The sequence below is a fragment of the Pinus tabuliformis genome, chromosome 3_1 (assembly GCF_031772625.1).
Source record: "Pinus tabuliformis cultivar Carrire ecotype Pingquan chromosome 3_1, CPIR1, whole genome shotgun sequence".
Taxonomy (NCBI): Eukaryota; Viridiplantae; Streptophyta; class Pinopsida; order Pinales; family Pinaceae; genus Pinus; species Pinus tabuliformis.
In genome coordinates, this window is record NC_142301.1 from 32042162 (window position 1) to 32618877 (window position 576716).

Genomic DNA, 576716 nt, shown 5'->3' on the forward strand with positions numbered 1-576716 from the left:
CATTTATCGGCCATTTGGTTATTTGTGGACATTAATAAAATTATATCTCTTTTGAGTAATTGTTTTGCTTGTGGGTTGCGCAATGTGGAATATTTCTTCATTATAGTGTATTTATCGCTATATGGCTCAACATTGTTTTCCGTTGTCCATCCTGAAGACTAATTTCTGTTGTCTCAATTTTATTTTGGATTCCTAGCAAACAAGTGGCTTCTTTTTAATTGTTTTTGTCTGATGTTTTCTTTGCAAATGGAATTGATGCTGTTGAGCAGGCATGGGCAAGACTTTGCAAGTGTTTGGGACTAGATTTCCTTCCTTACATGAATGTCGTGATGCCTCCACTTCTTCAATCTGCCCAGTTGAAACCAGATGTGACAATCACTTCTGCAGACTCAGATAATGACATTGATGATTCAGATGATGAAAGGTGAGAGTGTCATGTTTTGTGGCTATCCTTATTTACTTCCTTTATTAGAAAGACATAACTGCTGCTCGTTAGCCCTTCTCCTGCATATTAGAGCTGCTATTGAAGGTCATGCTAGTTATGGAACATTATAACTGTTTGGCTAGCCACATGCTCTTATGAATCTATCATAAGATGAAAAAATTAAATAAGTCTGTCTCCTTTGTTATTACCAGCAATCTTGTGTCACCTTTTGTTAATTCTATGTTAATGCAGTTCAAATGTTTGCACGATCCTAATTACTATGATGCTCTATAGATGTTCACTGGATATATGGAACTACTATTTGTTCGATTATCTTCATCTTTATTTTTTAACTCGGACCATTGTACTGTTCTTCTGTAACAAGTACATTGATTATGTTCCTATGCATTGATGTGGTTCAATGTAGGGCTGTGTACTTAAATGCATATGTATGATATCTTCATCAAACTTTGATTCTGTGGTTAGCTCAGTCTAACATATTCCTTTTTCAGTTCAAGTTGGCTGCTTGTGTTTTTATGGGTAACATTATAGCAATGCACTTCAATCCAAATATCTAGTGCTTTCACTTTAATCCAAAGAGGAGATCTTTCATGGCCTGCAAATGTTCTCATATGAACCTTAAGAGAAGTAGAGGATGTGGAAATACAGTAATACTCTTTTTTCTTGTGTAGTTAACTCAGTCCAACATGTTCCTTTCTCAGTACAAATTGGATGCTTGAGTAGCTAGGTTTTATTATGGCCAAATTTATAATATTGCACTTCAATCCAAATATTTAATGCTTTTACCTTGGTGCAAAGCAGAAAATTTTCATATCCTGCAATGTTCTCATATGAACCTTCAATATAAGAAGAGGATATATAAAAGTACATTAATATGTTCCCTTTTCTTGATTAATTAGTGTGGAGACAATTACACTCGGGGATAAAAAGATTGGTATCAAGACAAGCGTTTTGGAGGAGAAGGCTACAGCTTGCAACATGCTATGCTGCTATGCTGATGAGTTAAAGGAGGGCTTCTATCCATGGATTGATCAGGTCAGTTATGGTGCTACTCTTTGAATTTATGCTTTTTGGTAGTTGTGTCTAGTGATAGGTCAAGAACTTTGTTAGTAGAAGCATGTGCTTATAATAGCCATAATACAAGATGATGAATACAGGTTGCACCTACACTAGTTCCTCTTCTGAAATTTTACTTCCATGAAGAAGTTCGGAAGGCTGCTGTTTCAGGTACCAATTGATATTTCTGTTTCTTTAGTTAAGATGATGGTGTAGTTTATTTTTTCTTCTTTCCTTTTAATTTTTGGTTCTTTACATTAGACTTATCTTGTTTATGTTTAGCAATGCCGGAGCTTTTGCAATCTGCCAAATTGGCTGTTGAGAAGGGAATGGCTCATGGGCGGGATCAAAACTATGTCAAGCAGTTGTCTGATTATATCATACCTGCATTGGTTGAAGCCTTGCATAAGGTCATTCGTGCATTCCCAGCTATTTAAGTTGTTGCTTTAGTTATTGCATTTAGCATTTATGTTTTTCCACTTTCCTGATTGGCTTTTGTTCCATCCTATGATATTTCCAGGAACCTGAAACTGAAATATGTTCAAGCATGTTGGATGCATTGAATGAATGCATACAGGTGAGGTTTGTGTAATTGTAAAGAATGCTACAACCATTTTTAAAATATATTTAGCATTTAACAAAAAATAAATCTATGTTTACACTGAATCCCTACTCCTAGTTATATGAAAACTTTGGATTAGTTTCTTCATATGTATGCAGAACCATTGCATGCCATTTTTCCCATTGTAACTTTGGATTGTGTGAGAGGCTATTGTTGTATGGACCAAAAATTTCAGTTTATGGTAGATTCATTACTTAGCTAAATGCCTGAGTTAATTATTAGTTTTTTTGTGCTTTCATCTCTTAAAAATGAATATAAATAAAACTGTGTCAGTATGCAGTAGGCTTCATAGTATTTTAAGTGCCCAGTTTCCTTGCATATTTTTGATGCTATGAGCTAGTATTTTTAAGAATGTGGTGGTTCTTTTATGCAGATATCAGGTGTCTTGCTTGATCAAAGCCAAGTTAAGTCAATAGTGGATGAACTTAAACAAGTTATCACAGCAAGTGCAACTAGAAAGAGGGAGCGGACGGAAAGGACTACAGCAGAAGATTTTGATGCAGAGGAAGGGGAAATACTTCAAGAGGAAAATGAACAGGAAGAAGAAGTTTTTGATCAAGTCAGGCATTTTCAGTACATAATATGCATTTGACTCCAGTTTCAGACATTGGAATATGCAATAGTAGTGATTAAACTCCCATAAATGAGAATGTTTGTCATAGGAACTAAAGTAAAGATAAAATCTATATGTTTGGGCATCTCACTTCATGCTAAGTATATGTATACTTCTGCTGTCATAGGTTGGTGAATGCATAGGAACTCTCATTAAGACATTTAAGTCCTCTTTCTTACCATTCTTTGATGAGCTGTCATCTTACATAACACCTATGTTGGTAAGTTGCCTTACACTAACTACTGTACCTTTTGAATATGCATGTAACTGTTTATAACTCGTCTCATTTTAAAGCTGTCCACGATCTTTTCTGACTGCTGGTAGTGCGTGCACTAAGAAAATGTTTATAGTGGCAATATACTATTGAACTTTTGCAATTTGAATTTATGAAAATGTACGGTAAATAAATCTTCATTTGATGCTAGAGGCTTTTACATCAATTCCTCTCTTACATTTTTTTTGCATTTTAAATGCATTTTTATTATTTATGTATAACTGAAATTGGATAGATTTGAAGTGCTCGTTTTGTTTGATTGGCCTTGTCAATTCTATTTCAGGGAAAAGATAAAACGGCAGAAGAGAGACGAATTGCAATATGCATTTTTGATGATGTAGCTGAACAATGTCAAGCAGCTGCTGTAAAGTAAGAAGATATTCAGAAGCTGTCATAGAAACAGGAAATCAGATTATGTATATGGATCTTTGATCTTTTTACCAGTCATTAACAATTTTAGTTGTTTGTTATAGATATTATGACACATTTCTACCTTTCTTACTGGAGGCCTGCAATGATTCTAATGCAGATGTGCGGCAGGTATAATATTGGATCAGTTATTTGTTTTCCATTGTGATCTTTTTTGGTTTAATATTTCTTTTCAGTATGCTAATTTACCAAAAATTTGTTTCAATGTCAGGCTGCAGTTTATGGTATTGGTGTATGTGCCGAATTTGGTGGATCTAAATTCAAAACTCTTGTTGGTGGGTAATTGTAGATAATAGTTTTTCTTGAGTTATAGATGTCTTTTATCAATTTCTCAACTAAAAGCAATTGATTCCTCCACTTTGAAAATGCAAATGTGTCATACATGTGGATCATTGGCACTATGTGCTGTTTGCAGAGGCACTTTCGAGGCTGAATTTTGTCATAAGTCAACCAAATGCACGGGAATCTGATAATGTTATGGCAACTGATAATGCAATTTCTGCATTAGGAAAAATCTGCCAATTTCATCGCGATAGCATAGACGCACCACATGTAAGTTTTGTTAGCTATTGTTGGGCCTGGATCCTTGTTTTGTTTTTTATACTTTTGTGTTAGTGTGTTTTTTTAATCTGTTTCTGCTAGAAATTACAAAAGAGATAAAGCTACCTGCTTAGATAATAAAGATTCACATGATGTACTTTTGAGTTCCATTCATCTATTGTTGATATTATAATAACTTCATTCTCTCTCTCTATATATATCTTTGAAATTTTGTTAGTTACGTTGGCCAATGAATTGAGATGCATCACTTGTTTTTCTATTCTTCTTTGGATGAAATGTTGCATTTGTAACAAAATGTTTAAGAGATCATGCTGCACTTCGATGGGTGATATGCTAGTAGTTTTTTTTCTTGATTTTGACCCTGGTATTTAAATTTCCTTTTATTCTTCAGATGCTATCTATATTCAAGATGAGTCTCAGTTATGGGTGATTTTATTCTAGTTGTAATTTTCGTGATTCAACTGGTATTTTTCTTTTCATTCTTGAAATGCTATGTTATTTAAAATGATTCTCAGTTAATGGCAATTTTATGCAAATGCAGGTGGTTCCAGCCTGGCTAAGTTGCTTGCCTATAAAAGGTGATTTAATTGAAGCTAAAATTGTCCATGAACTGTTGTGTTCAATGGTCGAGAGGTAGGTAAAATCATTCAGATTACTACTCAGTAGGTTGAACTTCTTAATTTTCCAAAGTTCACTAGTTCTCATATGATTAATTATAACTTGCTTAACATCCCAAACTTTCGCAGATTGCAATGTTAAGATGCCTTTTTTCTTTCAGGTCTGATGCAGAGCTTCTGGGTCCTAACAATCTATATCTACCTAAAATTGTTTCTGTATTTGCAGAGGTCAGTACTTATTGTTTACATATTGTTTTCTGGTTACCAGTAATTTTAGCATAGGGGTTGATTTGTTGAAACTACGTTTTCTTTGTGATAGCAGACGTATGCATTGATTTTATCTTTATTCTGTTCTTTTATAACTATGTTTAGCAAAGAACACGTCTATATTTTAGCAATAAAATAAAAACAATTAAAAAATTTCCTCACCCGCAAGATAATTGTGAAGATCATCTAAACCCATCAAAGATGTTGAAACAAATCAAGAGAGAGAGTACTCCTGAATCCAATCATTGGAAATGAGGGAGAGATCAAAATCTTACAATAAAAAATTATATTTTCTCATCTAACTCACTCCATGAGACAATTTAAAAAATAAAAAACTTATGTAGTTACTTAGGCACATTTTCAAAAATAGCCAATAATAACCTCCTTAATGTGGTCAGTTGACTTCTTTGATAGCTGCTCCATGTTCCAAGATCCATTGCAACAATGTGAAGAGGTCCATGATTTCCACTAGATTCCACTATGTTGATGAAGAGCGTTGTAAAGATCTTCTAAACACATCAAATATGTTGAAACAAATCAAGGGAGGGAGTGATCCTGAATCCAATCATTGTAAATGAGGGAGATAGCAAACTCTTACAATAAAAAAATATATTTTCTCATCTATCACTCCATGAGACAATTTCAACAATTATAAAATAATGTAGTTAGTTAGGCACATTTTCAAAATTAACTAATAATAACAACCTCCTTAATGTGGTCAGTTGACTTCTTTGATAGGTGCTCCATGTTCCAAGATCCATTGCAACAATGTGAATAGGTCCATGATTTCCACTATATTCCACTATGTTGATGAAGATAGAGAGATGGCTCCATCATACATCTTAATGATATAAGATATAAAACTACTCCATCATGTATGCCATCATATGACTCATAAAAGCGGTTGTATATCCTTCATAAATCATTGGAAATATCCATCGTCTAAAGTACATAAATTGGCCAACTCAGTACAATCAATACGCTTCATGTATGAGTTGTTTGCTTTAACACATGTAAGCTTGGCTTCAAAAGGCAGGTGCATAGACACAAGTTCACATCATGCTCAAACAACTCAATCTCCTGTCTAATTCATGTTGTATGGGAGGTACCAATGATCAAATTTGAAGGGCATGCAATCAGCCAACGTTTGAAGGATGAAAAGCTAAAAAAATAATAGTACTTAGGTTGACAAATACAAATTAAGTAAACTCTCAAATAAAAAAATGCAAAAATAAAAATATTGTCCTAAATTTTTATGATATTAGGAAAAACCCATATTTACATAGAACTTTTGTAAATTTGCAATTAAAGTTAATTTTTTTTTCAAAATCTTTATAATCTAAAAAAATTAAATAATGGTTACATAAACAATGCACCCACAGAGTGGGGATTGGACCATGTAAGTGGGCAAGTAGAGTGTATAAGCCCAGTGTTGTATTTGTCCTGATGGAGCTAAAAGGGGCTATGGGCAGTAGGGGAAGTGGAAGGGGGCTCAAATATTAGGGATCAGTAAAAGAAGGTATAACTCTATGAAATATTTAATTTTGTAAAACTTGCCAAATAGATGGATAGACATGGGGAATACCTCCTAATATTTAAATTAACAAATGTGGGAGAAGGGAAGGCAAAATCTTTCAAACTAAAATATTGATATATTTAAAGAAATTGTCAACATCATTATTCATGATGAATAGATCTTGTAATTTTGTAAAAATATACATATCCATTAAACACCCTTATCCTCTCTCTAAATACAACCCAAAAAAGCAAAAATCTCATACATCTAGATAAGTTTTCATATCATGATGTTGACAACTAATCTTTGGGATTTGGAAAATTCATGTAAATAGAAAAATAAAGGAAATTGGAAGATGAATCCCAATCGTCTCCCCCTCCTTGTATATATCCATGTTTTCAATTAATGCAAAACACAATTCATTCGTGGAGTTACTCACATGGCCTGACATGGTATCAGAGCCAACCCCATTTTTAGTTTCCTTCTGTCTTGTAACTCTTATTTTTTTGCCATTATCCTTTGTCCATCTGCATTCAATTTTTTTGTTCATTTTCTGCACTGGTCCATGGAGTAATTATGTTGTTCATTGTTTAATTCTTGGCTATGCGTTGAATATTCTTGCTCCTCTGCGTTAATTATGGTCGCGACCTGAGGCATTTGGTGCATGCATTTGAATGGTGAATGCTGTGTGTTGGTTGAAATCTTCTGCTAACGAGGCCCGCCTTCAGTTGATACACCGTGCATGCCATGACAAGGTTGTAGACAACAATTCATTGTTTAGTTTTGGTTTCAAAGGCCATGGTTGTATTGTAAGTAAACTTGTGTTTACACGTCCTTGTAAGTAAACTTGTGTTTACACGTCCTTGCATTTACCTGCGATTATTATTGTTGAAGTTGCTACATAGTGTTGGTTATTGCGTACTGTGAGTGGTTGTATGACAATGACAATGACCCCTCCATGACTTGTCTTGTTTATGAGCTGGTGCCGTGGTGTTGAGTGGTGGTTTGAAGGTTGTGTTGGTTTTATACATATATTGGTATGCGTTTTGCATTGACTGGTGTATTGAAGTTTTTTTGGTAGTTGATGAATTTTGAAAAGTCTGTATTCCATTGATTATGAGACGAATATTTTTAAAGGGGCTTATATATATATCTATATATCTATATCTATATACACTAAGTCACCTAACACAGGGATTTAGGATTCGACGGATACGAGGATTCGAGTGTCAGATATAGACACGTTGACCCCATTGGAAACGTTATATATATATATTAAAAATTAGATGTTTCTTACACAAATTCTCATTCATGATACAAATTCATTGATTTCAAACATAGATCTTCATCAAGATGTAAGTTTTACAAAGTAACATTATGCATACAAATACAATTGTGACATAAATGATAAATCATAATGCATATTCAATTCATCAATGATCTAATAGGAGAAAGACAAGATAATAAGATAAAGATATTGTAGTTTTCTCATTAAGTCATCAAAATCAAAAGGTGTTACATAGGTAGTGCAATGCCAATGACAAATAGAAATAGCAAATACAAAGCAACTACAAGTATACAAGCCTCAAGGCAGTGGGTAGCTCATGACTCATGCGTCATCAGTCCTCATAGTCATCATCAAAATCAACATCATTGTCCTTATCATCATGGTCACCACTACTGTCCTCTACTACATCCTCCTCCCCTGTATCCAAAGTCATCTCCGCATCTATTGCTGTGGAGGATGACTGCTTTACAATATCACCATCATCAATTTTGACAGGCTCTAACACTATTGTTCAAACCCATATCATCAGGAAAGACATCCCACATCTTTGTCTTTCCCTTCAACCACACATCCCTCTGCCTCTAAATAAGACGAAGGTTGGTGTGCACATACACCATTGTCTTTGCTCTGGACTACTCAAGCCTGCTCTTCTTGACATTATACAAATTCCCATATGTGCTCCAATTCCTCTCGCAACAAGAGGATGAAGTCACCTGAGAGAGGAGCCTCATGGCTAACTAATGTAGAAGAGGGCTTGTTGCCCCATGATTTCCCACCAAGAATAGGGCTTCTTAGCCCCCTGTCTCTAATCAGATTATATCTTGCAAATCGACCAGTGCCAGTGGAAAACTTTACAAAGGCATCCTCCACCTCATTAGGGGATACTCTATCTTGAAAAACCTGCCTGAATGCATATTTCCTCCCCTGTGAGATTTCACCATCCATGTGAGGAGGAAATCTTTGGGAAGGTCCACCATTCAGCCACTCATGGCTGTAGTATTTTGGGTTCAATGAGTGAGCCAAACAATGTGAAGGTGTGCAATTCTTGTCCCATATGCTGCCAAGAATATCCTGTATAGTGGTGAAAAAGGCCTTTCACGATGTCCCATACTCGAGTCACTCACTCTGTAAAATAATGCTCCTCACAGACTCAATCATGGAATCCCATCCCTCATAAACCTCTCCTAGGATGGGTTGGTCTGTATCCGCAAATCGAAGCAAAGAAATTATAGGGTCCATGATTTGAATAAGTAGATCTACCCTCTCCCACCAAGCATCATCTAACGCAGTGTCCTTCACTCTTTTAGAGGCTACTTGATCTGTCTTTCTCCAAAAAGACTAAAACTTTGAAATAACCATGGCACTAAGAGCGGTCGTAACCTCCCTCAACCTCTTCAACATGATGAATGAAGAGGTAAACTGTATGTTGTATTCCTTGTAGACAGCAAGGGCATTTGTATGATTTTGTACAAAGTTACAGATATGTCGTGCATCGTGAATAATGTTAACAATCCAAAGCACATCAGAAGCAATAGATTTCAGTGCTAAGCTCAATGAATGGACAATGAAGGTGGCCAAATCACTTGTGGATATTTAGCTTCCACAATCATGCCAATAGTTTTGCAAACCGGTGCATTATCTGTAATGATTTGCACACAAGAATCAACACCTACATCTTCAATAAATTTAATAAACAACTCACCCATATATTGAGCATTGTTGTATTGTCGAAGTGCATCCACTGCTTTCAAGAAAACTGAACCATTCAAGGAAGACACCATGAAGTTGATGAGTGGGTGCCATGCTGGATCTGTCCATCTTATCAGAAACAATGCTAACCCTAGATGTTGGGCATGCTGCTTTAATAGGCTCAAGTATTTTTTCCACCTCTTTTTTGCCTTTGTCAACAATGTGGTTCTAAGCTTCTCTGACCCAAGAGACACATACCCTGATGGAGCTCCTTGAGTTAGAGTTCGACACATCTCAATAAATAGAGGTGAGTGTGCAACATTAAAGGATATGAAGTTTCGATAGAAAAAGGTAATGGGGAAATCAAGCTCTTCTTGTTTCTCCTTGTGAAAAATCTTGTCCATTGGACCAAGTGGAATTGCCTTTCCTTTTGCAACTTGTCCCCCACTAGAAATTTGAAATGGGAATTTGTTGTTGCTTTTCCTCAAGAATGGAAGGGGGTCATCATTCTTGGTTTTTTTTTGATTTTGCAGCCATATTTGCCATACCAACATTGGACTCCCTTAGCATTTCTTTCCCTTTTGGTAAAGACACATTTGTACAAGCTCCAATTCCACAACTTGGTAAAGCCAACAAATGACTTTTCACACAGAAATATGTGCTCTTGAAAGTATTGTGGCAATAGCTGCATTTCCAATTCACATTGCCTCCTCCCTTCACCTTGCTTCGTGGCCCTTGCTTTCTTGTGACATATTTCCACAAGGGATATTTGTCAATGTTACATTGAGGAGGAAGTCTTCCCTCAATGTTACTTGCATAGAGGGAATACTTGTAGTAGACTCTGATGAAATTGGGAGAGGAGGGGCATCTCCAATGAGGACATTCTTTCCCTCTCTTTGCCCCTTTCCTGTTGCCCTTGATTGAGCCATGAATGTTGTAAAAAAATAAACCAAAAATGCACAAATTTGTAAATGAAATGCATATGCAAATTGCTGTAATAAAAATGCAAAAAATAGAGAGAAAATGCACTTACCTATTGCTTGAATCTCCTTGAAAACGATCCCACACTGTTTGCTCCTTGCTCCCAAACACCCATAACAAACTCACAACAAAGTAAACAAGTGAATGTGAAAAAACAAGGGAGAAAAGTCGCTTTATAACACCACGTGGGTCATTGTTTTTCAAATTCGTGTCCAAAAATTGGGACACATTGTGTCTCGATAGGGACATGATCTAGATTCAACCGTGACCTGATCAAACATGACGTGTCCCGATTTTCGGACATGAATAAACCCGAATTGTGTTCGATTCGCCGGATTCGCGACACGTCGAGTCTAGGGGATGAATCCGGTTTCTTAGTGTGTGTGTGTGTGTGTATATGCATGATATAGAAGCGACTGGTGTCAAAATGGATGTTCCTCTCACTGCTTTTGTCAAGGCATTGTATCCCACTTATTCCCATTATCTTGAGTCATTACAAGCTAGTGGCAAACTTTCAGAGATTTCTTTTGGCTCTCTCGTGGACAAGTTTGGTGAAAGAAGGCTTTTGGGAAGAATAAGACAACCGCTCAGTCTCTTGAAGTTGTATGCCTTGCGTAAAAAGAGAAGAATCAGGACAAGATTCTTCTAGAGGAAGAGGTGGCTGAAGAGGATGAGGAAGGAAGAATTTTAGAGGTAGGGGGGCAGACAGTTTTAAGGAGAAAGACCTTATCTTCATTGCATATAGTGTAATAGAAATGGACATGATGCTTCTACATGTAAGCTCTCACGAGGCATGATTAGACAGGAAAGGGAAGAAGAGAAAGGGAAAACATCGGATAAAGGGAAAGGTAAAGCACATGAATCTGCTCATTATGTTGTGGCACTTTGTAACATTGGAGTAATTGAAGACTTATTTAACGCTACACTTGTTTCATGGAAAGATACTTGGTTGCTTGATTCAGTTGCAACTTGCCACATGAATTTTAGAAGAGATTTCTTTGAAGAATTCACTAATAATGTTGATGAAGCAATCTACTTTGTAGATAAGTTAAAACTCAAGCCCTCAAGGCTTGGCACCATCAAGTTCAATCTCCCTGGTCTTCCAGACTTTCTTCTACATGATGTACTCTATCGCCCGAAGTTGAGAATAAACTTGCTGTCTTTCATCCACAGCTGCCAACAAGGACACCCCATTCACATATTTGATGGCAAGGTTAAGGTCAAAATAGCATCAGACAATTCACTTGTCATGACTGGGGTAGATGAAGAAAGACTTCTAAAACGCAAGAAACCTTTGTTTGTGCACATAACTTTTCACTATGACGAAGGTACACTTCCATCAAGTCTTTTATGGCATGCTGGATTTGGACATTTGAAATATGACAACCTTTGTTTGTTGAAGAAAAATGGTGTAACTAGTTTGCCAACAATTCCTAGACAACCTTCGTTTGTTGAAGAAAAATGGTTTTAGTTGGTTTGCTAATAATTCCTAGCAAACTTAAGCAATGTGATGCTTGTATCTTAGGAAAGCACAACAAACAATCATTTCATGATTCTCATTCCAGAGCACATAGAAAGCTTGAACTCATTCATTTTGATTTGTGTGGCCCAATGCTTGTTCCTTTTGCAAATGGTAATAAATACATGATGACATTTATTGATGACTACACTAGAATGTGTTGGGTACATCTATTGAAGAACAAATTTGAGGCTTTTAAAACTTTTAAAAATTTTCATGCATGGATAGAAAATGATACACAATCTCATATTGGCTCTAGTCGTATTGATAATGGAAAAGAATATACTTCAAATGAATTTGAAAACTATCTTCGCCAGAATGGGATCGAACATCCAACAACCGTGCATTATAATCTCCAATAGAACAATGTAGTCGAAAGAATGAACATGACAATCTTAAATATGGTATATGTCCAATGATGTTTTTCAAGAATGTTAAGTTGATATTTTGGGCTGATGCAGTTCTATGTGCTTTGTATAAAGAATAGGTGTCCATCTCATGCTATAAGATACAAGACTCCTGTTGAAATTTGGTACCGGAGGATAGGTGGTTCCCTTAGGCTTTGATCTTTGGCCTAGGGAAAAGTGTCCAAAAGAATTTAATTTTTCTCCTAAAGTGACTTTATAATTTTATAAAGTTAAATCTAATTTAAAAGTGACTAAGTCTAATTTTAAAGTGACTTTTATAAAGTCAATGAAAAATTAGAAAGGAAAAGTGACTCTGGAAATAAATGACTAAGTGGGTCTTTATTAAAGTGGGGTGAATTAAAAAATAAAAAGTGAGATTTAAATGAGCATTTAATCTCAGCCATTGATCTAAATCTATTTCAGCCATTGGATTTAGAGATTACCCAAAAGTCACTTGGGTCACCCAAAAGTCATTTGGAGTTATATTAAGGGAGGAAAATGAGGAAAAGATAACATTCGATTCAATTCTTTCATGAGTAGATTGGGAGAAGGAGAGCAAGAGAGATTTCTGAGCAGGGAGGAAAATGAGACAATAGCTTGGCACACATTCCAAGGCAGCAGTTGAACAGATTTGTACAGCTGATTCAACACACAGTGAAAGGAAGATTTTGGCACGATTTTCGAGGAGAGGTTTGCACAAAAATCGAGGAGCAATTTGCTGGTTTTTTTGCACGCAAAACGAGGGCCATACAACAACATTTAATGCTGAAAGTGGGCACGAAAATCAAGGAGACCATACAACATTTATTGCTGTCCTGTTTGCTGTAATTTCCAGTTTGCTATGAAGCATGGGAAAAGAGATAAGTTGTAAATTTGCTTGCTGATTTTTTGCTGAAAATTTCTCACTGTAAAAGGCAATTTTCAGAAATAAAGAAGAGCTCTCAAACTGGGTTTCCCCAAGAGTTGTAGGGGGTTTTTCCACGGTCACATTGACAAAAAATCTCAGTGTTTAAATGTGTTTTAATGGCTGTTTATTACTGCTGATTTTTATTTCTGCAATTTCCAGCATTCTGTAAAATTTCCAGAATTTGTGTTTTTAGCAAATTTATTTTTTTCAGCTTGTTAAATGTATGGTTATGGAAAAGGGCATTTAACTATATGGGAGAAATAAGGAGAAACTGAAAACCGGGGTGGCAAAACAAAAAATTTCTATAACTCCTTATGAAATGTGGTATGACCACATTCCTTCAATGAGGCATCTTAGGATTTTTGGTTCCAACTGTTTTGATACCTAAGGAACAAAGAAACAAACTTGGTGCAAGGAGTTGAAAATGTATCTTCTTGGGGTGCTTAGATACCTCCAAAGCATAATGTCTCTATGATGAAGTAAATAAGAAGTTTATAATGTTAGGATGTTCTGACACATAGGAAATAGTTAAGTATAACTTGGTCTAGTGTAGAGTTGGGTAAAATGTGTTTCTTTACTATGTACTTTTGTAACTTATAATCCGACGGTTCATTTTCTCCTCGGTATTTTCGACACTTGATCCGTGGCTTAACACCCGATTGGTCCATGATCTCTATTTAAAGAGCATGGAGAGTCATTTGTAGGGTAACCGTTCATGAGAGAAGCTTATGTAAATTTTCATTTTTTATTAATAAATTGCCTGAAGTGGCCGTGTTGGCTCAGGTTGTGTACTGTTTCCTTCTTTGAGGGTTTAACGATGTCAACAATACTGGTGTATTGATCTGTGATCTTTTTGTAAGCAGTGTCTTTTGGTGTTCTGTCTGAGGAACTTACCCTGTAAATTCCTACATGGTATCAGAGCTATTTGAGGGTCGTATTCGTTGGTGATCCAAATCTGAAGCCGGTAGAACTGCATCCGACTGTCGTTTCCTAGATCTATTGTTACTGACTACTTTCGGGTCGAGAGGACTGCTCTATTGTGTTAGGAGCATCTGTTCCAATGAGGAACCCTTTTCGTTTGACGTGAAAAGGTTTCCGGTAGCCCTAGCTACGTCATTTTTAAGATCTGGAGGTATACAACTTTTATTTGTAGTTTTTAGTTATTTTCTCTCTGTTTATTTCGGTTTATTTAACTCTTTGTTTTTTTATTACTGGATCTATACCTTTTATTTCTACGTATGCTCTTTGTCCCGCGACTCTGTGCGATCTGGGAAAATCAGAAATAGAAAGGAAGGATTTTTCTCATGCGTATGCTCTTTTCCGCCGCACCTTAGTGTGATCTCGGAAAATCAGAAACATTGAGGAAAATATTTAGTTTCCGGGTAAAGCTAACTTCAAGCATAAGGTTTGTTTTTTTTGTATGTCTGTGTTGGGTTTTGGGTTTTGTGTTTTGTAAGCAAAAAAAGAGCTTTCTCAAGTAAGCACGCATCCTAAAGCTTCAGTGACTAAAAAAAACCCCTTCCTCTTTTCCAAAAATTACTAACCTTTTAATCTAGCTCACTTGGTCCAAAGCTACTTTATGAGAATAGAGGTCTTGAGTTCAAGTTTTTCTTTTTGTTGAGCTAATTAGATTAAGTTTGGAAAGGGGGCGGATTTTTTTTTAAATATAACCTAAGTTGCAGGAAACATGGGCAAACGGAAACGGGGAAACCCGTACAGTACGGCCCAAAAATGCGTTTCTGGCCGTACTGGCTCGTTTCTCAAGGAGGAAACATGGCCAGTACGGCTGGAAATGCATTTCTGGGCTATATGTCGGAGTTTCCTCTTGTAACTTGTCTTTTTCTTGTATTTTTTTATTTTTTATTTTTTTCGCTTCTAATTTTTTATTGGGCGACTCAAATATCCTCGACATGCTTCTAGATGTATCAAGGAGTTTTTTGAGTGGGGCAGTAGAATGTTCAAGCCTATGGCCCTAGTGTTGATATGCAGTTAATGGTAATGTTAAATTCTTAAAGTAAAAGTGATATTCTCCTTTATTTTTCATTTTCATCTTTTTATTTAAATTTCTAACATTACCATGAAATGACTCAGGATGTTTGAGAGTGGTTTTGCCCTCATTGGATTTCATATGGAGAGTAGAATTTTAGATCTCACTCAAAATCCAGCAGACTTATCTGTTTTTTAGGATTTCAGGATTGGGGGATTGCGATGTTTCCATTGGATTTTATCATGTACGGTATGGAACTTGTATTTAATCAAGAGAACCAAGCCCTCTATGCAGGGGAGACTCCCAATAATCAAGAGCATGTAGGATACTAGGGTATGAAACTTGTATTTAATCAGGAATACTAAGGTCGCTCAACTATGTAGGAGGAGACTTCCAATCAAGCATGAGACAAGAAATTAGAAATTTCTCGTGGTTGATTTTGGATATTTCTATTTTCATTATGTGATCATTCATGAGTAAATTTGATGTAAATTTAGAGACTTATAGTCTATGCATTGACGATTGACAATTTTATCATAATGTAATAAATTAGAATGTATCATATATGCTTTATGATTGCACATATTCTTAAATGTTCTAATATATATATATTCACGTTTTCCTGTTTCCAAAATTTGGAGGGATCACGTTTCGCATCCGTGCCCGTTTTGGAAGCTCATACCCGTTTCCCCGTTTCGTGCAACTTAGAATATAACAATTTCATTCATTTCCGCACATTCGTGCACTTCATCGGCATCTTCAACAACTTTTCTTCAAAAAGCCATAACTTCTTCATTCAGAAGCCGTTTTCAGAGCCATTTTTTTTTGAATCAACCTAATTTTTCGAGATCTCTCCATTGGAACACTTAATTTCAGCATATATAGCTTCAGTTTTTGTTAAAATGGAGAGTCCATGCCAAGTTATTCTTGACAACACCAATTACTTCCAATGGTGGTCTTACATTGTGGGTTTACTTGGAAGTAAAGGACTTTACAATATAGCCTGAGGCCAAGAAACCAAACCGAAAGATGAAGATAAGGCAGCCAAATGGGAAAATAGGCAAGATCAAGCACGTGGATTGATAGGGATGTCTATTTTTCTAGACCTTAGATTCCATATTATAGAATTTGATACTCCTAATGAAGCAATGAAACAGATCACTAAAGTTTTTGGAATTAAATATGAACTTAGAGCCCATCAACTCGAAAATGAGTTGCTTACATTAAACTCCAATACTTTTTCTTCCATTGAAGATTTTTTGTCCAAGTTTAAGACCCTTAGACTTCTCTTGGAAGGTGTTAAAGTTAAGAAAGAAGATGGTAACCTTATCTATTCCATTCTTACTAAGTTGGGACCAGCTACTTTCTGTTTGTTTCCGCCTTTCATTCTACAAGAGAAGCCTTCATTTCTCAAGCACAAGACTACAAGTCCCCTTCCTTTGATGATTTTTGTGATTCTTTAATAAGATAACAAAAAAAGCTCTTACATTTTGGTCTTCTTAATCTTGGAAACTCTTTTAAGAAAGCCTTAGCCGCCCAACAGCAACCAAATTCAAAGAATCCTAAGAAGCCATTTCCTAAAAAGAATGGTCCTAAACCAAACAAGGGTCCTAAGCCATTTTAGTCCCAAAATGAAAAATCATTTCAGCAAAATGATAAGGCAAATGGTCAATTCAATGATGTATTATGTGTTCCAAAATTATCTTGCAACCTTCTATCTGTATATCAGATAACTCATTCAGGTGAAGGTAAAATCGTTGAATTTTCACCTAATTAAGGACCTAAGAGATCCTAGACAGATTTTAGCTACTGGCATTGCTGATGATTCTACAAGGTTGTATAAGTTTAACAACTTTGGTTTCTCAAATCTTCCCTTAGTATTTGTTGCTCATAATGATGAAGTGAGCAAACCTTGGCATGAACAATTTGGTCACTTAAACTATCGCTCCCTTTAGAATCTATGTAAAGAAAATATGGTGACAGGTCTTCCAATGGTATCTTGCAGAGATGGTGTTTGTTTCGAATGTGTACGTGGAAAACATCATCGGGATAGTTTTGAAAAACGTGCCTCTTGGCACGCCTCAACCCCTTTATAGCTTGTGCGTAGTGATTTATGTGGTCCACTTCCAGTTGCTTCATTCTCTGGCTACAAGTATTTCTTAACTTTCATTGATGATTTCTCCAGACGCACTTGGGTATACTTCTTAAAACTCAAGAGGAAGTATTTAACATGTTCTTGGCCTTTAAGGCCTTTGTTGAAAAACAATCTGGACATCAAATTCTTAAGCTAAGATCTGATAATGGCGGAGAATATGTTAACAACAAATTCATCAACTTTTGCACTGAGAATGGAATTCAAATGCAACATATTGTTCCATATACTCCACAACAAAATGGTGTAGCTAAAAGGAAGAATCACACCATTAAAGGAAATGTCTAATTGTATGCTTCAGTTTAAAGGATTTAGTCTTAATGTTTGGGCAGAAGCAATTAACTTTGCAAATTACATAATAAATCACACTCCTACTAAGGTTTTAAATAATATCACTCCAGAAGAAGCATGGAGCTCAATTAAACCAGATGTAAGTCACTTTTGTGTTTCTGGAAGTGAAGCATGGGCCTATATTCCAGATGAGAAACATAAAGCTTTAGAAACTAAGAGTGAAAAATGTATTTTTGTTGGATATTCTGAAAATGTCAAAGGATACAGAGTTATTCCACTTAAGTCCAAAAATGTTATCATTAGAAGAGATGTAAAGTATTATGAAAATATATCGGCCTTCGAGCCTAGTTCGACGGATATGCTACCTCTCTCTATCCCTTCTACTTCTGAAAATATTTCTTCTTCAGATGATGACAACGAGGATGACAATCCTCCCCCACCTTCTCAGGATCCTCCTTTAGCTCGTCAGCTTCCAAAATGGTTCTGTGCTACTCGGGATGCAGCAGGTGCTCTTGCTGGTGATCCTACATATCATCGACGTACACGTTCTTAGTTCGATAGACCCTCTTCTTTACTAGCTCATGCTTCAACTAATTATGATCCTGACACCTTTGCAGAAGCTTCAGGCCATCCAAATTGGGACGCAACTATGAATGAAGAATATCGTTCATTATTGGCAAATGATACATGGGATCTTGTTCCCCTTCCAAAGGGACGAAAACTTGTTAGATGCAAATGGGTTTACAGAACCAAGTATGGACTAGATGGAAAAGTCGATAAACATAAAGCTCGTCTTGTTGCTAAGGGTTTTTTACAAGTTGAAGGCGTTGACTACATTGAAACCTTCTCCCCTGTTGCCAAAATGAATTCTATCCGCCTTGTTCTTTCCCTTGTTGCCTTTTTCAAATGGAAAGTCCATTAGATGGATGTTAAATCTGCCTTCTTGCATGGGGACTTGCATGAATAAATCTTTATGGAACAACCTACTGGCTTTATACAAACAGACTCTAGCCTTGTATGTTGGCTTAAGAAATCCTTTTATGGTCTCAAGCAAGCCCCTCGGGCTTGGTATGCCAAAATGGATAGCTTTATTTTAGAAATTGGATTTTCTAGATGTCATTCTGACAATACTGTCTACACCAAGAAAGTCGGCAAGTCTCTTATCATTCTTGTTTTTTATGTTGATGATCTTATCCTTACTGGTAGTGATCCCAACCTTGTAAACCATGTGAAGTCCAACCTTAAAAAGAAGTTTGAAATGACAGACTTAGGACACTTGCATTATTTTCTTGGTCTTCAAGTCTTGCAATCCAAGGAAGGTATTTCCCTTTCCCAATCCAAGTATGCATGTGATCTTCTACACCTTCACATGGAAGACTGTAAGCCAAAATTTCAGTCTGGAGCCAAACTTTCAGTCACTTGTACTTCCCTGAAGTTGCTGCTACCTTATACTGTCAACTTCTAGGAAAACTTTTGTATCTGACACATACTCGTCCTGACCTTTCCTTTGCTATTGGCCTTATTGCTCGGTTTATGCAAAACCCACATGAAAGTCATTGAAAAGCAACAAAAAGAATACTTCGTTATGTTCGAGGTACAGTTTAGTTTGAGATTCATTACAGTGCAGAAGCACCTCTATTGGTTGGTTTTACTGATTCTGATTGGGCCGGTGACTCTGATGATCGAGAGTCTGCTGCAGGTTATGTGTTCACTATTTGTTCAGGACCTATTACATGGGCTTGCAAGAAACAAAGTGCCATTTCTCCTTCTTCAGCAGAAGTAGAGTATCGTGGTGCTGTAAAAGCTAGTAAGGAAGCCTTGTGGCTTCGTCAGATTCTGTCAGAGTTTGGCTTTCAGCAGCAGCATTCGACTACAGTTTGGTGTGATAATCAAAGTGCCATTCTACTATGCAAAGATCCAGTCCAACATGAGTGCAACAAACATATTGAATTGCACATGCACTTTATCGGAAAGCTCATTCACGACCACGTTCTTGAAGTGCAATATTGTTCAATAGATGATCAAGTTGCAGACATATTTACAAGGCTCTCATAGAGGCGAAGTTTACTAAACTTCGATTTATGGTTGGAGTTCAGGAAGTTGTCACTAAGGGGGGATAGACTCTAATGCCTCTTTCCTTCTCCTATTGTGTCATATTTGTACATCCTTCAATCCTATTCCAAGTTGTTCTTAAGGGGGGATGTTAGGATATTCCGACATAGGAAATAGCTAAGTATAACTTGGTTTAGTGTAGAGTTAGGTAAAGTGTGTTTCTTTACTATGTACTTTTGTAACTTACAATCCGACGGTCACGATATGCAGTGATCCGACGGTTCATTCTCTCCTTGGTATTATCGACACTTGATCCATGACTTAACACTTGATTGGTCCATGATCTCTATTTAAAGAGCATGGAGGGTCATTTGTAGGGTAACCGTTCATGAGAGAAGCTCATGTAAATTTTCATTCTTTTATTAATAAATTGCCTGAAGTGGCCGCATTGGCTCAGGCCGTGCACTGTTTCCCTCTTTGAGGGTTTTAACCACGTCAACAATACTGGTGTATTGATCTGTGATCTTTTTGTAAGCGGTGTCCTTTGGTGTTCTGTTTGAGGAACTTATCCTGTAAATTCCTACATATAATATTTAGAGAAGTGATCTTTCTTGAATCTTTTAACGCTGATAATGTTGTCAAGTGGAAGCTTGATCACTTGGAAAAATTCGAGCATGCAAAGTCTTTTCAAGAGTTTGATAACGAGATTCCACATCTTGAAGGGGGGTTCCTATATTGGATCAATTTGTGCAATCTCCTTCTGAAGCACTCTTCCCCTCATGAAGCTCCAACCACTGATTAAGAAGACACTTTAAGTGATGTGATTGAGAGAATTGGGAGGCTAAATCTTGATTCAGTCCCATCTCAGTCAATTGAGCAGCCTGACCATCTCAAAAATGTTATCCAGAATCGCTGACAAAGACACTTGAAAGTGTGCGCCTTGTTTAGGTTGGAAAGATTGGGTCAAGAAGCTCTGTTAGAGAGAATGGAGGTGATGTAGACGATTTTGATTCACCTGTTGATATGGATGTTACTTCTGATTGTGAACTAAATTTGTCTACAAATTTCAAACCAACTTCCTTCAAAGAAGACACTTCTCATGATGAATGGAAAGAAGTGATGCAAAAGAATATGATGCTTTGATAAAGAAGGACACTTGGAAGTTGATTGATCCTCCTTTGGGAACCAAACCAATAGGCTGCAAGTGAGTTTTTAAGAACAAGTTTAAAACAGATGGTTCACTTGACAAGCATTAAGCCAAGCTTGTGGAAAATGGTATTGCGCAAAAGGAAGGAGTCGATTATGAAGAGACACTTGCCCCCATAGCAAAAAGGGGGTACCATCTGGACACTTTTTGCCTTGGCAGCTCAAAACGGTTGGAAAGTCCATGAAATGGATGTAAAAACTGCTTTCTTGAATGGAGATTTGAAAGAGAATGTTTTTATGCCCCAACCAAAAGGATTTGTTATGAAGGGTCAAGAACACGAAGTATGCAAGCTTGTCAAATCCTCCTTGTATGGCCTCAACAAGCACCACGAGCTTGGTACGAGAAATTTATTGAGCATCTTTTGAAACTCAATTTCAAACATTATGATCTTGTGTTATGAATATAATTCATATACAAATAATAAATGTAAATATAAATATAATAATAATGAGTAATAATTAATTAACTAAGTAATTAACTAAGTAATAATAAGTAATGAAAAGGTAGGACATAAGCGTTGGTGAAGAGGTACCTACCTAGGGTATATAAGTAGGCCCTCACCCTCATTGTAATCATCTCATATCAATTCTATATACATCATTCAATATACCATTACTTGTCCTACGATGGATACATACATATTTCAGATCCTCTAAATTCGACCGTTGGCCATTAAAAGTCTTTGTTAACGTAGCTGTTGTCACGATCAAGTGTTTCACTATATGGTGGGAGATTCTCCATTTATCGCCAAGCCTTTGACTATTTCCTCCATAACCAATTGATCTAACATGCTGAGACACATTGCATTCTTGGATATACCATGAAGTGGCAATGAAGCCTTAGCTAGGCCACAACATTGGGCTACTATTACAGTGCAAAATAATAGTTCGCGGTCCTTTGAGCAATCCCATGACTAAGATCCTCTAGAGGTGATTTTAATATTAGGTCACGACCATTATCCTATGCGCCAAAGCCCTACCATGAGTTGCACCATTAAGGGAATATAAACCCCAACTAGAAGCCAAGCCAGTTCTAGTACAAATCAACAACTCTCACACCATAATCTGGCTGCAACCCACGGAACACTCTAGCAGGTCGTCCCCTCTTGAAGCATACGCTAGAATAGATAGATTTCAAGTAAGCACAAAACGGAGAAGCACTAGGCACTATCGCACAAGTTGGGAATCAGATCCAGTTGCCACAAGAAAGGGTTAGATCTAAGTTGATCTCGAGTGTATTTGCCAGATATACCTCACTTCATCTCTATGACCCCAACACATCACCTCCCACATTTAGTCATCCACAATCATCCACAATTTTGTCTTCATGTGGATGAAATCCTAATAGGGTTTGGGACAAGGACTACAAGGAAGGGAGGAGAGTCCTTCTCTACCTCGCTCTATTTTAATTCCTCTCATTCTTTAGAGTAATATTAAAAGTATATCATCCTTCATAGTACCGTAAGGATAAAAAAATTCCTAAAATCACAAAACATGAATTACACATTTTGAAAATAGTACTAAAGCAAAAGGTATGTGCATAGTTGTCAAGCACATGGCCACTATGAGTTGCATCAAGCCCAAAATCATAATGGTTATGAAGTGATATTGACTCTTCACGTTCTCTGATATTGGTCAGTGAACAATATAAAGCATTCCCATCCATGTTTATCATCATCAATTATTTCAATTTGTAAGGTGTCGGGATCAATGGTTCATTGGATGTTGAGTTCAGAGAGTGATATGGTGTATTGATCTGTGGATTTAGACCCCCCGCCACTTGAGGGTATGGTTGCCAGAACCCTGGGGTTCACCAGCCCAAAATCAAACCTGTTTATTCCCAACCATTTTTTATTCCGCTATAGTCATAACCCTCTATAAAAGTGGTTATTAGTTTATTATGAGGCAATTTTAAGCGTACTGGAGTTTCCATGATTGCTTGCTTCAGTTTCTCGTAATAGTATAGTATGCTACATTTGAAGAAATTCCAGTTGGATGTACACATTCCCAGCAATTTTTTTTTCCATCTTTAGTGGGACTTTTTGGACTTTGTGGTGTTGGAATCCGGCGGAAAAATTTGAGGTGAAATCTTGATTTGTGTTATCTAAACTGGTTTTTTGACTGCATATATGGATTCAGCACCGTGAAACAGAAAAACCCCTAGGGCACTTCAAATGTGTAGGGGTTACCCATCAAGCTTGTGATTTCAATAAATTCCGGCTGGATTTTAGAGAAATTAGACCAGAAAAACCCACCGGAAAAACTTCCAAAAAGTTGCACAAAAGACAACTCGTTATTTATGTACCTCTTTTGGTTGCATGCTTCTGGTAAACATAAGTGCACAAGCATCTGGACTTGTGAAAGCAGGCCTTAAGCTAAGCTGATGCAACTGGGGGTATCAATTCCAGCAAATTTTCCCAGGGCTTACACCTGGCCTGAACTGCGTTGCAAGTATTGGTCTACAATAAACATGAGCACAGGCAGGAGTGTGTCCTAGGTTAAACTTGGACTTCGTTGGGTGCCGTAACATTCTCCTGCTTTTGGTATACCACAAGTGCTGCTTTGTGTCTACTTTTGCTTGTTATCTCCATAGTTGTTGCAAATAATGATCAAGCTTGTGATTTCAATAAATTCCGGCCGGATTTTAGAGAAATTAGACCAGAAAAACCCACCGGAAAAACTTCCAAAAAGTTGCACAAAAGACAACTCGTTATTTATGTACCTCTTTTGGTTGCATGCTTCTGGTAAACATAAGTGCACAAGCATCTGGACTTGTGAAAGCAGGCCTTAAGCTAAGCTGATGCAACTGGGGGTATCAATTCCAGCAAATTTTCCCAGGGCTTACACCTGGCCTGAACTGCGTTGCAAGTATTGGTCTACAATAAACATGAGCACAGGCAGGAGTGTGTCCTAGGTTAAACTTGGACTTCGTTGGGTGCCGTAACATTCTCCTGCTTTTGGTATACCACAAGTGCTGCTTTGTGTCTACTTTTGCTTGTTATCTCCATAGTTGTTGCAAATAATGATCCTGACATAAATCAACTTCATCATCTTTGTTCATATTTAATTATGTGACTTTGTGATGGAACCTCAATAATCACACCCTTTTGGATTTACAAATAAGTCTTACAACATGCGTTCTTTATTAGTAAACGTGCCTTTTGTAAAAGTCTTGTCCAGAAATTGGGCCTCACTATAATTTCAGAGTTGACTCTCAAGTTTCTATGAAGAATGGCTGTAATATATGCTTAACTATCTAGATTTTGTAATCTTCTTTGTTTACAGTGATTTTTTTCCCAGGGCTTACACCTGGTCCGAACTGCGTTGCAAGTTTTGGTGTACAACAAACATGAGCACAGGCAGGAGTGTGTCCTAGGTTAAACCTGGACCTCGTTGGGTGCCTTAACATCCTCTTGCTTTTGTAATCTTCTTTTGAACTGGATGTTTACAGTGCTTTTTTTTGAATCATATTAAATCTGATTCCGAATCTGAATGCCTATGGTGACTATGCTCTCAGAATGGGTGAGATGTGTCTCTTGGGGATTTGAACTTTAGTTGGGGGAATATCACCATCCCTACTTAACCATTGATCAAATCAAGGCCCTGCTGATGGCATAATGTTGATTTCAAGAACCAATATTCAAGTATAAATTTGTAAATTTCTTGCTACAGGCACTCATATTTATTAACCGGTTCCTCATACTCCTTTGAAAACTGGCAGATCATAGATTGGAGATGTTTTTCAGCTGACTGTCATCTGAACAGTGAAATCCACGGACCATTGCTAGTAAAAAATTCAAATGTTATAATCTCAGTGCTCCTTGAATATCTCTTGCAAGAAATTTTCTGAGAAAAGTGCTCTCCTTCGAGAAAATTTTGCCCTCTTAATAATGCATCAAGAAATCACTCAATGTTTATTGTTCATGGTGTTTGCTACTTTTGTTCTCACTTTTTGCTGTTTTTGTTTTCATCGTGTTTTAATTTTTGATGTCTTGCTAGTTTATATGTTGTTTAAGGTTGGTACAATTAGGGTGTTGTTAGTGGGAGCAGGTTAGGTTTAGATTATAATTATCCTTAATTTTTAAATGGAAATGTAAATGATATATAAAAAAGGTGTAATACTAGAACTGATGAGTGTTAATTTTCTTGAAACTCTGCAACTATTTGGATGAATTTACTGAAAAAATCAAGGCAACTGAAAACTGAAATCAAGTTTAACTTTTACCAAGATACATAGTTTCTCGACATTCAACATGCAGTGGAAAATACTTGAGATAAAAACACATGCACACACATAAATTTGACACCAGTGTTTTACCCAAGAAACCCAAATGGGAAAACCTACTTTCTTTGTTGTGGGCTTTTATTGATTGTTCTTTGAGCAAATAGATCTTTTACAAATTCAGTATGCTGCTACTGCAGCCAGCAAATAGCCTCTGAGAAATTAATCTCAGCTCCACAATTGCTCTCGGCCTGCTCCTGGATCACTGCTCTCGGCCTTGAGAAGATGCTCTCGGCCCTGCCTCTTGATCTCGGCCTGCACACACAATTGTTTCCTGCTGAAACTAGGCTCGGCTTCTACTCTTCGAATTCTAATCTTCGCTCCTCAACCAATGCGCTCTGCCAACAATAAAGAATCATCAATCTGTGCCTTCATCCTTCTCTTGCCTTAATAGATCTTCGATTCATGCAAGGAGGCCAAGTTCGAATTTGTGTTCACACAAGTGCAACGAGTTCCTTTTGCCAGTTAACTGGAGCAAGTCTCAGTTACACTTGTAATAGCTTTTAATTACCTGCCTCGAGTTGCTCCTTGATTTCCTCTAGTCGTGAACTGAGGACTTAAGTTGTCCTCTCTTCACTTGTCTCTGACTCTCTGAAGTCTTAACTTGTCCTCTAACTGAACTTGTCACTGCAGTTTTAACTTGTCCTAACTGGACTTGTCTCTGCCACCTCATCCTCTAGTCTAACTGAAGAAGACTCCAATGAACTGAAGCTCCAACACTACGCATGTAGTCTATTGATGACCATTCCAGTGAACTGAAAATCTACTCCTCATACCTAAGTCTATCTCAAGATTTCGCATGCATGCTAGAGAAAGACTAGTCAAAGTCTTTATTGGTGGCTAAAGCCCAAGCCAGAAGACCTTCCTTTGCTACATTTTCAGCATAGAGAGGCTCTTTAGTTGGTTATGGAAAGTGTCCAGAACTTTTAAGCTGCTTATGGAAATTGTGTCCAGAATGGCTTAGTTGTTTCAAAGTAGAGCTTTTTTTGGCATCCAGGAAATGTGTTGGAATGTATTTCCAGCTGCTGGGTGTAGAGAAAGACAAGTCAAAGTCTTTATTGGCCAAAGCACAAACCAGAAGACCTTCCTTTGCTACATTTTCAACATAGAGAGGCTCTTTAATTGGTTATGGAAACTGTCCAGAACTTTTAAGCTGCTTATGGAGTCCAGAATGGCTTACGTGTTTCAAAGTAGAGGTTTTTTTGGCATCCAGGAAATGTGTTGGAATGTATTTCCAGCTGCTGGGTTGTCTTGAAACTGGAAATCTGTCCTGATTGATTGGAAATGGTTTATAGGATTCATTGCTTGCCATATAGATATTGTGAACTATCTGCAACCCTTTCCATTGCTCGGTCTGCAGTTAATGCCTATTTGTGAATACAGGAATCTGTTGTTAATGATAAACATCCTAACTGAATAGTGAAAACATGTCATTTCCTAATACTAAACATTCAGTTGGTGTAAGCAGAAGTTTTGGTTGAAGTGACTGTAACTCAATGACATAATTATAATATAAATGCAGGTCATGTGACTTGCACTGAGACCTGTCAGCATAGTGATTTCAGGTGAAACTATTAATGGGAAGGTGTTAAATTCCACACGCTTATCTATAGGGAAATTGGAAGAGGCTAGAGTTTCATCTTTTATTCCACACCTGTGCCAGCCACCTTCAGCATTTGCAGTTTGATTAGATTATACATTTTTTTTGTATCATGTTCTTTATATGTTCAAGCAACGTATACATATGCAATGGACTGGATGGTATCCAGAACACACTTGCTGATGTCCAGAAATTGGATCTCATTGGTAACATCCCACTGCTAAGAAGATGAGAAGGTGGATATGGACGATATCTATATTAATTTCTTTATTAATTTATGCAATGGGCTTTTGTTTCTTATGCGATGTACGTACTCTTAAATAATCTGCACAATACTTCTGAATATGAAATATCATATAGAATTAAGTCACTCGTCTATGGCTCAATATCATATTAACTTCTGAGTATGTCATTTCATGTTTTATGGTTATCTGTGCATTTTTATTCCTTGTTGGCCCTTGAGGCCTTGCAAGCCTGTAGACCAGTAGGATAATGCCTTCCAGATTGTATAGAGCCTTTAAGTTTGGATCCCTTTCATCTATTTTATATATCGAAATGAAAGCAGTAGAGATGTATGCTTTGGTAGATTGCTTTTTTAATACCAAACTGTGATATATTCCTTCATGCCTTCTGTTCTATCATCGTTGTAGTTTTTTTAAAATGAAGATCATGTATAGAAAACATGCATTTCTAACTGCGTGTGTTTTTAATAGTCTCAATGAAATTTATATGTAAAATTGCAGGTTTTATGTGCTGGCAAAGACCTTGCAACGGATCAGACTATTGCGCGGATGGTTAATCTCTTAAGACAATTGCAGCAAACGCTTTCCCCATCAGCTCTTGCTTCTACATGGTCTTCCTTGCAACCTCAGCAACAAATGGCATTGCAGTCAATTTTGTCTTCATAAATGTATTAGTGCCTTATTGAAATTATCTTTGGGCTTGTAGAGATGCATGAATTTCTACTATTGGTTCATTATTGGATTAAGGTTGTTTGACTGGACTACTTAGTTGGGTGTCTTGTTGTTCATTCTTTCATGTAGTCATTCATTTCTAGATGGTTTTCTGTAAGGCAGCTATGTATTTTTTCAATGTGAAGAGTTTTGCCCATCGATCCATGTGGCCCATGGGGTCAAATGGGTTTTCCATAGTTTTAATTATTGTATTATAGTCTGCTATTTAGCAGAGAAATGTAGATGTCTCTGATGTGTGGCAATGTCAAAGTGCAGTGTGAAAGATTTTGCGAACTCATGAATCTGTATTTTTGTCATGTATCTTTAGCTGGATACAGAAAGCGGGTTGAATGCAGGAGGAAAAATGACGTTGTGAAATGGCATAAGCTTCCTTGTTTATGCCATTGTAGTGCACGGGCACTATTTATTCGTAAGAATTATTCAAATCCATTTCTGGGCCTATTTTTTTCGTAGTACTTGGATTTATTTATAAAAGCAAGGCTTGATGGCTTGTTTCTATTGTCCATTCCCCCTGAAAGTTCAATAATGTATCTTCAAATGTAAGTGGAGATATTTAATTCGCCTGGCCATTGGGTTTTAGGATATAAATACGAAATTATCGGATCATATTTTGTGATTGTAAATTAATACTATTGCTCATGGTTGGAAATATCGGATGGTTCTTTGGGTTTCTTTCATTTTACATCTGTATAACAATACCTTGGATTATTTTTCTATTTCTGGGCGGTTTTACTATCTTTCGGAAACAGATTTCATCTGTTGATTGTTATGGAATGACCATCCTATGCAACACAAAACAGTTGGCCGGAACACTTTCTTTAAAGTCTTTTATTTACAATTTATACACTTTGAATTCTTTTATTTTCAATTTATACACGTTGAATACTTTTATTTGCAATTAATACACTTTGAAGTATATAATTTACAATATATATGGATTGCAGTATATACACAATTGTTTAATACTATGGTGGTACTATATAAAGGTGTGGTAGCACTATTTGGTGGTATATAAAGGCTATCTAGTTGCTATTTTGATTTCGTGAATATTTTAACTGAAAATTTAATACATTATGGCTCTTGGATTTGAGAAGGAAATTTGAAACAGCTTCTTGCAACGAAAAATAATTCAAATAAACCAATGAGGCCTTACTAGATGAGCAACCCTTCTAAAAAGTGCAGCAGCACCAGCAATTTGCACGTGTGATTTCCTTCAAACCGCTGAGCGCTGAAATTGTTTTAATCAAAGCCTTTCAACAAGATAATACATCACCACAGGCATGGTGGTGTAAATAAACTCCAGCTTTTCAAATAGGCCTTGCTCGATTCAGAAAGGGACGGTGATCGGAAGTTTTCTTCCTGTTCTCTTTAATTAACGGGTTCCAATGTTATCAAAGAAATTAGTTTGCTTTACGATCGTTTATTGAGTTTTCAAATCTTTGGAGATAAGTTCTTCAAGCATTTTTCGAAAATGAGAAACAATGTGCGATTAGAAACAATTAATTTCGTTGACCAGAAAGTGTAACATAGTGAGCTGGTATCAGAATTGGTTCAACTTGTACGAGCATGCAGATAAGGGTTCTGAGAAATGAAATTTCCTTAGCGCATTGTAATGCGAGGATAAAAAGTATGACTGTCTTTGAATTTGTAGTATTATCTGGGTTCTGTAAAAAATGTTTAATGGGACACTCAAATGCGATGTTTAACTTCCATTTGAACTGTAAAATATTTTCTTGGCGGAAAGCAAATTTAGAGGCAGCTAAATGCTGAAGTTTAATAAAAATTGATTTACAAGTGAACTATTGTAATTTCTATTTATAATTAAGAAACATAACTAAGGAGCAATCCATGTCCAACACTAAGGATATATCCAATCTGTTGAATTGAATTAAAATTTTATTTCGAGTTTTTTACGTGTAACGAAAACAGTTCTGACAGCGTACAAATGCCAAATAAGATATTAGAACCTGTTGAGATTTTAACACAATTTTCTGAAATTTCAAGTGAAACAAAAAATTAGCTATTTTTGGTTAACAGGTTTTTATTTTTTTGATATTTAAAGTTCAAAAGTTTCATGTCAAAACTTTAAAAAGCTTTTTAAATGTAGCTATTTTTGGTTAACAGGTTTTTATTTTTTTGATATTTAAAGTTCAAAAGTTTCATGTCAAAACTTTAAAAAGCTTTTTAAATGTAGTGTAGGGTAATTTTCTACGTTCATCAGACTTAGAATTTCCCTTCATTGTGGGAAGTGAAAAGTCTTCTCGACAATTTTTAATTATTGGAGTAGCACAATTGATCTGAAGTCTGATGAAACGTCGAAGATCAAATTTGCTAAAAGTTCAAAATTCACTCCACTAAAAGTTTAAACTTAACTTTTAAAAGTTCAACATGTGCTTATTGAAAAATATAGTGGATGAAATGAAAAGTTTACAATGTGTTGCCGATTGATTGGAGAAGGAATGACACCTTGAAAACAATTTGGCTAATATTTTTTCTATGTCAATGGAATTGTTATGGGGTTATTCTCAAGCTTTCCATGGAGTTTATACAGCGCTTTTACTTTCTTGTCTTTATAGAGCTATTTAAATTGCTACTAAGGGTTCTCTCTCACTCAGTTTTAAAGTTATTGTGGAGTGAATATTGGCATTCAAAGATCACTCAGTATAAAATTCCTCTACTAATTGCTGCTAATTAATGTAATGACAAATGTGCTAATAAATGTTTTTGCATGTCAACGCTGTATATCCTATCAAATGAATGCAATTTCATAGTTCAAAAACTTTTTCAATCTACTGAGTAAAAAGGTGATCATCATTAAAATTTGAATAAAAAATTTATTTAGTCGTCTGCTGTGTATTTGTTTGCTTTTGATGAGTTTTTGTCTTTTGTTGTAGCAGTAATCATAATTCCAAAATTTGGCCTTATATTAGGATATTAGGAGAAGTGCCCAATGTTGGTTGTCAATTGTTGGTCACTTCTCTGTCAGTGAAAGGGCCTGGGCTCTGGGATATCATCATAATGGAGAATTTCAAAGGTCTCTGCTTTGTAAAAGCCTAGTGGGGTGATATTGTGATATGATGGACAACTTCTATGGGCATATGTTGTTGTTTGTTGACGAAGTCAAGAGTGTGGAGGCCAAACACTAAAATTTGGCATTATATTGAAATATTCGAAAGACCAGAAAAACATACTAAAATTCATTGCAAAACCAAGTTCTTTTTGATCAGTGGAAAAATTTCTATTAGATGATGATAATTTTTTGTCTATTGATGGACTTAACTTCAGAGTATCAGAATATCAAGGAATTTCAAGGCTTATCAAAAGTCTTGGTATGATGATATGTTGAGAACTTTTAAGCCTTTAGCTTTTAGGTGTTATGGCTAGGCACTACTACGATGAAGGGTTGTTAGATATTAGGATATCAAAGGTCAACACTTTTTACCTAAACGATCAATAGGTGATAATTTGAGGGCCTTAAGCCTTCAAGTGCTATACTTCAGCATCTTTGTTAGTAGGGGCTTATTAGGTACCAAGAGATTGGCAAAATTTGAAGTCTACTTTTATGATAAAACATTGATATAGCAATATGTTGAGGGCCTTTGCCATTTGGTGCTATGCTTTCACACCTTTGTGACAAGTAGTTATAAGATATGAGAATATCGAAGAATTTGTAGAGAATGCCTTGCATACAAAATTTTGATATGTCGAGGGTTTGGTAGATGGATCATTAACAAATGACCAAGCTTGCATTATGTTCACTGATGAGCATGACGTAGAAACATTGGTTTGGCAAAGATTTTATGTTATAAATAAATTTGAGGTTTTTTGGATAATTTTCAAACATTCATCTCAAACCTCCTTTCATGCCATAGAACTAGTCCTTGCCATAGATCTTCCTCACACTTCTAATATGCACCTCTGCTCCTCGAGACGTTGCTACGTTCCTCACACCTTGGATTACATATCTTCTTAGCATTGCCTTAAACTGATACACTTCACCAATGTATTGTTTATACATATTTTGGTCTAAACCTCTAAGTTGACTTGATATGTGCTCCCCTTGACTTTGCTAGGCTAACTTAGGACCTTGGCTTAGTCGACATGTAAAAGGGAATCCCCTTAAATTTTGACATTAATGACAACGTTACAACAAGGAATCACTAGGAAAGTTAAAATCTTGATAAAACGACTTGAATCATTTTAAAGAGAAAAGGGTGATGGAGGATAAAAGATCGATGCCTCAACTTGGAAATATATTTTTGGAGGCATTTAGAGTCAAGGAGCAACACAATTGGAGAGAAATGAGATGGATGTGGCATCAAGAACCAACGAAGACTAGTTTGTGCCCTGTAGGCCTCCAACTCTAGTGTGCTTCAATCTCCAAAGATGGGATAAGTTTACGAGATTAGCTTAGGTCATCCTAAATGAGCTTGATGAGAGGTTCAAAGAGGCTAGGAGCATATTTAGCCTCAAGGATTAGGTTTGGATAACTCATGTACTCTAGAGGCTTGGACTAGATGCCTTATTATATTTAATGATACGGGAGGGAACTTAACTTAGGTCACCACAAGAGAACTAACAAAGAAACTTGTTAACAAAGAAGAAAAAGATAAAAATGCAAGCAAAACCATGTTGAATATTCAATAACCCTTACCCCATCATTGTTGAACAAGACTAGAAAAAAAACTCAAATTGAACCATCAAATTTCACCAATAGTCATTCATGAAAATAAGTCTATCCACATCAAGAAGGCCTTCACAATAAGATTTGTCAATATCCATCGAGAAAAGATAACTATCCACTCAATAAAATCTTCCAAGAGATTGCTCTACTTATTCCTCCAAAGCGAATTAAGAAACACAAGATTTTTTTAGAATTTTTTAGACTCGCTAAGGGATTTCTCCCCCAAACCATCCATGAGAAAAATGAGAGGAAACACACCTCGATTTAGAGGGGAGGTGCTCAACTTTATTTAAATTGAAATATTATTTTCTAGGCTAAAAGCTCCTAATTTAGCCTATCGAGGGTGTTGTTCCTCAAGTTGTTTATTTAATGCCAAGGCAATCTATGGAAAACAATATCCTCATTGCTCTAGTCTAACTAAAAGTATCTAGTCGCTAGAAGAGATAATCTGCAAACTGTAAAATATTTATGAAATGAATTCCCTCAAATAAATTAATGATTTGACAACTCTTGAAGACAAGGCTCATCATCATCAACTATTTTTAAGATTAAAGCATAGAATCAAACTATTTTATATAATCATGGATTAAACTAGAAAAATTTCATTTCATTCAACCACTGTATAAAAGAATATAAATAAAAATGGCAACATATAACAAAATAAGATAAAAAGTAGATAATTTTCGAGAAAAAATATTAAAAAAAATGAACCCCTCTCTTTCTCTCTCTATATATTATATTAAAAAAGATTTTATAATCTATCATAGTTTCAAAATAATATGAAATTAACATAAAGAAATGAAATGCGGATAATATACTTTAATAAAATATATAGTCAACACGTGAACAAAATAAAACTATTGTATTCAAGCTCTGAATAAATACAAAAGTACGTTTCATGTAGATAAAGTCTTAATGGAGTTTTGAAACTATAAAGTTTGAAATCTTAAAAGTAAGTGACAAAGCAACAAAATCTTCGTTGAAACAAAGATATATGCCTCCAAGAAATGAAATAAGATCACGTGAATAGCGTTTGGAACCCTTGGTAATTTGATGGATTATGTAGCGCAAGTTCTCTCATTAAAATAAAATTGTGAGAAGATGAAACAATCCTGGGGTAATGAAGTGAAATGTCATTTCTTCCTATAAGTTTGATTGCCCATTAATGAATTTCACGCTCGGGAGTTACCTTTGACATGGTAGCAAAGCGATTTTTATCTCAAAAATCATTTGGATATACTATGTACTTTGTTTACTTAATACGACAACAATGATTAGTGTTTTACATATGTTTTAATCTTGAGTAGTGTTTGTTGAGGTAAGATAGTACTATAACATTTTTTGCAACGAAACCTGAACCAGGTGGGCCCATTGTGCAAGGGTATTCATTACTTAATTAAGTTTCAAATTAGTTTTTTGTTCATGCTGTATTTTTTGTTTTAAGCTTTAATTTGTTGCTTAAATGATTTACCTTTTACAATTTTATTGATTGATTTATTTATTTTATTCATGTTAGGTAATTTAATTGCCTAAATTGAAGACATTAAATTATTAATCCAAGAGTTTGTGAGATACAAACATCATATGTGCAGGATTAGAGCATCTAGACTACTTCTATTCAATTTGAAAGGAAACAAGCTTACTAAGTCATTTCTAGGAGTTAAGACTAAACATTGAGGTTAATGTTATTTAGTTCACTCAATAATTCAAACAACTCTCGTATCTCTACTAAGCATTCAAACTACAAAAATCTATAATCATAAATCAAATTTAAATGATCTTTATAGTTATAGGTTTAGGTATTTGGGATTTTTATAGCATTCTCAAGATTCTTGGGTTAACAATGTTCAGACTTTGCTTATAAATGAATCACATGTTGTCGGAATTCCATTAAAGCACTTGTTTCACACGTCAACAATACGAAGACATTGATAAATGAAGGTAAAGGCATAATTAAATGATAGCTTTAGGAAAATAATGAACAATTTAAAGGAAAAGATCAACAAACAACTCGTGTAGGAAATACTTACAAAAAAATAAACTTTTTGGGCTGTGTATCCCAAAGACGGGGGGCCTTGCCTCCCATGGCACACACCCTAAGGAAGGTTGAAATCTATTCACAATCTGTGGAAAATAACTTTTATTTCATCATTTAAAAATTATAGAGCATATACTTCACACCTTTGATAAATCATATCAACACTCTACATGCCTCTCTCTATGTGTAACTCACATCCTCTATACATTGCTCTATTAATATGGATGGATTCCCCATAAGCTCTTGATCTAATATGTTAGGTCCCTATACTACTAGTGTAACCCCTTATTGTTATTAGTACAATCCCCTTATTATATTGTTGTGCCCATTTAGTCCCCATATTGTTATTATTGTGCCCCATAGAAGCCCACTATTGTTATTAGTGTGCCCTTAGATTATTATTGTTATGTCGGCTCTGATTATATTATGACCCCTTAGACTCCTATATACAGAAATGAGGTCTTGTCATTTGTAACATCCAAGAATTGTTCATTTGTGTAATGTAAAGGAGGTTGCCCCTTCGAAGAGGCTTATTTCTAAGGCGTTCATCTATCTTTTCTATTTTTTTGTGAGCTGGTTCCATAACATTTGGTATCAGAGCTTTGGATTCTAGGGTTTCGCTGCTCCAAACAAGCCATCATGAAATTTGCGCTATAACTTTTTTTCTGGGATGTTTCAGAAGTTAAAAAGAAACCCATTTGAGAAGAAATCGGTTTGAACCGTGCGTCCGAATTTGAGATCTTGTCTTGCTATATTTTCGGAGTTTGTGCACTGGTTTCATAACATAATATAGCCCCCTTTTATTTATACATACAACTTACATTTCTTAGAGGGAAAGAGGTTATAAAAAGATGATATCAATCCCTTAATATGGGGATCTCACAACCAACATCTATGATTTATTTTTCTTAAGACAAAGATGGTTTGCACAATGTTGGAAATGATCAATTTAGTTGTTTATTGTTGGTAAATATCTTTGAGAGATATGAGGAATCCAATCCAAAGAATAAGCTAAAACCCATTTTCATGTTATCAATAAATTTGACTAGAGATCGACAAATCATTTAATGAGATTGGGTATGAATAAATAACTAAGAAACCACATTATACCTATATCTAGGAAATCTATGTTTTTTATTTTTCCCTTTGAAGACATGCCCGTAAATCCCTTATTGTGCACTTTTAAGGAAATCTTCCTACATGTTTCCTAAATGGATATATTCTAGAAAAACCCATGTCGTAGAATTCTTTAATCTGTCATTTTCTAGTTGCAAATGACGTGCAAAGATCATTATTAAAAACATGCAACTGTAGATATTTCAGTTGCATGACTGCTACTAGATTCGTAGAAAAGGTCATCAGATTCCTAAAATACTAGGAATAGGTAGGCGATAAATTCCATCTAAATACTCATCAAAATATCAGAAATCATTAGAAATCAATAATTAAATACCTTAGGAAACTCGTTTGAAATGCAAGCCTCGTAAATGCATAAATACGATAATATAGGGCAAGAAGAAGTTGACGATGTAAAGGAAAATTAGGCAAAATGAGCTATTTGGAATTTTAAAACATGTTAAAACCAAGGTTCGAAATGCATATTTATAATTTCCTGATTTCAATATGGCTTGATGTTTTTAGTAGAATTAAGAAAACTAATATCTGATTTGTATTTAAATATATTACTTTGTTGTTTTACAAAGATAATCATTTACAAGAAATGATTAAAAGTTGAAATGGGACGTTAAAATAAGTAAATCAATAGAGCATATATATGGTTAGTTGAAATGGAACGTTAAAATAAGTAAATCAATAGAGCATATATATATATGGTTAATTCATATAGAATTTTATTTAATTATTTTAAATGTTTTAACTTAATAGTTAATATTTAGAAGTAACTAAATCCCGCACAGATTATAAATGCTTCACAAAATTATGATTCTAGTTCACAATTAAGTGAAAGGAATTTACGAAAAATTAAGTTACTTGGCAGTTTTGATGTCCTTTTTGGGGAAATGCTAAAAGGAATTAATTGAAATTAGATAGAATCAAATAAAAATAGACATAATTCATTTAGAAAACATTGTAAATTAAATCATGGTAATTATAATGCATGAATAGGTAAAAAGATTCTACAGGCAGAGTTCTTAGGGGTAGAATTGTTAGAACCAATTGACCACCCATCACTCCATCCATATCAACTTGTGGTGCGGTAAGAGCCACACCATCTGCAGGTAGAATTACCATAGGAAACTGAGGTCTAATTTTGGTTACATAAGTAAAAAAAAATCTAAAAAAGAAGGAGAAGAAATAATAGATATCTTTGTTGGACATTGCATAAAATAATGTTCCCCATGTGTTTCATGATATGGACTAACCGCTTCTCCTGGATCCTTATCTCTGGCGATGCAATTGTTGACTAACACATGGAAGTTTTAGTTTAACAACAATTGTGATTCTCTACAAGTCATAGTAGAGCGTAGGTCATGAGTTCGATACACACCTGACTCACGCTACAGGGGTGATTATTGGACATTGGATAAACCATCGCTCCCCACATGTTTTGTGACATGGACTAATTTCCTCTTGGATCTTTATGTTTGGCAATGCAATCATTGACTAACACTTGTGAGCTTTGGTCTAACACCAATCATGACTCCCAAAAATGTCAACCCCATAACAAGAAATCATACTTTACTCTTATCAAACAAAAGAAGAATGAACAAGTGAAAATCTAGAAATACCAAACATTGATAATTCATACACGAGCCAATATACTCTATTTCATCAATAGAGTATGTGCAAAGCAACATGGATGATAAGAATAAGAGAGAACAAGAGGAACGAGGGGAACAATAACAGTCACAAAAATGTTGAAGAAGAGTTTGGATTTCCTATTCTAGATCCAATAACAAATGTTAACGTGAAAAAAATTTCGTCATGGCTAGACATCAAATCTGGCGAGGTTATGGTGTGGAATGTGAACCATCACAAGGAGTCTAAGAGACTTTGTAAGACAAATCCAACAATAATGAAAATTGTATTTGTTTTTATATCATCTTAATGGAAATTCATTCACGCTTATCTTTAATTCTGGATTGCACAATTTGATTATGGTTTTAGAGCTCAACCGATCAAATTTACGCCCTACTGAGGCCTGACATTCCCTCAGCCTTGACCTGAATCATTTCTCTACATTTGACATTTTCTATGTTATTTCTATGCTTGTTTTCTAATTCATAAACCCTCACATACCTGAATGCTTGTTTCATTTCTCTGTATACTGGATTGATATCTCTATCTCTCTCTCTCTCTCTTTGCATGGAAGAAACCTTAATCTCTCATTTCACATGGACTTAGCCTTCGTCATTAGCTTTGTTGCTCTAGCCATAGAATGATTCTTGTTACATACCATGCCCCCATTTTAATCACTTGGAAAGATACAATAGGCTCTCTTATACCTCTCCTACTTATGGTCTTTCTCATCTCATCACATACAAGACTACCAATTGCGCAAGCTAGTCTTCTTAGACTGGCTAGAGGAGCAAGGGACTCAATGTAGAATGAATGGGAGAAAGCACATTGGAAATCCTATCACAGTTGCATGCATAGTGCATGATTTTTGAACCTTTTATATGGCCGTGATGTCATGGGAACGTGTGATCCTTTCTATCTCTATGTTGTGATGTGATATACATAACAAAACACCCTTTGCTTTATTGATTTGCATTGAGAGGAATTTTCCAAAATCTCTCTTAATGATTTATGGTCATTGATATGTGTCCATTACCTCTTCTTGTATTCCATCCTGGTTACTTGTGACAAGTGTTGCATAACTTAACTTAATAGCATAAAGAGCATTATGCTTTGGATTTTATTGGGTTTCTACAACACCCAATTGATCCAATGGTTTTCAACAAGGGAATATTGGCATATTCATGTATTATGTTAAGGTTGTGAATTGATATGTTAGTGTGGTATTAGTAACTTATCCAACGCAAGCATATTAGCAACTGCTCCAACACTTGCACCCACCAAGTATAAGCAACCCATTGCAAAATTGGGAGAGCTTATGGACATACTATTTCTTTGTAGTGTGTATTAAATAAATCATTGCCCAAATATAGATATGTTTTGATTTTTTTTTGCTTTTTGTTTTTGTTTTTTTTAAGTTTCTTCCATTATGATAATATACCAAGAAGCATTTGTTCACTTCCATTCCTAAGATATCTAGGTTACTTTTGCTTGAAATTTGATGCACAAGGGATTTGGAAAGCTTCTAGCCATGGGATGGAAGAAAAATGTGCCATGTTCAACAAACTTTGAAAAGATTATAATGAATTTATGTTCCTTGCAAGCCCAGTGTATTTTGACTATAAGGATGAGTGGGCTTACTAAGCCATAAGGAACAACTATCTTTGAAAGAAACAAGAGAATAATGGTAACATGAAAATAGTATTTTTCCTAAGCTTCCTAGTTAAATTAATTTGTAAAAGGGTGCATTCGGTAAAAGCCAACACCCTCATATAGTTTTCCGCATGGAGAATCATAGGTTTTGATCATCCTTGTGAGCAATGTAGAAATATCTTGTCCTTTCATAGTGAGAATGTATGCAGGTGTTAAGCCATGGATATATATCCATTAATATCGTAGTTATGATTATTCTCTTGATGCCCAAAAACTTAACTAGTTTCCAACTACTCTTAAAGATGAAACTTCACGATGGTTTATGAGATTATGAACAAAAATGCTAAAACTTTGGATAATATGTATCAAATATTTCTTGTAAAAAACAAAATTTACTGTGTAAACCAAGATTTGTGAGAGGAAGTATTTAAATTGTCACAAAAAGAGGATTTCACTCTTGAAGATTATTTAAAAAGATTTCATCATAGTGTTAAGAGGGATGAAGAACATGATTATTGTTTATAAAGTAAATGAAATGGTATATAGGTTTATAGCCAAAACAAAAACATATTGAAACTTGGCTTCTATTAATAAATGGAAATTGCTAAAACTGTATCCATGTAGAATGAAAACAAACTAGCTCAAATGGTGGTAGGTTATCCCTGAGAAGAGATGTGATGGCTACGCACTGTTGTCAAGCCATCTTTTAGTGAGGCTCATATGCCTTTTTATTATAAAGAAGCAATGGGAAACCTTGAACATAAAAAAAACCTAACCTTAGGAGATAAAGCACCAAAGGCTTGTGGGCCCGATGGGGTAAGTTCGAACATCAACTTCTTTGGGTCATAACTTTGGCATTTGATATCTGTTTGGTGCACGTGATAGCCCATTGGAAAGCTATATATGAGAAGTACATTTTACGATTGCTTAAAAATTATATGACCTTCATTTACGTATTTCCCCAAAAAATGTTGTTTAGGGCCTCAAGCATCTCCAAAATTTCAGGACCTAAAAACATTAGAAAAACTACCAAAATAGAAAATTGTTTTATGATCTAGTGGAATAGGTGGGTGACCATAAATATCCACCTTGATCAGTCCTCCCCCCTTAGGAAGCAATGGTCTCCATTTCCTTGATTTCCTCCATGAGATGGGGAAATTTTACTGAACTTGGCCCTTAATGAGCCACTTTCCTTGGTGCAAAAGCTGGCCTGCTTTGATAACCCAATACAACTGGATCCTTTGTTTGTGAGCAATCTTAATATATGTGTCCACGATTTGATCAATTGTGGCCTATTCAATGCAATCTAGGTTTAGATCTATCGATGTTAGACTCTGAAAAGATTATAATGAATCTGTGTTAGGTCCTTATAATACTAGTGATTACCCCATTACTATTATAGTTGTATCCCTTATTAATATTGTTGTGCCCCTATTGTCCCCATATTGTTATTACTGTGCCCAATAGAATCCCTCTATTGTTATTTTTGTGGCTTTATATTATTATTGTTAGGTTGGCTGGGTTATATTGTGACCCCTTAGACTCCTATATATAGAAAGGAGGTTTTGTCATTTGAATCATCCAAGAATTTTTCATTTGTGTAATGTAAAGGAGGTCGCCCCATCGAAGAGGTTGAATTCTAAGGCGTTCAACTATCTTTTCTATCTTTTTGTGAGTTGGTTTCATAACATTTGGTATCAGAGCTTTGGATTCTAGGGTTTCGCTGCTTCAAATAGGTCATCGTGGCATTTTTTCTATAACTTTTTTTCTGCGACGTTTCAGAAGTTGAAAAAAACCCATTTGAGACGAAATCGCATTGAACCTCGGGTCCAAATTTCAGAGCTTTTCGCACTATATTTGTGGAGATATGATCTGAGGAAGTTGGTTTTTTTGCAGACTCCTGAATTACATTCCAAATAGGTGACCTGGGGAAAACCGTCATAAATTTCTCTCTGAGCATCAGATTGAAATTTCGCAAGAAGGTACAGAAAGAGGACGGACTTTTGTTTCTTGTATATATTTTTCAGAGCCAAAGGTCGAAACAGTGACTCGTGGCACGTCGTACAAGTTCGCTCTACGGAACTAGTCTATAATCAGGTCACTGTGGGAGATTTGGCATAACTCTTCCCTTGGAGAATCCAATTTGGATCAGAATGGTGGCATTGGAAAGAGGACGCAGAGGGCTACCGCAAGTCTCAATTTCAGAATTGGATGATCTGATATTACAGAGATACCTTAGATTCAATATCAAGATCCTACAAAGTGAAAAAAGGTGTGTAGTTTTTTTTTAAATTTTTGCATAAGCTTGGTTTGAAAAATTAGTTTGAACGAATTCAAAGGGCATAGTAAAGCATTATTATCGGTAATTGATGCCTCGAGGAAAGAAATGCAAACATCTAGTAAGCAACTTGAAAGCTCTAGCATGACTCATGAGGAAGAGGAAGAAATGCAACATGATATATCAAAATCACGAGACCAAGTGCAACAAGTGTCACTTGCACAAAAAGTAACAGAATCTAAGATGGATGGTTTAAAGAAAGATGTAGAAGCTAAGATGGATTGTTTAAAGAAAGGCGTATAAGCTAAGATGAATGACGTGGAATCTAAGATGGACGATTTGAAAATAGATTTGAAGACAGATTTGAAGACAGGCATGGAAGATTTGAAGACAGATTTGACAAAGTTTCTACAAGAAATGCTTACTAATGGTGAAAGGGTAGTAAAGGAAACTCATGATGAGAACAAAAGAAATTTTAATTATGATTTCATAGACTCTAATGTTGGATCTAAACCCCCCATATTCCAAAAATTGATATGAGGAAGTTTGATGGCAAGGATCCCGCAACATGGATATTACAGATGGAGCAATTTTTCGATCTCAATAATGTCCAAAACACACAAAAGGTACGTATTGCAGCTTTATATTTGGAACCAAATCAGTGTGTATGGTATCAATGGATTTTCTCTCGTAAACAAATTATCACTTGGGCAATTTGTACGGAAGAATCGAAAGCACATTATGAGGATACAAAAAGCAACACTTTTTTTAGCCAGTTGATAAGTCTCAAACAAAAGGTCTCAATAATGGAGCACATTGAGCTATGACCTGCCTCAGTGCCTAGGGGGCAACTATGAGGGATTCTCTTTTGAACAAACAGAGAAGCATAGGATGATGGGCAATTAACTTCACCCCTTTTGATCACTGGACTGGGGATAACTGCAGGCTGGCTAATTTGCAGATCTGCATAGTCATTGGAAGATGGGCTGGCTTCAGGCTCTTCGAGGATGGTGGGACCTGCTGCTGGCTGCTTCTGCTGATCAGCTTGTTGTTCTGCAGGTACAACAAACTGGTGAGCAGTGCCTATAGATAATGACCTCTCATAGGCAACTATGGTTGGGAAAGGGGCACTGCCCTTATCTTCCAAACCATGGACCTCCTCCTATTCTTTAGGCTGCTCTTCTTCCATGACTATATTTTGAAAAAGGGTCTTCACCCTTTGATTTTCGTTTGCATCTTGATTTCTCTGCAAAATCTGTAGCTGATCCTTTGCTCCTCTATATGGATTTGGATTTGGAAGAGTAAAGGAACAAGGAACTCCTGCTTCCTCAGAATACTGCTCAGCCTCTAATCTGGAAACTTCAGAGGCCAATAACTCTATCATCCTAGCCAATTTATCGATCTCAGGATCTGAGGATGATGAGGACTCACCACCCTGTCTTCTTCTTTCAGCATCACCTTCGAGTCTTTCTGCAGCCATGATGTTTGATTCTACTTCAAAGGCTGCATCTTGCATATCAGCCAAAGAAGCACATCTTCTTTCTCTTAACAGCAGGCAAAACTGAGAATCGAAGGCATTGGCATAAGTAAGCATAGCAGAAGTAGGCGCTGATCGGAAGATTTTTCTACATCAGTTGCATCCATATCAATGGTTGCTTGGTTGCCCCCTAACTTATTTTTCTTCTTCTTCTTCCTCCTCTTCTTCTTCTTCTTAGCTTCTCGATTACTAAAATCTAGACTCTCACCAGGTGAAGAAGAAGAATGAGGTGAAATAGGCGAAGAAGGCGAGGGGTCAACTTTAGGACCAACATGAGGTTGATGTTATTCAGGTGGAGGAGAACTCAGTTAAAAATCAGTTTGGACACTCGGAATCACTAGGGCCGAAAATAACCAAACTGGAAAACCAATGGTAAAACCAGGAAGGGACAACATTGTCATATAGGGAGCACCATTATTTCCAAAAAAAGGAAAAGGACTAGGATTCCCATCAGGGGGGTTTCCTTGGTTGGTAGACTCAGGAAATGTTTCCATTGGTATCAACCTAAGATCTACTAAGGAGTATTTCCACAGGAAGGATGTTTTTCCACGGTCAATTAATTGATTTTAGAAATTAACAAAACAAAATAAAAAAAGGGTAAGCTAGGAAAGAGGGTTTATCAAGTATCTGTGAACCATTATATACACCTTAACTGAAACCAAGGACTTAACATACGATGGTCGATCTCCCTGAATAATGTGTTCAGTGTATCACATCTACAAGGCGGTTGACTTTGTTACCCGTGGCTAAAGTATATAAACCTAATGGGATCTCCCAATATATGCTTGATGGTACAGAGAGAACAAGTCCGTGTTAGTGTTGTCTAATGCATAATCGTTCGGTGAGAGCATTCCGATATACTTACCATACTAGAGTGTCTCTAATATACCCTGGAGTACTGGAGAACCTCTGATATACTTCCGTACTAGAACAGGATTTCACCCCCAGGATACAATGCAGGCAGTTAATGACAGCTGCTAGGTTTATAGACGTTGGATCACATTTCTAACCTATATCTCTAATTATTTGCGCTAAGTTCCAAATGCTCCTTAGGTTAATCCAGTAAATTTTAAAGTTTTTCTTGAACTAGGTTTCAATTTTGGGCTCAAACAATGTCACCTTAATCCTAGTATGAAACTTTATGAGAAAAAGGAAACCTTTCATTTCAATGAATTCTATGCTAACGAGGGAAGAGAGTACAAGCAATTAATGCATCAAACAATGTCTCCACTAACTTTCCAAAAGCAAAATGCAAGAGAAAAACTAAACTTCACTTTCAATAATGAATATAAAATCTATTGAAAGCAAAATATGATATTCATTTCACTAAGATGCACTTTTACTTATATGATGCTCTTTGATTTTCACATGTCTATATGATATTAAGATTCAACTAAAGAAAAAATGAATATTTTGTTCCAAAATGCTCCTAAATGCAACAAGGCATCAATCAAAATAACACCAAATTCAAAGCACTTCAACGAAAATGTCTTTCACTTTCTCTTTCAAATAGATAATCAAATATGTTCATTCCAGTTTGCAAACCAAACAATGTAATCTATGTTTGATAAGTGACAAAGATGGATTTCAAATGCAAGATGACCTAATACACATGAAAAACAACTTTGCACAAGACAAATTGAAATCAATGCAAGTCAATGTTTCAAGCGATTTTACCAAATGAACAGACCTAATCATCAACAAACTAGAGACTCAAAGACACTTACAAGCGACAAGAGGCAACCAATCAACCTACAAACCCTAAAATCAATCAAATTGCACTCATATACTTGAAATTCCAAAGAAGTAAGGATTTGCTAATAAAACAAGGTAATAAACCAAAACATCAACAAAAAGCAGTCATATATGACAAAACAAGATCTTAGGGGCTCAGACACATTGGGGTTTGAGAGAGAAACCCTAATTTTTTCCAATCTCAGGGATCAACATGGTTTTCAAGGCCAAATAGATGCTGAACAAGGGATAAGCGCAACTGTTTTAAGAAAAAACGCACTGGGAGCGCGAATGTTAGATCAAAAACATGCTAGTCGAGGAAACAAGAAAAATAAATAAAAAGAATTTCACAAACTTTCAGACTGAGCACTCAAAGACAGTAACCAATGATTGTGCAGACCTACACCGACCCAAACTAACTGAGAACATGATGGTCGGTTAAATTAATAAAGAGATCAATTGAGAAAGGAGGATGAATAGGCTATAGCTTCCCCAATGGAGTTTCCATTTTTTTGTGAAGGAAAATCCCCTCTACGGACAGAGGCGATCCCTCTAGCCCAATGAGTGGGTCTAGCAACAAACCAAACAATTTAATACTCACTTTCCTAGCTTATGCTTGAAAAATGCAATAAGAAAGAGGAACCTACCTTATCTGATGCTAATCACTCATTCTTCAGAGATGGCTTTGAATCTTTTGCTCCAGGCCTCACTCCTAAGTTGTTCTTCACGTCCATAAACCTGTAAGGAAGATCAAAGTACTATACAAGGCACGAGAGAATATATAACATATATCAAGCATTAACTACTTAACAGATCAAGGAACATTAAGCTAATCACATAAATATTTATACAATTATGGAAAGTGAACATCAGATGTGTATATTAAGAAACTGAAAAGGGAAGCATACAACCTATGCCTTGATGTTGAGGCCTTCATTTGGGTGGATGTCCAATTCCAATAAAAGACTCTTTAAGCACTCCTTCTCCAAGCTAGAATGGGAATCATGTAAGCATAATCGATGCATAGGGATCCATCAATCAATGACTAACCATTTGGGAATGGAAGGGAGTGAATTTATAGGAAGGGAGAGGGAGTTAGGGGTCCACAAAATAGGGAGGAAGGTCCACATATCAAGGGGAAATCCCATGATGATAAGATCAATATGCCCAAATGAGAGAGATCGACCATATCAACAACAACCGATATCCAGCTCGATGTTCCTGAAGGTTCTAGTGAGCGAAGCTTCTCCTCCAGTTTAGGAAAGCTTGCTAGAAGGAGTTCAGCATGAGTTTTCCTACAAAAACCCACACTGGCAACATGAGTGTCTAACTTAGAAACCTTCCATCAGCACCAGTAGGCAGTGGAGCAAATGCGCTGGTGCGAAAAAATAGGTTTTAAGGCAACTTTCTCTAGAATGATTTCAGGGTAACTTTCCTTTGATTCTTCAGGGAGGTTTTGGTATGTATATCATGATGGACTTTTTGCACAATAGTCAATTTTTTGGCACTCCGGGATATGTTGTGGGAAGTGAACAGGAGACATGAAAAAATAATGTGTATTACCTCACATACACCTCTTTTATAACTTAAGGTGTGGCTCCATAAAAACATCCAAGTGGGCTTGACAACCTATCATAAGGCCTCTAAACAACACATAGGAGAAGTAGCTTACAAACTGGCCTTTCCACGTACTTCAAAATTTCATCCAATTTTCCATGTATCATGCCTCAAGAAAGTGGTGGGGAACAATTGGAGGGTTGAAACAAGTCTACCCAAATTAGATGAGGAAGGCTCACTTTGGCTCAGACCAAAACTTGTCCTTGATACTTGCAAAAGACATCTCCATAGTCACACGATCAAGGAAGTCCTCATTAAGTGGAAAGACACCTCTCCTGAAGATGTGACATTGGAACCAACCACTATTCTTCAATAGTTTCTGCAGCTTTAGCCTTGAGGACAAGGCTGCTTTTGATGGGGAAGGGCATGTTAGGGTCCAACCCTAACCCCTTTATTTATGTAATAAGCCCAAGGGGCCGAGTCAGAGTCATAGTTAGTTAGAGAGTCAATAAAGCCCGCATTAATAATAATTTTAAGTGGTTGACCCAAATTATAGAAAAGGGACCACAATTAGTTGTAAATAGGTCATAGTTAATAAATAAAGTGGTTAACCCGTGGTATGCAAGGGACCACTAGTAGTTAGGGTTTTGGATGTCATTAAAGTACAAATAGTCTTAGTTAGTAGAGGAAAGATCATCGAGTCTTATTTTAATTGAGCTCTGCTCTGTTGGAGGTTTCCCCCTTGAAGAGGTAAGTGAACATTGTAATTTTCTTCTGAATAATAAAATATCTTGCAGTTTGTCTCATTTCATGTGATAATTTTGTGTTTTGGGCTATACTGATTCGTATTTTTGGCCTTTGTATTTATCGCAGGTCAATAGTATAACAAAAGTAAATTTCTCCATGTAATTCATCCAACAATTCATCAATGATATGAATGGGAAATTTATCTTTATTAATGAGCTTGCTGAGCTCCCTATAATTTGGACACACATGCCATGATCCATCCTTCGTGTGCACCAATACTAGTGGAGAGGAGAAAGAACTTTGACTAGGCTGAATTACGCCAACATTTAGCATTTTTGTAACCATACATTCAATTTCACTCTTTTAGGCGTAGGGATATCTATAATGCCCGAAGTTTGGAGGAACAATTCCTGGAATAAAAAGAATAGCATGCCCATGATCATAATAGGTGGGATTCTTTTGGGAGTCTCAAATACCTTAGAATGATTTTCCAATACTTTTTGTAGATTTGGAGAAATAGATGATTACAATGTTTGAACCTCTAGTGAGAATAACTGTGAAATTATGCCCCGTTATTATTTTTTCCATAAGATTTTACATGGCATTAGAGCTGATAATGTTTCTTGGTTTCCCTATGATACCCCTTAATTCAACTTCCTTTCCTTCACAAAACAATTTCAAGAAAAGTTCTTGAAAATTAAAATCGGTCATCCCCAAAGATTGTAACCATTGGAATCCTAGTACAACATCAACACCGCCCATTGGAATGGAAAGAATTGGGCTATTCAATACATATCCCCCATGGTTAGCTTGATATTATGACTCTTTCTAGAGTAATTTTTAGTTTCTCCATTGGCAACCATTACTTGACACTCTAGTGCTGGATATAGGAAGCAATCCAATTCCTTGGCTATCTTACAATGAATAAAATTATGGGTCTTACCTGAATCAATCAACACTATTACCTTTTTCTTCTTGATATATCTTTCAATCTTGAGATTTTGAGTGGTAATCCCTACTAATGCATTAGAATATTCTCTGGGATCGGTTCCTGGTGTATATCCTCTTATTTTTATGTTTCTTGTTCCTTTTCTTCCTCCTCTTCATATTCCATGTAAAATAATTTCTTCTCATCACACTTATGAACTTTAATGTATTTTCTATCACAATTGTAACAAAGCCCTTTGATCAGACGCTCAGTATTTAGCTCAAAAATTAAAGTTATCATAATGGCTCGAAACCTGAACGACCATGTTTGTCTTGGAAAAATGGTCCTAACGCAACTCGTTTCACTAAAAATCGAGTTCATATGATGAAGTTATTGAGTTTTGTTCACTTTGTTAAACACACAAAATTTAAAAAAAAATGCAGTCACTGAATAGTCAACAATCCATATTGTTGATGTGGCAGGTAACTGTGCAAGATCAATTGTGGTCAACGGATCAATCGGAGCTCACCAAGTGTCTAATTTTCACTGGTTGTTATAGGTGGTGACGTGGCATAGTTTATTGGTTAATGGTGGTCCAATAAGGAGGGGACAAGTGGAAAGCCTAGAGGGCGCCATGTGTCACTCCCCTAAGGAACCAGGCTCGGCATAATGCATCAAAATTTTATGTAGGCGCCGGGGTTCGACACCATGACCTCATCTACACAATCCTCAACACATAACCAACTCCACTACCGCATGTTTCTTAACCTATTATCTCTTTGCATATATTTGAATTTGAATGGTTTGGGTTGGCAGTTAGGAAGGCCAGCCCTCCCCGTGTGAACGCACCAATGGTGACGGCAAACAGTTGACGTAACATCCGACGGCTCCAACATAAACCACGACCACGACTGTTAGCGTAAACCATTTGAATGCATTAAACTCCGACAATTATGGTTAACGTGGTGGTTAGTTAATCCGGCAAACACCGCGACATTTAATGCGAGACATGTGTCCACCCAAAACCGTTAGCTCAGACGGTTAGCCATAAAATCCGTTAAAACTGGATTAGTGCTAATTAAGCACAGTTAACTATTAATTAACCTGAGTTTTATTTAATTAAACTTCAGTTTAATTCGGCGGCGCTTTTAGTGGAACCCACCAATTTCGGCCTTTTCTCCAAGTTTAGTGAACTTAACTAGAGTTCCTCCAGTTTTAGAGGAGCTTTTCTAGGGAAAGACAGTTGGGGTCATAACTGGAGCATTTTTCAACCAAATTGAGCTCAGGAAAAGGTGTTCCTAGATAATTTCAACATTCTGAACACATTGGAACAGATTTCAGGAGTATTAGAGCTTTGTAAACATTATTTTTTCCATATTGAGCTAATATAGAGGCCCAAGCCATGGAAGTTGGACCAAGTAGATGTAGCCCAGGAGGGGTGAACTCCTTCATCAAAACACTATGTTAAGTGTTCAATTGATGGTTTACTATACTTTTTGTTTTTATTGTCCAATTTTTTCTTTTATGCTATTTTGCTCATGAATGTCACATTAAAACTTGATCAAAATTACATGTTTACATTCACAAACAACCTAAGGAAACCTATGCACATGAAGCAATGGAAAATCATTTCTTTATAAATTTATAATTGAAATTAGCACAACAAAACTAACATTAAATAATAAATCAAGTTGGTATCATAGCAAAGGTTTATTTGCTTGATTGCTTGAGTCTTGTACCAGTAGGATTTTAATGGTTGCAAAATTATGATGCTTACAAGGTTAAAGTTGCAGAGAGGAGAAGGGAAATTGTTGGTTACAACTCCTGAGGTAATGCCCAGAAGAAGGAGAGCCACAAGGCCACAATATCCACCACCCAAAGTTCCAATTCCAGTTGCACTTGAAACACCTCAAGTTTTTCCTTCAATTGAGATTGAAGAGGTACAAGAAGTACCAAAAACTGATCCTAAATCTACATCCACCATGTTAGGAGCAAGAGAGACTGAAGGTATTTCAGAAGAGGAAGCATTCAAGAAAGCTTTTTATGACTTAATTGATATGGTTAGAGTCCTCTATGAAGAGAGGAACACTAGAATGGTTGGAGAGAGTCTTAAGCCTCCACATGAAGAAGGAAGTTTAGGAGACAAAAAAGATGATAAGAAGGATTCAATGGGTAATGGAGGAAAGCCACCTCCATCTCCACCATCTTCATTATTCTCATCATCTTCATCATCCTTAGCATCTCAAACAACAACATCTTCCACTTCCACTGCCAAAATTGTCCATACTCATTCCCAAACCCCAAGAGGAAAAACTCCCTTATTGAAATTGGACATTAAGTTTAAACTTCCCATGTACAATGGTGAAGTGAATGCATAAAAGTTAGACAATTGGATGGCAGTTTTACCCTTTAGCCTATATGCAAAAATCCATTATGAGTTGGCATAATTTTAGGTAGCTTAAAGGCCAAACAGTCCAAGACTACACCCAGTTGTTTAGAAAGAGGGATTTTTTGTTAGGAGTAAACTTGAATTCCCAAGATACACTGTTGAAATATATTGGGTGTTTACATTCCTATTTGAAACATACTATCCTTATGTTCAACCCAAGAAATTTGGATGAGATATGTGTGCAAGCCACGCACCTTGAAGCAAGGGGAAGAACATTCGAGAAGGGGGTAGTAAGAAGAAGCCTTTTAAGGGTAAGGAGAAAGAGAAGGGGGGAATGGAAGGGAAAGAAGAATGCAAGTTTGAAGAAAGAAGGGGGAGAAACCATCTGCCATCATTGTTCCAAATTTGGGCATGATGAAGCCCATTGTTGGAATTACATCCTGAACTAAGGCCTAAGAAACAAAACAATAAGGGAAAACAAAAGACGGCTGCTACCACACAACATGACCTTGGATCAGATTTTGGTGATGACACCAAGATTTCAGCCATGGTTACAAAAGGAAAAGAAGTTGTTGCAAGCACTAGTTCCTCACACAGTCAAAACAACACTCCAAATGAAGAATCAAGAATAGAGTTGTTTCATGTAAGGGTAATTTCAAATCATACAAATATTGATGCATTATTTGATAATGGGTCACAATCAAACTTAATTTCAAAAGACTTGGTCAAAAAGCTTAATCTTGAAACTGTACCTCATCATAATCCATATCCAGTGGGTTGGATAGTCAATAATGCAAATTTATAGGTTTCAAGGAAGTGTTGATTCAAGTTTGCCATTACTGAAAAGTTCATTGATGAAGTTGAGTTAGATGCAATTCCATTTGACATCTCAAGAATCATTTTGGGTAGTCCATATTTGTATGATATGAAAGCAGTATTTTATTGCCATGATAACAAATAATTATTGCTCAAGAATGGGTAGAGTACATTGTGAGAGCCCATCGCAAAAATCTTAACATTTCTTTGGTTAATGAAGGGCAGATGAAGAGACTAGTAAATGCAAGTAAAAATTTTGTGCTTCTCATGATCAAGAAAAATAATGATATTGATTATGAATATTTTGAAGGTTATGATGACAAATTGAAATCTGATTTGTTTGATGTGGTAAGAAAGCATGGCGAGATGTTTCAGGAACCAAAGGGGTTACCTCCCAAGAGGGGAATTCAGCATGAGATACAGCTGCAGCAAGATGTTCCACTTCCAAATATTGGCATGTATCGCATGTCGATTATGGAGAGCATGGAAATCAAGAAGCAAATTCAAGAATTATTGAACAAATCTATCATACAACCATCTACTTTGCCATGTGGTTGACCCATTGTCTTGGTGCCAAAGAAGGACTAGACTTGGCGGATATGTGTGGATTTCCATGCACTGAACAAAATCACGGTAAAGAATCGTTATCCACTCCCAAGAATTGATGATTTTCTTGATCAGTTGAGGTATGCAAATTATTTCAGTAAGTTAGACTTACGAAGTGGTTATCATCAAGTTATAATAACTGAAGAGGACATTTGGAAAACCACATTTAAAACTAAACAAGGACTGTTTGAGTGGCTTGTTATGCCTTTCGGTCTTACAAATGCTCTAGCTACTTTCATGAGAGTTATGAATGATGTATTGAGACCATTTCTAGATGACTTTGTCATTGTGTACTTAAATGATATACTCATATTCATCAAATCTAGAGATGAACATGTCATGAATGTAAACAAAGTACTTCATGTCTTGAGAAAAGAATGGTTGTTTTTAAATATGTCGAAGTGTGAATTTGGCAAGAATTATTTAGTGTATTTTGGACACATTTTTGGAGGAGCTGTGCTCAAGATCAACCCCTCTAAATCTGAGGTCATTCTTAATTGGCCTAAGCCCAATACAGTTACAGGGGTAAGAAGCTTTTTAGGGGCAATACAATATTGGAGGAAATTTATTGCTAATTTTTTTTCCATTGCAGCTCCATTACATGCATTGACAAGTGTCAAGAAAATCTTCCGTTGGGGAGATGCATAGCAAAAAGCATTTGATGCTTTGAAGCAAAATATCAGCTCAATGTTGGTATTGGCTCTTCCGGATCTTAGACAACCATTTGAGATTCAAACAAATGCTAGTGATTACACCATGGGAGCAGTTCTTATGCAGCATGGTAAGCCCATTTCATTTCATTCTGAAATTTTTGATAGAGTTGTGACAAACTATCCCACTTATGACAAATAACTTTATGCATTGGTACAAAGTGTCAAAAAATGGAAACACTGCTTGATGGGGAAGGAGACCGTTATCCATACCGACCATCAACCATTGCAGTACTTTCAGTCACAGTCAAATTTGCAGCAGTCACGACACTTCATATGGATGGGTTTTCTACAATGATTTCATTTGGATATCAAGTACAAAAAGGGAATCTACAATAAGGTAGTTGATATGCTTTCAAGGCCTATTATAAATTCATCTATTATACTCAAGCATAATTATGTTTTGCACGAAAGTTGCATTGAGAAATATGCATATGATAATGACTTTCAAGATGTGTATGCAAGCATGAGTCAAGGAAACCAAATTGAAGAGTTGGATTATCATGTACATAATAGTTTGTTGTATCACTTGGGAAAGTTGTGTATTCCACAGGAAGAAAGAAAAAATATCATAAGGGAGGCGCACACTTCATTGATTGTTTGACACTTTGGTGTAGGCAAGACAATAGCGAATCTCCAAAGGTATTGTTATTGGCCACGCATGTTTGATAATGTATCTTGTTTCATTAGAGGGTGTTCTCTGTATGCAACAAGTAAGCCTAGTAATTGGAAACTAGGATTGTACACTCCACTTCCGGTACCTTCACGTCCATGAGAGAGTACCTCAATGGATTTTGTAGGAGGTCTTCCATTTTCAAGGAAAGGTCATGATTACTTGTATGTAGTTGTAGATAGGTTCAGCCAAATGTGCATACTAACACCATGTAAAAAGCAAATTACAGCTGAACAAATAACTCATCTTTTCTTCCAAAACATATGGGTTCATTTTGGTCTTCCTACTTCCATTGTAAGTGATTGAGATTCCCAATTTGTTGGGGATTTTTGGTCAAATTTGTGGTACATGATGGATACAAAGTTGAAGAAGAGTACAACCTTTCATCCACAAATAGATGGACAAACCAAGGTGGTCAACAGAACTATCATTCATCTTCTTAGAGAATATTGTAGCAAACATCCCAAGTTGTGGGATTAATAGTTGCATTACATACAACATGCATACAATAGGGAAAATCATTCTTCCACAACCACATCGCCATTTGAGGCATGTTATGGGTACTTTCCAAGATCGCCATTAGACTTTATCTTTGAGAAAGATGTTTCCATTGATGGTCACAGTGACATTGATAAGGCAAGGAATTTCATACAACAAATTAAGTTGATACATCATATAGTGCAGGAACAACTTGAAAGAAGTCAAAGAAGCTACAAGGCAAGGCATGAAAAACAAAGGGTTGGGCACAAATTTCAATTTGGAGACAAAGTTTGGTTATATATTAGCAAAGTGAGACTTCAAGGGGAAGGTAAAAATCTTAAGCCAATCTATTATGGTCATTTTAAAATTCTGGAAAAGATTGGTAACAATGCATTTAAGCTTGATTTGCCTCCTTATATGCAAATATACTTTATTGTTAATGTTGAAAATTTCATATTGTTTGAGCCTCCTTTGATTGATGATCAAGGAGAACATGTTCAGCTTCCATCAATAGATGATTTCTTGCCAGAACATCTTGATGACATCAACATGATCTCATACTTGACAAAAGAACCAGAACTTCAAAGAGAGGGAATGTCGAATACCTTATAGTGGGACTCAAGGGACAAAAGCCTTCTAAAGCCAAATGGTTGCAGATCGAGAAGGTGTGGGAGTTGTACCCTCACCTGTTGAATAATTGATAGTATATTTTGGTGTGTAAAAGGCTTATAGTGGGGAGGAATAATCAGGCGCTCAATGTTTAGCTCAAAAATCAAAGTTCTTAGTATGGCTCGAAACCGAACGACCATGTCCGTCTCAACAAAATGATCGTAACGCAACTCATTTTGCTGAAAACCCAGTTTGTATGAGGAAGTTATCGAGTTTTGCCTGCTTTGTTAAATAGGCGAAATTTATAAAAAAATGCATAGTCAGCAGTCCATACTGTTGATGTGGCAGGTGACTGTGCAAGGTCAACTATGGTCAACGGATCAACCGGAGCTTGCCAAGTGTTAGAATTTTACTAGTTGTTACAGGTGGTGATGTGGCACTTTTGTATTGGTTAAGGATGGTCTAATGAGGAGGGGACAAGTGGCAAGCCCGAAGGCCGCCACGTGTTCCTCCCCAAAGGACCAGGCTCGGCACAGTGCTTCAAAATTTTATGGAGGCGTCAAGGTTCGACCCCGTGACATCCTCTACACAGTCCATAACACATAACCAACTCCGCTACCACATGTTTCTTAACCTATTATCTCTCCACATATATTTGAATTTGAATGTGGTTTGGGTTGGTGGTTAGGAGTGCTAGCTTGTGGGCCAGCCCTCCCCATATGAACATGCCAATGGTGACGGCAAACGGTTAATGTAACATCCGGCGGTTCCAACATAAACCACGACTGTGACGGTTAGCACAAACCATGTGAATGCATTAAACTCCGACAGTTATGGTTAAGGTGGTGGTCAATTAACCTGGCGGATAGTGCGACATTTAATGCGAGACATGTGTCCACCCAGAACTGTTAGCTCAAATGGTTAGCGGTAAAATCCGTTAAAACTGGATTAGTGCTAATTAAGCGAAGTTAAATATTAATAAACCTGAGTTTTATTTAATTAAAATTCAGTTTAATTCAGTGGCACTTTTAGCGAAACTCGACAATTTCATCCATTTCTCCAAGTTTAGCGAACTTAACTAGAGTTCATCTAGTTATAGAGGAGCTTTTCTAGGGAAAGATAGTTGGAGTCATAATTGTGGCATTTTTTGACCAAATTGAGCTCAGGAAAAGGTGTTCCTAGCTAATTTTGACATTCTGAACACAATGAAATAGATTTCAGGAGCAGTAGAGCTTTATAAACAACATTTTTTCCATATTGATCTAATACAAAGGCCCAAGCCATGGAAGCTGGACCAAGGAGATGTAGCCTAGGAGGGGTGAAATCCTTCATCAAAACATTGTGTTAAGTGTTCAATTGATGTTTTGTTGTACTTTTTGTTGTTGTTATTGTTCAACATTTTTCTTTTATTCTAATTTTCTAATCAATTTCACATTAAAACTTGATCAAAATTACATGTTTACATTCACAAACAACCTAAGGAAACCTATGCACATGAAGCAATGGACAAGCATTTGTTTATAAATCTATAATTGAAATTAGCACAACAAAACTAACATTCAACAACAGATCACCCTTTTTCTCTTTTTTCCTCCAATTGTCGTGGTGTCAACCTTATAGGTTGTGGAAGACAAGGAGAAACAACACTTCCATCTTTATAATTGTGAGTAGTAGACTTCCTTATTGCCATAATTTTGCTTTCAACTTTTCTTGCCACCCTGAATGCCTTCTCCAATGAATCAAGTTCCCAAACACTAACTGTTTTGGAGAATTTGGTATCTACGGATAAATACTAATTCCCTAGATAAGTAGCCATATCTAGAACAACAGTTTAAAGCACTTTAGCCTTTTCCTATAAGCAATAGATAAGACAAAGAGGATGAGAAGACCTACTTGTAGTTCCACTTTCCTCTTGTCTCCCTTGTATTGATCCTATCGCTCCTCCCCGTACTTAACACGCTTGAGAAGTACCTATAAAAACAAACAGAAGACAAAGAACCAATCAAAGCAAAAGATCTATTGAATACAAGTAAATGGAATCAGATACATTCACACATATAAGCATCATATATCAATACAAACATATGGGAAAAAGGTTCAAATACTTTATTGAATAGAAGAAGGAATTACAACCATCATGTCTGATTCGAAGTCACTCCTCTAGCTTCGATCCTGTTCACATCACATCAAAAGCATGAAAAACTTGTAGCATAACAATACTTGTCTCAAATCCAATTCTCATAGCAACATTATCTCCTTACAATTCAACATAGTCCAACCCCTGATCACTTAGATGAGTGTTCAATTTATAGGAGGATGAAGGAGGTTATGTCATAAATGGGGGTATTGAATGGCCTTCCATACTTAGAATTAGTTCCATGGAGGAAGGGATGAGAGGATAGGATGCATCTTAACTCATTCCTCATCCATTTTCGAGCTCATAGGAGTTGATAACTGAGGGAAACTTTTGAATGACTCCAAGAGATAGGAATATTCCCCAAACCCATGTGAATTTTGCTCAATCTCGCCCATCACAGGTGAAAGAGGACCTAAGTGCTTTGCAAAACACCGTGGCATGGACTCAATTGCTTTGCAACACACCCTTACATGGGCCTACCTGCACTGGTCCCTCTAGAGGTCATTTTAGGATGCCTTTAAGTCATGAAACTGTCTGGGAAGGAGACATTCAAAGGGGTGACTTGTTTAGGGCATGTAGCAACTGAAATTAGGGTTTGATGAGACCTAAAACATTGATCTGGATGATGGGAGTGATGTGCTCAAATGGATCTGTAACAGCTACCACCTAAAGCATGAAGTCAAAGAATGCAAATTTCGAATGAAATGCTTTACGATGTGATGAGGAGGTTTCGAAGTGGAAGGTGGCCTGCATCAATTACAATACATATATCATGATATTTCATTTTTTCATGAATTTGCTGATGGAAGGCATACCCACGCTCAACTTATGAACTTTCATTGCATGTACATAAACAATCATCTACAAATATAGACCCATGATCAGAATGACCATCAATGTAAAGCCATTGTACATATGATTTAATACTCCTGAAATCACAGCCCAGATGGATGAAACTAGATCCAGGGTCTTCTATCTCATTCAATTATTCGCTCAAGTACGAGTATAACCATGTGAATATGTGATCTGAAGTTGAACAAGGGAAGACACTGTCTGATTACCAGCCAGTGATGTAAGTTGTTAACAGACGCGAGAGAAATCACCAATAATGATAATGATCCTCAAGGTACTGCAGTACATTCTCCATGGTGTGAATAGATGTTTTGATGTCGAACACCATACAAAGTCTTTCGGTCGAAGGTCATTGATGTTAACCTATCGCTGAAAGCGAGAAACCTGCCACTGATGTATGCAAGTCTCAAGGTATTGGAAGGGTGTTTCTAAGCCAACTTCTTGGATAATGTGCTGATGTCGACAAGAAGTGATTCCTCACAGGAGGGCCTTGATGTATCCCACATCAACAACACGAAATGAGTGTAATGATTTTGGAGATGGAATTGTACTGATGACACAAGGTTCAGGAATGGCAGTCATGAAAATGAAGGTTTATGGTACTACAAAGGATGAATTTAAACTGGATGACTTCTTTTGAACATGTCAGCGACACTGAAATGAACTGGAATCATTGACCCAAAACAAAGTGATGGATGGTATGATAACCATCAAGCTGATAACCCAACCCAAATAGTCACAGTGATGGAGTGAAAGTGTCATGTTTAAGAGCGACCTGCTACCATAAAGTGGTTTTCCCCTTTTCCAATTTTCCCCAGTCATTGCTGACCAGTACCTCTTTATTTTTTATCAAGCTTGAGGAGGATAACATATGCTTGTTGTATAATTCCACCCTTTGGGTGAATCCATTGCTATGTGATGTTTTAACGAGTCTAGCAAAGGTGAAACTCGGTCCTATCTAGATGGACAAGTTTGCCACTATTTGATGTTTTAACGAGTTCAACGACAAAGATAACTCAGTCCTTTTCATGTTTAGAGAGTTTGAAAGGGACAAAAGGAAAACTCCACAAGTTCTTTTTCATAGATTTGTCTCTTAAGCCCGAAAGAGTGTAAAACAATACGAGAGAGAACCTATTGACCATGTTCGGTCAACGTATTCCTTTTTCGTAGTTAACTCTATCCTAGCCCGGAAAAGGGTTAAACTTATACTGAGTAGATGTCATTTCCAATTCGTTAACGAGCTGAAAAGGACAAACACTCGGCAATATTGTCACGTTTAGAGAGTCTGAAAAGAGCTTAAAAAGGACTCCAAGGGGGTTCCTTTTTCATTATTTAACAGAGTTTGAAAAAGAGATAAAAGTATGCTCTGTGGTCAAAGGTACAATTTACAATCGAGCACGTCAAATTATGTAAGTGAGCTATAAAACATGCTCAAAACATCACCAAATGGATTAAAAATACCTGTTTCATAGGTAAAAATAGGCAAATACTAATATGAACATGAAATAAACATAAAACAAGTTTTTACCATGACATTTTTACCATTTGAGACTTACCATTCATTTTTGTGCCCTGGGATAGTTTTTTACCTCGAACTTCATCAGTTGATTGCGAGAGATTATGTGGACCATTTCTCATGCCGTCCAGACCAGGTAGGAGATCTACCCCTCCTCTTTCTTTACAGGTCATTCTTTTACTATTTCATGCAAGTTTTAGGGTTTTTTGGGGCCTCTGGGGTTTAATTTTTTTTCCCTGGGATCAGCGCAGGCTTTCACATCAAAAACTGCGCTTAAGAGAACCCTGATAAAAGGCTCCCTGCTCTGCAGCACACTGTCTCTATGTCTGGGCTGTGTTGGGCAAGTTTCCCCAATTTGTTTTAGTTGTTTGCTCCACAATTTGTCCTGTTTTTTGCATGGAAAGGATCCTAACTAAGCTTATGATTGGATTTCGGGATTTCATCGGATCAGAATGTCAATTACATGGTGAGAAAGAGAGCATGAAGAGAAATTCATGGTTTCCCTAAACAATCCGGGTACAGTTGAGGCCCTCAGAAACTGTGGGTTACTCAAATACTTCAAGTTGTTTGGAATGAGGCAACAAATAGAAATATTGCAGTTCCTTAGTCATGCATGGATCTGATAGATCAAATATTTCACATAAGGGGCAATATTCTCCCTATTACCATTGATGATATTTACTTTCTTATCGGACTATCGAGGTGAGGCGCCCCCATCTCACTTTTTGGATTTGCCTATGGAGGTGAATCGGTTAGAGATTACATTTGACAGTTTTGTTGGCCAGGTACACAGCCTAGCAAGGATGGGAAAATAAACATCAGGGATGTAGGTGATTTTCCTTTGAGAACGATCCTCTTCACAATCATAAAGTTGGCTGGGAGTGTGATACTACATCTGGCGAACAGATCATATATGCAATATGCACTTGAGTGTCTAGAGCCAAAAGTTTTCAACTGGTGTGAGGTCATGCTTTCTTCACTGAAACAACAATTCACCAAGGTAAAAAGTGGTAAGACAAAGAATTTCTGCTATTGTTTGATATTAATCACTCTTACCTTAGAGAAAATTCCATTAATGCAACCACAAAATGTATTAGTGGGTGTAGCTGGTCCTAGAGATCCACGTATGCAAAGCTGGGTCGAATTGATGGCTTAACATGTGGGTCAGTCAACAATCATTTTTCCCACTACATTCTTTAGTTGGCTTGATCAACAACACCATGTCATTGAGGATCATCCACACTCAGGGATGGATTTCCGTCGAGATCCAGACTTGATTCTACCAGTTATAGCACAATGGGGTGCCATAGGTAAATTGTTTGACCAAAGTGTTTTTTGATTTTTCAAGTTTCTACATGTTTTTGTGTTTTTAATGTTTCCAAGACTAAACTAAAATCATTCTCATGCATGTAGTTGTGGGTACTATTCAACCTATGGGACACCAATAGCATGCAGATGGGCAGCGCAAAGAAACAATGGGAGAGCAGTTCTCTAGGACTTGGATTTGGTCGAGACCTTGGCAGAGTTGTAGGATCACATAGAGGGATTAACCCTTGGTATTCTGGATGTCCAAATCGAGGAGTTACCTATGAGGCTGCAACACCACACTATTGGTGTTCCTAGCCACTAGATGAGGCTTTTGCGCATGATAGCATAGGTTGTGACCTATTATCATGAGCATCACTAGGTCTACTTAGGATGTTTTTGCATGCATTTTTATTTTTTGGGTTAGATGACCAAACATGTCTTGGACACAAATTTTGTAAAAAAATTTAAAACACCTATCTATTTTACTTTCAGATTTTTCTATGGTTATGTGCAATCCTATTCAACTAATGATGTGAATTGAAAATGTTACTTTTACATGTGTCACAAATGTCTATTTAACACATAATTCGCTAGAGAATCAGTTAATGTGTTAAAGTTTCTGGAAATATGTTGATATTGAATGTATTCAAAATGCCTTTCCAAAATACGAACTCTAAGGAACATATGAAGAATTTTTGGGTTTCAAATGGTATACACACTTGTAAGTTGTAGTACAACGAGTTGTGAGTCTAGCCTAACGATGATTCAGTGAATTCCAAGTGAAATGGCATCAGAGAGAAGTTCGATCAACGTGCTATACTCAGCGATGTTGTTCATCAATCGATCGATACAAATCCCTTGAAAACTCACTAACTCACCACTTGGAGTGAAAATAGCCCATGCTGCAGAAGATAGGTTCTGCGTACTACGACTAGCACCATCAGCGTAACCAACAAATGGTTCTAAAGATTCCAACATCTGCAATAAATGCAAAGCAGATTACTGACCAGATAAAAACTCTAAAAGACACACATACATGCAATGAAAGCATATATACAATGAGTTTTACTACACTCAATTAAGCATAGTAATGTTTGAGGTATAGCCTATTTTGGGGCTGCGACAATGGAATCCCATCATAGTCTACTAACTCATAGGCACCTTTTTCCAAAAAACGCTTGATAATATAAGGACCCATCCACATTGGTTCAAATTTCCCTGCTCCAAGTTTATTAGCGTCTTGATTGTAAAGCAAGACCAGGTATCCTTTTGCGAAGATACGAGGCCTGACATTTCTATCATATTGCACCTTGATTCATTTCTTATGTGCTTCGTTAGCCAATGCAGCATCATGACGAGTTTCATTCTAATGGATTAGTTCCAAGAAACACGCTTCTTCAAAAGTGTCGAGTAACAGGTCAATAACGAGTTTCAAAGATGAAATTTCACATTATGTCGATAAGATTGCATCCAAACCATAGACCAACTGAAAGGGTGTGAATCTACTTGCATTTCTCACTGAGGTTCGATATGCCCACAAGGTAGAGTACATTATTAAATGCAAGTTTCATTTATGAACCCCTATCATTCTTTTCAACATTCGCTTTAGGACTTTTTTGATGGCATCAACTTGTCCATTCGCTTGTGGGTAATAAGGGGTAGAACTATCGTGTGACAGTCCTAAATTAACAGTCAATTCAGCCATCATGTGATTATGAAAATGCGACCCATTATCTGTAACTATGGCTTGTGGTACACCAAACTGGGCAACCACATGGTTAAAAGAGAAAAGATCAGTCGTTTCGCCATTGTTGTTTAATGTTGGCATCACCTCAACCCATGTGGTAAAATAGTCAACGACGACTATAATATACCCATGCCCCCCAACCGAGGTGGGGTTACATGTCATGAAGTCAATGCCCCATTTGGCAAATGGTCCAACATCAACGACTGGATACAATGGTTCATGTGGTAATCTAGTTTTGTGGTCATAGATTTGGCATGCGTGATAACTTCTGATAGCAATAACACAATCTTTGAATATAGTTGGCCAGAAGTAACCTGCATGGATAATTCTCTGCGCGGTAGCATATCCAGATAAGTGTCCACCACAAGCACCTGAATAGCAATCATTTAATGCTTTCTTGGCTTCCTCATGTGTGAGGCACCTCCATAAAACCGTATCAATACCACAACAGTAAAGAGTGTCACCAATGATTAGATAATCCTTGCCTTGGTATCAGATACATCATTGTTGTGAGTGAGAGATATCAGACCGAAAAGTTTGGGTCTGGAGATAGATTACTATATCTCCATACCATGGGTCAGATGATGATATCAGAAACAGAGACTCATCCAAAATTGATGGTTCAAATGTTGAATCAATGGAGGTCGAGGGAAGGTCGCAAAGTAGCTCGGCAAAAACGAGAGATTTCTTTGATTTGGACTTGATGAATTCCAGATCAAATTCCTACAAAATGACTATCCATTTTGAGTATTTGCCCCCCAACAATTGACGTGACAAAATGTATGTCATAGGGTTGCAATCCGAAATGACAGTTGTCTTCCGGAGCAAGATGTAGTGGTGAAATCTCTGAACAACTTGCACAACTGCCAAAGCTAATTTCTCAACATAAGAGTACTTACTTTCTGTACCATTGATATTACAGCTCAAATAATATATTAGATGTTCAATCCCATTTTCCTCTTGGACTATAACCTTGCCAATGGTTGTATCTGCAACAACGAGATACAGGTAATAGTCATTTTGATAATTCGGAGAATACATTAATGACGCTCTAATAAAGGTATCTTTCAGAGCATCAAAGGAAGCTTGTTCAACCTGATCCCAATGGAAGGGTATCCCCTTTTTCAAAGACGTGTAAAACGTTTAACCATTTCAGCGTAATTGGGAATGAAACTCCTCAAAAAGTTAGCCTTCCCTTAGAGTCTTTGTAACTGTAAAAGATTTGAAGGTGGAGGCAAGTCAAGTATTGCACGAACCTTTAATGGATCGAGATGAATTCAATCTCTAGACACTACGAATCTAATCAATCGACCAGAAGCAACACAAAACACGCATTTGTGCGGATTGAGTCGTATCTTGTAGTGTCGGAACCATAAAAATATCGCTCTCAAATGTTGCAGGTGATGAGTCCGCTTTCGTCAATGAGCAGGTAAATCGTCAAGGTAAGGTTGAAAAATGTGCTTGATGTCATGGAAGGCATAGTTCATTTCCCTCTGAAATATAGCCCCTGCGTTCTTCAAATTGAATGGGGGTTTCCTATATGCGAATGTGCCCCATGGACAAATAAAATTTGTTTTATATTGGTCATGTGGGTGGATATTGATTTGATTGTAGCCGGAAAAACCATCCATAAATGAGAATATTTCGCATCCGACACATTCATCAATAATCTGGTCGATAAAAGGAGTAAGATAATTATCTTTTGGACATGCCTGATTTACATCCCTATAATCGACGCACACTCAAATTATCCCTTGTTTCTTCATGACAGGAACAATGTTGGAAACCCAGTCAATAAGAGGTACAGGGTAAATGAACCCAACACACAAAAGCTTTTCAACTTCTACTTTTACGGCAACAGCTTTCTTTGGATGAATAGGTCAAAGTCATTGTCGTACTGGTTTGACATCAGGATACTTTTTTATTTCTTTCTCAACAATACTAGAGTTTATACCTGGCATCTCCTCGTATGACCATGCAAATATATCTCGAAATTCATGAAAGAGAGTATAGTAACTATCAAGTTTTGATGGAGAACAAGATTTGCAGACATGAATTTTTTCTACAACATTAGGTTTGGTTGAAATATTGATAGAAATCGTTTCTTCAATATTTGACTTGTTTTGCTTAGAATCTATTGTGTCTATGATAACAAAATTTGAAAGGAAATCAACAACTGAAGGGTGGTTAAGTTCATTTGAATAATCTTCGATGTCATCTAGAAGATGGGAACAATGATGATAATATTCCCAAGGTTCTTCTCCTATCATCATTGATTGGATGATTCCTTCATCCGTAGAAAATATACATGAAAAAGGATCCGAAGAAGAATCGTGTTGTAATGAACGGTCAACCCATACAATTGGTGAAAGTGGATTTGGGTTTGCTGCACAAGCTAGAAAAATTGATTGCTATGCAAGCTTAATGGGGCTTAGCAGCATAACTTCAATATTACTATCAACTTCAGAGTCATTGGTAATCCTCCTTAAATCAGATGAGGTGGAGGAAATCATGTTGCAAGTCTCTACTCTTGCCACTTCCGCCAAATCAGATGGTGACGGTAGCGTAAAAGTACCCATTAGGGAAGGATATTTAAATAGACCTACACCAACACTTTGAAGTGATAGTGGGGGTCTGTGTACCAACGGAATGCTTCCCGTAGCCTAAGAACTAGATGCAAAGAAGGCAAGCTAATCGATAATTGTGATTCCACCTTTATGAGGGAATGAAATCGTACGAAAGTACATGGAAACCACATCAGCCATAGCATATACCCATAGCCTTCCCAGTAAAATGTTTTAGTTGAGGGATCCATCAACTACCTGAACTTCAACAGTAATTGTTTTTCCCCCTAGTTCAATTTGCAGGTTACTCAAAATCCCACAAGGTGTATATGTTTGTCTGTCGAAAGCTTTTAACGTTGTTGGTGATCATGACAACAGTAGTGAACCAAGTGTTTTCCAACAGCTCATTGACATAATGCAAGTAGATTCCCCCTCGTCAATAATAGTTCGGTGAACATTTTTATTGAGAGCCTTTACTTGAATTAGGAAAGCTAATTGTGCCGGTAACTGTGGTGTATATCCCGCATGGTTAAAAACCACAAGATTGGAATCCGTAGGGTCTATTCCACCAATTGCTAATAGTAAAGCCTGCTTTTTGGAGGGACAATTTTGTAACACCTCAAGCATCGACATAGCAGAAGGTGATTGGGTAAGATCTTCTACTATGTTATAGTTCTGAGCTACTCAAGCTTGAGGGTTAAATGTTGATTTATGCACATCTCCCTTTGGTGGTTTTATCGTCAATTATGGTGCAATAGGTGGTGGAATATTTTCCGAAGAATTCGAAGTCGAAGGATTAGGTTGATCAGTGGACTGATTATTCGACGATGATGGTGGATTTCCATAATCTTTATTTCGTGTGGACACCAAAACTTATTTTTTAGGCTTTGCAATGGATAGCATAAGTACTTAAGATGTGGAAGGATGGTCTATCGCAACCAAATGTGTCTCCGAGTTTGGAAACGGATCAGTCAACACTACAGATGTGTTAGAAGTCTTTAGAAGCTTAGAGACTTCTGAGCGGTGTGGACAATCTCTTGCAAAATTCTCGTCATTACAGATTAGACATGCATAATGAGGTTTCCTTGCCGAAGTAGAGGAATTAGATGATTTCTCTTAAGGGGGGTCATCTTGTTTTCTCTTGTTTTTCCCATTTTTCTTGCCTCCTGGTTGCTTTGGATCCTTGCCTTTGTCAGATGACACGACATTGACTTCGGAAGCAAGAGTGTTTTCTGATGCATTGGTAGTTTGATTGGAAATGGCAAGATTTTGACCAGATGTTCTACCTGCCATTTGTGTGCTCGAAGAACAAATCACACCATCACCGGCATGATAGTCCTTACTCGATTGTGGAGGAGGAGGAACAATGAAAGCTGGTCGAGGTGCATTTGGAATCTCGTCGTAGAGCATGCTAGATTGTGTATAAATCAAATCCAAATATTGGGCACGAGAAATTACTTGATCTTTTGTGACAACTCCACATTTTGCCACATCCTTGGTGATTGATGGCAACAAGGATTTTATGAACCACTCAGCCAAAAGCTTCTCAGGAACATAAGTCTTAACCATTCGACGACGACGCTACCACTCATGAATATGATCTGATATATGAGTAGTAGTAGTCTGTTTAAAGTTGGTTAGGAGTTCCATTCCAGTCTTGTATCTGATAGGTAACTGGAAGTGGGTTAGAAATGTGGTGGCTAAAGTCGTAAAGTTGTCGAACGAAGCTCATGTTAACTCAATGTACCACTTCGCAACAGGACCAGTAAGAATTCTTTAGAAAAGACGAAGTCTAACTGAGTCATCATTTAAGGAGTTTGATGAACACCACAAATGAAAATTCATGACATAATTTGATGGGTATTCTCTAGTATTTCCATTAAATTTCAAAATGTCATAAGGTAACTTATGCGGAATTACCGGCCACCAAGGTGCATATAAGATTGGATCATTAGTGAGTTGGTTTAAATCTGGTAATTCAAGATTTGCTACAAATGGAAACTATCGATTCAAGTCAGGTTGAGCATACCCAGGATACGATGGAATTACCTGAGCAATAGCTCTTTGCACACCAACATAAGGCATTTGCATTTGGTAACCTTGATAAGCTGGTTGTTGAACAAATCCAGCATAAGGTGGTTGTTGATAACCAGGTTGAATTTGCGGTTGTCCATAACCAGCAAAGCCTTGTTGACCAGGACCTTGGTAAGCTTGATATTGTCCAAACCTAGGTTGAGCCTATTGGGCAAGTCCAAATTGGGGTTGGAATTGTTGGAATTGAGGCTATTGATATTGGGGCTGCCACAGTTGTTGAATCAACTATTGTTGTTGTTTCCCGACAATGTAAAGTTGACCAGGTTGTGAACAAACTATACCAGTGTAAGTCCGAGTCACTCCGATAAAGGTATACTAACCTGAGTTTGTTGGACCCAGACACAAGAGGTTGTTGTATAACTGTTGGCATTATGTTTCTGGTATAGCTATATGTTACAGATGTTGTACTTGATGGCAACTCCCGTGGCAAGGCTCTCAATTTGTTGAAAATTAAGAAGGACGCAGGAAAGCAGTTCAGAAGGTGCGTACCCGCAGGTACACCATGCAGGGACTGCGTCCAGGTACGCAGGGCAGCCGTTCAGGAGGTGCGTCCCCCCAGTGCACACATTTCAAGGCAGAGAAAAGCACACATGGGGTTTCTTATGTTTTACTCTTGGTATTTAGCCGACGGTATTGGGTTATTATGGTGTCGGCTCGTGGTATTGTTCCATGATTTTAGGAGGAGCGTGCCTATATAAAGCAAAGGAGATCATTTGGCTTAAGCATGGTTTTTGGTTGAATATCTTATGAGGGCTAGATCTGGTCTAGATCTAAACAAGGCGAATCTACTGATGGACCGAGATCTCTTCAGCACATGTTCAGATCTGTAGATCTGACTGTCTGGGTTACTTCTGAAGTCTTGAAAGCCCGGAGACGCAGGTGCAGTAAGGGTTCAGGTGCGCCGGGACGCAGGCACAGAAGGGTTCAGGTGCGCCGGGACGCAGGCGCAGAAGGGTTCAGGTGCGCCGGGACGCAGGCGCAGAAGGGTTCAGGTGCGCCGGGACGCAGGCGCAGAAGGGTTCAGGTGCGCCAGGACGCAGGCGCAGAAGGGTTCAGGTGCGCCGGGACGCAGGCGCAGAAGGGTTCAGGTGCGCCGGGACGCAGGCTAGCAGTTGAGCAGGGTGCGTCCGGGACGCAGGCTAGCAGTTGAGCAGGGTGAGTCCGGGACGCAGGCTAGCAGTTGAGCAGGGTGAGTCCGGGACGCAGGCTAGCAGTTGAGCAGGGTGCGTCCGGGAAGCAGGCTAGCAGTGGAGCAGGGTGCTTCCTTCTCTTAAAATCTTTGTTTATCATTGTTGTGTTCTGGGTTTGGTCCTATTACTGTTGATCTGGTTACTACAGTTGATTGGGTGATTCTCTCATACTTGATGATCAATTGATGCTTATGGATCCAGTTTGAAAATTTATGAAAAGTGGTCCTTGTAAGAAAAGAAGTAGGGGGTTGTAGCTCCCTTCCAAGAGAGACTGGAAAACGAGAGAGAGTTGTAGCTCTCTGCAGGTTGCAGCCTGCGTACTGGTAAAGGACTGCACCAGTACAAAACCATTGTAAAAGGAGTTTCTAATTTGAAAGAAGATAGAGACATATTGCAGTAGGTGGTTTTCACCCACATTGGGTTTCCACCTTACATCTTGTGTTCTTTGGTGTGACTATCTGTTTTCTTTTGTTCATGCTCATTATTTTATGGTACTGACATGCAAAGATAATTCAAAGAACAAATAAAGAAGATTTATTAAAAGTATTATATAATACTGATTCACCCCCCTCTCAGTATTATTTCCAACAATTGGTATCAGAGCAGGTCCTTCAGAGAAGCTTGATCGCTTGAAGGTAGATCGTTCATCATGAGCAACTACGAGAGAGAAGCATCAATCAAGCCACCGGTTTTTGATGGGACAAAGTTCAATTATTGGAAGGTAAGAGTTACTGCCTATCTTCAATCTCTTGGTACAGAAGTTTGGGACATCGTAGAGACAGGCTACGCTTTTCCTTCAGCTACTCCTACAGATGCAGCCGAGAAAAAGAAGTATGAAACAAATGCGAAAGCAGTCAGTACTCTATTAGGATGTATATCTCAATCAGAATTCATGAAGGTAATGCACTATAAATCTGCAAAAGAGATATGGGACAAAATTGTCACAAGCTATGAGGGAGATGAACAGGTAAAGCGTGCTAAACTTCAAACTCTCAGAATTCAGTATGAGACTCTCAAAATGTATAATGATGAAAGTGTGGCTAACTATTTTCTTCGGGTAGATGAGGTTGTTAATTGTATGAAAAATTTGGGTGAAGAAATAAAAGAGGCTATTGTGGTTGAAAAGGTTCTAAGATCATTGTCCCCCAAGTTTGAATCTAAAGTATCTGCAATAGAAGAAAAGGAAAATCTACGAATTCTTACTATGTCTCAGCTACATGGAATTCTAACTGCTTATGAAATGAGAAAGGGAGGTCCATCAGACAGAAGAGAAGCTGCTTTCAAGGCATCAGGCAAAGGAGATTATTATGAAGCAAGCCACGTCCCAGAAGAAGAGGAAGAAGAATCAAATTTTTTCAGAAATCTTCAAAGGGGTTCTGGAAGGTTCAGAGGTAAGTTACCATTTAAATGCTTTGCCTGTGGAAGAGTAGGTCATTATGCTGCAAAATGTCCTTATAAAGATAAAGGAAAAGAACCTGCTAGATGGAACAAGAAACAGAACGCAAATAAGAAAAGCTACTACACTCATGAAGATAGTGATGGTCTATCAAACAGTGATGAAGATGAACAAGGTAATGAATATAAGTTGTTAATGGCATTTGAAGATGATGATTATATGGATGTTGTAGATGTGGATAACCTTTATGATGAAATTACTAGACTCAAGAGATGTATAGAAGAAAAGAACATGATCATTGATACTCTACAATTTCAAATTGATGAAAAGGAAAAACATCGTGAAAAATTAGAAGGTGAAATTGTTGGTCTTAGAAAAGAGATTGAGAAAACAAAAGCTATTAATCTCAAGTTTGTCAAAGGATCTGAAACTTTGGATGAGATTATCAATGTGCAGCGGTCTCCTCTAAACAAGACAGGTCTAGGCTATAATGGAGAAACTTCTCAAGCATCCACCTCAAAAAGTTATCTTGATGCAGCAAGAAGAAATGAGCAAAAGAACAATGAAGATCAACAGGTAAAGCAGGAACGAATTACAAACAGAAACTATCAAGGGCAATCCATCTTAAGGGTGAACAAAAGCTACAACCAGCCACAGGTAAAATCTTCTCAAATTGGTTCAAGAATAGATGAAAATAGAAACTACAATCAGTTGGCTGGTAGATTCAATAACCGCAGAAGTTTCTTCAATGGACAATGTTTTTCTTGCCATAACTTTGGTCACAAAGCAGCTCAATGTGTTGCATATAAAACGATCATGACTAGAGAAGCTCAAAAGCAAAGAAGTATGACAGGGATTACAAAGAGGACCTATAACAACTTTTCGGTTCTTGAAAATGAAGTTGAATGTTCTATTTGCAATAACTTTGGTCATGAAGACTCTGAATGCAGGAGCAGGTTTCAGCAGAAAAAGGAACAAGCCTCAAGCACCAAAACATGGAGAATAAAGGAACCTCAAACAGAAAGATGTGGGATAGCATTTTATGCAGAGGGACAGGAAAATCTATGGTACATTTACAGTGGATGTTCGAAGCATATGACAGGTGATAAAGAAAAACTCGAGTCTTATTCTGCTCTAGAAAAGGGAAAGAAAGTCTCTTTTGGAAATGATACTCCTGCAACTATAAAAGGAAAGGGCATTGCTCAGTTAAAAGAAAAGGTCAAGGCTGGAAATGTTTTCTATGTTGATGGATTGAAGCATAATCTTCTAAGTGTCAGCCAGATGTGTGATCAAAGAACCGAGGTTATATTCAGATCAAATGGATGTCTTGTTCGTGATCTTGATACAGGTAAAACAGTGATCAAAGGTAAAAGAACTCCAAATAATCTGTACATATTTGAAGAAGGACAACAACAATGCTATCTGAGCAAGGATGATGAGCACTGGTTATGGCATCAGAGGTTGGGACATCTAAGCTTTTCACAAATAAGGAAAGCATGCAAATATCAGGCAGTTCGTGATCTTCCAGATATCAAAATTCCTGACAACACCATATGCAAATCATGTCAGTTTGGAAAACAAACCAGAACTAACTTTCCAGAGAAAGAAGGATCAGCTAGCATGCCTCTTGAGCTAGTACATACAGATACATGCGTTCCTTTCAGGAAAAGAACACCTCGAGGAGAAGAATACTTGATATTATTCATTGACGATTTCTCCAGGTTTGTCTGGTTAGGACTTATGAAGCACAAAGATGAAGCATTCGAAAAATTCAAATCCTTCAAAGCCTTGGTTGAAAATCAATCAGGTCACAAAATTAAGTGCCTCAGATCTGATAGAGGTGGGGAATTTACTTCAAATGAATTTTTCGATTTTTGTGAAGAACATGGGATAAGAAGAGAATTCTCTACAGCAAGAACTCCTCAGCAAAATGGAGTTGTGGAAAGGATGAATAGAACAATCCAACAAATGGCTCGTGCTATGCTTGATGAGTCAGGAACTCCCGCAACCTTCTGGGGTGAAGCTGCACATGCTGCGGTTGTTATTCTCAACAAAACAAATGTCCAGGTGAACAACACTCAAACTCCCCATGAGCTCTGGAGTGGTAGCACTCCTTCGGTAAAGCACTTCAAAATCTTTGGGAGCAAATGCTATATCAAGAATACAGATGAGCAGCTTGGCAAACTTGAACCTAGAGCAGATGAAGGCATTCTTCTTGGTTACTCTCCACATAGCAAAGCATACAAATGCTACAATAAAAGACTTGGCAGAATTGTTGACAGCATTGATGTAGTGGTTGATGAAAAGGGATACATTCCTAGGCAAGTACATCATGAAGACATCGAAGAAGATGAAGGCTACCCCCAACGACAGAATGATGAAGAAGAAGAACCTCAAGAAGAACCTCAAGAAGAAGAACCAGAGGAGCAAACAAGAATAGAAGAAAAGACTCCATCCAGATATGTTCAGAAGAATCATCCAGAATCTCAGATTATGGGGCAGAAAGAAGCAGGTGTACAAACAAGAAGAACAGTTGCAGAAGCTTCAAGCTATTTGGCATTACTCTCCTCTACTGAACCACAAAATGTGAAAGAGGCATGCAAAGATGAATGTTGGGTGAAAGCAATGGATGAAGAACTTGAGCAGATCGAAAAGAACAACACTTGGGAGCTGGTTCCTAGACCAAAAGATAAAAATATTATCGGAACAAAATGGGTCTTCAAAAATAAATTGAATGAAAATGGAGAAGTAATTAGAAACAAAGCCAGACTTGTTTGTAAAGGGTATGCACAGCAAGAAGGAATAGACTTTGAAGAAACCTTTGCTCCTGTTGCAAGACTTGAGGCCATCCGAATGTTCCTTGCTCTCTCAAGTTTTCAAAACTTCAAAGTATTTCAAATGGACGTGAAATCAGCCTTTCTGAATTGAGACTTGGAAGAAGAAGTGTACAATGCAGATCCTTGTTCAAGGGACAGGCAATGGCATTCGTTCATTTACAATGGCGGCAAGTGAAACAGTAATAAGGCAACGTAGCAATTCACAATGTAGATCCTCGTTCAAGGGACAGGCGATGGCATTCATGCATTTACAATGGCGACAAGTGAAACAGTAGGGCAATTAAAACTATTAGTCTTGCAATCGATAACAAATGCAAATAATTGCTAATACTTGTTGTATATGTAGATGACATTATTTTTGGGAGCAATGAAGAAGCTATGAGTCAAAACTTTGCCTCTGTCATGCAGAAAGAATTTGAAATGTCCCTGCTAGGAGAACTGACATATTTCCTTGGTTTGCAAATCCAACAAAAAGAAGGAGGAATCTTTTTATCTCAAACCAAGTATCTCAAACAGATTTTGAAGAAATATGGTATGGAAGATGCAAAACCAGTATGTACACCCATGGTCACAGGATGTAGCCTCAGTGCAAATGATGAATTTGCAGCAGTACATCAACCAACCTACAGATCTATGATTGGAAGTTTACTTTATTTGACAGGTACCCGACCAGACATCATGCATGCAGTTGGAATAGTTGGAAGATTTCAAGCAAATCCGAAAGAGACTCATCTTCAGGCAGTGAAGAGAATTTTCAAATATCTTCAAGGGACTCAAAATTATGGCTTATGGTATCCTAGAGATACAGATCTTACACTTCATGCTTATACAGATGCAGATTGGGCCGGAAGCGTGGATGACAGGAAAAGCACAAGTGGTGGCGCGTTCTTTATGGGTTCCAGACTGGTATCTTGGTTCAGCAAGAAACAGAGTTCAATTGCCTTGTCTACAGCTGAAGCAGAATATGTTGCTGCTGCATCTTGTTGCACCCAACTCCTTTGGATGATGCAGACTTTGCAGGATTTTCAAATCATTTGTACACCACCAATCCCCATCTTATGTGACAACACAAGTGCAATCAGCATCTCAAAGAATCCTGTTATGCATTCAAAAACCAAGCACATACCAATCAAGTACCATTTTCTCCGGGAACAAGTACTTGAACAGAAGGTCAAGTTGGAGTATGTTCCTTCTAAGGAACAAGTTGCTGATATTTTCACCAAACCATTGCCCAGGGACACTTTTGAATACCTCAGGCAAAAGCTGGGGGTTGTTGATGCATCATCTTATTGTTGAACCTTTTCTGATTGATGGCACAGGTTCAGGGGGAGCATATAATGCATTGTTGGCATTATGGAGGATGGTCAGAAGGAGATCTTGGAAATAGCTGCAATATGTCTCTATCTCTTTCATGGTGGATTATGATTCTTTGTTGTAGATCTGGTTCATTTTCAGGAGGAGCATGATCTTAGGGGGAGCATACCCCTTTGCCCTTGATGTCAAAGGGGGAGAATGAAGCTGAAGTTTGTGAGGTTGCCATCAAGTCCAAAGGGGGAGATTGTTGGCATTATGTTTCTGGTATAGCTATATGTTACAGATGTTGTACTTGATGGCAACTCCCGTGGCAAGGCTCTCAATTTGTTGAAAATTAAGAAGGACGCAGGAAAGCAGTTCAGAAGGTGCGTACCCGTAGGTACACCATGCAGGGACTGCGTCCAGGTACGCAGGGCAGCCGTTCAGGAGGTGCGTCCCCCCAGTGCACACATTTCAAGGCAGAGAAAAGCACACATGGGGTTTCTTATGTTTTACTCTTGGTATTTAGCCGACGGTATTGGGTTATTATGGTGTCGGCTCGTGGTATTGTTCCATGATTTTAGGAGGAGCGTGCCTATATAAAGCAAAGGAGATCATTTGGCTTAAGCATGGTTTTTGGTTGAATATCTTATGAGGGCTAGATCTGGTCTAGATCTAAACAAGGCGAATCTACTGATGGACCGAGATCTCTTCGGCGCATGTTCAGATCTGTAGATCTGACTGTCTGGGTTACTTCTGAAGTCTTGAAAGCCTGGAGACGCAGGTGCAGTAAGGGTTCAGGTGCGCCGGGACGCAGGCACAGAAGGGTTCAGGTGCGCCGGGACGCAGGCGCAGAAGGGTTCAGGTGCGCCGGGACGCAGGCACAGAAGGGTTCAGGTGCGCCGGGACGCAGGCGCAGAAGGGTTCAGGTGCGCCGGGACGCAGGCGCAGAAGGGTTCAGGTGCACCGGGACGCAGGCGCAGAAGGGTTCAGGTGCGCCGGGACGCAGGCGCAGAAGGGTTCAGGTGCGCCGGACGCAGGCTAACAGTTGAGCAGGGTGCGTCCGGGACGCAGGCTAGCAGTTGAGCAGGGTGAGTCCGGGACGCAGGCTAGCAGTTGAGCAGGGTGAGTCCGGGACGCAGGCTAGCAGTTGAGCAGGGTGCGTCCGGGAAGCAGGCTAGCAGTGGAGCAGGGTGCTTCCTTCTCTTAAAATCTTTGTTTATCATTGTTGTGTTCTGGGTTTGGTCCTATTACTGTTGATCTGGTTACTACAGTTGATTGGGTGATTCTCTCATACTTGATGATCAATTGATGCTTATGGATCCAGTTTGAAAATTTATGAAAAGTGGTCCTTGTAAGAAAAGAAGTAGGGGGTTGTAGCTCCCTTCCAAGAGAGACTGGAAAATGAGAGAGAGTTGTAGCTCTCTGCAGGTTGCAGCCTGCGTACTGGTAAAGGACTGCACCAGTACAAAACCATTGTAAAAGGAGTTTCTAATTTGAAAGAAGATAGAGACATATTGCAGTAGGTGGTTTTCACCCACATTGGGTTTCCACCTTACATCTTGTGTTCTTTGGTGTGACTATCTGTTTTCTTTTGTTCATGCTCATTATTTTATGGTACTGACATGCAAAGATAATTCAAAGAACAAATAAAGAAGATTTATTAAAAGTATTATATAATACTGATTCACCCCCCTCTCAGTATTATTTCCAACAATAACAGCTTGAGAAACTTGGACTTCTTGACCCAAGACTTGTGGTTGTGAGGTAGAAGGACCAATTTGTATAGGTTGAGATACAATTGTTTGAACTTGTGAATGTGGTACAGTGGTAACAACAGGTGTATTAGGAATAGATGACACAATTTGCATTGGTTGTTTTGGATACACAAGCCTTAGTTAAACTAGCATTGTTGGTTTCCATTGACAGACTCGCATTCCAAACTGACCTGAATACTACGGGATACTACCATATGATGGTCCTCCAAGATATGGAGGATAAGGTGAATAAGCATATTTCTCTCCATATGGCGGCAATCCAGTATGTAATGGATACATAGGTCATTGTTGACTAGATTTCCCAGTTTGATATTGATATGAAGGATCAAACTATTGAGTTCCCATTAAAGATGAACCATGTAAAATTCTGGTTGAGGACATGGGTGATGACCATGGTGTAGAAGCAACCCTTGAGTGGGTTCCAAATAAATATTGTCAACCAATTGGGATGGACGATTCACCATATAGATGTGACTCAGTAGTAGTAGAAAACATCAAAGAGGTTGCGACAGAAGATTCTGCCACAGTTGCATCAGATGATATAGTCTGGGATGTTGATGGTTGTTTAGCCATAGTTAACTGACCCAATAGATCTCCTAAAGAATCGATGGGCACTTAAAAAGAATCAAGATCAAAAGGAGCAGTAAAATGAGGAGTATAAGGATAAAGAAAAATCCCAGTTCCAAAATGGAATGGGTTCCAGGTGTAGTATCTTCTTCTAATTCTTCCTCAACAACAATTAAACTAGGTGGAAGAAATTCACCGTCTAGTCCGTAATCGACTTTTGGTGTTGATAAAGTGGCAGTTTTAATAATTACTGATATCTGAGGGTTAACCGGTTGACCATCTTCCGGTAAAGTAACAACTTCTGAATGTTCAAATTCGAAGTCTAGATGTTCCGGTAAAAGAACAACAGTTTCAGAGAGGTTCCTGAACAACTTCAAGTTTAGACGTAACTTCTGATTGAACTGTGATAGGTTCTGGATTAACTTCTGGTTGAACTAATTCAAGTTTAGAAGTAATTTCTTGTTGAGCAACTTCAATTTTTGGATCAACTTCTTGTTGAACAACTTCGGTTACTATTTCACTAATATCAATGATAATGTCCTGAGGTAATTGTGAAACTTCTTATTTAGAAACGGGTGTACCAGAAATAGTTGGAGTAATTGGAGTCTCAATACTTACCAAAATGGATGATTTTGGTAATTCAGATGAAGAACCAAGAGTTCTTGATGTACTTGACTCAGTTAAGCGAGACTGCTTTGACCAAATAGGTGTAGCTTCAGGTAGCAAAGGCAGTTTACTCGTTGTTCGCCGCGAATGACAAGGTAAGGGTTTATGTTCCTCCATGATTGCTGATTAATTTTATTATAAAAATAAATAAACAAAAAGGGGTAAGTTAGGCAAAAGGTTTACCAAGCAACTGTGAACTACAGAATACCTCCTGATGAACCAAGAAGTACGGGTAGGCAATCTCCCCGAATGTTGTGTTCGGTTTATCACAGTGTACAAGGCGGCTGACTCGGTTACCTAAGGATGGATTGCAACCTAGTGTTGTCCTCCCATGTATACCCGAAAATACGTGGAGGCCCAATTCGTATAACTGTTGTCTAATGCAAAACTGCACAGTGAGAGCATTCCCATATACTTTATGTATTGTAACACTGCCATATATACCCGAAGGTATGTGGATGAGCTATGATATACTCACGTACATGGAATGAGGTATCACACTCGAGATGTATTGCAGATAAGTTAACGATAATTGCTTTGTTTTACGACGTCAGAACACGTCTCTAGCCCAGAACCACTAAATGTTTTTCGTTAATGACAATGCTCCATTAGTTAAATTGATGTTAATTTTAAGTTGATCTTGCTTAGGAATTTTCCTTTCAAGTTCATCACATGATGTATTTTGAAATTCCTAGGAATGCAACTATTATGATAAGTATTCTTTCCATTCAATTTAACAATGAAAATCCTAGCTACTAGGGATAGAGCAATCATATTTCTTTCGATCAAAGAGCAAAGAGCACAATCTAATGCAATTTCCCTAAACTATTGTTGGCTTGTTGGGGCCTGACCCAGGTTCGGAGTTAATTAGCCAAACAAATCCCTGTACCACTGGCACTTTCGGCAACAGTCCGCGGAGTGCAGACTGAGGTCTCACCCGAAGTAGTATGGGAGGGTGCTAGAACCAGGTTTTCGTACCCTTGAGATGTCTGAGAGGTTCGACTGGTCCTTTGTTTGTTCTTGTGCGCAAATTGATTCGCGCACCTTCTGTTCCTCGTGGCCTGATACCCTGCCTTCGTGCAGCCCTAACCAGGGGTTGTGCCATGCTTTGCACTATTACCCGAGATCTTATTTATCTTCCAGTATCAATTAAGCACCTTCGCCTACTTAAATGTCTTAAGTTATACTTAACAATATAAAACATTCATACAGGTTCGCGCAGTAAATAAACAGTATACTTGTAAATTATATTCAATCATGCATTAAACTAGAGAAAGATACACAAAATTATAGCAAAAATTCTCTTTATTGATTCTTCCAATGGTTACAGACTCGACCCGCCCTGCGCACTCAGCTACAGGGGTCTGCACACTCAGCTGCAGACTACTAGGCCTCTGCACACTCAGCTGCAGAGCCTTCTCCTACTCTATGACCCACAAACACACTTTACACTTCGACTCAATCACTTAGAATTCTCATCCTTCTATTATTTCCTTCGTTACCTATTTTCTACACTTAGAGCCTTACTCTATTTATATAATCCATGGTCCACAGACCATGGGTAGGTCTATCCAACATTACATTACAAAAACTAGGGTGGACAACCCTGTGACTCTATCATACTTTCGCGCCCTACACCCGCAATTTGCTGAGCTTTTACAACAAGATTTGGTCAAAACTTGGGCTTAGAGCCTCAAAACATGCCTTGGGGGGATTCCATGCCCAACAAATATTCCTATGAGCACACACAAAATTTTTTAATGCAACATGCATGTATTTCTTTTTAATTTCCTTATTGTGAATGTGAACAAAAAGGAAACTAATGCACATACAATCAATCAATCTTTAACGAGAACGAAGACTTTACGACAATTTTGTTTTTAAGGAAAAAAAGACTTCTACGGCACTTTCTTTTGAACAAAGATTAATTGACTATAATCTAACTTTGACTATGGATCGATAATGACAAAGAAAACATTTAAGAAACATTAATCAACCAAGTCAAAGTAGGGCTAGCAAAGGAGATAGAAACTTGTTTTCTAAGAAATGACATTCATTGATTAATTAGCAAGCAAACAAACACAAGAAAGTTGGAAAAAACTCAATCCAAAGGTTGGAAAATGACCCTAGGAGGATCGGCGTAGCCCTGAATGGCAGACAGTGTGCTTCAGAGCATTGTCCCTAAGACAAGGGTGCTCTGCAGCGCATTGTGTCCCTCACAAGCCTGCGCTGGTGACAGTGAGCCATTTCAAAAGGAAATCTGACACAGTTTTGACCAAAATTCAATGCAAAAGAGCTGAAATACAATCAATGAACACAATTAGGGTCTGCAAGAGTGTCCTAGGAAGTTTTTTTGGAGAATTTGGTATCTACGGATAAATATTAATTCCCTAGATAAGTAGCCATATCTATAACAATAGTTTAAAGTATTTTAGTCTTTACCTATAAGCAATGGATAAAATGAGAAGATGAGAAGACCTACTTGTAGTTCCACTTTCCTCTCGTCAACTTTGTATTGATCATGTCGCTTCTTCCCGTACTTAACACGCTTGAGAAGTACTTGTAAACACAATAGAAAACAAAGAATCGATCAAAGCAAAATATCTTTTGTATATAAGTGAATGGAATCAGATACATTTCACACATATAAGCATTATAAAACAATACAAACATATGGGAGAAAGGTTCAAACACTTTATTAAATAGAAGAAGGAATTACAACCATTATGTTTGATTCAAATTCATTCCTGCAGCTTGGATCCCATCCACATCACATCAAAAACATGACAAAATTGTAGCATTACAATACTTGCTTTAAATCCAAATCTCATAGCAACATTATCTCCTTACAATTCAACATAATCCAGCCCCTAATCACTTAGATGGGTGGTCAATTTATAGGTAGATGAAGGAGGCTTTTTCATAAATGGTGGCATTGAATGGCCTTCCATATTTAGAATTAGTTCCATGGAGGAAGGGATGAGAGGATAGGATGCATCTTAACTCATTCCTTATCCATTTTCGAGCTCATGGGAATTGATAAGTGAGGGAACCTTATAGATGACTCCAAAAGATAAGAATATTCCCCAAACCCTATGTAAATTTCGCTCAATCTCGCCCAGCGCAGGTGAAAGGAAGCCTAAGTGCTCTGTAGAGCACCCTAGCTTGGACTTAACTGCTCTACAGTGCACCCCTTACATGGGCTTACCTGCGCTGGTCCCTTCAGACGCCATTTCTGGATGTCTTCAAGTCATGAAATTGTTTGGGAAGGAGGCATTCAAAGGGGTGACTTTTTTAAGGCATGTAGCAACTGAAATTAGGGTTTGATGAGTTCTAAAACACTGATCTGGATGATGGGATTGATGTGCCCAAATGGATCTATAACAGCTGCCCCCTAAAGCATGAAGTTGGAAAAATGCCAATGTCGAATGAAATGCTTTACGATGTGATGAGGAGGTATAGAAGTGGAAGTTGATCTGAAATGGGGACCTAAAGGCTTCTTCTTAGCTTACAAGAACCTTTCCCACTCCAAAGCTTAAAAAATTTCCAAGATCTATGCTTATGATTGATAATTTTCGGAAATAAGCACTTGAAATAGGCGTATGCTTGTGTTTGCCTTTAAATGCTTAATTTCTTTAAGTTTATTTACTTAAACTGATATATAAACACACATAACAGTAAAATGCAACAAATAAACAAACACATAAGACAACAATATAATATGGAGTTCACCCTGATATCTTTGGCTACGTCTCCTTGAGCTCTAATAAACTCGACTAGGCTCTTTGGGATTATGGTAATGCTTCTTTTACAAGTTCCACACTTAACTCCATTGGCTTACAACTGCACCTATGGGTTTAGAATACCATCTTATCCTGCTGGCTGTCCATAATCTACACATAGATCTAGGCTTCTCTGGACTAGATTCCTTCAATCAGTGCTCCGGGCTATCTTGAGCTCCTGGCTTGCACCAACTCCCTCAGAATTATTTTACTATCTCTAGAATTCCTTCTTCTATCTTCAGCACACCTCAAACATCAGCAATAGCTTGATCATTTGATCTCTTTACTGTCCTCTGGCTCTCAGCCCTTAAGCTTCTCCGGCTCTCTGGCTCTAGCTCTCGGCTCTTGGCTCTCGGCTCTGGTTCTCAGCTCTTGGCTCTCAGCTCTAGCTCTTGGCTCTTTGTAAGGAGAATAACTACCTGCAACCTCTAGTGGAGTCTCTCTGTTCTCCTCTCACTGGCTCGGATTATTACAATGTGTGAGCTCCCCCTGAGTCTCTACACAACAATGGGATTTATCCCTAAGATGGCTTGAACTCCTTGAGTCCACAAGAATAATGCCTCCAGACCCCCTAGATGGTTACCAAAACCTCTTTGGTTCCCCAAAAATGCCTTCCTCTGTGCTGGACCCTTCTGTTTGTCTCTTCCCCTCTCTTCTGCGTTCTAACTTGTGTTTTCATGACACGTTCAGTTACATCATTTTCTTATGCCGGGTAGCAATGATGTTTGAAATAGAAAACAGCTTTGAAAATGAAAGGATGGCAGGCACGGGAAAAACCCTTTCAATGGAGCTAAAATCCCCAAAAAAAGCATTTTACCAAATATACAAGAATACATGGCAAAACATAGAAAACCCGACTATGAACCTTAGCCTAATCTCAAAAGGAAACTACACCCGCATCTATAGAATCATTGGGTCCGTGCACATTGCAAATTGCGTGTCGCATGGTCTGTTGTTCCCCTTTGCTCTGTTGCGCTTCGATCTCCGATCACTCCGATCAGTGCTATCGGCTATTGGCGCATCGGCCCATGACTTATCGGAAAGACCTGAGGTCCATTCCTTTTCTGATGGAGTATTGCGACGCGATATATCGGCAATTGCAAATCACAATCACTTACAGCCCAAGGTCCATTCCTTTGAACTTGACTCATTGCGATGCGACTTAATCTGGTCCGTCGATTTGCCTTTTAATTCGACGGTTCGCACTAAAGCCGAAACATCAAGCAGTCTGTTCAATCTCCAATATTGATCCACGATCTCCAATCCAATGGTTGACAGCCATTTCGGGTGGCCCACTTGCACGCAGATTACGCACTCGAAAAAGTGGTTTTCTCTCTCCTGCAGCGTGTTACGTGTTGGCCGGTGTATGGAATTGGGTGAAGCCCTTCCAATACCACTTACTGCCTGAAGCCTGCCTGAAATATCGTTTACCACGGAACTCAATTCCTTCGTTGTTTTGTTCAATAATCCTTCGGGTCCGCTTCATTGCATTTCTCTTAAGGCCATAGTCCAAACACACCATTGGATTTTCTATGATGCGATAACAATAGATGACTGCTCCATTGTTTTACTCCCATCCGTTGATCTTACGGATACAACGGCCCTTGAGCATTAACGTTGCATTTCTTTGACGGGCTTACGTTTCAACGTAGTTTCCCTGTCATACTTCGATTTAAAAAATTATCGAAGACTTGGAAGGTTTATTCAAGATCCATTTTGGATCACGCCTCCCCACTTTGAATCTTTTGGACCCCAAAAGACTGATATACTGATCTGAACAATAAATGAGAGTATGTCACCCTCTTCTTTTAGCCTCCATACACTTGCCTTGCATAGTGCCTCTGAACCAAAGCCTTTGAACACTTCCTTCCTAGATGTGTTTGTCCTCCAGTTAAGAACTGTCTTCCTCCTTGACTTCATGCAGAACTCTTACTAAGAAGGTTACAGTAGGTAGTTTGAACTTCTCTTCCTTGATCATTGATCCAAGGTGGCTCAAACAAATGTAAAGTTACAAAAATGTTCTATTGACATCTTGTCAAGAACAATAGAATTACAGAAAAAACTGGATGGCCTAAAATCTTGCTTCAACAAAAGAAAAAGATTTCACATCTTGTGAATTACCTCCCCGTCTTTACATCTGCATACAATTATTGACTAGATAGCAAGCCAACAAAACCTTACATGCATGTTTACAACAAAGTAATCAACCCTTCAAGTTAATCACACATACATGTTTAAATACAAGGAAAATATCAACATCCCTGTGTTCATGCACATCATTCTTATGTATGCATTTCATCCCTCAAATTTCACTTCAGTACAATGTACTTTAAAATCTGAAATGAACATAATGTTGCAGCAAATAAAGTGAGTCTACATACTCAAATTTTTCATTCACCTTCTTGGTAAAACTCTGCAACATGCATTCTACTAGCAAATAGATGCATTATATCAATAGACATGCAACCTTTAATTGGATAAGAACTCTAACCATTTCTTCCCAATCCATTTCAAAGGTGTTTCCTTTGTCTGCACATCATCATCAACATGTGAATCATCTTGAAACACATCAATTATGGAATTTTTTTTTCCATTCCTGCCATTCTTTCTTTCCACCTTCTTCAAGTTTCGTGGAAGCATTGTTGGATTTAGAGTCCAACAATTTTCAGCAATGTGTCCTTTCTTATGGCAATAACTGCAATGCATGTGCATCTTCTTGACATCATGATTTGCCTTGTCTAGTGGACCTTTGGCTTCTTGCTTTTTTCCTTCAAAAGTTTCCTGTATGTGGCCATTCTCTTCCAACATCTAGAAACATTATGGTTATCCAAACCGCAAAAGGAACATGCAATTCTTTTCCAATGCCTAGATGGAAATTTACCATGCTTTACATAATCAAAAGGAATATGATTAAAACCATATTTATACCTTTATTTTTCACCTTTATGACCTTCATGAGGAGGTGAATCAAATGAAGAAGTAGCTCCCTTTGGAACACCATCAACCTCTTCAATGGTTTCAGAGTTTCCACAACTCTCTGGTTCAAGTGTATGCTTATGAACACCTTCTTCCTGAAAATGATGTTTCAATCTATTGCATTCCCCATGAATACAATCTTTACACTTTTGAGGTAGAAGACCTAAAATGAAACTCCTTCTTGGAACTATTTCAATTGTCTTCATGGCAGCTTTGGAACTTTCTCCATAAGATTGTCCATAGCCAAGACCCAAATACTTAGGCCTTTCCTCAACCATTATTGGCTCAACAATACCCTGTGCATGTTTACCCAATCCTTTTCCTTCATATCCCATTTTGGACATTAACTTGGACCCTATATCTCTTGTATGTTTTTCAAAATAACCAACATAATCATTTTTATAGGAATTTGAAGAAAAACTAGAATGTTTTACCTCTTCTTCAAGCTAATACTTGACTAAGGCTTCTTTGGCAACAAGGAGCTATGTCTCCAACTAACGTATCCTTTCTAGGTTCATATTTTCAATATGAAGTTGGCCTTCCACTTCCTGTAATTTGTTAGAAAGAAACTGCTACTCTTCCTTCATGGAATTCAACTGCCCTCGTAGTATGATGCTCTTCCTTCCATCCTCATACATTTCTCTCAACATATCCATCAAGAGGAACAAGTCTTGCTTCATGTCTTCATCACATAATCTTGTGAAGAAAGAAGAATTTGAGGACTCACTTGTAGAAGTTGTCATTATCAAAATGAACAAAAGAACTTCAAACAAGATTAACAAAGAGCTTATTCAAGAAACCTTTTGCAACAAACCTCTTGTGCTTCAAGGATTTCTTTGAGTTCCTTTGGTATAAGAAGAATGCCTTCAGCCCTTCTTCCTTCTTGTCCTCTCCTGGACTTAGCTAACAATAGCTTTACCTGATCCTTTGCAAACTAAAACAATAGTTAGTTTAGAAACAATCAAACACCTTTCAATTCAACCAAGCATATAGATTGCTCTGTCAATCAAGCATTCTGATCTTATACCACTTGCATCATGATACAACCTGCATCATGATACAACCTGCTCTGGTATAACTTAGCTCTGATACCACCTTCTTTGAAGGTGGGGTTAATCAACTTGAGGCTTTCTACCATCTGATCTGAAATGGGGACCTAAAGGCTTCTTGTCAGCTTACAAGAACCTCTCCCACTCCAAAGCTTAAACAATTTCCAAGATCTATGCTTATGATTGATAATTTGTGGAAATAAGCACTTGAAATAGGTGTATGCTTGTGTTTGCCTTTAAATTCTTAATTACCTTAAGTTTATTTGCTTAAACTGATATATAAACACCCATAACAGTAAAATGCAGCAAATAAACAAACACATAAGACAACAATATAATATGGAGTTCACCCTGATATCTTGGGTTACGTCTCCTTGAGCTCTAATCTACTCGGCTAGGCTCTTTGGGATTATGGTAATGCTTCTTTTACAAGTTCCACACTTAACTCCATTGGTTTACAACTGCACCTATGGGTTTAGAATTCCATCTTACCCCGTTGGTTGTCCATACTCTGCAGATAGATCTAGGCTTCTCTGGACTAGATTCCTTCAATCAGCGCTCTGGGCTATCTTGAGCTCCTGGCTTGCACCAACTCCCTCAGAATTCTTTTATTGTCTCTAGAATTCCTTCTTCTATCTTCAGCACACCTTGGACATCAGCAATAGCTTGATCATTTGATCTCTTTGTTGTCCTATGGCTCTCAGCCCTTAAGCTTCTCAGGCTCTTTGGCTCTGGATCTTGGCTCTCGGCTTTGGCTCTCAGCTCTTGGCTCTCGGCTCTGGCTCTCATCTCTGGCTCTCGGCTATAGCTCTTGGCTCTTTGTAAGGAGAATAACTGCCTCCAACATCTAGTGGCCTCTCTCTATTCTCCTCTCACTGGCTCGAATTATTACAATGTGTGAGCTCCCCTTGAGTCTCTACACAACAATGGGATTTATCCATGAGATGGCTCGAACTCCTTGAGTCCACAAGAATAATTCCTCCAGACCCCTAGACAGTTACCAAAACCTCTTTGGTTCCCAAAAAACGCCTTCGTTTGTGCTGGACCCTTCTGTCTGTCTCTTCGCCTCTCTTCTGCGTTCTAATTCGTGTTTTCATGACACGTTCTGTTACATCATTTTCTTATGGCAGGTAGCAATTATGTTTGAAATAGAAAATGGCTTGGAAAACAAAAGGACTAGCGGGCGCAAGCAAAACCTTTCAATGGAGCTAAAATCCCCAAAACAGAGCATTTTACCAAATACACAGGAATACATGGAAAAACATAGAAAACTCGACTATGAACCTTAGTCGGATCTCAAAAGGAAACTACACCCACATCTATAAAATCGTCGGGTCCATGCACATCGCAAATCGTGTGTTGCATGGTCTGTTGTTCCCCTTTTCTCTATTGCGCTCCGATCTCCGATCTCTGATCACTCCAATCGACGCTATTGACTATTATCACATCAGCCCATCGCTTATCGGAGTATCACATATCACATGGTCTAAAGACCTGAGGTCCATTCCTTTTCCGATGGAGTATTGTGATGTGATATATCGGCAATCGCAAATCGCAATCGCTTACGGCCCAAGGTCCATTTCTTTAAACTTGACTGATTGTGATGCGACTTAATCTGGTCCATTGATTTGCCTTTTAATCCAACGGTTCACACTAAACCTGAAACATCAAGCAGTCTTCTCAATCTCCACCGTTGATCCACGATCTCCAATCCAACGGTTGACAGCGATTTCGGGTGGCCCACTTACACGGAGATTACCCTCCCGAAAAAATGGTTTTCTCTCTCCTACAGCGCGCTACATGTCGGCTGGTGTATGGAATCGGGTGAAGCTCTTCCAATACCACTTACCACCTTAAGCCTGCCCGAAATACCGTTTACCATGAAACTCAATTCCTTCGTCGTTTTTTTCAATAATCCTTCGGGTCCGCTTCATCGCATTTCTCTTAAGGTCACAGTCCAAACACACCACTGGCTTTTCTCCGATGCGATAACAATGGATGGCTGCTCCATTGTTTTGCTCCTATTCGTTGATCTTACGGATCCAACGGCCCTTGAGAATTAACCCTGCATTTCTTTGATGGGCTTACGTTTCAACGTAGTTTCCCTTCCATACTTCGATTTAAAACATTATCGAAGACTTGGAAGGTTTATTCAAGATCCATTTTGGATCAGAAGGTGACCTGCATCAATTACAATACATATATCATGTTTTTTATTTTTACATAAATCGCTAAGGGAAGGCATACCCATGCTCAGATTATAAACTTTCAATACATGTACATAAACAATCGTCTACAGATATAGACCCATGATTGGAATGACTATCAATGTAAATCCATTGTACATATGATTTAGTACTCTTGAAATCGCAGCCCAAATGGATGAAACTAGATCTGGGGTCTTTTATCTCGTTCAATCGTTCTCTCAAGTACGAGTCTAACCATGTGAATATGTGATCTGAAGTCGAACATGGGAAGACACCATTTGATTACCAGCCAATGATGTAAGTTGTTAACAGATGCGAGAGAAATGGCCGATAATGATAATGATCCTCAAGGTACTGCAATACATTATGCACGGTGTGAATGGATGATTTGATGTCGAACACTATACAAAGTCTTTTGGTCAAAGGGCATTGATGTCAACCTATCGCCGGAAGTGAGAAACTTTCCATTGATGTATGCAAGCCTCAAGGTACTGGAAGGGTGTTTCTAAGTCAACTTCTTGGATGATGCGCTGATGTTGACAAGAAGCGACTTGTCGCGGGAGGGCCTTTATGTATCCTGTTGTTTCTTAAGAAACCAATTTCCTGGCTGTAGGGAAATTTTGCTTAAGACATTAATAAATATTATTTATTGTCACTTATTTTTCACTCAGATATATGTTGTGTCTTTAAATGAAGGACCTGGAAACTTGGTCTTTAACCCTTAGTACGTGTATGACCAAAACATCTCAGAATGCCATTTGTTGCTAGATATAAATGATGAATGAAGAAAGCTTGAAGGAAAAGTTAAAGATAGTATGTTGATCTTTCACAAAAACTACTATCCATCACTTAGAAGAATTATGGAAATGAGAACTGAATCATAGACAATATGTTGCTTAACACAGAAACTACTATCTGTGACTCTAGGAGAAGTTAAAGATAATATGCTAGTCTTTCACAGAAACTATTATATATAACTTAGAAAAGGAGGCGGGGACTTCAAGTATAGGAGTGCTCTTTTAAGGAATTTTAACTTTACTTACATAAGCAAATAAAGACCTGCAACTTCATTACTATACTTGAAAGAAGAAAACATAACATGACACATAATAGAGAAGGTTACAAAATTATACCCAACAATTCACGGAAACTTCCGATTCTTTCATTAATCAATGATGATATCTGGAACAAAATGGCCTAGTCTCCAGGTTCTCCAAAATTCGAACCCTTTCTCTGTAAATTTTCCTCTTTTTATACATTGTGAAACAATTGCTGATCTCTGAAACTGTCAAACTACTAAAACTGTTTCTCTAACTATCTGAAATAAGAATTATTAGAAAATATTACACAGAGGGTAAAGACATTTCAAAGAGCATAAAATAACAGGAACATAATTGAATTTGGAAGAGGATGATAACTGTTGGCTTGCTCTATTAATCCACTACCGAGTTCCTCTGTAAACACTTTAATAATAATTAATCTGCTTTTACCATAATGAACTGTGTTTGACTTGTAAACCTGGGATTACGCATGTATCGTATGCATTTTAATTAGTCAAAACACCAAGAAACCCCACCAATTTCCTTTTCTTGAAATTCAGCTTTAACACTGATTTTTCCACTTACACAACGAAATCAACACAAAACACGCCAAGTGGAACTAAAAGGAATTAACTCTATTTAATAAATCTGTCAGATCCGCCTTTTCAACAGCCTTCTGACTTTCCATCGCAAATCGCAATCGGCCCTTTCCATTGTAATGTTGGACTTACACATAAATCCTCCATATTTGTGCTATTTCTATTATATATCTTTTATAATAGAAATACACCATAAGCATGCCTTCTCCACTTTTAATGCGGTCTCTGCACAACTATCAAGGCATACCTTTCCTACGATAGATCCCCAGTGTAGATCTGTGCTTAGCAGCAGATCAGACGGTTTAAAAATATTTCGGGTGGGACATAAGCCCGAGAATACCCTTCCGAAATGGGCGGTTTTCTCTCTCCACCCAGCTGCTACGTGTTGAACAATATGTGGAATCGGGTGAGTTCCACTAAAAACCGCTTACCATTTTTGCTCCGCCCAAAACCCTGCTTGTAGCTTGAAATCCGCCTTTTCGTACGTCTCGCGGACCCGCCAGGACTTATAAATCATAATATATATACATTCAAGCCCAGCCTTTCTATTATAATCTTTTATAATAGAAATACATATAAAACTGCATAAACAAAATATATATGAAGGGCTTTTGATATATCAATAAAAACCTTTACAACCCACGATAAGACGGACGCACTGAGTTATAAGATATAGCATATAAACTATCGGGTCTGGAATCCCCATCGCTCAACGTAATTGGTGCTTTCCATATATATATATATATATATGTATGTATGTATGTATGTATATGTATATGTATATCTATATATGTATATGTATATATATATATATATATATATATATATATATATATATATATATATATACATATATACATATATATGTATATATGTATATATATATACACGTATATATATATATATATATATATATATATATATATATATATATATATATATACATATATATATATATAATCTGTTATTCAATATGGCGGACTAGTCGCTATTATAAAACATAATATATATGCTTTCGGGTTTAGCCCACGATCGCAAATCGCAATCGTCATAAGTCATAAACGTTATGTGATGATTGCGGACCCGACGGAGTTATAAATTATGGTGTAATCAATATCGGGTCCAGCCTATCATTATCATGGACCCGTCGGTATTATAAATATAATATATATCTTTTCGGGACCGTCAATGTAAATCGCAATCGGCGGAACCCATATGCATGTATATAAATGGCTTTTCGATACAGCGGACCCGCCGAACTTTTAAACACGATGTATATATTTCAAGTCTGGCTATATATGTTTTAACACTTGTTTCCTTTGTAAATCTGATATATTTTTTATTTTTTTCTTGTTTCGATATGCACTTATATATATACATATCGAGTCTAGCTCCATATAACCCTTTATATCCGATTCTTTTACATTTCTTCCTTTAGCGATGCCGATATATAATAAACAAAATATTTCATTTCTTTTAGACTTTTCGGGAAGGGTAAAGAATATAAAGGAGTTTTATTGAGTTTGAACTCCCGATAGTGATATAACTGATAAATAAACCTCAAGCACAATATAAGCTACAACATCTAGCTCCAACTGGGGATAATGCTTTTGCCACAAAAGCACTAAGAATCGTAGATCGGTGCCTTATCCATTGGGCATGGAGTCATATATTGCTTCTCCAAACTTAACTGTGTGAAAATTTTGTACTCTGATCCCATGCCAATATCTGCAGTGATAAGATGCTTACACTTGAATAGCAAAATATTGAGAATCATAGATCAGTAGCCTTAGTTTGGCATGGAGTCCAAAACTGTGAAAATCCTGAAATTTGACAACTAAAACCTGACAATCTTGAAGTCTGAAACCTCTGCAAACCAGTTTCCAATTGAGAAAGTCACCCTTATTCATCAACTAATGATTAAAATGAAGAACTGCAACTGGAAACCAAATTCTCAACACCTGAGCTTATTTATGTACAAGTCCCTACATATATACATGACTGACCTCAATCAAGTGAAGTTAATCTTCGAATGATACCAGATTAGCATTTGAGTGCATAATCTTGAACCATTCTGCCAGTGAATTTTTAAAATACAATTCATCTTGAATGAAAAATAAACTATGCATAAAGGCAGCTCACATCAAAAATTAGAAGTGTATCCACAAAATGATATGTGTATATTGTTGATAAATTCTTCCATGTAATCTGCCACAGGATCTTCTAAAGTATAAGAAAAATTATGATCTTGATCAGCTCCAAAAAAGAAATTCTCTATGTATGAAGGTTCTTTCCCAAATAGACCTTCTGTTGGGATAATATGCTTAACAGAAAAATCAGTAACATCTTTGAGAAAATGATCTATGTCACTTTCGTGTCTCCACTTTTCATCTCTAAGCTTTGACTGAAAATAACTTGTAATTCTATCCTCACGAAGAAAAATAATTTTTTTCACATTACTATACGACATATGATCAACTTCAAATAGATTGTTTACCTCTCATCCATGGGTATCATTGTGTTCTTCAGTGCAATGATATACAACCTCTTTATTAGCTTCCTTTTTACATGAGATAACCTCTTTTTCTATGATAGATGGCTCAATATATTGTTGTCCAACATATCCCACTTGTTGTTTTCTTCTTGTAAATTCAACACCCAATTGATGCACTTGAAGAGCTTCGTCCTATTCCCCACTTAAACCATTTTCATTATAGATAGGAGGATCATCAAATTTAACAAAATAAGAACTCTAGGGATTTATTTGCAACTTAATTATTTCTTCCTCCTCTTGACTACTGAGCAGAAATTCTTGATGCATGCTTGAACTTTCCTCTATCTGAATACTCTCTTGATCTGCTTGGAACATAGTCAACCCATTCTCTGCTTGGGAGATTATTGAAGAAAACTATTTTATAACCCTCTCTGCATCATTTTGAGAACATGATAGTTCCTCGCTTTCAGAGACTTGCTCATAACTCTGAATGCTTGATATATTATCAACAAAATCATTAGTTTCATCAACAAGATTATCTTGAGCCTTTAAAGTTTCTTTAGCATCATAATATTCACAACAACCTTCAAAAAGAAACTTGTGTGGATAATAAGTTCTACAAGAAGAATTGAATACTGAATGGAAATCTTTCAAAGATGAAATGCTTGAAAGAGGTAGAGACCTGAACCAAGCCCTAGCTTCTAGGTCTAAAGAAAACAAAAAAACTTCATCTTAACATCTTCATGAATGACGCCCTGCTGCTCCATGCATTCATGAAACTCTTGGAGATGCTGAGTTGGATGTTCATATTCATTTCTACTAAATTTTGGAAGATACTCATTCCACACATGAAATGCAGGCATATCATGAGGACAGCCAATGATCCCAATAAAATCAAATGGATCAAAATTATGGAATAAGAATGCAGGGAGAGCCATTAAAGCCCAAAAAAGAAAACTTCAAATTCTAGTGGAGTCACCAATCAATGTTGTAAGTGAAAATCTCATGTGTGAATGTTCAACCAACAGCTGAAACTTGTCACTTTCAAGGATCAGTTTCAAATTTAATAAATCAAGAAAAAGTGTTCTTTTTCTATTGCTTTACAGTCTGTGTTTTTTGTTACAATGGAGTCACCTTTTATTGCTTTTATTCAAAACAGCCAAGTATTTCCTCCTCACTGAACAACCAGAGGAAAACATGAAAAACCCAGGGAAAAGTGTTCTTGTCTTCTCTCCCCGGCAACGACACCAATTAATGTTGTTCCTTAAGAAACCAATTTCCTGGTTGTAGGGAAATTGTGCTTAAGACATTAATAAATATTATTTATTGTCACTTATTTGTCACTCAGATACATGTTGTGTCTTTAAATGAAGGACCTGGAAACTTGGTTTTTAACCCTTAATACATGTATGACCATAACATCTCAAAATGCCATTTGTTGCTAGATATAAATGATGAATGAAAAAAGCTTGAAGGAAAAGTTAAAGATAGTATGTTGATCTTTCACAGAAACTACTATCCATCACTTAGAAGAATTACGGAAATGAGAACTGAATCATAGACAATATGTTGCTTAACACAGAAACTACTATCTGTGACTCTGGGAGAAGCTAAAGATAATATGTTTGTCTTTCACAGAAACTATTATCTATAACTTAGAAAAGAGGGTGGGAACTTCAAGTACAGGAGCACTCTTTTAAGGAATTTTAACTTTATCTACATAAAAATAAAGACCTGCAGCTTCATTACTATACTTGAAAGAAGAAAACACAACATGACACATAACATAGAAGGTTACAAAATTATACCCAAAAATTCATGGAAACTTCTTATTCTTTCATTAATCAACGATGATATCGGGAATACATTGGCCTAGTCTTCGGGTTCTCCAAAATTCGAACCCTTTCTCTGTAAATTTTCCTCTTTTTATACATTATGAAATAGTTGTTGATCTCTGAAACTGTCAAACTACTAAAATTGTTTCTCTAACTATCTGAAGTAAGAATTATTAAAAAATATTACACAGAGGACAAAGACATTTCAAAGAGCATAAAATAACAGGAACATAACTGAATTTGGAAGAGGATGATAACTACTGGCTTGCTATGTTAATCCGTTGTCAAGTTCCTCTATAAACGCTTTAATAACAATTAATCCATTTTACCATAATGAACTGTGTTTGACTTGTAAACCTGGGCTTACGCATGTATCGGATGCATTTTAATTGGCCAAAACACCAAGAAACCCGACCAATTGCCTTTTCTTCAAATTCGGCTTTAACACTGATTTTTCCGCTTACACAGTGAAATCAACACAAAACACGCCAAGTGGAACTAAAAGGAATTAACTCTGTTTAATAAATCTATCGGATCCACCTTTTCAATAGCCTTCTAACTTCCCATCGCAAATCACAATTGACCCTTTCCATTGTAGTGTTGGACTTACGCATAAATCCTCCATATTTGCGCTATTTCTATTATATATCTTTTATAATAGAAATACACCATAAGCATGCATTTTCTGCTTTTAATACAGGCTCCGCAAAATTATCGAGGCATACCATTCCCGCGATAGATCCTCACCGTGGATCTGCACTTAGCAGATCAGATGGTCTAAAAAGATTTCGGGTGGGACATAAGCCTAGAGAATACACATCTGAAATGGGGGGTTTTCTCTCTCCATCCACCTGTTACGTGTTGAACAGTAAGTGGAATCGGGTGAGTTCCACTAAAAACCGCTTACTGTTTTTGCTCCACCTGAAAACCTGCTTGTAGCTTGAAATCCTCCTTTTCATACGTCTCGCGGACCCGCCGAGACTTATAAATCATAATATATATACACTTCAGGCCCGCCCTTCCTATTATAATCCTTTATAATATAAATACATATACAACTGCGTAAACAAAATATATATGAAGGTATTTTGATATATCAATAAAAACCTTTACAACCCGCAATAAGATGGACCCACTGAGTTATAAGATATAGCATATAAACTATCGGGTCCGGAATCCCCATTGCTCATCACAATTGACACTTCATAAATATATATATATATACACACATAATATGTTATTCGATATGACGGACTAGTTGCTATTAGAAAACATAATATATATGCTTTCGGGTTCAACCCATGATCGCAAATCGCAATTGGCATAAGTCATAAACGTTATGTGATGATCGCGGACCCGACGGAGTTATAAATTATGGTGTAATCAATATCGGGTCCGGCCTATCATTATCGCGGACCCGTCGATATTATAAATATAATATATATCTTTTCGAGACCGTCATCACAAATCGTGATTGGCGGAACCCATATGCATGTATATAAAGGGCTTTTCGATACAGCGGACCCGCCGAACTTTTAAACACAATGTATATATTTCAAGTCTGGCTATATATGTTTTAACACTTGTTTCCTTTGTAAATCCGATATATTTCTTTATTTCTTTCTCATTTCGATATGCACTTATATATATACATATTGGGTCTAGCTCCATATAACCCTTTATATCTGATTCTTTTACATTTCTTCCTTTAGCGATGCCGATATATAATAAACAAAATATTTCATTTCTTTTAGACTTTTTGGGAAGGGTAAAGAATATAAAGGAGTTTTATTGAGTTTGAACTCCCGATAGTGATATAACTGATAAATAAACCTCAAGCACAATATAAGCTACAACATCTGGCTCCAACTGGGGATAGTGCTTTTGCCACAGAAGCACTAAGAACCGCAGATTAGTGCCTTATCCATTGGGCATGGAGTCATATATTGCTTCTCCAAACTTAACTGTGAGAAAATTTTGTACCATGATCCCACGCCGATATCTGTAGTGGTAAGATGCTTGCACTTTGATAGAAAAATATTGAGAATCATAGATCAGTAGCCTTAGTTGGGCATGGAGCCCAAAACTATGAAAATACTGAAATTTGACAACTGAAACCTAACAATCTTGAAGTCTGAAACCTCTGCAAACCAGTTTCCAATTGAGAAAGTCACCCTTGTTCGTCAACTAATGATTAAACTGAAGAACTACAACTAGAAACCAAATGCTCAACACCTGAGCTTATTTATGTATAAGTCCCTACATATATACATGGCTGATCTCAATCAGGTGAAGTCAATCTTCCAATGATACCAGATTAGCATTTGAGTGCATAATCTTGAACCATTCTGCCAGTGAATTTTTAAAATACAATTCATCTTGAATGAAAAATAAACTATGCATAAAGGAAACTCATAATAAAAATTAGAAGAGTATCCACAAAATGATATGTGTAGACTGTTGATAAATTCTTACATGTAATCTGCCACAGGATCTTCTAAAGTATAAGGAAAATTATGATCCTGATCAGCTCCAAAAAAGAAATTCTCTATGTATGAATGTTCTTACCCAACTAGACCTTCTGTTGGGATAATATGCTTAACAGAATAATCAGTAACATCTTTAAGAAAATGATCTATGTCACTTTCATGTCTCCACTTTTCATCTCTAAGCTTTGATTGAAAATAACTTGTAATTCTATCCTCGGGAAGAAAAACAAAAATTTTCACATTACTATACGACATATGATCAACTTCATATAGAATGTTTACCTCTGATCCATGGATATCATTGTGTTCTTCACTGCAATGATATACAACCTCTTTATCAGCTTCCTTTTTCCATGAGATAACCTCTTTTTCTATGATAGATGGCTTAATATATTGTTGTCCAAAATATCCCACTTGTTGTTTCTTCTTGTATGTTCAACACCCAACTGATGCACTTGAAGAGCTTCATCCTGTTCCCCACTTAAACCATTTTCATTATAGATAGGAGGATCATCAAATTTAACAAAATAAGAACTCTGGGGATTTATTTTCAACTTAATTATTCCTTCCTCCTCTCGACTGCTGAGCAGAAATTCTTGATGCATGCTTGAACTTTCCTCTATCTGAATACTCTCTTGATCTGCTTGGAACAGAATCAACCCATTCTCTGGTTGGGACATTATTGAAGAAAACTATTTTATAACCCTCTCTTCATCATTTTGAGAACATGATAGCTCCTCGCTTTCAGAGACTTGCTCATAACTCTGGATGCTTGATATATTATCAACAAAATCATTAGTTTCATCAACAAGATTATCTTTAGCCTTTAAAGTTTCTTTAGCATCATAATATTCACAACAACCTTTAAAAAGAAACTTGTGTGGATAATAAGTTCTACAAGAAGAATTGAATACTGAATGGAAATATTTCAAAGATGAAATGCTTGAAAGAGGCAGAGCCCTGAACCAAGCCCTAGCTTCTAGGTCTAAATAAAACGAAAACAACTTTATCTTAACATCTTCATGAATGATGCCCTGCTGCTCCATGCATTCATGAAACTCTTGTAGATGCTGAGCTGGATCTTCATATTCCTTTCTACTGAATTTTGGAAGATACTCATTCCATACAGAAAATGCAAGCATATCATGAGGATAGCCAGTGATCCCAGTAAAGTCAAATGGATCAAATTTGTGGACTAAGAATGTAGGGAGAGCCATTAAAGCCCAGAAAAGAAAACTTCAGAGTCCAGTGGAGTCGCCAATCAATGTTGTAAGTGAAAATCTCACGTGTGAATGTATAACCAATTGTTGAAACTTGTCACTCTCAAGGATCAGCTTCAAACTTAATAAATCAAGAAAAAGTGTTCTTTTTCTATTGCTTTGCAGTCTTTGGTCTTTGTTACAATGGAGTCGCCTTTTATTGCTTTTATTCGAAACAGCCAAGTATTTCCTCCTCACTGAACAACCAGAGGAAAACATTAAAAACCCAGGGAAAAGTGTTCTTGTCTTCTCTCCCCGGCAACAGCACCAATTAATGTTGTTCCTTAAGAAACCAATTTCCTGGCTGTAGGGAAATTGTGCTTAAGACATTAATAAATATTATTTACTGTCACTTATTTTTCACTCAAATATATGTTGCGTCTTTAAATGAAGGACCTGGAAACTTGGTCTTTAACCCTTAATACATGTATGACCATAACATCTCAGAATGCCATTTGTTGCTAGATATAAATGATGAATGAAGAAAGCTTGAAGGAAAAGTTAAAGATAGCATGTTGATCTTTCACAAAAACTACTATCCATCACTTAAAAGAATTATGGAAATGAGAACTAAATCATAGACAATATGTTGCTTAACACAGAAACTACTATCTGTGACTCTAGGAGAACTTAAAGATAATATGTTTGTCTTTCACAGAAACTATTATCTATAACTTAGAAAAGAAGGCGGGAAATTCAAGTATAGGAGCACTCTTTTAAGGAATTTTAACTTTATCTACATAAGCAAATAAAGGCCTGTAGCTTCATTACTATACTTGAAAGAAGAAAACATAACATGACACATAACAAAGAAGGTTACAAAATTATACACAACAATTCATGGAAACTTTTGATTCTTTCATTAATCAACAATGATATCAGGGATACAGTGGCCTAGTCTTCGGGTTCTCCAAAATTCGAACCCTTTCTCTATAAATTTTCCTCTTTTTATACATTGTGAAACAATTGTTGATCTCTGAAACTTTAAAACTACTAAAATTGTTTCTCTAACTATCTGAAGTAAGAATTATTACAGAATATTACAAAGAGGGTAAAGGCATTTCAAAGAGCATAAAATAACAAGAACATAATTGAATTTGGAAGAGGATGATAGCTGTTGGCTTGCTCTGTTAATCCGCTGCCGAGTTCCTCTGTAAACGCTTTAATAATAATTAATCCGCTTTTACCATAATGAACTGTGTTTGACTTGTAAACCTGGGCTTACGCATGTATCAAATGCATTTTAATTGGTCAAAACACCAAGAAACCCCACCGATTGCATTTTCTTCAAATTTGGCTTTAAAACTTATTTTTCTGCTTACACAGCGAAATCAACACAAAACATGCCAAGCAAAACTAAAAGGAATTAACTCTGTTTAATAAATTTATCAAATCCACCTTTTCAACAACCTTCTGACTTCCCATCGCAAATCGCAATCGGCCCTTTCCATTGTAATGTTGGACTTACACATAAATCCTCCATTATTGTGTTATTTCTATTATATATCTTTTATAATAGAAATACACCATAAGCATGCCTTTTCTGCTTTTAATATGGACTCCACATAACTATCAAGGCATATATTTCCCGCGATAGATCCCCATCGTGGATCTACATTTAGCAAATCAGACAATCTAAAAATATTTTGGGTGGGACATAAGCTCGGAGAATACGTGCCCGAAATGGGCGGTTTTATCTCTCCACCCAGCTGCTACGTGTTGAACAATAAGTGGAATCGGGTGAGTTCCACTAAAAACCACTTACCATTTTTGCTCCGCCTGAAAACTTGCTTGTAGCTTGAAATCCGCCTTTTCGTATGTCTCCGGACCCGCCGGGACTTATAAATCATAATATATATACGCTTCAGGCCCGACCTTTATATTATAATCCTTTATAATAGAAATACATATAAAACTGTGTAAACAAAATATATATGAAAATATTTTGATATATCAATAAAAACCTTTACAACCCGCGATAAGATGGACGCGCTGAGTTATAAGATATAGCATATAAACTATCGGGTTTGGAATCCCCATCACTGATTGCAATCGGCACTTTCCATATATATATATATATATATATATATATATATATATATATATATATATATATATATGTTATGCTTTATGATGGACCCACTGCTATTATAAAACATAATATATATGCTTTCGGTTCCAGCCCGTGATTGCAAATCGCAATCAGCATAAGTCATAAACGTTATGTGATGATCGCGAACCCGACGGAGTTATGAATTATGGCATAATCAATATTGGGTCCAGCCTATTGTTATCACAGACCCGCCAATATTATAAATATAATATATATATATATATATATATATATATATATATATATATATATATATATATATATATATATATATATATATATATATATATATATATATATATATATATATATATATATATTTTTCGGGTCCGTCATTGCAAATCGCGATCAGCGGAACCCGTATGCATGTATATAAAGGGCTTTCTGATACAACGGACCCGCCGAACTTTTAAACACAATGTATATATTTCAGGTCCGGTTATATATGTTTTAACACTTGTTTCCTTTGTCAATCCGATATATTTTTTATTTCTTTCTCGTTTCGATATGTACTTATATATATATATATATACATATCGGGTCTAGCTCCATATAACCCTTTATATCCGATTTTTTTCATTTCTTCCTTTAGCGATGCCGATATATAATAAACAAAATATTTCATTTCTTTTAGACTTTTCAGGAAGGGTAAAGAATATAAAGGAGATTTATTGAGTTTGAACTCCCAAGAGTGAGATAACTGATAAATAAACCTCAAGCACAATATAAGCTACAACATATCCTGCATCAACGACATGAAACGAGTGTAATGATTTTGGAGACGGAATTTGACTGGTGACATAAGGTTCAAGAATACCAGTCATGAAAACGAAGGTTTATGAGTATTGCAAAGGATGAATTTTAACTTAATGACTTCTATTGAACATATCAGTGACACTGAATGAATTGGTAGCATTGACCCAAAACCAAAGTAATGGATGGTGTGATAGACAATAGGTATGATAACCATCACGCAGATAACCCAACCCAAATAGTCTGAATGAATTGGCAGCATTGACCCAAAACCAAAAGTGATGGATGGTGTGATAGACCATAGGTATGATAACCGTCAAATAGATAACCCAACCCAAATAGTCACGAAGATGAGGTGAAAGTGTCATGTTCAAGAGCAACCTGCTACCGTAGAGTGGTTTACCCCCTTTTCCCATTTTCCCCAGTCATTGCTGACAAGTACCTCTTTATTTTTTATCAATGTTGAGGAGGATAACATATGCTTGTTGTATAATTCCACCTTTCAGGTGAATCCATCGCTATGTGATGTTTTAACGAGTCTAGTGAAGGTGAAACTCGGCCTTGTCTAGATGGACAAGTTTTTCGCTATTTGATGTTTTAACGAGTTTAAAGACAAAGATAACTCGGTCCTTTTCATGTTTAGAGAGTTTGAAAAGGGACGAAAAGAAAACTCCACAAGTTCCTTTTCGTAGATTTGTCTCTCAAGCCCAAAAAGGCGTAAAACAATACAAGAGAGAACCTATTGACCATGTTCGATCAACGTATTCCTTTTTTGTAAATAATCTATCTCAGTCCGGAAAAGGGTTAAACTTATACTGAGTAGATGTCATTTCCAATCCGTTAACGAGCTGAAAAGGACAAGCGCTCGACAATCTTTTCATATTTCGAGAGTCTGAAAAGAGATTAAAGAGAACTCCATTTTGAGGAACGAGTGGTGTCTAGGATAGCAATTGGTTTCGGTGATGTTGGAACTTCTCAAAACATGTTGATTTATGTGAAGAGGCTGGCTAATAAGATCACTCATTACAATTGTTCCTCAAAGAGGGTAAAACAACCAAGTGAAAGCGTATGATCGGCCGAAGGGATGGTGGCGATGGGATGAAAGAAACCAAGGCTCATCTGATGTAAAAGGCTGATAGAATGGCAATCACAAGGGTTAAAAATGGAAATGGATTCATTTTTACACAAGCTTGAACCATAGGGAACTATGCTTGGATTCAGTTTCATGTTTACACAAGCTTGAAATGAAAAACTATGCTTGGATTCAGTTTCATGTTTACATAAGATTGAAACAAAAAACTATGCTTGAGGTTGGTTTACATGACCCCAACATGATGAAAGTGTTGTAACTAGATGGAAGTCGTCACGGTGAAGCAGGACAGTTATCCAACACCTTCCTTGCATCGTCCAGATAGGGACAAAGGTGAATGGGGGTGATTCCCTTCACATAACCTACAGGGAAACTTAACTTTACCACTAGGTGCATGCCACCCAAACTTCATTACATTCACCTAAGTAGACTACTCATGGCTATCAGGTGGATGGAATGAAGGTTCATTTACGAGATCAAGTGAAAGAATCAACTGGGATTTTACGAGATCTAATTAAAGACTTGAATTGGAACTTGCTCCAGTGGACCTTGTTTCATTTTTTAATGAGCTTGAGACAAGACAAGGAACTCTGCTCAGATTCCTTGTTTCATTTTTTAACGAGCTTGACACAAGACAAGGAACTATGCTCTGATTCCTTGTTTCATTTTTTAACGAGGTTGACACAAAACAAAGAACTATCCTCATAGGAGTTGTTTCATTTTTTAATGAGGTTGACACAGTAAAAGAACTATCCTCATACTTCTTGTTTCATTTTTTAACGAGCTTGACACAAGACAAGGAACTATGCTCATGGACTTGTTTCATTTTCTAATGAGGTTGACATAGTAAAAGAACTATCCTCATGGACCTGTTTCATTTTTTAATGAGGTTGACACAGTAAAAGAACTATCCTCATGGACCTGTTTCATTTTTTAATGAGGTTGACACAGTAAAGAAATATCCTCATATTCCTTGTTTCATTTTTTAACTTGATTGACACAAGACAAGGAACTATGCTCATATGCTTGGTTTCATTTTTTAACAAGGTTGACACAAGACAAGGAACTATTCTCATATTCCTTATTTCATTTTTTGATGAGATTGACACAAGACAAGGAACTATGCTCATGGGACTTGTTCACGACTCATAAAATGTCATGACTTCCAAGAGGTTCTCATCAGATGGGAGAACAGTGCTCTGGAAGTAGAGATTTGTTTCCAATGCCCCTAGTACATAATGTACAACATCATTGAATTGATCGTTAGTTGATGTAGGCATGGAACGGGTTGCCACATAATTAACCCGTGGCGAGGATGATACCAATGGTACAAAAGGGCCACTTAGGGAAGATTGTTGACTGGAAGCCATATTTGGACCGGCAAATGAAAGTTGTTCAGCGGTGACAATTCTGCCCTCATGCAGGAAACAAATCACTCGAAAGAGTGTTGAAACAATAGCTCCCATGTCATAAACATAGTCGCGACCAAGAAGTAAATTGTAATCTAAAGGGCATGGTACTACCATCACATTTAGATAAATGATTTTTCCTCCCAAAATAATAGGCAACTAAGGAAGGATCCCTAATGGTTGACTAGTTCCTCTATTAAAAGCCAACAAATTATGGGTAATAGGCACAAGTGGCGGCGAACCGAGCGCTTGCCAAGCAATTGAGGAAAGGATAATCATAGATGCACCTTCATCTATAATAGTGCCCAATACAATCATATTACAAACATGTACTATGATCTGGAAAGGCACATAAGAAGGAACACAAAATCCTGCCAGTCGATTCCAATCAAAGGAAGTTACCAAACTATTTGGAGGGGGTACCATAGAAATGGGAGTATTATCCTCTTGTGTTACGAGAATGGGAGGATTTTCCTCCTATATTGATGGAACATGAGGATTTCCCCCAAGCCCATTGGAATCTGAAGAAACAAAAAGAACCTGAGTGGTATCATATTCACTCTCTTTGGGAATGGTAGGATTAACTGAAGGTGAAATCGGGTCAATTGTTACCTCGACCTGGTGATTTCGGTCAGGTATAGACTCATAGGATCCACTTTCAGAGAGAGTGGATTTGACTGATGGTTGATTTTGGTCACTCACTTTATCAACTAGTGAAGGATTAAGGGATATTCTCCTGTAACCATATGGAAGTCGTTACGGAGAAGCAAGACGGTTATCCAACACTTTTTTGGCTTCATCTAGATAGGGACAAAGGTGAATGGGGTGATTCCCTTCACATAACCAACAGGGAAACTTAACTTTACCCTTCTTTCCATGAACTTTATTACCACTAGTTGATGGTGTGTCACCAGCATGATCTCCAGAAGTTGATGACATAAGATGATGTGAACGAGAAGACCATTCTTCTGAGATATGAGGAATATCAGGACAATTTTGAAGAAGATGGTCTCCCGTACAAAGTTTGCATGGATATAAAACATTGTGAGGCTTGACGGATGGTTTCTCATTAGATGTTGCATTCAAAGCAATGGTTGCTTGGTTGCCCCTCTGCTGAATTTGCTTCTTCTTCTCTTTCTTAGCTACCTTATTAATGGTACCAATACTTTCACCAGGCGAAGAGGAAGAAGGGGAGGAAGAAACAACCATGGAAGAAGGCAAAGGGTCAACTTTCGGATCAACTGGAGGTTGATTTTGTCCAGTTGGAGGTGTCCTCGATTGTGGAGAAATCACGATATTTTGAACCAAGGAGGTTGAAAACAACCATACTGGTAAGCCAATGGTAAATCCTGGTATGGATAATATAGCCATATAAGGAGCACCAATATTTTCAAAAGGAGGAAAAGGACTAGGATTCCCATCCAAAGGAATATCTTGATCGGTGGACTCTAGATTTGACGCCATATGCTTCAACCTAAGATCAACTAAGGAGTGAGCATGGAGGATGTTATCCATAGTTAATTAATTTTATTTTAATCAAATTAACATAACAAAACAAAAGAAGGATAATCTAGGAAAAAGGTTTACCAAGCAACTGTGAACTATAGAATACCTGCCGACAAACCGAGAAGTACGGGTAGGCAATCTCCCCAAATGTTGTGTTTAGTGTATCATAGTGTACAAGGAAACCAACTCGGTTACCTATGGATAAATAGAAACCTAGTTTTTCCCTCCCATATATACTTGAAAGTACGTGGAGGCCCAATCCATATAAGCAATGTCTAATGCAAAACTGCACAGTGAGAGCATTCCCATATACTTTTCGTTAGGTGACAATGCTCCATTAGGTTAATTCAAATGAATTTTAGGTTGATCTTCTTTAGAATTTTCCTTTCAAGGTTCACCACGTGATGTATGTTTGCAATTCCTAAAATGAAACTAATATGATAAGCATTCTTCTCATTCAATTGAACAATGAAAACCTTAGCTAGTAGGGATAGAGCAATCAAATCTTTGACAAAGAGAAAAGAACACATCTAATGCAATTTCCCTAGTTATTCCTTTCAAGCATTCACAAACTACAATATGAACGATGCAAGTTTTTCTTTTTGATTCCCTTAATGTTATGATGAACAAAAATGAAACTAATGCACATACAATCAATCAATCTTTTTATAAGAACGAAGACTTTACGACAGTTCAGTTTCAAAGGAAAAGAAGACTTTTACGACACTTTATTTCGAACAAAGATTAATCTACTATAATCTAACTTTGACTATAGATTGGTAATGACAAAGAAAACATTTAAGAAACATTAATCAATCAAGTCAAAGTAGGGTTGGCAAAGGAGATAAAAACTTGTTTTCTGAGACATGACATTCATTGATCAATCAACAAGTAATCAAACAGAAGAAATTTGGCAAAAACTCAATCCAAAGGTGGGACTTGGACCTAAGGTGGATCAACGCAAGCCAAATAGGGCCTAACTACGATGCAGAGCAATGTCTCTCACTCAAGGGTGCTTTGTAGAGCACTGTCCCTTGACCAAACCTACATTAATTCCTGAGAGGCCACTCAAGAGTCATCTAACCTCAATTTTTGACCAAATAACACTTCAACAAGGCTGAAATAAAATCAATGAAAACAAGTAGCGTCTGCAAGAGTGTCCATAAGTAGCCATATATAGAACAACAGTTTAAAGCATTTTAGCCTTTTCCTATAAGCAATAGATAAGACAAAGAGGATGAGAAGACCTACTTGTAGTTCCACTTTCCTCTTGTCTCCCTTGTATCGATCATGTCGCTCCTTCCCATACTTAACATGCTTGAGAAGTACCTGTAAACACAAACAGAAGACAAAGAACCAATCAAAGGAAAAGATCTATTGAATACAAGTAAATGGAAGCAGATACATTCACACATATAAGCATCATATATCAATACAAACATATGGTAAAAAGGTTCAAATACTTTATTGAATACAAGAAGGAATTACAACCATCATGTCTGATTCAAAGTCACTCCTCCAGGTTGGATCCCATCCACATCACATCAAAAGCATGACAAACTTGTAGCGTAACAATACTTGTCTCAAAGCCAATTCTCGTAGCAACATTATCTCCTTACAATTCAACATAGTCCAACCCCTGATCACTTAAATGAGTGTTCAATTTATAGGAGGATGAAGGAGGTCATGTCATAAATGGGGGTATTGAATGGCCTTCCATACTTAGAATTAGTTCCATGGAGGAAGGTATGGGAGGATAGGATGCATCTTAACTCATTCCTCATCCATTTTTGAGCTCATAGGAGTTGATAAGTGAGGGAAACTTCTAGATGACTCCATGAGATAAGAATATTCCCCAAACCCTATGTGAATTTCGCTCAATCTCGCCAAACACAAGTGAAAGAGGGCGTAAGTGCTCTGCAGAGCACCCTAGCATAGACTCAACTACTCTGCAGCGCACCCTTACATGGGCCTACCTGCATTGGTCCCTCTAGAGGTCATTTTGAGATGTCTTCAAGTCATGAAACTGTCTGGGAAGGAGGCATTCAAAAGGGTGACTTGTTTAGGGCATGTAGCAACTGAAATTAGGGTTTGATGAGCCCTAAAACACTAATCTTGATGATGGGAATGATATGCCCAAATGGATCTATAACACCAACCTCATGTTGGATGTTATCTTTTAAATTTCATATGAAGACATCAATCCTATGCTCCTCTGGATCAATATCAGTTACCTTGATATTCAATTTTTGGAATTCCTCAATGTGCTCCACCATTGAACCATTTTGTTTGATATTTATCAATTGGCGAAAGAATGTTTTTCTTTGTATCCTTGTAATGTGATATCATTTCCTCCGTAAAAATTGACCAAGTGACAAGTGGTTTACAAGAACAAAGCCATTGATACCATACAAACTGATTGGATTCTAAATATAAAGGTGTAATGTGTACCTTTTGTTTGTGTTGCACATCATGGATATCAAAATATTGCTCCATCTATAATATCCATGTTATCATATTCTTGCATTGAAACTTCCTCATATCGATCTTTGGAATGTGGTTGGTCTTCAACCCAAAGTTAAGAGTCTTTAAAGTCATTATTACCATTCCTTTTATTCTCATAATGAGTTTCATGGAATACCTTGTCGGCATTAAGAAGAGTTTATTGTAGCAACTTTGTCAAACCTTCCATATCCCCCTTCAATCCTTCCATATTAGCATTCATGCTATCCTTCAAATCTTCCATGTTTGCTTTTAAACCATTCTTCAAAGCTTCCATTCTCCATGCGTCATAGTAGATATTTTTGGTTGCTTAGTAGCTATGTCTATTTTTTTGCTTCAAGCCATTTTGTAATCAAACAACTATATCTATACTTCACTATGCCCTTTGAATCACTTCAAACTAATTTTTCAAACAAAAGTTATGTAATTTTTAAAAATAAATACACACCTTTTTCTTGAATTTTAGGAGCTCGGTATTGAAAATGTTGTATCTCTATAATTTCGTCCCTCCAAGGTCTAAAATTTCTTCCTATGGTAGCCCTTTGAGTCTTCTTTCCAACCCCACAAGTCAGATCGAGATTGGATTTTCCAAAAAAGAGTTATGCCCAATCTCCCACGATGACCTGATTATATACTAGTACAATAGAGCGAACTTGTATGGAGTTCCATGTGTCATTGTTTCAACCTTCAGCCCTGAAAATGATACAAAAAAAACTATTATTCGTGCACTTTCATTCACTTTTTATGAAGTTCAAATTCGATGCTCAAAGATAAATTTATGACAGTTTTCCCTAGGTCACCTGTTTGAGATGGAATTCACGAGCCTGCAAAAACCCTAACTTCCTCTAATCATATCTCTAAAACTATAGTGAACCAAGATCTATAATTTGTACATGAAGGCCATCAATATATCATATCCACGTGGTTGCAATTTCAGCTTCTGAAGCCTCGTAGAAAAAAGTTATAGCGAAATTTCCAAGATGACATGTTTGAAGAAGTGAAACCCTAGAATCCAAAGCTTTGATACCAAATTTTATGCAACCAACTCACACAATAGAAGAAAATATAGATCAATGACTTAAAAATTATCCTCTTCAATGATATATAAATTAACAATTCTTGGATGATACAAATGATCAGACCTCCTTTGTATATATAGGAGTCTAAGGGCTCACAATATAATCAGAGCCTACATAACAATAATAATGTAAGGGCACAACAGTAACAATAGTGGGCTTCTATGGGGCACAACAATACCAATATGGGAAATACATGGGCACAACAATACCAATATGGGAAATTCATGGGCACATCAATAATAATAGGGGGCTACACTAACAATAACAATAAGGGGGATACACTAATATTATAGGACCTAATATGACTCCATGAAAACATCCAAGTGGGCTTAACAACTTGTCATAAGGCCTCTAAACACTTTTCTGACCTTAACCATGCCCACACATATACTTCAAAATTTAATAACTCAAGTTCTTCAACTCGGATTAGAGTGATTTTCATTTCCTCTTTCTCCTCTCGAGGTCGTCTATAATCTCAAATCATCACAAGTCAAAATATCCTCATGCTTTTACACCTACAAGCTTGGGTGCAAAGCCCACACCTTGGATTCCAAGCCCACAAAGTGCTTTTGTGGTGCTCCAGCCTCCAAAACCTAAACCCTAGGGCTTGGAGTACCTCCCAAGCTACCAAATCTCAAGACCAAAATGGTGCTCCATGGAGAAGGTAGAGGAAAAGTTTCTTGGCCTCATTCAATAAAATATTTTGGGGACCAAAAGCCTCCCAAAATGAGGAGCCATGATACAAATTAGATAATTATCTTATTTTCACGATCTTAATGCTTTCAAAGTGGGAAAGCAGAGGAATTAGCTTGTAGAGCAGTTTTGTTAGTGGGATCCAGTTTGGAGAATTGGGGTTTGAATCCTTTCAGAACCATTTTGAGGAATTAAATGAAAAATTTTGGCGATAAAATATCTCTTAATTGTTAGACCCCATGACATCCTACCGCACTCAAATACCTTTCCAACAATGTAAGAAATATATCAATAAGAGTTTGTATGCAAAAGCTACGCCTCCCAAAATTTGACTTATCATGATTAACCAATAAAATTTGAGAGGATTCCATGTTAGCCCCATTGCTCATGGAAAAGGGGCTATGAAAGTGAAGAATATGAAGAAGATCAATGTCATAACTCTAGTTGAGAGTTAAGGGAGTAAAACTTAACCCTTAGTTGACTTTGAATTGTGTTATGAGTAGGCCACAAGGAGGAAGAGGGGTTCCATTCATTTTGATTGTATCTTGTCCCATACTAGAGAAAAAAAACTTGGGAGTGGGAGTGAGAGAGCATAACAAGATGGGTTTAGTGTCTATAGTATCCTATCAAGCCACCTATCTTAGGTAGCTCCACAGAGAGTTCCATCTCCTTTTCTACCTGGATTATTTCCTTTAAGAGAAAGAGACAGTAGAGTAGCCTCACCTTCCAATTGAGTTTTATCCTATAAGGGTTTCCTAGAGTTCATATTGTGTTCATTGTGGTTGGGGTGCGATTGTATTTTATTGTTCTCTATTTTCTGTATTTCATCTATTACATGCATAAGTAGAAAACTATAATTAATAAAATTTGGAACCTAAGAAAATTAACCCTCATAATATAGATTTCAATTTATTTTGTCATATTTGTTGTGACAAACTATCTAGAAGTATATCCATGGCACTTTATGGATCAAATAAGGAGAGCTTGAATATTGTCGAGGAGAAAGGGAAAGAGGTAATCATGTGGGGAAGAAGGGAAGTAGCTAATGGAGTTAGAAAAAAAACTAGCGTCATAATTTTGATACCACTATTAACCGATTAGCTCCATGCATTAAGATATTATAATTAAAATGATCCATATATAAATACAATGTGAAGTGACCTTTGGTTTAATCTTCCAAGAGATCTTATGACTCCATATTCACCTAACTCTTCATATTTCTTGTAAAGTAATTATTTACATAAATATTAACAAAATACCATAGTCCTAAGGATTAAGTATCTATCACCTTATTCATAAAAACACTTCAAACTCAAACAAAAGTGCCTAAACTTGTATGAAAGGTCCTATACTTGCACAAAAGGTCCTTCAAATACCATTTGAAATTAGAATAATCAACAACTATTTGAAGGATGTTGATTATAACAATGTAAACTTTAAAACAGGAACTATAAACTCAAAACGAGAACTCTAGCCAAAAAAACGCCAAAAATACATAAAAAACGGTGCTAAAAACGAAAAGTGTGTATACTGGAATGATGGCTTTTTTTTAGGGACAATTTTGAATATGTTTTAAAAATGGCAGTGAAAACAAAATTTCCGCGCAAAATACAGCTTGAAAACGAAAAAGTGATTATACTGGAACGATGATATTTTTTTAGGGTCAATCTTCAAAATATAAAAAAAAATGCTAGTAAAATTATCCAACAACATAAAAATGACTCATAACTTCTCATTTAACACCATATGGAAATCAAAAATTTTATTTCAAGATACAATGTATACATCAGTTAGATAAACTGTCTTAAACAATTATTCAAAATCACTCATATTTTCTTGCACACCATCAGAATTCACATCTTCAGAGGAGTGACTAGATGCTCACGAAGATGTTACATATTCTTCTCTTTCATCAAATAGTGCACCATCTGAGTCCACATGCATGCCCATCATTTCAGGTTTCAAAATTCTTCTAGATCTACGACTGATTTCAGCAGACTCCCATCTCAACACTGTTCCTTCTGGTAACAACCTTTTCAGAATCTCTATTGTCTTGAAGCGAAGAGTTCCTCTCTTTGTTAAATTGAAGTCATAAACATGTCAACATCCTCCAATTTCAATATGTGTGTGCAACGATGATTTATATTCGTACCCTTTATTTTTCTCTTTCTGCCATTTTTTTTTTGTCAACTACCATCTCTGGCTTATACACACCATTGAATGGGTGTGTATTTGTGGCATACCAATGTACTTCAACACTTGTAACATCCTCATTTTCTATAAAGACCTTTATAACTTAGCAACCCAGAATGGATAGCCATTGGGATCTCCATTTGCTAGCACTACGATCATGCAACCCTCCTTAATATCCTGTACTGAAGCCCTGTAAAGGTCTTCCATGGCTTCACGTTGTGCACGAGATCTTCTGGAACCAATATACATCTCTCTTTCCTCTACCTGTGAAGAATTAATAATACCTTGAGATTGTTGCTGTTCAATAATGTTTATTTCCTCATGTGCATTCGAAACCTTTTGTGGCCAAATAAATGGATTTTTCAAAGGTATATCTTCATTTGTTGTTGTTGAAATGATATCACTTTGATTATTGAAAAATGACTCCCACCAAACTGAATCAGCAATGTCAAAGTACTCATATGTATATCTAATACATTTTTTAATTTCTTCTAGGCAATTAGAATAATTTATATCTCTATTTTGTTTGTGTGCATTATGAACTTCACCAACTGATTGTAATAACAATATTTTTGATGCAAATATTGGATGATCTGGAATGAACTTCAAAAATTGCAAACCTGATGACGGTGCCCATTCTGCAGTAGCTGAATACTTCTTGCCCCATATTAGTGTTTTCCCATCAATTTTTTTGATACAAATTGATGTTGGAAGCTAATGTCATTAAGTTGTTCAATGCATTTCCCCTCACCATATGATCCTATAATAAACCTTCGCATGTCAACAGTTTCTTCCAACACATCAAAAGTAGGCTCTGGCATGTATGATTTCTTAATACATTCAATTAATGATGGCAAGCTCCCAACTTCCTTCCTCCTCAATGTGACTGAAAAATGACTGAACATCTGATCAATATGGTCATGAGTGTGCCCAACAAGAAGGAAATCAACCTTTACCTTCTGAAAAATTCTCAATTCAACAAGCATGTTTAGATATCCAAAAACAACCTTATTTTTGTTTTCACGGCAAGTGTTATCCAATTGTAGATACAAAACTTCAGGAAGATTACCAGACCAATGAGAAAGCACATCATGAATTATGGTTATGGTCATATTTGCATCATTATAAATATTTGGAGCTATGAAGTACACCTTTGGCAACATTTTCCCATTGAAGACCATACAACCGACCAAGTGATATTGAATAAAATTTTCCTCCTGTAAATTTTTGGGTGTGCGAACAAAATGTGGTAAAAGTGTTTTCTTTTGGTCCATACCATCAATTATCAAACCCAAATATTTATTCGGATTATCATAACACTTCTTTTGATGCTTATACAACTTTTTCCTTTCATTTGTTTGTTGTTCGCAATGCTCTTGAAGTTCTTTGACAATTGAATCTACACAACATAAAAGAAGGCCATTAAGAAATATATTTTCATACTTGATGAATATACAATTTTAAAAGTTAAAGTTATGAATGCCTACCTCTTTCTAACCCTCCACATTTGTCACTTTTTTTATTTAAGAGAAGCACATGTACTGCAAATCTCCATCCTTGTCTTCTTAGGAATACAGACATTATTGAATTCTTTCTTCCATACCTTCACAAAATATTGATATGTAATAAACTAGCCATGTCCCTCAGCACCTTCTGCATATTCTTTGTATAAGTTGTAGATTTCTCGTCTTGAAAAATTATCTGGAATATGTATTGTCTCTCTATTTGGCATACACTCTCCATGCTTTGAAAAGAAATCTTTCATCCATGACATTGCAGTATTTGATAATGGCCCAAATTGTCTTTTATGACGTACTTCAGAATAAAATGTGGGATCCTTTTCCAAATTTTCTTGAATTCTCGAGAGAAAAAAATTCCCAATCGAATGAAACATTTTGAAAGATTTTCTATAGATAAATAAATTCCTAATATGATAATCATAACTTGACAATGTAGATTGCATGCACCCAACTAAAAATGAATTTTGCATGCTTTTATTCATTGACAAATATCTATTCCTGCTCTCTAATGCAAATTTGAAATCCATATATTTCAAGTAATCTTTTTGGCAACATTCACTTGAAATGAGTGCGTTGATAGAACTTCTTCTTATCAGATATTCTGCTCTACCCTTGTATAACTAGAACATCTTGCAGTGATACGAAAAGGTCTGCTCCTACTCCTCGATACAATATTTATTGGTAACATCTCCATCATTGGATCATCATTTGTATAAGGATTTTCATCATCATTAAGAGGAATGTTATCCACACTATGATCAACTGTGCTTTTCAAATACTGACTTGGAGGATATTCTTCATCTTCCCCTTCTTCAGTGCTACTGTCATAGTCCTTAGAATTCGGACTCAATGGAAAATTTGACTCGATGTTTATTGGATATTCTTCCTCATGTGCATTTTCAGTGCTGCTCTCATAGTCCATAGAATTAGGACTAAGTGCATCATCCTGTCCTTCATCACTGCTACCTTTATACTCATTAGAATTAGGACTAAGTGCATCATCCTGTCCTTCATCATTACTGCTCTCATAATCCTTAGAATTAGGACTAAGAGGACATTATGACACTCCATTCTTTTGAAATTCATCATCACGCTCTTCATCACTATTGCTCTCATAGTCCTTAGAATTAGGACTAAGTGGACACTGTGACACTCCATTCTTTTGAAATTCATCATCCCGCTCTTCATCACTACTGTTGTCATAGTCCTTAAAAATTAGGACTAACTGGACACTGTGACACTCCATACTTTTGAAATTCATCATCCCACTCTTCATCAAAGCTTCTCTCATAGTCCTTAGAATTAGGAATAACTGGACACCGTGACACTCCATACTTTTGAAATTCATTATCATGCACTTCATCTCTGTTGCTCTCATAGTCCTTAGAATTAGGACTAAGTGGAAACTTTGACACTCCATTCTTTTCAAATTCGTTATCACGCTCTTCATCACTGCTGCTCTCATAGTCCTTAGAATTAGGACTAAGTGGACACTGTGACAATCCATTCTTTTGAAATTCGTCATCATGCTCTTCAACACTATTGCTCTCATAGTCCTTAGAATTATGACTAAGTGGACACCGTGACACTCCATTCTTTTGAACTTCACCATCATGCTCTTCATCACTACTACTTTCATAGTCCTTAGAATTAGGACTAAGTGGACACCGTGAGACTCCATTCTTTTGAAATTTGTCATCAAGCTCATCATCACTGCTGCTTTCATAGTCCTTCAAATTCGGACTAAGTGGCATCTGTGACTCTTTATTTATTTGAAATTCTCCATCCCCTCTTTCATCAGTGCTGCTCTCATAGTCCTTAGGATCAGGACTAAGTGGAAGAATTGACTTTCTATTCATAGTGCAAGAATTCCCGCTATATTCATCCATATGAATAGAGTTGTTACGTGATGAAGATGTTGATGCTATATAAATCGAAACTTCACTATCAGGACAATCCATCCCTTTCAAATAGAAGATGTTGAATGATACAAATGGAGAGTCTCCTAAATATATTATATAGCTTAGAGAATGAAATTTTCCCTCCAAAAATCCCCCCCCCCCAAAAAAAACTTTCGTGAAAATATTTCCCTCAGAAAATTTTCCTCCCAAAAAATTTCGTGAAAATATTTCCCTCCTAAAATTTTGTGAGATTTATTTCTCTTCATTATTTTATTCTACAATTTAATAAAAAATGTAAACTAAATTTTTTATGAAATAAATCATTAAAGTTAAATTGTAAACTACAACTTCTACCTAAATTATTTTAATAGTCAAAGTATATAATATTTACTAAACAATTGAATGTTTTTTTTAATTTTTATAATACATTCTGAAACAAATTAATCCCACATTCACCCCGCTGTAAAACAATTCCATAATATTCACTTTATCATATTTTCCTTCATTGCCATAAAAAAATTAACATGTTAAAATTTATTAAAACTAATTAATCCCGCATTCACCGTACGGTAAAACATCTCCGTAATTTCACCTATATACTAAATTCCATTATCACTATTACTCACATTACATCAAGGTTTTCTAAGGTTCGTTGAAAGACTTGGAGCGAATTTGTGGAGTAGCTACATTGGTATCAACAACATATTCAACGAAGAATTCTCGTAATTGAAAGGTCAGTTAAATTTTTTTCCTTGAAAATTCTCATATTAAATTAGTTTAACGAAGTAGATTTTTTTTTTTAAACTTAATATTTTTTGTCAGCCAAATTAACCAATATTTCCATCATGAACATGATGGGCCCGAGGCACCCCCATCCTGCAATCAGCCAGCCACCTGCCCCCTCCACACACCCTATCGGCCCCCTCCCCAAATTCACCCACCCTGTCCCCTCGACCACCCCACCCCTACCCCCCACTTCCTCCCCCCCCCCCGCCCCACCCCTACCCCCTACCCCCCACTTCCTCCCCCCCTGCCCCACCCCTACTCCCTGCCCCCCACATCCTCCCCCCTACCTCCCTTGCCCCCCACAGCCGCCCCCCAACCCCATCCCTACCCCTCCTCTCCACCACTTCCCCCCTCCCCCCCCCCCCCAACTCACCTCCCACCCCTCAACCCCCATCCCACCCCACCTCCCTACCCCCCCAACCCCACTACCCCCCATGGCCTCCCCTCCGCACCCCCTGCCCCTCAACCCCCATCCCACTCCACCCCTCTACCCCACCTCCCCTCACCCCCGCCCTTCAACCCCCATCCCACTCCACCTCCCTACCCCCCACAGCCCCCTCACCCCACCCCCCTTCCCCCCTACCCCCCTCACCCCACCTCCCTACCCCACCCCACTTCCCCCCAACCCCACCCCCCCACCCCACTTCCCCCCAACCTACACCCGTCCACCCTACCCCCCATGGCCCCCTACCCCCCTCGGCCCACCCACCCCACCCCCCTCCCCGGTCCCCACCTGTCCCTCCTCCCCACCCGCCCTTCCCCCTCCTCCAGCGCACCCCACCCTCCGCACCTCCTTCCCCCACCCCTCCCCTGTCGTCCCCACCCACCCCCCTCTCCCTCGACCACCCCACCCCACCCTCCGCTCATCCCCACCCCACCCTACCCTCCGCCCCCCTTTCCCCCACCCCAGCCCACCGCCACACCTCCCCCACCCAACCCCTCCCATACCCGCCCTCCGCCCCCTCGGCCGACCACCCGGGCGAATCGTACAGCTACCCCGGGCGGGCCACCGGGGGTGGCGCGGGGTGGACGGTTGCGCCCCACCCCTCGCCACCCTGGTGGCCTGTCGGCCCACTTGGGGAATCAGACGGCCACCCCGGGCGAGCCGATGGGCCCCCCGGGTGGCGCCATCGCGCACCCCGTGCCACCCCGGCGCCCTGCCGGCTCGCCTGGGGTGGCCGTCCGATTCTGGGAATCGGACAGCCACCCCAGGAGGGCTGTCGAGGTGGCGCGGGGTGGGAGGTCGCGCCCCACCCCGCGCCACACCGATGCCCCGCCCGTCCACTGGGGTGGCTAGCCGATGGGGCGGAGGGCGAGGGGCAGAGGGCGAGGGTAGGGGTGGGCGGGGGAGTGGTGGAGGGGGGCGGAGGTGAGGGTGGGGGGCGGAGGGAGGGGGGTGAAGGGAGAGGGGAAGGGTTGCTAGTGGGGGTGGGGGAAGTGGCGAGGGGGTGCGAAGGGAGGGGGGCGGAGTGGTGGCAGAGGGAGAGTGGTGGGGTGGCCGAGGTAGGGGTGGGAGGTTAGGGTAGGGGTGGGATGGGGGTTGGGGGGCGAGGGGTAGGGGGTTGGGGGGGAAGGGAGGGGGGGGGGCGAGGTACGGGTAGGGGTGGGGAGGGGTGGGGGAGAGGGGGGGGTTAGGGGGTGGGGGTGGGGGGTAGGAGGGAGGGCCGAGGGAGAGGGGGAGAGGGGGGTGGGTTAGGGGGGTAAGGGGAGAGGGGGCTAGGAGGGAGGACCGGGGGGGGGGGGGTTAGGATGTGGGTTAGGGGGGGAGGGGAGGGGACAGTATGGGGGAGGGAGGGCCAGGGGTAGGAGGGAGGGTCAGGGGTAGGGGAGGGGACAGTAGGGGGGAGGGCGTGGGGGGTAGGGGGATGGGTAGGAGGGAGGGCCGAGGGAGAGGGAGAGGGGGGGGTAGAGGTGTGGATTGGGGGGCTAAGGGGGAAGGGGGGATGGGGCTAGGGGTGGGGTGGGTGAGGCAGGTAGGAGGGAGGGCTGAAGGGGGGTTGGGGGCAGGGGGAAGGGGTGGAAGGGGCGTAAGGGTTGGGTGGGGTGGCTATCCGATTGCGGTGAGGGGTGGGTCGGTTTTGAAGGGGGGGAGCGGGGTAAGGGTAGGGGTGGGGTGGAAGGGGTGGCCATCCGATTGTGGCGTGGGGTGGCTCGGTTGGGGGGGAAAGGGTGGGTAGGTTGTAGGGGGTTGGGGGGTGGGGGGGGAAGGGGGTGGAGTGGCGTGGGGGTTAGGGGGCGGGGGGTAGGGCGGTGTGTGGGGGGTACAGGGTAGGGGTGTAAGGAGGGGCGGGGGGGGGAGGGGAGGGTGTGGAGAGGTAGGTTGTAGGGGGTTGGGGGGCTGGGTGGAAGGGGGGAAAGGGTGGGGTTGGGTGGTCGTCCCATTACGGAGTGGGGTGGCGTGGCGAGGGTCGGTTGGGGGGGAAGAGGGGTAGGGGGTGTGGGGGGTAGGGGGTAGGGAAATCGCCCACCACTCCGCAGATGGATGGGGTGGTGTCGGTGGGCTTCTGCCATTTCTTAGTGTTAATATTTTTTTAATTCAATTATCTGATTATACAAATTAAAAATTTATGATATATTTTCGTTGTGGATTTAAGTTAATATGTTTTCGTTATTTTCTGATTAATGTGTTTCTATTTGTCAGGAAAATGGCATCAAAGAAGATTTATGTGAGTCTTTCTGGACCAAAGACTCTTAAAGGTGCATCTTCAAAAAACATTGGTGAACGAACTCCACATGAGCTCATGTCTACAAATCTTTCAAGTGCCTCAAATGATAAGAAGATGATTTCAGAATGGAAGAATTCAAAAGAGGTGAAATTCCCATCAAGAATCTAGTATGTGAAAGAAAGAGAAAGCCAAAATGTGAATATATATCTATATATTGATATACTGAATGAAAATGGAATTTTTGAGCTAATGGGAAAAGTCATAGACGTGTGTTCAGTACCGGACACTGAAATTGTTTACATACTTACAAAAGCTCCCGAGTCACATGAAAAGATTAAATATCAACTATCACATTCATTGTATGACACGAGAGAGGTATCTAGAAAGTTGTATAAACAAATCATAAATGAGATGAAACAAAACATCGTAAGTATTGTTATTTATATTTGTATTTTGCTTTCTTGAAAGTGTCTTGCTATATTTTTTTTAATTTTGTTTTTATTGACATATGATATTTTGTTTGGCAGAATTTTGTTGAAAGTTGTTCAATTAGGTTGGGAGGCATTCATTTCATAGAGCATGATATCATGAAAGTTGTCAGTAGTTTTTACTCAGTGTCAAAAGAAGATATGGAAAACAAAAAAAATGTAGTAATCGATGATGCTACAAAACTACATCCAAAGGATCAAAAAAAAAGAAAAAAGGAAGGCCTTTAGTGGATAAATCTAGCAAGGGTAGACAAGTTACTTTTGAGGACGATGAAGTTGAAATTGACAGTGAAGCATATGTTGCCATTACTGAAGATGACATTAGAACTGAGAAGAGTCGTAAAAGACCAAAAATAACAATGCCCAAGAATAAATCTGTTGAGAATGTTATGATGAAGAAAAGTAAAGTTGAAGATTTTGAAGTAGTCATTACCAGCAGTCAAGAACCTAGTGAAACTTCAAAAGAAAGCAGAGAAATCATTACACCAGGAGCTGATTTAGAGGATGGCATTATCAAAACAAAACAAAATGTCATTCGACAGAATTTGACAAAGAGAAACTTAATTGATGGTGGTCGTACATTTCAGCTTAATGTCAGACAAACCTATAAGGTAAGTGAAGGACAATGTCAATATCAAGTCAGAAAGCCACACCATATGCATGTTCACAACTTGAAGACATTGATGAGGTACAATCCATATGCTCATGTGGTTAATTATGTGCTTCTTGTTGATCCAGTTCAAGTTCCCAACAAAGAAGCATTTGATAAGTCAAAATGTTTTGAATACAATTATTATGTGCTTGGGGGGAACCATTCTGTAGAAGCTCAAAGACAATTGATGGAGGAATATCCCAATAACCCACGTTTTGAAACAATGAAATGTATCATTTATGCTGGTTTATCGGATACATAAGCAAAGTTAGTGGCATGGGATCATAATTCAAATAATGAATATAGGATGTCTATGACTTTCATCCAAAGGGTTAGATTTATTCATAGTGAATTTCAAGAAAAATGTGGTGGGGATAGGATAAATGTTACTGAAAATTTCCGAAGGGAATGTTGTATGGAAATAGGCTATCAAATTGAAGAGAAACCCAATTCAAAAGGTGGAAAATGCAACCTTCCTGGTGATATATTCAGAGGTGTTGATAATATTTTCCAATTGCCATTTAGAACTGGAGATGTTTGAAAGTTGAGTGATGAGATTTTTAGCATGTGGGAAAACATTGGCATTAAAAACCAGAAGGTCAAAAAGTCTAAGCCATTGATATGTGGCGGCAGTAAATCAGCTCCTGAATTGAAGCAGCTTCCAGAAGATATGACTATCACACCTTGAAGAGCAATGCAAGGAGTGAAAGATGAAAAAATTGTCAAAACAATATTATCTCATGTGAAGTCAGGGGAATTATCATTGGAGGAAATCTCTGAGGAATTTCAAAAGGAAGTTTGTTGAATTATTTTTATTTATTTCTATATTATAATTTTTTTTTTAAATAAAACATGTTGTTCTTGGTAGTATTTGTTATACATATCATTATATTGACTTTTTGTTACTTTATCTATGCAGTCACAAAGTTTACATGAAAATTCCAGAACATATGGTTAAATTGTTGAATGAAGATAGTTGGGATGACGTTGTACTCAACTATCCAGATTCAAGTTCTACATTAACATTAAAAGCTTTTTATCTTGCATTTAAAAAGATATCTTGATTTACACATTCATTTTTATTCATTTGTGTACTATTTTTAATTTATAACTTACACATATATTTGTTTATTTTATAAAAGATGAAGAATGATGATAATGGAGCGCCAACTAGCTTCAGAACCTTTATTGAAAAAATAAAGATCGAAAGATTGAGGAAGCACATGTTAAGAATGTTGAACTTGATCCAACTCTTACTCACTTCATTTGGAATGGGCTAGACACTGTTCAATATCAAGTAATACAAGGTGACTGTGAAGACATTGCTAAACTCATACCTAAAATGGAGTATGCCCTAGTTATTGCAGATATTCCCCATGGTTTCAATATTCCAAACATTGACTATGATAGTGACCCTTCTACTTATCAAGCTCCTAGTAAAGTGGTTGCGGGATTTGTAGAAGTCATGTCATCACCATTATGGAGATTTGTGACATTTCATTTAGACACACAATTGGCAATGATATTGTCAAGCTTCAAAGGAAAAACAAATTCAAGGATGCAACTTACATGGTAAGACGTTTAAAATGTATATTTGATTAATGTTGAAAAATTCATTTATGTACAAGTTGATTGAACTTTTACTATTTCATGTTACAGGCAAAAGTCAAATCTTCTTAACCGTGACGATCAAGTATTTATAAATGATTGTGAGTTCATTCATATTGATAGTTGGGCAAAAGATGATAGCTATATGTCTATGATTTTTAATCGGGTAGACGGAAAGAGTCATAGCCAAATACTGACTTATGATGCTGTTATGAGAAAACTAACATATGAAGACAAAGAAGCAAAAGGAGAGATAGTTAACATTTATCAAAAACCACAATTATTGATTAACTATCTTATAGACATATGTTCAAATGAAGGAGATTGGGTTTTGGATTTATTTTCTGGCTCAGGTAAGTTTTATTATATAGAATTGAATTTCAATATGTTATTTTTTTAATTAATATGTCATTGTACTAATTTACTTCATTATTTCTTTTGTGCTTGATAATTAGGTACAACACTAGCATGCTGCCTTCAAAAAGGAAGAAATTGCATTGCAATTGAAAAAGATACATTACAGTGCAATTTCATTCAACAAAGAATTAATGCTCTTCAATTTCTTCCAGATACAATGCAAGAAATTGGGTTGAATAAAGGGGACTTTAGTGAATCACGTGTTGCAAAAAAGGCAGAGGAACCTCAACCACTATTACATGGGATGTTTGGAAAGATATACATTGGGAGATTTGCAGACATCAAAGATCCATTAGAAGACGAAGATGAGCAAAAGGAAGCAGAAAATATTGTGGAAGAAGACAATGATGAAACTCTAGAGGACGAAGAGTTTGAATTACGTGACATTGTTGATTAAATTTAAGTTATGCTTGGAAATTAAGCTCATTTTTTGTAACTATTAAGTAGTTATACTTGCAATGTTTTGACTTTGACATTTTATGAGAAGAATATACACTCAATTAAGGTTGTTATGCGTTCAATATTTGTAATATGTGATTTTTGCATTAATTTTTATGTTAATCATTATTTTTTGAGGAAAACAAAAAAAAAAAAAAAAAAAAAAGAAGAAGAAGAAGTGATTATTATTATTTTTTTGACATGAAATTCATATAAAAAAAAAAAAAAAACTATTATTTAACTATTTTTAGTTAAAATTTTCATATAAAAATTGTGATTTTCGCATGTCAATTGTAGCAAAAAATTATCAAAACGTGTAGTTTTTTAGTTATATTTATGTTAAAAATGGTTATTTTTATGTTCATTGTTAAAAAATATTGTTTTTTAGAAACAATTATTTCTTGTGGATTGAAAAATTAATTAACGATGTATAAATATGTAGAATATCGAAAATTCAAAATATCGACTTTCTTCTTTAAACATGCGAAACAATAAAAACCTCACTACAAAAAAAATAAAATTAAAATAAAGCAAGAAAATATGAAGAAAAAGACCACTTCAAAAATTATTAAATTTACAAAATAATTATTTACATTTCATACATTAGAAAATAATAAATAATAAATAATAAATAAATAAATAAACCTTTTAAAAAAAGGGCCTGGTGTAGAATTACCACATTTTAAAATCAGCATAAAAATCACTACCATTATAAAACGCAATGTACATAAAAAAAAAATTAGTGCCATAAACTAAGCTCTAAAAAACACGTGTGTTTTGCATCACCCCTTTTCAAAATCGGGTCACTTTTTTGCTATCTCTACAAAACGAGTGACAGTGTGAGTTCTCGTTTCAAAGTTTACATTGTTTTATGTTGGTGTTTGGCTTATTTATCACACCAATGTTCATGAATATTGAGTTATTCTTATCCTTGATAGGTTGAATTTGATTTGAAATGTATAAGGAAATCTCAAATCCAATAAACTCTAAGACGATTCAAACATGGTACATGCATTTAACTGTTGTGGTAAAATAATCAAACAAATCTTATTATAACCATGAATTCTATTTCTAAATTCGTACATAAGCATAATACAATCTTATTTTTAGAATTATAGAATGAATTCAAATTTAAGAAGGAACACATATATTTTGAACATAATGGTCCAAGGGAACTAGCTACTTATGAGCAATTTTCCATCAAAATGTGGGCATCTAATATAAATGCCACCCCTAAGCAAGGATATGAGGAAGATAGGGTAGAGAAAACATATTAAGGACCCTCAACTCATGAGGAAGATAGGGTAGAGAAAACATATTAAGGACCCTCAACTCTCTTAACCCAATTGATATTAATCTCAACAAAACTATTCACGATTGAACACTCCATGTAACCATCCAATTAGCACATGCAAGACACTCCTTCTACTTCCCCCCATACCACAAAGAAAATATTTCCCTTCTTTGCTCAATAGTCCCTCATGAATGTCCTTCCCTTCAATTTTCTCCAATCAAAGAAGGGCGAGGGGCGAGAGCCAGTTGGGAGCGCCCGCTCCCACGGATGGGGGGGGTTAGTGCCCTAGCGGGAAGGGCAGAACCAATTACCTGGGGGGGGGCATGCCTTCACACCACCCATATGTGAGGCTAATGGCGGGTGCATCAACAAAGGAGGTAAATCCACTTGCATAGATGATCGTGGCGTATCGGGTCCTGGATGGTGCCACCTTGAAACCCCACACCACTTCAAGGGGAGTTACCGATAGAAAGTGACTACAAGGAATAAAGCTATCAATTTTGATCTTGTACATATTCAATACTATCTTCTACCAACTGCGCATCACATGAATTACCCTTAGAGCTCTGTTCTGTCACCCTTGTATCTGCTTATGTATCTGAATCTGGCTCAGACGCTTCAACTGGTTCAACTGGATATGAATCCAATTTATTATCTACCTTCAAGAACAACACAATAGAATTATATCCTAGTTCTTGAGCACTCAATTAACATTAATCTATGGGAAAGGGGGTGGTTTCTTAAACACCCAACCTATATTCTCCTTTGCAACCTTCCACCTATCTTAGGTCAATGTCCTCTTCTTTATCAACATGATTTTGTTATTTATAGGTTTAAATGTCAATCCCAAACATGAAAATGCAATATCAAAACTACAATAACTCATGTATATCATAGAATTGTTTGAATGATGGATAAATTTAATGGAAAAAATCATTCTAATGAAAATGGTAGTGCCTATCACGGGGATAACTGATAAATGATTCAATTCAAAATATCACAAAAGAAAGTGCATGGGAAAATAAAAGCTTGAAATTATAAGAGGATAAGATCTCTTACACCTCTTTCACCTATATATTGAATCCCCGTGCTCTCCTAATTATGGAATGTGGACTTCTCCACCAGCCACCTCCTTCTTTCAATGATTGCTTTTTAAGGTTAAAATAAGGGACATGGTAAAAAGGTAAAAGTTAGGAAACATAGACAACTTCTCTTAACCCTTGGACCGCTACTTTCCTCTTCCCCTCTAGTGGGCTCATAACCCCTCTCATGCTCTATGTAGGGACCTTTATATCAAATTTTCAAGTAATATTTACATACCTTCAAAATTCCATGGCAAGTCTACCATATGGTATATAAAGAGAATTATTGTAAAAAATATATGCCTAACCATTCACTAGTTGGGCCTTGGCCTTAAGCTTAAACACTATGAGCTCATACGAGGCATTTACGATCAATTACACATGGCTCATTTTATCTAAAGTTCATGTGGCTTCACTCTTGACATTATAAACACTTATTACAATTTTATACAAAATTTGATCCAATTCATCCTATGGGTGAAAATTAGGATATTACACCATTGTGGAACTCTTTAAGACACAATTCTTCATCTACTTTCTACAAGAGACCCCTCCTTTGAATCCTCTATTTTTTTTTCGTGTTACTTGTCCATTAAAAAATTATGGAAGGCTTTCTAGTTTCTATTGTTCCTCTCCTCATGTTGCTTATGCCACAACATGTGAAAATGACTCACAATTGGCCACAAGCAGATTACGGGGCACCAATTAATTCTCCATAGCATTAACAAGCAAAAAACATAAAGAAGACAAACACGTTGAGTTATGTCTATAAGAACATTCTATCTCAACCACCTTTACCTAGCTAAGGTGCCATGTTCATATATAAAATAATTGCTCCTATACCATATTATAGTAAGTTATACAATTGTTACATCATAATCTCACAATTTTTCATATAAATTCCAAAAGCACAAGTGTGAGACCATATGCACTTCAGAGGGGGCCATTGTCACCTCACCACACTTTGCTAACATTTAACAAGCTCTCATTTGCTTCAAGGGGGGTTCTCCCTAGGATAGGATTGAAATGGTTTACTAAATCTGAGACTTGAGTTCAAAGAGGAGATCTCCAAATGCACACAATTGAGAAATTACAAGGTAATTTTAGAGAGTAAACCCCTAGGGAAACAATTTAAAGGATTTTGAAAGAAATAAGACAACAGAGGATAGAAGATCAATACCTTAGCTTGCCAATATATTGTTTAGGGGATGTAAGGGTTTAATGAGCAACACACTCAGAGATAAATAAGATGGATGTGGGTTCAAAGAAATAAGGGAGACTAACCTATGTTCCTTATATATCCAACCTTAGTGTCCTTCAATCTTCAAAGATGGTCTAAGAGAGTGAACTTAACATAGGTAATTTTAAAATAGCCTAAGAGAGATTTAAAGAAGACTAGAGTAGATTTAGCTTCAAGGATTAGGGCATGCTAACTTGTGTACCATAGAGGCTTGGGTTAGGTGCCTTACAATTTTCAAGGATAAATAAGGGATAGAGCTTAACTTAGGTATCTAAAAATAAACTGGTCAAAATCTTACTCAAGGAAGATAATGACATAAAAATACCAACACCAATATGGTGAATATTTCATAACCCTTATCTATAAATTTAAATAAGATAAATAAATATATCTTACCCAATTTATCATGCATCCATCAAAATTAACCAATGATAATCCATGAAAAGAAGTCTATCCATATCAACAATGCCTTCCTCATTCAAACCTACTAATATCCATCAAGAAGAGGAATCCATCCACGTCAACACAAATTCCTCAAGAAGTTACCCAAATCGTCCATCCATAGACAAAATTAAGAAATAAGGGGAAATTTAAAGAAAATTTAGACTTGTTAAGGGGTTTCTCCCCCAATCCAACCATGAGAAAATGAGAGAAAGTTCTCAACTTCCTTTACATTAAAATAATGGTTTCCCTAAGTGAGAGAACCTAAACTAGCCTATGGAGGGGTTAAAACCCTCTAAATTAATTAAATAATCCAAAACAATACAACTTGGGATTTTTTTTCAAGCCAAATTTAAAATAACTAAGGGGTAGCAGCCCTAAAAGTGACTTATCTCCTCAAATTAGGGGAAAAATGTTCTTCAACATAGGGAATCCCTACAAAGCCCCTTTAATGTTTATATCCCTTGCCTATCTTCTTTAAATGATCCTCCAATGGGTGTGTGTTCAATACTCCACAAGGAAAAGTTCTCTAGGAAACGACATTTCACAGATCTCCCATGGACCATCATTATTTGAAAGTTGTGGATATAATCATCTATTACTTGGGCATTGTGGTGATGAATGAGAATACATATGTTTTTTCTATTGATTGAGACAATGAGCTTTCGATGCTTGATAATACTGACCAACTATAATTTCTAAGGAGAAGAAATGTTGGTCAAAGCATGAAAGGAGATTTCGAGTTCTTAACCCTTTTGGTTAGGAATAGGAATTTCCTTAGTTATCAGAGCAAATTCCTTTAGATTCTCACCATCCAATTCATCATTCAACATGTCCTAAAATACGAACAAAAATAAAAATTAAAAGAATTGTACATTTATGCCCTCGAGAATATTTTTTATCACAGTTATCACAGACCTCTGATTTGACATTTTACCATTTTAATGCATGTCAACATATGGACCTTGAGATTGGGGTAAGCTATTGAGTAGCCATCATATTTGGGCATGGGCATGGAGAAAATATGTGACATTTGGAATGATCATAGAATGCAACTTGTGCACAATGAATAAGTTGAGTGGCCTCCAACTAAATAACAGGGTCATTCATCTCTACTTGGGTTTTGATTTCCTCCTTAAGACCCTTGATAAAGCATTGCTTAAAAAATAATCTATTAATTTTTTTATTCTAAAAACCAAACATTCAAAAACATCAATATATTTTTCCACCATGCTAATTTGGTGCAATCGTTAATTTGGCCCAAAAAAATTGTATCCTTGATAGAGTGTGTAAATGGACCTTTTACAATCAACTTCCATGTAATCACCACTAGACATGGTTTCTTATGCCATTGCTACCACTACCAATGTTCCCTATCCAAATAGAGGACACCTATTTGGAGCTTCAATAGGTTAATCGCTATGACATGAAAGGAAAATAAGTGCTTCATTTGGTCAACCTATTTGGTTGGATCTAGCCCATCAAACTTAATCAAATCAACTTTGGAGAAGTGAGCCATTAGATTATGGAACAATAAAAAAAATGAGAGTTCATAATTGGGAACTTATTTCTCCTTAATGTGCTTACCATAATGAGAGCCTTCACTAAAGATAATACGACCTTGATCATGTTTAGCCTTCAACTTCTCAATTTGATCAAAACAAGGGTCTGTTTGCATAGCTTGGGATGATTTATTGGTTTCCATCATGCTAGTTGATTATTCTTCTCCGAAGGTTAGTTCGGTAGGACTTACTTCCAAACTCCCCATTCACCTTATATAAGTTCTCCGCACCCGAGACACGTTCTTCCGTATAATGGGCCTCAAGATCTTTTTAAGAGCTTTTCCTTCCAAAGGTCCAGCAGCTCTGGTCGCACCCTCCGGTACTTCTCAGGGGAGAGTAGGGGTGGCCGCCAATGCTTGTTCTTCCACCTTGTCCGGGAAAGATGAATAGGAGGACTTCTTTCTGGTCACTGCCCGGGAGTGGTAGGTGCCTGACCCCTCTGCCCGGCACGGTCCGAAGGGCGCCGGTCGCACCCAGTCATCTTTAAGACCGGATAAGATTCCAGGTGGTATGAGGGAGAGATTAAACCAATATCTTTGATTCAGCCATTATCTTTGTTGGTGTTTGTCATGGGACCATTAGCTACATCAAAGAGGTTATCTAAGAGCTAGACCAACAAGATCACGTCCTAAGTGGGATCTATGGAGAGGGTTCACAAGCAATGGTATTCGTGGGTAATTTTTTTTTTACCATGGATTAACACCACAATGATTAGTGTCACACAAGGATTATTTTAAGTTAGGTCTCCCACAATGCCAATGTCTTCACTTATACTTTTTTAAATACTTGGGGAATATTAATACACTAATAAAATTCCTAAAGTTCTAATATTTAGATTATGTAGGAATTTCATTACATGTGTTGCATAAGTTAGGGTTTGCAAGGGGAGGCTAGGGTTTGTATGATCCTAAGGACCAAGGAGTGTCAAGTGTTATAGCTCTCTAATATACCAAAGGGTTTCTAATAAAGTACTTGATTAAATATTTCACAACACCAACTAGGAAGGATAAACCATAATGTTAACCATACTTCTTGATTCCCTAGTATGTATTAGTGTCTCCTTGAGTGTTGTGCTCTTTACACTATAACAATATAACAACAAACAACTTGTGTGGCATTGGTTTCAAGGGTGCTTAAGGTGCTTTTTCATATACTTGAATGTATGTTGAAGATGAATTCATATATATGTGTTGTTTGATGTGGCACTAAATTAAGGGATAACAATAAGGTTACAAGGGCATCTAATCAGAGGATGCCTCTTGTAGTTTTTGTGTATTCTTCCCCAAATCTAGGTTTACACTTTGAATGATAAATATTGTGTTATTTAAAAATTCCAAAACATATCTCTAGCCTAATTTTTTCTTTCTAAAATTTGATTGTGTGTTGAGAGAAAAGTGTTTTGATACCATTTATGGTACTCCTTATTAGCTGAAACAGAATATCCAAAGCAAAATAGATTGAAATATTATTGTATAGAGCATGTAAATAGAACTAGAATTGAAAATAACAATAAACAAACTTTTAATGATATTTATAACTAAATGAAACTTTCACTTACTTCTTCAAGGGCGCAACCTACAACATGAGTAGAGTTCCAATCACAATAATATTCACTTAACAACCAATTAGATAACATGTACTTTGATATAAGGTTTTTAATTGACCAAAAACCTTGACAACCTAGTGGACTATTACTGCACAAACTAACACGCCTAGTGAAATAGGTAAAAGCTAGAGGGCACAACAAACCTTGGGACATAGGCCCACTGTCACCACAGCCTAAGTCCCCTTCTCTTCTCATATTTTCAATTCTAGTATCCCTCAATTGTGATAGTTGTATTATGATGGGTTTGAGCTGAGGCAAGGTGGCTCATTCAATGGAAAGGATCAATTAATGTGTGAGCTTTGGGAGAAGTTATTATGTCCGCGAAAAATGCCTTGAAGGAAAGACTATGTAAGACCTAGGGTTGAGATATTTGACGAGATAAGGGTTCATTCGAGGTCAAGACAGACAAGAGAAAAGGTTGTGAATGATATAATTCAATAAGTATTAAAGCATAAACCTTCAAATAATCCCCAAGTTGAAGGATTAGCTTATAGGTTTCTTTACTTGGTATGAAGGCTAGGGCATCAATTTTAAGGAGATTTCACCATCGGAATTCATTAAAAACATGTGGATGCTTAGAGGATACACTAAGGAAGAGTCTCGTCCAAACAGAATTCAAAACACATCCCTCTAATGAATTTTTCACCAAGCCCTATAGGGGCTTCCTTATCCTTAAATGGATGAGGAAAATAGGTGAGGAGAAGGTGAAAATAAATAGGATTCATTGAGTTGGGGGTGATCACCAAGGATTTAGGACCAATGCCTAGCTATTGGGAGAATTGGAGTCAAAATGATCTTGATTTGGGAACTTCACTCTTCAAGGAGACCTAGAAGCAACTTTGCTAGCCCTAATGGAGGCAACTACACAACTACTCTAGATATTTATACTTCGATGGAAAAAATTAATGGAGTTTCAAGGGTGCAAGATGCAATATAACCTCTAAGAACATTCATTCATTCATTATCCATGAGTAACACATGCAAAATTTCCAATAGCTTCAATGTTCTAACAAAATTTCATTAATTAGGGCACATTAAAGACCATAAGACAATATTCCATGCATTAGACATTCATTAGAGCAGAAATATAACATTAAATAACACTTACTAGACAATGAAGAATATATCCATCCATCAAAATGCCAAAAGAAGCTCCAAGAGAGATAGTGAGATTTTTCCAAACATCAAAATGCATTTAATTCATCCAAATCACTCCACAAAATTGCAAGTCAAAAATCTCTAATGAGCTAGCTGAAAATCCAAGTGATGATGAGTTTGAATGGGAGATTGAATGGGAGAGAGCCTCTCCAATTTATACAAGTGTTAGTAGTTCTAATTTCTAATGAACAAACCCCTAAAGTGTGAAAATAAGGTACCAGACCCTTGGTTACAAGCCAACCAAGATAACTTTAATGTTAATTATTATTTTATTTATCATTTAGCCCATGTCATTAATGTGAAGTGCTCTCTAATCTTGATGTTGGGCTAATTTTTTTAACACAAATTAACACAAGTATTCATTATCAATCCAGGTTTGTAAAACTTGGAGGCATATCCACAATGTATGGATACTAGATGTAGCCACGCTTAGAAGATAAAATATGAAGAATTAAGGAAGTGCATATTATAAATCTATCTAAACAATTTCTAAGATACTTCTGCAATGTCTGAGAGATGAAGTGGCTCTTAACTTAAGAGATTCATTTGTGTCCTTCTTCTATAATATCATTTGATGAATAGAAGTCAAAAATCATTAATTAACAACAGCTTAAGATGCATAAATAAACAATGAAGGAGACTCCTAACTTAAGAGATCTTTAGTATTCCTCATCATAATTCACTCATAATTATGCTATTGTTAGAAAACTGAAATTGTATAAAACTGTTTGAACACAATAAAGATGAATTCTAGTTTTGATCCATTAATTCAATAGAAGGAGTATTCAACTTGAACACTTTGTTGTCCCTTATTATCAAAATGATAAACAAACTAAGATTCATCAGCAACATAAATTATTACACATCAATTCAAGTAAGCAAATCTGAAACAAAACAAGTAAACAAATCTGAAGCAACTAGTTCATGAAAATTAAGCTAGTTTAACAATGAAGTGTACTTAGCTTGGAGTGGGGGCCCTCCACCCTTGCCTTGCACAATTGAGGATGTTATCAACTACTACAAATTAACTCACTCATCCACACCAATGAACAACAAAAATGGAAGTAGAACAAGTTTTTCAAATTAACTTCAAATATTCAAATGTCTCAACATAAAATTATACAAAAACTACATGCCATAAGCCTTCAAACTTTTGGCTTTAAATAGAAGATCATAAAACAAACTGATCTAAAGTCTCTCTAACAACTATATCTACTCATATCCATCTTTCCAAGTCGAATCCATCTAATTTATCACTAAAAATATGGACAATCCCATGAAATCATAAAACTACCCTATTTCCTAGGGATTTTCTGGATGACTGGTCTTGTTTGACCAGCTTTGACAAGGCCTGATTCAGATTGTTTTGACTAAACCAATTGGAGTTAGTTCAGTCCTAGTTCCCAATATTTCCATACATGTATCCAGCTCAAGCCCAGGTATCCTGCAAATATAACATCCATATAGTTATTACGGGAATTTTTGATCTTGTCCAAAAATTGCACTTGAAATTCAATTTTCATAAAAACTTCTAGAAATTGCAAAATTAAAATTAAATACCTGAATATGCATAAAATACATCAAAATGAGGTGGATGTGATGGAAAATGGATGGATAATATAAGACTTAAGTAAGTTTCCTTAATAAAAAAATGGACCAAAAATGAGGGCCAACAGTTAACATTGACGCCTCATGTGCTAAGCATGAGGGTGAGGGCCTCAAAAGTGATGAATAAGATGGGGATGCCCTCCAAATGTTGCAAAACATCTCCAAACCCTTGTTTGGGCCCTGTGGTCTCCATTTGGGTCTCATGACTCTCTAAGTGGATCAAAATCAAGTTAATACTCCATCAATGAGGGCTAGAAGATTACACATGCCCTCCCATGTCTCCCTAGGAAAGACAAAACCTCCTCTAGGCCCTAGATCAGTTGCCAAGTGTCGGGCGCAATGTATGGCCAGCTGGGCAACGTGGTCCATGTGCATCATCATCTCTATATAACTGGGCACGAACAAGCAATACAATGGTGCTGATGAAGCCCATGGCATGGTAATCAATGCTTTACATGTCTAGAGGCCCATGGCTCTCAATGCTCACCTTACAAGAACCATTATGGCCCTCTAGTGGGCTTGGATCTCGTATAGGAAGGTCAAGTCCAAGATGAAAACCCATCTGCAATCTTGTATGAGATCTAATGTGTCTCCTCACCTTCTAGTACAATAATCCATCAGTGCAATTGAGTAAATAAGCTTGCTAATGAGGGGCAAAAATGGGCACTTCATAGTGGCATGCCCTTCTAAATGGACTTTGAACAAGTACAGATGTTACTTTCCTTGACAAGAGAGGTTAATGAAGGACACTATTAGGTGGTTTCAACCTTTAAGGGGATGATAGGTCCATGGTACATCCATCAAGTGGCAGGTGTAATGTGAAATAGTGATGGAACAGGGTGGGGGCAAAGCGGAACGCTCCAATCCACATGTCATGGTACAAAGGTAGATATGATGAAGGAAGCCCACACATTGGTTGTATGAATGTAGGAGGGAAAAATTATGGTACCATGAGTAATCCCGAACTTTGTTTTTCCACCCTTGTTCATATGCCTTTTGCCTTTTATTGATTTTTCTTCATTTTACTGCTTGGGGCTCAAGGAGATGAGAACATGATGTGTAAGATATAGAAGTGATTACCCCCTTAAGGTGGGGCAGTTCATTTCCCACCATGGGTTGGGATAATCACATGTTCCTAGATGATGAAAGGGGCACTCATACGAGCCTTGGACCTTAGGAACAAGGGTGATGGCCATAATAATAGGAGGTAGAGCTCGTGTTTGGATTTTGCCCACATTCTAAATTTTATTGTCCTGAACATCTTTTGCATTTTGTGCTATATTTTCTATTGTATGTGGTTGTATTATGTTTTTTTTCTTTTAGCTGCATCAACCTCAGGGACATTGTTCTAGGCCTAACCTAAGGTGTGGGCAAGGGGAAGGGGAGGCTAACACCTTGTGGATCCAGATGCAGAAAATGTGAAAAGGGCTTGTAATGAGTAGAGGGAAGTCAGATATATGGTATCAGGAAGCGGGACCATGCAACCAAAATCAGGGTCTTTCATATATTGCCACTCCTAAAGCTAGTAGCTAAAAAAGGAGATCCAGATTTAAACAGGAACACAACAAATTACAGATATAACCATAAATACAAAGATGCAATAGAAATAACACTTCACTTCATTAATATCAAATACTGAAATATGCTTACAAACAGAATGGAAAATATGACTACCTCGGGCGATGGTAGGTTATCTCTGAGAAGAGATGTGGCGGCTACATGCCTCTGAATTATGTTCCCATGAAGCTCAAAGGATTATTTATTGTTGAGAAATAATAGAAAACCCTAAACATCCAAAAACCTAACCCTAGGAAATGAAGTGCCAAACTATGGGCCCCGTTTGGGTAAATTGATACATCAACTTCCCGGGGTCGTAACTTTGGCATATGATCTCTGTTTGACGTGCACAATACCTCGTTAGAAATATCTATATGAGGACTAAAAATTTTGAGTGAGCAACATTAGACTACAACCCATGTTGCTCCTGTTTTACCCAAAAACATCGTTTAGGGCCTCAAAACAACGTTAGAAGTTTAGGACCCGAAAAACTACCAAAAATAGTAAATTGTGCTATAAATAAGGAAACTGAAAGAAACAATAGTGGGGGTCCAAGTGGAATAAGTGGGTGGCTACCAATATCCACCTAGATCATTACTCCCCCCTTAGGAAATAATTTACCCCTTTGCATTTAATTCCTCTATGAGATGAAGAAACTTCTGCTAAACTTGGTCCTTGGTGAGCCACTTGCCCTGGTGAAGGAGTTGGCCTGCTTTGACAACTCGATATAGTTGGATCCTTTTCTATCGGGTGTTCTTGATCTGCGTGTCCATGATCCGATCAGTTGTGGCTTGTTCCATGCAATCTGGATTTAACTCTGTAGGTGTGAGTTGTTCTACAATGTCAGATGTGTCTAGCAATGGTGGGAAGTATTGATCCGAGTTTACTCAACTCCCGGATTTAACCAAGATATTTTACTTTCGTGATGTTGTTAGAATTGCATTTAAAATAGCATAAGTGAACATATATGCATGTTGTAACGAAAAAGGAACATGACAATAATTAGCAACATAAAACACAATATGTTGATAACGGAGTTCGTCCAGGAGGAACTATGTCTCCGGGACCTGGTGTCAACATAGTGTAGGCCGCTGCATTAAGTGTTGTCAACATTGATGATGTACATAAGGGGTGACGTCGCTATCATACAAGTAAAATTCCCTCACTTAGGAGTGGCTCCACGAGATGTTCCGCTACAGGAACTCTCACGCTCAAAAAGACACCTATCAATATGACATAAACTCATGCATGATGATAATGATCATCTCGCCAACATGGCATCAAAGGGATCTCAATGCAAACGTACATGCTGATGCATGAGTATCCCATCAACATGATGACAAAGGGATCTCAAACAAAACATGATGAATCATGACAACAAGTACATCCCACAGACGATTCCGCGTCACATTAAGCAGGAATCATGAAACAAGCAAGAAAACAAGATCCCACATCAAACATCAAATAGGGATCTATGCAGCACAATGCATCTCATAGAAAAGAAGTACATGAACACACTGCATATACCTCACATCCTAGGGCCATCTAAAGAAAAAGATGTCAAACTGCTGAAGCTAGTCGTACCATCAATCTCCCGGCGTCGGATCTCATGGAAATGTCTTCTCGCACATTGAATGCTGATACCTGCACTCCACTTTGAAAAGTGGCCGAAAAATGAAATGATCAAATGGAAAATCTGAATGCACCATCAGATTTGTGGCATTGAATAGGGTAAAATCGATTATCAAATTTCTGAATTCTAAGAAAGTGGAAATCTCGGGCTATAGGAATATTTTAGATTCCCCCTAGATTCCTCAAAGATTCCCTCCTCTGGGTCATCTGAATATCTTCTTCTCAAATCAAAATTCGGTATGCTCCATCAGGTTTGTGTCATTGAGAGGTGTAAGATCAACATAAAATTTGTCCAATTTGGACATTGGCAAAAATTTGTCCTCCTAAGAATTTGGCTCAATCATGGTTCCCCCTGCTCTTTTCCAGGACCATGGTTCCACCTGCAAAAATTAATTAAAAAATTTGTCTCAAACTATGCGTCGGGTCTTTCCTCCTCTCTCTCTGTTTGGTACCTCCGTTCGGTTCTACAATTCCCCGTTCTGCTCAAATACGCCTCTTTCACCCCTCATGCAAATGAGAATTCATGCTTATATGGTGGGTGGGTGGCGGACTTTACAAAGCTACCACCCATGGTATAATGGTTTGGGCGGATGGTTAGAGGCGGGGAGGTCGGAGTTCAAATCCTGCCGACCCCCAAACTTGGCACATCATAACCTCCACATAAACTTTTTGGGCGGTCAACGTTTCAAAATGGAAAATGGTTTTGTTTTTTCTTTTACATGGGGTTTGATGCATGTTTGAAACGGTTATGTGTGGTGTTAAATGGGTTGGGCCACTCGTGGAGCATGCTGGTCACGTGGCCAGGTGGCTTTGATTCCCACCGGCCCATTATATATGACATGTTTGTTATATAGAGGGTGGGGGCGTGGGGCGGGTCCACCAGAGGTGGCCCCCCACCCCCAATGTATTTTGAATATTAATGTGGGTTGGTTGGGGCCGGCGAGGGTCATGGCCCGTCAGGCATTTTTTTTAAATAAATTTGTTTTATATGGTTTGGTTTCGATGGGGGTGGCGGGGGTCATGGCCAGCCACCACTTTATATATATATATTGTAATAATAAGGTCATGTTTTATTTTGTCTAATATAAGGGTTATTAGACAAATTAACGACCCAACAAATTCGCTCGCTTTCGAGAGCTAGGTTTCATGTCCCAGGGTCGGTCAAATTATAGCCCATAACCCAACTTTGACCAAAACTTTGATTGGCTCGTTCTCCCTCATATGAGCTCGGATTTGAGTTCCGTTCACACCGTTGGAATCAGGTCGACAAGCACTTCGATCTAGTTCTGGTTTGGGAGCAGTCTGACCTCTTTGAATTTTGCCCCATTTTTGAGTCCTCTGGGACTTTTGCCTGTGTTTGGAGCCACCTAGATCAATCCTCCCCACTAAGGAGCTTTTGGTCCTCTAAAAGCATTAAAATAATCTGCCACTTCTTTGTACCTTGTATGCACTTACAAATGTCTCATAAGTCACCCTTCCTTCTCCTTCACCTTTGTCGTTCGGAGCCATAAGCGATGAGCCGACACTTGCACCCTCTACAAACCTGTAGTACAATTCTACAAATTACATGCTTGATTTATAAAATCAACTAATGACCCAAGCATCCCATACTTGCCACGAGTTTATAACACATACTCGGTGGTCAAGTTTACATCAAAATGGAAACAATACCCTAGCTACAAAAACAAGGCCAACATATCATTGTTGCTTCAACAAGTGATGGAAAACACATCATCGCTGCAACAAATGATTTACAAAAATAAGGCCAAACACTATTGTTTCTTTGACAAGTGATAGAAACAAAACATCACTTTCACAGTTTAAAATGCAACTCAAAATAAGACCAGACATCATTATTGCTTGGCAGGTGATGGAAAACACATCATCACTTTTACATCTTAAAATGCAACAAATGGTTTACAAAAGCACGACCATGACAAGCTAACATTTTTAGAAACCATTTTTCACTTATCAAGGTGAATGAGTTGCCTTCTTATGGTGCATTCATTGGTCGAACAATCTTTTCATCTAGTTCATGCACCGATGCTTTGTATTTAAGGCGCTGCTCTGGATGGAGCCTCCAACATGTGGCTCTATGATGGCCACCTCTGTTGCAATGACTGCAATAGGTCTTCTTCCTCCAGATCTACTTAACATGTTTCTTTACCTATTGTTGAGAGGGTCTTTCATGCCTCCTCCTTTTGTGTGCTGCTATTCTTTTCCAACACTTAGAAAATGTATGGTTATGTAATCCACAAAAGGTACGTGATTTTCGATGCCATGTTTTACGTTCATCGTTAACAACATGATTATAATCGAAATGAACATTCAAATATCGGAACTGGTTATACCTTTCCTTGCTACCTTTGGTGTCATATGGCAATAAGAGCTTGCCTCAGCTCTTTCCTGCAATGGATACTGCCCTAGGATGATGGGGATGTGTTCCCATCATTCTCTTTCCTCGACGATTTCGGCGATGTCTCAGAAGAATCTGACACCTTCGAGCATTCTCCTTTGGTGTATCCCAAGCCTTCGAATTGAGGTCTCTGCACAACCTCCAATAATTGAGTTATGCCTTGGTTATTGACACCAAGTTCTTTTTCCTCCTTGTACCTCATCCTGGTAAGGAGCCTCATGTTTGTCCCTGTAATTTGCATATCCACATCTCCAACATAAATCATACTATGTGAAGATGAAACTGAAAGGAAATCAACATCTTTTACCTCCATTGTCGAGTTGGAAAGAACTGATGAGGGCTACTTATCATCTGTTGTTGGTGGTTCGCTGTCTGTCTTGGCAGATTCCCCAACTTCTTTCCTGACATACCAAAGTCCTTCCTAGCGAGGTAATTCTTCTAATTTGATGGGGTTGACAATGCCTTGGCCATTAATGCCCAAGAATTTTCCTTCATAACCCATTTTCTTCAATAGTTTGGAGCCAATTCTTGTGGTATGATTTTCAAAAACAACAAAATCATCATCAGGACACATACATGAATTTAGAGAATTACTTTTTACCTCACATGGGTCACGCTGCAGCTTTTCCAAGGCCTCATCCTTAGCTTGCAGCTGTTGTAGAAAACTCTGTTTCTCCTCTTTCTCTTCATGTAGAAGCATCTTCAATTCAACGTTCTCTATTTGAAGATTTTGTTTGTTGTGCTTCAGTTCTTCCAGGGCCTCTTCCGTGGCTCGCAACTGAAGTTGAAATTGCTCCTTTTCCTCTGTCTCTTTTTGCAGAGCTTCATACATTATTTCCACCCTTTGGGAAATTTTGAGCATGGTCTGGTACATCGCTTTTTCATCCAATGTTGCTGCACGTTCCATTGTTCATGCTTGCAATTCACATCCATGCAAAGACCGCTTCGATACCAAACTTGATTCGAGTTTTCTCAACTCTCAGATTTAACCAAGATCTTTTACTTTCATGATGTTGTTAGAATTGCATTTAAAATAGCATAAGTGAACATATATGCATGTTGTAACGAAAAAGGAACATGACAAGAATTAGCAACATAAAACATAAGACATTGATAACGGAGTTCGTCCAAGAGGGACTACGTCTACGGGCCCTGATGTCAAGATGGTGTAGGTTGTTGCATTAAGTGTTGTCAATAGTGATGATGTACATAGGTGGTGACGTCGCTATCAGACAAGGAAAATTCCCTCACGTAGGAGTGGCTCCACGATATGTTCCGCCACAAGAACTCTTACGCACAAAAGGACTCCTATCAGTATGACATAAACGCATGCATGATGATAATGAGCATCCCGCTAATATGGCATCAAAGGGATCTCAATGCAAACATACATGCGGACACATGAGTATCCCTTCAATACGACGACAAAGGGATCTCAAACAAAACATGATGAATCATGACAACAAGTACATCGCACAGATGATTCCACGTCACATTAAGCAGGAATCATGAAACAAGTAAGAAAACAAGATCCCACATCAAACATCAAATAGGGATCTATGCAACACAATGCAACTTATAGAAAAAGAAGCACATGAATGCACTGCATATACCTCACATCTTGGGGCCATCTGAAGAAAAGAATGTCAAATTATTGAAGCTAGTCGTACCATCAATCTCGTGGCGTCGGATCTCATGGAAATGACTACTTGCACATTGAATGCTGACACCTCCACTCCACTTTGAAAAGTGGCCAAAAAATGAAATGATCAAATGGAAAATCTAAATGCACCATCATATTTATGGCGTCGAATAGGGTAAAATCGACTGTCAAAATTTTGAATTATGAGAAAGTGAAAATCTAGGGCTACAGGAATTGTTTAGATTCCCCTTAGATTCTTCAAAGATTCCCTCCTCCGGGTCATCTAAAGATCTATTTCTTAGATCAAAATTCGGTCTGCACTATCAAGTTTGTGTCACTAAGAGGTGTAAGATCAACATAAAATTTGTCCAATTTGGACACTGGAAAAATTTTGCCCTTGTGAGAATTTGGCTCAATCATGGTTCTGCCTGCTCTTTTCCAGGATCATGGTTCCACCTGCAAAAATTAATTAAAAAATATATGTCTCGGACTCTGTGCCGGGTCCGTCCTCCTCTCTCTTTGTTCAGCACCTCCGTTTCGTTCTACAATTCCCCATTCTGCTCAAATTCGCCTCCGTTCACCCCCCATGCAAATGAGAATTCATGCTTATATGGTGGCTGGGTGGCGGACTTTATAAAGCCGCCACCCATGGTGTAATGGTTTGGGAAAATGGTTAGAAGCGGGGAGGTCCAGGTTCAAATCCCGCCAACCCCCAAACTTGGCACATCATAACCTCCACATAAACTTTTGGGCGGTCAACATTTCAAAATGGAAAACAATTTGGTTTTTTCTTTTACATGCGGTTTGATGCATGTTTGAAACGGTTATGTGTGGTGTTAAATGGGTTGGGCCGCCGGTGGAGAGGGCTGGCCACGTGGCTAGGCGGGTTTGATTCTCGTCGATCCATTATATACGACATGTTTTTTATATAGAGAATGGGGGCATGGGCCAGGTCCACTGGAGGTGGCCCGCCCACCCCTAATGTATTTTGAATATTAATGTGGGTTGGTTGGGGTTGTAGGGGGTCATGACCCGTCGGCTATTTTTTTGAAATAAAATTGTTTTATATGGTTTGTTTGCGATGGGGGTGGCGGGGGTCATGGCCCGCCACCACTTTAAATATATTTTTATTTTATTTTTTGTAATAATAAGGTCATTTTTTGATTTTGTCTAATATAAGGGTTATTAGACAAATTAACGACCCAACAAATTCGCCCACTTTCGGGAGTTATGTTTCATGCCCTGGGTCGGTCAAATTGTAGGACACTTAAACCTGGCCCACAACCCAACTTTGACTGGCTATTTCTCCCTCATACGAGCTCGGATTTGAGTTCTGTTCGCAACATTGGAATCAGAGCGATGAGCACTTTGATCTGGTGTTGGTTTGGGAGCAGTATGACAACTTTGAATTTTGGCCCCTTTCTGAGTCCTCCGGGACTTTTGCTTGTGTCTGGAGCCACCTGGATCAATTATGGTCGAAGGCAGTGCATATTGAACACTAGGTACAGGCCAAGGAATGGGGGAATGTTGAGCTCAAATGCATTGTCTCCCATAGCCTTGCTAATGGTTTATGGACCATATCGGAGTGGTCTGAGTTTCTGACAGGCTCCGGTAAGACGTTCCTTTTGAAAATGCAAACAAACTTTGTCACCCACTTGAAACTTGTGTGGCACCCGATGTTGATCATGTCGCTGCTTGTACTTGGCAATTTGATTTCTCCAAAATGTCGTGGACGTGTTGGCAGATATGTTGGATGTGCTCAATGAAGTTGTTGCCCTTATCGATTTCAGACTGGACATGAGTCGAATCTGCTTGAGTAGCTGCAAATGGCATGGCCACATCAATGTGACATAGTGGTTGGAATCCTAAGCCCACTTGAAAATGGTTGTGGCCATTTGAGCTGTGGAGAGCCCAGTTATAGTTGTGTTGGACATAGGGGAGGCTCTCATCCCATGTGCGTGGATGCTTTGAGTTGTACATGTGCAGAATTTGTATGATCATCTTGTTAACGACCTCTTTCTGGCCATCAGTTTGGGGATGGAAAGTTGTGGACTTAGTGAGCTTGTTGTCTAACATCGACCAGAGATTGGACCAAAATGTACTGAGGAGTCTGTTGTCTCGATTTGAGATGATAGACTGTGGGATCCCAAGTGTACCCACACTCATTCAAAGAAGAGTTTAGTAGTGGCTTTAGCTATGATGTTCTTCTTGCAGGCTGCCATAATGGCCATCTTCGAGAATCTATTGACGACCACAAAAACACAATCGTTGCCTAATTAGTAGAAGGAAGGCCCGACATGTAATCCATGGATATGGATTCCCAAGGTCGACTAGGGGTAGGCAGCGGAGTATAGAGGCCTTGCTTCTTGATGGTCGGTTTGGCAATGGCGCAAGTAGTGCAAGATCTGATGTACTTTCCAACATCCTGTCGAAGATTCAACCAATATAAATACTTTTGCAATACTGCCACCATTTTCTCGACCCCGAAATGCCCGGCCGCCCGACTATAGTGCGCTTCCCAAATCATCTTGGCATGCTCACTTGAAGGAACACAAAGGTGTCCCAGGTGGCATAACAGGGCATCCTAGAGGTGAAAATATGGAACTTGCTAAGCCTCCAAGAGCGTTTGGTATGTGTGGCCGAATTCTAGGTCGCTTTTGTAGAGAAGTGGGCAATCAGAAGTCTCGTGCCCATAAGAGTTGAGCACAGTGGTTAACGCCATGATTGGTGGTCGATTGAGGAAATCTGCAACATTATTGGTGTTGTCCTTCTTATACTTAATATTCAAATGGAACTGTTGCAGGTATGTGGACCACTTCTGATGGCGATCATTCTGCAACTTCCCTTGCGTTTGTATGAACTGGAGAGGCCGGTGGTCTGTGTGGATGACCATTTCCTTCCCCAAAATGTAATGCTTCCATTATCGGCAGGCATGCACAATGGAATACATCTCTTTTTCATAAGTGGGATACTTTCGGACTATGTATGAAAGTGTCTCATTGTGATATGCCATTGGATGCCCGTGTTGAGTAAGGACTGCCCCAATAGCATAGTTAGAGGCATCTATCTCGATCTCAAATGGTTGTTGCAAGTCTGGTAATGTGAGCACTGGTGCAGAGTATAGGCAATGTTTCAACTATGTGAATGCCTTCTGTTGAGATTCAAACCAAAATAATTTTGTTTTCACTCCTCCCTTGGTGACTTGACTCAAGGGCCAAGTGATATAAAAGAATCCCAACATGAACCTACGATAGAAATTGGCAAGACCTAGAAAACTGTGGAGCTCTGTCAGAGTGGTTGGAGTTGGCCAATCCCCAATGTCTTAGATCTTGGCTGGATCCACATGCACCCCTCGTTCATCAATAATGTATCCCAAATACTGAACCTGGGCCATGCCAAAAGTGCATTTCTCCAAATTGGCACATAGCTTGTGTTGCCGCGATGTTTGGAGAACCTGTCGGATGTGGTGAAGGTGCTCTTCCCAACTCTGGTTGAAGATTAGGATGTCATCCAAGTATACCACTACAAATGAGTTGGTGAATGGGCGCAAGATGTCATCCATTAGCCTCATGAAGGTTGCAGGATCATTCGTCAAGCCGTAAGGCATAGCCAACCATTTGAAAAGCCCCTCCTTAGCTTTGAAGGAAATATTTCACACATCGGAGGGTTCTATTGGTACCTGATAATACCTTGACTTCAAGTTGATCTTACTGAAATATTTTGCCCCCTTCAGTTGGTCCAGAAGGTCTTCAATTCATGGGACCGGGTACCTATTCCGGATAATGATCTTGTTCAGCGCCCGATAGTCAATACAGAGTCTCCAAGTCCCATCCTTCTTTTGTACCAACACGATCGGGCTCCCATAGGACGATGAACTCAACCGGATATGATCTTTCTGCAGCAGATCTTAAATTTTCCTCTTGATTTCGTCGTTCTCCATAACAGAGCACCGATAGATTGGTCCATTGGCAGCGGCACAACTAGGGTCAAATCAATGGAATGCATGACATGATAGTGCAAAGGCACCCTTGTGGAGGAGGTGAAGATTTCCTCATACTCCTCCACGACCTTGTCCATCTATTGTTGTCGTGCGGAGGGGCCCTGTCTAGAGGTCGTGGCCACCGTCTTCTTCTTTCCCTGAGGGTGTATCATCAGGAAAACAAATTTCCCAGTTTTGGAAATGAGCTTACTGCATTGTTTTGCAGTAACCAAAGAGATGGCGGTAGGCTGTGCTACCTCTGGTATCCTTTAGAACTTATTTCTCAAAGTAACAATAACAACACGAGGCCTTGACTCATACATAACATGTCATTTCCATAAGTATGGTTGGCCTAATAATACATCACAAACATCAAGGGGAGCAACGTCACATAATACCTCATCTGTGAAGGGCTTGATGTTGTATGGAAGGCGGCACTGTTGGCTCACACGAAGATCATGTCCTCACTGAAGCCACCCGATGGTGTACGATTGTGGATGTGCTGTGGTAGGTAAGCCCAACTACTTCACGACCTCTACCTAAATGAGGTTCTTTTGGCTCCCGCTGTCGACAATGATCTATAGCGGGGAACCCTTTACCCACATCTAGGAGTGGAAGAGGTGCTCCTCCTCCTATGGATCTTCGAGTTCCTCCTTCTGGATCTCCGTGGTGGCAACGGTGGCGTTGGGCTTTGCATCGATAATCTACTTCCCTTTGTCATTCCCCTTGTCGGGTTCTGACCCAGAGTTGGAACATGCATTTGATTCTGAAGCCTTTAGCTCGGCCACCAATGACTGCTTGGCGCGACACTCACTTGTGTTATGAGTGGAGCTCTTATGGAACTCACACCACTTTCCCATTTCCTTCTTTGGCTTCACGGCATTATTCTTTACTTACGGCTTTGGCGGCTTGTCCTGGGCCAACCTACCTTGGCTTTGTTATTTGTTTTGTGGTTTGGGGGCACCTTTCCCTTGCTTCAGATTCGCAGAGCCAAAGTCTCACTTCTTCTGTTTAAACTTTTGCTTGATCTTGATGGCATATCGGTATGTCGTGCCGACCGAGGAGATGTCCAGGAATTCCATCTCGTCCTGGATGTACCTGTGCAGGCATTCACGGTATTTGAGAACCAAATGCTTCTCAAAACCCTTGATACCCAACTTCGTGCGAAGGGTATGAAAAACATTGGTAAACTCTGGCACATCATGGTCCGTTCCCTATCGCAACATTGTCCACTTTATGTATTTATCCTCATAGCTTCCGACAGGGTAGTACTGCTCCTTTATGGCATCCCGGAACAAGTTCCAAGTGGGTACGTCTAAAAACAGTGAGTTCATACTTTCATCCTTCTATTCATAGTAGGTTTCCCACTAATCCTTGACGTGGGGGGCTGCTTTGAGAAGTGCAAAAGTGATCTTTTCCCTGCTGGAAAAATCATGAACAGAAAAATATCCTTCTAGCAGATTAATCATTTATCTATGACATCTACATCTATCTGACCCTCAAATATGGGAATGTCAAAGTTAACTTGTACCTTAAAGGGTGTGGCACTTCCAGAGTAGCTGCCGGAAGTAGATGCGTTGCCCTTGGCTAGCTGCTGAAGGATCTGGGCAAAGTTATCCATCATCGCATTCCTTTGTCGCTCGAGGGCTTCTTCGAGCAATATTTTGATAGGATCTCTTGTCCCCTCGTCTTTCTTTTCATCCGCCATGGGAGGCCGTCAAGATTTACGAGGCTGGTCTTGCAAAAGTTCGACCAATTCAAACCCTAACTCCTTATATCTCGACCTCGTTGGGGACATGAAAAGAAAAATAGTGAAAGAGCAGACCACTCTGATACCACAGATCCAGATTTAAATAGGAACACAAACAATTACAAGTATAACCATAAATACAAAAATTCAGTAGAAATAACTCTTCACTTCATTAACATCAAATATTGAATGATGCTTACAAACAAAATGTAAAATATGACTAGCTCGGGCGATGGTAGCTTATCTCTGTGAAGAGATGTGGCGCCTACACGCCTCTGAATTGTTATACCATGAGGCTCAAAGGCATATTTATTGTTGAGAAACAATGGAAAACCCCAAACCTCCAAAAACCTAAGCCTAGGAGATGAACTGCCAAACTATGGGCCCCGTTTGGGTAAATTGGTACATCAACTTCCCAGGGTCGTAAGTTTGGCATACAATCTCCATTTGAATACCTCGTTAGAAAGATATATCCAAGGACTACAACTTTTGAGTGAGCAACATCAGTATACGACCCATGATGCTCTCGATTTTCCCAAAAGCGTCGTTTAGGGCCTCAAAATGGCGCCGGAAGTTCAAGACCCGAAAAACTACCAAAAATAGTAAATTGTGCGAAAAATAAGGAAACTAAAAACTGAAAGAAACAATAGTGGGGGTCCAAGTGGAATAGGCGGGTGGCGACCAATATCCACTTGGATCAAATACAATCAAAGCCCTTTATTTCAACTGAATCCCCCCACTAATCCATGCCAACAAGTGCCCAAGAAAAACAAGCATAAACACCCAATCACATAATGAAAAATCATACCTTCGAGGTTGGATGACCCACTTTCAAACATACGATCATAACATATGAGCAAGGGCACACAATGATTGGCTCAGTTGGCAGAGAATAGTAGCAAATCAAGTTATCAAGGGGCTACTAGTTTCCTACTGAAGACAAATCTAGGATAAAATTTCTTATAGGGGTTGCCCACTGGTGGTGGGTAACGTGGATCTTTATTAATAATGCCTCAACCACTTTAGTGAACCTTCTTTAATGAATCCACTTAGATTTATTTAGTGGACCTCCATTTATAAGGCCTCAACCACAAATTAATGGGCATTTTTTAACAAGGTCACTTACTTATAAGAAGAAATTCACTTACATTTATTGATTTCACACAATATTACATTACATGCCCTTATTTACTAATAAGAATTTCAATAGTTAAATAATAAATTATTCGACTGGTTAAGAGAGTTTGAATGGTGTTGACCACTCTGTGTCAACGACCCCATAACAATACACCCTTTTTTTTCACAAAAGGGATTTATCATGTTTGAGTGTTCGCACATTTCATATTTCATCATCAGCCGACAATTTTAAAGATGTAAACACATTCTACATGGTTATAATGTAAATGATAAGTAAGACCATCATGTATGTAATAACCTAGGTAAACATAGTATTTTAATGACGATTTCTACCTTCAGAGGTATTTTGTCTCACTAACTCATCTATGCCTCTAGACACAAATGATCGACATAGTTTTTCCCTCCAACCTCATCCCAAATGTAGGGTGGATTTTGTTGTCAAGATATTAAGTGAGCCTTAGTGTTTTTTATAGAGTATTTGTAAAAGTAATTTTGGAATGATCCTAGTTAATTGGACAGATTATTATATTACATATTACTTGGTCTACTAAATCATATTTTGTGTCACAAAAATGGGTAAATGTTGAGGATCTATAGCGAACGGGTGTTCTCCCTTCATGTACTAAATTGTAAAATCTTTATGTAAAAAATATTTAGTGTATGGTCCCTCATAATTAGACACCATGGTTGAATATTAGAGGGTTGGAAAAATTATTAATCCCCTCATCAGTCAATTAATTAAATTTTCTAGCAAAATTAAATTAAATCCTAAGCCAGAAATTTAATTAATTTTGTGTTCTAGGTAAAATTAAATTCTCCAATGGTGGAATTCATGGGTTTTAAAGAAGTTAATTTTTGGAAGTCCCTCACCAAGGGAATATTGAAAAAATAAAGAAATTTTGGACCCATGGCCTTGGTGATTTAGTTAAAGTCAATTTTTTTAGGAAATTAACTCAAAATATTTAATTTTGAGTTAATTAAAAATCAATTAAATGATAAATTCGATTTTTCTTCAAAAATTAAATAATTTCGACGGTGATGATTAAAGATTAATTAAATATTTATGAATGATTGATATTAATTTGACAGGGATCAAGCCAACTAACCGTTGAAGATTTTACCTATAAATTAGAGGTCAGTGTCAATCTATCTTTTCATCTAATCTTTGAATCATGTACTAAGCTCTCAAACTCTCTTGTATACTTTTTTGAACTTAATGCAAGAGTCTTTGGGGTTTCAAAATGTGGTGGTGTTCCTCTTCATGAATTTATGGTAACATTGTCTTAATTATTGCTTAATGTTATGTGAAAACTATCAACCAATAGCTCTCTTAGAATAATTTGAATACATGTATCTTATTTAGTTTGTTAGATCTAGGATAACATTTTTAATTTTGATTGAAGTAGCAGGTATCTTTATTTTTTCAAAATTTCATTGTTGTTATATATCTCTACTTGGTTTAATGGTTGATCTAGCGTTTGCAAGAGATCTATCAGGTTTTTTGTTGAGCATTTGAGGATAATCCTCAGTGGGACTAGCCAACTCCCAACATATATTTTCTGAAATTCCTACCTCATATAAGCTCTAGGATTTATCTAACGATAAAATATTTTTTCTGCGGGGTGTTTTTGGGCTAGTACCTCTAAAAATTTTAAGATTTTTTTTAATATTTGTGGAAAAATTGATAGATGTGGCTATTGAGAGTCTTATATTGTCAGATCTAAAAGCAGAGTTGGACTCATACTCCTCAGATCTCATAGATCTACAACCTTTGTGCATAGATTTGTAAAAACTTTTAGATCTGTTTTTTTTTTTAAACTTGGGTTTCTGGAGTTCTCTTTATTTTTGTATATTTGGGTTCTGGGTATTTTCGTTTTCGTCTTGCAGGTGCAGATATGAAAGAGAAGTCTAATTTGAATCCATACCTAGACCTTGGAGGGAAAGATCTGGCGTCAATATTATTTTGCAGGGACATTATTCAAAGTTATTTAAAGTTCAAGGGTTTCAAAATTTAGATCTGGGAATTTCATGAGCTTTCCTGAGAGGAAATTTGAAGCAGGAATATATCATTTTAAAATATTAATCTTTGGATTTTTTTTAAGGCTATTGGGATACCATCTTTTTCCCTAAAGCCCTTTAAAATTTCACTACTCCCTCTGTTTGCATTTTCCTTTCTTTTCTCTAAAATCACTCCTCTTTTATGTTGTGATTTTTCTCCTCTGCAAATTTTTTATTTTGTTTTTTCTATCTGCATTTTTCTCTTTTTCGTTGTTGGCTACCTCATCCCTCTTTGACCTGCGTTCTTTCCTTTCTTCTACTCAACCCTGGTTTCCTCTCCCTTGCTAAACCGCAACCCTAGCTCATCCTCTCTTCTCTGCCTTTATTTCTTTCCCTCCGCTGAATCCCCCATTCTTGTGTGTTCCATTTCTCTAATCCTTGTTCCTGCAATTGTTGCTCTCTCATGTTACCTGTCTGCGGCCCTACTTTTTGTGAGATCCTTTCGCTTCTCGCGTCCGATTTATTCTTACTCCTTGTCAGCTGCCTTTCTTCTTTGTCTATGACTTCTCTCCTTTGCGTGCTCCTCCCTGCCTCTTCTGCATCTCCTTCATCTATTCCCCTCACTACCATCGACATGCATACTCCCTCATCACTGTCGTCGCTCCTTCTCCTCCTCATCATCGTTGCTTGGACTCGCATATCTCCTCTCCCTCGAAGCTCCGTTCTCCGCCGCCGTCAAACCTGCAGGCCAAACATTTGTTTCCCTCTTACATTTTTATTTTATTTTATCCTATGTTCTATTTTTCCTTAGGGTTTAGGTTCCAAAATAATACAATTCGATTTTTTTTAGTTTGTTTTTTTAAGTTTTATTTTTGTTTTGATTTTTTTTTAAAGAAACCATTAGAAGATGATTTTAACTTCTTTTTGTGACTTTGAACTTTTTTTAGAAGTCCAATTTCATTTTTTATTTTTGCTTTTTGCTTTTCCTTTTTGTTTTGATTTTTTTATTATGATATTTTGATTTTGTTTGAGACAAAAACAAAAATTTAAAAATTTCCATCTCTTTTTTTTGTTTTTTTGTTTTTTAATGTGACTTTGATGTTTCTAAAGAATTAAATCAAAAGAGGAATTTGTGCTTTCACATTAAAATTTTAAATTTTTATCTGCACTGTGGCCCTTTAAAAATTTAATTTATTTAATTTTTATATTTTTTTACATTTGTCACATTAAAAACTTAATTAATCATTTGCCACATTAAATTTGTTTCATAAAACTTAGCACATTAGATTTTCCTAAGGAATAATTAAATTTTTAATCTAAAGTTCATTCTTCGGGATTTTTGCATTAGGGGTTTGGGACTTTAAAATTTAAAGGGGAAAAATTTATGGTATTAAAATTTCTAATTTCTCTATAGTCAAACACGTTTAAATAATTTTTAAATCGTCTCTAAAGATTCACTATAGAAAAGAAATAAACTTTTTTAAATTTGGGTCACATAAGAAAAATCATTTTTATTTTGGAATTATTTGAATTACATAGCATTTAAATTTCATGGTTCTTCATGGTATTTCAAATTTTCGAAATTTAATTACTAGAGTATTTTTCATACTAAAGTTTTGAGCATTTTCTTATGCTTGACATCTATTGAGATTGTTCGTTGTTGAATTAATTCTAAGCGTGGTTTAATTACTTCAACTATTGGTCATTTATTGCATATTTCTTGGTAAATTTTGCAAGTAATTATCAAGTACTTTGTCATGGAATTGTGATAAATTGCATATCTTTTGTTTCCTAAGCTGAGTAGTTTTTGAGCATTTGATATTAAATTATGAAGAAGTTCTTGTTCTCTTTGAGCTATAATTGTATTAGAAAGATTTGAAATAAGCTTATGGTTTAATTGTGATATTTTAAGAAGTTTAACTTTAATCTTTGTCTAGCGAAGTGCACATTTCATTTTGCTGATTAAGAGCTTTGATAGATCGCAACATAAGCACTTGAATCTAACTTCATCTCATCTTCTAATCATATTGTGCATTTTCATATTAAGTTAGTTCTTCATAATTAAAATTTACTTCCAAGCATAAGCTTGGTCGATAAAGAGATAGGTACCCATCCATATTTGCTTGAGAAACTTGCTTTTAATAGTACTTAAAACGGTGACCTTACAGTCGTTAGAACCACAACTCTCTACAGCGCCGAAGGCACCGGGTATGTTAGATTTTTAGGAGAGGTGTCGTTAATCACACCTTAATGCACTTCACCTTATCTTCTCTTTGCTAATTACTATGAAATTAAGCTCAATATAGAAATGATCGAAGGGTTAAAACTTAGATAGACATTTAACTAAAACTAACCAAATTTCTTGCATCTCACATTAGTTTTAGGATCTGCATTTAATATAAGATAATTACTCATCCAAGCAACAATTGCAAATCAATTTCTTGGTCCTAAATTTCCTAGCAAGATTTTTGACTCCATAAGGCACGGATATCAATTGTTTAAATCTAATCAAATCCTATAAGTCTTGCTAAATCTTGATCAAGTACTTGGTCGCTTCACTGTGTCTCCCAAACTGGTTGGTTCCAAACTACTTCTCCTTCTTTCCATTTTTGTATGGTCTACCCCCCTTAGCCTGTTATAGAGAGACAACTTAAACATAGAGAGTAGGGATCAAGGTGACAGCCCCCGATTTGAGTCGTCGTCACGGTGCCTAAACATTATGTGCAACAACATTTTTTGTGTCGTTGTCGAGGATCAATTTACTGGACCTTGTCTTTATGACATTCATCTTCATGTTTTCAGTCTTTTATCATTTCTTATCCCATCAACGCCATATTTTCTCGCACCATTATATTTCTTCATCTTTTCATAACCTTATCTTTTGTCACCTCACTAATCCTTTCATCTTCTCTATATGCACATTTAGCACCTGGACATTTCGGTTGGTTCCCTATTTGAGTGGCGACTCCACTTATTCATCCATTAATCCTCAGACAAGGAACCCTCCCTAGTATCTATCTACTTTCTCCTTGACTAACCTTTTTGTTTGCCTTTTGGATCTTAGAGCTAGATCCATGCTCAAGTGGCGACTCCATTTCTTTCATTTCTTACAAGAATTTCTGCTCGAAGCTCACTTCTTGGGGATCTCTTGATTTTCTTGAGCAAGGGTGTCTCTCTAACATCCATTTGGTCCCTCCTTTTCCCTTTAAACAACTCATCATGGATGACTTGTTTGCCCCATGTCATTTACTAAATTTCTTCATGATATGGCGGAAAAGGCCATTCATAAATTGCATTTCTTCTCGGGAGGTTATTCAACCACTGTTAGAAAGCATCTCTCCAGGGTTGCTCATATAATAACTAGATATTGTCTTCTTTCACAATATAATCATGAAGATGTTAATATGCGTCTCTTTGCCTTTTCCTTAGAAGGTGATGCTTTGGATTGGTTTTGTAATTTTCCTGAGGATTCTTTCACTTCTTTACAATACATCATCAATGCTTTTAAAGATAGATATAGAAATCAAGGTGGCTCGCCTTGTGACCCTACTATTATGCAAAAGCATGAAAGTGATCTTGTAAATAACCCAACTATCAACGAAAGATTTCAAGATTATTCTCCATATCAAAATATTCCATATTGCAGGCATTGTGAACGTTCTCATGATGAATCCAATTGTATTGTTGCAAGACAAATCCATGATAGTGGAAAAGCATGAACAAGTTGTCAAATGAGTATCAACAATGAAAGGGAAAATTATAAGCATCTTATTAAAGAATTAAATCAACTGGTAAAAAACATGGAGCTTAATCAAGAAAAATTGATACCTGATTATGCCAAGGATATGAGAACTTTGTACACCCATCTAGAAAAACATGATGAGGAGATAGAAATCATGAAAATTAAACACTTCGATCACATAGCCACCATAGTAGAAAAATGTGCTCAGAAGATGGAGGCTATGAGGACCGACATGCAGACTCATCATGAGAAAGAAATGAGCACTATTCAAGTAAATCATAACACAATGATGATGAACATGGAAGCTAGACAATTTTCTCTTCAGAATAGATTCTTAGGCATGGAGGAAATCCATGCCAAGGAAATCAATACTATGAAGGTAGAACACTCTAACCAAATTGATGCCATAAGAATCGAGAAGACCACTCTTCAGGATAAGTTGCAAATGATGAGAAACACACAAGTTCCGAGAATTCAGGTTAGATCAAAGCACAAATGGTTTGTCACGACTCAAAGATCTCCTGGTCCACTGAAGCGCTTCCCATATCATCGCAAGTTGGTTATTTTTCCCATTAAGGACAAGTCGACTTTGGTTAAGGAAGATTGAGCTTATGTATCACCACTAATATAGTATATTCATAATAGGATTGGGCATACTTCAAATTCTTCAGATCTTTCGTTCAAACATCTTCAAGATCTAGACAAGAAATCTATAGTGGTCTCATTGTTGACATCACAACCTACCCAAAAGAAGAAAAAAATCAAAAAAGAAAAAGGAAGTGATTTTGATGCATCTGATGGCTGAGAGCAACTCAATTTTCGAATAAGAAAAAGTCCTACGATATGCGAGATCGAGCATGGCACATCCGAAAAACAACCCACGGCATGCAAATGCTCTTATGCACTATATTGAACACATCTGATGCCACAGAGAATCCTTTGTATTGTATCTCTAACCCTACACCCTGTTATTTCAACATTTCATCTTCTAGTTAGATTAGATTTACATTTCATGTTAGCTTTATAGTTAATGGTAAAGGACCTCTATTTTCATGTGCTTAATATTATATGATGATTTTTGGATGGACGCTACTTATGTAATCTTGTATGTTGCTTGGAAGTAGATTTTGGATTCTCACATTCCTCCGATAAAGCAACGTGTCCCCAAGTAGAGCCAAATGTTGACCACTCTGTGTCAATGACCTCATAATAGTACATCCCTTTTTTCGCAAAAGGGATCTATCATGTTCGAGTGTTCGTGCCTTTCAGATTTCATCATCACCCGAAAATTTTAAAGATGTAAACCCATTCTACATGGTTATAATGTAAATGATTTTAGTAAGACCATCATGTATCAACCTAGGTAAGCATAGTATTTTGATGATGATTTATGCGTTAGGAGATTTTGTGTCTCATTGACTCATTTGTTTCTCTAGACACAAATTATCGGTAGAGTTTTTCCCTCCAACCTCACCCCAAAGCTAGGGTGGATTTCGTCATCAAGATATTAAGTGAGTCATAGTGTTTTTTATCGAGTCTTTGTAAAAGTAATTTGGGAATGTTCCTATATAATTGACTAGATTATTTTATTACAGATTACTTGGTTTACTAGATCATATTTTGTTCCACAAAAATGGGTAAATGTTGAGGGTCTATAGCGAATGGGTGTCCCCCCTTCATGTACTAAATTATAAAATCTTCATGTAAAAAATATTTAGTACATGGTCCCTCATAATTAGACACCATGGCTGAATATTAGAAGGATGGAAATATTATTAATCCCATCATCAATCAATTATTTAAATTTTCTAGCAAAATTAAATTAAATCTTAAGCCAGAAATTTAATTAATTTTGTGTCTTATGTAAAATAAAATTTTTCAATGGTGAAATTTGTCAGTTTTAAAGAAGTTAATTTTTGGAGGTCCCCGACCAAGGGAATATTAAGGAAATCAAGAAATTTTGGACACTTCGGCCTTGGTGGTTAAGTCAAAGTCAAATTTTTGAGGAAATTAACCCAAAATATTTAATTTTGAGTTAATTAAAAATCAATTAAATGATAAATCCGATTTTTCCTCAAAAATTAAATAATTTCGATGATGATGATTAAAGATTAATTAAATATTTATAAATGGTTGAGATTAATTTGATAAGGATCAAACCAACTAGCCATTGGAGATTTTACCTATAAATTAGAGGTTAGTATTAGTCTGTCTTTTCATCCAATCTTTGAATCATGTATTAAGCTCTCAAATTTTTTTGTATACTTTTTTTGAACTTAATGCAAAAGGCTTTGGGGTTTCAACTTGCAATGACGTTCCTCTTCATGAATTTATAGTAACATTGTTTTAATTCCTTCTTACTGTTATGTGAAAACTATCAATCAATAGCTCTCTTAAAATGGTCTGAACACATGTATCTTATTTAGTTTGTTGGATTTAGGATAACATTTTTAATTTTGATTGAAGTAGCATGTATCTCTATTTCTTCAGAATTTCATTATTGTTCTATTTCTCTACTTGGTTTGATGGTTGATCTAGTGTTTACATGAGATCTCTCAATTTCTTTTGTTGAGTGTTTGGGGATAGTCCTCGGTTGGACTAGACAACTCTCAACATATATTTTCTGAAAAGTCTACCTCATATAAGCTCCAAGATTTATCTAATGATAAAATCTTTTCTTGTAAGGTGTTTTTGGGCTAGTAACTCTCTAAAAATTTCAAATTTTTTTTTTTTAAATATCTGTGGAAAAATTGATAGATCTGGTTATTAAGAGCCTTCGATTATCAGATATGGGAGTGGAGTTGGACTCATACTCTTTAGATATGATAGAACTACAACCTTTGTGCATAGATATGTAATTTTTTTTAGATTTTCCTCCTCCTTTTTTTTTTTTTTTAAACTTGGGTTTTTTGGAGTTTTATTTATTTTTGTATATTTGGGTTTTGGGTATTTTTGTTTTCGCTTTTGCAGGTGAAGATCTGAAAGAGAAATTTAATCTGAAGCCGGATCTAGACCCCGGAGGGAAAGATCTGACCTAAATACTATTTTGCAGGGACATTATTCAAAGTTATTTAAAGTTCGAGGGTTTCAAAATTTAGATCTAGGGATGTCATGAGTTTTTTCTGAGAGGAAATTTGGAGCAAGAATATATCATTTTAAAATATAAATCTCTGGATTTTTTTAAGATCGTTTGGCTACCATCTGTTGCCCCGATTTGTCTCCTCTATAAATTTTTTTTTTATCTGCATTTTTTCCTTTTCTCTGCTGGTTGCCTCGTCCCTCTTCAACTTACTTTCTTTCCTTTCTTCTGCTCGACCCTGGATTCCTCTCCCTTGCTAAATTGCAACCTTAGCTCATCTTCTCTTCTTCGCATTTATTTATTTCCCTCCGCTCAGTCCTCCATTCCCGTGTCTTCCCTTTCTCTAACCCTCGCTCCTGCAATCATTGCTCTCTCACGTTGCTTGTCCGTGACCCTCCTTTATGTGAGCTCCTTTCCCTTCTCGCATCCCATTTCTTCTTACTCCTTGTCAACTACCTTTCTTCTTTGTTTGCGACTTCTCTCCTCCACGTGCTCCTCCTTGCCTCTTCCACGTCTCCTTCATCTCTTCCCCTCGCTGCCAATGACTTGCATACTCCCTCATCATTGCCATCACTCCTCCTACTCATTATCGCTGCTCAGACTCACATCTCTCCTCTCCCTTGAAGCTTCGTCCTCTGTGACCGTAGAACCTACAAGCCAAACATTCATTTCCCTTTTTCATTTTTTATTTTGTTTTTCATATATTCTATTTTTCCTTAGGGTTTAGGTTCCAAAATAATATAGTTCGATTTTTTTTAGTTTGATCTTTCATGTTTTACTTTTGTTTTGATTTCTTTTTAAAGAAACCTTTATAAGTTTGAATTTTTTTTTTGTGACTTTGATTTATTTTTTAGAAGTTGAATTTCATTTTTAATTTTTGCTTCTGCTTTTTGTTGTGATTTTTTTTTTAAATGACATTTTGATTTTGTTTGAGATAAAAACAAAAATTTAAAAATTTCCATCTCTCTTTTTTATTGTTACTTTGATGTTTCTAAAGAATTAAATCAAAAAAGGATTTTGTGATTTCACATAAAAAATTAAATTTTTATGTGGCCTTTGGCCCATTAAAAATTTAATTCATTAAACCTTTTGATTTTTTACATTTGCCACATTGAAAACTTAATTAATCATTTGCCACATTAAATTTGTTTAAAAAAACTTAGCACATTAAATTTGTCTAAGCAATAATTAAATTTTTAATTTAAAGTTCCTTCTTGGGTTTTTTGTGTTAGGGGATTGAGATTTTAAAATTTAAAGGGGAAAGTTTTGTGGCATTAAAATTTTTAATTTCTCTATAATCAATCACGTTTAAATAATTTTTTTAAATCATATATAAAGATTGACTATAGAAGAGCAATAATTTTTTCTAGATTTGGGTCACATAAGAAAAATCATTTTTTATTCTAATTTTTTTTTGAATTGCATAACATTTGAATTTCATGATTCTTCATGGTATTTAAATTTTTCAAAATTTAATTGCTAGAGTATTTTTGCATGCTATGGTTTTGAACATTTTCTTATGCTTGACATCTATCGAGATTGTTCGTCGTTGAATTAATTCTAAGTGTGGCTTAATTACTTGAACTATTGGATATTTTTTCCATATTTGTTGGTGATTTTTTCAAGAAATTATTAAGTACTCTGTCATGGAATTGTGATAAATTGCATATCTTTTGTTTCCTAAGCAGAGTATTTTTTGAGCATCTGATTTTAAATTGTGATGAAGCTCTTGTTCTCTTTGAGCTATAATTGTATTCGAAATATTTGAAGTAAGCTTGTGATTTAATTGCAATATTTTAAGAAGTTTATCTTTCAATCTTTGTCTAACGAAGTGAACATTTCACTTTGGTGATTAAGAGCTTTGATAGATCATGACATAAGCACTTGAATCTAATTTCATCTCATCTTCTAATCGTATTGTGCATTTGCATATTAAGTTGGTTTTGCATAATTAAAATTTAATTTCAAGCATAAGCTTGGTCGATAGAGAGATATGTAACCATCTATCTTTGCTTGAGAAACCTGCTTTTAATAGTACTTAAAACGGTGACCTTGCAGTCATCATAATCACAACTCTTTGCAGTGTCGAAGACATTGGGTATATTAGATTTTCAAGAGAGGTATTGTTAATCACATCTTTGTGTGCTTCACCTTATCTTTTCTCTGCCAATTACTACGAAATCAGGCTCAATATAGAAAGGATCGATTAGTTTAAACTTAAATACACATTTTACTAAAATTAACCAAGTTTCTTGCATCTCACATTAGTTTTAGGATCTGCATTTCATATAAGATAGTTACTCATCCAAGCAACAATTGCAAATCAATTACTTGGTCGTATCAATCGTTTTAAATCTAATAAAATCCTATAAGTCTTGCTAAATCTTAATCAAGTACTTGGTCGCTTCACTGTGTCTCTCGAACTAGTTGGTTCCCAACTATTTCTTCTTTTTTCCATTTCTGTAGGGTCTATCCCTCGTAGCCTGCTGTAGGGAGACAACTTAAACAGAGAAATTGGGAATCAGGGTGACAACCCCCAATTTGAGCTATTGTCGCGATGCCTAGACATTTTGTGCGACAACAAATGGAATTGTAACAAACTCATATATTTAGTGCAAATAACCATGACAAAAAACAACTTTCCTCCATAACACAATCATAATCACTTTTGCAATAGTCTAACAAAGTGACTTTTTAATATTTTTTCTTGACATATTTTCTGATATATTTTATTTAAAATGTGGTCGAAAATTACAAAATTACATGTAATTTTACATTATTAAATTTACATACTGTAAATTCCCAAATTTTTTCCAATAAATTAAATCCTCTATGCATTTAAAAATACAATTTAAATAACATAACATTATAATTTCACTAAAAAATTATATCACTAGATTTCCATTAGAATAAAAGTAAAAAAATCACTAATTCAACCTGACGAATCACTTCCCACCAGATCTCTAATACCTAATCCCACCAGAAAGTAATGGATTTAATATACGAGTATAAGAAGCACGAGGAGATTATTCAAATTCTTAAAACATTTAGACTAGCCTCTTACATACATATTTTGAAAAGTGGGAAAATAAAGTAAATGTAATTAAATCTAGAATGGTCACCTTGCATGCCATATTCAAATATTGGACCAGTTAGAAGTCTCTTGAATTGTTTTGTCAAAATAAAAATTCATCTTAGAGACATTTTTTTTTTAAGAATGATAAGATCACCACAAACGCCCTTCATGCACATAAAACCCTCGATTTTGAACTTTGCACAAGAGATGAAGGCAAGAGAGCATGGATTTATAAAGGTAAAGCTGTGATAGCACGATTTGGACCTCCTTTCAAAACGGAGTAGCAAGATGGTAATAAAGAAGAGGCAACAAACTCTTCAATAGGAAATCAGAAAGCAAGGTCAGTATGGGAAAGCAGGGACAAAGACTCAAATGTGAGTCTTACATGTCAAAATAAATAGCAATCAAGTCATACCCAGGTTTCCTTAAGATTAGTTTGTTGGAACTGCAGAGGTTACCCATGGAGACATATACCTGAGTTAAAGCCTATTGTGGAAATAAAGACATAATTTGTTTCATAGAAACACATGAACATGAAGGGTGCAAGACACCTCTGTTTGAAGGATACTGGAAGATGGTAGTGTGGAACAAAGCAGCAGGAAATGGCAAAGGGCACAGGGGTGTCATGGTTTTAGTAAGGGAGAAAGAAGGTCGTCTCATTCAGTTAGAAAAAGAAGACTCAAATAAGCAATTTATTTGGTTTAAAATATCGGAAAATGGAAACCACATCAGAATTGTAGCATGCTATTTTGCGCCGCATGTTTCGAAAATTTACAAAGGTAGAGGGTTTGACCACAAAGATCTATTTGCAACCTTAAAAGCGGATATTGCAACATATTCATAGCTAGGTGAAGTCCTTATAGTGGGTGATTTCAATGCTAGGACTACAAATGAGCAAGCTAACATTCTTTGTTGTAAAGATGATTGTGACCTTATTTGGCTTACAGAAAAAAGTAATCATCAGTGGGAAAGAACTTCAGAAGACAAGGGCTGCAATATCTTTGGTGAACAATTGCTTACTCTATGTGGGGCCTTTGATCATTTATAATGGCTTGACTAGATGGGCAAAGTCCGGTAATTTCACTTGAAATACTTACAACAGAGCAAGTGTGGTAGATTATGTAATTTGCTTGCATGGTTTGTGTGAGAAAATGGAGGAAGTTTTGATTGGAGATCAACTGTGGGACTTGAAATCAAATCACAAGCCAATTTATTTATGTTTCTCTTGGATTGGAAAGAAACAATTAGAGTAAAAAATTCAGCGTGTCCAACAAAATCTCCCACTGGAAAGAATTCTTTTGACTCCAAAAAATTATAATACCTTCAAAATGATGCTAGAGAGGCTCTCCGAGAAGGAGAAAATTACAATTCACAACCTTCATAGTCATGAATTAACACATTTAATTCAATGCACACTTGCAAAGTACAAAAGAGCAAAAATTAAGAAGTCTGAAACAAATTGCTTTTCGGTTAATGCTTCGTTTGACAAGGAATGCAAAAAAGCAAGGAGAATGTGGAAAGAGTCAAACAATGATAACATAAATCTCAAAGCTTAAAAGCAATTATTAAGTAAGAAAAAGGTTGATTTCATGGTTTCAAGGAGGGAAGAACTAATCTTACCTAGGAAAAATAATCCCAAATTATTCTGGAAGGAGCTCCAACCGAAAAAGATACAAATTGGAAATAATATTACAACTTCTAAATGGTTTGACTATGCAAGACAACACTATGAGCATGTTCCCAAGGTAGACTCTCCCCCCTTGTCAATACTGATACTGAACTCTTCACGATACAAGAGGTAGAGATGGGTATCAAGAAGTTAGGCATTGGAAAAGAAAAAGACTTAGCTGAACTCCAAGCATAATATCTAAAGTGGGGCTCAAAGATTCTTGCACCTCACATTACAAAAATCTTCAACAACATCATACAACAAGGGCTCCCCACAGATTGGACAACTAGTCTGGCAATACCTCTTTTCAAGAGCGGTGACACCAATAATCCCTCCAATTATAGGACCATCATGATAAACCCTTTCTTTACAAAGCTATTTGAAAGCATGCTAGAAAACAAAATTAGCAAGTGGGCAGAAGAAAGAGATAGGCGTGCTAAAGGGCAAGTAGGTTTTAGACCTAAACATTCCACAATTGAGCATTGTATAACTTTAAGACACATCATTGAAAAAGTTTGGGAGAAAAAGGAAGAAGTTTTTGTTGCTTTGTTAATTTCATAAAAGCGTTTGACTCGGTTCCTAGGGATAAGCTTTGGCACAGAATGTAGGAACTTGGGGTTCCTAAACATTTGAGATCAACTGTGCATAGGCTGTAGCCTGTATGAAGAGGTGAAAGTCAAAATTAAAACTTTAGCAGGCATTTCTGAAAGTTTTAGAAGTGATATTGGGGTCAAGCAAGGTTGCCCACTGTCTGCTACCCTTTTTGGTTTATATACCGACAAGCTTGAGGAGTGGTTAAATTCGTAAAGGGTGAGGGTATCTATTTGGACAAGTTTGTTCTAATACTTTTTTTGTATGCATATGACCTTAATCTGATTGCTAAATCGGCTTTTGGTTTGCAAGATCACTTACTATCCCTTGAGCATTTTTGTAGAAGTGTGGGGATGCAAGTCAATATCAGCAAAACAAAAGTAGTGGTCTTCTCTAAGAAAAGAAAATAGAACCAGCATAAATTCTACCTTGAAGCCAACATTCTGGAAGAAGTTGCGGATTACAAATACCTCAGAATTGACTTCAACAAAAATCTAAGCTGGAATAGTTGTAGAAAGAAAAGAACTTTGGGGGGTTGGAAAGCATTTTATGTTTTTCAAAATAGGTGTAGAGAGGCAGAGTTATGGGACTGGAAAACCACTCAAACTCTTTTTGCGCTACTAGTGATTCCAGTAATTCTCTATGGTTGTGAACTATGGGCCAGCAGTGCATCCGACATGCAGTGGAGACAAATTGAGAAAATTCAGAAGCATTTGATTAAAAACAAATTTAAGATTAAAAGTGCAGTTCCTTATGATGTGAAACAAACACTGCTCCTATTGAAGCAATTGCTATGGTGCAAGTCATAAGGTATTTAAAAAAAATTGAGCAAATGGAAGACGGTAGATGGCCTAAGATTGTCTTTAATGATGGATTGTGCAAGAGCAAAAAACCTTGGATGCAACAAAATAACAAATGGTTTAGTAAATGGGGTATTTGCTTGAACGCGTGTCCCATAAACAACAAAGAGATACAATCTTTTGTTATGGAAAAGTTCCACAAGCGTACTTGGGCTAAGGAGCTAGGAAAAGGCCAGTATCTCTTGGAGAGCCAAAATTCTTATTGCTTAGTTAAGAACTAATTCTCATCAACTCTGTTGTGAAACAGGGCGCTGGAAAAGGCCAAAGGAAGTGTGGGAGGAAAGAGTATGCATTTTTTGTTCTTCCGGAAAAGTGGAAACAGAAAAACATTTCATTTTAGAATGTGAGGCCTTCAAAGACAACATAGAAAGTTATGGAGAGGGCCAAATACATCAAGCAGACGAAGAAGCAATCTGTCCCATAAACTATCTTTAGCATCGTAAATGTTAAAATAATTTTTCCCTTCTTTCTTCCTTCCTTTCTTATAAAGCATTAATTCAATAATTCTTTCTTCCTTCCTTTCTTATAAAGCATTAATTCAATAATTAATAGAAGAGAAATAATTTGCTATGAAATGTGAAAGTAAAATATTAGCTCCTCCTACGACCGATGGGCTTCTAATCGTCACATCGCGAGCTACTCGGTGGGGGGTTCTTGCTGACAATACGAAATTGTTTAAGCGAGGAGAAGCAGAAGCTATTCATCTGATGGTGCCAACGTAGAAATAGGATTCAGGTCAAGGTGGAAACCTCAAGCACCACTTACCGCACTATTATCAAGGTATGAGATCTCCATGAAGAGCCTTTTTAAAAATTTTAACTCCAGTTTTAACGCAATGTTGCTGCTCCCCTAAGAAAAAATACTTATTATGTTATGGCATCAACATTGTTAGGACAAACTGAATTTTGTTCGGATGTTTTGCGCCTGGTATTTTTAGTATTAGTTTCATGCATTGCCAATTATCGTGCATTTCATTAATTCTAGTTTCACTTATTCTGGGGCATGCCGAACACACAATCAATCTATGACATTAAACATTATTATTATTATTATTGGTGGTTGAAGATTGCATTTTCACTTAAAACGAAGTGTTTAAGAACAAGTTTAAATGCAAACATACATCTTGAAACAGAGACAATGGAAAAAATGACCTTAGATGTGCAGATATATGTATAGAGGGTTTTGCATACATGTATTATTTTAAAATAACATACTTCCTCTTAGCACGTTCAGCGGGAATATACTTTCCCAATTCGGGGAACGTTACAGTGAAGTGTAATCGGTTTAAAACAAAGAATATAAGATCATTTTTTTTTAATCACATGGTGAATTGGTAACTGTCAGTTGTCACTATAACATCAAGACTACATTCAACTTCCTGCAAGTCGATATACTAAGATTTTATGATTTTAGCAAAGCGAGACTCTTGTGCCGCCATGGCAGGGGTGGGGAATCTGAACTGCCACCACAGCAGGTCATGTACTCAATAAAATTTGCACTGCGGTATTTTGAGCTTCGCCCAAAAAAACTTACCATCAAACCACACATCACTGTACTAAAATCATTTTATTATTGTTCAATGGATACCTGATTAGTAGGGCAGTGGGTGTCAAAAGAAATACACCGAGGGAGTGTAAAATGATAAATCAGTTCCTATCACTAATTTAAAAAAAAAAAGGGAAAGCTAAATAGATTAAAAATGATAACCAAAAATAATACAGAATAAAAAGCCACGTTAAAGATAAATATGCCGATGCGAAAACAGAACAGCAAAGGTTACACGTCCCCATCTAAGAAAAGGGAATAAGGAGCATCTCATGATACGTCAGAGCTAGAAGAAGAATGAGAGGAGGAAGACGAAGATGATGCTCCAACGGAGTCATTGGTCAAAGAGGTGGGGCAATAACATTGTTGGATAATTGTTTCCAGAGAGAGACCCGGACTAAAGGGGTTGGGATGTGTGATTCTAGGTGAAAGCTGACCATCATTGTGAATCTCCTAACTCTCTAGGTTGTTGAGAAGAATTTGGTGATGGAGCTTAAAGTATTGGAGATGATGGAGCAGTGAGTAGCTGAATTGTGTAGTGGGCAGAACTTCCTTGAGAACTTGGTGGGACAAGTTTTGCTAGCACTAGGTCTAGAAGAAGTATGTGGTCTCACTGGTTTGAAAGCTGATTTCTCAAGAGACTATGTGTGTCGGCCATGATCATCTATTGCTGAGATTGAGGGAAAGAAGGTAGTGATTGGCTTAACGTGGTTTGCCTTGGGTGGACCTTGTAAAACTTGCCTTCTGTATATTAGTACTTGCCTCAAGAAAACAATTAGACACCCCTGGTTTGAGTATTGGAAGAAGGTGGCGAGGGATCCTCTTGACTCCCTTTAAAGACAATGGAACCTTCTCCTATTCTCACAATATACAAAGTAATAGAAGATAAATTGCTCCTCTGAATTCCTGTCCTATAGGTGACAAGATTAACGAAGCCTATTTGATCTTAAGACATAAAACATGGTGATTTATCTTAATCTGGAGTTTGTGTGAACAAAATATTTCAGCTGGATGAAATGTTTAAATTAGAGAGTTATCTCAGGAACAACGTCCTTTGGGAGAATCAACACCATCACCATCTTGAGGGAACCATGTAGAAGCAAAAGCAATCTACTTTGAGGAGCAAAGATCTAGGAAAGTGTATTGTTCTTGTCCCGAAGCTGAGTCACCTGGTGCTCATATACTATGGAGAAAGGAAGCCAATTTGAAGAATAGTCTCAAGGCGCATAAGATGAACACCAGACTCGATCTTAATGATATCTTATGGATCTATATGTTTACAATGAATGATGTGTTGCAACATACATGATTGGATTGTCTCAAGTTTGGCTTAGTCAAGTGAAAGAAGGCTAGGTTCCCAGTTTGTAGAGCCAAACAATACTATGGGATTGATAAGGTGTAATATAGCAAAAATACCTTGAATATGTACCCAAAAGCACTGCCTGTCAAGCATAGAAATGGATCTATAATCTTTATTGCACCTGGGTAAGAAAGCCTCTTTCGAACTGAACATCAAACCTATGAACTGTCTCCCAAGTATGTATATGATTGTTGATGTTTGTAGCTCGGGCAGGTACTTCTACATAGGCCTAAGTGTCTATGAATGCAAAAGTTGCCCAAAGCCTCCTTAGGATGCTTGCTCAAGTACTGAGTAAGTTGCTATTGTAACTTAGGCTAAGTCTAACTTGGGGAAAACACATAATTGATTATGTTGGCTATTTAGCTAAATAAACTTAGGAAAAGTAAAGTATTTACTTTAGTGATCATGTTTTAATCTCAATCGTTGATCTCAAGTGAGGCGAGATCTAATCTTGGCTATCCATCACTTTGGAGATTAGGGTTAGGGATTTAGCTTAATAAGAAGTTATAAAAGGAAGGCTAAGGAGAGGAGAAAGATGCACCATAAAACGACACAAGCCATTGACAAAGAGATATTCTTAAGTGAGGTGTGAGATACCCAAGTGTGTCGGGTTTGAGGAAGGTGTAGGGGTTCAACATTGGAGATCCAGGTCCAAGTAGATCAAGGACAAATCTAGGGCCTGTTGCCTCAAAATTTAGCGAGTGACCTTTTATTTATATGAAGTCTAACTCATCTAATTTTAGCCTAAGAAGCCCCTAAACAAGTTTGACAATGAGTAAACATAAATAATCCTTGGGTTACAAGCCAACCCACTAGCTCAATGTGAGCCGCAAGCCTCCAAATGATGATGTCATGCCCTCTTTGGGCTTTAAATGCCATGCAGTGGTGAGTATAAGGTTGAAGGTGTATCCATGTGTCACAATCATCCATCATTTGAGGAATATTCCTCAAATCCAACCTCAAAGCAGCACTGAGGGTGCCAAGTCCCACTGGGTATCACCATGTCATCTTCATGGGTCATTTATGGTCAATGCAATGCCTCTTCTCTCCAATGTCAGGGCTCCATTAGGTGCAACAAGCTCTCCCTAGTCATCCCATGAAAGACCATCCTCATCTAGTTTCTGAATCATGGTCTACCTGTTAGGTAGTGTAAAGGCCAGCCTGGGGGCATGTTGGGTCTAGTGGTGCATCAGCTGCCCAAGTCATTGTAATGCCCAATGCTTTGATGTAAGTGGGAAACACTACATTTTCCAATTCATCAACCTCTCTTAAAGCCTTGGATACCTGTGGAGTGGGTGCCCTTAAGGCCTGGGTTGCTGTGGACCATCTAACAAAACCAACTTAAACTCTAGAGAAAGCAACCATTCATTAGAGACTAAGTGTTGATTTTTGGTAGCATTAGATGTACTCTAAGTCTCAAAATTTGCAAGGAGGCTAGGACACATATATTCCAGAATACCCATAAATCATTTTGGGAAATTCCACCGGAGACATTTTTATTAAAATAATTAATTATTTTTAATGGATGCTTAAGTCTAAACTTATGAAATTAAAATAATTAAAAGGTATTAATAAAACTGGGTGTGGATCTTCTAGAAAAAGACGGAGATCGAGTCAATATGATCTGAACCGTTGATTAGAATTAATCTGGGCCGTTGGTTACTCAATGAGAAGATTATAAGGACTTCGATGGACATTTGGAAAACACATCGAGTGTGATCAAAAGATTGATTTCTCAAGAGAGTAGCATAAAGCAACTAGAGAGATCATCAAGGAGATTCTTGCAGTGAGGGGCAGGGATAGTTTTCCAGAGGAAGTTTTTTGATCCGGAGAGTGCAAGGCAGAGAGGATAGAGAGTAGTCCGGAGAGGCAACACAGAGCTTCAAAGGGAGTCCATATTTTCGCCAGGGAACAGTCGGGATCTAGTGCCGAAGCTAGGGTGTGAGACCGGGAGGCTAGAGGGCCAAAGTTTCCAGCTAGCAAGAGATCAAGAGGAGGTGCAACGCAGTCCCAACAACAGTGACGCAGTAACTGTGTAGGTGTGACGCAGTGTTGCGCAAAGACAACGTAGAGGCTCATCTCCAATGCAGATCAGTGCCGGATTTTCCAGTGACAGGGTGAGATCATCTCACTATCTTTTGTCCAGTTAGATCTCTGTATAGGATTGCCAGTTTGGGCATTCGAAGAATTGTATTCAGAAACTACTGCATAATAATACAAACCCTCAGCTGCTGCACTGATTTTCCCACACTGGGTTTTTCCAGGGACATTCGTCAAAAACCAACTGTGTCAATTGTTGATTTCTGGTAGCATCGGATGTGTTCTAAGTCTCAAAATTTGTAGGGAGACTTAGACACATGCATTCTCCAATACCCAGAAGTCGTTTTGGGAAATTCCACCCGTAGACAATTTATTAAAATAATTAATTATTTTTAATGGGACCCTAAGTCTAAACTTAGGAAATTAAAATAATTAATGGGTATTAATCTAAATTGTGGGTGTAACTTCTAGAAGAAGACGAGGATCAAGCCAAAATGATCTAAGCCATTGATTAGAAGTTAATTTGGGCCGTTGGTTGTCCAACAGAAAGATATAAGAAGAGGCTTGAGGGGCACTTGGAGAACACACACAGAGAGAAGATTAGAAGTTCGATTTTTTGAAGCAGAGCAATTGCCAGAGAGATTTTCGATAGTGATCTTTTCCAGAGAGGGGCAGGGATAGTATCTGAAGGGAGATCTTTCTCGGTCGGAGAATACTCAACAGAGAAGAGAGAGAGAGATCCAGTAGAGGCAGCGCAAAGCCAGAGAGGCTGACACAAGGCCACGCAGAAGCCTTGAGGGAGTCCGAAATTTGCTAGAGGGTTTGATTTTTGTAGCTAGTGTTAGGGTCCTATGATTCATAGGATCAAATGATGATTGGGTATTATATTTCAATTGATGGAATTGCAAATAATATTGTATTCTGCAAATTATTTCCAAGAAAAAAAAAGAAAAAGTAAAGTTGCTTGCAAAATCAAATGCGCCATAGATTTGATTAATTTGGTTTAGATTAGTTAATTTGATTTGAAATAAATTAATCATGTGGTTAAATGTGATTAATTATTTGTAATGGCATATACTATTCATAAACGTTTCAAAGGTTTTAATAAAGTTGGAATGCGACAAATAAGTTTTGTTGGCATGTGATTATCAACTAAGCAAGAATCAACAGTTGAGATCCCCCCCGCCCGGATCAACAACAGGGGAGAGCTTTTGGGCCCCCCGAGCTCCATCCCACTTTACCCATGGGGGGTGGGGGGTTTGAAACGCTGTCACATTCACCATGCTTTGCACCCCCCTTGCCATTTCACTCATTGCGCCCCCCCTCCCGCCGAAAACCACTCCTATCTCCCGCCAATATAAACTCCCGCTATTTCATCCTAACTGCCAGGTGGACCTCCCGTCCCCACCTCGCTCTTACGTCGTTCCCTTTCCCCCACTGCCTGTTCGACACCTCACACCGGCAGACCCCACTTCCTTTCCACCAACCATGTGCCTCCACATCATCCCCCGCCTCCATGTCACCTCCCGCTTCCACGTCATATATCCATTCCATCCCACTCCCGCCAGATCAATAGTGAATGTTGGCAAATTAAAGTCAGCACCGAGTTGGAAAAATAATCAATTAAAACTATGTTTTTTTCCTATACAACACAGTGATTTCGAGCATGAGTTTTAAACAAATAAGAATGAATTTATCAAAACTGAAAGAGGTTTTTGTCCAGAATGGACCCATTTAAAAAAGCGTGTCTCAGTTTTCTAACAACGATTATGGTTTAGGAGATTCACATGAATCTTTGAATGCATATTTTCTAGAAATTTCTTGTTTTAAAATGTGGTTTCCAAACAGATGAAAATGAATTTTCAAAAACTGAAAGAGGTTTTTGTTGGTAACATCCTCCTTTACAAAAGCCTCTCTCAGTTTTTGTACAACTGTCAGGGGTTGAGATATTCAAAGGGATTACTGGACCCTATTTTTTTAGAATTTCATGAGGAAAAAGCTCATTGGTAGTTAGTGACTTGGATGCCACGTCATCAAATAAGACTTGCTATCAAATTCAAATTGCTGTTCTTTAACACTAGAAATCATCAAAGGTAGTGCCAAGCAAATTCATTAGTGTTAAATGTCCTATATTTTAATCCTATTTTTGTAAACAATTTTAAGATATTTGTAATAAATCTTGATATTTTGAATCAAGATATTTTGTGAAGAATTTGTATAAATACTTCATTACAGGATTCCTGTGTCATTTTTATTGGTGAAGTGCATCTCTCTTTGTCAATTTGTTTTCTTTTTATTCTAATATGTCATTCTAAAATCTGAATTATTCGAAGAAGATAAAGAACATAATTTGTTTGAATGTACACTCTATCTCTGGCTTAAGAATATTTTTTTATGTTTTCCACTGAAAATTAAAATCATAATTCTTAATTGCTATGTTTTTTTATTGGATTTCTAAATCTTTTCCTCTCCTTCACACCATAGATCTTATAGGGTCCAGTAAATTTTCCTAACCTGCCCTGTAAGTTTAGCCTGTAAACACTGTATTTGATCATCCCAAACCTGTGACTCCATTGGCCTAATGGCCTTCCTTTCCATTTTCAACCCAACAACACAAAAAACTCAAACCTGAACTTAATAGCTAGCCTAATACCTTCAGTCAAACAAAGCTAAATCATAAAGAGAGATCCCTCTCTGAAACTGGAAGGGCTAGATTCCCTGTTTCCAAAGTGGTTCTATGGTTACCTCTGTGATTTTTCCACAACCTCAAAAACTACGAAGTGATAATAGCTGGAAGCCGGGGTGTGAGACCGGGAGAGAAAAATTGAGAATTTCAGAGGCAAATCGATCAGCCGGGGGGCTGACGCAGAGGCAGTGCAGAGGCAGCCAAGGGCTGGATCAACCAGGACTTCCAGTGATAATGTGACGTAATCTCACAAATCGCTCTGTCAGTGATATTCTCACTAACTGGATTGCCGGGAAGGATCCGGAGATTGTATTTAGAAATTGCTACTGCATAATAATAAAACCATCAGAGTTGCTGCATCGGTCTTCCCGCATTGGGTTTTTTTCGGGGTGATTTGTTTAAAAATAACTGTGATTCAGTTTCTTGTTTCCGCTTATAATTTAAATGGTGTAGACTACAGTGTATTAGTTTCAATATTTACTGTAGGAAATAGTAAGTAACTTGATTAAGAAATTAACAAGTAGGAGAAACTTAGTCAGTTGCTCTAGTAGAAATTTGGGCATCCAAATCTTCGCATCAATTGTGCGTGTGGTTATTTCTTCTTGCTCAATTCTTGTTTCCGCATATAATTTAATTAGTGAAGGCTGCAGTCTTATTTACTTAGATATTTACAGTGTAACACAATAAATAACTTGCATGAATTAACAAGTAGGAGAAGTAATATTAGTTTGCTGTAGTAGGGATTTGGGTCTCCAAATTTTCACATGGTATCAGAGGGAGGTTAAGCAAGAGAGTAGACCAAAAGAGCCCAACGTTGAAGAGGAGGAGGGAGATCGAAGTGCTGCGTAGGCAGCAGATCGAATCCCAGAGGGATTGCGCAGTTCAGGTCAGGAGGGCAAAGATTCTCGAGGAAAATCTCTCTTTGAGTGAGTTGATAGAGAGGTAAGATTTCCAGTTCGTGATTTGTCAGTGGCATAGGGAGCAATGCAACAGCAGATTCAACACAAAGTAGTCTTCAGGTTCAAAAAGGTAGTAGCTAAATCGCCAAAAGATACGAAGGTGCCCCCTGGTAGTTCTATGTACCACTTAGCCGCAATTCCAGTTAGGGTACGTTGAAATAATCTCAATCTGATTGAATCGTCTATCAGGGAGTTGGACGAACACCATAAGTGGAAAGTGGTTACATGGTCCCCCGGATCTTCACCAGTCTTCCCTTCAAATTTAGGTATATCTGAGGGAAGTTTGGTTGGGACCGGAGGCCAAACCGGGTTATACCTAATCGGATCATTAGTCAATTTAGAAAGATCTGGCAAGTTTAACGTTGCCAGGAAAGGTAGTCACGGAGGACCCTGAGGATTCCACCTAGTGTGGGCAGAACTCCCAATGTTCTGAAAAGAATGGCCTAGATTTGTGAAGGCACCGAGTTGCCTAAAATAACTTGTAGGCCCAACTGAACCATAAGGAGCGCCTTGTGGTCCAGAAAGAACCGGATTTTGAAAAACTCCTGCTGAAAAATTTCCGTAGCCAGTAAAATTTCCCCTAGAGAGGTGTTAAAAGGAGCAAAGAGCCCTTGGTAAGGGTTCTATGCATTAGCATAGGGAGAAAAGTTCTGGAATGAATTGACAAAAGAATATGGCATATTCCCTTGTTGGCCGAAATAAAATTGATTCCCGGCTCCTAATCCACTAACTGCAGGGTTTGTCTAACCTTGAAATGGATTATAACTTTGACCTGAAGCGGAAAAAGGTATTGATCCCAAAGATGGGTTGGAATGTGGTATATGACCACCCCTCGAACGGGAAACCCTAAAAAGAAGCTGATCCACTTTCCATGGAAGCCATGGACGTGGAGGCAGCCGATGGAACACTTAACGGGACCGAAGGAATCGCGCTGGTCGGCATTCCAAAAGGGAAAAAGCCAATGCAGAGGCAACAGCTTGAGAACTTCCACTCGAAGATGGAATGGAAGTAGAACCAAATATAGCAGTGCTAGGAGTAACGAAAGGTATAGAAATTGTTCCTCCTCCTTGTATGAATACAGGAGTTTGCATACTCGTAGCACTTATCGTGGATGCCATGCTTCCAGCAGTGGTCATTGAAGGAAAAGATCGATATAAACCTGGGCTCGAAGGCCTGTTGGTCAGAGTCTCGACGTATAATAAAATGTCTGGATGATCGGGAGGAAGAGGAGAATTAGGAGTCAAAATAGACTCAGGGAGCTCCTCGACTTCAATAATGTCTTCCGACTGGAAGAGGACTCGAGAAAGAACTGGAGTGTTTCTCTCCAACTCTCTACTTGTACCAGGTCTATCTTGTGAATCAATAACTCCAACCAGAGGATCAATCTCCGATGCGCCTGCTGCCACCGATTGAAAACCACTGGCAGAATTGCTCCTACGCCTTTGAGGAGAAGGCTCAAGACTCGTAGGTGAAAGCCCACGAAGTCTCCTAGACCGATGAGCCAGTCGATCAGCCACTTTGAATTATTTTTAAGAAATCTACTTAAAGACTCAAAAAAGTTGTAAAGCTAGGCCAACTAGGAGCAAAGAGCACTCTCTAAAAGTCCCTAAAGATATAGACAATCAAACTACTTTCAAGTATTTCCGCTTCGGGTGATTAGGACCAGACACCAAAATACAAGAAAGCCAAAATCAAGGGCCTTTCGAAAATAGTCTGGGGTAATTACGCCCCAGGCCTACTAGCGAAGGTATCAGAAGCAGTTATGCTGACCTCCAAACAACAACCTTTGTCGGTGCAAGCACCCAAGCTTCACAAGGGTACCCTCCAGAAGTACTGCTGAACGTGATGCAATGTCAGCCTCAGGTGCCATGGGATTCCCCTCCGCAGCCACCTATGTGATCCCTAGGAAAGGCAACTATGGATACCAACTCGTATCAAAAGTCGGGTGGAACAGTTGTGAGGCGAGATCCAACAAGTAGGAGAGGGGGTATCTCTCTTCCTTATCTTCACTCTCCCTCGTGCTTAACTCCCAGTCATGGAGCTTTCTCGGTCTTTCTAACGATATTGGATTTCACTCGTTATTCAATTTCTACGTTTGATAATTTGAGAGGCCTTGGAGAGTTAACTCTCCACTTACCTATTCTAAGGCCCTAATGAACCTAAACTTGTTGATGTTTGTTAATGACAAAAATAAAAATTTCTAGTTCATTTTATTAAATCGCTTGATTTTATAAAGCTGTTATTTAAGTCGGGGTCAATTTACCAGAGTGAAACTGATGATATTTTATGACACAAAAGAAACCAATAGAAACCTAACTATATGCATGCAGTTATTTTTTTCGATGAAAAGTGATTTCTACTTGGGTTCTACGGAAACTTATATAATCAAAATATTTTCCTTTTCTTTTCTGAAACACTCCACACACAGTCAAAATCTAAAAAGACTAAGAATGCTTAAGGTGCAAACTAACCTAATTCAAGTTTAAATGATGATGCAAGATCCTAAAAAACACTCATACTATAAGCAAAATGTGGTTCTTTATAGAGTCAATAAGCCAACTTGATAATGAAGGGGGCAAAAATTAAAACAAATCTCCCTCCAAAGCAAGCAAAACAAATTGCAAAAGATCCCAATTGCTTAACAACAACAAAACAAAAGAAACCGAAAAGCAAAAGCTTGGAAAAAGAAAGGAAAGTTTTGTATTTTTCTTTTAAGGAAACGAAAGCAACTTTTGAGGTCACAAAAAGAACTACCAAATTCGAAAGACCAAGAAATAAGCACAAGGAGTCTTTAAATCTCGCAAGTTATAAAACTCATTAATAAATGAAACTTGAAACAAGAAAGACTACAAACTTGCACAAACTGATCCGAACAACAACAAAAGATTTAAGCAAATCGACAAAATCTCAAGAAAGAAACATTTTCAAAATTGCCAAAAAGGATTCTCAAAAAAACACGAAAAGCAACAAGGCCAATCAAACAAGGAAAAGCAAAGCAAGGTAACTTGAAATCTGGGCTGTAAACAAAATCGAAATCAATTTCTTGTTCTGGAAACTAGAACATCCAAGAACTTCAAACAAAAGCCTTGAACCCAAGACATAAACCACAAACTTGCTTAAGAAGCAATCCTTGGCCAACTAGGCTTTTCAGTGAGAAGGAGATTTTCAAAGAGAAAGCTTGCAGGAAAACTGAATTCTTTAGACAGTAGGTGACCATAAAACAACAGACATGACCAAGCAGTAGACCTATCTGGGGAAGAAGATTTGAAAAAACAAATCAAAAAATTGTATACGCTACTGTGTAAAAACATAGAAGCGTGCACACTCGTTTCTAATACAAGAAACTCGCGTATACACGAGTCTGCTTGAGGAAACCTGCATGTATACGCGACTGTAACCCAAGAAAACAACGTATACAAAGCTCAATTAGGAAAAAAAAATCAAGGCTTGATCCAGAAGATCAGACTTGATACTTGGGAAGCTAATGAGTCAAATAATACTGTAGAAGCAAGCAATCAAGAAAACAAACCCTGATTGAGAACAAACAACCCAAACCAAGAATAACAAGAATGTTATCCCCAGTGGAGTCACCAATTCTGTTGCGGGTGAGATCACCCTAGGGTCTTGGGTTGAAAACCCCAACAGAGCAGATGGCAAACAACAGCAAGAAATGCTCAGGCAAACAACCTAAATGCTTATTCTACTGAACTGTGCAGGAGTGTCCTTACCCAGAGGTCCTACATTTGGGTAGATCCCACAGGGTAGAAACCCTCAACTTCTCCTGATGTCTTTGAAACCTGAAAATTATTCAAATGAAACATATACAACAGTAGAAACATAAAGGATGTTCATGATATTAACTTTAGATCATATAAATGAATAAACAATTATGCATCAATGTAAGATTCATAAACAAATTACAATATAAATGAATGCATAAACACATTTAATATTGGGAACAGAACGACATTTCTTTATTGGAGTAAACTTCAAGTAAAGTGGAGAAATACGACCTAGAGTCTTTCTCTAGCTCCAAGCGGAACCGTTCTCTGGATCTGTCCTTTCCCGACCTCAACAATCTTCCTCCATCACCAACACAAGGATATCTCCAACAAGGAAACAAGAGTTTCATGAAGGTTTGGGGAGTGCAGGAGGCACAAAGATTTCATCAGACTCGATCAGGGATAATCTCACTATAGTATCAATATCTCATATCTTCTCCCTTAAGGTCTTCCCATGGAGGTTTATTTATACTTCTCCAAATTAGTTTTGTTTTTTTTGTTTTTGTTTTTGTTTTTTTTTGTTTTTTGGAAACAGTTGGGCCACGGGCTATAAGAGGTGAGTAACAAGTAAAACTCGTGAACTCCGCCTGAAATTAAGAAAATTTATTTTTTTAAGTGTTTTAACACATGTACGCGGGTTGGGTATATACTGACCCGTGTGTACAAGCTTTTATCATAGGGCAAAGTAGCGTATAGGGAATAAAACATTGTTTTTTAGATTTTGGACCAAGTCTGGAAGGAAGGGTTGCCTTAGGCCATAATCAGAGCATCAGATCTACCAAGAGTGGCAAATGGTGCTATAACAAAGGGTCCAAATTTTATTGAAAAATACATATTCCCTTGGTGGAGGACCTTTAAAAATTTTCTTTTAAGACCCACAAATTTTTCCATTTGGATAATTTATTTTCCTAAGACAATTTAATTTGACCTTAATTAATTAATTTTTTTGCTTAAGATTTAATTTTATTTTGCCAATTTTTTTTTTTTTTTTCTCAATCTGTCTATTTTTATTATTATACAAAAAGATTCAAAAAGTTACAGCAAGGCCGTAGCCTTGAAAATCTTGCCATGAGGTTGACAATTAGCCTAGATGAACATATTCCAAAAATTGGTGGACTTCCTTCTGTTGCGTCTTCTCCTAAGACCCGAAACATTGCGAAACAGGGACAAGCTGAGACAAACAACCATTGCGCTGTTGTGCAGCGCTAAACAAGGACTTTCAGACATACAGACCCATACAGTCGACACAGAGACATATAGACACATACTATGACCTGACACAGGCAAAATTGCGAGTTTCAAAAACAGAGTAATGCGCCTACTTCTTAGGCTGCCGAGAGCAGAATGCCATACAAGATCAGTCATCATCCGTAGTGTAGGGTTCCTCCACTACCCTGCACCCGTATTGCAAAGAGTCTTCCGAGTCTGAGCGAAGGACCACCGAGCCGGTTGGGTCTCCCTGAGCAGGCTCGCTTGGACCTGCAGGGGCAGCTTGAGTCGCCAAGGAGGAGCTTCCCATGACCGGGCATTGAGTATCAATTGGAGGCGCCATCCCTTGTTCTGGCGGAATTGCCGGATGTGCTGCTGCCTGGCCGCTGAGATTTTCACAATTTTCTATAGTAACAGAAACTAAGAAAGTGGAATTGGCAAGAGTGCAGGGGATACGATAACGGACTGTTGGATGCGCCGCATGCTCACATTCAGCCATCCTACCACGCCCGTGACCTCTGCCTCTTCCGGCTCTGGTAACATGAGGATGGTTTTGCTCAGGTGCCAACTCGACCGAGGAAGAGGGGGAGATGGGGGCAGACCTCTGAGAGGTGGCACGTCCACGGGAGCCTCCACGTCTGCTTCCCATTCTAGGACGCTCTCTCGGCATTGCAATGTACAGAGGATTAACAAGCGCGCAAATACACGGAGGGGAATGACTAACCAGAACGTGAGCCCTTTGAACTTGAGCGCAATGCCTATGAAACACTCTCGTGCCTGAAACAGAGACGGAATTGGGCACTGAAAGTGATTGACCCTGAGTTACCAACAACACCGCAGAGGAGTGCGAAGAGGCTACAGAGGAATGCGAAGAGGCCGCAGAGGAATGCCAAGAGACCGCAGAGGAATGCGAGGAGGCCGCGGGAGCACAAATATTTTGAAGCGCCATTGCACAATTTACCAAGAGGCGGATGGAGGAGTAAAAGAACCGCATTAAAAACCTTGCGTGAGACCAGCTCACTCGTTCTGCAAGGTACCTCGTGGCGTGCATGGGCTGACACCTGCCCATGTGAAGCACCACCTTCGTACCATCATACCATTTAAACACCCGCATCCGGGATGCCAAAAAAATTAATTAATTTACACGAGGGGATTTAATTATTTTTCCAACCCTCTAATACATGAGATTTTTCATTTACAGGACTTAAAGAGGGAAGACACATTTGGCTTAGACTCTTAAGACACATAACCCATCTGCGACACAATATGATCTAGTAAACCAAGTGATTTGTAATAAAATAATTAAGCCAATTAGCTTAAATTATTCCAAAACCACTTTTACATCAAATTCGACTAAAACACTAGGACTCACCTAATAATTCAACAATAAATTTCACCCTGGCTTTGGGGTTTAAGCTAGAGGGGAAAAAATCATCTGATTAGCCGTGTCGAAAAACACAGGCAATCAACGAGGTTAAAAGACCTCGTAGGATGGAATTCGTCATCAAATTATAAGCTTACCTAGGTTGTTACATAGACTCAAGGTTTACTAAGATCATTTACAATATATAACTTGCAGAATGGGATGACCATGACACATGGATTGCTGATATGTGATCCGATCCTTGTTGAAAAAAGCTGGTACTTTTGCTTCCCTGGAACTTTGAAAATCTGAGTGTAACAAGTTGCACCCTTGACCTTACTTTTGTGCGACTGAGAGGCTACAATCGCACCTGTAAGCTTGCTTCCATGTGATTGAGGCTTAGAGTAAGGGAAAAATCTCTCTTCTCAAATAATAACTTTGCTACAGATCAACAATGTTAGATATTTGTCTATTCATGTCCATAAATATTATTTCAATAGTAAATAATATACATATAATGTCAATGGTAATAGGAGTAAGGATCTTATGGAGAGATTCTCCCTCTGAATGGGAATCCACTTTAGTCATCTTTATTCAAGTCATCAACTTGTCTATAATATTGTCATGCATCAACAAATCTGTTAGATCATAAATTCAGACTATATCACATATTCATCATGGTTATATCATGTTATCATCAGCTACTTCATCATGACATCAATCTGTCATCAAGGGTTAGTGTCAAATAGCTAATAGGAGTATACTTTAAGAATCATGATCACAACATTCCTTCTTGTCACATAACTCAATCCATCATGTCGGGGCATTCAGTTTTACCATATGCCATAATTATTAGACACATCAAAATATAACAATGGTCAACAAAAGATCCTAAATATCAATCTCATTGTTATGCTTCGATCATCATGGCTACCATGCTTTTTACAAACATTATCAAAAGTATCAAGTTACCATCTATTAGAATCAAGGTGCTAGCCTTATTTATTATTATTATTATTATCTAATTTTAAGGTCACGACCAATCCAGACACTGCATTGGTGTATGAGACCCCCTTGTTTGTGGGACAAGGGACCCACCTTCGCATAGTGATTTGACTGCTAAGTCTACGAAAGCATACATACTCTACCCCCCTTTGGTTTTGAATCTGTAACCTCTTAGGAGGAAACATATGCTCTTAACCATTAAGCCCACGGAGGACGAGCTGTGCGTGCCACTGGGGGTGTCTTTCTAGTTGGAGTTGGTAAATTAAGGTGTTAGAGCGTCCTTTAGGTTGGAGCCTATAAACTAGGGCATTGGAGTGTCCTTCCAATTGGAGCTAGTAAATCTAGGAGTTGAAGCTTCCTTCAGTTTAGAGTCTCCTTAATTGATGTTGTAAAACTTGGAAGTTGGAGCTTCCTAATTGATGTAAATTGAAGACCTATATTAAGAAGTGTTTGGTGGCTTTTCTCTTGGGTTTCCACCTAAAAATCTGTTGTCTGTTGTCTCGATGTTGTGCATTTTTGAATGGTGTTATTATCTATTCATGTGATGTGATGATGACTTATGTTTTTATGCTAATTAATGCTCTGAAGATTAAAAGAGTTAACTAATTGAAGTGAAATATTGATTCACCCCCCTCATAGTTTTTCCAATAATCGGTATTAGAGATGGTTCCTTCAGTGATAGCCTATAAACTGGAAAGCAAATCTCAAAAGTGTAGAGATGGGAAAGTCAAAGAAGCACACATTCAAATGATCAAAGGAAGTCTTTGGTACTGCAACAATATCCAAACTTGAAGAAAATCAAGTTGGTCTTCCAGGTCTAGAGTTTGATGAAGCCAAATATGAAATATGGGAATATAGAATGAAAGTTTATTTGCAAGCTCAAATATATTATGTATGGCACTCTATTGTTTCTGGAGACACATTTACTGACGAATCTAGAAGGTACAATACAAAAGCCATGCATGTCATTCTTAGCGCTCTACCAGACCCTGTAAAAGCCAAAGTTGATCAATGCTCATCAGCTAAAGTCTTTGGAAGAAGGTCCATGATCTCTACTCAAAGAAGCATGCAGGTCAAGATGAAAATGATTATGATGATTGTGATTCAGATGGACTAGATAAAGAAGAAGAAGTAGTAGTAGGCTTGGAAGCATAATTGATTAGTGCCTTATGTGATCTTAATGAAGTAAGGAAGCCAAATCACATACTTAGATTAGAAGTTGCCCTTCTTAGACACCAAATGCGGGAAGCTGAAAAGGAAGAGAAAAAATTGACAAACCAGTCAGAGGAATTTGTAGTAGAGGTTGGTCAAAAGCAAAAGGAACTTGATGCATCGCTAGCAGAAATGAACAGGCTCAGAAAGGAAAGCGAAAAGCAAAAGAAGCTTGATGCATCTCTAGCAGAAATAAACAGGGTCAAAAGGAAAGAAAAAGGCAAAAGGTACAAATGCAAGAGTTTGACAAACTAAGCAAAAAGGTCACTCTTCTAAAGCTGCAAGTAGAGGAGGCATAATAAAGAAGAAAAGTCTTGAAAAACAGGTTTCAGGAAGATGTTGCTAAAAAACAAAGAGAACTTGGCGCTGCCATTATTGAAATAGACAAGCTTAGGAAACGACAGAAGGAGAAATTATTGGATGATGAAAGGAAGAGTAATGCCATTGTTCGATCGAAGATGAAGGCGAAAGATGCAGATGAAGCCCCGTGCAAGGAAGACATAAGCTCCAAGCCTCCACACAACAACATTGACAACAACCCTGATAGCAAGATCCCTCAAAGGCCAAATCAAATTGAAGGACAGAAGAAGGTTGAAAATGTTGCTGCTCTAAGAAGCAATGCTCAACAAAAGGTTGTACCTCCAAGAAAGAATGTCTATAGAAGACCATCAAGACAAGACATCTCATCCAGGTATCTTAGTATGTTTAATGGCTGTTGTTTCTCATGTTTTTACTTCGAGCATATGGCTAGAGATTTGTAGAATGTATGCCAGGGATGATTACCAAGGTCATCATCAAAACCCTAGACAAATTTCAAAATGACTTTGTTAGCAGAAAGTATATGTCCTTTGCTTCATCATTCAGGTTCAACATTGAATGTTATAAATGCCATAACTATTGACATAAAGCTTGTGACTACAGATACAAGATGAAGGAGAACTCTAACATCAGGTACAAGAAGATTTGGTGAAAAAAGCAATTGCAAGAAGATCAAGTGAATGAAAACTCTTTGCAATCATTCTTTTAGGATTTCTAAAGTCGAAAGGTCATAATGAATCTACAATGGAAGATGTCAAGGTTCAAGATGATCTAGCCAAAGAGCCAGCTCATATGTTATTCTGAACAATCCAGCTTGTTGACCCCCTGTGAATGTTGAGGAGGGGGAGTCTATGTAACAACGGTTGTAGATTTAAAGATCTATCTTTCAGCAGGGTGACATATGGCAGATGGGAAGACAATGTCATATCAGGGAAATTAGTAAGCTTTGTGGAGCAGCAAGTTTGAAATGCAAAGTCATGGACACACTTTTAGAAGGAGTGAGGTGGAATCAACTGTGGCAACCCATGTGAAGCATAACATGTTAGAGGGAGAAAGACAATCTATTGCAGGGAGCATCAAAGGAAGATAATTGGTTAGGGGGAGAGAAGCAGTTTTAGGAAGATAAGCATTTTGCAGAAAGTTAGAGGAAGATATTTTGTCAGACCCTTTGCCATTGATATCAAGGCAGGGAGAGAAATCAAGGAAAGAAGATCAAAGGCATGGAGTCAGGGGGAGCAGTAATCACAAGGGAGTACGTGTGTTGCCGTCAACGACAAAGGGGGAGATTGTTGAATGGTGTTGTCATTTATCCCAACATTGGTTCTTGAATGCTCTTAATATTTGTCTGGATTGCATTGATTGAAGCTCCAAATGACAAGATGCACTGGGAAGCCCTACATGCCCTGTGCTTCTTAAAGAATTTGAAATTGAGAAATAGTAAATTTGCTTGAATACCCATCACCATCGTGTTCTCGTCATGCCGATTCCAATAGTATATGGCATGCCTTGTAGGTCCTCTCAGTTGAGGAGATATACTCGATCAAAGTGTGAAACCCCTTTCTTGTGGTCAAAATCCTCGAGGAGCTCATAATTTTGCTCAAATCATGAAGCCAAGAAGGACATTTTTATTGAAGGATTGGATTTAATATTGAGGTCAAAAAGAAAATTTATTAAAGACAAAAGTATCTAGAAATAAATTAAATTTGGTCCTAAAATCTGTTGGGGGTTTTTGGCTCCAATGTAAAATTTTGAAATTCAAAATTTTCCCTCCAAGAGATCTGGCCAGCTTCTTCAATACTATAAATGGAGGGAGAAATCTCCACAAGAGACTCAATCAACTTGCTATCTATGATTAATCTTTTGTGGCCCCGTGGAGTAACAATTTATCTTAAGGTGGTTGAAGTTTTTGAACAAGGGTTTTGGATATCTTTCTTGTTTTTCTGGTCCTGGTTTTCATTCGTTTATGAGGGTCAATTCAAGCTCAATCTGAAGCACATATTCTGTTGTTTTAGTGGCTGATCAGTGGTTTTTTTTTGAGACACTTTTGGATTCATCTGAATCTAGTTAAATGCATAGACTTGAAATCATTCGTGAGTCATTTTTCAAGCATTTGTTGATTAACATCTTCGCTGGAAATTTTTGAGGTGATTTGGCCATCTCTAAGACTAATTTGATATATCTTGTGAAGCCAGAGGATATTTCAGCTTCCTTCCTGAGGCAGATCTGTTTTGGCATGTAGATGCTGTGACAAATTTTGAAGTGTGTATATTGAAGGATGTTCGACCCTCCTTAAATCATATCTTGTGGAGAAGAACTTGCTGTCCAGTGCCCTATTTAGAGGAGTTTTAAAGACAACCTTGTGCCCTATTCAGAGCAAGTCTTTGACAACTCTTGCACATCTCTGTGGTTATATTCTGTGGCCTACTCAACATCCTTTTCAAATATTACAACCAAGACTGATCTGAGGGCATGCTTTTGAGGGTTACAAACATCGTCTATAGCTCAAATTTGGAATTCGATTATCTATACTCTATATACTTAAATCATAATGCGAGGCGTCAAGTGAACAATGATTGTCTAATCCGAGTTCTTTTTTGAACCTTCTATGGCAAACCCTATCACATTTTGAAGAAATCTGTGATATAATTCTGGGCTTCCAATAAAACACTTTGAGTCAGTTCTTCCTTTCACTTAGATGTAGACTCAAGGACAAATCTCGATCCCTGTTGCATATCAATCTTTGTTGTATTTAAGGCATCCTCTTGTGGATCCTCTAGGCTATTGAAGATCTATTGAAGATTAGCTTGGATCCCTACTCATATCTATACTTAGAGTTTTTGTGGACATTCTTGGGTTGCTTAAAGCCTTATTATGACAAGAATCTCGGCATAGTGCTTGTATCTACAAACGTGACTGAGTTATCTATTGAAGTAGATCGTTTTAGACAACTTTAACCTAATTTGAAGAGTGTTTGTTGAGCCTTTGAGGCAACTTTAGTGCTTTGTTGAGTTAGCAAGGCCTCAAGTCATTTCTAGGTAGTATTCGATCACTGGATCAATGAAGGTTTGATCATTATATATATTCAGTGAAAATAATTGTTGAAGTAATTTCTAATACTATTGTGCAACTTTGACTTCATCTCTGTAGAGTATTGAGACAATGTTTCCCTATAGTCTGTATCCTTGATTGCATTGTAGTAGAGAACAAAGACTTCAGTATTTCAACACATGTCTATTTAGGCGCTGATACACTCAAGGACCAATAAGATGTTGATTTTTTCTTAACACTTCATAATCAGGTTTATGTCTAGGACACAATCACAAACACACCAAAATGCCACAACACAAGCACTTTGCACAATGGATAATGTACAATAGTGAATCAATAAAGTATACAAGACAATTTTTCAACCCAAAAGTTGTTATATTACAAACTTTAATTCAACAAACATAGGGCTCCCGTGCGAGGGATCGTGGCCCTTACAATTAGCCCTGAAACGAGAATAACTAGGGCTTGAGATAAAAAAATTTATGATCATCAATCTACCTTGAACAAGATACACTTGACTTGCTGAAGGAGCGCTCAATTTAGTGTGAAATTTTTATCTATTGCAGTAACTGGAAGTTATTCTTCTAATTGTAAATTTAATTATGCAATTTATTTGCTATGACAAACAACGAATAAAATCACAACTACAATTTTTACCATAAAATAACTGTGGAAAGTAAAATATTGAAAACTGAGAAATTCTAGTACACACTCAAGAATTTTGACATAGTTATTTTTGGACAATTGTCCCCGGAAAAACCCAATGCAGGAAAACAGGTGCAACAAATGAGGGTTTTATTATTATTCTTCAGTAACAATTATGAGTACAATAATTTAGATGCTCAACTGAAAATCTAATTTGAGGAAAATACTGGCAAAATTATTGTGAAAATTTTCTCTCACCCCACAACTAATTTCTGCGTCCGAAATTACCTCCCTAGCCTCTACGTAGAGCCTCCTGCGTCACCCTCTGTGCAGTGCTTACATAGACCTTGTGGGGATTTTGGCCTTTCTTTCTTTGCCTCTTCCTGGAAGTGGAAAAATTCCTCCTGGAATGCTGCTACCCTCCTCTTCCACTTGCTACTCACCCTTTGACTTTATCTTCTCTACTGAATTACTGCGACTGAGAAAATCGAACTGCCTGGGCAACTAAGTATCTGCATTGGTGTATCCTCCATTACCACATCGATCTCCTCTTATAATCCACTGTTGGAGCACCAACGACCAAGATTAAAACTTAATCAATGGCTAGGATCATCTTTGGATCGATCCGTGTGAGTTTCTAGATGATTCTCACCTTATCTCAATTAATACTGATTAATTAACCATATTCCCTAAGTTTAGACTTCAGAAATATTTAAAAAACGGTTAATAATCTAATTGAGACACTTATAGGTGGAATTTCCAGAAACGATTTATGGGTTTTGGAGATCTCATGAGTTCTAGCCTCTCCACCAAATTTCGTAGTTAGAACACATCCGATGCTACACAAACTAACACTTCCTCTTAGCGAGGAATGTGTTCTAGTGCTGCACTTCCTGCCACAACACCCTGTCTCTGCATCATCTCCTGTCATGCTGTGTCTGGCCATACTACGCACCAACCATTGTGCAACTTTGATATATGCTGCATTTGTGCTGTTGCTGATGCTGCCATACTACTGCTAACACTACATCCACACTACAACTCCCTCTCATCTGCTACTATTGCAGCTGAGAATCATCCAAGGTAATCTGCCTCTGCTACTGAAATAGGTTCTCCACCATACCCCTATGTTCTCTGAAATAGACGAACGTAGCTCTTCCTAGAGCTTTCGTGAGTATATTTTCTACCTGCACTTCTGTGGGAACATACTGTAGTTGGACTGCTCCTTGTTGTACACAATCAATGATGAAATGACATTGAATATCTATGTTTCGGCCTATAATGAAACACTGGATTCTCAGAGAGGTTTATGCAACTTTGCTTATCATAGTAGACACTAGTTGCCTCCATCCTCTGCTTGAACAAGCTCACTAGCAGCTTCCGAATCCATATAGCTTCGCACGTAGCTATGCTTGCTGCCATACACTCTGCTTCTCCAGAGCTCAGTGCTACTGACTTCTGCTTCCTACTACACCAAGAAACCATCCCTAATCCAACACTGAAGCAGTACCAAGAGCTACTTTTCCTATCCACTGAACTGCTTGCCCAATTTGCATCTGTGAATCCACATAATCTAACATCATCTCCTCGGGTATATCTCAACCCATACTTGACTATGCCACGCACATACCTCAGAATGTGCCTCGCTGCTACCCAATGTACCCTTTTCGGCTCTACTATGAACTGACTAAAGGTATTGACTGCGAAGCAAATATCTAGCCTAATATTGACTAGATACATGAGAGATCCAATAAGATGTCTATACAAGGCGGGGTCGACATCTTTGTCATCCGATGCATCTATCTTCTTCCAGTTGGTGATCATGGGCGTAGACATGGGTATGCAATCCTGCATTTTGAACATCTTCAGAATATCTGTATCGTATCTTCCTTGCCTAAGGAAGATCTCCCCATCCTTTTGCCACACTTCCAATCCTAGGAAATAGTACATCAACACCAAATTCTTCATGTCGAACTCTGTTGCCAGATTCCTCTTGCCATCCTCTATATTAGGTCTCGATAATACTAGTGAATTCCCCTTATTGTTATTGTTAGCGTATCCCCATATTGTTATTGTTGTGCCCTTACATTATTATTGTTATGTAGGCTTTGATTATATTGTGACCCCTTAGACTCCTATATATACCAAGGAGGTCTTATCATCTGTATCATCCAAGAATTGTTCATTTATGTAATGTAAAGGGGGTTTCCCCCTGAAGAGAACAATTCTTAAGTCGTTGATATATTTTTTCTTTTGTTCTTTGAGCTAGTTGCATAACATTTGGTATAAGAGCTTTGGATTCTAGGGTTTCACTTCTTAAAACATGTCATCTTGGCATTTTTGCTATAAATTTTTTTCTACTAAGCTTCAGAAGCTGAAATTGCAACCACGTGGAGTTAAAATATTGGTGAACCTTGTGTACGAATTTTAGATCTTGGTTTGCTATATTTTCGGAGATATGATCCAAGGAAGTTAAGGTTTTTGCAAGCTCCAAAATTCCATCCCAAACAGGTGACCTAGGGAAAATCATCATAACTTTTTCTCAGAGCATCGGATTTGAATTTCATAAAAAGTGACAGAATATAGTTTTTTGGTTGTCACTTTCAGGGCCGAAGGTTGAAACAGTGACAAGTGGCACTCCGTACAAGTTCACTCTACTGAACAAGTCTATAATCAGGTCATCATGGGAGATTGGGCATAACTCCTTATTGAAGAATCCAATCTTGGTTTGACTTGTGGGGTTGGAAATAAGACTCAAAGGGCTACCACAGGAAAAAATCTTAGATCTTAGAGATCTGAAATTACAAAGATATAACAATTTCAATATCGAGCCCCTAAAAAGCAAGAAAAATGTGTATTTTTTAAAATTTTGCATAACTTTTGTTTGAAAAATCAGTTTGAGGTGATTCAAAGGGCATAATGAAGCATAGATATCATTTTTTGATTTCAAAATGCCTCAAAACAAAAAAATGGACACACCTAGTAAGCAACCAAAAATATCTTCTATGATGCATGAAGAAGATGAAGAAATGCAACATGATATATCAAAATTACGAGGTCAAGTGCAACAAATTTCGCGCTCGCAAAAAGTAACAAAAAATGAATTGAAAGCCATGATGAATGTTAAGATAGATGGTATAAAAAGGGACATGGGAGTTTTGAACGAAGGTTTGGCAAAGTTGTTAGAAGAAAGGTTTCTCAGTGGTGACAAGGTAATCCATTAAAATCATGATGAGGACAAAATGAATATGAATTATGATTTTAGAGACTCCAATGTTGGGTTTAAGAACCACCACATTCCAAAGATCGATATGAGGAAGTTTGATGGCAAGGATCCGGTAACATGGATACTATCAGATGGAGAAATATTTTGATCTCCATGATGTGCAACACTCACAAAAGGTACGCATTGCAACTTTATATTTAGAACCCAATCAGTTTGTATGGTATCGATGACTTTTTTCTCGTAAACCACTTGTCACTTGGTCAATTTTTATGGAGGAAATGATAGCACATTATGAGGATAGAAAGAGCAAAACCTTCTTTAGCCAATTGATAAATATCAAACAAAAGGGTTCAATGGCAGAGTTCATTGAAGACTTCCAAAAATTGAATATCAGGGTAACAAATATTCTAGAGGAGCATAGGGACTTTGAAAGATAACATCCAACATGAGGTTCGCCTTTGGGAACCTAATTCATTGGAGAAGGCATTCAAGGTGGCAAGAAAAATTGAAAGCAAAATCATGGCAACAAGGAAAGCTACCACTCACAACTATAAAGATTGAAGTGTTGTTGCTCCTAGCCTTCCACAACCTACAAGGTTAACTCCACAACAATTGGAGGAAAAAAGAGCAATTATTCTTGGTCATAAGTGTGCTGAGAAGAAATTATTCTACATAGATTGTGAAGAGGAGGAAAAAAATGAATAAGAAACATCAAAAGAAGAGGATATACACCGGGAACCAACCCCTGAGAAAGAAGAAATGAATCCGACCATATCTTGCTATGCATTGGCAGGAATTACCACTCCCCAAACGCTTAAGATAGAAGGATATATCAAGAAGAAAAAGATCATAGTGCTGATTGATTTAGGCAGTACTCATAATTTTATTCATTGTAAGATAGCCAAGGAATTGAATTGCTTCGTATATCCAACACCAGAATGTCAAGTGATGGTTGCAAATGGAGGAACTATAAATTGCAGTGTTGATAATATCAGTGATATTCGAAAATATCGTGATATTTTCGGCAAAACGATATATCGCCGAGAAAATATCGCGATATTTTCAAAATATCAGCAAAATATTGCGATATTTGAAAATATCAGCAAAATATGGCGATATTTTGAAAACATTGGCTATGTTTAAAAATGTAAAAAAATGATTTCTATGCTTGCCGATATTTGCTGATATTTTGTCGATATTTTCGCTGATATTGTCGATAAGATGTTTTCTGGACCCTTGCCGATATTTTGCCGATACCGATATTATCAACACTGATAAATTGCTCTGGAAAGTGCCATAATTTCAAACTAACCATGGAGGAATATGTATTGAATAGTCCAATGCTTTCCATTTCAATGGGTGGTGCTAATGTTGTACTAGGAGTCCAATGGTTGCAATATTTGGGGACGATAGCTTTTAATTTTTAGGAACTTTTCTTGATTTTTTTTGGGAAGGAAACGAAGTTGAATTAAGGGGTTCGCAGGGAAATTAGGAAAGATAATGAGCTCTAATGGCATAACAAAACTTCTAAATAAAGAACCATGGAGTGTAATTGCACAATTATGCTCACTAGAGTTTCAAACATCAAAATCATCTATTTCTCTAAATCTCCAGAAAATATTAGACAATCATTACAAAGTATTTGAGACTCCCAAAGGCCTCCCACCTGTTCGTGATCATGATCATGCTATTCATTTGATTCTAAGAAGTGTTTCTCCAAACATCATACCTTACAAATATCCCTATGCCCAAAAGAGTGAAATTGAATGTATGGTTGCAAAAATGCTAGAGACGGGTATAATTCAACCTAGTCAAAGTTCTTTCTCTGCTCCAGTAGTATTGGTGCACAAGAAAGATGGATCATGGCATATGTGTCCAGATTATAGGGAGCTCAACAAACTCACTATTAAAGATTAATTTCCCATTCCTGTCATTAATGAATTGTTGGATGAATTACATGGAGCAATTTACTTCACCAAGCTAGATCTTCATCTAGGATATCATCAACTTAGAATGAAGACTGAAGACATTTTGAAAACAACATTCAGAACTGATGAGGGTCATGATGAATTTTTGGTCATGCCTTTTGGCCTTACTAATGCACCTTCAATATTTCAAGGTTTGATGAATTCCATTTTCAAACCCTTAAAAATGTTGTGTTAGTATTTTTTGATGATATTACTACAACAAGTCTTGGAAGGATCATGTTCAACATGTTGACAGGGTGCTCAAACTATTGGATGGGAAACAATTTTATGCAAAAACCTCCAATTTTTTCTTTGGAGTACAAGAGGTAGAATATTTGGGTCATATTGTATCTTAGGATGGTGTTAAGGTAGACCCTAACAAAATCAAAGCCATTAAGGAATGGAAAATCCCCACAACCATAAAGCATCTTCGAGGATTTCTCAGGTTGACAGGGTATTATTGCAAGTTTGTTAAGAATTATGGGAGAATAGCAGCACCTCTAACAACATTATTGAAGAAAGGTGCATTTTCTTGGACTCTAGAAGCAACTAAGACCTTTTAACATCTTAAAGAGGCAATGTGCCAAGCATCGGTCTTGGCTACGCCTAACTTCACAAAAACTTTTATTATGGAATGTGATGCCTTAGGAAATGGAATTGGTGTTTTTTTAATGCAATAAGGAAGACCCATTGCTTTTGAAAGTCATCCAATCAAAGGAAAGTATTTACACAAACCTATTTATGAGAAGGAAATGTTGGCAATACTACATGCACTAAAGCAATGGAGACCTTACCTAATGGGAAGACACTTCAAGGTAAAAACAAATCATGATAGTCTTAAATACTTTTTGGAACAAAGATTATCTTCAGAAGAGCAGTAGAAATGGATCACAAAGATGTTGGGTTATGATTTTGAAATCATCTACAAAAAAGGGAATCAAAATGTTGTTGCAGATGCACTCTCAAGAAATGATGAGGATGTGGAAGCATTGCTTTGTGTCATTTCTATTATCCAACCAGATTGGATAACCAAAGGAAGGGATGAATGGAAGAATGACGAAGAGGTATGGACGCTCATTCAAAAGTTGCAGCAAGATCCCAATACATCTGATACATTTAGTTGGAAAAATGTTTCATTAGTACAAAGATCGTTTATATTTTTGTAAGAATTCCCAACTCAAGCAAAAGATTCCTTTGGAATTGCACACCTCCCCCCTAGGAGGGCACTCAGGATTTTTAAAAACTTACCACAGGGTCAAGAAATAATTTTTCTGGGATGGTCTTAACTCTGATATTCAAAAGTTTGTGGTAGAATGTTTGGTTTGCCAACAAAATAAAGTTGAGACAATTAAGACCTCGGGTCTGTTACAACCTTTAGCTATTCCAAGTTAGCATTGCTAGGAGGTCCCAATGGATCTTATCACGTGTTTACCCAAGTCTGAAGGAATGAGTGTCATCATGGTGGTAGTTGATAGACTTAACAAATATGCACACTTTTGTGCATTATCTCATCCTTTTAAATCCAGTACAGTTGCTACTGCATTTATGGAAACAATTCAATAGCTACATGGAAATCCAAAGATTATTGTAAGTGATAGAGATTACATTTTCAGTAGAAATTTTTGGACGGAATTGTTTTCTTGTCTTAGTACTTAATTAGCTCATAACTCATCTTATCATCCTCAATTTGACGGGCAAATTGAGATAACGAACAAATGTTTGGAAGGATATATTCGTTGCTTTGTATCTGATAAACAAACACAATGGGTCAAGTGGTTACCTCCAGCTGAATGGTGGTATAACACTTCCTTCCATACTACAACAAAAATAACCCCATTTATGGCACTTCATGAATATCATCCACCATCCATCACATCATCTTAAAGAGAAAATTCTAAGGTTCAGGCAGTGGAAGATCACGTTGAGCATCAACAACAAGTTCTCCAACTCTCAAAAGATAACCTTACTCTGGCACATAATTGAATGAAACAATCGGCAGATCAATATTGTAGTGAAAGAAGTTTTGATGTAGGTGTCTGGGTATTTTTATAGCTACAACCATACAAACAAATGTCCCTCAAGCAAGCTAAGAAGGATAATAAATTATCACCCAAGTACTATGGTCCTTACAAGGTGTTGCAAAAGATTGGTACTATGGCATACAAATTGGAACTTCCTGCATCTTCCCGAGTACACCCATTTTTCCATATTTCATGCTTAATGAAGGTTATTGGTGATAAGCTCCCAGCTCAAATAGTATTGCCAAAACTTAACAAAGAAGGAAAAATCATATTTGAGCATGAAGCAATCAAGGAAACAAGAACTCGACATCTACGAAATCGATTAATTTCAGAGTATCTTGTTAAGTGGAAGAACTTACTCGCTGAAGACTCCACATGGGAGGATGAGAATTTATATAGAAGCATCTAGAACTACTCAAACGTTGAGGACAACACTTTTTTGAAGGATAGGTGCATGTTAGGTCCCTATGACACTAGTGTATTTCCCTTATTGTTATTATTAGTGTAGCCCCCTATTGTTATTGTTGTGCCCATGTATCCCCCATGTTGTTATTGTTGTGCCCCATAGAAACCCACTATTGTTATTGTTGTGCCCTTACATTATTATTGTTATGTAGGCTCTGATTATATTGTGACCCCTTAAACTCCTATATATGCCAACAAGGTCTTATCATTTGTATCACCCAAGAATTGTTCATTTATGTAATGTAAAGGAGGTTTCCCTCTCGAATATAACAATTTTTAAGTCGTTGATCAATTTTTTATTTTTATTTATTTATTTTTATTTTTTATTTTTACTGTTCTTTTAGCTGGTTGCATAGCAATCTATGAGCCTTGATGATCCTGTTAAAAATAGATCATCCACATACAAACTAGGATGAGTGGCTCACCCTCGACGATCAATTAATAAAGGTTGGGATCTGCGTCTCTCTTGATGAATCCCATCTGCTGCAAGTAGCTATCAATCCTACCATACCATGCCCTGGGAGCCTGCTTGAGTCCATATAGAGCTTTCTTCAGTATGCACACATGAGTGCACCTTTCATGAGTCTCGAAGCCCTCTGGCTATTCTATGTACACTTCTTCCTCTATCACCACGTTTAAGAAGGATGTCTTGACGTCCATTTGGTGAATCTGCCATCCCATTTGAGCTGTTAGGGATATAACTGACCAGGTAGAAGTGTATTTGGCAACTGGGGCGAAGGCCTCCTCATAATCTATCCCTTCTTTCTGCGCATACCCCTTTGCCACAAACCTAGCTATGTATTTTTCCACACTGCCATTTGCAGCGTATTTGATCTTGTAGATCCACCTAGAACCTACAACTAATCTATCTTCCGGCCTAGGCACTACCTCCCAAACATCATTCTTCATGATAGATCTATACTCTTCTACGATGACATCTACCCATACTTGATGTTGTGCGGCCTCCTAAAAGTTGGAAGGTTCTGTAACTCGAGCCACCAATGCTTGGTACATGTCAGGCTGTTTGCGTTGTCATTTGTTCATCTTAAGAGTTCCAATAAATTCCTCTACATCTCTCAATGTCTTTGATGAACCTCTCTGCTTGCTTGACCACTAGTCGTAGGAGGTTCAACCAACTCCTCATCTTGCCTCTACTGCTCCATCTGCTGAGAACTCCCAGATTTCCTGCACCTGAGGAAATACTGGTACTAACCACAATACTCGATCCTTGTGACTGTCCTCCTGCATATCCCTGTGGCTACCCCTGTTGCTGGACAAAAGGAGCTTCCGCTGACTGATTCTGATCACTTGCAGGCATCTCACAAGATCTCCTGAAAGCTCAGTCGTCCATGGACTTCACGTCTCGTCTTACTACAATCTTCCTATTGCTAGGAATGTAGATCCTGTATGCCTTTGAGGTTTCATTGTACCCAATGAAGAACCCCTTCTCTATAGTCTGATCCAGTTTGGTACGTTTCTCATCTGGCCCGTGGCAATAGCCAACACTGCCAAAAATTCTGCAGTTACTAACTTTTGGCTTCTTTCCTATGAAGACTCCTTCTAGTGTTTTCTTCCTCAATTCTCTATGAGGAGTCCTGTTTTGAATATATACTGTCGTGTTACATGCCTGTGCCCATAGAAGTCTGGGTAAATCTTGGTCATATAACATAGCCTTTGCAACTCCAACAATGGTTTTGTTTTTCCACTCTGCTACACCATTATGCTTTGGATTATATGGAGCTGCCCATTCTCTCTTGATGCCTTCCTTCACACAAAAATCTGTGAAGTCTTTATCAATATATTCTCCACCATTTTCTGAGTGAAGCGCCTTGATCTGCTTCCCTGCCGCATTCTCCATGAGAGTTTTAAACTCTTTGAAACAATCGAAGACCTCATATTTGGTCTTCAAGAAGTAGATCCAGGTTTTCTTGGAATGGTTATCAATGAAGGTGACAAAATATTCATCTGCTCATCTTCATCATCGGAAGCAGGAAGGATAAAATCCCACATTCCATGTACTTCAAACAATTCTTCATCTTCAGTCTCGTCATCAGATAATCCAGTTTCTTCATCGTCTTCATCTAAATCAGAACTCAACATTGGATATTGTGTTCGGAGGTTGAGGATTAGACGTCTGATTCCTCTTGAAGGATCTAAAAGGTTTTTTTAGAAGAGGATTCAACTATCTGTTTCTTAATCTCTACCATCTCATTTGACATGGTTTTAAGGACTTTTTGCAAGCCTTCAAGATCAAAAGGATCCTTAGGGGCTTTCTTCTTTGATTCATCCTTAAATGTAACCTTTTTCGTTTTCCTATCTTCCTGGGCTATCTTCTTTTCCAATGCAACTATTCTCTTTTCTACAGACAAGGCTTCTTTCATGTTTTCTACTAAAGTAGCCTTATTGGCTCTATCCACAAAAATCGCTATATTGGAAGGAAGAGAAGAAATATACCACTCGATCTAGACATCAACACCAGGGCTTGATGTGGCTGGGATTTTGTTTAGCAATTTATTGAATCTGGAATTGAAATCTTTGATCTTTTCAACTGACTTAGCTTTTAAATTAGAAAGATCATTAATAAAGGATGCAATTGTGTGGTCATCACCAAATTTAGCTAAGAATTGCTCTTCAAACATTTCCCTATTAGTAATAGACCCTGGTGGTAATGAGAAATACCATGAACCTACTGATCCTTGGAGGGTGTAGGGAAATAATCTTACTACACAATCTTCTTCAACTACTCCATTACAATTGATGGCTAACATATAATTATGGAGATGCTCTTTAGCAGGTAATCCAACTTGGGATTCAACTGCGTTAAGTAAGTCATTCACTCCACAGTTAAGTGCGCTTGAGCTAGAGGCGATCTAAGATGGGTGACATCGCGGAAAGTCCTAGTTACCGGGTGCAAGCCCCGGAAGTGATGATTGACGCTATGTGATTCATTTCACTAGTTTCAATCCCACTTCTTCACCCCTGTGAGCATCACCCGATGCAATGAGTGCTAAGTGAACTATTAAAAAATCATGAGAAATTAGTCAGTTATGACTACCTCTCATGGAAATGGTCATACGTGAATGACTTACTTAATGCAGTTGAATCCCAAAATGATATCTAATATAATGCACTACGTAAACCCCCTAATACTTAAATTCAAAAAGAGTGAAGGGATCTCTACTTGAATGGTTCATGAGGCACAATACTTGCCAAGGTTTTGCAAATGGGGTAGCAAGCTAAGTGGGCTTGATTGTGGGGAAAAACTCCACAGTTAAGCGCGCTTGGGCCAGAGGCGATCTGAGATGGGTGACCTCTCGGGAAGTCCTGGTTACTGAGTGCAAGCCTCGGAAGTGATGATTGACGCTATGTGATTCATTTCACTAGTTTCAATCCCACTTCTTCACCCCTGTGAGCATCACCCGATGCAATGAGTGTTAAGTGAACTATTCAAAAATCATGAGAAATTAGTCAGTTACGACTACCTCTCATGGAAATGGTCATACATGAATGACTTACTTAACGCAGTTGAATCCCAAAATGATATCTAATATAATGCACTGCGTAAACCCCCTAATACTTAAATTCAAAAAGAGTGAAGGGATCTCTACTTGAATGGTTCATGAGGCACAATACTTGCTAAGGTTTTGCAAATGGGTTAGCAAGCTAAGTGGGCTTGATTGCGGGGAAAATCTCCACAGTTAAGCGCGCTTGAGCCAGAGGCGATTTGAGATGGGTGACCTCCCGGGAAGTCCTGGTTACCGGGTGCAAGCCTCAGAAGTGATGATTGACGCTGTGTGATTCATTTCACTAGTTTCAATCCCACTTCTTCACCCCTGTGAGCATCACCCGATGCAATGAGTGCTAAGTGAACTATTCAAAAATCATGAGAAACTAGTCAGTTACGACTACCTCTCATGAAAATGGTCATATGTGAATGACTTACTTAACGCAATTGAATCCCAAATGATATCTAATATAATGCACTGCGTAAAACCCTTGATACTTAAATTCAAAAAGAGTGAAGGGATCTCTACTTGAATGGTTTATGAGGCACAATACTTGCTAAGGTTTTGCAAATGGGGTAGCAAGCTAAGTAGAGCCGCATCCTCTTCTTCCTCCTTCTTGATTTTGATCCCTTATCGCTACTCCCTACCTTGGTCAGCTGTTTGATCTCTTCTTGAAGAAGAGTTGCCCACAGTTCTTCCCAATCTGGAAGCTTCGACCTGCCTAGTATGCTCTGGACAAATACTTCCCAATCCTCGGAAACTGCATTCAGTGCGGTCCTCACCAACATCTCCTCATATGGCGTGGCCCCTATGGAAGTCAGCTGGTCCTGGATCTCTTCCAATCGACTGAGGAAGATATCTATCTGCTCTCCCTTCTACATCTGGTATGACCGCAGCTGATTTTCAAATAACATCTTCCTCTGCACAAAAGTATGCTGGTAAAATTTCTTCAAGGCCTCCCACATCTCATTTGCCGTATCCTTTTCAGCAATATGTGGCACCACATGATCCTTGACCCCATTAAAGATGATGCACTTCACCCTGGCCATTGCCTCCTTGTACTTCTCATTTTCAGCTGGGTCAACTGAGATTGCTATTTTTTTCAAGGCGAAGTCCTTGATGCGATACCTGTCTAGAATAGACAAGATCCTGGCCTTCCAGACCATAAAGTTGGACGCTTCGTCTAGCCTATCCTGATCTCTTAGTCCATTCACAGCCATATCGTTGCTCTTCTTTCGACTCCTCCGAGTCTCTCTACTTCCCTCCTGGAAGTCCTCTGTTCGACTCCTGCAGAATCTCTCAACTTCCTGTCTGGAAGTTTTCAATTCGACTCCCTCTGAGTCTCGATTTTCCTTCTGGAAATCCCTCTGCTAACGTCGAGTTGTGCCACTCCGATCATCTGTGCAACTGCACCACTGATCTGGATTCCTTGGGTAGAAATCCGCCTCGGCAACAACTCCCACCTCCTTGGTCTTGCCCTGTTAGGTACTATTCTGACCACAGTACCCCACCAGCTTCACTCCGCAAATTACCCACAGCCTCTTATGCCCCAACAACTGAAGGATTGAGCCTCTAGGCTCTGCGCAATCCTAACATCGACAAAATCTGCACCTCCTAGCCACAACGTCGATCCTTCTGGACTGAGAAAGATGGTCGGGCACTGTGTAGGTTAGATCTGCTCCTCTCTGCCTTTGTGCTAATCCTCCTCCTGGCTCACGCTGATGACGCAGGCCCTCTGCGTCACCCCGTCCTTGCCGCTTTCTGCTAGGAACAACTTCTGTCACTTGAGACAGTTGTTTCTGCTGCTGCTGCTCTGCTAGCTAATGCCTTCAGTTATCTTGTCATTTGCAACCACCCTGTAATACCATGTTGGAATTTCTAAGTCTAACCCATTAGAAATTCTTCCTGTACTCTCTAGTTTATTTCTTCCTACTTGTTTAATTACTTAACAAGTTATTTACCATGTAAATATTGAAAATAAACACAAGTACAATATCACATATGCAGATCATCAACTGAAAGAAAACAAGCACACAGGTGACATCGTTATTTTTGGACCAATGTCCCCGGAAAAACCCAATGCGGGAAAATTGGTGCAGCTATTCAGAGGGTTTTATTATTATGCAGTTTTTAGAATACAACCAGGGTGACAAAAATGGCTCACCCAACAAAGAATGCCCTCGGTAGTAGTACCTCTCCTCAGAGACAGATATTCCGGCTGATTAATCAACGGATGAATGATCCCATTGCAACAATTGCAGCTTCCACTGCTCTGCGTCACTCTGATAGGGACCGCGTCCCCCTACGCGGCTCACCAGCTCCCAATCTGTCCCACGAAATCCTCCTACCGCTGCCTCTTTGGCTCTGTGTCAGCTCTGCTAGCCTCTGCGTCAACTTCTGGAGCTTATGCGTCAGCCCCTAGACCCTCTGCGTCTCACACACTAGCCTCTCCTGCCTCTACGCAGCTCCTGGCTGCCTTTGCGTAGCACCCAACTACCTCTGTCTCAACCTCTCCTGGCTCTGCGCTCTCTCTGGTACCAACTCTGCCTCTCTGCTATGTATTGACTGCCCCTCGCTGCTGATCGCTAATTCTATCTCTCTTAGAAAACCCTGCTCTGGAGAATAGAATGACTGATCACTCTGGTGCGTTCTCCAACCGACCCTCAAGCCGCCTCTTATACTTTTCTCGTTGGTCCATCAACGGTCGAGATTAAATCTCTAATCAACGACTAAGATTAGATTTAGCTTGATCCATGACTTTTGGAACATTCTAACCGAGTTTTATATTAATACCCAGTAATATTTTATTTTTCCTAAGTTTAGACTTAAGAACTCCATTAAAAATATTAATTATTTTAATATCTCCCAAACCGGTTAGAATCTATCCAAACCATTTCTGGGTTTTGGATATCTCATGTGCTTTAGCCTTGTTGACCACTACGTGTCAACTTCCCATAGCAGTACACCCCCTTTTTTCACAAAAGGGATAGCGCTTAATCGACATGTCCGTGCCATTCGACAGTCATCGTTGACTTCATCATATTATGTTGTAAACCCAGTCTGCATGTGTAAATTGTAAATAATCTTAGCAGATATGAGTCATGTCTGTAAATTGCCTAGGTGGACCTAACTCTCTAGTGATAATCTACGTTCCGGAAGGTTTTTCGTCTCACTGATCCATGATCGGTAGAGTTTTCCTTCAGCCTAACCCCAAAGCTGGAATGGATTTTGTCATTAGAATCTTAGGAAGATCCTAGTGTGTTAATCTGCTAGATTATAGTTGTGTCGCAGAACTGGGTGGTTTATGAGGGTCTATGTCAAATGGGTTTTGCCCCTTGGGATGAAAAAGTTGTAAAAGTCATGATGTAAAGTGTCTTGAGGGTTAAAAATGTTTTAATCCCCTCCTAAGTCCTAAGTCCTAGGTCCTAGGTGATTTTTCCAAAAGCTAAGTTTGAGAATCCATTTAAAAAAAAAAAAAAAAATAATAATAATTAAAAAATTAAAAAAAATAAAAAAATAAAAAATAAAATAAAAAAAAATAAAATAAAAATAAAAAATAAAATAATAATATTTTGAGTAAATAAATGCAGAATTTCAAATTTTTTTAATACATTAAAAATTCGACGGATGAGATTAAGAGATATCTTGATCCTGATCGACGGTCGAGATCATTTTGACGTGGATCACTCGAACTAGTTGTTGGGAATTTTTCCTTTAAATAGGGTGCTAGGGGTCATTTGAGATTCGATCTGTGAGTCTTGTGCTGAACAAGCTCTCTTGTAAACTTGTTCTGGTGCTAATAAAGAAAGACTTTGGGGTTGAAATCTTGCTGGTGTTACTCTCTGGAAGTGCTGTGAGCTATTTTATTTTCTGCATATTTTCATTTTCAGCCATTAGTAACAGCTTATTGTAGAGTATTGCTGAGCACAGGTATCTTGTTCACTTGCTAGGGTTTGAATGGTATTAGGGTTTCTGAAATAATGGCAGGTATCTCCATTGTATCTGAGATCTAGTACTGTTTTTTCTCTCTTTATTGATGGTTGAAGTGAGCTGTGCAGGAAACCCTTATTGAAGAAGATCAGTGGGCGTTTGGGGAAGTTCTCGGCTGAACCAGCCAACTCCCACAAGCATTTTCTTGCAGAGCCCAGCGAGTTTTGATCCTGGGTTTTATCATTTAAGTTTATTTTTTAATTTGCATGAGAGATTTCTGAAGTATTTCATAATAAATCTGGAATTTTGATCATATTACTGTTGTTTATTGATAAATCTGGCTGTTTAAGAGTCAAAAGTTGTAAATGTTGATCTAGGGTTTTGATTTTGTTTATGCGCATATTATTTTTGGTAATTTTTCATTTCAGGTTGCAGGGTTTCTGAAGCATCCGAGGGTTTATCAGTGCTGTCTGTTGTTCAGGGCTTTCAAATTTTATCTAAAAGGAATCTGCAACGATTTCATCTCCAGCCATCAATCCATCTCTACGTTGCTGCCCACTCAACAATCTGTCCACTTCGCATTATATCTCATACAACTCCCTCCATCAGCATTCACTTGCAGATTGCCTCTCTCTCCATACGTCCAGCTTTCCACATACCCAATTCAAAACTTGCGCAGCGTTTCCTTTCCAAACGCAGTCATACCGGCCCCCAAACGCTGCATAGCTGCCATCAGACCTGCGTTTTCATTCATAAAAGCTCCATGTACATCCCTCACAGCCCCTTGCGTCTTATCACTGCCATCCGCAGTCTATCCGTCCTGTATACACCGAAAAACTCAGCGAAATTTTAAATTCGATTCATGGTTAACGCAACTTTGGATTGACGGCCCACCAGCAAATCGCTCCCTCCTGCATCGATTTTCTGGGTTCCACGCACCTCACGCAGTCCTGATTCGACCCTGCAAGCCTGTGTGAGCGTTTTTTCTTCCATGCTGCTGCTTCATTCACTCTGTCCGCCATCAAATAACCTGTAAAACAGAATGCATATATGGGCCAGGTAAAGATTTAAAGTTTTTGTTGGTGCTGGATACTTCCTTCAAAGCCTGCGTGCTTCATTCACTCTGTCCGCCGTCGATCGCACAGTAAGAGCGTGGTTTTGGTATATTCATACGTTTGCATTTTGGTTAGTTTTGTTAGAACGTCCTTTTTTCTCTGCTTTTAATTGTGTATTTTTTTTATGAAGGGAGCGTTCAGAATTTCAAGCGTTAGTTTAGTTCACATTTTTTAGATTTTGATTTAATACTTTAGTTTAGTTCTTTTTTTAAATTTTTATTTAGATTTTAATTTAATTTTTTTTGTGTTGTAGGTTTTAAAAAAAAATCGTTTTTTAATTTTTTTGGTTAGCGTGGTTAGTTTTAGAATTAAATTTTTGTTCATTTACCTTTAGTTTCATTTAACTCAAGTTTTTTTGATTTTAGACTTTAGATTTATTTAAATTTAGTTTTGTTTTATTTTTAATTTCATAAATCAAAAAGTATAAAAATTACAAAAAATTAATAAATCCAAAAAAAAAAAAACATAAAAAGTTTTAATCCTTAGTTTTTATTTTTGATTTGATTTGATTTTTTTTTTAGGTGTTTTAGATTAGATTTTAATTATTTCAAGTTTTGGTTACTTTAGTTTTAGTTTAGATTTTAATTTTAAGTTTTGTTTTAAAAATATAAAAAAAAAATTCATAAAAAAATTATAAAACTTTAAAAGTCATAAAGAATTTCTTTTCTTATAGTTTAGATTTAATTTAGTTTAGATTTTAATATTTAGATTTTTTGATTTAAAAAGTTTTGTTTTATCTGAAAAATATAAAAATATTTTGGGAAATTTTTTTCCTTGCCTTGGGAATTTATCACGCTTTATTTTTTCCTGCTGAGGCTAAATTTTTGATGTGGGATTAATGTTTATCATCTTTTATGTGATTTGGCATGCTTGAATGATCATGAATGTAATCTCTGGTTAGCATTTAAAATTACGTGGTTGTGTATCGAGCTTTATCTTTCGAAGTTTTAAATTGTTAGATCATCGTGAATTTACTGGATATCTTGCATCGTTCGAGTTATTTGATGATAAATGATTGCTCTACATGGTTTACATCTCTGCAACATTTAGTGAATAATCATTTAAACATTAGCGTCATAAGGCACTGGTCCATTAAATTAATAAAATCTATTTAGTACTGGTTTCATTTTGTGTCTCCCAACCCAACTGGTTCACAATTGGTCATCCATTTTCCTACAAGGTCTACCCCCCTTAGCCGCGGGAGACAGGCTTAAACAGAGAGATCGGAGATTAGGGTGACAACCCCCCGATCTGAGCGTTGTTGTGACAATCTGTGCGACAACATTTTTTGGCGCCGTTGCCGAGGACAGAGTTTTTCTGTTCCTGGCGTTTCAACGACATTCATCTTCTCATTTCTCATCATTCTTTCATCTTTGTCATCTCTCATTTGAGCTGGCAGATTCAACATTTTTGGTTATCATTTGGATCTTTTATCGCCTTATCTTTCGTCATATCAACAACTACTCTTCAGTTCGTTTCTTGTTTGGGTGGCGACTCCATTTCTTTTCATTTCCCAGACAAGAAGCCTCTCTCATATCTGCTTGTTGGTTGATTTTTGGATCCTAGAATTAGATTCATTGTTCAAGTGGCGACTCCACTTCTTTCATCTATTGATTTTCTTGAGCAGAGATCTCGTTCTATCATCCATTTGGTCCCTAGTTATTCATCATGGATTATTCATTTAAACCATGTCATTTTACTGATAATCTCCATGATTTTCCGAAAGAGGCCATTTCTAAATTATTTTTGTTCTCAGGTGGTGATTCAGTCGCTGTTAGACAACATTTAAACAGGTTTACTTGTGTAATGATCATATATTGTAGACTTCCTCAATATAATCATGAAGATGTCAAGATGCGTCTATTTGTCCATTCTTTAAAGGGTGATGCTTTGAACTGGTTTAATAATTGTCCTGAAGATTCTTTCACTTCTTTACAAGACATTGTCGATGCTTTTAAAGATAGATATGGTGATCCAGATAGCTCACCTTGTGCCCCTAAAATTGTGCAACAGAATGAAAGTAATCTTGTAAAAGGTCTAGCTGTCGATGAAAGATTCCAAGACAATTCTTCATATCAAAATGTGCCATCCACCTGTACCATTGCAGATCAAATCTATGATAGTGGAAAAGCAGGAACAAATTGTAAAAACAGTGTTGACAATGAAAAGGAAGATCAGAAGCAAATTATACAAGAACTAATGCGGTTGGTAAAAAATATGGAGGTCAATCAAACTAATTACGCTAATGATGTGAGAACTTTATGCACCCACCTGGAAAAATGTAATAAGGAGATGGAAATTATGCAAAATCAGCATGCTAAGGAAATTGAGGCCATGAAAACTAATCATGACACAAAAATTAGTTTTATGCAAAGCAAGTTATCAGGCTTAGAGGAAAATATGACAAACATGCAAGCAAATCATAAGGAAGAGATAAACTCTATGCAGTATTGCTTGATGACTATAAAGGAAGAGAATGATAAAGTAATAAAAGATATGGAAGAAAACCATGCCAGGGAAATTAGTGCTATAAAGGTTGAACACTCGAGTCAGATGGATGCCATTAAAATATAGTTTCAGAAATTTCAACAGCAATCGGAAGATGAAAGAAACCGAGGAATGTCAATAGATCAGAAGCCTCCTTATCTGTTACAGCAAGCTCCATCTTGTTATGAGGTTCTTTGTTCCATTGAAAATTGCCTGGATGAAAGGGAAATTAATAATCAGATTGATACTCACACGGTTAATCCACCAGTCATTGAAGATCAAGTTATAACTCATGGCACCTGTGAGATTGGTCCATCATCTTTGGCAGGGCAGATGCAGAATGAAGAAATACATGTCACGCATATCTTGCATACTTCATCTGAGAGTTTTGAAGCAGAAAGTTCCATGCCATCAGTGATACGACCTGCCAGGAAGAAAAAGCACCAAAGAAAGAGAACGAGAAGAAGATTTGATGCATCAGACGGCCGAGAGCAGCTTGATTTTCGGATAGGAAAAAGTCCTACCATATGCAGAATTGGACATGGTACATCCGACAAGCAACCGACAGATTTGCCTGAAAGTAGGCAAATGCTCAGTATACAGTATATTGAACACATCTGATACCATGGGGCATCCTCTGTATTTCTAACCTTACTCCTTGTTTTTTTTAGCATTTTCATTTCTATTTTAGGATTAGATTTACTTTTCCAGATAGTTAATAAATGAAGAACTTATATCTTTCATGTGCTTAATGTTATATGATGATTTTTGGATGGACGCTACTTATGTTTTATTGTGTATTGCGTGGATGCAGATTCTGGATTCTCACATTCCTGCAGTGCAGCAACGTGTCCCCAAGTGGAGCCAGATGTTGACCACTACGTGTCAACTTCCCATAGCAGTACACCCCCTTTTTTCACAAAAGGGATAGCGCTTAATCGACATGTCTGTGCCATTCGACAGTCATCGTCGACTTCATCATATTATGTTGTAAACCCATCTGCATGTGTAAATTGTAAATAATCTTAGCAGATATGAGTCATGTATGTAAATTGCCTAGGTGGACCTAACTCTCTAGTGATAATCTACGTTCCGGAAGGTTTTTCGTCTCACCGATCCATGATCGGCAGAGTTTTCCTTCAGCCTAACCCCAAAGCCGGAATGGATTTTGTCATTAGAATCTTAGGAGAATCCTAGTGTGTTAATCTGCTAGATTATAGTTGTGTTGCAGAACTGGGTGGTTTATGAGGGTCTATGTCAAATGGGTTTTCCCCCTTGGGATGAAAAAGTTGTAAAAGTCATGATGTAAAGTGTCTTGAGGTTTAAAAATGTTTTAATCCCCTCTTAAGTCCTAAGTCCTAGGTCCTAGGTGATTTTTCCAAAAGCTAAGTTCAAGGATCCATTTAAAAAATAAATTAAAAATTAAAAAAAAAAATAATTAAAAAAAAAAAAATAATAATAATAATAATATTTTGAGTAATTAAATGCAGAATTTCAAATTTTTTTAATACATTAAAAGTTCGATGGATGAGATTAAGAGATATCTTGATCCTCATCGACGGTCGAGATCATTTTGACGTGGATCACTTGAACTAGCTGTTGGGAAATTTTCCTTTAAATAGGGTGCTATGGGTCATTTGAGATTCGATCTGTGAGTCTTGTGCTGAAGAAGCTCTCTTGTAAACTTGTTCTGGTGCTAATAAAGAAAGACTTTGGGGTTGAAATCTTGCTGGTGTTACTCTCTGGAAGTGATGTGAGCTATTTTATTTTCTGCATATTTTCATTTTCAGCTATTAGTAACAGCTTATTGTAGAGTATTGCTGAGCATAGGTATCTTGTTCACTTGTTAGGGTTTGAATGGTATTAGGGTTTCTGAAATAATGGCAGGTATCTCCATTGTATCTGAGATCTAGTACTGTTTTTTCTCTCTTTATTGATGGTTGAAGTGAGCTATGCAGGAAACCCTTATTGAAGAAGATCAGTGGGCGTTTGGGGAAGTTCTCGGCTGAACCAGCCAACTCCCACAAGCATTTTCTTGCAGAGCCCAGCCAGTTTTGATCCTGGGTTTTATCATTTAAGTTTATTTTCTAAGTTGCATGAGAGCTTTCTGAAGTATTTCATAATAAATCTTGAATTTTGATCATATTACTGCTGTTTATTGATAAATCTGGCTGTTTAAGAGTCAAAAGTTTTAAATGCGGATCTAGGGTTTTCATTTTGTTTATGCGCATATTATTTTTGGTAATTTTTCATTTCAGGTTGCAGGGTTTCTGAAGCATCCTAGGGTTTATCAGTGTTGTCTGTTGTTCAGGGCTTTCAAATTTTATCTAAAAGGAATCTGCAGCGATTTCATCTCCAGCCATCAATGCATCTCTACATTGCTGCCCACTCAGCAATCTGTCCACTTCGCATGATATCTCATATAGCTCCCTCCATCAGCGTTCACCTGCAGATTGCCTCTCTCTCCATACGTCCAGCTTTCCACGTACCCAATTCAAAACCTGCACAGCGTTTCCTTTCCAAACGCAGTCATACCTGCCCCCAAACGCTGCATAGCTGCCATCAGACCTGCGTTTTCATTCATAAAAGCTCCACGTACATCCCTCACAGCCCCTTGCGTCTTATCACTGCCATCCGCAGTCTATCCGTCCTGTAGACACCGAAAAACTCGGCGAAATTTTAAATTCGATTCATGGTTAACGCAACTTTGGATTGACGGGCCACCAGCAAATCGCTCCCTCCTGCGTCGATTTTCTGGGTTCCACGCACCTCACGCAGTCCTGATTCGACCCTGCAAGCCTGCGTGAGCGTTTTTTCTTCCACGCTGCTGCTTCATTCACTCTGTCCGCCGTCAAATAACCTGTAAAACAAAATGCATATACGGGCCAAGTAAAGATTTAAAGTTTTTCGTTGGTGCTGGATACTTCCTTCAAAGCCTGCGTGCTTCATTCACTCTGTCCGTCGTTGATCGCACAGTAAGAGCGTGGTTCTGGTATATTCATACGTTTACATTTTGGTTAGTTTAGTTAGAACGTCCTTTTTTCTCTGCATTTAATTGTTTATTTTTTTTATGAAGAGAGCATTCAGAATTTCAAGCGTTAGTTTAGTTCACATTTTTTAGATTTTGATTTAATACTTTAGTTTAGTTCATTTTTATTATTATTTTTATTTAATTTTTTTGTGTTGTAGGTTTAAAAAAAAATAAAAATAAAAATCGATTTTTAAATTTTTTTTGGTTAGCGTGGTTAGTTTTAGAATTAAATTTTTGTTCATTTACCTTTAGTTTCATTTAACTCAAGTTTTTTTGATTTTAGACTTTAGATTTATTTAATTTAGTTTTGTTTTATTTTTAATTTCATAAATCAAAAAGTATAAAAAATACAAAAAAAAAAAACATAAAAAGTTTTAATCCTTAGTTTTTATTTTTGATTTGATTTGATTTTTTTTTTTTTAGGTGTTTTAGATTAGATTTTAATTATTTCAAGTTTTGATTACTTTAGTTTTAGTTTAGATTTTAATTTTAAGTTTTGTTTTAAAAATATAAAAATAAAAAAAAAATTCATAAAAAAATTGTTAGATGATCCAAAAATACAATTTTATCATAGGTTATAAAATTAGAATAAAATAATTATTAATTTAAGATATTAAATTAATAATTAGTATTCTAGAATGTTTAATTATTTAATGGAGACTTTTAGAATTAGCATATTGTTGTAACTAGATATGACTCTCCAAATGTGTCGTATCTTAGGCTCTATTCTAGGAGATTTGTTAGCTAGTTGGTTTTTATAGCATTTATTGTAAATGGACACTTGTTATTTAATAAGTGATCCATAATTAGAGGTAGTTAGGACATGGAGCTTATAAATAGCTCATTGCAAGAGTGTTTGGGTTGTTCGGGTGTAAACTCTTGCAAAAATCAAATTATGTAATTTGTTTTTTTTTTTATTAATAAAATTACATGTCTGAGGACACTTCTGCCATTATTGTGGTATCAGAGCCCAGTAATGCTGCAGTTGATTTGAGGAGGAGATTCCAGCTCTATCAGATCGTGGAAAACTCAACTCCGTTGAAGTGATCAGCAAAAGATTGGTATGAAATTTGCAAATTTTTTTATTGATTTTAGATCTGCCAATTCTAAAATCATTTTTTTAAAGCAGCAAATGCAAATCTGAGTTTTCTCTGCGCTCTTATTGTTTCGCTCGCCAACTCTGTATTTCTTCGTGGTCCATCCTTTGCCTGCCACGGTCGGTGTTTGTTTCAGCTGAATTTTCTGTTTGAACGAGGCTTCCATCCTCGGGGGAGCTCTGTTAAGAGTTGGTTGCTTTCAATAAGAGGTGAAGAATCATGTTGAAACCCCATTTTGTCTTCCTTATCTTCTAACTGAAATTATGAATGATAAGGATGGCTGAAAAAGGCAAATGTTGAAGATCTGCCACGCTGAACCAATCTCCTGCCAAGTGCTTGCTGTTTGACAGCCTGCCGTCATACGCATCCAATACTCTGTCTTCATACGCATAGTCTGTCATACGCATCCAATACTTGCGTCCAATTTATCATACGCATCCAATACTCTGTCTTCATACGCAGCCGTTCAGGGGATTGATGATAATTTTGGCACTGAATGATAGAGATCGATGGTTTTTATTTGCAATGAGCGTCGAAATCGTTCATGAGATCTGGAGCTAGGGAGGATCAACAATGTTAGCGATGGTTCTTCTCAGCCAGTGCTAGTGGATCTCAAATCTGGGGTCCATGTAGTCAATTTGTTTACATTTGGAAAGTATAGATCTACAGTCTCTCCTGTTTTTGCCTACGACCAGTTGTGCCAACGTGATTGGATATCAGGATTGCAAAAGGAGAAAGTTTTCATATTTCAGTATCGCGGAGGAAGTATTTCCGATCTATCACGAATGATATAATGTTGCGAATAAATTCTTTACAGCTAGTGTTGCTTTAATCCACAACTTCGTAGATCGAATACAAGGAATCGTTTTTATCTTTGATGTAAATAAAATAAATGTGGATGGTGTGTCGTCCATAAGAGGTTATGGTCTGTCGTCATAATTTTCTATTTGTTCTTGATGTCTCAGTTTCATTCTTCTTTGAAACGGCATATCCCATCATAATTTACCAATTCTGACAACGTGAGAGCCAGCCAGCACAGCAACCAGCCAGCGTAAGAGCCCGCTAGCCAGCATCAGCCAGTCAAGATCTAGCCTGAAGGACAAGTAAAAAAAAACTCCAACATTTGACAGTGTTTGTTTTAAAGTAAGCTTAAAGGTGAATCTGAAAAGTGAAAAGTCTTTGCTGGAGAGATAAGGAATATTTTTTTTAATTTTGTAATTTGGAGAGATAAGGTATATATTTTTTATGTAATGTTTTTTCTGGAGTAATAAGGATTTGTAATATTTGTGGAGGACTAAGGTCATTTGTAATTTTTGGAGTAGTAAGGAGATATTTTTTTTGTAATTTGTTTTCAGAGAGAAGTGTGGTATTGTAACTCAAAGTAATTTTACTTTGAGGGGGGGTAACTTTTTTTTTACCAGATTGTGCAAAAGCACCATTGTAAAAGTCAAATTTTGAAAGTTGCCTTGTAAAAATTTGAGAAATTGACTAGAGCCAAGTGCAAAGCTCAATCAATTTTCTCTTGTTTTGACGACTATTCGAGGGTCAAGGCCAAGCCCCGATAGATCGTGTTTTTTGCGTGGTGTGTTGTGTTGACTATCTTGTCATTTCTGTTCTGATTCTTGGTGCGACGCTTCAACGCTACAATGTCTAAGTTGATTAATTTGTTTTCTGATTCCGACAAACTTGAAGGCACAAAATCTTATAAAACATGGCATCGTCTCATCGAAAGCACTCTCATTTACAATGAATTATGGCAGGGTATATGTGATGGAGATGTTAAGCCGAATAAACCCACAGATGCAGCTGCACTAGCAAAATGGGAAATCAAGAATGCTAAAGCCTTAGCTCTTATTAAATCTTCTGTGAATGATGAAATGTATGTCCATATAGAAAATGCTACAGATGCATGGTCTGCTTTGAAAACTTTTAAAGACCTCTTTGATACTCAGCCTGAATCAAAGAAAGTCGATCTACAATTAAAATTGTTACAACAAAAATTAACTGAAGGCGGTGATGTTCTTGAATATATCTCAAGACTTAAGAATATTAGGCAAGAAATTATTAATGCTGGTTTTCCCGCAATTGATGATAGCTTTATGGTCACAATTGTAATTGCTGGACTTCCTTCTTCCTACACGCATTTTTTTGAGACTCTACAAGTAACTGGGAAATTAGAGAAACTAAAGTTTGATGAACTCTGTGAAATGTTGACTCAACATGATAAAACTTTTGGGAAGAAGAAGAAAGTTGGTGAAGATGTTTTTCTCACAGAGGCCAGCACTAGTAAGTCATCAGCAGACAGTTCTCAAGGCAGAGGCAGATGGAATCAGAATCAAGCAGCACATAATCGAGGTCGAAGCCAAAGCAGAGGAAACAATTTTAACAGAGGAGGAAGGAATAATTTTCAAGGTAGAGGAAACAACCAAGGAAGAGGCAATTTTCAAGGACAAGGAAACAATAATCAAGGTAGAGGACAATCTCAACATAGAAGTCAAAGCAGAGGCAGAGGACAATCTTCAGGAAGAGGAAGAGACTTAAGTCAAATTGTGTGTTGAAGATGTAACAAAGTTGGCCATTATGCTGAAGATTGTCGAACTTCACTTAATAAAATTGCCAAGTTTCGGCAGCATTCAGTGCAATTTGCCAATTATCAAGATGAAGATAACTCAGAATATGTTTTTACTTCCTCGCCAGCATCACAACTTTCATCCCATCTTAGAAGTGACTATGAAGATGCCAGGATCTTGGATTCCGGGGCCACAGCACATGACTTGTCGATGTGATTTTTTCTGGAATTTTCAAGATTGCCAACTTAATTCCATTTTTCTTGCTGATGATACAAAACATACTCCTTATGGCAAAGGAGCAGTAAAAGTTTTTCTGCCTGGCATTGGAGAAAAGATGATTTCCAATGTATGGTATGTACCAAGTTTTAAGAAAAATTTGCTTTCTTTAGTCACAATTCGACAAGCAGGACATCAGGTGATTATGGAAGATGGTTTAGTCAAGATTAATTCAGTCAAACAGAACTTGAAAACAATCATGACAGGATATGAAGATGGAAAACTGTTACGGATGAAAGGGACAGTTATTCCAAGGCATTCAGATTTTGCAGGGGCTGTAAGTACAGGTATTTCACCTATAAGACTATGGCATGTAAGATATGGACATTTGAATTTTGAAAGGCTTTCTCAATTGCAGAAACAAGGAATGGTTAAAGGACTTCCCACTTTAAAAAGGGAAAATGAAAAATGTGAAGCTTGCATTTATGGCAAACAAAATCGAGAAAGTTTTCCAACAAGTTCATGGCGTGCAAACAGGCGGCTACAACTAGTTCACAGTGATGTTTGTGGACCACTACAAACTTCCTTTGGTGGATGCAAATATTTCTTACTATTCATTGATGATTTCAGCAGAATGACTTGGGTTTACTTTTTGAAGAACAAGTCAGAAGCATTTGATAAGTTTAAAATTTTTCGCCAACTTGTTGAAAATGAAGTCAAAGAAAAGATAGGTACTCTCGGGACAGATAATGGGGGAGAATTCACTTCAAATGAATTCAAAACTTATTGCAGTGAAAATGGCATAAGACGACATCTTACTAATGTTTACACTCCACAACAAAATGGAGTAGTCGAAAGAATGAATCGCACTTTGTTAGGAATGGCGAGATCCATGTTAACTTTCAAGAGGTTAAGTCCAACATATTGGGCAGAAGCAATACATACAGCTGTCTACTTAAGAAATAGATCTCCGACTGCTTCTTTAGATGGAATCACACCTTATGAAGCTTGGTTTGGTTTCAAACCTCGAGTTAAACATCTTAGAGTTTTTGGATTAGTATGTTATGCCTTAGTTCCGAAAGAAAAACGAACTAAGCTTGACTTGAGAAGTTTAAAATGCACAATGATTGGCTATTCTGATGAGAAGAAAGGGTATCGTCTTTTGACCAATGGAAAATTCATTGTGAGCAGGGATGTCATTTTTGATGAAACTGAGAGTAAGAGTGCTGAAGAAATTGAAAATCTTCTTCACAAGTTAGAAACTAAAGGAAGTAAAAGAAATGGAAAAATGCAAAGTCAACCAACTTCACCAAATTGGTATGAACTTGATTTTCCTTCGTCTGAAGATGAGTCATCGAGTCCATCTACATCAACAACATCATCTGGGTCTTCTAGCAATTCATCCGCATCTCCAAGCAGCAGCAGTTCTTCTGACAGTGATTCTCCACATTTTTCACCTGAACGACGAACATCAGTTTATATTAATCCTCTTTACAATGATGGAGACTTTACAGAAGCACAAACAAGTGAGCACCAACTACCAAAATGGGCAGTTCAACTTTTGAAAGATGTAAAGCCTGATGAGCAGAATAAAACAGGCACCAGAAGGGCACATAGAAGTGAAGGCAATTTTGCCTTAATAGCAAATGATTTTACTGAACCTTCCACATATAAAGAAGCAGTAAAACATAAAGAATGGCAACAAGCTATGGTTGAAGAATATCAGGCAGTAATTGATAACAACACCTGGAAATTTGTTGATTGTCCAGCAAACGTTAAACCCATAGGATGCAAATGGGTTTACAGAATTAAGTATAATCAGAAGGGAGAACTTGAAAAGTATAAAGCACGACTTGTTGCAAAAGGTTTTGCACAGCAGAAAGGCATTGATTATGAGGAAACTTTTGCTCCTACAGCTAAATGGAACACCATCCGATTAACACTTGCATTGGCTGCTCAAAAAGGATGGAAAGTTCATCAAATGGATGTGAAAAGTGCTTTTCTCAACGGGGATTTACAGGAGGAAGTGTATATGACCCAACCGCCAGGTTTTGAAGTTGAAGGACAAGAACATAAAGTCTGCAAATTGATCAAGGCTTTATATTGATTAAAACAAGCTCCCCGAGCTTGGTATGCAAAGATGGATGAATACCTTAAGAAAGTTGGTTTTCAACGAAGTGAATCTGATGATACTTTGTATGTGCGACAACAGGGAAAATATTTGATCATTCTTGTTATGTATGTAGATGATTTGATCATTACTAGCAACCATGATGATCATATTGCACAGGTGAAAAAGGAGTTAGATGCAGGTTTTAAGATGACAGATTTGGGATTACTACACTACTATCTTGGAGTTGAAGTCTTCCAACGTCCACATCATATTTTCATTTCTCAGAGTAAGTATGCAGCAGAGGTTCTTCAGCAATTTGGCATGCAGGATTGCAAACCCGTTCTTACCCCCATGGAGCAAAACTTGAAACTTTCAAAATTTGAAGGGGGGGAAAGGTGGACAGTACAACTTACAGACAATTGATTGGCAGCTTGATTTATTTGACAAATACTCGTCCTGATCTATCTTATGCAGTCAGTATTCTTTCACGTTTTATGCAGGAACTACGAGACAGCCACTGGAATGCAGCCAAAAGAGTTCTTAGATATATCCAAGGAACAAAAGATTTTGGTCTTCTTTACACAAAGACTAAAAATTTTGTACTTGGTGGATATTCCGATGCCGACTTTGCTGGGAGTATTGATGATCGAGCATCAACATCAGGTTATTTAATGAACATGGGGTCAGCAGCAGTGTCTTGGAGTTGTAAGAAACAAGCTACAGTGGCCACTTCTTCCGCAGAAGCAGAGTACATTTCAGCATGGGAAGCAGCATGTGAAATTGTTTGGTTGCTTCGAATTTTGCAGGACTTGGGCATTTCTCAGACAGAAGCTACATGATTATTCATTGACAGCCAGTGAGCCATCAAACTTGCCAAGAAGCCAGTTTTTCATTCAAAGACAAAGCATGTGGACACAAAGTATCATCATATCAGATCTCTAATTGCCAAAGATGTCCTCAAGCCAGTTTATTGTCCTTCCGAAGATCAGATCTCCGACATTTTCACGAAACCGCTTGGCAGAATAAAATTTACTAAGTTCAGGGATGAACTTGGTATCTGTTGTAATGTATCTTTGGATCATAGGGGGGAATGTTAGATGATCCAAAAATACAATTTTATCATAGGTTATAAAATTAGAATAAAATAATTATTAATTTAAGATATTAAATTAATAATTATTATTCTAGAATGTTTAATTATTTAATGGAGACTTTTAGAATTAGCATATTGTTGTAACTAGATATGACTCTCCAAATGTGTCGTATCTTAGGCTCTATTCTAGGAGATTTGTTAGCTAGTTGGTTTTTATAGCATTTATTGTAAATGGACACTTGTTATTTAGTAAGTGATCCATAATTAGAGGTAGTTAGGACATGGAGCTTATAAATAGCTCATTGCAAGAGTGTTTGGGTTGTTCGGGTGTAAACTCTTGCAAAAATCAAATTATGTAATTATTTTTTTCTGATTAATAAAATTACGTGTCTGAGGACACTTCTGCCATTAAAAATTATAAAACTTTAAAAGGCATAAAGAATTTCTTTTCTTATAGTTTAGATTTAATTTAGTTTAGATTTTAATATTTAGATTTTTTGATTTAAAAAGTTTTGTTTTATATGAAAAATATAAAAATATTTTGGGAAATTTTTTTTCTTGCCTTGGGAATTTATCACGCTTTATTTTTTCCTGCTGAGGCTAAAATTTTGATGTGGGATTAATGTTTATCATCTTTCATGTGATTTGGCATGCTTGAATGATCATGAATGTAATATCTGGTTAGCGTTTAAAATTACGTGGTTGTGTATCAAGCTTTATCTTTCGAAGTTTTAAATTGCTAGATCATCGTGAATTTATTGGATATCTTGCATCGATCGAGTTATTTGATGATAAATGATTGGTTTACATGGTTTACATCTCTGCAACATTTAGTGAATAATCATTTAAACATTAGCTTCATAAGGCACTGGTCCATTAAATTAATAAAATCTATTTAGTACTGGTTTCCTTTCGTGTCTCCCAACCCAACTGGTTCATAGTTGGTCATCCATTTCCCTACAGGGTCTACCCCCCTTAGCCGCGGGAGACAGGCTTAAACGGAGAGATCGGGGATCAGGGTGACAGCCCCCGGTCTGAGCGTTGTCGTGACAATCTGTGCGACAACATTTTTTGGCGCCGTTGCCGGGGACAAAGTTTTTCTGTTCCTGGCGTTTCAACGACATTCATCTTCTCATTTCTCATCATTCTTTCATCTTTCTCATCTCTCATTTGAGCTGGCAGATTCAACATTTTTGGTTATCATTTGGATCTTTTATCGCCTTATCTTTCGTCATATCAGCAACTACTCTTCAATTCGTTTCTTGTTTGGGTGGCGACTCCATTTCTTTTCATTTCCCAGACAAGAAGCCTCTCTCATATTTACTGCTTGGTTGATTTTTGGATCCTAGAATTAGATTCATTGTTCAAGTGGCAACTCCACTTCTTTCATCTATTGATTTTCTTGAGCAGAGATCTCGTTCTATCATCCTTTTGGTCCCTAGTTATTCATCATGGATTATTCATTTAAACCATGTCATTTTACTGATAATCTCCATGATTTTCCGAAAGAGGCCATTTCCAAATTATTTTTGTTCTCAGGTGGTGATTCAGTCGCTGTTAGACAGCATTTAAACAGGTTTACTTGTGTAATGATCATATATTGTAGCTTCCTCAATATAATCATGAAGATGTCAAGATGCGTCTATTTGTCCATTCTTTAAAGGGTGATGATTTGAACTGGTTTAATAATTGTCCTGAAGATTCTTTCACTTCTTTACAAGACATTGTCGATGCTTTTAAAGATAGATATGCTGATCCAGATAGCTCACCTTGTGCCCCTAAAATTGTGCAACAGAATGAAAGTAATCTTGTAAAAGGTCTAGCTGTCGATGAAAGATTCCAAGACAATTCTTCATATCAAAATGTGCCATCCACCTGTACCATTGCAGATCAAATCTATGATAGTGGAAAAGCAGGGACAAATTGTAAAAATAGTGTTGACAATGAAAAGGAAGATCAAAAGCAAATTATACAAGAACTAATGCGACTGGTAAAAAATATGGAGGTCAATCAAACTAACTACGCTAATGATGTGAGAACTTTATGCACCCACCTGGAAAAATGTAATAAGGAGATGGAAATTATGTAAAATCAGCATGCTAAGGAAATTGAGGCCATGAAAACTAATCATGACACAAAAAATAGTTTTATGCAAAGCAAGTTAGAGGAAAATATGACAAACATGCAAGCAAATCATAAGGAAGAGATAAACTCTATGCAGTATTGCTTGATGACCATAAAGGAAGAGAACAATAAAGTAATAAAAGATATAGAAGAAAACCATGCCAGGGAAATTAGTGCTATAAAGGTTGAACACTCTAGTCAGATGGATGCCATTAAAATACAGTTACAGAAATTTCAACAGCAATCGGAAGATGAAAGAAACCGAGGAATGTCAATAGATCAGAAGTCTCCTTATCTGTTACAGCAAGCTCCATCTTGTTATGAGGTTCTTTGTTCCATTGAAAATTACCTGGATGAAAGGGAAATTAATAATCAGATTGATACTCACACGGTTAATCCACCAGTCATTGAAGATCAAGTTATAACTCATGGCACCTGTGAGATTGGTCCATCATCTTTGGCAGGGCAGATGCAGAATGAAGAAATACATGTCACACATATCTTGCATACTTAATCTGAGAGTTTTGAAGCAGAAAGTTCCATGCCATCAGTGATACGACCTGCCAGGAAGAAAAAGCACCAAAGAAAGAGAACGAGAAGAAGATTTGATGCATTAGACGGCCGAGAGCAGCTTGATTTTCGGATAGGAAAAAGTCCTACCATATGCAGAATTGGACATGGTACATCCGACAAGCAGCCGACATATTTTCCTGAAAGCAGGCAAATGCTCAGTTTACACTATATTGAACACATCTGATGCCATGGGGCATCCTCTGTATTTCTAACCTTACTCCTTGTTTTTTTTAGCATTTTCATTTTTGTTTTAGGATTAGATTTACTTTTCCAGATAGTTAATAAATGAAAAGCTTATATCTTTCATGTGCTTAATGTTATATGATGATTTTTGGATGGACGCTACTTATGTTTTATTGTGTATTGCGTGGATGCAGATTCTGGATTCTCACATTTCTGCAGTGCAGCAACGTGTCCCCAAGTGGAGCCAGATGTTGACCACTACGTGTCAACTTCCCATAGCAGTACACCCCCTTTTTTCACAAAAGGGATAGCGCTTAATCGACATGTCCGTGCCATTCGACAGTCATCGTCGACTTCATCATATTATGTTGTAAACCCAGTCTGCATGTGTAAATTGTAAATAATCTTAGCAGATATGAGTCATGTATGTAAATTGCCTAGGTGGACCTAACTCTCTAGTGATAATCTACGTTCCGGAAGGTTTTTCGTCTCACCGATCCATGATCGGCAGAGTTTTCTTTCAGCCTAACCCCAAAGCCGGAATGGATTTTGTCATTAGAATCTTAGGAGAATCCTAGTGTGTTAATCTGCTAGATTATAGTTGTGTCGCAGAACTGGGTGGTTTATGAGGGTCTATGTCAAATGGGTTTTCCCCCTTGGGATGAAAAAGTTGTAAAAGTCAGATGTAAAGTGTCTTGAGGGTTAAAAATGTTTTAATCCCCTCCTAAGTCCTAAGTCCTAGGTCCTAGGTGATTTTTCCAAAAGCTAAGTTCGAGGATCCATTTAAAAAATAAATTAAAAATTAAAAAAAAAATTAATTAAAAAATTTTAAAAAATAAAAAATAAAAAATAAAAAATAAAAAATAAAAAATAAAATAAAATAAAATAAAAATAAAATAAAAATAAAAAATAAAAAATAAAATAATAATATTTTGAGTAAATAAATGCAGAATTTCAAATTTTTTTAACACATTAAAAATTCGACGGATGAGATTAAAAGGTATTTTGATCCTCATCGATGATCGAGATCATTTTGACGTGGATCACTCGAACTAGTTGTTGGGAATTTTTCCTTTAAATAGGGTGCTAGGGGTCATTTGAGATTCGATCTGTGAGTCTTGTGCTGAAGAAGCTCTCTTGTAAACTTGTTCTGGTGCTAATAAAGAAAGACTTTGGGGTTGAAATCTTGCTGGTGTTACTCTCTGGAAGTGCTGTGAGCTATTTTATTTTCTGCATATTTTCATTTTCAGCCATTAGTAACAGCTTTATGTAGAGTATTGCTGAGCACAGGTATCTTGTTCACTTGTTAGGGTTTGAATGGTATTAGGGTTTCTGAAATAATGGCAGGTATCTCCATTGTATCTGAGATCTAGTACTGTTTTTTCTCTCTTTATTGATGGTTGAAGTGAGCTGTGCAGGAAACCCTTATTGAAGAAGATCAGTGGGCGTTTGGGGAAGTTCTCGGCTAAACCAGCCAACTCCCACAAGCATTTTCCTGTAGAGCCCAGCCAGTTTTGATCCTGGGTTTTATCATTTAAGTTTATTTTCTAATTTTTATGAGAGATTTCTAAAGTATTTCATAGTAAATCTGAAATTTTGATCATATTACTGCTGTTTATTGATAAATCTGGCTGTTTAAGAGTCAAAAGTTGTAAATGCTGATCTAGGGTTTTCATTTTGTTTATGCGCATATTATTTTTGGTAATTTTTCATTTTAGGTTGCAGGGTTTCTGAAGCATCCGAGGGTTTATCAGTGCTGTTTGCTGTTCAGGGTTTTCAAATTTTATCTAAAAGGAATCTGCAGCGATTTCATCTCCAGCCATCAATCCATCTCTACGTTGCTGCCCACTCAGCAATCTGTCCACTTCGCATTATATCTCATACAGCTCCCTCCATCAGCATTCACCTACAGATTGCCTCTCTCTCCATACGTCCAGCTTAACACGTACCCAATTCAAAACCTGCGCAGTGTTTCCTTTCCAAACGCAGTCATACCGGCCCCCAAACGCTGCATAGCTGCCATCAGACCTGCGTTTTCATTCATAAAAGCTCCACGTACATCCCTCACAGCCCCTTGCGTCTTATCATTGCCATCCGCAGTCTATCCGTCCTGTATACACCGAAAAACTCAGCGAAATTTTAAATTCGATTCATGGTTAATGCAGCTTTGGATTACCACCAGCAAATCGCTCCCTCCTGCGTCGATTTTTTGGGTTCCACGCAACTCACGTAGTCCTAATTCGACCCTGCAAGCCTGCGTGAGCATTTTTTCTTCCACGCTGCTGCTTCATTCACTCTGTCCGCCGTCAAATAAGCTGTAAAACAAAATGCATATACGGGCCAGGTAAAGATTTAAAGTTTTTCGTTGGTGCTGGATACTTCCTTCAAAGCCTGCGTGCTTCATTCACTCTATCCGCCGTCGATTGCACAGTAAGAGTGTGGTTCTGGTATATTCATACGTTTGCATTTTGGTTAGTTTAGTTAGAACGTCCTTTTTTCTCTGCGTTTAATTCTGTATTTTTTTATTTTTTTTTATGAAGGGAGCGTTCAGAATTTCAAGCGTTAGTTTAGTTCACATTTTTTAGATTTTGATTTAATACTTTAGTTTAGTTCATTTTTTTTTATTTAGATTTTAATTTTTTTTTTTTTGTGTTGTAGGTTTAAAAAAAAAATTGATTTTTAATTTTTTTTTGTTAGCGTGGTTAGTTTTAGAATTAAATTTTTGTTCATTTACCTTTATTTTCATTTAACTCAAGTTTTTTGATTTTAGACTTTAGATTTATTTAAATTTAGTTTTGTTTTATTTTTAATTTCATAAATCAAAAAGTATAAAAATTACAAAAAATTAATAAATCAAAAAAAAAAAACATAAAAAGTTTTAATCCTTAGTTTTTATTTTTGATTTGATTTGATTTTTTTTTTTTTTAGGTGTTTTAGATTAGATTTTAATTATTTCAAGTTTTGATTACTTTAGTTTTAGTTTAGATTTTAATTTTAAGTTTTGTTTTAAAAAAAAAAAAAAAATCATAAAAAAATTATAAAACTTTAAAAGGCATAAAGAATTTCTTTTCTTATAGTTTAGATTTAATTTAGTTTAGATTTTAATATTTAGGTTTTTTGATTTAAAAAGTTTTGTTTTATCTGAAAAATGTAAAAATATTTTGGGAAATTTTTTTTCTTGCCTTGGGAATTTATCACGCTTTATTTTTTCCTGCTGAGGCTAAAATTTTGATGTGGGATTAATGTTTATCATCTTTTATGTGATTTGGCATGCTTGAATGATCATGAATGTAATATCTGGTTAGCGTTTAAAATTACGTGGTTGTGTATCGAGCTTTACCTTTCGAAGTTTTAAATTGCTAGATCATCGTGAATTTACTGGATATCTTGCATCGTTCGAGTTATTTGATGATAAATGATTGCTCTGCATGGTTTACATCTTTGCAACATTTAGTGAATAATCATTTAAACATTAGCTTCATAAGGCACTGGTCCATTAAATTAATAAAATCTATTTAGTACTGGTTTCCTTTCGTGTCTCCCAACCCAACTGGTTCACAGTTGGTCATCCATTTTCCTACAGGGTCTACCCCCCTTAGCCGCGGGAGACAGGCTTAAACGGAGAGATAGGGGATCAGGGTGACAGCCTCCGATCTGAGCGTTGTCGTGACAATCTGTGCGACAACAAGCCTCTCCACCGATTTTCGTGGCTAGAGCACATCTGATGCTACTCCAAATCAACACTCCCTCTTAGCGAGGACTGTGCTCTAGTAATACTCCACGCTGAGCGTCACCCTGATTATCCAGCATCGGTCCCTGTGCTGATGCTAGGCCTCCTCGCCCAACATCCTCTACACTGCTGCATCCTGTACTGCTGCTTATGGCCCTGCCACTGCCACCGCTGCATTTGTATGACAACTCCCTTTGCATCCGTGCTGCTGTTGGTCCATCCTCCCAACACTGCATCTGCACTGCATCCCCTCTCATCATGCTGCATCGTGTTGCCCATAGCACTGCCACTGCTAACTGTCGCATTGCATCCCCTCTCATCATGTTGAATCGTGCTGCCCATAGCACTGCCACTGCTAATTGCTGCACTGCAACTCAATTACTGAGAAGTAAGTAACTGATCCACCCGATTCTGACATCCCTGTCAGGCTAGAGACACTCCTGATGCTGAAGCTTCCTCTACTGCTAACAAGTGCTCCGTCTATTGACCTCTGCGTTGTTACAACAACTCCCTGCATCTCGCACTGTTGCACACCTTTGTGTGCCATCCTGCACTGGTTCAACAGTACCATACCTCTTGCACTATTGCAGCCTGCAAGCCTCGCGCTGTCTCAGGACTCCTGCATTATAGCACTCTCTGCCACTCTATTCGCATGTGTCTCTATTGACATCCGCCAGTCTTGCTACTCCTCTTCGGGGCTCCCGTAGCAAGGTATAATCCAAGAGGTTGGGTACCTCAAGGATCCTGCCCCTCATCACCTGTAGTCTGTCTGACTACAACTCGATGTCTCCCCACTTCTTCTCAAGTGGCACATGAGCACTCATGGCATAATCGTCCTCCTCCTCGACTTCTTTCTCCGCCTTTGCAGGCACTGCCTTCGAGTCTGAAGCCTCTCCCTTGCTCTTTTTCTTAGGACACTGGTTCGCAAAATGACCTAGTTCCCCACAATGGAAGCACTTGACCTTGGAGAGGTCCTTCTTCTTCCTCTTCTCTTGCTTTCTCGTAGATGCTAGAGCTGCATCCTCTTCTTCCTCCTTCTTGATCCTGATCCATTTACTGCTACTCCCCGCCTTGGTCAGCTGTCTGATCTCTTCTTGGCGAAGAGCCGCCCACAGTTCTTCCCAATTTGGAAGCTTCGACCTGCCCAATATGCTCTGGATAAATACTTCCCAATCCTTGGAAACTGCATTCAATGCGGTCCTCACCAACATCTCCTCATCTAGCATGGCCCCTATGGAAGTCAGCTGGTCCCAGATCTCCTTCAATCGACCGAGGAAGATATCTATCTGCTCTCCCTTCTGCATCTGGTATGACCGCCGCTGATTTTCAAGTAACATCTTCCTCTGCAAAAAAGTATGCTGGTACAATTTCTTCAGGGCCTCCCACATCTCATTTGCTGTATCCTTTTCGGCAATATGCGACACCACATGATCCTTGACCCCATCAAGGATGATGCACTTCGCCTTGGCCATTGCCTCCTCGTACTGCTCATTTTCAGCTGGGTCAACTGGGATTGCTATTGCTTTCAAGGCAAAGTCCTTGATGCAATATTTGTCTAGAATGGACAAGATCCTGGCCTTCCAGACCACAAAGTTGGACGCTCCATCTAGCCGATCCTGATCTCTCAGTCCATTCACAGCCATCTCGTTGCTCTTCTTTCGACTCCTCCGAGTCTTTCTAGTTCCCTCCTGGAAGTCCTCTATTCGACTCCTGCTAAGTCTCTCAACTTCCCGTTTGGAAGTTATCAGTTCGACTCCCTCCGTGTCTCGATTTCCCTTCTTGAAATCTCTGTGCCAACGTCAAGTTGTGCCACTCCGATCATCTGTGCAACTTCACCACTGATCCAAATTCCTTTGCTAGAATTCTGCCTCGGCAACAACTCCCACCTCCTTGGCCTTGCCCTATTAGGTACTGTTCTGAGCATAGTATCCCACCAGCTTCGCTCCGCAAATTACCCACAGCCTCCTATGCCACAACAACTCCCGACACCGGCAAAATCTGCACCTCCTGGCCACAACGTCGATCTTTCCTAATTAGAAAGATCATTGGGCACTGCATAGGTCAGATCTGCTCCCCTTTGCCTCTGCGTTGATCCTCCTCTTGGCTCGAGCTAATGATGCAAGCCCTTTGGGTCGCCCCTTCCTTGCTGCTTTCTGCTAGGAACAACTTCTGTCACCCGGACAACCGTTTCTGTTGCTACTGCTCTGCTAGCAAATGCCTTCAGTTATCCTGTGATCTGCAACCACCCTTTGACACCATGTTGGAATTTCTAAGTCTAACCCATTAGAAATTCTTCCTGTACTCTCTGGTTTATTTCTTCCTACTTGTTTAATTACTTAACAAGTTATTTTCCATGTAAATACTGAAAATAAACACAAGTATAGTATCTGTTAGCACTTGAAATTTCACCTCAGGCTGAGAAAGACAAACCTCAAGGCAACATCAAACCACTTAGCCTCGTAGCTAGCCCTACGGGGCTGGAGAGGGCTCTCTCCGGTCTATCTCGGTGAAATCTTCAATGGATGAGATGACCAATAGGGTAACACTGATTTTAGGCTAGTAAACTGATCAAAAGGGTTGATTTGGGGTTTTTTGGGTTTTTGGTGGCAAATTGAGGAGAGGGCAATTTTGGGTGCGGGGATTGGACACAGTTTCTGCAGGGGGTTCTTTGGGGCGAGGTAGGAGACAGTGTTGATGCCTTTGATTGAGGTGGATGGTCAGGAATGAAAGGTGAGGAGCTAAAGAGAGCAAACAATAACTTTGAATTCTCTTTAGACAGTAGAAAACATTGAAATTAAACAAACTTAAAAGCAGAGCATGGCAGGCATGAATTCTTACTTTAACACTTCATTTGTTTAATGTGCAGAAGTAAAATAAAGGAAATGAGTCACATAACACACTTACAAGTACATTGAGAAACACACCATCAACACATGAGTCCACAAGAATCCCAAAGAGGACTGCAAAACCCTGGTCTTCCTTAGCCAAAAATTGCAGAGATACAGTGAATAATACAATGATAGCTTCTCCCTCAAGAGTCCAACCATGAAAATGAGCAAGAAAGTACATAATATAGATGATCTAACCTCTTTCCCTGCCTCCATGGGTCGAGCTCACCATCCTAGGAGCTGTTTCAACCACTTCTAAACTAAGCACTATAAACTAGGCAGTGAAAACAACTTGCCTCTATAAGCTAGGAAACCAATTCATTCATTTAATATTTACCCTTTTCATGAATGAATCTTCTAGAAGTGTTACATAAGAGTAAAAGTGTCTTAAAAGTACAATAATTACATCAAAGAGAATCATAATTCACCCCAAAAAGTCAAACTGGGTCAAAATGCGTTTTTTCTGAGCTGTACAGTGCATTTTGGAAAAATCTGCCTGACGGGTTGCGCGCCTTTGGAGCCACTTTTGGGGCACTTGCAGGTGTCCAACTTGGGCAAGAATAGGCTTGTTGGAAAGGTCTGTGAGTCTACTTTCCAACCCAACTGGAATTTCTGAATTTGGTGGTCATTTGCCCCTCCAAAATTACAATCTCCCAAGATTGCTTTCTGCAACTCAAAAATGTGGCAGAAAGTCATTTTTTGCTTGTTTTTTGACTTTCTGGAGGCCCAAAACTTCACCAAATCTCAAGTCCATCCATGAGCATGTGTAACTTTGCATGACAAATCTGGAAATGCTGAGTTTTTGCCAATTGGAGTTGTCATGATGAAGGGTCGCGCGGGGGGTGAGACCCGTTAATGAGCAAAAACCTGTAAATTGCCTGAAAAATCAAAATTGACCCAAAATTTTCAAAATTTCTTGGGATTTGTGTTGTGGCTGGGCTATTTAGTGCCTTGGTCCTTCAGTGAGGCCTCAGCCAACATATGGAGGGGATCGGGCTCTTTCTCCCTTTTTGTGCCTTGGCCAACCGCCTTTGAAACATTTTCATCTTTGCCTTGCACACATGCATTCTTGCCCAGTAATGGTTCTTCATGTTCCTCAGCAATTTCTTCTCTTGGTTGGCCTTAGCCAACAGCCTCTCCAAGTGTGCATTTACCCGGATGAGCATGGACTCTCAGTCAGCGGGCAATGGATCACCGGGTCTTCTCCGGTTCAAAATGCGGTCACTACGAATCCTCCACAGCTCATCAAGTGCTTGCTCATCTTCCAACTGTTTGTTGCGCTGCTCGAGGTATGTGATGGTCCATTGTGCCCCCTCTAATCTCCTCTGCAAGGCATCATTTTCAGCTCTGAGATGCTGAATGATCTCCTTTGCCTCTCGGCTAGGAGAACTGACATCAAGATCAATAAGCTCTATATCCGGAACACCTGATGGTCCCTCATCAATCTTGGGCTGTTTGCCCCTCCCTGGTACCTGTGCTGGTGAAGAAAGCGAGGCCCCTTCCACCTGATGTGGAGATAACACTCGCTGAGCCGATGAAGAAGGCGAGACCCCTTCCACCTGCTGTGGAGAAAGTACTCGCCTGGCTGCTGCAAATAAGGCCCTCTGGCCTCTCTGATAAGTAACCAAAGGTGAGGAGCTGACATGTCTAGTGACAGGGATGTCATGCGGCTGTGATGGTCCTCCCTTCTCATGAATAACCTCAGGATGTGGCGGTGATGGTGCTGTGAAAAGCTCACGAGAGATGAAATCCTCCCATGAGATGCCCTGCTGAGCCAACTGATGTAATACCACTAGCTGAATCAAACCATAATGATAAAGGCTCCTGTACTGCTGTGCCGGGGTCTTCCTCTGCATCATGGACACCATCTTCTCAATGTTCTGATAGAAGAAAACAGGGATGTTCATCATCCTCACTCGGGTGAAGTGCATCAAGAGGCGAATATGGTATGAATATACCTGTGAAAATCTGCCCTCACAGGTAAAATAGTGCATGATGAGCCTCATCATGGGAGCATACTCGCTCCTGAGAAACCTGAATGGAAACACACCTGCCAAATGTCTCATGAATGGTGGCCGGACAAAAGGCTCAAAGTGAACACTATCCAGCACCTTGCGCTTATTCCATATCTCCCCGATATTTGGTATCCCTGTAGCCTATGCAATCACCTCGGGTGTCAAAGTGAAGTCCACCCCGGCAAGGTTGACATGTCCATCATGCAAGTGTAAAACAAAAAGGCGAGCCAACTCTTGGTGGTGCTGAATCCGAGAGATCCTCTCGCAAAACTCATAACAAGACATGTACTGGAAACATGAAACTGCCATAGGACAAGCCTGTAAACTTGTCAAGGAAGTGGGCTCCTCTCTCCTGTGATGGCCACCTTTTCCACCCTTATGTGGCCTCCTCTGTACCTCAATCTCTGAAGCTGATGACTGGTCATCACTTTGCTCATAGGTTTCGGTTTCTGACATTGTTTAAGGAGCAAAGTGGACAAACTGTGCTGCTGTTTCTGCCTGTAAAAAGCTGATTTATATGCTGTTTCAAGGGGACAAGGAACATGAGGGAAATGTTAGGGGAGGGACATTTTTTACAAGGAAAATGGGAATACATGTATACAACAGGGAACTTAGGGAAAAACACTGCAAACATCACTGCACATGCATCATCAAATTCATGTGTTTACATGGGCATATGGAGAGGTAGGGTTAGGGTTTGAGTTTTTTAGTGTTTAGGGAGAGGGGTAGGGTTTGTATTTATTTTACAATTTAGCAAGGGGAAATTACATGGAAATACAAGGGAAGTGAAAAGGGGAAAGAGGAAAATAATTACAAGGGAAAAAACATGAACAGCAATAAACCCTAGCACATTTTAATAATCAAACATTGCAGCCGTATGGAGCCTCTTCCTCTTGCACAATTTGATCTTTAAACACATTCATGATGTCTTTTAAACATAACCAACAACCATTTCAAGTTTGGAGAATCTACCTCAAGCAATTTGATGATTTGGAGGGTGCTTGAACGAATTTGCAATGAGTTTGGAAGGGAGGTCGCTGACGGGTCGCGCGCGCCTGACGGGTCGCCCCCGTTATGAAATTACAATGCGAGTTGAGCTCTGACAGGTCGTGCGCGCCTGACGGGTCGCGCGCCTGACAGGTCGCGCGCCTGGCCTTACGGGTCGCGCGCCTGTCCTGCTCCCAATTTCGACCAGTTATCACTCAAAATCGCTTGGATGCTCGCCCAACCTCTCTTGCAAGTGTCTTGGATGCACAATGAGAGTAAAAGGAGGGAGATTGGGTCTTTATAAGCTTTATTTGAATAAATTTCATGCTCAAACCCACTTTCTAATGTTTCTCTTTGACACTTTATAAAATTGACTTTTTGGTTTCCTTTGTCCTGAAATTGACTCATTTAGTGCTTTGGCTTGATTCTTTTTGCAGGGAGATCATCTGAGGGATCTTGGCAAGGGGACCAGGGTTACATGCTGTCCGCTGAAGTCTTCTGAAATTTCATCACTTTTTACAAAAATTTGAAAAATGACCTTGGGTTTAAAAACAGAGTTTTTAAATCCAAGGTGAAAATTAACTGTACAAGATAAAAAATTTCGAAGAAACATCTTTACAATCATCCCTCTGGCTTGCTGAGCACTTATTGACCTTTAGAAACATGACCTTGTAAACATACTTGACCAAAACCCTAGACCTAGGAATTTGACCTCAAGACAAGACAAGACAAGCTTGAAAGAGCTTAATGACTGAAATGACCTGATCCAGCAATGCCAAGAGGGGTACAAATACACCAGCTCCTCCATCAGGGTTATGGCATGCCTAATGGGATGCAAAAATTGACACTGATGAGACACCTACCTATGCAAATGCAAAGAGTTTTGATCGCTGATGGAGGGCTCACGACCGACTCTAACAGTATCAACATCTACAGATCATCAAGTGAAAGAAAACAAGCACACAAGTGACACTGTTATTTTTGGACCAATGTCCCCGAAAAACCCAATGCGAGAAAACCGGTGCAGCTATTCAGAGGGTTTTATTATTATGTAGTTTTCATAATACAACTAGGGTGCTAGAAATGGCTCACCCAACAGAGAATGCCCTCGATAGTAGTACCTCTCCTCGGAGACAGATTCCAGTTGATTAATCACCAGATGAACGATCTCACAACAACAATTGCAACTTCCATTGCTCTACGTCCTCTGATTGGGACTGCGTCACCCTACCCAGCTCACTAGCTCCCAGTCTGTCCCACGAAATCCTCCCAACGCTGCCTCTTTGGCTCTGCGTCAGCGCTGCTAGCCTCTGCGTTAGCTTCTAGAGCTTATGCTTCAGCTTCTGGACCCTCTGCGTTTCACACGCTGGCCTCTCCTGGCTTTGCGCAGCTCCTGCCTGCCTCTGTGTAGTAGCCAACTACCTCTGTCTCAACCTCTCCAGACTCTGCGCTGTCTTTCTAGTACCAACTCTGCCTCTTTGCTATGTATTCAATGCCCCTCGCTGCTGATCATTGATTCTATCTCTCTTAGCAAACTCCGCTCTAGAGAATAGAATGACTGATCACTCTGGTGTGTTCTCCAACTGACCCTCAAGCCTCCTCTTATACTTTTCTCATTGGTCCATCAACGATCGAGATTAAATCTCTAATCAACGGCTAAGATTAGATTTAGCTTGATCCATGACTTTTGGAACATTCTAACCGAGTTTTATATTAATACCCATTAATATTTTATTTTTCCTATGTTTAGACTTAAGAACTCCATTAAAAATATTAATTATTTTAATATCTCTCAAACCGGTTGGAATCTGCTCAAACTATTTTTGGGTCTTGGAGATCTCATGTGCTTTAGCCTCTCCACCAATTTTCGTGGCTGGAGCAGATCCAATGTTACCCCAAATCAACAACGAGAATTTTCATATGTCGTTTTCGTTATAAGATTGTGATGCGAACAAATTCCGGCGTGAAGTGATTTTTTCAATACTTAAGCCTTTTAAGGAATAGACATGGTAGGTTCTCGGGGGCTATCCTTTATCGCATCGCAAGTTTTGAAAGGGTAAAAACAAAGCGTTGTTTCTTTGAGATTTGTGACATGTGATATGGTCTGGATATTCTTTAAGGCATGCTTTATTCAAGTTGTTTGGGCCCGATTGGATTTGTTTATTCAAAAATCAAATTTGTTTTTTCAAAACCCCTAAACTATGTTATTTTCCTATGTTTTTAAATTTTTAAGGGTCCCCATTAATTTATACAATAATTTCCTAAGACATTTACATATAAAGAATGGGGGATTGTTGCATAGCACAACAGGTTCCTAAGTTTAAACTTAGGAAAATTAAAATATTAATGGGTATTAATGAAAATATGGGTGAGAAGCTTCTAAGTGATGAGGATCAAGTCTAATTTAATCTTAGCCATTGATTAGAGATTAGATCACGACCGTTGATTTCAAGGAAAAGTATAAGGGGAGGCTTGGGGTTAGTTGGAGAACACACACAGTGAGAGCAACACTTGAGCTAGATTGAAATTCTGGGGCATGGTTTGCTGAGAATTACTGAGTGAGCTTGTAGTGTAGAGAGGGGTAGTTCCCTAGAGGAGGTGACGCAGTCCCAGTGCATTGCTGGGAGCAACCATCGCTGCACAACACTTGGGACAACACAGTCACTTGTGGGGTTTATTCTTCTAGTTGCTGGATTCACCAAAATATTTGTCTCCGGATAGAGGTACTTCTGCCGGGTTTATTCTCTATTGGATGAGCTAGATTTGACACTCTAGTTGTATTTAGAACTCTACTTAATAATAAAACCCTCATAGCTGTTGCACCGGTTTTCCCGCATTGGGTTTTTCCAGGGACATTTAGTCCAAAAATAAGTGTGTCCTTTGTGTGGTTGTCTCATTTATTTTTCAGTACTTAATATGTATAGTGGTGTAGGCTGCAGTGTATTTGCATTAATATTTTCTGAATATTTCTGAAAATAACTTGTTAAAATGAAGAACACAAGTAGGTAATGCAAATCAATTTATTGTAGTAGGATTTTTGTGTTGTTAGATTCAGAAATTTTCACAGAAGGCTTTTGTACGACTGAAGGAGGTAATGAGTACTTGTCCTGTTTTGGCTTTACCTGATTTTTGTCAGCGGTTTGTGTTGGAGTGTGATGCCTTAGGTGATGGTATTGAAGCAGTATTGGTGTAGAATTGCCACCGTATAGCTTTTGAGAGTAGGAAGCTTCGGGATTATGAGCGTCACTACTTTATCTATGACAAAGAGATGCCTCTATCTTGACAAAGAGATGCTCACCATCATTCACATACTGGCTATGTTCAGGCCATATTTGGTGGCCAGCTGGTTCAAAGTCAAAACTGATCACAACAACCTTTGTTTTTTCTTGGATCAAAAGGAGTTAAATGACCGGTAGTAGATATGGGTGAGCACGATAGAGGTGTATGATTACAAGATCGAGTATTCAAAGGGAAAAACAACATGGTTGTTGATGCACTTTTTAGGATGCCTGTGACATACTCTTTCATGGACACTACCTTTTACTAGAAGCCCCAATTATTGGTGGAATATTTGAAGAACAATATGGCGTGTGAGATCTCAGATGAGCAGGTACTGGACAGTAGGTACAGGGTGGTATAGGACATCATCTATTATAAGGACAAGATTTACCTCGTAGCAAAATCACAAATGAAGGACAAGGTTATACAGGCAGCACATGATTCCCCCCTAGCAGGCATCAGGGTTGCCTTAAAACATACAAAACAGTCAGAGAGAGGTTCTCTTAGAAGGGCCTCCAGGGGGATGTTTTGAGGTATGTACGCGAGTGTAGCATTTGTCAGCAGAGCAAGGAGGAACTTACACATCCTGCAAGACTGTTGCAACCGCTCCCTATATACGAGCGGAAGTGGGAGAGTATCTCTATGGACTTCATCATGGGGTTGACTTTAGTGTAGGGCAGAGATTGTGTGTATGTAGTGGTGGACCGATTTACTAAGTATGCCCCCTTCTTTGCAATCCCTTCCAAGAGTTTGTTATGAATATAATTTATATAAAATAAAATAAATACAAATAAATATAATAAATAATCATAGTAATGATTATTTAAATAGTCATTAGTTAAAATGGAAAGGCATGTCTAAAAGACATGCCCAGTTATGAAGGGGCACCTACTTAAGTATATAAGCAGACCCTCATTGTAGCATTCAACCATACTTGTACTATCAACTTATCAATAAAAAATATTACTTTCAATACATTTGTGTATTGAAAGCTGTTCAATCCTCTGGACGTTAACCTCTGCACAGTCTGTCCGTTAAGCTGAAGGTCCTGAAATCATGGAAACGAATTCCCATGATGATTCATTGTATGACCATATGACTACTTGTGAATTATTATTGGCAATAAGAGATATACTTGTAAAATCAAATAAGCGTCTTGAAGCATATGTGATGTTTATAATGGAAGAAGACAGTGACATGAAAGAGACTAACAAGAAAGAATGTTCTCATCGAGAAAATGATGTTGAGCATGTTGAATTAGGAACTCCAGAAAATGATATGTCTGTTACTTCATCCTCTAATCAAGACAATAATGTTGGGTGTGAAACAAATGGACTTCATGGGCAAAAGAAAGTTGATGAAACAGGAAATACTAGTGATGTTCTTGTTTCATCAAATGAAAACAAAAATAGGAAAACCAAGGTGTCAGAAGCCCTCAAAGCAACTCCAATGCTTTGACAGAAGGAACAAATGATTCAGAATGCGAGGAAGAAGAAAATTTTTGTGTGGGAAGACAACAAAAATGTTCAAAAAGAAAAATTAATTTTCAATCTTCAAGATGATCAGATTTGAAGTATTGGATACTAAAGAAGGTAGGCATCTACGAGCTCATGTGGGAGCTATGGTAATCATTGTTCAGCTAAAGCTAGTTCAGGTGAACCAGGAGATCCTTCTAGTCAGACAACTTCTATGGCTCGATTCAACATGATATGTCTGTTACTTCATACTCTAATCAAGACAAGAATGTTGGGTGTGAAACAAATGAACTTCATGGGCAAAAGAATGTTGATGAAACAGGAAATACTAGTGCTGTCCTTGGTTCATCAAATGAAAACAAAAATAGGACAACCAAGGTGTCAGAAACCCCTCAAAACAACTCCAATGCTTTGACAGCAGGAACAAATGATTCAGAATGCGAGGAAGAAGAAATTCTATGTGTGGGAAGACAACAAAAATGTTCAAAAAGAAAAAATAATTTTCAATCTTTAAGATGATCAGATGCTTTTTGAAGTATTGGATACTAAAGAAGGTAGGTATATACGAGCTCATGTGGGAGCTATGGTGATCACTGTTCAGCTAAAGCTAGTTCAGGTGAACTAGGAGATCCCTCTAGTCAGACAACTTCTATGGCTCGATTCAACATTTCAAATGACAAATATTATTCAAACATAAAATTATCACAACAACAGAAGTCTCATACAACAAAGCGGTCTTTTCAGGGAATCAAATTTGTGCATGCTTTGCCTGCCATGAGGCTGCAGATGATGAAATCAAAGTTGAGCTTGGCCAATTTTCATTGGGCAAAGGCTCTTCTGTATCCTCATCATAATGAAGTCGCTGCTAAAGAGCAGGGCAAACTTTTTACACAAGGACCAATGAAAGTGATAGTAATGAGCATGGGAGGAAAATAAGTGGATGTAGCAGAGACATTGGAATCTGTGAAAGGAAAGGCAGCCAGAAAGCCAGTAAGTACATCCATGGCCAAAGGCACAGATATTGCCAAGTGAAAACAAACCTTTACGTCCACCTGATGCATTCAAGAAAAAGTCAGAGCTTTCAATGAAAGATGGGATGTTTTTCTCAAGTACTGTGAAGAAAGGCCTCTATTATTAGGGAATGCTGGAATGGGTGCTCGTTTGTTTACATATTACCAAAAGTTAACATTTGCGGATTAAAATGCAGCTACATTGCAAAATGGATCAAAGTGTGTTGGCACTGTTGTTGCAGTAGAGCCAACTGATAAATCACCTTTTTTGGGAGATATTAAACTAGGGCAACAGGAGCCTCACATGGAAGTAGCTGCTCCACTATCTAAAAACCTTCAAAACTATTTGGCAAATAGGTTGTTGGTGTACATATATTGTGAATTTCGTGCAACAGAGAAGCCTGGGTGTGGTCCTCATGTTTGTGCTGATGAGTTGATGGCTCAGTTTCCAAATCATTCAGAGTCTTTCTCCGAAAGCAGCTAAAACACTGCGCAGATCTTCAGAAGGGCTGCAATGGTGAGATTGTGGATTATGAAGCGTACTTTCCACATACCATCAGAGGAAGGACTGCGGTGAATGGTGACAACTGAAAATGTGTGTGCATATGAAAGCATGCTAGCTGGTTTGCATCATCTTAAGTGCCTTGGAATCAACAGACTCACTGCGACAGCTGGCCTTGCTTCAACAATGAGTCAACTTTCGGATGAAGCTATTGCTCTTGCAACAGTATTCCATATCGAGAGGGAGCTGTAGATAACATCATGGAATGTGAGCTGCAATTTTGTTGCCTCTACTTTGCAGGGTCATGAATATATTGAGCGCTTGGAGATTACAGGGATTGTAGATCCATTAGGACAGGGACTTGGTTTTAGTTATCTTTGAGTTTCTCCAAAGCCACCAATATCATGTGCTTTGGTTAAAAAGAAGGCAGTTGCCACATGTGGTGGTTCTGCAGTTATTGGTACTGATGCCGATCTCCGAAGGGTCAGCGACGTTTGAGCACGGGAGTGCTGCGGCATTATCATTTTGGCCCCAAGATCACCAGCACAATGACTGTATTGTTACGACAGAAAGACACGACGGTTAACAAATTAACAAGTTATAAAGTCTTTATAAAATGATTATAATTTAACTTTATTAAATTATAAAGCTATATTATAATAATTTTGTATAGTCACTTTAAAATAATAATAATAATAATTAATATATTAAAAAAATAATAATAATAAAATAATTAAAAATAAAAATGGCGAGAGGAAAATGGATTAAGCTCAATAGTACCACTTACACATGCCAACATGAGTGCACAAGGTGAAGGAAATTGCCTGCAATTAAGCTTTGAGGACAAAGCTTTTTGAAGAGGGGCAATGTTATGAATATAATTTATATAAAATAAAATAAATACAAATAAATATAAATAATAAATAATCGTAGTAATGATTATTTATAAGTCATGAGTTAAAATGGAAAGGCATGTCTAAAAGACATGCCTAGTTATGAAGGGTCACCTATGTAAGTATATAAGGAGGCCTTCATTGTAACATTCAACCATACTTGTACTATCAACTTATCAATAAAAAATATTACTTTCAATACATTTGTGTAATATACATTTTAAGCACAATTACTCTTGAGTTTTGTCGCTTCAGAGTTCAATCTCCCAGGTAGCAGAGCTGTTCTTCAGGGAGATTTTTAGGTTGCACGGTCTAACCAAGACCATAGTTAGTGATCAAGATAGCAGATTCATGGGTGGATTGTAGCAGGAGCTATTCTTCTTAGTGGGAACAAAGCTCACCCCTAGTATGAGCTATCACTCGCAGACAGATGGACAAACAGACATAGTAAACAAATGGCTCAAGAGGTGCTTGAGAAATTATGTATCGGGGCAATAGAGTGCGTGGGTCGAGTGGTTGCATTTGGGTGAGTATTGTTACAACACTTCATACCACATGTCGATTAGGATGTCACCGTTCAAAGCGTTGTACTACTATGATGCATTTCCCCTTGCTGATATGGTGTTTGGTGATAGTAGGGCCCCAATGGCTAGAGATTGGGTCCAAGAGTGCTAGGATATCCTCAAAGCACTCAAGTACAACCTATGCACAACTCAAAAACCGGCAGAAGTTTTATCTAGATCGACACTGGGTAGAGAGAAGCTTCGAGGTGGGGGACAAAGGCTACTTGCATTTGCAGCCATACAGGCAATCCTCCATCAAGAAGAAGGGTGTAGAGAAGCTCAAGCCACGATATTATGTGTTAGCTACCTATACCAATAGGTTTCATATTTCATGATTGGCAATGAAAAGGTCCAAATATGCTCTGCTTTGATGATTCAAAGATCACATATTTCCAAGAGAATACAATCTGTGCTTATAGCTTGATGTGGACTAAATTTTTGATGGATGGTCCAACAGCCTAATTTGGATCATGCCATGTTTTGAATTTTCAGTTGTAGAATAGAGAAAGAAGTCTGTCCAAACTGTTTAATCTTGGCAGACAAGTAGTTTAGGTAGAGAAGAAAGGTTCCCAACAGCTTAATCTGGGACCTTGGAAGAAATAAGGGTAGAAGTAGATAGAAAAACAAAAGAAAAGGCCAAAGAAAAGAAAAGGCAGATAAGGGTCTGCAAGTCCAAGTGCACCCTCCAAGAAGAAATAAAAAATGCTAGGCAAGTAGATGGGTAGGCAGTTGGGGTTGCAGAAATGTCACTCCTTACAAGTGAAGGTATGTTAGCTTTGTTCACAAAGCAAAATAAATGAAGAGAGAAGGTGTTCCTCTCCATCAGGTTGCAACAAGAAAAGAAGCATGTCTAACTTCCCAATATTCCCCTCTCCATTCATTACTAACATCCCCTCATCAGTTGATATTCATGAAAGAATTGGTGGTTTTTGTGGTTCTTAGTTCTATTAGAAGCCACATTTCTTGTCTAAAACTCTTTTCATTTTGATCTACTCCTTAAGCTAAGTTATTTTCAAATAATTTTAGTGTTATCTCCCCCTCATCCAATCCTTTCATCCATTTTAACCTTAACTCTATTATATAACTCCCCTATATTACCCTTTCCCTAGTATTATAACACCATGGTGTATAAACCCCAAATTTTGTATAAATATCCCTCCCCTTGGCATTATAGCCATATGCCCTCTGTCAGGGATCAAAATGACATCTGGTCACTTTGATGAACCTAAGTCTAACCCCCTCCCCCCTTCTGAATTCATTTTGCCCACCAAAGCCTTCAATTACCAAGAAAACCTTATAAAAAGACCCCTTTTACCCATACCCGCTCTAAAAATTGCAAAATAATACTAAAACCCACTTTTGCAAATTGTCCAAAGTATCGGGGCCGCATTATTTTTCATTGGAAAACATTACAAACATTATATTCCAAAGGTTTCCCGCTGAGCGCGCCCCCCAAAAAATACATTATTTTAATCCTTCTCCGCTTCCGTATTGTCCGATCATCTCATCAACCCGTCGACCGTCCGATCGGGCACTTTTGATCGGACGGCTATTATGAATATCGGGTTGGGCCCGAGGTCCGACGTTTAGCACCCGAGAAACTGTCAGAGGGTGACGTCAGGCCTCTGCCACGCGTCGCCCTCACAGCTTCTCGGGTCGGCCTCTGACAAAACCGTCTCCGTATTGTAAGCGGTCCGAGAAAACCATTACCGCCGTTCCGCTTACCACTTGTTTTGTCGGGCTTGCGTCACCCCCACGTCAGAGCCACGTCACTGCCACCTCGCCATCGCATCAACTTCTTCGTCCGCCCCCGCGCTGATATGGCTGCCACCTCACTATCCCCGTGGACCAATCGCAGCCTGCCACCTCACCCGCTGACGTCATGCTGACGTCATCCGACTCCGACCCCACCCGATGACGTCATGCTGACGTCATCCCAAAAACGCGCCAATATTGCCAAAATTCCATATTTAGGCCAAAATGTCATGTTTTTACCACTTTTGGCAAAAGAAACCTTAGCTATTTCTGCATGCCGCTCACGTTCAAACCATCGCCAACCTGCTCAAGCTAATTCCGAGACCGCCGGCGCCTCCATTGCACCTGCATTTGCAACTTTTACCGGCGAAATTACCAGGTATTCCTCAGAATCATTCCATGAGCCTGGTTTTATCCGTATTTCCTCAAGCAGACTGTTAAAAGACTATAAAACACTGTTTTCACCATTAAATACACAGTGACTTGCACCCTTTTTTAACCACTGAAGTCATAAACCTCTGGCAGAGCCTCATTTGACAAAATTAAGCTGAATTCACAGCTAGTTCGCGCAGTCGTGAACTAGAGACTTCAATTGACCAGATTCACCACAGAAAATACTCCTGGTCAGTCCTGCTACTGTTTTATCAATCCTTTAGACAGTATTTCAACTGCTGTTCATTCAATTTGCCTTCTGTTTCTTACAATTCACTTCCATTGCAAGAAAACATTCCTCTCTGTTGTTCTGCCCGATTGAAACCGGTTCACCTACAGTTCAAAAGCTTCAGTAGCCATGGAGACACCAATAGCCTTGAATGTCCAGCCTCTGAATGCCCCTCATAGGGAGATAACATGGAAAGCCCTGGGAGATGTAGACTATCAGATGTTAGATTGGTTTCCCATGGGTTCTAAGTTCAATATCCATATGCTAAATGAATTGAAAGCTCAATACCTTAATGGAGCTGATATTTTGGGGATTTGGGACTCAAATTTGCCCATTTACAACCTCCCTCAAGTCAATGCCCTCCCAGAGTTGATCCACAAATGCCAGGAATGCTATGATCCTTGCCAGAGAGCTGTCCTCAGTCCTACAGGCTCTGTTTTGTTCTTTATCACCCCAGACACCATAAATGAGATGCTGCATTTCCATACTGCCAGGCCATTAACCCCTCTTTCCATGTCGGATTTAATAAAGAAGGGAAATAATCTTTCAAGTGCCCAGATTACCAAAATTAACCAGTTATTTGTGAAGCCAAGCTCTGAAACTGTAAGGACTCCTCCTATTGGATATCACTACCTGAATGACCTGGGCAGAATGCTAGTAGATTTGATCAGCTATGTCCTGGGATACAAGGGAATTGAGGATGTGGATGGCACCATAATGGCAATGCTGTCCATGTTTTCTCCTGGAAAGCCTCCAGCTGTGCACTATGACTATGCCACCTATATTGCAGAAAAGATCCATGAACAGCTGATGAATCTACCAAGGGAAAGGGTGTTCAGATACACCTCCTACATCTACCACCTGTTCTTGTTTTATCAGCCAGACAGTTTCTCCATTTCTCTCAAGAAACTTAATGCCCAGGGAAATCCAAGATCAGTTGTGTTTTGGACTTCAGTTTTCCATGATAGTTCTCAATCACCATACACATACTGTGAATTTATAGACCTGTTCATTCACCCAGCTATGACATTGCTGTATGGTGTTCCTCCTCCAAGGTTAACCGATGAAATGCAGAGAATTCTCCATCTCTCCAAATCCTACAGCATTGGTGATTGGTACTTTTACCAACACCACACAGTGATCAGAATATATGGCTGTGAATTGGACCCTTACAGGCTGCCAAGATATGTCCCAATGAGACTATTTGCCCTAGAATACTTCAGGCAGTTTGGATATACTGACTTCTTCCATTTCCAAAGCAAAAACAAGAAGGTACAACTGAAGGTAAGGAGCCAGCTAGGCCCTTTTTTGTACAACAAAAGAGAGGAGGGATGGAAGGAGGCAGATACGATCTTAGAGGGTTTCAAATTGCAAACCAGTTTCAAATGGTCACCTTATGACCGTAATCACTTTATTTCCCTCAGGAGGATAAAACACAAATTGGGTAACTATGCACATGTTAGGCTGCCTCATATTGAAAAGTATGCAAATTCTTTAGGCTGGAAAGAGGGCACTCTAGAAGAGCCAATCTCTAGAGAGCAGATGCTAGAGAGAGAGGCTAGGAATTTGCAAAAAGAGGCTGACTTGGAAACTTGTGGACAGGTTTCCTTATCATATCAAAGGCAACTTGGAGCAGCTGCCTCTTCTTCAACAACACAGCAGCAAGCTGCCATGGACACCCAACAGACAGGCAGCAAAGGCAAAGGAAAGCAGGTGGAACAAGAGCAACCACCTCACATGACTCAAGACCAAACAGATAAAGCAGTGCAGCAGCAGGAAGAGCAACAGCAACAACAGGGATCACAGCAAAAAGAAGGGCAGCATGACATAGAGCAGCCCACACATCAAGAAGGGGCAGCTGAGGCCCCAAGTTTCACAGAACAACAGGCACAAAATACAGTGCCTCCTAGGTAAGAAACATCAGTTGATGCATCAGTCCTCCAAACTCCACAAAAGGAGGATACTAGCAGAAAAAGGGCCAGAGAGACTCCCTTGACCACATCAGAAAGTCATGGTGAGAAAAGACAGAGAATGAACCCTTTCTCTGAAGAGGAAATGCCAACAGGGCAATCTCTGGGCATGAACCCACCTAGCAGGGAAGCATCTGCAAGTTCTTTCCAAGAGGAACAGAACAGAACTGTGGGAGGAGAAGTCAGCTCCTCAAGCCAGCAGAGAGGGGGTGAACTCAGCATTAAGCAGCAGTTCATTGAAATCAAGAAAAGGAATGAACCAATAAAAATACAGCTGTATAACCATCTGTTAAATATGGCTCCCACCAACCAGCAACGTCTAATGTCTGCATATGATGTCCAGGAGGGCAAGATGATCATGAGTCACTTCATGCCAACTACTTTGCAGCCAAAGTCCCCTTCAGATTACCTAAGGACCAATCTTGAGGTCCTGGCCAAGGACATCCACCCCATGGATAAAATTGAATTGCATAAACAAACAGGTGAGATGGTCTATGCATCCTTGGCAGACAAAACATTAGATAACTACAGGCTAGAAAATAGCCTTAATAACACAGCTGCCCAACTTGAGTTGGAAAGGGCATCATCTCAAGCAAAGGACAACAGAATAAGGTCCTTAGAAGACATAATTATTGAGATTGGGCATGACCCCAAAGATATCAAGGGCATACAAGAAATATTAAAGTTGAGGGATGCAGATATGGCAGCTTTGAGGAGAAAGATCAAACTCCCAGCCACAATTCACCCTCAAACAGATGAAGTGGCTCAACAAAGGCATGATAAAGATGCCACAGCTTTGCTGGTGTCTCTCTATAAACAGCTCATCCAGGCACAAGAAAAGCTGGGAGAATCAGAGGCTGCACAGGCAGCATTACAGGCAGCTTTGAAACAAAGAGAAGAAGGTCAGACCTCCCAGCCTCCTCCTGAAGTAATAAATCTTGAGGAAACTGCTCCACCTACTGTTCCTCCTCCTCAACAACCAGAACAAGCAGCAACATCCACCTCAGCAGCACCACCAACAACAGAGCAGGCCCCAAGCCTGGACATGCAAAAGCTGAGGAATGAGATCCAGGCCTTGGAAGCACAAATGACAGAATTGAATGAGGCCAAGGAGAAACTAGCCAAGGTCAATGAAAGATATGACAAATCCAAGCAGTCTGTGGCAGAAAAGGGCAGGGAGATAAAAGCCCTCAAAGACAGGATCAAAGAGCTAGAGAATGAGCTCAAATTAGATAAGGTTGTGGCTGAGCTCAAAATAGTGCTGTGGGCTAACATTGGCCAATCTATAAATGAGCAATGGCAATATATTGAAACAATCCATGAGCAGTTGGACCTCATTCCAAAAGCACAGACTGAAATTCAGAGATCAAGAGCTGCTCTAAGCAACATGCCTGAGATAGCCACCAGAATGATTAATGTGCTTAACAATAGAACAAGCACTCAGTTGGCTGCCATGGGAATTTCAAACAGAACTGAGCATATTTAGTTAATCAAGAGGGTTCTCACACTGAGAAACTTAGTGCAGACATTGGAAAGAAGAACCCAAGACATGCAGACTGAGGTGAACAGGTTTATGGAGAAATTTCAGGTGTTAGAAAACAGAGGGCTCCCTAGCTTACTGAACAGCGCAGGGAGATTGTTCACACATGACCAGTATGCCAAAAGGGTTAATACATTTGCCACTAGTCAGATCAACGAGAAGCCCAGCACCTCAGAAGAAACAGGGCCAGCCACAGGACAGACTCTCTACAATAGAGTAGAAAGTTTATTTTTTATAATGAATGAAATCAAACACCTGTTTGAGGCGCCTCCCAATTTTTATAAGTACACAGAGGCAGAGGAGACCATGGATGCAATTCTCAGGCATCAACTACCTACACTAGAATGGTGGACCAAGGCCATACAAACTATTTTATAAACAGGGTGCCATTCAACAAATTTTGTTCATGGAAAATGCAAACTGCCATATACAGGACAGTTTAAAAGAATCAGCAGACATTAAAGATAAAGGCTGAGCCAACTCAGCAGAAATTTCGGCCAACTAAGCAAGGTAGGGAGCTACAGGTGTCCAAGCCGAGAAGCTACAGCAGGACAGCTCCAAAAGCGCATTTCTCAGTATTAATGCAGATCACTCCAACCGACTCAGTGGCCTCCAAAGGCCAAAATATCTTCTGACAAACATAAAGATGCATTTACTTTGTATTCAATGATGTAATAACTTTCTTATCTAAATATCTTGAAAAGTTGGTGAAGATATTTCATTTCTCAGATGACTCAACGCCTGAGATATTTTGTAATACGTTTTGTATATATTTGCCCCTCGCACAAGCTTGCAGGGTGGTTGTTGATTTCTCCTGAAGAAGTTCTTAGGCTGTAATCCTTTCGGAGTTTAATAAAGAAAGTGATGGAATTTCTCGGATTTCTGAAGTGTTGAATGCGTTCTGGTGTCTGTTGAAACTGCTGGATTCCTGTGTATTTCACAATACAATAAGTTTCTGTAACTCTCTTTGTTATGTATTTTCGATCTATTAAAATCCATATATGTTTCTAATTTCTAAGTGTTTGACAACAAAGAAAAAGAATAACCTTCAGGACTTATTCATGCAATACCCTGAGTTCAATCTATGTTGTTAATGAACGTTTTCTTCAGCTATAATCTTGGTAAGTGTAATTCTTAATTGCTGCACTTTCAGAATATATCTTTCACAGTGACCTTTGTTTCAGGAATTCAATTTTGCTCCTGTGCAACATGTTTCACTTTCACATCACCAACTTAATAGAAAATTCTTAATTGCTTTCTGTTGGCTGACCATGCATCACCACTTAAGTTTAAATTTGTTTGTTTGAGATACACAATAGGCCCTGCAGTCTGAACATCATCACTCCAACATTTCAAAGCATTTCATAGCTCTAGACTCCATTGCCCAATGTTACACTACTCTCTGAACACTACATCTTAAGCCCTGAAAGAAGTCCTTCAACCAAAACATAAACCAAAACCTGAGCATAATAGCTAGCCTAAAACACCATCAAAACAGAGACAAATCATAAAGAGAGAGCCCTCTCTAATTACAGTTTGGCTAGGAACTGTGATCCAAAGATTGGTTAGTGGTTACCCCGGCCGTATTCCCTTGGGAGTCATAGGGAACAACCTGGGTGTTAACATTATGGACCCTATAGGATTATCACAAAGATAGGAGAAGTGGCCTATGAGTTGGAGCTTCCAAAAGGAAGCAAGATGCACAATGTTTTCCTTGTTTCCTACCTGAAGAAAAGAGTGGGACAACAGATCACTACTTCATCCTAGTTGCCTCCCTCAAATGAAGAGGGGCATATAGTACTAATTCCTGAGAAGATATTGGAGGTATGGGAGAGGAAATTGAGAAGAAGGGTTATCAAAAAATATCTTATGCAGTGGAAGGATTTACCCCCAGAGGATATGACTTGGGAGGGAGAACAAATTTTGCAACATCTAGGATTTAAATTGCTTGAGGGAAAGCAATTTTGGCGGGGAGGACTATAATGTTCCCATTATTTTGAGCAACAAGCGTATTTTTGCAAATTTTTGTAATTTTGGTAAAAAGGTGGCAAAAAGGTAATTTTTATATTTCGTATTTTGGTAAAATGGTGGCAAATAGGTCAACTCAATAACAAAATAAAAATAAATTTCTAGAAGTTGCTCAATGAGGAATCATAAAAGGAGGGAGGGATCCTCACCCTAGTTTCAATGGATTTCCTTGCCACCCTAGCTAGTCTCCCAATTTCTGTAACGACCTATCTATAAATATAGAGAACGCAAGAATAATAGCAGGCATACGATGCATGCATATGATAGCTACATATGCATGTGTCGCATACACCGCACTAGTATTTATATATTAAACTAACTATAAGTACTAAATATCATGACACTTCTTCGAATAGAGGTTCTACTCATCCATCAACACCCATATTGCTTAATGTATCATGATTAATGGGTAAATACTAAAAGAGGGCTATATAAATTATATATTTCAGATTATTAATAAAAATTATATTAATATATTAATAAAGTGATTAAAAATATATATAAGAAATTAATTAAAAGGGTACTTAGTATAATGTTATAATCTTTATATTAAAAGGAGTACTTAAATAAAACATAAAGAAATGCAATTTATTAAATCATAAAGTATATATATACGTGACCTTAAAAAGAAATATGGGAGATGATACGTGACATGGAAGGGTGTCACCAGGAGACTAAGCAGTGGGCTACTGGTGGAAGAGCGGCCACCGCCAAGAAACCAGATAAAAACCACGGAGCAGAATTTTAGAAGGGGGACTGGGTGAAAAGAAGGAAAATAACGGAGGAAAAGGAAATTGAAGGGGAAGGACATCATAAACTGAAATTACCCACAGGAAGAGTGCGGATTGTTCTGAGGTTTCTGGGCATGGGGGAACAGTCTGCTTCAACTAAGAAGCTTACTGGACTGAGTAGCAAGGTTCTGCTCAGTTTCGCTGGGTGGATTCGGTCTTTTGGTAACCGAAGCAAGGTAGCTGGAGGCATCATCAACCTCAGGTGCACAGGTAGGTACCCTCAGCAGTTCTATTAGTTAATTTTGTAAGATTTCAGGAAATTAATTACAGGTTCAGGATAAAAACTTCTTTACTGTTTTTACATTCAGGATAAAAACTCCTTTACTATTTTTACATCTGTTTTATGGTCCTGTCAATTTCGATGGAAATTCCTTCCCACCTGTTGCACTGAATATGTCAAAGTTCCAAGGAAGTGAAAGTACCAACTTTTTTTCAACAAGTATCATATCACATATCAGCAGTCCATGTGTCATGGCCATCCCATTACATGTGTTTTTTGACATGGCTAATCATAAGAGTTTTTTCCCTCCAGCTTAAATCCCCAAAGCTAGGGTGAAATTTATTGTCGGATTATTAGGTGAGTCCTAGTGTTTTAGTTGAGTCTGATGTAAAAGTGGTTTGGGAATAATTTAAGCTAATTGGCTTAATTATTTTCTTACAAATCACTTGGTTTACTAGATCATATTGAGTCGGAGTGTAAGGATCGCACTGGAAGAGGAGAAAAAACGCGCAGAACTAGGGTTTGCAGCAAGATTTCAGTGTTGGGCACCATGGAGGGGCGAGAAGGGGGGAGTTCCACTCCCTCCTACAGTGATGTAGTCTCAAATCACTTCAAGAAGCCCATGGAAATGGAAATCGGGTGTATAGAAAGAGGAAAACAGGAAAATAGCAGAGCACAAACGCAGGCAGAAATGTAGGAGGTGTTAGAAAATTATATATTACGGAGCAATGGAACACATAAAATATTGCAGAAATATAAACACAGAAAACGCATAAAACAAGAGAGATACATATATACGTGGTTCACCCAGTTTGGGCTACGTCCACCCCGAACAGCCAGTCCTTCCTTTCTATTATCCAGCAAAATGAAGAGACACAACCTACAACAAATCCGCTGTAATATTCTCTGTTTTCTCTCACAGTCTCACCTCTCTGTTTCTCGCTCACAGAATACACATCTATTTCACAGCCTCAAATACAATACCCTCTTACAAAGAGAGGGGTTGCCTTCTAGGGCAAAAAACCCTAAACTAAACATAAGTTCTACCGTCAGATCATCCGCCTAATGAACGACCCAGATTGAGGGGTGTAAAGACTTCCTGGGGTATACATCCGGCTGAAACAAAGACCTTTGAACAATCATGCTCCACACACAACAGGAGGAAGTCAGAAGAGAGAAGCGTATAGGAGTAGATAGTCAGAAAGCTGAACCCAGAATTCGGACATGTAAACCCAGCGCATCCATCACACCCAGAGTGGTGTTAAGTGATCCAGCGCTACAGGCGCATAGGGAGCACATGGCGACTTATGCAGTGATATGCAAATTCATGGGGTTATGGCCAACGGAGAAGGCTCTACACGCATGGATAAAGAACCATTGGAAACCTAAGGGAGAAATAGATCTGCACCTTGGATCCAAGGGTTTCTTCACAGTTGTGTTTACAAACCTAGAGGATAAAGACAAGGTGTTTGAAGGAGGACCTTACTTCTATGCGGCTGCAGGCCTCTATATGCGGCCATGGGTGATGAACTTTGTCCCGGAACGAGAAACATTTACATTGGTGCCGGTATGGATAAGACTATATTCCCTACCTCTAGATTATTGGCTGCCAGAATCATTAAAAGCCATAGGTAATAAACTAGGGCATTTTAAAAAAATATCAGAGGCCACACTGCGCGGAAAATATACCTCCTTTGCCAGAATATGTGTGGAAATGGACCTTTCTGGGGCTTTGCTAGATGAAATAATTCTAGAAGTATATGATGAAGAATGGGTGCAGGCGGTAGACTATGAGCATGTACCCTTCAGATGTCGCAAATGCCATGAACACGGGCACCGCTTTAGAGACTTCCCTTTAAATAAAATGGAGAGCAGTGTCAAAGCAACCTCAGGTAAAGAGACTGAAAGCTTTACCAAAGTGGGAGGCTGAGGAAAAGGAGGGAGAAAGAACCAAAAAAAATCTACGAGCAAAAGCAGCCTAGTCATAATAGGTTCAAGATATTAGAAGAAGAAAAGGGGGATGAAAGAGCGAAGCAAGTAATGAAGGACAATCCTGTAGAGAAGGAAAAGGATGACTGTTAGGATATTCTGACACATAGGAAATAGTTAAGTACAACTTGGTCTAGTATAGAGTTAGGTATAGAGTTAGGTAAAGTGTGTTTCTTTACTATGTACATTTTGTAACTTACAATCCGACGGTCACGATATGTAGTGATCCGACGGTTCATTCTCTCCTCGGTATTACCGACACTTGATCCATGGCTTAACACCCGATTGGTCCATGATCTCTATTTAAAGAGCATGGAGGGTCATTTGTAGGGTAATCCGTCTATGAGAAAAGCATATGTAAATTTTCATTCTTTTATTAATAAATTGCTTGAAGTGGCCGCGTTGGCTCAGGCCGTAGACTATTTCCCTCTTTGAGGGTTTTAACCACGTCAAAAGTACTGGTGTATTGATCTGCGATCTGTTTTTGAGCGGTGTCCTTTTGTGTTCTGTTTGAGGAACTTACCCTGTAAATTCCTACATGGTATCAGAGCTATTTGAGGGCCGCGTCCGTTGGTGATCCAAATTTGAAGCCGGTAGAACTGCATCCGACTACCGTTTCCTAGATCTACTGTTTTTGACTGCTTTCGGGCCGAGAGGAATGCTCTGTTGTGTTGGGAGCATCTGTTCCAGTGAAGAACCCCTTTCGTTTCACGCGAAACGGTTTCTTGTAGCCCTAGCTGCGTCATTTTTAAGATCTGGAGGTATACAATGTTTATTTGCAGTTTACAGTTATTTTCTCTCTGTTTATTTCGGTTTTTGGTTTATTTAGCCTTTTTTATTACCGGATCTATACCTTTCATTTCTGCGTTTGCTCTTTGCCCTGCGACTCTGTGCGATCTGGGCAAATCAGAAACAGAAAGGAAGGATTTTTCTCATGCGTATGCTCTTTTCCGCTGCGCTTTAGTGTGATCTCGGAAAATCAGAAATATTGAGGAAAATATTTAGTTTCCGGCTGAAGCTAACCTCGAGCCGCAAGGTTCGTTTTTGAAAATATTTAGTTTCCGGCTAAAGCTAACTTCGAGCCGTAAGGTTCTTTTTTTTTGTATGTCCGTGTTGGGTTTTGTATTTTTTGTTTTGTAGGGAAAAAGAGCTTCCTCAAAGCAAGCACGCAACCCAAAGCACCCCCCCCCCTCCCTCTCTCTCTCAAACTTTTTGTATAGCTCACTTGGTGCAAAGCTAATTTATGAGAGTAGAGGTCTTGGGTTCAAGTCTCCATTTTGTGGGGGCGGATTTTTCATTTCCGCACATTCCCGCACTTCATCGGTGACTTCATCAAATTTTCTTCAAAAAGCCATAACTTCTTCATCCGGAAGCCGTTTTCAGAACCGTTTTTTTTGAAACAGCCTAATTTTTCGAGATCTTTCCATTGAAACACTTAGTTTCAGCATCTATAGCTTCAGTTTTTAAAAAAAATGGAAAGTCCATGCCAAGTTATTCTTGACAGCACCAACTACTTCTAATGGTGGTCCTACATTGTGGATTTACTTAGAAGTAAAGGTCTTTACAGAATAGCCACAGGCCAAGAGACCAAACCGAAAGATGAAGACAAGGCAGCGAAATGGGAAAATAGGCAAGACCAAGCACGTGGGTTGATAGGGATGTCTATTTCTCCAGATCTTAGATTCCATATTGCGGAACTTGATACTCCTGATGAAGCAATGAAACAGATTACTAAAGTCTTTGGAATTAAAAATGAACTTAAAGCCCATCAACTTGAAAATGAATTGCTTACATTGGACCCTAATAATTTTTCTTGCATTGAAGATTTTTTGTCCAAGTTCAAGACCCTTAGACTTCTCTTGGAAGGTGTTAAGGTTAAGAAAGAAGATAGTAGCCTTATCTACTCCATTCTTACTAAGTTGGGATCAGCCTATTCTGTGTTTGTTTCCACCTTCCATTCTACAAGAGAAGCCTTCATTTCTCAAGGACAAACCTACAAGTCCCCTTCCTTTGATTCCTTTTGTGATTCTTTAATAAGAGAACAAGAAAAACTCTTACACCTTAGTCTTCTTCATCTTGGAAACTCTTCCAAGAAAGCGTTAGCCGCCCAGCAGCAACCAAATTCAAAGAATCCTAAGAAGTCGTATCCTAAAAGGAATGGTCCTAAACCAAACAAGGGTCCTAAGCAATTTCAGCCTCAAAATGAAAAATCATTTCAACAAAATGATAAGACAAATAAAAACAAAGGGAAGAAGACTGATAGACATTGCAACTTTTGTAATCGAGATGGCCACTTAAAATCCAAATGCTTTAAGAAGATGGAAGCCTTGGAAGCAGCAATGAAGAAGCAAAACATCCATTTGGAGCACTCTTCAACTTCAACTTCATCTTCAGGAATGGCACTTTCTGCATGTGGTTGTCAAGCATCTCGGTCTGGCTATGCACTAAATGTATCTTCTTCTTCTCATTCTCATGAGTGGCTCATTGATTCTGGAGCTTCTTATCATATGGCCAAAAACAAAGCCATGTTTTCTTCTTTAAATGATTGTAACACCAAAAATATATATGTTGGTGATGATAGATCTCTTAGTGTTGTAGGGACTGGAACTGTTCATCTAGACAATGGTCAGTTTAATGATGTATTATGTGTTCCAACCTTATCCTGCAACTTTCTATCTGTATATCAGATAACCCATTCAGGTGAAGGTAAAATCGTTGAATTTTCACCTCACGATGTTGTAATTAAGGACCTAAGAGATCCTAGACAGATTTTAGCTACTGGCATTGCTGATGATTCTACAAGGTTGTATAAGTTTCACAACTTTGGGTCATCAAATCTTCCCTCAGTATTTGTTGCTCATAATGATGAAGTGAGCAAACTTTGGCATGAGCGATTTGGTCACTTAAACTATCGCTCTCTTCAGAATCTATGTAAAGAAAATATGGTGACAGGTCTTCTAATGGTATCTTGCAGAGATGGTGTTTGTTCCGGATGTGTACTCGGAAAACATCATCGGGACAGTTTTGAAAAACGTGCCTCTCGGCACGCCTCAGCCCCTTTACAACTCGTGGATAGTGATTTATGTGGTCCACTTCCAGTTGCTTCATTCTCTGGCTACAAGTATTTCTTAACTTTCATTGATGATTTCTCCAGACGCACTTGGGTATACTTCTTAAAACTCAAGAGTGAAGTATTTAACATGTTCTTGGCCTTTAAGGCCTTTGTTGAAAAACAATCTGGACATCAAATTCTTAAGCCAAGATCTGATAATGCCAGAGAATATGTTAAAAACACATTCATCAACTTTTGCACTGAGAATGGAATTCAAATGCAACATACTGTTCCATATACTCCACAACAAAATGGTGTAGCTGAAAGGAAGAATCGCACCTTAAAGGAAATGGCTAATTGTATGCTTCAATCTAAAGAACTTAGTCTTAATTATTGGGCAGAAGCAATTAACTGTGCAAATTACATAATAAATCGCACTCCTACTAAGGTTTTAAAGAATATCACTCCAGAAGAAGCATGGAGCTCCATCAAACCAGATGTAAGTCACTTTCGTGTTTTTGGAAGTGAAGCATGGGCCCATATTCCAGATGAGAAACATAAAGCTTTAGAACCTAAGAGTGAAAAATGTATTTTTGTTGGATATTCTGAAGATGTCAAAGGATATGGACTTATTCCACTTAAGTCCAAAAATGTTATCATTAGAAGAGATGTAAAGTTTGCTGAAAATATATCGGCCTGCGAGCCTAGTTCGGCGGATGTGCCACCTCTCCCTATCTCTTCTACTTTTGAAAATATTTCTTCTTCAGATGATGAAAGCGAGGACGAAACTCTTCCCCCACCTTCTCAGGATCCTCCTTCAGCTCCTCAGCTTCCAAAATGGGTCCATGCTACTCGGGATGCAGCAGGTGATCTTGCCAGTGATCCTACAGATCAGCGACGTACACGTTCTCAGTTCGAGAGAGCCTCTTCTTTACTGGCTCAAGCTTCAGTGAATTATGATCCTGACACCTTTTGCAGAAGCTTCAGGCCATCCAGATTGGGAAGTAGCTATGAATGAAGAATATCATTCTGTTAATTTTTGGTATGTTCTATGCTAGAAAAATTTATTTAAAATTTCACAGTTAGCAATCACATCAGCATTACGATAAACTGCATATAGAACATAAATATAATATGCAGAAGACAAGCCAAGACAAGAGGACACAAGATATGGCGCAAGCCAGGGACAAACCCCACAATGTGTGGGGAAACCCTTTGATCAAATCTTCTTTTATCTTCAAAGTTCAGCAGAGAAAGAGAGAGAGAGTACAATTACAACAGAAGTCAACACTTTGACTTGTCTAGATCTAAGCATAGATCATCTTCTATAACGATGAGATCAGTTGAAGACATTCTGCTTCAACTGATCCTCCAAGGTGACTCCTTCACCTATCATCATTCTGCATCTTATCCATTTGCTGCACCTGACCATGTAGCACCATCATGTTGTATCATCACGCTGCTCATGATCACTGTGCTGTCCACACATCATGTTGTCCATGACCTCATACATCATGCTGCCCATGTGTTGTGCTGCTGCATGATTCTATCATGCTGCCCATTCATTATGTAGTGTTGCTTCCAGAAATTATTGAGTTGTTCTCAATCATCATGGATCTGCACCTCAATGACTGTAATGTTGCTCTCATTATACAACATCACATTGCTACCCCAAATCAACAAGAATGACAGATCTGGTCTTTTCATTGTAATATACTCCTTGTGGAGATTCATATCTTCTTTGCTGTCTGTGCATCATCACGCTGCAACACTATAATACTATCATCAGCCTTAGCTGCTTGCTATGGCTTGCAGCCTAGCAAAGCAGCTAGGCTATAAATGTAGTCTCAAACTACACAATCAAGTTGTCATCTACAGTAATGTGAAAGCTGTGCATGTATATATTGACTGCGTGTATATATATATTACCTGAGTGACTTCGTTTTACTGAGTGACTGCGTGTATATATATATTCATTGAGCTGCATATCCACCTGGGTTGTGTGTATGTATATTTAATGAGTTGTTGTTGCTGCGTATCCACATACATTCATGAAGTTGCTGCTTGCATCACTGCGTGGACGGCATATATATAATGCATATATTACAGCGTTCCATTCTAGTCAGCAACGATGATCTCGGATAGGATATTCTAGCCTTTTACCATCTTCACACTTTATGAGGAATCATCCCATACATAATAGCCTCTCGATTTTGTAATTTCGTGATGCCAAATGGATGACTGTTATAAGTCAACGAAGACAGAATCCTTTGCTTCAGTATGCGGATGCACGTGATGGCTTCGGTCTCTATGGTACTGAAATATCCATCCAATCTGCAGCTAGATTGGATCTGCAACCCAACAGTGTTCCCATGAAACCCTTCTCTCGTTTATCCTTTCACTCAGTTGTCCTTCAAGGACGAGTTATGATTGAATGTGTGTACGCATATTGCTAGGGAAACATCCACGTATAAGCTAGGGCATTCATGCGTGGTATTATATCTCCTGATGTATTGCGTTCTCCTCATGATCACCATATAATGTTTGCAGCTCTTCCATATGACAACGAAGTAGATTTATCACGAAACTGTCTTGTGTGAAAGGAACAGTGTATTCCCTGATCTGCATATCAATGTACAACATCAGCATATTCCCTGATCTACGTATTAATGGTCTCCATTAACAGTGTATAAGATCCAGCGTATAAGGTCTTTGCGTCCATCCTCATAAGCCTGCGGCTTATTGCGGCTAGGGTATTACAACAGTTAGGGCATCATATTTAATCCAACGTATCTTCTTGTGAGTCTCTCCTTCACCAAAAATCCAAGACGTGGTGAGGAGGAGATCACATGAAGTGTGTGTTATCCTAATGACTCCAAATCTGTTAAAATTGGCAACCAGGGCAAAACTTCATGTGGGTCATCTTATTCATGGCTGATAATATTTTTATTAGATTCCTCTCGTCGAGAGGTGTAGGATTGATATAAAGATCATCCAATTCCGATAAGTATTCATGGAGATATGAATTTATTTTGATTATGGAATTATTATCAAGCCGACCTACAACTCATGTAGGCTCAGAAGCCCAACAGTCGCATCTATTCACCCACCAACATTGTGTATAAATATAAGAGGACTTTTCCTCATTTAGACTCACTCATCTCATCACATCTCTCTCTCTCTACTGCGCAGATATGAGTCTCTTCTCTACTGCGCTGAAATGGGTCGCTCTCTCACACATGTGAAGCCGGAAGCTGTTGAATTTGAAGCTGCAACTACAAAAGTAAAGATTGACTTGCGTGGCCTAGAAGATCTCCTCTTTGGAGCTGCGCTGTAAGTTCATCTGAACCTCCTTTGAACGCTGCAACTTTTGGTGGTGGAATGAAGTCAATCCGACGAACGGTTTGCAAGATATCGACTGCCCTAGTTTGAAACCGGAAACTGCTGAAACTGAAGCTGCAACTGCAGAAGTAAAGATTGACTTGCGTGGCCTAGAAGATCTCCTCATCTGAATTGCACTATAGGTTCATCTGAACCTCCTCTGGAAGCCGAAACTTTTGGTGGTGGAATGAAGTCAATCCGACGGTCGGTTTGTGAGATATCGTCTGCCCTAGTTTGATAATGAAGCCGCTAATACTGATGCTGCTGATCTAGGGTTTGCTACTGCTGATATGAATCAGATTTATTGTACTATTTCTCTCTGCTGAATTATTGAAGATAAAAGAAGATTTGATCAAAGGGTTTCCCCACACATTGTGGGGTTTGTCCCTGGCTAGCCGCCACATCTTGTGTCTCTTGTCTTGGCTTGTTTTCTGTCGATCGTTTAATGTTCTATCTGCACTTTACTTTATGTACATGTGATTGCTAATCGGTGGAATATAATAAGAAAAAGAAGTAAACTGTTATAAGCATAGAACATACCATAACTTAACATGGTATCAGAGCTGAGGTGAAGACAAAGCCTGAGCAAGAGCAAGAGCAATCATTGAAGAGAAGATTGGCAAGGCTATCCTAAAAGAACTATGGGGTCCTCAACACTCTTTCCTGCCGAAGACAAGCTCCGTGAGAAAGCTGACTATCACGGATAGAAGATGTCTATCGATCTAACCCTTGAAGATCAAGGAGTGCTGGACCATGTAAGAGGCAATATTGTTGAGCCTTCATCAAATGCATCTGCTGCTGCCTGGAACAAATGGAAAAATGGAGAAGTCAAAACAAAGAAGATCATCCGGGACTCTATCGACAAGCGCTTGGTGGCCTACATCTCTGATCTAGACACCTCCAAGGAAATCTACGACAGACTGGTGAGTTTATTTAAAGTTAATGATGCAAATCAAGTTTTGTTTCTTAGAAATAAGTTGAGGGAAATCAAGAAGGGTAAAGATGAAAGTATGCAAGCATACTTCTTAAGAATCACCGAGATCAAGAACGATCTCCTATCTATTGGGGAAACCATTACTGACAGAGAAATGGCACTCACAACTCTCGGAGGATTACCATCTAAATGGTATGTGTTCAGGACTACTCTTCTGAACAATAATGTAATTCCTAGTTTCGAGGAATTAATGGCTAGATGCATTCAAGAACAAACAAGGGTAGAAGAGCAGGAAATTCCCTTGCCTAAAGGTCCTCCTGCTGCTTTTTCTTCTCATGCTAAGAAAAGAAATAATTCTGGGTCTAAATCGAAAAGAAAGGCTGGATTTAAGGGTGGAAGAAAAGGACGATGTTTCATTTGCAATAAAGCAGGTCACTATGTAAGGGAATGCCCTGATAGAAAGGACTCTCACCGTGACGATGATCAAAATCTCTCTCATGGTAATCGAAGGAATGGAAAATTCAACAACAAAGGAAAAAGGAATGCGGGAAATCAAGGAAGAGGGCAACCATTCAAGAAGGCTAGAAATTCCAGGTATGAATCTAACACTGTTGACGATAAGCAGGCTGAATATTATCTACCAACTGCTCTATCTACCTCCGCTCCTTCGGACTCAATGGGAATTTGGCTCATTGATAGTGGTGCCTCAAGACACTTCACTGGTTACAAAGAAGTACTCTATAATCTGGTAGAGAAAGAAACTAACCTGGAAATTGTCCTTGGAGATGACATGAAATACCCAGTGAAAGGTGTAGGCAATGTTTCTCTTAAACTGAATCAAGGTAATACGATTCACTTACAAGATGTATTATATGTACCTGATCTCAAAAAGAACCTGGTGTCCATCTCGGCAATGGAAGACAAAGGCTACAAGGTAACCTTAAGCAATGGCAAGGTATGTATATGGAAATGCCTTTACTCTTGGGTTTAGTGTTGATTCATCATATCAGGTCGATGGAAGTCCGCTAGGTGTCATGTCTTGTGACACAACTCTTCAGTCCGAACTTTGGCATCAGAGGTTTGCCCACCTTCATTACAAAGCTCTACTTGGTGTAAAACAAATGGTGACAGGGATGCCCGAATTCCAAGTAGAGAAAGAAGGTGTATGTCCGGGATGTGTCGAAGGAAAGCTCAAAAGGGGACCGTTCCCCTCAAGCCAAAGCAAGACCTCCGATGTATTACAGTTGGTTCACTCAGGCATATCTGAGGCTGGCATTAAGAGGGAGACTACTACACCACATACTCTTGAGCAGAATGGTGTGGTAGGAAGGAAGAACCACACGATGATGGAAGTTGTCCGGGCCATGCTACATGATCAAAGACTTCCAAAGTTTCTATGGGCTGAAACTACAATCACCGTCGTATATGTACAAAATTGATGCCCTCATCAAGCATTGGGTTCCTAGACTCCTGAAGAAAAATTCACCGATAAGAAACCTGATGTTTCTCATTTAAAAATTTTTGGAAGCCCTGCATACTTTCATGTGCCGAAAGAGAAAAGAAATAAATTGGGAGCATCTGGAAAGAAGGGAATTTTCGTGGGCTATGGTGAAAATACTAAAGGCTATAGAATCTATGTAGCCGGCCAAAGGGAAGTCATAATTAGTCATGATGTCACCTTTGACGAAGATATGGCTCTCAGCAAGGTGATCAATCTTTCGACTTTGAGGAGCTCTCAAGAAGCTGACACCAGGGAACCGAAAGAAAAGGATGATGAATCAATGCCTGATGTAGAAGAACCCATGGATCCGATTGATCCTCCTCCATATGAGCCTTCCTCTTCTAGGAAGAGGCCTTCATGGCTTAAGGGGTTACTTGATGATGCTGAAGGACATGCTGCACCCCGAGGAACCTTTCGTGAAAGTAAGAAACCTAATAGGTATCAAGGATACCTGACCATCATGAGCACGATCATACAAAATGAGCCTTCTTCATTCTCAGATGCCGTCAAGCATCAAGTATGGAAGGATGCTATGACCGAAGAATATGAGTCTATCATAAAGAATGATGTTTGGGAAGTAGTTCCCAGACCCCAGGACAAGACTGTTGTTACTTCCAAATGGCTTTACAAGATAAAGCATGCAGCAGATGGAAGCACAGAAAAGTATAAGGCTTGTTTTGTTGCTCGAGGTTTCTCCCAAAAGGGAGGTATAGACTATGATGAGATATTTGCACCTGTTGCCAGATATACGACCATCCGCTCGATCATAGCCCTTGCCGCTTCACAAGGATGGAACCTACATTAGATGGATGTCAAGATTGCGTTCTTGCATGGCTCGATCAAAGAAGAGGTCTACGTGGAGCAACCCGAAGGATTTGAGATTTATGATCGAAAATCTCATGTATGCAAGTTGAAGAAAGCTCTCTATGGGCTGAAGCAAGCACCCCGAGCATGGTATGAGAGGATCGATAGCTAATTGATTAAGCTGGGATTCACTAGGAGTGAAGCCGATCCTAACCTTTACTTTAAGGTTGAAGATGACAAGCCTCTCATACTGGTATTGTATGTGGATGACCTCTTTCTAATAGGTGCAAACCCTCTCATTCACAAATGTTAGAGGGAGATGGCTTTTGAATTTGAAATGAAGGACCAAGGACTTGAAGTGTGGCAGAAGCCAAGGGAAATTTTCCTATCTCAAGGAAAATATGTGGTAAATATATTGGAAAGATTCGGTATGATGGACTGCAAGCCTGTGACTACCTCGAGGATCTTAACTTTTAGAAGTTATATGGTAGTGATGTCGGACCAGACTTGGGAAATGCCTCTGAGTTTTAAAAACTCATTCGCATTGATGTTCTTGGTGAACCTCCGTCCGGACATATGTTTTGCAGTTAGCATTGTGAGCTCATATTTGGTTGAGCCTCACTGGATTGATGCCAAGAATCTTCTGAGATGTCTTCAGGACACAATCTCTCATGGATTAAGATACACTGCCGGAGATGTGAGACTACTTGGATATACTGATGTTGATTGGGCAGGCAGTGTGGTGGACCGTAAGAGCACTTCCTGGTACTGTTTCACCTTGGGATCTTCTTCGATATCCTGGATGAGCAGGAAGCAGAAGTCGGTAGCTTTGAGCACCACCGAAGCAGGATATATTGTTGCTAGCATAACCTCGTGTGAGGCAGTCTGGTTGCGAAAGCTCTTCAGTGAGCTGTTTGGATTTACATTGGATACCACTGTGATTCTCTGTAACAACCAGAGGTGGGATTCGATTATTGAGGAATCCCGTATTCGTCAATTGCTCTAGCAGATAGACATCATCTAGGATATGGTAAGTTGATGAGTAAGGAAGCTACATCACATTAAGATGATGTACAGGTTGATACACCTTGTCAAAGTCCCGAGGAAAGATCTAATCTGTGTTTTTCCAAAACGACTTGGAGTCGGCAAGAAACCTTTGTACAAGGGTCCTGCATGTTGCATACATTGAGCTCTGGGAGCTCTAAGGGCTTGCGGTTCCCACTGGAGCAACATATGACCACAGGGTGACTCACCCTCCCCTGGTGGTGCACACTGGAACAAGATGATTCGCTCTCTTGTGGGACAAGATGATTCGCTCTCTTGTGGAACAGGATGATTCGCTCTCCTGTGTAGCAGGATGATTAGTTCTCCTGTGAGGCCTGGATTGATGTGTTCTCCATGGCAGCCTGGATTGATGTGTTCTCCACGACGATTGTAGCAGGATTGATATGTTCTCCTGTGAGGCCTGGATTGATGTGTTCTCCATGGCAATTGTAGTAGGATTGATGTGTTCTCCTGTGAGGACAGGATTGATTAGTTCTCCTGTCGAGGCATCCTACCCATGCAGTCTGGGACTCATGGGAAGTACCTCTCATCTGATCAATGAGCAGGGAAATGAAGTTAGGGACCATAGTAGTACCGATGGACGCATCGTTGTAACTACCGTACTCCCTACGCTAGGATGATCTCCATTGATCTGGGATCAATGATACTGGTCTGGGACCAGTGGTAGGAGTTGTACCATACTATGACGCTAACTTTGGGTCGGTTGAGACTGGTCTGGGATCAGTGGTACATACTCTGAGACTGACTTTGAGTCAGTGGAGAATGATATTGGTCTGGGACCATTGGAGTTGTACTCACTATGACGCTGACTTTGGGTTGGTTGAGACTGGTCTGGGACCAGTGGTACATACTCTGAGACTGACTTTGAGTCAGTATGATACATCCTCGATCATTTCTTCTTCTTCATAATTCGGACAAAAGCAGAGCAGAACAGAACAATGCAAGAGCAGAGCAGAACAGAGCAAAACAATACAGATCAGTGCAGGGAGAACAAGACAAAGCAGAACAGGCAGAATAGAGCAGAGCAGGTCAAGGGTCAGGCTGTACAGGGCAGTGCATTTGATGGATGAATAGTAATGACCGATAGACAGATTGCAGATGAAGTTCTCCATGGTCGAGAGGGAGTGTTAAAATTGGCAACCAGGGCAAAACTTCATGTGGGTCATCTTATTCATGGCTGATAATATTTTTATTAGATTCCTCTCGTCGAGAGGTGTAGGATTGATATAAAGATCATCCAATTCCGATAAGTATTCATGGAGATATGAATTTATTTTGATTATGGAATTATTATCAAGCCGACCTACAACTCATGTAGGCTCAGAAGCCCAACAGTCGCATCTATTCACCCACCAACATTGTGTATAAATATAAGAGGACTTTTCCTCATTTAGACTCACTCATCTCATCACATCTCTCTCTCTCTACTGCGCAGATATGAGTCTCTTCTCTACTGCGCTGAAATGGGTCGCTCTCTCACACATGTGAAGCCGGAAGCTGTTGAATTTGAAGCTGCAACTACAGAAGTAAAGATTGACTTGCGTGGCCTAGAAGATCTCCTCTTTGGAGCTGCGCTGTAAGTTCATCTGAACCTCCTTTGAACGCTGCAACTTTTGGTGGTGGAATGAAGTCAATCCGACGAACGGTTTGCAAGATATCGACTGCCCTAGTTTGAAACCGGAAACTGCTGAAACTGAAGCTGCAACTGCAGAAGTAAAGATTGACTTGCGTGGCCTAGAAGATCTCCTCATCTGAATTGCACTATAGGTTCATCTGAACCTCCTCTGGAAGCCGAAACTTTTGGTGGTGGAATGAAGTCAATCCGACGGTCGGTTTGTGAGATATCGTCTGCCCTAGTTTGATAATGAAGCCGCTAATACTGATGCTGCTGATCTAGGGTTTGCTACTGCTGATATGAATCAGATTTATTGTACTATTTCTCTCTGCTGAATTATTGAAGATAAAAGAAGATTTGATCAAAGGGTTTCCCCACACATTGTGGGGTTTGTCCCTGGCTAGCCGCCACATCTTGTGTCTCTTGTCTTGGCTTGTTTTCTGTCGATCGTTTAATGTTCTATCTGCACTTTACTTTATGTACATGTGATTGCTAATCGGTGGAATATAATAAGCAAAAGAAGTAAACTGTTATAAGCATAGAACATACCATAACTTAACAAAATCCTCTCTTATTTATACTAAAAGCGTGGATGATTGAATAGACATGACGTTAGGGCTTCTAGAGCCTACATAAGAGCTGGTCAGCTTGATAATAATTACATAAACAAAATAAATTCATATCTCCATAAATACTTATCGGAATCGGATGATCTTTGGATCAATCCTACACCTCTCAACGAGAGGGATCCAATAAAAATATCAGCTGCCATAAATAAGCTTACCCACATGGAGTTTGGCCCTAGTTGCCATTTTAACACTCCCTCTCAACTAGGGAGAACTCCATTTGGTGATCCATAAGTTCGACTGTACTATCTTTGCCATCAGTGCCCTGCACTGCTCTGCCCATCTTTGCTCAACTCTGCTGGCTCTGCTCTAGTCTGCTCAGCTCTGTTGGCTTTGCTTAGCTCTGCTAGCTCTGCTCTGCTCAGCTCTGTTGGCTCTGCTCAGCTAGCTCTGCTCTGCTCAGCTCTGCTGGCTCTGCTAGCTCTGCTCTGCTGGCTCTGCTCAGCTCTGCTGGCTCTGCTAGGTCTGCTCTGCTCAGCTCTGCTGGCTCTACTAGCTCTACTCTGCTCAGCTCTGCTGGCTCTGCTAGCTCTGCTCTGCTCAGCATTGCTGGTTCTGCTAGCTCTACTCTGCTCAGCTTTGCTGGCTCTGCTAGCTCTGCTCTGCTCAGCTTTGCTCAGCACTGCTGGTTCTGCTAGCTCTACTCTGCTCAGCTCTGCTGGTTCTGCTAGCTCTACTCTGCTCAGCACTGCTGGTTCTGCTAGCTCTGCTCTGCTCAGCACTGCTAGTTCTGCTAGCTCTACTCTGCTCAGCTCTGCTGAACTATGAAGAAGAAGAATTGATCGAGAATGTCTCATACCATTCTCTACTGACTCGAAGTCAGACTCAGAGTGTGTACCACTGGTCCCATACTAGTCTCAACTGACCCAAAGTCAGCGTCATAGTAGGTACCACTCCTACTACTGGTCCCACACTAGTATCGCAGTCTCAGAGAGTGTACCACTGGTCCCAGACCAGTCTCAACAGACCTGAAGTCAGCGTCATAGTATGTACCACTCTCACTGGTTCCAGACCAATCCTGCACTGACACGAAGTGAGTCTCGGAGTATGTACCATTGGTCCCGGACCAGTCTCAGCCGACCCGAAGTCAATGTCATAGTATGTACAACTCCTACCACTGGTCTCAGACCAGTACTATTGATCCCAGATCAATGGAGGACATCCTAGCGTAGGGAGTACGGTAGATACAACGATGTGTCCATCGGTACTACTATGGTCCCTAACTTCATTTCCCTGCTCATTGATCAGATGAGAGGTACTTCCCATGAGTCCTAGACTGCATGGGTAGGATGCCTCGACAGGAGAACTTAATCAATCCTGTCCTCACAGGAGAACACATCAATCCTGCTACAATCGCCATGGAGAACACATCAATCCAGGCCGCCATGGAGAACACATCAATCCAGGCCTCACAGGAGAACACATCAATCCTGCTACAGAGGAGAGAAAATCATCCTGTTCCACAAGAGAGCAAATCATCTTGTCCCACAAGAGAGCGAATCATCTTGTTCCAGTGCACACCACCAGGGGAGGGTGAGTCACCCTGTGGTCGTATGTTGCTCCAGTAGATTCTGCAAGCCCCCCAGAGCTCCCAGAGCTCAATGTATGCAACATGCAGGACCCTTTTACAAAGGTCTCTTGATGACTCCAAGTCATTCGGGAAAATCACAAATTTGATCTTTCCCCCGGGGCTTTAGCGACCTGTATATCATCTCAGTGCGATGGAGCCTCCTTGCTCATCGACTTTCCATATCCCAGATAAGGCAGTATCTGATGTCTGTCCGCTGGAGCAATTGTCGAATACAGGATTCCTCAATAATCGAAAACAGCTAAGAAATTCTGCAACCATGCAGCTTCATACGAGATCATACTCGTAGCCATGTATTCGGTCTTGGCGGTGCTTATAGTGACCGACTTCTGCTTCCTGCATCGAAGCAGAATCCAAAGAGAACCAACACTGAAAAGTGCTCTAGTGATCCTCCACACTACCTGCCCACTCATCATTCGAATAATCATGTGGTTTCATATTTTCGGCAGTGTATCTCAATCCATGAGAGATTGTGCCCCTGAAGATATCTCAGAAGATTCTTGGTACCAATCCAGTGAGGCTCAACCAAATATGAGCTCACCATGCTAACTGCAACACATATGTTCGAACGGAGGTTCTCCAAGAACATCAATGCGAATGAGTTTATGAAACTCAAAGGCATTTCCCAAATCTGGTCCGACATCATTACCATATAACTTCTGAAAGTTAAGATCCTCGAGGCAGTCACAAGCTTGCAACTTATCTTCCCACATTCCGAATCCAACTCCCTCTGTCTCCTATAAATGAGAGGGTCTGCACCTGTCAGACATAGGTGCTGGTACGAGAGGTTTATCATCCACAACCTTCGAGTAATGGTTTGGATCGGTTTCACTCCTAGTGAATCTCAACGACATTAGACAACTATCAATCCTCTCATACTATGCCCGAGGTGTTTTTCTTCAAGCCATAGAGGGCTTTCTTCCACCTGTATACATGAGATTCCTTGATCATGATTCTCAAACTCCTCGGGTTGTTCCAAACCTGTGAACCTGTTGCATGAGGGGAATGGTCCCCTTATAATATTTTCCTTCGGTACATTTCAGACATGTACCTTCATGCTTCTTTTTGAATTCAGGCATCCTAGTCACCATCTGTCTCACAGAGCTCCGGTGCTGAGTCAATGGACATGGTCCCCAGTGGACTTCCTGCAACTTGATACAACCCTGAACTCAAAAACATCTTTAAAAATATCTATTTTCAAACACATACCTTTCCATCGATAAGTGCCACCTTGTAACCTTTGACTTCCATTTCCGAGATGGACATCAGGTTCAATCAGGTACATAAAAGAGATTTTGGGGTTCCTTGCTTTCGTGGAAGAGTCGACCATTGTCTTTGATGACCGGCATCTCTGTCATTCGGGCACTCCTTCGCATAAGGGCCGAACTCATAACCAAGACATCTACCTTTCCTTCCTACCCTTAGATCTGAACTTCCCAATGAAGTGATGCCATCAGAAGTTTCGCTGGGCCATTCTAATAACATTCTCTCCTTCAACTTCACCGTAGGTGAATTATGAGGAACCCATTGATCCTTTTGTCTTGTCCCAACTGTATTTGGTGATTGCTCTTTCACTCTTGCTTGGGCATTGTCTTCACCTCAGCTCCGATACCATGTTAATTTTTGGTATGTTCTATGCTAGAGAAATTTATTTAAAATTTCACAGTTAGCAATCACATCAGCATTACGATAAACTGCAGATAGAACATAAATATAATATGCAGAAGAAAAGCCAAGACAAGAGGACACAAGATATGGTGCAAACCAGGGACAAACCCCACAATGTGTGGGGAAACCCTTTGATCAAATCTTCTTTTATCTTCAAAGTTCAGCAGAGAAAGAGAGAGAGAGAGAGAGAGTACAATTACAACAGAAGTCAACACTTTGACTTGTCTAGATCTAAGCATAGATCATCTTCTATAACGATGAGATCAGTTGAAGACATTCTGCTTCAACTGATCCTCCAAGGTGACTCCTTCACCTATCATCATTCTGCATCTCGTCCATTTGCTGCACCTGACCGTGTAGCACCATCATGTTGTATCATCATGCTGCTCATGATCACTGTGCTGTCCACACATCATGTTGTCCATGACCTCATACATCATGCTGCCCATGTGTTGTGCTGCTGCATGATTCTATCATGCTGCCCATTCATTATGTAGTGTTGCTTCCAGAAATTATTGAGTTGTTCTCAATCATCATGGATCTGCACCTCAATGACTGTAATGTTGCTCTCATTATACAACATCACATTGCTACCCCAAATCAACAAGAATGACAGATCTGGTCTTTTCATTGTAATATACTCCTTGTGGAGATTCATATCTTCTTTGCTGTCTGTGCATCATCACGCTGCAACACTATAATACTATCATCAGCCTTAGCTGCTTGCTATGGCTTGCAGCCTAGCAAAGCAGCTAGGCTATAGATGTAGTCTCAAACTACACAATCAAGTTGTCATCTACAGTAATGTGAAAGCTGTGCATGTATATATTGACTGCGTGTATATATATATTACCTGAGTGACTTCGTGTTGCTGAGTGACTGCGTGTATATATATATTCATTGAGCTGCATATCCACCTGGGTTGTGTGTATGTATATTTAATGAGTTGTTGTTGCTGTGTATCCACATACATTCATGAAGTTGCTGCTTGCATCACTGCGTGGACAACATATATATAATGCATATATTACAGCGTTCCATTCCAGTCAGCAACGATGATCTCGGATAGGATATTCTAGCCTTTTACCATCTTCACACTTTATGAGGAATCATCCCATACATAACAGCCTCTCGATTTTGTAATTTCGTGATGCCAAATGGATGACTGTTATAAGTCAACGAAGACAGAATCCTTTGCTTCAGTATGCGGATGCACGTGATGGCTTCGGTCTCTATGGTACTGAAATATCCATCCAATCTGCGGCTAGATTGGATCTACAACCCAACAGTGTTCCCATGAAACCCTTCTCTCGTTTATCCTTTCACTCAGTTGTCCTTCAAGAACGAGTTATGATTGAATGTGTGTACGCATATTGCTAGGGCATCATCCACGTATAAGCTAGGGCATTCATGCGTGGTATTATATCTCCTTATGTATTGCGTTCTCCTCATGATCAGCATATAATGTTTGCAGCTCTTCCATATGACAATGAAGTAGATTTATCACGAAACTGTCTTGCGTGAAAGGAACAGTGTATTCCCTGATCTGCGTATCAATGTACAGCATCAGCATATTCCCTGATCTACGTATTAATGGTCTCCATTAACAGTGTATAAGATCCAGCGTATAAGGTCTTTGCGTCCATCCTCATAAGCCTGCGGCTTATTGCGGCTAGGGTATTACAACAGTTAGGGCATCATATTTAATCCAGCGTATCTTCTTGTGAGTCTCTCCTTCACCAAAAACCCAAGACGTGGTGAGGAGGAGATCACATGAAGTGTGTGTTATCCTAATGACTCCAAATCCTCTCTTATTTATACTAAAAGCGTGGATGATTGAATAGACATGACGTTAGGGCTTCTAGAGCCTACATAAGAGCTGGTCGGCTTGATAATAATTACATAAACAAAATAAATTCATATCTCCATAAATACTTATCGGAATCGGATGATCTTTGGATCAATCCTACACCTCTCGACGAGAGGGATCCAATAAAAATATCAGTTGCCATAAATAAGCTTACCCACATGGAGTTTGGCCCTAGTTGCCAATTTAACACATTCATTATTGGCAAATGATACATGGGATCTTGTTCCTCTACCAAAGGGACGAAAACTTGTTAGATGCAAATGGGTTTATAGAACCAAGTATGGACCAGATGGGAAAGTTGATAAACATAAAGCTCGTCTTGTTGCTAAGGGATTTTCACAAGTTGAAGGCATTGACTATACTGAAACCTTCTCCCCTGTTGCCAAAATGAACTCTATCCGCCTTGTTCTTTCCCTTGCTGCTTGTTTCAAATGGGAAGTCCATCAGATGGATGTTAAATCCGCCTTCTTGCATGGGGACTTGCATGAAGAAATCTATATGGAACAACCTATTGGCTTTATACAAACAGACTCCAGCCTTGTATGTCGGCTTAAGAAATCCCTTTATGGTCTCAAGCAAGCTCCTCGAGCTTGGTATGCCAAAATGGATAACTTTCTTTTAGAAAATGGCTTTTCTAGGTGTCATTCTGACAATACTGTCTACACCAAGAAAGTGGGCAAGTCTCTTATCATTCTTGTTCTTTATGTTGATGATCTTATCCTGACTGGTAGTGATCCCCACCTTATAAACCATGTGAAGTCTAGCCTTTAAAGGAAGTTTGAAATGACAGACTTAGGACACTTACATTATTTTCTCGGTCTTCAAGTCTTGTAATCCAAGGAAGGTATTTCCCTTTCTCAGTCCAAGTATGCCTGTGATATTTTACGCCATTTTCACATGGAAGACTGTAAGCCAGCCCCTTCTCCCTTTCAGTCTGGAGTCAAACTTTTAGTCACTTGTACTTCTCCTGAAGTTGATGCTACCTTATACCGTCAACTTGTAGGAAAACTTTTGTATCTAACTCATACTCATCCTGACCTTTCCTTCGCCATTGGCCTTGTTGCTTGGTTTATGCAAAACCCACATGAAAGTCATTGGAAAGCAGCTAAAAGAATACTTCGTTATGTTCGAGGTACAGTTCAGTTTGGGATTCATTACAGTGCCGAAGCATCTCCTCTATTAGTTGGTTTCACTGATTTCGATTGGGCTGGTGACCCTGATGATCGGAAGTCTACTGCAGGTTATGTGTTCACTCTTGGTTCAGGACCTATTACATGGGCTTGCAAGAAACAAGGTGCCATTTCTCTTTCTTCAGTAGAAGCAGAGTATCGTGGTGCTATAGAAGCTAGTAAGGAAGCCTTGTGGCTTCGTCAGATCCTGTCAGAGTTTGGCTTTCAGCAGCAACATCCGACTACACTTTGGTGTGATAATCAAAGTGCCATTCAACCATGCAAAGATCCAGTCCAACATCAGCTCAGCAAACACATTGAACTGCACATGCACTTCATCAGAAAGCTCATTCATGACCATGTTCTTGAAGTGCAATATTGTTCAACAAATGATCAAGTTGCAGACATCTTTACAAAGGCTCTCACAGAGGCGAAGTTCACTAAACTTCGATTTATGGTTGGAGTTCAGGAAGTTGTCACTAAGGGGGGATAGGCTCTAGTGCCTCCTTCCTTCTCCTATTGTGTCATATTTGTAAATCCTTCAATCCTATCCCAAGTTGTTCTTAAGGGGGGATGTTAGGATATTCCGACACATAGGAAATAGTTAAGTATAACTTGGTCTAGTATAGAGTTAGGTAAAGTGTGTTTTTTTACTATGTACATTTTGTAACTTACAATCCGACGGTCACGATATGTAGTGATCCGACGGTTCATTCTCTCCTCGGTATTACCGACACTTGATCTGTGGCTTAACACCCGATTGGTCCATGATCTCTATTTAAAGAGCATGGAGGGTCATTTGTAGGGTAATCCGTCTATGAGAAAAGCATATGTAAATTTTCATTCTTTTATTAATAAATTGCCTGAAGTGGCCGCGTTGGCTCAGGCCGTGGACTGTTTCCCTCTTTGAGGGTTTTAACCACGTCAAAAGTACTGGTGTATTGATCTGCGATCTGTTTGTGAGCGATGTCCTTTGGTGTTCTGTCTGAGGAACTTACCCTGTAAATTCCTACAATGACAACATGGAGGATAGACCTGCTAAAAGCCAACAAAAGGAGGATCAACCCAGCACTATGGAACTTGATAGGGACGAAGAGATGACCCCAAGTGAGGTGGGAACGAAGGATCATGAACTGCAGGACATACTGGAAAGGGAGCATCTCGATCTAGAAAAGTTCTTGGAAGAAGGAACCACCAAAGGAGTGGATTCACTACCTCAAGATGAATTTAACAGAGTACAACAGCTCTTCCTCTGGAGAAATATGGCAAAGGGTTCTGGGGTCAAAAGAAACCATGATGGTCAAGATAACGAAGGGGTTAAAACTATGGAGACAACAATGGGACAAGCTCCCAAGAACCCAGGAAGGAAAAGAGGAAGAAAAAACAGAATGAGCTGCTGATAGAATGTGGAAAACTCATGATCAACTCAGGTAAGATGAAAGGCCTAACTAGCTACTTATTTACAAATCTTTCTTAATGAAGCTTACAACGTGAAATATTAGGGATCTAGGAAGTAAAAGGAAACAATGGAATCTCAACAATAGAATGAAAGAAGAAAAACCAGATATGCTATTTATCCAGGAAACAGAATGTTCTATAGACAAAATAAGAGAGATACATAACATATGGCTTATTAAGTATGAATATTTAGAAGTTAAAGCAGACAACGCAGCAGGAGTAATTCTCACACTTTGGAACCCTCAGAAATTTGGAATCCTAGATGCTGAAGCATCCAGGAACTACCTATCAGTGGTCATCCAACCTTTGGGGGACAAGGAAGTTTATCTGATCACAAATGTCTATGGTCCACAAAAGCTTGAAGACAAATTCAGGCTTCTAACCTCACTGGAGCAGCTAAGAGAGAGACATCTGGGCATCCCTTGAATTCTAGGAGGGGACTTGATCAACTCTCTCTTGGAAAAAAAAAGGTGGGACCAGATCTCTAGGTAGAGATTCTATAACAAATAAAATATATATAAATAATGTAAAATAATATAAATGATTATAAGCATAAATAATTATTAGTTAAGTAGTAATTAGGTTGAAGAGGCATGTCTAATTGAGACATGACTCTTCATGAAGAGACACTTGCCTGATATATAAGCAAGCCTCTCGTTCTCATTTGTAAAACATTCATTCGTTCTTATTCATATTCCTTCTACAAATGAATAAGAATGAATAAATGTTTTACAAATGAGAACGAGAGGCTTGCTTATATATCAGGCAAGTGTCTCTTCATGAAGAGTCATGTCTCAATTAGAGATGCCTCTTCAACCTAATTACTACTTAACTAATAATTATTTATGCTTATTATCATTTATATTATTTTACACTATTTATATATATTTATTTGTTATATTGCCTCCTTCCTCAAAAAGCTTTGTCCTCAAAGCTTGTTGATGAAAAAAGGCTTGATCTCTTTTTTGGCTTCAAATGTCTTTCTCTCTCGGAATAGTCATCCTCGTCGATACAAGTTGATATGATCTTCTTAGTGACAAACAAAATTGTCGCACTGAGAAGGGATCAGACCATCCCAGGTTAATCTTCTGTATAATATTTTGATCACTGGAATTTTGTAACGACTTGTTAGCATAAGACTGGATTGAGGTTACATCACTATTATCTGGAACATCAATTTGTTGTTTCGGTTTTGAATGGTTCAGATATGTAACATGGTTGATTCGTCTATTCTCATGATTCGGATGCCGGTATGGAACTTTTTTGGTTTGAATTTCATTTATTGGGCATGTGGCAACTTTTAGATTTTCTTCTGGAAAAGATGTTGTTGAGTTGGTTATGGAACATTCACTGGGGGTGTTCATTGTTTGAACTGCAACATCTAGGCGTGCCGTTTCTTCAACTGACTTGTCTTCTTCTTGAGGTGTGACATTCACTGGATCGATATTTGTTGTTTTGTCATCAACTTGAATTCCTACATTTGATGCTTCCTTCTCGATAAATTGTTGTACCTTGGTTTCTAATGACTTCTTATCCTTCTTAAGTTTCTTAATTTGCGTCAATAATTTTTCACGATGGTTTTTAAATCGAGAAACTTCATTTTTGTCAACAATGATTTTGTCAATTTTGTTTTGCATATTTTGTAATACCTTTTTACTTTCTTGAGACATTACTTTTGAAATATCTGAGATATCTTCTAGTGTTACTGAATTTGATTTTAGTGTAAAATCTTGGAGCGTTATTTCCTTCTTCTTGTAAGAAAATGTTAAAAACTTTTTTTTTTGTATTTAAGATAACAGATCCTAGAGTTTCCATCTAGGGTGATCCCAAAACAATGTCACTATCATCAAGAAATAAGGTTTTCACGGTGAATTGCAAGGTAAAAGTGTAATCTCCAATACTTAGGTGTAGATTGCTTATGTCATATTGTTTGTCATGTTCGCCAAAAATATTCTTTTCAACTATATTTGATTCAGGAATCACCAATTGGTTAGCACATTTAGGACTAACATAATTACTTTTTCAGCAGGATTGACAGAGATTATGATATCTCTTTCTGCGAGTGATCCTTTGATTTTAAATAGTGTATCAACACATTTACTAAAGGTTTTAGAAATTCTTCCCTCTTTCATTTCTGAACTACACTCAATTTCTTTATCATCAACGGTTGACTCCATTTTTACTTTGTTAAGATGACTTGGGATTTTTTTTTAATTTTTTTTTTGTTAAAAGTAATTCCCTTTTATAAAACTTCAAAACTTTGTTACTTCTTTGAATCTCAGAATTCACCTTTTTTTTTTTATAAATTTTTATGATGTCACCACACTTAATATAAAAGTCACACTTAATATAAACTTTTATGATGTCACCACACTTAATAAATATAAAGGTCACGTCATATGACAAGGTCACGATGTTCACCAAAACTTTGTATCCCTTTTGTTTTTTCTTTTACTTTTAAAATACCATGGGCAATTACCATGGGTTGTTTCTAAAACCACAGGCTTCTCCACATAAAAAGTTTTAAATATCACTTGGTATGAGATTTTGTATCTGTTTTGTTTTTTCTTTAACTTTTAAAATACCATGGGCAATTATCATGGGCTGTTTGTAAAACCACGGGCTTCTATCAGGTGATTTTAATTCTTTTTTATCTTTCTTGATGATTTTTTTTTTAAACACCTTTAATAACTTGTTTTGTTTTTTTTTGATTTAATAATCTTTTTAAGTACATATAAAATTTATATTAAATCAATATATATTACTATATATCTCACCTCTTTTGGCTTAAATGTGGCACTTCCCGAATTTTGAATTTCGCCTTTGTATATATATATATTTTTAAACCGTAATAATGTTACTTTTTATTTATTTTTTACTTTTTCTTCTTCTTTTTAAAATTTATTTACTTATATTTTTTTTGGTTAATTTTTTTTTATTATTATTTTTATTTTTATTTTTTTATGGCCAAAGGCCTAGAAAAACGGAGAGAAGGAGAAACTCCCAAATTCTGAGCAAAATGCTTCAATTGTACGGCAACAAGGTTGACAAATTTCGATAGCCAAGGACTTGCATCAGAGAACGAGCTCTGTGCACCGGTTAAGCAACCTAGAGGACTGAACTGCTTTGATACCAAATGGAGCGAACAAAGTTCCTTCTACAAGTTAATTACTCTAGAAGACTTGGAATATGAAGTTATCCATTGAGGATATAAATATTATATTAAATATATGAATAAGAATGAATGAATGTTTTACAAATGAGAACGAGAGGCTTGCTTATATATCTGCTATGCCTCGAAAATGTTGAACCAGAGCATATTCTATTTCTTTGTGGGTATTGAGTTGTTTTCCTTGTGTATCTTTCAGTTTTAAAATCCTGTTATGAGACCTATGATCCATGGTAGACTTGTGAAAAAGCCTTATATTCCTTTCTCCTTCCTTTAACCATCGTACCCTCGATTTCTGTTTCCAGAAGATTTCCTCTTGCTTACATAAGCCTTCCCAATCCTGTTGAAGCGAGTCAACTTGTTTCTTACCTTCCTCGGTGAATCCCTTTGAGATGAGCTCCTGGTTAATTTCTTGTAGCTTCCCCTCTATTACACAGTAATTTGTCACCATTTGTCACCGTCCCTGTTACCCCTCTCCCGCACACTGGAGGACTCATTCCGGGACCTGTGAGAAGTGACATGACCTGAAACCACTTGCATCATATTCCTCTAAGTATGAGCTTCATATGCCCTGAAGACATCTCCTGCAGAATACCCATGAAAATAGCTCTTTTTGCATTAGCGCGGGTCCACAGTGTACTACCCGCGCCAATGAGGGAAATCCTCTAAAGAGGGCGCGCCATTGGCGCTCTGTCTCAGAGTCGCACTCGCGCCAACCGAATTGAGTAAAGTTTTTAACCAACAAGCTTCCGAAGGTTCTCCTTAACCCATTCACCAACTGAATCTATGTTGAGCTAGGATGGTTTGGCTTCGAATCTCCATAGAAGGGAAGTGGTTTGCCACCTTTCATGGAAGTTTCTAAGTGATAAAGCCAATCCCATGAATAATGTGGTTGATCCTATCTCTTTCCTCTCTATCTATAAAAGCTTGTCTCTATGCCTTGAGCAAGCTAGTTCCAGTTCCAGTTCTAGCATAGTGATAGAGAGTTCCAGGAGTTCAAGAGTTTGAAGCTGCAAGAGCCTTCTTTGCACCCATAAGGCCAAATCTAAGTGAGGAGATTCTTGTCACCCAAAGAGAGAGAGGCTTGTTTCCCATCCCAACAAGCTTTGCAAGACTTGTGTAGCTGATGACCCAGCCAAAGGAGGATTTGACGTCAGAACTATGGTTGTATTCTTCTTTGTTATTTATCAATAATAGATGACTATCATTATGGTTCCACTCTCATTGTTCTATGATTGATGTTGAGTTATATCTTTTCTGACTGATATATAATTGCATCTACTAGATTTTATGCTTGTATTCGTGTTGTTCTTTGCATGTGCAGGTGTCCAATCACGGAGATCGTGGGGATCGTGACCGGCCGAGGCAAAGGAACGAGAGCGACGTCTCTTCTACGAACATTAGCGTTGGAATCCAAGTAGGTTCTCACTATCCACTTTTTATTTGCAATTAGGAACTTGCGTGATAGCATTGTGTGATTGTTGCTAGACCCGGTCTGGGCTAGTAGGGATCGTCTCTGTCCGCAGAGAGGACTTACCTCCACAACACCCTCAATTACTTTTTTGGCTTCGAAGATATTGCCAAATTCATTCTTACTCCAATCTTTAAGCCTGAGTTTGATGTATTTCAGTCTCTGCTACAGAAGGAACATTTTAGTACCTTGAGCATTGAAATCTTTTGTCCACCATTTTTCAATATTGTTGTTGAAGTCAGGATGGGTGAGCCAAATGTTTTCAAACCTGAAAGGTCTGTTTCTTGGAGTTCCTATAAAAGACACTTCAAATTGAATAGGCCAGAGATTTGAACCTCCAAAAGGGAGGATCATAGCTGACAAGTTAAGGCCTGAGAGGATAAGGTCCTCAGAGATAATGAATCTATCTAGTTTAGAGGCTGTTAGCGCTTGAGATTTCACCCTAGGCTGAGGAAGGTAAACCTTCAAGGCAACATCAAACCATTTCACCTCGTAGCTAGCCCTACGGGGTATGAGAAGGCTCTCTCCGGTCAATCTCAGTAAAATATTCAATGGACAGAGATGACCAATACGGTAACACTGATTTTAGGCTAGTAAACTGATTAGGAAGGTTGATTTGGGGGTTTTTGGGGTTTTTTGGTGGCAAATTGAGGATCTGCAATTTTAGGGTGCGGGGATTTTGACACAGTTTCTGCAGGTGGGTCTTTGGGGCAAGGTAGGAGTTTGTGCTGATGCCTTTAGCTGAGATGGATGATCAAGGAAGAAAAAAGAGAAGCTAAAGAGGGCAAACAATGACTTTGAATCCTCTCTAGACAGTGGAAAACATAAACATTAAACAAATTTGAAAGCTGAGCATGGCAAGCATGAATTCAAACTTTATCACTTCATTTGTTTAATAAGCTGCAGTAAAGAAAGAGATGGAACACATAAACACACTTACAATTACAATAAGAGAACACACCATCAACACAAGAGTCCACAAGAATCCCAATGATGTCTGCAAAACCCTGGTCTTTCTTTTCCTCAAATTGCAGAGATATAAGTAAAATATACAATAGGAGCCTCTCCCTCTAGAGTCCAACCATGAAAATGAGCAAGAGAGGGCATAATATAGATGATCTAACTCCTTTCCCCACCTCTAGGGGTCGAGCTCAGCTTCCTAGGAGCTGTTTCAACTAATTCTAAACTGAGCACTAGATAATAGGCAGTCAAAACAACTTGCCTCTAAAACTTAGGTAATCTATCCATGCATTAAATATTCACTATTTACATCAAAGAAACTTCTAGAAGTGTCAAAAGAGAGTAAATGTATCCAAGTGCTATGAAAATTACACAAAAATCCATCATTTACATGCCTCAAAAGTCAACCAAAGTAAAAATAGTGTTTTGCTGGCCGAACTGGTCAAAACAGTGAAATTTCCCTGAGTGGTCGCGCCCCTCACTTTGACTGGTCGCGCGCATTGACAACTCTGTTTGAGGGCCTTCCCGGTGTCCAAATCAGGTGCAAGATAGCTCATTGGAAAGGTCTGTGAGTCTACTTTCCAACCCCACTGGAATTTCTGAATTTGGAGTTGATTTGACCCCTCAAAAATCATTTCTCCCAAGGCAGCTTTCTGCAACTCAAAAAAGGCGCAGAAAGTCAAAATTTGCATGTATTTTGAGCTTTTGGAAGCCCAAATCTTCATAAAATCTGAAACCCATCCATAGGCAAGTGTATTTTTGCATGACAATTCCAAAAATGCAAAGTTTTCCCCGTTCTGAGCTTTCCCCATGACTGGTCGCGCGCGGGGTGAGACCAGTCAAATGGCCAAAACCTGTAAAATTCCCAAAAATGTTAAAAATGCCTCAAAACTCTCAAAATTTCTTGGGCTCCTCTCTTTTATGATGACCACCTTTGCCTCCCCTACGAGGCCTCCGCTGTACCTCAACCTCTGTGGAAGAAGACCGGTCATCACCTTGCTCATAGGTTTCAGTGGTTGACATGGTGCTTTTGAGCAAAGTGGAGAAAATAGATAAAGTAAACTGCTGCCCTTGCCTGCAAAAATACTGAGTTGTATGTTGTTTTCAAGGGGAACAAAATCATGAAGGAAATGTTAGGGGAGGGGATTTTTCATAAGGAAAGGGAAACATATAAAAATAGGGAATTTCTAAGGGACAATTCACAAACTGTCAAACATACAATCTCATCTTAATCACCGGGAAATCATTTGCAAAGAAATGTTTTTATTAGGGAAACATGGATGATAATAACCAAGGGAAAGGGTATACATGCTCAACAGGGGGTAAGGGACAGCATGTATAATAGGGGTATGGGACAGCATTGTTCATTTGATTTTTTGTCTTCTAATGTACATCATAGGGCAAACTCTGTTTTTTCAAAGGATTTTATGTACATTTAGTCATAGGGAAACAAGGCTTCTTTTACATCTTGTCATAAGGGAAAAGGGATCTTAATTGAACAGGATTTTAGGGAAGGGGTAGAGAGGAAAACAGGGCTTGGTTTTGGGGAGACACAACAATATTCTTTTGTAAACAATATTTACAGCAATATGTCCATTTTATACATATACACAACTGCATTTTTCTTGTTTTTGCTATGGATATGCAACAACAGTGTGTCTTCTATTTTCCAATGACTATGCACAGCAACATCTTTTTTTTTTTTATTTGGTCATTTTGCCATATTATTGCTCTTTTCTCTTTTTACATAACATTTTTTATCCTTGCTGTGTGGAGGGTATTAGGGTTTGGGTAGAATACATGAAAGGGCATTAGGGTTTTGTAAAGGGATTTGGGATGAGAGATTTAGTATTTATTGCAATTGAGATAAGATATATATGACATTTGTGAATTTAATAGGAAACAAGGAGGGAATAAATAGGGATTTAAAGCCTTGAAAAAACATCAACCCTAGCATAATGCCTACATGAACAAGCAATCACCCAAATCCATTTCTCCTTACATTTCTTGGTGATAAACATATATATGCAAGCCCATCATTTCATGTTTCAAGCATTCAAACGCACTAGAAGACCCTACCTCGATCAGTTGAGCAAGCAAGAGGGCGATTTAGTCGATTTGGAGTGGTTCTGTAGAAGACAGCTTGAGTGGTCGCGCCCCTGCTCTGAGTGGTCGCGCCCTTTAGAAAAATACACTGCAGAGGGGTCGCTGAGTGGTCGCGCCCCACCCAACTGGTCGCGCACTGAGCCTGAGTGGTCGCGCCCCTGAGAATGACTCCAACTTTCTGCAAATCGCCTCTTTTGACCTCTCACTCGTTTTTGCAAGCTCTCAAATGCATAATGAGGCTGTTTAGAGGGAAATTTACTCTTTATAGGCCCAATTTGAAAAAATTAACTTACCAAACCCACTTTCTAATGTTTTTGTTTTGACATTCACTTTTAACACTGTTTTGAGTTCACTTTGTCCTGAATTTGATCTTTTGAGTGCTTTAACTCCGTTCTTTTTGCAGGTTGACCATCTGATGGACTCTGGCGAGGAGACCAGGGTTATTGCCGGCATTGTGAAGAATTTTTGAAATTTCCTTATTTTTTACAAAATTGACATGACCTTGGCTTTAAAAACATGGTTTTTAAATCCAAGGTATAAATGAGCTGTACCTGATGAAAATATCCATGAAACATATTTACATACCTCCTTCCGGCTTGCTGGGGACCCATGGACCTCTGACTCATGATCTTGCAATGACATTTGACTGAAACCCTAGACCTAAGACTTTGGACTTCAAGACAAAACAAAACAAGCGTGACACAAGTTCATTAGCTGATATGACCTGATCCAGCAAAGCCAAGAAGGGAACAAGGACCAGCTCCTCCATCAGTTTTATGGCATGCCTAATGGAATGCAAAACTGACATCGATGAGACACCTACTTATGCATATGCAAAGAGTTTTTTGATCACTGATGGAGGGCACAATGACCGACACTAACATTGGCTCCAATGGGGATGGTAGCTCCTTGGAGGTGCCAAGAACCTTAGACCTCTGGGAGAGCAGACCAGTGCCTTACAATTATTGGGCAATGGAGTCAAAAATTCAAGCTGAAATGCATGACTAAAAACTAATGAGTTGACAACACAAATTGACTCTCACTCAACTAAAAACTGACTCGATACTTAAGCACAACCGACAAACTGAAAATGATGCTCAAAGTGGAGCTTATTCATCACAACCTACTCTAACAGTTTCATTCATCACCTGATCAAGTGAAATGAAACAACCAATGCAACCAAGTAAGTATCCCGTCTGCTGTTCGAATTCTCCACAAGTGTTCGCTTATGAACAATAAGAGAGAACTACTGAAAGGCAACTCTGATGGCAACTTAGAAACAGATCCGTTGAATGATACGAACCCTCTATCTGCCTCCAAAAACACTGCATAAGGATCTTGAAATTCAAGCTCACTGGAACTTAGCTCATCCAATGGATTACTTCTCTTTTCCTCATACCATGCATGCAAACTTTGATCTGAGCCTTGTGATGAGACCCCTGCTGAAAATGACGAAGAAACTGGCTGCCAGATCAAATTCATATCAGCACATTTTTCAAGCTCACATGTAGTCAATGGAGAAAGACTTTGACTGCAAACCTCATCCAAAACATCAGCTATTGGATCATGAAAAACTTGATAAGACTGCTGTAATGTATCCATTGAAAATGCATGACATCCTTCTAGCTGTTCATCTTTTTCTTGAGAGATTTTACGAAGATTCTGCCTTATAAACTGAAATGTTTCGAAACAAAAGGGCATAGAATCTTCCTGCATCATCAAATCATGTATGTCGGCTGCCATACCTTCATCTGTAATCTGCCCTTCAATTTCATTTGGTGGCCGCAAATTTGATGCTACAGGCTACTCAAGCATTTTGTTATCTGTCTCATCCTCAACATTAAATGATTTACTATGCAATCTACCCTTCAAAAACTGAATTGATTCAAAACAAAATGGTACAGAGTCACCCTGAATCATTAAATCATGTGTGTCCACTTCCAAGTCTTCAGCTGCAACTGGACAATCAATGGCTTTCGGAGGTTGCAAATCTGAATATGAGAAGTCTTGAACCAGGTTTTCATCGCGCTCAAGAGGATCCAATTCAAGACTAGTCAACAACGGATTTGTGATTGCATGGAAGTTGTCTCTGATGAACTGACATGAATCAAAACAAAAAGGCAAAGATCCTTCACTTACTTCAAAATTTGCTGCACTTTCCTCGTCACTGTCATAGCTGATATATGATGGCTGATCATTGTATTCGAGCTGCTGAAAATGAACTTCTTCCTCCCACAAACGAGTTGCTGATTTGTCTGCAAGATTAGCTTCTGTTTGGAGAACATAATCAACATCATATTGATCAAAACGAGGCAAATCATCACTATAAAACACATCATCAAGCATGTATGTCATATCAATAGATCTCTCTTCTCCAAGGTGATCTACAAAACAATCATTATCAGATCTATGACAACTAGGGTAAGAAACAAAATGTTTTGGATCAGCAACTTGTTCTTCTTCAATCAGCGAACCATGATCTTGAACATCATAAGCATTTCTTGTGTTGATCTTGTCCATCATCTTTTCCACTGCGCTTACCAAAATGTCAAGCTTTACCTCTAGAGATGTTGATTCGGCCAGATCTATGTTTTTCATTTCTTCTTCCTTCAACCTTGCCCTTCGGATCAACAGATGAGCCTCTACACTTACTGCACTGTTTTGCATCTCGTGAAGTGTTGCAATATTCTTTTCTCTCAGCTGAAACTCCATCTCGGGATCAAAGGCACCCGGGTAGTGCAAGAGAGCAGATCTAGGAGTAGGCCTTATATCAACTGGCAGCGAATAATAAACTTGGTTAAATCTGGCCGAAAACTGTTGTACTGTCTCACCTGGCAATCTTTTCAGCTGGTTATACTCTTCTACAATCAAGAAAAGGTTCTGCCCGATCATCCACCTGTTGACCACTACTGGTCAACTGCCCATGCAGTACACCTCCTTTCTTTTGACAGAGAGGGGTAGCTCCTAAACGACGTGTCCGTGCCAGCCTACAGTCATCAACAGCTTGATCATTTTTGTTGTAAACCCAGTCTGCATGTATGAATTGTAAATAATCTAAGCAGATCAGAGTCATGTATGTAAAATTGCCTAGGTGGACCTAACTTTCTAATGATGATCTGCGTCCCGGGAGGTTTTTAGTCTCACCGATCCATGGATCGGCAGAGTTTTCCTTCAAACCCGACCCCAAAGCCGGGATGCATTTTGTTATTAGGACTTTAGGAGAATCCTAGCGTGTTAATCTGCTAGATTATAGTTGTGTCGCAGAACTGGGTGTTCTATGAGGGTCTGTATTAAGTGGGTTCATCCCTTTGAGATGTAAATTGTAAAAATCATGATGAAATGTGTCTTGAGGGTTGAAAATGTTGTAAATCCCCTCATGAGTCCTAGGTCCTAGGTCCTAGGTGATGTTTCCAACGGCTTAGTTTGATGATCCATCTTAAAATGAATTAAAAATTTAAAAAATGAATAAAAAATAATAAAATAATAAAATAAATAAAAAATTAAAAAAAATAAAAAAATAAAAAAATAAAGCAAAAACCCTAAGCAATAAAATAATAATATTTTTGTGAATGCATGCAAAATAGCTTTTTTAAATAAAATCGACGGATGAGATTAAGGGATGTCTTAACCCTCATCGACGGTCGAGATCGCTTCAACATGGATCACCCAAAACTAGCCGTTGGGATCATTTCCTTTATATAGGGTCTTAGGGGGTCATTTTACAGGTTTATCTGATCTGTGAGTCTGTACTGAAAGCTCTCTTGTAATCTGATTTCTGATTAATAAAAGAAGACTTTGGGGTTCAAAACTGGCTGGTGTTACTCTCTGGAATTGCTGTGAGATGTTTGTTTTTTCTGCATATTTCAGTTTTCAGCAGTAAAAAATAGCTGGTTTTCAGAGTATTGTGAGTACAGGTATCTTGCTCACGTGCTAGGGTTTGAATGTTGTAGGGTTTTCTGGAATAATGGCAGGTATCTCCATTATTTCTTGAAATCTGGCAGCATTTCTTGCCCTCTTTACTGATGTTTGCTTGAGGTGTGCAGGAGATCTTTAGGTGAAGGGTATTTGTGGGCGTTTGGGGAAGTTCTGGGCTGAACCAGCCGACTCCCACAGGCTTTTCTGTGCAGAGCCCAGCTGATTGTGCCCTGGGTTAATCTTTTAAAGTTTATTTCCTGTTTTACATGAGAGACTTTCTTTCTGTTCACAGTAAAGTTCAAAATTTCTGATATATTGAAAACATTACTGCAATTATTGTCAAATTTGGCTGTCCTAGAGCTAGAAACTTTTGTAATTTTTTGGTAAATTTTGAAGGGCTTTACTCTGAAATTTTGCATATATCTGCCGAGATTTTGTTGTCTGTCTTTCAGGGTTATTGTACTGCTGTCTTGAGAATAAAAAGCGTTTCTGGGAAATTGGCATAAGGGCGTTTGGAAGCTATTTTTCTGTCTGCGAGAAATCAAACAAGAAAAAGGGGAGTCTCAGTGTGAATGACAGCGTTGTGCTTTCAATCGTAGACATTTGGTGCCTGAAGCCGTGTGTCTGCAGTCTTGTCTTAAGTTCAATCAGCGTCTCTACAGTCCGCTCCGCAGGCAGCTTGACGAAATTTACAGGTGAGTCTTTCTCCATTAGTGACCAGGTGATAATCGATTGTCAAAACCATTAACCATCGACTGCTGGGGTTTTCCATTTTCGTTCTGCAATTTCCTTCATCCCTCAGACGTGGGCATTTTGGGGGTCGTTTTGCTTGCTGTAGTTTGGTTTTATATCAGTCATTCTGCTTGATACGTAGTCACAGCTACGGCTATTCCTCATTTGATTCAACGCATTATCGATTCCCCAGTTTCTTTTCCGAGCCAGGGCCACGATTTCGTTATTTCTGGGCATCTATTTGTTTGTTGTCTCTTTGCACTGCGTGCTGGAGCTTGCATTATGCACTGCTCTGATTCTATCAACGAAACCCTCATCTCATTATCGTTTTAAATCTAAGGGTCTTGCTGTCTCTGCTATCCACTTGCCCGCATACGTTAATATTGCAACTGCGTGGACCATCTCCAGGCAATTTCTGTGTATTAAATGAATTTCAAATCGATTTTTCTTACTGCTGTTGACTGTGCATCGGACGCATCCAGTTATTGAGCCCTGCGATTTTGTGGTCGTGATCGTGTTTGTGTATGTGTTACCCAATATCGATTTACACCGTTTGAGCGCCTTTCATCTGCCATTGCATTAAGCATCGTATTTATGCCCAGCCGTTGGCGTGAGTGCGTCTTTTCTTTTGGGTTTGGCCTGCGGCTTTGTCCCATTCGAGTCGCCTTTCCAGCGCTGTGATCTGCAGTCTTGGTCGGGGTCTATCAAAATTTCGGTTTGATCAAATTTTAAATGCGGTGAATCCTCCAGCGTGGGCACAGTTTCCTTTCTCTGGCCATCTGCGTCTGCATCAGAAAACTCTTTCACGCCGGCAGCAGGTGGCTCGGTTTCTTTTCGGCGGCTGAGGTAGTGTTGCCTTTCCTTTCAGACGTGCGGTAATGCTAACCCTTATCAGCTCTTAAATGATTCGTATGCCTTTGTTAGCTTAGGTGTTAGTTAATCCATAAAACAAAAAATCGAAAATTTGCTTAATTAGTTTCATTTACGTGTGCATCTTTTTTTAGTTTTAGTTCCCACTTTAGGATTCAAGGTAGATTTAAATTTGGATTTTAAATTTATAACTTTAGGACCCATAAATAAAAAATAAAAAAAAATAAAAAAGGGAAATAGAAAATCAAAAGTAAAAAAGATTTATTTTAATTTTGGTGTAGTTTAAATTCTTATTATATAGTTTAGTTTTTTCTAGATTTTATGTTTAGGGTTTTTTGTTTAAGCATTTTAGATTTAAATTTTAGTTTAGATTTAGTTTTAGATTAATTTTTAGATTTTTATTTAAAAAAAAAAAAAAATTACGTTTAGATTTATTTTGATATAGTTTAGTTTTCATTTTTAGTTTTTCTTTAAAAAAAAAAAAAAAAAAGAAAAATTTGAATTTTTTTTTTATTTTGCCAAAATCCAGCTCTCTTCAGGAAATTATCAGGGTAAGATTCGAATTTATAAATGCGAAATGGATGTTTTGCCTGTACATGACTGATTATCCTAAAAATGGTGTCTGATGAATGATCTGTGATTACGTTAGTATTTTTTTTATCTGCTGGATATCAACATCGAGATTTGGTCATTTTGGGACTTTGTGGTTTTACTGGACATTTAAGCAGTCCTAGTTATCTGATGATAGATGATTACTTTTCATGGTTTATGTTCTTACATCATCTAGCAAGTATCCATTTAAAAAGTCAATCTCATAAGGCACTGGTCCACCAAATTAAAAAAATCATCTTAGTGCGTTTCGTCTCCCAGCCCAACTGTTTGGCAGTTGGCCCCCATCACCTCACAGGGTCTACCCCCCTTAGCCGCGGGAGACAGGCTTAAACGGAGGGATCGGGGATCAGAGTGACAGCCCCCGATCTGAGCGTTGTCGTGTCAATCCGCGCGACAACACCACCTATCGAGAAAAACTTTGACGAACTGCTGGAAATCTGAGATGCTTGCATCAGGCAGGGTTTTGAACCAACTCTTCACTTTGGCTTGCAAAGAAAGAGCAAAAAGCCTTATACTAACATCTTCATCATCGACTTCAAAAAGGTCAAGAAATAACTCAAAATTCTGGACATGTTGCTCAGCGTTGACATTCTTACATTCACCATCAAACCTCGGCAAGTATAGATCATAGCTTTTGGGGAAAGCATGAAGAACCGAAGGTAAAACAAGAGGTTTATACCGATCTGGAATTTTACAAGGTATAGGGGTATGTACAGCAGGTATAGAATCAGACTTGGTCGCTTGAGGTTCATCACAAAATTCGGAAAAAGGATCTTGATCAAGCTCAAAGGCATGCAAATCTTTGGTATTCACAATCTTCAAAGGGATAGAATCAACGGCAGGCCGAGGATCTTTTCTCAAGCATAATATACTTTGCAAAGCCTTCTTGACATTCTTGGGAAAAGAGAAGAAATAATTTATGACAAAGAACAAAATGTCTTGGATAAAATTCCAACTTGAATACCTGATATGTCCATGTTGTCCTTTCATGTTTCTGCTGGTCGGGATCATCCTCCAGTGGAGTCTTTGGATCTGATCTCAAAACTGATTTAGAGTCGCCAAGTGAATGATTTCAGCCTTGCAAGTGTCTGATCGTTGTCCACTATCAACAATCAGATCTGAACTTGATACATGTACTAGGGTAAAATGCAAATGAAGTGTTGTATTCACAAGCTCACGGAGATGGACTGAAGCAGCGTTTATCTACTTGCGCTGATGTAAAACAAGAGCGTTTTCGAAGGCTACCTGGCGTAACTTCAGGCTCCGTCTAAGACTTATGAAACAAACACATCAATCAACAGACAAGTTTGTTCTCCCCAGTATGGTCGCCACTATGTTAGCGCTTGAGATTTCACCCTAGGCTGAGGAAGGTAAACCTTCAAGGCAACATCAAACCATTTCACCTCGTAGCTAGCCCTACGGGGTATGAGAAGGCTCTCTCCGGTCAATCTCAGTAAAATATTCAATGGACAGAGATGACCAATACGGTAACACTGATTTTAGGCTAGTAAACTGATTAGGAAGGTTGATTTGGGGGTTTTTGGGGTTTTTTGGTGGCAAATTGAGGATCTGCAATTTTAGGGTGCGGGGATTTTGACACAGTTTCTGCAGGTGGGTCTTTGGGGCAAGGTAGGAGTTTGTGCTGATGCCTTTAGCTGAGATGGATGATCAAGGAAGAAAAAAGAGAAGCTAAAGAGGGCAAACAATGACTTTGAATCCTCTCTAGACAGTGGAAAACATAAACATTAAACAAATTTGAAAGCTGAGCATGGCAAGCATGAATTCAAACTTTATCACTTCATTTGTTTAATAAGCTGCAGTAAAGAAAGAGATGGAACACATAAACACACTTACAATTACAATAAGAGAACACACCATCAACACAAGAGTCCACAAGAATCCCAATGATGTCTGCAAAACCCTGGTCTTTCTTTTCCTCAAATTGCAGAGATATAAGTAAAATATACAATAGGAGCCTCTCCCTCAAGAGTCCAACCATGAAAATGAGCAAGAGAAGGCATAATATAGATGATCTAACTCCTTTCCCCACCTCTAGGGGTCGAGCTCAGCTTCCTAGGAGCTGTTTCAACTAATTCTAAACTGAGCACTAGATAATAGGCAGTCAAAACAACTTGCCTCTAAAACTTAGGTAATCTATCCATGCATTAAATATTCACTATTTACATCAAAGAAACTTCTAGAAGTGTCAAAGGAGAGTAAATGTATCCAAGTGCTATGAAAATTACACAAAAATCCATCATTTACATGCCTCAAAAGTCAACCAAAGTAAAAATAGTGTTTTGCTGGCCGAACTGGTCAAAACAGTGAAATTTCCCTGAGTGGTCGCGCCCCTCACTTTGACTGGTCGCGCGCATTGACAGCTCTGTTTGAGGGCCTTCCCGGTGTCCAAATCAGGTGCAAGATAGCTCATTGGAAAGGTCTGTGAGTCTACTTTCCAACCCCACTGGAATTTCTGAATTTGGAGTTGATTTGACCCCTCAAAAGTCATTTCTCCCAAGGCAGCTTTCTGCAACTCAAAAAAGGGGCAGAAAGTCAAAATTTGCATGTATTTTGAGCTTTTGGAAGCCCAAATCTTCATAAAATCTGAAACCCATCCATAGGCAAGTGTATTTTTGCATGACAATTCCAAAAATGCAAAGTTTTCCCCGTTCTGAGCTTTCCCCATGACTGGTCGCGCGCGGGGTGAGACCAGTCAAATGGCCAAAACCTGTAAAATTCCCAAAAATGCTAAAAATGCCTCAAAACTCTCAAAATTTCTTGGGCTCCTCTCTTTTATGATGACCACCTTTGCCTCCCCTACGAGGCCTCCGCTGTACCTCAACCTCTGTGGAAGAAGACCGGTCATCACCTTGCTCATAGGTTTCAGTGGTTGACATGGTGCTTTTGAGCAAAGTGGAGAAAATAGATAAAGTAAACTGCTGCCCTTGCCTGCAAAAATACTGAGTTGTATGCTGTTTTCAAGGGGAACAAAATCATGAAGGAAATGTTAGGGGAGGGGATTTTTCATAAGGAAAGGGAAACATATAAAAATAGGGAATTTCTAAGGGACAATTCACAAATTGTCAAACATACAATCTCATCTTAATCACCGGGAAATCATTTGCAAAGAAATTTTTTTATTAGGGAAACATGGATGATAATAACCAAGGGAAAGGGTATACATGCTCAACAGGGGGTAAGGGACAGCATGTATAATAGGGGTATGAGACAGCATTGTTCATTTGATTTTTTGTCTTCTAATGTACATCATAGGGCAAACTCTGTTTTTTCAAAGGATTTTATGTACATTTAGTCATAGGGAAACAAGGCTTCTTTTACATCTTGTCATAAGGGAAAAGGGATCTTAATTGAACAGGATTTTAGGGAAGGGGTAGAGAGGAAAACAGGGCTTGGTTTTGGGGAGACACAACAATATTCTTTTGTAAACAATATTTACAGCAATATGTCCATTTTATACATATACACAGCTGCATTTTTCTTGTTTTTGCTATGGATATGCAACAGCAGTGTGTCTTCTATTTTCCAATGACTATGCACAGCGACATCTTTTTTTTTTTTATTTGGTCATTTTGCCATATTATTGCTCTTTTCTCTTTTTACATAACATTTTTTATCCTTGCTGTGTGGAGGGTATTAGGGTTTGGGTAGAATACATGAAAGGGCATTAGGGTTTTGTAAAGGGATTTGGGATGAGAGATTTAGTATTTATTGCAATTGAGATAAGATATATATGACATTTGTGAATTTAATAGGAAACAAGGAGGGAATAGGGATTTAAAGCCTTGAAAAAACATCAACCCTAGCATAATGCCTACATGAACAAGCAATCACCCAAATCCATTTCTCCTTACATTTCTTGGTGATAAACATATATATGCAAGCCCATCATTTCATGTTTCAAGCATTCAAACGCACTAGAAGACCCTACCTCGATCAGTTGAGCAAGTAAGAGGGCGATTTAGTCGATTTGGAGTGGTTCTGTAGAAGACAGCTTGAGTGGTCGCGCCCCTGCTCTGAGTGGTCGCGCCCTGCCTGAGTGGTCGCGCCCTTTAGAAAAATACACTGCAGAGGGGTCGCTGAGTGGTCGCGCCCCACCCAACTGGTCGCGCACTGAGCCTGAGTGGTCGCGCCCCTGAGAATGACTCCAACTTTCTGCAAATCGCCTCTTTTGACCTCTCACTCGTTTTTGCAAGCTTTCAAATGCATAATGAGGCTGTTTAGAGGGAAATTTACTCTTTATAGGCCCAATTTGAAAAAATTAACTTACCAAACCCACTTTCTAATGTTCTTGTTTTGACATTCACTTTTAACACTGTTTTGAGTTCACTTTGTCCTGAATTTGATCTTTTGAGTGCTTTAACTCCGTTCTTTTTGCAGGTTGACCATCTGATGGACTCTGGCGAGGAGACCAGGGTTATTGCCGGCATTGTGAAGAATTTTTGAAATTTCCTTATTTTTTACAAAATTGACATGACCTTGGCTTTAAAAACATGGTTTTTAAATCCAAGGTATAAATGAGCTGTACCTGATGAAAATATCCATGAAACATATTTACATACCTCCTTCCGGCTTGCTGGGGACCCATGGACCTCTGACTCATGATCTTGCAATGACATTTGACTGAAACCCTAGACCTAAGACTTTGGACTTCAAGACAAAACAAAACAAGCGTGACACAAGTTCATTAGCTGATATGACCTGATCCAGAAAAGCCAAGAAGGGAACAAGGACCAGCTCCTCCATCAGTTTTATGGCATGCCTAATGGAATGCAAAACTGACATCGATGAGACACCTACTTATGCATATGCAAAGAGTTTTTTGATCACTGATGGAGGGCACAATGACCGACACTAACAGAGGCCACTTGAGAAGCCCCTCCCCTTTTATTTTTCCAGGTGAAGATACCATTATTGGTTTCTGTATCTACTAGCCCCATGTTGGTTATGAAGTTATCCATTGAGGATATAAATATTATATTAAATATATGAATAAGAATGAATGAATGTTTTGCAAATGACAACAAGAGGCTTGCTTATATATCAGGCAAGTGTCTCTTCATGAAGAGTCATGTCTCCACCATAGTTTTGCCCCCAAAACTTTGTTTAGGGTTTCAGGGTCATCAAGTCCCAAACCTCCATGTGTCTTAGGTTTATAGATATTTTCCCAGGCTACCAAAGCCCATTCCTTTTTCTCTTCCCCTTTGCCCCAAAGAAAATCTCTTTGGATATTTCTAATGTGTTGCATAACTCCTTTAGGAGCTGGAAGTGTTGAAAACATGAAGATGGGAACAGTTTGTAGGATGGCTTTTGTAAGCACTAGTCTTCCTGCCAAATTCAAATACCTGTTTGTCCATTTCCGGAAACTGTCCCGGAGTCTATTATTAACAGGCTCCCAAACTATCTTGCTTAGAGGTTTGTTTGTTAGAGGAACTTTCAAATATTTGGAGGGTAGCAGATCTCTTTGAAAACCTAGAATTTTGGTGAGATTTCTCTGAATAGCAATATCAGTATTAAAAAAGAAAATCTTTGATTTGGTAAGGCTTACCTCAATACTCACAGCGATAGCAAGTCTTTTAGGATTTGTTTGAAGGCATGAGCTTCTTTGACCGTAGGTGTACCCTGCAGCATGGTGTCGTCCACAAATTGTTGATGAGTCAAAGCATCCCCATTCAGGGTGAGTTTAAGACCCTAAATTTTGCCTTCTACTTTGGCAGCTTTGATTGCATTGCCTAGCCCTTCCATCATGAGAATAAAGAGGAAGGGTGAGAGTGGATCTCCTTGTCTGAGTCCTCTTGAAGGCTTAAAGGTTTTGGATGGTGAGCCATTTAGCAGTATTGAAAAGCTTGAGGTGGTAACAAGGGCCATTACCCATCTTATCCAGTTATGGTCAAAGCCATATGCTTTTAGTACTTCCCTGATGTATGCCCAACTTAGCTTATCATAAGCCTTTTCTAGATCAAGTTGTATGATCATACCTGCCTGCTTATTTCTCTTAAGTGAGTGGACCACCTCATGAGCTTGAATGATATTGTTTAGAATTTGCCTACCTTCCACATATCCAGTTTGCTCCTCAGACACTAGAGTTGGAAGAAGGGGCTTAAGCCTGTTTGCAATTATTTTGGAAATAATTTTGTACACCACATTGCATAATGCTATGGGTCTAAATCTATCTGGTGTCATAGCATTTTCCTGCTTTGGAATCAAGGATATGAAAGAGGTGTTGAGTGCCTTCAGAATAGTTTTGTTTTTCCTTGAGTCCTCCACCACCTCTAAGATATCTTGCTTGACTATGTTCCAACATGCTTTGAAGAAGTCAACATTGAAACCATCTGGGCCTAGAGCTTTCCCATTTTGCATCTCTTTGATGACTTCGCTGACCTCCTCTTCATTCACTGGCCTGTTAAGATTATAATTGTCTTCTCTCGTCACAAGCTTAGGAATGTGCTTAGTGAAGTCATTGATGAATTGTGATCTGTCTATGAGAGGCTCCTCTGCTACGCCTAGGAAATATTGAACCAGAGCAGATTCTATTTCTTTGAGGGTATTGAGTTGTTTTCCTTGCGTATCTTTCAATTTTAAAATCCTGTTATGAGACCTATAATCCATGGTAGACTTGTGAAAAAACCTTGTATTCCTTTCTCCTTCCTTTAACCATTGTACCCTTGATTTTTGTTTACAGAAGATTTCCTCTTGCTTACATAAGCCTTCCCAATCCTGTTGAAGCGAGTCAGCTTGTTTCTTACCTTCCTTGGTGAATCCCTTTGAGATGAGCTCCTGGTTAATTTCCTGTAGCTTCCCCTCAACTACTTTTTTGGCTTCGAAGATATTGCCAAACTCATTCTTATTCCAATCTTTAAGCCTGAGTTTGATGTGTTTCAGTCTCTGCTGCAGAAGGAACATTTTAGTACCTTGAGCATTCAAATATTCTGTCCACCATTTTTCAATATTGCTGTTGAAGTCAGGATGGGTAAGCCAAATGTTTTCAAACCTGAAAGGTCTGTTTCTTGGAGTTCCTATAAAGGACGCTTCTAATTGAATAGGCCAGTGATCCGAGCCTCCAAAAGGGAGGATCATAGCTGACAAGTCAAGGCCTGAGAGGATAAGGTCCTCAGAGATAATGAATCTATCTAGTTTAGAGGCCACTTGAGAAGCCCCTCCCCTTTTATTATTCCAGGTGAAGATACCATTATTGGTTTCTGTATCTACTAGCCCTGTGCGAGAATATTTTGACAATCTTAAGAAGGATACTGATGGCAAAGGGTTACACAGGGTAAATGACTTCTGGGATCAGGATAGAAGCAAGGGAAAATGGAGAATATGGAAGAACTTGATTTACATCAATATGAAATAAGCAGGCAGGTATGATCATACAACTTGATCTAGATCTAGTTGGTCTAAAGATGTTGATTTAAGGCCCAGGCAGAAGCTCTCACAGTCATCTTGGAACAGAGAAAGATTCTGAAATCAACATCTTTAGACCAACTGAGATGGGGCAAAAACAATGAAGGCAACTTTAACCTTAAAGAGGCCAAGCGAATAGCCCTTGGGCTTGACTTTCCAAACCCTGACATGGTATGGAAGGACCTATGGCAGAACCAAAACTGGATGAAAATCAAACTGTTCATGTGGTTGGTGCAACATAAAAAAATTCTAACTTGGGAAAACCTTCGGAAGAGAGGTGTAATTGGTCCATCAAGATGCCAGCTTTGCAAATTACAAGAAGAAACTATGGAACACCTTCTCAACCTTTGCCCATTCACCTCCACCTTGTGGAATTGGGTGGCTTCAATTTTCAGACATTCTGACAGGGACATTGGCAGCATCAACAACACTTTGAGGAATTGGAGGGGAATTTCTCTGCAAATGAAATAATCAACAAAGCTTGGGCGTTGGTTCCAGGATTTCTAATCTGGGATGTCTGGAAAGAACGCAACAATAGAATCTTCAAGAACAGGATTGGTTCAACCCAGAGCATTATGGCTCAGATTATAAGATAGCTTAAAGAGACTGTAGGAATCTTTATAAAAACCCCCCTTGAGAACCAACCTCAAGATCAGGATGTGCAGATACTTCTGCATTTGGGCCTTCAGGGACTCTTCCCCTAGGGAATAATCAAAATTGTAAGTCATATAACAGCTGATAAGGACTTCTGGCAACCTCCCCACCATGGTTTAATGAAATGCAATATAGATGGGGCCTCAAAAGGAAACCCTGGCATTGCTGGTTATGGAGGAGTAATAAGAGATGAAAAGGGTTTAATAAGTCATCTTTCACAGTCATTTGGGTAAAGCCACTAATAATATGGCATAGCTCATGGCCCTTGAGCAATGCCTAGAAATCTTAAGGGACTCAAATTTACATAATATCATAATTGAAACTAATTCTGAACTGATAATTAATTCAGTCAAGAAAATATGCAATGGCTCAACACCAGACAAAGTATCGAAACATTGGAGGTTACTACAAGTCTTATCAACTTATTCAATCCCACATGCGCAACATGAGAACCATTAGTTCCATTCATGTGCGAAGAACAACCAACAGGTTAGCGGATATTATGGCTAATGAAGGCTTACTCTGTTCGAAAAGCAATAAAAGATATGACTGGATAGAGACTCCACGAGGGTGATTGCAGGAAGAGTGTCACAAAAGGCAACCTTAGATAGCAAGTCCTATCAAAGCAGAGGAAATAAGTAGAATGAAGTATGATGAAAAGTTAAAACAGAGGACTTTTGGTCGACACGGGGAAGAAGTATGAGCAGGATGTCAAGGACCAATCTAAAGTTTTACTTTGGTTATCGGGCGGGAAAATGTACCCGGAAAACTATATTCCTAAGTTTTTTGGGCAGGAAACTAAATATAGGACAAGTCTTCTATGTATCAGAAATACATTAAATGTTGCCTTTTAATGTTTTGTGTTGAGCGCTTAATTAAAGAGTGGGCAAATCAACCAAATAGTAGTAATCCAATGTATTTCGCGCGGCAAACAGCTAGACAGTTAACCTTCCAAACGGACCCGAAATGCAATTAGGCTGTGTCTTTATCAGGCTTTGAGTCCGAAGGTGCAGTTAAGTTCCGCACATGTTGGACAGTCCTTCCGAGATCGCCTGCATCTGGTGTATTTCAGGTGGTTAAACTGCCTGGAGGTTATCTCCCCAATCGGACCCGAAATGGTTTCTAAAGGTGGTTCACTCTTCTTTTCGGGTCCGTGTTAGTTGTTAAAGTGTGAGCATGACGGTAACCCAAAATAACATCTTGACCGATAGATCTTCGGGGCATGATCGAACGGTCTTGTAGATCGTTGGTTCTATAGTGGTAACGTGGAAAGGTTGTATGGGCCCTAGTCTCGGTTTGTGGGCCCACAGACCGATTACAAAGGCTTTGTAGGGCTCGACATTTGTTTGGGCAACTGCTCCTCAATATGTATATTATGTAACTTTTTCTTATAAATGGAATAGAAGGACCTACGCTTACTTTAGCAAAAAAAAAGATCATATTGAGTCGCAGATGGGTTATGTGTCTTGAGGGTCTAAGAAAAATGTGTATCCCCTCTTTGAGTCTTGTAAATGAAAAATCATATGTATTAGGTGGTTGGAAAAATAATTAAATCCCTGATGTGTAAATTAATTATTTTTCCTGACAAAATAAAATTAAATCCTAAGCTAGAAAACTAATTAATTAGAGTTAAGTTAAATTGTCTTAGGAAAATAAATTCTCCAAATAGAAAAGTTCGTGGGTTTTAAAAGAGTCAATTATTAAAGGTCCTACACCAAAGGAATGTTGTATTTTTCAAGAAAATTTGAACCCTTGGACCTTGGTGGTTAGGTCAAAGTCAATTTTTTAAGGAAATTAGCTCAAAATAATTAATTTTGAGCTAATTAAAAAGGAATTAAATGATAATTTGAAAATTCCTCAAAAATAAAAAATCAAGGGCCAAGATTAAAAGATCTTGAATTGTTTATCAATGACCATGATTATTTTGACAAGGATCAAAGAAACTAGCCGTTATTTTTCCACTTGGAGGATTTATTTATAAATTAGAGAGCTAGTTGAGTCTCTAGTCATCTTGCTCTCTAGCTAGAATTGTTGTTGAAGCATTTTGTAAACTATTGTCCCTCTAAGAACTATTTTTCTACTATAATAAAAGACTTTGGGTTGCAACTCGAGGTGTTTTTGTCGCTGATCTATGGTACATATTGACTATGGGCTTCCTATGTGGCGCTTTATATTATTATTTTGAGATAATACATAGTGTGTTCAGGTACTCAATCCTTGGTCTCCAAGTTCACAGACTGTGGGTAAGAGTTACTTTGCTGGGATCTCTAGTTTTTATATGGTGGATTGAATCTTTACTTGAGCTATAGTGAGCATTAATTTGTCTAAAGCGTTTAAGGCATTCTTTCAAGGAAAAAGTATCATAAAAACTATTTTTTCAAAATCCATTTGAAAACCCACATATATTTTATAAATAGTTTTGTAAATTATTTTTCTAATTTGGGTTGGGGTTTTAGTTTTATTTTTGTATATATTGGGGTTTGGGTGTTTCTATTTTCATTTTTGCAGGTTAGATCGAGAAACCAAGTGGGAAAAGAGCTGGATCTAGGCCCTTGAGGGTTAGATCTAGTCTCTTAGAATTTTTTTGCAAGTTTCCCACATTTTTTTTGGAAAATCAAAGGAGCTAAATCATAATTTATTTTGAGCAGGGGTTTCAACCTTTTCGGGACTTCTAGCCCCCGATTTTCCTTCCTAGGCCTCAGCGTCAGCATCCCTCCCTTCAATGTCTTGGTTTAGGGCCTTGTTTGGGCCTTGTTGTGAGGTTTTGAGGCTTCAGCCTCCTCTCTCTCCTCCTCCCCGACCCTCCATCCCCTCGCCCTCCCTCCATCAAGCTCCCCTCGGCCTCCTTGGCCCTTCGTCGTCCTCCGCTCCCTCTCCTCAGTTCTCCATACTCCTCTGCTTCCTTTCCTTGGCCTTTAGGCCATTAGCCATATGCCTTAAGCCTTGCCCTAGGCCTCCATACCCTATTTTCCAAATGCTAGCCTCATTAGTCATAACATTGGCCCTTTGAGGCCATATTCTTCATCCTTTTGCTTCGATCTATTATCCTAGCCCATTTATCCCTGTAAATTTGCCTCCCTTAGCCTTGTTCTCCAAGTCTTGGCCTCTTTTGCCCCAAAATTGACCCAAAACCATAAGCTGAAGTTTTAAAGCTAAATACTTGGTGGTTTTGTAGGAATAAGGTCTCAAAATTCTTATTTTTCAAGCGGCAAAGTGATCCCAAAGTTTTCATCGATTTTCAATGGTGGGATCTTCAAGGCCTTAGGCCTATGGTTTGACTTATAAACTCTTGTTTTTTGCAGTTTTATTACAACAAACAAATTACCAATAATTAGGCCTTAAAATCACAAACTAAATGATCAAAGTCATTTAAAATTGCAAAATCTTCATTTTAACAAAATTTGGCCTCTTGGGTATTTGAGTTTTTGCCTATATCTAACATTTAAGCTTTCTGGATTTTTCTACATAACTGAAATTTTCTACATATCTGAAATTTCTGAATCAAATACTTAATAAAGGCCAAAACCTAAAATTTTCAATTTCCGGAATTTTATTCTATTTTTGGAAATATTGGTTATCATCTTAAGCTTGATTAGTTTGCTGATCTGTGGTTAGTTCACTGCTGTAATAAACATATGAGTTTTGAAAATTCTTGAGTCTGTGAAAATTCCTAGACTCAAAGGAACCCCGACTATAGCAAATCTGAATCTACTTCACCTACATGATTTTTAAATTACGTTCATCAAGTTATTCTTTTGAATATTGAAGCAAATTACTTCTACAACCTAAACTAATTAAATATTTGATCTCATGAAACAAACAACAAAGCAAAGAACAAGATACATAGGACACACTTGTTTTTGGACACAATAGTCCTCGGAAAAATCCAATGTGGTAAAAACGGTGCAGCAGATCTGAGGATTCTTATTATTGGCAGTAAATATTTGAATACAATCTAGGATGCTCATGTAGCAATCCTTTACAGATAAAATACTGGCGAAAAATCCGAGTGAGTTTTACCTCACTTCACCCAGCATAATTCCAGTTGATCTGGCATAAGACTGGCTTACACTAGCAATTTCTGCGCTGCCCCTGCGTAGGCCTTGCGTCAGCCTTTCAGGCTCTACGTTGGCGTCTCTGCCCTTTGCGCTAGCTCTCTCGACTGTTCTGACAATTCTGAATTCTGTATGACAAGAAGCTTTTTTGCGCCATCTTTCCTGGCTACTGCGCTGCCTCTTTGCAAGCTCTCTCCGCCTCTCTGTTCTGTATTACCCGGAAATTCCTTCTCCCGGATTCTCTCTGCCCCTCAGCCGCTGAACGATCACTTTGTTCGAATTTCTTAGCTTCCTAGCCCCATAAATCGAACTCTAGATCAATTCTCTCTCTCTCTCTCTCTCTCCGTATTTTCAAATGAATCCTAAGCCTTCATTTTATACTTTTCCTATTGAGTCTTCAACGACCGAGCTTAAGTCTCTAATCAACGGCTAAGATTAAAACATAACTTGATCCACCTTCTAGATCATTGTCACCCATATGTTGATTAATACCCATTAATATTTTAATTTCCCTAAGTTCAGACTTATGAATTCCATTAAAAATATTAATTAATTTAATAAAATACAATCCGGGTGGAATTTCACCAAACGGTTTTTGGGTTCTTTAGAAATCGTACACCTTAGCCTCTCCACCAATTTTCAAGGCTAGAGCACTTCCGATGCTACCAAAAACTAACACTCCCTCTTAGCGAGGAAAGTGCTCTAGCAACAATTTCCACCTACATGCTGCTCTATTTATGAAGCACCTCCTTTTTGCACTGCTGCTGCTACTACTACTGTACTGTTGCCCATGACACTCCCACTGCCACTCCTGCATTTGTACTACAACTCCCTCTCAAACGCTACATCTGCTATGCTGCTAGCAATGCCACTGGCAACACTGCATCCGTACTACAACTCAGTTGTTGAGAGAAGCAACTGAAAAACATCCAAAATTAGTTGAACTTAACTGTGTTCAACATAATGCAATGAATGTTGGAATCTGACTGCTGCTGATTCTGACCCTCTGAATCTTCTGTGCTGCTGCTGACTCCTGCACTGTGCCAATTGCACTGCTGGCAACCTTTCTCTACGCTGATTAGTCTCTAGTCCCCAACTACTGCATCTGTCCTTCAAACGCTCCACTGCATCATTTGACACTAAGTCCATCTTGTTACTGCTAAAACTTGGGCTCCTGTAGCAAGGAATTGATCTAAGAGGTGGATTCTTCAAGGATCCTTCCCACATGTAGTCCTCCCAGCTGCAACTCAATATCGCCCCATCTCCTGCCTGGAGATGCGTGGGCACTCATGGCAAACTCAACCTCATCAATCTTTGCTGAAGCAGCCTTAGGATCATGTTTCTCATCCTTGTCCTTTTTTTTCAAGGGACACTAGGATGCATAGTGGCCCATCTCGCCACAACTGAAACATTTCACCTTCGAAATTTCCTTCTTTCACTTCGGCTTCTGTTGTCCCTTTGATGCTAGAGCTGCGTTCTCCTCCTCCTCCTCCTCCTTTTTCTTTTTGCCACTCCCACTACTGCCATTGAGGTTGACCTTCACTAGGTCCCTCCTTAACTCTTCCTGTTGATGCACTGCCCACATCTCCTCCCATGAAGGTAGTCTTTCCCTGCCCAATATGCTTTGGATGAAGACTTGCCATTCTTCCGAGACTCCATTCAGGGCTATCCTCACCATCGCGTTTGGCTAAGGAGTGGACCCCACTGTAGCAAGTTGGTCTCTAGTGTCCTAAAGACGTTGAAGATAGAGGTTCACCCCTTCTCCTTTCTGCATCAAGGTCCGCTGCAACTTCTCTAAATATCTTCCATTGTTCGAAAGAGCCTTCATATAGTGACAGCAAGGCTTCCCACATCTCTTGGGCTGTATCCTTGCCCTGCAAGTGTGAGACCACATGATCTCGAACTCCATCGAGAATGAGCCTCTTTACCTCCCCTGCTCGGCTTTGTACTTCTTCTTTTGATCGTTCTCAGCAGGAAAAACTACAACACTTTTGACGTAGGCCTCGAGATCATATTCCTTCAGAACAACTAAGATTCTGGTATTCCATATGACATAGTTGGAGGCTCTGTCTAACCTGTCCTGATCTCTGAGCCCATGCGATGCCATCTCACCCACTTGTCGAACTGACTCCTTTAGTCACTGCTTAGCACTACTCAGCTGCTCAGCAAGTGAGAAATTTGAACTTTCTGACGGAAAGTTCGAATGAGGAGAAAATTCCCCTTTGACGTGTCTTCATTCTTTTCCAGCGGATTTCTGCCTTGATAGAAACTGCACCCATCAAGCACTGCGCTGAGGCTCTGCGTCACTCCCTCTGTCTCTGCAAACTCACGAACTGGAATTTTACCTCTCTGTCATCTCACTCAGAGAGAGATTTCCTCATATCTGCTTCCCAGCAAGGACTGCGCAATCCCTTCAAGGGGATTCAAATTGCTGCCAAGTGCAGCTTTCGGCCTCACTGCTCAGCACTAGATTTGCTCTCCCTGTTTCAAAATCAATGCTCTGATACCATGTGAAAATTCCTAGACTCGAAGGAACTCATATTGCAGCAAATCTGAATCTACTTCACCTACTTGATTTTTAAATTACATTCATCAAGTTATTCTTCTGAATATTGAAGAAAATTACTTCTGTAACCTACACTAATTAAATATTTGATCTCATGAAACAAAAAATAGAGCAAAGAACAAGATACATAGGACACAATAGTCCTAGAAAAAACCCAATGTGGGAAAACCGGTGCAGTAGATCTGAGAATTCTTATTCTTGGCAGTAAATATTTGAATACAATCTAGGATGCTCAGCTAGCAATCCTTTACAGAGAAAATATTGACGGAAAATCCGAGTGAGTTTTACCTCACTTCACTCGACAAAATTCTGACTGATCTGGCACAAGACCGGCTAATCCCGACAATTTCTGCGTTGGCCCTGCGTAGGCCTTGCGTCAGCCTTTCAGGCTCTGCGTCAGCGTCTCTTCCCTTTGCGTCAGCTCTCTTGGTTGTTCTTGTAGTTCCTGGCAGTTCCGGCAGTTCCGACAGTTTCAACAGTTTTGGATTATGCGTGACAGGCAACTTTTCTGCGTCAGCGCTCCCAACTACTGCGCTGTCTCTCTGCAAGCTCTCTCCACCTCTTTGTTCTGTATTTTTCAGAAAGTCCTTCTCTCGGATTCTCTCTACCCCTCAGCTACTGAATGATCACTTAGTTCGAATTTCTCAACTTCCTAGCCCCAGAAATTGAATTCTAGATCAATTCTCTCTCTCTCTCTCTCTCTCTCTCTCTCTCTCTGTTTCCAAATGAACTCCAAGCCTCCATTTTATACTTTTCTTGTTGAGTCTTCAACGGTCGAGATTAAGTCTCTAATGAACGGCTAAGATTAAAACATGACTTGATCTGCGTTTTAGATCATTTTCACCCATATGTTGATTAATACCCATTAATATTTTAATTTCCCTAAGTTTAGACTTAGGAACTCCATTAAAAATATTAATTAATTTAATAAAATACAATCCGGGTGGAATTTCACCAAACGGTTTCTGGGTTCTTTAGAACTCATATGCCTTAGCCTCTCCACCAATTTTCAGGGCTAGAGCACTTCCGATGCTACAAAAAACTAATAGAGTCAAACACTCTAAAAGCCCTAAAATTGAAATTTTCAAGTTCTAGTGCATTTTGCTATTTTGGGGCATATTGGCCATCTATTTTTGGCAGTTTTATCTTGTTGATCTGTCTTTGTTTACTGCTGCAAATCAAGAAATCAAATCTGAAATTTTATGAAATACATCATCTTAAAAAGATCTAAACAAGGTAATTTACATTGCTGGTCAAATTGGAAATTTTATGTTTTATGTGTTGGACAAGTTTCATCATTTGAAGTGGTTTATGCATTGCTGTCATAACATTGATAAGATCTGAATTTTCTGAAGTAGTATTTGCTGGTATAAACTGTCATAAACCTGTGATCAACATTTTGATTGACTAATTTAAGCATTTGGCATCTTGAGTTACTTGGTATCTTGTGGAATATTGTTGAAGTTTACACTTGTATATCTAAGCATTTTATCTTGTCTAAGATTGCAATTCATTATTGTTAAGTACTCTTAAAAGGATTTTAGTTAAGTAGTTAAACAACTTAAGAAAATCTTAACTCAAGATAAATCTTAACTCGAGATAAATCTTACTCATAGTCTGTTGCATAAGCATACTAGATCTAAATTTGCATTAATAATTTACCTCTTAGCATAAGCTAGGTTGATAGAGACATACGATAGCCCTTCTTATCTAGCTTGAGGGGCCTCAACAACTCTTTGGTGGTTAACACGGTGACCTTGCAGTCGTCAAAGCCATAGTCTTTGTAGTGCCAGAGGCATCGGGTGATAGAAGCCTAACAGAAGGTATCTTTAATCAGGCTCTAACTTGCTTCCTGTTAGCCTTCAGGCTCCCTCCCACAACCTACCTTGGAGCCCAACTTCAAAATAGTTAAGGGAAGGTTACACTTAGACTAAGCATTTAACTAAAATTTATCAAGATCACTACATCTCACATAGGTTCTAGTATTTGCATATCATATAGGTTAGTCTAACATTCAAGCAGCGGGTGTCCATCTGGTCATTTGGTTCCAATTTATAAGATGCAAGAATTTGTGACTCCATTAAGGCATTGGTCTCATAATAGAAAAATTAATCTAATCATAATCTTGCTTAATTTCAACCAAGTGGCTCGGCCACTCATCCGTGTCTCCCAAATAAGTTGGTTTTCGACTTGCTTTGCTTCACTTCATTCCATAGGGACTACACCCCATAGCCCGTTGTTGGGAGACATCTAGAATGGAGTGGGTAGGGATCAAAGTGACAACCCCCGTCATGAGCATTGTTGTGGTGGCTGTACAATCTGGGTGAAAACACCACCCTAATTGGGATTTTGTTTGTTGGACTAATTGCTAATTCCCTTGCAGGGGTTCAGGAGCTAAATTTTGATTGCAGGGAGAAGACTCTTGCAGAGAAGGGTCAAGTTTCTTGTGAAGGCCAAGTTGCTTTTCCGAAGAGGGCTGAATTGTCAGTGAGGCCAAGTTCACCCACAAAGGCCGAAATTTATTCTTTGAAGAGGCTGAATGACTAAGTATTCAAGAGGGGCCGAGTACATAAAATCTTCCAGGGCCAAGCTACTCAATTTCTGAAGAGGACGAGTTTGCTTTTTGTGGGCCAAATTCTCCTCTAATTTTTGGGCTGAGTTCTGAAGTGAAAGCTGAATTTCTTGAGGCTAAATTGGGCATTGCTAGGGATCAATCTTTGTGCAGGGCCGAGTTTCTTCAAAGGGCCGAGTGCTTTTCCAGAAGTGTGAAAGAGGGCCAAATTTCTCAGCTGTCAGAGGGCTGAGTTCATTGTTACTAGGGGGCTGAGTTCATTTTCTAGATTTGCAGAAGGGCGCCGAATTGTCAATTGGAAGGGGACTGAATTGTTCAACTTGTGGAGGGTGTGATCATTTCTAGACGGGTCGAGCTAGGTTGCCATTTGTCAAAAACATTTCCAGGTTTCCCCACTCCAGCATTTGTGTAAAAGAATTATTATTACAGCTAATGAAATGATGGAGACAGTTTTGTGAAAAATTATCGGAGTGTAGTTGCTGTTGCAAATATTCCAGTTTGTTCTCCATTCTGTTTGATAAAAAATTCTGAGTGTTTGCTAATAATATTCTTCCAAGTGTATGACAGAGTTGCATGCCATCTGTTTGTCAAAAATCTTAAATGGGAAAAATTTAAGTTTTGAAGAGAATTTGTGCATTTTATTTTGGGTACATTACATCATTAGTCCCCTATTCTGGTTTTCTAAGACCTTGGAGATTCTGGAAATTTTGACACTTATGTTCCTTACATTCTGTAGTTGACTTCTGATGTATTGCATGTACCAAACTGCCCAATGCTAACCCTAATTTACCACTTGGAAACTTGTATGACCTGTTTGACCAACTCTAACCAAGTTGTAACTAGCCATTGCATCCATTGCTTGGAATTTTTTTACGTGGCATGGGTTCCTCTCATCAAGCTAAACAATCTGAGACTAGGTTGACTTTTTGACTCTCGGGATCTCTTTGCATTAGGAATCCTAAATTGTCTCCCGAACTGTGAAAAGTTGTCTATGTGAGACTGCCATGCATGAGAACTGTTTGAAGGATATTGCACCAAATTCAGGGCCACCTACAAACTTTATAGACTCTAGCCATGTGGTAAGACATAGGTGCACTTTGATGTGGGCTGGATTGTCCCATATACCTGTGATCACCCCTACAAGAAGAGGCTCCTATAAATCCATGAGTCCTCAAGTAATGCCCACTAAGGCCCTCCAATCCTATACAGGGCAGAAGGAACCTGAGATGAACTTCAAGGGACTAGTCATGGTTCAACCGACACAAGAAGATACAAACGATAAAACATAGGTCTAGGATGCCTAATACAAAGGCTCACATGGTCGGTAGAATTCTTTTGACTTGTGACCTTGTGCTTACAATGGTGGTGAAATATACTACAAAACTTTTGTATGTACCCCTTCTGACATGATGGGTAACGAGACCCTCTTAAAATTTGACAATTCTGTTCAATGCTTAGAAGATAACATCATCTTTTGTCATCAACAACTACAGCTACAAGAACAAAGAAGCATGAGAAGGCATTACTTTCATTAAATATGCTTTGAGGACAAAGCTAGGGGAAGGCAATGTAATGAACATTGTATGTGTATATATAGTTGAAGTGTGACATCCTAACTAAATACATGACCTAATGAAAGGACATGATGCATCAACCTCATGATCCATCAATGTATATATATACTGTCACGTAGTCATTGTAATCATTCATATCTTATTCATTATATTTATATATTTTGTCCTATGTGGATTTCAGTTATCTATCCTTTTTATGTTGGATATTTCTTTAGTAAATGAACTTGTTCATTTCATACTTCTGTCTATGGTTTACTCTTGCATTTGTTTTTTTCCCTACTTACTTTTTGTATCTAGGAGATGCATTTGGCACTCCCAAATTGCACTATGACATGATGTACTTTCTAGTCTCTTTGACCTATTTTGGTCATTTTCGGATGTTAAACTTAATTTCGTTTTTTTTTTTCCTTTCTTTTTTTTAGATATTTTTTTTACCTTGTATTTGAATCATTTTTTTTCGCTATATGATAAATCTAGAAGACATTTATAAATGTTCTAAATATTTTTTGACCAATATTTGAATCATTTTTTTCTCTATATGATAAATCTAAAAGACATTTATAAATGTTTTAAATACTTCTTGAGACAACCAATAGTGTACTTTATCTACTAGGTATTTGGGGGCCTTCAATACATAGATGTCGTATTTCCTATAAATGGCTAAATCTCTACTTGCAATTTATGGACAGCTTAGGGAAATAATGTTTCTTTTCAAGCATGGATTAAATTTCATTTAAATGTTGGTCATTCTATTTTGGATGAGAGCTAATTAATTGATTTGTTTTCCATCACTATCAACAATTTTTCATAATTGTTTACACGATGAAAATTATTTCCACATTAGAAGCTTATCAAATCAGTCTGATCATCTTGTTCCTTGTATTATTTTTCTCACAACCATATATATGATAAATTGTCGTGTGTTGAAACTGGCCAGAGTTGAATGACGTCAGGAGAGGCAGAGTGTTAATGTTTGCAGTGTACATCCAAATGTGGCATATACCTTGTCAAACACAAGCAATCTCTTGTAGACGCATGGTTTCTTGTCCATTACAACAGCTGGGATACTCATACATTCATGGTTCTTTGCATGATAGGCCAAAGCCCTGGCTAATTGTTGGTTTAGGCAATCCAGGGCAGAAGTTTGAAGGCACAAGGCATAATGTACTTCCAATCTTTTCATTTTCATATTTCTATGATTGACTTGAGACGAATTGATTTACATGTTTTTACTGAAGTTCTGCATTGATTGACTGGACTTAGAATGCAACTTTTGTTTTGATCTGATATTCCATTCAGGTTGGCTTTGAGATGATTGATTCTATTGCTCAAACTGAAGGGATTTCTATTAACATAACTCTTTGTAAAGCACTATGTGGAAAAGGTAGATGCTGTTCTTCACAGAATGCTTTTCAATGATGACAGATTATGAGCTTGCAATTATGCATGAGCTTTGGAATTGTTTTGAAGCTTATTTGTAAAACCCTTGCCTGCTTGTTTACCTTTAACTACAAGGACATTATCATTATATGTCAAGAGCCTAGTTTCCTCTAGCTTATCTATTTCTTACATGGTTCTTCTGAGGTTTTATAATTTATTAGATAAATTTTTTATGTAGGCCATATTGGTAATACACCAGTTCTTCTTGCCAAACCCCAAACTTTTATGGACCTGAGTGGCGAATCTGTAAGTATTAAAGAATATTTTCACCTCAGCATTTCCTTCAATTTTTCAATGTTATAGCCTTTTTTGGGTTAAGTATTTTCTCTCTAGAGATTGTTGAAGTCATAAGAGAGAGTAGATCTACAGTAATCTTTTTACTGAACCCTAAGTCATATAAAGAAAGCTGCAGTTTTGTAATAATGGAGGATGTTCACGTACCATAAATTCACCAAGATAGATCAGCCATAACCTGTTGAAATATGTAATTAGGTTTGATCTTCATAATGACATATGTACTCATGAATTTATGTATTTGATGTAAAGAGAAAAAGATTTATTATTGTCATTCTTGATGGGTTTCAAGCTCAAGGTAAATTTATTTATAATTCAAGCACCCATTGAGTGCTTTTAGGGCTTGTCATTGAGTCAACAAGTCATTGAGTCATTTTCATGTATGGAAAACCCTTTTGGGCATTGTTACCGCTCAAACTAGTAGGGGTCCTAGGAGGGGTTGCTATAGAGCAACTACTAGGTCAAGGACAACAATGGAGCGATAGCCCATTGTCACCTCAGCTAAGGCTCCCTGCTCTTTACGAAATTTCATCGATGGGAGGAGTCCCGGTATATGAGGAATCACGAGAATATATGGTCAATGATAAGATAAGTGATTCCTAGGCCTATTCGCAAGAGAGACTCAACAAAATGGGTTTCTTTCTTTAGAAGCAAGGAGATAGGCTCTCTAGGAAGGGCTAAGAGGCCCTTTGAGGATAGGGTTTGAGAGTATGCCTTGTTAAGGCAACCCCTAGTCTCAAAAGGCCTCACAGATGCTGGACTTCTAAGTGATCTTTGTGGAATTGGAGTCAACTGTTAATTTTTGGTAGCACCGGATGTGCTCTACCCATGAAATTTGGTGGAGAGGCTAAGGCACATGTGATCTCGAAGACCCAGAAATCGTTTGGAGAAATTCCACCCGGATGAAGAGATATTAAAATAATTAATATTTTTAATGAGTTCCTAAGTGTAAACTTAGGAAAATCAAAATATTAATGTGTATTAATATAATATGGGTGAGAAAGCTTTAAGAGATGGGATCAAGCCAGTTCTAAACTTAGCCGTTGATTAAGGACTTATTGTCGGCCATTGAATCGTCAACAAGAAAGGTATAAGAGGAGGCTTGAGGGTCAGTTGGAGATACGCCAAGAGAGATCAAGAATTCGATTTTCTGGGGCGAGGTTTGTTGAGGAAATCGAGTGAGTGATTAGTTGCAGTGAGGGGCAGTTCAGCAAGGGATTTTGGTCCAAGGCTGAAGAATACATATCAGAGAGGCAGCAAAGTGCTGGAAGAGGTAGCGCAGAGCCTAGGAGGGTTGACGCAGAGGCTAAGGAGGCCAGTGTAGAGGACGCAAAGGGCCATAGAGGCTGACGCAGAAGCCATAGAGGTTGATGTAGAAGTCGAAGAGCGCTTCAGAGCCAACGCTGGGAATGTCTGTGGGGCAGATTGGGAGCTGATTAGTTGACGCAGAGCCGAGGAAGGGTGACGCAGTTCTAGAAGAGCGCTTGGAGCAGCTTTCATTGTCCAACACAAGGAACAACCATAGTCACTATGGGATTGTTCATCTGGTTGTTGATTTGCCGGAATATCTGTCTCCAGATAGAGGTATTGTTGCCAAGGATATTCTTTGAAGGGTGAGTCATTTCTGGCACCCTAGTTGTATTTAGAAATCTGCTTAATAATAAAACCCTCATATATGCTGCATCGGTTTTCCCACATTTGGTTTTTCCGGGGACAATTGTCCAAAAATTATGGTGTCCCTTGTGTTGTCCTAGTTTATTTCAGTTGTTGGTCTATATATTTGTGAAGGTTGCAATTGTGTTTACTTCGATGTTTATATTATTAAATAACTTGTTAATGTAAAGAACAAGTAGGAGATAGTAAACCAGAGATTGTAGTAGGGGTTTCAGATGTGTTAGATTAAGAAATTTTCACATGGTATTAGAGCGGTTGTAGATCAAGGAGGACTGAAGACACGAGCCGAAGAAATATGAGAATTTGCAGCAGAGAAGCAGCTATCCCGAGAGACGGTGCTGTTCCAGAGCTGAAGAGGCAAGAGGAGGAGTGATGCAGTGCTGAGAGGATGATGCAGAGGCTCACGCAGAGCCTACGTCAGAATTTTGAGCCAGGAGAAGGGCTAGCACAGAGGCAGAGAGGGGCAGAACAGGCTCACACAAAGCCATGTCATCTTTCTCAGCCAGGAAGGCTTGACGCAGTTGTCCGGGAGGAGCAAATTCAACCCAAGACGTGATTGTGCAGAGCCTAAAGGGCTCAGATTCTTCAGTTGCTGGGGTTAAGGGAGTTATGCAGATTGTGATTTGAGGAGATGGTGGGACATTGTTTTTGTCTGTGCAGAATAGTGTCGAAGGCGACTGAACCAAGATAGAGGGAAGCACTGCCTCGAAAAATTTCTAGCTAAGAAATCTAGATCCGAGTTGCAGCGACAAAGGAGGATTAGAGAGGAGTGATTCAGCAGTTGGCCGGAGGATTTCCAGGAGGGAAGTCGAGACTCAGAGGGAGTCTAGAAGAGGAGCAGAGATGGTAGTAAACGGATTGAGGGATCAGGACAGATTGGACGAGGCTTCCAATTTTGTCATTTGGAAGGCCAGGATCCTGGCAATCCTGATGAACATCGCACCAAGGACTATGCCTTGAAAATCGTAGCTATCCTAGTTGACCCGAATGCAAATGAGAAGTATGAGGAGGCTGGGGCGAAAGTGAAATGCATGATTCTAGACAGGGTCAAGGCTCATGTCATACCACATTTTGCTGAGAAGAACACAAGGGAGATGTGGCAGATGTTGACGACCTTATACCAGGGCTCTTCCATACAGCGGAAGATGTTATTAGAGAATTAGCTAAGTTCATATCAGATGCAGAAAGGAGAGGAGATAGATCTGTTCCTTCTCAGGTTGCAAGGAATTCACGAACAACCTGCTTCTGTGGGGTCTACATCGGATCCAGAGTTCATGGTCAGGATTGCCTTGAATGCAGTCTTCGAGGAGTGGGAGACGTTTGTCCAAGGCATTTTGGGCAAAGTGACTCTCCCCAGTTGGGAAAAGATGTGGGCGGCTCTTCGACAGGAAGAGCTCAGGAGAATGACCAATGCGGGGAGTAGCGGTTGTTGATTTGGGGTAGCATCGGATGTGCTCTAGCCATGGAAATTGGTGGAGAGGGTAAAGTACATCAGATATCCAAGACCCAAAAATTGTTAGGGTAGATTCTACTCGGTTTAGGAGATATTAAAATAATTAATATTTATAATAGAGTTCCTAAGTCTAAACTTAGGAAAAATAAAATATTAATGGGTATTAATATAAAACTGGGTTAGAAGGTTCCAAAAGACATGGATCAAGCCAATTCTAATCTTAGCCGTAGATTAGAGATGTAATCTCGGCTATTGAAAGACCAACAAGAAAAGTATAAGAAGAGGCTTGAGGGTTAGTTGGAGAACACACGGAGGGAGACCAGTTAGTTCGATTTCTGGAGCAGGGTTTGCTGAGAAATTCGAACTAGTGGTTTGGATTGCAACAAGAGGTATCGAGTATAGAACAGAGAGGTAGGAACAACACCAGAAGATCAACGCAGAGATTAGAGAGGCAGACGTAGAGGGAGCAGGACTGCATAGTCACTGGAGGGCCTGCGTGGGTGATGTAGAGAGGCCCAGTGCTGACGCAGAGAGGCAGGAGCTGACGCAGAGGGTCTGGGAGCTGCGTAGAGGCCAACAAGTCTGACGCTGAGTCTGGGGGAGGGTGCTGGAGAATTTATCTCTGTTGGGTAAGCTAGTTTGGCACCCAATTGTACTTAAGAATCACTGATTAATAAAATCCTCCAAAAGATCTATATTGATATGTTTGATTCTTGTGCATGTATTTGTTTCTGTATTATGGTGTGATGTCTGCAGCATAATTTATTTTAATGTTTACTGAAGGGTTTTCATAAATAACTTATTGGAAAATAAGTAGGTAAAATAAATCAGTTGTTATAGTGATAGAATTTTCACATGGTATTAGAGCAAGTAATCAGAGACAAGAAGGAAAAATCAATTATGGTTCGAGACCATGATGCGAAGGCATCTATGTCACGAGACTCGCAAAATTTTTCAGAAAATTGCACAAGATACAGTAATTTGGATTTCTCTATGTTGGCTTCCAGATTGAAAGAAAAGGTTGCTTGTGTGACAAGCGCTACATCATCAGAGGTATGGTATATAGACAGTGGAGCCTCATGGCATATGACGGGAATCTAGGAATGTTTCTCAGATAATCGGGAGGAAAGGATGAATTTTCAGATCACCATAGGGAATAAGGCAAAGTGTACTCCAGTAGGGAAGGGTACCATAGTTTTTCAAACAAAAACGAGAGCAGTTCTGTGCTAGCAACGTGCTGCATGTACCAAGACTGGGGATGAACTTACTTTCTGTATCGCAACTTCAAGGCAAGGGCTATGATGTTTTCTTCACAAGGAGAAAGTATACGTCAAACACTCGAGCTCGAAAAAGAAAGTGCAGATCGAGATTAGAAGTAACAAGTTGTACAGATTACAACTAGAATCACCAATGGCATTGATAGGCAGTCATGGAGACAAGGATTTGAACGAACTATGGCACAGAAGAATGGGACACTTGCACCATGGGGCTCTAAGAATTCTCAAGAAAAATGTAACAGGAGTTCCGGATCTTAGTACAGAACGAGATGATGTATGCAAAGGATATGCTCTAGGAAAGTATGCCAAAGTGACATTTCCTAGAAGTAAAAACAGGGCCAAGAGTATACTAGGATTGATACACTCAGATATCTGCGGACCTATGTCCACTAAAGCTCTTAGTGGTTCCGAGTACTTCGTCACCTTCATTTATGAACACTTAAGGAAAACTTGGATTTATTTTCTAAAAACCAAGGACGAGGTTTTCTGTTGATTCAAAGAGTTCAAGACTCTGGCAGAGAACCTGACAAGGAAGAAAAGAAAAGTTTTGCGCTCATATAATGTTGGAGAGTATGTTGATAAGGACTTCACTGATTTTTGCGCTAAGGAGGGCATCGGAAGAGAATGGACAACTCCTTACAATCTGGAGCAGAATGGAGTAGTAGAAAGAAAGAACAAGACTATCATGGAAGCAGCTAGGGCCATGATGTATGATTAGGATATGCAAAAATTCCTGTGGGCAGAAACATGCAACACGATAGTCTATGTTTAGAATAGAACTCCTCATTGGGCATTGGGAAAGATTACTCCAGAGAAAGTCTTCATAGGGAAGACACTTGAAGTCAGTCATTTCAGGATATTTGGGAGCTTAACATATTGCCGCATACCCGAGGAAAAGAGGAAGAAGCTGGATCAAACTGCAGAAAAAGGATATCTAGTGGGATATAACGAGAACGCTAAGGCATACAGAATCTATCTTTCAGGGAGTAAGAAGGTAGTAGTTCGACAAGATTTGAAGTTCATGGAGGATAGGGCCTTTAGAAAATCTCGAGAAATGCCTTTCGAGGAGCAGTCAAAATATGAGATGTTGGTCAAACCACTTCAACCAACGGAAGTAAAGAATACTTCCTCAGATCAGGAAGAATCACAGGAGGAGGAGGAGCTAACATAATCACTTGCTACCAGAGGAAGAACGAGTAGGGAACTTTGGCCATGTGATAAGAAGCTCCAGAATCAATGAGCCACTCATGAGAATGAGAAGAAGAAGATACATTTAGTGCATAACTAGACCGAGATGCTTGACAACCACATGAAGAAAGTGCAATTTTTGAAGATGAAGATGTTGATTTGGGGTAGCATCGGATGTGCTCTGACCACGAAATTTGGTGGAGAGGTTGGGGCACATGAGATCTCCAATACCCAGAAAGGGTTTGGGCATATTCTAAACAGATCAAGAGATATTAAAATAATTAATATTTTTAATGGAGTCCCTAAGACTAAACTTAGGGAAAATAAATTATTAATGTGTATTGATATGAATCTGTGTTAGAATGGTCCAAAAGACATGGATCAAGTCAGATCTAATCTTAGTTGTTGATTAGGGACTTAATCTCGACCGTTGTATGTCAACATGAAAAGTATAAGAAGAGGCTTGAGGGTCACTTGGAGAACACACCAGAGTGATCAGTCATTGTATTCTTTAGAGCGGAGTTTGCTAAGAGAGATAGAATCAGTGATCGGGAGAGCAGCTGAGGGGGTTTGAGTACAAAGAAACAGAGAAGGCAGAGATTGTGCCGGGAGAGCAGCACAACAACCAAGGAGGGTGACACAGAGCCAACAAGAGCTCACACAGGGCCACGCAGAGGCAACCAAGTGCTGTGCAGAGCATTAGAGGGGCCAACGCAACTGACACAGAGGCTCCCAGAGCTGACGCAGGGCCTCCTGGGGTTGACACAGGCCTAGAAACGCTGATGCAGAGCCAGTGTGAGGCTGAGAGGGGCTGATGCAGGGCCATCGTGATACTGAGAGGGACTAACGCAATCCAGTTTGGGCAGATGCTAGGGTTGCAGAGCAGTTTTGCGCTGAGGAGTTGTCGGAAGGGTTTCCCAGGGTTTCAGCCAGGAGATTTCTGTCAAACTGTGAGGTATAGTGGCTAAGGAAGTTATTTGTTGGGCAAGCCAATTTTGGAACCCAGAGTGTACTTTGATATTGCTTAATAAGAAAACCCTCAGATAGCTGCATCGGTTTTCCTGCATTGGGTTTTTCTGAGGACATTGGTCCAAAAATAATGTGTCATGTGGTATGTTTGTTCTTGTTTCTTTTAGTTGCTGATTTGTAATATTTTGAGCATGCATTGGTGTTTATTTTCAGTATTTACTTTGTAAATAACTTGTTAAAGAAAAATAACAAGTAGGTAGGAATAAATCAGAAAAAGTGCAAGAAGCATTTCTAAACTAAGTAAACTTAGAAACTTCAACATGGTATCGGGGTGTGATTGCAGATCACAAGAGGAGTAAGAGACATCAGCTGAGCGGAGCAATAACAACAGAAATCAACTGTCCTGAGGTGACAAAAGCTGTTTCTTGCAACGTAGAGGTCAATAAGTATGACGTAGAGACAGCCAGAGCCACGTAGAAGAAGCTGGGAGCTGCACAGAGCCTCAGAGAGGCCAACGTTGTTGACGCAGAGGGCCAGAGGGTTGACGCACGGCATCCCAAGGCTGACGCAGACCCATCTGGGGTGACGCAGAGCCAGCGTGAGGCAGAGAGGGGCTGACGCAGTTCACAGAGAGGCAGTTGCTGGAGTCTAGAAGGCTACAGAAATATTGCAAAGTGGAGTTGGTGAGGTACTGTAGTCAGAACAATACCTGACAGAGCAGGGCCAGAGGAGTTGTTACCGAGGGTTTCTAGTTGAGGAACCTGGATCAGCAGTGCAGTTGCACAAGACGATTAACGCAGGGGGCATCTGGACAAGTGACAGAAGGATTTCCAGGAGGGAAATCAGGAATCAGAGGGAGTCCAAAAGAGAACTTCTAGATGGGAAGTAGAGACTCAGAGGAGTCGAACAGAGAACTTCCAGGAGGGAAGTAGAGTAGCGTCATGGCACTTCACGGGGTAAGAGACCAGGATAGACGTTGATTTGGGGTAGCATCGAATGTGCTCTAGCCACGAAATTTGGTGGAGAGGTTGGGGCACATGAGATCTCCAATACCCAGAAAGGGTTTGGGTAGATTCTAAACAGATAAGGAGATATTAAAATAATTAATATTTTTATTGGAGTCCCTTAGTCAAAACTTAGGGAAAATAAAATATTAATGTGTATTAATGTGAATCTGTGTTAGAGTGGTCCAAAAGATATGGATCAAGCCAGATCTAATCTTAATCGTTGATTAGGGACTTAATCTCGGTCGTTGAGATGTCAATAGGAAAAGTATAAGAGGAAGCTTGAGGGTCACTTGGAGAACACACTAGAGTGATCAGTCATTCTATTCTCTACAGCAGGGTTTGCTAAGAGAGATAGAATCAATGATCGGGAAAGCAGTTGAGGGGCATTGAGTACAGAGAGGTAGAGAGGCATAGATAGTGCTGGGATAACAATAGAGCAGCCAGATAGAGAGACGCAAGAGAAAACAATTCTCACGCAGGGTCACACAGAGGTAGCTAAGTGCTGCGCAGAGCACTAGAGGGGCAACCATAGCTAACAGAGAGGCTCAAAGAGCTGACGCAGGGCCTCGTGTAGTTGATGCAGGCCAAGATAGGCTGACGCAGGGCTAGCGTTGGGCTAGGAGAGGCTGAGGCAGGGCCAGCGCTGGGCTAGGAGAGGTTGACACAGTCTAGATTGGGTAGACACTCGGGTTTCTGGGGCATATTGGTGTTGAGTAGCTGCCAAAAGAATTATCTGGGGTTTCAGCGAGTAGACTTGTCAGAAACCGAGAGGTATTACTACTAAGGAAATTCTCTGTTGGGTAGGCCAGTTTCGGCTCCTAGATTATACTCTGATATTGCTTAATAAGAAAACCCTTAGATAGGTGCATCGATTTTCCCAAATTGGGTTTTTCTGGGGACATTAGTCCAAAAATAATGGTGTCATGTGGTGTGTTTGTTCTCGTTTATTTTAGTTGCTGATCTGTAATATGTTGAGCATGCACTAGTGTTTATTTTTAGTATTTTCATTGTAAATAACCTGTTAAGGAAAATAACAAGCAGGTAGGAATAAGTCAGATAAAGTGCGTAGAGGGCTTCTAACTAAGTAAACTTAGAAACTTCAAGATGGTATCAGAGCAATGATTGCAGATCACAGGAGGACTAAAAGACATCAACCGAGCGGAGCAATAGCAACAAAAAACAGCTGTCCTGAGGTGACAGAAGCTATTTCTAGCAATGCAAAAGCCAAGGAGTGTGATGCAGAGCCAGCCAAGGCCATGCAGAGGAAGCCAGGAGCTGCGCAGAGCCCCAAAAAGGCTAGCATTGCTGACGTAGAGGGTGAGAGGGATGAAGCAAGGCATCCCAGGGCTGATGCAGACTCATCTGGGTTAACGCATAGCCAACGTGAGGCAGAGAGGGATTGATGCAGTTCACAGAGAGGCAGTTGCAGGGGTCTAGGAGGCTGCAGGAATATTGCAGACTGAAGCTGGTGAGGTACTGTAATCAGAACAGTACCTGACATAGTAGGCCCAGAGGAATTGTTACTGAGGGTTTCTAGCTGAGGAACTTGGATCAGTAGTGCAGTTGCACAAGGCGATCAGAGTAGGGGGCATCTCGACAAGCGACAGAAGGATTTCCAGGAGGGAAATTAGGACTCAGAGGGAGTCTAGAAGAGAATTTCCAGATGGGAAGCAGAGACTCAGAGGAGTCGAACAAAGAACTTCCATAAGTGAAGTAGAGGAGCATCATGGCACTACACAGGGTAAGAGACCAAGATCGACTGGACGGAGCTTCGAACTTCGCAGTCTGGAAGGCCAGAATCTTATCTGTGCTTGACAGGAATCGTGTCAAGAACTTCGCCTTGAAGGTAATAGTTGTCTGAGTCGACCCCAGTGATAATGACAGGTACAAGGAGGTGATGGCGAGGGCCAAGTGCATTATCCTTGACGAGGTCAAGGATCATGTGGTACCACATATAGCCAAGAAGGAAACGACATTTAAGATGTGGGAGGGTCTCAAGAAGCTGTATCAGCATACTTCTGTGCAGAGAAGAATGCTGCTCAAGAATTAGATGAGGTTGTATTAGATGAAGAATGGCCAATTGATTGACACCTTCCTTGGAGGACTGAATGAGATCCGAGATCAGTTGACTGCTATAGGGGCGACATCGGATCAGGAGCTAATGGTGAGGACAACCTTGAATGCTATCGCAGAAGACTGAGAAGTGCTTGTCTAGAGTATACTTGGCAGAGGGACACTTCCACCTTGGGACGAAGTGGGCAGCTCTTCGCCAGGAAGGACTGATAGCTAGTAAATTTGAATGTTAAAATACACATAAGGTATTTAAAAATAAATATTTATTAATATATATATATATATATATATATATATATATATAAAAGATGATTTGAATGTACAATGAGGACCCTGCTTTTATACCTTAGCAGGTGACCTTTCGTGAATGGGCATGTCTTTTTGACATGCCTTTTCACTTAATTTTAATGACTAATTAACCTAAATAATATTTAATTATTTAATATTTATATTTATTTTATTTAGCTAATTGTTATGAATTATATTCATAAAAGTGCAGTATGCAGTGGTGCAGCAAGTGGACCAGATGCAGCACGATGATAGGTGAAGGAGTCACCTTGGAGAATCAGTTGAAGCAACATGTCTTCAACTGATCTCATATAGATATAGAAAGTCAAAGTGTTGACTTCTGTTGAAAATGTACTATCTCTCTCTCTCTTTCTCTGCTGAACTTTGAAGAACATAAAGGAAGAATTGATCAAGGGTTTCCCCACATTGGGGTTTGTCCCTGGCTGGCGCCACATCTTGTGTCCCCTTGTCTTGGCTTGTTTTCTGCGATTTATATTTATGTTCTATCTGTGGTTTACTCTAATGCTGATGTGATTGCTAAAGTTATTGAACTAACTCTGAAAATTGAAATAAATTGCTCTAGCATAGAACATACCTAAAATTAACATGGTATTAGAGCTAACGTGAAGACAATACCCAAGCAAGAGTGAAAGAGCAATCACCAAAGACAATAGGGACAAGGATCAATGGGTTCCACATCTCTCTTCTAAGTTCACAAAGGGTGAAGTCGAAGCAAAGCATATTATCACAATGGCGTAGCGGAAGTTTCTAATGGCCCATCTAAAGATCACTTCATTGGGGAGTTCGAATCTAAGGGTGGAAGGAAAGGCAGATGCCTTGGTTGCAATAAGTTAAGCCATTATGTGATGGAGTGTCCGAATGGCAGAGACACATCTCTTGATGAAGATAACAATCATTCTAGGGACATCTTCAATGATCAATGGAATGATTGGTAATGCATGTCATCAAGGAAATGGTCGACTCTTCAAAGAAAGCAAGGAAACTCAGAATCATTTTTATGTACCTGATCGCAAGAAGAACCTGGTGTCCATCTCGGAAATGGAAATCAAAGGTTTCAGGGTGGCACTCATCGATGGAAAGGTACGTGTTTGGAAATAGAATTTTCAAAGATGTTTTTGAGTTCAGGGTTGTATCAAATTGTAGGAAGTCCACTGGGGACCATGTCCATTGTCACGTAGCACCGAAGGTTTGTGAGTCAAATGGTGACAGGGATGCTTGAATTCAAAAGGAGCATGAAAGTACATGTCTGAGATGTACCAAAGGAAATCTTACAAGGGGACCATTCCCCTCATGTAGCAGGTCCACAGGTTTGGAACAACCTGAGGGATCTGAGATTGATAATTAGGAATCTCATGTATACAGGTGGAAGAAAGCCCTCTATGGCTTGAAGCAAAACACCTCGGGCGAAGTATGAAAGGATTGATCGCTGTTTGATGAAGCTGAGATTCACTAGGAGTGAAACCAATCGAAACCATTACCCGAAGGTTGTGGGTGATAGACCTCTCATACCGACACCTTATGCGGACGAACTATTTCTGACAGGTACAGACCCTCTCATTTGCAGAAGTAAGAGGGAGTTGGATTCTGGACATATGTTTTGCAGTTAGCATGGTGAGCTCATATTTGGTTGAGCCTCACTGGATTGGTGCCAAGAATCTTCTGAGATATCTTCGGGGCACAATCTCTCATGAATTGAGATACACTGCCGGAAATATGAAAACTGCATGATTATTCAAATGCTGATTGGGCAGGCAGTGTGGAGGATCACTAGAGCACTTTTCAGTGCTAGTTCTCTTTGGATTCTGCTTCGATATCATGGATGAGCAGGAAGCAGAAGTTGGTTGTTATAAGTACCGCCGAGACCGGATACATAACTACGAGTATGACCTCGTATGAAGTTGCCTGGTTGTGGAAACTCTTCAGTGAGTACACATGATGAATACCACTGTGATTATCTATGACAACCAAAGGTGGGATTCGATTATTGAGGAATACCATATTCAATGATTGCTCCAGCATATAGATATCAGATACTGCCTTATCTGGGATATGGTAAGTTGATGACCAAGGAGGCTCCATTGCACTGAGATGATGTACAGGTCACTACACTTTGTCAGAGCCCCGGGGAAAGATCAAATTTGTGATTTTCCTGAACGACTTGGAGTCGTCAAGAGACCCTTGTAAAAGGGTCCTGCATGTTGCATACATTGAGCTCTGGGAGCTCTGGGGGCTTGCGGTTCTTACTGAAGCAACATACGACCACAGGGTGACTCACCCTCCCCTGGTGGTGCGCACTGGGACAAGATGATTCGCTCTCTTGTGGGACAAGATGATTTGCTTTCCTGTGGACAGGATGATTCACTCTCTTGTGGGACAAGATGACTCGCTCTCTTGTGGGACAAGATGATTCGCTCTCCTGTGTAGCAGGATGATTAGTTCTCCTGTGAGGTCTGGATGATGTGTTCTCCATGACGATTGTGTAGCAGGATGATTAGTTCTCCTGTGAGGATAGGATTGATTAGTTCTCCTGTCAAGGCATCCTACCAATGTAGTTGGGACTCATGGGAAGTACCTCTCATCTGATCAATGAGCAGGGAAATGAGGATAGGGACCATAGTAGTACCGATGGATGCATTGTTGTATCTACCGTACTCCCTATGCTAGGATGACCTTCATTGATCTGGGATCAATGATACTGGTCTGGGACCAGTGGTAGGAGTTGTACCCACTATGACACTGACTTCGGGTCAATAGAGGATTGGTCTGGGACCAGTGGTACATACTCTGAGACTGACTTCGAGTCAGTAGAGTACTGGTCTGGGACAAATGGTAGGAATTGTACTTACTATGACATTGACTTCGAGTCAGTTGAGGACTGGTCTGGGACCAGTGGTACACACTCTTAGACTGACTTCGGGTCAGTGGAGAATGGTATGACACATTCTCGATCAATTCTTCTTCTTCATAGTTCAGCAGAGCTAAGTAGAGCATAGCAGAGCCAGCAGAGCTGAGCAAAGCAGAACAGAGTCAACAGAGCTGAGTAGAGTAGAGCTGAGCAAAGCAGAGCAGAGCCAGTAGCTAAGCAAAGCAAAACAGAGCCAATAGAGCTAAGCAAAGCAAAACAGAGCCAATAGAGCTAAGAAGAGCAGAGTAGAGCCAATAGAGTTGAGCAGAGCTGAGCAGAAACAATAGAGCTAAGTAGAGCTGAGCAGAGCCAGCAGAGCTAAGTAGAGCTGAGTAGAGCAGAGCAGAGCCAACAGAGCTAAGCAAAGTTGAGCAGAGCAGAGCAGAGCTAGAAGAGCTAAGAAAAGTTGAGCAGAGCAGAGCAGAGCAGAGCTAGAAGAGCTAAGCAGAGCTGAGCAGAGCAGAGCAGAGCCAACAGAGCTAAGCAGAGCCAACAAGAGTTGAGCAGAGCAGCGCAGGGCACTGATGGCAGAGATAGTACAGTCGGACATATGGATCAACAGATGGAGTTCTCCCTAGTTGAGAGGGAGTGTTAAAATTGGCAACTAGGGCCAAACTCCATGTGGGTCATCTTATTTATGGCAGCTGATATTTTTATTGGATCCCTCTCATCGAGAGGTGTAGGATTGATCTAAAGATCATTCGATTCCGATAAGTATTCATGAAGTTATGAATTTATTTATGTTATAAATCAAATTGTCAAGTCGGCCAGCAACTTGAGTAGGCTCAGAAGCCCAATAGACGTGTCTATTCATCATCCACGTTTTAGTATAAATTGGTGAGGATTTGAAGTCATTTTACACGTATTCTTGAGGTGATCTCCTATCCACGTTGGGTTTTTGGAGGAGAGAACTAAAGAATATGCTGGCCTAGAAGGAGCCCTAGCTGCAAGATGATGCCCTAGCCGTAGGATGATCTACGCAGCAAACAGAGACACCTATACGCTGTCTAAGGAGATTCATACGCTGTCCAAAGTTGCAGTCTAGGAGGGTTCTTTATGCAGCTAAAGGAGGCTCTTATACGCAGTAAAGGGGAGGCCTTGCCACTGTCCTCCGCAGTCCTAAGTGCCCTAACTGCAGGCCTGACCTGCTGCTCTTGAAGAGCCCTCATCCGTAGTCCAACAAGGAGTAATCTGGCCACAGTCAAGCCATGCCCTAGCCGCAGTCAAGGGAGCTCCTATACACAGTCAACGTGGTTAAGGAGAGGCCTAATCTACGCTGTCTAGGAAGCTTCTATAACACAGCTAGGAAAGGTTTTACCGCAGGTCTAGAAGAGACCCTAACCACAAGTCTAGAAGAGACCTTCACCGCAACATCAAGAGACCTAATTGGCAGCCACCATTTGCAGTCTTATTTGTTGTCATGAAAAGGCCCTAATCAACAACATATAAAGACCTAAGACGCAGAAAGAAGAGTGGACTTATGCCTCAGCAAAAGGAAGTATCTCAGTGTTAAAGTCACATACCTGTAGCTGACAACATGAACTATGTTGGGCATGTTCAAGATCTCAGTTTGCTGGATAGAAGTATCCACTGTAAAGAGGAGCCTAAATCTAGTTGCTTTATGAATGATGCATAGGCAGCATGTTAATGAATGATGCACAGGCAACATGATAATGAATGATGCACATTAGCAAGGGCAGCATGATGATATGCACATTAACAAGGGCAACGTGAGATCATGGACTTAAAGGGCAGCATGATGATGAATAAGATCATGGACATGGGCAGCATGATGATAAATATGATTAGTGCAACATGGTGCAGTACGCAATGGTGCAACAAGTGGACTAGATGCAACATGATGATAGGGGAAGGAGTCACCTTGGAGAATCAGTTGAAGCAACATGTCTTCAACTGATCTCATATAGATATAGAAAGTCAAAGTGTTGACTTTTGTTGAAAATGTACTCTCTCTCTCTCTTTCTCTGCTGAACTTTGAAGAACATAATGGAAGAATTGATCAAGTGTTTCCCCACATTGGGGTTTGTCCCTGGCTGGCGCCACATCTTGTGTTCTCGTCTTGGCTTGTCTTCTGCAATTTATATTTATGTTCTATCTGCAGTTTACTTTAATGCTGATGTGATTGCTAAAGTTATTGAACTATCTCTGAAAATTGAAATAAATTGCTCTAGCATAGAACATACCTAAAATTAACACGCAGGCCAAGATAGGCTGATGCAGGGCCAGCGCTAGGCTAGGAGAGGCTGATGCAGTCCAGATTAGGCAGATGTAGTCCAGATTGGGCGGACCATGGGTTTTCTGGGGCAGAATGGTGTTGAATGATGCACAAGCAACATGATAATGAATGGTGCACAGGCAGCATGATAATGAATGATGCACATTAGCAAGGGCAGCATGATGATATGCACATTAACAAGGGCAGCATGAGATCATGGACTTAAAGGGCAGCATGATGATGAATAATATCATGGACATGGGCAACATGATGATAAATATGATTAGTGCAGCATGGTGCAGTATGGAGTGGTGCAGCAAGTGGACCAGATGCAACACGATGATAGGGGAAGGAGTCACCTTGGAGAATCAGTTGAAGCAACATGTCTTCAACTGATCTCATATAGATATAGAAAGTCAAAGTGTTGACTTCTGTTGAAAATGTACTATCTCTCTCTCTCTCTTCCTCTGCTGAACTTTGAAGAACATAAAGGAAGAATTGATCAAGGGTTTCCCCACATTGGGGTTTGTCCTTGGCTGGCGCCACATCTTGTGTCCTCTTGTCTTGGCTTGTCTTCTGCAATTTATATTTATGTTCTATCTGCAGTTTACTTTAATGCTGATGTGATTGCTAAAGATATTGAACTAACTCTGAAAATTGAAATAAATTGCTCTAGCATAGAACATACCTAAAATTAACAAGCAGGCCAAGATATACTGACGCAGGGCCAACATTGGGCTAGGAGAGGCTGATGCAGTCCAGATTAGGCATACGTAGTCCAGATTGGGCGGACCTTGGGTTTTTTGGGGCAGATTGGTGTTGAGTAGCTGCTAGAAGAATTATCTGGGGGTTCAACGAGTAGATTTGTCAAAAATCGAGAGGTATTACTGCTAAGAAAATTCTCTGTTGGGTAGGCCAGTTTCGGCACCTAGATTGTACTCTGAAGACTGATATTGCTTAATAAGAAATCCCTCAGATAGCTGCATCGGTTTTCCCAGATTGGGTTTTTTTCGGGGACATTAGTCCAAAAATAATGGTGTCATGTGGTGTGTTTGTTCTTGTTTCTTTTAGTTGTTGATCTGTAATATGTTGAGCATGCAATAGTGTTTATTTTCAATATTTACATTGTAAATAACTTGTTAAGGAAAATAACAAGTAGGTAGGAATAAATCAGATAAAGTGCATGGAGGGTTTATAACTAAGTAAACTTAGAAACTTCAACAATAGACTGGATGGAGCATCGAACTTCGTAGTCTGTAAGGCCAAAATCTTATCAGTGCTTGACAGGAATCGTGTCAAGAACTTCGCATTGAAGTTTATAGGTATCCTAGTCGACCCCAATGATAACGACAAGTACGAAGAGGCAATGGAGAGGGCCAAGTGGATTATCCTTGACGGGGTCAAGGATCATGTGGTACCACATATAGCCGAGAAGGAAACAACAGTTGAGATGTGGGAGGCTCTCAAGAACTTGTGCCAGCATACTTCTGTGCAGAGAAGAATGCTGGTCGAGAACCAGATGACGTCATGTCAGATGAAGAAGGGTCAATCAATTGACACTTTCCTCGGAGGACTGAATGAGATCCGAGACCAGTTGACTGATATAGGAGCGACACCAGATCAATAGCTTATGGTGAGGACAACCCTGAATGCTGTCTCAAAAGATTGGGAAGTGTTTGTCCAGAGTATCCTGGGTAGAGGGACTCTTCTACCTTGGGACGAGATGTGGGCAGCGCTTCGCCAGGAAGAGATTAGACGGCAGTTGAAGATAGGTAGCAGCATCAAAGGGATCAAGGTCAAGGAGGAGGAGGAGGATGTGGCCCTAGCATTTGAGGGAAAGCAGGAGAAGCGGAAGAAGAAAGATCTCTCCAAGATCAAGTGCTTCCACTGTGGGGAGATGGGTCATTATGCGACCCAGTGCCCAAGGAAGAAGAGCAAGGGAGAGTCTTCTGAGACTAAGGCAGCGCCAACATGGGCAGAGAAGGAAGTTTTGATGGACGATGACTGTCCCATGAATTCACACGCACCACTTGAGCGAAAGTGGGGAGACATCAAGCTGTAGTCAGGCAGACTATAGGTGATGAGGGGCAGGATCCTTGAGGTACCCAGCCTCTTGGATTAGACCTTGCTACGGGAGCCTCGACGAGGAGTAGCAGGACTGGCTGAGTGGGTAGAGATGGATGCGGATGGAGTGACAGAGGGAGCTACAGTGCAGGAGTCCCGAGAAAGCGCAGAGCTAGCAGACTGCAACAGTGCGAGAGGCACATGAGTGTTGCACCAGTGTAGGAAGGCACAGAGAGGTGTGCAACAATGCGAGATGCAGAGAGTTGTTGCAGCAGCGCAGAGTTCTTAGAGGGAGCACTTGTCAGCGGCGGAGGGAGCTTCAACATCAATGGGTGTCTCTAGTCCAACAGGGAGGTCAGTGGGGAGATCAGTTACTTACTTCTCAGTAACTGAGATGCAGTGCAACAGTGGGCAGCAAGATGCAACATGATGAGAGGAGGTGCAGTGTTGGGAGGAAGGACCCGCAGCAACACAGATGCAGAGGGAGTTGTAGTGCAGATACAATGTTGGGAGGAAGGACCAGCAACAACACAAATGCAGAGGGAGCTATCGTATAGATGCAGCAGTGGCAGTGGCTAAACCATGGGCAGCAGTACGGGAGGCAACAATGCAGAAGATGGTGGGCAAGAAGGCCTAGCATCAACACAAGTACCGATGCCGGATGATCAGAGTAATACTCAGTAAAGGGTATTGCTAGAGCACAATCCTTGCTAAGTGGGAGTGTTGATTTGGAGTAATATCGGATGTGCTCTAACCACAAAATTTGGTGGAGAGGTTGGGGCACATGAGATCTCCAATACCCAGAAAGCGTTTGAGTACATTCTAAATGAATCGGGAGATATTAAAATAATTAATATTTTTAATGTGTATTAATATGAATCTGTGTTAGAATGGTCCAAAAGACATGGATCAAGCTAGATCTATTCTTAGTTGTTGATTAGGGATTTAATCTTGATCGTTGATATGTCAACAGGAAAAGTATAAGAAGAGGCTTGAGGGTCACTTGGAGAACACACCAGAGTGATCAGTCATTGTATTCTCTAGAGTGGGGTTTGCTAAGAGAGATAGAATCAGTGATTGCGAGAGCAGCTGAGGGGCATTGAGTACATAGAAACAGAGAAGGCAGAGATTGTGCTGGGAGAGCAGCACAACAGCCAAGGAGGGTGATGCAATGGCAGCAAGAGTTCACGAAGGGCCATGCAAAGGCAGCCAAGTGCTGCGCAGAGCACTAGAGGGCCAGCGCAGCAGACGCAGAGGCTCCTAGAGCTAACGCATGGCCTCCCGGGGCTGATGCAGCCTTAGAAAGCTTGACGCAGGGCCAACGTGAGACAACGAGGGGCTGACACAGTCCAGTTTGGGCAGATGCTGGGGTTATAGAGCAGTTTTGTGCTCAGGAGTTGTCGGAAGTGTTTTCCGGGGTTTCAGCTAGGAGATTCCTCTCAAACTGTGAGGTATAGTTGCTAAGGAAATTCTTTGTTGGGTAGGCCAGTTTCGACACCCAGATTGTACCCTGATATTGCTTAATAAGAAAACCCTCAGATAGCTACACCTGTTTTCTCGCATTGGATTTTTCTGGGGACATTGGTCCAAAAATAATGGTGTCATGTGGTTGTTTGTTCTTGTTTCTTTTAGTTGCTGATCTGTAATATGTTGAGCATGCATTGGTGTTTATTTTCAGTATTTACTTTGTAAAGTTAAAGAAAAATAACAAGTAGGTAGGAATAAATCAGAAAAAGTGCATGAAGGGTTTCTAAACTAAGTAAACTTAGAAACTTCAACAGAAGAGTACTCCAAATGGATGTTACGCTTCTTCGTCATTGCTTCCAAGGCTTCCATCTTAAAGCATTTGGATTCTATGTGGCCATCTCGATTACAAAAGTTGCAATGTCTATCAGTCTTCTTCCCTTTGTTTTTATTTGCCTTATTATTTTGTTGAATTGACTTTTCATTTTGAGACTGAAAGTGCTTTGGACTCTTGGTTGGTTTCGAACCATTCCTTTTAGGATACTGCTTCTTAGGATTCTTTGAACTTGGTTGATGCTGTGCCGCTAAGGCTTTCTTAGAAGAGTTTCCAACATTAAGAAGACCAAGGTGTAAGAGCTTTTCTTGTTCTCTTATTAAAGAATCACAAAAGGCATCAAAAGAGGGAGACTTGTAGGATTGTCCTTGAGAAATAAAGTCTTCTCTAGTAGAATGGAAGGTGGAAACAAACATAGAGTAGGCTGGTCCCAACTTAGTAAGAATGGAATAGATAAGGCTACCATCTTCTTTCTTAATATTAATACCTTCCAAGAGAAGTCTAAGGGTCTTGAACTTGGACAAAAGATCTTCAATGGAAGAAAAATTATTGGGGTCCAACGTAAGCAACTCATTTTCGAGTTGAAGGGCTCTAATTTCATTTTTAATTCCAAAAATTTAGTGATTTGTTTCATTACTTCATTAGGGGTGTCAAGTTCTGCGATATGGAATCTAAGGTTTGGAGAAATAGACATCTCTATCAACCCATGTGCTTGATCTTACCTATTTTGCCATTTGGCTGCCTTCTCTTCATCTTTAGGTTTAGTTTCTTAGCGTGAGACTATTCTATAAAGACCTTTACTTCTAAGTAAATCCACAGTGTAGGACCACCATTGGAAATAGTTGGTGCTGTCAAGAATATCTTGGCATGGACTTTCCATTTTAATAGAAATTGAAGTTGTAGATGCTGAAACTAAGTGTTTCAATGGAAAGATCTCGAAAAATTAGGTCGATTAAAAAAAACAGCCCTGAAAATGGCTTCCGGATGAAAAAGTTATGGCTTTTTGAAGAAAAGTTGTTGAAGATGCCGATGAAGTGCGTGAATGTGCGGAAGTGAATGATAATGTTATATTTAGACCCCCCCCCGCTTTCCAAACTTAATCTAATTAGCTCACTTCAAAAAAAGATTTTATGTGACCATCTTTTATAGATAAGTGAAAATCACTTTTGCAATGGTACTTTATGAGCTACCCACTAAATTGTAACTTAAATAAAAGATAAAGTGACTTTAGAATTATAAATGACTCACCTTTTATAATGGGTGAGAAAGCTTTTACATAAAGTAACTTTAAAATATAAGTGACATGTGCTTTTTGAAAAAGTAACTCAACAAAAAGAAAGACTTGAACTCAAGACCTATATTCTCATAAAGTAACTTTGGACCAAGTGAGCTAGTTTAAAAGGCTAGTAATTTTTGGAAAAGAGGAAGGGATTTTTTTTAGTCATTGAAGCTTTGGGATGTGTGCTTGAAAAAGCCCTTTTTGCCTATTAAACAAAAAACACACAACCCAACATGGACATGCAAAAAAAGCCAAGCCTTATGGCTTGAAGTTAGCTTTTGCCGGAAACTAAATATTTTCCTCAATGTTTTTGATTTTCTAAGATCACACTAAGACGTGGCGGGAAAGATCATACGCATGAGAAAAATCCTTCATTTCTATTTCTGATTTGCCCAGATTGTACAGAGTCACGGGGCAAAGAGCATACGTAGAAATGAAAGGTATAGATCCAGTAATAAAAAACAGTGAGATAAATAAACCGAAATAATTAGAGAGAAAATAAGTAAAACAAAAAATAAACACTATATACCTCCAGATCATAAAAATGACGTAGCTAGGGCTACTGGAAACCTTTTCGCGTGAAATGAAAGGGGTTCCTCACTGGAACAGATGCTCCTAACACAATAGAGCAGTCCTCTCGGCTCGAAAGTGGTCAGAAATAGTTGATCTAGGAAACGACAGTCGGATGCTGTTGTACCGTCTTTCAATTTGGATCACCAATGGATGCAACCCTCAAATAGCTCTGATACCCATGTAGGATGTTGGGTAGGAAGGCCTAGCATCAACACAGGTATCGATGCCGTATAATCAAAGTGATTCTCAGTGTGGAGTATTACTAGAGCACAATCCTCGGTAAGATGGAGTGTTGATTTGGGGTAGCATCGGATGTGCTTTAGCCATGAGAATTGGTGGAGAGGCTAAGGTACATGAGATCTCCAAGACCCAAAAATGGTTTGGGCAGATTCTACTCGGTTTAGGAGATATTAAAATAATTAATATTTTTAATGGAGTTGCTAAGTCTAAACTTAGGAAAATAAAATATTAATCGGTATTAATATAAAACTGGGTTAGAAGGTTCCAAAAGACACGGATCGAGCCAAATCTAATCTTAGCCTTTGATTAGAGATGTAATCTCGGCCGTTGAAGGACCAACATGAAAAGTATAAGAAGAGGCTTGAGGGTCAGTTGGAGAACACACTGAGGGAGACCAGTCAGTTCGATTTCTAGAGCGGGGTTTGCTGAGAAATTCGAACTAGTGGTTTGGATTGCAACAAGAGGTAGCGAGTACGGAACAGAGAGGTAGGAACAACACCAGAAGATCAGCGCAGAGATTAGAGAGGCAGACACAGAGGCAGTAGGACTGCACAGTCACTGGAGGGCCTGTGTGGGTGACGCAGAGAGGCCCAGTGCTGACGCAGAGAGGCAGGAGCTGACGCAGAGGGTCTGGGAGCTGCATAGAGGCCAGCAAGTCTGACGTTGAGTCTGGGGGAGAGTGCTGGAGAATTTATCTCTGTTGGGTAAGCTAGTTTGGCACCTAGTTGTACTCAAGAATAGTTGATTAATAAAATCCTCCTCTGCTGCACCGATTTTCCCGCATTGGGTTTTTCTGGGGACAATTGTCCAAAAGAATCAAAGATCTGTATTGATGTGTTTGATTCTTGTGCATGTATTTGTTTCTGTATTATTATGTGGTGTCTGCAGCAAAATTTATTTTAATGTTTGCTGAAGGGTTTTCATAAATAACTTATTAGAAAATAAGTAGGTAAAATAAATCAATTGTTGTAGTGATAGAATTTTCACAGCGGTAAGGGAGTTTGAATCAAGAAAGAGGAGGAGGAGGATGTAGCTTTTGCGGGACAACAGGGGGTTCAAAAGAGGAAGAAGAGAGACATCTCCAAGGTCAAGTACTTCAACTGTGGGGAGCTGGGACATTATGCCTCTCAGTGCCCCAGGAAGAAAGGCAAGGAAGAAGCTTCCGACTCAAAGGTTGATGACGATTGCGCCATGAGTGCTGATGCGACTCTAGAGAAGGGGTTGGGAGACATAGAGTTTTAGTCGAGAGGACTACATGCAGGATGACAAATGTTGGGTGGAGCAAGGTGTGATGCAGTGACAAGGCAATGCTAGAGTGCAAAAGTCTGTAGCAGTGTAGTGGAGGTTGCAGCAGTGCGAGAGGCACATAGGTATTTGCAGCAGTGCAATGGCAGCAGAGGGAGCACATGACAGCAGTTGAGGTAGCTTCAACATCACGAGGCTTCCAAACTGATCAAGATGTCAATGTTTGGGTGAAATCAGCTACTTACTTCTCAGTAATTGAGTTGCAGTGCAGTAGTTAGCAGTGGCAGTGCTATGGGAAGCATGATGCAACATTTTGAGAGGGAGATGCAGTACAGATGTAGCAGTGGCAATGTCATGCGCAGCAGTACAGGAAGGAGCAGTGCAGTGGATGTATGACAACAGGCCAAGCATCAACACAGAGGACCGATGCGGAAGATCAGTGTGATGTTTCTATGGTGAAGCATTACTAGAGCACATTCCTCGCTAAGAGGGAGTGTTGATTTTTGGTAGCATCGGATGTGCTCTAGCCATGAAATTTGGTGGAGAGGGTAAGGCCACATGAGATCTCCAAGACCCATATATCGTTTGGAGAGATTCCACCCGAATGAAGAGATATTAAAATAATTAATACTTTTAATGAGTTCCTAAGTCTAAACTTAGGAAAATTAAAATATTAATGTGTATTAATATATTATGAGTGAGAAAGTTGTAAGAGACAAGGATCAAGCCAGTTCTAATCTTAGCCGTTGATTAAGGACTTAATCTCAGCCATTGAAGGGTCAGTTGGAGATACGCCAAGAGAGATCAAGAATTCGATTTTCTTGGGCGAGGTTTCCTGATGAAATCGAGTGAGTGATCAGTTGCAGTGAGGGACAGTTCAGCAAAGGATTTCGGTCCAAGGTTGAAGAATACATATCAGAGAGGCAGAAAAGTGCCGAAAGAGGCAGTGCAGAGCCTAGGAGGGCTGACGCAAAGGCTAAGGAGGCTAGTGCAGAGGACGCAGAGGGTTGTAGAGGCTGACGTAGAAGTCGAAGAGGGCTTCAGAGGCGGTGTTGAGAGTGTCTGTGGGGCAGACTGGGAGTTGATCAAATGACACAGAGCCGAGGAAGGGTGACACAGTTCCTGAAGGGTGACGTGGTTCTAGAAGAGTGCTTGAAGCAACTTTCATTGTCTAGCACAAGGAGCAACCAGAGTCACTGTGGGATTGTTCATCCGGTTGCTGATTTGCGGAAATATCTGTCTCCGGATAGAGGTACTGTTGTCGAGGATATTCTCTAAAGGGTGAGCCATTTTTGGAACCCTAGTTGTATTTAGAAATCCACTTAATAATAAAACCCTCATATATGCTGCACCTGTTTTCCCACATTGAGTTTTTCTGGGGATAGTTGTCCAAAAATAACGATGTCCCTTGTGTTGTCCCAATCTATTTCAGTTGTTAATCCGTATATTTGTGAAGGATGCAATTGTGTTTACTTCTATGTTTATATTATTAAATAACTTGTTAATGTAAAGAATATGTAGGAGATAGTAAACCAGATATTACAGTAGGGGTGTCTGATGTGTTAGATGCATAAATTTTCACATCAACAAGTTGCCAAGTGAACCTAAGGGCCAAGTGAACCCAAAATTAGGTCAAGGATATGGAGTTGATCAATCAAGGATGTGCTTGACCTAATTGGGGAAAGGAAGGGGATCAAAGAAAGAATCTTGTTTTGATGATTTAGTGCTATGATCCCAATGTGGTGACTAGCTAATGGGGAACCAAGGGCAATAATTGATCTTCAAGCTAGGGCCTGAAATATCTCAAGCAACCGTCAGAATTTTGTGAAATTTGGAGGGCCTCTAGAAGACACACCAACGCAGTTGTGGGCGAGAGATCAAATTCTTTGGATGGCTAAATTGTGAGAAAAGTGATGCCCTAGGTGATCTATGGAAGCTAGGCCTAGAAGAAGGGTAAAGGTGAGAGTACACAATGGTGGAATGAATGATCACTCTTAAGAACCTCCTATCACAATCGCTGGCCCTAATATTATGCTTTGTGGATGCTACAAGGTCATGGTGGGAAGAGAAAGGAGGAGTGCAACAAATAGGTTGCTCCAGGCGATGGTCACATTAGAGAGGGGAGGTTATGGAGTGATTATAATCCTTAGGGTGTGTCCAAGGAGATAAAGTACATTTGATGAGGGGCTCTTCATTGACACTATACTCAGAAGGGGAAAAGGGCTCATGGTCACTTGAGATCATAGGATAAGGGGTGAGGGAATCACTCATGGATGACTCAAAATAATGGACTAGAAGGAAAGGCGATGGGGAAGGTGAGGTATTATATCTAATGGGTCTGTTTTCCTGAAAATCATATTCTAAAGGCTCAAGTGATTTGAATGTACTTCCAGAATCACAAGGAAGGTAGGTAGGAGCAAGGGCCCTATCAATTCCTTCATCATTAGTATCAAAGATAAGGTCTTCCCAAAAAGGAGAACCAATTGCTTTGAACTTCCCTTTTCTATGCAAGGGAAAAAAATGATCCTCCTTCCCGGGGGTATTGATGGATATGTTATCATAAATATTGCCTGAGATAAAGGGAAGACCAACCTCAACCTCATCCTCCTTGTGAGTGTCATAAATGGGAGCACCATCAAACTGGGGATCAATCATTTCCCATTTCTCCCTTTCAATACGGAAGTAATCTCCGATGACATCTTTCAAGGGGTTAATGGGATGACCTTCCCCAAGGTTCTCAAAAGGAGAGTCATCAGGAGTAATATCCTCAAGAAAGGTAAGATCAACCTCAACTTTACTTTCAATAGATTCCTTTTCCCCAACACACGTCACAAAATCCTCCTTTTCATCATGTGGACCCAAGGAGGACTCATCCTTTTGCTCATCATTTAGATTCCCAAGGTCCTCTTTGTCATCTTCATCATTGCTAGGCAAGCTGGACTTCTCTTCATCCCTCTTCTCTTGGAGAAAAATAGGTAAGGTGTTTGTTACATGAGCTTGATATAATGCTTCTAGGAAGAGGGCATTAGTAGGGTTCTCTTTATATTCACATCTCATTTTCTAGAGCTTTTCTTCTTCTTGGTATAAATGCAAGAATACTTCATTAGCATTACATTCCCTTACTAATACCCTGCATGACTTACTATATTCATCTACTCTCTCTTGTATGGTCTTAGGCCCTGCATGACTTGCTATATTCATCTACTCTCTCTTGAGGATAGGGTTTGAGAGTGTGTCTTGTCAAGGCAACCCCTAGTCTGAAAAGTCCTTATGAATGCTTGGCTTCTAAGTGATCTTTGTGGAATTGGAGTCAACAAGTTGCGGGACCACAAAGGGCCAAGTGAACCCAAAATTAGGTCAGGGATATGGAGTTGATAAATCAAGGATGTGCTTGACCTAATTGGGGAAAGGAAGGGGATCAAAGAAAAAATCTTGTTTTGATGATTTAGTGCTATGATCTCAATGAGGTCACTAGCCAATGGGAAACCAAGGGCAAGAATTGATCTTCGAGCTAGGGCTTGGAATATCTCAAGATCCCACCGTCAAAATTTCGTGAAATTTGGAGGGCCTCTAGAAGACATATAAACGTAGTTGTGGGCAAGGGATTGAATTCTTTGGATGGCTAAATTGTGAGAAAAGTGATGCCCTAGTTGACTTATGGAGGCTAGGCCTAGAAGAGGGGGAAAGATGAGAGGAATTCTCTTTGAAAATGATCACTTATGGAAGGATCAGTGCCTTATCCTTTGGGGAAGATGGAGTCAAGATGATATTTGTGATTTAGAGGAACTACACCCAATCAAGGAGCCTCCTAGACAACTTCACATGGCAATTAGGGCATGAGAGAAGTTGCTAGAAGAATTTATACTTCAATTTGCAATAATTGATGACTTATCAAGATGTGTTCAATTGAAGCAATTTCTAGGAATATTCACCCTTTCAGACATGATACATGAGATGATGCAATGCTACACAAGACTAAATTTCCACAATTTCACATAATAAAATCAGTAAATTTCAGATCTAGTATAGCGAAAATCCCAGCAACATTAATGTATTAAAGAAAATAACAAGAATAAACATGAAAAGATTACTTACATGTCTAAAGAGTATATCCAATCACCAAATTATGCCAATAATAAAGCTCCAAGAAAAGAGAGAGATATCTAAACATCAAAATTCATCCATTACATCCAAAATCCTCCTTCAAAGTGGATAGCGAAAATATCACAACAGATAAGAACCCAATCCAAGTGATGATGAATGAGAGAGAATGCCTCTCTTCAATTTACACAATTCTCTAAGGGATTCGAATAACCTAATTTGGACTAATAATGCCCCTAGAATAAAATAATGTGCATAATAACGATACTTTTTGGTGACAAGCCCGCCAAAATAACTCAATAACATAAGAATAAGCCTCTCAAGATGGCAAAATGATCAATGTAGTGAGTCGTTGGGCTTTTGAGGAGGCCTATGTAATCCAAGGAGTGCCATGATGTAAGAATGGACTCCAAACATAGTGGACAAAGGGTTGGCCCCTTGTTTTCCAAGTAAGAACCTGTGGTGCTCCCAAGTGGGTGTGGGGGCACAAGGACATCCTCATGGGTATCCAAGTGGATCAAAAATCCCTATAGACCATCTGTAAGGACTAGGATGATGACATAAACCCTCTCTCTGCAACGGGAGATATCCTCTGTACCCTAGAACATCTGCCAAGTGTGTAGTGCATGCGTGGAGCTAATTGGGCATGGTGTACCAGGTTCATCATCCTCATCCAGAGGTGGAACACGAGTAATCAATGAGCGATGCTGGTGATCCATGAAGTGCTCTCTGCTATGGTTGAGGTCCATGGCTCTCAACGCTCACCTTACAATTGCCAATTGTTGATTTGGGGTAGCATCGAATGTGCTCTAGCCATGAAAATTCGTGGAGAAGCTAAAGCACATGAGATCTCCAAGACATGGCAATCGTTTTGGAAAATTCCATCGAGATGAGGAGTTATTAAAATAATTAATAATTTTAATGAGTTCCTAAGTCTAAACTTAGGAAAATAAAAATATTAATGGGTATTAATAAAGATAAGGATGAGAAGCTTCTAAGAGACGAAGATCAAGTCTATTTTAATCTTAGCTGTTGATTAGGGATTTAATCTCGACCGTTGATTCATCAACAGGCAAAGTATAAGAGGAGGCTTGAGGGTCAGTTGGAGAAACACCAAGGGAGACCAGGCAGCCCAATTTCTGGAGTAGGGTTTGCTAAGAAATTCGAACTAGTGGTCTGGATTGCAATGAGAGGCAGCGAGTACATAATAGAGAGGCAGGGATAGTTCCTGAGGACCAACGTAGAGATCAAAGAGGCAGACGCAGAGCCAATTATAAAGACGCAGAGGCAGCTGGATTGCGCAGTGACTGGAGGGCCTGCGTGGGTGACACAAAGAGGCCAAGTGCTGATGCGGTGAGGCAGAGTGATGATGCGGAGGGACAGAAGAGGCCAAGTGCTGACGCGGTGAGGCAGAGTGACGACGCAGAGGGACAGGGAGCTGCACAGAGGCTAGCTGGACTGGCGCTGAGCCTAGGGGAGGCACCGAAGGATTTTTTGTGGTATCACTGCCATGTGGTTATCTCTGTTGGGTAAGCCAGTTTGGCACCCTAGTTGTACTCAAGAAAGATGATTAATAAAACCCCCCTCTGTTGCACTGGTTTTCCCGCATTGGGTTTTTTTGGGGACAATTGTCCAAAAATAACTGTGTTGATGTGTTTGATTCTTGTGCATGTATTTGTTTCTGTATAATGGTGGGATATTTGCAGTAGAATTTATTTTAATATTTACTGAAGGGATTTCGTAAATAACTTATTGGAAAATAAGTAGGTAAAATAAATTGGTTGCTACAGTAATAGAATTTCTAGTTAGAAATTTTCACAAGGTATCAAAGCAAAGAATCAGAGACAAGAAGGGAAAATCAATTATGGGTCAAGATCATGATGCAGAGACATCCATGTTAGGAGACTTGTGCAAATTTTCAAAAAATTGCACAAGAGATAGAAATTTCGATTTCTCTATGTTGGCTTCCAGATTGGAAGAAGAAGTTGCTTGCGTAACAAGCTCTGCATCATCAAAGGTATGGTATATAGACAGTGGAGCCTCCTGGCATATGACAGGAATCCGGGAATGTTTTTCAGATTATCAGGGGGAAGAATGAATTTTCAGATCACCATGGGGAATAAGGCAAAGTGTACCCTAGTAGGGAAAGGTACCATAGTTTTTCAAACAGAAACGGGAGAGCGGTTCCGAGCTACCAATGTGCTACATGTGCCAGGACTGGGGATGAACTTACTTTCCGTATCACAACTTCAAAGTAAGGGCTATGACATTTTCTTCATTAAGGAGAAAGTATACGTCAAACACCTGAGTTGGAAAATGAAAGTATAGATCAGAATCAAAAGTAACAGGTTGTACAAGTTGCAATTAGAATCACCAATGGCACTGATAGGCAGTAATGGAGACAAGGATTTGAATGAACTATGGCACAGAAGGATGGGACATTTGCACCATGGGGCTTTGAGAATTCTCAGGAAAACTGTAACAGGAGTTCCAGATCTTAGTATAGAACGAGATGATGTATGCAGAGGATGTGCTCTGGGCAAGTATGCCAAAGCAGCGTTTCCTAGAAGTAAAAATAGGGCCAAGAGTGTACTAGGATTGATACACTCAGATATCTGCGGACTGATGTCCACAAAAGCTCTTAGTGGTGCCGAATACTTCGTCACCTTCATCGATGACCATTCCAGGAAGACTTGGATTTATTTTCTAAAAACCAAGGACGAGGTTTTTTGTCGATTCAAAGAGTTCAAGGCTCTAGTGGAGAATCTGACAGGAAAGAAAATAAAAGTATTGCACTCAGACAATGGTGGAGAATATGTCGACAAGGACTTCACTGATTTTTGCGCTAGGGAGGGCATCAGAAGAGAGTGGACAACTCCTTACAATCTAGAGCAGAATGGAGTAGCAAAAATGAAGAACATGACTATCATGGGAGCAGCTAGGGCCATGATGTATGATCAGGATATGCCAAAATTCCTGTGGGCAAAAGCATGCAACACGATAGTCTATGTCCAGGATAGAACTCCTCATAGGGCATTGGGCAAGATTACTCCAGAGAAAGTCTTCACTGGGAAGACACCTGAAGTTAGTCATTTAAGGATATTTTGGAGTTTAACATATTGCCATATACTCGAGGAGAAGAGGAAGAAGTTAGATCAAACTGCAGAGAAACGATATCTAGTGGGATATAACAAGAACGCTAAGGCATATAATCTATCTTCCAAGGAGCAGGAAGGTAGTAGTTTGACGAGACGTGAAGTTCATGGAACATAGGGCCTTCAGAAAATCTCAAGAAATACCTTTCGAGGAGCAGTCAAAAGATGCGCTGTTGGTCAAACCACTTCAACTAGCGGAAGTCAGTACCAGGAATTCTCCTTCAGAACAAGAGGAATCATAGGAAGAGGAGGAGAAAACAGATGCACCTACTACCAGGGGAAGAACGAGCCAGGAACTTCGACAGATTCTACGGTATGCAGAAGATTTCATTGGTGCACCCAGGAACAATAAAAGGGAGCGAAGACAGCCGGATAGATATGAGGCCTTAGTAGATCAGGATGGGGAGCCTTCCAGTTTTTAGGAAGCCGCTCAACATCAAGTTTGGATGGATGCGATGGTAGAGGAATACAACTCTATAATGGTGAATGATGTCTGGGAAGTAGTGCCTCAGCCTTAGGACAAATCAGTGGTAGGTTCGAGATGGATCTACAAGATTAAATACGCTGCAGACGACAATGTGGAAAAATACAAAGGCAGTTTTGTGGCTAAGGGGTATGCTTAGAAGGAAGGAATAGACTACGAAGAGACCTTCGCCCCTATAGCTTGGTATACATCTATTAGAACCGTGATATCTCTTGCAGCTCAAATGGGATGGGAGATTCATCAGATGGATGTCAAAATGACATTCTTGAACGGGGTGATAGAAGAGGAAGTATATATTGAACAGCCAAAAGGCTTTGAGACACATGAGAAGAAGTCCCATGTATGCAGATTGAAGAAAGCCTTGTATGGGCTCAAACAGGCACCTAGAGCATGGTATGTTCGAATTGATGACTACTTGCAGAAGATGGGGTTCGTCAAGAGTGATGCATATTCCAATCTCTACTATCTGGTTGTAGAGAATGAGCCTCTAGTCTTACTATTACATGTGGATGATCTCTTCCTGACAAGATCATCCAGGCTCATCGAGGACTGCAAGAAGAATCTAGCCACAGAGTTTGACATGAAGGATTTGGGACATATGCATTATTTCTTGGGGTTGGAAGTTTGGCAGCAGAAGGGTAAAATCTTCCTTGGACAAGGGAGATATGCTACAAAGATCCTGAAGAGATTTAGGATGTAAGACTGTAGGTCGATGGATACTCCAATGATCACCAACTAGAAGAAAATTGATGCATTAGAAGACAAAGATGTTGATCCCACCTTATACAGGCAACTCATAGGGTCCTTGATGTATCTGGTCAATACCAGACCAGACATTTGTTACGCTATCAACACCCTCAGTCAGTTCATGGTGGAATCGAAGAGGGCTCATTGGGCAGTAGCGAAACATGTTCTGAGATATATACAGGGAACAGTGGATTATGGACTCTTGTACCCCAGAAGTAATGATATTAGATTGAGTGCGTTTACTGATGTAGATTGGGCTGGAAGTTCAGTAGATCGGAAAAGTACCTCTGGGTACTGTTTCAACATTGGACTGGGGATGACCTCCTGGTGCAGTAGGAAACATAAATCTATAGCTCTAAGCTCAATTGAAGCAGAATATATGGCTGCTAGCACAGCTTCGTGCAAAGCCATATGGATTAGAAAATTGCTTGTGAACTTATACAGAAGAAGGATGGAAGCGACCAGGATCATGTATGATAATCAAAGTTGCATCAAGCTCTATGAGAATCCAATATTTCATGATCAGTCAAAGAACATTGATATTCGGTGTCACTTTGTCAGAGACTGTGTCCAACGAGGAGCTGTACAATTGAGCTACACTCCTACAGGAGAACAGGTGACAGACATTCTTACCAAGGTTCTTGGAAGAACAAAGTTCGTTTCTTTCAGGGAGAAGATGGGGATGATAAAGAATCCATTTCAGTAGCAGAGATGGATATGTGTCAGGAGTTGCAGTGCAGATGCAATGTTGGGAGGAAAGACCAGCAACAACATGGATGCAGAGGGAGCTGCAGTATAGATGTAGCAGTGGCAATGGTGGAAGCCATGTGCAACAGTACAAGAGGCAACAATGCAGAGGATGTTGGGCAGTAGGCTAAGCATCAACACAGGTACTAGTGTCGGATGATCAGGATAATGTTTAGTGGTGAAGCATTACTAGAGCACATTCCTCGCTAAGAGGGAGTGTTGATTTGGGGTAGCATCAGATGTGCTCTAGCCATGAAAATTGGTGGAGAGGATAAAGCACATGAGATCTCCAAGACCCAGAAATCGTTTTGGAAAATTCCATTCGGATGAGGAGTTATTAAAATAATTAATATTCTTAATGAGTTCCTAAGTCTAAACTTAGGAAAATAAAAATATTAATGGGTATTAATAAAGATAAGAATGAGAAGCTTCTAAGAGACGAAGATCAAGTCTATTTGAATCTTAGCCGTTGATTAGGGACTTAATTTCGACCGTTGATTTATCAATAGGAAAAGTATAAGAGGAGGCTTGTGGGTTAGTTGGAGAAACACAAAGGGAGACCAGTCAGTTCGATTTCTGGAGTGCGGTTTGCTGAGAAATTCGAACTAGTGGTATCGATTGCAATGAGAGGCAGCAAGTACATAACAGAGAGGCAGGGATAATGCCTGAGGACCAACACAGAGATCAGAGAGGCAGATGCAGAGCCAATTAGAAAGACGCAGAGGTAGTTGGATTGCGCAGTGGTTGGAGGGCTTGTGTGGGTGACGCAGTGGCCGACGCAGTGAGGAAGAGTGCTGACATAGAGGGACAAGGAGCTGCATAGAGGCTAGCTGGACTGACGTTGAGCCTAGGGAAAGCGTCGAAGGATTTTTTGTGGTATTATTGCAGTGTGGTTATCTCTGTTGGGTAAGCCAGTTTGGTACCCTAGTTTTACTCAAGAAAGCTGATTAATAAAACCCTCCTCTGCTGCACCGGTGTTCCCGCATTGGGTTTTTTCGGGGACAATTGTCCAAGAATAACTGTGTTGATGTGTTTGATTTTTGTGCATGTATTTGTTTCTATATAACGTTGTGATATCTGCAATAGAATTTATTTTAATATTTACTAAAGGGATTTCGCAAAATAACTTATTGGAAAATAAGTAGGTAAAATAAATCAGTTGCTGCAGTAATAGAATGTCTGTTTAGAAATTTTCACACCAATGGGGCCCTCTGGAGGGCTAAGGCCCCGTACAGGGAGACCTAGCCCCAAATGGAGACCCACCTGCAATCCTGCATAATATCCAATGGGTCCCCTTGCCCTCCAATACAACAAATCATTAGAATAATCAACTAAAAGAGCTTACAATTCATGGGATCAATGGGGCACTTCATGGTGGCATGCCCTTCCATAGTGGGCTTTGGCATGTACAAGTGTCTCTAAGCTCAATGGGGGGTTAATCAAGCACCCCATTTAGGTGGTTTCAACCTTTAAAGGGGGTGACCTGTCCATGGTATATCCCTAAAGTGGTAGGTGGCAAATGATATAATAATGGAATGGAGTGAGGATCGGGGGAATCATCTAGACCACATGTTATGGTGCAAGGGTAGCTATAGTAGGGAAAGCCCACACCTGAGTATGTGAGTGTAGGAGGGAGAAAATCGTGGTACTTGAGTTACCCAAACCTTTGTTTTTCCACCCTTCTTCATATGCATTTTGCCTTTGATTGATTTTTCTTCATAATTGCTTTGGGCTCTGGGGGATGAGAGCACGATGTGTAGTATATAGCAGCGGATACCTGCTTAAGGTGGGGCAGTTCATTGCCCACCAGGGGTTGGGACAATCATGGGTTCCTTAATGATGGAAGGGGCTCATCTAGGGCCCATAGGAACCAGGGTGATGGCCATGGACAAGGGGTAGAGCTCATATTTGGATTTTGCCCATGCGCTAAATTTGTATGTCTTGACCATCATTGGCATTTTGTTGTACATTTCCTATTGAGAGTGGCCAAATTATGCTTTTTCTTTTCTTTTAGCTGGATCAACCTTCGGGGCTTCGGTCTAGGCCTGACCCAATCTGTGGAGAAGGGGAGAGGGAGGCTAACCCTATGTGGACCCAATGGACACGTGGACCCAGATGCAAAAAGAGATGAATGGGGCTAAAATGAGTGGAAGGGGAGTGATGTAGGTGGTATCGGGAAGTGGGACCACACAACCAAAATTAGGATTATCCATGTAGCAAAAACCCTAAAGCTAGTAAAGGAGACTCAACGGGACGAAGATACAAGGTTAACCATGAAATCGGGTAGTGGAGACATGGGTGCAAACCTAACCCACTCTTTCCTCCAAATCCCCCCACTAATGCATGTCCAAAAGTGCCCATGATAAATAAGGAAAATTACTCAACTATACTAATGAAAAGCCATACCTTTGGGGTCGGGAGGACCACCTTCAAACATACAATCATAACAAGCGGGCGAGGGACCACATGGTTGGTTAAGGTGGTAGAGACAATTGCACATCGAGCTATTTGGTGGCTGCAAGGGGCTGCTGGCAGAGGACCATCTAGGAGAATTTTTTTCTCCTATATACACTACCCACAGGTGGTGGGTAACATTTAGCTCCAACTAGGACATGAGATCTTGGGAAAGTGCACGAAGCTACTCGAACGGGAGGTCATGGGAACACCAACAATCTCTTGGTACCATAGACCTGTTACCTGCACATATGAAAGACCAAGCACACAGGGAAACATGTTTTCGTGGTGTCTTATGATCACCCATGCTTAATATTAGGCCGTAAAAATCAACAAGAAAGTAAAATGCAAATTTAATCTAAATGCAAATAATATATCATGAGAAATATCATATGATAATTCTAATGAGAAAATATGTATGGAATGCATCCTACCCTAACATGCATATAGTACAATGTTAATACTAAGTGAAATCATAAAGCCAGTGCAACCAACATATATATATATATATATATGCCTGCCAATATGATTACTCCCAAAGAGAATGTTGACACAATCCCAAAGAGGCTGAAGTGGGTGGGGAGTGGGAAAATATGATCTCCCTTTGAGGTAATATGAAGTTCTATGTTATGAAACCAGCTCAAGAAAAGATAGATCAACGCCTTAGAATTTAGCCTCTTCGAGGGGGCAACCTCCTTTACATTACATAAATGAACAATTCTTGGATGATACAAATGACAAAATCTCCTTTCTATATATAGGAGTCTAAGGAGTCACAATATAATCCAGCCGACTTAACAATAATAATATAAAACCACAAAAATAACAATAGAGGGATTCTATGGGGCACAGTGATAACAATATGGGGGCAATAGGGGCACAACAATATTAATAAGGGGTATAACTACAATAGTAATGGGGTAATCACTAGTATTATAGGGACCCAACATGCCCCTCTCCTTCAAAAAAGTGTTGTCCTCAACGCTTGAGTAGTTCTGGATACTTCTGCATAAAATTCTCATCCTCCCATGTGGAATCTTCAGCGGATAAGTTCTTCCACTTGATAAGATACTCTGAAATTGATCGATTTCGTAGCTGTCGAGTTCTTGTTTCTGTGACTGCTTCCGGTTCCAATATAATTTTTCCTTCCTCGTCAAGTTCTGGCAATATTGTTTGAACTGGGAGCTTGTCGCCTATAACCTTCTTTAAACATGAAACATGGAAAACTGGGTGCAATCGAGAAGCTGCAGGAAGCTCCAATTTGTATGCCATAGTACCAATCTTTTGCAACACCTTGTACGACCATAATACTTTGGTGATAATTTATTATCCTTCTTAGCTTGCTTGAGGGACATTTGCTTATATGGTTGTAGCCGTAGGAATACCCAATCACCTACATCAAAACTTCTTTCACTGCGATGTTGATCTGCCTGTTGTTTCATTCTATTCTGTGCCAACACGAGGTTATCCTTTAAGAGTTGGAGGACTTGTTGTTGATGTTCGATGTGATGTTCCACTGCCTGAACCTTAGAATTTTCTCTTAAATATGATGTGATGGATGGTGGTTGATACCCATAAAGTGCCATAAATGGGGTCATTTTTGTTGCTGTATGGAAGGAAGTGTTATACCACCATTCAGCCAGAGGCAACCATTTGACCCATTGTGTCTGTTTATCAGATACAAAGCAACGAAGATATCCTTCCAAACATTTGTTTACTATCTCAGTTTGCCCATCAGATTGAGGATGATAAGATGAGCTATGAGCTAACTGAGTACCAAGACAAGAAAATAATTCTGTCCAAAAATTTCCAGTGAAAATGGGATCTCTGTCACTTACAATAATCTTTGGGTTTCCATGTAGCTTTTGAATTGTTTCCATAAATGCAGTAGAAACTGTACTGGCTTTAAATGGATGTGATAATGCACAAAAGTGTGCATACTTGGTAAGTCTGTCAACTACCACCATGATGACACTCTTTCCCTCAGACTTGGGTAAACCTGTGATAAAATCCATTGAAACCTCCTCCCAACGTTGGCTTGGAATGGATAAAGGTTGTAATAGACCCGGTGTCTTAATTGTTTCAACTTTATTTTGTTGGCAAACCAAACATTCCGCCACAAACTTTTGAATATCTGATTTAAGGCCATCCCAAAAAAATTCCTTCTTAACCCTGTGGTAAGTTTTTAAAAATCCTGAGTGCCCTCCTAAGGGAGAAGTGTGCAATTCCATAAGAATCTTTTGTTTTAGCTGGGAATTCTTACAGAGGTATAAGCGATCTTTGTACCATAACGAATCATTTTGCCAGCTAAATGTATCAGACGTACTGGAATCTTGTTGTAACTTTCGAATAAGTGCCCACACTTCTTCGTCATTCTTCCATTCCTCCCTTGCTTCGTTTATCCAATCTGGTTGGATAATAGAAATGGCGCACAACAATGCTTCCACATCCTCATCCTTTCTTGAGAGTGCATCTGCCACCACATTTTGCTTCCCTTTTTTGTAGATGATTTCAAAGTCATAACCCAACATCTTTGTGACCCACTTTTGTTGCTCTTCAGAGGATAATCTTTGTTCTAAAAAGTATTTAAGGCTATCATGATCCGTTTTTACCTTGAAGTGTCTTCCCATTAGGTAGGGTCGCCATTTCTTAAGTGCATGGAGTATTGCCAACATTTCCTTCTCATAAATAGCTTTGCTTAAAAACTTTCCCTTGATTGGACGACTTTCAAAAGCAATGGGTCTTTCATCTTGCATTAGAACAGCACCAATTCCATTTCCTGAAGCATCACATTCCACAATAAAGGTTTTTGTGAAGTCCGGTGTAGCTAAGACCGGTGCTTGGCACATTGCCTCTTTAAGATGTTCAAAGGCCTTTGTTGCTTCCGGAGTCCATGAAAATGCATCTTTCTTCAATAATGTTGTTAGAGGTGCTGCTATTCTCCCATAATTCTTAACAAACTTGCGATAATACCCTGTCAACCCAAGAAATCCTCGCAGATGCTTTATGGATGTGGGGATTTTCCATTCCTTAATGGCTTTAATTTTGCTAGGGTCTACCTTAACTCCTTCATGAGATACAATATGACCCAAATATTCCACCTCCTGGACTCCAAAGAAACATTTGGATCTTTTTGCATATAATTGTTTCTCCTCCAATAGTTGTAGCACCCTGTCAACATGTTCAACATGATCCTTCCAAGACTTGCTGTAGATTAGTATATCATCAAAAAATACTAACACAAATTTTCTAAGGAATGGTTTGAAAATTGAATTCATCAAACCTTGAAATGTTGAAGGTGCATTGGTAAGGCCAAAAGGCATGACCAAAAATTCATAATGACCCTCATGAGTTCTAAATGTTGTTTTCGGAATGTCTTCAATCTTCATTCTGATTTGATGATATCCTGAACGAAGATCCAACTTGGTGAAGTAAATTGATCCATGCAATTCATCCAGTAATTCATCAATGACAGGAATGGGGAACTTATCTTTAATAGTGAGCTTGTTGAGCTCCCTATAATCTGGACACATGCGCCATGATCCATCCTTCTTGTGCACCAATACTACTGGAGCAGAGAAAGAACTTTGACTCGGTTGAATTATACCAGCCTCTAGCATTTCTGCAACCATACGTTCAATTTCACTTTTTTGGACATAGGGATATCTGTACGGCCTGATGTTTGGAGGAACACTTCCTGGAATCAGATGAATAGCATGATCATGATCACGCATAGGTGGGAGACCTTTGGGAGTCTCAAATACCTTGGAATGATTGTCCAGGACTTTTTGGAGATCTGGAGAAATAGATGATTCCAATGTGGAAACATCTAGCGAACATAATTGTGCAATTACACCTCTTTGCTCCTTTTTTAGAAGCTTTGTCATACCATTAGAGCTGATTATCTTTCCTGGTTTCCCTGCAATACCCCTTAATTCAACTTCCTTTCCTTCCATAGAAAATTTCATGAAAAGTTCTTGAAAATTAAAAGCTATTGTACCCAAGGATTGTAGCCATTGGACTCCTAGTACAACATCAGCACCTCCCATTGGAATGGAAAGCATTGGGCTAGTCAATACATATTCTCCCATGGATAGCTTGATATTATGGCACTTTCCAGAGCAATTTATTGTTCCTCCATTTGCAATCATCACTTGACACTCTGGTGCTGGATATAGGAAGCAATTCAATTCTTTTGCTACCTTACAATGAATAAAATTGTGGGTGCTTCCTGAATCAATCAACACTATTACCTTTTTCTTCTTGATTTGTCCTTCTATCTTGATGGTTTGAGGAGTGGTAATTCCCGCCAATGCATTACAAGATATGGTCGGATTTATTTGTTCTTCATCTAGGCTTTGTTCCTGGAGTATATCCTCTTCTTTTGACCTTTCTTGCTCCTTTTCTTCTTCCTCTTCACAATCTATGTAGAATAATTTCTTCTCAGCACACTTATGACCTTTAGTGTATTTGCTATCACAACTGTAACAAAGCCCTTTTGCTCTTTTTTCTTCCAATTGTTGTGGTGTCAACCTTATAGGTTGTGGAAGACTATGGGCAACAACACTTCCGTCTTTATAGTTGTGAGTGGTATGCTTCCTAGTTGCCATAATTTTGCTTTCCATTTTTCTTGCTAACCTGAATGCCTTCTCTAATGAATCAGGTTCCCAAAGGCGAACATCATGTTGGATATTATCCTTTAAAGACCCTATGAACACATCAATCCTATGCTCCTCTGGAATATCTTTTACCCTTATGTTCAATTTTTGGAACTCCTCAATGTGCTCCATTATTGAACCCTTTTGTTTGAGACTTATCAATTGGCTAAAAAAAGTGTTGCTTTTTGTATCCTCATAATGTGCTATCAATTCTTCCGTAAAAATTGCCCAAGTGATAAATTGTTTACGAGAGCAAAGCCATTGATACCATACAAACTGATTTGGTTCCAAATATAAAGTTTCCATACGTACCTTTTGTGTGTTTTGCACATTATTGAGATCGAAGAATTGCTCCATCTGTAATATCCATGTGGCGGGATCCTTGCCATCAAACTTCCTCATATCGATTTTTGGAATATGGTGAGTCTTCGATCCAACATTAGCGTCTATGGAATCATGATTAACATTTCTTTTGTTCTCATCATGAGTTTCCTTTACTACCCTTCACCCTTAGTGCCCATTTCTTGTAGCAACTTATTCATATTTATCTTCAATTCGTCCATGTCTGTCTTCAAATCTATCTTCAAATCATCCATATTAGCTTCCACGTCAATCATCTTAGCTTCTACGCCTTTCTTTAAACAATCCATCTTAGCTTCTACACCTTTCTTTAAACCATTCATCTTAGATTCTGTTCCTTTTTGTGTAAGGGACATTTGTTGCACTTGTTTTGTAATTTTGATATATCATGTTGCATTTCTTCCTCTTCTTCATGAGTCATGCTAGAGCTTTCAGGTTCCTTACTAGGTGTTTGCATTTTTTTTCCTCGGGGCATCAGTTACCGATAATAATGCTCTACTATGCCCTTTGAATTCCTTCAAAATAAATTTTCAAACCAAGCTTAAGCAAAAATTTAAGAAAATCTACACACCTTTTTTCACTTTGTAGGAGCTCGATATTGCCTCTGATGTATCTCTGTACTTTCCAATCATCTAATTCTAAATTTGTGACCTGTAGTAGCCCTCTGTGTCCTCTTTCCAATGCCACAAGTCTGACCCAAATTGGATTCTCCAAGGAAGAGTTATGCGAAATCTCCCACAGTGACTTGATTATAGACTAGTTCAGTAGAGCAAACTTGTACGACGTGCCACGAGTCACTGTTTCAACCTTTGGATCTGAAAAATGCACACAAGAAACTAAGTCCGTCCTCTTTCTGTACCTTCTTACGAAATTTCAATCCGATCCCCAGAGAGAAAGTTATGACGATTTTCCCCAGGTCACCTGTTTGGAATGTAATTCAGGAGTCTGCAAAAAGACCAACTTCCTCAGATCATATCTCCGTAAATATAGCGCGAAAAGCTCTGAAATTTGGACCCAAGGTTTAGAGTGATTTCTTCTCAAATGGGTTTTTTTTGCGACTTCTGAAACATCACAGACAAAAAGTTATAGTGAAAATGCCATGATGACCTGTTTGGAGCAAAACCCTAGAATCCAAAGCTTTGAAACCAAATGTTATGAAACCAGCTCAAGAAAAGATAGAAAAGATAGATCAACGCCTTAGAATTTAGCCTCTTCGAGGGGGAAACCTCCTTTACATTACATAAATGAACAATTCTTGGATGATACAAATGAAAAAACCTCCTTTCTATATATAGGAGTCTAAGGAGTCACAATATAATCTAGCCGACCTAACAATAATAATATAAAGCCACAAAAATAACAATAGAGGGATTCTATGGGGCACAGTAATAACAATATGGGGGCAATAGGGGCACAACAATACTAATAAGGGGTATAACTACAATAGTAATGGGGTAATCACTAGTATTATAGGGACCCAACATTCTAGGAGAAGGAATATACATTAATCTAGAAGTGCGGGGCATTCCCTCTAAGTACACAATGGTGGAATGAATGATCACTCTCAAGAACTTCCTATCACAATTCTTGCCGCTAATATTATGCTTTGTGGATGCTACAAGGTCATGATGGGAAGGGAAAGAAGTGCGACGAATAGGTTGCTCCAAGTGATGGTCACATTGGAGAGGGGGGGTTATGGAGTGATTATAATCTTGAGGGTGTGTCCAAGGAGATAAAGTACATTTGATGAGGGGCTCTTTTTTGACACTATACTCAGAAGGGGAAAAGGGCTCATGGTCACATGAGATCATAGGACAAGGGGTGAGGGAACCACTCATGGATGACTCAAAATAATGGACTTGAAGGAAAGGCGATGGGGAAGGTGAGGTATTGTAATCAATGGGGCCCTTTTCTAAAAAATCATATTCTAAAGGCTCAAGTGATTTGAGTGTACTTCCAAAATCAGAAGGAAGGTAGGTAGGAGCAAGGACCCTATCAATTCCTTCATAATTAGTATCAAAGATAGGGTCTTCCCAAAAAGGAGAACCAATTGCTGCCAACTGCCCTTTTCTACGCAAGGGAAAACAATTATCCTCCTTCCCAAGGGTATCGATGGATATGTCATCATAAATAATGCCCGAGAGAAAGGGAAGACCAATCTCAACCTCATCCTCCTTGTCGGTCTCATAAATGGGAGCAAAATCAAACTGGGGACCGATAATTTCCCATTTCTCTCTTTTAATGTGGAAGTAAATCGTCAATGTCATATGTAATGTCCCTTCCTAAAATAATTTTATTTTCTAAAGGGAGATCCACAATTTTGCAATTTTGACTATTTTAGGGGGCCAAGATGCTTTGGAAATAATACTTAGGAGAAGGGGAGGCCGAATTTTTTTGCCTAGTGGAACGTGGGGGCCACCCCTCATGAAATACACACCCCCTTGGGAAGAAATTTGAATGGCTAAGGGAAGGAGGATGAAATTGCTAGGTGGAGGGACCCACATGAGGAGGAAAGGAGAAAATTATAAATAGGAGGATGGCAGCTATAGGGGCTTTTTGATATTTGATAATTACTTGCACCTAGCATGCTTGAGCTATTTAGCCGAGTTTGCACCCGAGATTCTCAATTGAGTTTCTCACCCCTTGCTTCGGTGGGCTTCGAGTGCCAGCCCAAGGAGGGAAGTCTTATCCGTTGAGAGTTGGTCCAACCTTGTCACATGGATTTCGTGGGGCTTCATTTGCTGCTTTTTGGGCGTGGGAAGGACTACGAGTTGCATTTGGGAGATCAACAAGAGCAACAAATTCGTGGAGGATTCCAGGGGAGCATTTCACCATATTTTGTTGGAGATTTTGTGACAAGAATAACATAATCTTGGAGGGGACTCTTGTTGCTTTAGCGTAGTATTCTAGTGGACTATGTGGGCCTGCATAGAGGGCATTTTCTGGGCACACGTGGGGAGTTGAGGAGTTGGCTTGTGGAGTTAGGTTGAGCAGGGGAATTGAGGGAGATATCCGAGGGAGTAAAGCCCAACATTTTGGCTCCATTGTTGAAATTTCTAAGTCTGACATGTCAGAAATCCCTACTGTATTATCTGGTTTATTTTCTCCTACTTGTTCTTTTCATTAACAAGTTATTTATAAATATAAATATCGAAAATAAACACAAATACAACCTTAACACATATACAGATCAGGAACTGAAATAACTGCGACAATCATGCAAGGGACATCGTTATTTTTGGACAATCGTCCTCAGAAAAACCCAATGCAGGAAAACCGGTGCAATAGATATGAGGCTTTTATTATTATGTAGTTTCTGAATACAACGTGGGTGCCAGAAATGGCTTACCCAACAGAGAATGCCCTTGGCAGTAGTACCTCTCCTCAGAGACATTCCAGCTAATCAGTCACCGGATGAACGATCCCACAGCAACTACGACAACTTCCACTGCTCTATATCACTTTGACAGGGACTGTGTCACCCTCTCAGCTCACCAACACTTAATCTGCACCACAAAAAATCACCTAGCGCTGCCTCTTGGCCCTGCGTCAGCTCTGCTAGCCTCTGCGCAGCTACTGAAGCGTCTGCTTCAGCCCCTTGGCTCTCTGCGTCAGCTCTCAAACCCTCTGCATCACCCACGCTAGCCTCTTCAGCCTCTGCGTAGCTCCTAGCTACCTCTGTGTCAACCTCTCCAAGCTCTGCGCTGTGTCTCTGGCACTATCTCTGCCTCTCTGCTATGTATTCTCGACCTCGTGCCGAATTGCCCCTCGCTACACAAATCACTAGTTCGATTCTCTCAGAAACCCTGCTCCAGAAAATCGAACCGACTGATCAATATGGTGTATCTCTAACTGACCCTCAAGCCTCCTCTTATACTTTTCCTGTTGATTCTTCAACGACCGAGATTAAGTCCCTAATCAACGACTAAGATTAGATTTGGCTTGATGCATGTTTTTTAGAATATTCTCACCCAATTTTATATTAATACCCATTAATATTTCAATTTTCCTAAGTTTAGACTTAGGAACCCCATTAAAAATATTATTTATTTTAATATCTCTCCAACCGGGTGGAATTTCCCCAAACCATTTCTGGGTCTTCGACATCTTATGTGTCGTAGCCTCTCCACCAATTTTCATGGCTAGGGCACATCCGATGCTATGACAAGTCAACACTCCCTCTTAGCAAGGAATGTGCTCTAGTAATGCTTCACCATGGAAACATCACATTGATTCTCCGCACAGGTACCTGTGCTGATGCTTGGCCTATTGCCTCACATCATCCGCACTGCTGCTTTCTGTATTGCTGCCCATGACACTGACACTGCCATTGCTACATCTGTACTGCAGCTCCCTCTCAACATGCTGCCCATGCTTCCCCTAACACTGCCACTGCTTGTTGAAGTTTTTAAGTTTACTTAGTTTAGAAACCTTTCATGCACTTTTTTTGATTTATTCCTACCTACTTGTTATTTTTCTTTAACAAGTTATTTACAAAGTAAATACTGAAAATAAACACTAGTGCATGCTCAACATATTACAGATCAACAACTAAAAGAAACAAGAACAAACACACCACATGACACCATTATTTTTGGACCAATGTCCCCAGAAAAACCCAATGTGGGAAAACCGGTGTAGCGATCTGAGGGTTTTCTTATTAAGCAGTATCAGAGTACAATCTAGGTGCCGAAACTGGCCTACCCAACGGAGAATTTCCTTAGCAGCTCCTCAGCACAAAATTGCTCTGCAACCCCACTGTCTGTCTCATGCTGGCTCGCATCAGCCCCTCTCTGTCTCATGCTGGCCTATGTCAGCCTTTCTAGGCCTGCGTCAGCCCCAGGAGGCCATGCGTCAGTTCTGGGAGCCTCTGCGCCAGCTGCGCTGGCCCCTCTGGTGCTCTGCGCAACACTTGGCTACCTCTGCATGGCCCTGTGTGAGCGCTTCTTGGCTCTGCATCACCCTCCTTGGCTACTGCGCTACTCTCCTAACACAATCTCTACCTCCTCTGTTTCTCTATACTCAATGCCCCTCAGCTGCTCTCCTGATCACTAATTCTATCTCTCTTAGCAAACCCCGCTCTAGAGAATAGAATGACTGATCACTCTGGTGTGTTCTCCAAGTGTTCCTTAAGCCGCCTCTTATAGTTTTCCTGTTGACATTTCAACGGTTGAGATTAAGTCCGTAATCAATGGCTAAGATTAGATCTGGCTCGATCCATGTCTTTTGGACCACTCTAACATAGATTCATATTAATACACATTACTATTTTATTTTCCCTAAGTTTAGACTTAGGGACTTCATTAAAAATATTAATTATTTTAATATCTCCTGATCTGTTTAGAATCTGCCCAAACCCTTTCTGGGTATTGGAGATCTCATGTGCCCCAACCTCTCCACCAAATTTCGTGGCTAGAGCACATCCGATGCTACCCCAAATCAACACTGCTAATCGCTGCACTGCAACTCAGTTACCGAGAAGTAGGTAATTGACTTCTCCCAAATACTGACATCCCAGTCAGTCTGTAAGCCATGTGAAACTGAAGCTGCCTCTATTGCTATCCTGTGCTCCCTCTGTTGCCACTGCGTTCCTGCATACAACTCTATGTCTCTCGCACTATTGCACCCTCCACTGCACTATCTCAGATTTCTGCAGCCAAGCATTGCCTTGCTGCTCCACTACACTTTGCTCCACCCGACATCTGTTATTATGCTACTGTCGTTAAGGGCTCCCGTAGCCGGATATGATCTAAGAGTTTGGGCACCTCAAGGATCCTGCCCCTAGTTTGTAGTCCTCTTGACTACAACTCGATGTCTCCCCATCTCTTCTCTAGAGGTGCATGAGCACTCATGGCATAGTCGTCATCAATCTCAACCTCTTTCTTTGCCTTAGCTGGAGCTACCTTGGCATCAGAACCCTCTCCCTTGTTTTTCTTCATGGGACACTAGGATGCATAATGTCCCAACTCCCCACAATGGAAGCACTTCACCTTGGAGATGTCCTTCTTCCTCTTCCCTTGTTGTTCTGCCGATGCTAGAGCCGCATCCTCCTCCTTCTCTTTCTTGATTCGACTTCCGTTGCCACTACCCCCTCCCTTGGTCAACCTCCTGTTCTCTTCTTGGCGAAGAGCTGCCCACATCTCCTCCCAACCTGGAAGAGTAGCCCTGCCCAAAATACTTTGGACAAATATCTCGCACTACTCGGAGATTGCATTCAGGTGGTCCTCACCTTGAAATCCAGATCCAGTGTAGACCCTATGGAAGTAAGTTGGTCACCAATCTCCTGTAATATGAGGAGGAATGGATCTATCTACTCTCCCTTCTACATCTAATACAACCACAACTGATTCTCCAATATCTTTCACTACATGGAAGTGCCCTGATACAAGGTCGTCAACGTATCCCACATTTCCTTTGTTGTGTTCTTTTCAGCAATATGTGGTACGACATGATCTTTGACCCCACCAAGGATCATGCACTTCGCCCTCGCCATTGCATCCTCATATTTCTCATTTTCAGCCAGGTCGACTGGGATAGCGACGGTTCTCAAGGCAAAGTCCTTGATGCGATGTCGATCTAGGACTGCCAGGATCCTGGCCTTCCAGATGACAAAGTTGGAAGCCCTGTCCAACCTGTCCTGATTCCTCAGTCCGTTGACTACCATTTCAACTCCTCTTTTGGAGTCCCTCTAAGATTTGACTTCCCTCTTGGAAATCACCCTCTAAATCTTGATTTCCTTGCTGGAAATCCTCCTGTCAAATATCAAACATCTCCTCTCCAATCCTCCTTGGAACTGCAACTCGGATCTAGATTTCTTGGCTAGAAATCCGTCAAGGTAGCGACTCCCTCTACCTTAGTTCTGTCCCCTTAGGTACTGTTCTACACTGATAGAAACAACACCCCACCAGCTTCTCAATCACAATCTACCCACAGTTCCCCAAGCCCCAACAATTGATGAAACTGAGCCTTTCAGGCTCTGCGCAATCCCAACAATGGCAGAATCTGCTCCTCCTGGCCACAGTGTAGATCCTTCCTGGCTGAGAAAGATGACTGGGGACTGCGTAGGCGTAATCTGCCCCTCTTTTCCTCTACGCTGGCCTCTCTCCTTGGCTCGAAATGATGACACAGACTCTGCGTCACTTCTTCTCTCGCTGCTTCTGCTCTAGAACAATGCTGTCTCTCGGGACAACTGCTTCTGCTGCAAATTTTCAGATTTCTGCTGGTGTCTTCAGTCCTCCTGTGATTTGTAATGCTCTGATACCATGTTGAAATTTCTAAGTCTGACATGTCGGAAATCCCTACTATATTATCTGGTTTATTTTCTCCTACTTGTTCTTTTCATTAACAAGTTATTTATAAATATAAATACCAAAAATAAACACAAATACAACCTTAACACATATACAAATAGCGACTAAAATAACTAAGACAATCACACAAGGGACACCGTTGTTTTTGGACAATCTTCCCCGTAAAAACCCAATGCGGGAAAACCAGTGCAGCAGATATGAGGGTTTTATTATTATGTAGTTTTTGAATACAACTTGGGTGCCAGAAATGGCTCACCCAACAGGAAATGCCCTCAGCAGTAGTACCTCTCCTTGAAGACAAATATTCTGTCTGATCCGTCACCGGATGAATGATCCCACAACAACTATGTCAACTTCCACTGCTCTGCGTCACTCTGACAGGGACTACATCACCCTCTCAGCTCACCAACCCTCAGTCTGTCCCACGAAAAATCATTCAGCGCTGCCTCTTGGCCCTGCGTCAGCTCTGCTAGCCTCTGCGTAGCTACTGAAGCCTTTGCGTCAGCCCCTTGGCTCTCTGCATCAGCTCTCAGATCCTCTGCGTCACCCACGCTGGCCTCTTCAACCTCTGTGTAGCTCCCAGTTGCCTCTGTGTTAGCCTCTCCAAGCTCTGCGCTGTCTCTCTGGCACTATCTCTGCCTCTCTGTTATGTATTCTCCACCTCGTGCCGAATTGCCCCTCGCTGCAACAGATCACTAGTTCGATTCTCTCAACAAACCCCGCTCCAGAAAATCGAACTGACTGATCAATATCGTGTATCTCCAACTGACCCTCAAGCTTCCTCTTATACTTTTCCTGTAGAGTCTTCAATGGCCAACATTAAGTCCCTAATCAACGGCTAAGATTAGATTTGGTTTGGTCCATGTCATTTAGAACATTCTCACCCAGTTTTATATTAATACCCACTAATATTTAAGTTTCTTAAGTTTAGACTTAGGAACCCCATTAAAAATATTAATTATGTTAATATCTTTCCAACCGGGTGGAATTTCCCCAAACCATTTCTGGGTCTTGGAGATCTTATGTGCCTTAGCCTCTCCACCAATTTTCATGTCTAGTGCACGTCTGATGCTACGACAAATCAACAACCATTTGGAGGGTTGCAACAAAGATTTTCCAAGAGGGTCGTATTTTCTAGCCAGTTGTGTAGGCCGTGGTATTTGGGGGTCAATTTCAAGTGTTAGAGCTAGACCAAACCCTTTCTGGGTTTTTGGAGAGGAGCCTCGGGTTAATTTCCCGGAATTTTCTGAACACTAGAGGAGGGCCTTTTAGCAAGTTCTTTCCAGCAGACAGAGCAATTTTTCTAGGGAAGCGCAGAGCATAGTTGGAGCAGTTCATTTCCACATCTGGGCATTGTATTTTTCTACCTGGGGCTTGTCTAGCTTACCTTTTTGGCAAGCCTAGGTGCACTCCTAAGATATCCCTATTGTACTACTGCTTCACATAATAAAATGGCTCAGCTGGAGGACGCTTTTGGGGATTTTCTAGGTGTTCACTTATGTATCCTAATTTTTATGTGTGCATGTTTACTTTTGCTTTGTTTATCACTGTACTTCCTATGTAGGAATACTACATCTTTCAAGGGGTTAATGGGATCACCTTCCTCAATATTCTCAAAAGGAGAGTCATCAGGAGTAATATCCTCGAGAAAGGTAAGATCAACCTCAACTTCTCTTCCCATAGATTCATTTTCCCCAACACATGTGTTCACAAAATCCTCCTTTTCATCATGTGGAGCCAAGGAGGACTCATCCTTTTGCTCATCATTTAGATTCCCAAGGCCCTCTCCGACTTCTTCATCATTGCTAGGTAGGCGAGACTTCTCTTCTTCCCTCTTCTCTTGGAGAACAATAGCTAAGGTGTTTGTTACATGAGCTTGATATAATGCTTATAGGAAGAGTGCATTAGTAGGGTTCTCTTTATATTCACATCTCATTTTTATAGAGCTTTTCTTCTTCTTGGTATAAATGCAAGAATACTTCCTTAGCATTACATTCCCTTACTAATCCCTTGCATGACTTACTATATTCATCTACTCTCTCTTGCAGGGTCTGGAGGCTTTCAGGATCAAACTCTTCATCTTCCTGAGAGGAGATGTTCCCCTCCTCATCGCTATTGGTCTCCATTTCCATCACTGATGTTTTCTCATTATCCTCTCTTTCTTGTTCATTATCCTTCACCGATGCCCCTCTCTATTCCATCATTATATCACATGGCACCTGCCATATGACGGATGTACCATGGACTTGTCACTCCCATAGAGGTTGAAGCCACTTGATAGGGTCCTTGATTAACCCCCTTCTTCAACTTGGAGACACTTGTACACTTTAAAGCCCATTATGGAAGGGCATGCCACTATGAAGTACCCACTTGGTTCCATGAAATATAAGCTCATTTTCTCAATTACACTAATGATTTGTTGTACTAGAAGGTGACGAGATGCATTGGATCTTATGCAGGATTGCAGGTGGGTCTTCATCTTGGGGTTTGTCTCCCTATACAGGGTCTAAGCCCTCTAGAGGGTCATATTGGCATTTGTAGGGTGTGCGTTGAGAGCCATGGGCCTCCACTATAGCAAAAAGTAGATAGCCATGCCATGGGATCCTTTATCACCATTCATTGCTCACTCATGCCCCACTTATTTGATGATGATGATGCACCTGGACCACCTTGCCTAGTCGGCTACACTTGCACCATACACTCTACATTGATTGTACACTCTACATAGAGCTCATGTCCCAGTTGGAGCCAGATGTCACCCACCAGAAGTTGGTGACCCCATAGGAAAAGTTTTCTCCAAAGCATCTCTTCAGCCGATAGCCAACAACCCTTGACAGCCACCGATGTAGTCAATGTATTGTGCCATTTGATCTCCTTTCCCTGAATTAGTCATATGTTCCCTCACCCATTTGTTGAGAGCATATGTTTGAAGGTGGGCAATCCAACCCGGAAGGTATGTTTTTCATTATGCGATTGGGTGCTTATGTTTGTTTTAACCTGGAAGGTATGGATTATGGGGTGACCTAGAAGGAGCAAGGGATTTGACGGGGATTTTGTTCCCTTATCTTAAATGGGGGGTTAATCCTCAAACCTAGTCTCATGGGATCTCCCCTATTACCCTACTGCTTTAGGAAGGGTAGTGCTTGGGAAGCGTCGATTTTGGTAGTGCAGTCCCATTTTCTCTTTAGACATTTTTTACTCCGCTTTGGACATTACGAGCCCTATTTCATTGTCTTCCCTCTCTGGGTCCACATGCCGATTGGGTCCACAAGGCACTGGCACACTCGTCCCCTTGCCCACATGTCTCGGTTGGGCATGGAACTATCGCATCAGATTTTGATGCAACTAAAAGAAAGATAAAAGTATAATCATGGTTACAAGCAAGAAACAAGAGAAAAGAATATTATAAAATGCAAAAGATGGCGAGGACATTAAAATAGCACATGGGAAAAAGCCAAACATGAGCCCTACCCCTTATCATTATGGTCATCACCATGGTTCCTAAGGCTCCATGAATGCCCCCAAATCATTAATGAATCCATGCACGTCCAAACCCCTGGTGGGCAATGAATTGCACCACCTTAAGGGGGGTAATAGCTGCTTTACATCATACATAGCATCCTCTCATCCCCTGAAGCCTTGAGTAGTAATATAAAGAAAAATTAAGAAAAGGAAAAAGGCCAATGGAGAAGGTTGGAAAAACAAAGGCCGAGGTAACCCATGTATCCACGATTGCTCCCTCGTACATATATACACCCAAATATGTGGACATCCCTCATCATTACCGTCCTTGAACCCATGGCATTTGGCTTTGAAACCCCTGTGTCCCCATCCATCTCATCATTATTCATATGACCCCTATCAATTGAAGGATGTACCTTGGACCTAACTTCCCCCTCAGGGGTTGGGAAAAACTAATAGGGTTGTTTATTAACCACTCCTACCTAGGGAGCTAACACTATTACCAGCTTAAAGCCTCAAATTTAGAAGGGAAGCCCACCATGAAGTCTCAATGTGCTCTTGATTAACAAACTTTATTCACTTAGATGCACTAATGAATTATTGTACATAATGGTGAGGAAGCGCATTGGATATTATATGTAATTGACATGTGGTTTCAACATGGTCTGGGCAACTTAATTGGGGCCTGTTGACTGCTAAGTTGCACTTGGAAGATATATGAAGACTCCATTCCCATGACAGAGATTGTACAATATTTTTCAAAGTTCAGAAGTCAGTAGGGATTTTTAGCCCCTTTCGCTTTCTTCTTTCTTTTTCAGTTCTGAAATTCCACAACCCCAAGGGGATATTGTAAAAATGTCACTAGCAAAGGTTTATGTTGAAGTGCCGTGGAGCAAAGGTTTTATGTTGAAGTGCATCATTATATACTTGTACCAGGCGACTAGTTGTTGCCTACATATCAGAGGATCAATCATGCTCAGTTGCATGCACAATTTATTAAATTGGTATATTCTATAGTAGAATTTATTTTGCATTTAAAGTGTTGTGTAGTTTGTCCTCAATTTGTTCAATAGAAAAAGAAATCATACTGCTGTAGCCTTGCATTATGCCATGGATAGCCGCTAATGTATTGCCATCTGAGATTGAGACAAGACTCGAATATTGATAGGATTTGTTTATGCAGAGGCTCAGAGATTAGAGATATGTCTGAGTTTAATACTAGGGTCTAAGTCTTGATTTTATGTATTGTTGGCTAGAGTCTTACTATGTGTGGATGTGTATGTTGCTGCTAGAGTGGTTGTACCTTTTATTGACATAGATTTGTCAAAGCCCTGTAATAGTGAGTAAAAAGGGTGTCCATGTCTTTTATCTCACCGCTGGTTGGTGTATAAGGAGAGGTCTGTTATATTATTTTATACTTCTGTTGTCAAAGTCTTGTCTGAGTCAACTATGGAGAAATCCATAGAAGTCCTAAAAATATTGAATAGTACATAAGTTAGTTCCTTGAACCACCATGCATAATTGGACCAAAAACCCAAGCAGAACAACAAACCTTTCTCAAGAGGAATCCATGCCATTCTTCAACAAGAGAAGCCAAAGGATTTGCATAAGGGGTCAGAAATCGTACACAAATTTTTTGCCCTTGGGAAAAATTCGAAATACATGAGGGTTACAGTGAAAGTCCTCAAATTGGAAGAACTAGACTCACTCTTTTCCAAGGTGAACCAGTTAGAGGGGAAGAAGCTAAGTTGGGCTCTAAATCGAACCATGATTGCCCTAATACAACACAAGTTCTTGGAGTACCTATTATGAATAAATATTCATAACACTACATATATAAATATTCACAACACTACATATATAAATATTCACAAATTAAATGTTATGTCATTAAATGTCAATAACTAAAAACATAATTAATTAAATGTCCATTAATTATGAAAGGATATTATTTATCAAAAGACATGACTTTAAAAAGGAACCTTGTGGCCTGTCAACGCCTATTAAGGTGGATTGCCCAAGGCATTGTAAGTCGTCAATCAATATCCAAGTTTAATAAAAAAATATTATAAATTAACATGTGTAAATGTGAAGAAAATACAAGTGCATATGACTGGTTCTCTTGTTCCAGTGGTATCAGAGCAAGTTCAAAATCCTCCACTTTCTACTGCTGTTTTGTTGTTCATCGCTGCTGCTCAAATCATTTTCTTTCCATCGAACTGCACTTCTTGCGTTGTCTCTGTCATTCTATCCCCCACTCGACAAACTGTCCTTATTTCCCTAATGCACCTGTTGTCTGAGCATCCTTGTCACTGATTCTCCCTGACCCCAACCGTCATTCCCTAATCCCACGCTGTGTTCAACATCCCTGTTGCCAATTTCCTCGACGTTGTTCCTCAGTCTTGACAATCAACTCCAGATCACCCACGATTTTTTTTTTCCCGAACTCTGTCATGCACGCTAATCGTGTCCTCCCTCTGACTGGCTGATGTCCCAACAACTAACAGTGGATGCTTCCATCTCTCGGTCTGCTCGTTTCTAAACAGTCAAACTGTCACTTTTTTCCATTCGGTCGGGTCCGCCTTATTGACTTGCATTGTAAACTATTTAATATCAAATTATAATAATTATAATTAATTTAATTATAATTATTATATAATTAATAGTTATAATTATTTAATTAAAATATATATATGTATTATAATAATAATATTATTATTATTATTATTTAATTATTTTTTTGTAAAAAAAATTGGGTCTACTAAGAAAAAAAGGAACAAAATGGGAAGTAGTAATGATGATGCAAATTCAAGGAAAATTCAGGAGGATATCGATAGAATGCTCCAACGCATTGACGACGTCAAAAAGAAATAGGAGGAATCTAGAAAAGGCCAAGAGAGGATAATTAGTACTCAAGACCAAATGGCAATTAATATCAAGAAATTAGAGAACATGATGAGCCAATTTATGGGAGGAGTCAATCCACCTTTTAATCCCTTAAGCACGCAAGAGTCACTACAAAGTCCCAAGACATGAATTTCCATCGATGCATGAAGTCCCACGAATACCGAAGATACAGTTCGAAGGAAGTCAGTACTATACAAAGTTTCCCGAAAGAGACTACCACAAAATTAAAAGGGAATTACCTAAGTACGATGCTAAGGACCATAAGGGCACCATTGTGTGGCTAAATAAAATGGATGCCATATTTGGAGCAAATCCACCAAAAGGTGAACAAGAGAAGGTCATGGCTGTATCCAACAACTTGGAAGCTGAAGCATATGATTGGTTTGTGGTCCAACGGATGTTAGATTCGTTCGTTCAATTGGAAATTTTTTGTAGATGCCCTGTTCAAAAGGTTCCATGACAAAGAAGAGGATGATGTTTATGACGAATTTGTTCACCTCAAACAAAAAAGATTTGTAAGCGAATACACCCATGTGAAAATTTCTGAATCTACACATCAGAAATCCTATTGCAACCACAGGTTTATCATCTCCTACTTGCTTTTACATTCAACAAGTTTATTTAATTATTTTAACAACGATGAAAACACTATTGCAGACTACACATGCATATAGATCATGAACTGAAATATAATGAGATAAATACACAAGGGATACCGTTATTTTTGGACAATTGTCCTCGGAAAAACCCAATGCGGGAAAACCGGTGCAACAACTCTGAGGGTTTTCTATTATTAAGCAGCTTTTTTGAATACAACTCTGGATGCTCTCTCAACAATCTAGTTACAGAGATAAAAATATATTGGTAGAAACCTCAGTGAGATTACCCCACTTCACTTGGCAAAATCTATCCATTTCGGCAACTGGACTGACTGTCCTCGGCTATAACTGCGATGCCCCTTCGTAGTAGCTGCCTGGGCTTGAATGGAGCACACTAGGACACTGCGTCAACTCTACACTACCTCCTCTGCCTCTTGGAGCTCTGACATCAGCTTTCTCAGAATCTCAGCTGATCCAACTGCTTCCCAACTGAATTCAGAGTTCTGTTGGAGGGTGGCTCTACCTCTACACTGGAAATGCGTGGGCCCTTCTTGGCCTAGCATTAGCCTCCCTAGGTTTGTGCTCCCTCCTCTAGCGTCTCTTTGCCTCTCTGTGCTGTGTATTTGAGGTCCTGGAGAAGATCCTCCAATCTCAACTATGCCCGCCCCTCTGCTGCAATAGATCACTTGTTCAATTTTCTCAGCAAACCTCACCTCAGAAAAATCGAACTGACTGATCTCTCAAGTGTATCTCCAACTGACCCTCAAGCCTCCTCTTATACTTTTCCTGTTGATGAATCAACGACTGAGATTAAGTCCCTAATCAACGGCTAAGATTAAAACAGACTTGATCCTCGTCACTTAGAAGTTTCTCACCCATATTCTTATTAATAACCATTCATATTTTTATTTTCTTAATTTTAGACTTAGGAACCCATTAAAAATATTAATTATTTTAATAACTCCTCATTTGTGTGGAATTTCTCCAAACAATTTATGGGTTTTGGAGATCTCATGTATTCTAGCCCCTCCACAAAATTTCGGAGCTAGAGAACATCAAATGCTACCCAAAATCAACAACCCATGAGTGGGAAGTATTAGTTATAAGACGGAGGAGGTTCTCCGACGAAGAGTTGCTAAAAATGTATAGATGTGGGCTTAAGGAGTATATTCGAGAAGAACTAAAACTATATAAACCTAAAGCCATTGAAGAAGCTAGACATGCAGCGATATTTATTGAGCGAAAATATAAGCTCCATAAAATACCATATGCCAGTAATGAAAAATCAAACAACTACTCAAAAGGTAAGTCCAATAAGTTGTCTTCAAAAAACACTAGTAAGTACATTCCACCACCAATGCGTGAAGGAGGAAAACAATAGTCAAATTTTGAAAGAAAAAAAGATGGCAAATGTTGGACATGCAGAGATAAATATTCTCTAGGACACAGATGCACTACGCAAAAACTTTACAACTGCGAAGTAGAACAAGAAGAGGAATCTTCAGAGAATAGCTCTGACGAAGAAAACAATGAAGAAAATGAGACTCCTAATCCAGATCCAGAAGAAGAGAATATGCCAAGAATTTCTCTAGAAGCTATCACAGGGATAGCTCAACCACAAACATTAAAGCTTAAAGGACATATTAAGAAGCAAAACATTATTGTGTTAATAGATTCAGGAAGTGCACACAATTTGATAGATGTCATTGTCGCAAAGAGATTGAACGTTTTTGCTTATCGTGTAGCAGACTTAAAAGTTATGGTGGTAGATGGAAAAAGAATAGATGGAGTAGGGAAGTGCCATAAAGTTAAAATGCAACTAAATGAATACGAAATGGAGTCCAGTTTTTATACAATCCCCTTAGGAGGTGTAGATGTCGTCTTAGGAGTACAATGGTTGCAAACACTAGGGACATATTCTACAAATCACCAAAAACAATTCATTAAGTTCAAAATGAATGGGAGGAAGTATAAGCTGTTCAAATTCCAAGCCCCACCTACCCAAATCATTTCTGCTCAGCAAATGAAGAAGCTTATTTGCAAGGGAGCTCCAGTATTCGTCGCACAATGCCAACAGTTAGAGTTATTATTGATGGAAGGAGTTCACCAACAGTTTGAAGTTACATCCTTAATCCAGAAATATGACAAGGTATTTCAAGAATTACTGATGAAATTACCTCCTGAAAGGAAAATTGAACATATCATTGAAGTCAAACCAGATTTGACACCGGTAAATGTAAAACCATATCACTACCCCCATCATCATAAAACAAAAATAGAAAGGTTGATACAAGACTTGTTAAAGTGTGGAGTCATTACGAAAAGAAGAAGTCCATATGTTGCACCAGTAGTGTTAGTCAGGAAGAAGGATGGATCCTTCTGGTTATGTATAGATTATCAGGGATTAAACAAAATTACTATTAAACACAAATTCCCCATTCCATTTATTGATGAGTTGCTAGACGAACTCCATGGCGCAAAATATTTTTCAAAATTAGATTTGAGGTTAGGCTACTATCAAATTCGAGTAAGATTAGAAGACATCAAGAAGACTGCGTTCAGAACTCATGAAGGGCACTACGAGTTTAAGGTAATGCCATTTGGTTTAACAAATGCACCAACCACCTTCTAGGCAACCATGAACGAACTCTTCCACCCATACTTGCGAAAATTCATATTGGTCTTCTTTGACAATATCCTCGTCTACAACAAAACGTGGAAGGAGCACCTCAAGCATCTAGAAGAAGTACTTTTTGTATTGGAGAAGAATCAATTTTACGCAAAGTTATCGAACCTTTAGGCAAAAAGAAGTTGAATACCTGGTACACATCATATCCAGAGATGGAGTCAAAGTGGACCCCAACAAAATTAAAGCGATCAAAGAATGGCCCAAACCTAAGAACATATCAAAACTGAGAGGATTTCTAGGGTTAACTGGGTATTACAAAAGGTTCATAAATAACTATGCACAGTTCACTGTGCCATTGACAAACTTATTAAAAAAGAACGCTTTCCAATGGAATAACCAGGCAGACGAATGCTTCGAGAATCTAAAAAAAGTAATGTCAACCACACCGGTACTGGCAACTCCAGATTTCTCCAAACCATTCATAGTCGAATGTGATGCTTTAGGATTTGGAATTGGAGCAGTATTAATGCAAGACAACCACCCTATAGCCTTTGAAAGAAGGAAGCTTAACAAACGAAAAATATTGAAATCGACTTACCAAAAGGAGATGCTTGCCATCATACATGCATTAGCTAAATGGTGATAGTACCTGCTCGCTTGCTCGGAAGTAAATTCTCAATTCGAACCGATTACAATAGTCTTCAATTCCTACTTCAACAAAAAACATTATCAACATAACAACAAAAATGGATGCAGGAACTTTCAACATTCGACTTGGAAATACTGCACAAAAAGGGAAAGGAAAATGTCGTAGCTGATGCACTCTCACAGAGAGATGATGACAATGGAACATGCGCCACCTTGGTAATTGTTCCTGACTAGTTAGACAAAATACGAGCTGAGCGTGCGAAGGATTTGGATTGTGGTGCTATGATTGAAAATACCAGTCAATATGCCAACTTTGAATGGAAAAATAACATATTATTGTACAAAGGTAGAATTTATCTAACTCCATCATCCAAATTTAGAATGAAAATTCTAAAAAAATCTCACAATTCTTCGGTAGCTAAGCATGTTGGATTCTTCAAAACCTACTACAACGTTCGAAAATCGTTCTATTGGAAAGGTATGAGTAAGGTGTTATCACTCATGTTGTCCCTAAAGCTCGTTAAGGGATACGGCCGAGGTAACCACAAACCAATCTTTGGACTGCAGGTCCTAGCCTACCTGCAGTCAGAGAGGGCTCTCTCTTTATGATTTAGCTTTGTTGAAGACGATATTAGGCTAGTTGTTGAGTTCAAAGGGTTTTGTTTATGTTTGGTGGGAAGGAGGATGTTTTCAAGTAGAGAGGCAATGCATAGTGTGGTAAGTTTCAAACCATTGGGCATGGAGTCATGGAGTAGGACTGCTGGTGCGTTTTCTTGGTCACAAGAGGAATGAGGAGCAAGGTAGCTGCTCGTGAAACAACACTTAAGTTTAAAAGGATAGAATGAGGGCTAAGGAATGAGAGGCAACAAAGAATCTCTCACTCAGCCTAACAGAGGGAAGATGAATGAGCTCTATCTAGGAGCAGCTAAGAATTCTTAAACAACAGTCATTCATATGTGAAATAGATCAAACATGAGCCATAAAGGAATTCATATTTATGCCTAAATCAAGAGGAAAACATTAAGCAACCACAGAAACTGAGCATAGAGTGCAGCTAAGCAAATTCTAGACCAATCTTTTGTTCTGTGACTTGAGCATGTATGAAATTGAAATAACAGAGGTGAGAAACACTTATTGTTCCATATAGCAGCACATGAATTCCATCATTCACTCTTCAACCATTAAAAACACTTCAAACAGTCCATCCTCCAAGCTTTAAGCAGTCTTTGATTAAAGAAATCATATCAGATACAGAGCGAGTCTCTAAGGGAGTCAAACAACCGACCAACCCTTAAAACAGTGCAGGGGGTGGTATATAAAGAAAAATAGCTACAGACTTATCTCAAAAATATCTCTGAAAACAGATCAAAGAGATCTGTGCAGTCAATGTCATTGATCCTAATCTATGCTGGAAATAAATGCATGAAATAACTTAAAATGGCTGCGCATGAGGGAGCAGCCTCATCAAAATGGTTCTTTAGGGCTGCACATGGTCCTGCAGCTTCAAAAATGGACTGAAAGAGTGCCTTGAGCCACGAGCTGTCCTCTGTGTGATAACTGCATAATTAAGGAAGCAGCGCTGCTCCAAAATGCGACTGGGACCATTGTACTTGTCATAAATCTGCGTTGAAATCCTTTAATCTGCCTTCAAGTGGTCCTGTTGCCTTAAATGGCCAAAATCTGTGAGTTGGTGAGCCATTACAGCTCAATGATGCTTTGCTATAACTACTGGGGCCTTTCTGAATTCATCTGCTTTGAAACGCAATACTGATACTCTCTGCTGCTTTCCTGATACCCTTTGACATGCACTTGAGCCTTCTCTTTCCTCTGATACACTTTACGCTATCAAATCACCCATTTATGGCCGACGCTCGGCCTTCTGCCGCTTTTGGGAGCTTGTCGGCCCTTGCCGATCTAAGAATACCGCTTTAAATGATAAAATGCTGCAACATGATGAAAAAAGGATCGCCCACAGATTTGCCGAGGCAAAATCATGAATTTTGGCACAAATAGAGCCACAAGCAATGTACAATGGGCTGAGCAAATCCGTGCTTGCCTTAGATTTGAGCGGGCGGAGGCGCCACATAGAAACCTGCATAAACCAACCCTCCCTTTGAAACAGGCAAAATACCTTTAAAACTGCAAATTTTGATGAAAAATGGCGCTTAGCGAATCACTGTTCATAACATTAAATGCTGGCCGTTGGATCCGGCGCGGGCCGATCCAACGGCTGGCGCTAAATCGCGAATCGGCGGACCAGCGGTCCCAACACATAACATCTCCGACGAGCGATGAACCAAGCGGACCCGAAAATGCATTGAGGCCCTTTTCATTTGAAATCGGGTCCGGCCCATCGGCGGAACCCAATCGGCGGATTTGCAAAAATTTGGTTAGCGGTCCCGATATCCCTTTACACTGTGCTTTATAACTTTTCGGCTCCGCCAGTCGGAGCAATATATGGGGCAATGCGAAGTGGGGGGCCGCGCGACAAGATCTGGACCGTCAGATCTGGGGCCCGATCCAACGGTCCTGGATCCGTCGGCGGATCGGCAGTCGGAGGGACCGGGGGGCAGCATATATGTGATCGCCGAAATATGGCGGACCCGAAATGCATTACAGGCCCACTTTATCTCTTTTCGGGTCCGACCCATCGGGACCCGCATATCGGCGGATTTTCAATTGAAACGGGTCCGCGGACCCGAAACCCTTAACACTGCATTTACATACCATTTCGGCTCCGGCTCGTCGGGAGCCTTCCTTTCGCTGCACAAGGGGCCCTTACGGACCCGAAAACCTCATAAGCTGCGCCTTTATAATATTTCGGCTCCGCTGGTCGGAGCCAAACACAAGGGGTGATCGCCGATTAAATATGGGCCGTTGATCTCTGGGCCTGAATGGGCGGCTGCGATCCAATCGGCATTTCGCTAATCGGCGGGGCGGAGGGCCATATATATATATGCAATAAAACACTGCGAAACCCGATCGCCGACTTGCGATCGGCGATGGGCCATCGGCTCGGAGCTCGTCGGCAATACAAAATAATGCTAACACATAAAATCGCCCGACCTCCGACAGTGATATCGCGTCGGAGGGAGGGCACCTGCCTTCGGAAAGCTGCACATATGGCTTGTAACATGCCACTGCCCCCTCCCGATAGCGATATCGCATCGGAGGGGGACCAAAAAGACCTCTTTCTCATCGGAGCACGCATTTTATTAAAATGCAAAGGAAAAATGAATTCGGAGGGGTAGCCTTTGGTGTTTTGGATGGATTCTAAGGCATCGGAAGGGGTCCGATGGCCAAAGAAAGGGAGGATTTTTTTCATTTGTAGAAGGTTTTTAATGATTTTTGCATGGTTTTGGTATTCTTATGCCTTGGAAGGAGTCCAAAGGCACTTAGGAGGAAAGTGATGTGGTTTTGAGAGGGGTTTAGTGGCCAAAGAGGGTTTCATGCCTTATAAAGGCAAACCAAGGTAAAAGGGGTGATTTGTTAAACATGTGAAGGAGAATTATGCAAAGGAATGAGTCCTTATGCATTTGGAAGATAGTTAGGGGGTGAATGAGGGTTCTTGCTGAGTTTCAGATAAACTTAGCAATTCCCGAGGATATATATGGTTATTTTTCAACCGGGGGAAGGGATAAGTATATAGGGGAGTTATATAGATAGTTTTAGTAGGGGAAGGGTACAGAGATAGGGAGTTACATAATAAAGTTAGTAGTTAATATGATAATGATGAGAAAAAGCGCTAAGAATGATGTCTTAGGCTATCAATGGGGGAAAATGACTGATAGAAGAAGTGTGAACATTCCTTTAGTGAAGCAGATCTTCACCAAGGCAGATGATATGGAGAATGATGAAATTAAGAGGTATCAAGCAGATCTTGACCTCTTTAGGGGAAGTTAGTGAGTGATTTGGGGAAAGAGGAAGAAGGGGGAGTTAGACATGCATTTCTTGAAGTCCTTCAACTGAACAACTGCCTTCAACTTGTGATATGATAGATATAACACTTGACAATATGAAATGGATCACAAGCCATGATTCTGCAACCACAAAGCTACCTACCCGACCTACTCACCTAGCATTTTCTCTTCTTTTGGTTTGGGTGCACTTGAACTAGCATACCCAGCTTTTCATTCTTTCTTGTTGCTTGTGCTCCTATCTACTTCTACACTTATTTCAGCCAGGGGCTCAGATTAAGCTGTTGAGCACCCTTGTTTCTCTACCTAACTACAAATCTGCCAAGATTAAGCTGTTTGGACAGATGTTCATTCTCTATATTCTACAACATGAAATTGAAACCCAGGGAAGCCAAGATTAAGCTGTTTGGCCTTCCCATACTTGAAAATTGATCAAAATGGATTACTCATCAAGACTGGAACAAAGCAGTAGCATTTAGATTAGCTCACTTTCACGGATACTTCTCTGGTCATCTGTAGCAAATATGGAGCATTGCAGCAAGCAAAGTATGACATATTTGGCATGTAAAAATGTCGATCATGAAAGATGATTAACCTGCAGCAGCAGGAGGCTAACATAAGGAAATCCAAAAGTATGTCGTTGAATGTGATGCTTGTCTGAGAAATACGAGTGAAAATATTCCAACTCCTAGGTTACTGCATCTGTTACATATTCCAAATAAAAAATGGGAGGAAAACTCAATGGATTTCATTGAAGGACTACCTATGTCTGATGGTAAGAACAAGATATTTGTCGTAGTAGATAGACTCACCAAATATACCCACTTCATGGCAATCAAAAAAACTGACACAGCCAAGCAAATTGTGGAAGTGTTTTGTAAAAATGTTTACAAACTACATGGTTTTCCCAAAGTTATTGTTAGTGACAGAGACGCAAAATTTAAAGTTAATTTTTGGAAAGATTTCTTCCACCAAGCAAGGATATCTCTCAACATGAGTCCGGCCTATGATTCCCAGACAGATGGTCAAACTGAAGTTGTAAATAAATGTTTGGAAACATATCTCCGTTGTTTCGTCACTGACAAACAAAACAAATGGTCTCAATGGCTACACCTAGCGGAATGGTGGTACAATACCACCTATCATACTTTAACCAAAATGACCCCCTTCCAAGCCCTATATGGCTATGAACCAACCAAGTGGAAGGATTTTGCGCTCTACAATTCTAAGGTTAACCTCTTAGAACACAACCAAATAATTATTAATTTGTTAAAAGAAAATTTAAAAATGGCACGCAATAGAATGAACCAGCAAGCCGGTTAGCACCGCACAAGAAGTGAATTCAAAGAAGGAGATTGGTTTTCATCAGACTTCAACCCTATAAGCAATTATCATTAAAACAACAAGGGAAAAATAAGTTATCTCCCGATTGTTATGGACCATATCACTTAGTCAAGAAAATAATTTGCGTAGCTTATGGATTGAAGCTACCAGACAATTGTCGAATCCTCAACATATTTCATGTTTCATGTCTCAAAAAAGTACTGGGTCAAAAGCATTAGCTCAAACAAAGATATATGAGACTAACAAAGAAGGAAGGATCATATTAGAACCAGAAGGCATACTTGCTACCAGAGAGAAAGTACTTCAATCCAAGACTATTAAAGAATATCTTATCAAATGGAAGAGACTACCAGAAGAAGATTCTTTGTGGGAGACAAAACATTTTCGTCAACAACAACCAACCTTACCTATGCTTTGAGGACAAAGCATTTTAAGGGAGAGACAATGTTATGAATAAATATTCATAACACTACGTATATAAATATTCACAAATTAAATAGTAAAGTAAATGTTAAGTCATTAAATCTCAATAATACATAATTTTAATGAATTAAATGGCCATTTATCAAAGGACATTATTAATCAAAAGACGTGAATTTTAAAAGGAACCTTGTGGCCTGTCAACGCCTATTAAGGTGGACCGCCCAAGGCATTCTAACCCATCAATCAGTATCCAAGTTTAATACAAAATATTATAAATTTACAAATGTAAATGTGAAGAAAATACAAGTGCATATGACTAGTTCTCTTGTTCCAGTACCCTTATGAAGGGGTCAAAATTCTAGTTGCATCTTGCCTCAGTAGCATCATGAGGTTGACCGCACCTATGCCCTATTACAACGATGATATTATGAGGGGAGTTTTTAGACTAATGGTAGAGACCTTTTCAGACTTGGATAACATCATGGGTCCTACCTTTGGGAAAAAGCTCAAGATTTTAGAAATCATGGCCATGATTAGATCATATGACATCATGTTTGATCTAGAGTGTGATGACCTGATTCTTCAAATGTTCCAATGCTTCTTCAACATTAAGAAACATCATCCTGACATGGTCAAAACACACATGCAATCCATTTTGTCTTCAGTTATGGGACACCATGATGCCATCTACAAGAAGTTGCAGTTTAAGTTGATAGCCATTTGAGGAAGGAACAATTGGTCTCACCCATTGCTTATGAACTAGCCGAAAGGTTGGTTGAGCAGAACATAAAATTGTTTAGAAGACAGTTGATTAGGGAGGAGCAGTTGAGAATTTGTAGACCATGCAATAAGAATGAGTTGAGAAGAAAGGGTCTTTGCTTCATCTGCAAGGGACCTTTGGGGCCGAACCACTCATGTTTGAGTGACATAAAGGAGATGACAAAGGTAGATCAGGAGGAGATTCATTCTAACCTTTTGAATAAGGATTCTTCTTTTATAGTTGAATCCATGGGATCTTATGGAGATACTTATGAGGGACTTGAGCAGTCATGTGGAGTTGTTGACAGCAGCCCAGATATGCATGCATGTGTGATGGAGTATGATGAGCAACCAATTATCCCCATGAGGGAAGAGGATCGGGAAGCATACTTGCGAGATGAGCAACCGGTGATTCAACATCGAGAGCACATAGAGGAGCGTGAGTCAGTTGAGGAGGATGATATGCACAGTGTGCATAATGAGCCATTTTTGGAGAGCCAGTTGGAGGCTCATGTTGAGCCCATGATGGACAAGGATGAGCAACCATCTTTTGGACCAACCATTGATAAGGAGCAGATAAATTCACATGCAACTAGCAAACCTACAATACTTTCAGGCAACAACCCTCTCTGGGAGGACATAAATAGGGCTTGCAGCATCGTTTGCCCACTTGTGTCCATTATAGAGAGAGAGGCAAGGTTTTCTAGATGGATCTTATTGATTGACAAGGCGAAGCTGCATGAGTTGATCATGGTGCAACATTGTGAACTTGTTCCATATATAGGCATTGATGCATTCGGTCCTTCCCACAAGATGGATTGGCGAAAGATTATGAGTTGGTATCCTATTGATAGTGCGATATTCTTAGTCAGAGGCATGGTACAACAGGGGCCCTTAGATGTGAGGGATACTACATGTTGATTTCTGGTAGCATCAAATGTGCTCTAAGTCTCAAAATTTGCAGGGAGGCTTAGACACATGCATTCTCCTTGAGGGAGAGTCGAGTTTCCTACTAAGGGAAGTCGAAATTCAGTTGCCGAAAGCCGAGGTGTGAGTCCAGGAGGCAGAAGGTCGATTTTCTCAGCCAACAGAGGATCCAGAGGAGAGACAACGTAATACCCAGGAGGGGTGACGTAGAAATTGCCAGTGTTAGTGCCTAAATCTACCTCAAGCTGAAGGAAGGCAGGTCTAGGGTAACATCAAACCACGCTTAACTTGGTAGCTAGCCCTACCAGGGCGGGAGAGGGCTCTTTCCTTGTCAATCTCAATTAGAATATGGCAACTAGGGCTTGAGATGACTAAAATGAATGCTGATTTTAGGCTAGGTATAGTAGATTGGGGTTTCTGGTTTGATTTGAGGTTTTGGTTGCTGGATCAACAGGGGAAGGCAAATTGGATCCGGGAAATCAACTCAGGGATACAGTCATGTCCTGTGGGGTAGGGTAGACAAGAGCTTATGTACTAGCAAAGGATTGAGATGGTAGAGTAAGATTGCTGAGGAGTTGAGGAGGGCACAAGAAACTATGAATCCTCTTCAAACAATGAAAACATTGAAAACTAAATGCACTCCCAAGACAAAGCACTGTAAATCTAGTGTATTTTGTCTATTCACCTTGACTCATTTAGTTTAGAAGACAGAGAGGGATGTGGACACATATAAAACATTAGAAAAACTCATTACAAAGAAGAAACAATACATAAACTCACTGTCACAAGAATCCCACAAAAATCGCTGTGAAACCTGGTTTTATTCCTTGCCAACTGCTGATACAAAATGTTCAGTGAGTCCAACACTTCTGCCAAAGTCCAACCCTTACAAATGAATCAAAAAGTACATGATATAGGCAAGGAAACTACTCAAGCTAGATATGAGGGTCGAATCCATGGGAAAAGGGGTGGTTTCAACTATATCTAAACTAAGAACAGGAATATAGGCAGTGGAACAACTTGCCTCTAAAACCAAGGAAACCAATTCTTTCAGCCCAAAACCACCTTTGACTTGATGTATCTACCCTATCAAGTGTTTTACATCCATAATTACATCAAGTTACATCATTTACCATGCTAATTTCATCAAGAGGGCAAGAAAAAGTCAACTATAGGGAAAACTAGGTGAAATTTGGCTTTTCTAGCAAAATTGGCAAATTTCATCCTATGCGCAGTGCCACTGATCCTATACGCAACACTTTTTCTAGACTAATTTTGGAAGGCTTTCCGGAGTCCAAATCAGGTGCAGGATAGCTCGTTGGAAAGTTGATGAGTCTACTTTTTGGAACAACTTGAATTTCTGAATTTGGAGTCCATTTGCCCCTCCAAAAATTGATTCTCCCAAGACTACTTCCTGTGTGGCAAAAAAGTGGCTGAGAGGGCACTTTTTGTGTGTTTTTTGCCCTTTTGGAGATCTAGAACTTGTCCAAAATTCTCAGCCATTTTTGAACTTCCATATCCTTCCATGCTGATTCCAAAAATATAAACTTTTTGCAAGAAAGTATCCCCAACAAAAGCGCAACACGAAAAAGCTTGATTTTTACGTTAAAAATTTCAAAATTGACAAAAATTTCTCCAAATTTCTTGATATTTGGCATGATTGACCCTTGTTAAGTGCTCTGATGAGCCAATGATGCTTTAGCCAAGATCTTGAGTTTATCTTGCTTTTTTTTGCTCCTCAAAGCTCTTTTTAGCTTGGCCTTTAACCTCTTCACCCTTATTTTGCAAATTTTGTTCCGGGTCAAATAGTGATAGGCCATATGGCGCAACATTTTCTTCTCTTTGTTGGCTTTCTCAAGCATCTTCTCAAGGTGAATGTTCACCCTCTCCAACCATGATTCTCGATCATCCTCAATTTCTTGCTCAAGGGAGGTCATCTTGATCTTTCTCTTCTTTGCCATTTGCATATATTCCCTAATCATTTGTAGCTCCATAATAGCTTGCTTATCTGTCAGTTGTTTGTTTTCCTACTCAAGAAAGCTGATGATCCATTTGGCCCTCTCAAGATCAAGTGATAAGGCTTGTATTTCAGCCTCCTTCTCTTTGATAATCATGTCCTTCAGTCTTAAGCTTTGAGAGCCCAAATCAGTGACATCTTCCTCAATCAAAATAAAATCTCTGTCTTGCCCTTCAAGAAGGACCTCCTCATGCATCTTTTGTTTCCCTTTGTCTTTGCTCTTTGATTGCTGGCCAACCTGTATAGCTGGAGAAGAAGACAAAGCCCCTTTCACCCCCGGTGAAGATAACATTTGCCTATGGTCTGGTGAAGAAAACGAGACCCCTTCCTCCTCTGGTGGAGATAGTACTCACCTGGCAGCATCAAAAAGCCTCCCGGTGCCTCTCTCATAGGTGACAAACACCGACACACCTGTAGTTTTAGTCTCATGAACACCTGGCTGTCCTGATGGCCCTCCTTCCTCTTGAGGCACTGATGGAATTACCTGAGGGCCTTTGAAAATCTCATGGGCAATAAAGGTATCCCATGGTATGTTAAGCAAGCTTAGCTGATGCAAGACAACAATTTTAATCGGTGAGAAGTGGTAAACGTTGTTGAATTGTTGAGGAAAAGGTTTCCTTTGCACATAGTAAACCATTTTCTCAATATTCCTGCATATAAAGTATGGGAGGTTCATCATCCTTACTCTTGTGAAATGCATCAACAACCTGATATGATATGTATATAGGCGGGAAAACCTTCCTTCACAGGTGAAATACTTGATGATGTGTTTCATGAGAGGAGCATAAGTGTTATGCAAGTATTTGAAAGGAAAAACCCTATTGATTTGCCTATGATATCTAGCCTTAATGTAAGGCTCATAATGTTCTCTGCCCACATGCTGCCGCTTATTCCACTGTTCACCTACATTAGGGATGCCTGTTGCTGTTGAAATGGTGTCAGGTGTCAAGGTGAAAGAGACACCAACAAGGTTCACCTAGCCATTGTGGAGATGAATAACAAACAACCTAGCAAGCTCATGATGAAATTTCACCCTCTCTACCATTTCACAAAACTGATAACAAGATTGGTGTTTAAAGCAAGTTACAGCAAGAGGGCAAGTAAGTAATTCTGTAAGAGTGGTGGGCTCCTCCAAGATGATCTTTCCCCCTTTGTGTGGCTTTCTTGGTACATGAGCTTCTCTGGAAGAATCACTGAGAGTTTCCTCTTCCCTCTCATAATCTGAATCTATCTCCATGCTTATGAATTTGAAGTGAAAGCAGATGAGTATGAAGAGATTTTGAAATATGAGGTAAGCAGTGTGTATAAGGAAGTGAATGCTAGGAGGAAGGGTTTCTTTTGGGAAATGAGGGAAGTGAAAGGTGTTATGAATGTGAGGTAAGGGGTTTGAAAGTGAAGTGGATGTAATGAAAGAGTAGGATGTGGGAGTTAGGGTTTGGGAATAGGGTATAGGGCTAGGGTTTGGAAAATGGGAGTGGGATTTGGGGAGTGAATTTTGATGATTTTAGGGAGAGGGAATGGGATTTGACAAGCTCAATATGAATGGAGTGAGAAAGAAAAGCGAATGACCTTCAATAACTTGCAAGAGATGATTTAGCAACTAGCTAGGGTTTGTGTTAACCATTTAGCTAGAGTTTACTCTCAATAAAACCAAACACATCCAAGCCACCAAACATAACTTTCCTGAGCAAGGAGGAGTGATCTACTTACTTGGAACAAGCATCAATTTGCTTTTTAGGAAGTTTGGAGGTGTTTTGAGGCAATTCTGCTTCTTGTAACAGGTGCGCAGTGCCAAGGAACAGGTGTGCAACGCACTTTAAATGCGCAACACCAGACCAAAACTCAACAGAAAACCTGCAACAGGTGTGCAGCGCCAAGGCACAGGTGCGCAACACCAGCAAGATGACTGGATTTTTTCCCCTGTTTTGCCTTCTTTCTTCAAAAACACAATTTTCTCCCTTTGGCTCGTTCAATTTCAACAATGAAGACTTAAAACACATGAATTGGCTTTTATATCCCTCTCATTTAATTTTTCACTAACCAAGACCCACTTTTCTAATGTTTTGCCAGCTTTTTAAAAAATGCTCTGTTTCACTTACATTCTGACTTTTGCCTTTTTGCAGGTGGACTTATACATTGACTTTTTGTAATGGCAGGAGTTGACTTTGTCACCAGGTCACCAGGAACAACTATTGAATACTTATTACATATAGAAACATTTAAATTACATGAAATATTTTACAATATTGGGAAAAAAAACTTCGTTTTCACCTCAAAATAGAGTTTTGAGGTAAAAAAAATTATTGAGCATAACAGAAGTAAATTTATGATTTTATGAACTTTTTTATCCTTCTCATGTGCCTGCTGACCTTTTTATTCAATTAGGATGACCATGATGACAAACCATAAGACCTAGTGACTAAACCATAAAACTGGTTTTTTATAAATGAAATGAAATAGGATGACTGAGAATGAGTAAAAACAAACCGTGTGAACAGGTTAGCAAGTGAATGTCATGAGGGAAATTGACATGAAACCACTACTATCAGTTGATCCATGACCTAATGGAATGCAGCTGATTGGATGAGACACCTAATATGTGTGCAAAAGAGCAATTTGATCACTGATGGAAGTGTGAAGACACTGACACTAACATTGGCTCCAATGGGAATGGTAGCTCCTGGGAGGTGCCAAGAACCATAGATCTTTGGAAAAGCAGACTAGTGCCTTCATCCATTAGGCAATATGGAGTCAATAGCTTCGGAACACCAAAAGAAAAACCTTGACTCAAGACTCATCACTAAACTGACTCAACTAAGACCAACTCAAACAACTGACACTAAATAATCAAAAACTGAAGCCAAACATTCAGCGTTATAGCCTTCACTTCGGGCCCCAAGCTAAATGAATGGTGGCAGGGCAAACTTTGCAATGAAAGAAATAAAATGGTATGTGCAATGACAAAATGTGATAGCAGAAGACTTCTTAGAGATAGTATCGTTTCAAAAGCTGACCATTTACTGGTCCTCTTGGACATCTTCCCCGTTCAGTTCTTTGAGTAGAAAAGCATTTTGACCTCTATATGCAGCAATTCTGTATGGTCCCTTCTACAGGTTCTCGAACTTGCCTTGCTTGCCTTTATCCTCGTTTCTAGCATCCCATCGTAACACTATGTCTTCGATCTAAAGTTTGTCTGCCTTTGCCTTCCGATCATAAATCTTTTTAATTCTCTCCTGCAGCCTAAAGGTATTCTGAAAAACTTCCTCTCTCGTCTGCTATAAATGGATCATTTGGCTTATTCTCTGCTGAAAATGATCTTCCTCGCTGCTAGCTTCCTGCAGAAGTTTAACAACCGGGACTGCAAGAGATGTCGGGAATACTGTGTCAATACCGTATACAATCTCGAACAGAGACATTCCTATTGACTTCTTTTGGCTTACTCTATCCGCCCATAGTGCATTAACCAATTTTTTATGCCAGCTCTTCTTATTGGTTTCCAACAGCTTTTTAGTAATGTTCACCAATGATTTGTTTGAAGATTCGGCCAATCCATTACCTTGCGGATAATATGTAGTAGAATGTCCTAAGGTAATTTTGTATTTGCTGCAAAAGTCAATCATCTTTTTGGACTTGAAAGCGGCTATGTTATCTGTAATAAGTTTGTTAGGACAACCAAAACGTGACAAAATATTTGTTTCAAGAAACTGAATTATTACCGAGTCCGTGGCCTGCTGAGTGGGGATTGCCTCAATCCACTTTGTGAAATAATCTGTCGCTGTTAAGATCCACTTGTGCTGAGTTGAAGATGTGGGATGAATCTCTCCAGTAAAATCTAGGCCCCATTGCTAAAATGGTGCACTAACTTCGACTAGTTTGAGAGGTAGAGGTTGCAACTTTTTTCTTCCCTGAAAAATCTGACATTCATGACAGCTTGTGACAGTTTTATAAACATCAACAAACAAGGTAGGCTAGTAGTACCCTGCTCTCAAAATTTTGTTAGCCGTCGTCTTCCAAAATAAGTGACTTCCACAATCTCCCTTATGGAAATCACTCATGACCTGTTGGGCTTCTTCTTCGGTTAAGAAATTCAGCAAAATGCCTCCGGGATCCTTCCAATAAAGTGCATTGTTCAAAATACAAAATCTAGCAGCCTTAAGTTTTAGAGTTCTACTTTTATTTTTAGCCATCCCCGGTGGTGGTGAAAGGTGCTGAAGCACGTACACACTATCTGAATACCAAGGAGAATGGAGAAAAATTTCAGATACCTGAATCAGCGAACTATTTTCGTCTTCTTCAGACATGGCTGCAATCAAATTTATGTCCAATGCATGTAGATTGGACTCGGCCATTAACTTTGCTAGAACCTGCCCCTTGATTAGCTTTGTTGGCTTTATTTTCAAGTCATATTTTAGCAATGCTGCGATCCATTTGCCCCGCCTTCCTTCTGGATCTGTGTACCAAAACATCTTTGACTGCTGCGTTAGGGACGTAAGCAAGGATATGCGAGTGCAAAATATATACCCGAAAATCTTTCAATGCTTTCTCCAAGGCAAGAGCTTGCTTCTCAATGATGTTATATTTCAAGACTGTATCTCTTATTGTCCTACTAAAAAAGGCAATTAGTTTTTCTAACTGATCTCTTTTCTGCATTAGAACTGTTGCCAAAGTATGTTCAGAAACTGCTGCCAAAGAATGTTCAGAAGCGAATGAAAATAATATGAAATCCTGTGAATAGTCCGGATTGATCAAAATCGGGGCTGAAGAAAGAGCCAACATTACCAGGTTAAAAGACTTCATAGCTTCCTTAGTCCACTTGACCACACTATCCTTCTTCAACATATTAGTAATTTCCCTCAAGTGTTCAGCTAGATTAGGCACAAAATGACGTAAGAAGTTCATCTTACCATTAAATGCTTGGATCTCTTTCTTATTATGAGAAAAATCTATCTTCTGTATAGCTTCCACCCTAGTAGGATCGATGTGGATTCCTTCTTTTGATATTATGTGACTGAGAAGCTTCCCTTCATCCATAGCAAACAAGCTCTTTTTGGGATTGAGTGATATTCCATATTTTCTGCAACGTTGAAAAACAATTTTCAGATGGTAAAGATGCTCTTCATCTGAATTTGAAAAGACAGTCAAATCATCAAGATACACTACTAAAAACACATCTTTTTCATTTGCGAAGGCAATGTCCATGGCACATTGAAATGTTGCTCCAACATTCTTTAAACCGAACGACATCTTGGCATAGTGAAATGTTCCCTAAGGAGTCGTGAATGCTGTCTTGTCCTTGTCATCTTCATGAGCCAAAATTTGATTGTAGCCGAAATATCCATCGAGCAGCGACATACGAGATGCTCCAACTACTCTCTAGAGAATGTGGTCCAGTTTCGGTAGCGGATAGTTAATTTTTTAGTGACACTTTATTCAAATTTCTGAAATCTATGCACAATCTGATCTCACCTGTCTTCTTCCTCACAGGAACCAAATTGGAGACCCAATTTGAAAATCTGATTGGAACGATTATACCAGCCTTGTACAATCGATTTACCTCTTTTTCTATTGACGGCCGCAATTTTGGATTTATCCTTCTTAGCTTTTGGCGAAATGGCTTCTGATTTGGCTTAATAGGAATTATATGCTGAATTATACTTTTATCGTACTCCTTTAAATCTGTATAGTCCCAGGGAAATACATCAGAAAATGAAGATAATAAACTAATGTATTTAGTTTTTACCTGAGGAGGTAATTCCTTTAACAACTTCACCATCTTTGGATTTTCTGCTGTTCCAATATTTACATCTTCAACACCCTTCTTGGTTGGCACTAAGCCTGGCTTTTGGGCTACATCATCTTGATCAAATAATTCTTCTAAAGGTATAAGGCCTTTAAGGATGACATTATCTTTCAATTGTAAGACTTCCATCTGGTTTACCTCTATTTCTGGTTCACCATCATCTTGCTCAGCATCTAGCCTTCATTTTGCAGAAAATCATCAATTTCTTTGTCATCTTGAAACACCTGCCAATATCTTAGATTATCAGGGACAACTAGGCGATGCTTCGCATGAATTTCAAACTTATTGTTTGAATTCATTGGGATCTTTAAGTTACTTGCAGCTGTAGCAAGAGAATCTGCAATAACATTTTGTGTATGAGGGACACATGTCAAGGTATAATTTGGAAACAACCTCAAAATATCTAAAACTGCATTGCAGTAAGCCCTCATTCGCGGATGTTTGGCTTGGTATTCACCCTTGACTTGTTTAATTACTAATTTTGAGTCGCCACAAACTGAAATTCTCTTTCCATTCAACTTCTTGAGTATCTTCAACCCTGCAATCAGTGCCTCATACTCGGCTTCGTTGTTGGAACAATCAAAAGCCAATTTATATGAACAAATTCTTACATTGCTTGGGACTTTATTTGGTAGGAAAACAGGGTTGTGTACCCAAATCCCAATTCCTGCACCATCCTTACCTACTGCTCCATCGAAATCCATACTCCATAAACCGACTTCTTCCTCCAAGTGCTGGAATTTTGTCTGCTCTTCTACCGTTGGCTGCTGTCCATCAATTTTCTGCTGTTGGCAGAACGTAGACTGCTCAGGGGTGCTTGCAAGCTTTTGTCTCTCTTCATCAAGTACTGCCTTGAAATTTTCTGTTATCTCTGGAACATCTTCCACTTCAACTAGTTGACTATTTACATCATTAAAAACACTATCTGAATAAAGAAAAAAAGATTCTAAATCTGTATGTACAGAATTAATTGGATGATTCAAAGGTTTCTCCTTGCTTGTGATCATATACTTCATCTTCTTCTCTCTATATAATTTTCTCAGTTGACCAAACACGGGAATAGTGGCATAGGAGAAATCTAATTGCAATGTTCCTTTTAGTTTTGCACCCCGCGACCTAGATAAAAGCATGCCAAATCTAGAGGGAATGTCAGCCACAACTACATCCATGAGAACATTCTTTGCTGGAATCTGATCTAAAGTCACAACCAAATTCTTAATGAGACCAATACATCGGACCCTACCGGAATCAAAGGAGTAAAAATCATGTTATTTACGAGTGATGTCCAGACCCAATTTTTCCATAATCGCCTTTGGCATCAGATTGTGAGATGCTCCTGAATCAAACATGGCATTGTGCAAAACATACTCATGCAATCTAAGGCTGATGTAAAATGGGGCTACTTCACTATCCTCAGATTGGCCTTCTAATGCCGGACCAAAAATAAGCTCGGGTTGGTCATCTTCCACATTAACCATATCAGACAGGGGATCTACATTCAAAATCTTTGACATTTGACTCTTATAACTACTATTTTTCATTAATTCAGCCAGAGGTATCAACACTTTTAACTTAGCAATCTCATTCTCTAAGCTAAAGGTTGTAATTTTATCTACCTCTTTGATCAGAGAATCCTTCTTTTCAGACTTTTCCTTTGCTATACTTGGCTGATTTGACTTCTTATTTGCAGATTGTACTTTGCTGGAAGTAGGATCTGCTAGCTCCTTTCCTTTTTTCTGAGCATTTGGAGAATCATTCTTAGGTTGTGCTGCTTCCTTTCGCTTTTGAACCGGATTGATGGGTACATCCCTGCTCTTGAGTGAATACTGTCTTTGCTGTGCTGTCAGTGCGTTCATATATCCCCTTTGATATTCATCTGATTCTTCTTCTAGGACTGTTTCATTGGCTAGTATAAAATCCTCATCTTTTTGTATAGCCGGGCTCTCTAAATATTCCTCATCCTCCGTGATATAGATAGGCAAACCATTTGCTGTAAAAAGGTGATTTTCCTCTCCTATTGGATTTTCATCATCCTCTGACTTCAGGCCATGCACATAGTTTTGCTGTAGAGGTGTTTTGACTTGCTATTGTGCTGATTGATCTTGCGCTCTTTGCTCCTGCTATTTACTCCTGAACTGTGGCTGCTGCTGACCACAAAAATTTGGATTTCTGATTGGTGTCTCGGGCTTGTCTGCAATTGTGAATCTATCAAACATTTTCTCAATTTTACGAAGCAAATGATCTGAGGAAGAAGCTTCTTCCTTTATGGTCACTTTCTTCTCGGTCTTCGTCCTAGCTCTCTTAGCTAGCATATTTGCTTCCACACTCACTGCAATTTTCTGCATATCCTCCAATGTAGCAGGATCTCGTTCTCTCAATTGGTATGCCATGTCGGGATCAAAACCATCGGGGAATTTTATCAAAGCCAGCCCCATCGGTGGCTTGATATCAGCTGGAATAACATTATAGACAGTATTGAATCTTACACAGTAATCTTGAACACTTTCACCAACATTCCTCTTTATATTTTCATACTCGGAAAGAATTTGGAGTGGATTTTTCTTTACCTCCCAACGATCCAGAAATTGTCTGTGAAGAACCAACAATGTATTGATAGTCCCCACGGGAAGTGCTTTGAACCACTTTCGCACCTTGCCTCCAAAACTTTGCACAAATAATCGCATGGTCATATTCTCTTCATCTATCTCATGAAGATCAAAAAAGTCGTTCATCCTGTCAACATGCTGCTGTGCTGTGATACCTTGAGTAGCATCAAACAATGGTATCTTACTTTGGTAGTCAGCAGGCATAGCATCCAAGTTCTGTGGTGAAACGAGAGGTGCATATCTGGTAGCCATTACTTGAGGTGGATTAGAAACTGGCCTTGTAGAAGTAGGAGGATTTATAACAACAATGACAATCGATGTGATGGGTGTATGAGGTGTCGAAGGAGGAGAAGAGATAATAGATGTTTGAGGTGTTGAAGGAGAAGAGATGGCAGATCTCTGATCAGATATGCTAGGTTGCACGGGAAGGGTGGGGATAAACTGAGGTTGAGAATGAACTTCAGAACTAGACAAGACAGCAGATGAACCAAGAGTAGCAGATGCTGATTCTAGGAGCTGGGAAATATTGGTAGCCACAATAGATGTTTGAAGTGAATTCAAAATATAAGAATCAATTGCTCTATTCGCTCTTTCATTCTCAAGGTCTTGGACAAGTTGAGGATTTAAAACAGTATCACCAATCGCACTTTCAGATTTAGTTTCAAACAAAGATAGATCAAAATGTTCATCAAAAGGGAGATCTTCAAGATATTGAAATTTGACTGGGCATGAATGAGATCTGAAAACCGGTCTTGGACTCAAAGAACTTTCTTGCCTGAGTATTCTTGGAATGAGGTTAGGGTTTTCAAACACGGGAGGCGGATCAGGATCAGGATTGGCCCTGGTGTATCTTCTTGAAGCCAGTGTGTTTAATTTTTCCGAAAATTCAAATGGACATTACAATCTTTTCAGCCTAATGAGCTCTAAACCTATCAATTAAAAGTCTAGAATTGCTTTAAAAGTACTGGGGTAATATTTTTCAGTTCTTCCCTAGTATGGTCGCCACTATGTTAGTGCCTAAATCTACCTCAGGCTGAAGGAAGGCAGGTCTAGGGTAACATCAAATCACACTTAACCTGGTAGCTAGCCCTACCAAGTCGAGAGAGGGCTCTCTCCTTGTCAATCTCAATTAGAATATGGCAACTAGGGCTTGAGATGACTGAAATGAATGTTGATTTTAGGCTAGGTATAGTAGATTGGGGTTTCTGGTTTGATTTTAGGTTTTGGTTGCTGGATCAATTGGAGAGGGCAGATTAGATCCGGGAAATCAACTCAGGGATACAGTCATGTCTTGTGGGGCAAGGTAGACAAGAGCTTATGTACTAGCAAAGGATTGAGATGGTAGAGTAAGACTGTTGAGGAGTTGAGGAGAGCACAAGAAGCTATGAATCCTCTTCAAACAGTGAAAACATTGAAAACTAAATGCATTCCCAAGACAAAGCACTATAAATCTAGTGTATTTTGTCTATTCACCTTGATTCATTTAGTTTAGAAAAGAGAGAGAGATGTGGACACATATAAAACATCAGAAAAACTCATTACAAAGAAGAAAGAATACATAAACTCAATGTCAGAAGAATCCCACAAAAATAGTTGTAAAACCTAGTTTTATTCCTTGCCAACTGTTGATACAAAATGTTCAGTGAGTCCAACACTTCTACCAAAGACCAACCCTTAAAAATGAATCAAAAAGTACATGATATAAGCAAGGAAACTACTCAAGCTAGCTATGAGGGTCGAATCCATGAGAAAATGGGTGGTTTCAACCATATCTAAATTAAGATCAGGAATATAGACAGTGGAACAATTTGTCTCTAAAACTAAGGAAACCAATTCATTCAGCTCAAAACCACCTTTAACTTGATGTATCTACCCTATCAAGTGTTTTACATCCATAATTACATCAAGTTACATCATTTACCATGCTAATTTCACCAAGAGAGCAAGAAAAAGTCAACTGTAGAGAAAACTAGGCGAAATTTGGCTTTTCTAGCAAAACTGGCAAAATTCATCCTATGCATAGCCACTGATCCTATGCACAATGCTTTTTCTAGGCCAATTTTGGAAGGCTTCCCGGAGTCCAAATCAGGTGCAGGATAGCTCGTTGGAAAGCTTGATGAGTCTACTTTCTAGAACAACTTGAATTTCTGAATTTGGAGTCCATTTGCCCCTCCAAAAATTGATTCTCCCAAGACTGCTTCCTGTGTGGCAAAAAAGTGGCAGAGAGGGCACTTTTTGGGTGTTTTTTGCCCTTTTGGAGACCTAGAACTTGTCCAAAATTCTCAGCCATTTCTGAGCTTCCATATTTTTCCATGCTGATTCCAAAAATATAAACTTTTTTGCAAGAAAGTGTCCCTAACCGGCGCTGTGCAGCTATTGAAAAAGGCTGTTTTTTACATTAAAAATTTCAAAATTGACAAAAATTTCTCCAAATTTCTTGAAATTTGGCATGATTGACCCTTGTTAAGTGCTTTAATGAGCCAATGATGCTTAAGCCAAGATCTTGAGTTTATCTTGCTCTTTTTTGCTCCTCAAAGCTCTTTTTAGTTTGGCCTTTAGCCTCTTCACCCTTGTTTTGCAAATTTTGTTCCGAGTTAAATTTTGATTTTGTAGCAACATTTTCTTCTCTTTGTTGGCTTTCTCAAGCATCTTCTCAAGGTGAATGTTCACCCTCTCCAACTATGATTCTCGATCATCCTTAATTTCTTGCTCAAGGGAGGTCATCTTGATCTTTCTCATCTTTGCCATTTGTCTATTTTCCCTAATCATTTGTAGCTCCATAATAGCTTGCTTATCTGTCAGTTGCTTATTTTTCTGCTCAAGAATGTTGATGATTCATTTGGCCCTCTCAAGATCAAGTGATAAGGCTTGTATTTCAGCCTCCTTCTCTTTGATAATCATGTCCTTGAGTCTTGAGCTTTGAGAGCCCAAATTAGTGACATCTTCCTCAATCAAAATAAAATCTCTATCTTGCGCTTCAGGAAGGACCTCCTCATGCATCTTTTGTTTCCCTTTGTCTTTGTTCTTTGATTGCTGGCCAACTTGTATAGCTAGAGAAGAAGGCAAAGCCCCTTTCACCCCTGGTGAAGATAACATTTGCCTGTGGTCTGGTGAAGAAAACGAGACCCCTTCCTCTTCTGGTGGAGATAGTACTCACCTGGCAGCGACAAAAAGCCTCCTGGTGCCTCTCTCATAGCTGACAAACACCGAGACACCTGTAGTTTCAGTCTCATGAACACCTGGTTGTCCTGATGGCCCTTCTTCTTCTTGAGACACTGATGGAATTACCTGAGGGCCTTTGAAAATCTCATGGGCAATAAAGGTATCCCATGGTATGTTCAGCAAGCTTAGCTGATGCAAGACAACAATTTTAATCAATGAGAAGTGGTAAATGCTGTTGAATTGTTGAGGAAAAGGTTTCCTTTGCACATAATAAGCCATCTTCTCAATATTCGTGCATATAAAGTATGGGAGGTTCATCATCCTTACTCTTCTGAAATGCATCAACAACCTAATATGATATGTATATAGGCGGGAAAACCTTCTTTCACAGGTGAAATACTTGATGATGTGTTTCATGAGAGGAGCATAAGTGTTATGCAAATATTTGAAAGGAAAAACCCTGCTGATTTTCCTGTGATATCCAGCCTTAATGTAAGGCTCATAATGTTCTCTGCCCACATGCTGCCCCTTATTCCACTGTTCACCTACATTAGGGATGCCTGTTGCTGCTGAAATGGTGTTAGGTGTCAAAGTGAAAGAGACACCAACAAGGTTTACCTGGCCATTGTGGAGATGAATAACAAACAACCTAGCAAGCTCATGATGAAATTTCACCCTCTCTACCATTTCACAAACTGATAACAAGTCGGTGTTTAAAGCAAGTTACAGCAAGAGGGCAAGCAAATAATTCTGTAAGAGTGGTGGGCTCCTCCAGGATGATCTTTCCCCCTTTGTGTGGTTTTCTTGGTACATGAGCTTCTCTTGAAGAATCATTGAGAGTTTCCTCTTCCCTCTCATAATCTGAATCTGTCTCCATGCTTATGAATTTGAAGTGAAAGCAAATGAGTATGAAGAGATTTTGAAATATGAGGTAAGCAGTGTGTATAAGGAGTGAATGCTAGGAGGAAGGGTTTCTTTTGGGAAATGAGGGAGGTGAAAGGTGTTATGAATGTGAGGTAAGGGGTTTGATAGTGAAGTGCATGTAATGAAAGAGTAGGATGTAGGAGTTAGGGTTTGGGAATAGGGTATAGGGCTAGGGTTTGGCAAATGGGAGTGGGGTTTGGGGAGTGAATTTTGATGATTTTAGGGAGAGGGAATGGGATTTGACAAGCTCAATATGAATGGAGTGAGAAAGAAAAGCGAATGACCTTCAATAGCTTGCAAGAGATGATTTAGCAACTAGCTAGGGTTTGTTTTAACCATTTAGCTAGGGTTTGCTCTCAAGAAAACAAAACACATCCAAGCCACCAAACATAACTTTCCTGAGCAAGGAGGAGTAATCTACTTACTTGGAACAGGCATCAATTTGCTTTTTAGGAAGTTTGGAGGTGTTTTGAGGCAATTTTGCCTCTTGTAACAGGGGCGGAGCGCACTTTAAATGCGCAGTACCAGACCAAAACTCAACAGAAAACATGCAACAGGTGCGCAGCGCTAGCCCAAAACTCAACAGAAAACCTGCAACAGGTGCGCAGCGCCAACAAGAAGACTGCATTTTTTCCCCTATTTTGCCTTCTTTCTTCAAAAACGCGATTTTCTCCCTTTGGCTCGTTCAATTTCATCAATGAAGACTTAAAACACTTGAATTGGCTTTTATATCCCTCTCATTTAATTTTTCACTAACCAAGACCCACCTTTCTAATGTTTTGCCAGCTTTTTCAAAAATGCTCTGTTTCACTTACATTCTGACTTTTGCCTTTTTGCAGGTGGACTTATACATTGACTTTTTGTAATGGCAGGAGTTGACTTTGTCACCAGGTCACCAGGAATAGCTATTGAATACTTATTACATATAGAAACATTTAAATTACATGAAATTTTTAAATAATGGAAAAAAAACTTTGTTTAGGTGAAAAAATTTATTGAGCATAATAGAAGTAAATTTATGATGAGGTAAAAAAATTTATTGAGCATAATAGAAGTAAATTTATGATTTTATGAACTTTTTTATCCTTCTCATGTGCCTACTGATCTTTTTATTCAATTAGGATGACCATGATGACAAACCCTAAGACCTAGTGAGACTAAACCCTAAAACTAGTTTTTTATAAATGAAATGAAATAGGATGACTGAGAATGAGTAAAAACAAACCGTGTGAATAGGTCAACAAGTGAATGTCATGAGGGAAATTGACATGAAACCACTACCATCAGTTGGTCCATGACCTAATGGAATGCAGCTGATCGGATGAGACATCTAATATGCGTGCAAAAGAGAAATTTGATCATTGATGGAAGTGTGAAGACACTGACACTAATAGCGGGGAGTGACGCAGTTCTGCGCAGAGGCCACGCAGAGGGTGACGCAGAGTCTCCAGTTCTGCAGGATCAATCACTGATTCTCCCAGTGACAGGGTGGGATTATTTCACCAGGTTTTTGTTCAGTGTTCTCTTTGTATCAGATTGCTAGTTGAGCATCCTAGAATTGTACTCAAATTTTCTCCTACATAATAACAAATCCCTCAGAGCTGCTGCAATCGGTTTTCCAGCATTGGGTTTTTTCAGGGACTTTTGTCCAAAAATAACGATGTCCTATGTGTTTATATTTCCTTGCTCAGTTTCTATGTTTCAGAATCATATTTAATTTGATGTAGGCTACTTCAGTAATTTACTTCAACGTTTCAAAAAGAAATCTGAAATAAGCTTGTAATGTTATTTACGATCTAGGTGAAGTAGATAAAGTTGGTTGCAGTAGGATTCTTGAGATTGTTAGATCTAGGAATTTTCACATGGTATCAGAGTTGTTGATGTGAAACAGGGGAAGAGAAGATCTAGCACTGAAATAAGGGCCAACTTGTTGCAGCAAGCAACAGTTCGAATTCCCTGAGGGATTGCGTAGTTCTAGCCAGGAGAGCTATATTTTTGTGGGTGTCTCTCTTTGAGTGAGCTGATAGAGAGGTAAGATTACCGAATTGAGAATTTGCTGAGGCAGAGGGAGTTACGCAGAGTCACGCAGAGCTAGAGCGACCTAGTTTTCTGCAAGCTAAGTGTTGGGCAGAAAAGTCGTAAGAAGGAGGAAGTAGATTTTATAGCGAGGGAATAATTCCTCAGTGATTTCTTGCCGAGGAAATCAATATTTCTCATTTTCTGGGTAGTAGAGGAGCAACAACTTACCAACTCCATTAGGGAGTGCATCAGTCAGCCTAGGAGCTATGTAGTAGGGAGAAAGAGGGAGCTATTCGACAGTTTTCGGAAGATATGGAAACTAGTGGCTTAAGGGATCAGGACAAGTTAGATGGGGCTTCCAACTACGTCATCTGGAAGGCTAGAATGTCTTTCCTTCTAGATGAGCATGCCCTCAAGACGTATGTTGATAGTGTGGTAGCTGTCCCTGCAGATGCAGATCCTTTGAAAAGTAGAGGAGAAACAACTTACCAACTCCATTAGGGAGTGCATTTGTCAGCCTAAGAGCTACGTAGTAGGGAGAAAGAGGGAGCTATTCGACAGTTTTCGGAAGATATGGAAACTAGTGGCTTGAGGGATCAGGACAAGTTAGATGGGGCTTCCAACTACATCATCTGGAAGGCTAGAACGTTTTCCTTCTAGATGAGCATGCCCTCAAGACGTATGTTGATAGTGTGGTAGCTGTCCCTGCAGATGGAGATCCTTTGAAAAAGTACAGAGCTGAGATGGCTAAGGCGAAAAAGATGATCCTGGATGGAGTCAAGGATTACATGGTGTGCCACGTTGCTAGGAAAGGAATGACTAAGGAGATGTGGGATGCCTTGGCCACATTGTATCAAGATCTTCTGAGCAACAAAAGATGTACTTAGAACATAAGTTGAGGTCTGCGCAGATGCAGAATGGAGAACGTGTGGATCCATTCCTCACGAAACTGAAGGAGACCCGTGATGAGTTGTCGGCTGCGGGGCATACATCTCATGATTTAGAGTTAGTGAGACTTACTTTAAATTCTGTCTCGGATGAATGGCAAGTCTTTGTCCAAAGTACTCTGGGAAGAGTAGCATTGCCAAATTGGGACAAGATGTGGGTAAATTTCAAACAAAAAGAGCTGAGGAGAGACCTGCTCGAGGTCAAACTTGACGGGAGCAGCAACAGCAGTGGGTCGAAGCCCAAAGTAGAGGAGGAAGATAACACAACCCTTGCATCGGAGCGACAACAAGGGCAACAAAGACGAAATAAAGACGTCTCCAAGGTGAAATGTTTTAGATGTGGCGAGATGGGCCACTGTACATCATAGTGTCCTTCGAAGAAAAAGGACAAGGATGAGAAGCACGATCCTAAGGTTGCAACCGCAAAGATTGAACAAGAGGAGTAGTTTGTTAGTTTTTGGTAGCATTGGAAGTGCTCTAGCCTTGAAAATTGGTGGAGAGGCTAAGGAACACGAGTTCTAAAGAACCCAGAAAACGTTTGGTGAAATTCCACCCGGATTGTATTTTATTAAAATAATTAATATTTTTAATGGGGTTCCTAAGTCTAAACCTAGGAAAATTAAAATATTAATAGGTATTAATGAAAATATGGGTGAGAATGATCTAGAAAGCGGATCAAGTCATGTTTTAATCTTAGTCGTTGATTAGAGCCTTAATCTCGGCCGTTGAAGACTCAACAGGAAAAGTATGAAATGGAGGCTTGGGGTTCATTTGGAAACACACATGGAGAGAACGAATTGATCAAGAATTTGATTCCTAGGGCAGGGTTTGCTAAGGATTTCGAATTAAGTGATCATTCTGAAGCAGAGGGGCTCCAGGAGAAGGAATTCCCGGAGAATACAAACATGGAGGCAGAGAGAACCAGTAGAGCAGAAAAGTTGCTTGTCACGCAGAAGCCGGAACAGCCGGAACAACTGGGAAAGATGACGCAGAGGGAAGAAGCCGGAATTGTCGGGAACAATGGGAACTGCCGAGAAAGTTGACGTATAGGGCAGAAGCCAGAACTGTCGGGAATAGTCGGGACTTGGCAAAACAACCGGGAAAGTTGACGCAGAGGGCAGAAGCTGGAACAACGGGGAAAGATGACGCGAAGGGCAGAAGCTGAAACTGCTGGGAACAACTAGAACTGTCGAGAACTGCGGGAACAGCCGGGAAAGCTGACGCAGAGGGCAGAAGCCGGAACTACTGGCAACAACCAGAACTGCCTGAACAACCAAGAAAGATGACGCAGAGGGCAGAAGAGGTGAGGTAGAAATAGCCGGGGTTAGCCAGTCTTGTGCCAGATCAACCAAAATTCTGTTGAGTGAAGTGAGGTAAAACTCTCTTAGATTTTCTGCCAGTATTTTCTCTGTAAAGGATTGCTAGATGAACATCCTAGATTTGTATTCAGATATTTCTCTTGCATAATAATAAAACCCTCGAAGTTGCTGCATCGATTTTCCCTCATTGGGTTTTTCCGGGGACTATTGTGTCCAAAAATAAGTGCATCCTCTGTATCTTGTTCTTTGCTCTGTTTTTTGTTTCATGAGATCAAATATTTAATTAGTGTAGGCTGCAAAAGTAATTTGCTTCAGTATTCAGAAGAATAACTTGATAATGTATGTTAAAAATCAAGTACGTGAAGTAGATTCAGATTTGTTGCAATAGGGATTCCTTCAGAGTAGGAATTTTCACATGGTATCAGAGCATTGATTTTGAAATCGGAAGAGCAAATCCAGTGCTAACCAGTGAGGCCAAAAGCTGCACTTGGTAGTAGTAGGGGTTCCTTCAGAGTAGGAATTTTCACATGGTATCAGAGCATTGATTTTGAAACATGAAGAGCAGATCCAGTGCTGAGCAGTGAGGTCGAAAGCTGCACTTGGCAGCAATTCAAATCCCCTTGAAGGGATTGCGTAGTCCTTGTTGGGAAGTAGATTCGAGGAAATCTCCCTCTGAGTGAGACGACAGAGAGGTACAATTTCGAATTCGTGAGTTTGCAGAGGCAAAGGGAGTGACGCAATAACTCAGCGGAGTGCTTGAAGGTTGCAGTTTCTGCCGGGACAGAAATCCACTGGGAAAGAACGAAGACACATAGTAAGGGAATTTTCTCCTTAGAGAACTTTCCCCCAGAAAGTTCGAATTTCTCACTTGCTGGGCAGTTGTGCTAAACAATGACTAGAGGAGTTAGTTTGACAGTTGGGTGAGATGGCATCGCACGGGTTCAGAGATCAGGACAGGTTGGACGGAGCCTCCAACTATGTCTTATGGAAGACCAAAATATTAGCTGTTCTGAAGGAATACAATCTCAAGGCCTACGTCAAAAGTGTTGTGGCTTTTCTTGCTGACAATGATCATAAGAAGAAATACAAGGCCGAGTAGGGGAAGACAAAGAGGTTGTTTCTCGATGGATTTCGAGATCATGTGGTCTAACACTTGCAGGGCAAGGATACAACCCAGGAGATGTGGGAAGCCTTGTCTTCTCTGTATGGAGGCTTTTTCGAACAACAAAGATGTATTTGGAGCAGAAGTTGTAGTCGACTTTGATGCAGAAAGGAGAAGGGGTGAACCTCTATCTTCAACGTCTTTAGGACACTAGAGACAAGCTTGCTGCAGTGGGGTCCACTCCTTAGCCAATCGCAATGGTGAGGATAGCCTTGAATGGAGTCTCGGATGAATGAAAAGTTTTCGTCCAAAGAATATTGGGCAGAGAAAAGCTACCTTCATGGGAGGAGATGTGGGCGACTCTTCATCAAGAGGAGTTAAGGAGGGACCTAGTGAAGGTCAACCTCAGTGGCAATAGTGGGAGTGGCACAAAGATGAGGGAGGAGGAGAACACAACTCTAGCATCGAAGGGACAACAAAAGCCGATGCGAAAGAAGGACATTTTGAAGGTGAAATGTTTTAGTTGTGGCGAGGTGGGCCACTATGCATCCCAATGTCCTTTGAAGAAGAAGGAGAAGGATAAGAAACATGATCCTAAGGCTGCTTCAACAAAGATTGACGAAGATGAGTTTTCCATGAGTGCCCACACATCTCTAGGCGAGAGATGGGGCGATATTGAACTGTAGTCAGGAGGACTGCATGTGGGCAGAATCCTTGAGGAGTCCAACTCTTGGATCAATTCCTTGCTATGGGAGCCGAAGATTCAGCAGTAGCAAGATGGACTTAGTGTTAGATGATGTAGTGGATTGTTTGGAGGACAGATGCAGTAGCTTGGGACCAGAGACTGATTAGGGCAGAGCAAGGTTGGCAGCAGTGTAGTTGGCACAGTGCAAGAGTCAGCAACAACGCAAAGGATTTAGAGGGTTAGCAACAGTCAGATTCCAACATTCATTGTATTATGTTGAACACAGTTAATTTCAACTAATTTTGGATGTTTTTCAGTTGCTTCTCTCAATAACTGAGTTGCAGTACAGATGCAGTGTTAGCAATGGCAATGATAGCAGCATAGCACATGTAGCATTTGTGAGGGATCTGTAGTAAAGATGCAACAGTGGCAGTGTTATGGGCAGCAGTACAGTAGCAGCAACAACACAGTGTTGGTGGCAGCGGCAGTGCAGAAAGGAGGTGCTTCAGAGACAGAGCAACATGTAGGTGGACATTATTGCTATAGCACTTTCCTTGCTAAGAGGGAGTGTTAGTTTTTGGTAGCATCGGAAGTGCTCTAGCCTTGAAAGTTGGTGGAATGCCTAAGGAATATGAGTTCTAAAGAACCCAGAAATTGTTTGGTGAAATTCCACCAGGATTGTATTTTATTAAAATAATTAATATTTTTAATTGGGTTCCTAAGTCTAAACTTAGGAAAAATAAAATATTAATGGGTATTAATCAAAATATGGGTGAGAATGATCTAGAAGGCGGATCAAGTCATGTTTTAATCTTAGCCATTAATTAGAGACTTAATTTCGACTGTTGAAGACTGAACAAGAAAAGTATAAAATGGAGGCTTGGGGTTCATTTGGAAATACATATGGAGAGAAGGAATTGATCAATAATTCGATTCCTAGGGCAAGGTTTGCTAAGGATTTTGAATTAAGTGATCATTCTGCAGCTGAGGGGCTCCGAGGGAAGGACTTTCCGGAGAATATAGACAGAGAGGCAGAAAGAGTCAACAGAGCAGAAAAGCTGCTTGTCACGCAAAAGCCGGAAATATCATGAAAGTTGATGCAAAGGGCAGAAGCCAGAACTATTGGGAACAGTTGGAACTATCGGGAAAGTTGACGCAGAGGGCAGAAGTCGGAACAACCGGGAAAGCTGATGCAGAGGGCAAAAGCCGAAACTGCTGGGAACAACCGAAATTGCCGGGAACTTTCAAAATAGCCGGGAACGCTGACGCATAGGGAAAAAGAGGTGACGCAGAAATAGTTGGGTTTAGCCAGTCTTGTGCCGGATCAGCTGGAATTCTGCCGGGTGAAGTGAGGTAAAACTCACTCAGATTTTCTGTCAGTATTTTCTCTGTAAAGGATTGCTAGATGAGCATCCTAGATTTGTATTCAGATATTTCTCCTGTATCATAATAAAACCGTTAGAGCTGCTGCACTGGTTTTCCCACATTGGATTTTTCCGGGGACTATTGTGTTCAAAAATAAGTGTGTCCTATGTATCTTGTTTTTTGCTCTGTTTTCTGTTTTCATGAGATCAAATATTTAATTAGTTGTAAGCTGCAGAAGTAATTTGCTTCAGTATTCAGAAAAATAACTTGATAATGTATGTTAAAAATCAAGTAGGTGAAGTAGATTCAGATTTGCTGCAGTAGGGGTTGCTTCAGAGTAGGAATTTTCACAGAGTTTTCCATGACAGCCAAGATACATCCAGGAGGGAGGTGGGATGATATAGAATAGTAGTTCGATAGAGCTACTGATGGGAAGGATCCTTGAGGAACCCACCTCTTGGATCATCACCTTGCTATAGGAACCCATGATCAGTAGGAGCGAGACAGAGGAGTTTCAGTTGGTTCCATGGAGTGTTGATTCGACAGATGTAGTAGTTAGTAGCGCCAAAATATGAGCAGTGCATAGCAGTAAGGCAGTAGTGCGAGGAGGCACAGTGTAGAGCTTCAATAGTGGAGTGGCTTTAGAAGACATCGTGGGAATAGCAGGAGTGAGGATTTCAGCACCAAGGTATCCACGGGATGCTTAACTAGTTTTTGGGTGTTTTCAGTTGTCTCTCTTAGCAACTGAGTTGCAGTATGGATGCAATGTTTGCAGTGGTAGTGCTAGTAGCATAGCAGATGCAACATTTGAGAGGGAGCTGCAGTACAGATGTAGCATTGGCAGCTACTGTGTCAAAGGCAACAGTACAGTAGTAGCAGCAACGAAGTAGTTGGTGGGTAGCATGTTAGAGCAGTATGCAGTAGTAGTGTATTGCTAGAGCACATTCCTTGCTAAGAGAGGGTGTTGATTTGGGGTAGCATCAGCTGTACTCTAAGCCTCAAATTTTGCAGGGAGGTTCGGGCACATATATTCCAAAGAACCCAAAAAGAGTTTTGGGAAATTCCACCCAGAAGTGATTTTATTAAATGTAACCCAACTCTTATTGTGGAGCATGGTTTTTTAAGCTTATGCTTATTGTTACCATGCCGAAATTGTTATTGAGCTAAATAAAGTGAAAGTCTCTGGGGTTACTAGCTTCTCTTGTAGTGCATTGTTTGGTTGATGAGGTATATTTGTTTCATTTGATGTTGTTATTCATTTGATTTTACATTGCTATCTAGTTGGTTTTTTGTGCATTTGTTTGAGGGCACTATTGTCTAGGAAGGGGAAGATTTGCAACTATCTCAAATCTCCTTTGGGCTTGGTATATTGTGTGCTCTTGTTGTAGCTTTTTATTTTCAGTTGAATGACAATCTCAACTTGGCCTCTATATGCTAGGTCTCTTTTGCACTAATAATTGGTTTGCAGGTATTTGTGTGTTCAAAGGATAGGTTTCCAAGTCTATTGGAGTGTGAGAACTCCTTCGGTTGGAATAGTCACCTCTAAGGATATCAAAGATCCCACAAGTTGTTCAAGCCAACAATCTCATAAGATGTCAAGAGATTTATTTAAAAGGGGGTTTCATGAGCCTTTTGCTTCTTTTCCATCTCTAAAAAATCATATATTTTCTTCTCTCATTTGTGCACATATTAATTTTATCTAGCATTTGAGGCTAAGTTGTTGGATTTAAATCCTAACTCTCACTCATTAAATCAGCTCTTTCAAGTTGATCTTAGTGAGAGAAATTGTAATATAAAGTGTATTTTATACTTGCATTGGGTTTCTAACTCTTTCTTTCTCATGCATGATATTTCCACTCACATATTTCAGTAGTATTTCTTTTGCATGCTAATCATTTTGCTTGCTTGCCTATAGGTGTCCTTGGAGGCAATTCAAGTTTGAAGAAAGGGAGCTGAAGCATAAACTAAAAAACCCTTTTCTATTTGGAACCTCAAGTCCAAGATTGTTTTGCTTTCATTGTTGGAAGCATTCTACTTTTGTTTTTAGCAAAAATATCTTTCATTCATGTTGAGCAATTTATCTTAAGGCACTAGTTTTATGGTTTTATCATGTTAATGATTTTATTTGCTCATATCATATTTTTCTCATAATTCTTAAAAGTAATTTACTTTCACTTTAACACCTCTCCTAGAACCTCACATTTCCTTAACTTAGTTTTCCATTTAGGGACCACCCCGCATAGCTAACCTAGGAGATAGCTTAAACGGAAAGAGAAGGGATTTAGTGTGACAACCCCTTATCTTAGTTCCTTGCCACCAACCACACCTTGTGGGGTTGAAGGTTTTTCTCACTAACTGTGAAAATTAATAAACATAAATTCTATTACTGCAGCAACTGATTTATTTCACCTGCTTATTATTCCCAATATGTTATTTATGAAAACTATTCAGTAAATATTAAAATAAATTCTACAGTAGATATCACACCATTATACAGAAATAAACATACGCACAAGAATCAATCACATCAACACAATTATTTTTGGACAATTGTCTGCGGAAAAACCCAATGCGGGAAAACCGGTGCAACAGAGGAGGGTTTTTATTAATCTTCAAGAACAATCACTTTTACAAAAAAATTTACATAGACGATGGGAGAAAACACTTGAGACTTTTCTCCGAGACTTTTTGACACCCTAGAGAGCTTCCTTTCTCTACTGCATTAACCCTGCGTCACTCCCTGTGGCTCTGCGTAGCTCTGGTCCCTCTCTGTGTCTCACTAATCTGCGTCTCCCTCTGCACTGTCTCTCAGGGTCCCTCCATGAGATGAGGAAACTTTTGCTGAACTTGGTCTTTGGTGAGCCACTTTCTCTTGTGAAGGAGTTCGCCTACTTTGACAACTCGATATAGTTGGATCAGCTGCTGGCGAGTGTGCTTGATCTATGTGTCCATGATCCGATCAGTTGTAACTTGTTCCATGCAACTTGGATTTAAATTTGTTGGTGTGACTTGTTCTGCAATGTCGGATGTGTCTAGTAATGGTGGAAAGTATGGCCAAAGGCGGTCCACATTGAACACTGGGTGCAGGCCAAGGAATGGGGGAATGCTGAGCTCAAATGCATTTTCTCCCACAGCCTTGGTAATGGTGTGAGGACCATATCAGAGTGGTCTGAGTTTCCGATAGGCTCCGATAAGGCGTTCCTTTTGAAAATGCAATTAGACTTTGTTGCCCACCTGAAACTTGTGTGGCACCCGATGTTGATCATGTCGCTCCTTGTACTTGGCATTTGATTTCTCTAGAATGTCGTGGACCTGCTGGCGGATATGTTGGATGTGCTCAATGAAGCTATTTGCCTTATCTATTTCAAACTGGACATGAGCCGAGTCTGCTTGAGTAGTTGCAAATGGCATGGCTACCTCAATGGGACATAGTGGTTGGAATCCCAAGCCCACCTGAAAAGGGTTGTGGCCAGTCGAGTCGTCGAGAGCCCGGTTATAGCTGTGATGAACATAAGGGAGGCTCTCATCCCATGTGCGTGGATGCTTTGAGTTATACATGTGTAGAATGTGTACAATCATCCTATTGACAACCTCTGTCTGGCTATCAATTTGGGGATGGAAGGCCATGGACTTAGTGAGTTTGGTGTCCAACATCGACCAAAGATTGAACCAAAATGTACTGAGGAACCTACTATCCCGATCTGAGATGATAGACTGTGGGATCCCAAAGTGTACCCACACGTTCAAAGAAGAGTTTAGTAGTGGCTTCTGCTGTGATATTCTTCTTGCAGGCCGCCATAATGGCCATCTTCGAGAACCTGTCAACGACCACAAAAACACAATCGTTTCCATGCTTAGTAGAAGGAAGGCTCGACATGTAATTTATGGAGATGGATTCCCAAGGGCGACTAGGGGTTGGCAGTGGGGTATAGAGGCCTTGCTTCTTGATGGTCGTTTTGGCGATGGCATAGGCAGTGCAGGATCTGATGTACTTCCTGAAATCCTGTCAAATATTCGGCCAATAGAAATACTTCTGTAATACTGCCACCATTTTCTCGACCCTGAAATGCCCAGTAGCCCAACTGTAGTGTGCTTCCCAAATCATCTTGGCACGCTCACTTGAAGGAACACAAAGGTGACCCAGGTGCTATAACAGGGCATCTTGGAGGTGAAAATTTGGAACATGCTAACCCTCCAAGAGTGTCTGGTATGTGTGGCCGAATTCTGGGTCGCTTTTGTAGAGAAGTGGCCAATCCGAAGTCTCATGCCCACAAGAGTTGAGCATGGTGGTTACCGCTATGATCGGTGGTCGACTGAGGCAATCTGCAACATTATTGCTGCTACCCTTCTTATACTAGATATTCAAATGGAACTATTGCAGGTATGTGGACCACTTCTGATGGCGATCATTCTACAATTTCCCTTGGGTCTGTATGAACGGCAGGGGTTGGTGGTATGTGTGGATGACTGTTTCCTTCCCCAAAATGTAATGCTTCCATTGTCGGCAGGCCTGCACAATGGAATACATCTCTTTGTCATAAGTGGGATACTTCTGGACTGTGTTTGAAAGTGTCTCACTGTGATAAGCCACTAGATATGTGTGTTGAGTAAGGACTGCCCCAACAGCATAGTCAGAGGCATCTGTCTCGATCTCAAATGGTTGTTGCAAGTCTGGTAATGCAAGCACTGGTGCCGGGTAGAGGCAATGCTTCAACTCTGTGAATGCCTTCTATTGAGATTCAGACCAAAAGATTTTTTCTTTTGCTCCTCCCTTGGTGATTTGATTCAAGGGCCAAGTGATATGAGAAAATCCCAACACGAACCTGCGGTAGAAGTTGGCAAGATCCAGAAAACTGCGGAGCTCTGTCAGAGTGGTTGGAGATGGCCGATCCTGAATGAATTGGATCTTGGCTGGATCCACATACACCCCCCCGTTCATCAATAATGTATCCCAGATATTGAACCTGGGTCATGCCAAAAGTGCATTTCTCCAAATTGGCACATAACTTGTGTTGCCGCAGTGTTTGGAGAACATATCGGATGTGGTGGAGGTGCTCTTCCCAACTCTGGCTGAAGATTAGGATGTCATCCAAGTATACCACTACAAATGAGTTGGTGAATGGCCGCAAGATGTCATGCATTAGCTGCATGAAGGTTGCAGGAGTATTCGTCAACCCGAAAGGCATAACCAACCATTTGAAAAGGCCCTCCTTGGCTTTGAAGGCAGTGTTCCACACATCGGAGGGTTCGATTGGTACTTGGTGATATCCTGATTTCAAATCGATCTTGCTAAAATATTTTACCCCCTTTAGTTGGTCCAAGAGGTCATCAATTTGTGGGATTGGGTACCTATTCCGGACAGTGATCTTGTTCAGCGCCCGATAGTCAATACAGAGTCTACAAGTCCCATTCTTCTTCTGTACCAACTCGGTTGAGCTCCCACAGGGCGATGAACTCGAACGGATGTGACCTTTCTGCTACAATTCCTGAATCTGCCTCTTGACTTCATCGTTTGTCCAAACGGAGCGCCAACATATTGGTCCATTGGGCAGTGACGCACCTAGGGTCAAGTCGATGGAGTGCTTGACCTGACAGTGCAGAGGAACTCCTGTGGGGGAGGTGAAGATGTCCTCATACTCCTCCACGACCTTGTCCATCTGTATTTGTCGTGCAGAGGGGCCCTGTCTGGAGGTCATGGCCACCGTCTTCTTCTTTCCTTGAGGGCGTATCATCAGAAAAACAAATTTCCCGGTTTTGGAAATGAGCTTATTGCATTGTTTTGTAGTAACCAAAGAGATGACGGTAGGCAGTGCTACCTCCGGTATCCTATACAACTTATTTCCCAAATTAACAATAACAGCACGAGGCCTTGATTCATACACTACATGTCGCTTCCACAAGTATGGTTAGCCTAATAATACATCACAAACATCAAAGGGAGCAACGTCACACAATACCTCATCCGTGAAGGGCTTGATGTTGTATGGAAGGCGACACTGCTGGCTCACGCGAAGATCCTGTCCTTGGTGAACCCACCCGATGGTGTACAGTTGTGGATGTGTTGTGGTCGGTAAGCCCAGTTACTTCATGACCTCTGCGGAAATGAGGTTCTTTTGGCTCCCGCTGTCAACAATAAATTGTAGTGGGAGCCCTTTACCCACATCTGGGAGTGGAAGAGGTGCTCCTCCTCCTCTGGATCTTCAGGTTCCTCCTTTTGGATCTTCGTGGTGGCAATGGTAGCGTTGGGCTCTGCATCGATAATTTGCTTCCCTTTGTCATTCCCCTTGTCGAGTTCTAAATCAGAGTCAGAACATGCATCTGATTCTGAAACCTTTAGCACGACCACCAATGACTGCTCGGCCCGACACTCACTTGTGTTGTGAGTGGAGCTCTTATGGAACTCACACCACTTTCCCATGTCCTTTTTCGACTTTGCGGTACTGTTCTTTGCTTGCGGCTTTGGCGAGTTGTCTTGGGCCACCTCGCCTTGGCTTTGTCCTTTGTTTTGCGGTTTGGGGGCACCTTTCCCTTGCTTCAGATTTGTAGATCCAAAGTCTCGCTTCTTCTGTTTAAACTTTTGCTCAATCTTGATAGCATATAGGTATGACATGCCGAGTGAGGAGATGTTCAGGAATTCTATTTCGTCCTGGATGTAACTGTGTAGGCAGCCGCGATATTTGAGTACCAAATGATGCTCCGAATCCTTGATACCCAACTTTGTGCGAAAGGTATGGAAAATATTGGTGAACTCCGGCACGTCTTGGTCCCTTCCCTGCCACAGCGTGGTCCACTTTATGTATTGATCCTCATAGCTTCCGACAGGGTAGTACTGCTCCTTGATGGCGACCCAGAATGAATTCCAAGTGGGTGCAGCTAAGAAGAGCGAAAGTAATCTTTTCCCCATCGGAAAAATCATGAACAAAAAAATATCCTTCTAGCAGATTTAACCATTTATCTACAACATCTGCATGTATCTGACCCTCAAATATGGGAATGTCAAAGTTAACTTGTACCTTAAAGGGTGTGGCGCTTCCAGAGTAGCTGCTGGAAGTATGTAATGCCCATATTTCGAAATACAACAAACATGTAAATACTCATAAACTGGAGAACAACAATGCATAAAAATGGAATCTGTACATACCTGAACTGCTAGCTGATTGTTGATTCTGCTATTGAACTGGCGATCCCGCTGCTGGTGATGCCGTGGCTGTTTTGACCCAATTTTCGAGAGGCCAATACCACCCAACCAGACTGAGCAAACCTAGCTGCTCAATCCAGAAAGCTCTCCACAGAGGCTCTCTGTCCCTCCGTGCCCAGAACCCCAGACCACTTAAAGCTCTTCAATTGGTAAATCCCTTCTCTCGGCTTCCTGCTGATGAATTTATGCTCCTCGTTCTCTGCTGTCCCTCTCTGGTTCTCCCCCCCTTCTCTCGGTTCAGGCCTCTGCTATTTATTTACCGGCCTGGCGGTGGCCGCCCTCCCACTTGCAGCCACCGCCTTCCACGCATTGATGGCTCTCAGATATTTTCTTACTGTCCTCTGCGCTCTGTAATAAGTATTCAGCTGGTTGGACGCGTCTTTATTAATGGACTGGTATATATATAGATTCTTTAGGACAGCTTATATTTACGTTTATAAACATTTTCTGTATACGTTATAAAGTTTTATAACTGATATCTTTTATAATATGACATTATAAAATATATCACTTAACTTTATAGCATATATAATGTAAACGTTATAAAATATGTCATTTAAACTTTATAACATTTAAACTTTATAACATTTATAATGTAAATAATAAAAGATATCAGTTATAAAACTTTATAACGTATACAGGAAATGTTTATAAACGTAAATATAAGCTGTCCTAAAGAATCTATATATATACCAGTCCATTAATAAAGACGCGTCCAACCAGCTGAATACTTATTACAGAGCGTAGAGGACAGTAAGAAAATATCTGAGAGCCATCAATGCGTGGAAGGCGGTGGCTGCAAGTGGGAGGGCGGCCACCGCTAGGCCGGTAAATAAATAGCAGAGGCCTGAACCGAGAGAAGGGGGGGGGGAAACCAGAGAGGGGCAGCAGAGAACGAGGAGCATAAATTCATCAGCAGGAAGCCGAGAGAAGGGATTTACCAATTGAAGAGCTTTAAGTGGTCTGGGGTTCTAGGCACGGAGGGACAGAGAGCCTCTGTGGAGAGCTTTCTGGATTGAGCAGCTAGGTTTGCTCAGTCTGGTTGGGTGGTATTGGCCTCTCGAAAATTGGGTCAAAACAGCCACGGCATCACCAGCAGCGGGATCGCCAGTTCAATAGCAGAATCAGCAATCAGCTAGCAGTTCAGGTATGTACAGATTCCATTTTTATGCATTGTTGTTCTCCAGTTTATGAGTATTTACATGTTTGCTGTATTTCGAAATATGGGCATTACACATAAAATTGGATCAATTATCTGCAATCATAGTTTATCTGCCAGTTTATCTGCAATCTTACACTTACCCATGTATTTGTAAAATGTGCATCAGCATATTCGAAATAACTTATGTATTATTTACATATGATACTACAACATAACATAATTTTGTCATTTTCTATGCATGTATTCTGACTTTTCTTTAGGATGTATTCACTTCATGTCTTCCATTTCAGTTGCTCATCTTTGACATGCATAAATAAAACAGATTTATATTGTTTCAATTTCTACCAGAAGTAAAATCATTTAACGGCCTTAACTTTACTTCAACATTTATAATTTAGTAAAATAATCACATATATTGTTTTGGTATCCATGTACCAGCAGGAATTAAACACATATTATTTTGGTATCCATGTACCAGCAGGAATTTAAACATATATTATGCCACAAAGTTTCATGTTTATCACTAATCATTCAAATGTTTTTGGGTCTCTGACAGTGGTGAAGTAAATATATACTAAACATAGTGTAAAGTTCTTCAAAATGGACATAAACTAGGGTATCTCTGACATATGTCTTCTGTATTCTCCCAAGTTGCTGATCCAGGACTATACTTGTCCCACTGGACCTTAACTTGGTCCACCAGGCGGTTCCTCAGCTGTCGAACTCTACGTTCCAGTATACGTAACGGTTCGACCGTTATGACTCCCTCGTCCGATACCTGCAATTCTTTCCACTGGATGTTATGAGATAGATCAGCTACATAATGTCTTAATACAGAAACATGAAATACATTATGAATTCTATGCAGGTGAGGTGGCAAGGCAAGACGATAGGCAACAGGTCGAACTCTTTCCACGACTTTAAACGGTCCTATAAATCGGGGTGACAACTTTGTCCCTTTTCCGAATCGAATAGTACTTTTATTATGTGTAATGCCCATATTTCGAAATACAGCAAACATGTAAATACTCATAAACTGGAGAACAACAATGCATAAAAATGGAATCTGTACATACCTGAACTGCTACCTGATTGCTGATTTTGCTATTGAACTGGCGATCCCGCTGTTGGTGATGCCGTGGCTGTTTTGACCCAATTTTCGAGAGGCCAATACCACCCAACCAGACTGAGCAAACCTAGCTGCTCAATCCAGAAAGCTCTCCACAGAGGCTCTCTGTCCCTCCGTGCCCAGAACCCCAGACCACTTAAAGCTCTTCAATTGGTAAATCCCTTCTCCCGGCTTCCTGCTGATGAATTTATGCTTCTCGTTCTCTGCTGCCCCTCTCTGGTTTTCCCCCCCTTCTCTCGGTTCAGGCCTCTGCTATTTATTTACCGGCCTGGCGGTGGCCGCCCTCCCACTTGCAGCCACCGCCTTCCACGCATTGATGGCTCTCAGATATTTTCTTACTGTCCTCTGCGCTCTGTAATAAGTATTCAGCTGGTTGGACGCGTCTTTATTAATGGACTGGTATATATATAGATTCTTTAGGACAGCTTATATTTACGTTTATAAACATTTCCTGTATACGTTATAAATTTTTATAACTGATATCTTTTATAATTTACATTATAAATGTTATAAAGTTTAAATGACATATTTTATAACGTTTACATTATATATGCTATAAAGTTAAGTGATATATTTTATAATGTCATATTATAAAGTCTCATTATATACTTTATAAAATTTAATATATATATATATATATATATATATATATATATAAAGTTTAAAGTTTAAAATTTTATTAATGGGTTGTTACAAAGTAGATGTGTCGCCCCTGGGTAGCCGCTGAAGGATCTGGGCAAAGTTGTCCATCATCGCGTTCCATTGTCTCTCGAAGACCTCCTCGAGCAAGATTTTGATAGGATCTCCTGCCCCTCGTCTTTCTTTTCATCTTCCATGGGAGGTTGTCGGGATCTGCGACGCTGGTTTTGCAAAGGTTCGACTAGTTCAAGCCCTAACTCCTTATATCCCGACCTCATTAGGGACATGCAAAGAAAGACAGAGAGAGCAGACCTCTCTGATACCACTGATCCAGATTTAAACAAGAATGCAACAAATTACAGATATAACCATACATACAGAAATGCAACAAAAATAATACTTCATTTCATTACTGTAAAATACTGAAATATGCTTACAAACATAAATGGAAATAAACTAGCTGGGGCGATGGTAGCTTATCTCTGCTTATCTCTAAGAAGAGATGTGGCGGCTACATGCCTCTGCACTGTGTTACAATGAGGCTCAAGGGCATTTTTATTATTGAACAATAAGAGAAAACCTTAAACAACCAAAACCCTAACTCGAGGAGATGTAACACCAAGAGTTTATGGGCCCTGTTGGGGGAAGTTTGACAACCAACTTCCCGGGGTCTCGACGTGGTTATATTATCTCCGTTTGACGCACATGATAACTCGTTGGAAAGATCTCTCCGAGGACTACGACAGAAAAGATGATCTTAGATATAAAATCTTTGTTGGTAGATTTCCAAAAAATCGTCGTTTAGGGCGTCAAAATGGCTCCAGAAGTTTAGGACTTGAAAAACTGCTAAAAATAATAAACTGTGCTACAATTAAGGAAACTGAAAAATTGAAAGAAACAATGGTAGGGGTCCAAGTGGAATTGGCGGGTGGCCACCAATATCCACCTAGATCAGATACTGAGTATCTGCTAGTGTATCTCCAACTGACCCTCAAGCCTCCTCTTATACTCTTCTTGTTGAACCTCGTCATGTAGAACCTTTTCACCCAATTTTATATTTTTTTTTGCAAGCTTGGTAGGACTCTCTGATTTTCGAGTTTACATGTCCATTATTCATCTCACTACGGGGGGAGGGTAGCACAAGATTCAAACCCAAGATCTCCGGTTCGGTGAGACTTCATTCCACGACCATTGCCACTTGAGCTACACTAGGCAAACTTTCACCCAGTTTTAACCATTAATATTTTGATTTTCTATGTTTAGACTTAGGAACTCCATTAAAAATATTAATTATTTTAATATCTCTCCAACCGGATGGAATTTCCCAAAACGATTTCTGAGTTTTGGAGATCTTATGTGCGTTAGCCTCTCCACCAATTTTCATGGTTAGAACACATCCGATGCTACCACAAATCAACACTCCCTCTTAGTGAGGAATGTGCTTTAGTAATGCTCCACCGCTGAAACATCCCACTGATCCTTCCGCACTGGTACCCGTGCTGATGCTTGGCCTGATGCCTCACACCATCTGCACGGCTGCTTCCTGTACTGTTGCCCATGACACTGCCACTACCGCTACCACTGCTACATCTGTACAACAACTCCCTTTTAATATGCTACCCATGATGCCCATAGCATTGCTAACTGCTGCACTGCAACACCTGACTCTTATCCATTTCTGCTATTGAAATGGATTCTTTATCATCCCCATATTCTCTGTGAAATAAACGAACTTTTTTCTTTCTAGGGCCTTGGTGAGAATGCCCGCCACCTGTTCTCTTGTAGGAGTGCAGCTCAATTGTATGACTCCTCTTTGGACACAGTCTCTGACAAAGTGACATCTGATATCAATGTTCTTTGACCGATCATGAAATATTGGATTCTTAGAGAGCTTGATGCAACTCTGATTATCACACATGATCCTGGTCGCATCCATCCTTATATTGAATAAGTTCACAACAAAACTTTCTGAGCCATATGGCTTTGCACGAAACTGTGCTCGCGGCCATATATTCTGCTTCAATTGAGCTTAGAGCTATGGCTTTTTGTTTTCTACTGCACCAGGAAGACATCCCCAATCCAATGTTGAAATAGTACCCAATGGTACTTTTTCGATCTACTGAACTTCCAGCCCAATCTGTGTCAGTGAACCCACTCAGCTTGATGTCATTACCTCTGGTGTACAATAGTCCATTTTATACTATTCCTTGTATATACCTGAGAACATGTTTGGCTGCTGCCCAATTCGCCCTCTTAGGTTCCACCATGAACTAACTGAGGGTGTTGTCAGTGTAACAAATGTTTGGCTTGGTATTTACCAGATACATCAGGGATCCTATGAGCTACCTATACAAGGTGGGATCAACATATTTGTTTTCTGATGCGTGAATTTTCTTCTAGTTGGTGATCATTGGAGTAGCCATAGGCCTACAGTCCTGCATCCTGAATCTCTTCACGATTTCTATAGCATATCTTCCTTGTTTAAGGAAGATCTCACTCTTCTGCTGCCAAACTTCCAACCCCAGGAAATAGATCATCTGTCCCAAATCCTTCATGTCGAATTCTGTGGCTAGATTCTTCTTGCAGTTCTTGATGAGCCTGGATGATCTTGTCAAGAAGAGATCATCTACATATAATACTAGAACTAGAGGCTCATTCTCTGCAACCAGATAGTAGAAATTGGGATTTGCATCACTCTTGACGACCCCCATTTTCTGCAAGTAGCCATCAATTCGACCATAACATGATCTAGGTGCTTGTTTGAGCCCATACAAGGCTTTCTTCAATCTGCATACATGAGATTTTTTCTCATGTGTCTCAAAGCCTTCTGGCTGTTCAATGCATACTTCCTGTTTTATTACCCCGTTCAAGAATGTCGTCTTGACATCCATCTGATGAATCTCCCACCCCATCTATGTTGTAAGAGATATCACGGTTCTAATAGATGTATACCTGGCTACTAGGGCGAAGGTCTCTTCGTAGTCTATTCCTTCCTTCTGAGCATACCCCTTAGCCACAAACCTAGCTTTGTATTTCTCCACACTGTCGTCTGCAGCATATTTGATCTTGTAGATCCATCTCGAACCTACCACTGATTTGTCTTGAGGCCTAGGCACCACTTCCCAGACATCATTCACCATTATAGAGCTATATTCCTCCACCATCGCATCCACCCATACTTGATGCTGAACGGCCTCCTGAAAACTGGAGGGTTCCCCAACTTGAGCTACTAAGGCCTGGTATCTGTTTGGCTATTTTTGCTCCCTTTTACTGTTCTTGGGTGCACTAATGAATTCTTCTGCATCCCGTAGAATCTGTCAGAGTTCTCGGCTCGTTCTTCCTCTGGTAGTAGGCTCATTTGTCAACTCTTCCTCTTCTTGTGATTCCTCCTGTTCTGAAGGAGAATTTTTGGTACTATCTTCCACTGGTTGAAGTGGTTTGACCAACGACTCATCTTTTGACTGCTCTTCGAAAGGCATTTCTTGAGATTTTCTGAAAGCTCTATTCTCCATGAACTTTACATCTCGGCAAACTACTACCTTCCTACTCCTCGGAAGATAGACTCTATATGCCTTAGCATTCTCGCTATATCCCACAAGATATCCTTTCCTGCAGTTTGATCTAACTTCTTCCTCTTCTCCTCGTGTATACAACAATATGTTAAACTCCCAAATATCTTGAAATGACTGACTTCAGGGTTCTTCCCGGTGAAGACCTGCTCTAGAGTAATCTTGCCTAATGCCTATGAGGAGTTCTATTTTGGAGATAGACTGCCGTGTTGCATGCTTCTGTTGACAGGAATTTTGGCATATCCTGATCATACATCATTGCCCTAGCTGCGTCCACAATAGTCCCGTTCTTCCTTTCTGCTATTCCATTCTGCTTCAGATTGTAGGGAGCTATCCACTCTCTTCTGATGCCATTCCTTGCACAAAAATTAGTGAAGTCCTTGCCAACATACTCTCCACCATTGTCTGAGCGCAACACTTTTATCTTCTTTCCTGTCACATTCTCCACTAGAGCCTTGAACTCTTTGAATTGACTGGAAACCTCATCTTTGGTTTTCAGAAAGTAGATCCAAGTCTTCCTGGAATGGTCATCGATGAAGGTGACGAAGTATTCGGCACCACTAAGAGCCTTTGTGGACATCAGTGCGTAGATGTCTGAGTGTATCAATCCTAATACACTCTTGGCCCTATTGTTACTTCTTGGAAACATTGCTTTGGCATCCTTGCCCAGGGTACACCCTCTACATACATCATCTCGCTCAGTACTAAGATCTGGAACTCCTGTTATAGTTTTTCTGAGAATTGTCAGAGCCCCATGGTGCAAATGTCCCACTCTTCTGTGCCATAGTTCATTCAAATCCTTGTCTCCATTACTGCTTATCAGTGCCATTGGTGATTCTAGCTGCAACCTGTACAACCTGTTACTTTTGATTCCGATCTGGACCTTCTTTTTCCAACTCAGGTGTTTGACGTATACTTTCTCCTTAATGAAGAAAATGTCATAGCCCTTGCTTTGAAGTTGAGATACGGAAAGTAAGTTCATCCCCAGTCTTGGCACATGCAACACATTGGTAGCTCGGAACCGCTCTCCTGTTTCTATTTGAAAAACTATAGTATCTTTCCCTACTGGAGTACACTTTGCCTTATTCCCCATGGTGATTTGAAAATTCATTCTTTCTTCCTAATAATCTGAAAAACATTCTCAGATTCATGTCATATGCCAGGAAGCTCCACTATCTATATACCAAACCCCCGAGGAGGCAAAGCTTGCTACGTAAACAACTTCTTCTTCCAATCTAGAAGTCAACGTAGAATAATCGTCATTTCTGTCTCTTGTGCATTCTTCTAAAAATCTGCACGAGTCTCCTTGAGTGCATGCCTTTGCATCATGCTCCTAACCCATAATCGATTTTCGCTTCCTGTCATCGAATCTTTGCTCCGATACCATGTGAAAATTTCTAAACAGAAATTCTGTTACTGCAACAACTAATTTATTTCACCTACTTATTATTCCCAATAAGTTATTTATGAAATCTCTTAAGTAAATATTAAAATAAATTCTACTGCAGATATCACACCATTATACAGAAATAAACATATGCACAAGAATCAATCACAACAACACAATTATTGCGCTGAAAGGCGCTCTACAACCCAGTATATGAGAGAGACGTTGTCACGTAACATAATGTTACATTAAAAAATATGAGGGAGATGTTGTCACGTAACGTAGTGTTACATCAAAAAAAATATTAAAAAATATGAAGGATATGTTAATGTAACGTTACATTAAAAAAATAAAAAATAATATATATATATATATATATATATATATATATATATACGTGTCGGCTAATATATATTGTATATGCTAAAAATATGTGTAACGTTACTATGTATGTGTTGTCTAATATATATTGTATATGCTGAAGATATGTGTAACATTACTTAAAAAAAATAAAAAATAAAATTAATTAACACAAAAAATTATGTCGGCTAATATTAACAAGCTCAATTTTGAAAACGATATATATACAATTTAAAAAGAGATCGATTAGCTTATTCATTGAATAACAAAGAAAATTAGGTAAAGGAAGCGGAGGATTCAATTGGGCATATCCTGTAATAATAACGAGGTAAATTTCCTGGCATTTAGGTTTTATGTTGTGTGATTTCTGTAATAATAATAATAGGTAAATTTAGGTTTTCCGCTGTATGATTTCTGTAATAATAATAACCCAATGAATTTATATTTCGTGGGGTTCAGGTTTTCGGTTGTGTGATTTCTGTAATAATAATAATCAGGTAAATTTATATTTCGTTGCATTCAAGTTTTCGGTTGTAGGAAGGTAAACTCAATATAATTGAAGGTGCTCAATAAATTAGTAGGAGGGAGGGGAAATGTTGAGTAGAATGTAATATTTAATGTGGGGTCTGACCTGAAATATTAGGTAAAATTTATTAATATTACATTTTAATTAGTATTTCTCGCCACCCCTGGCCATTATTTATTAGATGGAGGTGGTTATAAATATTGTGTAGCATATAATATTGTAATATTATATTTCATGTAATCAATATATTTGTAACACTTAATATACATGTGTTCCATTTATAAATTTAATTAATAAGCGGATAAAAACTTAATATCTACGATATGACAAATTTTTTAATCATGAATATTTACCATGGATATTATTAACTTCTAAGTAGGTTTTTTACAATACCATGGACCAATACCCACAAGAGAAAGATAGAGAGGGAGAGAAGGGAAGAAAATTATAATACCATGGGCTACTACCATGGTTTATCAATACCATGGGCCATCTAGACTTTTGATTATTATGTTATGGATCTAGGCTTTTAATTGTTACAATACCATGGATCAATACCACGACTTATCAATACCACATGCCCAAAAACAATAACTTATTGCAAAATAAAATTATTTTACAAATATTTTATTTTAATTTAATTGTATAACAGTTTTTAATTAAATCTAAGAGAAAAAGGTTATAATTACTTCTGAGGTATATCTAAGCCCTCCATCCTCACGACTACTAACAATATTTTCAAAGAGATTAAATAGAGGTTTTAATAAATTAAAAAATGAGAATACTTTTATATATATATATATATATATATATATATATATATATGTGAAATTTATATAATATAAATAATATTATAAAGAACTAGGATAGATGCATCTTAACCAAGGATCCAAGAGAAGTGAGAAAGCAAAGTGATTAACAATGATAGAGGAAAGGTAGTGGGTCATTCTTTTAATCTTTTTATTACTGTATTTTCTTTAACATAATTGATCCAAAATATAGGTTTAATATTTTACAGCTAATTATGTTTTTTTATTAATTTAAATACTTTCTTAATTACAACACAATGGGATCATATTTAAGAAATAGAGTGAGATGGGAGGGGGAATAGAGTGTGGGAGAGAGACACAATGAGAGAGAGAAAGGAAGAGAGGGAGGAGGGGGAGAGAGGGAGTGACAAGGGAGAGATGAAGATGGAATGAGGGACAAAGAGAAAAGGAGAGGATAAAGATAGGGAAAGAAGGGAAGAGAGAGACAGGGAGACATATATATGGAGGGGGGACAGAGGGGAGAGAGAGAAGGAGAGAGGGAGGGAGACAGTGATAGAGCTAGAGGGTGGAGAGAGAGTGTGTGTATGATGGGGGTAGAGACAGAGGTAGGTGGGAGAGAAGGGGAGAGAGTGGAAGGAAAAGGAGAGAGGACTTGAGAGAGAGGAGAGAGAGGGGGAGAGAGATGGAGTTGGAAGGGGAAGAAAGATAGAGAGATAAAGGTGGAGAGGGAGTGGCAAGGGGAGGAGAGAGAGAGAGAGAATGGGAAGAGATAGAGAGGGAAAGGAAGAGGGATATATATATATATATATATATATATGGGGAGAGAGAGAGAGCGTGGCACATGTTTACGGGGTTCAGATAGAGAAACAAATAAGGAGAGATGGAGGGAGGTATAACTATAGATGGCAGGGGGAGAAAGGAAAGAAGAGAAAGATAGAGAAAGTTAGCGAGAGGTAGATAGAGTGAGACTGGGTAGAGAGGGAGGGTAAGAGAGAGAAGGAGAGGAGGGAGATAGACGTAGAATGGAAGGTGGAGAGAGAGGGAAGAAGAAAGAGTCTCACTGAGACAAATATAGACATAGAAGTTAGATCTAGAAAGTCATGAATATTTTAGATTTTCATTAAAAGAGATGTATTGATTTCAATGTAGTTGTTGATTTCCAATCCTATTTGATCACATGCACTATATGCATTGATTTCATTGTATGTGTCGATATATAATTCTATTTAATACCTTACACTAGATGCATTGATTTCAGTGTCGATGTTGATTTCTACTCCTATTTGATTGCTTGCACATAATGCATTGGTTTTAGTGTAGATATTGATTTCTAATCCTATTTGATCGCTTGTACTAGATGCATTGATTTCAGTGTAGATGTTGATTTCTAATCATATTTAATACCTTACACTAGATGCATTGATTTCAACGTAGATGTTGATTTCTACTCATATTTGATTGCTTGCATTAGATGCATTGGTTTTAGTGTAGATATTGATTTATAATCCTATTTGATTGCTTGCACTAGATGCATTGATTTTAGTTTAGATGTTGATTTCTAATCCTATTTGATTGTTTGCACTAGATGCATTGATTTTAGTGTAGATGTTGATTTCTGATTTGATGCAACAAGATGTATGATGTACATTAATTTCAAAGTAATTAGATTAATAGTGTGCATTGATTTCAGTGTAAGCACATCTCTACCTCCTCCATTTATATCTCTATCTCCCATTGTCTCTCCTTCTCTATCTCTCTATCTCAGCCCCTAAACATACACACTCTCTCTCCATATCTATCTCTCTCTCCCTCCCTCTCTCTTCCCCTTCTCTCTCTCTCTAACATTTCTCGCTCCATATCCATATCTCTTCCTCCCTCCTTGCCTTTCCCTCTCTCTTCTTACCTCTCTGCCCCCCATCTATATATCTATCTCCCTTTATCTCTCCTCCTCACCCCCGAAACATACACTTTCTCTCTCAGTGTAAGCAAATAAAAATTATTCAACCATAAACAAAATAATTGAATTTTCATCCTAAATAAAATGTTTGCTTACTTGAATTTATAATTGGGTACATTCTTATTATTCCCATTTTCCATCATTCAACATTGTTAATTACTTTGCTTTTAAACATGGTAATAGAAAATAACTACCATTGAAAATTATTTGGGGTTTAATACTCCATAAGTCACAATGATTGACTTTGGAGAAAACTACTATTAATATTAGAGAGCAACAGAGATAAGGTATGTTTTTTACTATAGTAGCTCGAGTTAAATATTTGAATGGTCTATGATTCCAACTACTTTTTTCATATGATCGATATGGGAAAATGGAAAAAAATAGTTTCAGATTAATTGCAATGAAGATTGTTTGTAATTGACTATATTCTTAGTATTCACATTTTTTATCTATCAAAATTGTTACATTGACACTTTGTACTCCAAATTTGTATTTCATCATTTTTCATCATTCAAGTTACTAACAGTCTCTCTCATCTCAACAAACTGAGGTAACTAAGAAAATTTTAAATTAAATTGACCAAATTAATCTTACGCATATTTAACATATTTAAAATTATCAAAATTATTAGATGTTCAACAAATTTTGTATGACCGCACACCATTGAAAGCAGCCTAAATCCATCTTAACATTGGATCTATCAAATCTCTCGAGTTGCAAACCTTTCCTCAAGTTTTGCACTCAAAAAATAGGTTTGCACCTCGAGAGATTTGATCTCTCTCGACGCTTGATAGATCTGGGGTTAAGATGGATCTAGGCTGGTTTTTGGACAGTTGTCCTCTTGAAAAACCCATGCGGGAAAACCGGTACAGTAGAGAAGGGTTTTTATTAATCTTCAGCAACAATCGCTTTTACAGAAAAATTTACATTGACGTTGGAAAAAAACACCTGAGACTTTTCTTTGAGACTTTCTGACACCTTGGAGAGCTTCCTTTCTCTACTGCATCACTTTGCGTGGCTCTGCGCAGCGCTAGTCCCTCTCTGCGTCATCCCTTCGTCTCCTTGTGCGCTCTCTTAGGGTCCTTGCATCACTTCTTCTGAGCTCCCCAGACTACTGCTAATTCCCTCTCTTCCTCCACGCTGCAACTCTCCCCTTGAAATCGATCTCCTTCTTTTTGAGAATCGATTTTCCTTGAGATACTGAGTATCTGCTGGTGTATCTCCAACTGACCCTCAAGCCTCCTCTTATACTTTTCCTGTTGAATCTTCAACGACCAAGATTAAGTCCCTAATCAACGACTAAGATTAGACTTGGCTTGATTCTCGTCATTTAGAACCTTCTCACCCAATTTTATATTAATACCCATTAATATTTTAATTTTCCTAAGTTTAGACTTAGGAACTCCATTAAAAATATTAATTGTTTTACTATCTCTTCAACCGGATGGAATTTCCCAAAACGATTTCTGGGTTTTGGAGATCTAATGTGTCTTAGCCTCTCCACCAATTTTCATGGCTAGAGCATATCCGATGCTACCACAAATCAATACTAACATGTATGTAGGTGTAGGCAGCAAAATCAACAGTACCAAGAGATTCGAGGTTCAAATCCCCCTGACTTATCCATTTCTCCAGAAGAGGTATATGTAGGCACCTAGTGGTTATAGTGGTAGCGGTTGAAAGCCACCCCGTATGAAACCGGCCCAATTGCCAATTACTCTAGTAAAATACAAAAGAAAAGAAAAAAGAAATAGTGGGATGGTTTTGTAATAACTAAAATAATATTTTTCTATCTCCCAAAAAACATGAAGGAGAGGGATGAGAGAGTATGTCTCAAAATAAGGGAAATTTAGATTGACCTTCCCATGTGATTTTGGTTGAGTATACATAGTTATAGAACATCTCAATAATATGTTGTAATATTAAGATGCAATTTAGTTATGTTCAAGTGGTCAATACTGTAGGTTTGTACCTAATACGTTGAAGGTGAAAAGATTTTCAGTGAGTTTGCTAACCTTGAGGGGTGTGTCTAGTTAACATTTTAATGATGCATTACTTTGACTCAGTTTTTGAAAAGAGAAGGTTCTTCACTCCATTTATGTGAATGTGTATGAAATTTATTCTATTAAATCGTTTCTTTTCCTCATTTTTAGCTATAGTAGTTTATTTTATGTCCATCAGTATTTGGAATTGTACTAACTTTTGCTTTAAATTGTGATTAACTGCTAAGGTTGGGCCTCTCACAGCATATTATAAAATACCTATTCACCATGTGCTTCTGGTATATACCTATTTTGTTTGTCTTTCAAGTAAATTTATTTTACGTTTGCATTTTTCCTTTTAGCTATTGTTACAAAAAAATTGCAATTTATCAATGATGGCTATTGAAACAAGGTGCAACAATATAGTTTGGTACTTATGAGTTTTCAAACATTGACGCTTCTCAGATGTTTGATGATATGGAGTTGCCATGTGGCATATTGCGTCTTAATCAAAATGGTGGACATGGAGGCCATAATGGGTATTTATTCTAATGAGCTAATGTGTCTCTGATTCTCTTTTACTGTCCCTTTTCTTGAGAACAGTTTGTATTCTTATAAGCTGACTCTTGACTCAAGAAACATAAAACTGTTTAATCATTCCTTAAGTTATTACATAATCCCTGCTTAGTTTAGTATTTGAAATTTTTTTGGTCGTGTAAGGAATTTGGCATGGAACATAAGGTATTAACTTTTTTTGTTTGTTAATTGTTACTAAAGGCACAACTTACAGACTATCTCAAACAATGTGTAATGACATGAGGTGTAAAAAACAGGAAGCCTCTTTGTCGAGGCTTTCACTAACTTTGCATTTATAAATTATAACCAAAGCGAAATTCCAAATTAATTCCACTTTGTTTTAAATCGACCCCCATTTAATTTAAAAGTTGTTTCTTACTTGAAATTGCTACATATTATTAAACTTGAGGCTTTCACTAACTTTGCATTTATAAATTATAACCAAAGTGAAATTCCAAATTAATTCCACTTTGTTTTAAATCAACCCTCATTTAATTTAAAACGTTGTTTCTTACTTGAAATTGCTGCATATTACTGAACTTGAAACCAGTAATACACAACAAAGTGGTTCTAAAGCAAGTTCACCCATTATTACGTAAATGATTAATCTAACCAAAACATATAACATAAAGTTTCAAGCTTGTTAAGAAGCATAACAATTGCCACCAACCATATGCATATGATATGCAAAAATATCATGAAACTTCCAGGGATCAATCGTCTACTTTTGTAATGAAGGTTTCCTGCACCTCTATATTGATCTTGCATTCTATTTTGATCATTTGCCAGGAATTTGATTTAGTTTTTGTCACTGGTGATAAAATAAAAGTTGATTTTCAAATATATTTCTTAGTTAATTGATAATTAAGATGGGTGTGAAGTTTGATTTCTGAATCTAGAGATTACAAAACAAAGGAGTTGTTGACCCTGCCACCTACACCTACCTACAAGTTAGTGAGAAAAAGCCTTCAACCCCACAAGGTATGGTTGGTGGCAGGGAACTTAGAGAAGGGACTGTCACACTAATCCCGATTCTCTCCGTTTGAGCTATCTCCTAGGTTAGCTAAGAGGGGTGGTCCTTAATGAAAATTTAAGTTAAAAAATATGTGAGTTTCTAGGAGAATTGTTAAAGTTAAATAGATTATTTCTTTAAAATTTATAAGCATCACTTATATGAGCAATAACCATATATACATAAGATAAGCATGAAATACATAAACAACCAGTGCCTTCAAAGTATTGCTCTTTAAGAAATGAAATTGTATTTGCTTAGAATGAAGTGAAAAGCTTTCAAATGGAAAGCCAAAATAACCCTGAAAAGCAAAAAAATATTTTTTTAGCACAATATATTATAAATGCATTCAAGATGAATAAGTCTACAAATCAAAGCATGGAAACTATCTTGCTCAAAAGGATACAAAAATAACTCAAATGTTAGACCAAGATGACAACATGCAATTAAGTTTGCGACCCAAAATAATAGTACTTGAAAGTGAAATCAACGATTCATGACAATATGCAATTAAACCACAAGATGAATCAATTTCCAAGTACAAGAAAAATTAAACTTGTTGCAAAATTAAAAGGAATTACAATGCTTGCATCCAAAGTGCCTCTTGAAATAAGATTTTCATGTGAAACTTTAAACCATCAAGATAGCAAGAAATTACAATTAGTGCTTAGGCAAAGTTACAATTGAACTCTAGTCCTTAGACTTCATCCTCGCTCAAATATTTGGATCTCACAATGAGGAGTCAATAGAGGTAGAGGGTTTCTAAAAGTCTATTCAACCAACTTAAGTTGGAGGTAAGTTTTAGTGAGGCTTAGGGCCTTCCTATATTAAAATGCTTAAATGAAGTGCAAATTGTGTTAATTCCCCAAATTACACTAATGCTTCATGCAAATACTTCAAAGAGAAATAATTTGCAAAACTTGAGAGCGTATGCATGTGGGAATTAGTAATATTTTGCGTGTGGAGTGAAATGTGTTATTTTAAGCATGCATAATATGAAATTAAAAGCTAGAAAGCTAAGAAAAATTAAAAGCAATATTAGGTCACCCAAAAGAATCTCTTCTCTAAATGAGGAAGGGGGATGCCATTGGAAAAATCTCAAGCTCCCTCCAACAAAGTATTTTTTTTCTTTTATTAGCGCTTAAAGCAGGTAAAAATGTCTCTAAGAGGGTGGCCCACAATACGAGAGAGATCTTTACAAAGATGAGACTCTAACAAAACTAGACTCTCTCCCCAAAAAATATAGCAACAACAAACTTGAAGATTGAAAAAACTCTCCAAAAGAGATTCACAAGGCTCAAAAGGCCCACGGCCTCTATGAGTTTGCAATTTTCTCCCAAGTGTTTATGGCCTCCCTAGAAATTAGTCTTTGGATAGCGTGAGGGGGTCCTGCATACACACGAGTGAGTAGTTTCCAAAGCTTCTCTGCAAGCTCCTAATGCTCAAGCCTATGTGCTGCAAAACACAAAAAAAAATACCAATTGTCAGTGTGAAATTAGGAAAAAGAAACCAAAATTAAACTTAGAATTTAATTTACAAAGTACTAGCTCAAGTAACGGGAGTGAACCCCATACTTGCCTAACTTTAGAAATGACTCTTGAATAAGAGATATAACTTTGAAAGAACCAAAATTGAAGAAGTATTTTTGAATTTAAATGTTTGACCAAGTAGCTATAGACTAAAAAATCTCCCTTTTGTTCTTCGTTGGATAGAAAACTTGGATCGAAAAAATGATTGAGTCTTGGATTGTTGTGACTCTAGGAGTGAATTGATCTAATTGAGATTTCTCCCACTTCCAGATGGATTCCTGCACACAATACAAAAGATATTTCCCACACACTTGAACATGTTTTAGTTTGCACAAGATTAGAGCAATATAATGAATAAGAAACACTTGTCATTCCATCATAAAATTAAAATTTGGCATATAAGGGAAGAAGAAAATGATGTCCACCTGCCAGAATTCAGTTTTTACACTTGGTATTGGAGTTCCATTCAACAAATTCGAATTTCTCTTTGGGATTGTCACCTCATGCCACTTGTTTAATCACTTCTACATTGGGATTGACTCCAATGCCATTTGTCATTGTCATTCTTCATTGGGATTTGCTCCCAACTCTCTATATAATAGAACCATGGGCTCTCACATTGTATCAAGTAATACGAGCTATTGTGCTTGAGGAGCCTTTGCGGGATTCTATTCATTACTTGCAATATAATACAACAACCTTTGCAGTAAAGCGTGATGGTGTTTTTCTCCTTGCACGTGTGGTAAATTCTTGACTCGTTGTTATGCTTCTATTTATTTCCTCATGTCATTATTTCTTTCATTCTTGTTTTAAGTTATGTTAGTATGTAGCTATCTCATATTAGCAAAAGAATTAATTATTTGCTTTAGGAAAAGAAATCTTCTAGTGGATAATAGATGTATCTCTAGGAATTCTTTCCACTGCACTTATTTAATTAATTTCATGTCGATTTGATGATTTGTGGTGAAGTTTTGTAGATGAATCATTATTTGGTCAAGCTTTTCAAGCGTGGGGAAATTCTCGGAGGAATCAACCCATTCTTGAAAAATATTCAAGGAGAACCCGCATGTTTTGAATTCCAAAGTCTCATCTATATCTTATTTGTGTCCTGCTAGGATTCTTTCAAATTTCTTGAAGCTTTTATTTCTTGTATCAAAATATCAAACTCGGAAAAAATATTTTTTACGTATTGTACTTCATTTATCAATATCTAGCTATTTCAAAGAGCTAAGTTATGGCTACTCAAAGAGGGGAGCTTGCTCATACTTATTGGCCTAGCCTCTTGTAGATTATTTTTGTAACATACTTTATTGTCATCTTGGTCTAACATTTGAGTTATTTTCGTATCCTTTTGAGCAACATAGTTTCCATGCTTTGATTTGTAGACTTATTCATCTTGAAAGTGTTTATAATATCTTGTGCTAACAATTTAATGTTTCACTTTTCAGGGTTATTTTGGCTTTCCATTTGAAAACATTTCACTACATTTTATGCAAAATACAATTTCATTTATTAAAGAGCAAATACTTGGAAGACACTGGTTGTTTATGTATTTCGTGCTTATCTTATGATAGTTATTGCTCATATCAGTTTTTTGCTTGTAAATCTTAAAGAACACTACACATGAGATGTGGATGGCTCTTCAGAATTTGTTCCAGAATAAGAACGAGAACCAGGTACTATTATTGGAGGATAAGTTGAAGTCCACCAAGATGATATAAGGTGAAGGAGTGACTTTGTATCTAACGAGCTTGTCTCAGGTCAAAGATGAGCTTGCTGTCGTCGGTGTGACTATTTCAGATTCTAATAACTTGAGGATTGCTTTGAAAGGGTTCACCAAGGAATGGATTGCCAAAGAGAAGTTGCCAGACTGGAATAGACTGTGGGATGATTTTATTTAGGAAGAGTTACGAGATGAGGATCTTCATTCGAAGAAGAGGGCTTCATATGATGGCATGGCACTCGGAGCATGAATGAAGGGTAAGCACAAGAAGGACTTGAGTAAAGTCAAGTGTTTCCATTGTGGCGAGATGGGTCATTTTTCATTGAGATGTCCGATGAAGAAGAAGGGAGACGACGAGAAGAAGAAAGGGAAGCAGGTTGCTGATGTTGCCATCTCTGCTGAGATAGATGTTGTCATCAGAAGGTTGAAGGAGGAGGACTTTGCCATGATCTCTTATTTCTCGCAGGGTACTATCGATGAGGATGGATGGTACGTGGACAGTGGTGCGTTGAAACATATGACAGGGTCACAGGAGGTTTTCAAGACTCCAGCTGAATGGGACTCGAAGTTGCAAATGGTGTTGGGTGACAAGAGTTAGAAGGAGATCTGAGGATCGGGAGTTGTGCCATTGAAGATGGAGACAGGATGGGTGATGTGGGTCTAGGATGTACTATTTGTACCAGGACTCAGATATAGTGTGATATCTGTCTCAATGATCGAGAAGAAGGGATTTGAGGTCTTGTTCCAGGATAGGAAGGCAAGACTCAGGCCTAGAGGCTCTAGCTGTTGAAGTTTCTAAGTTTACTTAGTTAGAAACCCTCCATGCACTTTATCTGATTTATTACTACCTACATGTTATTTTCCTTAACAAGTTATTTACAATGTAAATACTGAAAATAAACACTAGTGCATGCTCAACATATTACAAATCAACAACTAAAAGAAACAGAAACAAACACACAATACGACACCATTATTTTTGGACTAATGTCTCCAGAAAAACCCAATGTGGGAAACTGGTGCAGCTATCTGAGGGTTTTCTTATTAAGAAATATTAGAGTACAATCCGGGTGCCAAAACTGGCCTACCCAATAGAGAATTTCCTTGGCAATAATACGTCTCAGTTTCTGACAAATCTTCTGGCTGAAACCCTGGATAATCCTTTCGGAAACTACTCAGCGCAAATCTTCCCCATAAACCCCAGCATCAGCCTTTCTCTAGACTGCGTTAGCCCCTCTCTGCCTCACGCTGGCTTTGCGTCACCCCAGATGGGTCTGCGTCAGCCCTAGGAGGACCTGCGTCAGCTCTCTAGCCCTCTGCGTCAGTAACGCTGGCCTCTCTAAGGCTCTGCGTAGCTCCCTGCTGGCTCTGCGTGGCCTTCCGTGATCCTTGACTGGCTCTGCCTCACTCTCCTTGGCTAATGCGCTGCTCTCTCGACACTATTTCTGCCTCTCTATTTCTCTATACTCAAATTCCCCTCAGTTGCATCTCCCGATCACTAATTATATCTCTTTTAACAACCCTGCTCTAGAGAATAGAATGACTGATCACTCTGGTGTATTCTCCAAGTGACCCTCAAGCCTCCTCTTATACTTTTCCTGTTGACATATTAACGGTTGAGATTAAGTCCCTAATCAACGGCTAAGATTAGATCTGGCTTGATCCATGTCTTTTGGACCATTCCAAATTCATATTAATACACATTAATATTTTATTTTCCCTAAGTTTAGACTTAGAGACTCCATTAAAAATATTAATTATTTTAATATATCCTGATATGTTTAGAATTTGCCCAAACCCTTTCTGGGTATTGGAGATCTCATGTGCCCCAACCTCTCCACCAAATTTCGTGGCTATAGCACATTCGATGCTACCCTAAATCAACACTCCCTCTTAGTGAGGACTGTGCTCTAGCAATACTCCTTACTGAGTATTACTCTGATCATCCGGCATAGGTACCTGTGCTGATGCTAGGCCTTCTTGCCCAACATCCTCTGCACTGCTGCACCCTGTACTGCTGCCCATGGTTCTGCCATTGCCACCGCTACATTTGTGCGACAGCTCCCTGTGCATCCGTGCTGCTACTGGTCCTTTCTCCCAACACTGCATCCGCATTGCACCTCGTCTCATCATGTTGCATCACGTTGCCCACTGCTGCACTACAACTAAGTTACTGAGATGTAAGTAACTGATCTCCCAATCTGACCTCCTTGTTGAGCTAGAGACACCCATTGATGCTGAAGCTCCCTCTGCCACTGACAAGTGCTCCCTCTCTGAAACACCTCCCAGTCTTCTGAGGCAATATTTAGGGTTGTCCTCACCATCAACGCTTGATGCTGTGTCGCCTCTATAGCAGTCAACTGATCTCGGATCTCATTCAGTCCTCCGAGGAAGGTGTCAATCGGCTCTCCCTTCTTAATTTGGTACGACCTCAACTGGTTCTCAAGCAACATTCTTCTCTGCACAGAAGTATGCTGGTACAGCTTCTTGAGAGCCTCCCACATCTCAAATGTCGTTTCCTTCTCGGCTATATGTGGTACTAAATGATCCTTGACCCCGTCAAGGATAATGCTCTTGGTCCTCGCCATCGCCTCCTCATACTTGTCATTATCATTGGGGTCGACTGGGATAGCTATTACCTTCAAGGCGAAGTTCTTGACACGATTTCTGTCAAGTATGGATAAGATTTTGGTCTCTCAGACTACGAAGTTCGATGCTTCGTCCAGTCTATCATGGCCTCTTACTCCATGTAGTGCCATGATGCTCCTCTACTTCCCTCCTAGAAGTTCTCTGTTCGACTCCTCTGAGTCTCTACTTCCCTTCTGGAAGTTCTCTTCTGGACTCCCTTTGAGTCCTGATTTGCCTCCTGGAAATCCTTCTGCCACTGTCGAGATGCCCCCTACTCTGATCGTCTTGTGCAATTGCACCACTAATTCAGGTTCCTCAGCTAGAAACCCTCGGTAGAAACTCCTTTGGCCTTGCTTTGTACCACTAGCTTCGCTCTGCAATATTCCCGCAACCTTCTAAACCCCAGTAACTTGAAGGTGAGAGCTCCTAGACTCTGTGCAATGCCGGCACCATCAACCCGACCTCCTTAGCCAACTATGTTAGCCTTCCAAGCTACTGCGTGGCTTTGCGTGAGGCTCCCTTTTCCTCCTTAGCTTCTGCGCTGCCTCTTCTCAACTCACCCTTGATGACGCAAGCACTGCGTCACCCATCCCTTGTTGTTGCTTTGCTAGAAACAACTTATGTCACCTCAGGACAACTGTTTTTGGCTGCTAGTGCTCCGCTCGGCTAACGTCTTTAGTCCTCCTGTGATCTGCAATCACGCTCTGATACCATGTTGAAGTTTCTAAGTTTACTTAGTTAGAAACCCTCCATGCACTTTATCTGATTTATTCCTACCTACTTGTTATTTTTCTTAACAAGTTATTTACAATGTAAATACTGAAAATAAACACTAGTGCATGCTCAACATATTACAGATCAGCAACTAAAAGAAACAGAAACAAACACACCATATGACACCATTATTTTTGGACTAATGTCCCCGGAAAAACCCAATGTGGGAAAACCGGTGCAGCTATCTGAGGGTTTTCTTATTAAGCAATATCAGAGTACAATCTGGGTGCCGAAACTGGCCTACCCAACAGAGAATTTCCTTGGCAGTAATACCTCTCAGTTTTTGACAAATCTTTTGACTAAAACCCTGGATAATCCTTTCGACAACTACTCAACGCAAATTTGCCCCAAAAACCCCAACATCAGCCTCTCTTTGGACTGCGTCAACCCCTCTCTGCCTCACGCTGGCTCTGCGTCAGCCCTTGGAGGCCCTATGTTAGCCCTCTGGCCCTCTGCGTTAGCAACGCTAGCCTCTCTAAGGCTCTCTGCAACTCCCGGCTGCCTCTGCGTGGCCTTGCATGATCCTTGGCTGGTTCTGCATTAATCTCCTTGGCTACTACGCTGCTCTCCCGACACTATCTCTGCCTCTCTGTCTCTCTGTACTCAAATGCCCCTCAGCTGCATCTCCCCATCACTAATTCTATCTCTCTTAGCAAACTCCACTCTAGAGAATAGAATGATTGATCACTCTGGGGTATTCTCCAAGCGACCCTCTAGCCTCCTCTTATACTTTTCCTATTGGCATATCAACGACTAAGATTAGATCTAGCTTGATCCATGTCTTTTGGACCATTCTAACACAGATTCATATTAGTACACATTAATATTTTATTTTCCTGAAGTTTAGACTTAGGGACTCCATGAAAAATAATAATTATTTTAATATCTCTTGATCTGTTTAGAATCTGCCGAAACCCTTTCTGGGTATTGGAGATCTCATGTGCCCCAACCTCTCCACCAAATTTCGTCGCTAGAGCACATTCGATGCTACCCCAAATCAACACTAGCTCCGTAGGTATTGTGCTTGGAGTTAGAGAGCATGGTTTATAGGCTGACGGGCAAGCCTATAGATCATGGGAAGAAGTAGGTGGAGCAGGTGTAGGTTCCAAAGAAGCAATTGCAGGTGCTGGTTTCAGAGGAGCGGGTACAGGTTCCCAAGAAGAAGGTCCAGGTTCCATAGGCTCAGAGGGAGTCGAGTTCTAGTGGGAGCTTGTAGATTCAGAGAGAAGCTTTGTTGCCCAAGAAAGCACGTGGTTAGTGGGGAGCAAGTGTGTTTCCACATCTGCCAAGAAGGAATCATGTACAGATTGGAAAGCGATAGAGGAGAAAAGGAAGCAGGACGCTTCTAGTGACAATGACACTTTAGAGAGAGGCGTAGTTCATGCTACAGGGATTGCTACAGTGGTGAGTGCCAAGAGTTGGGCGAGTAGTGATGATGATGATGAGTTACTTCCTAGTTTTTGAGTATCTTAGGAGGTACTCCAAGCTCTAAGGTTCAGGGTTTGGAGGGTGGAGCACCACAAGAGTCACTTGTGGGCTTCGAACCCAAGGTTGGGGTTTTACACCCATTGTGATTTGGGCCAAAACCATGGACACATTTCGACATGTGATGAATGAGGATGATAGTAATCATCTTGATGAATCTGATGCAATGAAAATCATCCTATTATGAGTTGTAGAAATGGAGTTATGAATTATTGAAGATAAGAAATGGGTTTGCACAAGAAGAGTCTAGGTCAGCTTGATGTTAATAAGCCATGTGACAACTTGTCAAGCCCTAATTGGAAGTTTTGAGGAAGCCCTTCTTATGGATATAAATAGAAGGTGAGGAGAGTGTCATTTCACACATCCAAAGTGAGCAACACATCACAAGAGGAGCTTGTTGAACAAAGACCAATTTTGTCTTGGCTGTAGGAAGGAAACCAACAAGGAAGAGGAAGGCTTTTAGGGTTGTTTTTGGTGACCAAATTGCATAGAAGGAGGGCCGAGATACAAGGGTCAAGGTCTGAGGTGTTTAAGGGCTGATTTATGGGTGGACTGTCCCCAAACAAGGTTGTCGCAGACCTGTGGAGGAGATCTGGAGCATGCCGTAGTGAACTGGAGAGCCGAGGACAATTTGAGGGCTAGAACAACCCAAACTTGCAACAAACTAGCACAAACTCTCAAGGAGGGACAACTGTAGCTCTGAGGAGCAAATCTGGGCAAAATTTAAGGGTTGGAAATGACTGTGGTTTTGCCCTAACCAGGCCGAGGTTGACAGCAGAGAAACATACCTTAAATAGTGAGCTAAAGGTATGTGCTTTGGTACATTCTTGTAGGTGTTGGATCTGTGTTATTGGATCAATTTGTCTAGAATCCTATGGGAGCCATTTGGAGGACTTTTCGTGATGGTTGAAAGTCCCTCCTAGGAGCAGATCTTGCAGTGAGTGTATTGGGCATCATTGGTTTGTTGGAGGGCAATGTGTTGATAGCCCAAAGTAGCCCTAGAGCAGCATACAAGAAGGACGTTGATTGTTGTGTGATTGGGTGAAGTTTGTAGCCTAATGTGTAGCTCTTTGACGAACGAAAGAGGCTACTAGATTGGTAGTTTGGAGCTTAGGTGTTGGCCAACCTAGAAGAGTAGATTGGATCAGCCCATGTTCATTGTAGCAGAAGCGATTTGCAGCAGTGATAGGAGGCAACCCTCCTGGAGACTCTATGTGTTGTCTCTTGATGGACTAAGGGGTAGCTAGAGAGAAAAATGAAAGAGAAGGACCGACAGGACAAGATACGACATAGAGGCTGCAACGAGATTGTCATTGTATCTTGTATTCCATAGACTGTTGTATTATTCAAATTGGTTTAATATAACGAAGATTGGGTTGTACATATTTGTACAATATTTTGTAAAATGTTTTCTATATTTGTGCATGTGTGATTTACTACTTTATATTTTCCACTGTGCAAAGTAGTTCTGTTGAGATTCCTGGTTTGGTAGCGTCAAAGATTCTAAGATTCTAACTTAGACCCAAGATCATGGAAATTCAACAGGTGAGGGACCATAGGGCTGGCTCAGGTGGCGGTGAAAGTGGCATATTGAGCTATCTAGGGGCTGCAAGGGCCGTTGGCTGCTGACTGAGGATCATCTAGGAGAAATTTTTTCTCTTATGCATACTACCCACAGGTGGTGGGTAACAGTGCCCATTAGGTGTTGAACTTTACCTTCAAGGACGTGGCTAGGGCATGTTAAAGGCAAGAACGGGTGAAAAAGACTCTAAAGCAGGAGTTTTTCGTGTATTTAGAGGTGTATTTCATCTCTAAAGAGGATGTTTGGGTTAAAGACATATTTTACATATTTGTAGCATATTTCACGTTTTAGATCCCTTGGGGTTGAAGACACATTATACAATGCACTACTACATATTTGCAAAGGTGTTTCACCTTTGAGGAGAGCCTTGCGGTGAGAACACTTGGCATTTCCTACATATTCGGAACAAATCTCTTTACATGGGGAGATTCCATGTGGTATTGTTGACATGGTCAAACCCTCAAATGAACAATAAATGCATGCTTTAAGAGCTCATGAAATAGAAAGATGACTGTTACCCACCATATCCCTAGGGGAAAATTTTTCTCCAAGGTGGTCCTCAGTCGGTAGCCAACAACCCCTTGTAGCCAACAGCTAGTTGATTGTGCCTTTTGTTCGCCACCTAAGCCAACCATGTGGTCCCTCGCCCATCTACCATGATCATATGTTTGAAGGTGGGCCTCCCGAATCTAAAGGTATGCCTTGTCATTTTGAAATTGAGTTGTGTAGTTTGTTTATCATGGATACTTTTGGGCATGAATTAATGGGGGGATTTGGTGGAAAGAATGGCTAGGTCTGTGCTTCTGTCCCCTAGACCCCTTTTAGGAATTAACCTTGGATTCTTGTCTTGCGGGATCTCTTTTACTGACCATTTGGTTTCAGGGATGGTATTTCACGGGAAACCCCGATTTTGGTTGGTGGTCATGTTCCCTTATCCGCTTATATTACCCTATTTCCACTCATTATTACCCCATCCATCATTTCTCCCACTTGGGTCCACATTCCTCCATCAGGTCCACATAGGGTCAACTTGCCCCTTTCCCTTGCCCACACCTTGGGTCATGGTTTGGAACGAAGCTCGAAGGTTGAAATAGCGAAAAAGAAAGTTAAAAGCATATATGGCCACATTCAACAGGAAATGTAACACAAAATGCAAAAGATGGTCGAGACAAAAACATTTAGCACGTGGGCAAAAGCCAATACATGAGCTCTACCCCATCATCATCGGCATCACCTTGGTGTCAAAAGGTTCTATGAGCCTCCTAAATCATATAGGAACCTGTGATTGTCCCAACCCTTGGTGTGTGATAAATCGCCCCATCTTAAAAGGGGGAATTCACTGCTATACATTATACATCATGCTCTAACCCCTTGAGCCCCTAGCAGTTAATCAAAGAAAATCATAAAAAGGCAAAAGGCATATAAGGAAGGGTGGAAAAATCAAGGCCAGGGCATCTCATGTACCACAATTGTTCCCTCCTACAACTTATAAACCCAAGTGTGGCCTTCCCTCCTATTAGCTACCCTTATGCCTCAACATGTGACCCAGGGTTGCCCCCTCTCATTCCCTACCTCATTCACCTATCTACCACATGCCACCACCTTTTGACAGATGTACCTTGACTATATTATCCCCTCTAGAGGCGAAACCACCTGATAGGGTACTTGGTTAACCCCATTGGAAGTTTAGGAGACATTGGCACACTCGAAGCCCATTATGGAAAGGCAGGCCATTATGAAGTCCCCACCTGTGGTCCATGATTAGGTAAGTTCATTTACTTGATTTCTCTAATGAATTGTTGTATTGGAAGCCTAGGGGACACGTTGGATCTTAAGCAGGATTGCAGATGGTTTCTATTTGGGGTTTGGTCTCCCTATACGGGATCTTAATCCTCCAAAGGGCTACATTGGCACATATAGGGTGAGCGTTGAGAGCCATGGGCATCCATAGTAGCATATTTCACTTCATGTATCTCCACAACCATTCAAAGATTGCTCATGGTTCACTTATTGGACGAGGAGGATGCACCCGATCCATCATGCCTAGCTGGCCCCAGACCTACACCACACAATTGACAAATGATCCAAGACTTCTACGATGATGTGACACCTCCTACATTGTCATCCTAGCCCTTGAGGGCAACCTACATGCATCTTTGACTTGTTTGGAAACCCATGAGGGCACTTGTGTGCCCCGATAGTCATTTGGAGCACCACATGTTATTACAAGGGGCCAACCCCTTGTCAATTGCTTTTGAGGTTCCTATTCTTCGTCATGGCACCCATGGACCTCATTAGGCCTCTTAGAGGGTCCTACGACATGCATATATTATTATTTGTCCTCTTGAGAGGCTTATCTTTTCACTTGTGAGCTAGTTTGGTGGGCTTGTCACCTAAGTTAGGTCATTTGCACATTATTTTATTTTTAGGGGCTAATGTAGGCTCATTAGCTAAATTGAAGTTCGAACTCCTAATTGGTGTATAAATAGGAGTTAAGTGGATTCATTTGTATCATCACTTGACTTGGGATCTCTTTATCTTTAGAGAATTTCACATTTTTTCCTTGGAGGATTATTTTGGATGATGGATGAATTTTGATGTATGAATTTGAGCTATTTCTATCTTGGAGCTTCTTATTTGCAAATGTGATGCTGGTTGGATATACTCTCTAACATTGTAAGTGCAAATTTAACGTTATTTTCTTGTTGCTGCATCTATTTGAATTTCGCTATAATTAGGGCTAATTGTTGCATGTACGAAATGTGGAATTATGTCTCTATTTAGCTTATTCTTTGTATGGGCCATTGTTAGATGAATGAAATGCTCTAGAGATATGTTATCTTGATAAGCTTGCACCATTTGTATGAAGTATAAATGCTTGAAAGTCACTTTTCTTCTCTTCCCTCTAACATTGGATGAAGTTGACTTTTGTAGCCTCCTTGAACAAGAAACTAAATCCTTCTTTATTATTATCCTTGACTCCATATCCCCAAGTGAATTAGGCACTGGCCCCAAAAAACGGTGATCATTTTAACCCTCTTTTTACCCCTTTTCTCTTTTTCTCTAGGTCTAGCCTCATTAGGTCACCTAGGGCATCAATTTCCTGAGAAACTAGCCACAAGGAAACTTCGATCTCCTACAGACAACTGCGTTGGTGGGTCCCTTTGCTCTCGTCCAAATTCAAAGCAATTCTAACATTGTAATCTCCGGATACCTCAAGCCAAGTTTTGCCTAGGTGTTCCCAAGGCTAGAACCTAGTAGGACCAATTTGGCATCTTTGGGAAAAATTCTTGTTTGGTTGTTTCCCCTCACCTTGGCCATGTTAAGAACATCATTGGTTGCCAAAATCCATTCCCTAACCTAGGTTGGGTCCACTGGGCCTCGTGCGGTCCCGTTCTTTACCGAAGCCTATTTAGCAAAGACTACTCGAGAATCCAAGTTCTTTAGGGATGGAGAACATATTTTATAGGTCTTATACTTCTATCTCAACCCTTCAATCCTCATGCCCTTTCCCTAGAAGATCAAGTCCCTTGCTTGAAGAGCAAGCAAGCCCTATCCTTCAAACTCTTCTGGAAAGGAAATCATTTGAGTCACTCCACCCCTCATTGATCTATACTCTATAAGTGACCTCCCAACTACCGGGTCTCCTTCCATCGGTGAAAGTCCGTAAAGAGTAGGGAGGCTTAGCTGTGGTGACAGTGGGCTAAGTCTCCAAAGTTTCCCTTGGCCTAGCAGTTGTCCTCATAGGAACCCCTTTTAGGTCCCCTGCTAGCTTGTGCGGTAACAATAACGTGTGGCAATGTCGACCTATGTTAGCATGTAAATTTTCACACAGTATTCTAGAAGCTCTCATCATCATAATATCAGCCTATTCAAAGAATTTTATCCAATCAAAAGATATATTTGTAAGGGAGTGCACTTTAGGAGGAATCTAGGCCATTCTGAAGAATTCATATATTATGGGAGAGTTGTTGGAGGGGAGCACTATCAAAGGGAATCATTCTCATTTCTTGAAGGTATGGTTGAAAGATAGGGAATTCCCTCTCAAGTACTTCATTGAATATTTTTTGGAAGATTTGGAAGAAGGGCATTGGTTCACGTTGAGGTTGTGATGGTGCATCTTGTTTAAGGGCTCTCACTTATTTTTGCATATTCTAAAATTTGTTTTGGACTAATTATGACATATCCATGGTATTTATGTCTTCTCCATCATATTTAAATGCTCTTGTTCTAGATCTGTTCTAACTCCATAACTCAATTGGGTAGGCACTAGTTTTGGTAAGTTCCAGCATCCATCTTATTCTAAATCTACCAAAGGACATTTCTTTTCTAGATTGCCCCCTCCCTTGCTCAAGAAAACCACTGGCCTAAAGTGAGTGGAAGAGTCACCAAGGTGACAATGGGAAAACTTCTTGAGCGCCCCTAGGGTTGTACTTTGTTAAAGGACTTTGTATCATTTGAAGTACAGGTTGAGGTAACACAAGGCTTCATTGTTTGGTGGTCTAAATAGTTCATCCTCCTAATTTTCATGTCTTTGGAATTTCCTTAGAGTTTCTGCTTTGTGCTTTCTCAGGAAACTAGGATGTAAGTCTTATCTTGAAAATAAGGATAGCTTTGTTCCTTCCTTATGATTTGATAGGAAGAGGTACATCTCCAACTCCAAGCTAAGGGGTTTCTTTTGCCCAGTGATGCCAACAACTCTAACGCCTTAATTTTATTAGCATTGAAGAAGATGCATTGATTATATTTTTTTTCTCTTTGTACTTATTTTCATATTTTTTTCTTTTAGTAAGTCTTCAGATTAATATAAGATGCATTTACTAAAAGAGGGAAGATTTCACTGTCAGCTTATCTCTTTATGTTCCCAGGGTGAAGAGTGTGATGCAAACTTTCAAAAAGATTCAGGACTTTGCTCGTCTGCGTATTGGTTAGGACTTACTCTTAAAAACTCTTAAATTAGAAATAAATCTCTCCTCTTGCAGTGCTTTCAATTAAACAAAAGAGAAATCATACGAGTGAGGTATGTCTTTACTTGTGTTTACAGGTATTGGCAAGCCACCCGGCAATATGGATCCCAAGGCTTATTTGCTCCAAACATTTAGTTCAAGTGCTCGTGAAAAGGTACACAGTTCTCCCATTATTTTCTATGATTTTGGTGATTTCTTGTTTGGATTTGAACATGAAAATTAGAATTGGCTTTTGCAATTAAAAATATATGAGAATATTTAAAGGGATTGACGATTGAAGAAAGAAAAACAAAATGAAACCTTGTAAATTAACAAAAGAAAAATGTCATACCTACAGCAATAAGTCACATGAATTTGTCCAGGATTTATCATATTTTTGCTTCCTTTTCTGGATTATTAATACCTAGTCATAAAAACCTTAGCAGTAAAGAGCATTAGTTTTGATATGTTCTAAAATCAAACAGGTAAACATTGCCTTGAAAGAAGGAGTTGAAGCTGCAAGGCTTCTTACATCAGAAGGCTTTTCCGAGAGTGCTCGTCATTTTAACCTAAAGCAGAAGTATAAGCATCAAAAAGTTGATTATTTGGATTTTGGTAGAAAGAATTGCTAATTACATTAGTTGAACGGTAAGGAGGATTGTAAATATTTTTTCCATTTCTTCTCTATGTAGATGATCCAATCATGAATATATATGAATTAGATCATGGAAATCTAATAAGCATTAGATGTTGACCATTTTTAACAGGATATGGCTTGAACATGGTTATGAGAGACTCAAATGACACTCAAATGTTAAACTTTCTTCTCTCCTATGCCTGCTGAAATTCATAACAGTTATCTATTACTCGCTCTTCAATCTTCAGTAATGCACATAACATGATGTCTTGTTCTGGATCGAAAGAAGAGAACTAATATAGGCTTCTGCAAGAAGTAATTTTAAAACTTAAAAACTCCATGCAATGAAAAAAGTCTTTGGAAGGGCAGCATCTTTTAAATAATTCTCCCTCCAGTCAATTTCTTAACAGAATTCATAAATCGTAGCTTTTTCCTTTACTGGAAAATATGGCAAGGTTACCAAAGTTTATATTTGAAGTAAGATATCTCACACATCTTGCAATCATTTTACCCTACGTTATAATCTCAAAAATTCCCATATTTGCTCATCAATGGAAGCTATACAATATTTTGAAATTTGAAGGCCTCCTTGACATATTTTTTGTCATATTTATATTATTGCATGCTAAAGCTTAATTAAGGCAGTAAGAGCATTTTTTAACTTGAAAATCTTGTTAAAATCATTAAAGACTTGTACTCCGGTACGTACATTCACACCATATAATGGACACAACTATATGAGGACAATGATATATTATTATTAAATTGACATATTTACAGTAGGGACAACTCTATGTCATGCCATCCTCCATCTTTTACAGTGAGTCTACATTCCTTTTATGCATTTTATATGCGTCTACGTTAGTTAGAGCATGGATTTCAAACTGATATAACTTCCTCTTAGGAAGCACAACGACTTCTTAATTAAGATATTTACTAGTATTGCATTTGTGTTTTAAATCCCCCCTTCAAAGCATTAATCCGCAGCATATATTATGAGTCTCCATTCTGCTATAATAATCCAAGCTTCATGTCTGGTATTATACCTTGTTGAATTATACCTCTCTCTTGCATGTACACATCTACTCATTGTCAAGATGTCTACTCTTACTTTTGGAACTCGATATCTGTTAAATTATGGTATGTTCTATGCTTAGAGCAGTTTACTTATTTTTCTTCTTATTAGCCACAGATTAGCAATCACATATACATTAAGTGCAGATAGAACATTAAATGATCAACATAAAACAAGCCAAGACAAGAGACACAAGATGTGGCGGCTAGCTAGGGACAAACCCCAATGCGGGGAAACCCTTTGATCAAATCTTCTTTTATCTTTAATAGTTCAGCAAAGAGAAATAGTACAAAATCTGAATTCTGTAATTTTATATCAACAGTAGCAAACCCTAAATCAACAAAGTCAAACTTGGTCAAACTAGCTGAAATCGACCTCTAAAATGCTTGGTCAATTTCCGGCCATCTTGTCCTTGAACAGCCTGAAGGAACAACCCCAAAAGTACAGTCAATTTGCAAATGTCTGAAGTTAACTGCAGCCCTAAACTAGGGCAGTCAACACCGGTCAAACCAAAGGTTAGATCACCTCAGTTTTCGTGCCAAAATTGTGGCCTGCCTAGGAGAGGCAACCACATCCAATCTGCACTTCTGGAAGGTCAACGCTTGGTCAATGCTGGTCAAAGAGATGACTTTCTACCCTAGCATCCTTCTTTCTGCGGCTTCCTTGCCCTAGGACGTTTTCCTTTCAGCCACACGTGTGAGAGAGAGAGAGAGAGGCTCCTTTTATGCGTAGGAGAGAGAGAGAAGATGAGTGAATTGAATTGTCCAAATGAGGAGAATGCTCCTTGTATTTATATGCAAACGTTGAGGTTGAATAGATGTGACTGTTGGGCTTCTGAGCCTACATAAGTTTGTTGGCCGACCTTGACAATTTGTCCATAATCAAAATAAATTCATATCTCCATAAATACTTATCAGAATCGGATGATCTTTAGATCAATCCTACACCTCTCGATGAGAGGAATCTAGGAAAAATATCAGAAGCCATAAATGAGGTGATCCACATGGAGTTTGGCCTTAGTTTCCAATTTTAACAGTCCCTCTCAACTAGGGAGAACTTCATCTGCAATGCATCAAACCGTCGCTGCTATCCATCCATCAAATGCACTGTCCTATACAACTTGACCCCACTCTGCTCCGCGCTGCTTTCTTTTGCTCTGCTCTGCTCAAACTATGAAGAAGAAGAAATGATCGAGGATGTATCATACCATCCTCCACTGACCCGAAGTCAGTCTCAGAGTGTGAACCACTCTCACTGATCCCAAATCAGTATCATTGATCCCAGATTAATGGAGGTCATCCTAGCATAGGGAGTGTTGACCACTACTGGTCAATTACCCATGCAGTACCCCCCCCCCCCCCCCCCCCCCATTTTCTTTGCAAAAAGGGGGCAACACCTGATCAACGTTTCCGTGCCATCCTGCAGTCATCAGCAGCTTGATCATTTTGATTGTAAACCCAGTCTGCATGTATGAATTGTAAATAATCTTAGCAGACATGAGTCGTGTATGTGTATTGCCTAGGTGGACCTAACTTTCTAGTGGTAATCTACGTCCCGGAAGGTTTTTCGTCTCACCGATCCATGGATCGGCAGAGTTTTCCTTCAAACCTGACCCCAAAGCCGAGATGGATTTTGTCATTAGAACTTTAGGAGAATCCTAGTGTGTTGATCTGCTAGATTATAGTTGTGTCGCAGAACTGGGTGTTTTGTGAGGGTCTATGTTAAAGGGGTTTTCTCCCTTAAGATGTAAATTGTAAAAATCATGATGTAATGTGTCCTGAGGGTCAAAAAATGTTTTAAATCCCCTCATGAGTCCTAAGTCCTAGGTCCTAGGTGATGTTTCCCAAAGCTTAGTTCGATGATCCATTTAAAAAATGAAATAAAATAATAAATAATAAAAAATTTAAAAATTTAAAAATTTAAAAAATGAAATAAATAATAAATAATAAAAAATTAAAAAAATAAAGCAAAAACCCTAACTAATAAAATAATAATATTTTAAGTGAATAAATCGACGGATGAGATCAAGAGATGTCTTGATCCTCATCAACGGTCGAGATCATTTCTACATGGATCATTCGAACTAGCCGTTGGGATCATTTCCTTTATATAGGGTCTTAGGTGGTCATTTCAGATCATTGGATCTGTGAGTCTGGTACTGAAGAAGCTCTCTTGTAAATCTGTTTCCGGTTAATAAAAGAAGACTTTGGGGTCCATATCTTGTTGGTGTTACTCTCTTGAAATGCTGTGAGATTGTTTAATTTTCTGCATATTTTCTTTTCAGCCATTAATAATAGCTTTTTTGTAGAGTATTGTGAGCACAGGTATCTTGTTCACTTGCTAGGGTTGGAGTGTTGTTAGGGTTTCTGAAGTAATGGCAGGTATCTCCATTACTGTTTGAGATCCAGCAACATTTTTGCCCTCTTTATTGACGGTTGTTTTGAGCTGTGCAGAAAACATTTTCTGAAGGAATTTTGTGGGCGTTCGGGGAAGTTCTCGGCTGAACCAGCCAACTCCCGCAAGCATTTTTTGCTGAGCCCAGTTGGATTTGATCCTGGGTCTATCATTCGGTTTATTTTTCTAATTTGCATGAGAGATTTTCTAAAGTTCTTCACAGTGAAAACCTGAAATTTTTATTCTTTAAAATATTTTTGTGCTTATCGCTGAATCTAGCTGTTAAGGGGCCAAATCTATAAATTAATTAAACTGATCTAGGGTTTTGAGTTGTGCTTTTATCAGGCTTAATTAGGGTTTTCCAGTTTTTGGTTTCAGGTGTATTTTTTCCTTGGGTGATCTTGTTATGCCAGCAGTCCTTCCGCACTAAGCTCGAGGTTTCAGATGCCCTAGGGCATTTCATATTGTGCTGATCTATTATTATCTGGCTAATGAGGAAAGAAAAAGGTTGATGCGTTTTATAAATCGCTGTTGGAGGAACGTAAATGCAAATCTCAGCACCAGAAGTTTGAAATCGAAACTGCACAGCGGGTAAAAATCAGAGGACGCAGCCGTTTTCAATGCGATCTACCCTGCGCCAGGCAGCAAGTAAATCTCAAATCGACTCAGTAATCTGTCTGTCGACTTCAGCATTGGGCCAATCTTCTCATGCAATCGTTCATACAATCGTAGCTCAATTCCACTGTGCGGTTTTCATACGTGTTAGCTTTCAGAAAATCTGCCGTCGGCTCAGATAGTTACTCTGCAACGTTTGCATATCTCCCTAAGCTCGTCAACACGCCTAAATCGATTTGAAAACCAGGTAAAGTTTGCTCAGGTAAGTGCCAAATTGATTTAAGTCTTTCCTTGTCTGTCGCATTCTATCCCGTCGAGGTTTTTCTCCATGCGTTCGGTGATCTCCTTTGAGCCAGGGTTACGATTATCGTTCTATTCATCAAAGTATATCATTTGATTAAACGCATTTTCGATTTCCTTGTTGACATTCGCGTGTCCAGGTCGTGGTTCTTCAGGGTTACGATTCTTCAAGCGTCAATTGCAGACATTCGCTGTTTATGTGGTTAACCTTCAGTCTTTTGATACGCCGCAGTCAGTCATTTTTCTTTCGAAATACGATTCATCGCCACAGTCACTGTTTTAGTTTTGCAGTTTCGGTCTTTTTTTTTTTTTTTTTTTTTTTTTTTTTTATATCGCCGCAGGTGCTTATTGCAAATCAGCACGTCTAGTCAATTGTTTGGTGGTCACGTAGTTACGGCTCTGCGTTTCCTTCCTTAGGGTTTTTTCTTTAGTTTCGTTTTCATTTCCTTAGGATTTTTTTTTATTAATGAACTTTAAGCTTAGGTTAGCTATAGTTTTAGTTTTAGATTTTTAGATTTTGATTTATTTATTTAGATTTTAGTAGTTAGTCTTTAGATTTTTTTTTTAGTTAGATTTTATGTTTATATTTTGGTTCTGTTAGCTTTTGATTTAATTTTTTTTTATATTTTAATTTAGGACTTTATTTTATGAAAAACAAAAGAATATATAAAAAATAAAAAAATATAAAAAGATTTATTTAGGTTTTGTTTTATTCTTTATATAGTTTAGTTTTAATATAATTTAGTTTTAGAATAGATTTTAAATTTTAATTTTTTTAGATTTTAAATTTTCATTTTTATAATATTAAAAAATAAAAAATTGAGAAAAGATTTAAAAAATTTGAAAAAATATTAAAATTTTGTGGAAAATTAGTTTTGCTAGTTTCAGTGGTTTCTCATGTTATATCTTTCATGCTGAATTTTCAAGTCGAGATACGAATACGATATTTGGTTAATGATTCTTGTGGTGGTTTTAAAGTATTCATCTTTTCGAAATTTTCAGTTTGGATATCGTTTTGGTCATTTTAAGAGCATTGTGATTTAGCTGATGACAAATGATTGCTGCTCATATTTTTATATCATTTAACAAGTAATCATCTTTTAAGGCACTGGTCTGCTAAATCAATCAAATCTTTTAGGTGCTTATCTTAATCGTATCTCGTGTCTCCCAACCAACTGGTCGACAGTTGGTCTCATCATCTCACAGGGTCTACCCCCCTTAGCCGCGGGAGACAGGCTTAAACGGAGGGATCGGGGATCAGAGTGACAGCCCCCGGTCTGAGCGTTGTCGTGTCAATCTGCGCGACAACATTTTTTGGCGCCGTTGCCGGGGACTTTGTTTTCTCGGCATTTCATCATCTTTTCATCATTCATCGTTCATCTTTCTATCTTTTGTCTGGCCCGGCAACGCCAACATTTTTTGGCGCCGTTGCCGGGGATAGAGTTTTTCTGTTCCTGGAGGTTTCATCGACATTCACCTTCTCATCTTTCTCATCTCTCATTTTGAGCTGACAAATTCAACCTTTTGGGTTATCATTTGGATCTTTTATTGCTTTATTTTTCGCCATATCAGTAGCATCTCTTCGGTTTGTTTCTTGTTTGGGTGGTGACTCCACTCTCTCATTTTTCCCAGACAAGAAGCTTTCCTCATATCTGCTTGTGGTTACCTTTTGGATCCTAGAATCAGATTCATTATTCAAGTGGCGACTCCACTTTTTTTTTTTCATCTCTTAATTTTCTTGAGCAGAAATCTCTTTCTATCATCCATTTGATCCCTTACTGTTCATCATGGATTATTCATGTAAACCATGTCATTTTACTGATAATCTCCATGATCTTCCGAAAGAGGCCATTTCTAAATTATTTAAGTTCTCGGGTGGTGATTCGGTCACTGTTAAACAACATTTAAACATGTTTGCTTGTGTAATGATCTTATATTGTAGATTTCCTCAATATAATCATGAAGATTTCAAGATGCGTCTATTTGTCCATTCTTTAGAGGGTGATGCCTTGAACTGGTTTAATAATTTTCCTAATGATTTTTTCACTTCTTTAGAAGACATTCTCAATGCTTTTAAAGATAGATATGATAGTCCAAACAGCTTGCCTTCTACCTCTAAAATTGTGCAAACGAAAGAAAGTAATCTTGTAAAAAATCCAGTTGTTGAAGAAAGTCTTCAAGATCAGAATGTGTCATCAACCGAAAATATTGCAGATCAAGTTCATGATAGTGAAAAATCAGGGACAAATGACAATGAAAGGGAAGAGCAAAAGCAAATTTTACGAGATCTAATGATGCTGGTAAGAAATATGGAAATCAACCAAACTAATTATGTCAATGATGTGAAAACTTTATGCACCCACCTGGAAAAATGTAATAGGGAGATTGAGGTCACGCAAAATCAGCATGCTAAAGAAATTGAGGCCATGAAAACTAAATATGAAACAGAAATTGGAAACATGCATAGCAAGATGTCAGTCTTAGAGGAAAATATGGTGACCATGAAAGCTGATCATGATAGGGAAATTGACTCTATGCAAAACAAGTTACTAACTATGGAAGAGGAAATGACTATCATGACGTTCAATCATAATAATCAGTTAGCTGACATGCAAGTGAATCATAAAGAAGAAATAAATTTCATGCAGCATTACTTGATGGACATAAAGGAAAAGAACAATAAAATGATAAAAGACATGGAAGAACACCATGTCAGACAAATCAATGCTATAAAGGTTGAACACTCTAGACAGATGGATGCCATTAGAATACAGGTTCAAAGGTTTCAGCAATTGGAAGATGAAAGAAACCAGGTAACATCAACAGATCAGGAGTCTTCTCATTTGCTGCAACAAGCTCCATCTTATTATGAGGAGGTTATTGATTCGATTGAAAGATGGTTAATTGAAGGTGATCCGGATAGACTTAAGAATGATAAAGATCAGATGCGGGCTAAAGAAAGACATATTACGTATACTTCATCTGATAGTTTTGAAACAGAAAATTCCAGGACATCAGTAATTCAACCTGCCAGAAAGAAAAAACGTAAGAGAAAGAAAATAAGAAGAAGATTTGATGCATCAGACGGCCGTGAGCAGCTTGATTTTCGGATAGGAAAGAGTCCTACCATATGCAAAATTGGACATGGCACATCCGACAAGCAGCCGACAGATTTGCCTGAAAGCAGGCAAATGCTCAGTATGCACTATATTGAACACATCTGATGCCGTAGGGCATCCTTTGTATCGTATTTCTAACCCTACTCCTTGTTTTTTCCGCATTTTCGTTTCTGCTTTAGATAGTTAATAAATGAAGAGCTTTTATCTTTCCTGTGCTTAATGTATATGATGATTTTGGAATGGACGCTACTTATTTTTATCTGTGTGTTGTATGGGTGCAGATTCTTGATTCTCACATTCCTACAGTGCAGCAACGTGTCCCCAAGTAGAGCCAGATGTTGACCACTACTGGTCAATTACCCATGCAGTACCCCCCCCCCCCCCTTTTCTTTGCAAAAAGGGGGCAGCACCTGATCAGCGTTTCCGTGCCATCCTGCAGTCATCAGCAGCTTGATCATTTTGATTGTAAACCCAGTCTGCATGTATGAATTGTAAATAATCTTAGCAGACATGAGTCGTGTATGTGTATTGCCTAGGTGGACCTAACTTTCTAGTGGTAATCTACGTCCCGGAAGGTTTTTCGTCTCACCGATCCATGGATCGGCAGAGTTTTCCTTCAAACCTGACCCCAAAGCCGGGATGGATTTTGTCATTAGAACTTTAGGAGAATCCTAGTGTGTTGATCTGCTAGATTATAGTTGTGTCACAGAACTGGGTGTTTTGTGAGGGTCTATGTTAAAGGGGTTTTCTCCCTTAAGATGTAAATTGTAAAAATCATGTTGTAATGTGTCCTGAGGGTCGAAAAATGTTTTAAATCCCCTCATGAGTCCTAAGTCCTAGGTCCTAGGTGATGTTTCCAAAGGCTTAGTTCGATGATCCATTTAAAAAATGAAATAAAATAATAAATAATAAAAAATTTAAAAATTTAAAAAGTTAAAAAATGAAATAAATAAAAAATAATAAAAAATAAAAAAAATAAAGCAAAAACCCTAACTAATAAAATAATAATATTTTAAGTGAATAAATCGACGGATGAGATCAAGAGATGTCTTGATCCTCATCAACGGTCGAGATCATTTCTACATGGATCATTCGAACTAGCCGTTGGGATCATTTCCTTTATATAGGGTCTTAGGTGGTCATTTCAGATTATTGGATCTGTGAGTCTGGTACTGAAGAAGCTCTCTTGTAAATCTGTTTCCGGTTAATAAAAGAAGACTTTGGGGTCCATATCTTGCTGGTGTTACTCTCTTGAAATGCTGTGAGATTGTTTAATTTTCTGCATATTTTCTTTTCAGCCATTAATAATAGTTTTTTTGTAGAGTATTGTGAGCACAGGTATCTTGTTCACTTGCTAGGGTTGGAGTGCTGTTAGGGTTTCTGAAGTAATGGCAGGTATCTCCATTACTGTTTGAGATCCAGCAGCATTTTTGCCCTCTTTATTGACGGTTGTTTTGAGCTGTGCAGAAAACATTTTCTGAAGGAATTTTGTGGGCGTTCGGGGAAGTTCTCGGCTGAACCAGCCAACTCCCGCAAGCATTTTTTGTTGAGCCCAGTTGGATTTGATCCTGGGTCTATCATTCGGTTTATTTTTCTAATTTGCATGAGAGATTTTCTGAAGTTCTTCACAGTGAAAACCTGAAATTTTTATTCTTTAAAATATTTCTATGCTTATCGCTGAATCTGGCTGTTAAGGGGCCAAATCTGTAAATTAATTAAGCTGATCTAGGGTTTTGAGTTGTGCTTTTATCAGGCTTAATTAGGGTTTTCCAGTTTTTGGTTTCAGGTGTATTTTTCCTTGGGTGATCTTGTTATGCCAGCAGTCCTTCCGCACTAAGCTCGAGGTTTCAGATGCCCTAGGGCATTTCATATTGTGCTGATCTATTATTATCTGGCTAATGAGGAAAGAAAAAGGTTGATGCATTTTATAAAATCGCTGTTGGAGGAACGTAAATGCAAATCTCAGCACCAGAAGTTTGAAATCGAAACTGCACAGCGGGTAAAATCAGAGGACGTAGCCGTTTTCAATGCGATCTACCCTGCGCCAGGCAGCAAGTAAATCTCAAATCGATTCAGTGATCCGTCTGTCGACTTCAACATTGGGCCAATTTTCTCATGCAATCGTTCATACCATCGTAGCTCAATTCCACTGCGCGGTTTTCATACGTGGTAGCTTTCAGAAAATCTGCCGTCGGCTCAGATACTTACTCTGCAACGTCTGCATATCTCCCTAAGCTCGTCAACACGCCTAAATCGATTCGAAAACCAGGTAAAGTTTGCTCAGGTAAGTGCCAAATTGATTTAAGTCTTTCCTTGTCTGTCGCATTCTATCCCGTCGAGGTTTTTCTCCATGCGTTCGGTGATCTCCTTTGAGCCAGGGTTACGATTATCGTTCTATTCATCAAAGTATATCATTTGATTAAACGCATTTTCGATTTCCTTGTTGACATTCGCGTGTCCAGGTCGTGGTTCTTCAGGGTTACGATTCTTCAAGCGTCAATTGCAGACATTCGTTGTTTATGTGGTTAACCTTCAGTCTTTTGATACGCCGCAGTCAGTCATTTTTCTTTAGAAATACGATTCATCGCCACAGTCACTGTTTTAGTTTTGCAGTTTCGGTCTTTTTTATTTTTTATTTTTTTATTTTTATTTTTATTTTTTTTTATCGCCGCAGGCGCTTTTTGCAAATCAGCACGTCTAATCAATTGTTTGGTGGTCACGTAGTTACGGCTCTGCGTTTTCTTCCTTAGGGTTTTTTCTTTAGTTTCGTTTTCATTTCCTTAGGATTTTTTTTTATTAATGAACTTTAAGCTTAGGTTAGCTATAGTTTTAGTTTTAGATTTTTAGATTTTGATTTATTTATTTAGATTTTAGTAGTTAGTCTTTAGATTTTTTTTTTAGTTAGATTTTATGTTTATATTTTGGTTCTGTTAGCTTTTGATTTAATTTTTTTTTTATATTTTAATTTAGGACTTTATTTTATGAAAAACAAAAGAATATATAAAAAATAAAAAAATATAAAAAGATTTATTTAGGTTTTGTTTTATTCTTTATATGGTTTAGTTTTAATATAATTTAGTTTTAGAATAGATTTTAAATTTTAATTTTTTTAGATTTTAAATTTTCATTTTTATAATATTAAAAAATAAAAAATTGAGAAAAGATTTAAAAAATTTGAAAAAATATTAAAATTTTGTGGAAAATTAGTTTTGCCAGTTTCAGTGGTTTCTCATGTTATATCTTTCATGCTGAATTTTCAAGTCGAGATACGAATACGATATCTGGTTAATGATTCTTGTGGTGGTTTTAAAGTATTCATCTTTTCGAAATTTTCAGTTTGGATATCGTTTTGGTCATTTTAAGAGCATTGTGATTTAGCTGATGACAAATGATTGCTGCTCATATTTTTATATCATTTAACAAGTAATCATCTTTTAAGGCACTGGTCTGCTAAATCAATCAAATCTTTTAGGTGCTTATCTTAATCGTATCTCGTGTCTCCCAACCAACTGGTCGACAGTTGGTCTCATCATCTCACAGGGTCTACCCCCCTTAGCCGCGGGAGACAGGCTTAAACGAAGGGATCGGGGATCAGAGTGATAGCCCCCGGTCTGAGCGTTGTCGTGTCAATCTGCGCGACAACAGGGAGTATGGTAGATACAACGATGCGTCCATCGATAGTACTATTATGGTCCCTATTCTCATTTCCCTGCTCATTGATCAGATGAGAGGTACTTCCCATGAGTCCCAGATTGCATGGGTAGGATGCCTCGACAAGAGAACTAATCATCCCGTCCACAAGAGAACGAATCATCTTGTCCAGTGAATGCCACGGAGAACTAATCATCCTGGCCTACAGGAGAACTAATCATCCTGTTCCACAGTCGTCACGGAGAACGAATCATCTTGGCCCACAAGAGAACTAATCATCCTATTCCACAGTCACCACGGGGTGTCACAGGGGAAGGGTGAACCTTTACCCTGTACATAGTGCACCACCAGGGGACGGTGAGTCGCCCTGTGGTCACATGTCGCTCCAAGAAGTACCCCGCGTCCGCCTGGAGCTCCCAGAGCTTAATACATCATACTCGACCATCTTAAGAGGGTCTCTGAACGACACCAAGTCGTTCTTGAAAAGTCAGGAATTTGACCTTTCCTAAGGGCTTTGTCAAAATGTCGGCGACTTCTTCATCTGTACTGATATGTTGGAGCCTTATTGCTGCTCACTGCACCATATCTCGAATATAGTGGTCCCTGATATCGATATGCTTGGAGCGATCATGAAATACGGGATTCTCTGATAAACAGATCTCGCTCTAGTTGTCACATAGAATCACGGTGGCATCCAATATAAATCCAAATAGCTCACTAAAGAGCTTTTGCAACCAGACTGCCTCACAGGAGGCCATGCTAGCAGCAATGTACTCTGCCTCGGCGATGCTCAAAGCCACCGACTTCTGCTTCCTGCTCATCCAGGATATCAAGGTAGATCCCAAAGAGAAACAACACCTGGAAGTGCTCTTTCGGCCCACCACACTGCCTGCCCAATCAGCATCAGTATACCCAAGTAGTCTCACATCTCCAACAGTGTATGTCAACCCATGAGTGATTGTCCCACGAAGATATCTCAACAAATTCTTGGCACCAATCCAATGTGAGTGGTGAGGCTCAACCATATGTTGACTCAATGTGTTGACTGCAAAGCATATATCAGAACGAGAGTTGACCAAGAATATTAATGCTCCGACGAGTTGATAATACTCGATAGCATTTCGTAAAACAAGTCCGGCAACAATATCGCTTAACTTCTTGAAGTCAAGCTCTATCGGGGTAGTTACGGGCTTGCAGTCCACCATGCCGAATCTCTCCAATATCTTCACCACATATTTTCCTTGAGATAGGAAAATCTCCCCTGGTTTCTACAGGACTTCTAGTCATAGGAAATAGTGCATAAGTCCTAGGTCTTTCATTTCGAACCCAGAAGCTAGCAACCTCTTACATTCGTGAATGAGAGGGTCTGCACCTATTAGAAAGAGGTTGTCAACATATAGCACCAGTATGAGAGGCTTGTCATCTATAACCTTAAAGTAAAGGTTATGATCGACTTCACTCCTAGTGAATCCCAGCTTCAACAAGTAGCTATCGATCCTCTCATACCATGCTCGGGGTGCTTGCTTTAGCCCATAGAGGGCCTTCTTCAACCTGCACACATGAGATTCTCGATCATAAATCTCAAATCCTTCGGGTTGCTCCACATAGACCTCCTCTTTAATCGAACCATATAAGAATGTAGTCTTGACATCCATCTGATGTAGATTCCATCCTTGTGAAGAAGCAAGGGCTATGATCGATGAATGGTGGTATATCGGGCAACAGGTACAAATATCTCGTCCTAGTCAATACGTTCCTTTTGGGAGAAGTCACGAGCGACAAAACGAGCCTTATACTTTTCCGCACTTCCATCAATTGCATGCTTTATCTTGTAAAGCCATTTTGAAATGACAACTGCTTTGTCTTGGGGTCTGGGGACCACATCCCAAACATCGTTTTTCATAATGGACTCATATTCCTCGGTCATAGCATCCTTCCATACTTGATGCTTGAAGGCATCTGTGAATGACGAAGGCTCATTTTGGATGATCGTGCTCATGATGGTCAGGTATCCCTGATACCTGTTCGGCTTCTTACTTTCATGGAAGGTTCCTTAGGGTGCAATGTGTCATTCAACATCATCAAGTATCCCTCTAAGCCATGAAGGCCTCTTCCTAGAAGAAGAAGGCTCTTGTGAAGGAGGATCAATAGGATCCATAGGTTCTTCCACATTGGGCATCGTCTCATCTTCCTTTTCCTTCAGTTTCCTGGTGTCAACTTCTTTAGATCCCCTTAAAGTAAGAAGATTGTCTACCTTGCTAAGAGCCATATCTTCATCAAAGGTCACATCATGACTAATTTCGACTTCCCTTTGACCAGCTACATAGATTCTATAGCCCCTAGTATTTTCACTATAGCCCACAAAGATTCCTTTCTTTCTAGATGCACCCAATTTATTCCTTTTTTCTTTAGGCACATGAAAATATATGGGGCTTCAAAAATTCTAAAATGAGATATGTCAGGTTTCTTACCGGTGAACATTTATTCGGGAGTTTTGGACCCCAATGCTTGATGAGGGCATTGGTTTTGTACATATACAGTGGTATTTGCAGCTTCAGCCCATAGAAACTTTGAAAGTCTTTGATCATGGAGCATAGCACGAACAACTTCCACAATTGTACGATTCTTCCTTTTTGCCACACCATTCTGTTGAGGAGTGTATGGTGTAGTAGTCTCACTCTTAATGCCAGCCTCTTTGCAAAAGTCATGAAACTCATTGGATTCATATTCAGTCCCATTATCAGTCCTTAAGATCTTGATCTTCTTTTCGGTTTGGTTCTCGATCAAGGCTTTGAAGTGCCGAAACCAGGAGAACACTTCATCCTTCTTTTTCAAGAAGTATATCCAAGTCATGCGAGAATAATCATCTGTAAAAGTGAGGTAATATAAATATCCTCCCAAGGTGTTCATAGGCATCATATCGGATATGTTTGAGTGAACCAACTGCAATATATCAGAGGTTTTGCTTTGGCTTGAGGGGAATGGTCCCCTTTTGAGCTTTCCTTCGGCACATCCTGGACATACACCTTCTTGCTCTAATTTGAACTCGGGCATCTCGGTCACCATTTTTCTTACATCACGTAGAGCTTTATAATGAAGGTGAGCAAACCTTCGATGCCATAGTTCGGACTGAAGAGATGTGTCACAAGACATGACACCCAGTGGACTTCCTCCAACCTGATATAATGAATCAACTCGAAACCCAAGAGTAAAAGCATCTTTAAAGTTCTTTTTCCATACACGTACCTTGCCATCGCTTAAGGCCACCTTGTAGCCTTTGTCTTCCATTGCTGAAATGGACACCAGGTTCTTTTTAAGATCAGATACATATAATACATCTTGTAAGTGGATGGTATTACCCTGATTCAATTGAAGAGTGACATTTCCTACGCCTTTCACGGGATATTTTGATTTATCTCCAAGAACAATTTCTAGGTTGGTTTCCTTCTCTATCAGATTATAGAGAGCTTCTTTGTAACTAGTGAAGTGCCTTGAGGCACCACTCTCAATAAGCCAATTTCCCAGCGAGTCCGGGGGAGCAGTAGTAGATAGAGCTGCTGGTAGATAATATTCATCTTAGATTTTAAGCTTCTGTGATAGTTTTTTGCAGTGGCATGATCCGGATTATCCACAGTTTGGTGCTCATTCTGTCGACGTTTCAAACCCCAAAGGGGGTCCATCATCAGGACTAAATTAGATAGAATATGAATGAATGCTTTTAGTCCTGATGATGGACCCCCTTTGGGGTTTGAAACATCGACAGAATGAGCACCAAACTGTGGATAATCCGGATCATGCCACTGCAATATTCATCTTGCTTATTGTTAACAGTGTTAGATTCATACTTGGAATTTCTTGCCTTCTTGAATGGTTGTCCTCTTCCTTGATTTCCGGCACTTCATATACCTCTACCATTTGACTTGCCATTCCTTTGATTGCCTTGAGAGGGATTTTGATCATCATCCCGGTGTGAGTCCCTTTTATCAGGGCGCTCCCTTGCATAGTGACCCATTTTATTGCAATTGTAACATCGTCCTTTTCTTCCACCCTTTGGTCCAACCTTTCCTTTGAATTTAGCCCCAGAATTGTTTCTTCTTTTAGTATGAGAAGAAAAGGTAGAGGGATGACCTTTAAGTATGGGCATTTCTTGCTCTTCCATCCTTGTTTCTTCTTGAATGCATTTGGCCATTAAATCCTCAAATCCAGGAATTGCGTTATTGTTGAGAAGAGTTGTCCTGAATATATACCATTCAGATGGAAGTCCTCGAAGAGTTGTGAGTGTCATTTCCCTGTCAGGAATTACTTCCTCAATAGATAGGAGATTGTTCTTGATCTTGGTGATCCTTAAGAAATATGCTTGCATACTCTCATCTTTGCCCTTCTTAATTTCCTTCAGCTTATTTCTAAGAAACAAGACTTGATTTGCATCATTAAATTTAAATAAACTCTCCAGTCTATCGTAGATTTCCTTGGAGGTGTTCAGCTCGGAAACATAGGCCACCAAGTGCTTGTCGATAGAGTCTCGGATGATCTTCCTTGCTTTGACTTCTCCCTTGGTCCATTTGTTCCTAGCAACAACAGATGCATTTGATGGAGGCTCAACAATCACACCTCTTACATGGTCCAACACTTCCTACTCTTCTAATGTTAGATCGAGAGACATGTTCCATACGTGATAGTCAGACTTCTCACGGAGTTTGTCTTCAGCAGGGAAGTGTGTTGAGGACCTCATGATTTCTTTAAGATAGCCTTGCCAACCTTCTCTTTGGTGATTGCTCTTGCTCTTGCTCTTGCTTGGGCTTTGTCTTCACCTCAGCTCTGATACCATGTTAAATTATGGTATGTTCTATGCTTAGAGCAATTTACTTATTTTTCTTCTTATTAGCCACATATTAGCAATCACATATACATTAAGTAAAGTGCAAATAGAACATTAAATGATCAACAGAAAACAATCCAAGACAAGAGACAGAAGATGTGGTGGCTAGCTAGGGACAAATCCCAATGCAGGGAAACCCTTTGATCAAATATTCTTTTATCTTCAATAATTCAACATAGAGAAATAGTACAAAATCTGAATTCTGTAATTTTATATCAGCAGCAGCAAACCCTAGATCAACAAAGTCAAACTTGGTCAAACTAGCTGAAATTGACCTCTAAAATGCTTGGTCAATTTCTGGTCAACTTGTCCTTCAACAGCCTGAAGGAACAGCCCTTGAACAGCCCCAAAAGTACAGTCAATTTGCAGATTTCTGAAGTCAACTTGTTAAAATTGGCAACTAGGGCCAAACTCCATGCGGGTCATCTTATTCATGGCTGATAAGATTTTTCTTAGTTTCCTCTCGTCAAGAGGTGTAGGATTGATCTAAAGATCATCAGATTCTGATAAGTATTTATGGAGATATGAATTTATTTTGATTATGGAATAATTATCAAGCTGACCAACAACTCATGTAGGTTCAGCAGCCCAATAGTCGCATCTATTCAATCATCAACATTTGTATATAAATACAGAAGGTCTTTTCCTCATTTGGACACTCTCTCATCACATCTCTCTCTCCCTCCTGCACAGAAAAGAGGCTCTTCTCCTACTGCGCAGAAAGAGACTCTTCTCTCACACGTGGAAGGAAGGACGCAAAATTTAGGGCTACAACTGCAGATTGGAAGTTTCACCAGCGTTGACCATCTTTCTCTCTCTCAGAACTTCATTGTAGGTGGAATTGACCCTCCTCAGAAGGCCGCATTTTTTGGTGAAGGAATTAAGCCGATCCGATGGTCGGTTTGCAAGATATTGTCTGCCCTAGTTGAGGGCTGATCTAGGGTTTGCTGCTGTTGATGTAAATCAGATTTATGTACTATTTCTCTCTGCTGCATTATTGAAGATAAAAGAAGATTTGATCAAAGGGTTCCCCAAATTGGGGTTTTTCCCTGGCTAGTTGCCACATCTTGTGTCTCTTATCTTGGCTTGTTTTATGTCGATCGTTTAATGTTCTATTTGCACTTTACTTAATGTACATGTGATTGCTAATCCGTGGATAATAATAATAAAATGAAGTAAACTGCTCTAAGCATAGAACATGCCATAATTTAACTTGGTATCAGAGCTAAGGTGAAGACAAAGCCCGAGCAAGAGCAAGAGCAATCACTGAAGAGAAGATTGGCATGGCTATCCTAAAAGAACTATGGGGCCCTCAACACTCTTCCCTGTCGAAGACAAGCTCCATGAGAAGTCTGACTATCACGGATGGAAGATGTCTCTCGATCTAACCATAGAAGATCAAGGAGTGTTGGACCATGTGAGAGGCAATATTGTTGAGCCTCCATCAAATGCACCCGCTGCTGCCAGGAACAAATGGAAAACTGGTGAAGTCAAAACAAAGAAGATCATTCGGGACTCTATCGACAAGTGCTTGGTGGCCTACATCTCCGACCTGAACACCTCCAAGGAAATCAACGATAGACTAGTGAGTTTATTTAAAGTGAGTGATGCAAATCAAGTTTTGTTTCTTAGAAATAAGCTGAAGGAAATTAAGAAGGGCAAAGATGAGAGTATGCAAGCATACTTCTTAAGAATCACCGAGATCAAGAACGATCTCCTATCTATAGGGGAGATTATTACTGATAGGGAAATGGCACTCACGACTTTTGGAGGATTACCATCTGAATGGCACGTTTTCAGGACTACTCTTCTCAACAATAACATAATTCCTGGTTTCGCGCAATTAATGGCAAGATGCATTCAAGAAGAAACAAGAATAGAAGAGCAAGAAATGCCCATGCCTAAAGGTCCTCTTGCTGCCTTTTCTTCTCATGCTAAGAAAAGAAATAATTTTGGGACTAAATCACAAATAAAGGCTGGACCTAAGGGTGGAAGAAAAGGACGATGTTACATTTGCAATAAAGTAGGTCATTATGCAAGGGAATGCCATGATAGAAGGGACTCACACTAAGACGATGATCAAAATCCCTCCCATGGCAATCAAAGGAATGGCAAATCTAATAGCAGAAGTAAAAGGAGTGTTGGAAATCAAGGAAGAGGACAATCATTCAAGAAGGCTAGAAATTCCAGGTATGAATCTAACACTGTTGATAATAAGCAGGATGAATATTATCTACCAGTTGCTCTATCTACCTCTGCTCCTGCGGACTCGCTGGAATTTGGCTCATTGATAGTGGTGCCTCAAGGCACTTCACTGGTTACAAAGAAGTTCTCCATAATCTGATAGAGAAAGAAACTAACCTGGAAATTGTCGTTGGAGATAATATGAAATACCCCGTGAAAGGTGTAGGCAATGTCTCTCTTAAATTCATCAAGGTAATACGATCCACTTACAGGATGTATTATATGTACCTGACCTAAAAAAGAACATGGTGTCCATCTCGACAATGGAAGACAAAGGCTACAAGGTGACCTTCAGCAATGGCAAGGTACGTGCATGGAAAAACAATATTAAAGATGCCTTCACTCTTGGGTTTCGAGTTGATTCATTATATCAGGTCGGAGGAAGTCCGCTAGGTGTCATGTCTTGTGACACATCTCAAGCCTTGATCAAGAATCAAACCGAAAAGAAGATCAAGATCTGAAGGACTGATAATGGGACTGAATATGAATCTAATGAATTTCATGACTTTTGTAAAGAGGTTGGCATTAAGAGGGAGACTACTACACCATATACTCTTGAATAGAATGGTGTGGCAGAAAGGAAGAACCATACGATTGTGGAAGCTGTCCGTGCCATGCTCCATGATCAAAGACTTCCAAAGTTTCTATGGGCCGAAGTTGCAAACACTGCCGTATATGTACAAAACCGATGCCCTCATCAAGCATTAGGTTCCAAGACTCTCGAAGAAATGTTCACCAGTAAGAAACTTGACATATCTCATTTTAGAATTTTTGGAAGCCCTGTATATTTTCATGTGCCGAAAGAGAAAAGGAATAAATTGGGTACATCTAGAAAGAAAGGAATCTGTGTGGGCTATGGTGAAAATACTAAGGGCTATAGAATCTATGTAGCCGGTCAAAGGGAAGTCGTGATTAGTCATGATGTCACCTTTCACGAAGATATGGCTCCCAGCAAGATGAACAATCTTCCTACTTTAAGGAGCTCTCAAGAAGCTGACACCAGGGAACCAAAAGAAAAAGATGATTTAACAATGCTCAATGTGGATGAACCCATGGATCCTATTGATCCACCTGAGCCTTCCTCTTCTAGGAAGAGGCCCTCTTAGCTTAGGGGGCTACTTGATGATGCTGTAGGACACACAGCACCCCGAGGAAACTTTCGTGAAAGTAAGAAACCTAACAGGTATCAGGGATACCTAACCATCATGAGCACGATCATACAAAATGAGCCTTCATCATTCTCAGATTCTGTCAAGCATCAAGTATGGAAGGATGCTATGACCAAAGAATATGAGTCTATTATGAAGAATGATGTCTGGGAAGTAGTTCCCAGATCCCAGGACAAGACAGTTGTCACTTCTAAATGGCTTTACAAGGTAAAGCATGCAACAAATGGAAGTATGGAAAAATATAAGGCTCGTTTTGTCACTTGTGGCTTCTCCCAGAAGGAAGGTATAGACTATGACGAGATATTTGCACCTGTTGCTAGATATACCACCATTCGCTCGATCATAGCCCTTGCGGCTTCACAAGGATGGAACCTACATTAGATGGATGTCAAGATCGCGTTTTTGCATGTTCGTTCAAAGAAGAGGTCTACGTGGAGCAACTCGAAGGATTTGAGATGTATGATCGAAAATCTCATGTATGCAGGTTGAAGAAGGTTGGATGCCACTGTGATTCTATGTGACAACCAGAGCGGGATCTGTTTATCAGAGAATCCTGTATTTCATGATTGCTCCAAGCATATCGATATCAAGTACCACGATATTCGAGATATGGTGTAGTGGGGAGCCATAAAGCTCCAACATATCGGTACAGATGAACAGGTTGCCGACATTCTGACAGAGTCCCTAAGAAAGGTCAATTTTTTGACTTTCCAAGAACGACTTGGTGTCGTTCAGAAACCCTATGATGAGGCTTCTGTATGATGTATTGAGCTTTGGGAACTCTAGGGGGCGCGGGGTATTTCTTGGAGCGACATATGACCACAGGGTGACTCACCATCCCCTGGTGGTGCACCTTATACAGTGTAAAAGGATCAAACTTTAATTGTGACACCCCGTGGCGACTATGTAGCAGGATGATTAGTTCTCCTGTGAGGTCTGGATGATGTGTTATCCATGACGATTGTGTAGCAAGATGATTAGTTCTCCTGTGAGGCCTGGATGATGTGTTCTCCATGGCGATTGTGGAACAGGATGATTTGCTCTCCCGTGGGCCAGGATGATTAGTTCACCGTGGCATTCACTGGACAAAATGATTCGCTCTCCTGTGTACAAGATGATTCGCTCTCTTGTGGAACAAGATGATTCGCTCTCTTGTGGGACATGATGATTCGCTCTCCTGTAGACAGGATGATTAGTTCTCCTGTCAAGGCATCCTACCCATGCAGTCTGGGACTCATGGGAAGTACCTCTCATCTGATCAATGAGTAGGGAAATAAGGATAGGGACCATAGTAGTACCGATGGACGCATCGTTGTATCTACTGTACTCCCTATGCTAGGATGACCTTCATTGATTTGGGATTAATGATACTGGTCTGGGACCAGTGGTAGGAGTTGTACCCACTATGACACGGACTTCGGGTCGGTTAAGGACTGGTCTGGGAGCAGTGGTATACACTCTAAGACTGACTTTGAGTCAATGGAGGATGATACTAGTCTGGGACCAGTGGTAGGAGTTGTACCCACTATGACACTGACTTCAGGTCGGTTGAGGACTGGTTTGGGACAAGTGGTACACACTCTGAGACTGACTTTGAATCAATGGAGGATGGTATGATACATCCTCGATCATTTCTTCTTCTTCATAATTTGGACAAAGCAGAGCAGAGCAAAGCAGATCAGAACAGGGCAGAATAGAACAGAGCAAAGCGGAGCAGGCAGAATAGAACAAAGCAGAGTAGAGGTCAAGCTGTACAGGGCAGTGCATCTGATGGATGAATAGTAGCAACCGACAAACGAATTGCAGATGGAGTTCTCCCTAGTTGAGAGGGAGTGTTAAAATTGGCAACTAGGACCAAAATTCATGATGGTCATCTTATTCATGGCTAATAATATCTTTATTAGATTCCTCTCGTCGAGAGGTGTAGGATTGATCTAATGATCATCCGATTCCGATAAGTATTTATGGAGATATGAATTTATTTTGATTATGGAATAATTATCAAGCCAACCAGCAACTCATGTAGGCTCAGAAGCCGAACAGTTGCATCTATTTAATCGTCAAGATTTGTATATAAATACAGGAGGTCTTTTCCTCATTTGGACACTCTCTCATCACATCTCTCTCTCTCTCCTGCACAGAAAAGAGGCTCTTCTCCTACTACGCAGAAAGAGACTCTTCTCTCACACACGTGGAAGGAAGGACGCAAAATTTAGGGCTGTAATTGTAGATCAGAAGTTTGACCAGTGTTGACCATCTTTCTCTCTCTTAGAACTGCACTATAGGTGGACCTGACTCTCCTCAGAAGGCTGTATCTTTTGGTGAAGGAATCAAGCTAATCCGACGGTCGGTTTGCAAGATATTGTCTGCCCTAGTTGAGGGCTGATCTAGGGTTTGCTGCTGCTGATGTAAATCAAATTTATGTACTATTTCTCTTTGCTGAATTATTGAAGATAAAAAAAGATTTGATCAAAGGGTTTCCCCATATTGGGGTTTGTCCCTGGCTAGTCGCCGCATCTTGTGTCTCTTGTCTTGCCTTGTTTTCTATCGATCGTTTAATGTTCTATCTGCACTTTACTTAATGTACATGTGATTGCTAATCTGTGGATAATAATAATAAAAAGAAGTAAACTGCTCTAAGCATAGAACATACCATAATTTAACACAACTGCAACCCTAAACTAGGGTAGTCAACGTCAGTCAAACCAGAGGTCAGATCACCTCAATTTTCGTGCCAAAAATTGCGACCTACCTAGGAGAGGCAACCACATCCAATCCGCACTTCTAGAAGGTCAACGCTGGTCAAAGAGATGACCTGCTGCCCTAGCATCCTTTCTGCATCTTCTTTGCCCTAGGACGTCTTCCTTTCAGCCACATGTGTGTGAGAGAGAGAGGCTCCTTTTATGCGTAGGAGAGAGAGAGAGAAGATCAGTGAATTGAATTGTCTAAATGAGGAGAATTCTCTTTGTATTTGTATGCAAACGTTGAGGTTGAATAGACGTGATTGTTGGGCTTCTGAGACTACATATGTTTGCTGGCCGACCTTGACAATTTGTCCATAATCAAAATAAATTCATATCTCCATAAATACTTATCAGTATTGGATGATCTTTAGATCAATCCTACACCTCTCGATGAGAGGAATATAGGAAAAATATCAGAAGCCATAAATAAGGTGATCCACATGGAGTTTGGCTCTAGTTGCCAATTTTAACAATATCAACATCCATGCACCCACCTGCACTACCAGGACAAACATACAACACCCATGCAATTCCATGGGCCATGTTTGCGTGATTATTTTCTGAATTGATTAAAGACATATCTAACATTAACCATGCTACCTGCATTCACAACCATATATACAAGAATAAGACTGAAAACATTTCTCTAACATGTTACATACGTAGGCAATAAGCAACAAAATGTAAAATATATTCAGATCATGCAATGTGTTAAACTCACATAAATGATAGATTGGATTTAGGATAACTTGTGAGATGCTTATTATTCACAAGAATGTACATATAGATAAATTGTCCCGACCCTTGGCTTCATATTCCAAGAGGTCTCTTGGACTTCCAATAATTGTTGGAATTATTACACGCCAACCCTTATGGATTAGGTATCCAACATTCCCACCCTTATTCCAAAGGGGTGTGTTATTTCCCAAATGGTACACGTGAATGCAACAATGCTCAGGGCGAGGGCTGTCACTCTGATCCCGGCCCTCTCGATTTAAGCTATCTTCATACAACATGGTAAGGGGGGTAGTCCTTGTTGCACACATTTTATCAAAGTTCCAACGAAGCAGATGTATCAATTTTTTTTAAGGATCGAGATCATTAGGCCATCAACATATTATGTCATTGTAAACTCATTCTGCAAGTTTTTAATGTAAATGATGCTAGTAAGACTGTGTATGTATGTAACAACCTAGGTAACCCTATTATTTTGGTGATGGATTCCATCCTAGGAGGTTTTTCATCCCACTGATTGATTTTGTTTCTAAACATGGATGATCGGCAGAGTTTTTCCCTCCAACTTCACCCCACAGTTAGAGTGAAATTTATTGTCAAAGTTTTAGGTGAGTCCTAGTGTTTTAGTCGAGTCTTATGTAAAAGTGATTTGGGAATTATTTAAGCTAATTAGCTAAAGTATTTTATTAAAAATCATTTGGTCTACTAAATCATACTGTGTCGCAAAATTGGGTAATTAATTGAGAGTCTATAACGAATTAACTTTCCCCTTTTGAGGGTTGAAATGTAATTATCTTATGTAAAAAAATATTTTAATGCATGGTCCTTCATACATTGACACCATGGCTAAAATATTAGAGGGTGGAAAAAATATTTAATCTCCTCACGTGTCAATTAATTATTTTTTCTGGAAAAAATAAAATCAATCATATTACTCACCATTTTCTGGGTGATATCCTTACGAATTTTTTTCTAGAAGATGGTCTTTAGCTGGCAGTTGGCAGCCACCAACGCCTTGCATCCACCAACTAGATTTTTGTGCCACTTCTCTGCCACCTGCACCAACCATGTGGTACCTCACCCATCTGTCATGATCACATGTTTGAAGGTGGGTCTCCCAAACCTAAAAGTATGCCTTGTCATTTAGTGATTAAGTATTGAAATATACTTATCATGGAAAGTTTTGGGCATGAATTAATGGAGGGATTTGGCAGAAAGAGTGAGCTATGTTTGTGCTCTTGTCCCCTAGACCTCTTTTGGATGTAAACCTTGGACCCTAGTCTCGTGGGATCTCTTTTACTGACCTTTAAACTTTAGAGATGGTACTTCATGGGAAACCTTGATTTTGGTTGCATGGTCCCACTCCCTTGCCCACATATATCACTTCCCTTCCGCTCATTATAACCCCATTCATCATTCCTCCCACCTAGGTCCACATTCCTCCACTTGGTCCATATAGGGTTAGCCTTCCCCTTCCCCTTGCCCACACTTTGGGTCGGGTCTGGAATGATGCCCAAGAGGTTGATGCAGTTCAAAAAAAAAGTAAAAGCATAATTGGCCACATTCAATAGGAAGATATACCACAAAATGAAAAAGATGGCTGGGACAAACACATTTAGCACGTGGGCAAAAGCTAATACATGAGCTCTACCCCATCATCATGGTCATCACCTTGGTTCTTATAGGCCCTAGATGAGCTTCCTTTATCATTCAGGAACCCATGATTGTCCCAACCCCTCGTAGGCAATGAACTTCCCTACTTTAAAAGGGGTATCCATTGTTATACCTTACACATCATGCTCTTGTCCCTTGAGCCCTCAGTAGTTAATTAAAGAAAAATCATAAAAGGAAAAATACATAAAATGAAGGGTGGAAAATTCAAAGCTGGGGCACCCATTGTTATACCTTACACATCATGCTCTTGTCCCTTGAGCCCTCAGCAGTTAATTAAAGAAAAATCATAAAAGGAAAAATACATAAAAAGAAGGGTGGAAAATTCAAAGCTGGGGCACCTCATGCACATGATTTATCCCTCCTATACATTATATAGCCAAGTGTGGGCTTCCCTTCTATTAGCTACCCTTGTACCCCAACATGTGGCCCAGGGCTGCCCCTTTCATTCCCTACTCCATTCATCTCTTTATCACATGCCACTACCCTTTGAAGGATGTACCTTGAACATACTCTCCCCTTGAAAAGTAGAAAGTACCTAATAAAATACTTGGTTAACCACATTTGAAGCTTAGAGACGTTAGCACATGCCAAAGCCCACTATAGAAGGGCATGCCATTATGAAGTGCCCACCTGTTTTCCATGGTTTGTAATCACTTTAACTCATTGTTTTAAATGACTTGTTGTACTAGAAGCCAAGGGGCACAGTGGATCTTATGCAGGATTACATATGGTCTCTATTTTGGGTTTGGTCTCCCTGTATGAGGTCCTAACCCTCTAGAGGGCTACATTGGCACATGTAGGGTGTGTGTAGAGAGTCATGGGCCTCCACGACTGTAGATAACATTCCATGGATCCCCAGAGATGTTCAAAGATTGCTCGAGATTCACCTATTGGACGAGGAAGATGCCCCTAGTTCACCATGCCTAGTCCGCCTCATAGTTGTACCATGCACTTGACAGATGACCCAAGACTTGTATGTTGATGTGCCATCACTTACACCATCATTTGAGCCCTTACAGATGGTCTACAGGCATCTTCGACCTACTTGGAGACCCATGAGGTTACTTGTGTGCCCTCACACCCATTGGGAGCACCACAGGTTTATTGTTTGGAGAACAAGGGGCCAACCCCTTCTCCACTACTTTTGGGAGTCCTATTAATCATTGTGGCACTTATGGATTTCATCAGGCTCCTTAGAAGGCCCAACAACATGTATTGTTGATCATTCGACCTCTAGAGAGGTTTATTCTTTTATTTATTGTAAGGACCATATCCAGACTGTATACATTTTTTTTTTTTTTTTTACAGCTAATACAACAGAAAAGAAATGCATTGAAATTTCAAATTTATTTAGCACACACATTCCTGACACTCATTTCAGGAAAACATTTCATAACATTTACATGCGTTTAACTAAGATCATTAGTAATGAAATACATGTGTACCGTTCACTAGAAGGCGAGACTCCACTTGCTCTGCTGTTACTGGTATTCCCTTGTAGCCACTGCGAGTGAATGATGACGCACTCGATCCGAATGCGAAGACCCACCGGTTAACCTCCCAGCCTACTCCTTGGGTACTCTTCTTCCCCGCAGACCCCTGAGCTGCAATGGGGTTGTACAATGGAGGAAAGCACTAGCTGGTAGAGGAGAGCACACCTTGGCTCAAGAGTCCCCTCTCTAAAATCCTCTACCTCACCAAACTCACTATAGCTTCATAATCACTGCTCTAACATCATCTCATCCATCCAACAATAGGGATACCCCAAAAAGTCCCTTCTCCCATGGCTTGCCCCTTCTTTTATAGGAGTCCTCATAGGTGACACTTGTCATGTCATGCATAATTAATTATTTTTTTTATAATTCAATAGCTTGATTATTCACCCACCCATGTGTCATTCTCACATCAAGGGTCTCCCAAAATTATTTACTTAAATTTTTATTTAAAACTAATATTTTCCTCACCTCAACAAGATTCCTATTTCTTCTCCTAGTTGTCTCTTTATTCCCCCCCTTTTATTCCTTAATTTGTGTTCATTACTTGAAGTCAATTAATGAGTCAAGATTTTATCCCCAATCTACTCCCTAATTTAACTCAGGTTATCTCCTAGATGGATATTCTTATGTTGGTTGTTGACACATGGAGCTTCTCTACATTTCTCTAAATTTAATTTATTATTCTCATTTTAATTCACCTTCCTCTTTTCTTAATTAGGTTTAAATTAGTTTATGATTAATCTTTATCCTTACCATTATGTTTGTCTTTCCCCTTTTTCCTAATTAAACCACATAATCTTCCTAGTATTTCCAAAATGGGAAGGGTAGAGTTTTTAAGGTACTCTATTTTAATTCTTCCTATGATCCTCCTTATTCCAAGTTTTATTTTTGATTTAATTACATTGGTTTCTAATCATCATTTACCCTTGATGTAAATTTACCTAGTTTTCATTCCTTGCTTATATTTATTTATTATTATTTATTTTTAATGATTCCAAAGATGCCAAGTTTGGTTGTGCCCTTCAAGAACTTCCCTAGAAGTTCCAAGGGTGCCACACCTAATAGTTTATTTGTGATGCCAAGGGTGCCAGTTTGGTTGTGCCCTTCAAGAACTTCCCTAGAAGTTCCAAGGGTGCCACACCTAGTAGTTTATTTGTGATGCCAAGGGTGCTAAGTTGGTCGTGCCCTTCAAGAAATTCCAAGGGTGCCACACCACTTGCCCTTCAAGCATCCAGCGACTACGAGGGGAAAGTATAGTGCAATGTCATAGACCACTATCATCTCCTATGTTGCCTGCTATAGTGAGACTAATGGTGTCGGGGATCAAGGAATCCGCCTTGATGCGCGCCCCCCGGTAAAATCCTCATGAGCAACCCAACTTTGGGACCTGCCCTCATGGCATCGTGATCTTCAAGGCGAAGGTGTTTCAACCCTTCCAGCCCAAGTCACGGTGGGAGTGCTAGTGGGTGAGATCAGGGACTCTGTCCCACCCCTCCCATGTAGTTCCATCCACCTGTACAACCCCATCACCCATATGTGGATCATTCGGTCAAGCAACTAATCTGTGTCTGCAACCATTAACATATCATCAGAATATAGTTAAACATATATGGCAGATTTCAAGATCTACTTAGACTTTAAAAGTTAAAATAATATGAATTTTCATCAAACCAGGTGTCATCAACATGGCATATGCGAGTGCCTCTGATGGTTTCCTGCCATACTCAATAATCATCAGTAACAAGGTTTCTCAATGTTAGTCAATTATCATAATAGCATCATTAACAATTCCTGGTCATTCACATCCTTGTCCATTGTAAGTCTGAACTAAAGGAAGTAGGTAACATAGGGGACACATCCCTCATGGCTATCATCAATAATCATCAATGGAAACATACCTATTCATTAAGCTATCAACATCGTAACATCGTAGAAATATACCTATCCATCAAATTTATCCTCATTATGCTTTTAGTAGAGCGCATACATATTCTTTACTACCCTCATCATAAATTCAAATAGAGACCAACTTAACTATTTAATATTGCAATCATCAGAATACTGATAGATAAGCTACATAACCATTCATGCTATCATAATATCAATGGAAAGCATTCATAAACATCACAACCATGAATATCTCAATCGCTAATAATAGTGTCATGGGTCCAGATCCTCAATCTGAGGTCCTCGAAGAATAAAGTGTCTAAGATAATGTCGTATTAAGGTCAGGAAACTAGAGTGGGCACTACATACACCCCCTCTTAACAATGGACTTCGTCCCGAAGTCCTCGAAACATAAAGGAAAACGACGACACATATCCTAGGAATCCTTCCTGAAACTCTTGCTAACCTTCTGGTAACAGGTATCTCTGATTTTTAAATTAAGCACATTTTTTTTTTTTGCATAATTTAACTTTAAGTAAAATGTCAATATGTGGATTTACTAGCACAAAAATGCAAATAACAAAGCACCAATGAAGAGAATAACATGCCTTAGTTTTCACTAGATCAAAACATATTAGACTGTCATATATCCAGGAAACATGATATCAAGGTCCACACAAACTAATTGCTTTGAATTTACAACTAACTGAATTATCATCGCATTACACCTCTTACTTACTATACAAGTCCATGCTGACACTGATCATTTCAAAAGAAGCACGTGTATGTTCTTCCTATATTCTCAATTTGCAAAATGTAACATAAAATACAGATTCCTTCACAAGCACATTAATAGTCTCATCTCAAAAATTCCATTATCCATACCTTCAACACCATTCTTGAATTACTTCAGCATTTTCAAACGTATAGCTACTTCCTTTTCTGCCAATACCTCTCATGGGCAAAATTGCATTAGATACATTCAGGTCCAGCGTAAGCATATTTTCAAGAGCTATTCTCAACTATCTCAACCCTGAATCTGGGCCTGATCCATAAAAGATTATCGTTTCCAATAGTTTTTAGGCATTCCAGAGAGACTCTAAGACAATGGAGTCCTGCCCAACATTAGAAAAGGAAATTGGTTGCAGATGGTTGCCCACAGAGGAGCGAAATAATGTAATACTTACACAAACAATCTCCTAATTCAATCCCTCTAATAAATTTAGTCGCCAACATAAAACCTTTTAAGACACACGATCTTCGACATCTTGTAACATAACTCAAATACCACAGTGAAGTGAGTATACAAGAAGATAAAGCTATGATGGTCAAACAAAATGTATAAAGGGATTCTCATTTCCTAACATAAAAGTAATAATGCACGTAGTCTAACAAAAACAAATACATACAACTTCTCTAATACAGATAAAGTTTGAAGACTATCCTTGCTACCTATCACATACAAAAAGTGGCACAGTGAACATAAAAGGGCTCTTAGCTAGTTACAAATCTACCTAAAGATATTTAGTGACCACAATCAGAAATTACATCCACAAAGATATATGCGATGGAAGGTTTATTACATACAAACTTAAAAAGAGGCAAGAGAAGCTAGTTGCAATTGGGAAACAATTAGTTACAATGACCAAGTCTAGCTGTAGTCACGAGAACGAATCCAGTTGCAACTGCAGGGAAGTTCAAATACATCCTACAACTTTACAATAACCACTTGTAAGCATGAACAGTTCTGACATCCAAATGTTACAAGCCAATAATGTAATATGATATATCATAAACTTCTGTCATTGGGAATAAGGAAACTGGCACGGTACTTTCAAACTTTCAGGATATGGGGAAACAATATATACAAACATGCATGCATATAAGATATTTTAGTATATAAAGCCCAAGAAGTTAACTCAACTGGTTGTCGTCAATGTCACTGGGCATTTGGCTAATTTTGTGCCAGCAGGTGTCCGGTTTGAATCCTCTGGGTGACACACTGACTATGCAAATGGGTTCACTATGAATGACATCCACAAATGTGGGGAGACATCCCTTGGATTCCCCCACAAGGTTTTCAAGAGAAAAAGAAATATCATTTTTTTAGTATTTATTATTAATAAAAACTAGCATTGTTGTATGATAACACTATTTTTTGCAGTAGAGACTATCTTTTTCTTAATTGTTTTCTTAACTTTTTTAAGTAGAGAAACAACAGTTCTGAACCAAAAATTGAATGAAATGTTCTCGATAGGCTTGCTAGGCATTCCATACCAAAACAAGAAGCAAGCGGGCCAAATGTTTCAGTTGCATAGTCATGAGGTATTATCATGTTTAATAGTGTGGCTTATATGTTATATTGAGCCATTATATGATATAAGTAGTTATGACAAAAGAAAGTTGGATAAGTATTTAAATGATTCAGGAAATAATCACAGGCTTATTTGTGGTTAAAATGAAGTCAATACATTGTATAAATGATTTGGATTTATAGCAACCTAAAGGCAGTAGAGGAATTACAATTCATTCTAGGATAATCTCTTTAAGGAGGGTAACCCTAGGCCTGTAAAAGGGCTTTCCACTCAATCGCTAACATTCTTTATGTTTATCAGTGAATGCAAGGGTGCCAAGTTGGTCGTGCCCTTCAAGAAATTCCAAGGGTGCCACACCACTTGCCCTTCAAGCATCCAGTGACTACGAGGGGAAAGTATAGTGCAACGTCATAGACCACTATCATCTCCTATGTTGCCTGCTATAGTGAGACTAATGGTGTCGGGGATCAAGGAATCCACCTTGATGCGCGCCCCCCGGTAAAATCCTCATGAGCGACCCAACTTTGGGACCTGCCCTCATGGCATCGTGATCTTCAAGGCGAAGGTGTTTCAACCCTTCCAGCCCAAGTCACGGTGGGAGTGCTAGTGGGTGAGATCAGGGACTCTGTCCCACCCCTCCCATGTAGTTCCATCCACCTGTACAACCCCATCACCCATATGTGGGTCATTCGGTCAAGCAACTAATCTGTGTCTGCAACCATTAACATATCATCAGAATATAGTTAAACATATATGGCAGATTTCAAGATCGACTTAGACTTTAAAAGATAAAATAATATGAATTTTCATCAAACCAGGTGTCATCGACATGTCATATGCGAGTGCCTCTGATGGTTTCCTGCCATACTCAATAATCATCAGTAACAAGGTTTCTCAATGTTAGGCAATTATCATAATAGCATCATTAACAATTCCTGGTCATTCACATCCTTGTCCATTGTAAGTCTGAACTAAAGGAAGTAGGTAACATAGGGGACACATCCCTCATGGCTATCATCAATAATCATCAATGGAAACATACCTATTCATTAAGCTATCAACATCGTAACATCGTAGAAATATACCTATCCATCAAATTTATCCTCATTATGCTTTTAGTAGAGCGCATACATATTCTTTACTACCCTCATCATAAATTCAAATAGAGACCAACTTAACTATTTAATATTGCAATCATCAGAATACTGATAGATAAGCTACATAACCATTCATGCTATCATAATATCAATGGAAAGCATTCATAAACATCACAACCATGAATATCTCAATCGCTAATAATAGTGTCATGGGTCCAGATCCTCAATCTGAGGTCCTCGAAGAATAAAGTGTCTAAGATAATGTCGTATTAAGGTTAGGAAACTAGAGTGGGCACTACATTTATGAGATAGTTTGGTGGGCTTGTCACCGAAAGTTAGTTATTTTGCACATTATTTTTATTTTAGGGGCTAATGTAGGCCCAGTTAGCTAAATCAAACTCATTAGAATTGTATGAATAGAAGTGATGAGGATTCATTTGATCATCATCACTTGGTTTGGACTTGTATCTCTCTAGAGATTTTCGTTATTCCTTCTTGGTGGACGAAATTTTGGAGTATGTAATGAATTTTGATGTATGGATTAACTATTCTTGTCTTGGAGCTTCTTCATTGGCAATTTGTTGATGGTGGGGTATATTCTCTTAAATGTAAGTACGGAATTTAAGGCTATTATTTCTTTTACTTTGTCACATGCATTGATAATGGGATTTTTGCTATACTAGGGCTAATTGCTGCATGCATTATTGTGGAATTATTGTTTCTAGATAACATCTCTCTATGTATGGGCCATGTATGTGTTAATTTTTGCAACTAGGATCAAATTCCACATTAGACAACTCAGATTTTCAAGATGATATTTGCATTAAATTCCTCTTTTCGAGATGACCAAAATCGATCTAAAGATCACCTAATTTGGTTAAGCGAAAGTTAAGTTTTGAATTATTTTATTCATACATACATTATGGAATGGGTCGACTCTAACCTCATAGGTAACTACTTGAGTCAATCTTAACCCCAAATTAACCCTCAATAAATCCTATAAAAGGAAGCGACCTCAAGTTCATTTCAACACAACATCTTTATATTCTTCTATTTTGTCTTGGCTCTGAGCTTGGGTTTTCTGGATCTCAGTCGCTGGCACATAACAAGACATTTTCGTCCCTGGTCGTAGGTACAAAGTAAGCAAGAGAGTGACTCTGGCTCTATGGTCGCTCGGATTCAGTTTAGTGAAAGCGACTCTGGGTTTAGAGGCAGATCAGAAGGTTCAGGTCCCCAGTCGCTCCCATAGAGTTGTCCTGAGAGCGACCGGTGTTGAAGAATCTTGGGCAATTAGAGTTAATGAGATTCTTCTTGCATGATAACTATTTGTGATGTATTTAACTTTACTTCTTAGCACAATATTCACTTATTATTATTAGAGTGTGTCTTCTTAGTTCATCAAATAGCTACCAAAAACAAAGAGACAAGAACACACGATGTTGGCTTTTTGTCGGGGCCAAAACCTCTCCCTCTTGGAGAGGAAAACCCACACAAAATTCTTCTTATAGAGATTCCAATTGACGAATACCAAGACCATGACCCTTGACCTACTAGGCCACTCCAAGACCAAGACACCAATCCTGTTCTTACTGCTGAGATCATCATCATCATTACTGCTTTACCGAGGTCTTCACTACTGTTGCACTATCAAGGTCATCACTGAGATTGTTGCAACATCTTTATGGAGGACTTTACCATAATAACGAGATCATCATTGTTGCACCATAGCTGCTCCTTCACTTATATCCTTGTTGCACTCTCACTGAGATCATCTTCATGTCAACAAGGTCTCTATACTGTATGAGAGTTGTACCAAGATATATGATTACCACCTTACTGAAATCAGGACTGTGTCTAGTATGCCAAGAATGCATCACTGTGGGATCTCTGAGCTTCTTCTTATTATCATTATGCTGAGACTGTTGAGACATGACCCTTCTCCTAATCTGAAACATTGTACTGCTCCTTCATCTGAGATTCCTGTAACCTTGAACTAGGCCGAGACTGTAGAGAAGTATGTGAGGAGATCATTGTAGTTGTCATCGAGATTTCAAAGGTATGTTGAGGTTCTGTCATCATCCGAAGTTGTAGACACTTGTCTGAAATTATGTCCAACTGTGGTGACTCTAGCTGCGTATATATAGTTGTTAGTCTCCCATATTTGAGCCGACATGTCCACCGAAAGGTTGTGTCTCCATATGTGAGCTGACTTGACATTTATATTCATTTGCAGGCCAACATGAATGTGTTTTACATCATTTAGCTTGCTCCTTCTTCAAGAGGATTGTGCTTGTCTTGGTGCGTTGTTCCAGACTCTAGTTTGACTCATATACCTTACATATATGCTCAAGAAGAGCTCTTTGACTCTTTGACTTTTTGTTAACGGTGTTGGACCCGCCCAACATTCTGGAGATCACCTCGGTATGAAGTCCCAACTAGACCTCACACTGTTTGGTGTGGGAGTACCATATGGTATGATGGCCTAGTTGCCATTGTCTTAAGGATTTTCCTCAAGTCTTGCTTGTCAGCACAGGAGAGTGGTCTGCTTTGCCTTTGAGAAACAAGGTTCGCGTGCCTGGTGAATGCTAGTGTACTTGTGTCAATGGTTCTTTCACTGTAAGGGGAGAGTGTGAGAGTGAGTCCCAAGTTGTTCGGGATGAAGTCCCAACTCGGCTAGGAACACACAACACAACAAGGCGTGCATAGCTTCCGGAGGAGCAGTCCACACGGATGCGGTAGTCACAACATACAAGGTAAGATAACATGTACATCACTCAATGGATGAGTCCGAACGAGTGTAACGGTTGTTATAGCAAGCTTTATGTGAAAGGTCTGTCTGGTGTCCGGGGAGATAGCTACCATGGACGAGACAACGTTAACAGCATATACAACACATTTCCATTAACATATTATGTATTACAACAAGTGAAATAGTTCAAGTGTTCAACACAGATTAAAGCAACATGCATTACAAGTGTTCAAGTTTAGTCTTACAACAATTACATTACATGTGTGAAAACGTGTTGGCTTATTAGCAGGCTTTTGAATTAAGCGAAAGTTCCAAGACACGTCGTTACACCATACATCACTAACCTTGAGTGCGGGGCATTGGAGCCACTACTTACTCCTCAAAGAAACGATTACAGACTCTCTTGTCTATGTGGGAGGAGCTAAGGTGAAAAGTCCTTTGCATGTACAAATGAGGGGGTATTTATAGCCAAGGGTGAAACTGACCCTTGTGGTTGTTCGATTACCCTCATGACTATTTGACTTCCATGACTTTTCGATTTTACATGACTCTTTGTTCAACAAGTGGGTCTCTTGGACTTCCATGTTACATGACGTTCATTGACAACATAGCCCATAGTAGAGACGTGGGTGACATGACTCAAGACAAGACTCGACATGACAGTTCTGATACATTTGTGCTGTTGCTAGAGTGCATGTTGAGCTACAGTGTTGTTGGGTGATGGATGTCTTCATGGTGTATCAAAGCTTCACCTTCGCATGGCAAAGTGCGCAAAGTCTTCGATGGTCTTTGGTGCAATTGATGAAGCTTTGGCATGTTATTCCTTGCTTTCATGTTGGAAGGCTTGATAGGCTCATCTGTTCGGGAAAGGTGTATGTTTGCCTGTTCGTTCGTCCGTGAGCACATCTTGCATGTTTTCTCGTTCGTTCGTCTGCCATGATCATTCGTTTGCGAGCACATTTCTTCACATGCATCGTTCATTCGTCCGTTAGTGATCCTATCCTTCTGCATGTGCTCCCTTCATTCATCCCATTCGTCGGTGCGCCATGTTTGTTGGTGTACCTATACCTACAGTCACTCATGACGGAACGACATCAAATCCAAAACCTCCTAGTCTACCATGACACATGATCATTTCGGATGTAGGTGACCGGGAGAGGCAGCAAGGTTGCGAAGCGGGATTATGGCTTCGGGCACAGTTGATGAAAACTGCGCAAGAGTCACTGAGCGATGGAGATGGGTAATCCAAGTCGACAGTGACTGTCCGCGAGGTTTGGATTGGTTGGAAGGAAAAATTGCGCAAATTTTGGGAGGGACAGTCTAGGTTGTAGGTAGGCAAGGTAGGCAAGATCTACGCAGTTTCCGGAACGAGCGGGTCTCAAATACCTTGAAATGATTATCCAAAATGTTTCAGAGATTTGGAAAAATAGATGATTTCGATGTGGGAACCTCTACTGAACATAATTGTGCAATTACGCCCTATTGTTGTTTAATTAGAAACTTTGTCATATTGTTAGAGCTGATTATATTTCCCAGTTTCCCTTAGATACCCCTTAATTCAACTTCCTTTCCTTCCCAAAAAAATTTCAAGAAACGTTCTTGAAAATTAAAAGATATTGTACCTAATGATTGTAGCCATTGGACTCCTAGTACAACATCTGCACCACCCATTGGAATGGAAAGCATTGGACTATTCAAACATATTCTTCCATGGATAGCTTGATATTATGGCACTTTTCAAAGAAATTTATGGTTCCTCCATATGCAACCATTACTTGACACTCTGGTGCTGGATATAGGAAGCAATTCAATTCCTTGGCTATTTTACAATGAATAAAATTATGGGTACTACTTAAATCGAACAACACTATTACCTTTTTCTTCATGATATGCCCTTCTATCTTGAGATTTTGAGTGGTAATTCTTGTCAATTCATTACAAGATATGGTTAAATTCATTTCTTCTTTCTCTAGGATTGGTTCTTGGTTTATATCCTCTTCTTTTGAAATTTTTTGTTCATTTTCTTACTCCTCTTCCCCATCTATATAAATTAATTTCTTCTCAACACACTTATGATCTTTAGTGTATTTTCTATCACAATTGTAACAAAGCCCTTTTGCTCTTTTTTCTTCCAATTGTTGTGGCGTCAACCTTGTAAGTGGTGAAAGACTAGGAGAAACAACACCTCCATCTTTATAGTAGTGAGTGGTAGGCTTCCTTGTTGCCATAATTTTGCTTTCCATTTTTCTTACCAACCTGAATGCCTTTTCCAATGAATCAGGTTTCTAAAGATGAACCTCATGTTGAATGTTATCCTTTAAAGTCCCAATGAACACATCAATCATATGCTCCCATGGAATATCTTTTACCCTTATATTCAATTTTTGAAAGTCATCAATGTGCCCATTATTGAACCCTTTTGTTTGAGATTTATCAGTTGGCTAAAAAAGGTGTTTCTTTTTGTATCCTCATAATGTGATATTATTTCTTCCGTAAAAATTGCCCAAGTGACAAATTTTTTATGAGAGCAAAGCCATTGATACCATACAAATTGATTTGGTTCCAAATATAAAGTTGAAATGTGTACCTTTTGTGTGTTTTGCACATTATGGAGATCGAAATATTGCTCCATCTGTAGTATCCATGTTATGGGATCTTTGCCATCAAATTTCCTCATATCGATCTTTGGAATATGGTGGGTCTTGAATCCAACGTAGAGTCTATAAAATCACGATTAACATTTTTTTTGTTCTCATCATGAGTTTCCTTTACTACCATTTCACCATTAGTAAGCATTTCTTGTAGCAACTTTGTTAAATCTATCTTCAAATCTTCCATGTTTCCTTTAATTTTTTCTTCTATACCATCCATATTAGTTTCCACGCCCTTTGAATTCCTTCAAACTAAATTTTCAACCAAACTTATGCAAAACTTAAAAAAAGATACACACCTATTTTCACTTTGTAGGAGCTTGATATTGAATCTGTTGTATCTCTGTAATTTCGGCTCTCCAAGGTATAAAATTGCGTTCTACAGTAGCCCTCTAAGTCCTCTTTGCAACCCCACAATTCTAATCAATATTGGACCTTCCAAGGAAGAGTTATGCTAAATCTTCCACGATGATCAAATTATAGACTAGTTCAATAAAGCGAACTTGTACGAAGTGCCATGTGTCATTGTTTCGACCCTAGGACCTAAAACCAATACACAAAAAACTACAGATCGTCCTCTTTCTGTAACTTTTTAAGAAATTTTAATCTGATGCTCAGAGAGAAAGTTATGACGATTTTCCCCAGGTCACATGTTTGGGATATAATTTGGGTGCCTTCAAAAACTCTAAATGTCTTTAACCATATCTCCGAAAATATAGCGAAAGAAGATCTAAAATTCGGGCCCGAGCTTCACCAAGATTTTGGCTCAAATAGGTTTTAATTTTAGAGTCTGAACTTTCCCAGAAAAACAATTATAGAGAAAATTCCACGATGACCTGTTTGAGATGAAATTCTGGAGCTTACAAAACCTTAACTTCCTTAGATCCTATCTCTACAAATATAGAGATATAATATCTAAAATTCGGACTCGAGGTTCAAAACGATTTCGACTCAAATGGGTTTTTTTAGCGTTTGAAACTTTGTAGATAAAAATTTATAACCAAAGTGCCACGATGACCTGTTTGGAGCAGTGAAACCCTAGAATCCAAAACTCCGATACCAAATGTTATGAAACCAGCTCAAAAAAAATATAGAAAAGATAGATCAACTACTTAGAAATCAACCTCTCAAGGGGGAAACCTCCTTTACATTACAAAAATGAACAATTCTTGGATGATACAAAGGACAAGACCTCATTTCTATATATAAAAGTCTAAGGGGTCCCAATACGATTAGAGCCTACATAACAATAATATTGTAGGGGCACAACAATAACAATAATGGGCTTCTATGGGGCATAATAATAACAACATGGGGACTATATGGGCACAATAATACAATAATGGGGTTGCACTAATAACAATAAGGGGTTACATGTTGGAAATAATACTGAGAGGTGAGGGGTGAATCAATATTATCAAATTCTTTTCACTATACCTTCCAGATTTATAATTCAATTTATTCTTCAAATGTTGACCATTAATTTGTATGTTAGTACTATATAATAATGAACAAGAACAAGAAAAACAGATAGTTGCGCCAAAGAACACCAGATATAAGGTGGAAACCCAATGTGGGTGAAAACCACCTGCTGCAATATGTCTCTATCTTCTTTCAATTAGAAACTTCTTTTTACAATGATTATGTACTAGTGCAATCCCTTACCAGTACGCAGGTTGCATCCTGCAGAAAGCTACAACTCTCTCTCGTTTTCCAGACTCTCCTGGAAGGGAGCTACAACCCCCTTAGCTCTTGTACTAGCTGAGCTACTAGTACGTAGGTGCTGACCTACTTCTTTTCTTCCAAGGACCACGTTTCATCAATTTTCAGACTGGATCCATGAACATCAAATAATCATCAAGTACATGTGAATCAACCAATCTCCTTTTACAATCAACTAATGAATCAACCAATAGCTTCTCAGAATGCAATAACTAGAAAAGTAGTATCAGTGATCTAAACCCAGAATACTGCAGCAATAGACAAAAGGCAGCCAACAAATATTTCAAGAAAAGTCCGCAACTTCACCAATAGAAACCTGCGAATATCCGCACTTCTACTGTGTCTAGCCTGCGTAGCTCCGCACCTGCTCTGTGTACTGGACTGCGCACCTCCGCACCTGCGCCCTCTACTGGACTGCGGACCTCCGCACCTGCGCCGTCTACTGGACTGCGCACCTCCGCAACTGCGCCGTTTACTGAACTGCGGACCCCCGCACCTGCGCCGTCTACTGGATTGCGGACCTCCGCACCTGCGCCGTCTACTGGACTGCACACCCCCGCAACTGTGCCATTTACTGAACCGCGAACCTCCGCACCTGCGCCGTCTACTGGACTGTGGACCTTCGCACCTGAGCCATATCTCGCCTGCGGACCTCCGGATACGAACACTTGATCAGTGCTCAAATGTACCCCAGTCTGTCGACTTCACAGATCTGATCATGCGCCAAAGAGACCTCGACCTTCCAGTAGATCCGCCTTATAAGTCACGATTTTCTCCTTGATTCAGATCTAGATTCACAAACCGATCACCAAAATTTCAGGTCTTAAGATATTCAATGTTCACAAGTGTCTTGGCCAAATGATCTCCTTCCCTTTTTATAGTCTAGGCCTTTCTCAAACCATGGACCAAAACCATTGAGAAACAATACCAAGGACTCAATGCTTGGGTTCAACTCTTTTGAATGCAATACCACGAACCAAAACCATATGATCAAAAACGTCGGACTAAATACCATGGATCAATCATAAACATTCCCACGTGCGTGCACTTCTCTGCATGAAAGTGAGTGAATTTGACGTCCGCACTTTTTGTTCGGAGAACCTGCGGGTATGTCCGCATTTCTTATTCGGGGCACCTGCGGGTCCGCAGCTTTTGTTAAGCTCACCTGCCGGTATCTCATTTTTTATGATTTTGAGAGCCTGAACAGTGATTTGCCACTTGAGTGAGTTGCCATCAAGGACAACACTCATGCCATAGCACCACGTTTGAGTCATAATGCCAACAATCTCCCCCTTTGGACTTGATGGCAACCCCAAGATCCTCAAATTCATTCTCCCCCTTTGTCATCAAGAGCAAAGGATTGTGCTCCCCCTGAGAACATGCTGAAAACTCTGCTCTGCTGTGCTGATTGTGCTCCCCCTGACTGTAGGCCAGATCTGCAAAAGAAATTTTCTTCAAGAAGAACCATAATCCACCATACACCATAAATGACCTTCCTATCACCAAAAGACTCTATACATACATTCATCACCCAACCAAGTTGTTATGCTCTTAACCTGCAAAATGATACCCAAATACAGAATATGCGAAGAAAAGATACCCAGAACACAGAATAGCAATGATTTTATTATTCAGAGAGTAATGTTCACTTGCCTCTTCGAGGGGGCAACCTCCAATAGAGCAGAGCTCGACTACAAAATTAAGACACGATACTCCTCGCAGGGAGTCTCTATCCTTTATATATGACTCATACATGCAATACCATGGGCCAATACCGTGGGTTTTATTAATACTATCTATCTAATACTATGGCCCATTTGCAACTAACTGTGGTTCTGTCATTAATTGTGGATTAACCACTTACAATTATTAATATGGGCTTTATTGACTCTTGACTATGACGTGATCCCATTACATAAATAAGGGGGTTAGGGTGGGACCCTAACATGCCCTCCCCCTTAAGACGAGCCTTGTCCTCAAGGCTGAAGCTGCGGAAACTGTTGAAGAATAGTGGCTGGTTCCCAAGTTGCATCTTCGGAGAGGTGTCTTTCCATTTGACGAGGACTTCCTTAATCATGCGGCCGCGCAGTTGCTTGTCTCATGTGTCTAGGACCTGTTCGGGTTGAAGCCAGATGGACCCTTCTTCGTCCAATTCAGGTAGACTGGTCTGAATTCTACAATTGTTCCCAATCACTTTCTTGAGGCATGAGACATGGAAAACTGGATGGATTTTTGCAGTAGGTGGCAAGGCCAACTTGTAGGCCACTTCTCCAATGCGCTGAAGTACTTGATATGGTCCGTAGAATTTGGGAGAGAGTTTCTGATACCCCTTGTCCTTGAGTGATGTTTGCTTATATGGTTGTAGCCGTAAAAAGACCTGATCCCCTTCTTGAAATTGGCGCTCTGAGCGATGTTGGTCTACCTGTTGCTTCATGCGGTTGTGAGCTTAATGAAGATTCTCTCGAAGATGGGCGAGCATGGTTGCGCAGTGTTGTAGGAGTTGATCCACTGCTTGTACTTTTGAGCATCCCTTGAGATACGAAGTAGGTGAAGGTGGGAGTTGACCATATACTGCTTCATAGGGAGTCATTTTGGTGGTGGCATGATAGTTGGTGTTATACCACCATTCTGCCAGAGGTAACCACTGTACCCAAAGGTGTTGCTTTTCTGAAGTGAAACACCTAAGGTAGGTTTCTAGACATTTGTTGACGGCTTCGGTTTGACCATCTGTTTGCGGATGATAGGAAGTACTGAGTTTGAGTTGAGTGCCTTGTATTCTGAAGAGTTCTTGCCAAAAATTACTGGTGAAGATCGGGTCGCGGTCGGACACAATAGAAGTGGGCATGCCATGCAATTTGAAGATCTGATCCATGAAAGATTGAGCAACCAAAGTTGGTGTAAACGGGTGGGGTAGGGCGCAGAAATGAGCATACTTCGACAGTCGGTCCACAACCACCATGATGACTGACTTGTTCCCTGACTTTGGAAGACCTGTAATGAAATCCATAGAAACCTCCGTCCAAATTGATGCCGGAATGGGCAATGGTTGTAATGTGCCTGGTGTGTTGACGGTTTCCCCTTTGTGGCGTTGACAGACATCACATTCTGCTACGAAAGTAAAGATGTCATTTTTCATGCCTGTCCAAAAAAAATGATCTTCTGGTGCGAGCATACATCTTCTGAAAGCCCGAATGTCCTGCAATGGGAGATGAGTGCAATTTTGCCAAAATGCGACTTTTGAGGGTGGATGTTGGTGATATTATGACTCTGTCCTTGTAGCGAAGAATATCATCCTGCCACGAGTAGCCCTTGGTGGAATTTGGATCTATCTATAATTGAGAAATGAGTTGGGAGAGCCCGGGGTGTGAAAACCATTCCCTGCGAGCCTCTTCAATCCATTCTGGAATGGGGAGGGAAATTGCTAGCAGAGTATTTTCCTCCTCAAATTGGCGAGATAATGCATCTGCTACACTATTGTCTTTCCTTTTATTGTAAATGATCTCATAATCATATCCCAGCATTTTGGCTAGCCATTTATTTTGTTGTGGGGAGGATAGGTGTTGCTCCAAAAAATATTTAAGACTGTGATGATCTGTGTGGATTTGGAAACGTCGCCCCAATAAGTAAGGTCGCGAGGTCTCGACTGCATGTAAGATGGCCATCATTTCCTTCTCATAGGTAGATTGGCCCAGATTCCTCCCACTGAGTTGTTGGCTTGTGAAGGCCAACGGTCGCCCTTCCTGCATTAAGACCGCCCCAATACCTGTACCCGAAGCATCACATTCAATGACAAAAGATTTGGTGAAGTCAGGGAGTGCTAAGACTGGAGTGGAACACATGGCATTTTTTAGAGCTGTAAAGGTTTGTTGTGCTTCCTCATTCCAGAAGAATGAATTTTTCTTTAGGAGTTGGGTGAAGGGCTTCGCTATGCGACCATAGTTGCGGACAAATTTACGATAATAGCCTGTGAGACCCAAAAATCCTCTCAAGCTCTTCAAGGTCTTAGGTTGAGGCCATTCCTGCATTGCCCGGATCTTTTTGGGGTCCACCTTGACACCTTCACGCCCCACAATGTGGCCCAAATACTCTACTTCTGCCATGCCAAACGAACACTTGGACATCTTGACAAATAATTTATGCTTGCGGAGCAGTTGCAAGAGTAGATCTACATGCTGAAGATGTGCGGCCCAAGTGAAACTATAGATGAGGATGTCATCGAAGAAGACAAGGACAAATTTCCTGAGATATGGTTTGAGAATGTGGTTTATAAGGCTCTGAAAAGTAGAGGGGGCATTACAAAGACCAAATGGCATGACCAGGACTTCATAATGGCCTTCATGAGTTCTGAAAGCAGTCTTGGGGATGTCGACTTCCTTCATGCGAATTTGGTGGTAGCCTGAGCGAAGATCCAGCTTAGTGAAGAATTGAGCCCCATTGAGTTCATCCAGCAAATCATCAACCACTGGGATGGGAAATTTATCTTTGACTGTCAACTTATTGAGGGCCCTGAAGTTGGGACACATCCGCCACTCCCCATCTTTCTTGAGCACCATGACCACTGGGGATGAATAAGGACTAATGTTGGGACGAATGACACCTGCTTCCAAAAGTTCCTTGATGATTTTTTCTATTTCATTCTTTTGGGTGAATGGATATCTGTATGGGCGGACATTTGGGGGTTGGGCCCCTGGAACCAAGGTGATGCTATGATCATGTTCCCCTCGCGAGGGTGGAAGCTCATGAGGCTTGTCAAAGACCGACAGATGGTTATTTAAAATCTGTTGCATCTCAAGATGAATTGGCAGAGGCTTTGTTTCGACTGCCTGGATGGCATTAAATTGAGCTACAACTCCATGATTGCCCTTTTTTAACAATTTTTCCATCCTATGCGAGCTGATGATAGAGGGGGCTCCCGCCTGGAGTCCACGGAGGGTATGTGTGTAGTTGTTCTGCTTAAAACTCATATATAATTCCTGGAAATCCATTGTGATTGGCCCAAGAGTGCGGAGCCATTCAGCGTCGAGGACAATGTCACAACTCCCCATGTGTATGGAAAACATGTGGGTTTTCAACTGATAATCCCCCATTTGAAGTCTGACATTTTCACAGTGGCCTTCACATTTCATTGTGCCTCCATCCGCAATTTGAACTTGGAAGTTAGAAACTGCGCGCACAAAACAATGCACTGCGTCTGCGACTTGTTGATGGATGAAGTTATGTGTACTTCCACTATCAATCAAAACTACTACTGGGCGATGTTTAATAAAACCTCTGATTTTGAGAGTTTGAGGGGAAGAAATCCCTGCCAACGCATGCAGCGAAATAACTGGTTCGTCAGGGACATTGTCCTGTTGGTTGTCTTCTTCTAGCGCCTCATGGTCCTCAAGTGGTGGATCTTCCTCTGTTGAGCTGTAGTCAGTGGCATCTATTTGAAAAAATTTGGGCTCCTTGCATTTATGACCTGGGGAGTATTTTTCATCACAGTAGTAACATAGTCCTTGCTTTCTTCTTTCGGCCATTTCCGCAGGTGACACCTTTTGGACCTTAAGTGTTTGAGTCGTGTTGTGAGCCTGTGGGGGGCGACCTTTAGCGGAGAAATTTGGGCGACTGTATTGGGCTACTAATGCACGTTCCACGTTATGAGCTACCTTGCAAGCCTCCGTCCATGTGGGAGGGTGGTGCAGTAGGACTTGAGCTTTGATGGCTTCTTTAAGACCGCTGATAAAACATTCCGTGTAGAACGCATCTGAGAGACCCCAAGTGCGGAAGGCTAAGGCTTCAAAAGCTGTAATATATTCATCCACTGTACCAGTCTGTTGGAGCTTAGTAAGACGACCCAAAAAAGAGTCCTCCTGTTCAAAGCGGCCTTGAAGAGCTTTTGTAAATTGGGTCGAAGTCCTAAAAGGTCCATTGCAACGTTGATGCCATTCCCACCATTGCCACCTTTCATTGTCCAAGTACATGCTCCCCAACATAAGCTGAGTCGCATCATCTAAGATACGATTCAGTTTGAAATACTGGTCCATTTGTGCTATCCATGCCGACGGGTGAGAACCGTCAAATTTATGTATATCCAACTTGGGAGGTCGCCGACTGGGTGGTTGGTGGGTGTGCCAGACGTGAGAAGAGTGGCTAGACTCACCCTCGTTGTATCCATTGCCATTATATGCCTCCTCGTGGGCTTGCTCCTTGTCCTTCGGGATGAGTTGCGCGACCTGGCTACTAAGTCCGTTAAGCTGAAGGGTGAGGGAGTGCATGGATTCTTCAAGTTTGTCGATCCTTTCATTGGCCATCGCTTGAGCTCTAGTTTCTACCATACACCAACCTGATGAAAATTTGGGACCGCCTAAAAATTTTCACTAATAATTGAATGGTACCACCGTGCTCAGCTCGTCGTCCTGATTCTGATGGGCTAGATCACCAATAAGCGCCCCGGAACCCTTCACAACGACTCCGATCTGGTGGATCTGAGAGATCTGAATGGCGGATCTGATGGCGGAACAGACTGCTTCTGCGGATCTGATGGATCTAATAGATCGGAATGGCTGATCTGCGAACTCGAGACTGCGGGACTGATGTCTGCTGCTGCTGCACCCTTTTGCACAAGCGGGTCTGGAAGAGATGCTGTGTGATCCCCTGATAGAAAAAGGGAACTATGGTCTTGAGGAGTGTCAGGTGCTACAGATCGCAATATACATAAGGGTCTGGCAGTAGTACTCGGCCCAATGTTTCAGGGCTCTAACTAAGGAGGATCGATCGTACCCTTAGCCGTACAACCCGACTACCCTATCGTACGGGCGAGTAATCTCCCCGAGTGCTGTTCTCAGTGTACTGTAACCGCAAGACGACTGTCGGTTTATCTATGGCGAGGTTTCAAGGGAGCCTAGGGGGCTTCCAATATACCCAGAGGGTACGTGGAAGACAATCTGTGTAATAAACATTCACTCACAGTAACTAAAATCTGAAATACAGAAGCCTGAAACATTAAATTGGTACTTACCTTAACTGCTGCTGATCCTGCTACTGCTGGTGAATCTGCTGCTGGTGATGCCGTGGCTATTTTGATCCACTCTCCGGGAGACCAATACCACCCAACCAGACTGAGCAAACCTAGCTGCTCAATCCAGAAAGCGGCTGAACATAAGCTCTCTGTCCCTCCGTGCCCAGAACCTCAGACGGCTTAAAGCTCTTCCAATAGATAATTCTCTTCTCTTGGTTTCCTCCTGGCGAATTTATGCTTCTCGTTCTCTGCTGCTCCTCTCTATTTTTTTTTCCCCCCACTCTCGATCCAGGCTCCCGGTTTTATCTACGGGCCTGGCGGTGGCCGCCCTCCTGCCTGCAGCCACCGCCTTCCTGCGACTTGACACGGCCCCCATGCATATTAACTCTCAGATATTTCCAGGCAAGGTGCGCTCTGCAATCAATTTCCAGTTGGTTTGGACGCGCCCCCTCTTAATGATTCCTGTAATGAGTTTTAGGTAGGCTATCGCATAAGTATTTTCATAAGTCCAGCATATAAATTTACATATAATTTATAAAGTTCCATTTATATACTTTATAAAATTTATATTATAAAGTTCCATGTATATAGTTTATAAAATTTATATTATAAAATTCATATATATACTTTATAAAATTTATATTATAAAATTCATATATATACTTTATAAAATTTATATTATAAAATTCAAGTATATATTTTGTAAATTTAATATATATATATTATAAAGTTTAATTATATATTTTATAAAATTTTAACTTATATATGTTTATAAATTTAAATTGTATTTATAAACTTAACATATTTATTGCTTACATTTCATCACATCTGTTTTATTATAAAGTTTAAAACCTTATATAATGGATCAATTTAGCGGGGTCGTTACATACACCCCCCCTTCTGAGAACTTCGTCCCGAAGTTTAGAGTTTTAGGTTCAAGGTTTTAATGGACATGACCTTTCCTATCCAGGTCCCCAAGCTATTCAAAATCATCCTATCCTTCCTAATCTCTTCCGCTCCCATCCTATCCGTCCTCTACTGGAGTATGCTGTGGCGTCAGTTTCACTGATCTAACCATTCATAACTCTAAGGTGACAGCGTCGGTTATACCGACCTGATTCTCAGTAGGCATCCGGCAGTCATCATCACACGTCTAGGGGAGCGTGACTCGCACAGTCCTCCCATGACTCCAGGGTTCGAAGGATAAACGGTGGGTAACACCTCCACCCCTCCCAGTAAAATTTGGGCTACTACCTTATCATAGAATCACTTTGAGCTTTAACTGATCTGAGGTTCTGTCATCACGTGGTCGTCCCGGAAATTGGATCATTTAGCTGCAATCATAGTTTATCTGCAATCATACACTTACCCATGCATTTGTAAAATGTGCATCAGCATATTCAATATAACTTATGTATTATTTACATATGATACTACAGCATAACATAATTTGTCATATTCTATGCATGTAGTTTGACTTTTATTTAGGATGTATTCACTTCCTGTCTTCCATTTCAGTTGCTCATCCTTAACATGCATAAATAAAACAGATTTATATTGTTTCAATTTCTATCAGAAGTAAAATCATTTAACGGCCTTTAACCTTACTTTGACAACTATAATTTAGTAAAACGAACCACATATATCATTTTGGTATCCATGTACCAGCAGAAATTTAAACATATATTATGCCATAAGGTTTCATGTTTATCCATAATCATTCAAAATGTTTCTGTGTCTCTGACTGTAGTGAAGTAAATATATACTAAACATAGTGTAAAGTTCTTCAAAATGGACATAAATTAGGGTATCTCTGACATATGTCCTCTGTATTTTCCCAAGTTGCTGATCCAGGACTATACTTGTCCCATTGGACCTTAACTTGGTCCACCAGACGGTTCCTCAACTGTCGAACTCTACGTTCCAGTATACGTAAAGGTTCGACCGTTATGACTCCCTCGTCCGATACCTGCAATTCTTTCCACTAGATGTTATGAGATAGATCAGCTACATAATGTCTTAATACAGAAACATGAAATACATTATGAATTCTATGCAGGTGGGGTGGCAGGGCAAGACGATAGGCAACAAGTCCAACTCTTTCCACGACTTTAAACGGTCCTATAAATCGGGGTGACAACTTTTTCCCTTTTCCGAATCGAATAGTACTTTTATTTGGTTTGATGCGGACGAAGACCTGGTCCCCTACTTCATACCTCCTATCAGTTCGGTGAGCATCAACATAACTCTTTTGTCTATCCTGTGCTTCCTTTAATCGCTGTCTAATCTGTTTGACCTGCGCTTCCATTTCATGGATTAATTCTGGTCCTATTATCACTCGATCTTCTAACCTGTCCCAACTTAACAGTGTTCTGCAAGGTCTGCCATATAAATCTTCAAATGGAGGCATCCCAATCGAACTGTGGTAACTGTTGTTGTATGCGAATTCGACTAAGGGTAAATACTTTTCCCAGTGTGATTGTTGATCCATTACATACATTCGCAACATGTCTTCAAGTACTTGATTTACTCTTTCAGTTTGCCCATCAGTCTCAGGATGGTAAGCAGTGCTTAAATTTAGCTGAGTACCTAAGGCTGTCTGCATGCACGTCTAGAATCTGGAAGTGAATCGCGAATCTCTATCGGAAATAATCTTCTTAGGTACTCCATGAAATCTGATAATTTCATTTATGAATACTCGAGCCACGTCAGCAACATCATAAGTATCTCTTACCGGAATAAAATGGGCGCTTTTTGTTAATTTATCCACCACTACCAGAATGGCATTGTGTCTTTGAGAAGTAAGAGGTAGTCCAGTGATAAAATCCATAGAAATGGTCTCCCATTTAGACATAGGAATGTCGTGGGGTTGTAAGAGGCCCGCTGGGTGACAATGATCTGCCTTTACTTGCTGACATTCCAAACATTTTGCAACAAATTGAGTGATATCACGCTTCATGCCTGCCCAAAAGAAGAGTTTCTTGGTATCCGCATACATTTTCCCTACTCCAGGATGAGCACAATATACTGCTTTGTGAGCTTCCCTAAGGATGGTATCTCGAAGATCTTTATCATCAGGAATGTACATCCTTCCATGGAATCGTAAGATCCCATCGTTTTCTAATTCATAACCCTCAAATTTAGATTCTTTTGCCTTAATACCCTCAAGACTTGCTCTCACCTTTAAATACCAGCTGTCTTTTATAAGACGATCCAGTACTCGTTGTCTTAAGTCTACTTTAATGGGTATGAGAGAAAATATCCGAGGTCTTCTGCTTAAAGCATCGGCTACTACATTTTCTTTTCCCTTAATATATGATATTCCGAAGTCATATTCACTTAGGAATTCACTCCATCGCCTTTGCCTGGCATTTAAGTCTCTTTGGGTGAACAAATATTGTAGACTTTGATGGTCGCTTTTAAGTGTAAAATTTCGTCCCACCAGATAGTGTCTCCAGATCTTTAAAGCTAGCATTACAGCGGCCAATTCTAAATCGTGAGTAGCATAGAGTTCTTCATGAGGTTTTAGCTTTCTGGAAGCATAAGCTATCACTCCCTTATCCTGCATCAATACTCCACCCAACCCTTGCTTGGATGCATCAGTACATACCGTGAAGTCCTTGCCCATATCAGGGACTCTTAGGATTGGTGCACTGGTGAGTAGTCTTTTGAGTTCAGAGAATGCTTTATTACATTCCTCGGTCCACTCATACTTAACACCTTTACGCTGAAGGGTTGTGATTGGCTTTGCGATTTTGGAGAATCCCTCCACAAATCTCCGGTAATAATCAGCTAAACCCATAAGGCTTCGTATTTCATGTGCATTTTTCGGTATTGGCCATTCCATGATCGCTTTTACCTTCTCAGGATCTACTGAAATCCCTTCACCTGATATGATGTGACCCAAATAATGAATCTTTTCCTGAAAAAAAGAACACTTGGATAGTTTTCCATATAACTGACGTTCTCTAAGGCAGGACAATACTAGCCGCAAATGCTCTTCATGTTCTTCTTCATTCTTGGAATAGATGAGAATATCATCTAAAAAGACTTGTACAAATTTATCAAGGTACTGACGGAAAACACTGTTCATAATGTTCATGAATACGGCTGGCGCATTTGTTAACCCAAATGGTACCACAGTAAATTCATAGTGCCCAAAACGTGTCCGGAATGCAGTCTTAGAGATATCATTTTCAGAAATCCTTAGCTGATGATACCCTGATCGAAGATCAATTTTTGAAAAGACAACAGCTCCTTTCATTTGATCGAAAAGATCATCGATTCGCGGTATAGGGTACTGATTCTTTACTGTAGCTCGATTCAAGTCTCGATAGTCTATGGATAATCTTAAGGATCCATCTTTCTTCTTCACAAAAATTACGGGAGCGCCCCAAGGTGAGGTACTGGGCCAGATAAGCCCTATATCGAGTAGTTCCTTCAACTGGATTTGCAATTCCTGAAGTTCTGGAGCTGTCATTCTATAAGGCGTTTTAGAGATTGGTTGGGTACCTGGCTTTAATTCAATAGTGAGATCCAATTCTCTTACCGGGGGTAATTCAGGTAGTTCCTTTGGAAATACATCCGGGAACTCGGCTAACACCAGATATTGTTCTAAGGATGACCCCTTTTCCTGGCTTACTTCGTGAATTGCATAAGCCTGACAACCCTTTCTTAGACAACGCTTCACCTGCATTGCCGAAATGTAGCGTAAAGAAACTTCCCTCTTGATTCCTTGAATTTGGATTACTTCTCCCTCATCATTTAAGCCCAAAATCCTTTTTCCATAACAATCTACCCAAGCTTAGTGAGCTTCCAGCCAATCCATACCTATGATAAGATCATACGTCCCTAAGGCTGTGACATAGACTTTTAGTTTAGTCGAACAGACCCCTAGGTCAATTTTGCATTGATCCACACTCAGGCCCACGGTTTGGAGTTCTCCTGAGGCCATTTCCACTTGGTGGAAATCATTTTGTCTACGAGCTGCCAACCCACATTTGTTTGATGCATATGACGAAATGAAACTATCTGTGGCACCAGTATCAAATAAGATTTTGAGTTTTACACCATTTATAATACCTGAAGATTCCACTACAGTGGATTGATGGGCTGCTTGGTCGTGGTTGACTACTGCATGAATTCTATGATTACTTCGATTGGCTGATATCGGCTCCTTCCCAGTCCTTTGCAATATATTCGATGAAGCTTCTGGGCAGTTACGCTGGAAATGCGGCCCCCCACATCCCCAACAATTGAGCTGTGCTGAACCTCTTGAGTCACGGTGTGAATTTCTAGAGAACGAGCCGCGTCCTCCCATGTTGATTCCTCTCGCACTCCTCCCTCTACCAGAAGTCCCTCGCGATGCCCATGGTCCGGTGTTGGACGATTCCGCGGCTATAGTGTTTACTGCCATGGGAACTCTTGTCCCCACACTTGGGGTAAACCTGTTACCGTAAGGTGGCCTCGAGCTACCTCCTCTGAAAAGGTTCCGGGGAGCCTTCCCTGGAAATCCTGATTGTAAAGGCCCTGCTGGCCCCATATCCTTTTTGATTCCAAGGTGCTCTTCTGCATAACGGCCACATTCGACCGCCTCGGCTACAGAAGATGGTTTCCACATACTTACCAAGGCTCTGATGCGAGGATTTAACCCAAATATGAAGCGTTCAACTTGACGTTCATCAGAGTCTAGGTAGTGAATGTATTTTACCAGCTCCATAAACCTTATTTCGTACTCTTCCACCATTTTACTTCCCTGAATTAGTGTATGAAAGGCTCTGGCTTGCTGTTGTTGAAAGTATGGAGGTAAATACTTTGCGCGGAACCTTTCCTCAAATAGTTCCCAAGGAACGTTATCCGATGTAAGGTGCAGCTGCTTTTCCAGATTTCCCCACCAAATCAAGGCACTTTCCTTTAGTTGAAACACGACAATTTTTGTTTTTGCTGAAGGCGAATATTCTCTTAACCTAAAGCACCGGTTCATCCCTTCCAACCATGCCTCAGCGCGTTCACCAGCTCGACCTCCCGAAAATTCTGGGAGTCTAATTTTCTGAAGCTCTCTAGAGATGTCTTCTCTCGATCCTCTGGGCTCCAAATTATTTGGTTCCGCTGAACTGGTGGCTACATGCTGAAATTCCTCTTTGTTTTTAGCCTTAGCTGATTCCTTTAATGTCTCCAATAAGGCTTCCAAAGAGTTCATTATCACAGTCAACTCTGGCGTTGGAGTGTTTGATGTTGACGGTTGTCTTGGTGGTGATGAAGGTGATGGGGATGATGATGGCGACGGTGGCGGCATTAATGGTGATGATGTTGCCTGGTCACGTCGTCGTCGCTCATACGTCCTTACCATGGTAATGGTCCCTGAAAAAAATAAAATTTATATATAAAAAAAATTGAGGTGGGTAACCGAATTTTAACACACAATTTTCTTTGCAACTTCACATTTATAAACGGGTATAGTTTTGCTATTTTTACCCGCTAGGCGGATCTTACTGGTACCGAGGTCAAGGAGGGTGGTCTCGCGACCTCCTTGTCCTAATGCAGGGTATTCTATCCTAATATGAATAATGCAAAAGTGTATGGGTATTAGCCCCCCTTAAGGTAAGGCACCTAAAGTTTATTTACCTAACAACATCCACAAAATGAAAAAGTTAGATCTCCTAGAAATGATATAAGTATTGCTCCAAACCCAGGCAGCTCTTCCCTTATGTAGTGACCAAAACTGAAATACAGTATCATGATACTTGTAATGCAAACCCGAGCAGAGGTTCATTGCTGAGGATACTTCAGGGGTTTTGTTCTCCTCGGCTGTGCCTTCAATCTGCTGATATATCTTCCAGATCATACCTCAGGTGTACTGGTATAAGAATGCTACTAAAGATGTCTTCTTTAATGTTCTGCTCAACAACACCAGTACCTTCTAAAGATCTTGTCAATCTGTGACAACTGACAGTAATAGAGATGCGAGTATATTGAATTTACTGGGTTCACAAGTCTGTGATCCAGCAATCTTCAAGCCTTCAATGACCCTCATCTCTTGTTACTCTCGCCATTTTTCAACATTGATTGGGAAGGAAACATGAGCCTTGCATTCAGTAGGAAATAACTCAGTGCAAACAGGTAAGTCATGTTCAACCATATTCTTGTGCATAGATTTGGTTAGTCCGAACAAAATACCCTTCAACCTGATTTGAGAAGGCACAAATTCTATGGTTCTAACAACGAATTCATTTATAATTTTATAGTAGTATAACATAGTTAACACCAGTTGAATATTTTCGATGACAATTAATGAATGGTTGTCTTCACCATAGTACAACTTGAACATTGCAGGCCATAACCTGGAGATTTCACTTGTAGCTCATGCTATCAAATGCTTCACTTTAATAAATATAAACATAAAAGTTCATTTTGAAGAGTTTTTAAAATTACATCTTCAAATTATATTGACCATAATAACGTTAGTAAGAAATGTGCAAATTGATGACAGAACACATTATCTTGTGAACTATTTGCTTATCACAGTCAGGAAGCCTGGAAGTGGAAAGCTATTCTACAGATTGTAACTATTAGATAAATTATTATAATATTTATTTCCTCTGACTGTAAATATTAGATAAATTATTATAATATTTATAATAGCTAAAAACATAAAAAGGCATATTAAAAAAAATCTATGAAATATTCCCCATTCCAATTCATAAATTATTATAATCCCCGATATTTATCCGCCTGTAAATGCATTCTAAGTATAATATAAACCCTGTATACTATCATTCCGCAATAAAGAAATTTAAATTTTATATTCAAATATATTCACGCCCCAAAATAATATGCCACCCTTCGACTTTGATAAAAAATTTTGCACAGCAATCTTCACATATGCTCACGGTCTTTTAATATAAAAATCGGCCTTTTAAACAAAATAACTAGGCGAAGTTGGCCCTTTTATAAAAATGTAGTTTTATTTTGGGAATTAATTTGGCTTAATTGCCATCTTTAACAAAAGGATATTTTTCGTGCAAAATGGTTGGCATATGGTTTTTCTTAAATTTTCGATTTTTCTGAATTTTCATTTTTGGCATAATGTTCCAAATTTAAAATTCGCAAAATTGCTTACCTTAAATTTCTCCAAACAATAGCAAAACATGCATCATGAATTTCCGGGCCTTAACGCCTGCGAATTCCGGCTGTTTTCTCACCCGTTCCTGGTCATAACCACTGACGCCGAATTCCAAACTTAAAATCATCATATTGCCGTAATCAATCGACACTCGGCGACAAATTATCCGGATATCCACTGATTTCCGACAGATCGAATGCACAAAACAGGATTTCATTGAACAGTGACAAAATTCCTCGAATTTAAGCCGAAAATAGAAGAAGCTATGATAAACTAATTCAATTTTAAGCTATAAAATAGATGAACCTGTGACGCATTACGGGGACAATATATGTTATGCGATGGTTTTAAATAAAATTAATTAAAAGGTAAATTGTTTAAAATTTTTCCATGGTGTCATCTTTATTCACCGACTTTCAATATTAATCCTACATTCGAAAACCAGGAACTGATTTTTATCGCATAGACCGTGCCGTTGATGAACGTTGAGTTTTCGTGCAGCACAGAGGAATGCGCAGAAAGACAGGAATAACTAGAACCCTGATTTTAACTACGCTGCAGAATTTTAACAAAGCAATTATATATATTTTTGGTTGTGTAGGGCTTGTGAGGTCCCGAAGGGTTTGAACACAGCGCTCTGATACCATCTGTAATAAACATTCACTCACAGTAACTAAAATCTGAAATACAGAAGCCTGAAACATTAAATTGGTACTTACCTTAACTGCTGCTGATCCTGCTACTGCTGGTGAATCTGCTGCTGGTGATGCCGTGGCTATTTTGATCCACTCTCCGGGAGACCAATACCACCCAACCAGACTGAGCAAACCTAGCTGCTCAATCCAAAAAGCTGCTGAACAGAAGCTCTTTGTCCCTCCGTGCCCAGAACCTCAGACGGCTTAAAGCTCTTCCAATAGATAATTCTCTTCTCCTGGTTTCCTCCTGGTGAATTTATGCTTCTCGTTCTCTGCTGCTCCTCTCTGTTTTTTTTTTTCCCTCCACTCTCGATCCAGGCTCCCGGTTTTATCTACGGGCCTGGCGGTGGCCGCCCTCCTGCCTGCAGCCACCGCCTTCCTGCGACTTGACACACCCCCCATGCATATTAACTCTCAGATATTTCCAGGCAAGGTGTGCTCTGCAATCAATTTCCAGTTGGTTTGGACGCGCCCCTCTTAATGATTCCTGTAATGAGTTTTAGGTAGGCTATCGCATAAGTATTTTCATAAGTCCAGCATATAAATTTACATATAATTTATAAAGTTCCATTTATATACTTTATAAAATTTATATTATAAAGTTCCATATATATACTTTATAAAATTTATATTATAAAATTCATATATATACTTTATAAAATTTATATTATAAAATTCAAGTATATATTTTTTAAATTTAATATATATATATATATATATTATAAAGTTTAATTATATATTTTATAAAATTTTAACTTATATATGTTTATAAATTTAAATTGTATTTATAAACTTAACATATTTATTGCTTACATGTCATCACATCTGTTTTATTATAAAGTTTAAAACCTTATATAATGGATCAATTTAGCGGGGTTGTTACAATCTGTGCGCGGTTCTGTCTAATGCGCTACTACTCGAAGGGGTACCCATAGGGTTACAAGGGAGTCCAACAGACGTGACCACCTCTTGTATTTCCTGCGTGCATGCCTCCCCAAATCCGCAGGTTTGTGCGCTCAACGACAGATCCCGTGGTTTAAAGACGTCGGAACACGTCTCTAGCCAAATTTTTTTTGCTAAGAAATGGAGATCCCACCGGCCCTGGAAAGTGCTCTGATACCACTTGTTATGCTCTTAACCTGCAAAATGATACCCAAATACAGAATATGCAAAGAAAAGATACCCAGAACACAGAATAGCAATGATTTTATTACTCAAAGAGTAATGTTCACTTGCCTCTTCGAGGGGGCAACCTCCAATAGAGCAGAGCTCGACTACAAAATTAAGACACGATACTCCTTGCAGGGAGTCTCTATCCTTTATATACGACTCATACATGCAATACCACGGGCCAATACCGCGGGTTTTATTAATACCATCTATCTAATACTACGACCCATTTGCAACTAACTGTGGTTCCGTCATTAATTGCGGATTAACCACTTGCAATTATTAATATGGGCTTTATTGACTCTTGACTATGACGTGATCCCATTACATAAATAAGGGGGTTAGCGTGGGACTCTAACACAAGTGGGGATCATTCTCCCAACCAAGTGGGGTTACATCAGAAATTTACATATGACAACCAAGTACATTATATCATTCATCCGAGACATAGGCCGTTACATGACCTTGACAAAAGAAATAGAGACAAATCATTAGCAGCAATATTCAGATCAACATCCATGTTCTCCTTCTGTACTTGCTCCTCCAAGATCTTCTACAATAATGCCAACAATGCACTATTAGAAGAATATATGCTCCCCCTGAGCCTATGCCATTTGGTCTTTGACCCATCCATAAACTAGCGAATGTACGCGTATATGAAACTCACGTACAACCAACAAGATTCAACAACAAGATGATGCATCAAATACCCCCAGCTTTTCCTTAAGGTATTCAAAGGTCTCCCTGGGCAGCGGTTTAGTGAGTATATCAGCAACTTGTTCCTTAGAGGGAACATACTCCAACTTGACCTTTTGTTCAAGCACCTGTTCCCAAAGAAAATGATATTTGATAGGTATATGCTTGGTCTTTGAGTGCATGATTGGGTTCTTTGAAATGATGATAGCACTTGTATTATCACATAGGATGGAGATAGGTGGAGTACAAGTGATTTGAAAGTCCTGCAAAGTTTGCATCATCCAAAGAAGTTGTGTGCAACAAGATGCAGCAGCCACATACTCTGCTTCAGCTATAGATAATGCTATTGAACTCTGTTTCTTGTTGAACCAAGATACTAATCTGGAACCCATGAAGAATGCACCACCACTAGTGCTTTTTATGTCATCCACGCTTCCGGCCCAATCTGCATCTGTATAAGCATGAAGTGTGAGATCTGTATCTCTAGGATACCATAATCCATAGTTTTGAGTTCCTTGAAGGTAATTGAAGATTCTCTTAACTGCCTGAAGATGAGTTTCCTTTGGATTTGCCTGAAATCTTCCAACTATTCCCATTGCATGCATGATGTCTGGTCGGGTACCTGTCAAATAAAGCAAACTTCCAATCATGGATCTATAGGTTGGTTGATGCACTGCTGCTGATTAATCATTTGCACTGAGGCTGCATTCTGTAACCATAGGGGTACATACTGGTTTCGAATCTTCCATGCCATATTTCTTCAAGATCTGCTTGAGGTACTTGGTTTGAGATAAAAAGATACCGCCTTAATTTTGTTGGATTTGTAGACCAAGAAAATATGTCAGCGCTCCAAGCAATGACATTTCAAATTCTTTCTGCATCACCAAGGCAAAGTTTTGACTTATAGCTTCTTCATTGCTGGCAAAGATAATATCATCTACATACACAACAAGTATTAGCAATTTTTCATTTTCAATTTTTATATAAAGATTGCTATCTGCTGATCCTTTTGAAAAACCTTGTTGATGAAGGTATTTGTCCAAGCGATAGTACCAAGCCCTTGGAGCCTGTTTAAGACCATAGAGAGCCTTTTTTAGTCTGCATACAAGATTTGGATCATTCCCAAGGATAAAGCCATCTGGTTGCTCAATGTACACTTCTTTTTCTAAGTCCCCATTCAGAAAGGCTGATTTCACATCCATTTGAAATACTTTGAACTTCTGACAGCTAGAGAGAGCAAGGAACATTCTGATGGCCTCAAGTCTAGCAACGGGAGCAAAAGTTTCTTCAAAGCCTATTCCTTCTTGTTGAGCATACCCTTTACACATAAGTCTGACCTTGTTTCTAATTACTTCCCCATTTTCATTCAACTTGTTTTTGAAGATCCATTTTGTCCCTATGACATTCTTATCTTTTGGTCTAGGAACCAATTTCCAAGTGTTGTTCTTTTCGATCTGCTCAAGTTCTTCATCCATTACCTTGACCCAGCATTCATCTTTGCATGCCTCTTTTACATTTTGTGGTTTAGCGGAGGAGAATAATGTCAAATAGCTTGAAGCTTCTGCAATTGTTCTTCTTGTTTGTATCCCTGCCTCCTTTTGCCCCAAAATTTGAGATTCTGGATGATTCTTTTGAACATAACTGGATGGAGTCTTTTCTTCTATCCTTATCTGTTCCTCTGGTGCCTCATGGGTTTCTTCTTCATCATGAATCTGATTTGATGTTGATGGATAGTCCTCATCATCTTCGAAGTCTTCAGATCTTACCTGCCTGGGAGTGTTTTCTTTTTCATCCACCACTACATCAATGCTGTCGACAATTCTTCCAAGCCTTTTATTGTAACATTTGTATGCTTTGCTGTGAGGAGAATAACCAAGGAGAATGCCTTCATCTACTCTAGGTTCAAACTTGCCAAGATTTTCATCATTATTTTTAATATAGCATTTGCTTCCAAAAATTTTGAAATGTTTTACCGAAGGAGTCTCACCATACCAGAGCTCATGAGGAGTTTGAGTGTTGTTCACCCGGATATTTGTCTTGTTGAGAATGACAACTGCAGCAAATGCGGCTTCACCCCAGAAGGTTGCGGGAGTTCCAGACTCATCAAGCATTGCACGAGCCATTTGTTGAACGGTTCTGTTCATCCTTTCCACTACTCCATTTTGCTGAGGAGTCCTAGCTATAGAGAATTCCCTTCTTATTCCATGTTCTTCACAAAAGTCGAAAAATTCATTCGAGGTAAACTCCCCACCTCTATCAGACCTGAGGCATTTGATTCTGTGATCTGATTCGTTCTCCACCAAGGCTTTGAATGATTTGAACTTTTCAAAGGCTTCGTCTTTGTGCTTCATAAGTCCTATCCAACACATCCTGGAAAAGTCGTCAATGAATAATATGAGGTATTCTTCTCCTCGAGATGACCTTTTCCTAGATGGGCCACATACATCAGTATGGACTAGTTCAAGTGGCCTGCTAGCTGATCCTTCCTTCTTAGGGAAGTTCGTTCTGGTTTGCTTACCAAATTGACACGATTTGCAAATTGTATTGTCTGGAATTCTGATGTCTGGAAGACCATGAACTGCCTGGTATTTACATGCTTTCCTTATCTGTGAGAAGCTAAGATGCCCCAATCTTTTGTGCCACAACCAGTGTTCATCGTTCTTGCTTATATATCATTGATGTTGTCGTTCTTTGAATATGTATAAATTATTTTGAGTCCTTATGCCTTTGATCACTGTTTTTCCTGTATCAAGATCACGAACACTACATCCATTTGATCGAAATATTACCTCCGTCCCTTGATCACACATCTGACTGACACTCAATAAATTATGCTTTAACCCATCAACATACATAACATTTCCAACTTTGACCTTTTCTTTCAATTGAACAGAACCTTTACCTTTTATGAGCGCAGGGGTGTCATTTCCAAATGAGACCTTCTTCTCCTTCTCTAAGGCACTATATGACTGAAGTTTTTCTTTATCACCCGTCATATGTTTCGAACATCCACTGTCGATGTACCATTGATTCTCTTGCCCTTCCGCATATAAGGCTATACCACATCTTTCTGGTTACGGTTCTTTCATTCCCCATGTTTTAGCGTTTGAGGCTCTTTCCTTTGTTTGCCGAAACCTGCTCCTGCATTCAGAATCTTCATGACCAAAGTTGTTACAAATAGAACATTCAATTTCATTCTCAAGGGCAGAAAAGTTATTGTAGGTTCTTTTTGTGATCCCAGTCATACTAATTTGTTTTTGAGCTTCTCTAGTCATGATTGTCTTATAGGCAACACATTGAGCTGCTTTGTGACCAAAGTTATGACAAGAAAAGCATTGGCCATTGAATAAACTCCTGCGATTATCAAATCTACCAACCAACCGATTGTAGTTTTTACTGACATCCATTCTTGAGGCAAATTTGGAAGATTTTACCTGTGGCTGGTTGTAGCTTCTGTTCATCCTTAAGGTGGATAGCCCCTGATTTACCTGGTAGTCTTTGTTCATTCTTGAGGTAAATTGTCCCTGATTTCTATTTGACCTTTGCTCACTCCTTGCTGCATCAAGATAACTTTTGGAGGTGGATGGTTGTTGTGTTTGAGATGCTTTTTCATTATATCCCAGACCTGTCTTGATTAGTGGAGAACGCTGCACATTGATAATCTCATCTAGAGTTTCAGATCCTTCAACAAATCTAAGATTAAGAGCTTTTGTTTTCTCAATCTCTTTTCTAAGACCAACAATTTCATATTCTAATTTTTCATGAAGTTTTTCTTTTTCAGCCAGTTGGAATTGCAAAGTATCAATAATCATATTTTCTCTTCTAAATGAATTTTGAGTTTAGAAATCTCTTCATACAGACCACCTTCATCTATAGCATCCATGAAATCATCATCTTCAGAGGCCATTAAAAGTCTATAAGTGTTACCTTGTTCATCTTCATCACTGTTTGAAAGTCCATCACTCTCTTCATGAGTGTAATAGCTTTTCTTATTTACATTCTGTTTCTTGTTCCATCTGACAAGTTCCTTACATTTATCAAGCTTATCTTTATGAGGACACTTTGCAACATAGTGACCGACTCTTCCACAAGCAAAACATTTGAAAGGTAACTTACCTCTGAATCTTCCAACACCCCATTGAAGGTTCTTGACAAAACTTGATTCTTCGTCTTCTTCTGATAGATGTCCTGACTCATAGTAATCTCCTTTGCCTAAAGCCTTGAATGAAGCTTCTCTTCTGTCTGATGGTCCTCCTTTCCTCATCTCATAACCAGTCAGAATTTCATGCAGCTGTGACATGGTAAGGTTTCGTAGATTCTCTTTTTCTTCTATTGCAGAAACTTTAGATTCAAACCTAGGGGACAAAGATCTTAGAACCTTTTCAACCACAATAGCCTCTTTTATTTCTTCACCCAAGTTTTTCATACAATTAACAATCTCATCTACACAAAGGAAATAGTTAGCCACGCTTTCATCATTGTGCATTCTGAGATTTCCATACTGAATTCTGAGGTTTTGAAGTTTTGCTCATTTTACCTGTTCATCTCCTTCATAGCTCAGAACAATCTTGTCCCATATTTCTTTTGCGGATTTATATTGCATAACTTTGACAAATTCTGATTGAGATAGACATCCCAATAGAGTATTGACAACCTTTGCATTTGTTTCATATTGCTTCTTACCAGCCGAATCTGTAGGAGTTGTGGATGGAAAAGTGTACCCTGTATCTATGATATCCCAGACTTCTGTACCAAGAGATTGAAGATATGCTGTGACTCTTACCTTCCAATAGACGAAGTTGGTCCCATCAAAAATTGGTGGCCTGATCGATGCTTCTCTGTCGTAGTTGCTCATGATGCTAGATCTTCCTTCAAGCGATCAAGCTTCTTCAGAAGGACCTGCTCTGATTCCAATTGTTGGAAATAATACTGAGAGGGGGGGTGAATCAGTATTATCAAATTCTTTTCACTATACCTTCCAGATTTATAATTCAATTTATTCTTCAGATGTTGACCATTAATTTGTATGTCAGTACCATATAATAATGAACAAGAACAAGAAAAACAGATAGTCGCACCAAAGAACACCAGATATAAGGTGGAAACCCAATGTGGGTGAAAACCACCTGCTGCAATATGTCTCTATCTTCTTTCAATTAGAAACTTCTTTTTACAATGATTCTGTACTGGTGCAGTCCTTTACCAGTACGCAGGCTGCAACCTACAGAGAGCTACAACCCTCTCTCGTTTTCCAGACTCTCCTGGAAGGGAGCTACAACCCCCTTAGCTCTTGTACTAGCTGAGCTACTAGTACGTAGGTGCTGACCTACTTCTTTTCTTCCAAGGACCACGTTTCATCAATTTTCAGACTGGATCCATGAACATCAAATAATCATCAAGTACATGTGAATCAACCAATCTCCTTTTACAATCAACTAATGAATCAACCAATAGCTTCTCAGAATGCAGTAACCAGAAAAGTAGTACTAGTAATCTAAACCCAGAATACTGTAGCAATAGACAAAAGGCAACCAACAAATATTTCAAGAAAAGTCCGCAACTTCACCAATAGAAACCTGCGAATATCCGCACTTCTGCTATGTCTAGCCTGCGCAGCTCCGCACCTGCTCTGTGTACTAGACTGCGCACCTCCGCACCTGCCCTCTACTGGACTGCGGACCTCCGCACCTACGCCGTCTACTGGACTGTGCACCTCCGCAACTGCGCCGTTTACTGAATCGCAGACCCCCGCACCTGCGCCGTCTACTGGACTGCGGACCTCCACACCTGTGCCGTCTACTAGACTACGCACCTCCGCAACTGCGCCGTTTACTGAACCGCAGACCTCCGCACCTGCGCTGTCTACTGGACTAAGGAACTTCGCACCTAAGCCGTATCTCACCTACGGACCTCTAGATACAAACACTTTATCAGTCCTCAATTGTACCCCAGTTTGTCGAATTCACAGATCTGGTCATGCGCCAAAGAGACCTCGATCTTCTAGTAGATCCGCCTTATAATTCATGGTTTTTTCCTTGATTCAGATCTAGATTCACAAACCGATCACCAAAATTTCAAGTCTTAAGATACTCAATGTTCACAAGTGTCTGGGCCAAATGATCTCCTTCCCTTTTTATAGCCTAGGCCTTTCTCAAACCATGGACCAAAACCATTGAGAAACAATACCAAGGACTCAATGTTTGGGTTCAACTTTTTTGAATGCAATACCACGGACCAAAACCATAGGATCAAAAATGTCGGACTAAATACCATGGATCAATCATAAATATTCCCACGTGCGCGCGCTTCTCTGCATGAAAGTGAGTGAATTTGACGTCTGCACCTTTTGTTCGGAGAACCTACGGGTATGTCCGCACTTCTTATTCGGGGCACCTGTGGGTCCGCAGCTTTTATTAGGCTCACCTGCGGGTATCTCATTTTTTATGATTTTGAGAGTCTGAACAGTGATTTGCCACTTGAGTGAGTTGCCATCGAGGACAACACTCATGCCATAGCGCCACATCTGAGTCATAATGCCAACATTACACTAGTAGTATAGGGACCTAACAACCTGTCGCTCACACCGTCGGTTAGTCATGTTGAGTATGTGTGTCTAGATGGTTTGAGTCGTCTCGTTGTCAAGTCTTGTAAGTGTGTGTTTGCAAGATCACATATGCACCTTTTCATTCATTCACACACTTAGTCATTTTGTTGAAGTTCGGACGACCGGATTCCCCTCTGACAGCTGGACCTTCACCCCGCCATCGACTCGATCGACTCTCACCCAGAACAACACAGAAGCATTGAGCAATCCTTTTCAAGTTGTGCTCCTTGCAAGCAGATCAATCAGCCTTCATGTTGGTCAACTGGAGAGTTTGACCCGGTAGTCACCCCGGGATTGACTCCCCTCAAAAATTGTGTAGACGCTGCAGACCTTATCCGCTCCGCTGACTGAGAAAATTGCACAGACAGGCCGAATAAACACCCAGTGTCCGTCCCTGTCTCCCTCAGAAAATTGCGCAGTTTTTCTAGCCAACCCTCCAGTCAGTCGATCGGCTACTCACCCAGAAAATTGCGCATTTTTCATGAGCAATCCCTCTGTTGCCCAGCAGTCTGCTCAGCTCAAAACATGTAAAGAGGTGATTAGCAGGTTAGCCTCCCAGCGTCAACACAATTTTTCCCACCAGCAGCTCCTTACAGTCGACTGTTAGTTCCCTCTAGGAATTGCGCAGTTTTTGCTGCCAAGATTCAGCAGCTGACTGCCAGTTCCCTCCAGGAATTGCGCAAATTTTGTTGCCTAGCTCTCGGCAGTTCACTGCCAGTTCCTCTCAGGAATTCCGCAGTTTTTGCTACCAGTGTCCCAACAGCCAGCTATAAGTTCCCTTTAGGAATTGCATAGTTTTGGCTACCAAACTCCTGCTGCCCACTCCTTCCGGAAATTATGCAGATTTTTCCTTCCCAACCTTCCCGCAGCCTGGACTATTCCTCTCAAAAACTGCATAGTTTTGTCCTCCAGCAGAGCCATACCCCGCGGACAGTCATTGTTGATCCATATTTCCCGTCTCCATCACCTAGTGACCGCTGCGAAATTTTCACCAGCTGTTCCTGGAGCCTCCATCCTAGCTCGCAACCTTGTCTCCTCTCCCAGTCACCTGCATTCGAAACGATCATGCATCATGGTAGACTAGGAGGTTTATGGATTTGATGTCATCTCCTCTTGAGTGACTGCAGATACAGGTACACAAACAAACATGGCACGACGGCAAATGGGATGAACAAAGGGAGCAAATGCAGAAGGACATGTTCACCAATGGATGAACAAACGATGCATGCAAAGATATGTGCTCGCGAACGGACGATCATGCAAAGAAGTGTTCACGGACGGACGATAGACAAGCATGCACTTTACGCGAACGGGCGAACTTGTCAAGCTTACAAACATACAAGTAAGGAGCATGTTAAGTTATGGTATGTTCTATGCTTAAAACAATTTACTTATTTTTCTTATTATATTCCACCGATTAGCAATCACATGTACATAAAGTAAAGTGCAGATAGAACATTAAACGATCGACAGAAAACAAGCCAAGACAAGAGACACAAGATGTGGCGGCTAGCCAGGGACAAACCCCACAATGTGTGGAGAAACCCTTTGATCAAATCTTCTTTTATCTTCAATAATTCAGCAGAGAGAAATAGTACAATAAATCTGATTCATATCAGCAGTAGCAAACCCTAGATCAGCAGCATCAACATTAGCGGCTTCATTTTCAAACTAGGGCAGACGATGTCTCACAAAAAGACAGTCGGGTTGACTTCATTCCACCACCAAAAGTTTTGGCTTCCAGAGGAGGTTCAGATGAACCTACAGCGCAGTTCAGATGAGGAGATCTTCTAGGCCACACAAGTCAATCTTTACTTCTGCAGTTGCAGCTTCAGTTTCAGCAGATTCCGGCTTCAAACTAGGGCAGTCGATATCTTGCAAACAGTTCGTCGGATTGACTTCATTCCACCACCAAAAGTTTTGGCTTTCAAAGGAGATTCAGATGAACCTACAACGCAGTTCCAAAGAGGAGATCTTCTAGGCCACGCAAGTCAATCTTTACTTCTGCAGTTGCAGCTTCAAATTCAACAGCTTTCGACTTCACATGTGTGAGAGAGAGAGAGACCCATTTCAGCGCAGTAGAGAAGAGACTCATATCTGCGCAGTAGAGAGAGAGAGAGATGTGATGAGATGAGTGAGTCTAAATGAGGAAAAGTCCTCTTATATTTATACACAACATTGGTGGGTGAATAGAGGCGACTGTTGGGCTTCTGAGCCTACATGAGTTGTAGGTTGACTTGATAATAATTCCATAATCAAAATAAATTCATATCTCCATGAATACTTATCGGAATTGGATGATCTTTATATCAATCCTACACCTCTCGACGAGAGGAATCTAATAAAAATATTATTAGCCATGAATAAGATGACCCACATGAAGTTTTGCCCTGGTTGCCAATTTTAACACTCCCTCTCAACCATGGAGAACTTCATCTGCAATCTGTCTATCGGTCGTTACTATTCATCCATCAAATGCACTGACCTGTACAGCCTGACCCTTGCCGTGCTCTGCTCTATTCAGCCTGTTTTGCTTTGTCTTGTTCTACTTGCATTGATCTGTACTGTTTTGCTCTGTTCTGCTCTGCTCTTGCATTGTTCTGTTCTGCTCTGCTCTTGCATTGTTCTGTTCTGCTCTGCTTTTGTCCGAATTATGAAGAAGAAGAAATGATCGAGGATGTATCATACTGACTCAAAGTCAGTCTCAGAGTATGTACCACTAGTCCCAGACCAGTCTCAACCAACCCAAAGTCAGCGTCATAGTGAGTACAACTCCAATGGTCCCAGACCAATATCATCCTCCATTGACTCAAAGTCAGTCTCAGAGTATGTACCACTAATCCTAGACCAGTCTCAACCGACCCGAAGTCAGCGTCATAGTATGGTACAACTCCTACCACTGGTCCCAGACCATTGTCATTTATCCCAGATCAATGGAGGTCATCCTAGCGTAGGGATTACGGTAGTTACAACGATGCGTCCATCGGCACTACTATGGTCCCTAACTTCATTTCCCTGCTCATTGATCAGATGAGAGGTACTTCCCATGAGTCCCAGACTGCATGGGTAGGATGCCTCAACAAGAAAACTAATCAATCCTGTCCTCACAGGAGAACACATCAATCCTGCTACAATTGCCATGGAGAACACATCAATCCAGGCCTCACAGGAGAACACATCAATCCTGCTATAATTGCCATGGAGAACACATCAATCCAGGCCTCACAGGAGAACACATAAATCATGCTACAATCGTCGTGGAGAACACATCAATCCAAGCTGCCATGGAGAACACATCAATCCAGGCCTCATAGGAGAACTAATCATCCTGCTACACAGGAGAGCGAATCATCCTATTCCACAAGAGAGCGAATCATCTTGTCCCACAAGAGAGCGAATCATCTTGTTCCAGTGTGCGCCACCAGGGGAGGGTGAGTCACCCTGTGGTCATATGTTGCTCCAGTAGGAACCGCAAGCCCTTAGAGCTCCCAGAGCTCAATGTATGCAACATGCAGGACCCTTGTACAAAGGTTTCTTGCCGACTCCAAGTCGTTTTGGAAAATCATAGATTAGATCTTTCCTCGGGGCTTTGACAAGGTGTATCAACCTGTACATCATCTTAATGTGATGGAGCTTCCTTGCTCATCAACTTACCATATTCCAGATGATGTCTATCTGCTAGAGCAATTGACGAATACGGGATTCCTCAATAATCGAATCCCACCTCTGGTTGTTACAGAGAATCACAGTGGTATCCAATGTAAATCAAAACAGCGCACTGAAGAGCTTTCGCAACCAGACTGCCTCACACGAGGTTATTCTAGCAACAATATATCCTGCTTCGGCGGTGCTCAAAGCCACCGACTTTTGTTTCTTGCTCATCCAGGATATCGAAGCAGATCCCAAGGAGAAACAACACCCGGAAGTGCTCTTACGGTCCTCCACATTGCCTGCCGAGTCAGCATCTGTGTATCCAAATAGTCTCACATCTTTGGCAATGTATCTTAACCCATAAGTGATAGTGCCACAAAGATATCTCAGCAGATTCTTGGCACCAATCCAGTGTATGTGGTGGGGTTCAACCATATGCTGGCTCAACGTGTTGACTGCAAAGCATATATCTGGACGGGAGTTCACTAAGAACATTAATGCTCCGACGAGTTGCCGATACTCGGTAGCATTTCGTAAAACAGGTCCAGCAACACTACCGCTTAACTTCTTGAAGTTAAGCTCCATCAGAGTAGTTACAGGCTTGCAGTCCACCATTCCGAATCTTTCCAATATCTTCACCACATATTTTCCTTGAGATAGGAAAATTTCCCTTGGCTTCTGCCACACTTCAAGTCCTTGGTCCTTCATTTCAAATTCACAAGCCATCTCCCTCTTACATTTGTGAATGAGAGGGTTTGCACCTATTAGAAAGAGGTCATCCACATACAACACTAGTATGAGAGGCTTGTCATATTCAACCTTAAAGTAAAGGTTAGGATCAGCTTCACTCCTAGTGAATCCCAGCTTCATCAAGTAGCTATCGATCCTCTCATACCATGCTCGGGGTGCTTGCTTCAGCCCATAGAGAGCCTTCTTCAACCTGCATACATGAGATTTTCAATCATAAATCTCAAATCCTTCAGGTTGCTCCACATAGACCTCTTCTTTGATAGAACCATGCAAGAACGCAGTCTTAACATCCATCTGATGTAGGTTCCATCCTTGTGAAGCCACAAGGGCTATGATCAAGCGGATGGTCGTATATCTGGCAATAGGTGCAAATATCATAGTCTATACCTCCCTTGTGGTATAAACCACGAGCAACAAAATGAACCTTATACTTTTCCATACTTCCATTTGCTGCATGCTTTATCTTGTAAAGCCATTTTGAAGTAACAATTGTCTTATCTAGGGTCTGGGAACTACTTCCCAGACATCATTCTCCATAATAGACTCATATTCTATGGTCATAACATCCTTCCATAGTTAATGCTTGATGACATCTGAGAATGATGAAGGTTCATTTTGTATGATCGTGCTCATGATGGTCAGGTATCCCTAATACCTGTTAGGTTTCTTACTTTCACGAAAGGTTCCTCGGGGTGCAGCATGTCCTTCAGCATCATCAAGTAACCCCTTAATCCATGAAGGCCTCTTCCTAGAAGAGGAAGGCTCATATGGAGGAGGATCAATCAGATCCATGGGTTCTTCTACATCAGGCATTGATTCATCATCCTTTTCTTTCGGTTCCCTGGTGTCGGCTTCTTGAGAGCTCCTCAAAGTCGGAAGATTGATCACCTTGCTGAGAGCCATATCTTCGTCAAAGGTGACATCATGACTAATTATGACTTCCCTTTGACCGGCTACATAGATTCTATAGCCTTTAGTATTTTCACCATAGCCCACGAAAATTCCCTTCTTCCCAGATGCTCCCAATTTATTTCTTTTCTCTTTCGGCACATGAAAGTATACAGGGCTTCCAAAAATTTTAAAATGAGAAACATCAGGTTTCTTACCGGTGAATTTTTCTTCAGGAGTCTTGGAACCCAATGCTTGATGAGGGCATCGATTTTGTACATATACGACAGTGTTTGCAGCTTCAGCCCATAGAAACTTAGGAAGACTTTGATCATGTAGCATGGCTCAGACAGCTTCCATAATTGTGTGGTTCTTCCTTCCCACCACACCATTCTTCTCAGGAGTATGGTGTAGTAGTCTCCCTCTTAATGCCAACCTCAGGTATGCCTGAGTGAACCAATTGTAATATATTGGAGGTCTTGCTTTGGCTTGAGGGGAATGGTCCCCTTTTGAGCTTTCCTTCGGCACATCCTGGACATACACCTTCTTTCTCTACTCAGAATTCGGGCATCCCTGTCACCATTTGTCTTACACCGAGTATAGCTTTATAATGAATGGGGGCAAACCTCTAATGCCAAAGTTCAGACTGAAGAGATGTGTCATAAGACATGACACCTAGCAGACTTCCATCGACCTGGTATAATGAATCAACACTAAACCCAAGAGTAAAGGCATCTTTAACATTATTTTTCCATATACGTACCTTGCCATCGCTGAAGGTTACCTTGTAGCCTTTATCTTCCGTTGCCGAGATGACACTAGGTTCTTTTTGAGGTCAGGTGCATTTAATACATCCTGGAATTTCTAGCCTTCTTGAATGCTTGTCTTCTTCCTTGATTCCCAGCTCTCCTCTTACCTTTGCTGTTGAATTTGTCATTCCTTTGATTGCCATCAGAGGGATTTTGATCATTGTGCCGGTGTGAGTCCTTTCTATCGGGGCACTCCCTTGCATAGTGACCTGCTTTATCGCAGATGTAACATCATCCTTTTCTTCCACCCTTAGGTCCAACGTTTCCTTTTGATTTAGACCCAGAATTATTTCTTTTCTTAGCATGAGAAGAAAAAGCAGCAGGAGGACATTTAAGCAAGGGCATTTCCTGCTCTTCTACCCTTGTTTGTTCGTGAATGCATCTAGCCATTAATTCCTCGAAACTAGGAATTACATTATTGTTCGGAAGAGTAGTCCTGAACACATACCATTCAGATGGTAATCCTCCGAGAGTTGTGAGTGCCATTTCTCTGTCAGTAATGGTTTCCCCAATAGATAGGAGATCGTTCTTGATCTCGGTGATTCTTAAGAAGTATGCTTGCATACTTTCATCTTTACCCTTCTTGATTTCCCTCAACTTATTTCTAAGAAACAAAACTTGATTTGCATCATTAACTTTAAATAAACTCACCAGTCTGTCGTATATTTCCTTGGAGGTGTCTAGATCAGAGATGTAGGCCACCAAGCGCTTGTCGATAGAGTCCCGGATGATCTTCTTTGTTTTGACTTCTCCATTTTTCCATTTGTTCCAGGCACAGAAGATGCATTTGATGAAGGCTCAAAAATATTGCCTCTTACATGATCCATCACTCCTTGATCTTCAAGGGTTAGATCGATAGACATCTTCCATCTGTGATAGTCAGCTTTCTCACGGAGCTTGTCTTCCGCAGGAAAGAGTGTTGAGGACCCCATAGTTCTTTTAGGATAGCCTTGCCAATCTTCTCTTCAATGATTGCTCTTGCTCTTGCTCGGGCTTTGTTTTCACCTCAGCTCTGATACCATGTTAAGTTATGGTATGTTCTATGCTTATAACAATTTACTTCTTTTTCTTATTATATTCCACTGATTAGCAATCACATGTACATAAAGTAAAGTGCAGATAGAACATTAAACGATCGACAGAAAACAAGCCAAGACAAGAGACACAAGATGTGGCGGCTAGCTAGGGACAAACCCCACAATGTGTGGGGAAACCCTTTGATCAAATCTTCTTTTATCTTCAATAATTCAGTAGAGAGAAATAGTACAATAAATCTGATTCATATCAGCAGTAGCAAACCCTAGATCAGCAACATCAGCATTAGCAGCTTCATTTACAAACTAGGGCAGACGATATCTCACAAACGGACAGTCAGATTGACTTCATTCCACCACCAAAAGTTTCGGCTTCCAGAGAAGGTTCAGATGAACCTATAGCGCAGTTCAGATGAGGAGATCTTCTAGGCCACGCAAGTCAATCTTTACTTCTGCAGTTGCAGCTTCAGTTTCAGCAAATTCCGGCTTCAAACTAGGGCAGTCGATATCTTGCAAACCGTTCGTCAGATTGACTTCATTCCACCACCAAAAGTTTCGGCTTTCAAAGGAGATTCAGATGAACCTACAGCGCAGTTCCAAAGAGGAGATCTTCTAGGCCACGCAAGTCAATCTTTACTTCTGCAGTTGCAGCTTCAAATTCAACAGCTTTCGGCTTCACGTGTGAGAGAGAGAGACCCATTTCAACGCAGTAGAGAAGAGACTCATATCTGCGCAGTAGAGAGAGAGAGATGTGATGAGATGAGTGAGTCTAAATAAGGAAAATTCCTCTTATATTTATACACAACATTGGTGGGTGAATAGATGCGACTGTTGGGCTTCTGAGCCTACATGAGTTGTAGGTCAGCTTGATAATAATTCCATAATCAAAATAAATTCATATCTCCATGAATACTTATCGGAATTGGATGATCTTTATATCAATCCTACACCTCTCGACGAGAGGAATCTAATAAAAATATTATTAGCCATGAATAAGATGACCCACATGAAGTTTTGCCCTGATTTCCAATTTTAACAGAGCAACATGCGAATGCAACATCAAGTGAACCCAATGACCATTGAAGACTCCGCGCATGTTGCCATGCAGAGGTGAAGCTATGACATACCATGAGGACATCCATCACCCAGCAACACTGCAGCTCGACATGCACACCAACATCAACATGAACATTGTCATGTTGAGTCTTGTCATGAATCATGTCATCCACATCTCTACTATGAGCCATACTGTCAATCAATGTAATGTTAGGTGGAAGTCCAAGAGACCCACTTATTGTATGAAGAGTCATGTAAAGTCGAAAAGTCATGGAAGTCAAACAGTCACGAGGGTAGTCAAATAGCCACAAGGGTCAGTTTCACCCTTGGCTATAAATACCCCCTTATTTGTACATGCAAAGGAATTTTCACCTCAACTCCTCCCACATAGCCTTGAGAGTCTGTAATGTTTTCTTTGAGGAGTAAGTAGTGGCTCCAACGCCCCACCTACAAGGTTAGTGATGTATGGTGTAACGATGTTTCTTGGAAGTTTCACTTAATTCAGAAGCCTCCTAACATGCCAGCATGTTTTCACACATGTATTGTAAGTATTGTAAGATTGATCATGAACACTTGTAATGCATGTTGCTTTAACATGTGTTTAAAACTTGAACTCCTTCACTTGTTGTAATACATATATAATAATGAAAATGTGTTGTATGTGTTGTCAACGTTGTCCTTCCCGTGTTGATTACCTCCCTGAACCTTAGATAGACCTTTCACATAAAAATTGCTATAACAGCCGTTGCACTCATACGGACTCGTCCATTGAGTGTATCTTCCCTTGCGTGTTGTGACTGGTGCATCTGTGTGGACTATTCTTTCGGAAGTTGTGCATGTCCTGCTATGTTGTGTGTTCCTAATAGAGTGGGGTCTTCCTCCCAACTGACTTGGGACTCACTCCCACCCTCTCCCTCTATAGTGAAAGAAACATTGACACAAGTAACACTAGCAATCACCAGGCACGCGAACCTCACTACTCAAAGACAAAGCAGACCACTCTCATGTGCTCACAAGCAAGAGTTGAGGAAAATATTTAAGATAATGGCAACCAGACTGTCATATTGGATGGGACTCCCACACCAAATTGTGTGAGGTCTAGTTGGGACTTTATACCGAGGTGATCCCCTGAATGTTGGCGGGTCCAGCATTGTCAACACACTGCTTGAACCTTAAAACTTTCTCTTAAAGATGATGTGATGGATGGTGGATGATATCCATAAAGTGCCATAAATGGGGGTCATTTTTACTACAGTATGGAAGGAACTGTTATACCACCATTTAGCTAGAGGTAACCATTTGACCCATTGTGTTTGTTTATCAACTACAAAACAATGAAGATCTCTTTTGGAGCATCATGGAGAAGTTGTGGAAGCATTGGTAATGCCTCTAAGGAATTGAGGAAAATATGTATGTGGAAAGCATTGAAATGACTGCTATGGGTACATCTCTAATAGGTAAGTGATTCTTCATGTACTACATGTTTCATGTTTTAGTTTAAGCTAAGGAAAGGTAGCAATTATTTTGATGTTTGTTACTAGGTTTTGTTAGAAATCTAGGGAGATCCTTCTTGTCAGCAAGAAGTCAATTGTCTTCCTAAAAAATTGGTGTCCATACTGGGGAATGTCTCATTCTTCATCATCTCATTTTTACCTCTTCTTATAGCCTTATTTGAGTGTCTGCAAGATATTACAAGTTTGGATTTTGTGAATTGTTTGGCTTTATTTTTATTTTTTCTAAAACTTTCTCGGACTACGCATTTTATATTTAGCAACATAGTGTATATTTGCGCACTTAGTCCTTAGCACCAGTGTGTATGCACACTGAATCAAGTTGATTGCATCTGCACATGCTGAATTTTTTTAAAATTTAAGTTTTCCAATTGTTGAGTCCATGAACTTTTGATTGTTGTGTTTATTTAGATTTGTTTATGCTATGGAAATATCCTCTCTATTTTGATTCGATGTTTTGAGTTGCCTTCGTGAAGAATTATTTATCTTTGCAAATTAGGGTTCAAGGTTTGATCTGGTGAATTGCTAATTAATCAAAAGAAGGATCAGTCGTTGTAGTCTATCCTTTTTCTATCAATACATCAAACTAAGTATTTTTTTTCATAATTGCAAAGAATCATTAGTATTAGGAAAAAGTTAGGGTTTTTCAAGGCAACACTGGAGTTTGTTCTTTTTATTGAAGTGAATACTGATTATTTCTCTCTATAAGATAGCACAATATTCTATTTACAGTGATTTGTAATTCATTACATCAAGTTGAAATTATGGCTTGTGTCCGTTGAAGGAAGAATTCATTGTTTTTTTTTTAGTATGCAAGAAGTTGTTAAGATTAAAATTTTTCTTGTTTTAACTTAGATTTTGAGGAAATTAGGTCGCATTTTAAAAAAAGGGGGCCAAGAATCGTGTATTATGCATTCTCTTTGATTTGTATCCTGAAAATGATCCATTGATTCTTGTATTGTTGAAAATTAAATGAAACCTCTTTCCTTACTTTAGTTACAATTCGTTGAAGTGAAAAGATTACATTATCATGCTCGATTGCATTTAGCTTTGAGTCAGGTTACCGGTTTCACATCCATCAACCTATTGAGTAAAAAACAACTTAAAAACAACGTTAATAAAATAAAATAATTTTATTATATTTCTAGGGCCCATTACACCTACATTATATCAAATAGTAGGGTTTGGAATAGGGAAGTGAGTTAACTTTCCAAAGTTGCAAACACTAGAATCTTGTTGTAGGGAGTAAATTCATTTATTACTTTCAATATACAAATAAGAGATAATGTGAAATACTTCTTGGCCCTTGTTTTGAAAAATGAAACCTAATTTCCTCAAAATCTAAGTTACAAAAAGAAAAAATTTAATCTTAACAACTTATTGCATACTAAAAAACAAACAATGATTTTTTTCCTTCAACAGACACAAGCCGCATAATTTCACTTTGATGTAATGAATTACAATTCACTATTGCATAACATTTGGTATCAAAGCTTTGGATTCTAGGGTTTCACTGCTTCAAACAGATCATCTTGGTATTTTTTCTATTTTTTTTTTTTTTTCTATGAGGCTTCAGAAATTGAAATTTCGACCATGTGGAGTTGAAATCTTGGTGAACGTTGTGTGCGAATTTAAATCTTGGCTCACTATATTTTTTGAGATTTGGTCTGATGAAGTTAAGTTTTCTGCAGGCTCCAAAATTCCCAACTCAAATAAAAGTTTCTTTTGGAATTGCACACCTCCCCCTTAGGAGGGCACTCAAGATTTTTAAAATCTTACCTCAGGGTCAAGAAGGATTTTTTTGGGATGGCCTTAAATCTAGTATTCAAAAGTTTGTGGCAGAATGTTTGGTTTTCCAACAAAATAAAGTTGAGACAATTAATACCCCAAGTCTATTACAATCTTTAGACATTCCAAGTCAATGTTGGGAGGAGGTATCAATGGATTTTATCATAGGTTTACCCAAGTTTGAAGGAAAGAGTGTCATCATGGTGGTAGTTGATAGACTTACCAAGTATGCACACTTTTGTGCATTATCTCATTCTTTTAAGACCAGTACAATTGCTACTGCGTTTATGGAAATAATTCAGAGCTACATGGAAACCCAAAGATTATTATAAGTGACAGAGATCCCATTTTCACTGGAAAATTTTGGACAAATTTTTTTTTTTTTCTTAGTACACAATTAGCTCATAACCTTGTCATCATCAATTTGATGGGAACATTGAGATAGTGAACACATGTTTGGAAGGATATCTTCGTTGTTTGGCGCTGATAAACAAACACAATTGGGTCAAGTGGTTACCTCTAGCTAAATGGTGGTATAACATTTCCTTCCATATTGTAGAAAAAATGACCCTATTTATGACACTTTATGGATATCACCCACCATCCATCACATCATCTTTAAGAGAAAATTCTAAGGTTCAAGCAATGGAATATCACATCGAGAATCAAAAACAATTTCTCCAACTCTTAAAGGATAACTTCACTCTAGCGCAGAATCGAATGAAACAGCAAGAAGATCAACATCACATTGAAAGAAGTTTTGATGTAGGTGACTGGTTATTTTTACTGCTACAACATACAAACAAATGTCCCTCAAGCAAACTTAGAAGGATAATAAATTATCACCAAGTACTATGGTCCTTATAAGGTGGTGCCAAATTTTGGTACTATGGAATACAAATTGTATTTGCCTGCACCTTCTCGAATACACTCAATTTTCCATGTTTCATACTTAAAGAAGGTTATCGATGACAAAATCCCAGTTTAAACAATATTTCCAAAACTTAACGAAGAAGGAAAAATCATATTTGAGCCTAAAGCAATCATGAAAACAAGAACTCAACATCTACGGAATTGATTAATTTCAAAGTATCTCATTACGTGGAAGAACTTACCCATGAATATTCCACATGGGAGGATAAGAATTTTATACAGAAGCATTTGAAGCTACTCAAGCATTGAGGACAACACTTTTTTGAAAGACAGGGGCATGTTAGATCCCTATAATACTAGTGTAACCTTCTTATTGTTATTGTTAATGTAGTACTCTATTGTTATTGTTGTGCCAATGTATCCCCCATATTGTTATTGTTGTGTCCCATAGAAGCCCACTATTGTTATTGTTGTGCCTTTACATTGTTATTGTTATGTAGTTTTTGATTATATTATGACCCCTTAGACTCCTATATATACCAAGGAGGTCTTATCATTTGTGTCATCCAAGAATTGTTCATGTATGTGATGTAAAGGAGGTTGCCCTCTCAAAGAGGTTATTTCATAAGTTGTTGATCTATCTTTTCTTCTATTTTGTGAGTTGGTTACATAAAAAACTTACGAGATCAAGGATGGGTTATGAATTTTGTGGAAGGTCGAGTTATTGATCTTGAATTTTGTCTTGTTCAGGTTCGAGTAACTTTTCATGTTCTGGGTGGTGCTATGGGAATTCAATTACCTCCACCACCATCCAACTCTTCAGATAACTTAGGCTCTTCTTCTTTGATTCCTTTGGACTCTTGTCTCTCAAGGGGAAACACTGCCCAGTCCTAATAGTTGGGGCCAATGAGTAGGGGGGAGAAGGTCTCTAAAAGACCAAGGCCATTAAGTAGCATTGTGGCGAATATCTATGGAAAACCAGGGCCACAGAGAAAAAAGGTGGTTGAGGAACAAGCTACTAATAGTTGGGCAAGAGTGGAAGATAAGCAAAAGGAGGTGAACTCACAGTAGGATGTAGACACAAGCTTCGATGGGACGCTAATGGAGTGAGAAAGGCTACCTTGACTGAAGGAAGGTTAAGATGATCCCTTCAACTAATTCTTGACATTTCTCTGATTGCTACCAAGAATTAGGAAAGCCTTTTTCAGTTTATGATGTTCACTTGCATGTTATTTTTTTTTTTTATAGCTACAAACTGGTTTCAAAACACTTAACGAGACCATCTCGTTTTCCATCTATGGGAACATGGTCATCTTCGGGATATTTGTTAGGATATTCGATACATAGGAAATAGTTAAGTATAACTTGCTCTAGTGTAGAGTTAGGTAAAGTGTGTTTTTTTACTATGTACCTTTGCAACTTACAATCTGATGGTCACGACATATTCTAGACATGAAGTGATCCAACGGTTTATTTTCTCCTCTGTATTACCAACACTTGATTTGTGGCTTAACACCCAATTGGTCCATGATATCTATTTAAAGAGTATGGAGGGTCATTTGTAGGGTGACCGTTCATGAGAGAAGTTTATGTAAATTTTTATTATTTTATTAATAAATTGCCTAAAGTGGTCGTGTTGGCTCAGGCCATGGATTGTTTCCCTCTATGAGGGTTTTAACCACGTCAAGAATACTAGTGTATTAATCTGTGATCTGTTTGTGAGCGGTGTCCTTTGGTGTTCTGTCTAAGGAATTTACCCTGTAAATTCCTACATGGTATTGGAGCTATTTGAGGGTCGCATTCGTTGGTGATCTAAATCGGAAGCTAGTACGACTGCATTCGATTGTTGTTTCCTAGATCTACTATTTCTGACCGTTTTCGGGCCAAGAGGACTGATTTATTGTGTTAGGAGCATCTATTCCAGTGAGGAACCCCTTTCGTTTCACGTGAAAAGGTTTCTGGTAGCCCTAGCTACGTCATTTTTAAGATCTAGAGGTATACAATATTTATTTGCATTTCTAGCTATTTATCTCTCTGTTTATTTCAGTTTATTTATCTTTCTGGTTTTTATTACCAAATCTATACCTTTCATTTCTGTGTATGCTCTTTGCCCTTCGACTCAGTGCGATCTGGGCAAATCAGAAACAGAAAGTAAAGATTTTTCTCATGTGTATGCTCTTAAAGATTTTTCTCATGTGTATGCTCTTTTCCACGCGCCTTAGTGTGATCTCGGGAAATCAAAAACATAGAGGAAAATATTTAGTTCCCTGCAAAAGCTAACTTCAAGCCATAAGGTTTGGTTTTTTTTTTGTATGTCTGTGTTGGGTTGTGTGGTTTTTTGTTTTGTAGGGAAAAAGATTTTTTTCAAGTAAGCACGCACCCCAAAGCTTCAGTGACTAAAAGAACCCCTTCATCTTTTCCAAAAATTACTAACCTTTTAAACTAGGCCACTTGGTCCAAAGTTACTTTATGAGAATAGAAGTCTTGAGTTAAAACCTTTATTTTTGTTGAGTTTCTTTTTCGAAAAACACATGTAACTTATGTTTTAAACTTATTTTTATGTATAAGTGTTCTCACGCATTATAAAAAGTAAGTCACTTATAATTCTAAAGTCTTTTTCTCTTTTATTTAAGTTACAATTTAGTGGGTAACTCATAGAGTACCATTGTAAAAGTGACTTTCACTTAGTTATAAAAGTGGTAACATATTTTTTTAAAGTGAACTAGTTAGATTAAGTTTGGAAGGGGGCGCGGGGGGGTGGAGGGGGGGAAGGGAGGCAGAGATTTTTTTTTAATATAACATTATCATTCACTTCCACACATTCACGCACTTTGTTGGCATCTTCAACAAATTTTCTTCAAAAGCCATAACTTTTTCATCCGGAAGCCGTTTTCAGAGCCGTTTTTTTCAATCGGCCTAATTTTTCGAGGTATTTCCATTTCAACAATTAGTTTTAGCATCTAAAACTTCAATTTTTGTTAAAATGAATGTTCGTGGCAAGTCATTCTTGACAGCACCAACTACTTCCAATAGTGGTCCTACATTGTGGATTTACTTAGAAGTAAAGGTCTTTACAACATAGCCTCAGGCCAATAAACTAAACCTAAAGATGAATATAAGGCAGCTATATGGGAAAATAGGAAAGATGAAACATGTGGGTTGATAAGGACGTCTATTTTTCCAGACCTTAGATTCCATATTGCAGAACTTGATACCCCTAATGAAGCAATGAAACAACTCACTAAAGTTTTTGGAATTAAAAATAAAATTAGAGCCCATCAACTCGAAAATGAGTTGCTTACATTGGACCCCAATAATTTTTCTTCCATTGAAGATTTTTTTTCCAAGTTCAAGACCCTTAGACTTCTCTTGGAAGGTGTTAAGATTAGAAAGAATATGGTAACCTTATCTATTCTATTCTTACTAAGTTAGGACTAGCCTACTTTGTGTTTGTTTCCACCTTCCATTCTACTCGAGAAGCCTTTATTTCTCAAGGACAAGACTATAAGTCCCCCTCTTTTGATGTTTTTTTTTGTGATTCTTTAATAAGAGAATAAGAAAAACTCTTACATGTTGGTCTTCTTAATCTTGGAAACTCTTCTAAGAAAACCTTATCCGCCTAAGAGCAACCAAGTTCAAAGAATCTTAAGAAGTAGTATCCTAAAAGGAATGATCATAAACCAACCAAGGGTCCTAAGCACTTTCAGTCTCAAAATGAAAAATCAATTCAACAAAATGATAAGGCAAATAAAAACAAAGGGAAGAAGATTGATAGACATTGCAACTTTTGTAATCAAGATGGCCACTTAGAATCCAAATGCTTTAAGAAGATGGAAGCCTTGGAAGCAGCAATGAAGAAGCATAACATTCATTTGGAGCACTCTTCAATTTCAACTTCATCTTCAGGAATTGCACTTTCTGTATGTGGTTGTCAAGCATCTCGATCTGGTTATGCAACCGTTGGATCATTTAAATCAATGGCTGTTAAAATTGGAAACCAGGGCAAAACTTCATGTGGGTCATCTTATTCATGGCTGATAATATTTTTATTAGATTCCTCTCATCAAGAGGTGTAGGATTGATATAAAGATCATCCCATTCCGATAAGTATTCATGGAGATATGAATTCATTTTGATTATGGAATTATTATCAAGCCGACCTACAACTCATGTAGGCTTAGAAGCCCAACAGTCGCATCTATTCACCCACCAACGTTGTGTATAAATATAAGAAGACTTTTCCTCATTTGAACTCACTCATCTCATCACATCTCTCTCTCTCTACTGTGCAGAAATGAGTCTCTTCTCTACTGCACTAAAATGGGTCTCTCTCTCACACATGTGAAGCCGGAAGCTGTTGAATTTGAAGCTGCAACTGCAGAAGTAAAGAATGACCTGCGTGGCCTAGAAGATCTCATCTTTGGAACTGCACTGTAGGTTCATCTGAACCAACTTTTGGTGGTGGAATGAAGTCAATCCGACAAACGGTTTGCAAGATATCGACTGCCCTAGTTTGAAGTCGGAAACTGCTGAAGCTGAAGCTGCAACTACAGAAGTAAGAATGACCTGCGTGGCCTAGAAGATCTCCTCTTTGGAACTACGCTGTAGGTTCATCTGAAACTCCTCTGAAAGCCGCAACTTTTGGTGGTGGAATGAAGTCAATCCGACGAACGGTTTGCAAGATATCGACTGCCCTAGTTTGAAGCCGGAAAATGCTGAAACTGAAGCTGCAACTGCAGAAGTAAAGATTGAGTTGCGTGGCCTAGAAGATCTCCTATTTGGAACTGTGATGTAGGTTCATCTGAACCTCCTCTGAAAGCCGAAACTTTTGGTGGTGGAATGAAGTCAATCCGACGGTCGGTTTGTGAGATATCGTCTACCCTTGTTTGATAATGAAGCCGCTAATGCTGATGCTGCTGATCTAGGGTTTGCTACTGCTGATATGAATCAGATTCCTTGTACTATTTCTCTCTGCTGAATTATTGAAGATAAAAGAAGATTTGATTAAAGGGTTTCCCCACACATTATGGGGTTTGTCCCTAGCTAGCCGCCACATCTTGTGTCTCTTGTCTTGGTTTGTTTTCTGTCGATTGTTTAATGTTCTATCTGCACTTTACTTTATGTACATGTGATTTCTAATCTGTGGAATATAATAAGAAAAAGAAGTAAAATGTTATAAGCATAGAACATACCATAACTTAACAATGGCTAAGATCAAATCGCAGCGGCGGAAGACCCTTTAAAGCTATCGGGATAAACCTTGGAAGTTTGCAAAGAGTGAGCGCGATTAATCATGGACCGTTGGATTGTTGTTAGATCAACAATCTCAATGAAATCACATATCGACGATCGGAGGCGCCAAGTGTCAGCAGTTTAGTGGAATTGTGATATCGCCGATAGCGATATCAACGATGGGTGTTGGCAATATATCGACGATTGGGCATCGGGGTCAATTGACATTTGGCGGAGGAACTTTACAGTGTCGAACCCGACAATACATAGATTCAGGTCTATACATTTTGAAATCTAGAAGGTATGAACAGAGGGAATTTCCTTTGTATTCCCAAATAGTTAATATTTCTGATAGTGCGGGCCTTTTCACATAAAGCATGTGTTTATGACTTCCGATAGTCATATAAGAATCAGAGTAGGGGCGATAACCACATATATATGATAATTCTTGAATATAGCAATAGCCGATTGTGATGAAGGTTTAATCTCGGAAACTGTGTGAGTCTGTATGGGAAGGCGGAAAAGCTAAGGAAAATGGAGTTTCCTTTGTAAAGGTATGTTTCCTTTATAAGTGATTTTTAGAAGGGAAAAGCACGATATATGGTTTATGTGTTATATATATATATATATATATATATATATATATATGATCCCATGTTATAAGGGAGAAAGATATATATGTGCGTGGGTGAAGGATTATAAAGGCTCCGAAGGATTTAAGTTCCGATACAAAGAATATAAAGGAAGACTTTAATCAAAGCGTCATTGAAGGCTTGGGGATGATTTATGAGTCCCGATAAGAGGTTTCAGGTGGGGTGATTAAATTCCTATACTCAAGAATTGATGAATGGGCCTCTTGACCATTTATGGTATGTAGATTTAACTCCATTGTAGAGTTAAATATCCTGGGACGGTTGTGGATGCATTTTTAATATGCACACTGTGGGTATGTGCGGGTGTAGCCTTGCACCAATAAACCAACCAAGGGTCCTAAGCACTTTCAGCCTCAAAATGAAAAATCAATTCAACAAAATGATAAGGCAAATAAAAACAAGACATTGCAACATTTGTAATCAAGATGGCCACTTAAAATCCAAATTCTTTAAGAAGATGGAAGCCTTGGAAGCAACAATGAAGAAGCATAACATTCATTTGGAGCATTCTTCAACTTCAACTTCATCTTTAGGAATTGCAATTTCTGCATGTGGCTGTCAAGAAACTCGGTCTGGTTATGCACTAAATGTATCTTCTTCTTCTCATTCTCATCAGCGGCTCATTGATTCTCGACCTTCTTATCACATGGCAAAAAACAAGGCCATGTTTTCTTCTTTAAATGATTGTAACACCAAAAATGTATATGTTGATGATGATAGAGTTCTTAGTGTTGTAGGGACTGGAATTGTTCATCTAGACAATGGTCAATTTAATGATGTATTATGTGTTTCAACCTTATCATACAACCTTCTATCTGTATATCAGATAACTCATTCAAGTGAAGGTAAAACTGTTGAATTCTCACCTCATGATGTTGTAATTAAGGACCTAAGAGATGCTATACAGATTTTAGCTACTGGCATTGTTGATGATTCTACAAGGTTGTATAAGTTTAACAACTTTGGGTCATCAACACTTCCCTCAGTATTTGTTGCTCATAATGATGAAGTGAACAAAGTTTGGCATGAGCGATTTGGTCACTTAAACTATCGCTCCCTTCAAAATCTATGTAAAGAAAATATGGTGACAAGTCTTCCTATGGTATCTTGCACAAAATGGTGTTTGTTCCAGATGTGTACTCGGAAAACATCATCAAGATAGTTTTGAAAAACGTGCCTCTTGGCATGCCGCAGCCCCTTTACAGCTTGTGCATAGTGATTCATGTGGTCCACTTCCAATTGTTTCATTCTCTAGCTACAAGAATTTCTTAACTTTATTTGATGATTTCTCTAGCTTCTTAAAACTCAAGAGTGAAGTATTTAACATGTTCTTGGCCTTTAAGGCCTTTGTTGAGAAACGATCTGGACATCAAATTCTTAAGCTAAGATCTGATGATGGCAGAGAATATGTTAACAACAAATTCATTAACTTTTGCACTGAGCATGGAATTCAAATGCAACATACTATTCCATATAGTCCACAACAAAATGGTGTCGCTGAAAGGAAGAATCACACCTTAAAGGAAATGGCTAATTGTATGCTTCAATCTAAAGGATTTAATCTTAAATTTTGGTCAGAAGCAATTAACTGTGCAAATTACATAGTAAATCGCACTCCTACTAAGGTTTTAAAGAATATCACTCTAGAAGAAGCATGGAGCTCAATTAAACCAGATGTAAGTCACTTTCGTGTTTTTGGAAGTGAAGCATGGGCCCATATTCTCGATGAGAAACAAAAGCCTTAGAACATAAGAGTGAAAAATGCATTTTTGTTGGATATTCTGAAGATGTCAAAGAATATAGACTTATTCCACTTAAGTCCAAAAATGTTATCATTGGAAGAGATGTAAAGTTTGCTGAAAATATATCGACCTACGAGCCTAGTTTGGTGGATGTGTCACCTCTCTCTATCCCTTCTACTTCTAAAAAGATTTCTTCTTCAGATGATGATAGCGAGGATGACAATCCTCCCCCACCTTCTCAAGATCCTCTTTAGCTTCCAAAATGGGTCCGTGCTACTCGCGATGCAGTAGGTGCTCCTGCAGGTGATCCTACAAATCAACGACGTACACTTTCTCAGTTCAATAGAGCCTCTTCTTTACTCGCTCAAACTTCAACGAATTATGATCTTGACACCTTTGCAGAAGCTTCAGGTCATCCAAATTGGGACATAACTATGAATGAAGAATATTGTTCATTATTGGCAAATGATACATAAGATCTTGTTCCTCTTCCAAAGGGATGAAAACTTGTTAGATGCAAATGGGTTTACAGAACCAAGTTTGGACCAGATGGAAAAGTTGATAAACATAAAGCTCATCTTGTTGCTAAGGGTTTTTCACAAGTTGAAGGCATTAACTATACTGAAACCTTCTCTCCTGTTGCCAAAATGAACTCTATCTGTCTTATTCTTTCCCTTGCTGTCTCTTTCAAATGGGAAGTCCATCAGATAGATGTTAAGTATGCCTTCTTGCATGAGGACTTGCATGAAGAAATCTATATGGAACAACCTCCTGGCTTTATACAAATAGACTCTAGCTTTGTATGTCAACATAAGAAACCCCTTTATGGCTAAGTTGCAGGAAACGTGGCCCTAGGGGTCGTTTCCTCCCGGGAAACGAAACGAAACCCGGAAACGCGTACTGTACGGCCTGGAAACACGTTTCCGGCAGTACTGCCACATTTCCCGAAACGGAAACGTGGTAGTACGGCCGGAAATGCGTTTCCAGGCCGTACGAGCCACATTTCCCCAAATTTATGTGTTGTTTTTAATTTTTTTTTTTTTTTAATTTGTTTTTAGGTTTTCGGGATGTTCTAGAAACCTATTCTAAAGTTATAAAAGAGCAGTTTGTCTCATTCTCTCATCACACTATTCAGCAAGTCGTTTCTCTTGGAGACTGGCAGTTGTTTCAGCTAGGTCCTTCTAAAGAATGGGATGTGGATGCAGAAAATCCTGATTTGGATCTCTCTCTTGCTGCCCTGAATATTGAGGCCAAATCTGATAGTGGAATTGGTGCATCTGCATCATCTTCTTCAGCACTACCATCCACTGTTGAGCATTGTGCTGCTTCTATTTTTGATGAGGATTGTTATGATGAGGATTAGTCTTTTGTGACTTATCTCTATAGTTCTTGCAGCCTTATAGTCTTTATTGTACTTGCAGCCTCATATACTAATATAATAAAGGCTGATTTTGGATTTTCCTATATTTTTATTTTCATTATGTGATCATTCATGACTCATGAGTAAATGTGATGTAAATTTAATCTTAATGTTTGAATATAATAAATTATAATCATATAATGTAAATGTATCATTCATGCTTTATGATTGCACATATATATAATAATAATTTTTAAATATTTTTAATATATATATATATATATATATATATATATATATATATATATATATTTGCGTTTCCCCGTTTCCAAAATTTGGGGAGGTCGCATTTCGTTTTGCTTCCCGTTTCGGAAACTCGTTTCCGTTTCCCCGTTTCGTGCAACTTAGCTTTATGGTCTCAAGCAAGCCCCTTGGGCTTGGTACGCCAAAATGGATAGCTTTCTTTTAGATATTAGCTTTTCTAGGTGTCATTCTGACAATACTGTCTACACCAAGAAAGAGGGAAAGTCTCTTATCATTCCTGTTCTTTATGTTGATAATCTTATCCTTACTAGTGATCCCAACCTTATAAACCATGTGAAGTCCAACCTCAAAAAGAAGTTTGAAATGACAGACATAGGACACTTACATTATTTTCTTGGTCTTCAAGTCTTGCAAACCAAGGAAGGTATTTCCCTTTCCCAGTCCAAGTATGCATGTGATCTTCTACGCCATTTTCACATGGTACTCTGTAAGACATCCCCTTCTCCCTTTTAGTCTGGAGCCAAACTTTCAGTCACTTGTACTTCCCATGAAGTTGATGCTACCTTATACCGTCAGCTTGTAGGAAAACTTTTGTATCTGACCCATACCTTTCCTGACCTTTCCTTTGATGTTGGCCTTATTGCTCGGTTTATGCATGTTAAGTTATGGTATGTTCTATGCTTATAACAGTTTACTTCTTTTTCTTATTATATTCCACCGATTAGCAATCACATGTACATAAAGTAAAGTGCAGATAGAACATTAAACGATCGACAGAAAACAAGCCAAGACAAGAGACACAAGATGTGGCGGCTAGCCAGGGACAAACCCCACAATGTGTGGGGAAACCCTTTGATCAAATCTTCTTTTATCTTCAATAATTCAGCAGAGAGAAATAGTACAATAAATCTGATTCATATCAGCAGTAGCAAACCCTAGATCAACAGCATCAGTATTAGCGGCTTCATTATCAAACTAGGGCAGACGATATCTCACAAATCGACCGTCAGATTGACTTCATTCCACCACCAAAAGTTTTGGCTTCCAGAGGAGGTTCAGATGAACCTACAACGCAGTTCAGATGATGAGATCTTCTAGGCCACGCAAGTCACTCTTTACTTCTGCAGTTGCAACTTCAGTTTTAGCAGTTTCCGGCTTCAAACTAGGGCAGTCGATATCTTGCAAACCGTTCGTCGGATTGACTTCATTCCACCACCAAAAGTTGCGGCTTTCAAAGGAGGTTCAGATGAACCTATAGCGCAGTTCAGATGAGGAGATCTTCTAGGCCACGCAAGTCAATCTTTACTTCTGCAATTGCAGCTTCAGTTTCAACAGCTTCCGGCTTCACATGTGTGAGAGAGAGAGACCCATTTCAGCGCAGTAGAGAAGAGACTCATATCTGCGCAGTAGAGAGAGAGAGATGTGATGAGATGAGTGAGTCTAAATGAGGAAAAGTCCTCTTATATTTATACACAACGTTGGTGGGTGAATAGATGCGACTGTTGGGCTTCTGAGCCTACATGAGTTGTAGGTCGGCTTGATAATAATTCCATAATCAAAATAAATTCATATTTCCATGAATACTTATCGGAATTGGATGATCTTTATATCAATCCTACACCTCTCGACGAGAGGAATCTAATAAAAATATTATCAGCCATGAATAAGATGACCCACATGAAGTTTTGCCCTGGTTGCCAATTTTAACAATGCAAAACCCACATGAAAGTCATTGGAAAGCAGCTAAAAGAATACTTTGTTATGTTCGAAGTACAGTTCAGTTTGGGATTCATTACAATGCAGAAACATTTCCTCTATTGGTTGGTTTTATTGATTCCGATTATGCTGGTGACCCTGATGATCAAAAGTCTACTGCAGGTTATGTCTACACTCTTGGTTCTGGACCTATTACATGGGCTTGCAAGAAACAAAGTGCCATTTCTCTTTCTTCAGCAGAAGCAGAGTATTGTGGCGTCGTAGAAGCTAGTAAGGAAGCCTTGTGGCTTCGTCAGATCCTGTTAGAGTTTGGCTTTCAGCAGCAGCATCTGACTACACTTTGGTGTGATAATCAAAGTGTCATTCAACTATGCAAATATCTAGTCCAACATCAATGCAACAAACACATTGAATTACACATGCACTTCATCAAAAAGCTCATTCATGACCATGTTCTTGAAGTGCAATATTGTTCAACCGATGATCAAGTTGCAGACATCTTTACAAATTCTCTCATAGAGGTGAAGTTTACTAAACTTCGATTTATGGTTGGAGTTCACGAAGTTGTCACTAAGTGGGGATAAACTCTAATGCCTTTTTCCTTCTCCTATTGTGTCATATTTGTACATCCTTCAATCCTATCCCATGTTGTTCTTAAGGGGGGGTGTTAGGATATTCCGACACATAGGAAGCAGTTAAGTATAACTTGGTCTAGTGTAGAGTTAGGTAAAGTGTGTTTCTTTACTATGTACTTTTGTAACTTACAATTTGACGGTCACGATATGTTCTAGACATGAAGTGATTCGATGGTTCATTCTCTCCTCGGTATTACCGACAATTGATCCGTGGCTTAACAACCGATTGGTCCATGATTTCTATTTAAAGAGCATGGCGGGTCATTTGTAGGTGATCGTTCATGAGAGAAGCTTATGTAAATTTTCATTCTTTTATTAATAAATTGCCTGAAGTGGTTGCGTAGGCTCAGGGTGTGGATTGTTTCCCTCTTTGAGAGTTTTAACTACATCAAGAATATTGGTGTATTGATCTGTGATCTGTTTGTGAGAAGTGTCTTTTGGTGTTCTGTATGAGGAACTTACCCTGTAAATTCCTACAATATTTCTAAGTCAGGTAGGAAGTTTTGTTTTTTACATATGCTTAATCCAAACACTATCTGTATTGGACTGTATTTGCTTGTATTCTAATTAAATTTCTAGTAATCTAATGAATTCTAACTTAAATATAATATTAATAATTTGTGTATCCTTATGAAAGAAAATAATTTTTTTATAATGATTATTTATTTGTAATAATGAATTTTATTTATCATTATTAAAAAAATATTATAACTTTTTAATAATATACATTGCCAAATTGAAAAAAAAAATAAAATAATTTTTTTAAGAGAGATTTAAGATAAAATTTAATAACTAAAGTTTATAGCCAATATAGATCCATCTTAAGCACAAATGTAACATGAGCCAAGAGGGATCAAATTTCTTTAGGTGTAAACTTATTTTAGAGTGCAAAAAACAATGTGCAAGTTTTCATTATTTAAATATTTTGGAAAATATAAGGCTTGAACATCTTACTCACATGTTTTTTTTAACTTTTGATTACTTTACATGAAATTATATTAAGTCATATGGACAACTACTTAAACATGCATAAGATATTTTTTTTGTTTTTTTATTATAAGTTACATTTTTAGTATCTAGAGAATATTTTCTTTTTCATTTTAAAAAGAAGTGTAAACTCCAATTTGAGCATGAACATACATTTTTTTTCTTTTTTTATTATGACTTACATTTCTTTTTTATTTCTTTTAAGGGGGAGTAAGTAGATTAACTATTAAATTTTATTAATATAAATTTGATGTAGTTAACCGGAAAAAACACTCATTAGAGTTTATACTATTGATGATGTAATTAATTGGAAAAAAACCTAATTAAAAATTAAATTATTTTGTATTTAATAAATTTGGTATTTATATACCTGTGATTGGCTCATTGTAATTAAAACGGAGAAGAGAAAACCCTGTAAGAATCCTGCTCTGCCTTTCCAACGAATCAAGCCCTTGAAATCCCGAAACTGCGTGATAACAGAGCCAACGTAGGTATATCTTATGGTTTTTCTGGGTCACTTATTATTATTGTTTGTGTTTATTGTCTGAAAATCTGTGTTTGCAGAGACACAAAACAACGTGAGACAGAATGCACTGATGAGTCCGCTGTTAGAACCAGCGTGCATGCTGAAGCTGTACAAGGACATGTTATGCTCCTATACCAATAGGTGTCATATTTCATGATTGACTTGATTAGCTCTGCAATATGTACATACATTTTCTTGTTGCAAAGGTTTTCCATATTCTCAAAAATAAAAAATTTAAAAAATGTAAAGAGGGTATATCCTAAAAGAAAAATCAAAAGGTGAAAAGATAAATGGTCAAAAAAAAAATGAAAAGAAATGAACCCCAAATAAAAAGGACCAGGAAAGTGTGCAAGTCCAAATGCCACTGCTATTTCATTTTCAGTAAATAAAGCATCATGTACAACTTGTTGAACCTTTTACCACAGTTAATGAATGGCCAAAAAGCTTAATATTGGCTAGTTCATGTTTGAATTTCTTGTTTTAGAGATAGAGAATAGAAATCTGTCCAAACTGTTTAAACTTGGCAGATAAGTAGATAGGTAGAGAAGCAAAGGAGCTTAACTGTTTAAACTGAGTCCCTGGAAGAAATAAGTGCAGATTTAGATAGGCTTATCATGTAAAGGAAGAAAATTGATGAGGGTTTGCTAGTCCAAGTGCACCCAAAAAGAAAGAAGAAAAAATGTTAGGTACAGTAGGCTAGGTAGGCAGTTTTGATGTTGTAGAAAGAGACTTGTGATTGATTTTGTCTCTCAGAATGATAATCTTACCTCTATCACAGGTATTATTGCAGTTTTATATTTTTGGAGCAACTCAAGCAAAGCATGACTAATTCCCCCTCATCCCTTTCCCATATTACTTACTAATCTCCCCCCAGAGATATTGAGATCTGCTTAATATCACCAAATCACTCCATCCCATTTCATAAAAAGCCTAAGTAAAACCCTTTTTACTTAGGAAGTTGTACAAAATCACATAGAAACTTTTTTTTTTCCTTAAGTCTGTGTTTTTAAACTTTATAACTTAGCGCCTTTTTTTATATTATTTCTCATAGTAACTATTAACATTATTGTATAAACTCCCTATACTTATTCCCCTTTCCCGTATTCTATCAATATATGCAAAACCCCAAAACTTTATTATTCCTGCCCCCGGCTAAACTATAGCCATATATCGTTGTTTTAAATGGAATTATAGGTTTAATTGAAACCTTATAATAACCATTCCCCGCACACATGAGGGATTAATTAACCCCACGTTAATTAATAACCTAACTAAAACACCCCGCCAACCAATCAACACAGCCCCGATATGATTTGTTAATATTTATTACATCGGGCCCCTGCGCCGTAACCATCTGTCACCTCCGTTAAGCGCCAACCGTCAGATCAACAGCCCCAGATCCAACGGCTGTAGGTCATTTCGCGACCCCCTCCGCCGCTGCACTTTAACGTCTGGGGAATTGGCGGTATCACCGCCCGTACCAGGACGCGTGTCGACCGCCCGCGCTGCTTGCGGCCCTCCCGACCGAAACCACTTAAGCCCATAAGTGGTGCGGGCCAAAACAACTTACCGCCCTCCCCTTGGACCTCGCTGACATCACTGCCACGTCACCGTCCCGTACCCCCGCTAAACAATAAGGTGTCCCGTCATGCTGCCGTCATCTGCTCAATAAATGCCAAAAATTACCCGCCAAGCCGAATTTCGTTAAAAAGTGACGAAATATCCTTTTCGCTGTAAATCTCTCTGTTCACGCTCCCATGCAAAACAACGACTGGAGCCGCTGTACCGGCTTTTCAATTGCCACCCGGCCGAAGAGACCACAGCAGCGTGCTCTGCCCTCCGTCATTCAGCCTACTGTTACTCAATTTGCCTCCATAGTCCAAGTATTTATCCATTTTACTAGTAACCCTGCAAATTTCGCTTTTTCACTGAAAGTTCTACCTGTGAAAACCAAATTCGAGTCAAGAACAGTTTGTTTAGCCCATAAAAAGACTCCTAGGCCTGCTATTCAGTCCAATTTTCCACAACAATCCCAAATTCTAGTTTGAGAACACAAGAACCAAATATGGAAGCCCCCGCAGCCCTGAATATCGCGCCTGTAAATGCACCTCACAAAGACTTGAATTATCTGCCTCTTGCAGACAAAGATTTTCAAATAAAGGATTTAACCACTGATTATAATCATCTTCAGGCCTTTTGCCAAATTAAGGATAGTTATCTAAGCAATTCTGATATTTTTGGACTGTGGGAATCAAACCTTCCCATGTACTTCCTCCCCTCAGTCCATGTTTTCCCAGACATCATTCACCAATGCTGTGCCAACTATGACCCTGTCCATAGAGCAGTTATGTCTTCTTCCCAAGATGTCCTTTTTTCCGTAACTGCTGAATCCATCAATGAGATGATACATTTTCATTCCACTGAGCCTCTTGCTCCTCTTTCCATGGGATTTTTGCTGAAAAAAGCTTCTCAATTGCCTAGCTCAGAGATAACTCGTATTGCTTAGATGTTCATGTCACCAAAGCACCAACTACATGCCCTCCTCCTTATCTGCACGGCTTTTTCACTGAAACTGGTAAACTCATTCTTGACATGATATCCTCGATCTTGGGATTTAGGTCTAGTGAATATGTAGATGATATCACCCTGGTTCTATTATCAATATTTACTCCAGGACAGCCCCCTGTTGTCAAGTATGACTATGCCACTTTCATTGCCAACAAAATCTATGCTCAATTCATGAATTTGGAGAGGGAAGGAGTCTTCAAATACACATCTTTTATATACCATCTGTTGTTATATTATCAGCCAGATAGCTTTCCATTTCCCATCATGAAATTAGATTCAAAAGGAAATTGGAGGTTTGTGATCTTTTGGAGCTCAGTCTTCCATGATACTTATAAGTGCCCTTATACTTATGGTGAATTTATTGACTTGTTTGTACACCCAGCCTCCACTCTGTTGATAGGAGCCCCTCCTCCTAGGATCACTGGTGACATGAAGAAGATTTTGCAGCTTTCCAAAAACAACAGAATAGGTGACTGGTACCTCTACTAGAATTACACAGAGATCAGAATGTATGGGTGTGAACTCTGCCTCTTTAAGTTGCCTAAATATGTGCCCATGAGGTTATTTGCATTAGAATATTTCAGGCAAATCATCCATGAAGATTTAACCCACTTTTGTAATGTAAAGAAGAAAGCTCAGCTGAGAATCAAAAACCAGTTAGGCCCTTATGTTATCCATGATAGGGATGCGTGGAAAGATGCTGAAAAGATCCTAGAAGACCATCTTAGATTGAAGCAGAGTTTTGGGTGGGTGCCATATGACCCATGTAGTTTCATAAGTGACAGAAGGGTAAGGTACAGGCTATCAGTGTATGTACATCATAGGATCCCAGAAATTGAACAATATGCAAATCAGGAAGAATGGGTAGAAGGGACCTTAATAGAAGAAATTAGTGAGCAAGAAAAAATGGAAAAGGCTATGAAAGATCTTGAAAAAACCCTTGACCTGGACTCTTTTGGACAGGTATCTTTCAAGCTGCCTCAACAATCAGGAGTTGGAACATCCTCTGCTGGAACTTCTCAGCAGCCTGCACAAAGAACCAGCGCATCAGTCACAGGGACCTCAAAGGGCAAAGAGGTAGAAACTACAGAGCAGCCAATCATGACTGATCAGCCAGGGGGGTCCAAAGAATAGGAACAAGTACAAATTCCTCCTGCCCAATCTAAAGCAGCAGAAATCCCAACATTACAAACTCCTCTAAATGAGAAAAGAAGCAAGAAGAGAGACAGAGAAGAGGCCACACCTATCAGTGGACCTGTTGAGCAACCAGGTGCAAAGAGGCAAAGATTGAATCATCTGTTAGAAGAAGAAATCATTGAAGAAACAACAGATAGCCTAAGAGGTGAGAGGTTAGTCAGCCAACAGACTTCCCCAGTGGTAGATACATCAACTAGCTCACATAGGCAGGAGCTAGAAAGGCAGCACAATGTTGAAGTATCATCTACCAGGCCACAAAGCAAACAACCCTCTGACATCAAACAGACTTTTACAGAAATTAAGGCAAAAAATGATCCTGTGAGAATTCAAATGTACAATCAATACTTGAAGATGGCCCCCTCAAACCAGCAAAGGTTAATGTCTGCCTATGACATTAAAGAAGGCAAAATGATTATGAGTTATTTTAAGCCAAAGGTACAGCAACCCCGGTCTGCAACAGATTACATCAGAACAAACTTAGAGGTCCTAGCCATAGACATTCATCCAATGGACCAGATTGAACTCCACAAGTACACTGGGGATATGGTTTATTCTACAGTGGTTGACAAAGCAATGTTGGCCCACCAGTTACAAAGTTCCTTAGACAACACAGCAGATCAGTTAGATTGGGAAAAAGCTTTTTCTCTGGCCAAATATAATAGAATAAAATCATTGGAAGATATCATCATGGAACTGGGACATGACCCCAAAGATGCTAAAGGCATAAAGGCACTAATCAAGAAGAAAGAAGAGGACATTACTGCCCTGAGGAAACAGTTGAAGCTACCTCCTTCAAGGCACCCTCAGACTACAGAAATTATAGAGCAGAAATCAGAAGAACAGATGATGGACCTGCTCATGAAACTCAATGAAAGATTAACTGATACAAAGAAAGCACTCGAAAAAGCATTAAAAGAGAAGCAGGGAGAGTCGACCTCCCAGCCACCTGAGGTAATCCCTACAGTTACAAGTGCAATCCCCTCAACAACTGGATCAGCATTGGCCCCAAATGTCCCAGCAGTCACAGCAGCAGTAATTACAGGTACAGAAACCACAGCAAGAGCAGCACCAGGCAGCAGTACAGGTATGAGCATAGAAGAATTGATAAAAGCCATGGAAGAATTGAAACTCCAAGTGTCAGAGCTGAAGCAAGTAAAGGAAAAATTGGCAAAAGTAGAACAGAGTTATGATAAATCCAAAATAAGTGTGACAGAGATAATAAGAGAGGTTAAAGCATTACAGAAAAAAGTCACAACATTAGAGAAGGATCTCACTATGGACAAGCCTCTAGCAGAAATCAAAGGAATCCTTTGGACCAACATCAATCAATCCCTAAGTAATGTTTGGCCATCTATCCAAGCTATTTATGAGCAGATTGACTTGGTGAATGCAGCACATGGTGAAATTCAAAAAGCAAGAGATTTACTAGGACAAATGCCTGATCAAGCCAACTGGCTCATCCACTTTTTGAATAGCAAAAACAGGGAACAGCTGGAGCAACTCGACATCTCAGACAAGACAGGCACCATTTTGGATATCAAAAGAGTTCTAACCAAGAGAACTTTAATGCAGGATTTGGAAAAAAGATGCTAGGATATGCAAGTGGAAATTAATTCTTTCATGCAAAGATTTACAGTTTTGTAGGATAAATGGCTACCAAGTCTTTTAGGAAATAACGATCGGCTTATGAAACATACAGATTATGTACACAAGTTGAACACATATGCTGTTGATCAAGTTAATTCATCAACAAGTGCTTCAGGAGTAAAAGCACTCCCCACAGGCCAAACTCTCTATGAGAACCTAGAAAATTTATTTTATATTGAGCATGAGGTAAAACATCTGTTTCAGCGCCAGCCTAATTTTTTCAGTTTTATAGAAACTGATGAAACACTAAGGAAACTTCAGAGACATAAGTTGCCAGATCAACAATGGTGGGAAGACATGTTGGGGATTTTGTAAATTTCTCTTGGATAAAGCGGAGATTTCAGGCTTTTTTTTTTGATAAGATAAACAGAGATAAATGAGGCTCAAGCAGGTCAAAGCATATCTGATCAGGATCAAAAAACATCTGACTAAAGACGGAGTAGCCAGCACAGAGTACCAGTGGAAAACAGCTGTAAACCGACTCGCAAAACCTACCTCTGGTACATCCCATAAAGATGGAACAACCAGCGCAACATCAATTTATTGTTTCCCTGTTTACGAGACTGTTTGTCTCTATCTTTTGTAAAAAGGCGTTAGTCATCACCAGATATTATTTCTATCAGATATTTTGTAAGATATTTTGATATTTTTGTATAAATACCCCCCTAGACGAAGTATTTGGGGTTGGTGAGTATTCTCAGACTTTGCTGTAATACAAAATTTTGGAATAAAAAAGGCTGTTGGAACCATTTATTGTCTGGCCTACTGGATGAGGAATTGATGCTAAGGACTTGTTACAGAATTCTTGAATCAACTTATGGATCAATAAGTCCCTTCTAACTTGTGTTTTACAGTTTTCTATGTTTATTATATCATCTATGTTTCATGATCTCAATAATAAAGAAAAAGAATAATCCAGAATTTGCTTGACTGCACTCTGTTTTCAGTCTTTATTATTTTATGTGTTTTCTTCAGAATTAGAATAAACAGTGAATTCTTGATTGCTCCTGTTTCCCCTGATTCTTTCCTGTTGAGTATTTGCTAAGGAATTCTTAATTGCTCCTTAACAATAATCATCCATTTTCCCTTTGTCAATATGATGAAGGATTCTTAACTTTTCTTCACCCATTTGACTCCATTCTATCTAATTCCAGCCTTTAAATTGTTCCATGTTTGACTACCTTGCTCTGTGATACCATTCTCTGTAAAGAAACCTAATCCAGGAAGCTACCTCCTTTGACTCCATCATGCCCAATGGACTGAACTATTCAGTTTGCCTCACTGCTCTATTGAATTCCACCATCCAAAACCAAAACAAAACCCTTGGACTTCATAATTGGTCTAACACCTTTCAAAACAAAGTTAAATCATAAAGAGAGAGCCTTCTCTGGATGCAGATTGGCTAGAATTTGTATCTAAAAGATTGGTCTGTGGTTACCTCGGCCGTATTCCCTTTCTTACAACTTTGGGGAACAACCTGAGTGATAACATCATTGACGACTCCACTAGGGATGCTGAATAATTGTTTTTTACTATTATTTATTTCATAAGCTACAAATGGAGCCTGAAATTTTCTAGGTAGCCTTTGAAACTGCTTTGCTTTACAATTGCAGAAGTAAATAAATGCTGCTTCAGTCTATCTCCAGTCTAGTTTATGTATTGAACAGTTGTCTCAAATACTTGATCAGTCCCTTGTTTCAATAGATCTTTAGGAAAGTTCATAATCTCCTCATCTAAAATTTCCTAGAAGATACTGTTAAAGTTGTATTGTTAAAACTATTCCAAGAAAAAACCAAAAACATACTCAGAAACTGGCTCCAAAGAAGAAGATCCATTACATTAGATTAAACCCGGATCCAAATCCCCCACCTGTTTTTGAAAATCCTAATTTGATTCCTAGGATCCTTAGAAGCCAGGAGAGACAAGAACATTCTGCTAGTTCACACCTTGACAAAAATTTACAGAACCCTATCTAATCTGACCTTACCTCTGGAAAAACACCAATCCTTTCTGTCATTACTACAGCGTCTTCAAGTTCTCCATCATCACCTCAAACTATCCTTCCCACTCCTCCATCTACAACATACATTTCCACTGTTATCCCTGCTCTTCCAGTTGTCACACTTATCTCTGCAATTATGGCAAACCGATATGCTCCCCTGCAATTACCTGCAAATCCAGGGGCCATGCCTCAAGATTATCAAAGTAAAATCACCTATTTTGATGGTACTGGCACTTACACAGCTCAACAACACACCAAGAAAATGACAGATTATTTTGAAAATTATGAGATTGATGATGATGATGTCAGAATGAAAGTCTTTATTCAAAGTTTAACTGGAGATGTTAGGACCTGGTTTAGAGCACTCCCTACAAACACTATCAACGATCCAGGAGCTCTTTATTAGACTTTCTTGAACAAATGGGAAAAGAAGAAGGATTCTCTCCACATTTTGTCAGAATATGAAGGCTTAAAGAGAGGTGCCGAAGAAACTGTTCAAGATTACTGTACCAGATTTAATAATGTATACAATGCTATTCCTCATAATCTCAGACCTCCTCCAGATTTGGCCTTAATCAAATTCCTTGATGCATTTGACTCTGATATGGCATACCAGCTTAGGGAAAGAACTCCTCCTAACTTAGAAGAGATGCAGAGTATAGTTGTCAGCGTTGAGGCCAACCTGATTTCTAAACGAGCTCGAGCTAGAGCTGAAAGAAGAACACCTTTCAATGAAGAACCTTATGCATTTGAACAAAAAATAGATGCTATTATTAAAGGAATGGATAGACTTCGTGATAGAGTAGAAACAATTGAGAGGAAATCCCTTGGGATGGTCAACCGAGTAATACTGGGAGAAATCCAAATTTCAGAAAAAACCAAAACCCTGATACTGGAAAGGCCGGGCCTAACCAAAACATTAGACTCCCATTCCAGAAAAATTATGCTGAAGCCCCAATTTTTGATCAAGCAACAGAGGACACTCAAATTAACTTAATGGGCCTTAATGATGAACAACAAGTTTTCTTGACTCAAGAAGACCAAGAAGCTCACACTCTTAAACAATTCCACACTCAACCAGGTGAATCATTCGATTTTAGAGAAGGACATGATACAACCATTTATGAAGTCCACAAACAATACAATTTGAGGAGCAGAAGAATAGATGTCCCTGAGGCCAATAAACAGAAAGAAACCAAGCAACCTAACAAAGCTAAGATCAAGAACCCCCATGTACAAACCCTTCCTAGAATAGGTCTTAACCCAAATAATCCAATAGTTAAAGATGTATTAGACAATCAACAACCTAACAGACAACCTTCCACTTCTTCTCCTCTCAAAGAAAAGGTGGAAGAACTTCCAAAAATTGACTTGGAAGCAACTTCAGCCCATAACACTACTCCTAAAAAAGAAAAAAGCACTGATAATACAGCAGAAAAAGACAATCTCATAGTCCCAAATACAAAAATTCAAACTGAAAAACCTTTCAATATTGAGACTGAAATAGGCAAATTAAAGATAGCCATTCCATTGATAGAATTGGCTAAACATGATGTCTATAGAGGACAAATTAGCAGATCACTTCAAATTTCAGAGAACATAGATTCAGTAAATCTCTTTTATGACTAGCTTGAATTGATTTTTGGCCTTGAGGTAAACGAAAAATTAATAGATGGAGGGGTTCCTTCTTTCTATGTAAGTTTGAACATACATGATAAAATACTTCATAATGCCATGTTTGATTCTGGTGCTTCTCATAACCTAATGCCTAAATCTGTAATGGAGAAGTTGGACCTAGATATTACCAGGCCATGCAAAGACTTGTTTTTTTTTACTCAAGCTAGGCCAGATATCTAGGACTAATCAAAGATTTATGTGTATTATTACTCCAATACCCTGCCAAGACCATTTTAATGGACATAGTGGTAGCTGATATTCCACCAAAATACGACATGTTGTTGTCTAGATCTTGGGGTGCAAAGCTCCAAGGATCTTTACAGTTAGACATGTCCTATGCTACTATTTCTGTATTTGGTCATCCCAAGAGATTGTATCGAGAAAATTTAATGAAATACGTGGTAAGCAGTGAGGAGAAGCCCCAAAATTTTCCCATCTACTCCATACACTCTGACATGGATTCCTTCATCCTATACAATGCTGAAATTAATCCTCCAACTAATGTCAAGGTGTTAGCACTTGAACAAGAAGAAATTGTAAATCAAAAGTCTAATATTCAAATGCAAGAAATTTCTGGGAACAATGATATATCAGACACTCAAGAGAAGCCACATGAAACCAAAAAGCCAAATTTCCCTAGTGAACAAATTTCAGAGACTCCTGAGACTAACTATGAACATGAGATCCTATGGTACTTAGAATTTGATGGTTCAGTTAATAAATTAGGGGCAAGAGTAGGGATTTGGGTACACAATCTAGAAAATGATCATGCTAAAGGGCATGCTTACAGATTAAACTTTAAATGTACCAATAATATGGCTGAGTATGAAGCCCTGTTGTTAGGACTTAAATTGATCAAAAGTTTAGGGGCAACCAAGGTATCAGTTTTGTGAGACTCTAATTTAGTCATTCAACAGATAAAAAGAAACTTCCTCACAAATGATCCCAGATTAAGATCTTACAGAGGGGCAACAATTGAGATCCTCAATACATTTCTAGAAACACAGCTGGCCAAAATTCTAAGAAAACATAATTTGCATGCTCACAGTTTGGCAACATTTGCCAGCACTTGTAAGTTACCATTTGAACCCAATCATCAATTTACAGCTGAGATTAAACATAGGCCAACCATACCTGACAATGTAAATAATTGGCAAGTGTTTGACAATGATATTCAAATTAACAATTTTTTGACCATAAATGAAGAATTTTCCAGCACTAATATAGACACGGACACTGTTAATGAGGTTGATCAGAGAGATAAAATTGAAACAGACATTACAACAGAAACCGCAGCTCAAATACTTCACCCAACCAAATTTACCAAGAAAAAGTTGCAAGATCTTAAAGAAGTAGACATCGATGAGATTATTGGAGGAGATTATTCGACGCATCAGAGCTCATTCATTCACATCGATTTTGGAGCTTTGACATCCCACAACACATCCAAGACTCTTCGACACATCTGACTCAACTATTCATTGGTAAGTGGCCTCAACTTGTATTTTTTAGCATTTCTATTGCTTTTTTTGTATTTGCTTGTGTGAGTGTTGTTTGCTTGATTTCTTTGAACGCTTGCTGTCGTTTGCATGTATACTAGCTTGTCCTAGCTTTGTTTCAGTTTTCGTTTCTATTTCACTGTTATTGGATGCATGAAACTGTTTTTCACGGACATTCGCCCAACCGGCGAACTACCTCACCCACATGCATGTTGATCTATTTGTTGAATACTTCATTCATGTTTTGCATGCACTGTCAATCATTTCCACTATCCCTTAGTGTCACCATACATTCACTGTCTTAGTTGCTTTCAGATGCCCGTCGGCGAGTTAGGCCAACCTTGGCCCGATCTTTGCCTTCACCAAGGCTGCATTGCGTAATCTGGGGAAGGAAGGCTCACCTTCCTCTCTAGAAATGTGCATTCCTGCCTAGTACTAGCCTCCAAGACTATTTTTTTCATTTGTAGAGGACAGTGGCTGCTTGGCCCAAGAAATTGCGCAAATCTGTCCCTAGACCAATAGTCCTTCCCAGCTGGAATTGCGCATTACGCAATCCCAGCAGCCAACTTCCTAACTAGGTTATGCATTTCACATTTCCAACAACTAGTCCTGCCTCCCAGACAGCTGAAACTACCTTTTAGGCAGTTCTGGTAGCTAGTCACCCAGCCTCCCAGTAAAATTTGCGCAATCTTGCTCATCAGTTTCCCAGGTATGTGCTGTGTCCTTCCCTGGATTTACTTTATTTCCACTGACATATTTCTTGCCATGCATGCTACTTGTTTCTATATCTTTCAGGTTTTTATCTGTCTCAATGGCTTCCAAGAGAATAGGATCACAGGACACTTATAGAGTTGCAGTTGGCACTGTTGGAGCAATGAGCACTTTTAAATCTTTTTAGAGCATTAGTTAATCTTCAATTATCATTAATGTTTATGCAGTAACAACAGTGAATAAAAGAACACAGGAGGCACAAAAATTTTATGTGGAAAACCCCCTCCAGGTCAAAAACCACCGAACTCTTTTCTAATAATTCTTTAATCTTCAACTTCAATTGAAAAGAAAGCTCCAACTTCCTATAATCTAGAAAAGCATTCTTCTTCAGCTCCCACTGGATGGACACTCCAACGCCTGAGATTATTCAGTAGTCAACTGAATGGATGCCCCAACACCCAATGAGCTACAACTCACCCTAGCACCACCCTACCACCCTATAGAAGAATAAAAGAAGAATGGACTCCCGTACCAGGGAAAATGATCCACTTTACAATGATATAGAAGCTAATGATGATCCTAGACCTCCCAACACTATCTCTTCAACTCTTGGCAGATAGAAACTTGTACAACATTTACAAATATGCTTTTACAATGACTTTGTATATTAATACTTTTACAATGTCTGTATGCAGTGCTGCCCACTTGAAGGCTTCATGTGGTGAACTTCTTATTGTTGTTCTTCACCTTGATTGCTGCTCTTGTCATGCTACCCTTTCTCATTCTTCAGAACATTAGATTATGCATTGAGTCTTCTCTTGATGAATATATAGTACCTGCAAAAAGTCTTCAAGGAAATACCCATGTCATGATAATAGCAAAACTTACCTCATCCTGCAGAGCATATGTCAGTGCTAAACAAAAACAACAAATTAGAATACAAAGAACCTAATGCAATTAAGGGACAAACATGCATATACATAAGATGCTTACCTGTAGCTTACCTCTGCTGCATCATTTTTCTGCACCTTGCTCTTCGCTACCCTAGAAATTCTGGTCCTTTGCACCCCTTGACAACACTTGATCTAGTTTTTCTTTCCTTTTAGGAGCACGATATTTAATCTGATGTATCTCTGTGATTTCAGATCCCCAACATGTAATCTTTGGTTCTGTAGAAGCCCTCTGAGTCTTATTTCCAATGCCACAGTTCTAACCCAATTTGGACTCTTCAAGACAAAGTTATGCCCAATCTCTCACAATGACCTAATTATGGACTAGTTCAGTAGAGGGAAATTGTACGATGTGCCACATGTCACTGCTTCCTCCTTCGACTTTAAAATTGATACATAGAAAACTAACGTCAGTGTACTATCTTCCACTTTTTACAGAATTCCAATCCTCTTCTCAGAGAGAGAGAGTTATAACAATTTTCCCAAGGTCACTTCTTTGAGATGAAACTAGGCAACCTGCAAAATCCCTAACTTCCACAGATCGTATCTCCGAAAATATAGCGAACCAAGATCTAAGATTCGGTCATGATGTTCATCAGGATTACGAATCAAATGGATTTTAATTTCAGAATCTAAGATTTCACAGATAAATAAGTTATAGCAAAAATGCCACGATCACTTCCTTTGGAGGATATATGAGATTTCTTTTTATAGAGTTGAGAGGGGCTTCTATAGAGAATGTTGGAGGGATTTTTGGAGCTTAAAAAATTATTTATTAATGACTATTTAATGACCAAAACCAATTATGAGTGCCATGCCACAACCCTATAGGGTTTTAGCCCACTAACTGGGGTTACTAAATTCAAACATGAATATCTCTCAAACTGTGAAGAATTACTTGGCATGCCATATATCAACGGAAACATCTCGACGAGTAGAATCTATCTAGAAGATCCTTGATTCAAAATAGGTTAACTTGTCAAGTCAAAATTCCCTTGCAAGATCAGGGTAGACCCTGGTGCTCCTTGGGTTGACATCAATGACAACCTCAGATCATCTTTAGATCAATAGGAGCAGCAGTTGAGCACATGTCCTCTAGCCTGCCAATCTACGAAGATACAAATATGTATCTAGACAAGGACATCAAACTGAAGTGGAAAGAGGTTAACGAAACATTCACAGGCACTTTTGGGGAAGACCTCGAAGACTTTCTGGTGTACATGAACATTCACAAGTCCAGATTGTACCAAATTGCATGCAGATACCCCGAGTTCCCATGCGCAGACATGATTCACTAGATTGTCTCTCACACTGATCGTGAGGTGATGACCTTGAGCAGTGTCAGTGGGACAAAGCTTGGAACCTTCTGGGCATAAAAATTATGATGAGATGTATCAGATGTCAAAGCCTGTGACTATCATGAGTCCTCTATTCAACTTTCCCAACACCAGAGCTAACTCTAGAGACATTCTGAAGGATTGAGTAAAGGATCCAGCTCATTTTAGGATGACACCCAACCAAATCCACAAGAAAAAGATAATGAGAAAGGCGTACCAGTACTTGGTCATATTCGCATGTCGACTGAGTGGCTAAGCAAGCACTAAAACCTTTCCTCAGAGTTGGGTGAACGCATTGGACCAACTGGTTAGAGAGGGAAGACCATGCAACTGGTCTAGCATACTGGCTCATCAGCGAAAGGAACAAGTCACAAAGGCTTGACAATCACCTGAGGGTATGCATGCAGAGATTTATATGTCCGCCTACATCCTATATGTAGTTTGTGCCCAACATGAGTTCCTGGGATTGGAGTGGGCATGGTCACCGACAGAGATTTTTATGAACACATATTTCAAGTTGTTGTCCGAATGCAACTTTAGAGGAGTAATCATATGGTTGTCTGACCATTTTGTCACCCCAGTATACAGGATGATATTTGAACAGGATCCACCCTAAATGTGAGAGGAAGCAATGGAGACATTGTTAGGCATTGCATATTGGTATGCCTCACTGTTCGTCACTTTCATCCGAATTTCCAGTGCGGAGAAGCCTCCCTATGTTCTGCCAAAGTTTGCCTTGGACGTATTTGTCATGTAGGAAGTTAGTGTATGACAAATTGGCAAGATTGGCAGCTAGAATGCAGCGGAAGGAGAAGGTACCTTGGCCCACTCTTCCATTGCAGATTGGGTTATATGAGATCCAGAGTATCAAGCAAGCAGACGTCAAAGTAGAATAGATGAAGAAGTGCATGTTTGACCTCCGAAGCTTCAACCCGTATGACCCACATTGCATTGTGAAGGATCTCTGCATGAGAGTTCAGTTCAACTGGATCCATGGGGCATTTCATTGGGTCGAGGAAGACTCATGGAGGTATTGCTACAATTCCTCCACACCCAATGAACAAGTCGGCTTCATCGTAGAGTGGTTAGCAAAGTAGCATCATGGAGAGCACCAGTGGTAGTAGCAACAGCAGAGGCAGCAAAGCCAAGCATACATGTGCACGACAAAGGTAAGAGGAAGATTTTCGACCGCATGGAGGAGGAGCAAAGCTGTAAGTTTCAAGGAGATCGACTTGTAGAACAAGAAGCTATGGCTATTCAGGTAAAGAGGCAGTAGCACAACAAGCGAATCGTCGAAGGCAGAGGGATAAAAAGAGAATGGAAGAAGTAGAGAAGCAGTTTCATGAGTTGAGGTAGCAACTCCGGAAAGAATAAGAGTTGCACCAACAGGAGAAGGGAGCACAACAACAATAGATACAGCAGGGGGCGCATCAGGTACAGGCAAACGAATTAATGCCCGTACAAGTAGTTGATTCATTTGAACAGTTGGCATCAGGCGAATAGGGTGAATCATCTCAGGGGAAAGACTTTTCTCATGAGATAGAATAGGTGCTTGAACAGTTGGATGCAGACATGGAGGATTAGGAGTTGGAACAGGACATTGACCTCATGCCTCACCATAAAGAGGTCAACTCACCTACTTCAATGCATCCATATGATGAGCAAGTATCAAATGACCAAAGAGGCACTGAGATCCTTGGTGGTCAACCAGAAGCAGAGATGCACAACATCTCCTTTGATGAATCCCATCACAGAGTTATGCAGTCTCACAGAATACTGACTCTGGAGGATCAAACAGCTCCTGCGCAAGTTGAAGAACAAGTGATCATCACTGATGTGCACAAACATCCAGTGTCTTTGGCCAATGCAAATAGAGTGTATGCCGAAGCCACTAGCTCAAGTGTTCAATTCCTCATAGCTGAGAATGAGCGAAGGAACTACAGGTGGCCAAGCAAGGAGGAGACTTGGTGACAATGTCTGTCCGAGCTGAATTGAAGAAGGCAATAATAGATGAAGTATTGTCCCTTGACACAGCTATGTGAGCATTGTACTCCAACTTTGGTACAATGCACCAACCAGTCGTCCATCTACACAGATGGCAGTAGCGATGTACGAGAAGAGCACGCATCTTGAAGAACATACATGCTTCTGTTGATAACATGCAAGCATGAATGATGAATTACAAGGGAGCCCCACTTCACTTGCCAAAGAGAATGAGGGCCAATGCGGTCGAGGTGCAAGCACATATCTAGAGTCAGATTTAAAACTACGAAGGCCTACAACAACTCATCACTGGAATACAGGGTTCCCATGCACGAGTACTTAAGATCATGGATGTAATAGTGCACACACATGCGATCCCATCACTTGGGAATCTCACCCAGGCGAAGAAAAAGAAGTAGGTATGGTAGGAGCTTGACTCGTACTTCGATGAGTTGATGCCCACCGCCACCAGCCTAGACTTGTCTATCAGTGCAGACATCATGCCCAAGTATGTTGCTCGTCCAGCCATATTGAAGACAATGATGCACATGTTTTCAGACGAGTTAGACAGAGGAGCCCGAGCAATGTACCCATATGTTATGGAGGCAGGGTTCAGGTTTCAGACAAATTACACAGCAGATTACACAGGCATTATCAAGGACTACCAATCTTGGCATCAATATGTTACTGTTGATCAACATGAGAATGTCGAGCAATTGGACTTCTATAGTTGTCTAAGTTAGAATGATTTCTAGTTGACTTGTTCAAGCCATTGTTCACATGGGTACATATGCATTGTAATGTTGAGTCATGTCAAGTGTAATTCAAGTCTCAATAGTGGATGTAACAATCATAGAGTAGGTGAAGAGTCATGAGGGTAGTTGAATGGTCAAAAAGGGGAATATGAAGGGTCACCCCACCCTTTGCTATAAATAGTCCCTCATAACTCATTGTATAGGCTTTTGGTCAACCAGGCTTCTATTAAGACTACCTTGAAGAAAGCTTGGACAGTATTGTAACGCGCCTTGGCTTCTCCACTGCATGAAGCTAGTACATCTCTTTGGAGGAGTAGGCGAATGTGGTTGTAATGTTTCATTGATGGGGCTAGCAGGTTTACATGGATGTATTGTTGATTGGAACTTACATTCATTTATATAATAAGAGCCATCACATTTTCATGCATATGTTGTTATTGTAGTTGGACTGTTTCGGTTGCCTTAATGATATATGTTGTTTAACTTATGTATTTGTGTATGAACTGATTCGTATGCAATTATAAGAATCTTGTTGCAAATGTGTTGTTGGTTTAACCATCACTTTGGATTGTCGACTACTCTGCTTTCTAGCTTGTGATGCATCTTCGCTCGTGTGTTCCCTTCCCAGTTGAGTACTGATACAAGTTGTCAAGGGGTGCACTCATCCCACCCCCTTTGTGTTAGAACCTCTCATTCACCTTCCTTGACTCACTACAGTGGTCACACCCTTGCTACTGACAGAGTTATCTTACTTGCCTCTGTGCGACATCGCAGTCAAAGCATTACCCTACAACCCACTACTAGGACTCCTACACCAAATGGTTTGGGGTCTAATCGGGACTTCTTACTAGGGAGATCACATTGACATGTTGTCAGGTCCAACACCATCAACATTTCTCGCGCTAGAAGGAGGGCCTAATGACAAGTTGTGTCCTCTCATCCAATTTTGAACCTTTTCACATATTTCATGGAGTCTTGCACTCTTCTTCCCTCGTAGTGTTTTTGGAATTGTGAAGATGTCTCCATCACGGGGAAGCTTTTCAATCTCTTGTCCACTCACACGTATGATGGTGAAGGGGAAGTGGCCTAGCCTAAGCGCTTACATAACTTTATTTCCATGCTTCATGAGGAAGATAATTTTTCTGAGGAACAAGTTAGTTTTTTGCTTGAATACACACTTTTTAAATCTCCATTTCGTTGGGTGCTCAGCCTACCGGCTGACACCGTGCACTCGTTTGAGCACTTATGTGATCTTATTGAAGACATGTTCTATGATTTTGATCCATACCATCTTGACCGGAAACTTTTACAGAAACAGAGGGCTCTGCATGAATCAACTATTGATTTTTGGCAGCACTTCTGTAACTTGTAGTTTCAAACTCTGAGGAGCCAGGTGAAATTTTCTTATCTTTGGGATCGGTTCGAGTATTGCCTTAATAAATCTGCCTGTCCCAAGAGAAAGCTTGAAATCAAGCCTCGCTCAACGTTCTTCATTGATGGAACTGCGCAATCTCATGTGGATGCGGACATCGTCTTAACTGAGAATCTGCCTCCCTCTCATTCAACAACTCCACCACTGGTAAGTGATGCTGAAGAGCATGCTCACACACTTGTTCATATTTCACACTCTCCCAACATTAGTTGACTCGATTTTCGCGCAGATTTGTTTGTGAGTCCTTCGAGTTCTCATATGCATTCTTGTCCACGACCTTTGTCTTCGCACTCAGGTGTTCCTCCAAATGATGTTGTCTTGTGTTTGTCCATTCTGGACTCTTCAGTTGTTGTGAATGAGGAGCAACCCATTGACAGAGTTGGTGTTGCACAACCAACATGCATTGTCATTCATGAACAATATGAGTGGGATCTTGAACATCAACACTCAGCGAAGGATGAATCCCTTCCATCTGAGCCCCTTCTGTTCTTTCTTAACGTCTTTTGTGAACCTGCCATCCATGATTTTTCATGTGTGTCTTCATCCATGGATGCACCCATTGTTGATCACTCGCAGGATTCACCGGATGTTAGTCCATCATTTGAAAATGATGGAGATAAGTTATTCATTGAAAATCCACTTGATCCTTCATTTGTCTTTTCCAGAGACACAAAGGATGAGTTTGTTTGTTTTTCATCTACCCCTTTGTTTGATTCGTCTGATCATGAGGATGCCGAAGAATTCATTTATTTTTTTGATCATGGCGGTCGTGATCCATTTACTTCCATTTTTTATCACGATCATGACTATATCGCAGTTGATCTTGTGAAGCCACCGGTTTATGATGATCTATTTGATGATGAAGTTGAACACCCAACACCGTCGAGGTACTTCAGCCTGAGCTGATGGTTATGCCAGGTCCTCACTCTCTTGGGGTTAGTCTTACTTCCGATCATGAAATTGTTCAATCACCCAAGGCTCCTCATCACTCATATGTATGCATTGAAGATCCATCTCACACACAGATCACACGTCCTCCACTTGAGCTGCACGATCCCATTACTCATGCATTGTAGGAGTCTTACATAGCAAGCACTTGTTCGTGGCGCAAGTTATCTTTGTTTCTTTCATTTGCTTACATGTCATAGTCAAGAGTGTGCTTGTGCTTCAAATTTGCACATAGTGTCACACAACACTGTGATAAGTCCACGGACTGCCCATCATGCACATGCACTCACTTATGTCCCATGGGCACTTTGAAACATGAAGTGTGGCTGTCTTCATTATTATATCTTTCTTACTTGCTGGTTTGCACAAACGGGTTGCTCGTGGACGAAGCCTTCACCAACATGGGTATACCAATGCCACAGTGGCTGCATTGGAAACATCACTTTACGTGATCAGGCCCATGCACTGTTAGTGTAGTAGGAGTAGTGTTTTATTTTAGTTGTTTGCTTGCATGCTTGTTTGCTTACATACTTTATTTGCTGGTTTGTTTGCTTATTTGCTTTGCTTTCACTTTCACTTTGCTTTGTTGTTTGTCAGCCACTTTTTTCATTCGTAGGTTAGTTCTGCATGAAACCATGTATGACTCTTGAAGCGAGCTGGGTAAAGTACAAGAGGGCTTGTACATCTATCACTACTTGGTTATTTGTCATCTTTCATCTGTATGATGAGCTTGTTACTTTTAGTCCATGATACGCCGAAGGAAAATATGTACTATTTGAAGTGAACCTTGGTGATAACACAACACTTGTGCACTAACTAGTGTCACTTTCTTTAGTTAGTTGTTTTTGGGTTAACCCTTATCAGCTCAGACAAATAGAGTAAGGTGAGGGAGAAAACCTTAACAGGCACGTCAGAGACACAATAAGCTACTTCTTTGCTCGAACAGCCTCTTCTACTCTCAATAAGTCAGGATCCCTCTTCCACCTCTGAAATGAATAACTGCTATGCACAGTGAAAGATGAAAAAAATGAAAAGTCAAAAAATTCAAAATGAAAAATGAATAAGGGCGAAATAAGAGAAATAATTCCTAGGCAGGGAGGTGATGCAAGTAACTCTGCCGAGGTATTGACTAGGCTTGCTGGCAGCGGAGCCATGCTTGTGTTCCTATGTGACTCCACCGGGGTACTGTCTAGGCCTACTAGAAGTGGAGCAACACCAGAGATGAATCTAGGACTCTAACGATTATACTTCTTGTGCACTTATATACCCCTCAACTCCAATTGAAACAACTATGTTTCCTTGGATTGGAATGTGTGTCAATCGACCAAGGTTTTGGCAGATGCTACATCTCATAATCAAGCTAGTGTGAAGCCAAGATGAGCTGAGAGTTGAACAATACTTCTGGAGGTGTTAAACTTGCTTTTCACGAACAAGGTCCATTCAGAGAGCTAGAGTTCTACTAGTGTGTTGCCAAGTGTTGTAGCGCTACAACCACCCTCCAAAATTTTGCCTTAGCTTGTTTTGGAGCCTCCCTACCAACCTTTCACAACACTTTATCTTTCTTTGTCAAGTACTCAAGCTTCAGTGTTTTCCTAGCACAAAGACAGCCTGCCGGTCACAATTGATCTACTCCCCTCACAGGTTGTGCATCTGGACTTGGTGCAGCTGCAAGCAGAGCAGCTTCCCCTTAAAAATTGTGCATTTATGGAGGGCAACCAGCCTTCCCTCCATAAATTGTGCAATCCTCTCTAGCAGCCTGCTGGGCTTTAATATTGCGCAATCCTGCCAGCCAACGCTCCCAACAGGATTTGCAAAAATTTCCCCTGCAGGGTTGCTCAGCCTAGGATTTGTGCAAATCTGGGTAGCAGTCATCTACTCTGCCCAGAAATTGCGCAACTCTCTTGGGTAGTCAGCCCAACTCCCAACCAAGAATGCACATTTCTCCCAAGTAGTTGAGCAACTACATGCATGAGCAGTCTAGTTGACCAGTTCCACCCGGGACCAGGGAAACTTGACTTGCATGCATGCATGACTTGCTCTTCGCAGAATAGTACGAGATAGCATGCAAAGGCATCTCATGATTCAGGGAGCTATTTTTAGTAGCTCGGGGTTACATGAAAAGTTGTTTAAACATTTCCCTCCAAGTGTCACTTTTTCCTAGATTTGTGGCAAGCGTGTCATGAGACCAAACTTATTTATTCGACACATCGGAGCTCATTAATTCACATTGATCTTTGAGCTTTGACATCCCACAGCACATTCAGGATCTTCGACAAATCCGACTAAGCTATTCACAGGTAAGTGGCCTCAACTTGTCTTTTTCAACATTTTTGTCGCTTTTTGTGTATTCGCTTGTGTGAGTGTTTTTTCCCTGATTTCTTTGAATGCTTTATGCCGTTTACATGTATACTAGCGTGTCCTAGCTCTGTTTCAATTTTCATTGCTATCTCACTACTGTCGCATGCATGAAACTATTTTGCACAGACGTTCGCCCAACTGACGAATTGCCTCACCCACATGCATGTTGATATGTTTGTTGAATCTTTTATTCATGTTTGGCATGCATTGTCAATCACTTCTACTATCACTTAGTGTCGCCATGCATTCACTGTCTTAGTTTCTTTCAGTTTCCCGTCGGCGAGTCAGGCCAACCTTGGCCTGGACTTTGCCTTCACCAAGGCTGCATTGCACAATCTGGGGAAGGAAGGCTCACCTTCCTCTCCAGAAATGTGCATTCCTGCACAATACATGTTAATCAAGGTTGTCGTTGATGTCAATGTGGCATTATATGAGGTGTCAATATTCTTGAGATGCCTAGTTCCAGACGATGATACCATGAATCTTAGTGGTTGGTTGACTAGGATAACGTCAATGAAGATGTCAAGTCACGAAGAAGTCAAACCACTAATTAAGGAATCCCTAAGAGGTACTTGATCAAATGTTGGATGCACCTGATGATCTAGATTTTAACCCTTGATGACATATGGAGGACCACATGTGATAATGCCATACCCTTGAATGATCACATGGTTGGAAGATTAGATGGATGATCTCACTTGATGATTGGAATGACAAATTAATGGAGGTTGCACTATAACATATCACTGCACCATTATGTGATGACATGTATGATAAACTCGTTGTTGGACACTATCATGATGACATGGATGTCCTACATGATCCTATGATGATGAAGAAGCCAAATAATGGAGAAGATAAACAATAGAGAAACGAAACAAAGAAACCATACTGTCCTAATCATTCTCTGCACAAAATAATTTAAGAACATTCACATTAAAAATGATTTTTTACTATCTTAGAGGCATAATTCTTCCATGAGATGTACACCATCTTTTAGAGCATAATTTTTCCTTTCTAATGAGCTATTACAAAACCCAAAACTCCAAGTGGTTTGAAAGTTGTGAATTTTTGAAGTTAATTTATTAAATCTGGACATGGAGCCGACTTGAGCAGCCTAAATAAGTCGGCCTCCAAATAGGGATGTGACTATTCGTTTAGGGAGGAAAAAAGTGTATATATAAGAGGTTTTTCTGTTATATATCTAGGGGGGATAATATGGGGTACCAAGGGAGGTACCCAAGGTAATAATGTAATAATGGGATGAGCCATAGTAATAAATAAGGTGGTTAACCCATGTCATGTAAGGGACCACAAGTAGTTAATAATAATGTAATGGGCCCATGGTATTAGTTGATGGTATGAGGGAACCATGGTAATGACCCATGGTATTGTATGTATGAGGCCTATATAGAGGCTAGAGACTCCACATGGAGATAGTCAAGGATTATTGTATGAACAGGCATATGGCTTGTGGAGTGTTCTCCTTCTTTAAGGAGTGAATGTATGGTGTTGCCCTACCTTAAGGTTTTGATAATAAAGAAACATTTCTATCTATTTTTATATTGTTATTCTTGGGTTATTTATATTATCATAATATCTTTGGGTTAGATCCACAACAATTGGTATCAGAGCCAATGGCTTGTGGAGTGTTCTCCTTCCTTGAGGAGTGAATGTATGGTGTTGCCCTACCTTAAGGGTTCGATAATAAAGAAACATTTCTATCTATTTCTATATTGTTATTCTTGAGTTATTTCTATTATCATAATATATTTGGGTTAGATCCACAACAATTGGTATCATTTCTATCTATTTTGATCTTGTTCTTATTGGGTATATTTGTTATTTCTCATATAATTCTGGGTTAGAGCTACAACAAGTGGTATCAGAGCACTATCTTGGGCACAACCCTGAAGAAATTTTTTTATAGTTTTTACAGGGATTTTGGGTGGCGAATTTGCAGATCAGATCTGTACGTTTTGGTGCAAGATCTACAAAACCTAATTGTAGATCTGTATTCTTTGCGAAAAAATAGTCGATTTCAAAAAAAAAAATCGGTTGAATCGGAGTCCGGATGAAGGAGATATCGCTGATTTAAAAATCAGTGGGGTTGCAGACAATTTTCAGGGCAGCAAGTTTGCGGCGCAGATCTAGACGTACTGGTGCAAGATCTACAAAATCTAATTGTAGATCTGAATTGTTTGAGAAAAATTACCCAATTTCAAAAAAAAAAAATCAGTCGAATTGGAGTCCGGATGAGGGTGATATCGCTGATTTAAAATCAGCTATTTTTTGCAGAAATTTTGGTGACGGCGGGAGAGTTGCAGCGCAGATCTGGAATTCTAGTGCCTGGATCAGGATTTCTATCACATGGGCAGATGCAAAATGGTCATTCCATTTCCGAAAACAGGTCATAATAGAGATTCTGAGCAATATTGATGAAACTGTGACAATTTCAAATTTTCACCAAGTAAGTGAAATTTTTTCAAACCCTCTTAATGGAAACTTTTACTGGAAAAGATGATAGCCCTACTATTGAAGAATTCATACAAAACATAAAGAAAATATTTGAGGAGAGATGGAAGTATATGGTACCACTTTTTTTGAAAGAAGAGGCCGCCATATGGTGGAACTCACTGGGCCATATAGCCTTGTCCAAATTCTCGAATGAAGAAATGGAAAAACTCCTTATGGACAAATGGTCTCAGACTAGAAAACAAGATAAGGGGAAACATGTGGGGTTATTTCCTACTGGTATATCTTTATTGCAGGTTCATGGATTGATTCAGAAAGAGAAAATCATTGTTTCTATAAATCCTAGTTGCAAGCATAATTTCATCAATGTTAATTTGGCAAACAAATTGCAAGTTCCAGCAAAACAAATTAAAAATACACAGGTTGATGATGAGGATGTTCAAATTTATAAGGATTTGAAGCTTTCTATGGATAAGTATGTGTTGCATGGTGATTTTTATACTTCAGAGATGGATAATATGGATGTTGTTTTGGGATACCCTTGGATGGAATTAGTGGGTACTATAAATATTAATGTGCAGAAGAAATTTCTGAAGCTTTGGTATAAAAAGAAGAAAATTACATTACAGGATATTTCCATTAATAAGCAGGTAGAGTCCAAGGAGGTTGAAGCAGAAGATGTTACAGGGACTGACATATCAGATGATGAGCAGTTGATGGTCGACAGTCAAACACAAACAGAGGCTGAAGCCGAAAAGGTAACAGGTGCTGACACATCTAATGAGGGTTCAGTGGTTGAAGTCATATTGGAAAAGAAGACACCACAACAGGCACCACAGCAGGGAGAATTAAAGAAAAATACATCATGGGTTAAAACTTCAACATATCATCACCCACATCACCCCGCAAGACAACCATCAAGATGGAAACCAAGTAGTCACATGACGGATAGCGAGGAGAGAAGATCCACCCACTACACATCAACACAGAAGAGCTTCCACGGTCAACTTCCATCTCAAGCGAGCGAGGCACCAGCAAGATCGACGGTTCACCTTTCTCTTGGATGGCTAGATGCACGTGCATGGTATCAGTGGACTACTCTTTTGAGTAGATCTTATTATTTATGTTCTTCCCATGTTTTGGGGATGAAACATGCTTAGGGGGGTGGAATGTTATATACCTAGGGGGGATAATATGGGGTACCAAGGGAGGTACCCAAGGTAATAATGTAATAATGGGATGGGCCATAGTAATAAATAAGGTGGTTAACCCATGTCATGTAAGGGACCACAAGTAGTTAATAATAATGTAATGGGCCCATGATATTAGTTGATGGTATGAGGGAACCATGGTAATGACCCATGGTATTGTATGTATGAGGCCTATATAGAGGCTAGAGACTCCACATGGAGATAGTCAAGGATTATTGTATGAACAGGCATATGGCTTGTGGAGTGTTCTCTTTCCTTAAGGAGTGAATGTATGGTGTTGCCCTACCTTAAGGGTTTGATAATAAAGAAACATTTCTATCTATTTCTATATTGTTATTCTTGGGTTATTTCTATTATCATAATATCTTTGGGTTAGATCCACAACATTTTCAACCTCTCTTTTGGATTAGATTTCGATGATCAATTCAGAGAAGAAGACACAAAATTCAGACAAAAGGCAAAGAAGCAGGATAGAGGCCGAGGAGGACTAAAATAGCATTGTTTGGGGTAGATTTTCTTTATCTTTCTAGCTTGAACTATTGTAGCTCTGTGGCAGCAACCTGTGGAGACTTGTTTCAGGGCTCAGATTTGAAGGAAAGTCACCTATTGGAGGCTAACTCAAGCTCAGACTGTGATCAGTCCCTTGGAGGCACAATTTTGGAGCTTAGGACAGTCACCTTACCTCAGACTTTAGTTCAGATTGCGGTCTTGTAGCTTATCATTGTTGTCGACTATCACAAAAAATAATGAATAGAAACGCTTGGACTACAGCAGCAGACAAGTGTGAGTTTCCTGTGGGTGTTTTGGACCTGTTGTAGGGTGGTGTAGTGGTAGGAAGAAGGCCAAGCTGCTACATCTTGTTGGGAAATGGTTGAAAGGCGTTGAAACAAGGTTGTAGGGTCTTCTAGGAGCAGTGAGTAGAAACAACATCATCTTGGAGCAAGGTTGTAGCTATGGAAGGACTGGTTGGGTAGATTTAAGAGGGTTTTAGCAGTGGGTTACTAACTCTAACAAACAACTACAATTATAGCAATAAAACAGACCTACAAGCCTACTTTGTGAGAAAATCTATTCAGATTTGGAGCAGACTTAATTGACCTCTTGTGAAGCAGATTTGTTGACACTTTTGAGCATATTTTTGAGGGGATTCTTAAAGCAACTTATTGAAGAATTGATGTGCAGACTTGAGAGCAGCCTTTGAGCATTGGAGCAGTTATTAAACTTGTAGTAGTCCTCTTGAAGAAACCTTTGAAGAATTGATTAAAGGCCTTGTTGAGTCACATTGAAGATCTAATATTGTGGAGAGTTCTTGGGGTAGCCTATGGAAAACCTTCTTGAATCATAGCTTGAAGATTTGTAAATGCAACTTGACTATTTGAGAATATTTTGAAGCAGTGAAGACACCTTGTAGTAGTTGATCTTGAAAGCATTGTTGGAGACATTGTTGACCTAGTGATGTATGATTGAAGTCATCATGAGGTGACCTTAGATATCTTTGCTTGGTTATGATGAAGAGTAGTGGTGACACTTTCTAAAGATATCAAGGTTGTTAGGCCCCTATACTACTAGTGTAACCCCTTATTGTTATTAGTATAACCCACTTATTATATTGATGTACCCATGTAGTGCCCATATTGTTACTATTGTGCCCCATAGAAGCCCACTATTGTTATTATTGTGCCCTTACATTATTATTGTTACGTCGGCTCTGATTATGTTATAACCCCTTAGACTCCTATATATAGAAAGGAGGTCTTTTCATTTGTATCATCCAAGAATTGTTCATTTATGTAATGTAAAGGAGGTTGCCCCCTCGAAGAGGCTGAATTCAAAGCGCAGATCTCTCTTTTCTATCTTTTTGTGAGCTGGTTTCATAACATTTGGTATCAGAGCTTTGGATTCTAGGGTTTCGCTGCTCCAAATAGGTCATCGTGGCATTTTCGCAATAACTTTTTTTCTGTGACGTTTTAGAAGTCGAAAAAAAAACCCATTTGAGAAGAAATCGCGTTGAACCTTGGGTCCGAATGTCAGAGCTTTTTGCGCGATATTTGCGGAGATATGATCTGAAGAAGTTGGTCTTTTTGCAGACTCCTGAATTACATTCAAAACAGGTGACCTGGGGAAAATCGTCATAACTTTCTCTCTGACGATCGGATTGAAGTTTCGTAAGAAGGTACAGAAAGAGGACGGACTGTAGTTTCTTGTGAGTGTTTTTCAGATCCAAAGGTCGAAACAGTGACTCGTGGCACGTCGTACAAGTTTGCTCTACTGAACTAGTCTATAATCAAGTCACTGTGGGAGATTGTGCATAACTCTTTCTTGGAGAATCCAATTTGGATCAGACTGGTGGCATTGGAAAGAGGACACGGAGGGCTACTATAGGTAGCAATTTCAGAACTTAAATATCTGCAAATACAGAGTTACAGTCGTTTCAAGTTTGAGGTCCTAAAATCAAGAAAAAGCAAGATGAGGAAGTTTGATGGCAAAGATCCGGTAAATTGGATACTTCAGATGGAGCAATATTTTGATCTACATGGTGTACAACTGTTACAAAAGGTATGTATTGCATCTTCATATTTAGAACCGGATCAATTTTTATGGTATAAAGGGCTTTGTTCTCGTAAAAAACTTGTTACGTGGTCAATTCTCACGGAGGAAATGATAGCACATTATGAACATACAAAGAGCAACACCTTCTTTAGAGCAACACCACAACAATTGGAAAGAGTAAAAGGGCTTTGTGACATATTTGAAAGTAAAATTATGGCAACAAGGAAGTCTACCCCTCACAACTATAAAGATGGATGTGTTGTTCCTCCTAGCCTTCCACAACCTACAAGGGTTACACCACAACAATTGGAAGAAAAAAGAGAAAAAGGGCTTTGTTACAATTGTGATAGCTAATGCACTAAAGGTCATAAGTGTGCTGAGAAGAAATTATTTTACATAGAATATGAAGAGGAGGAAGAAAATGATCAAGAAACATCAAAAGAAGAGGATATACGCCAGGACACCACCCCAGAGAAAGAAGAAATGAATCAGACCATATCTTGTAAAGCATTGGCAAGAATTACCACTCCTCAAACTCTCAAGATAGAAGGACATATCAAGAAGAAAAAGGTGCAAGAAGTGAAAGACCACATCGAGAAAGAAGAAATGAATCCAGCCATATCTTGTAATTCAATGGACGAAATTACCACTCCTCAAACTATCAAGATAGAAGGACACATCAAGAAGAAAAATGTTCAAGAAGTGAAAGATCACATCGAGCATCAACAAATGAATCTGACCATATCTTGTAAAGGACTGGAAGAAATTACCACTCCTCAAAAGATAGAAGGACATATCAAGAATAAAAAGGTTCAAGCAGAGAAAGATCACATCGAGCATCAACAGCAAGTTCTCCAACTTTTAAAGGATAACGCCACTTCGGTGCAAAATCAAACAAAACAACAGGTAGATCAACATCGTAGTGTAAAATGTTTTGATGTAGGTGATTGGGTATTTTTACTGCTACATCTCAAGCAAGCTATTTATGAGAAGGAAATGTTGGCAATACTACATGAACTTAAAAAATGGCGACCTTACCGAATGGGAAGACTCTTCAAGGATGAGGATGTGGAAGCATTGTTTTGTGCTATTTATATTATCCAACCAGATTGGATAAACGAAGCAAGGGATGAATGGAAGAAGGACGAAGAAGTATGGCCACTTATTCAAAAGTTGCAAAAGATCCCAATTCAAGAAATATTGCCAGAAATTGAAGAGGAAGGAAAAATCATATTGGAACCTGGAGCAGTCACAGAAACAAGAACCCGACAGCTACGAAATCGATCAATTTCACAGTATCTCATCAAGTGGAAGAACTTACCCGCTGAATATTCCACATGGGAGGACAAGAACTTTATAAAGAAGCATCAAGAACTACTCAAGCGTTGAGGACAACGCTTTTTGAAGGAGAGGGGCATGTTAGGCCCCTATACTACTAGTGTAACCCCTTATTGTTATTAGTATAACCCACTTATTATATTGATGTACCCATCTAGTGCCCATATTGTTACTATTGTGCCCCATAGAAGCCCACTATTGTTATTATTGTGCCCTTACATTATTATTGTTACGTCGGCTCTGATTATGTTATAACCCCTTAGACTCCTATATATAGAAAGGAGGTCTTTTCATTTGTATCATCCAAGAATTGTTCATTTATGTAATGTAAAGGAGGTTGCCCCCTCGAAGAGGCTGAATTCTAAGGCGTGGATCTCTCTTTTCTATCTTTTTGTGAGCTGGTTTCATAACAAAGGTTGTCATTGATGACGTTATGTGAAGACTAAACAAAGATTAAGAAAAGATTGAGAAGGCATAGTAAAGAAGACCTTGGGAGTCGTGAAGTATAACCAAACATACCTTGACAAAGTGAAGCTATAGGGTTGGATTCCTTGGGGTTTCTGCCTCAAAATTGACAAGGTTGGTGCCTTGGAAAGTCCAAGTTGGTGCTTGGAAAATATAGGATTGGTGTCATTGGAGTTGGTGCTCCTAAACTTAAGGTTGCTGCCTTGGATAAGATAGGGTTGGAGCCCTAGAGGATTGAATTCCTCAAGAAATAAGATTGGAGTCTGTACCAGAGAAGAGTTGGCGCCCTAGCGGTTGGAGCCTTTAAACACAAGGTAGATTCCTTGAGAAGATAGGGTCGGTGCCCTGGAGGTTGAAGCCTCACAAAAGTCCAAGTTGGTGCTTGGCAATAGGTTGGAGCCCGGGAGTTTGAAGATCAGTGTCTTCATATAGGGTTGGAGCCCTATATACATTGTACTTGATTCATTGTAAAGATTATATTAATAAAATCATTTATTCCTATTGTTAATTTTGTGTTCTAAATATAAGTAATCTAACTAGTAAAAGTAACAATTGAAAAGAAATATTGATTCACTCCCCGCTCTCAGTATTTCCAAAAATTGGTATCAAAGCCAGTACCTTCAATCAAATCCTAACAACTTGAAGGTTGATCATTAGAACACAAATGGTGAAGCCAAGGAAGAAAGTCTCCAATCCTCCTAAAGATGTGTCTCCCTCAACCACCGAAATTGAAGTCAATCAATTTGTGAAGGCTCCATTGTTCAATGGAAACTTTGATATATGGGAAGCAAGAATGACGAATTTCTTAAAGACTCAAGGCATTGAAGTCTAGAAATCAGTGATTACTAATAGGCGTGATGAATGAAGAATCCAAGGAACATAATACAAGAGAAATGAAACCAATCTTGAATGGGCTACCAAATTCTATGAAGGGAAAATTTGAAAAAATTTCGTCAGCAAAAGGCATATGGGATAAACTTCATGATCTTCACTCAAAAGGAGAATTGATGATATCTAGTCAAGAAAATGATGGAAAACAAGAAGGAAATCCAGAGCCCGTCGAGGAAGGTGAAGATAAGAGTGATAACATCAAGGCTAAAGAAGACCTGGAGGATGAAGAGAATGAAAAATATTTTGAAGAATATCTCCTCACTAAACTTATGGCTACCATGGAAGAGATTAACAATTTGAAAAAGGAAAATTAGGATCTTAAGAAGAAAGCGCAAGTTGGTAACTAGGACAAGACAAGGAAGGAAGTTGACCTTGTCAAGCTTCAAGTACAAGAAAGAGATGAGGAGGTCGCCAAGATTAAGGAAGAATTTCATAAAAATGAGAGAAAGAATCATGAAGAATTCATATCCATGACAAATCAATTAGATAAGGTGAAGAAGCGGGAAGATACCTTGTCAAGCCACCTTGAACAAAGGCACAAAAGCTTGAACAATCTTGAAGCAGAGATTGGTCAATACAAGGAAGAGGTCTCCTCCCTTAGATCTCAACTAGAAGAAAAGGATGATGACATCACTAAGTTAAAATTAGAAATCACTTATCTTAAGGCCCAATCATGTGAAGAAACCAAGATGAAAGAAGAAATGGAGATCATTCTATCAAAAAAGGATGAAGAATGTGAGAAAATGAAGGAGGAAATTGTCTCTCTTAAAAATGAAGTTGACTTGCAGAGTAAGAACTTGAAAAGTTTTCAAACCCTAGATGACATCCTAAGTCATCAAAGGTTTCCCCTCGATAAATTAGGTCTTGGCTGTGCATGTGAATCCTCAAGCAAGAATGATGCAAACCCTAATGCTTCAAACAACAAGGATGTGAGGAAGCCTGTAAGAAATGTTGATGTTCCCAATTCCAGGGAAGGCAAGGAGAAGAGTCAAGACAACTATGGAAGAAAACCTCATCCAAGAATAAATGCAGATGGTGTCAAGGATGCAAGAAGCAATGGTTATCATCAAAGGATTCCAAGGAAAAATGATTTCAGAAGTACATCAAGGAAACCTTCTTCTCCCAGGTACCAAATTATATTTCTTGGTTATTGCTATTCTTGTACAAACTTTGGGCACATGGAAAAAGATTGTAGGGCATATCACAAAGACAAATATAATGGTTGCCATCAATCTCCGAGAAGCAATTTTGCAAGAAGTCATGAATTCTTATTCATGAACAACACAGAGTGCTTCAAGTGTCACAACATTGGACATATGGCACGTAATTGTAACTTGACTTGGGCACCTACTCAAGCTAGAAATATGCCAAAAAATAAAGTTACACAAGTATGGAGAAGGAAGCAAATACAATCCAAAAATATCTTGAGCTCTCCAGCCAACAACACGTGTTGTTAACCTGACCCTCAATAATAGAAGTATTTGATGGGGAGACTCTATAAAAAAAAAACACCATACAGTTAGGGGGAGCTTATGATGACTAAGCATTCTTTCAGAGGCTAGTCATGGATGGATCCTATGAAAACCTTGATGAGTCACACGTGGACCACATTGCCATAAGGAAGAGCACCATGACAGGGGGAGTAATATACCATGAAAAACTACTATTGATGAAGAAAAGAAGCAGCTTGATAGGGGGAGTACTTGGGCACCCCGTTTTCCATTGATGTCAAAGGGGAAGAGAATGTTGGAAAGGAAAGAATATTGCCATCATTGACAAAGGGGGAGATTGTTAAACAAGGATGTCATTGATGTCAATATGGCATTGACTGAGATGTCAATATTCTTGAGATGCCTAGTTCCAGACGATGATACCATGACTCTTGGTGGTTGGTTGACTAGGATAACATCAATGAAGATGTCAAGTCACAAAGAAGTCAAACCACTAATTAAGGAAGCCCTAAGAGGTACTTGATTTAATGTTGGATGCACTTGATGATCTAGACTTTATCCCTTGATGACATATGGAGGAGCACATGTGATAATTCCATACCCTTGAATGATCACATGGTTAGAAGATTAGATGGATGATCTCACTTGATGATTTGAATGACAATTAATGGAGGTTGCACTATAACATATCACTACATCATTATGTGATGACATGGATGATACACTCTTTGTTGGACACTTTCATGATGACGTGGATGTCCTACATGTTTCTATGATGATGAAGAAGCCAAATAATGGAGAAGATAAACAATAGAGAAACCAAACAAAGAAACCATATTGTCCTAATCATTCTCTACACTAAATAATTTAAGGACATTCACATAAAAAATGATTTTTCACCATCTTAGGGACATAATTCTTCCATGATACGTACACCATCTTTTAGAGCATATTTTTTCCTTTCTAATGAGCTATTACACGGCCCAGAACTCCAAGCGGTTTGAAAGTTGTGAATTTTTGAAGTTAATTTATTAAATCTGGACATGGAGCCGACCTGAGCAACCTACATAAGTCGACCTCCAAATAGGGATGTGACTGTTCGTTTAGGGATGAAAAAAGTGTCTATATAAGAGGTTTTTCGACCTCTCTGTTGGATCAGATTTCGGTGATCAATTCAGAGAAGAAGACACAAAATTTAGACAAAAGGCAGAGAAGCAGGACAGAGGCCGAGGAGGACTAAAAGAGTATTGTTTGGGGTAGATTTTCTTTATCTTTCTAGCTTGGACTATTGCAGCTCTGTGGTAGAAACCTGTGGAGACTTGTTTCAGGGCTCGGATTTGAAGGAAAGTCACCTATTGGAGGCTACCTCAAGCTTGGAATGTGATCAGTCTCTTGGAGGCATAGTTTTGGAGCTCAAGACAGTCACCTTACCTTAGACTTCAGTTTAGATTACAGTCTTGTAGCTTATCTTTGTTGTCAACTATCACAAAAAATAAGGAACAATAGGTCTTGGACTACAGTAGTGGAAAGGCCTTGAAACAAGGTTGTAGAGTCTTCTAGGAGTGGTGAATAGAAATAACATCATCTTGGAGCAAGGTTGCAGTTGTGGAAGGACTGGTTGGGAAGGTTTAAGAGGGTTATAGCAGTGGGTTACTAGCTCTAACAAACAATAACAATTATAGAAATAAAACAAACCTACAAGCCTACCATGTGAGTAGCTCTATTCAGATTTGGAGCAGACTTAATTGACCTCTTGTGAAGCAGATTTGTTGACAATTTTGAGCATATTTTTGAGGGGATTCTTAAAGCATCTTATTGAAGAATTGATGTGCAGACTTGAGAGTAGAATTTGAACATTGGAGTAGTTATTGAACTTGTAGTAGTCCTCTTGAAAAATATCTTCCTCCACCTCCTCCTCCCAAGGAAGAGAATCATGACTAGGATATTCTGGATGGTTCGTTTATGCTTGAGTCTGATATGGTTGATGAGCCCATAGAGCATATGGTTCTGTTAGATCCTCCTCCAAGTGATCCTCCCTCTAAAAAGAGACAACTTTGGCTCTGTGATACTTTACAGGATATTGAAATAAATGTCCCAATTCGCAAATCATTCAGAGAAAGGAAACAACCATGCAACTATCAGGGATATGTTGCTGCTATGAGTTCTATGATTCAAGTTGAACCGTTCACATTTGAAGAAGTTTTAAAAGAACTAGTTTGGAAGGATGTTATGGCTAAAGAATATGAATCAATTATGAAAATGTATGGGATGCTGTACCTAGGCCAAAAGGGAAATCTGTTGTGACTTCAAAATGGTTAGTCAAAATCAAACATGGAATTGATGGCAGCATTGAGAATAAAAAGCAAGGTCCGTAGCCTGATGCTTCTCTTAGGAAGAGGGAAAAGATTATGATGACATATTTTCTCTCGTAGCTTGATATACAACCATCCGTTCGATAGTTTCCCTACTACGAGTCAAGGGTGGACTCTTCATCAAATGGATGTAAAGGTTGTATTCCTTCATGGCATATTATAGTAAGAGGTATATGTTGAACAACCATAGGGATTTGAAGTGGAAGATCGAAGAACTCATGTTTTCAAGTTGAAGAAAGCATTGTATGGTTTGAAGCAATCTCCTCGAGCTTGGTATGCACGCATTAACAGTTACTTAGTGAAGCTGGGATTCTCAAGAAGTAGTGTCGATCCCAACCTCTACTTCAAGATGGTTCAAGGTATGCCATTGATTTTGGTTTTATATGTTGATGATCTATTCTTGATAGGTAATGGACATCTGATGATCGAGTGTAAGAGGAAGCTAGCCTCTGAATTTGAGATGAGAGACCTGGTTTCATGCACTACCTTTTGGGCCTTGAGGTGTGGCAAAGGCTTGGTGATATTTTGCTTTCACAAGGAAAATACGTTGTAAAATAGTTGGAAAGATTTGGAATGATTGAATGCAAATCCATGGTTACACCAATGGAAATGAACTTCAAGAAGTTATGTGGAGATACTATAGGACCAACCTTAGAAAATTCATCCCAGTATAGACAATTGATTGAGGCTCTGATGTTCCTTGTGAACACCCATCCAGACATATGCTATGCAGTAAACACATTGAGTCAATTCATGATCGAGTCCCTCCACTTACTTTGGATAACTGCTAGACACGTATTGAGATATTTGCAGGGGTTGATCACTCTTGGCCTTATATATTAGGTCAGAAGTGTTAAACTTCATGGATACACTGATGTTGATTGGGCCAGAAATGTTATCGACAAAAAGAGTACATATGGATGTTTCTTTAGCCTTGGATCTGCATGATATCTTGGATGAGCAGGAAACAAAAGTATGTAGCATTGAGCACAACCAAAGCAAAACGCATTGCTGCTAACATGGCTGGCTGTGAAGTAGTCTCGTTGAGAAATCTCTTTGGAGAGCTACTTGAGCAAGTCCTAGATACTACAGTGATATAATGTGACAACAAGAGTGGGATCTGTTTGGAAAAAAATCTTGTGTTTCATGACAAGTCCAAGCATATTGAGATTCGATATCACTTCATTCGAGACATGGTGCAAATAGGAGTTTTCAAGCTCCATCACATATCGACAGATGAACAGATTGATGATAATCTCACCAAGGCATTCCAAAAAGGAAAGTTCTCGGTCTTTAGAGAGAAACTTGGACTAATGGATGTGGCCCCTCCGGATAAGGGGCAACGCTAATCGAGAAAACTGAGCCAACTCTTCCCCCCTGTTTGAGCTCCAGGGTGAGGAATTAGAATTGGTGGACATGAAATACAGGGAATTAGAATTGGTGGACATGACTTTGATGGTAGAAGGAATAAAGGACAATCTTGTCCCATTCATAGCTAATATCAATCATGCTCAGGAAATGTATGAAGCCTTGTTGAAATTATTTACTATTAAGAACATTAGCCAAGTAGCAAGTTTGAAGAATGAGCTAAGGACCACAAAGATGACTAAAGAAGACACTGTGACAACTTTCTTTGTGAAGATAGCTAGACTTAGGGATGATCTCTTGGCCATTAATGAAACTGTTCCAAACAAAGAACTTGTGATCACTGCCCTATTAGGATTGCCACCCTCTTGGGGTGCATTTACTGCAGGTCTCAACAATTGGAAGGTAGCTCCCACCTTTGAAGAATTATGGACCACCTGTAGTCAAGAAGAACTAAGATCTCAATGGTTGCCAATACTAAAGGAGTATCAAATTCTTATGTTACTCAACATAAAGGAAAGAGAACGAAGGGACTAAGGAAGAAAGTTGACATGTCCAAGATAGAATGTTATCAATGTCATAAAAAGTGTCACTACAAGAGTGGTTGTCCTGACAATCCAAAGAAAAAGAAGGGAGGAAGGGATCAAGTCAACTTTGTTAAAGAAGGAGACTCAAAGAAATTCAAGCCCGAAGAATCCAGCATTAGGGACTTACACTACTAAGTCCTTTACTTGAAGCTTTATATATCTTGTTTTATATGTTTTAGAATTTATAGGTTTTTAAATATTTTGGAAAAGACATTTTTGTTGCTTTTATAAGTTTGCAGGTATCCCTCAAGCTTTGAAGGGAACCCCCAACAAATCCTAAAGATAAGTATCTCATTTCCCTTCATTTTGGGATTCATGAATTCATCTAGTTTTTACTATATTAAATACTAATCACCATTCTCCCTCTATTGTCTTCATTAGGGAAAACATATGCAAGGAGTATAAAAGAGGATCTCTCAAGACAAGGTTGGTCAAGGAATAAAGGTATTATGCTTTAAATGCATTGATTGAAAGGATTATTCATTTGATAATCTATTACTAAAATTTTAATGTCTAACTATATTGAATCATAGTGATTCTTCTGTTGGGTGATTCATCTCTTGATAAATCTACCCACCTCTCTCATATTCTTGACTGATTTTGTAGAACCCTAGACAGGTTTTGGAAAAACCTAATTGAAGGGTATGCTAATGTGAATGTCTGAAACCCTAAGCTGATTAGGGATATTGTGAAATGTTGGTTGAAGTTTTATTGATGATGTCATCTTTGGGATTTTGGTAGGATCAGGAAAACCTATCTTAGGGTTGGATGATAATATCTAAAATCCCAAACCTTTGAAGTTTTGGCAACGTTGGTTTTGCTATGTTTCTACACTGAAACCCTAGCTCATTAGGGTTTGGTGGAATGTGTGAGCAATAACCTTATGTTGTCTTAGAAATGTTTTCCTTAGTATGGGTGTGTTTGTCTGATCAAACCCTAGTGTAATCAAGATTGTTGTGTCTATAACTCTTATTGATATGTGTGAAGTTGGGTTTGACTAACACGTGATATGAAATGTCTTTGCTTGATGATGAAATAGATATGTCCTTTTGGTTGAAACCCTTGCGTGGTCTAGTGCAAATGTATTAATGTTGTTGGACATATGATATGCTTATGAATGCTTATGAATTACTAGATATGTGTGAGTGACCTAGTTATTGATGGTCATAAGTCTTAGGACTTAATGGAAGTCCTTGTCTGAGATTCTAGGATGATGGTATTTGGAAATCTAGTGTTTTACAACTAAACCCTAGTAGTACTTACTTTGTCTAATATGTGTGATAAAACAATCTAAGATATTAGATATCATTTTGGGATTCAACTGCGTTAAGTAAGTCATTCACGTATGACCATTTCCATGAGAGGTAGTCGTAACTGACTAATTTCTCATGATTTTTGAATAGTTCACTTAGCACTCATTGCATCGGGTGATGCTCACAGGGGTGAAGAAGTGGGATTGAAACTAGCGAAATGAATCACATAGCATCAATCATCACTTCCGGGGCTTGCACCCAGTAACCAGGACTTCCCAGGAGGTCACCCATCCCAGATCTCCTCTGGCTCAAGCGCGCTTAATTGTGGAGTTTTCCCCACAATCAAGCCCACTTAGCTTGCTACCCCATTTGCAAAACCTTAGCAAGTATTGTGCCTCATGAACCATTCAAGTAGAGATCCCTTGACTCTTTTTGAATTTAAGTATGGGGGTTTACGCAGTGCATTATATTAGATATCATTTTGGGATTCAACTGCGTTAAGTAAGTCATTCACGTATGACCATTTCCATGAGAGGTAGTCGTAACTGACTAATTTCTCATGATTTTTGAATAGTTCACTTAGCACTCATTGCATCGGGTGATGCTCACAGGGGTGAAGAAGTGGGATTGAAACTAGCGAAATGAATCACATAGCATCAATCATCACTTCCGGGGCTTGCACCCGGTAACCAGGACTTCCCAGGAGGTCACCCATCCCAGATCTCCTCTGGCTCAAGCGTGCTTAATTGTGGAGTTTTCCCTACAATCAAGCCCACTTAGCTTGCTACCCCATTTGAAAAACCTTAGCAAGTATTGTGCCTCATGAACCATTCAAGTAGAGGGGTTTACGCAGTGCATTATATTAGATATCATTTTGGGATTCAACTGCGTTAAGTAAGTCATTCACGTATGACCATTTCCATGAGAGGTAGTCGCAACTGACTAATTTCTCATGATTTTTGAATAGTTCACTTAGCACTCATTGCATCGGGTGATGCTCACAGGGGTGAAGAAGTGGGATTGAAACTAGCGAAATGAATCACATAGCATCAATCATCACTTCCGGGGTTTGCACCCGGTAACCAGGACTTCCCAGGAGGTCACCCATCCCAGATCTCCTCTGGCTCAAGCGTGCTTAATTGTGGAGTTTTCCCTACAATCAAGCCCACTTAGCTTGCTACCCCATTTGAAAAACCTTAGCAAGTATTGTGCCTCATGAACCATTCAAGTAGAGGGGTTTACGCAGTGCATTATATTAGATATCATTTTGGGATTCAACTGTGTTAAGTAAGTCATTCACGTATGACCATTTCCATGAGAGGTAGTCGTAACTGACTAATTTCTCATGATTTTTGAATAGTTCACTTAGCACTCATTGCATCGGGTGATGCTCACAGGGGTGAAGAAGTGGGATTGAAACTAGCGAAATGAATCACATAGCATCAATCATCACTTCCGGGGCTTGCACCCGGTAACCAGGACTTCCCAGGAGGTCACCCATCCCAGATCTCCTAGGGTTTTGGAGTTAAACCTTAGTAAAATCTTCGATGTATGAAAATTTGAGATTTGTGTAAGATTGTTGTAAATTTGAGTTTTGGTTGGATTTGATGGTTAATCAGAAATCTAGGATTTGCAACTAACCCTAGTGGAAGTTGGTCATGTTAATGACTAAGTTATGATTGACTTTGAGTGATTGTTTTCTATGAAATCTAGGATTTGTATGAATCCCTAGTGAGAATTCTAACATATGAATTTTGAAAAGGTTTTTAGATGCTTTGTGGATCTATATTTGTCTGAATTGTTTCTAGGGTTTGATATATGTTGTTGTAAGGTATGTCATACATTTAGAATACACATTGAAACCCTAGACGGAATTAAAGTTATTATGAAGTAGTCTAGGGTGTATGAAAAAGTCCCTAACAAGATGATGAAGAGTACATGTCACTTGTTTGTATTTAAGCCTGAGTATCTAATATGTATAAATTTAAAATGCTTCTGTGATTCTAATATGGCTAACTTCATGCTTCTATAGATTTGGTTGTACTTTCTATCTAAGTTGTGCATGTACATAATCTTCAATATGGTGAAGATGTTCATTGATGTGATAATCATGATGAGGATGATGATAACTCTGATGAAATGGTTGGAAGCCACAAAAGATTCTCTGATGATGAAAATAAGAAGTTGATCTCCCTAAGGAAGCATGATTAGAATAGATATCTCTAATATTAAGAGGGAGTCTGGATAATAAGATGCTCCACGATTAAGAGGGAGGGTATAGCTTGGTTTTGATTGAAGAATGAATTTCAGAGGATATGTTGCTGCATAAGAAGTAGAAAAGCATATGATTGAGGAATCTTCTGTCAAAGATTTGGTTGATAGTCCTACTTATTTGAGAAGCAACATTAAGTTGTTTGGAAGACCACAGAGGTTTTTATTTGATTATGTACATATGAAAGTATATTTTTGATTAGGGTTGTGTTTGTATAGGTAAATCTCTTGAAGGATTTGATAGCATGATGGTTACTAATCAGTTTGCTTGAGAGATATTGGTCACTCTTGGTCTGCTAGATCAAGGGGTGTTGAGGCTTTTTGAGTGAAGCATTTCCTGGGAGGAAATTTGGCCGGCATTTTGTGTTGATGTCTAAGTCTTGAAGTTGAAAAGGTGGTGTTGGTTATTGAGCTATGTTTTGGATACACACCTAGATTTCTGGGTTGATGGTTAGCAAGTAACACTGGGGTTGAAAGCTTGAGTCCATCTTAGTCCCACTTGGATAGATTACCTTGGTCAAGAATATAGTCCATGGTGTTGGGTGCCTAAATTGTTGAGAGACCACTTGGATAGATTTCTTTGGTCAAGAATCTAGTCCATGACATTGTGGTGCCTAAAGTTCTTCATGGTTCATATGGTTTGAGTTCTTCCATTGTATTTGTACATTATGAATACCTCCCTAGTTAAGAGGGAGTGTTGGAAAATGTAACTATGTTTGGTCTTCATTAATGTACTTGAGTCATCATGTAATGTACTCAATGTCAAAAGAATAAAGAAAATAATTTGTATTATTGTTATTGTGACTTATTAAAGCATGCGTTTCATGCTTTGGTCACCATGTTTTAGGTCAAAGTCCTCATTGAGGACTTCTAGGATTTATTCTGAGTCAATAGAGCCATTGTAATTTTAAAGAGACCCTTCTTGGGATTCTGAATCATGTAAAAAGGTTAACTATTGAGTCAAATATGAATTATGTAACCTCCACACCATGTTGGCCTAGAAGAAGATCAAGTCAGCCTAAGGACCCTATTCAAGCTCACATGGAGCCTATAAATACAATCTCACCGAACTCATTTGGTGCATCATTCTCACACACAAGTTTGATTTCTATTGTAGTTGGGAAGAAGTGAAAAATTCTATTGTAGCTGGGAAGAAGTTTGAAATTTTCTTGTAGCTGCGAAGAAGTGCGAAGTTCTCTTGTAGCTAGAAAAAGGTGTGAAGTATGTTGCTGGGAAGCTGAAGTGGATGTAAGTTTGGGGAGTTCTAAGGAGAAAAGGAAAATTGAAATTTTGGTGTTTCTCTCTCTCTGTTTCGTGCTTTTGATTGGGAGATCGAAGTCTTCCAAGTTTTTATGTTGTCGGAAGTTGTTTCCTAGTCAAACTTGCTGGAAAGGGGTCGAAATTCTGGGAGGCTGACTTGGTGTGGGTGAAAGGTCTTGTCTTGTGCTAGGGTGAAGAGTCTCAAAGAATACTATTGAAATGAAGAATTCCTTGACTGGGTTTTCCCCTCGAGGGGGGTTTTTCCATGGCACTGTGCCTACATCTGGTGTCTATTGTTTTATGTGTTGTTGTTTTGGTAATTGCTTAATGAACTAAAATAAAGCCTAATATAAAGAATCATAATACTAATAAACATCACAATTAATTATCAAGAATCATAAAATCTTTCTACCATTTTGATTTTCTAACATTTAGCTTCATTCTTGCTCTTAACCTAGCAAGTACCCCTCTAGGATCCTTGCTAGTTTGAGCGGTAGAATTTTGTCGTCATTGTCGGGGACATGAGACATGTGTTTTTTTCCCATACAACATATCGACATATCACTATTGGCGACTACATTGGAATAACGAGGCCCTAGTTATTCATCGAACTTCAAAATCAATGCTTGTAGGGTGAAGCAAGCATTTGTTAAGGCAATTTTATTCACTCTGATGACTCCCATGTCATTAAGGACACAACAACATGTTGACCACATATATTCCCGCCATAGATATGATAGGGATCCCAAGATATCCCAATGTTATGCCAATGTTCAATGGGGATCCACATTTTGCAACCAACTACGTGTTAACGTTCATGAGGTATCTTTCAAAGAAAAATATAACTCAACCTTGTGACAAAATGGAATTGTTTGTCCTATCCATTGCCCCAAATACTAATTGTACTGAGTCATGTAAACCTAAAAGCGTTCATTCTCTTCCAATGTTGACGCACTTTTTGTTGCATGAAGGGCTGAGTTTCCAATCTCATGAAGACATATCCCGAATGTTAGATACAACCCTTCGAGAGGAGGAAATTATTGAATATGGTTATATGATTGAGGAAGAGTTTCCTTCTCCAAATCATCAGGATCAAGTAATTGAGGATTGCGCTGAAATTGAGACTCATGAATTGAAAAACATGTCCTTTAAGGATAATGAAGAGGATCTTTATGCTGAGAACCTTCAAGTATTGCAAGTGTTGAAAATAACAACAAGAAATGATAAAAATAGAATCTAGAATATTCCAATTTTAATTTGTCCTTGAATTAAAATTGTGAATTAAATTTCGAATTTAGTCTCACCAGTGGCTTTGAATTAATTAATTAATTAATTATGGATTAATTAATTAATTAATTATGGATTAATTAGTTGGAGAAATTCAAGTTAGAAGTCTTTCTGAAGTCATGCAATAGTTATCCCTTAAATTAAGGATATTATCCCTTAATTAAGGAGATAAGATTGAGTTATATTTGAGCTGTAATTAGTTAGCTCAGTTTACTGAGTTAAGTCTAGTTAAATTAGTTCCAAACTATTTGAGGAACTAATTGTGAGTTATCATTCAGTTGATGCATGCATGCACTCAACCAGTGTACTCCAGATAACTGAAGATTCCCTCATTAGAAACTCATGCATGTCTATTCTGAGAAAGACCCAGTTGAACTAAATGTCAAGAACAATGTACTATTAATTGCATGTGTTTTCCTATAAAGGAAACTCATGCATGCAGTTAAGGGAAGGTTCCTTGAGGATTGCGCAGTTTTGACAGTGTGTTAGAGTAGTGTATGAGAGCAGTGTTACATTGGGTGAAGGAGATCATCCTAGAGGTAACTACATAAGGAAATAAGATCTTGGAGGGTAGAGGAGAAGGCTTGTGCAAAGCTTTGTTTTCTTGTGAGCATCCAGGAGGATTGTACTGAGAGCTGGCTAGCTGTGAGAGCTAAGGCTTTATATAATTCTGATGTATTTCCACCTTATATGATAATACAGATAGTGGATTTTTAGCTGAGGCTTTCCCCTGAGTATTTTCTGTTTTTCATGTGCATTGATTTTTCTTTTTATGGTTATATGTGTTCAGCTCTGATTCAGCTCGATCTTTAAGCTTCCATAAGTTTGATAGTAGAAGTAAATTATAGTATTTTGCTTTGGTATATTGCATTATCGAGTTAATCTACAATAAGATTTTCTATATGGTCTCAGAGCGAGTTTTGTAAAGAATTTGTAGGACATTTCTACATGGTATTAGAGCCTAGTTTATCGGAGTTATGAATAGTATACAGAGAAGAGAATTCGAAGTTTGAAGTTCGGGGTTGCTGGTGCAAATCGAATTCATATCATACTTCAAGATTGGCCAATGGCGTTTTATGGCTTGAGACGCGAGTATGCCTTGGAAGGTAGCTCGAATTACATAGCATGGAAAGATAGAATGGAGGTTGTATTAAAAGACAATGGCTTGAAGGAATTCATTGATCAAGAAATCCCAAAGCTAGCTTCAACTAATGCACAAGAGTTGGCTGAGTGGAAGAAGTGTGTGGCGAAGGCGAGATGGATCATCCTTGAGGGAGTTTGAGACCATATTGTATCAATTCTCCGTGGGAAGGATACTCCATATTCAATGTGGAAGACATTGAAGGACCTCTACCAGAACATTAGCGACCAGAGGAAATTGGTTCTCAAGGATAAGCTTCAAAGAATCAAGATGGAGAATGGTGATACTATTTCCACATATCTGAACAAGCTCACCACCTATAGAGATGAGATTGGAAGTGTGGGAATAACTATTGCTGATGATGATATGGTGAGCCTAGATCTCCTTGGCCTTCCAAAGAGCTGGAATAGCTATCAGGACTCTATGAATGGAAGGGAGAAACTACCAGATTAGGAATGACTGTGGTCGGATCTCATGTTGGAGGAGATCAAGAGGAGCACAGGAGATGGTTCTTCATCTGAGGATGATGATGAAGAAAATCTGTCCTTAGCAAGTAAGGCAAGGAAAGGGAAGGCGAAGGCATCCCATTCCGAATCGAATTCTTCTCATGGAGGGAAGAAGGTTGACAAGTCTAAAGTGAGATGCTTTAATTGTCATGAGATGGGTCATTATGCGACTAATTTACCATCGAAGAAGTCCAAAAAGGGATCGTTAAAAGGATCGGAAGGTGAGGCATTAGCCTCTCAGTTCGAGATGGACTTCACCCTCATCACATGCATGGTGTCATCGATGATGGGTTGTGGTTGCTATCTTGAAAGTGAAGCCTCATTCCACATGACCAACGATAAAATTTTATTCAGTACGTTGGAGGAGAAAGACCTCAATATGCGCATAGAGATGGGTGATGACAAAAGGTTTAGTGTTTCAGGAGTGGGCACTGTTGCTTTTCAAAGGGAGCATGGAGCTTCTATCACCTTGACAGATGTGAAGTATATGTTTGGACTGAAGAAGAACTTTGTTTTAGTTGCGATGTTGGAGGACAAAGGCTATGATGTTGTCTTTAGTAAGGGAAAGGTTTTCCTTAGACACATCACCATGAGACAAGTGAAATAGATCGGTTCATGAGTGAAGAACCTGTATGCTCTTGAGGTTCAAGATGCATGAAAAGCCTTGAGGAGCAAGGCAAACATTAGAGACTTGGTGGTTGAGAGGGAGAGTCATTTACCTCTCAACATGCAGTCCTAGAAAAAGTCTTAGACAATTGTGGAGGAGCCACAATTAGAGAAGTGGGAAGAGGGATCACATGCAGCCATACCTCCAAGTGTGAGGTGGGGTGATGTGAAGTGATAGTCTCAAGAAGGCTGAAATTGGGCAAGGTCCATTGAGAGGTTTTATCTCATGGATCATACCTTGCTACGGGAGCCCAAAGCACATAGTAGTAGGATGAATCAGTGGGATTGATGCAGTCAGAGACCAAAGTGATAGAGGCTAGAGCAGTTAGATACTGGAGAGCATAGAGAAGGATTCACAATAGTGCAAAAAGGTTGAGTCAGCAGAAGTACAAAGTTTTTAGTTGACAGAGGAAATAGCAGTCAGAGACTTTGATGACAGATGCATCACACTGATTTAGGTTGGATGTTTTTTTTTTTGTTTCTAGAGTTTCTGGAGAAACAACACTAGAGAGAAGTGTTGTATGCATAACATTTCAAAGGTTCACAATCAGGATCAAGTTGAATTCCTTTCTTGTTGAGAGGGAGTGTTGAAAATAGCAATAAGAAATGATAAAAATAGAAGCTAGAATATTCAATTTTAATTTGTCCTTGAATTAAAGTTGTGAATTAAAATTCGAATTTAGTCTCACTATCTACTTGGAATTAATTAATTAATTCATTATGGATTAATTAGTTGGAAAAATTCAAGTTATAAGTCTTTCAGAAGTCATGCAACAGTTGTCCCTTAAATTAAGGAGATTATCCCTTAGTTAAAGAGATCATCCCTTAATTAAGGAGATAATATTGAGTTATATTTGAGTTGTAATTAGTTAGCTCAGTTTACTGTATTAAGTCCAGTTAAATTAGTTCCAAACTATTTGAAGAACTAATTATGATTTATCGGTCAGTTGATGCATGCATGCACTCAACCAGTGTACTCCAGATAACTGAAGATTCCCTCATCAGAAACTCATGCATGTCTATTCTGAGAAAAACTTAGTTGAGCTAACTGTCAAGGACAATGTATTATCAGTTGCATGTGATTTCCTATAAAGGAAACTCATGCATGCAGTCAAGGGAAGGTTCGTTGAGGATTGCACAGTTCTGATAGTGTATTAGAGCAGTGGTACACTGGGTGAAGGGGATCATCCCAGAGGTAACTGTGCAAGGAAATAGGAGCTTGGAGGGCAGAGGAGAACGCTTGTGAGAAGCTTTTTTTTCCTATGAGCATCCAAGAGGATTGTACTGATAGATGGCTAGTTGTGAGAGCTAAGGCTTTGTATAATTCTGATGTATTTCCACCTTGTATGATAATACAGATAGTGGGGTTTTAGCTGAGGCTTTCCCCTAAGTATTTTCTGTGTTTCATGTGCATTGATTCTTCTTCTTATGGTTATATGTGTTCAGCTTTGATTCAACTCGATCTTTAAGCTTCTACAAGTTTGATAGTCGAAGTAGATTATAGTATTTTTCTTTGGTATATTGCATTATCAAGTTAATCTATAGTCAGATTTTCTATATGGTCTTAGAGCGAGATTTGTAGAGAATTTGGAGGAAATTTCTATAGCAAGAACCAGTGATGGAATATGAAGAGTCTTGGAAGCAATTGATGGCTACATATAACTCCAAAGATATTTTCTCCCACTATTGTGAGAAATGAGAAAGGCTTCGTAACATGAAGTATGAATATAAAAAGAGTCCTACTGATGACCTTCTTCTTGAATAATTCTATCAAAATCATATAGTAAATAACTTAGAAAACATTCTTCGAGAAAGAATTAAGGAGGAAAATTCCTCCCTACCTACCAAAGAAGAAAATGAATTACAACTTAGCCAACATCAAATATATAGTGAAGAATGGGACGATTTTGAGGAATATCACAATAGTCAAATAAATGAAGAATATATGAGACCTGAGTGATTTTTGGGTTGTTGATTAGGGAATTGGGTATGACTATAAAAATGAAGACCCTGTATTTTCTCAAATCCATAAGATTGAGCTCAGGAAAGAATAAAATGCACTGCCCCTTCTGAATAACAATGTTGGCCTTTATGAAGCCCTTCCTAGTGATTGGAAGGGTCTCTTCTTTATGTTCCAAGATGATTCAATAAAATAAGAGCCTTCCAAAATTTTGGTCAATTCTGATGAATCTAATGTAAAAGAAATTGTGGAATAATTTTCCTCTAGCCATGCCACCGATAAAGGGTTCTTTTTCATGTTTAAGCATTCCTCCCGTTGTTATGTCCCTACCCCAGAAATGGATGTTTGTGATGAAGTTTGCTCCCATAGTTTTGATGAAGAGCCTGTTTTCCCTACAAAAAAACAAGAACCGTGGTTTTTCCCAAAATACAATGATGATTCCTCTTGTTTTCCCAATGACCAAAATAATATCATCCTAAAAATGTCCGAGTCATTTACTCCTTACCCTGAGGATGATAGGCCTGAGATAGTTCTTCATTAAAGATCCATATACTTGATCATTGACATTTCCATCTTCTAGCTAGAAGATGAAATTCAATCCTCTCAGTTGGTGTCTTTTCCTTCTTCTAGGGTTCTTTTCTATGGCATATGGGTCTCTTGTTTTCCCACCTGCTTCCCTCGTAACCCCTCATAACATTACTTCAATATATATTTTCGAGTCCATTGCAAAAATAATCATGGAAGCATGCATTCTTGTATTGATCAATTGACATGATGGTTGCATTGAGCCTATGATTATACCTAGCACTTGACATTGTATGTCATGCATGTTAGAGTAGGATGCATTGCATGCTAATTTTTTTTTATAATTAATATCATGCGATGTTTCTCATGATAGATTAGTTGGATTTGGATTTAAAACTGTATTTGAAAATCTGTTTTTATGAGTTGATTTAATGGGTCTAATCCAAGCATGTGCGATCATGAGACATCGTGAAAGCATGTTGCTGTGTGTTTTTCATCTATTATATGTGTAGGTAATAGGTCTGCAGTGTACCAAGAGATTGTTGGTGATCTAGTGACCTATGGTTCATGTAGCTTCTCCCATTGTTTGATAGATTACGTCCCAGTTGGAGCCACATGTTACCCACCATTTTGTAGGTGATATCCCTAGGAATTTTTTTTTCTATAAGATGGCCCTCAATTGGCATCTAGCAATGTGTTGTAGCAACTAACTAGCTCGTTGTGCCACTTCTCTGCCACCTGAGCCAACCATGTGGTCCCTCACCCATCTATCATGATCGTATGTTTGAAGGTGGGCCTCCCAAACTTAAAGGTATGCCTTTTCATTTGGTGATTGAGTATTGTAGTTTACTTATCATGGAAACTTTTGGGCATGAATCAATCGGGGGATTCGATGGAACGAGTGGGCTAGTTTTGTGCTCTTGTCCCCTAGACCTCTTTTGAATGTTAACCTTGGACCTGAGTCCCGTGGGATCTCTTTTATTGACCTTTGAGCTTTAGGGATGGTACTTCATGGGAAACCCTGATTTTGGTTGTGTGGTCACGCTCCCTCAGCCACATATATCACTCCCCTTCCGCTCATTATAACCCCATCATCATTCCTCCCACATGGGTCCACTTTCCTCCACTAGGTCCACGTAACGTTAGCCTTCCCCTTCCCCTCCCCCATAGCTTGGGTTAGGCCTGAAATGATGCAACAGAGGTTGATGCAGTTGAAACGAAAAGTAAAAGCATAATTGGCCACATTCAACATGAAGTGTTGAATTTGGGGTAGCATTGGATGTGCTCTAGCCATGGAAATTGGTGGAGAGGCTAAAGCACATAAGATCTCCAAGACCCAAAAATGGTTTGAGAAGATTCTAACCAGGTTGGGAGATATTAAAATAATTAATATTTTTAATGGAGTTCCTAAGTCTAAACTTAGGAAAAATAAAATATTAATGGGTATTAATATAAAATTGGGTTAAAAGGTTCCAAAAGACATGGATCAAGCCAAATCTAGTCTTAGTCATTGATTAGAGATGTAATATTGACAATTGAAGGACCAATATGAAAAGTATAAGAGGAGGCTTGAGGGTAAGTTGGAGAATACACCAGAGTGATCAGTCATTCGATTTACTAGAGCAGGGTTGTTAAGTAAAATCAAATCAGTGATTAGCAATGAGGGGAAGTGAGTACTGGACATAGAGACAGAGAGTGCCAAGAGACCGACACAGAGACAGAGGCAGATGCAGAAGCCAGAGCAGGCCATGTAGAGCCCAATAGAGACAACGCAGAGGCTAGAGGGTTTGTGTCATCCATGTAGAGGGAAGAAAGAGTGATGCAGAGGGTCCCAGAGGCTACGCAGTGCCTCAGAGGGATGATGCAGAGGGTTCTAAGGCTGACGCAGTGCTTCAGTGGTGCTGGAGAGGATTTCGTGGGGCAGATTTTCTAAATATCTGCTTTCGAATAGAGAGGTATTACTGTTGGATTATTTTTTCTATCTGGTGAGCCAATTTGGCACCCGGTTGTACTCAAGGATAGACTTCATAATAAAATAACCCTCAGAATTGTTGCACCAGTTTTCCCAAGCTGCGTTTTTCTAGGGACTAGTTGTCCAAAAATAATAGTGTCACTTGTGTGTTTGCTATTTCTTTCATTTGTTTATATGTAGATGGTTGAGATTGTATTGTGTTAATTTCGATATTTATATGTTTAATAACTTGTTTATAATTAACAAGTAGGAGAAATAAACCAGATAATATAGATAAAATTTCTAATGGTTAGACTTAAAAATTTCAACATGGTATTAAAGTGTGGTTGCAAATCACAGGAGAGTTGAAGGCATCAACTGAAGCAGAGAATTTGCAGTAGAGACAACTCTCCCGTGTGATAGAAGTTATTCCTTGCAGAAAGTGACAGAAGAAGGGTTGATGCAGAGGGATTGCGTCATCAGTCCGGTCCACAAAGAGGCCAACACAGAGGCTGAGGAGGGCAGAAAAAGGCTCATGCAGAGCCACGTAGAGACCAGGAGGGTTGACGCAGTTGGCTAGGGGAGCATTTTGGCCAGTGTCGGGATTACATAGAGCATTGAGGCTCAGTCCTTCACTTGCTAGAGCATAAGAAGTTGTGGGCATATTGCAGGGAGTGAAGTTGGTGAGGTGTTGTTGTTGCCGAGATAGAACAATACCTAATGGGGCGAAACCAAGGTAGAGGGAGTCGCTACCGAGGTGGATTTCTAGCCAAGGAATTTGGATTAGTGTTTCAGGTGCACAGGAGATCGGAGAGATGTGACTTGACGATTGGCAGGCAGATTTCCAGGAGGGAAATCGAGACTCAGAGGGATTCTAGCAGAGAACTTCCAAACGGGAAGTAGCAACTCAGCGGGAGTCGAAGAGAGAACTTCCAGAGGGAAGTAGAGACTTGGAGGAGTCGAAAGGAAGAGTAGAGGGATGGCCATGAATGGATTGAGGGATCAGGACAGGTTGGACGGGGCATCTAACTTTGTGGTCTGGAAGGCCAGGATCTTGTCCATTCTAGATAGATATCTCATCAAGGCCTTTGCCTTGAGAACAATGGCTATCCTAGTTGACCCAACTAATAATGAGAAATACAAGGAGGCAATGTCCAAGGTGAAATGTATCATCCTTGATGGGGTCAAGGATCATGTGGTCCAACATATTGTCGAGAAGGAGATGGTAAAGGAAATGTGGGATGCCTTGAAGACATTGTACTGGCATACTTCCGTGTAGAGGAAGATGTTACTTGAGAATTAGTTGCAGTCATACCAGATGTAGAAGGAGGAGAAGATAGATCACTTCCTCGGTCGGTTGAAGGAGATCTAGGACCAACTGACTTCCATAGGGGCCACGCCAGATCATGAGATGTTGGTGAGGATTTCTCTAAATGCAGTCTCTGAGGAGTGGGAGACATTTATCCAGTGCATACTGGACAAGGCAAATCTTCCAAATTAGAAAGAATTATGGGCGGCTCTTCGCCAAGAAGAGATCAAACAATAGTCCAAGACGGGAAGTAGCAACAAAGGAGTTCGGATCAAGAAGGAAGAGGAAGAGGATGCAACTCTGACATCTGTAATAAAGTAGGAGAAGAGGAAGAAAAAGGACCTCTCCAAGGTTAAATGCCTCAACTGTGGGGAACTGGGTCATTATGTGAACCAGTGTCTGAGGAAGAAGAACAAGGGAGAGGTGTGTGACTCTAAGGCAGTGCCAACGAAGGCGGAAAATGAGGTAGAGGAGAATGATGATTGTGCCATGAGTGCTCATCTACCTCTAAAGAAGAGGTGGGGAGACATCGAGTTGTGGTCAAGAGGACTATAGGTGATGACAGGCAGGATCCTTTATGTACCCAACCTCTTGGATTATACCTTGCTACGGAAGCCCCGAAGAGAGAGTAGCAGGACTGACAGATGTTGGTAGAAACAGATGCGGATGAAGTGACAGAGAGTGCTACAGTGAAGGAGTCTCAGGCAGCATAGAGCTAGTAGGTTGCAGTAGTGTGAGAGGCACAGAGAGGGTTGCAACAGTGCAGGATGGCACATAGAGGTTTGCAGCGGTGCAAGATGCAGGGAGTTGTTGCAGGAGTGAAGAGGTAGTAGAGGGAGCACTTGATAGCGGCATAGAGCGCTTCAGTATCGGGAGTGTTTCTAGCCTGACAGTGATGCTAGTAGTTGGGTGGATTAGTTACTTACTTCTCAGTAATTGAGTTTCAGTGAAGTAGTGGTTAGCAGTAGCATGATGTAGCATGATGACAGGGGGTTGCAGTGCAAATACAGTGTTGGGAGAAAGGACTAGCAACAACACGGATGCAGAGGGAGTTTCCATACATATGCAGTAGTGGTAGTGGTAGAGCCATGGACAGTAGTACAGGATGCAACAATGCAGAGGATGTTGGGCAGGGAGGCGTAGCATCAGCACAGGTACCGGTGCCCTAGAATTAGAGTGATACTTAGTATGGAGTATTACTAGAGCACAATCCTCACTAAGAGTGAGTGTTGATTTGGGTAGAATCAGATGTGATCTAGCCATTAAAATTGGTGGACAGGCTAAAGCACATGAGATCTTCAAGACCCAAAAATTGTTTAGGCGGATTTTAACCGGTTTGGGAGATATTAAAATAATTAATATTTTTAATGGAGTTCCTAAGTCTAAACTTAGGAAAAATAAAATATTAATGGGTATTAATATAAAACTGGGTTAGAAGGTTCCAAAAGACATGTATCAAGCCAAATCTAATATTAGTCATTGATTATAAATGCAATCTCGGTTGTTGAAGGACCAACAGGAAAAGTATAAGGGGAGGATTGAGGGTCAATTGGAGAATACACTAGAGTGATCAGTTATTTGATTTACTAGAGTGGGGTTGCTAAGTAAAGTTGAATCAATGATCAGTAGCGAGGGGCAGTGAGTATTGGACATAGAGACAGAGATAGTGCCAGGAGACCAGTGTAGAGGCAAAGAGGCAAACATAGAAGCCAGAGCAGACCACGCAGAACCCAACCGAGACAATGCAAAGGTAAAAGGGTCTGCGTCATCCACGCAGAGGGCACCAGGAGTGACAGAGAGGGTCTCAGAGGCTACGCAGTGCCTCAGAGGGTTGAAGCAGAGGGTTTTGAGGCTGACGCAAAGGCTAGGAGGGTTGACGCAGTGCTTTAGTGGTGCTAGAGAGGGTTTCGTGGGGCAGATTTTCAGAATATATGCTTCTGAATAGAGAGGTATTAATGCCAGATTATTTTCTCTGTCGAGTGAGCCATTTTGGCACCTAGTGGTACTTAAGGATAGACTGCATAATAAAATAACCCTCAGAATTGTTGCACTAGTTTTCCCAAGTTGGATTTTTCCAGGGACAAGTTGTCCAAAAATAATGCTGTCACTTGTGTGTTTGCTATTTCTTTCAGCTATTGATCTGTAGGTGGTTGATACTGTATTGTGTTTATTTCAATATTTATATGTTTAAGTAACTTGTTCATAATTAACAAGTAGGAGAAATAAACCAGAGAATACAGATAAAATTTCTAACGGTTAGACTTAGAAATTTCAACATGAAGATGTACCTCAAAATTCAAAAAATGGTTGGGACAAACACATTTAGCATGTGGCGAAAATCCAATACATGAGCTCTACCCCATCACCATGGCCATTACCCTAGTTCCTATAGGCCCTAGATGAGCCTCCTTTATCATTCAGGAACCAATGATTGTCCCAACCCCTGATAGGTAATGAACCACCCTACCTTAAAGGGGGTATCCACTATTATACCTTACACATCATGATCTTATCCCTTGAGCCCGAAGTAGTTAATTAAAGAAAAATAATAAAAGGAAAAATACATTTAAAGAAGGCTGGAAAAATCAAGGTTGGGGCTCCTCATGGACCACGAATTCTCCCTCTTATACATTATATACCCAAGTATGGGCTTCCCTTTTATTAGCTACCCTTGTACCCCAGCATGTGGCCCAGGTCTGATCCTTTCATTCCCTACTCAATTCATCTCTTTATCACATGCCACCATCCTTTGAAGGATGTACCTTCGACATACTATCCCCTTTAAAAGTAGAAACCACCTAATAAGATACTTGGTTAACCCCATTTGGAGATTAGAGACATTAGCACATGCCAAAGCCTACTATGGAAGGGCATGCCATTATGAAGTGCCCACTTATTGTCCATGTTTTGTAAGCTCTTTATTTCTTTAAATGAATGGTTGTACTGGAAGGCAAGGGGGCACATTCCATCTTATGCAGGATTATAGATTATCTCCATTTTGGGGATGGTCTCTTTATACGGGGTCCTAACCCTCCAAAGGGCTACATTGGCACATGTAGGGTATGTGTAGAGAGCCATGAGCCTCCACAGTAATAGAAATCATTGCATGGATCCCTAGAGGTGTTCAGAGATTTCCCAAGATTCACCTATTGGACGAGGATGATGCACCTGGTTCACCACACCCAATCAACCCCATAGTTGTACCATGCACTTGGCAAATGACCTAGGACTTGTATGTTGATGTGGCATCACTTACACCATCATTTGAGCCCTTACAGATGGTCTACTAGCATCTTCAACCTAATTGGAGACCCTTGAACTTAATTGTGTGCCATCACACCCATTAGGAGCACCATGAGTTTATTGTTTGGAGAACAATGGGAAAACCATTTCTCCACTACTTTTGGGAGTCCTATTCATCATTGTGAAACTTATGGACTTCATCAGGCTCCCTAGAAGGCCCAATGACATGTATTGTTGATCATTGGACCTCTTGAGAGGCTTATTCTTTTGTTTATGAACTAGTTTGGTGGGCTTGTCATCGAAAGTTATTTTGCACATTATTTTTATTTTAGGGGCTAATGTAGGCCCAAGTAGCTAAATCAAACTCATTAGAAGTGTACAAATATAAGTAATGAAGATTCATTTGATCATCATCACTTGGTTTGGACATTGTATCTCTCAAGAGATTTTCGATATTCCTTCTTGGTGGACCAAATTTTGGAGTATGGAATGAATTTTGATGTTTTGTTATCTATTTTTGTCTTGAAGCTTCTGGATTGAAAATTTGTTGATGATTTGATATATTCTCTTACATGTAAGTACAAAATTTAATGTTATTCTTTCTTTTACTTTTCCACATGCATTGATAATAGGATTTTCGTTATACTAGGGCTAATTGTTACATGCATTATTGCGAAATTGTGGAATTATTGTTTCTAGATAACATCTCTCTATGTATGGGCCATGTATGTTGAACGAATTTTCCTTGGGATAATTATATTGTTGAATTCATCTTCATAAGCCATCTCATCTTGCAAAAGGAAGTATAAAGCTTTAGGGTCTCTCTCGTTTTCTCTAATGCTAAGCGAAGTAGTCCTTGAAGCCTCCTTCACTTAGAAACGAAGTCCATTCTCATTATTCTTCTTGACTCCAATCCCACCAAAGGATTAGACACTGGTATACCATAAGGTGATCACTTTAAGAACCATTTTTCTTCACCTTTTCTTCTTTATTCTAGGTCTAATCACATTGGGGATCCTAGGGCATCATTTTCTCGACAAACTACCCATAGAAAAACTTAAATATCTTCGACATTTTTGCAATGGTGTGTCTCTTAAGTCTCCTCCAAATTTTAAGAAATTCTAACGGTGGGATTGTGAGATATTCCAAGCCCTAGTCTTGAGACCAATTTTTTTCTCTACTTTTCCGTAGGCTAGTATCTCATAAGGATCATTTTTGCACATTTAAGTGAAGATCCTTTCTTTGATACCTTTCTCTTATTTAGTTCAAGCTCATCATTGGTTGCTAAACTCCCTCCTCTTGACCTAATTTGGGTCCTCTTGGTCCTGTGTGGTCCCATATCTTGTGAAAGTCAACTCTTCAAAAACCACTTGGGAAACCAAGTTCCACAAGGATTTTAGGGTTTAGGAAGCTCCTTTACAGGTCACATTCCCTAAGCCAAGCCCTCAAATCCCTATTCCCCTATACTAGAGAACATTGCACCTTACTTAAGAAGCAAGCAAGTCCCACTCTTGGGTCTCTCCTAGGAAAGGGTCATCGAGATCACCTCACATCCATCTTAGTTTATCTGTCCTTCATAAATGATTATCTATATATCGCGTCTCCTCCCATTGTTGAAAGTCTGTAAAGAGTAGCAAGCTTTAGCTTTGGTGACAATGGACTTTAGCTTCATTGTTGCTCTTGACCTAGCAAGTAACCCTCTAGGATCCCTGTTAGTTTGAGAGATCACAAATCCTAACTCAGAAAATTAATTAATTAGAGTCAAAATTAAAGACCTAGAGAAATTAAGTTCTCTAAGTGGAAAAATTCGTGGGTCTTAAAAGAATTAATTCTTGGAGGTCCCCCACCAAGGGAATATTGAAAATTTCAAGAAACAATGGACCCTTGGCCCTTGGTGGTCAAGTCAAAGTTAATATTTTGAGGAAATTAATTCAAAATAATTATTTTTTAACTAATAAAAAAAAGGTTTAATGAGAAATTTGAAAATTCCTCAAAAATAATTTATCAACGACCAATATTTTTTTGACAGGGATCAAGCCAACTAGTCATTATTTCCCACTTGGAGGATTTATCTATAGATTGAGAGTCATTTGTGTCTCAATCCATTTGATGTTTGGCTAATGTAATTTTGCTGAAAAATTGACGTAACACTATTCTCTCGCTGGGAACAGTTTTTGAATCATAATAAAGACTTTGGGGTGAAATTCATGGTGTCTATGTTCCACTTATTTGTGTTAAACGTTTCTTAGGGCGACATTGTTCTTTTCTTTGATAATTTCATTTCATCATTAATACATTAAGTTCACCCCATAATCATCACTACATTATTTAGATCTACACCATTATACATCAGCATATGCTAGTACATAGAAAGAAACAACATCACTATCGTCATCAATGTAGTGGAATAAAAGAAATAATAGAAGAAAGCATGCACACACATAGAGACACGAGGATTGATCCAAGACTAGGGAAAAACCCACTATGGGAAAAACCCTTGCAAATATTCTTCTTCTTAGATCGTCATCAAATGATGTAGAAAAAGAGAGTACAATGATCCATAACTTTATCTATGCAGCAAAACAATAACGATATCCCATAAGCCTTTGTGCTAGCATCTATGGGTCTCTAGTCACCCTCATAGGCTTGTGTGCCAACTTCCAGGGTCTAAAATGCCCAGTTCTATGCTAACGTCTGAGATCCAAAAAACCCTAACCCAGAGTGAACCTTTCACCTATGATTTCAGACCCTTGTGTGAACTCCTTCCGTCGAACCTGTGCGAACCAAGACAAAAGAGAAGAGAAGATGTGTCCAAATGATCTTGAGGTCTCTTCTATTTATAGGCTTTCCTGAGGGTTCACTTTGGGTTAAGACTGACCCAAGCAGTTACTCATGTGGTTAGGGATGACCCATTCCATAATACATGTACGAATAAAATAATTCATAACTCAAATTTTTCTTGATCAAATTAGGTTATCTTTAGTTGATTTTCATCCTCTCAGAAATAGGAATCTAATGCAATCATCATCTCAGTCATTTGAGTTGTCGAAGGTGGAATTTGACCGCAGTTGCAAAAATTAACACTCCCTCTCAACTAGATCATCATGTTCATCACGGATCATCTGTCATGTAGCAATCATGCCATGCCCATCTCAAGTGTCTCATCATCACAAATCATCATTGTACTTCTCGATCTATCCTTTGCTTATTCATGCTTATCACTTGATTGTTCCTACTCATATGTTGAACATTCTTGGATCCAGAAGAAGAAGAATTTGTTACCGGAGGAGAGCTCAAGCTACCACCCTCTATCCATCAGGTTTGTATCTGGAATCTCTTCTAGTGGGATGCTACTCAGAATATCATCGTTGGAGAGCATATCATAAAGGAGCACATCTCAACCTACAACCACATCGGGGAACACAAATCGACCCAAAATCTCATGAGGGAGCTATACATCTACAACCCCATATCTTAGCAATAGGATATTCGAACACACAAGGGAGTGCATCTCGACCCTATGATCTCATCAAGGCGTTCGATCTCAACTTGGAATTGCATAGGGTTATCTCAACCCGTCCTATTGCCTACTGATCTTCCCATCGATGACCCTGAATAGTCTCTGGTAGAACACTTGCATCATAATCAACTTGGGTTGTACACCTCAAGTACACTCTCAACTCGTTGGCCAAATGAGAAGTAGTATTCTCGAAAAGCTAGCCTGATTGTGGGTATGATGCCAACTGGGGTATACTTTGCAAAGACCAAACAAGGGACCGACATTCTCTGACCCTATGAAGATTGGGGAGAAACCTTCTCTGACCCTATGAAGATAGGGGAGAAACATTCTCTGACCCTATGGGTAATAGATAGAGATAACACCCTATTGTCCAGAGTTCCCTCAACCCCAGGAGCCCTTCTCCCTCAATTCCTCACCTTGGGAGTTGAAATAGGAGGGAAGACTCAACTCAGTGTCCTCAATCACCATTGCTCTCATCATACTCGAATCTGGTATCAACTTGTCTCAATAGAAGATGTATATTGTTCATAAAAAACATAAAATCAGATATCACGTCAGATATTTTAAATCAAATGAATCACAAAAGGATAGCATAATCATCCTCTCTCTCAAGGAGGTTCCAACCACAAGGTTGGGCTTGTTTCGAATAGTTGCACTGTCTCAATATATGAGAGTATCTCGATCCCAACTATAAATATGGGACTTGATGCCAATCATATCATACTTTATGTCATCACAATGTATCCATGTCATATCCAGATCATGCTTAGACATCTCCCTAAGGAGCTTCTTCATCTTGCCTCACAGCTAACCATGCTAGCAACATTATGATCAACTTTGGTCATGTTATGGAACTCTCATCCAAGATATCATGGTAGATCTTATACTAAAGTAGCATCCAAATGTGCTTATTAACAACTATCTCAAATATCAGCAATACATTTATGCAGACAGATATCATAGGAGAAATATCTCATTCTCAAAATAGAACACCTCAAGCAAATATTTCAAATCATGCTTGGCGGTAACTCTATGTGAGTGAAGTAGCTCAATCAGAATTTGTTCAGGTTCTATGAACATCATATATATATGGATGTTCAAAAATGGAGCATCAATTCTTCAACCGTCGGATGCCATGTTAAGTTCAACAACATCTTGAACTTCAAATCAGAGTATCCAAGGATTTTCATTTTCATTATTCAATTTTTTTTTTCCAATAGTTTTTCAATATGGAATTTCTTTCCTAATTTCCATAAATCGATTCATCATGCCATGATACATCATTTTGGGCTTCATAAGCCATCTCCCTTTGATTTAGATCATCAGAGGCTCATCACTTGTCACAAGTATATCATCAGGATATAAAACCAAAACCATAATCAATATCAAAGCCATACCTTGGAACTCATCATCTCGACTTCATTGGATAACTGTCAAATATAGACATATATGGATTGGGGAGCTTGCTTCATGCAAATCTCTCTATAGGCACAATGCATTGCTAAGCTAACATAATCAGCCTTACATAAATCATGTTGTACCATCACATCAACAAATTCAGCTCATCAAAGTTTAGAAGCCAGATTATAATCAAAGTAATCAATATCACATTATCAATTCTTTCAACCAGGAGACAGGTGGAGTTCAAACCAGATCATGACTTCATCGCGCCAACAAGTTGTCATCAATCATGCATTATCAATCCGAACTTGATTAAGGCATTCTCATAATCATAATACCAATCATTTCTATTAGTGGGTTCAAATGCATACACCAAGGATAGTCATTCAAGTTCCACTTTCATGTTGAATCACAACTATTGTTATTTCAACCATTGTGCTAAGAATAAGAAGGCCAATCTTCGAATACCCACATAAGTCATCATGCCCACATAGTATTAATATAAGGGAAAATCAACAATATTCAAATTAGATCACCAGACATCACGTCAAGTCCAAATTGCTATTGTAGAGAGATTTATTGTCAAAGCACATCTCAATCATCAATTCAATGTTATTGTCAAGCATCATGACAAAACACATTTCATATATACCAATAATGCCAAATCACGACAGCCTCTTGTAGCACAAACATAGTGACATATCTATATGTATGTCCTAGTCACCTGCAAACACAAGTTCAGTCTGCATGTTCATGTTATGGAAAATATTCAATCTTTTCTTGCTAGCAGATCTTGCTACAGATCTACAATACATATGTGGTACCGGCATCTTCCAGGTGACCATCTGATTTCATGCACAATACTTCATTATATGATCAACAATTTAACTCAACAACTTGAGAAATCAGTTAACAGTGGCAGAATACGTCAGGGATATCATGATTTAGAGTTTAGACAAATTCAGAAAGCTTTATATGATGGTTAACAATAGTCAAACCTTTGGCCGCTCTCTTCAGGTTAGCATGAGAGCGACTTTAGATTCTTCGATGTTGTCTAGGCCTTAGCACGCATGCATCTAGGGACAAGATCTTCTAAATCTATGAGTGCGTCCGGAACAAAAACCCTAATTTATGTATGGGCTTTAGATTTAAGACTCTATTGCATATCAATATTGTCAAATGCACATAAATCATACTTTAGCAACATAGAATAAAAATTGTAATAAGGGTAAGAATCTTGAGAAGAGATTCTCCTTCTAATTAGGGATTTGCATCATTCATCTTCATTCATGTAAGCAACCAGTCTCTACTTGAGTCATGTAACAACAAATCTATTAGATCATAAACATATGGCTATCAACATCAAGACATCAATCTTTTATCAAAGGTTAGAATCAAAGCAATACATAGTGCAGCATCATATCTCAAAGATTATGAACACAATAACATTTTTTGTCAAGTCACTCCATCAAGTTATTGTATCCAGTTTAACCATATGCCATCAAGACAATACCATAGGCAGTAAGAGATCTAGAATATCAATTTTACACTTATACCTTTCACATCAAGGTTGGCATGCTCTTCATGACCAGTGAGATCAAATTAGGTCATTCAATAAAGCTTTATCAAAACAATGATAGGGCCAATCACTCTTTCCATATGCTTTCATCATGCTTATCACAAGCATTACTACAAGACTCGTGTATAGGAGTCAATGAACTATCCTTCTATATGAAATCCATCATGACAAGTATCAAGAGTATCATTTCTAGTGCCAAGATGCTAGCATTCTTTATAGGATCAAGATATCCAATAGATAGAATTTAGATGTTAGCCAAACATCAAGAGTATCAATGTATCAACATTATATAGCCTCATAGAATTCAAGAAGGTCAAAATGTTCAACACCAAGTGCATAATTACATCATAGGAGACATATATCCAAGTCACTTTCATATGCATGTATGAGCCATTAAAGAAAGAGGCATTCTCATCATACTTTAGGGCTTACCGAGGCAATAGTTGAAACACAACATACCATGCATACCTCTTGGTATTCAAATACCTGAGCACATACTCATTAGACATAGGCCACTTGAAGCACTTTGTCATCTTTTCATCAAGTACCTCTTTGTCTCTTTCCATATTTGCATCTCAAAATGATCCTCAAGGATCTACTCATCACATCTCATCAAGGAGGTGAGAAACATCCATATACTCAAATACATATGCAGGAAGTACAAGCAATAAACATAATCATCAAATCTATAACTCTAACAAGTAAGAAGCATCATAAGTTAACAAATACTTATCTTTAGTGAGAGGTGATCCTCTCCTTCTTGAACCAATCTTCAAGAGTTATCAATGTCCATGGTCCTTATACCAATGTTGCCTTAGGGCTTCATCAAATCTCCCGCAAGTGTTTGAACATCTTCACATAGACCATCAAATATCAAGTCTTTGCCATAAAGCGAGGTTCTCTCCAACCCTAACCTCATATAATCTATCAAACCCTAATCATCAAGATGCCTAGGGTTTTCTTCAAACCTTAGAATTATTTTAGATCTCCACCATCCTCTTCATGCTTCCATAAAAGGTGTCATAATCGGGGTGATTTCCATGACTTTACTTCAGCCTAGCTCTAATACCATGTTAAATTTTTCTTAGGGTGACGTTGTTATTTCCTTTGATAATTGCATTTCATCATTAATACATTAAGTTCACCCCATATCATTATTACATTATTCAGATCTACACCATTATACATAAGCATATGCAATTACGTAGAAAGAAACAATATCACCATCATCATCAATGTAGCAGAATAAAAGAAATAGTAGAAGAAAGCATGCACACACATAGACACACCAATATTGGTCTGAGACCAGGGCAAATCCCATTATGGGGAAAACCCTTGCAAATCTTATTCTTCTCCAATCGTCATCAAATGATGTAGCAAAAGAAAGTACAATGATCCATAATTTTATCTATACATCAAAACAATAATGATATCCTTGAAACGAATCTAATCATGCTAGGAATCAAAACCCTCATAATGATGACTGTAATGTGCTACCGCAAATTGATGTCAACTATTGTATATTGTTTTAATTGTGTTGAACACTGTTGAGCACTATTGTCACTGTCAATGAGCCTAAATCATATACTTGCAGCAGATACTAAAAAAATCAGATATACAAATATATAGATCTATATAATAGCAGAGAGAAACCCAGATCTACGAGATCACTTAAGTCAATTGAATCCAAGATGTCAAACCCTAGATTTGAACTTTGGTCATTCTCATCAAAATTGTCTGTGTGTGACTAAAACTCCCTGGTCGCTCTCTCAGATAGTGTGTGAGGGTGACTGTGACTTCTCGGTCACTCTTAGGATGGATTTGTGTGTGTGACTAGGGTGAAACACACCTAAAACCCTTGGTCTCTCCTTTGAAGTTACTATGCATGCATCCGGAACAACCTAGTCACTCTCAGGACCATTTTGTGTGAACGACCGGGGATTAATACCTCCAGATCTGTCTATGAAGCCCAAGTTTGTTAGGCCCCTATACTACTAGTGTAACCCCTTATTGTTATTAGTACAATCCACGTATTATATTGATGTACCCATGTAGTTCCCATATTGTTACTATTGTGCCACATAGAAGCCCACTATTGCTATTATTGTGCCCTTACATTATTATTGTTATGTCGTCTCTGATTATGTTATGACCCCTTAGACTCCTATATATAGAAAGGAGGTCTTTTCATTTGTATCATCAAGGAATCATTGATTTGTGTAATGTAAAGGAGGTTTCCCCCTTGAAGAGGCTGAATTCTAAGGCGTTGATCTATCTTTTCTATCTTTTTGTGAGCTGGCTTCATAACATTTGGTATCAGAGCTTTGGATTCTAGGGTTTCGTTACTCCAAATAGGTCATCATGGCATTTTCGCTATAACTTTTTTCTGCAACTTTTCAAAAGCTAAAAGAAAACCCATTTGAGAAGAAATCACGTTGAACCTCAGATCTAAATTTCAGAGCTTTTCGTGCTATATTTGCGGAGATATGATCTGAGGAAGTTGGTCTTTTTGCAGACTCCTGAATTACATTCCAAACAGGTGACCCTGGGAAAATTGTCATAACTTTCTCTCTGAGCATTGGATTGAAATTTCATAAGAAGGTACAGAAAGATGACAGAATGTAGTTTCTTCTATATATTTTTCAGAGCCAAAGGTCGAAACAGTGACACATGGCACTTCATACAAGTTCACTCTTCTGGAAAGGTCTATAATCAGGTCATCTTGGAAGATTGTGCATAACTCTTTCTTGGAGAATCCAATTTGGATCAAACTAGTGGCATTGGAAAGAGGACGTAGAGGACTACTACAAGTCGCAATTTCAAAACTTAAAGATTCGAAAGTATAGAGTTACAGTCGTTTCAAGATTGAGCTCCTAAAATCAAGAAAAAGCAAGATGAGGAAGTTTGATGGCAAGGATCCGATAAATTGGATACTTCAAATGGAGCAATATTTTGATCTACATGGTGTACCACGGTTACAAAAGGTAAGTATTTCATCTTCATATTTAGAACCGGATCAATTCTTATGGTCTGAAGGGCTTTGTTCTTGTAAACAACTTGTTACTTGGTCAATTTTCACAGAGAAAATGATAGCACATTATGAGGATACAAAGAGCAACACCTTCTGTACATCAACACCACAACAATTGGAAAGAGTAAAAGGGCTTTGTGACATAATGGAAAGAAAAATTATGGAAACCAGGAAGCATACCCCTCACAACTATAAAGATGGAAGTGTTGTTTCTCCCAGCCTTCCACAACCTACAAGGGTTACACCACAACAATTGGAAGAAAAAAGAGAAAAAGGGCTTTGTTACAATTGTGATAGCAAATGCACTAAAGGTCATAAGTGTGCTGAGAAGAAATTATTTTACATAGAATATGAAGAGGAGGAGGAAAAGGATCAAGAAACATCAAAAGAAGAGGATATACGCCAGGACCTCACCCCAGAGAAAGAAGAAATGAATCAGACCATATCTTGTAAAGCATTGACAAGAATTACCACCCCTCAAACTCTCAAGATAGAAGGACATATCAAGAAGAAAAAGGTGCAAGAAGTGAAAGATCACATCGAGAATGAAGAAATGAGTCCAACCATATCTTGTAATTCATTGGTCAAAATTACCACTCCTCAAACTATCAAGATAGAAGGACATATCAAGAAGAAAAATGTTCAATAAGTGAAAGATCACATCGAGCATCAAGAAATGAATCCGACCATATCTTGTAAAGGATTGGAAGAAATTACCACTCCTCAAACTCTAGAGATAGAAGGACATATCAAGAAGAAAAAGGTTCAAGCAGAGAAAGATCACATCGAGCATCAACAACAATTTCTCCAACTTTTAAAGGATAATGCCACTTCGGTGAAAAATCTAACGAAACAACAGGTAGATCAACATCGTAGTGAAATTTTTTTTGATGTCAATGATTAGGTATTTTTACTGCTACATCTCAAGCAAGCTATTTATGAGAAGGAAATGTTGGCAATACTACATGCACTTAAAAAATGGTGGCCTTATTGAATGGGAAGACTCTTCAAGGATGAGGATGTGGAAGCATTGTTTTATGTTGTTTCTATTATCCAACCATATTGGATAAACGAAGCAAGGGATGAATGGAAGAAGGATGAAGAAGTATGACCACTTATTCAAAAGTTGCAAAAGATACCAATTCAAACAATATTGCCAGAAATTGAAGAGGAAGGAAAAATCATATTGGAACCTGGAGCACTCATATAAACAAGAACTCAACAGCTACGAAATCGATCAATTTCAGAGTATCTCATCAAGTGGAAGAACTTACCCACTGAAGATTCCACATGGGAGGACAAGAATTTTATATAGAAGCATCAAGAACTACTCAAGCGTTGAGGACAACACTTTTTGAAGGAGAGGGGCATGTTAGGCCCCTATACTACTAGTGTAACCCCTTATTGTTATTAGTACAACCCACTTATTATATTGATGTACCCATGTAGTGCCCATATTGTTACTATTGTGCCACATAGAAACCCACTATTGTTATTATTATGCCCTTACATTATTATTGTTATGTCGGCTCTGATTATGTTATGACCCCTTAGACTCCTATATATAGAAATGAGGTCTTTTCATTTGTATCATCAAGGAATCATTCATTTGTGTGATGTAAAGGAGGTTTCCCCCTCGAAGAGGCTGAATTCTAAGGCGTTGATCTATCTTTTCTATCTTTTTGTGAGATGGTTTCATAACAAAGTTGCTCGCATAAGCCTGTTTGCTAGCGCCTATGGGTCTTTGGTCGATCTTATAGGCGTGTGTGCTAGTGTCTAGGGTCTAAAATGCCCAGTTTTGTGCTAGTGTCTGAGATCCAGAAAACCCTAACCCATAGTGAACCGTTCGCCAGTGATTTCGGACCCTTGTCCGAACCCCTTCCATGGAACTCATGCGAACCAAGACAAAAGAGAAGAGAAGATGTGTCCAAATGATCTTGAGGTCTCTTCTATTTATAGGCTTTCCTGAGAGTTCACTTGGGGTTAAGACTGACACAAGTAGTTACTCATGTGGTTAGGCCCGACCCATTCCATAATACATGTATGAATAAAATAATTCATAACTCAACTTTTGCTTGACCAAATTGGGTGATCTTTAGGTTGATTTTGGTCCTACCGAAAAGAGGAATCTAATGCAATCATCATCTTGGTCATTTGAGTTGTCCAAGGTGGAATTTGACCGCAGTTGCAAAAATTAACAATTTGTGGTATGTGTTGGGTATAAACATTCCTATATTGTGTTTAAATTTTTAAAGTAAATTGCTATTTCATTGTAGATGATAGGAACACTCTATTGGTAATTTGTGGGCTTATCTTAGATGCTCTAATTCATTATTGTTCTAATGGTTTATGCTTGAAGAATTAGATATTGTTTGCAAGTTCCCTAGTTCTTCTACTCCAAGTTCACACGCTGTGGGCACAGACTGACCTTGTTTAGACTTCAAATATTTTTATGGTTTTTTAACTTCTCTAATGTTGTGGCTTGCATTTATCCTTCTAAAATACATTTAGCCATTATCAAGGGTTTATAAAAAATTAATTTCTCAAGCATTGTACACATGTATATTTTGTAAATATATTTGTAAAATAGTTTTTTTTTAATAATTTATTTTTAACCCTTGTTTGCAGTTGAGGTTTTGGGGTTTTGAAATTATTTTTGAATTTTTGTATATATTGGGGTGTTGGATATTTTTGAATTCATTTGTGCATGTGAGATCAAGTGAGAAGAGTTGGATTAGAGCTAGATCTAGGTCCTTGAGGATAAGATCTAGCCTCTACAATTTTTTACAGGGCCAATTATTGAAGACTTTGCAGTGAAATTGAAGATCTCAAGCAAATAAAATTTTCAAAGCAAGGGTTTCAATTTTTCATGATTCCTGGGCCTAGTTTTCCCCTCTCCAAAGTCCTACATCCTCCTCTAAGGCTCAACGTCAAACCTTTAGGGCCCTATGTTACCCTTCCAAGCCTCCTAGAGGCTAGCGACAAGCCCCTAAGGGCCCCAACCTCCTCCTTGCCCTTGGTCATGGGGATTTAAGGCCTCCTAAGCCCTATATGGCAGCCTTAGTGGACTTGTTATGGACCCTCAAGGCCTGTTTGCATCCCTTTTAGGGATTTTTCCTCCCTCTTCCGCCCTTTGCTCTCCGTTTTTGACCTCTTTTTGACCCTTTTTCAGCCTTCTTCCCTAGCCGCTAGGGTTTCTAGGTCCCTTCTAGCCCAGCGCTAGCCCTATTGGGCCTAGTGCTAGCCCTTCTTGGCCCTAGTTTTCCCTTTGCCTGTTGGTGGTTTTTGTAGGTGAAATTGGCTCAAAATTTGTGTTTTCAGGTGGCATAATAATTGGAGAAATTTTGACAACTTGGGCAAACATTCTTCAAGGCCTTGGGCCTAGGGTTTGATCCCTAAACCCTCATTATTTCTCATTTTCTTCTACAACCCTCTAAATCATTTACAAAAATGATAAAATTTGTGTTTAAGTGCCCTAAAATTCACATCTAATAAGTCTAAACACACTATGGGTTTCATGGTTTAATTTTGCTAATTGTTTGACTACTTGGGCATTGTTTCTTGAGCTTAGATCTGCGTGTCTATTGGCTGGAATATCTATGCATAATCAAATAGATCAAATCTAATATAACTTGGAAAGAACACACCGAGAGGCATACAATTGATTGGCATGATATCTAGCATATTGTCATAACAATTATGCATCTTGGGCATCGAATTTGTGGCATAAATCTCCAATTTATAGTGACTGATATCTCTACATGAAAGTGTGATCAGATCTGATATTTTTTGAATACTACATTTTATGAGGGCTAAAAATTCATAATTCCATGTTGGCAAACTTGTTCTAACACTTGGCAATTGTTGGGCACAATTTGGCACACACTCTCACATTGATTTCTCATTGTTTGTGTGATTTTCTCATTGTTGTAATAAGTGATTTCAGATCTGATATAAATATCTGAAAAAATCATCATAAGAGGTTTAGTTAGCTTGTATTTTCACTTTGAAAGTTTCCTAGCATTTCGTTGGTCATAATTGGTTTCACATGCTTGCTAAGTTCTTGATCTAGAGTGATTTACTTGTTGTTGTCCTAAATAGTTTGATAATTGCTAATAAGGTATAAGATATCCCTTTGCTCTATACTTAATCTTGTTTCATGGTTTTGTAGGAATTTACAGGGTAAGTTCCTCAGAAAGAACACCAAAAGGACACCGCTCACAACCAGATCACAGATCAATACACCAGTATTTTTGACGTGGTTAAAACCCTCAAAGAGGGAAACAGTCCACGGCCTGCGCAAACGTGGCTACTACAGGCAATTTATTAATCAAAGAATGAAAATTTACATAAGCTTCTCTCATGCACGGATTACCCGAACAATGACCCTCCATCTGCTTTAAATAGAACTCATGGACCAATCGGGTGTCAAGCCACGGATCAAGTGTCGGTAATACCGAGGAGAGAGTGAACCGTCGGATCACTACATATCGTGACCGTCGGATTGTAAGTTACAAAATGTACAACGGTAAAGAAACACACTTTACCTAACTCTATACTAGACCAAGTTGAACTTAACTATTTCCTATGTGTCGGAATATCCTAACAGGTTTTGTGGCAAATTTACCTAAGTACATTAACATATTGGTTGTCGTGAGTTGATCCATAAGTTTCAAGTTCACATCTAGTAAGTACTCACTAAAGTACTCTTATATTAAAATATCTTAGTGTTGAATATCTTAACTCTCCTTGGGCATATTGGTATCTTATCATTATAAGTCATATTACTTCTTGATATCCAATTCTGTTGGCAAGTGATAAAATTGGCATTTGAGTATCTTGTTCTAATTGTGCTCCATAAGCATTGAGGTAGCTATTCCATTCATGAGTATTTTTCAATCTAATTAGCATTATTGTTAAACATTGCTAAGAAATTGTTGAATAATTGCTCTAAGTTAAGCTCATAATCTTGCTCTCTTTCACAATCTTAAGAAAGTTTGATATTTTTATTGTCTATCTTAAGCATTGGAATCTTAAGTTCTATTGATTATTATTCTAAGTGAGCATATCTCAATATTGGCATAAGATCATCAATGACATTTTTTTTTTTATTTCGTTGTACAAGTGTTCTAATATTGCTATCATTGATTACGCATCCTTGTGGAAGATAAGTTCATTTTATGATTGTTTAACATTGGCACTTAGTAATTGACACATTCTTGATAAGATTGTCTTTTCATAAGTACTCTTGTCATTGAAAAATAATCAGAACTTAAGTGCTTAAACACTAACCCAATCTTAAACTCAGAACTCACTCATATACTTTGTATAAGCATTCTAAGCCTAGTTGCATTAATAATTTACCTCCAAGCATAAGCTTGGTTGATAGACTTCTAGGGCCACCCTTCTCATCTAGATTGAGGGATTCAACACTTTCATAATGGTTAACATAGTGAGCTTGCAGTCATTAGAGCCAGAGTCTCTACAACATTGGAGGCATCGGGTGGTTGGAACATAGGGGGAAGTATCACTAATCAAGCCTTTGTTTGTGTCCCGTTGGCTTCCAGCCCACAATCTACTCTAAATTCTGGTCTCAAAACAGTTAAGGGAAGGTGATATTTAGATTAGGCATATAAATTAAAATTAACCAAGATCCTTGCATCACACTTAGATCCTAGTATTTGCACAACATATAGGATGATTAATCATATAAGCAGCAGTTGTCCATCTGGTTACTTGGTTTTAATTTAACAATAAGAAAGAGTTTTGACTCCATAAGGCACTGGTCTTATACTTGAATTTAATCTAATCTTTAAGATATTGTTGAATTTAACTATGTAGCTAGGTCACTCAACTGTGTCTCTCAGACTTGTTGGATATCAAATTTGTTAGCCTCATACTCACAATCAATAAGTCCAAAATAATAAAATTATGAAACTTGGAAAATATAATTCCTACTTGATTCTAGAGTGAATCTGTTCCTAATACTTGGGAGTTTGTGGAGGTATAGTTGGTTGAGAGATTCTCTCCAATTGGTTATCCTCCTAGATTAGTGTGTGGTTGAGATATTCACTAAACCAAGACATTGCATGTCCAAGATAGACTAAATATCTCGAGACATAGCTTGATGTATATATATTGAATCATTTTATTTGTGAATATACAGTCAGGCTAAAAGCCTTTTCCGCTAAATATTTTGTCTCTTGAATTATTTTTTTGTTTTCATTAATTATTTTCAATTGGTATTAGAGCATTTTGGTCCTTAGGACCTCAGTGAATCAATGGTGTTGTGACCTATGTTGGAGTATCTATGCAACAGTGTGCAATGGAAGCATCTATTGAGTCATTGTCTTTAGCATGCATGATAGGAGGATTTGTTTTAAGTCTATGGTCATATGATTAAGTGTTATGGCTTCGTAGCATAGCGATGATCCAGATCAACATTTATGTGGAAATTGTCATATGAATCCACCATGAATCAAAAAAATTGTATTTTATTTGTGCATTTGGAGATCGATCTATGTGTAGTGGACTAGCGTGAAGATCTACGCTTTGAAACCCTATGAGCATCTTTAGTCTTAAGGGGCATGGTGGATCCTCTGTGGTAGTTGTTCTTATGGCCTATTCAATCCAAGAAGTGAAAAGTGCACATCAGTTGGAAAAAAAGTAAATCACTTAAGCATAAACATCAATTGTGGCAAACATTTCAATAAAGAAATCCGCCATTGCTAGAAAAGAGGCATATTAAACGCAACTCGCATACTTTTAAAGATCTTGTACATGTAGTCAATAGTCTACCTCTTGCGTGCAACAATGTGGAGTTGGATGCTATATGAATTATAGGAAGAAGTTGTGGAGAATGATGCATTGTTCGGTGTGTGTAGACCTGTGTGGAGAATGATGCATAGAGCTACCAAGTGAAGGCGTGGAAGCACAGAGCATAGTGTGAGGATCATCAAGCGGACCTCAAGAGATGTTGTAAGTTTGAAAAACAACATAATCCTTGTGTTTCAATTAGATATTTCAGATGCTCAAAAGCAACAACACATAGGCGCCGACGACTTTCTTTTCTACCTGCATCAAGCTTGTTATGGACACGCGCTGAATGATTCATTCTATGGAACTGTTGCATATTGGAACAAAGAATTTAGAGATATATGACTTGGACCATGAGTGCCATTGTCTTGTTGCTAGATATTTTCATATATTTGTTTTTCTCGAGAAGTTGGAGTTGTTGGCACTCAATTACACCTTTAGTAGATGGATTTTATTTCTCTGGATGCTTTCAAGATTGAAATTTGTGATTTTTTTTTTCAATTGTAAAAAACATTCATTATCTTGAGTGATTACCCACATTCCCGTTGGAAGACATACGCAACAATTGAAGTATACAGAAATTGGCTTTTAGAGATTGAGAAATTCTGGTGTGAAAGACTTCTACACTCGGTGAGAGAATCC

General features: G+C 39.2%; 2 protein-coding genes across 4 annotated transcripts; both read left to right on the forward strand.

The window, feature by feature from the left end:
* Window positions 1-224: 224 nt before the first annotated feature.
* LOC149185618 (uncharacterized) lies at window positions 225-28240 on the forward strand (the record flags this gene model as incomplete). Its single annotated transcript, XM_089409098.1, has 14 exons — window positions 225-424; window positions 1345-1480; window positions 1603-1672; window positions 1784-1911; window positions 2022-2078; window positions 2497-2682; window positions 2864-2956; window positions 3294-3379; window positions 3484-3550; window positions 3651-3716; window positions 3854-3991; window positions 4542-4633; window positions 4779-4845; window positions 27505-28240. Coding segments are annotated over 14 exons (1551 nt in total), but the record flags the coding sequence as incomplete, so codon positions are not given.
* Window positions 28241-159116: 130876 nt separating this feature from the next.
* On the forward strand, window positions 159117-418605 carry LOC149185619 (peptidyl-tRNA hydrolase, mitochondrial-like). Of its 3 annotated transcripts, XM_089412442.1 has the most exons (10): window positions 159117-159319; window positions 294071-294297; window positions 294433-294517; window positions 294752-294819; window positions 401665-401715; window positions 401882-401955; window positions 417594-417652; window positions 417770-417846; window positions 418157-418319; window positions 418439-418605. In XM_089412442.1, exons 2-9 carry the CDS (start codon window positions 294103-294105, stop codon window positions 418301-418303), a joined length of 756 nt encoding a protein of 251 aa, XP_089268568.1. In that variant the 5' UTR covers window positions 159117-159319; window positions 294071-294102; the 3' UTR covers window positions 418304-418319; window positions 418439-418605. The 3 variants fall into 3 exon arrangements, with proteins under 3 accessions (XP_089268568.1, XP_089268571.1, XP_089268569.1); XM_089412445.1 differs by lacking the exon at window positions 418439-418605 and having other exon boundaries at window positions 294071-294290; window positions 418157-418432; XM_089412443.1 differs by lacking the exons at window positions 401665-401715; window positions 418439-418605 and having other exon boundaries at window positions 418157-418432.
* The last annotated feature ends 158111 nt before the right edge of the window (window positions 418606-576716 follow it).

Bases quoted from the DNA above. Each gene is read 5' to 3' on its own strand.
- LOC149185619 (XM_089412442.1), top strand. From the start codon at position 294,103: ATGTTTGCAGTGTACATCCAAATGTGGCATATACCTTGTCAAACACAA. The intron at 417,653-417,769 runs GTTAGGACTTAC...TTGTGTTTACAG, and splicing joins CTTTGCTCGTCTGCGTATTG to GTATTGGCAAGCCACCCGGC. The intron at 417,847-418,156 runs GTACACAGTTCT...AAAATCAAACAG, and splicing joins GTTCAAGTGCTCGTGAAAAG to GTAAACATTGCCTTGAAAGA.